The sequence below is a fragment of the Tenrec ecaudatus genome, chromosome 13 (assembly GCF_050624435.1).
Source record: "Tenrec ecaudatus isolate mTenEca1 chromosome 13, mTenEca1.hap1, whole genome shotgun sequence".
Lineage (NCBI taxonomy): Eukaryota > Metazoa > Chordata > Mammalia > Afrosoricida > Tenrecidae > Tenrec > Tenrec ecaudatus.
In genome coordinates, this window is record NC_134542.1 from 35,528,013 (window position 1) to 36,015,599 (window position 487,587).

The window sequence follows — 487,587 nt, forward strand, 5'->3', positions numbered from 1 at the left end:
TTTTTCTAAATATTTATCCATGTCTTCCAGGTTTCTGAATTCATTAGAATACAAACCTTCATAGTACTTTGTGATTATCCTTTTTATCTCATTGGGGTCTGTTGTTATTGCCCCAATTCATCCCTCATCCTGGCTATTGAAGTTTGCTCTTTTCTATCCTTGGTAAGCTTTGCCAGAGGACTGTCAATTTTATTGATTCTTTCATAGAACCAGCTTCTAGTTGCGTTAATCTTTTGCATTGTTCTTTTGTCTTCCCACTGGTTTAACTCCGCCCTGATTTTTATTATTTCTTTTCTCTTGCTATTGGAGGGGTTGTTCTGTTGACTCTGTTCTAGTTGTTAGAGGTTTTGTGTTAACGTATCTGTCATATGCCTTTCTTCTTTTTTCATATATGCATTTAATGATACCAAGCTACCTCTGATAACTGCCGTTACAGTGTCTCATAAGTTTTGATACTTTGTATGCTCGTTCTTGTTAGTTTCTAGAAACTTCCTAATATCCTCTCTGATCTGGGCCTGTAGCCATTCATATCTCAGGAGATCGTTGTTTATTCTCCAATTGGTTGCCCTTGCTTTTATGGATGCCCTCTTATTAATCTCCAGTTTTATGGCATGGTGGTCTGAGAACGATGTCTGGATAACATTTATGTGTCTGAATTTACTCAGGCTGGACTTGTGTCCCAGCATGTGGTCTATTCTTGAAAAAGATCCATGTGGATTGGAGAAGAATGTGAAACCCTTTGCTTTTGGATGAAAGGCTCTGTAGACGTCTATCAGGCCCTGTTGCCTAATTACATTGTTTAGCTCTCTGGCCTCTTTGCTGAGCTTCTTTCCCTGTGATCTGTCTTTCTCTGATAGTGGAGTGTTAAAGTCCCCCACTATTATTGTTGATTCCGTGATTTCTTCTGTCATCTTTTTAATTGTTTGTTTGACGAAATTCGCCGCGCCATTATCAGGTGAGTAAATACTCAATATGCTAAGTGCTTCCTGGTTTACTGAACCTTTGAGCATTATGTAGTGTCCCTCTTTGTCTCTTTTTATGTTTTGGATCTTGAGGTCCATTTTGTCAGAGATTAAGATAGCCACTCCTGCCTTCTTGGAGTTACCATTCGCTTGGTAAACTTTCTGCCAGCCCTTTATTCTTAGCATATTCTTGTCTGTGCGCTTAAGATGTGTCTCTTGCAGGCAGCAGATTGATGGGTTATGTTTTCTAAGCCAGTCCTCCAGCCTCTTTCTTTTAATGTACGAATTGAGTCCATTGGTATTCAGAGTAATTATTACTATCTCTGGCTTTATAGTTGCCATACCCTGTTTTGGATCTTTACCTATCTCCCTTCATATCAGTGTGCTGTGTTTGAGTGGAGCGTTTCTATCATGTCCTCTTTTCCATCTGAGACCCTGTTGTCCTGGTAATTGTTGCTGGCATGTTGGCTTCTAGATGGAGATGGGCTATATGGTGGTCTCCTGATTGTTCTAGTTGGAGCTTGATCCTCTGGCCATAGTGAGTCAGCCAGTATGTTCCCCAGGGTTGGGTGACTTGCAGTATATTTTTTGAGTTCTTCCTTTTCCTGGAAGACCCTTATCTTACCCTCTATCTTAATGGATAACTTGATAGGGTACAGGATTCTGGGGGACGCATTTTTATCTTTCAGCTTTTGGAAGATGTTGCTCCTTTCTCTCCTTTTCTTCATGGTTTCTGCTGATAAGTCTGAGCATATTCTTACCTGAGCTCCTTTGTATGTGACTGTCTTCCTTTCTCTTGCTGCTCGTAAAATTTTCTCTTTTTCCTCTAAGTTGGAATTTTTACTATTATATGTCTTGGCATGTTCTTCTTGGGATTTAGCTTAGCTGGCGTCCTTTCTGCTTCCTGTATGAGTGTCTGATTCTCCCTCGTTAGGTTGGGAAGATTTTCTTCCAGAAATTCCTTTGCTATCTTGGCTGTCGACTTGTGTGTTGTGTTGTGTTCCGGTAGACCGATTATTTGAATATTATTCCTCTTAATAGCATCTTCCATTGATCTCCTGCACCAACCCATGGCCCTACATGGGACAGCACTTGAGACACAGTGGGGGATGTGTGACTGAGCTGACCCCACCACACTGAGGCAAACACTGGGGGCTTCCAATGGAGCAGCGGGGGAAGCAGAGCAAAGAGATCCTGAGGGAGTATAAAGGATGGACTTTGGGGCCAGGACGTGGCACCACACAAGTTTCATCTGGAAAACACTCCAAAAGGCCAACAAACAGACCTTGAACTACTAGCATTTTTTCTTTTTTTGCTATCTTTTCTTTTGTCTTTTTTTTTTAACCTTGTAAATTTTGTATGTTAGTGGCTTTTCTGCTTATCAGCATGTCAGTGTTGCTGCTGTCGAAGCCATGTTCTTATGTGCCACTTGGGTGCTGTCAAAGTCATCTGCATTTGTATGCACATATTACTATATCAGCAGGTCCACCTAGACAAGATAGGCTGGACAAACAATGAGAGAAGAAAATAACGGGACCAACGGTCCTGGAGGGACATGAGAGCATGGGAGGTAGGGGAAGGGAGGAGTGTTGGCCAACACAGGGACAAGGGAACAGTGAATGGTTCAAAACCAGAGGAGGGTGGGGAGGGGAGGACTGGTAGGGAGTGACAAAGGGCAAGGTAACTGAGAGGAATTACTGAAACCAGAATGAAGGCTGAACATGGTAGTGGGACGGGAGGAAAGCGTAAGGAAGTAGAGGAAAGGAGTAGGAGGTAAAGTGCAGACAGAGAAGCCTAAATACAGACATGTACATATGTAAATATATTTATGATTATGGGAGAAATAGACCTATGTGCATATATTTATAGGTTCAGTAGTAGGGTAGCAGATGGACATTGGGCCTCCTCACGCATACTCCCCCAATACAATAGCACCTCGCCCAGCTAAACAGTCATTGCATGATACCCACCTTCCCGACATGATCACTGAAGACAGACGTGTGTGTAAGCAAACGTGGTGAAGAAAGCTGATGGTGCCCGGCTATCAAAAAGATATAGCGTCTGGGGTCTTAAAGGCTTGAAGGCAAACAAGCGGCCATCTAGCTCAGAAGCAACAAAGCCCACAGAGAAGAAGCACACAGCCTAAGCGACTAAAAGGTGTTGAATGGACCAGGTAGCAGACACCAAGGAACAAAAACAATCATTGTGTGATCACCTTCCTCACATAAACACTGAAGACGAATGTGTGCATAAGCAAGTGTGGTGAAGAAGGCTGATGGTGCCCGGCTACTGAGAGATATAGCGTCTGGGGACTTAAAGGCTTGAAAGCAAACAAGCAGCCATCTAGCCCAGAAGCAACAAAGCCCACACGGAAGCAGCACACCAACATAGGTGATCGTGAAGGACAGAGGAGACCAGGTCTCAAACAACAAAGGCAAAGGGAGGGGGGGAGGGAATCACATCACCATGAATAAGGGGGAGTGCGTGATGGGGACTCAATGCCCATCTGTAGACAGCTGGATATCCCTTGCAGAGGAGTAGTGGGGAGGAGATGAGTCACTCAGGGTTCAGTGTAGCAACAATGAAACTCGAAACCTTCCTCTAGTTCTTGAACGCTTCCTCCCCTCCCAATTATCATGACCTCAATTCTACCTTGCGGACCTATGTACAGCGGTGCAGTAGGGATCTGGAAACACAGGGATTCTAGGATAGATGAACCTCTCAACACCAGCGGTGGGAGTGGCGATACCAGGAGGGAAGGGGGTGTAGAAAGAGAGAACCGATCTTGGAGATCTATGTGTAACGTCCTCTCTGGGAGATGGGCAATGGGAAGGTGGGTGAGGAGAGACGCCGGGCAGTGTAAGATAAGACAAAATAATTATTTGTAAACTATTAAGGGAGCAGGGGGAAGGGGGGAGCGGGGAGGGAGGGAGGGAAGGAAACTGAGCTGATTTCAGGAACCCAAGTAGAAAGCAAATTTTGAGAATGACGAATGCATAAGGGTGCTTTGCTCAATTGATGTATGTATGGATTGTGATAAGAGTTGTATGAGCCCCAATAAAAAGATTTATTTTAAAAAGTTAAATATATATATATATAGAATCCAAGGGCAAGGAATGGCTAAATAAGTCAGACAAAAGGTACAATAAGGAATAATGCCTTGGAGTCGGATATTATAAATAGGCACTCTTCAACATTCTGAGTTAGTAAAAATCACCAGAGTCTCTATCTGCTTTAAAAAAAAAAAAAGTGATGCCTAAGGTCCTCAGTAAGTCCTGGGAAGCTTTCCATCCTTCTGTGGGAAACGAGAGTCCATCAAATTAGCTAATTGAAATGAATCAGTGGCGATAGGACTTTTACCTTGGGCAGTCCTTTCATGTCTTGCCAGGTTAATAAAGTCCGTGGACTTCAATGAAAACCCAGATGGTTTCATTCGTAACTTAAGGAGCACAATGGAATCTTTTGCCTTATTAGAAGCCACTTATCTCAGAAGGCAGATAGATAAGAACCTTCCCAGCTCTGCCTGAACTGGTTTTGTCATATGATTATTACTACAGTTTCTGTTATGTTGAAATGTATTGATTATTCCAATAGAGCCCTGTCACAAGGTAGTTCTCCTGGTGTTTAAAAACAAGTGCCAACGGCACTTTTGGTAAGAATGCTGCCTTCCCAGGACAATGAGTCCGTGCCCTCCCCATGAAAATCAGAGTCAAGTAAGTCAGTCCTCTAATCCTGAGTTCAGGATCTTCGCTGCTATGCTACAATGCCACAGAGAGCTACTGAGGGGCCCTGGGACGTACTGTCCTATGTGTCCCTGGGCTTTGCATGTGCTACTCACTCCCAGCATATGTGCATGTGCTGAGCTAACTTTGACTCATCCCTCAGGTTTTTGCACAGAAATCAACTCCTCCAGAAAGCTGCTCTGACTTCCACAACACACCTCTGAGATTGGTGCCTGTCCTAGAAGCTCCCCGGCATCCTGTGCATGCCCTTGTCACAGCATTTACCACTCCGCGGTGAGTTCCCCAGCGCCTGGCACAAAGTAGTAGATGACTGGTAGGAACAATAAGCAGACATACTGACTGGAGGCTGAGCCGTCAGATGCTGGCCTATTGTTGTGTTGTTGTTCACAGAACCAGGACGACTCATAAAGACCCCATAGGACCGATCAGAACAGCTCTGCAGGATTTCTGAGGCGGTAATATTGTGGGAGAAGTGTGCCAGGTCTTTTCTCCTTAGGTGGATTCAAACTGCCCACCTTTTGGTTACCAGCCAAGCACTTAAATCCCTCAAGGCTGCAAATGAGGGCTTTCTGGATCCCTAATGCGATTAAAGTGAGCAGGATGCTGACAGCCAGAAGGAAAGAGGCATTCTCTTTGAACCACTGATTTGGATATATGGAGGGCATGGAAGCAGATATGCAAAGAGAGGTGCACGGACTCGAAGGCAGCATTATTCTAGGAGGGCAGAGTGGGAATTTGGTAGGGGAGCTTGTCTAAATTTCAAGTAGGAAGTCTAAGGTTCTCACCCCATTCAACTGCCTGGAAAAAGTTGAGTAGCAGTCCTGGTGCCTTCAGAGCAAGCACTTCTGTAAGATTTGGTGTGCGCTCTGGTAACTTGTAATTACTCACTTCTAGGTAAGAACAGGCCTGGTATAGTTCTGTGTTGACTTGCCAGTCTAGAGAGTGGTGCTGGAGTCATCTTGGCAGCCGATAAGACTATTCTAGCTGAAGCTCCGTTAGCAGCCCGTTGGTATGCTTTCTGGGTGCAGATGGATCTTAGGTTGTAGTCACTTGCCCATTCTTTTCAACAGGATGTCTAAGTATAGGGGAGAAACATTAATACACCAGAGCAAGAGCACAAGCTACGAAAAGCCTTCTGGTCAGAGAAATCAGTCTCCTTACCACCACAAGCAGTAAAAAGTGAGATAGATCAGAAAGACGTTGTGCTTGTATACTCTATTTTCATGAAAAGGTATCTCAATGAATTATAAAGCTCAAAGCATCTTTCTTTATACTGAACTTCATTGTTTGAGATTCATTCATTTAAATGTATGACAAACACACCTAGATCTGATAGTTGAAAAGGAATTTTATAGCTCAATACAGTTTTAAACACCCCCCCCCCTCCAAAGAAGACTCAGATGTTATTTTGTTAGGTGGAGATAGTATCTAAAAAGTAGTGCCTGGCACAGAGCAAGAGCTATACGAATGTTTGGTACCTTACCATGCCTGTACTGACAGTAAAACTTCAAAAAAATAGGTTGACTCCTTCAAACCCCCAAACCAAATGCACTGCCATCAAGTCCCTTCTGACTCAGGGAGACCCCCTATAGAGACTCTGCCTGCAGAGCCCTGGTTGCAGGGTGGGCTGTTAAGGGCGAGGTCTGCAGTTTGAAATCACTAGCTGCTCCAAGGGAGAAAGATAAAATGTTCTATTCTCAAAAAGATTTCCAGCCGTGGAAATCCACAGGGCAGTTCTCCCCTGCCTCCTGCGGTCTCTCTGAGTCGGAGTTGGCTCACTGGCAAGGAGATTGTGAATCCGCATGGAAGCAGATATAGCCTCGTCTTTTTTCCTGCAGTTCCCTGGTGGGTTTGAGTGGCCAACCTAGGAGTTAGCCCACAGCATCTAACCCACAGCACCACCGGGCTCCTTAGCTTACCTCCTTACGAAAGAAAATGCTATTAAAGACTTTAAAAACTTATCTCAAAATGGTGCCATTAATTGCCTATGAGTCTCGTTTACTCATTAAAATAAGTCCAGCAGGCTTTGTCTAATTGGAATTTTCTAGGATCTGACAGTAATGAGGCCACTTGTATGGTTAGTTCTCACTAGCTGTTATAACAGATAAGCTTCTATCATCTCAGCACTACTTCTCTCTCATGCGACATGTCCAGGAGGCCAACAGCTTGCTTCTAGATGGGGATTCAGGAATCCAGGCTCCATTAATCAGAAGCTCCACCTTCTTTCGGGCCCCTTTGTTATCTACATCCAGCTGGTAGAGAGGAGAATTCAAGTAAACAGGCAGACCGGCTACTTGAATTTCAGGCCCAGAAATGATAAAGGTCCTTCTTACGTTCCATGAGCAAGGTCTACTCTAGGGCCAGCTCTGGAGGCAGGGAAGGACTGAAAATCTAGCATTTATCATAGAAGCCATATCCCCGCCTGAGATCAATTACACTTGCCTTTAGAATCCTCATATCATCCTCTTCATACCAATCTTTCTGGTTCATGCAAACCTCTCTTCAACTCATCACTCCCTTCTAGTCCTCAGTAAGGTCTCCCAAATCAGTCACTTAGACTTGCTGATTAATTGACTAATTCCCCGGATCTGAACCCCTTTCAGCCAATGTGTCCTATCACCTTTTATCTCCAATTGTCTTTTATCTCCAACTGTCACTGAAAGGAGCTGTCAGGTCGAGGAATTTCAAGGATCATCAAACAGGTAAAGAAATCTTTGTGGGAACAGGGAGACCCTTGGATCGTGGGTGTACCCTTCTAATGGAGAATTAACTATTTTTTCCTGTATAAGTTTGTCAGGATTCTAGTTGAGTGAAATCCTGACTCTTGACCTGGAAGAAACCCAGTTTTAGACTGATACAGCTCCCTCTGTTAGGCCAAGGACAGGCCTCCTTAATTTCCTCACTATATTTCCCTGCAGACCTAGTCATTTCTACGTATCTCCAAACCAGGCCAGAAACAGAGGCCTCCTTCATCCGTGGGCCTTTCCAGATTTCTGCAGAGTGTCCATATGGGCAATGCTCAACATTAGATGACAACTCTGGGGAGAAGCACAAGCAGAGGACCTAAGTCTGACAGAGAAGAGGAAGGTGTCTTTGTAACAAGGAGGGGGTCCTGCATGGCTGCAAAGTCAATCACTAGGGCAAGACAGAGTTTGTCAGAGTCAAGCCACAGTGAGGCTCCATCCAGTGGACTGAGTTCTCTATATGAAACTCTGTGCATGAAACCCAGTTGAAAACAACCCTCTCTTTGTTTGGACCTGGCCTTTGATGTCAGGAATAACACAAGTGGGGGAGCAGTCATCTGCCCCAACCCACAGCTAAACCCTAAAACCACAGCCTATCCGACCCATGCATGGTCCTGCCTCACCGCACACATCGTGGCCTCCCTCTAGATGCTGCTGCTTGGTTCCTACCTGCAGTCATGGTGGTACCAGAGTCATTTCCTTGCCAACTGGAATAGGGAGGTGTCAGCAAAGACTTCTTTCTTCTCCCCTAAATGACTTTCTGCTCTCCTGGGAAAGAATGCTAGGCTCTAGTTCCTGGCGATCTCGCCCCAGAAGAGAGGCTCAGTGGAGCAGAAATCTCCTTTTCAGCACTAATTCCAGGATGGAGTCTTGTCTGTCCCCAGGGTTTCTCCCTTCTCCTCCAGCACAGGCTGTGTCCTCACCACCACCACCACCCAGCTTAACTCTGCTCCTTCCCTTCTTCTCCCAAGTTCCCAGACAGAGATCAGAGATCCCTAAAATGGTCCCTTTAATTTCTGTTAGAATTTGATTATACATCCAGATGACAATCATTTTTCCTCTATCTTGTGCTTCCGATATTGTTTCTACTTTTATAATAATAAAGGTTGAACCATCTCTAAATATTGTTCTTTGTTCTGCTCATACAATACCACATTTGTGTAACTGTCATCTTTTGAGGGGGGTTAACTAACAGGGCTTAGGAAGTGTTAGTTCCTTAAGATTGCATGTGCCTCACTTTGCTCATTTAGATCAGTTCCTTTAATCGATATTTTAAGTACCTTCTCATTAGGAGTGAACTTAGAGACTTTCCAGGAAGAAAGGGGAAAATATTGCTGCTGCTGTGGCTTCTTCTTTTCTTCTCTCCCCTCTCCCACCCCCTTGGAGCTCTTAAATGACGGGATAACATTCTAGGAGGAATCCAACAACAAAAGACATCGATTTTGCCGCTTCTCTCTCTTTTCTGCCCCTCTTCCCAAAATTCTCCAGCCCCCAAATTAGACCCGTTCATCTCCCAGTCTTCTTTTGGGTTGAAGGAGATTTAAGAAACCCAAAAACTCAGCCTTCTGCCAGGTACACTCTATGGACACAATCTCTGGTTCTAACCACGGAATTCCTACCTCGGTGCTACTGGGAGAGTTCCTGTAGGCAATCTACTGTCACTCGCTCCCACTTCAATAGCTCAGTCCTCCCTTTACCCTTATTTCCCATGGGGTTTCTGACTTGATTTCTATTTCAGTTAGGCGTGTGCTTGACTTGAAACAGCAGAAATCCCAACAATGGCTTAGCCAAACTTTTCCTGGTGACTGTTGTTACAAAAATCTGGCGGCAGGTCATCCAAAGGCGGGCCTCCACGATGTCAAAGGCCCAGGCTCCTCCCTTCCTGCCCCACCAGCCTCACTGTGATCACTTCCTGTGCAGTGCCAGGCATCGTGCGTGGATTCAAGACAGGAAGGCAAGAGGAAGATAACATGTTCTTACCAGTTATACCTCTTTCTATTTTTCCGGAAAGCAAAGAGTGTCCTAAAAGCTTGCTTCCTGTGCCCTACAGACTCTCCTTAATTTCTTTTGGATTAGAGTTGGATTAGCCCCCTCTGACTGGAAGGGAAGTGTTCTTCCGGGTGGCAAACAACAGTATCTTTCCTTATTTCCATTCTAATTCCTCTAGTTCTGGGACCTACCTTGCTCTTGTCCTTCTGGGGAGGGGGAATGGCCCAGAATTCCAGACCCACAACCAAAGTAGTGGGTGATGCCTGTGTCCAGGCCTCCCCAGTGTTGAACGCCTACTGGGGTACTATCTATTGTCCTGACATAACATGCATGTCCCTCTTGGGAGGCTCACTGGCTGGGCAGCTTCTCCTTGCCTATAACTGGTCTTGTCTTCAAAGCACTCACCCTGTACCAGGTCTGAAACCCTGACCACTCCTGCCTCTTACCAGGAGAACTGGGCTCCCACACCAACCCTCCAACATAAGTCAGCATCCCAACCTAGGCTGCCATTGTTCTTGGTCTCTAGGAGCATACTTGGCATAGAAGTCAATAAATGAATGTCCCGGTCTACCTGATAGACACGTTACAGTGCGAAGGAAGGGTCCGAACCAAGAACTGCCATTGGGTTGATTCCAGCTTCACAGAAGCAGACAACCTCATCTTTCTCAGTGTCTGCTGAGCTTAAACTGGCAACTGTGTGGTTAACGGCCCGATGCCTAACCCACAGCGCCACCAGGAAGATTAAGAGAAACTAAAACTCCGGAAGAAAACATCATAATCCTTGGTTCCATACAACACTCTAGAAGTACACATTTCTTTCTTTTTTTCTTTTTCTATTTATTTTTTGAGATTGTAAATATTTTTATTTATTTATTTACTTTTACTTCTTTATTGGCACCTAATCCACATAGCATATAATTCAATAGTTCAATCATCATTGCAATCAATTTTAGAACACCCTTCCCCCAATTCCCATGGTTAACTAGCCTTTAAAATGAGTTGTGTTGTACACTGGTACAGATAGGAACTGGAAACACAGAGAATCCAGGACAGATGATCCCTTCAGGATCAGTGATGAGAGTGGCGATACCGGGAGGGTGGAGAGAGGGTAGGGTAGAAAGGGGGAAGTGATTACAAGAATCTACATATAACCTCCTCTCTGTGGGTTGGACAACAGAAAAGTGGGTAAAAGTAGACATCGGACAGTGTAAGATATGACAAAATGACTTATAAATTATCAAGGGTTCATGAGGGAGGGGGCAGGGGAGAGGGAAGGGGGAAAATGAGAAGCTGATGCCAAGGGCTTACGTGAAGGACAAATGTTTTAAGAATGATGAGGGCAACGAATGCACAAATGTGCTTGACACAATTGATGTATGTATGGATTGTGATAAGAGTTGTATGAGCCCCTAAGAAAATGATTTTTTTTAAATGAGTTGTGTAATCCCAATCAGTTTTGGTGCTGGCAGTACACATTTCTATGTGATTAAAAACTGATGTGTGGGAGTGATTAGTCCTTCCGTGGCTGTGCTCCTTAGAGAATGCTGGAAGAAAACAGATTTTTCTCCCTCTTCTTGGAGGCTTAGGGGAAGGAACAGGCGCACATCCTCACATTACACTGAGAGCTAATAACTTTTTACTGGCCTCCCATGTGTGCAGCTTTAATGGCCCTGCTTCTCTGAACCAGGAGTTATAGATACATAATTGGTGACAGATGTACAAAGCTTGTCTTCTAGAATAAATTTAAGAAAATATGATCTAAGGAACAGCGTAAACAAACATCGATATTTCTTTTAAAATTATGATCCTTTTGGATAATATGTAAAAGAACAGAAACTTTTCTGCTACAAATAAAATATAAGTGGAAATGATGGCAAATATATTTATGTATATATGGAAAAATATTTTGCTTAGTACAGAGTAGCGTTTCAACAAAGATAATATATATGAATGGCCTTTCAAATGGAAAATAAAATGTATGAAAGGCCCTTGTGGTTTCCTATTATTTGTTGTGGTAACAGCAAAGACACTGTGTAGTGTGTGCATGTATTACTCATCCTACATTACCATGATATTCTAATTATAGCTTTTACTTAGCATTCCTATCACATGCATGAATGTATCCTAAACTGGAGCAGAAGAACTGAGAATGCCAACTCTCCAGACAAAATGGAAACTCCTCTACTTCCCTTTGTCAACGCATGCACTGCTAGAGAAACAAAACAGTAATTACAAAGTGAAGGTGATTAGGGAGCTTGCAAATATATCCCAAAAGAAATGACATGTCACGATTTCGCCTGGCTGTAAACCAGGGTATTTTAGGAAGAGAGAAAAGTCAGTGAGGGCGAGTTAAACATAAATACATGTGAGGGGGTTACTAGAAATCAGCTAGTGGCTCTCTTTATTACATAATGATAGCTTATCTAATTACGCTATCAACTTTTTTAAAGGGAGAGTCAAATTCTCTCCCTTAAAAAGTCAACGTGACTTCTTTCATCAATTGACCCGGATTATTGGTGCTCATGCTGCTCACTGTTTACCCCGGCATGAGGCTGGTGCTACAACCAATTTGAAACATGGGAAATATTTCCATACACTTACGTTTGGGTTTTTTTTTCCCCTTTGTCTCTGATCTCTGACTTTTTCATCTCAGTCATAAATTCTAACTGTATTTGTGCAAGAGAGTAGGTTGTCAAGTAGTGCATAGTAATTGAGCCTTTTACGTGAAGGCTTCCAGGCAATAGATTTTCGCTGCTCCCTCAGCAAGTCAAACTTGGGCAATCTGACTGTGTGGGAGGGTGAGTCTTTTGAGATACGTAGTTACGGTTTCCTCCCTGTGTTTTCCTCTTTTGTGAGAGAGCAAGCCCCATGCTTTTTGCCTCAAAAGCTGTCACAAGGAGGAAAGCAGAAGTTCCTGCGAGCTACTTCCCTTCTTGGCTTTTTAGTTCCACGTGTCTAACCTACCCCACAGCCACCAGCCGTTTGTCAATTTGTCCTGCTCTGGTGTCTTGCCTGTCGCTATGATGCTGGAAGTTATGCCAAAGTTATTTCAAATACCAACCTGGTCAACGGGAGAATGGGGTGCCAGTGGGGTTCCCAGACTAAACAAACCAGGAAGTAGTCTACTTCCAGAAAGTAGTCAATATAATTCCATGGATCACAATAGACTATTTCCAGTGCAACTCTGGAAGATGGGCCTCTTAGGTTGGAAGGTACTCAAAATACACAGCAACCGAAACAGTGGCCCTGAGCCATCCATCTCTCCTGGACACTTGGTAGCCTCTGTTCTGTTGTACAGAGAGGGGCTTTGGGGACGAAGGCCTCCAGAAAGCCCTGTGTGGACTGATGGCAGAAGGGAACTCCCCAAGGCCTTGACTCTGTGTTCAGACTTCTGTACTTCATTGACAGATGGTTGAGAACAACAGGGAAAGGAAATGGCTACCATTGAATTTCTGGCCTACCCTTTGAAATGAAGGCTTAGAGTCAAAATTAAGTTACTTCAAAAAAAAAAACAGAAATGCAATCTTTTTTCTTTTTGCACATTAGTCTAAGGATTGAAATTTATAGCCAGAACAAGCAGATATAGATGTTCCCTCTCCTTCCAAAAGTGTGTGGCTGAATCTTTTTCACCAACAACCAAGATTCGTTAGGAAAATCTAGTTTCATGGTGGTGAACCCCCTGGAATAATGGTGCTTCCTGAGATACAGAGGAAGCATTCCGTGTACCAGTGTACATTTAACATACTGTCCTCTATCATTCTGGTGCAGAGATTAAGTGCTGGGCTGATAGTTGAAACGTTAGGGGTTCAAACCCAGCAGCCACTCCACGGAGTAAAGATCTGCTCATGTAAAGATCACAGCCTAGAAAACCCAATCGGCAGTTCTACTCTCACCTCTGGAGTTTCTCTCAGTTGGAATGGACTCAATGGCACAGGACACATCATTTCTCAAATCTCCCATTTATGTGAAGTATCATTTCATCCCTCCCACCTCTATCCCCATTCACTCATTCCCTGAGCACACAAATGGCATTCATTTTCAGAGTATATTCTCTGTTATGTATTCCCCACAGTACCCTTTAGTTTCCTTAATAATATTCAGTGTTCTGCTTCTGCACGAAGCTGTAAGGTCTATAAGAGAAGAGGCTATACAAATGAGATGTTCTTTCTTAAGGGTTGATAGCTCTACTAGGTTTGTCAAGTTCTAAAGTACAGTGTTGTATGAGAAACAGTAGCTTTCCATGGAAGACTATTTATCCACAGAATACTCTAGTGCTTACGTGTTGGGCTGCTACCTATATGATAGTTAAGACTTATTGTGCCAACCTGGCCGATAAACACATGTGGGGTTAATTGAAGGGTGGAGGGATAAATGGCTCGGTGAGCCTTGCCTGTCTAGTTCTCAGGCCTCTTGCTTTCTGATGGTCAGACCAGGGTACTTTCTGCAAGACATCCCTAAGGAGAAGCTGCATGGACCTACCCAATGCAGCCCTGGGTGCTGGAACAGCCACGTGGAGACCCCTGCCAGCGCTGAGATGCTTAAATGTTCACTGATTCGGCTTTCCTCCTGCAGTCGGTGTCATAGTGTGTGTTTTGTGAGATGGAAGAGGACTTTGTGGACTGGTGTCAGACATATGGGCTAATGCTGAGCTTGTGGGCTTGGGCAGCACTGGGTAGGGATGTTTTCTTGATGTGCATTTAACCTTTATATAAAACTCTCTTATACATAAGTTTCTGTGGATTTGTTTCTCTAAAGTACCCAGACCAACACACTGTATTGATATCAATATGGGCATTTCCAAGGCCCAAAAGGATCCTGAGGCATTGCTGAGGGCTAGTTAAGGGCGGTTTAGCAATTGGCTCAAACATAGCGACAATTTTGAGGATGATGAAGGACCAAGGAGTGTTTCCTTCTGATATACAGAGGACTGCTCTGTCAGGACAGACAGACTCAAAGGTACCAACCAACAATAGAGAAAAGGGAAGAGGAGCATTTACTGCAAGTACTTTATGGATGACCACTTGATATTCTCCCCAATCTTCAGTCGTTGTGAGTAAGCAAACACACACACACACAAGTTCATGGTTTCAAGTTTTGTTTGTTTTCAGTGGGACTCATTGGAACTATAAGATTGTCATGGACTTTGAAACATTGGGGAGACAATTCATAACAGATAGAGGAAACTGGTTATCTGCAATATTCTTTACAAAAGTAATAATATAGATATTTTATGCTTTTGATCCAAAACTAAGGGCTGATCCTGATTTTTGGAATCACTTTAGACCCTAGCCGATGGGCATATTGTTTGGTTTTTGGTTTGTTTGTTTGTTTGCCACAAATGGACAGGACTGTACTGATTGAGATTTGCTTTTTGCTCAAGAATTTTAAAAATCATTTTATTGCTATTACAGCTGTTACCACAATCCATATGTACATCCATTATGTCAAGCACATTTGTACATAGGTTGCCATCATCATTTTCAAAACATTTTCATTCTACTTGAGCCCTTGGTGTCAGCTCATTTCATGTTAGAATTATTAAGAGACACATTTCATTATCCAGTCAGGGAATGCTGTGGAAAAGTTTGGCTTTTTTTATGTCTGAATTTTACTTAAATCTTGTACTTAAAACTAATGCAAAAAGGCAGATGTCATTTCAAAGAGAGAAATAGGGTGTTACCAAAGCAGAGTCAAATTTTATCTTGGAAGAAAGAAGATGATATCAATCAACGTTTTTGTTTGTTTGTCCTGTTTTGTTTGTTTTACTTGCACGTGCTTGGAAGAGACAGTCTCTTTTCATGGAGAAATGGTAAACATGCCTGCACACGTAGCTCAAATATTTACGTGCCATTGTGCAACTTTACCTCCTCTGTAAAAGATGAAAGTTTTATAAACTAGAGTCTTACAGTTAGAATTTTTGTGTGACTGGTCATTGTAGTCAACACCTTCCTTTGGGCAAAATCACCCACGAGCCACTAAATGTGTTTTGGAAAACCAGCACACAAATGCGCAAAATTAGAGGGAAGCTCGGTGAACTTTCCGAGAAAGTAGCCTTCCCAGGTTGGTTTGGGGATTGCTTCATGAAGGCAACTAGAGGTGCCTGGGAAAGTTGGATAAGATTGGGGAACAGGCTAGGAAGGGGACAAGCAGAGCAAAACAACAGTCAGAGCAAAGCAACAACAACTAAACAACAACCAAAAAACATTAGAGCGTAAAGAAAGATGAGATGCAAAGAGGGTCGCCAAGCGGAAACCTACAAGGATGGGGTAGTGAATGGCTTTGAAGGCAGGCAGAAGAGCTAATATGGAGCAAAGATCACTCACTCACTGATATGGAGTTGATTTCAACTCACGGCAACCCTACAGGACAGGGTAGAACTGGCCTGTGGGTGTCCGAGACTGTTAACTCTTTATGGGAGTTGAAAGCCTCATTTTTCTCCCCCAGAGCAGCTGGTGGTTTTAAACTGCTGACCTTGAAGTTAGCAGTCCAATGCATAACCACCATGCCATCAGGGCTCCTTTGGAACAAAGATACATTCATATATCACTAAATTACTCATGTAGATGCTATTAAATTGGTGTGTGTTCTGCTGTGTCTCTCATCAGCACCACCAACAATAAAATAAATACAGGTACTCTGACCGCCCCTCCCCTGCACCACCCCCCCTCCCCTGTGCCTGACAGGCTCTGTTTCAGTGTATCGGTAGTAAATCAGCTTTGACATTGAGTGTCCCACTTCAAATAAGCAACTAACTTTTTATGGTAGAAAATATGAAATCAGATGAAGCCCAGTCTTTTTTTTATTACTTTTTATTAGGGGTTCATACAACTCTTATCACAATCCATGCATATACATACATCAATTGTATAAAGCACATCCGTACATTCTTTGCCCTAATCATTTTCAAAGCATTTGCTCTCCACTTAAGCCCTCCGCATCAGGTGAAGCCCACTCTCACAACGAATGCTTGCATGGATTTTGCTGAAGTCTTGGCTAAACGCCAGATCATCAGAAGGACACTTGCTTGTGTTTTATTGACTCTGCAAAGACATTTGACTGTGTGATTCTTATCAAACTATAGATAACATTACAAAGAATGGAAATTCCTGAACACATAATGATAGTGATATACTACACCCATATTTTGCTTTCATCTTTTCTGTAATATTAGAATCATAGCCACCAGCATTTTCTAGCTCACCTCTCTGGGCACTTCATCAGGGAGCAACTGACTTTTTATCCTAAATCCATTATAAGAAGAAAAACTACTAATACGAATCACAGTAACATAGAGGATGCTGAATGCCTTGGCTGTCCCCACACAAATAGCATATTTCCTCCTGTGACCAGAGCAAAGCAGCTGGATGAGGAAATTGGGAGTGGAAAGAGGATGAGCCAGTTCCAGAGGGCATGTGGTCTCTGGGAAAAAGGGAAGAGTGCAGAATGGACCTAGAGTATTATTTATTGATGTGTGTGTGAGAGATTCTCTATGAATGTAATTGTAATTCAAAATAATTTTGATAACTTGAAATAATCATCAAACAGGAGAAAGGTTTCTTTTTAGTCACCTGACATTCAGAACCTAGAAAAGAAATTAATCTGCTAATGTTTTCATATAGTCTCCTTCAGTTATGGTTGTTGAATAATATTCCCTCTCCCAAGGATGTCCACATTCCTTGAACCTGTGAATATGTTGCTTTACATTAAAAAGGGCTTTGAAAGTGTGATTAATATATATATCTTGAGAAGGAAAAATTAACCTGAATTGTCCAGGTGGGTCCAAAATAATCAAAAGTGTCTTTTTTTAAATAAATCTTTTTATTGGGGCTCATACAACTCTTATCCCAATCCACACATACATCAATTGAGTAAAGCACCCGTATACATTCATTGCCCTCATCATTCTCAAAATTTTCCTTCCACTTGGGTTCCTGGAATCAGCTCATTTTCCTTTTTTCCCTCCCCAAAAGCGTCTTTTAAGAAAAAGGCAGGAGGGTCAGAGTCTGTGTTAGGCAGGGTTCTCTAGAGAAACAAAGCCAGAACACTTACGATGATAGATAGATAGATAGATAGATAGATAGATAGATAGATAGATAGATAGATAGATAGACAGATTTATAGAGCATGAAGGAATATAACATCTAATTAGTCCACACAGCAGTACAGAGGGATCAGTTCAACTCACTTCCATGGAACAATTAATATACTGAAAGTCTTTCAACTCAAGAGAGCTGCCAGGTCCAAGGTAAAGGAAGCAGACCGCTGAATCTTCCCTCGGGCAATGCAGACAGAGTCTGCCCATGGGCAGCAAACAGCAGGGTGGGTCACCAACAATCAGCAGCTCGGGAGCTTAGGGAAACAGGTCCAGAAAGGATATCGAACCCAAGCAATGAAAGATGACAGGATCCAACAACCTCAACTCAAGAGATGTACACACCAGCAACATGGCGAAGCAGGTCTCAAAGGAACCTCAAGCTGTAGCTACACGATCGAGAGGATTGGCTTGTCCCACAGATGGTGTAGTTCACAGGTTGAGGCAGAGAACTAGCTAAAACAGTTACATGATAGTTCCATCACCAGAGCGCAAGAGAGAAAGAGGCGGACTTTGCCAAGTCATTTATCTCTTTGCCCTCCAATCAAACTGCCACCTAATTAATCCCACATGTTCTTATGGGCCAGATCGGCACAATAAACCTACCTATCACAGAGTCAGAAAAAGATTAGAACATGCTACAATGCTGGCTTGAGAGGTGAAGGATGGGGCCATGAGCCAAGGAATGCAGTTGGTCTCTTTTCAGAAGAAACCAGCCTCCAACAACTGAAGGGCCAGTAGGCACAATTGTACAGTGATAATATATAAAGATTATAGTAAAGTCATAGAGGATAAGACAGATTGGAGAGAGCATAAAATAAAGGGATCAGAAAAAGTTTATGGTCGCATGTTCACCTCAGTCCTTCTTGTTGGCCCACATGGAGGTGAGAAAAGAGAGAGAGAACCTTTACTCTCTTGGGACATTTATAGGTAGTCATAATACATGCATATTCAGTGGTTACATGCATCACAAGGTGGGTGGTATCTACTTTAAGGTCCTGGAGCTCACAGGTGAGGAAACCTAATACCTGCATTGGGGAAAGGTATGAGAGGTGTTGGGTGACACAGCAGGAAGAGAGAAAAGGATGTCGGCCTCTGTAGGGAGATATAATTAACTATGTGCTCACTTTAAGGCAGTGTAGCTATTAAGGGGAGAATCTATGGGAATGATATTTACAGCAGGATCATGTACTTGGACTTCACCTCTAACTTACCAAAGTGGAGACTTTCCTACCGTGGAGTACCAGCTTTCCAGATTCCCTCTGTTATAAATTAGGGAACATGGCCCTCATCACATCTCCTTGAGTGTTAGTTTCCCACAGTCTCAAAGCTAGAAAGGGTGAAGAAACAGATTCTTCCTTAGAGGCTCTAAAACAGTGGTTCTCAACCTGTGGGTTGTGACCGCTCTAGGGGTCAAACGATCCTTCCACATGGGCTACCTGAATCATAACAGTAGCAAAATTACAGTTATGAAGTATCAACACAAATTATTTTATGGTTGGGGGGTTTCCACCACATGAGGAACTATTAAAGGGTTCCGGCAGTAGAAAAGAAATGCAACCCCGCCATCACCTTGATTTTAGCTGTCACCTTGATTTTAGCCCACTATGGTAGTTATATAATCTGTTGTCAATATGAAAGGATTATGAGTAAAGGGGTGGAGTCTAGTCTGTCAATTGGGTCATAGCCAATGAAGCCTCTGTGTGGGCATGGCCTTCTCCTGAGAATTCTGGGAACTTCTGAATCTCCTCCTTGGAGCGGGGAAGACTTCTCTCTCTCTCTGCTTACTCTCTAAGAGACACTCTACTGACAAGACACATGGCACTACGCTGATAGAACCAGTGCCCTGGGAACTGGAGAAGCCATGTGGAGACCCCTACCAGTGCTGAGATGCTTACAACACCACTGGATCCAAAGACTTTCTACCCACTGGCCTGTGATCATCCTGCACTCAGCGTCATTGCATGTGTTTCGTGAGTCTGAAGAGGACTTTATATATTGGTATCGGACATATGGACTAACATTGGACTTGTGGACTTGATCGGGACTGGGTTGGGATGTTTTCTTAATGTACAATTACCCTTTATAAAAACTCTCTCTTATACACATATGAGTCTCCCTGGATTTGTTTCTCTAGTCTTCCTGGACTAACATACCCACTGAGACTGATTTTGAAGTTCTGACATCCAGAACTGTAAGATGGTCAATTTGGTGTTCTTCTAAGCATCTGAATTTGTGGCAATTTGTACTAGCCTCAATAGAAAACTAATTACACCTGCACGTACATATAGAGGTATTATAGCCTTGTTGGTGCAATGGTTAAGCACTCGGTTGCTGACGGGAAGGCTGGTTGTTCCAAACTTCCCAGCAGCTCCACGGAGGAAGAAAGCAAGTCTAGTGACCTGTGCCATTAACGCTCAAAATCCATCCCCATCAAGTTGATTCTGACTCATACGAGCCCGACAGTGCAAAGCAGATCTTCCCAATAGGCTTTCGAAGACTGTGAATCTTGATGGAAGTAGACTGCCACATCTTTCTTCCATGGAGCCACTGATGGATTTGAATCTCTTGACCCTTCAGTCAGCAGTGTTGTGTAACCAGGGCTTCTCTGTAAAGAGTAAAGTGAAACTCACTGCCTTTGAGTTAATTCTGACTCATAGAAACCCTATATGTCAGAGTAGAACTGCTCTTGTTGATTTCAGACTGTAACTCTTTGTGGGAGTAGAAAGCTTCATCTTGCTCCTGTGTAGCACCTGGTGGTTTTGAACTGTTTGACCCTGAGGTTAACAGCCCATTGTGTAACCACTACACCACAAGTGCTCCCTAGAAAACCTTGTGGAGCAGTCCTATTCTGTCACATGGTTCTAATGAGTTTAAATCGACTTGACAGCACCTAACAATACACACATGTATATTTAACAATATTATATAGTACTTATTATTGCACTTACTACTCTATACCAAGAAATTTGGAAAAGAGTAACTGGCCAATTGATTAGGAGCCCTGATAGTATAGTGGTTGCAAGTTAGACTACTAACTGCAAGGTCAGCACTTTAAACCTACCAGCTGCTCTGAAGGAGAAAGGCAGGCTTTCTACTCCCGCAAAGATTTAGTATCAGTAACTGGATAAAGGTTCCTTGGGGGTATGGCAGGGGAGACTCGGGGGTGGGGTGAAGAAGGTGAAGCTAACAAAGATGAGTACAAGAATGAAGAAAATGTTCTAAAATTGATTGTGATGATGGACAATTCTTAAGTGATTGAACTATCGGTGATATGTAGGATATTTTGTGATATACGAATTACATGCCAATAGAACTGTTAAAAATATTTATAGTCTCAGAAATAGTGGCAGCTCTACCATGTCCTAAAGGGTCACTATGAGTTGGCATTTACTTGATGACAGCGAGTTTTGGTTTGGGGCCAGCTGACTGAAAAAGATTCATATTATGCTCATTCCAACAAACTACTGAAATTACCAAATAATACCATTAATACCATATAGCAAAAATGTTGCTAAAGATCATTCAAAAATGGGTGCAGCAGTACATCAACAAAGAGCTGTTAGAAATTCACTCTGGATTCCGAAGAGTATGTGGAATGAGGGATATTACTAGATTGGGTGGACCTTGGCTCAAAGCAGAGAATGCTTGAATGATGTTTACTTGTTTTATTGATGATGTAAAGACATTCAATGATAGGACTCATAACAAAGTATAGATAAGACTGTAAAGAATAGGATATCTACAACATTTAATTGTGCTTATGTGGAACTGAAGGAGCTCTGGTGGCATACTGCTTATATGTTGGGCTGTGATTCGCAAGGCCAGCAGTTCAAAACCACCAGTAGCTCCATGGGGGGAGGATGGGGCTTTCTACTCCAGTAAACAGTTACAGTCTTGGAAATTTACTGGGTAGTTCTACTCTGTCCAACAGCGTCACTAGGAGTTGACATCAACTCGATGGAACCAGTACATAGACTAAGAGGCAGTCATTAAAAGATAAGTGTGGGTCAAGGCTGTATCCTTTCACCATATCATTTCAATGTTGTGCAAATAATCCAAGTGGGTGGCTTTTATAATGAAGAATTACATGTCAGGATTGGAGGAAGTCCCTTAACAATCTGTGGTATGCTAGTGACACAAGCCTTCTTGCTAAAAGCCAGGAGGACTTGAAGCACTTCCCGATGAAGATAAAAAACTAAAGCCTTCAGTATAAATTACTACTCAGTGTAAAAAAACCAACAACCCTCACAACTGGTCCAGTCCTCACAACTGGCCCAACATCATGATAAACAGAGAGGAGATTGATGTTGTCAAGGATTTAATGTACTTGGAGCCACAATAAACACTCATGGAATCAGCAGTTGAGAAATCAAATGATACCTTTCATTGGGGAGATGTGCTGCATAAGCTCTAGTGGTGGTCAAGAAAAAAGTTGTCACTTTGAAGTCTATGGTGCACCTGACCCAGGCCAGAGTATTTTCACTTGCTTCAGATGCATGTGAAAACTGGATAATAAATAAGGAAGACTAGAATATGTCTTCGAAGTACAGATGGCGAGACTTTCTCTCACATATTTTAGACATGTTATCAGGAGGAATCGGTCCTTGGAAAAGGACATCATGCTTGGTAAACAGAGGGTCAATAAAAAAGAGAAAGACTGAAATTGAAAAAGAAAGACTAAAAAAAAAGAGAAAGAGAAAATCTGAAATTGACAAAAATGAATGGACGCAGTGGCTGCAATGTTCTGTTGCCACAGGGACAGACTTGATGGTATCTAATATCATTAAAAAAGATACTGCAAAACTCACTGCCACTCAGTTGATGCTGACTCATGACCACTCTATAGGACAGAGTAAAACAGCACCTGTAGGTTTCCAAGTAGGAAGCCTCATCTTTCTCCCAAGGAGCAGCTGGTGTGTTTTGAACTGCTGAACTTCCAGTTAACAGTCCAATGGGTAACCACTAACATAGAACAATTATATATGTGCAGTCTAATGACTGTTAGGTAAGTATTAGACTGCTAATCCTAGGATCAGTGGTTCAAACCCATCAGCTTCTCCATGTCAGAAAGATGAAGTATCTGTTCCTGTAATTATTTAAACCCTTAGAAATCCTATAGGGGGTTGATATAAATCTGAATCGGCTCACTGGCAGTGGATATGGTTTTTTGGTTGGCTATATATGTATAGCTACATATACACAAAGCAAACACATATATTTGGTCCTGCATCAAATGATATAACTGAACAAACATTCTAATGATGATCAAGCCAAATATTTACCTTGTTTGTTTTCTTAAGACTATTTTTCAAATGACTGTTCCCCAACCATTTCAAAGAATCGTACATAGGTAACTATGAGATTCCAAAAAGAAAGGAATAACTCTTCAACTTGCCCGTCAGTCCACTAGATGAGTTATAAAGGGAAACAATATTCAGTGACAAATATGCAATAGGAGGAAAATCTGACATTGCTTTTAGTAAAAGATTTTGAGACTTTTAATTACCTCCAAAAAGGTACATTTTGCCTCCTCATACTTTGCATTATGATGGCCATCAAGTCTGAAATCACAGAAAATATTTTATTTCTTTTTACCAATTTAACCTCCTTGATTACTTTTTCTGGAATATGCTAAGATGCATGTTTATTCAGTGAAAATCTGATAAATTCATCAGATATATTGATGTGTGTGAAATGCACACACAAAATTCATTATAATTTTGCATATGTGTATATTGAATTATACAATGTAATATCTATAAACCAGTATAGATGTGTGCATATATATACACACAAGTATATTTACACATGCATGAGTATAACTATATATAAACATATTAATACATGTGTATACTTGTTTGTTTTCAGTCTTTATGGACATTGTGTATTTGTGTGTGTGTATTTATTTACCACTCAGTCCTGATTTGTCACTTTGAATGGTGGAATCCCTTCAATTTATTGGGCAACCTACTATGTCTTAGACCTTGGTAGAAATTGGATATTCAACACACACACAAAAGGACGTAATACCTAATATCACAGAAAACTCAGTTTTTAATTTCCAGCAACTCAAAGAATAGCTCCTCAAAGCAACCTCCCGGCTTTTCAACACTTTAAAGAGGTGTTGTGCGGCAGATTTACCCCGTGCAATGCTTCTTTTGCTCTCTTGACTGCTGCTGCCATGAGCATTGATTGCAGATCCAAGCACGTGCAAGTCAGGCATTGGATAAGGAAGACAAGAGGAATTGATGCATTTGAATCATGGTGCTGGCAAAGAATACTGAAAGTGCCATGGATGCCGAAAGAATAAATGAATCGTCTTGAAACAAGTAAAGCCAGGGTGCTCCTCAGAGGCCAGAACGGTGAGGCTTGGTCTCCCATCCTTTGGATATGTTCTCAGGAGAGACCAGTACCAGGAGAGGGACATCATGCCTGGTCACGCAGAGGGACAGCAAAAAGGAGGAAAGACCTCCACAAGATGGACCGACACAGAGGCTGCAACAGTGGCCTCAAACATAAGAACATGGTGCGGCTCATGCTGGGCCAGGCAGCGTTTCGTCTGTGGTCTACATAGGACTTCTATGGGTCCAAACGGACCCAAGGACTCCTACCGGCAGCAGCAACAAAGCACAGCTCTGCGGAGCCCTACTTGACCGCCCGCCACTGCTTTAGAGGCAGCACGTCCCACACGGAACTCCTGCAGAAAACAGGCTTTATCTTTAAGGCAGGGAGCATTCTGATTCTTCCCTGTGGCCTCCCTGTCACGCCCATAGTATCTTGAATGTGGCAGGCACTCAGTATCTGCCGATTTAGCCACAAGATCTGTCTTCTCCTCACAGCACCCGTACAGCCTAGAAACCTGGCACTGTCTTGGGTTCTTCCTCCTTTTCATACACGTAATCTAATCTGCTACCTAGTCCTGTGAGTTTTCCAAAATACATTTAAGTTTCCCCTCCTCCCTCATTTCTTGTAACTTCATTCCTGGGTTTAAAAAAAAAACATAACAAAACAGCTGTCCAATTGTTTCACTTACTTCAGCCTTTTTCCTGTCATGTGGCCAGACTTTCTCTACTTGCGTCTCTCTTCATTCTTTCATTAACAAAGATTGCTAAATGTTGCTAGGCACAAGACGCCATGCGAGATGCTGGAGAAAATGCATTTATGAGTAAGACATGTCCTCTGCACTTTGAGGAATGCGAAGTCTTCTGGGGGGGTCAAACAGACATTTACACGAAAAAATTATAATACTCGTGGGTCAATTATTTAGGAACACAGAGAATTCAGCAAATAACATTATCTGGAGCAGCGGTTCCCAACTTGTGGGTGGCCACCCCTTGGGGATCGAACAGCCCTTTCACAGGGGTCGCCTAAGACCATTGGAAAACACATATTTTCCATGGTCTTAGGAACCGGTACATCGCTCCTCAATCCATCTCCAGGCAGGTCCACCCACATGCAGATACGTCCATATATGAGTACCCAGTGTGAAGACTGTTAACCATGCTACACCATGCTTCAAGACAAAATTTCATTTATTTGTCACTAGAAATAAATATTTCACAATATATAATTATATATTGTTTTGTGATTAATCACTATGCTTTAATTATGTTGAATTTGTAACAATGAAAACACATCCTGCATATCAGATATTTACATTATGATTCATAACAGCACCAAAATTACAGCTATGAAGTAGCAATGAAAATCATTTTTGGTTGGGGGTCACTACAACATGAGTAACTGTATTAAAGGGTCGTGGCATTAGGAAGGTTGAGAACCATTGACCTAGAAGAATTGTATGACAAAGGAAGACAGTTGAACGGTGATGAAAGGAAGAGAAAGGGAGGGCCAGTCTAAGCAGAGGGAATAGTCATGGCAAAGACTAAGAGTTGGGGAAAGTGGGTGGCATTTATTCAGAAATAAACTTGAATATTTACTGTATTGCTTGCTTCTCACGTCTTCTGCTTGATCTCTAAGGGTCTCCCTATACCCACAGGGGAAGTTCTACCCTAGTCCTATACAGTTGTTAGGGGTCAGAATCAACCCGATGTCACTGAGTGAGATCATTTTTTAAAAAACATTTTATTAGGGGCTCATACAACTCATCACAATCCATACATACATCAATTGTGTAAAGCACATCTGTACATTTTTTGCCCTCATAATTTTCAAAGCATTTGCTCTCCATTTAAGCCCTTTGCATTGGGTCCTCTTTTTTCCCTTCCCTCCCACTCCCCCCTCCCTCATGAGCCCTTGATAATTTATAAATTATTATTTTGTCATATCTTGAACTGTCCGACGTCTCCCTTCATCCTCTTTTCTGTTGTCCGTCCCCCAGGGAGGAGGTCACATGTAATTGTAATTGGTTCCCTCTTTCCAACCCCCTTGTAATTGGTTCCTTGTAATTGGTTCCCTCTTTCCAACCCCCTTCTCCCTCTACCCTTCCAGTATCGCCACTCACAGCCCTGGTCCTGAAGGTATCATCCGCCCCGGATTCCCTGTGCCTCCAGCTCCTATCTGCACCAGTGTACATCCTCTGCTCTATCCAGTCCTGCAAGGTAGAATTCGGATCATGGTAGTTGGGGGAGGGGGGGAGGGAGTGAGATCATTCTTATAGCTCACTATTCCTTCACAGACCTCTTCCCCGTGGTTGATGGGAAATCATTGTCTCCTTTCTGCTTGATACGTTTATTCCCCTATCACCTCCATCCAGAATGCATCCCCCCACCCCACCCCCTTTTTCACAGCAATTAACTCTAGGCATGCAAATCCTTGTTGATTTGTGCCATGGAATTGATTCTGACTCATGGTGACCCTGGAGTACAGAGTAGAACTGCCCTGTAGGGTTACCTGGGCTGTAATCTTGACAGGAGCAGATTGCCAGGGCTTTTCTCCTATTGAGCTACCGGTGGGTTCGAACCATGACCTTTCTTTTAGCAGTTTAGTTCTTAATCATTGTGTCACCTTGACCCAGCACGACCCCACCCTATAGAAATGCTGGATGCAAGTTCATATTCTGCCCTGTCCTTTCCTCCAGCAGATGTTTCCTTTGTGGTAGGGATAAGTTTACATTTTTTAATTAGGCATTAAACCCAACTAATTCACGCTTTCATCTGTGTAACGTATAGTACTATGGTCTGTTCAATTAGGAAGTTCCAATGTCAGCTTAACAATATCACTTTGTAGCTTGCGCGTGTGTTCCTGGTGGCTCCGTGGTTCAACACGCAGCTGCTAAACACAGTATGGGCAGTTCCGAAGCGTCAAAGGGAGAAAAGGATGCCAGTCTGCTTCAGTGTGGACCACAACCCTGAAATTCCTGGTTGCAGCTCTACTCTGTCCTTTAGGGCCACTGTGAGTCAAAACTAAGTTCATAACAATGAGCCGTTCTTGTTACGCACTGTTTGATCAATTCTGACTCATAGTGACCAGTGTACGACAGAAAAAAAACCTTGCCCAGTTAATGATCCATAAAGCCCCATACCCACCCTTACACGAACATCCACTTAAAAACCACTGAAGACCTCACCTCAGCTGGATTCATTTCTTCAGGAAAGGCAGAAAGGGAGAAGACCATTCATTGCTACCATACAATATTGTGATAAGGTCACATCAGATCAGCAGACATTCCTACAAAACTGACAGGAGACCCTTACTGGAAAGTCAAGTCAAGACATGCACGGGGCAGCACCTATGCTTCAGAGCAGGCGTCTACCTTTCTGCTGGTGGGGAAATGAGGAGGAGCAACTTCCCATTGGGGACAAAAACAATACTTTAACAATATTTATATAGAACCCAAATTTAACAACACTTTCCTAGAACTCAGAGTGCCCTGGTGCCGTAGTGGCTGCTCATTGGGCTGTCATCTGCAGGTATGTAGTTCAAAACCACCAGCTGCTCCAAAAGAGAAAGATGGGGCTTTCGACTCCTGTAAACATTCACAATCTGGGGACCCACAGGGAGTCACTCTGGGTCAGCATTCACTCACGAACTCAAGGGAAGAATAAACCTCGTATGTCCCTAATTAGTCACTTTTGATCTAGATCCTATCTAGACCTTGGTGTCTCAGGTTGTGTGCTAGAAAGTTCTGTGACTTTAGACTCTGTCCATTCAAGGAGCACATCCTTCATAGGTCATAGTAGAAGGACTTGATGTGGAAACTCCACTAAATGAACGGGGCTTTACCTCCAACGCACCCATAGCCCTTGGAGCGAAACTTCGCTCAGATGACTGCCACCCCAAGGCTCTGGAAGTGGTGGCCATTGGACTTTGGTTCAAATCCCTGGCTTAAATGGTTCCCAATGAAAGGAAGCCCATAAATCATATAATCTGAAGCTGAAGGAGAGAATGCTATCAGAGCCTTAGTTGTGATAATCTGGTTTGCAGAAGGCTATAGATGACAGTGGAAGCCCAAGATACATTTCTGAGATCTACATCGGAAATAAGCCTCTGCTAATTTCCTGCTATCCACAATAGAGGGGTGGAAAGAAACTGGTTACCAAACAGAGTGCAGTAGAGAGATGACTACAGACGATCAAAGTGATAAACCTGACTTGAACAGTTAAAACCTTGTCGGTTGGTCCCCTCTCTGATGCATGTTAAGCCTGATCTGAATTTTTAAGTTTTTAAAATTTTGGGGTTTATCTCAGATATTTTTGGCCATTGGGTGTGACCCTCTTGAATTTTTTGTTATATGTTTTTCATTATATGAAACCTACGATTGATGAATCTATAGGGATAGTAAATAAAGATTTTTTGGGGGGGGCAGGTAAAAGGTAGCTGATGTCAAGAAGGAAACGAATGTTTTGAAACTGTGGTAGCAATTATATAATACTGCTTGATGAGATTGAATTATGGAATAAGATGATATCTGTATTAGCTCCCAATAACATTTTTTAAATGAAAGAAAGGAGGCCCAGCACCAATATTTACTATTTTCATGTCCTCCTTGCCTTATTAGGAGCCCTGAGAGTGTAGCAGCTATGACTGACTTGTGATCTGCAAGGTCTACAGTTCAAAACCACCAGTCACTCCATGGAACAAAGATGGGGCTTTCTTCTCCCATAAATACTTACAGTCTTGGACACTCACGGGAACCTTCTACCCTGTCCTTTAGGGTCACTATGAGCCAGCATTGACTCACTGGCAGAAATTTTATTTTGTTTTGCCTTATGATGATGTATATTAATCTGGTAAGCATGGTTCTGCCCTTGTGAATGAGTGTTATTCAAAATTTTGCCCTATCACCAACCCCCATTGTCAATGTAAATAGTACTCAATCATTTAAGTGTTTAATCTGTGAAAATCAACAATTTATGAAATGTGATTAAAAGCCTCTCTATACTTGTATACTTGTATTACTTCCTTTTTTGCAAGAGTAGGTTAAATTCTATGCCATTGGATAAATTAATAACACTATCAATAGAATTGCCTGATATCCCAGTGGGATGATTGATCATGTTGTCTGTCAAAGAATGATAGTGAGACCTATAAAGGGAACCAGAGACATCTATAACTCCCACTAGATGAGTGGGTATGACTATGCTGATTGGATGTATTTCCTCTTTTGTTGATGGGTGTGCGTAAGAGAAGGATTATATAATTCAATTATAATTGATTTCTTAACAGGGTTAATTTTGATTGTAAAAACTTGAAACAATTGATTAATCTTGCCATCCCACTGTGTATAAAGTGAGCCATCTCAGAAAAGGAGGCTGGAAGCTCACTTTCATCAAGAAAGAGGAGCACAGGATTAGAGCCCATCCTTTGGACCTTGACACCCACAGCAGATCCAGGAGATAAAGTTTTGCCATTCTTGTTTCCAAGGAACGTGTACTTCTTTTTTTTTTTTTTAACAATTTATTGGGGCTGATACAATTCTTTTCACAGTTCATACATATACATACATCAATTGTATAAAGCACATCTGTACAGTCTTTGCCCTAATCATTTTTTTCTCTTTTCTTCTTTTACATTTTATTAGGGACTCAAACAACTCTTACCACAATCCATACATATACATACATCAATTGTATAAAGCACATCCATACATTCCCTGCCCCAATCATTCTCAAGGCATTTGCTCTCCACTTAAGCCCCTTGCATCAGGTCCTCTTCCCCCCCCCTCCCTCCCCATTCCCCCCTCCCTCATATGCCCTTGGTAATTTATACCTCGTTATTTTGTCATATCTCGCCCTATCCGGAGTCTCCCTTCCCCCCTTCTCTGCTGTCCCTACGTGTACTTCTTTCCTGATGGATTTGTTTGTTCTCCTGGCAGTCAAGGACACATTCAACATTTTTCATCAACGTCATACTTTAAGTACATCAATTCTTCTTCCAGCTTCCTTATTTATCGCCCAACTTTCCCATGCATATGAGGTGACTGAAAATACCATGACTTGAGTCAGGTGCGCCTTAGTCTTTAAAGTGACATCTTCACTTTTTAACACTTTAAAGAGCTCATTCACATTATATTTACCCAATGTAATATGCCATTTGATCTCTTGAGTACTGCTTCCATGAGGATTGATTGTGAATACAAGTAAAATTAATTTCTTGACAACTTCAATCTTTTTTTCTGTGTATCATTATGTTCTCTGTTGGTCCAGGTATGAAGATTTGTGTTGTTTGTCTGTTGAGGTGTGATCCATAATGAAGGCTTTGGTCTTTGGTCTTCATCAGTAAAAGCTTCAAGTCCTCTTGACTTTCAAGCAAGCAAGGCTGTGTCATCTGCATATCAAAGCTTGTTAATCAGTCTTCATCTAATCCTGATGGCACATTCTTCTTCATAGAGTCCAGCTACTTGGATTATTTGATCATCATATAAATTTAATAAGCATAATGAAAGTATACAATCCAAAAGCACACCTCTCCTGATTTTAAAACATAAAGTATCCCTGTTTCATTTAAATGATCACCTGTTGGTGTATGTTCAGGTTCTAAAAAAGCACAATTAAGTGTTCTGGAATTTTCATTATTCATTATGTTATCCAAAATTTGTTATTATTCCCACAGTCAAATGTCTTTGCATCAGGGGAAGATGGCAGGAATATACAGACACGGTATCAAAAAGAATTAGTTAGTGTTAAACCTGTTTTCGGTAGCGATCAGTCCCTGAGAAGGAGGACATCATGCTTGGTAAAGTGGAGAGCCAGTAACAAAGAGGAATGCCTTCAAGGAGATGGATTGACACGGTGGCCACACCAATGGACTCGAGCATAGGAACAATTGTGAGAATGGCACAGGACCAGATGGATTGACACAGGGGCTGCAACAAAAGGCTCGAAAATAACAATTGTGCGGATGGTACAGGACCGGGTGATATTTTATTCTACTGTTCATTATGATTAGGTTCATTAGGAACCAACTCAATGGCACCTACCTAACAACAACACTGTAATCACACCACTTTACACTAACCATTTTTGTCTCCTTGCTGTCACTCAGTCCGTATTTTTTCTAGATAACATATGTCTCTGTGGGTTCAAACGGTTCACTTGTTCCTTTAAAAATACTGATTAATATATAGTGACCATCTTTGTACTTCATATCCATAAATATTCTATAAGTCATTATTTTCTTAGCCAGCCCCTTGTTAAACATTTAGGTCATTGCTAATTATTAATCATAATATTATCTATCATATAATAAGTAAAAATGTACTTTTATTCCTTTGAATAAATTCATAAAACAGAAATTACTTGATCAAAGGTAAGCACCTTTTAAGACATTTTAATGTCCACCGCCAAACTGCCCTCCAGGATACAGCTGTAACAATTCACATTCTCATCTGTCCTTTCCAGTGTGCGATACCATTTTTAAAAATCAGAACCTACTTCTCTATTATTCCTCAAGTGATTAGACAGAGGTGGAAAAAGAGTAGACACTAAAGAACCAGTGATAAATTGATTAATTGGTAGTATTTTCTCCCCTGCTGATGACTACTGACTTGTTAAGCAATCAGTTACATTTTATTTGTTCAGCATACATATGTAGTCCATAATATTACTACTAAAATTGAAGACTTTATGATGCACTGAAGCATTAAATAAAATGGTGATAACTAGTTTCAAAGTAAGTGTATGGAGAAACTACTTTTAAAATGAAAGGTATACTGTAGTCCGAATAAGTCCTTAGGGAATAAATAATTTCTTGTTTTTCTAAAAATAGAAACTTTTCTCTGAGGATTATGACTATGAGTTTAGTATAGGAAAATCATCCCCATCTTTAGCTTTTAGAATCTTCAGAATTAGGGGAGTTGACTTAGAGAAGCCAACCATTGATGTGGATTTTCCATAGTCCTAGCCATTTATAATTTATCCAGTCTGTCATAATAAAGGGGAGAAATAAACCAACATGAACATTTCTGGTGAGCTTTTAAAAGTTTCTATCCATTCCTGAAAGTTTATTTTATGTAAAGCTACCTTAGGGTCAGTGCAACTAGATGAACGTCCTATTTAGTTAGGTGGTTTCATTTTATAAGGCTACTGCTCAATTAACAGAAAGGTCATTTGAAAGCAGTAATTAGTCCCACTTTGCCCATGTTCAAATCTTTTCACCCATGTGAAGTAGTAATCATTTTAAAAGAGCATAACTTTAAAAATTACTGACTTGAAACCTCATTTTAAAAGATAACCTCTCATTCTATTTTCCTCCCCATGACTTGCTGAAGATTCTGGAATGAGTTCCTTGTTCATGTAGTAAAAAGAGCAGAGGAGTGAGATCAGAACACATGGATTCTAGTCCAAGATCTTTCAGGAATAGCAATTTAACTGTAAGCAAGTCACTTCTCTTAGGACTATGATTTCCTCTACCATAATCTGGAAAATGTGGTTTACACCCATGTGATCATTAGGTTTTGTGCAACTTGATTAGATCAAGATTCTCAGGAGTTTGGCAGTTGAGACTTCCCCCTTAATGTGATCTAATATAACAGAATCAACTCTATGATGGGATCGGCTATGAGCAGCCAAGCAATTCTGGGAAAATTGGGTCGAGTGATTTAGGTTACAGCCCTGACACACTTGGAAGGAAGCAACTGAAAGGAAGTTTTATTTAAGCAGATTCCAGGGGAAGGTTGTCCATTGTTGCTAGTGTGGCTCTTGCATCTGTCACACTGATCTCTGGTCTTTGGACTGTAGCCAACAGCCCACCATGTTGCCTGCTGACCCTGAGAGCTATCAGAGGCCAGCCAATTAAGTCTGCTGCCCTTAGATTCACTTTACTCTTCCCCCACCAGCTTGTAATATAGTAGTCTTCCTGCTTGCTGCTTAGTCTGTCGGCCCTGACAGGAAATGCTTCCACCTGACCATCTGGCCCATAGACTTGAATTGGCCTGGATTTACTTGCTTCTATAATTGTATGGATAATTTTCTTGATATAAATTTATTTCTTCCTATAAATAGAAGCATCACTCACTGGGTTTGCTTCTCTAGAGAGCCTAGCCTAACACAGCTGGCATTTCCCAAAATGGGTTTCGTGGAACACGTCTTATAAGATGCTCCGTTGGAGAAAGTGTCATGGTCAACTAGACTTGGGGAATGTATATAATAGCTATTTCTTATAAATTCATAGTATACATGAACTGATTAAAACCACTAGAATGCTTTGCACTTTGTTTCAACCTAGAATTTCTCATTTGATTAAAGGAGCTTTTGATTTTGGCATTTACATACTTACTAAAATCCTGTGGGACTAGAGTCCCAAGGAACACACTTTGGGAAACGAGGGTGGAAGGCCCTTTTAAAAAAAGTTAAATCCACTGCTATTGCGTCAATTCCCACTGTCAAAGTTACCCTCTAACTGGTTTCTAAGATGAAATCTTTATGGGAGCAGATACCCTCATCTGTATCCCACAGACTGACTTTTGGATTTGAAGCACCAATCTTGAGGTTAGCAGCCCACTGCTAAGATCTTTTCGGGTTCATGGATTTATATATAACTTTTTGATCACAGGTATTCAGCCAGTCCCCTGAAGTCTGCTTCTGTACTTCAAGGAAGGCCTTCACCTTCCAGTCTTCCAAAGCAGGATCCTGAAGCTCATCCTACACCTTTTCCTCATTCTCATCTCTAACATCAAGTGTTCATCTTTCCTTTATGTCGCGCGCCAGATCTCGCCAGCAAGAAAAGACACGAAAAGACACGCAACAGGATTCTTCCACAGGCGTTTTATTTTTCAAAATGTGGTAAAAAGACCCCGAAAACCCAAACTACTGCTGCTTATATATGCTCTATGGGGACGTGCTGTGCCTTGATTGGTGCATTTGCCAAAACCTCATGCATTGATTGGTGCGTTCGCCAGAACCTTCGTTTGCATACTCCAGGGTGGAGTTATGACTACGTCATCTCAGCATCACGCATGCGCTAAGTGGTTGTTTACCACTTAGCTGGGCCACCGCCCTGACTGCCCGGCGCCATCTTGTAATGGCGGCAAGAGCTGCGGCTTCCCACATCGCGAGAGCTGCGGCTTCCCACACCTTTATATGCCACCTCCTTGGCACTTCCTCCTCGTAGGCCCTCCTTTCCGTTTCACTACCTCTACTTTTATTGAGAACTGCAGCACCACCCGTCTGGTTGCCCAGACCTCTTAATTACCTCCTGCCTAGTCTGGTTTCTCTCCAATCCATTCTGCTGCCAGAGTGACTTTCTTGAAACATAAACCCAGTTGTGCTGGGATTTAAGATAAGTCAAGGATTTTATTATTTTATTTCTTTTTTTGTGTGTGTAATGTTTCCCAGAGTATCAAGTTCAAACTCTTTTGTTCAGCACACGAATCCCTCCATTGATGAGATTCTTTCTATCCTTTCCTTCATATCTTTAAAAAAAAAACAAAAACTTTTTATTGTGGTTCAAGTGAAAGCTTACAGTTTTGCATTCAATCATTTATATATATTTTGTTTCACCCCATCCATTTCAATCCCATCAACGTACCAGGGGTTATCCCATTCCCTCCCAGTGTTTCCTACCTGCTGGTTACACTTTGGGTGGCTAACCACAAGGCCAGCAGTTTGAAGCCACCAGCTTTAAGAGTAAGATGTCGTTTTCTACATCTATAGCTTTGACTTATTTGGTGCCCCCGTGGATCCTGTTGGTTTGATATAGAATGCCTGCTCCTCACCTTCGTCTGGTTAGCTCCTGTCTTTGAATTCTCAGCACAAGAACCTGCCCTCTGGACAAGCCTGTAACTTGGGAGTGTGGATTCTAATACTGCCTTTCTTACCTCCTTTATCCACTAGACTGTGCCCTTAGAGGGCAGGAACCATACCTCTGCTGTCTCTGTAACCCTATGTTCTAATTGGAGAGCAATAAACTCTACCTTGGTATAAAGGACCAAAAAGAACTTGCTTGCTTTTCTTAGTGACCAAAAGTGACTTGGTTTTCTTTTGCAATAAGGGATAACCGATGGAAGCCTTTAGAGCGGAGAGAGTTGGTCAAGAGCCATCTTAAAAGAGCAGCAATGTATTTATATAGAGGTCTTGATGAGGTGTCTTCACTGTATAGTATCATGTAGCCTGATAATAACATTTGATAATAATAGGGATGGACTAGGTTTGGCACTCAAGGGTGCTTGATCTCAGCAAAGCTGGTCACAATGGGGGCACATTTATACAAAATGATCACTGTTCTGCAAAATATTAAAACATTTATTAATTAAAGTATTTATTGTGCAAGGCACTGTGTGAGATATTGTGGAAACTTTAATGTGGTGTATTACGTTCTTTTAGGGGAAATAATAACTTACTGAAAGAACTGTACTTAAAGGTACTGATTAACTACCACAAGAAAGGTACAGAGCGCTGTAGGAACCGGTCAGCAGAACGCCATCTTCATTGGTAAGAGCTATGATTATTTTACGCATGAATATTAGTGCCTACTGAACTTACGTCATACACAGAAGGGCAGTTACGTTGACAGTATGGCTAGCTCCTGTGTAAAATGCAAGCCAGGAACTGTAGTGTGTGGTTCTAACTACCAGTTTGAAACAGACTGTGTACCAGTTCGAACAGATTGTGCAAGAAATATCAAAACCACTTGAAAGTCCTCAAGAGAATCAGGAAGAAGGAATGTAATTAGCCAAACCAGAATTTGGGCCCAGGGCAGAGAAATGAAATGAGCACTCTGGTTCTTAGAAAGGGAGCCAGGATCTCAGAAATATACAATTTTTGATCTGTGAAAATGAAAATCAAGATCCAGAAATTCTAGCAAGCAGATGGGAAGACATGAGAAAGGGACATTCACGGCAACCAAGTTCAGGTCACATTCCTGTTTTTGTCCATTGTTTCAATGTCAACAAAATTGACTTTTCATATAGCAAAGCAGAAATGATTTAATCCCATCTTCTCTTCCTTTGATCAACTTTTGGTGAAGGTCAAAGTAAGAATATAAATTACTATCTAAAAGTCTAGCTAAGTCAAGCCTGTATGAAAATAATCACAGTAATTTAGAGCTTGGTGATAAGGGCAGAGACACTATTAAATAACTACTGCCAACACCCCTGCTTCTAAACCATTGCAATCAGGGCTGACAGGAATCATCTAAGCACACATGATAAGCAGATTTTTAAGTTAAAAAGTAATTAAGGATAATTGAAACGTCCATTATCATGAGAGCTCGCACGACCACCTATAAAACTGCAGAGTTGTTAGCCAAAGAGAGCTGCTGGCCAAAATGAGATTTTCTTTTTTTAAAAAAGCCTCACAGATCTCAACGACACGGGTCCTGAAAGTGCTCGGGCTAACATCTGACGCGTTTCTGGAGCCCCCAATGAACGGATGGCGCCAAGACACGGGCACAGGGCTGCTGCAGAGATCGGCTCCGAGCTCGAGTCTCCCAGCGCCCGGGCACGGGCACGGGCACGGACGGGCGCGGGCGCTGGGCCCGCTTCCAGGCAGGGCGGGCGGGTGCGCACCGGGATTTTCCTGCCGCGCTCATTCATTCTGATTCACTCGTTCCTGGAGGCGGCTCGCTGGGGCGCGCGGAGGAAAGGCGGGGCGCGGAGGCCTGCCGGCTGGGTGCGGCCCGGCGCCCGAGGGGAGGGCCGGCGAGGGGCGCGGGCGGGGGGGCGCGGGCTGCGGGCGGGCGGGCGCCCGAGAGGGGCGGGCTCGGCGGCCTGCGCCGGAAGTGAGTGGCTGGCCGCGGGCGGGGCGGCGAGCGGCCGGGTGCGAGCGGGTCCGCCGGTCGGCCGCCCGGCCCTCAGCCCCGCCCCCCGCGCCGCCGCCGGACGCGGCCGCGCTCGGAACCGCCGCCGCCGCCGGGCGCTGCGGCCGCCCGGCCCCGCCCCGCCCCGCCGCCGGGTCAGTCAGTCAGTCAGTCAATCAGTCAGTCAGTCAGTCAGTCACGGAGCGCGCGGCGCGGGAGCTGCCGCCGCTCGCGCTGCGTCTCCTGAGGCAGGAGCGCCGCGCCGGGAGGAGGAGCAGGCGCGCGAGGGCAGCTGCCCGACCCGGGGCCGCTACGCTAGTGGGAGCCGCCGGAGGGCCCGCCAGCTGCCGCGGTGAGTGCTCAGCTCGCCCTCGGCGCCGCGGGAAAGGAGCGCCGCCGCCGCCGCCGCCTCCATTTTCCCGGCGCCCAGCCCCGCCATCCGGGCGCGGTGCGGGCGGCCGCAGCCTGGGGCGGGGTCGCCGCGGGCTCGGACGGGGCCGGCCGGACCGCGCCCGGCGAGGCGGCCGGTCTCGCGTTGGGGCCGGGGCTCTGAGCTGCTCCCGCAATCCGGGGGACGCGGCGAAGGGAGACAATGAGATCCGGGCTCGCCCGGGGAGGGTGCGACTGGGCGCCTCGGACCCGGCGTCGGGAGCTGCCCGGCCCCGGAGCGCGGGTCGCAGGGAGCCTCCCCGCCGGAGCCTCGGAGACCAGCCGCAGAAACTGGCGGCCGGTGGCCCGGGGTGCCCCCGCCCCCATCTCTCAGAGCCGAGTTCAGCGCAGAGATTTAGAAAGGCGGGGCGCTCCTGTGCCTTTATAATGAAGCCGGCTAAGTATTCGCCCCATTGCGTTTTCGCCCGGTCGCCTCCTTGCCGGTGCGTTCCCGCCGGAAATCCAAACTGCGGTTCTTGGCTGGGGGCGGGAGGCAAAGGCGATGGGATTGAGATGCGGTCGCTCGAAGGCGGTTTTGCACGAAGAGGTGATGTTCACATGCGGACGGTGTCTTCGGGTGTCGTCGCCCTGCCCGGCTCCCCCGCCCCTCCCATCCCCCAGCGGGAGCTGGAAACCGCACCAGCCTGATTGCTAATGAGCACGGAGACGTGGCTTAGCAGGAAGCCAGCGCTTTGAGGAAGGGGGTGCGTGTGACACGCAGCTGCCTGGTGCGCGTGCATTTCTCCCGTTGGGGAAGGAGCAGGGGGCAGAGCTGGGGGCGCTGGAAGCTTCCTGGGTGAGCTGCCCCGGAAGGTGCCAGCAGCGTAGCTCACCGTGGAGAGCTGCTGCCGGCGGAGGGAAAGGTAACCGGCCGGAGGTGAGGCGTGACGGCGTGCCTGGAAAAGGGTGGTGCCGACCCGGGAGACGCTGTATGTCATTCGGCACGTATTTCTGGAACTCCTACCGACCGCTGGGCAGCTGTGAACAAAACCTGCAGCCAGGTGGTTTCCCTGGGGCTCGGGAACTGACCAGCAGTTCGACACGGAAAAGGCTATTGAACTCTCAAGAGTACACTGTCCCCTCTGGAAAATGGGGGTACCGCCACCCCTGGAGGCTGTCAAGCCGAATAAGTGAGATAATGGATGTAAACTGCCTAGCACTAGCTTGGCACTGAGGGCTTTAACAAATGCTCATGCTTCACTGGGCATTTTCTTGAGGGAGAAGGAAGCGTGGAGGGGGAAGAAGTGAACCTAGCGAATTGTGATCCAGCGCATTATATAATAAACGTTGAAGTATAGGTTCAGACTAGACTAGAGGAGGAAGGGGAAGTGGGATTAATCCCAGATTGGAGGCATAAAGGGGAAATGCATGGGAGCGGTGTCACTGAAGGGGGGCACCCTTCAGCTTGGGCAGGACTTCAGCAGATGTAGATGGGAAGGGGGAGGACATTCCAAGCCGAGGAGCTGCAAGGAGGAGGAAGACCTGTGGGAGAAGGGCGAAAGGGAGATGCTCTTATTCCATTGACCTTCAAAGATTGCCTCCAATTTTGCTTTTTGTGTTGTGAATTTCCCAGAAACCAGTTCAAGCCCAATTCAGATACAAAAATGTCTACAAAGCTTAGTACATGATTGGGGGAGGGGGGGCAATGGATGTTTTCTGTTACTTGGACGGCTCCCCTTTGTGAACTTTCATGAAGAATAATTTATATATGGTACTCTTGTGATGAATACTAGCTTGATTTGGTAGAAGCAGTAGCTGGTTTCTCAGACTCTGCAGTCTCCCTAAGGTTAGATAAAGGTCCTCACTGAGCAGGAAGTGGGAAATGGGCAGGCATTAGTTGTGTCACAATTCATCGAAATAATTTAACACTTTCTAAAGAGGTGTTATTTTGTTTGTTTTTATAAATCATTTTATTGAGGGCTCATACAACTCTTTACCACAATCCGTACATACATCAATTGTGTCAAGCACATTTGTACATTCATTGCCCTCATCATTCTCAAAACATTTGCTCTCCACTTAAGCCCTTGGCATCAGCTTCTCATTTTTCCCCCTTCCTCCCCCCAAAGAGGTGTTTTAACCATTGTCTTTTTGTGAATTATTGAGGTATCTCTGCATTTCGTTTCACTACATTTTGGCCCCTACCCCATTAGTTGATGACCGTCACTCAAGTCACAAATCTCTAAACGTGATAGTCTCGTGGCTTTGCCTTGCTTTGCTGTCCCTGATTGTCAACATTACTTTTAATTTGAAAATCTCATTTTAGGAAAATTAATATTAGTGAAACAAGGTATGTCTTATAATTCCTCCACCTGTAAAACTCAGTAGTTTGGATTGTGCTCACTTGTTTCCAAACTGTTTTAAACTCCGGAATTTTAAGGAGGTGATTCAGAGGTTATACAGATGTTTGACAGAATTCTCATTAAACATACATTTTAAGCCAGTAATAATTAAAAGAATGACTACCATGTGACATATGGCTAGCAGTGTTTTAAGCACTTTACCATGAATTAACTCACAATCCTCACCATAACCCTGTGGAATAAGCACAGATAGTAAGTTACTTGCCCAAAGGTTAAAGTACAGAGTTGGCTGGATTTGAAACCAGTCAGGCTGGTTTCAAATCCTTCATTTTGGGCTCTTAGCCACTGTCCTATACTGCCACTACGGGATAAACTAAACACACGGGCAGTTACTACATATCCTATTTGAATACTTGGGACATTATCATACTGCCTGATGAGTTTTTTGTGGGACAGGCAGCCATAAAATAAATCTGCTCTGACCACTTATGTGCTTATCTGTGAGCTTTAAATGGGTCATTCATAAGAAAAGTTGTAATTTGCAGTAGGGTTTTAAAATTCAGCCTTGTGCCTATCCATATGAAATTGAGAAATACACTACTGTGGCACATACACTGTTCTTGGTGAAGTGGGCAGGCAGGACCTACGTACATTTTAATCCTATATAAGGCATTTGTCTAGTCACATATGAACAGGTAACTTAGAGTCTGCTACCATATTTTACATGTCTTCACAGTTCTTTGCAAAATTTGGGCTTTTCTTGTCTGCCTTTGTAAGCAGTTGTTAGATACTGTTACCGACTCCATTTTGAGCAAAACAACATTTTGTTTTGTTTTTTACTTTGTGAGCAGTTTAATTGACTTTTCTGAAACTGCACAGTGTATGTTTAAAGGCCCCTGTCCCCAAAGTACAAACAAATAATTATAGAGGAACGCTGCTATCTACATGAAACTACTGAATTAGGTAAAATCAAAATTATTATTTTTAATAATTTTATTGGGGTTACGTACAGCAGTTAATCACAATCCACATATCCATCCATTGTGTCAAGCGAAATCAAAACCGAATTAGATGAAAATAGGTTACTCCCCAGGTGGGGTCGGAGCATGATAGTGGGATAGGAGTAAAGTCAAGGGAAATAGAGGGAAGAGCTAGGAGGCAAAGGGCATTTATAGAGGTCTAGACAAAGACATGGACATATGCAAATATATATATGAGGATGGGGAAATAGATCCATGTGCCTGTATTTATAGGTTTAATATTAAGGTGGCGGAAGGACCTTGGGCCTCTACTCAAATACTCCCTCAATGCATGAATACTTTCTTATATTAAATTGGCATTCTGTGATGCTCACCCTCCCGACACAACCGCTGAAGCCAAAGCGGGTGAGTACACAAATGTGGTGAAGAAAGCTGATGGTGCCCAGCAATCAAAAGAGATAGTGTCTGGGATCTTAAAGGCTTGAAGGTAAACAAGCGGCCATCTAGCTCAGAAGCAACAAAGCCCACATGGAAGAAGCACACCAGCCTGTGTGATCACGAGGTGTCGAAGGGATCAGGTATAAGGCATCATCAGAATAAAAAAATCTTACCATAGTGAATGAAGGGGGAAGTGCAGAGTGGAGACCCAAAGCCCATTTGTCGGCCACTGGAGATCCCCTCACAGAGGGGTCTAGGGCAGGAGAGTCAGTCAGGGTGCGATGTAGCACCGATGAAGAATACAGCTTTCCTCCAGTTCCTAAAGGCTTCCTCCCCTCCCAACTACCATGATCCGAATTCTTACTTGCAAGTCTGGATAGAGCAGAGGATGTACACTGGTGCAGATAGGAGCTGGAGGCACAGGGAATCCAGGGCGGATGATACCTCCAGGACCAGGGGTGTGAGGGGCGATACTGGGAGGGTAGAGGCTGAGTGGGTTGGAAAGAGGGAACTGATTACAAGGATCTACATGTGACCTCCTCCCTGGGGAACGGACAACAGAAAAGGGGATGAGGGGAGATGTGGGACAGAGCAAGATATGACAAAATAATAATTTATAAATTATCAAGGGCTCATGAGGGAGTGGGGGGCGGGGGGAATGAGTACTTGATGCAAAGGGACCTGATGATGAAGGCAAAGAATGTACAGGTGTGTTTTACACAATTGATGTATGTATGGATTGTGATCAGAGTTGTATGAGTCCCTAATAAAATGTTTAAAAATAATAATAAAATAGGTTACTCAATTTTGATCTTTTCATTTGACTTTATCATAGTTTAATGTGTCATAATAAGCACGACACTCTAACCAGTTTGCTATATTGGTGGATTTAGTGAGTGTGTAAGATTAATACCGTGTCGACAACAGTGGAGTCAAGAGTAACAATTGTGACGATTGCAGAGGACTGGTCAGCGTTTCCTTCTGTTGTACACATAGGGTCACAGTGAGTCAGGACCAACTCTGGAGCCTACCAAAACCTCTAACATCACTGCCCTTGAGTTGGGGAGGCCAGCTCAGCGACCCTACAGGGCAGGGTAGAACTGCCCACATGGGTTTCTGTGTCGCTATGCCTGGAAGTCGAAAGCCCCGTGGAACAGCAAGGAGCCTTTTAAAGATTATATTTGATTACATGATCTCTAAAGCTTCCTTTTATATTTTTATAGCTGCTACATATAATTTTTAAATCATTTTATTGGTGGCTCTTACAAATAGCTGCTATTTTAAGGTACGGTTTTCAACATCATTTGGGACAGTTGTTTTACCATAGACCACTCATTTACAAATCAGCTTTTTAAAAAGTCCTCCTCTCCCCCTGTTAATGTATTGTTTCTCTGTGGTAGGCAGAACTAGGCATTATGAGGACATCAAAGAATTTTTAAAATGTAGGTTACAGTCTACTTGGAGAGAGAATAGTAGTTTATTTTCAGTGAAGAGGAGGAGTTTGAGCCGTGACATTGGGTAGGGATTTGAAGAAGGAAAAGGAAGTGAGGACCTTCCAAGAAATGTAGTGAAGATAAAGGACACAGTAGGAAAGGGCCCAGCTTGGTGAAATAGCTTTTATATTTGGGCAGAGTAGGAAATAAGCCTAGGATGGTGTGTTGGTTACCCCAATGTAATGAATTTTGAATGCAAAACTGAGGATTCAGATAATTTCTAGCCATTAACTAGCCCATCAAGTTTTGACACAGTTAATATGGACTCAAAACTGTTAACTTAATCCGCCCAGCTGTTAACTTAGGTTGGAAGTTCAAATCCATCCAAAGAGCCCTCAGAAAAAAGGCTTGATCTACTTGGGAAAAATCAGTCATTGAAAACATTATGGAGAGTAGAGTTATACATACTGCAGCATACAGATCAGATCACTGTGATAAAAAATTGTTTCTTAATATTAACTGCGAAAATCCTTTTAAATTTGTCAGTAAATAGATTAGGAAATACCCCTGAGTCCCTTAAACATAACAGAAATTTTTCTTAAAATGATAGAAAACCCTTATTTTTAAAGAGTTGGTTGATCTGGGAGGATTCACAGAAGTCCAATAATGTTTATTTATAAAGAATAACTCTCAGCTTCTTTGGTTTATTTCATATTGTACCAAATGACATTAGAGACTCTGTGCAGGAAATCAACAATCTCCTTATCTGTGAATGGTTGCTTTGTAAATTTTAGTAATAGTTCAAAACATTTTTGTTTGCCCTAAGATTTTAATAAATATGTATGTATTAAAGCTGGAGCAATGAATATATACCATTATGTTTGGGGAAATCTCAGTTTTAGCTCTTGGTGATACTGAAATTTTAGTCTAGATCTTAAATTGTTCATTCTAGAGCTTGGTTTTAGTGGTCATTTTAGCTGAAAAGGGAGGTCACTCATAAACCAAACACCCTGCCATCAAGTGGATGGCAACTCATAGTGACTTCTGTAGCACAAAGTTGACTTCTGTAGCAAAAAGTAGAATTGCCCCTTTGGGTTTCTTTGACTTGAAGTCTTTATAGGAGCAGTCTCACCTTTCTCCTGAGGAGCAATCAGTGGGTTTGAACCACTGACCTTGTGGTTAGCAGCTCAGTGGGTGGCCAACTACACCACCAGCGCTCCAACTTGGAGTATATCTTAGAAACATATAGCCAAAAAGAATATGTGTATCCTTAGTTATATTTTATAAATCACGATATTTATTTTTTAACTTCCACCCATGATTTATGAAAATCTGGTAGTACAATTTGCTCATTTGACTTGTTCATGAATTGTGCAACCAAACAAAAAGAAATAACAGCCCCTCTCCCCCCACTGTCATAAAGTAGATTCTGACTTTTATTGACTCTGTAGGACAGAATAAAACCACCCCGTAAGGTTCCCAAGGCTAAATATTTAGGGAAACAGATTGCCACATCTTTCACCAGGGAAGCAGCCCCTGGGTTAGAACTGCTCATCTTTTAGTTAGCACCTGGCACTTTAGCCACTGTGCTAGCAGGACCCCTTTGTTTTTGCAAACCAATGTGGAATTGCTTTATTTAGTTACTTATGTACTTATTTTTTATAAGTAAATTATATTTGCTTATATTTATAAATATGTTATAGTTATTTATAGTAAATAGGGTTCAAATTTAGTGAAACTGTGTTTGGAAGGCATTAGTGTTAGAAAATAGCTTTCTAAACATGCCTAAAGGTCAACAAACAGACCTGGAACTATTTATAGGCTTTTCTTTTTTTTTTAATCATTGTTTTGTTGTTTTGTTTTTCTCTGCCTTGTTTTTGTGCTTATTATTGTCTCTGCATGTCTATCTAGATAAGATAGGTGGGATAAACAATCCAGAGGAGAAAACATCGGACCTACGGACCTACAGTCCATTGGGGGACTGTAGAGGGGAAGGGGAAGACGCACATGGGAGAGGGAAGGTGGGGGAAAGAAAGTGGATGTTAACAAACCAGGGACAAGGGGCCAACAAGTGATCTAAAATCAATGGCAAGGCAGGCATAAGATGCCTGGTAGGTCTTGATCAAGGGAACTATAATGGAGAGGAATTACTGAAACCCAAATGAAGCCGAACATGATAGTGGGACAAGAGGACAAGAACTAGGAGGCAAAGGGCATTTATAGAGGTCTAAATATAGGCATGTACATATGTAAATAAATTTATATATAATGATAAGGAAATGATATATGTACATACTGTATATACTTGTGTATAGCCAAATTTTCAGGACATTTTTAATGTGTTTTTTGTGGTAAAATTAGGTACCTCAATTGATATTCGGGTCGGCTTATTGTCGAGTATATACGGAATATTATATGTTAAGTATCAAGGTAGCAGATGGACATTGGGCCTCAATGCAAGAACATGTTGTTCCAATAACCTGGCATTCGGTGATGCTCACCTTCCCGACACCATCACTGAAGACAAAATGGGTGCATAGCAAATGTGGTGAAGAAAGCTGATGATGCCCAGCTATCAAAAGCTATTGCATCTGGGGTCTTAAAGGCTTGAAGACAAACAAGCGTCCATCTAGCTGAGAAGAAACAACGTTCACATGGAAGAAGCACACCAGCCTGTGTGATTATAAGGTGTCGATGGGACTGGATATCAGGCATCAAAGACCCAGGACAAAAAAAATCATATCAAGAATGTGGGGGCGCGGTGCAGAGTGGAGACCCAAAGCCCCTTTGTAGACAATTGGACATCCCCTCACAGAAAGGTAACAAGGAAGAGACGAGCTGATCAGGGTGCAGTATATAGCAGCGATAAAGCTTCCAACTTTCCTCTAGTTCTTTAATGCTTCCTCCCTGCCCAGTATCATGATCCCAATTCTATCTTACAAATCCAGCTAGATCAGAGCTTGTACCTGGGTACAGATGAGAGCTGGGAACACGGAATCCAGGGCAAATAAACCCCTCAGGACCAATAATGAGAGTAGAGATACCAGGAGGGGAAGGAAATGGTGGGGGGAGAAAAGGGGAACCGATCACAATGATCTACATGTAACCCCTTCGCTGGGGAATGGATAACAGAAAAGTGGGTGAAGGGAGACATTGGTCGGTATAAGACATGAAAAAATAATTTATAAATCACCAAGGGGTTGGGGGGGGGAATCAGCTGATATCAAGGGCCCAAGTAGAAAGAAAATGTTTTGGGAATGATGATGGCAACAAATATGGTTGACTACAATGGATGGATGGATGGTTGTGATAAGAGCTGTATGAGCCATCAATAAAATGATTAATAATAATAAAAAGAAAATAGTTTTCCAGCTTTCAAATTATAGAGATGTGGACCTTTTAAGATGGCACATGTTTGTTTTTTATATTTTTTACCAAGTTTTTTAGCATCCCATTGACCTACAAGGTGGACCTAGATGGATCGGGTTTTTGTATTTTTTAAATAAACAATTTCTAGGGAACATATTACAAGTAGATATATGTTACCACAGAAAGTCAGCACATTAGAATGCTTTTTATAAAAGTGAGATTTTAACTTAGTCAACTTTTTGACAAAGTCCTTGCCCGGTGACACCTGTTTGATGTGAAATACTGAAGGTCACTCCACAACTAGAGCAGTATATCCTTTAACCCTAGACTCGTGTCTGTCTTCAGCTTTTGTGCAGTGGTTGCTTTTGAAATTAAAGTATGCACTCTTCTCTGCCAACTTCTTTTGGTAAGGTCAAAGCAGCTGTTATGAGGGATTGTATGAATACAGATTCCCCCCATAGAACATTGTTTCTATTAAGCAAATATTTACTACTGAGAAGATATCTTCTCGTAGCAATTTATAAAAAGAAAGGTTATTTGTTCATTTCATTATTGCAAAAAAAAATCTAGCAAATGTTACCACTCTTCCCTCACAATTCATAGAATTACTTAGTACCAGAATACTTCTTTAACATGACAAAGGACATTTATGAAAAACTCACAGCAAACTTCATACTCGGTGGTGAAAGACTTTCTAAAATTAAGAACAAGGATGCCCACTTTCATCATTGTTTTTTAAGATCGTATTAGATGTAGTTGAGGAAGAAATGGAAATAAAAGGTATCCAAATTGGAAAGGAAGAAATAAAACTATTCACATATGACATTGTTCTATATATAGAAAGCCAAAAAAAATCCAAAAGAAAGCTACTAGAGCTAATACATTAATTCAGTAAAATTGCAAGGCCAGAAATCAACACATGACACCAGCAATGAACAACTTCAAAGGGAATTAAAGTGATTTCATTTACAGCAACATATAAAAGAATAAAATACTTAGGAATAGATTTAATCAAGGAAGTAAACGTTTTTTACATTGAAAACTACAATATTGCCGAAATGAAATAAAGAAGATCTAAATAAATGGGGTGACAGTCTGTGGTAATGGATTGGAGGATTTAATAATGTTAAGATGTCAGTGTTAACCATACCAATATATAGATTCACACCAGTCCTTATCACATTCCAACAGCCTTTTGGGTGAAATGGAAAATCCAATTCTCAAGTTCATTTAGATTTACAGTGGGCCCTAAATAGCCAAATACCCTTTAAAAGGACAAAGTGGAAGGACTCACACTTCCAGACTTCAAAACATGCTACAAAGCTACAATAATCAAAACAGTGCAATGTTGGTATAAGTAGAGACAGATCAATGAAATAAAATAGAAAGTCAAGAAATAAAAGCATTTATCTATAGCCAATCAATTTTAAGCAAGGTTCCTGAACATTCAATGGTTAGAAGAATAGTTTCTTCAACAGATTAAAGTCTGGATCGGCTGCATAGGAATATGCAAAAGGATGAAGTTAGACCCTGTTCACACCACATACAAAATTAACTCAAAGCATATCAGCGATAGGAATAGGAAGTAAAACCAAAAATTCTTAGAAGTAAAAGAAGGAGTGAAATCTTTATGACTTTGGATTTAGCAGTCATACAAAAAGTACAAGCAACAAAGGAACAAATAGATCCACTGGGCTTGATTAAAATAAAAACGTGTATATCAAAAGAATAAAAACATCAAGATAGTAAAATACAGTCGATAGATGAGAGAAAAATTACACAGCATGTAGCGATAATGATTTGTTGTCTGTAATATAAGAACTGTATGTCAACAACAAGAAACAATACAATTTAAACGTGGGCAAAGGATTTGAATAGATATTTCTCCAAAGGAGTTATGCAAATGGCCAATAGGCACATGAAAAATTGTTCAAAATCATTAGCCATTATAAGCCCAGAACCTATTGCCATCAAATCTGCTCTGATTTATAATGATCCTATGGGGCATCATGCTATATCCTTGGCATAACTTAAATGAAATTCATACTTTTCAGCCTTCAGAAAAGCATCAGCCATTTAATATGACTGAGAATTCTGAACTGGGAATCAGAAATAAAGCTCTAATTACAATTCTACTTCATCAAAACTCACTCACTGCCAGTGAGTCAATTCAGACTCATATCAACCCTGTAGGGCAGAATAGAGCTACCCCTTTGAGTTTCTGAGAATATAAACTTTTATAGGAACACCCAGTCTCAACCTTCTCCTGAGGTTTGACTGGTGGAGTCAGTCAAATTGCTGTCTGCAGTTAGCAGCCCAGTAGATAACCCACTATACCCCCAGGGCTCCTGTGCATACGTATAGATGTGACACGATGCATTTTAGTGTATTTGTATACTCGTGTATCCATCACTGTGATCAAGATAGCAAACATTTCTTCTAAAGTTTTGTCATACCGTACCTTTGCGATTCATCCCTACCTCAACCTCTGTCTCCAGGCAACCTGTCCCTGTAGACTAGTTTGTATTCTATAGGATTTTATATAAATGGAATTATACAGTGTGTTCTATCTGTGTCTGTCTGTCTCTCTCCTCTGGATTATTTCCATGCCCAAATTTAATTTTAGATTCATCTGTATTATTTGGATTAGTTCTTGTTTCATTGCTGAATGGTATTCTATTTTGTTTATCCATTAACCTCTTAAAAGATGTCGAGGCTGCTTCAATATTTGTCGTTTACAAGTAAATCTGTTGTGTGTGTACACGCTCTCTTGTGGACATGTTCTCTCATTTCTTTTGGATAAAAGTCTATTTTCATGTTGTGTTGTAGATTAGGCATATTTTTACTTTTTAAAAAACTGATACCTTTTTCCAAAGTTATATCATTTTATCACCAATAGCAGTAGATGACAGTTCCAGTCGCTCCACACCCTAACACTTGGTGTTGTTAACCCTTTGCAGTGCAACCATTCTAAAGAGTTTCGATGTGCAAATTCTATAATGATTGACATCATTAAGCAGCCTTTTGTGTTCTTATTGTATATTTGTCTTTTGAGAAGTGTCTGTAAGGTTTTGTTTTGGTTTGGGCCCACATAAAAAGTAAGGTTTTTAAAAAAAATTTAATTGTAACAGTTCTTTATATTCTAAGTCTTATATCAGACATATTTGTGAATGGTGTCCCCAGTCTATGACTTGCCCTAGACCACAGGGCAGGTTTGTCACTTGTGAAGGGAAAAGGGAGAACCGAATGGAGTCTCAGATTGCTCTGCTTCCCATAGAACTTCTCACCCAGACTGTTTGCCTAAAACATAGGTTTCCAAACTTATTTATATACTGCCACCTATTCAGAAAGGAAAAAAAAATCAAGACCTTCCCTGGCAGTTATTTTATACTATATACGCAGCCCATAATCCAGTATAAAGTGTAGGTGTCTGCTTTTAACCCCCCTGGACTGTTCAGTGCCCTGGTACAAAGAAATGGCCCAGTTCTCTTACTGATACGTGGTCAGTCTGGCTGTGAGTATCAGAGAGACTGAGATGAGATTCTGTGGTGGATTCGGACAGTGTGACAGCTGAATACTGTCAGCTAACTGCATTCCTTGTAGCTAATGTCTTTTAAAGGAAGCTGTGAGCCTCAGTCTACATCTACTGAAATGATTCTGTGATTTTCCTACATTTATTTGTTAATGTATTGAATTGCAGTCATTTATTTTAATGTGCTAATTCAGCCTTGCATTCTGGGATAAACCTACTAGGTTTTGCTGTTAAGGCGCCCTGGTGGCACAGTGGTTAAAGCGCTCCACCACTCATCAGGAAGATGTGGCAATCAGCTTTCATTAGATTTACAGATTTGGAAATTTTATGGGAGCAATTCTACTCTGCTCTATAAGGTCACTGAGTTGGAACTGACAGAAGAGCAGTGGGTTTGGGGGGCTGTAAATTGCTGGATTCAATATACTGGTATTTTACTATGGATTTATTTTGGGGAGGAGGTCTAGGTTCTTAAAGAATGACCCCTGGTGGCACAGTGGCTAAAGCACTTGCTTGCTGACCAGAAAGATCAGCCATTAAACCCACCAGGCGCTCCATGGTAGAAAGCTGTGACAACCGGTTTCCTTTAAGATTTACAGCCTTAGAACAACTTAAGGGGAAAGAGCTGTACTGGCTATAAGGTCAACTTGACATCAGTGGGTTTGGAGTTTTGGTTATGTTCAGAAGGAGTTCCTGGGTGGTGTCAACAGTTAAGCACTTGAATACAAGCTGAAATGGTTGGTCCAGAGAAACCTGAGAAGATAAACTTGGCGATCTTCCTTAAGGAAGATTGTGGGGTTTGCGCTGACTTAATTAATGTTGTTTTGCCTATTTTGCTTCTCATCATATTGCAATGACAGCACAGAAACTCACAAATTTCATGATTGAAATGTTTATTAAGGAAGTTAACAAGTTTTAATGTCAGGACTTGTTACCAGGATTTGTTAACCTTTTCAGGTCTGCTAATAAATGCCCAAAGGGGCATGCCACTGTGCTGTAAGTCTTAACCTGAAGACATTCACCTCAAGCCCAGTGGGTCAACAAACCCAGCTCCCTGAATTAAATGCCCAGAGCACCTCATTCCAGTAAGCCTCAGCCTGAAGGCACTCAGCTCCATTTCCCAGGGTCAGCAAGCCAAAGGCACCCTACTCCAATACATCTCGGCCAGAGGCACTTGGCTCCACTTCGGTGGGTCATCAGGTCCAACTTACCCATTTAAGTGCCCAGAGGCACCCTACTCTGCAACCCAGTCTCCTGCAAAAAAGCATTCATCTTAACTTGCTCTGTGGGTTGGGAAGCCCATCACTGTTTCATGCTCTGGCTCCTGATTCTGCTGCTGGTACTCTGATCGTATAGCTGTCATCTGGATCCAGGAAGTTTCACTGTGCAGGAATCTTGGTCCAAAGGATATGCTCCACTCTTGGCCCTTGCTGGTAATAAGATCTCCCCTGCTTCTCAGAAGGTTCATTTTAGACGCAGCACAATAACATAACAGGGAATCCTTCCTGTTGGAAATTACCCCCTTTTTCTCCTGCAGGGAAAGGTCTTTCTGTGGAAGTTAAAGACTGGTAAGAAGAATCACATTAAATAATTCACTGCCCCTTCAATTTTCTTCCAGTGCTCTTGTCTGTGTATAGTTTCAGGGTCATGCTGCCATTATGAAATAAAACCCTATGGAGCACTGTGAGTCAGAATCAACTTGATGGCAATGGGATAAAATTAGTTGGGAACAGTTCTCTTTTCCTGTTTCCTGCAAGAGTTTGTATTAGATGGGTATTGTGTCTTCCCTAAATGCTTGGTAGAATTCACCAGACAAGCCATTTGGGCAGGTGGAAAAGTTCATGTGCAGATGTTATAGAACACATATTCTATTTCTTGTTTCAGCAGGTTGTTTGTCATAGAAATTATTTTATCTAAGCTGTTTAATACTGGATTTCTAGTGTTATATTTTTAGTGATGTCACTCAAAATTATGTATGACCAAAATCAAACCCACTGTCTTGGAATTGATTCTGACCTATAGCAAAATTTTATTGGGTTTCCAAGACTATAAAATCTTTATAGGAGCAGATAGCTTCTTCCTTCTCCCAAGGAATGGCTGGTGGGTTTGAACTGTTGACCATAGGTGGCTAGCAGCCTAAGCTAGTGCCACCAGGGTTCCTTCAAGTTACACAGACAGTTGAATAATGTGTTTGAAGTAGCCCTTCATATTGCCTGACAATTCTTATCCTTACCAGGATCTTCATTCTGTCAATTTACCATAATTTCCTTTTAGCCTATAGAACTCCTTTAGCCTTTCTTATAGTACAGGTCTGTTGGAGACAAATTATTTCTGCTTGTGTCCATATAAAATATTTTGCCTTCATTTTTAAGGTTAATATTGTTGAAAATCTATTCTAGGTTAACAGGGCTTCCCCTCATCCCCGCAATTCCGCACTTTAAAGATGCTCATTCCAGTTCCTCTGTACGTAATCTTATCTTTTTATTTCTGGTGGTTTTTAAGATGTTTTTCTCCATTTTTGCTTTAAGCACTATTACTATGATGTGTTTTGTGTTTATCCTGTTTGGTGTTCTGAACTTATTTATCAGATTTGAACATTTTTTTCATCCATCATCACTTCAATTATTTCCCTAACCCCATTCTATCATTTATATTATCCTATAAATATTTGTTGTTTTCTAGTCTTAGTAATGTCTGTTGTCCTGTCTTTTCAGTTCATTGACTCCAAAAACACCCCATCCCAGCTCTCCTGTATGCAGTCTTCTGTTAGACCTGTCAAAAGACAGACTTCATTTCTGTTTATACTGCTTATTTCTGTGGTAATATTCTTTATTCTAGCATTTCTACTTCTCTCTTTTAAAAATGTCTTTGTTCCTATAGAAAGTCCTCTGTTTGTGCGTGTCCTACACCTTTATACCCACTACCATCAGGTTGATTCCAACTCATAGCAAACTCTTTTTAAGGTTTCCCAAGACTCAGTCTTTACTGGAGCAAACAGCCTCATCTTTCTCCCATGGAGTGGCAGTTGGATTTGAAGTCCAACACTTATCCCCCAGTAGTGCCACCAAAACCCAAACCATAAAGTCAGTTCCAACTCACATCAACCATCCACGACAGTAGAATGGCCCCTTTGAGTTTACAAGACAGTAAATCTTTATTTACTGGGAGCAGAAAACCTCATCTTGATCCCTCGGAGCAGATGGTAGATTCAAACTGCTGACCTTGAGACTAACAGCTCAGTGCAAAACCCATTACTCCACGAGGATATCTTAAAGACCATGTCAATCTACCAATTGGCCGTCTGAGATGTTCACCCTCCCAACACAATTGCTGAAGACAAAACAGGTGCATAAGCAAATGTGAAGAGGATGGATGGTGCCTGACTATTAAAAGATAGCACCTGGGGTCTTAAAGGCTTGAAGATACACAAGCCACCATTCAGTGAATAGTGAAGCAACAAGTCCACATGGAAGAAGCACACCACTGGTGCGATCATGAGGAGTCATAGGGACCAGGGAATAGGCATCAGCAGACACATAACAAACAAAAACATATTGTTGACAATGAGGGGGGCTGTAGCAGAGATCCAAAGCCCACCTGTAGACAGTGGAACAATCTCCCCACAGAGGGCCCGCAGGGAGGGGATGAGTCACGAGGATGCAGTAAAGCATCAATGAAACTACATTCCTCTGGTTCCTTGAGGCTTCCTCACCCCCCCCCCAACCATGACCCCAGTGCTGCTTCCCAGTTCAACTAGACCAGAACATGTACACAGGTATAGATAGGGATGGGAGCTCACGACACACAGAATCCAGGAGTGGGAGTGGTGATGCCAGGAAGTGGGGGAAAGGGAGAACCAATCGCAAGATCAACACATAACCATACACCCCTCTATAGGGGCAAGAACAACAAAAAACATGGGGGAAGGGAGACAGCGGTTTGTGTGTTAGATGGAAATAATAACAATGTACCATCTATGGGGGCAATGTGGGGCGGGGGGAGGAGAAAAAAGCTGGTACCAAGGGCTCAATAGAAAGTAAATGTCTAGAAGAGAATGAGGGCAGCATATGTACAAACATGCCTGATTCAATTGATGTGTGGATTGTGATGAGTTTTACGAGCCCCCAATAAAATGATTGAAATAAAAAAAAAGACCATGTCTAATAATTTTAACATTTGGGCCATCTGGATTTAATTGTATTAACTATTTTCACTCTTGATAATGGGGTTTTAGTGTTGGGGTTTCTTTTGGGGGGGATGGGTTTTTACATGTTTTATGATTGAATAGTGGACATTGCATATCAAAGTGTACTAGCAACTCCAGGAAAGATTATGTTCCACCCATTATCAAGCCATTGGTGTGGGGCTCTGAGTTGGTTATTCTGTAGCAGAACTGGTATTTGGGGTTTTTTATTTTATTAATGAATTCACCACATAGACCAGAACCTGTTCTGTGACAGAACATGAAATTCTGCCCTGTGCTCAACCTGTGATTTTGTGCCTCAGGAAGATTTCACTCTGCTTATCCTCTAGCCCCAGGCAGACTCTGGGTCCTAATCAGGGAAGGCCCAAAGTGCTTGTAAGGTTTCTCCATTTTCCTGCTGTGTTTTAAGGCCTAGGGCAGCAAAACTGTTGATGTTTTTAAATACCACTTCTTTTTACTGATTTTTTTTAGATCTTAGTTTATTAGCCAATGCAACAATTTCATCTGCTTTTTCATAATAACATCACCTTTTCCCCTCTTTGAGAAGTAGTTGGTCTTGCCAGATATTGAACCTTTGACGGGGAACCTGACTTGAGTCAACTTGCTTTTGAGTTTTTCACATTACTGCCTGAGGTTTCTGCATTCTCTGGTCTCCCAAATCACTGTTATTTCCAGCTCTTCATATTTGGATGTCTTCCTCCTTTCCTTAATGTTTGTAGAGACCGCCTTTGAAAATCACTGTACATGTCATTATAGTGGGATTTTAATAGAAAGCACAGTAAGCATATATTTTCAATCTGCTCTGTTGAATTACTGGGTAATTATATTCTGTATAAGCTGTGTGTGGTTACCCAATAAGCAAGGCAAGCACAGGTTTCCAAAACTCATATCACCTTCCTAGGGAACCATGGCCTCTTCAAAGATGTGATCAAACAAACCTATGTGTATTGTGGTGACACAGTGCTTAAGCACTTGGCTACTAACCAAGTTCACAGTTTTAATGTACCCAGCTACTCCACAGGAGAAAACCCCTGGCATTTTGCTCACATGAAGATTTCAGCCTAGAAAATTATATGGATCGGGATGTGTTCTACTCTGTCATACTGGGATACTTTGGGTCAGAATTGACTCGGTGACACCGAACACCAAAAGTCTTGTACAGTGCTAGTTGCACAGTTGGTGTTCAAAGAATACCAATTAAAAGCAATGTGGGGAAGAAAGGAAATAAAAGGAGCAAAAGAAATTCAGGAAAATAATGGCGTCAAATGGTATTCTTTGGCTGGGATTATCTCACTGACTTTCCTCTTAGAAATGATTTTTGATTCCTTATGAAAATGACGACTCGGTTAATATTATACTTGTTTTAATCTTTTGGCACTGGAAAATACATTCCCCATGAAAATAAATACAGGAAAAAATTAATATGATAATGAAATGCAAACCAAACTCAGTGCCATCTAGTGGAGTCCAGCTATCAGTAACTCTATGGGACAGGTTAGAACTGCCCGTAGGGGTGTCCCAGAGGGTAAATCTTTATGGAAGCCCTTACCTTCTTCCCTCGGAGCAGCGAGTGATTTCCAACTGCTGACCTTTGTTTAGCAGCCCAATCTGTGACCCACTATGTCATCAAGCCTCCTTATGATAATACTTGGAGTTAAATGCCTGCTTTTTCGTTTTTAATGTTATCTGAAAGAACCTAGATATAATTTTTGAGTTTCTTCAATTTATAGAAATTTTCTCTTTTTATTCAGTTAATTTCCGCTGTGAAAATTAAATAAAATTGACTCTTCATCCTTCTTTGTTGTTTGGCCTCTAATTGAAAAAAAGCAGTTGTTTGACAAATAAAAGGAAATATAAATGCACATGTAAACATAAATGCTTAATGTAAGTGTGCATCTATATACATATATAACTAAAATGGGATATACTTTTATGTTCTTTAAGAAACATAGTAGTTTAGTGATAGTCTTGGTATGTTTTATTAGTATTTATTTGCATGTGTTCTTTTTTTCATATACTTTTTGTTTCTAGCCCTTTCTTAGTGAAAATAAGGAAACTTGGTCAAAATTAGAACTTTTGTGAATATTAACTACATTTCAGAAATTTCTCCATTTTTAATTTACTATGTGAATACTTAGTAAATCTACATTAGTTATTATTAAAAAACTTAGGGTTTTTTTTTCCTTAAAGACTCTTTTTGAGTTTTTTATTTAGGAATACTTACAGATTCACAAGAAGTTGCAAAAACAGTACCTAGATCACCACATATTCTTTATTCAATTTTTCCCATTGTTTACATCTTATATAACTATAGTCTAATATGAGTGTCGGGAAATTTATGTTCATACTATTTCAAGGATTTCATTTTACTTGAATCAATATCAACGCCTTGGAAACAGTCACCAGTAAATCAAATGATGTGTTACATTGGGCAGATTTGCTGCAAAAGATTTCTTCAAAGGGGTAAAAAAGCAAATATCGTCACTTCAGATTAAAGTATGCCTAACTCAGGTTATGGTGTTTTTTAGTAACCTCATATGTGTGTAAAAGCTGGACCTTGATTGAGGAAGCTAAGGAAGTGATGTCTTTAAAATCTGGTGTTGGCAAAGAATACAGCGTATGCCATTAGACTGCCAGAGAAGGACTAAATCTGTTTTGAAATAAGTATGGCCAGATGCATTTAGCAGTGAAATAGGGAGACTTCATCTCATGTACTTTGGGCGTGTCATACAGGAGGGACATCATGTTTGCTAAAGTACAGGGGTCCACAAAAACGAGGAAGGCCCTCAATGAGATGGGTCCACAGTGGCTGCAACACAACAGTGAGCTCAAGCATAAGAATCGTTGTGAGGCTGTCCTAGGATTAGCCTGTGTTTTGTTCGGTTGTATAGAGGATCGCTATGAGTTGTGACCAACTAGACCTAATAACAACATTACATATGTGTGTATTACATGTCTGTGCCATTTTATCACATGCAAATTTACATAATCATCACAATCAAGACAGGACTTCTATCACCTCAAGGTCCCCTGTGGTACCACTTGTGAGGTAAAATAAAAAACAAGCTTAATGGATAGATAACCCACCCTCTGCCATTGAGTCACTCCATAGTGTTTCCGAGGCCGTATTTAAAAGAGCAGAGTGTCTCATCTTTCTCTTGTGGAGCTGTTTGATGGCTTTGAACTGCTGACCTTGCAGTTAGCAATCCAAAACTTATCCCACAGTACCATCAGGTTTCCTTTCTGATGGAAGGTAGATAGATAATATAGTAAGACCCTTGATAATATTAATTTGTCGCTTTGTTCATATTTCAATACAGTATTTTCCTCCTAGAAATGTTAGTCATTAAGAATTATGAAAACTTTTAGGGTATTTCTCACTTTTTTGTGTATTCCATTATGTTCTGGAGTATTATTTAACCTCTAGTAGGCTGTCACTTTTATAATGAATAAATCATATTATTTTATGAGAAAATGCTTTTAAAGTTTATAAACAAACACTGCATGCTGTCTTTCATTTCTTATTGTGAAATTGTTATTTGCACATACTCACTTTAATGATATGATAGTGGATTTGGAGCGGAGATTTTTGCATTGTCACTTAAGTACTGATGATCTCTAGAGGACAGGTAGCACTGTGGTTAAATGTTGGACTGCTAAAGGCAAGGTCTGTGATTCAAACCCACCAGCAGCTCCGCAAGACAAAGATGAGGCTATTTGCTCCCATTAAGATTTACAACCTCAGAAACCCCATATAAGATTACTATAAGTCAAGATCTACTTAATGGCAGATCGTTTTTTTTTGTTGTTTTATGGATATGTACAGTGTTAATATGATGTTGTGTTTGGAATAAAGATTTTTCATTTTTGTCGCTTAATGTGACAATTTTAGAGATTTAAAAAATAAAAGGCAAAATAATCTGCTGCCATTGAGTCAATTCCCACTCATAGTAACCCTATAGTAAGGGTTCCAAGACTGTAAATCTATATGGGAGATATCTTCTGCTGGTGGATTTGAACTGGCCAACTTTCTTGGGCTCCTTTTTTACGGGGGGGGGGGGGAACAATGCAACAACTTTATTCAAAGGAAAGTGCAATGTAACTTGTTGAAAGCTTAAAAGGAGGCACAACTTAGACACCTCCTCTCGAGTGCAGGACCAGGTGCAGGGTCGATTCTTTCTGGATGTTGTAGTCAGACAGGGTGCAGCCATCTTCCAGCTGCTTCCCTGCAAAAATCAGCCCCTGCTGGTCAGGAGGGATGCCTTCCTTGTCTTGGATCTTTGCCTTGACATCCTCAATGGTGTCACTGGGCTTGACCCCAAGGGTGATGGTCTTACCAGTCAGGATCTTGACAAAGATCTGCATTCCCCCTCTGAGACGAAGGACTCCTATGCTAAAGATAGAGGAGACTGAAACGGTTATCTTTAGAAAGCAAAAGTTTATACCTGTATAGTTAGCGTCGCAATTCTTTTAATTTGTGTAGTTGTAGAAGAAGCTTATCTTTATCAAGTCTAATATTTTTATAATCAGAAGTAGAAGAGATTCTTAAAGGTTTGTTTGGGATATAATTTTTTACCAAAGAATTTCATTTTTGTATTTGTTTTTCCCTCTTTTCAATTATAAGATGATTGGACATATACAAAAATAGAGCTGTTTACGGAAGCAAATAAAACATAATTCAAGTACACAGAGATTATTAGAGTTAAAATTTTGGTGTATTTTCACCTGTGTATGTGTATGTATTTATATTTACATAGCTCATTATATGTATAATTTATTTCTTTTATTTTGGCGTATATCATTCCCAATGTATTGATTTTATATACAATGTACAACACCTGCATTGTAATCCAGGATGGACCTTCCTCTACTGCAGTGTTTGTGTGTGTGTGTTTGAATGTTTTTAACTTTGAGCACATTTGTACACAAATATATTTTAAAATAAATTTTGTGTTTGATTTTTAAATATTTTAAGCCAAAATATTAAAACCAACACAAAAAGTTGACATTGAGTAATTTCTGACTCCTTGTGGCCTCTTTTATGTATGAGTATAACTGGTCTCCATAGTGTTTTCACCGGCTAAATTTTGGGGAAATAGATTGCTAGACCTTTCTTCCGAGCTGCCTCTAGGTACATTTGAATCTCCAACTTTTCGATTAGTAGCTGAATGCATTAACTATGTTTATATATAATATCCAAATTGACTGGATGTTTAATGACTCTCCATAGAGATAAGGACTAAATGCTCCTACTAGCAATGTTTTAATTGTTCCACATCTTCCCCAATGCCTGCTTTTACCAGACTTAACGAATTTGAATTGGCCGTGAGTTTCATTTTACAAACAAATTTTTGCCAGCTTGATCAAGTATGACTATGAAATAGAAATTATTTCTTTTTCCTTTAATATGCTTCAAGTTTGTTTCTTAGGATAAGGAATGTGAGGTTCTGTAGTAAAATTGTTACATATTCACAAAATTACATTCATTCAAATGTCTATTAAAAATGTTTTCCAATCCCAGATTAAAGTTTTGTTTGTTTGGTTTTTCAAAGAATTTTTAATAAAAATATTATTGTTTGTGTTTAGTCACAGAGGGATAAAAATATTTTCTCCAAAGAAATGCTAGCTGTCTTGGCCCTAAGACCGTTGGACACTGGAGAATTTCCCAAAACATATTAATTTCTATGTTATGACATCTGTACACATAATTTAGATAATTATTTGGCTAATAGATCCCATGACTACTTTTCTTCTTATAAGCTTTTATGAGCTCATACTAACTCTTTGGGAATCATGTATAAAATGCACATCAAACTCATTGCCATCCAGTTGATTCAAACTGCTTCCATGGATTTCTCAGGCTATATATCTTTACAGGAGCAGGCAGCCTTGTATTTCTCCCATCAAGCAACCAATGGAATAGAGGAAAAATACTAGTTTTTTGTTTTTCTTCATATGAGTGATTTTGTGATGTAAGAGTGGAAACTATTTACTTGTAGATGTATAAATGTATCATTGTTTCATAATTTATTTTCCTTTTTAAAAAACTCCCCTAAAATGTTTCAGGTTTAAAATATGTAACATATAGGTGCATTGATTTTAAATGCCAAGAGTTTAAGTGTTCTGTTCTTATCAGAAAGGTTTAGAAAATACTTTGATTGTATGAGAACAAAGACTATGTCTTCCCTTAAAAATCTGTATTCTCTGTGCTTACTAGCACAGCACCTAATTCGTAGTAGTTTTTCAATGTTTGCTTTTGTGAAAATATTTCGATAAGAAATTTTAATACTTAAGTGAAAAATGAACTGTATTTTTTTTTATACAAATGACCACAGAGCTAATTGCTGAACCTCCGTCATATAACCATATTTACTCTTTGGTCTTTCTGGTCTTCTGAAAGATAATGTAAGCCTGCTGTACTCCTAAAGCAATATTTTGAGGTTTGTCAATTTGCATTTGTGGAAAATGTATCCCACTTCCTAAAATAGAAAATGGTCAAAATCACAAAAGATACAGAAAACTCAACTCTGGGTCCGTTTTAAACATAAAATGAAAGCTAATTTTTAAATCCAATAACTGGCTTCCTTTCCCACCCCCTTTATGGTTTAGGTGATTTTAGCCTGTGGAAGCTGTTCCTCTCATGGTTTTGACTCCTGCTGTGTCTGTTTGTCTTTGCATGTTATGGGCACAAACCCCTCCCTCCCTTTCTGGGCCAAAACAAACTGTCATCAAGTGTATGCCAACTCACAGTGACCCTATGGCACAGGGTAGAATTGCCCCCCTGTCAATTTACATACTGTAAATTATGACAAGAAGCAGCTCTTGGTTTCAAACTGCTGACCTTTTGGTTCCCAGCCCAACTCATAACCATTACACCACTTCATTAATCATCTGAGGATTTACAAAGTAGAAATTACCATGTATTTACAGTCTTTTATAAGGAGTCCTGGAGGTGCAATGGTTGGTGACTCAAAACCCAGCAGCTATTCCACAGGAGCAGCAGGCATCTCATAAATTTACTCCCTTGAAAACTGTAAGAGAGAGTTAAATTTTGTCTTCTAGAGTTACTATGAGTCCTCCTTGGCCCCTTTCCTCAACCAGTGCTTCAGATAATTGCCATCCTTTCTGTCCTTTAGAACTTTCTCAAAAACTCTAGTTCCCTATTCTGAATATTTTTTTTCAGGAGAAATAGCACTATGTTGTGTACAGAGTCATCCCAAAATGTAGTGGCCAAGACAAGAATAATCATGTAATATGATCTCTGATGGTCCTGGGAAGTGTTCAGACTTAGAGGGTCTCAGTAAACGTGTCTCTTGGAGTTATAGTCAGAGGCAGCCAGTAAATCATATGTCATTCACTTTGTGTCTGGTTAATGTCAGGTATTCCTGACATTTTATTCTTAGATTGACGCCTACTAGGATAAAATAGTAAGACATTCTCTATAAGTGAGATGTATCAATAGAGTGATTTCAACCCAGTCAATTCTGGTTAATTTTTCCCCCCATTTTTTCAACTGTGAGTCGATGTTGGCTTTTCCTAGGTAGGAGCTGGGCATAGTATCTCTGAGGGATGCTTAAAGGGCCATATTGATGTGGAGGGAGACTTCATAGAAATACAGCAGAGGTAGAGAACTTTGGAAAGAATCTTTGGGAAGCTTAGGAGAGAAGAAGGAAATTGAAAAAGACACTGATAAATGTATCTATGAATTGCTTATACTTTGAATTTGAAGCTAGTTTGAGTTGGGTTTCTCTCGATTAAAGGAACTCCTCCTAATTCTCATTCATTTTATGTGTGTACCAGCCATTAAATCAGATCATAGATCTAAAAATAGATGACCTTACAGACATGAAAGGAGCCCTTATGGCACAGTATTTAAGCACTTGACTGCTAACCCTGGCAGTATGTGTCCATAAAGATTACAGCCTTAGAAACCGTTTGGGGCAGTTCCACTCAGTTCAGTAGAGTTGATTTGTCCAGAATTGACTGGAAGGTAATGAACTGGGGAGACATTAAAAGTATTCTGCTGAAGCTAAAGCACATTGTAGAATTTTCTCTTCTATTTCTGTAAGCCATTTATTTCTCTATGGATAATTAAATGTATTTTAAATATATTAGTTTCTTTAAAATCTTATTTACTGAGAATCAGATAAATTGGCCATTTAATAAATAATAATGTATTTTAATTTTGCTAGTCTTTAGCTTTGCATCATCTTAAAAATGTATAGCAAGAAAAAAAGGTTGGCATTCAGATCAAGAAAGAATACGACTTGTGTTAGCTCTTCTGGGTGAAAATGTGACCCATAAGATCTTTCCCTTTCCAAGAGCTTGCAATCTTGTTGGGCGTGGGGAGTGATAAGTCAAGTGCACAAACAACCACCATATGACACAGGGCTGATTGGCTTGCAAATGCCATAGAGAGGTGCAAAGTTCATGGGCGTCTCAGAGGACCTGGTGTCGAGTGTTTTTTTAGCACAGCATTTAATGTTTGTTTAGGTTTTTTAATTGAGATATAATTCATACACCTAACATGGACCCTTTAAAAAGTACAATTCAGTGGTTTTAGTACATTCACAAGGTCTTGCTGCTGCCACCACCACCAGGATCTAATTCCAGAATAAACTTTTTTTCCCTTTTGTGTCTAACTGAGGTGTGTCCCCCAGCTCTCTAATCCTATCACTCTCTTTGGCAATTGTTGTTACTTATATTGACCACCCGACTCCTGTACACATTTACATTTGCAACCTAGATTGAAAGGTCGTCTTGGATTCACTCACCTGGGGGTGCTAGCATGGGGAATGGAAATTGCTGTTCTGCAATCCTTTTTCCCACACCCCTCCCTTTTCCTACTCTTACTTCCTGACTCCTTTTTAAAATACTATACACACACACACCTCTCTTCCACAGCCCTTTGTGGGTACTGACTTGTCATCACCCTCTACTCTCCTTAGAATAAAATCCAAGCCCCTTTTTTGGCCCCTGCCTCCCTCAGATCTCATCACTTTTCACTGTTCCTCTCCTCCCATCAATCAGGCTGACCTTTCTTTGTCCACAGCATACTGAATTTGTCCCCTCTACTTAACATAATCTCCTCTTTGCTCTTTGCATATCCGATTGTTTTTGTCACTCATAGTTCAGGTTAAATATCTGCTCAGAGAAGCCTTCCCTGCTCCCTACATCTAAAGTAGCTAGCTCCCTAGATACACTGCACACAACCCTATTTTCAGGATGTGCTCTGCGCCTGTTATTGACTCCATGTTGTTTTATGGTGTTTTGACATCTCTTGCCCGTACTACAATGCCAGCTCTACCAGAGCAGGCCCCTCGATTTTTCTGTTTATGGCTGGAGTGTGAGCATCTGGAGCAGGACGTGGAACTTTGTATATTCTTGATCAAAGAATTGAATGCAAATGCTTGCTCTGAATTGTGGCCCCTGGTGTTCTTGTCATCTGCATGTTTGATTCTATCTGCTTTCTGACTTCTAGAAATTTACCAAAATCTCTGGTTCGTTAGTGCCTCTGCTATCTTCATATCCTATTCTCAGTGCCTTTATGAGTCTACCCACTTTTCTAAATGTACAGTGTTACTTCAATAGATTTTTTGTGAGTGATTTACACGTTGGTACCTGCAAATTGAGATATAGCCATCAGGTTACAAACCATAAATAAAGGTCAAGTTTAGAAAGCGTGACTTGTTTTTGCAGAGCAGTACTTCAGTTAATTGAAAGAGGCCATATCAGAACCAAACCCACTGCCATTGAGTGGATTCAGAGTCATTTCGACCCTACAGGACGAAGTAGAAAGCCTCATCTTTCTCCCTTGGAGAGGCTGATGGTTTCAAACTGCTGAACTTGCAGTTAGCAGTACAACTTGTAACAACTTCATCACCAGGACCCCTAACATGCCAGAGAGTGTCTGATATCCTTTGATGGAGACATTGTACTTCATGCAGAATGTCATGGGGAACTGAGGGGAGTTTGGAACAGAACTGTGTTAGGAAAAGAGTCATTAAGGAAGAAGTCTGACAGTGATGGATTAAAAAAAGGAGGTCAGGTAGGAAGTTGCTGTAATGATCTGAGGAGGGTCAAGTGTGGATTGGAACCAAGATAGTGCTCACAGAAATAAAAAAGGGGGGCATGGAATCAGAAAAACATGGATGAATTGCTCTGTGATAAAAGTGAGTTTTGTTTTGATAGAGTAATTGATTATATGGAGGACAATATTGAATATGTCTTCTAACTGTAATGAGTTTTTAAATGTCCGTCATAGGAATTTATGAGAGAAAGGAAACAGAAGGCAGGCACTATCTGGAAGCATTGCTAGGTGGAGGGTGTTTGATCGGCTCTAGTATATTTAGTATCTCTGCATGTTGGCAAGAGGTCAGAAAATACGTTAATGAATAATGCAAAGTACATGTGTTATGCTGTCTGACTCCCTTTCTTCTTACATTTGGTTACAAAATTTTCAAAACTAAAGAACTTAAAAAAAAAATTAGACCTGAAGTCTGTATTTAGCTTAGCCTTTTTATGAGATTACATAGTAGCCTTTGATTCTGTTTTTATCCTCATCTACTTATAAGATTAGCCAATTAAAAAGAAAAAGTTAGCTATTTAATTTCTTTATCGGAAGATTCCGTCTATGCAAGAATTATCTTATAAATAATTATTTTCTAAGGTATTAAACTTCTGTTTATATTAATTAAAACTAAATTTAGCATAACTGAAATATATTGGAAAGTTTATTTCATAATAAGTAAGGCAAATGCAATATAAGAAGGTAACACCTAAAACAATAAAACCATATATAAAAACATTATTTTCCAATGTTCTTAGATTAACATGCATATTATTTTTGGTTTTTAAAAATGTACTGAGCCTATATTGGAAGCCTGAACAGGATACTTCTAAGTCTGCCAGCTTCATTTTATTTCTGAATTTTCAATGACCTACTTGTTGATACATAATTTTTCTAACTACAAACTCCTGAGGGCAGAGATTGTTTTTTGTCTCCCTGTCCTTTCTTTCTCTTTCTCAACTTACTTTGCTATAATTTCAAACTGATACAAACAAGAGTACAAAGAATCCCCGTAGATTTTTACTCAGATATTCAAATTGACCTGTGATTTCCACTTTGCCCGATATTCATTCCTCCTGATCACATCCACACTTTTCTCTGACTCAGCCACGGTTGTTAACTGCTGGTTATTCCGCTAATGGCTCCGCTGGGTGTGCAGAATAGAGCTACCCCATCGGGGTTTCAAGGCTGTTTGACCTTTCGGAAAATTGCCAGCCCTGTCTTCCTATATGCCTCTGAGTGGGTTCCAACAGCCAGCCTCTCTGAGTAGTAGTCAAGTACTTTTCACGCCACACAAGAACTCCTGAGAAGGCCATGTTGTTGTTACAGTGCCACTGAGGGCACTTCGACGCATATTGACCTTCTGTACAACAGGAAAACACAAACACTGCCACACAGAGCTCCTACCTGTTTAAAAAATGAAAAACAAACTCACTGCTATTGAGTTTATTTTGACTCATAAGGACCCTCTAGAACAGGGTAGAACTGCCCTTGTGAGTCTCTAAGACTAGTTCTTTATGAGAGTACAAAGTCCCTTCTTTGTCCTTTGGAGCTGCTGGTAACTTCAGATTGCTGACCTTGCAGTTAGCAGTCCAGTCCATAACCACTATGCCGCTGTGGAAAATTCACCAGCAAAGAATTTGCATGTTTTATAACTTAAGTGTAAAACTTTCCGCAGTACTTTAAATAAAAATATATTAAAGGTAATTTTTTAACAAGATCATCTAACAAAATGAAAAGACAAAACCCAAGGAGAAACGTTGCTATATACATCCATACAGTGAATATCTTGGTTCCATCAACAACCCGTTGATATTTTTGTGCCTTTTAAGGCAATTTCATTTTTAAATCCATTTTTTATTTCCATTTTGGCAGTTTACAAATTATGCCATTTAGTTCCCATCAGAACCGAAGGTCCTGTGATCAAATAGTGTTGTAGGTCAAGACAAGAAGACCAAGTCAGTGAACTGTCCCCCATTCAGATGGCTAGTGCATGGCCTCAAACTCACACAGGCCCATTTCATTTTCCTTATGCTGGGTCCAGTTTCTCCCCACTTTCTTCTGCACTGGCTTCCTCCTCTTTTTATGGGCCCCCTTCCTCTTTTTGTGCTCTAACTAAATTTAACAAGAAGGGGTTTTTTGGTTTTTGTTTTCCCTATTGTTTCTTTTGTCTGATGTAGGTTTCCTTCCTCTTGCTTTTATTTGCAACAGCTCTATCTTGCACAGTTGGGGGCACTACTTGAACATAGAAGTCATCTCTTCTCCCTACCTCCAAAATTAGTTATCTCAGAGTTGAAGATGTTTTATGAAAGTTATTTTTGGCGTGTGTGTGTGTACATGAACTCCTAAACCATAACTGGAAATAGATAAAATTTCTAAATGAATAACTATGAAAAGTAACATGGAATGATGGTAAGAGAGAGGGGTAATTGGGATGTGTTAATCATAGGATTCTAATGCTGCCTGATTTCTCTGTGGATGCAGAGAATATTCTTTCTAGGTTAGAGCCCTGGTGGAATAATGTTTAATTGCTCAACTGTTAACCAAAAGGTTGAGGGTTTTAGCCCACCAGTGGTTCATGGAAGACAAGACTTGGTGATTATCTGCTTCCTTAAAGATTATTGCCTAGAAGCCCCTTTATATAGTTTTATTCTGTCCAATAGGGTCGCCATGAGTCACAATACAATGGCACAACAGCAGTAACTTTGTAGGTGGTTTTACTTGTAACCACATTGTGGCTAGGTACAACTGCTTTACCCGGCCAGTTCTAAGAGATTATGACATAACATAGCAGCAGTTGTCAAACTTTCAGCAGATATAAGCAGTACCTGGGGAGACTTGTTAGTGCCCCTGAAATCAGTAGTCAGTAGATTTCAGGAAGGTACTTTTAATGCAGATCATCAACAGCTCATATTTGAGAGTAAAAAAAGAGTGGCTTGCAGGATAAAGTCCAAACTTGGTGTGACTTACAGTTTTGCCCCAACCTCCCCTCCAGACTCGTTTGTCCCTAGGTCCTGACCACACGTTCTGTGCATCAAACATGCTAGGCCCCTGAGAGTCCTCAGCACGTCTCGTCTTACTTCTCACGCCTTTATTCCCTGCACATGCATGTTGGTTCCTCTGCCTGCAGCATTCTTCTCCTTCCTTCTCTGGGCCTTTAGTGAGCCCTCCTTTTCAAGCGGCGGTCAGCTACCCTCTTTGTCTTTGCTGGCTTCCTTGTCTGTCCTCCACTAGCGTGTGCTTTCCCTGAGGGCAGAGGCTCTCACTTTCACCTCTGCTCGCCCAGTGTCTGGCACGTTGCACACAAATATACCAGACCCATTGAGTCAGTTCCTATTCAGAGCTGCTCACTAGTTTCAGAGACTAAATGCTTATAGGTGCAAACTGCCTCATCTTACTCCTGAGGAGCAGCTGGTGGATTCACACAGTTGATCTTAAGAGTTAGCAGTCCAACACATATACCACTGTACTCCTTCTGTAGATATGCAGTAAATACTACAGATTCCCTTGCTTTGGGGGATCATTAAGCATATTCATTCACTGCCATTGAGTCAATTCCAACTCATAGTAACCCTTTAGGACAGGGTAGAACTGCCCCTGTGGGTTTTCATGACTCACTCTTTTCAGGACTGCCAACCTTGCAGTTAGCAGCCCAGCTCTTAGCCATGCTCTTATCATGCCACCAGGCCTCCTGTCACACCACCAGAGCGTAGCAGCCCTCAACAAATGCTCCACACTCCACTCTGTATTCTGAGAGTCCTCGTGCGCTTTTAAATGACTAGTTCTTCCATTATACAAAAGCAAATCCCATGTGTGTTGCTGAAGGAACAAAAAGGGATTAATAATCAATAAGGTATTTTGACTCTGTGCCATTTTTGTATATATTGATCGATATGCCATTTGTATATGTATTGATTGATAGCTTCTGTTGATAATGTGACCTTTCATCCTGTACAAATGTCTGTATTTCAGATGGAACAGCTATCAGATGAAGAAATTGATCATGGTGCTGAAGAAGACAGTGATAAGGAAGATCAGGACCTGGACAAAATGTTTGGAGCCTGGCTTGGAGAGCTAGACAAACTTACTCAGGTTAGAAGTCACGTTTTAAAAAAGGGATTCAGATTTGAAGTCTTCACTGTGCTAAAATTTTAATGTGTACATGTAAGGATATGGACGTAAATTGTAAAATATGGTCAGAAAGGAAAAATGTTCAAAATTTTAATGAGTACTTGGACAGTAATTCTATATCACAAGATACTATCTTCTGTGGTTAAAGGAATTTTTAAAACATACTGTGTCAGGGTTTTTTTTTCATTTGTTTCATAAATTTGAGATTGCTAGCAAAATAATTTTAAAGACTAAATATAGCACATCCAGTCCCATTACTAAGTAAATTTGAGAATATTTTACAACATAATTTCTTCTCATGTAAGTATTTTCTCTGGCACATTTTCCAGAATACTGACACAATTTTAGTCCAGGCTGCATTTTTAAAACCATGTCAAAGCCTTTTGATTTTGTTTTATTGGACCTTGGGTTTTTAACTTTAAAAAAAATTGGCCTTGTCCTCTAAGGCAGAATACTCTTAGGTAAAAGGGTATATAGTACTCTTTCCCTGGTTAATACACTATATTTAATATAAGAAGAGGCTTATGTTTCTTTAAGTTAATTTAACTTCGTAACAACTTTAGAACAAAGCGTAGCTTCACCTGTCCATGAGAATGCTGCTGGGAAGAACTTCGGTGGACAATGATGTGGTGATCCTTTAACTAATGGGAAAGTTACAGGATCAGTTTGTTTCATTAATGGTTCCTCTAGTGGTCTGGAATTGAAACTGAGAAACTCATATATAATTCTTGCTAGATCATTTTGAAAGGCAAACATTTTTCTGAACCCAATCTGTTAATACTGAATCTGGGGAAGAATACTGAGGAGGATCATTCATTCCCTTCATCTGCAATCAGGAGTAGCACTATCTGTTGTAAAAAAGATCTTTTCCTATGTCTATGCTCCCAGATCATTTCAGTTTTCTATGCTGGGGGCAAGAAAGGATGCAAGGGCCAGTTGACTTGTGGGGGCGGAGAGGGGTGGTCGTGGTCCTGGAATGTGTGGTTTTAGTGTCTAAACTTGGGAAGGGGTCCAGAGAGGAAAAACAGTGGCTATTGGTCGGTCAAGTGTCCAGGTCATCTTCTGCCACTGTAGATGGCCTTTCTGCTAGTTTGGAGCCGTCACATTTTTGCCTCTTTGGAAAACTGGGTTTATAAACAACAACAAAAATGAAATTTAATTCAAGTGAAGGTGTTAATGGTTGAATAGAAAGTGATACTTGTTAACATATCCCCCCCCCCGCTTTTTAAATTATAATGATGCCATTCACCCCAAACCTGGCTCCTATAGTTATAGCTCTCTTCAATATTACATAAATTTGCCTTTAGAGATTAAGACTATTGTGTTGTATGGCTCACTGCTAACAAGTGCCTTTTATGTGTGTCATACATTTTTAAAATATTTACCTAGTGACTTAGTGGTGCGTCCTCAAGTGTCTTGTTTATTTCATTACTCTGGTTTCCTTGTAAAGTCTCATCTATGCAACCTACACCAGTGTTACGGCATAGTAAAGTAAGTTTATATTTAAGATTGGTGAATCTTCTAAAATACTTTGTAAAACCTTGTATGTTTGTATTTTAATAGGGAGGGTTAATAGTTTTTTTTTTATTAAATTCACAATAACTCCAAAATGTTATAAAGAAAAACACTTTCTACAGTATTACCTTTTGTTGGGAGGGTGATCATCAAGAATTACTTTTTACTATCTCCTTTGTTGCCTTGATATCACCATGTACACAGCAGATATGTTTATTTGAACTCATAAGTAGAATTATTTTTAATACCTCCTAAAACATATTCAGATTTTTTTATAAACAAAGCCTTGACTACCTTAATGTTTTATTTCTACTGAGAGTAGGATTAGAGTCTAAATTATAGCAGGAGAATTGGGTTTGATATTAAAGGTTATGCACACACACATGTGTGTATATATATGATATATAGATTTGTTTTAATACTACCTTGATATAAATGAATAAAGAAGATAGCATTCTGATCTAATTATATAATTCTACAAATAGAATATCCAACTGTTTTTAAAACTTGGAAATCTAAGACTACAATTTATATTGTTTTTGTTTATTATGTAAGAATTTTATATAGTTGTAGTCTATATACGCAAATTTTTATATATGTAGTTAAAAGTAAAAATTTAAATTTAAAACATCAAACTTGTTTTTATTTTCCTCATTATAGAAAGGTTAGGGAGGGAAGAAAAGTCATTAAAAAGGCAGTGAGATAACTCACAAGCCATCCTTTTGCTGAAGTAATGTGTAATTGTTGCCTTGTTACAGACAAGGTCTGGCAGTTTAGCTAGAGTATAGTTTGCCCCTATCTGGATAGGGCCAAAAAAGAACAGGGGTATTCCATCATTGTCTGAAGTTGTAGCCTTTCTGTTAAGTTCTTGGGTTTCACTAATTTTGAACCCAGAACTGTCCCTTATCTGAGGATACTTTTTGCCAAGAATGAGACTCTGCTGGACCCAAACCAAATCCCTTTGAGGAAAGAGATACGGCTTTCTGCAGGGTTCCTTTCTGTCTCTTATCATTCCATATCCAAATACCCAGCTTATTTGTAGTGAATATATGTAAAATGAAGTCAGTCGCTATCCAAGGTAAAGATATTTTCTCTGAACTGTGACAGTCTCAAGTGTTCATTTGCTTCAAAAGTAAGCATCCATCTAAACATTGAAGTAACAGTCATCAAAATTGCAATATGAAAACCCATTATACTTTTTCTTAATGTTATTAATTTTAAATTTCCTTAATACACAATAGCTGTAACAATGGACTAAACCATAACAATTGTGAGGATGGTACACGACCCAGCAGTGTTCAATTCTGTTGTTTATAAGTTCCTTATTGCAGCACCTAACAACAACAACACGCTTGCTTAAACTGTTTATTTGAATTAGCACAGACTGTAACCAGAAAGAAGGAACCCTGGTGTTTATGCATTAGGCTGCTTAACCCTAAGATCAGTAGTTCAAACCACCAGCAGCTCCATGGAAGAAAGATAGGCTTTCTACGCCTGCAAAGAGTTACAGTCTCAGAAACCCACAGGGGCATTTTTACTCTGTACTACAGGGCACTATGATTTGGAATCAAGTCAGTGGCCCTCAGTTGTAAGGTTTTTTAATGCTATTGTTTAGAAGGATACTGGTTTTGTTAATATGGGTGGGAATTCACTTAGTCATAAAGCGAACTTTACTCACCTATTTAGATAATATGTAACTGAAGCTTGAATTTAATATATCACTTAATGAAACATTCTTTTTTCAAGACTTTGGATTCTGACAAACCAATGGAACCAGTAAAAAGATCTCCTCTTCGCCAGGAAACAAACATGGCAAATTTTTCTTATCGCTTCTCCATATACAACTTGAATGGTAAGATGTAATTGGAAATACTACTGGCAATAGAATGCTGAGTTATATAACGTAGGAACGATGCAGCTTCAGTTCTCAGCAGCTCAAGATAAAAACTACCTCGATTTTTTTTCCTTGGTTAGTTATATTACTAAACCAAATTACTACAGAAGAAATAAACAGAACTGAAATAGTTTTCTACCTGATTAACAATGATTGACAAAGGACATATTCATTTGTAAGCCCAAACAAAACTAATTGCATTGTAATATTTTTCACTGGGTTTAAAGTCCAGTCAAATTACTTGTCAGTAATTTTAAAATCAGCCCTCTGACGTTACTTCATGTACTCTATTTAACCTGATAGTACTTGGAGTTGATATTCCCATCTAATTTTGCTCAGCCTTATATTTCACTTTATGATTTCACTTCTTTCAATATTACCGTGACTACCAGAACATAGGCATTCTGGTTAAAAAAAAAAAGTGGGGGATGTGGTTAAAACCAGACAACAGTATATGATTTTTGCATTATATTTGCCTATCAGCTTCTATTTTATTCCCCTCTGATTGCCACTAATCTTAAAATGCTCAAGCATTTCCTTGTAGAACTTTCATTGGAATTGAAGACCAAGAAGTTGTTATAAATATGCTAGTTGATGAGCCTTATACCCACAGGACTGATCTTTTGCTTCTCCCCTTGGATTTATTAACTGATGTATAAAAGATCAAATAAATTCTGGTTCACTGTTTTCCAGAAACAATGTGTGTCCTTTCATTGCAGAAGCTCTGAATCAGGGAGAGACCGTGGATCTGGATGCCCTGATGGCCGATCTTTGCTCCATAGAGCAGGAGCTCAGCAGTATTGGTTCAGGAAATAGTAAGCGTCAAATCGCAGAAACAAGAGCTGCTCAGAAACTACCTGCTAGTCGACATGCTTCGAGACATGGGACCTTGAAAGGATTATCTTCTTCATCTAATAGGATTACTAAACCTTCACATGCCAACTACTCTCTGGATGACATCACTGCACAGTTAGAACAGGCCTCCTTGAGCATGGATGAGGCTGCTCAGCAATCAGCACTAGAAGACCCTAAGCCCTCAGTAACTAACCAGCACAGAAGAACAGCCTCAGCAGGCACCGTGAGTGATGCTGAAGTACGTTCTTTTAGCAACTCCTCCCGGTCCAGCATCACTTCTGCAGCTTCTAGCATGGATTCTTTGGATATTGATAAAGTAACCCGCCCTCAGGAACTGGATTTGATACATCAGGGGCAACCAATCACTGAGGTAAGGAGATGGAACTATTTTCTGAATAATTTATGATGCTTTACACCAGGGAAGTAAAGAATGTAACTCATTTTTCACATATGCACCCATGTAAATAATGTGCTCATGCATATCATGCGCCTAGCACACATAGCAAACCAACACAAGGGGTCTGTACAGTTTGGAAACAAACAAAACCATACTTCACTTGTTTTTTGCACAAAAATATGGTTGTTCTCATTTCTTTCTTATTCTACACCTAAAATGTGTGAAAGATACCCCTGAGCTAAGTTTTAAAATTACACCTTAAAAATAATACTTTCCCAGCAAGACTACCACAAAGATAATTGAGATTTAGTTTCTCTTTTTTTAGACCTATGACTATATAAAAACCTTTGCATTGTCAGTCATTTCACATGATTTAAAAAAAGTTAACGTAGTTTATAACTGATGACAGTTTACAAAGCCATCATAGTAAGCTGATAATGGATTTTTAGTGTTTGCTTGTTTTAGAATCATGCCTTAAGAAAGAAAGAAAGCACTCATGTCTCCCTTGTGTCCATCTAAGATTCCAGTTCTCAGTAGGTTGTAGTAATCTTCTTGAGTTTGTTCCATTTTATGACCAAAGAGTCATCAGTCTGGTTCAATAGAAAAAGTAACTGCACTTGGAAGCAGAAAACTTGGTTCCGAGTTCTTGCTCTTCCAGCAAACACAGTTCAAATGCCATGGGCAAGGGTGTCCAGTGGTGTAATGTAAGAGTATAGGGTCGGTATTCAGTTGTCTTATGATGTAGTAAGCAAACAAGGAATAAAGCAGGAAACGGGATTAAAGCTATTCCTTGTTCAGAGTCCTGCTACCTGTCTGAATAAGAATTTTCATAAGTAAAAGGGAGCTAATAGTACTCTGTCTCCTTTCTTGTGGAGTGGTTTAGGGAGATTTTAAACAGATTTTTTTTTCAAGATGGCAGCTTTCCACGTGCCCTACAGTGGGGCTAGAGAATGGATTTGTGATGCAATACTTTTAGCTTAAGTGGAGTCTGGTGAAGGTGAGTTGCTTATTAATGTGATTTCATCAGTAGATGACAACACCGTCACAGAGTAGGGGCCAGGAAGAAGAAAGCAATGAGGGGAAATAAAGCCAATGTTGTGAACTAGCTTTTGTTTTCAGTGTTTCCTAATGCAGGTAAAAGAATCTACTTAGTAAAAATCAATACTAAAGGAAAAATATTGCGAAGCATTGTTTAAAGGATTGAAAGATGGGGAGGGAGGGAAATAAGAGGAGCTAATACCAAGAGCTCAAATGCAAAGTAAATGTTTATAAAATAATGATGGAAACAAATATGTACAAATATGCTTGATGTATGGATTGCTATGTTAAGACAGCGTTCTCTAGAAAAAGCCAGGCACTTATGATTTTATATAGAGTGATATATATACAACATACAATGAACAGTCTATAGAGCAGTTCAAATTGCTTAGTGCAACTCACTTCCATGAGGCAGCTAATATACTGGCAGTTCTTCAAGTCTTAAGGGCCTCCGGGTGCAAGTCAAGGAAGCAGACTGCTGAGCCCTCTCTAGAGCAATTCAGGCAATCTGGACACAGGCAACAAACAGTAAGGCAGGTGACCAACAGTCAGCCAGATTACAGGGTCCGACTGTCCCCAGCTCAAGCAATGTATGGATACTCCAGTAGTGTGGCAAAGCAGGTCTTGAAGGAACTTCAAACTACAGCTACACGGTCCACAGGTTGGGTGTCCCACAGGTAGTGTAGCTTGCCAGTTGAGGCAGAGAACCAGCTAAGGCAGCCGCACACTGGTCCAATCATCAAAGAACAAGAGAACAAGAAAGGCGAGACTTGCCGAGCCATTTATCTCTCTACCCTTCAATTAATCCCACTATGTGTTTATTGGCTAGGTTGGCACAATAAACCTACCTATCACAATTGCTACAAAAACTGTAAGAGCCCCCAATAAAATGAACTTAAACAAAAAAATTAAGGATTGCAAGAAACTTATACCCATTATTTTATATAATCTATTTCTCACCCATCCATTTAGTGCTTTAGATTAAAATTCTTTCAGTCACTAAATCTTGGCTGTTAGACACATACCTAGCCTCTAAATTTTATTTATATTGTTGTTATTGATACATAGCAAAACATCCACCAGGTCAACAATTTCTACATGTACAATTAAAGAAACACATATTACAAGTTGTGCGACCATTCTCACACTCAGTTTCTGAGTTGTTCCTCTCTCAACCCACTGCCCCCTGTGGTTTCTACTCACCTTTTGAGCTGTTATTGCTAATTTGATCCCATACAGAGAATTCCTAAAAGAGCATAATGCTCAAGGCGGATTTTTTTTTTAACTAGGCAAGCTAAATTAGTGTTAGATTTCAAGAGTCTTCTGTGAACTCATTGATCACAATATTCACTTAATGGTAGCTGGGCACCATCTAATTCTTCTGGTTTCAGAGCAAAGGAAGCAGTTTTTTATGGAGGCATTTATCCACACATTTTCCACATGCTCCTCTGATTCCTGACTCTCCTCTTTTGTTCCAGGTGAATAAAAACCAGTTATGCGTTAGATACTTGCAAGCCTTTAAGACCCCAGGCACTTTGGACTAGGAGTTAGAAAAGGAGCAATAAACACATTCAGTCACTTAACTGAGATGTCCTATGAAAGCCTGACCCTAAGCCTCCAAACCAACAAACCAAACCTATAAAGCATTTGGTTGTATATAAGCAGCGACTCATTTTTGGCAGTGGCGATTCATTTTTGGTGGTGGTTTTGCCAATTCAACTCTTTACAATGTACAACTTATTAACAACAATTATAATAACTGGCCATTAAGCTTCCTTTTCCCTCTCTCTTCTCTGGCTACCACTAATAAGTTTTGGTCTTTGTTCATTTGCCTTTTCTTTTTATTAAAGTGAGGTCATTTGTCCTTCTTTAATTGGCTTAATTCACTCAGCACAAGTCTTCATCCACACTGTAGCATGTATCAAGACTTGGTTTCTCCTGCTGTCTGAGCAGTATTCCATTGTTTATATGTACCCCATTTTGTTTAGCCATCCACTGCGGATGGACATTTAACTTGTTTCCATCTTGTGAGGATTGTGCATAGTGCTGTAATGAATGTTAATTCGCAAGTCTCTTGTTGAGTCTTAAAAGTCCAATAAGTAGGGGAATTGCTGAGTTAAATAGGAATTCTATTTTAGGGTGTGTTTTTTTTTTTTTAGGAACTTTCACATTGGTTTACACAGCAGTTGTATCAATTTACATTCCCAGGAGTAATGGATAAGGGTTTCTAATTTTCCTGTTTTTGTTGTTTGTTTGTTTGTTTGTTTACAATAAATCTTAGCTAACCTAGTAGTAGTATAATGCTATCTCACAGTGGGTTTGACTTCCACCTTTCTGAGCATCTTTTAATGAGGTTTCTGGCCATCTGAATGTCTTTTTCATGTCTCTTAAAGTCCTTTGCCTATTTTATAATTGGGCTATTTGTGTTGTGTTACCAAGGTTTTATATAGAACGTGGTTATTAGATCCTTGTCTGATAATATGGTTGCTGAAGATAGGTATCTAGCTTATTCCTGGGCACCATAGAACACAAAATACACTATAAAACATTGTAGTTTGGTAATAAATTTGAGTTTTATTCTTTAAAAATAGCAAGTGACATCAATCTATAGGATAAACTATCATTTATTAAAAAACAATTTATTGATGGCTATATGGATAGGGTTCCTTAAAATTTAAAAACGTATTTCTACTTTATATATCAAGATTATACTTAGCATTGACTTTTTAAACATCAAAACAAAAGAACATTCACTGCCATCAAGTTGCTTCTGACTCATAGTGACCCAATAGGACAGTGTAGAACTGCCTCTGTGGGTTTCTGAGACTATGACTCTGTAGGAATAGAAAACCTCATCTTTCTTCTACAAAGCAGCTGGTGGTTTTGAACTGCTAGCCTTGCAGTTGGCAGCCCAGCACTTAACCCACTACACCATCAGGGCTTCTGTTGACTTTTTTAGCATGTGCTATTGTATAGCTTTGAGAGCTACCCGTGGGAACATGAACAATATTTTTATCAGAGCTCTGGTTAATTTGGTCATTCTATGTTTTGTTAATATTTCTTCTCCCCAATCAGATTAATTCTTGAATTGTCTCAAGAGCATATGGTTCTTAGATATGTATGTGTAGCTTTCCATTTATAAATTATTATGAAAGTTAAAACAGTGCAAGAATATATAAAGTAAAATATGAAAATAACTTTCTCCAAGGGGGACCAGTTGGTACAAGGGGCCTAGCACTCAGACAGGCAGGGCAAGCCTAGTGGAGAAGATGGCAGCTGCCCCTAAAAGCAGGTTCCTCTCAGAAGTGCTCCCTCTCCAGCAAAGACACCTCAAACGATGCTATTCTTGGGCCAGGAGACCAGTATTTCAGTGGGTCAGAATTGCCTTCAAGGTTTAGTAAGCAAACTAGGAGAAAGCAAGGAAAGGGTTAAAGTCTTGTCTGTCCTGTCTGTTTTCTTGCCTTGCTCAGAGGGAGATGGAAATGGTCTAATAAACTCAGAACATGGCTCAATATGAAAGACTTTCAGAAAGGTGATGGGAAAATGGAATAGAAAAATGATGGATTTTTTCCACGAATATTTTGAAATCTCATGTGTCTAGGTTGGCAAATATATCTATATATGATTTTTTTTCTCCCTGGTTATCTGTTATGATTCAAAACGCATTTTAAGCAAAGCAATCTTGTTCTTGCTGCCAGTGCCACTGAGTATGTTCCTACTCATAGCCTATGTGAAACAGCAAAACACTGCCCTGCACATCCTCACAGTTGTTATGCTTGGGCCTATTATTGCAGCCACTGTGTCAGTCCGTCTCGTTGGGAGTCAGCAGCGTATTTGTTTATTTTTGTGGAAATGCATGGTATACTTAATACCATAATTCCTGGCATCACTTTTTCTCACTCATCCTCATTATTTTCCAGTTTTCCCATGCATGCATACGAGACGATTAAACATGCCACGGCATCAATCAGGAACACTTCTAGTCCTCGGTGCAATATCTTTGCTCCTCAAGCAATTTAAAAAGATCTTTTACAACAGACTGGCCTAATGGAATATATCCTGTGATCTCTTGACTCTTGCTTCTGGAAGTATTGATAGTGGGCTCAAGTAAAATGAAATTTTTATGACCTCAGTCTTTCCCATTCATCATGCTGTTAATTACTGGTCCCCTTGTGAGGACTTTTATTTTCTTCATGTTGAGTTTGTGCATGGTTTAGGAAGGTTTTTTGAATTTTAAGAAAACTTGATATGATTGTACCATTAGTAGGTGGAAAAGCTACCAAAACATATGAAACATTCTCACAGTTTAAAGGTTTTATTTGGGGGCAGGGGGGACTTTTAAAGTATAAGCTTTTCCAACGTATGATATGCAACACAAATATATGATAGCTTCCATACAATTCCCCTACTTTCTTTGCCTTCTAGGACTGTTTCAAAGATTCACATTTGTGAAAATGTTCAGGTACTAGGAAACTACATTTATTGTCTCTTGGTAGGAGGGGGCCCTGTCAGTACTTAAGCCCCAAATTATTAGCAGGCGTAGACTTTGTAATGTTCTGCTAAAGAATCAACTTCAGAGTGAGAGCATAGGGCTTTCTAATAACTTTAATAAGAGGCTTACATATTGGGAAATGCTAGGGTTGTTATTAACTGGCTTCTCATTTATTGCTGCTACATTTTTCTTATAATTCCATTGACTACATTGCTGCCTTTCACTGAAGTTTATGCTTATGTGTTTGATTCCTGAATCTCTGACCTGGTGATATTAAAAGCAGGAAAAATTGTGGGGCGGGGTGGGGGGGTACAACCTGAATAACAATATGGAAAAAAAGAAAATATTCTAAAATTGGATTGTGGTAAAGATTGTACAGCTCTTCTTGATATGGTTGAACTATTGAATTGTTAGGTATGTGGATGAAGTGCCAATAAATGTTACAAATATAAGCATGAGATTAGTGGCAGCCAAGGGGAAAGTCTAGTATGGAACGCTCGCTCTGGTTCTTGTGTGTTGTTTAGAAGTATGTTTTCTTTTTGTATCTTTATTTGGTTTTAGGTCTTTTGAGGGGAGGTTCTTTTTCTCTTTGGGGCTTATTGGGGGGCTGGTCAAGGAGGCTTAAAGAAAAGAATAGAAATAATACCTGTTTTTTAAATCATTTGTGACATTAAAATTAAAAAGTGGTTTGGAAGGCATTCAAACAATACTAACTCTATGCAGGAGATCAATAAAACAACTCAAAGTCAAGCTTACTGCCACCGAGTCGATTCCAACTCCTAGGAACCACATAGGACAGAAGAGGCCTCCAATGCTGCGCATCTGTATGGGAGCAGAAAGCCTCATCTCTCTTCCCTAGACACTGTGCCATCAGGCCTCGTGGTGGAATAAAGATAGGGGAGAAAATAGTAAAGAATTAGGAGCGATTCTGTGGTAGGCCTTAAGCTGTTCAGGTCTTCACTCCAAATTTGCAGAGCACCTTGTGGAATAAGTTCTGTTGCAGTTGGGTGTCAGTGAGTCGGTTTTGACTCACCCCTATCCCATGTGATACTGTAGGATTGCCCCATAAGGTTTCCTAGACTGTAATCTTTACAGAAACAGATATTTTCGCCCCGTGTCTCCCTGTGGAGCAGCTGGTGGGTTCAATCCATGGGCCTCTCGGTTAGTAGTTACTATTTCTGCTGTTTTATAACAGAAGGGACTGAGGCAGAGTCAGTTAATAATGTAATACTTAAGATTGGTTTAATAGTTGGTGCTTCAGAACTTGGACTCTGGTGGGCTGGAGCAGAGCTCATACCACAGCCCATGTTGCTGTTTCACAACCAAAGGGAAGCAAAGGGGAGACAGGCTGCTGCTCTCCAATCCAGACCTGTGCAGCTGAGATGCATGCAGTAACATCCCCATCTTGTGGCGCTTTTGTGTATTTTTGAAAGTTTAACTTAAACATTATTATCTCTAAATGTATTGGATTTCAGGTGAGGTCTCTGGTGTTTTTCACTCTTACAGTAATACAAATGCTATTATCATTTATGAATTCTTCTAATCTTTAGAGATAAGGGCTATTATTACCTCTGTTAGACAGGAAGCCTTAGAGTTACATTGCCAGTGAATAGAGGGCAAGGGCTTGAGGGCAGGTACTCTACCTATAACTTTCTTAACTACTGGGCTATACTTTTACACCTAGCATCTGTGAAAAATGCACACCTGTGTTTTCATTCTGCCTTACCGAAACATTAACATGTGTTCACAAACCTGTTTCTTTTTTCCGATTTGATAATCTAAAGTTGTTTTATTATAATCTAAAGTGCTAAGAAGTGCTTCATCTTGAACCCTCTATTTAATATACCTGGGGAAAAGGTAAGACTTTCTGCCACATTTATTTTATCCTTCTCTCTGTGTATGCACACAGTTTTTTCCTGAACCATTGGAGAATAGATTGCAGTGTCTGGACCCCTGGAGCCCTTAGTACTTAGGTCTTCATTTCCTGAGAATAAGGAGAGTAGAAATAGCAATGTGCTCGATTTCCCATGGATACAGTGGCTAAAGCAGTGCCATGCATCTTTTTAAGCAAAGGCAGACAAGGAGTTTGGTATCACAGTGGATTAAGCATCACTACTACTAGTTGAAAGATCAGCGGTCAAATGCAGTAGCCACTCCTCGGCTGAAAGATGCGACGGTCCACTCCTGTAAAGATTTACCGTCTCAGAAGCCCTAGGGAGCAGCTCTGTTCTTTGCTATGAATCAAGCTTGACTTGGTAACTGGGTTTTAGCAGATGAAAAGCAAGACAGTCTTGATCTAACTGATCATGTGGCCTGAAGACCAAGATAAAAATAGTTGGCTATTCCTTCCTACATTCCATAAATATATGATAAAACTGTCAACATAGTATACAACATCCTTAGGATGTTTACATAGCACACTATAATTTAGTGTGTGTGGAAGTACCTATCAATACAGACAACCAGACGAGCAAAATCCTCCTGCTTAGAGATTATTGATAACTTTGAGAATGCATTACACTTTGAATGAAAAAGGCTTTGGGGAAGAATGGCAGGCCCAAGATTGCTAAAAAATTGAGTGGTAAGTGAGAGGTTAGGAGATACACAATAGCATGAATTCAGAATTTGTAGCCATGAAAAAGAGAAAAATGTTTAACAAAGGAGGGGGGAAATTGCTGCTAAGAGGATACTCAGAATAACGCTTTTCTGTATCCTTTCCCACTCCTTACAGGACTATTGAGACCAGAGAAAGTGTGGGATCTAACACATGTTTAGCTTTGGAAGAAAAACACATACTTCTGTTCATGTAGAATTAGAAGGAAGGGTGTGAATACAAGTGTATGTACCACATGCATTTTAATGATGATGATCCTCCTAATGAATGTAGTTTTCTTAGTATTGTAAAGAGACTGAACTTACTTCAAGAACGAGGAGACGCCTTGAACCAGGCTTTGAGAGAGTGGCTTAGAGAGTGAGGGGGAAAGACGATAATCAATGGTCAAGCATTCAAGGCCCAATTGAGGTTCAGCAGCATGGATTTTTTTGTGACACTTTGCCTGCCTGTTTGTCTTGGCTACTGTCAGGAAGTACAGAGACAGACATTCTCCTTAAATTATCAAGGGTTAGGATCATTTGGTTCTTCCTTTTTCTTTTTAATTTTCACATAAAAGAATGAAATGTTAATTGCATGCAACTCTCCATTAAACAATTCATTTCAGGGATCTTTTTCTCTTTTTCCTGCATGATGATGACAGCTGCCTTTTCCCACTTACTTTACCTATCATTTTCTCCCTTCCTGCATTTTCACAGCATGCTATTTCTCTGAGATGTCCCAGCAAGCAGGCCAAGCGTCATATTGCCTTCACAGAAGAACAGGCTGAGCTGACACCTGTAAGTTATATAAACATGCCCGTGGGACTACTTTAAGTATCAGTGAAGAGGCCTAAGAACTACTAATAATGAAAACATTTTTCATATATGCTTCAGTGTTCTCAAATAAAAATCTAACATAAATGAGCAAACACAACTCTATGATCCGGTACCACTGACTAACTATTAACACTGGTCATAAACTTATACAGGAGACAGCTCATGTGAGATAGAGAACTGCTGTAGTGGAACAGGGAAGCATAGGATGATTTTTTTTTAACTCTATAGAGTTCGGGGCTTTTGAAAAATTACTATAATACCATATTTAACTGTTCTTCAGAATGGGAATATCAAGTAGAAGGACTTCTCTATACTGATTACTGAAAACCTAAATTTCTAATTTAAGAAATGCCTCTTCTAGGGAGTGGTTGACCAAATCTGGACATACCAGAGCTGCCACGGCCTGTAGGGTAGCCACTAACCACAGGCAGCTAACACCCAGGCAGCTTGAGATGTGGCTGATCTGCATTGAGACACTAGTATGGGGGAGGGGAGTGCTTAAATACCTCTTTCTTTATACTGTTGGGTATTGATTACTTTTTGAAATAATTCTATCTTTAATATTTTCATTTAAATAAAATACAATATTTAACCTTTAAAAGCTATTTTAGTTTTTGTAATGTTTCACATAGAAAAAATGTAATGACATTTTCAGCTTGTTTTATATTTCCATATAACAGGGTTGCCTCAGAGTCATCTATGAAGTATCTTTTAAAAATGGATCTTTATGAATCTTGGCCCTCACCCCAAACAAATGGAATCTCTCCCTCTGGTCTTCTTCACTTGCTTTTTTCTCCTCCTCTCCTTTTCCTATCCTTTCAAAATAACCCAACAAATTAATTTCAAAACTCCATCGCTGGTTACATCTTACAGAGTGAAATGCACTCCTCTAATCTCCTCTCTAAGCGGCAGCCACACTTACTGTAATACGTGTCCAGTCATCTACTGTGTCTTCTGCCCAAACAAAGATTCCCAGTCTGTTTTCAAGTCCAGCAACCCATTCTGACAGCAAATAATTATTAATACTGTCCTAAATGAAATTCATAGGCAGTAATATAACCTGCCACATATATGTATTTTTAAGCTAAGTTAATGCCCCAGTGTTTAATAAGCAGGAACAAGAAAAGTAACTTAAAATCTCTGTCTTATTACCATTATATCTATTCCAACTCACAGCGCCTCTGTTACACAGAGCAGAACTGCCCCGGTGTGCAGTTTGGGGAAGAAGATAGGTGTAAAGTAAAGCGTGTATTGAAGGAAGAAGTTTCCTGCTTCTGGTGTCTAGATGTTCTTTCTTCCTGATGTAGGTACCTATAGTTTCGGTAGGCTCCTTCCTGAGCTCCTCCCCTGCCAGTGAGGAAGCAGTGAACAAGCTACCTGACTGTTGTAAGCACAGATGATTATAAAGTACTTTATGATCCTGTATAACTCTGGCTTGTTGCCTCATTTTTTAGGTGTTGCACTTTCGGAGTCTGAGGCACCAACCACAATGATTTACCCCCCTTTTTATTTTAAGCTATTTAAATCTAAGATTTTTTCATGGACATCTTACTTCTGCTTCTATACGTCTTTACTTCTGCTTCTATAAGCAAATGATAGTTAACTATCATTGCCTCTGACTGATATTTTAGTGACCTAAGTGCTTAAGGTGACCTCCAGTTTGAGGATTGAGTAAATCTGATTTTTGTTTGTTTCTGAAGCTTAAACTTTAATGTCTGGAGTTAATGTTTACCAAATCATAGTTTGTTTTGTTAGTCTGAAACAGATTTATTTTACTTATTGGGGGATCTGTTTCTGAGAAAGGAACCTTTAGGTATACGACAAAGTACATAGGAGATTAGCTTTTCAAGAAATTATTGTCTATATTATAGTTGTGTAAGAATACATTTTTACGCATAAAGTGCAAATAGCAAAATATGATTGGGAGTACGAACAGTAAGTATGTTAGTTACACTTTTAAGTCATCCTTTTCATTCTTAGTTTTTCCTAGTACTCTCCCAATACTTAGTTAATTGCTAACCTCAAATTAAACTGAATTTTCAGACATTTTGGGATTACCTACTGTTTTCCTTGATGAGTCAGCTAATCTTTACCTTTAGGAGGACTGTACTCTTTCAGTAAATGAGGGTGGAAGATGATTTTTTTACTTTTGTTCTTATTTTACTTTGTTACCTAGTTCTAATCTTTGTGCACATACCTTTTTTTTTACAACCTTAAGAGTGGGGGGTGGGGGACAGGCATGCTTTTGTAAAGTCTATCTTGAACTAAAGCAACACTGAAGAGACAGCAATGAAACACTGTAGCAGTCATCCAGTGTAACAGCCATGTGTACAGATGAGTAAAGATGAAGTTAATATGACATTAATATAATATGTCTGTAACTTTCTAATCAGGAAGTATATTTATCATCGGTGACAGTGTACTTTATGAGCATAGGTGGTGCTCTTTTATTATGAATCAGTTTCTTTCCAAAGGGTTTGCTTGATAATACAGTTAGCGTTACAAAATATAACACTAGGATGTTTTCTGTAACTCCACTCAGCTGTGTCATTCCATGTTTTTCATAGTGATTAGTTAACTCTATAAAACCAAGCTCACTGCCATCGAGTCAATGCTGACTCAGAACATTAGCAAAATAAATGCTAATTCAGGATTATTCAGAGATAGGCAAGTCTGAATTCTTTATATTTAAACAGCTGTACTACATAAGAACAAATTCAGTTGCATGAACTCAACACAGAGTTACTGAAAATTATTAAGAGAGGAAAAGGGTAGTCAGAGACTTATTCACAAGCCATGTTTTATGAAAATGTCTTAATTGCTTGAGTTGGTTAAACCAGTTTAAGGGAATTTACTATCTTCTCCATATGAATTTGCTGTGGAACTTCTTCACTAGCAGCACAGTCCTGGTAGTGAGTCCTTTTAGTACACCATAATTTGTATAAATGAAGAGAATTCAGAAACCTTTCGTGAAATGGGGTGATGTTGATTAGGGAAAATATTTATAAAATTTTTTTTCTTGATAAGGCTGTCATTGACTTGGTCACAAATATGTGTACCAGTTTCACAAATTACATAGTTATAATTCTGTTATCACCCAGAAAATAGTATTTAAAGCTAGATAGGTCTTATTTAGGCCTTAACCAGAAGAAGGAATAAATATTCAGTTGTTGGTCTTCAACAATCGTGCTGTGTACACAGCCTCTCAAACACCCCTCTAGAAAGCAAGCTGACTCGGAGATCCTTGCAGTGTATCATCCACTTTCCAAAAAGTAGGAAGCAGCAGGAGTCTTTGGCAACACACACACACACACACACTGGTATAATGGTGTCTTCACCATTATAAAAATTCACCTGAATTTTTTTCAGTGACACACCTAAGAGAGGGCTTAAAAAAAGTTTATGGGAAAATTAAATTAAAAGATGATGGCATTTTTCTGTGAACTTTTTGAAAGTCCCCCCCCCCCTTCTATTTTACTAGTATAGGGAAAAGACCTGAGATTAATTATAAAGATTCATTCTTTGTCTGCTTTATATTTTAAGCACATAAGACCTCCATTGACTTCTATTGCCTTTTATTGTTTTTTTTTTCTCTCCATTTCTGCGCAAGCACTCCTATCTGGACAGGGAAACCTCCCTTCTTCTGCGAAACATTGCAGGAAAGCCTTCTCATTTGCTGACCCAGGTGATAATTCTTCTGTCCACCTGCATGTAATTATTTATTGACTTGTAGGTTGACTGTAATTTCTGGTTTTGATTGTGCTATCAGGTTATTGCGATCATATTTCAGCATCTTTCTCCTTAATAGCAGCACTTTTTTCCCCCTCTTAATGAAGGAAGGTAATTATGTACTGATTAAAATAACTCGTAGAGAAGTATTGAGAGTAGAAAATACTTTTAGTAAATTTTCATGTCTGCTAAGCTTTTCTAAATGCCTGGAAATCTTATGAGTTATGTTGCTTCTCCCCACCCCAGCTTTACATTGTATTGAACTTTAAAGTCATTTGTGTTTTAAGGCATTGCTTTGATTTTAATTTTCACTACTAACGGTTATCCTTTTTGTGAGTTTCTGTAACAGACCTTGCTCTCCAATCCTTGAATGTATTGTCATCACTTTGTTTAATTGAAGCATTTACTCATACATGAAAATCTTAAGTTTGTATTAGTTTAGTCATTGGAAGGGTATTCTGCAATTTTAATTTCTCAGTTCTCTACCCTCAAATAGTTTGAATGAATCTAGTTGGATTTTTCATTGGGCTGATACATCAGTTTAAAATCTTTGAGCTATTGTCATCATTAACTAAGAAATTACAGGAAAGTTGAATAGATTTCTCTCTTCTCTAAGTCATACCTCTGCTTCGTTATTTTATTTAAATCGTGGCAGTTTTAGAAATGCTAGAGTTGGATGTGATGGTAATTACTAACAATGTGTAGGTTGTTGTTATTATTTTATCTGAAATGTTTTTGTCTTGTTGTCTGCGTGTTTTTAAAATCCATTTGTTCCTAACTTTTGAACCTTTATAAAACACAAGATAGGGGTTAGAACTAAAACTTCCCCTGAGAAGCAGTTCAAAGAGAAGACCCTTTGCCAAATGTCAGATCCTTTTTCCTGCCCGAGCTTCTCCCTTTAAGGCAGATCTAGAAGTGAGCTAAGGCTTAAAGATCAAGAAAGTACAGACATCTAAGCAGGCTCTATCCAAGTACTTCAGAACCAGACAAACCTAGGCTTGCTTTTCTCAAATTCTCCTCATTCTTTAGTGACTCACTTGCCGGCTCCCTGGAGTTCACACTTGGTAGCTTTCCCTGGTTGCACCACATTCCAGGCAGCTGTGAAGCATTTCCTGGGAGATGGTCAGCTCCTTGCCAGAACTTCAAACCCCATAGACCTCTTGCATCCATAACACACTCTCCCTTGAGCCCCACAGAGCCCATCTGGCTTCTTCCTCAGACATTTTCATTTCCATCAGGGTGCTGCCATTCTCCCAGGTTCACCCCTTTGGCACCTTCCTGCTGTTTGAGCTGTCATGTTTATTGCATTGTACATCTCATTCCAGCTGCTGCCGCTTTAGAACAGACTCTTCACTCCCTGCAGAACGATTACAGTCTCTATTCTTGCCTTCCTCCCGTTCATTTTGTACACTGCCTTCAGACTAAGTTTCAACATTTTACAATGATCGTTTGATTTATTCAGTACATTGGTTGAGCCTTGCATGATGCTAGACACTGGGTCATAACATTGTGTAAGCTGGACATATTCCTCACTTGGTGAACTCAAAGTCTGCTTAGAAAGCTAGATAGTAAACATAAACCAGCACGCATGTAAAAAGAAAAGTCTGAATCATGCCCGCTATGAAGAGCAGTCAATAACTATGAAGAGTAGTCAAAACTAGGGAGATGTATAATTAATTTAGATGATGAAAGCGGGGAAGGCCATCCTAAGGAGGTGACAGGTAAGTTTTTAGAGCTGGAAGGATGAAAAGCCAGCATGGAGATATATGGATGGGAATGTTCCATGGAGATAAGCCCAGGGAGAAAAGAGCATGGCATGTGCAGGAAACTGAAAACCAGACCACGCTGCTGCGCCTCGGGGACTGAGTGAAGCCTTGATCTGAGTTGGAAGAGATAGGCAGGAGCCATTTTCTCCAATTGCAAAAGGACACTGTTGAAGAGAATAACTTCATTCATCCAACAAATATTTGCTGAGTACCACTGACCTTTAAACAAGGAGGGAGTCAGGAGTACTGACCCTGCACACAATCAAAAATCCATGCATAACCTTTGACTCCTCCAAAATACAACTAGGAATAGCCTACTGAAAACTTAAACCACTGATTAACACTTACTTGGTATGTTGTACGGGGAGATTTTTTTTAAGTTTATGGAAATATGCCGTTTTCATTTATTCTCCATGAACTTTTGAAGCCCCCACCTATGTATTATATGAGAGTAAGTAAAAAGTATTGCGATGAATCATAACCTTATTAAATGACAGTATTAAAATATGAATCTGTTGGTTCTCTACATAACCTACTTCTAGGCCCACATACTTCTGAAAGTGGTGTTTCCATCTCTCAAACTCTCCTCAAAAAATCTGCTCTTTTAGATTTACACCCCATTCAAACGACAGTTTTGACATCTTTGAGGGACTCAAAACATTTCTTTTAAAGGTCCATTGAGTGTGGGAAACAAAAGGAAGTCTAATGGGCAAAATCTGGGCTGTGGGGAAGATGGGGTCAGGTTTCACAACAGGTTTCTCCAAGGACAGCCCTTGCTCTGGAGAATGAACCGCTATGTTGTTGTGTTGGGGGGATGGGGGGATTTATTGGCACAACTTTCCTGGGTTTTTCTTCAAGACACTTTTGTGTTTTCTTAAAATTTCTTCCTAATAAGCTCCTGTGGTTGCCCTCTGTTCTTTGAGAAAATCTATCAAGATTACTCCTTTTCTGAAGGCACCCTAAAGATGAAGACAATTGTATCACTGAGAGGGCTTGTCGGCCTCCGTTCCTTAATTACAGACATGCTGACACACGTTTTGTACACAGTAGACGAGTACCTGTGTGACCTGGAACCCAGGTGACAATACCTTCTGACTTACTCTCACATAAAACCAGCATTTTCAAATATTTTCAGGTATTTTGCAGAAGGTGCAAGAGTTTTGCACCTGCAGGCGTAGCTGCAGTGTGGCATCACTAATGTCCTGTTTTGTTTTTACTCTGGTTCTTTCCCTGGCTTTTCTTTCTCTTAGAATGGCACCAGTCACAGCTGCAGAGCTGTCTGTGGTGCTTCTTGGAAGCACTTCCAGCACCGCTAGTAGCACTTGCATGCATCCCAGGGTGTTACTGAAAGCTGATGGCACTGAAATAAACTTGATAGAATATACGTGAGAACTGTGAGGGGTCACTTTTTCAGTGATACACAATTCACAGGAGGCTCTAACTGATCACCAACTGATGTTTAAAAAATACCTGCCCATAAGTAACCTTGTACAGTCCAAGCCTGTAGCTGTTGAGTGCCATTGTTTACTCTGTACCGGTGGCAATAACAATAAAAAGTCCTTACCACAGGGGCAGTTGTTGTCTACAAGTGTGGGATTAATGCAATCACTACTGCTCTCTCTCTCTGCCCACCAGATAGTGATGCCAACAAGCCCCTTCCTGCCTCCACTGTCTGTTAGCTAGGACGTAGTGGTGGTCTGTTATCAACATTAAAAGATCATGGAATTCCACCGCCACCCCTCCCTTGAAATTTAACAGTGGAGTCTGCAGTCTCCTTGGTGAGGCCGATGTAGTGCTCACATGCTCAGCAACACTGTGCATAGCCCACATCAGCAAAGAGGACTGTTCATTTGTTTTTCACACTGCCACCAGCCAAGTGCTTTAACCACTATGCAAGCAGTAATTCTATGATTCTACCTGGAGTTACCACATCATAAGTGCTCTTTCCAACATAAAAACAGAATAGTGCGTTTAATGGGCATTCAACTGTTTATCTCAGTTGAAGTTGTATTTGAATGATTTTAATTAACAAACCTTTTTTATTATTGTAATCTGTAACAAGAGCTAGATTCAGGGCGGGAGGTGGGAGAGAAGGCTTGCTACTACTATTTAGCTCTTTAATGTCAATCAGATGTGTCCTGAACTCACAAAGCCATAATCATTAATTGAAGGAATTCATTCCCATCTCTTAGCAACTGTAACTCTTTTTTCTAAGTAGTCTAATTTTTACACCAAAGAGAGTGTTCTAACACTTTGTATCTATTGCATTGGCTTTCAGTTAATCCTAGGATCTTCACCTAGTTTTTGTCTGTTATGTAAATTCGAGGAGGCTCGGCATTTGATAGTCATTGATAGCTACACAGGAGTTTTTCAGGGAGAAAGAGGGTTGTCTTCTCTTTCTCTTTTTTTAGGGGAATGTGTAAAAGAGAAAGTTAAGTTTTTATATAGTAAAAGATTGCTCTTGTGGAGCAAGTAACATGAAAAAAAGGAATAATCAAAGGAGACAAGAGAAAAAATTTTAAACAAAAAAAAAGAGATGAGAAAGACCATTTAAGACCTTGACTTGCCAGCTTTTAAACAGAGAGAGAATATGAGAGTAAATAAAGCTTTGTTCTTTTTACTAAATTTGGGCTACAGACACTGAAAATAGATTTGAATGAAAAAGAAAATGGTTGAGATCTTCTAAGTCTCTAAACAGGGAAGATTAAATGATCTTCCCTCGTACACTCTGGATAATTTTATTTCCCAGGTTGTTATGGGTAACACACATGATTATGGCGTATATATGGTAGATAAATAAGATTTTCTTACTTCCGTCACGGTACATGAAATACTAGGAGTCTTGCAATTTCATATAAATATTTCATTTCCAGTTTTGCCCCAGTGATATTATGAAGACTGAATGATAGAGATACCTCAGTTCCATTTCTTCAAATTGATTCTAGCAAAGATTATCCTGTGATAAATCAGAAGAAAGTACTCTTTTAAATTTGCCGCAGTTTAGATCAAACTTGTGACTTTTAAATATGAATTTGATAGAGACTTAACACCGCAGTTTTTTTAAAAGCAATTTGTATTCATTATTAAGGAGCAGCACTTTGAGCATATGAAAGAGTAGCAGAATATCAATTTATTAAAGTATCCCCACCTAACTGCTTTACATAAAAAGTATGTCTTAATGACAGGTAGGCTATCTAATTGGTTTACATGTTAATTGATCGCACATGGCTCTTGTTTGTTTAATCCGTTGTTCCAGTGTGCCAGCTTTTTTTTTTTTTTTTTGCTTAACTGGGAAGCAGAAACTGAGCTGTGAATGTTAGCAAATCCTATAATTGTACGACTTTTTAGGTCATTTGCTTCAAAAGTTAGCACAGGTTGTGTTCTAGTGTACTTTGCAGATAATATTAATTACACCTACTTATCAGTTGCCTTTTTATCCTGCTTTTCATGTTTATGACAAGAGTAAACCATCTATCTGAAGATTTCCCCATTAATGACATATAGCAGGCATTATTAGCCAAGGTGCAAAATGAGAGTCATTTGCTGGTGGTGATGGTGAAGGCTATGACTCGAGTAGCGTGGCTGGGCCACGACTCACAGTGGTGACAGCAGTAGTCATCTGGTGAGGTTATCCTCTGTGGTCGCATCATGCTAACTTTCACATGCTGACCTGGTCTTTAGAACCAGCCTAAGGCAGAACAGGGGAATAAAAAGATTGCCTTATATTTGAAATTAATGATAGAGGTACCTCAATCAATTCGGTTTCTTCAGATAGTAATCTGTTGGATGAGCATAACAGAATGCATTGTTTAAATTTTTTGTTTTCTTGTTCCTTAAAAATACTTTTTAGGCTTTGAAGACATCTTCAAAAAAATTTTTTTACTTCTGTAGATCAATTAAATCCTAAGAAAATCAGTTTTCTAGAAATTCATAATCATGTTCTAAATACACAGAACACATTGATCCTACATATCATGTTTCCTTTAGATTTGAACTTTAAATTTACTTTCCTAGGACATGATATGAAATTTGAATATAGGCCTCAGTAAATGTTTCTGTAGTAGCCGTTCATGGAAATGTAAACATGCGGCAAATAAACCCTGGACAGCACAGCATCATGTATCCCACTCAGAAACAAAGCGTCTGCAGCCCTCTTCCTCAAAAAAAAAAATCCAGAAACTAATTTCATAAAAGCCACTGGAAAATTTTACTATTTAAAATTCCTTTGAAGAACAGGGTTCTCATCAAAAGCATACATAAGTAAGGTTTAGTCAATTAACTAATAATGCTTTTCTTTGCTCAAGACTCAGAATCTGAGTTTTAAAGTCAATTTAGCTCTCATACAGCCTGCTTTAGAATGGGAATGGGGGAAAAAAAGGATCTTCAGTTAAAACAACATATTTTACCATTGTGATATGTTTATATACGTAAGTTGAAGAGAAAAATCTTTTGGTCAAAGAAACATATCTATAAAGGTATATTAATTAAGTCTCACCTTACGCTTCTCCATTGTTAAAATAAAATGCTTTGTTCTCAGCTTAATTGGGTTTACAGATAGGATTTCAAGACCTTGGTCATTATGATAATTCACTAGCTCCTTTCATTGAAAGGGATCAGATTTCTGGCAAACAAGACCACTACCTTCCTTCACCACTGTTTTCTTCTGTGTTCAACAAAGTCGTAAATACTGAGCTTGAGAAGAGAGCAGAGAGTAGAAAATTAGAAAGAGAGGCACTTCATAAACAAGGACGCCAGCAAAATTTGGAACACAACAGGAACTAAATCTGCTAAGTGAATCAAGTTTTGGGCTGTTTTTTTCAGTGGTGGAAGCACTAGCATTTTAATGAAGAATAACACGTGGATTGTGTTTTTTTCATCATCATAAGCCCAAGAGGATAAATTTTGGCTGATATAATTAGACTTTATTTTGTTTTCTTTCGTTGTGTTTTGTTGGCTTTTGTTGGGTTTTTTTGGTCTTACACTAAATACAGAGCTATTTAGGATACAAGTTTATATATATATTTTTAGATATTTTCTAGAGCAATCAAGAGTTTAAACAAAATAATTTCATAAGCAAAGGGTTGACTTACGTGAGTTTTTTTCTTTCAATTGGAGATTAATGCTACAGTGTATTATGGCCTATTGCTGGAAATTACAAGTAAGTACCTGTGTTAAGAGTACTACATGGTTTTTTTGTTTTGTTTTGGGGCTGGGGGTGCTTAGGGAAAAAATAAATAAGTGGTTTAAGCACATTTTAGTTCTTGGTAGTTTTCATTATTTTTTATAATGTAACTTTCCTAAAAATTCAGTGTTTGGGAAATGATATGTACCATTTAAAAAATCCTTTCAGTTAGTAGGACAGACTTGAATTGACTAACAGAAGACATTGATTATGATATGAATTTTCAAAACATAATAAGATATGGGTACTTAGGATCAACCTGTGCTGTTCATATTGATATACAAAGGAAAACATACCTACTTTTTTACTAAGGATATTTGTATTGTTGGAAATAAATGACTAATACTGGGTTTTGCTACAGATATTTTTATGATGATGCATTTTCAGGGTAACAGAGCAAAAGATTAGTATCCATAATATTGCCCCAATATCTTGAAAGGGATATAAATTCAGAGTTGCCAGATTATGCTGGTATAACAGATTGGATCTACAAATAGTCAGCATGAATTCATGTCCCCCCCATCCTGAACCTGAGGTTTACCCAATTTAGACGACGATCAGAATCACACTCATTATTTGTCACATCAGAGACAGGTTCCTCCCAGACTCTAGAATCTAGTCTTAGGATAGGAGATCTTTGTGTTTACATCTATAAAAATGTTCCTTCCTTTAAAATGTCAATTGGAGAGCAGTGTTTGTTTGTTTGTGTTTGTTTGAATGTGATCACTATAAGTGTGTGAAATAGATTCTTAATGAAATTCAATGCTAAGAGCAGACTTCAAATCATTCAGTGTTAGGATTAAACAACTTCTCAGTTATTCTCGCCATTCTAGCATTAGTTTATCTGAAATGCTTTGTGTTCACAGGAAGAACAGGCAGCAAAACTGAAAGCTGAGAAGATCAGAGTTGCCCTAGAGAAAATTAAAGAGGCACAAGTGAAAAAGGTAAAATGTGGGCTTTTTCCTGGTTTGAGATTTTCATCAGTTTTAAGAAGCTACTTTTTTCTATAACACGTCTTGAAGATGTGAGAGGTAGAGGAATAGATACTCCTGATCATATATTTTCAACTACAGTATTTTTTTTGGTAGATACAAAATGCATTATTTTAAAAATTACTTTCTTGGGGCTTTTTTGTTTCTAAATCCTCCTTAAAAGGGTTTGTTTGTTTTTTTAATAATCTTACCATCATAAGCTTAGCTGTTACTTTAACCAAAATAAAATGTTTTACATTCATGTAGGTAGGCTATTGGATGTCTAAACCTTTAACCTATACTTCTTGCTTAGTAAAAGCATTTGTGTTTTAAGTTACAGTGAATCTAGGGCATTCATCAGAGCATTGCTTGATATTGGGAGAAATCCTTTTTTTAAAATACATCATTTTATTGAGGGCTCTTACAATTACAGCTCTTATAACAATTTTATCAAGCACATTTGTACATATGTTGCCATCAACATTTTCAAAACATTTTCTTTTTACTTGAGCCCTTCGTATTAGCTCCTGTTTTATCCCTCCCTCCCCACCCTCACGACTCCTTGATAAATTATAAATTATTATTTTTATTATTATTCTTTTCATGCACCATCCACTGTGTCCCTTCACCCATGTTTCTGTTGTTCATCCCTCTCAGGGCGGGGTGGGGGTGGTTTATACATCAATCATTGCAATTGCTTCTCCTTTTCTCTCTCTTCTCCCACCACCTTCTCCCTACCCTCATGGTATTGGTACTCCCATTTCTGCTCCTGAGGGGTTATCTGTCCTGGATTCCATGTGTCGTGAGCTCTTACGATTACCAGTGTGCATGCTCCAGTCTAGCCGGATTTGTAAGGAGGCATGCTCGTGTGGGGAGAGGAAGCATTAAAGAACTAGAAGAATGTGGAGAGCAGATGTTTTGAGAACGATGAGGGCAGTGAATGTACAGATGTGCTTTACACAACTGATGTGTATATGGTTGTGATAAGAGTTGTATGAGCCACTAGTGATTAGAAAGAAGAACTAAAAGAATGTTGTGTGTATCCTTTTTTAGAATGTCTGTTTGTGTTCTTCGATTTTCTTTTTACCCGTTATAGCTGGTGATTCGAGTCCACATGTCTGATGACAGCTCCAAAACAATGATGGTGGATGAGCGACAAACAGTGAGACAAGTGCTGGGTAACCTGATGGACAAATCCCACTGCGGTTATAGTTCAGACTGGTCGCTAGTAGAAACCATCTCCGAGTTACAAATGGGTTAGTAATAAGATCACTTGCTTTAATCGCTTCATGTTGATAAAGTATTTTGAGACAATTTCATATATTTTTACTATATTAACCTTTACAAATTTGACTTGTCCTTATCTATTTTTTTTCTTAAGTATTTTGAAATTCTTTGATATGAGATCATTTTCAGTGCACTTTAGATTTTCTTATGGCTAAAACAGTTTTTGTGTGTTTCTTTTTATTTTTAAAGACAGCAAAATACTTTTTCCCTTTCAAGTAAAAACGATAAATATAAACACTTTTAGGGAGACCATTACACTTATTTATTTGCCTATGCACAAAAAGTCTTTATCATATCATTTGAGTTCCAGAAGAAACATTCAAGCACTTATTATTAGAGAGGTGTACTAATTTTTTTGCTTCCTATAATTTTTATGGTTTGGCATGATGTTTTCTAATTCTAAGGATTCCTTTATTTTTATGCCATTACTGAATTTTAGTCCTTTAAAGATGTATAATTATTTTTGTAACAATTTTGTGACCTCGAATTTAATAAACTTAATAAAATCAGTTGTCAACTTCCAATGTAATTATGTTTCAAAAATGTATTTTTGTTGCTGTCTTTCAATATTTCACCATACTTCAAAGAAATAAAATTTTAATTATTATATCATTTCTCCCAGAATGCACATATACACCCTAAGAACTAAACCACAGGGTATTATTGACATGTATAAAGCCTACCCTAATAATACTCAAATAACTTTCCTGGAGAACTAAATATAAGGGTTTACTTTCAGACATATACAGAAAATATCTGAGTGCAAATTTGGGCATTTTCCCTGACAATAGCATAAAGATATTTTGGTAATAATTTTCTTTTATCCTCTATAAGGTTGACCACAGTGTTTTAAGTATGAACCTGTAATCTCTAAGGTCCATAGATGGTGCAGTGCTTCTAATATAATATGTGGTCTTTTAGTTCTGGTCAGATGAATAAAAGTAGGTTGTAAATTGTGTTACGGAAGGGACGTTGCTCTTGCTTTTCAGTCACACTTCTGGAGTTGTAACTTTCTCGCAGTAAGTTGTGAAAACAAGATTCATATTCAAACAGTGTGACAGTAACGTAAGTTATTCATCAATAATTTAAAGTGCTCCATCAAGGGAGTAGTCTTGTAGATGATGAGTGCTTTGGAATGGAAGCTGGAAGGGTTCTTAGGCAGTACAGGTGGTTCTCCACTACAGACCAGCTCCATTCCTAACTGTGTCTTTAAGAACTTGTAGGTAAGTCATAACAGGTGCACAGCATTTGTATTTAACCTTCCTCTGGTGCAAAAAGAGGCTCGGAGGCTTTCTAGCTATTTTAAAAGCTGCGTGTGCAGTATATTCACGTGATGGTGACGAAAAATTTGTTGCTACTGGGAGTTTGTTCATTCATTTTAAAGTGAGGGCAGATTGACATAACAGGAGTTACCTGTAAGTCAATTGTTCATGAGAGATGTTCCTAACACATGTTCCCAACCCGGGGACTGCCTGCGGCTGTGATTAAAAATTCCATGTGTTTGGCATCTGCATGAGAGGAAATGAGAAAGTAGCAGGGTGTCTTATGTACCTGAGAACAGAAATACCATTCCTGAAATCTACAGAGCTCACCTTGGGCACAGTGGCTCGTAAAAGAGCTATTTTGCTCAGCCTGCCAGTAGCAGGTGAGTGCAAGGGGCACATGGAACAGCCTAAAAAGGCTGGAGTGGTTTGGCCCCATGGATTATAAACTGATTCCCTTAGAAGAGAAAGCCCCTCAGAGTACACACACATACAACTAGACCTGCTGGGCGAGGCCTCAGTACTGAGACGTCAAAAGGCGAAGGAAAATACCCACCAAGCATGGAGAGCAGGTCCAGAGTCACCAAGCAGCAGAGGACAGGGGGAGAAGAGAAGTCACTTTAGCTTGAGGATTTTCTAAAACCGATCCAAGGTTCACCAGTCTTCAGAGTCCTGAGCACATGAGTGTGCAGCAGGAGGCCTCCATACCGAGACAAGCTGAACTGGTAACTGACTTCTTCTCATCAACAATCAGAGATGTGAGAAGACAGTAGAGTAGCATTTTCAGAGGACTGAAGGAAATGTTAACTATCACATGTAAACCTAGAAATCTGTAACTGAAAAATACTATTTTTTCAAGAAGGACAAAGTAAACATTTCAGACTAATAAAACAGCCCAAATGTAGGACCCTGAGACTGGAATTAAAGACTCATAGAAAATACAATTTATATTAAAGGGACAATGATACCAGAGTAGAAATATGAGAAGTGGCAGAAAGGATTGATAGACTGTGTGATTTGTTGAAGGTTTTACGGTTGGAAGGCCCGACATATCAAACCACAGTAGCATAATTCTAGAGTCAGGAGTCAGGGATGACCAGTGTTAAAGTGAAGATCCTGTGTTACTTAAGAGGAAGGTAAAAAGAATTGTTCGAATTTGAACTTGATTCTTTAGTGTCTCCTCTGGAAAGTTTAATGCATAGTAGCTCACAGCGTATACCTTCCAAACCAGTACACATTAAAAGGGAATATAAAGTCACGCCCAATAAAATGGGTCCAGGGGATAGTTAAAAGACGAGGGATAACTGTGAACTCAAAATAAGATCGTGGAAGCAAATATTGATAAGTGTGTATTTTTCAATTAAAACACGAAGGTTATTAGGGATAGATGTTCAAGTGCAGCTTTCAGCCGTTTACAAAAGACACCTAAAGACGCGGAAGACTGAATTGAAAGGCGTGGAAAAAGACACCACAGAAAGGTGGTCTAACTATGTTATCAACACTACGCTACCAGAGTTCTGCATTGTAATACTTAGCACATTTACTTCACCAGAAGACAATAATCATTCTAATTTTATCTCGTTTTAAAATACCTGAAGTAAAAAGATATCAGGAGAAAATCACAAAGATATATTTCAGTAACCTGTATATAGCAAGCCAACTAAAAAGGATATAAAACACTTGGAAAATAACTTAAAATCTTGTTCAAATAGTTAAGTTACAGCCACTGGTCTGTCAGTTCATCATACTGTGGTAGCCTGTGTGATCCTGGGATGCTAGACACTGTGCTTCAAATGTTTCAGGTACTACGAGCAGGGCCACCCATATGGACAGGTTTCAGCAGCGCTTCCCGACTACGGCGGACTAATAAAAAGGACCAGCCAATTTACTTTTAAAGATCACTGGCCAGGGGAAACCTTGTGACTATCAATGGAACACTGTCTGATGCACTGTTCATGAGAGCTGGGTCGACGCAGAGGCTGCAGCAGTGCCTCAGACATCGTAATTCGGAGGATGGGGTAGGCACAGGCAGTGTTTTCTTCTGTTGTCCATAGGATCACTCTGAGTAGAAGCCAAGTCAGTGGCACCTAGCCACAACAACAGCTATGTTTAAGACACTGTAGCTAACAGCAAGAGAATATACTTTCTTCCCAAGCAGAAATTGATCCAAGTATAGGGAGCTCTGGTGGTATGTAGTTGTTAGGAGTTGGGCCTCAATCCACACCGTCGGCAGTTCAAAACCACCAGCAGCTCTGAGGGAGAAAGACTGGGCTTTCTACTCCCATAGATAGACTGTCAGAAAACTCATAGGGGATCGCCGTGAGTCAGCACTGACTCAATGGCAGTAAGTTTGATTTTGATGAGGCTATAAAGTAGTTCTCAACAAATTTCAAAGAATTGTACCTAGATTATATTCTTTGAATATGTGTTTATTCATATGTATATATGACATTCTTTGATTTTTAATTGGTAAGTTAGAAAACACATCAGTGTTTGTTTGAATTAAACAAGACAATGAAGTAAAGAAGAAATCATCTGGGAAATTTTTAAGTGCCAAGAACTGAAGACTAGTGAAAATACTTAGTATCAAAAATTTGTGCAGTGCAACTCAAGTATTTTGCTTTCCCTTGAAATTTGGGATGTGAACATTTTAAAGGCTATGAGTCAGGAGGCTTAGGCTCTCCAGCTAATTCTTCCGTGTATCACCGTATGACCTTGGTTAAGCCCTTGTGTCATAAGAACATTTTTGCTGACTTGAAAAAAATGAGGAAAGACCAGATGATCGTTATGAGCCCCAAGGGCTCTGGTGTGAAAAGTAGTTACATCAGTAGCAATGTAAAAAATAATTACATCTGTAATTACATGTGAACTAACTAAAATTTCTTGTTTTCGATGCATATTGCAATATTTCTGGTGGTGGTTTTCTGCTTCTGAAACCCTCCTGTAAAACAATGAGGCTTGTGAGGAACACTGACAAAATACTGATATTTTATTTTGGAACAGAGAGAATCTTTGAAGACCATGAAAACTTGGTTGAAAACCTTCTCAACTGGACAAGAGATAGCCAAAACAAGCTTATATTTATGGAGCGTATAGAAAAATACGCACTTTTTAAAAACCCACAGGTAAGACCGAGCAACTCGTGATAGAGATCCAGACTTCAAAATGTCTGTCTTACATTATTCAATTCATGGTAACCCCACAGGAGCATTCCCTGCTACCAAGGTGGAAAGCCTGCTGCTGGGCATGGAGGTCCAGAGGCTGCCAGCCCACAGAGCGGGGAGAGATGAGCCTGTGGGAGCGGGAGGGGCTCAGGAAGTTCCTCTTGTAACTCAGAGAGGTTTAGAAACCGAGTAAACTGGCGAGGGTCTCATTCTTCAAAGACCAACCCTTACCATCTGCATCTGCCTTTTGTCCAATTGAACTTTTTTATACTATTAAAAAAAATCCCAGTAACCTCAATTATAAATGGCTCCATATTCTAATATATGTTACCTTGATTTATTTGGCATCTCTGCTTTTTCTAATAAAATGTATGGATTAATACTTCTCAGTAGGTGGGCATTTTTTTTAAATCAAGCTTTTTTAAAGAAACCAAGAACTCCTCAGTAAAAAGCAGTCCTGAGCAAAAGTGGCAGGACTCTGGAAGGAAGTGCACAGTGATCCTCCAGGCAGCTTAACCGTGACGCACAGGTTTTAGTCAAGAATCCACATTTAAATGTGCTCGGTACAATGGATGTATAGATTGTTAGAAATGTTGTAAGAGCCCTGAGAAACTGAATTTTTTTTCTTTTTAAAATCATTTTATTGGGGGCTCATACAGCTCTAATCACAATACATACATACATACATACATACATTGTGTCAGTATTTACAGTAAAGGACATTTTACATGGGTAGAGGCTGCAATCTCTCTTCTCCATTACTCTTTTTTTTCTTTTTTTTCAAACATTTTCTTAGGGACTCATACAACTCTTATCACAATCCACACATACATTAACTGTGTAAAGCACATCTGTACATTCTTTGCCCTCATCATTTTCAAAGCATTTGCTCTCCACTTAAGCCCTTTGCATCGGGTCCTCTTTTTTCCTCCCCGCTCCCCACTCCCTCATGAGCCCTTGATAATTTAGACATCATTATTTTGTCATACCTTGCCCTGTCCAACGTCTCCCTTCACCCCCTTTTCTGTTGTCCGTCCCCCAGGGAGGAGGTCACATGTAGATCCTTATAATCGGTTCCCTCTTTCCAACCCACTCTCGCTCTACCCTCCCAGTATTGCCCCTCACACCCCTGGCCCTGAAGGTATCATCTGCCCTGGATTCCCTGTGCCTCCAGCTCCTATCTGCACCAGTGTACATCCTCTGCTCTATCCAGACTTGCAAGTCTAGAAATTGATTTTTAATCCATATTTGGAGCCATCAGTAGATCCTTTTGATGTGAGAAAAAATTATAAGGTAGTCATTTGCATTTAGATTTCTAGTTGAGTTAAGCAAATGAAATTATGATGATTTCAGAGGAATTAAAGCTTCTTTTAAAAAGCCAGGCCATAAATGAAAGTTGCTATATTTAGATCAATGAAGCTCAGCACATTTTAAAGAAATGCCCTAATTGTTACCCTTAATAACTTATAAACCATTCATTTGTTATCTCAAAACATGCTAGCTAGCTGCTGCCTGTCCTGTGATGTCAGGATGTAGGGAAGCAGTTGATGGAGTAATTCTTGACCAGTGAGTAGCTGAGAGGAGACCTTGTCAGGCACCGTAGGACGGTGCTGACACTCAAGGAGCTCGGCCAGCCACAGCTTTCCCACTGTCCCTGTCACCAAGCCAAGCCCCTTAGTGCCCCATAGCACATGGCAGAACTGCCCCCAAGATTTCCAAGGTGATGAATCCTTACAGAAACAGACTGCGCAGGCCACTGGCCTTTCAGTTAGCAGCCCAAATGCTTAGCCCAACCACTGCCACCCCCACACATGCAGAAATGGATTGAGAGTCGCCAGGTTTCCTGGGGGAAGAAATCAGATACACACTGATCCCATGGGAATAATAAAGCCAACTTCACTTCAAATGTCTTAAACTCATTTTTGCAGAATTACCTTCTGGGGAAAAAGGAAACAGTTGAGATGGCAGACAGAAACAAAGAAGTGCTCCTGGAGGTATGAGTCTTCTCCGTCTCCCCATCTTTATACCTCTTCCCCTTATTTAAAATATGAAGCGCCCTTTTGAAGTCAGCATACGGTGTTGGTCCTTACAGCTGTAACTTAGTCTCTGGTAACATGAAGGAATGTGGTCACCCACCCAGAGAGCCTTTCAAAACCCTTATTTTACCTCAGCAGTGTCCCGCGAGAGGCGCCCTGCGTGGGAGAAAAGACTGGTCAACCAAGGGCAGGATTGTTTGCTCAGAGGGTGGAAACGGGTGTCACCAACTGTCCACCAAACTGTTTACGCCTTAGACTTAAATCACTCTTTCGATGAGTAGATTTGAAAACCTGAATGGATTTAACAATGCAGTTAAGATCAGCACTCACCGTAGACTAATAATATCAGCTACAATTCAGTACCACCGTCTTTGTAAGTCCTTGTTTTTTTAGAACAGGGAGAGAAATTAGGTTTAAATCGCCCCATGTTAATGCTTGATGAGGATTTCTTTTCATTCTTTTAACAGTATGATTGATATTCTTATGTTAAAGTCTTATCAAAGCTTGGATGATAGCAGTGTTAAGATTTTGAGATTCATTTTTCAGCCCTGGTATTAAATACTTTCAAAAACAAGTATGCTTTGTAAATTGCTAAGCTTTATAAATTGTTAGTTTAATCACACATTTCGCATGCTGCTTTCTTTTGAAATATATGTGGTCAGTTTGAAAGCTAAGTACAGTGTTAACCTAGAGAGAAATGAAATAGAATGCTGTGTGAGCTAATCTGTTTGGTGCTGTGAGACATAACTCAGTAGTCATTTCAAAACAACCTTCTTTGTTCCACTTATGATGCGCCTTTCTACTTAATAAACCCTCTTTAAGGTTTATTAGGAATTGCATAGTAATTCCAAAATAAGTCCATATTATATTTAGAATAGAAAATTCTAATTGAGGTCAATTAGCAGCATGGTTTCACTACACTTGTCTTTCCGCTTAATTACAATGTCATAGAGGTAAAGGCAACGTTGTTCTGAAAATTCAAGGATCCTATCTGCCTGCATCATCTTATTTTAGGAATGTTTTGGTGGGAGTTCTGTAACTGTACCAGAGATTGAAGGAGTCCTTTGGTTGAAGGATGACGGCAAGAAGTCTTGGAAAAAGCGTTACTTTCTCTTGCGAGCATCTGGAATCTACTACGTTCCTAAAGGAAAAGCAAAGGTATGTCTCTTCTGTTGGCTTTGGAGCCTCTGTTGCGATAATTATTTTTAATCTGTATCAAATATATTGACAAAGTAAGTTCAGGCTCTAATGTATTCATTGATCACACGAAAATTTCAACTGCTCCTTTATTGGCCCCAACTTAATTCTCTTTCCAAACTTGCGGTATTACTCCCCCCACCCCCACCCCCAACACTCATAAGCCAAGTTTCTGTTTTGTTTTTATGTTGGTAGAATAGTTTTCTGAGATTACAAGCATTGCTGTTAGGTAATAAGCCTCAGGTGAGGGCCATAGAAATAGTAGTTAATCAGTACATGGCCAGTTGACCTATCTCTTACTTGTTCCATGACAAATTTCCTCCCTGGCTTTTGAATGCTGATGGGAGTCTTGTGCTTCTTTAGAGTATTTGTAGTTTTGTCTTTATACTATTATGATTGCATCCTTACCACCTTAGTATGATTTTGTTTGTTTTCTGCTGGGTCTCCCATCTGTGAAGCACAGGAGTGGATGCACACTGATGATAACTGATACAGGGGGAGATAGGGAACGCAGGTGGGCAAGAGGGAGGGAAAGGGGACTTCGGGAGTAAATAATGAAGGGAGTAGTGGGAAGGGAGCGCTAGAACTGATTGTTATTGTACAACTCATTTTAATGGTGATGTAATCATGGGTGGGGGTAGCGATTGATGTGGTAGTTATACAGTTCTCCTTGATATGATTGAACGCATTGAACTATTAAATTGTGTGACATGTAAATTATGTGCCAGGGTGGGGTGGGGGGCATAGTAGTTAAAATGCCCTCCTTTCCAAAGATGTTGATGTTCATTTTGTTGCATTGCAGATTAAGGAAGCATTTATAGAGATCTCATTATGCTGTTTTCTATAAAATAATAATTTCTACATAGTCCCATTTTGATTCTCAAGTAGAAGCTGTTCTGAGGTGTGTTGTGTTTGCTTGAACCGTTATTACATCAGTCTTTGGGGGGTGGGGGCATGGTTTTCATCACAGGTCTCCCGGGATCTTGTGTGCTTCCTCCAGCTGGATCACGTCAATGTTTACTATGGGCAGGATTACCGCAGCAAGTACAAGGCCCCCACAGACTACTGTCTGGTGCTAAAGGTAAGCATCCACCTCTTCTTAGAGGACCTTTCATGGACGCCAGACCCAGAGCAGGTGGGGAAGATTTTAAAATAGTTTGAATGAATCTCCATCAAACACTGCTTCATTCTGTCGGCTGAAAAGAGAAGACTACAGGGTGGTCGCGGGAAAGAAGCTTAAGCAGTATCACAGCTGACCTCAGTGGGAGTCACATCACTTAGATTCAATGGATACTGGACTTCACGCTTTGAATTGTTATTAAATACGTTAGATCATAACCGACACTGGCTAATGAGGGTCTTGAGAGAAGCTTAACCAGAGGCCTGTGTGAGCTCTGTATGTGGATTAAGTTATTTGCTGCACTTACTCACCGGGACCATCAGAGGGCACTGTACCATCGCTCACCTGGTCCAGAAACCAAGCCTTTCCACTGAGCCCTGCTAGCTCAGGTTGATCCTTTAAACTGTCGGTGCTGGGCTTTGTGGGAGTTTATTAATTATTAGTTTAATTATTTTAATCCTTTATCTTATATTAATTGTATCTCTTTTGATAACTGACATTTTAGTGAATTTTCCAGGATTCGTTGGTGCATTCAAAAAGAGAACACGTATAACGAGATTATCAGGCAGACAACTGTAATTTATCTCATTGGTTCCATCTGAGCCAGCCTTGGCTAACTCCTTGGGGTGGTCGCCCTGTCCATTTCATCTGCTTCTACAGGTCTCTGAGAACTAAGGGAGTTTTGAGAGGATAGAGGGTTTTTAAGTGGAATTTTAATTGCTGTGATAAAATTAGGTTATTGTAATGGAAATGAGTTACTAAATAATCCTTTCTTGGAGACAAACTTTCAGTAGCAAATAAAAAATTTTAAAACCACAAAATGGCTTATTACACAGTTTTCAAAATGAGTCTTTTCTGTACTCATTTTGCAGATACGGAAGCTGAGGCTTAGAGGAATGTACTTGCTCAGCACTATTCCGAGCCATGTGGCTTCCACTGTGGAGCCTGCAGTAGGTAGGGCCATGATGAGCAATTTCCCTCGTGAGTATAAGATTAATAGCGACTGAAATGACAACAGGTTGCATACAAGCGCAGAGCTAACAGTAGGGTCTGAGGCTGGTGTGGACATTTATTTCAATGTGGTATCTTGACCTAGAATTGAACACAGACTCTTTGACTCCTTTTGTAAAAATACTTGAAGAACTGCAAATGATTTGACTATCACTCTGATGGCCAGTACCATTTGTTGTGGGCATGCTTAAGCTTGGAGAGACTCTGGTTTCCTTCCGTTCTGCAGGACTTAACATGGATTATTGCCTTTAATCTTGCAGCACCCACAGATCCAGAAGAAATCTCAGTATATCAAATACCTCTGCTGTGATGATATGAGGACCCTGCATCAGTGGGTCAATGGCATTCGCATCGCAAAGGTGGGTTTTCTGTTGGCTTGAAGCCAGACTGACTTATCTGGTGTTAAATCACTAACAAGTGATTGAAAGCTAAATCACAGTGGTTCACAGTGAGAGAAAAATAGGTAAATCCAAAAAAATAATTTTGATTGTCAAAAGATCCGTCCTTTTTCCTTGGTGATTTGCGATTTTTTTTTTAAGCTTACGTATAATGAAAGTGATGTTTTGGCTTTTAAAATGCATTTTATGACTTCTCAAGAAGTTTGGTATAAGCAAAAAAAATTTTCTTCCTAATTAAACTGCTTTGCTGGTGCCTTGGTGGTGTAGTGAGTTAAGCAATGGGCTGCTAGCTGAAAGTTCAACCATTTGAACCCACCAAACAAGAGAGAGAAGACTGTTTCTGAAAAGATTTCTGACCTCCCAAACCCAGCGAAGCCGTTCGCTGCCCTACAGGAACCGTTTGAGTCAGAAGCAATTCGATGGCAGTGGGGTTTGGTTTGGAATGAGCATGGACCAACCAGATTTGGGGCTCAAATTCTGAATCATTCGGAGAAGCAGAAGCTCTGTATTAAGAATTTGGAGTGGCGGGGAGGGAAGTCGATTATAATTTATTGATATTAAAAAGACTTTTTTTCAAGTGTCGTGGGCATTAGTTTTCATACAGGCTGTTAATCCATAAATAGAAATCTTCTCCCCTCCCCCCTCACCATTCCATACTATGCTCAGCAAAGTTCAACTGCTGTCATTTACTGCCTACTATTTAGTATGGAAAGCAGCTCTACATGAACTATCAAGAAGCCATGAAGAGAACAGAGTCGACTTATGATTGGACTTCCTTATCCAGCTCCAGCATTAAATCAGGATCCAGTTCTTCCAGCATCCCAGGTAAAGGATGTCTCAGAAGCCCCATTTTACTCCTGGTAGGAAGGCTTCTGGTAGCATAGTGGTTATGCATTGGGTGCGAACCACAGGTCAGCAGTTGAAACCACCAGCTTCTCCGAAGGAGAAAGATGAGGCTTTCTGTTCTTCTCAAGAGTTGCAGTCTTGGAAACCCATGGATGCAGTTCTCCCTGTCCTGCAGGGTGGCTGTGAGTCAGAATCCACTTAACAGCAGTGAATACTAAACCTCTGAGAGCCTTTGACAGTAGACCTGGTTATTTCGGTTTTGTTTTTAAAAATTAGAGCCATAACGGATTTCTGAATTACAATCAGGTGCTTTTAAATTTTAGGTGGGAGGCTTAGCCGTTGTGTTAGTGAAAAAGTATATTTGAAATGGAAAACCAGCACATAGACTCCTGAAGCCAGGTCCTTCTGAACTCACATAGCTCGGGAACTGGTGTTGGTGCTGATCTGTAAGTTGGGTAGAAAATTACTTGGAGACCATCTTTGCACTCAGAACCTTCCCTTCCCACCCCACCCCCACCCCCGCTCTCCCAGAATTTCTGTGAATAGTTAGAATAGCTGGAAAACTGCATCCACCATTGCAGTAAAGGAAGCTGTTCAAGTTAGCAACCTTCAGCTAAAGATTTTACATGAGCCAAGAGGTACTCAAAGGATATTGTCTTAACTTTAAAGGAATTTGAGTTTGAGAGTTCCCATTTCTGTATAGTTATCTTTGCTTACTGGACTGAATACTGCAATCTCATAGTACCTCTCACAGGCATCGAGGTAGATGTTTCTACCTGGTTATCCTGTGCATGCCAGTGAAATAATCTTCCCACTTCTCTCACTGAGCTTGGCAGTTGAAACTACCCTATAGCCTCACAGCCATTCCCATTGGGCCTCAGGTCCCAGAAAGAGCTCTCCGGGTCTTTCCTGGAGGCAGGCTGCAGGAGGCTGTAGCCCTGTGGTGCCAAACCCTGCGGCCCTAGAAAGCAAACTCACACCTCACTTGGAAGTCAAGTTCTGTTCTAAGCATTACTTGTTGCTGGGGAAGTGGAAAATTATCGTATGTAGATCTGAAGTTATCAGTTACACTCTGGGATGGCCTGGAACAGGGACATTAAATCTGACTCCTAATTTAATGAAAAAATGATCAGTTGGGGGCGGGAGTGGTGGAATTCACTCTTGATAGCTTAGTGATTCTCTTACTTATTGAGAGGGGTGTGTGTGTGTGCACGCGCGTGTGCAAGAGCGAGCGTGCGTGCATGCACAAGAGAGGCTGTTGGGATACCAATGTTATATAAATCCCTTATTATAATTAGTAGTCTCTGGTTAACTACTTTTTAAAAGTCCCAAGCCTTTCTATTATTAACTCTAAAAAACAGGGAATGTATGTATATGGGTTTATAAGAAGTGGGTTGGATGAAATTTACATGTTGCTGTTCTCCATAGTATTTGGCTTTGTGTAAGAGGGACTGTCAGTAATGCACATATTCACGCTGACCCAGTCAGTCCTGTCCTTTCAAAACTGTCTTCAACAGAGTCTCAATCAAATCACTCTAATCAGTCGGACAGTGGCGTTTCGGACACGCAGACTGCAGGGCACGTCCGATCCCAGAGCATCGTGAGCTCCATCTTCTCCGAAGCCTGGAAGCGAGGCACTCAGCTTGAGGAGTCCAGCAAGGTCAGGCCCTTGTTTGAACTTAGGCAGAAACACCTGTGCTAGTCCAGTGAGCTTTCGGTCCTTCCTTAGGAATTATTTCTTGCCAGTTCCCAGCTTCTTTCTTAGATCATGAGAAATGAATTATTTTGACATCAGCTCCAATGACTTAAAATCTCCACCCACCCCCCAAAAATAGGCAGTCTGTGTAACTACCTGTGGCTCAATTTTTTAAGCAGCTTTCTCCCTCTGCCCTGCACACCCCCGACCTCCACTCCCTTTAATCAGTTTGAATGAAGGAAGCAACACCATTTGGTGCTAATGCCCTAAGAATGTTTTGTCTAGAGAAATTGCTTATTCAGACTCACTTCCTGTCTTTTCTGCACTTTTCCATTCCTTGTGTATTGATGGGTTTTCTCTGAGTTTAGATTCTGTGGAAGACGAAACCCAGATCAGCCCCCTTACAAGGACAGGTTCCAAATTCCTGCATACTCGATTGTATGACTTATGATCCTGAAAACGAGGTAGATAGCCTCTCCGTTATTTGGAAAGTCACCCGCATAGTCCTTTAGCATACAGCCCTGTCTTTGCAGCAGGTCCTGCCTTCTCCGGGTGCCCTCTCCAGCCCCACAGCCATGCCCATCCTGCAGGCTCAGCCCTTTGTATTTCACCAGTGGTCCTTTGGGCCCGAATGACTTGAGAGGTACCTTCAACAACAAGAATTAAGTAGATGTTCTCCTTCTATGTAGGCCTTAATTCATGTATGTGATTGAGTACCTGGCCCTGGCAGGTGAAACTATTTTGAGAGTTGCTTGAGTGACCTGACTTCTCCAAGGCTCTGGCATTTTGTTGCTGTTTCTTATCAGAGCCTCAGGTTTTCCCTCCCTTCCCAGAGCCACCAGTGTGGAGGGAAGAGCCCCATTTAGGGCAAATGCTCTCTGTAAACAAGCCTTCTGTAATCCAGATGTCTGAAAGAAAAGGCCCTGTGTCTTCCCAATTGTTGGTGTTCATTTTCAATAGTGGGCGACAGAGCGTGTGAGGGAGGGAGGGGAGGGAGGGAGGGAGAGAGTCCCCAGAGAACGGAGGCTCAGGAGTTAGAAGTGCAGCCTGTCGCTGCCCTGGTTCAAGAAGTGTGACCCCACCACACAGCAGCGACACTTTGTGAGTCTTGATCCCTCTCTGTTTCTTCTCCTGTTACCTCAGTCTCCGGTGCCAAGTGTGAAGGCCAGCACAGCTAAGGTCCACACCCTTGAAGCAGCCAAGACAGGGTCAAGTTAAGGTCAGGGGCTGTCTCAGAAACATTAACCTGGGTGCCTCCCATACCAAACCTTACAGACTAATGCTTTTACTCTGCTTGTCATTTTAGAAATCATGTGAGTGACCATTTGGGACACTAGTGCCCTCGGGTCTGCTAACCCCGGAGTTCTCAGTGCTAATTCGATGTCCGTCATGATGGGGGACACAGGTGGTTTTCCTGGAGCCTCCAAGAGGGACGCAAAGTCATACATGGAGTAAAGACAGACCAAGGGCCTCTTTCCAGAAGTCCCTAAGCCCCGTGTGTGTGTGTGTGTGTGTGTGTGTGTGTGTGTGTGTGTGTGTGTTCAGCTCTTGAAGCAAATGAGCAGATGGGGTCATCTCAGTGGTGCCAAGAGGGGCCCAGACAGGCGTCAGTATGGCTGACATTCCCCCTCCTGTTTTCTATAGCCTTCCAGGCAGGGCTGCCTCCCTTTCAGCTGGCTTTTTCTCAACGGCATTTCTGTGTTCTTTTGCAGTAGGGTGTATGAAGCGCTTCTTTATGTGTATATTTTCAAGTAAAGCAAATATAAAGTGTGTCCCTCCCCACCCCACCACCCCCGCATTGCTGTAACTTCAGTGCATGTTGGATGCAAGTGTCTCACGCGAACATGTGTGCCACGCTCCTCTCTCCCTGTGTGCCTGCCTGCCCGCCCACTCACATACGCATGCCTCAGATTGCTTGCCTCACAGCTACCAGCAGCGCTCCTGCCTACCCAGAGCTGGTGGGCACGTGGTGCCCAGTGCTCAGAGTACCCTCCCCCTTACTGCCAGGGAAGGGACTTGGAAGTCACTGAGCCCAGGGATCAGGAACCGGGTATCCTGTCACCTTCAGAGTTGTCACCACAGGCACGCCAGGTGCCCGGGAGTCAGTTCTGCCTTCCTGGCCTTGTCCGTCCGTGGAGTGAGCTCCTGCAACCCCGCCCTGGCATGCGCCTCCTTGTCAGTCCGGGTTTAGCTCTAACTGTTTGTGTTTCTCTCCCCCATCCTCCACTTGTATCCTTCCAGGCCAGAATGGAGTCCCTGAGCCGGCCCTACACATCACTTCTGCCGCCTCTGCCCCCACAACCGAAGATAGTCACCCCACACACGGCCTCACAGCCATCCCCGCCCCTACCGCCCCCGCCCCCGCCGCCCCCCCCTCCCCCGCCACCTCCACCGCCCCCTCCTCCTCCTCTCCCCAGCCAGTCGGCACCTTCCTCCACCTCGGCCGCCACCGTGTTTGTCAAGTACAGCACCATCACGAGGCTACAGAACGCCTCTCAGCATGCGGCACCCCTGTTTAAGCCACCCCAGCCGCCAATGATGCAGCCTCCACCCGTGGTCTCCCAACCAGTGAAGCCTCCCATCCCAGTGCCCCCCGATGGAGCTGTGCCCCCACCCCCTCCGCCTCCCCCACCACCTACCCCTGGCTCGGCCATGGCCCAGCTGAAACCCGCACCCTGTGGCCCCTCCATGCCGCAGTTCAGCCCCCCACCTCCGCCTCTGAAGATTCACCAAGTGCAGCACGGTTCCCTAGCAGCTCCACCCACGCCCTCATTGCCTCCCGCCACACATACACCCCTCCCTCCGCAAGCGCCCCCCAAGCCCCTAGTGACCATCCCGCCACCTGCCAGCACCAAGACTGGGCCACAAGCTGCCCCACCGGCACCTACCCCTCCCATCCCCCCAGCTAAAAAGCAGGCAGTGTTTCCCGGGCCTCACATCCCGCCCTCCCCTCCTCCTGGCCCGGTGCCCCCTCCGACGCTGCCCAAACAGCAGAGCTTCTCAGTCAAGCCACCACCGTCTCCCCTGTCCCCTGTGCCCTCAGTCTCCCTTGTGAAGCAGATGGCCAGCCAGTTCCCTCTCCCGCCAACACCCCCTCCGGTGGATGCGCCCTTAAAGCCTGTCCCAGCGAATGCAGCCCCCCAGTCGCCCCCCGCGGTGAAGGCAAAGCCCAAGTGGCAGCCCAGCACCATCCCAGCCCCTTCTCCAGATTTTCCGCCACCACCACCAGAAAGCCTGGTGTTCCTTCCGCCTCCCCCTCCAGCCCCTGCCCCGCCGCCGCCACCACCACCACCACCACCCCCTGCCCCTACCGCCTCCCCCACCCCTGACAAAACTGGATCTCCAGGTAAAAAGACCAGTAAAATGTCCAGCCCCGGGGGGAAGAAGCCGCCTCCGACCCCACAGCGGAACTCCAGCATTAAGGCCAGTGGTTGTGTGGAGCACCCGGAACCCAAAAGGCCCTCAGTGGACAGCTTGGCCAGCAAGTTCGCGGCTCCCGTAGACGCCCCTGGGACTGCTGCCAAGGAGCCACTGCTCCCCCCTGCAGCACCGCCCAAGCCAGGAAAGCTGAGTCTGCCCGGAGTGCCCCTCCCGGGCACTTTCCAGCCAGGGCCCGGGGCAGAGCTGGCCCGGGCATCTGCCAAGGCCTCTGCCACAGTGGAATTCCCCTCCCCGCCTTCGGATTCTGACTTTCCACCCCCTCCCCCGGAAATCGAGCTTCCTCTGCCACCCATAGAGATCCCGGCGGTATTCTCTGGCAGCACCTCCCCGAAGATCGCCGTGGTCAACCCTCAGCCACAGCCGTGGTCCAAAGCATCAGCGAAAAAGGCCCCGCCGCCCACGCGCCCCAAGCGCAACGACAGCACCCGCCTCACTCAGGCCGAGAGTTTGGAGCAGCAAGTGACGGCCACAGTTACGCCACAAGTGCCCACCTCGCCCAAGGCCAGCCTTAGTGTCCAGCCTGGATTCCTGGCCGACCTCAACAGGACACTGCAACGTAAGTCCATCACCCGGCATGGCTCTCTCTCCTCCGCCCGCATGTCCCGGCCAGAGCCCACAGCCACCATGGACGACATGGCCCTGCCCCCACCGCCCCCTGAACTGCTTTCTGAGCAACAGAAGGCTGCTCTCGGGGGCAGTCATATATCGGGCTATGCAACCTTGCGCAGAGGGCCACCGCCTGCACCCCCCAAAAGAGACCAGAACACCAAGCTCTCGAGAGACTGGTAGCTACATTTTCTTTTCGTGACATTGGTTCGCCTGATCTGCGAATTATGGTGTTTTTGGGGCCTCCTGGTAGGATGTTGCTATGATGCCATTCAGGTGTTGTCCAACTGTATGTATGTGTGTGTACATGCATAGCTATACATATTAAAAGATCTATATCTACGGCGCGCGCGTGTGTGTGTGTGCGCACGTGTGTATGGAAGCAATGGGTGAGTCTATTTATCCCCTTTCGGTCCTAATCGGAAAATGGGAGTTTGTGTATTGAGGTGGAGGAAGTATGGAAGAGGGCGGGTGCCCTGTCCTTTATGATCTGTCATGTGGATTGGACCGAACACTTCTAATTACTTACTTAGAAGGTATTGTATGTGTCTGTCCATGTGTGGCCAGTTGGTGCATGTTGTACATTCTATTCCGATGACTCGATGCATAGCGTGGGGTTCTCCGGTTGAGAAGATTCCCCCCAGGGCGTTTGGTCTGCCCATGGGTTTTCTGTTCCCCCCGGAGCTGGAACCATGTGACTGGCCCGTCACTGCTGTATCTAAAGGCCACTTGAAATCCAGGACGGGACTGTGCGGTGGGGCATTCGCAGGCACCGTGAGTGGTTGTGCCGAGGAAACAATGCCGTGGGGAACCCGCATCGTTCTGGGTACAGTGCTGCCACCACAGGCTCACCCAGACCTCAAGTGCGGATCTGCCTGCACCGTCACCACGCTCCTGTCTGCCCAACTCCGATGCTTGGGTACAGGTACCGTGGATCCTCCCTTCCGGCCGTCTGAATCTGTCTTAGGAGCTTTTTGAAGCTGCTTCACGTCTGGTTTGATGAGCCTTGCTTTCTTTTCAGATTGTCCAGCACAGTCCCCTTGTATGCTGTGTCCTCGTACTGGTCTCCTTACCGCGTGCACTAAGAGATGCCTACTTTACAGCGCTGTAGATCAGCGGTTCTCAACCTGTGGATCACAGCCCCTTGGAGGGGGGGCGGAGCAAACAATTCATAGCAGTAGCAAAACTAAAGTTATGAAGTAATAGTGAAAATAATTTTATGGTTGTGGGGGTCACCACAACATGAACTATATTAAAAGGTCGTGGCATTAGGAAGGTTGGGAACCACTGCTGTAGACGGTGGGTTTATCAAGTAGACAAATCCTGTGCTGGGGCCAATACCTATGCCAGAAAACCAGGTCATTTCCCAACGTGCTGGTGCATTGCTCTCGAAGGATGAGTGGGCAGAAAAGAAGACAACCATTCCCCATGGGTGTAGGTGTCTTCAATTCGGTCCTACTAGAAGTTTTAAACCAAGAACCCATTTAAATTCGGAAGTATGAACAGAGGAGGGAAAGCCTGTGGATGGGGGCTTGGTGTATCTGCCCACCGCTGCTGGTGCTCGTGGGGTCCAGCGCCCGGGGCTTCTGAGGGAGGAGGGCAGGCCGAGCGCAGAGTGATGCCACACGTCAGGCTTGGGCAAGTGGCATAATACAGAACCGCTGTGACCTGCAGAGCCCATTATGTTTTCATGATTACACACACATCCCCAGTCCCCTCCCCCCCCCACCCAGGAATTTTCCTTGGGACAAAAATGTGTACTATCTATTGATGATGATGTTTATCATAAGGAATGAAACATCTCAGCACTGCATGTAAACAGCAGAATGAAAAAGGCCCATTCCAGTGACTGTAAATGAGGTGTCTGGTCAAGAAAGCATAGAATTCCCAGTGCAGACAGCAAACAGCTCTTGTCCAGTAGGGAAAAGGGGTGCCAGTGAAGGAAGCAGAAGTGCTCAGTCGTTCCAAAATCAGTTGTCTGTGTTCCCAGAAAGTGCTGCAGCACAGAGGGTGAGTGGCAACGCTCTGTTGCCACATCTCCAGTCTCCAGGACAGGGTTCGAGCTAGTCAAGCCCTGCAGCAGTTACATACTGTCGTGGATCTTAAAATCCTGCTGATTTTGAAGACACTGGGTTTTGGTTTTGGTTTTTGGGCTCTCCCAAACTGTTTTCGAAGTTCTGTGTGCTTGATAATCCTGTGCTAAAGACCTTTCAGACTTCTGCCAAGCTGTCCCAGCCCACCGGTGAGTAGCCCCTGAAGGAGCCCCCTTTCGCCAGTTCTGTGGGAGGCTCTCCAGAGTTCCTTGCTGGAGGGAAGCATTGAGAAAAGGAGATCCAGTGATCTAAATCGCCCGCCACTAGGTATTTTACCCTCTTGGGATCCTTTTAAACCAGCTTCAACTTTCCTTGGGTGGGAGATGTACTCCCCATCTTTCACCCATGATTTGAGCCCCTGCATTTCTCATTTCCTGTGGGACTTCCTGAGCTTCCCGGTTCAGCGAATTCCCAGGATAGCAGCACCTCAGCCGCTTGCGGGCCTCCCCGCGGGGCCCAGGCCGCTGGGCTTGCAAAAGGCGGCAGTTTCCCTGGACTGTTCTTTCATGCTGGAAACAACCAGTGATCGAGTCTTTCTTTAACTGTGTGTGAAACCATTGAGTTGCGAAACAAAAATGCTTTCCGATCATACTTCTAGGGTTGGTTGATTTTTTTCTGTTCGGGTGTGGTTTTTTTTCAGCCTTTGTGTAGTTGTCGACTTTCCCGGTGTACCAGGGAAGCGCTGTGGGCCGGACACCGGCCATGTGCCTCTCTTGCTGCCTTCTGCTCAGCAGCTCCCACCAGCACGGGGCGCAGGTGGAGAATGTGCACCGCATGGTTGAAGTCTTCCTGCTGCTGAAGGCAGAGCATGCAGGCCCCTGCTGGAGCTAGGGACCTGAAATGGTTACCAGCAACCATGATCACCGCCTGGGTAGTATTTGGTCACCAGCTCTTGAGGGGAGCAAAATCTATTCTCCCTTCAAACGCACTGCCACCCCACAGGACCCACCCTGTGTTGTGGGTGTCTGAGGCTATACATCTGGAGTAGAAAGCCTCGCCTTTCGCTCGCCCTTCGCAGTGGCCCGTGGTTTGGGACTGCTGAGCTTGCAGTCAGGCATGAACCACAGTAGCACAGTTGTTACCCACACAGCCACTGCCCTAAGAGTTGAGAGTTCAAACTCAACCGCCGCCCCTGATGAAAGGTGTTGTGGCAGATGCCCAGACTCGAGGGTAGGGGCAGCCCGTTCTGCCCCGGGGCTTTACCCAGTCAGTCGCCGGCTGTCTGGACTGGAATTTATCGTTCACCACTCTGAGCACACACAGATAGATCCCTGCTGTACTTCAAGACTGGAGCTGCTCTTTTGGGAAAGTAATAAAGGCATTTACACCCAGCCACTTCACACTGTAAATCAGTTTAAAACCATCAGGACTTTTAAAAGTAAAAATGATTGTTAAATCTTAAGCTTCTGTTCATCAGAAATTATCAGCGTAGAGATGGCTTTTTAGAATCCTCTAGAATTTGGTGCTCTTGCCCACTGGTGTCAGTCTGAGGGCTGTGATTTGTCTTAGAACGCTCGAGTTCTAAACCACACAGAACGGGGGGGTGAGGGTGGGGGGGTCAGTGATAGCTAACAGTCACCGCGTCAGGACAACACTGAGAACAGGGTTACTGCGAACCGGGCACCCGATTCTCCTGTCAGAAGCAGCTATTCTGGGAGCACACATGGCTTGTGTCCAGTGGGAAAGAGTTAAAACTAGCTGACACATTGTCCAGACAAAGGTGTGGCTTGGTTTCAGCCTGTGTCAGCTTTGTCCCTGGGCTAGATGCAACTTGATTTTTAAGTGAAAGTCCTGTTTTCATGGATTATTGCCAAACTGTTTCCGGTACTTTCAGAACGTAATGGTTATGACTGATGTCAATCTGATTTTTCTCCACATTTAGCCCAATTGAACTTGTGGCTACATCGGGCTCCAGGTCTGATGGCTTGCTTAAAATAGTGTTGATGTATGCACTTGGTGAAAGGGTGTCTATTTCTAAAAGTTCTGATATGTTGCTAGCACCTTTGGTACTTTGATGTCTCTAACCCTGCAGGAATATCTGACTTCTCATGAAGTTCACGGTCTGGCCCATAGAGATGCAAATTAGAACAGAATTCAGTCTCTAGCTCTTTCCAGATTTGCTTTCCTTGTTAAATTCCATGAGAACATCCTTTCTGCTACCCTCAGACCACGAAAGCAGGTCTATACGGAAAAGGAATCTGAAGTTCCGCTGTACAAGTCATCAAATGCCACACTGCCTCTCGACACTGGAAGGGAAAAGTAATCAGCAATCCATCTGCTCTTTGCTTGTTGAACTAATAAACCATTCAGAAAAGACTTTACTATACTCCCCAGTGCCTTGAACTCTTGGAAGAATAGCAAAAAAAAAAGGAAACAAGCAAATTGAGGTGCTAATGAAGGAATTTTTAGTTTGGGCAGAAAAATTGCCTCACAAGATCATTGTCTCCCTAAATGGGGTCTGGCTGCTTTCTACCAAAGACGTGAGTCAGGGTGATGGGGTAAATGGCTTGTGCGGGAGGGTGCAGGTTCAGAAGCGGGTAGGTTAATCATGGGTAGCTGTTATACCATGCTCATGATTGTTCATGCAATTGACAGCAGTAAAGGTGTGCGCAGCACTTAGGGAAAGGAGGGGGGGTTCTAGGGGAGGGGGAGAGCCCTTAGTTTGGAAAAGTATTATTTGTTAAATTTATTGTAACCTAATACCAAAAACTGCCATTTTCCTTGATGCCCTCATCTTTTTCCTTCTACTTGTAATCCTTAGAAAATAAGCATTAATTGAAACGTTTCAAATGATTTTTTTCCTTAATTTTTATTAGTGACTAGTGAACTTTCATAGAGGTGTACATTTAAAGTTCTCATTAACCTGTGCTAAATGTAAAAACATTGTTTACTGTTTAAGACTTGCACATCATATTTAACAGGGATTACTCCCATCCTACTTTACTTTTAAATTAATCAAAGCTCGCAAGGAGCTTTGCGATAAATAGATACAATGTAGAAATATACTTTTTTAAAGCATGGGGGTGGGGGGGGTACAAAAGGAATAGCATTAAAGTACCCAGTAGGGGACAGTCTTCTAAGGATGATGCACAGCTTGGTGAAGATGAAATTACAATTTTACAGCTCTGTGGCTCTTCTTTTCTTCTGCTAAATGTATGCTCTCATTTCATTATGTGCCTTGCTCCCTGATTGTGCAAAGTTATATATAGACAGAGATACAGAGATCTATGAAAGAAAGATTCAGTACTACTGATGTTTTTGTTTTTCTGTTACATGTTCTCACAATGTCAGTTTACCCAATCCTTAATAAAAAAAAAAGATTATGTTTAAACATGGGGATTTTACTTGAGTCTGTGTGAGTTGGCACTAGGAAGGACTGGTTTTGCCATTTGTGTGTTAATGTTCCTGAAAAATAGGTTAAGTGTGAAGATGAATAAATTATACTTTGATATGTTAAATTTATTAACCTGCAAGTAGAAAACAGTTTATATGAACAAGCTGGGAGCGCTGGCAATCACTACACTCTCAAGAGGTACTGTAACTTTAGTATGAATTTTTTTCTTTACACAGAGTCCAACCGTGACTTCAGAGAAAGGATTTATTTTAAAGGGTTGAAGTAGCAATTATATACGTTGGCCTGTCACAGCAAGCCTGCCGTTCCAATGCGTTTACACGTCACCATCACTGTGCCAAAGTAGGACAAGAGCCTGGCGGCCTCTCCCTCTGCCGCCATTTTAGTGTCACAGAAGACTACACGGTACTGTGAAAAGACTTCGAGACTCTTCCTCAACCAAATGTATGAATCCCAAACCCAGAAGGAATCCGTTCAGCTGGCTTAGACGCTGGAAGCTGTGAGCCGACCATGGTCAGTGCCACAAAGTCCTCATCTTCATAAGCAAGAGCTCCCACTTTTTAATAAGCCATGAAATGGACTGTGTTCCTCATTTGCTGGCGATTTCTGTTTTCAGTTAATGTCACATCATTAGTGGGAAAACAAGCATCAAGAAGGTACAGGGTGCTGTGACGCCCCCCCCCCCAAAAAAAAACCAAACAAACACATATACTCAGTTACCACCTTTGAAAGGAGAGAGCTCCCTTACATAAACACGAGACACTGGAAATACTTTGTGGGCTTTTATTTAGGTCAAGTTCTTAGTACACAGCAACAATTCCAAATACCATTTAGGAAATTAAAATGTGAATGTTCCCCCACTCGGCTGGAGGTGGCTTTGTGGCACACACCATCACTGGCACTGGCTGCTCCCGCGTGCTGTCCTGCGTGGAGTTCACTCCCCATTACCAAGCCTCCCTCAGGAGCCCAAAGGACAACTGGCCAGATCACAAATTGCGGACATTCTTTTTGGTAAACCATTTTGTTAAGAAAAGGTGCCTGGCCACACACGTGTGATAAAAACTGCTTTACCATAGAATTCTGAAGTTACAAAGGGCATTTCCATTCTAATGTGAAAATAAGTTTTTGCTGTACAAAAAACCCCTCACATTTATAGGATCATTTCTACACAGCTGGGCCCTGTTGTCTCATTTTGTCATGCTTCCCCCCCCCCCAGAATAGTTTCTCGATTAGAAACAGGAGCGAAGGCCAGCGCTGTTACGCGTGCGGAGTGGAGCACGCTGCCTCTTTCGTGACACTCAGAAGGCTCTGGCCTCTCGGGTGCATGGCTGTGGGCTGTGCTGTGCTCCTGTCAGATGCTGACATGAGGGAATGTGGTTTTGCTACAGACATTGTACGGAGAAGACCATTTGCACTCAGTGTAGTCTTAGAGGGGTATGTTTCAATTATTTTCACTAAGGTTGTACTTGGTAGACTCCTTTGAATGGTATAAAATACTATTATGGTATTTACTGAAATAGCATTTTTTTTTCAAGTATCTTTCATTTTGTTGAGAGAAAAATAAAGCACATTCGATTCAGGCGGCTGTGTAGTGAAAAGCACTTGGGCATTAAAGTCAGGACAGGCCCTTATTAACTAGCTGTCTATCGGAAACAAGCATCTGCCCTTGCCACTAAAGTGAGACACAAGTAAAATCTCTTCCTGCTCCAGGTATCTGTAATTATGAATAAATCAGGTGGGAGAAAGGATCACGTTAACACCAATATGGAATTTCTGGCAAAAGAAACATGGAAAAATCCCTCCTCTTCAAAAACTCGATAGACAAGTCACCTGTCAATTTCTCCACCTAGCCCTTTCCAAAGGTAGAGGTGGCCTTCAGGACATGTTATTCTCCACAAGAACAAGGAAGAAAATGATTTAGCATCATTCTCATGCTTCCCAAAAGAAAACCTGAATTCCCTTTTTTCTGAATCCACTCTGTTGAAAGCACAGCTCGGCCACAGAGCAGACTGTAAAAAGCACTCGCTGGCTGGATCGACAGCAGCAGTGGGGAAGGGGCCCAACACAGCACCTTGTGCCCATCTCCACGCTAGAGTGGGAATAGCAGGTGCCTCTCAGGGAGACATAAGGAGCCAAAAGATGGCAATACTGAATAAGACATCCAAAGTTTCATACTTCAAACAGCAGGCTGAATCTCTCAGACCTACATTTTGACACATTGGCACTCTTTGAGATGTATAGCCTTGGCCAGAAGGTCAAAGACAACAAGAAAGTGTATTTTCATTCATATCTTCATTTAATTTCAAATAAAACCCTCCCACCAAAAGGGCGGGGAGGAAAGAAAAACCCCAGCTGTTCAGTCATTTCTTCTTAAGACAGCAGATTTTAGGCTTTGATCTGTGCTACAACATTGTAACTTGTAGCATGGGAGATTTCTGCGTTCACTTGGAATTCCTAATACCATATTTTAGTTTATAAAAAGATAAACAGGGGAAACATACGATAAAAGAGGAAATACTACCCTTACAGACTATTAACAGCATGCAATCTATTAAAATACCACATACATTAAAAGTCTCCAATTACTGTAGGCCTGGCCCATCACCGTTACACAGTATCCTTCCAAGACAATATAAAATTCAAAACTACAAATTTTTAAAAATATGTAGACAGTCGAACTTTTACTCTTAAAACAAAAATTGCACACATTAGTTACTAAATAATATAGAAGAAAAATTACTTGACCCATAGATCTGCCTCCCCACTCCACACCCCCCCCCCCCGACCCCAGTTTGCAGTATAAGGACTTCCCCAGTGTCTTCTGCAACCCCCAGTCCAGCAGGTCCACTAGACAAACTCCACTTCCGTTGACCACCACCACTGCTGCTGCTTGCACAACTCTTATTTAATTCTGTAGCTGTGGGGTTTATTTTTTGTTTAAACCCACTAAATTTGTCCATCAAAAATAATGAGTAGATAATGGGAGCATCTAATTTGAATTTTTTTCTTCTAGTTCTGCAACATGTATTGAGAAGAGGTTAACTGGTACATGATCCACAAAGGACCTCAAGGCTCAGTGGGCACACAAGGCCAGGACTTTTAAGAAAAACAGGAGAGAGATGAGAGCAAAAGCATTAAGTGGAATGTGAAGTGAAAGCGCAATAATGAAAGTCAAACCCAGTGCGGGTAAATCTAAACTCTAAGTAGCAATACCAAACTGCAGTGGTCGGGAAGAACTCTACGACCAGGTGTTCTTTATGTGTGTGATGAAATGTTGTGCTCGTATCGCAGATCAACCACTTTATTAACTTCTGACTGTACTAGCTCGATTCCTCACATTACGACACAGCCCACTTTTCCATAGAATTCCTCTCTCGTCTGTAGTGTCCCGTCTGAAGTATCTGCAGTCACAGCCTCTCCCTGGCACCCTATCCAGGAAAGTTACCTGGCAAAGCTCTATTCTAGTCAAGACCCAGGGACTTGGAAAAACCCACCTGGCACCATCTCTTACAGTATCCACCTACTCAGGACCAAGCCCTCTGAACTGGTTCAGTATCTCGTATACAGCTTGCTGAGGTGATGGATAAAGTCACGTTCCCTCTAAACTCCAGTGAATCTAAAACTCCTTGTGTAGATGAAAAACTAAAAACAACTTGGTTATCCTTTCTCTCAAAGTTCTCCTTTCTAGGTGACGAGGGAAAACAAACGTTGGCCTCTGAGTCTAATCCCACCACGATAGTTCAGATTCTTAGGCACTGTTACTGCCGAACCCAATCACAAAATCAGGAGAGGACTGACCTAGAGCTAAGGGAAGAAATCATTTGGACACTGCTCACCAACGACACTCAGGTACACAGCAGCCAGCCTCTGTTTCTCTGCGACACAAAGACACTTTTTCTAGGTAGTGAAAACTCAACAGCCAAACACTGCTATCAGTCGATTCCAATTCATAGGTGACCCAAGATAGTCAAAATAATAAGGGAACAACCTCTAAGACCCCCCCTCAAGGTCACAGTTCAAGGTGCCTTTGAAGAGACCCCTTCTATTGCTGAATCTCTCCTGCCTGGCCATCGCATGTGAAGCAACCTACCATGCTGGGCACACATCAGGGCGCAATGGCCATGCAGCCTGAGGGGCAGCACTCGAAATCACACTAACACTTGTTAGCCACCCTCGGCATATTTGGGGACTTTCAGATTTCACAATGTCCTCATAATCTAAAAACAGAAAGGGGTACAAGTCAGTTCAGCATCAATTAATTTGCTTCACCCAAGTGATGACAATAAAGAATTTATCATTAAGAAATAAGCCATCTGAAACAATTATAAAAAAATGGTTAAGTCTGGTATTTAAATAATGGTCCCCCCGTCCCCTCCTCATACAAGTTGGAGAAGTGTGGGGCTAAGAGATCCACTCGGCGCGAGGTTCCCCCTTAGCACAGACACTGAAGAAGACCTAATGCCGCAGGTTTTGCAAGAGAAGTCCCAAGAGTAGACAGTATTCCTGAGAAAAACCCCAGATTTTTTTCTGAATCAGGCTCTGTGTTAGTGAGGTTGTTAGAGCTTTGACATATTCAGACAGTCCTTTTATTTCAGTTCACACAGTTCAGCATGGTACAATGGCAGGAAGATCCATTTGTTCAGACGCAGCTTGCCTTTTTGTTTAATACTGGGAGATAAACAAACAAACAAAAAACAGTAGTTTTTCATTCACATCCTTCCTTCATTTCACTGGAGGGGAATCCCTGGAACTTTCTGACCATCTGGGAAGACCTGACTATTCCTGTGACGGAAGAACAGCCTTGCTGAGCTTTACTCCGAGTAATGCATGATGGACTCCACGTAATTCCCAGGAAAGAGCCCCGTGACTCCATTCATAACTCCCTCGTACCAACCGTCGTCATTCTTCTTGATGACATAAATTATGGCTCCCTCCTGAAAGGACAGCTCGTCTTCCTTGTCTTTTGTGTAATCATAAATGGCCACAACTGGGGGGGAAACCAAAATGCAATGTTACAGAACATTCCTAGACAGATGGAAACAATATGTCAGTGACGATCCATCCTCGGCCAGCTGCCGCTGCACTCAAGCTGGAGTGCCCTGGCCAACAGCACCCGACCGTACCCAATGGAATTCCAGTTTCCCGGCTGGGTTCTAAAGGAGAAACCGTGCAATCAGGTTGAGTCAGGAATACTTTCCAATGGCCTGTAGGAAAGTACCCACTTCAGAGGCCCACACCCCAGAAAGGTGGCCGAGGGGCATTCCCACTCCTCGAGTGTCTGCCCAAGATGCACTGCGAGGTGCTGTGCTTGCCACCTCCACAGCCCCGTCCTGTCACTCCGCCTTCAAAGGAGGGCACAGTGCCCGCCCCCACTGCAGTGTCTGCGAGAAGGACCTCTGAGGGTACGAGAGCGTTTTCTAGGTAGTGTGAGTGCTAAGACGGTGTCTCCGGGTTCTTAATTTCTATAACACTGCTTCCTAAAACTGAGATGAAACCTTAGGTCATACATCAGTCCTGAGTTTTCAATCCCTTCTTGTCATTCTCTAAGGACAGAGGTGCACTGTGCTGAAGTATAAAAATATTTCCGACTGTCCCCCAAACCCTCACTCACTGCCACCCAGTCGATTCCGATTAATAGTATCCCCATCCAGAGTATACGATGGGAACAGACAAGCTCGTCTTCCTCCCACACAACGGCTTGTGGGTAACTGACGACATGTGTCTAACCCACAGCACCACCTCACTGAGTGCCAAAGCACCAATTCCAAACACTGCTTTTGACATTCAGAAAGCAAATTAATTACTCAGTAACCTAGTCCTTTTCCAAGGCAGATGCTCTTGTTTCTTCATTTGTAGCAGCTGAAGTGGCATAAGTCATGCTTTTCAAACATAGAACAGTGATCGGATATTTTGGCAGGTAATTCTGAAGATGCTAAAAAAATTGAATGACGATGCGAAAAGAAAAACCCTTCCCTTCTCAGGGCCTGGAATACCGTGAGTGAGTGAGTGAGTTGAGTGAGTGAGTGAGTGAGTGCAATACTTTGTTTACACACACACACATACAGGTTATTGCTGTAAAATAACACGTGGAGGGAGGGTGGGGTGTAAAGGGGGAACCGATTACAGGGATCTACATATGACCTCCCTGTGGGAGAAAAGTGGGTGAATGGAGAAGTCGTATAGTGTAAGATATGACAAAATAATAATTTATGAATTATCAAGGGTTCATGAGGGAGGGGGGAGAGGGAAAGGGGAGGGAGTGGGAAAATGAGGAGCTGATGCCAGGGGCTAAAGTGGAGAGCAAATGTTTTGAGAATGATGTGGGCAACGAATGTACAAATGTGCTTTACACAATTGATGTATGTATGGATTGTGATAAGTAAGAGTTGTATGAGCCCCTAATAAAATGTTTTTTAAAATAATAAAAAATAAAACAACACATGACATTGGGTAAATCTGCTACACAAGACCTTTTTTAAGTGCTGACAAGGAACAATGTTTCTTTGAGGTCGAAAGTACGTCTGACCAAAGCCATGGTATTTTTCAATCTAATATGGGCACTGAATAAGGGACTGAAAAAACCAGATGCAGTTTGAACTACGGTGTTGGTGAAGAATACTGGGTGTAGTAAGGAGTGCCAACACACACACACACACCCCACCCCACCCCGTCTTGGACTACATACAACCAGAATGCTACTTAGATGACATGTTATCAGAAGAGACCTGGAGGACATCATGACTGGGAAAATGGAGGAGGGGCAAAAAAGGAGGAAGGCCCTGGACAAGGACTGGCACCACGGCTGCAGCAGTGAGCGCAAACACAACAATTGTGAGGGCCGCCCAGAACCGGCAGGCTTTGCTTCTGCCATGCAGAGGGCCGCTCTGAATCGGAACCCATGCGACGGCACCTAACAACATAAAATCATAGAAACCTTTGTTAAATAAAAATATCAAAATGTGAAGCTACATATTTGTTTCATGACAAATCCTTCTCCCGAGTCCATACACTTCTGAGAGTGGTAGTTCCATCTCTCGGATCTTTCCCGGAAGGAGTCTCAGCTTTGCCTGCACAGTATCCTGAGCGTTATGAACCTGTGGGACCTGAGACCCACTTCCAAAATTCCGACTCCCTCGGTCAGGGGGCACAAAAGTACTAAACTTCCGCTGAGATGATGAGGCTTACAAGGCATGTCTTACGGGTCTGAACCAGTAGTAACTTTAGCGGTTACACTGAGTAAACAAACAAAAAGAGCAATCATAAACCAGTGTGCAGGCCCCCTGGCCGGCCACCGCTAAAGGACCAGGAGGAGCTTATGTGACCCTCATGCTCTGGAAGTCCTCCACAGACCCGGGAGAAGGTTCTGGAGCGGCTCATCAAAGTCCAAAACACTCGGGCTCCAAAAAAAAGGTTCCTGAAGGAAAGAATTCTAGAAGGAAATCTTCTGCTTCAGGAATTTTTCCAAATCATGTGTGGAGAGAAGGTTCTCACACATTTATTTCACTCTCCCTTTTTATAGACATGAGATTACCGTCTGTCTGGTATCATTTTCCTCCACCCGAAAATGTTTTGAGTTTTTATAATAAGCAGTTTCTCAAATGGCTCCCAATGATTCTTGCCTTAGGGCATTCGGACCCTTGTAGACGCCCTTTAAGGATCAAAATCCACTGCCAGGTCCACACACGGACGAAGCCGCTGGTGAACACCCGCCTATCAGAGTTGAGGGATGTGAATAGCCACGTTCGCAGAGAGCACTGTCAAACCAATCAGGGCAGACACAAGTCAGAATGAACCATCTCATCACGATCTCCCTCTTGATCCATTTTAAAGTTGTTTCAGTTCAGAGGGGTGAGGAGGTGAAAGGGAAATTACATGTGGATTAAACCCCTGGTGGTGAATAGTCTTCTTATCAAGCAGAATGCATCAGAAAGTGGTGGTTACAGATGGAGTTAGATTAAATTTTAGCACTCTAGATGCACAGTCCTACAGGGGACAACACCAGAGACACAGTGTGGGAATTGCGCCGATCTGATCCCGCCACCGAGGCAAAACACTAAGGGGGTGCAACAGAACAGCAAGAGAACGGAGTGGAGAGGTCCCCAGGGAATGCTGAAGGTGGACTTTGGGGCCAGGGTGTGGTGCTCCAATAGACTGGACTGGAAAACACTCCTAAAGGCCAACAAACAGTCTTTGAATAAACTACAAGCTTTTCTTTCTTCTTGTGTTCTGTTTTGCTTTTTTGTCATTAGTTTGTTGTTGTTGTTTTGTCATATATTGTTGCTTGGTTTTGCTCTGTCTTGTTTTTGTGCATGCTATTATCTCCGCAGGTCTGTCTAAATAAAATAGGCTGGATGAACAATCTGGAGAAGACAACGGGACCGACAGTTCCGGGAGGACATGGGAGAGGGGGAGGTTGGGGAAGAGGTAGTGGTATTAACAAACCCAAGGACAAGGGAACAACAAGTGATCTAAATCGGTGGGGAGGAGGGTGTAAGAGGCCTGGTAGGGCGTGATCAAGGATAATGTAACCAAGAGGAATTACAGAAACCCAAATGAAGACTGAGCATGACGGTGGGACAAGAGGAAAGTCAAAGGAACTAGAGGAAAGAGCTAGGAGGCAAAGGGCATTTAAAGAGGTCTAAATAAAGGCATGTACTTATGCAAATATATTTATATATGAGGATAGGGAAATAGATCTATGTGCACATATTTATAGGTTTTGTATTAAGGTAGCAGATAGACATTGGGCCTCCATTCAAGTACTCCCTCAAAGCAAGAATACTTTGTTCTATTAAACTGGCATTCTATGATGCTCCACCTTCCCTACATAATCACTGAAGACAAAGCAGGTGAATAAGCAAATGTACTGAAGAAAGCTGATGGTGCCCAGCTATCAAAAGATATAGCGTCTGGGGTCTTAAAGGCTTGAAGGTAAACAAGCGGCCATCTAGCTCAGAAGCAAAAAAGCCCACAAACCTGTGTGATCATGAGGTGTCAAAGGGATCAGGTATCAGGCATCATCAGAAAAAATTATATCACAGTGAATGAGGAGGTTAGTGTGGAGTGGAGACCCAAAGCCCATTTATAGGCCACTGGACATCCCCTTACAGAAGGATCGCGGGAAGGATCGCGGGAGGAGACAAGCCAGTCAGGGTGCGATGTAGCAACACGATGAAACATACAACTCTAGTTCCTAAATGCTTCCTCCTACCCCACTATCATGATCCCAATTCTACCTTACAAATCTGGCTAGACCAGAGGATGTACACGGGTACAGATAGGAACTGGAAACACAGGGAATCCAGGGTGGATGATCCCTTCAGGGTCAGATATGTGAGCGGCGATACTGGGAGGGTGGGTTGGAAAGGGGGAACCGATTACAAGGATCTACATGTGACCTCCTCTCTGGGGGATAGACAACAGAGAAGTGGGTGAAGGGAGATATCCGACAGGGTAAGATATGACAAAATAATTTATAAATTGTCAATGGTTCACTGGGGGGGGGGGACTGAGAAGCTGATGCCAGGGGCTTGAGTGGAGAGCAAATGTTTTGAGAATGATGAGGGCAATGAATGTACAAATGTGCTTAAAATAATTGATGTATATATGGATTGTATGTATATATATTTATTATGAGCCCCTAATAAAACAATTCTTATGATCCATTTAAAATTATTCTAGTTTTTAAATATTTTCTGCTTTCTTTTCAATTAAGGTTTTTATCTGTTTTACTTTGTTATTGTTTCTGGTTTGTGGGTTTTTCTTTTTTTTTTAGTTTGTGGGCTTTTCGAAAGCGTTTTCCCGTATATGACATCCAGGGTAAGTAAATCTATCGAGACAGGATGAATGGTTCCTAGGGGGGGAGATGGGGCCTCATGATGATGAGGTACCTTGATAACACCCTCGCGAAATGTACAGACACTGAGACAGCCCTTATTTTGATGTTTAAACCCTAAACCTTAGCGTAATACGTTATATAGCAAGGAGTACACCTAATATGGTTTTCATGAAATATGAAAGCATTTTGGCCACTATCTTCAAGTAGTTTTTCCTTTCACCTCTCCTGAAGACTCCAATTATACATAAAAGACTGTCTGATATTGTCTCAAGGGTCAGTGGTGCTTTGTATGTGTTGTCATTGGTTGGCGTTTTTTCTATGGTTGTTAAAATTTCTATTCCACGTCAAGTGTTTTTGAGTGCAGCGTGACTTCAGACGCTGTATTTTTCATGGGTACATAGTCTGTGTTGTTTTCATTAAATTTTTCTTCTTTCAAGCTCATTCACATTTCCCTTTACCTTCTTGAGCACAGACGGTACATTGAGACGCGCACACACAGTCCCATAGAGACATTTTGTCTCACCACTCCAGATCTCTCTCTGAAACTCACCCTTTTCTAAGTAAGACCGTGGAGCCCACGGAGGGTCCTCCTCAGCATAAGGGTCACTGTACTCGACCACCGCTGCTTCTTCTTCTTCGTAATCTTCTGGAGGAGGGGGGGGAGGGGGGGACTCATCAAAGACCGGCTCTTCCACAGGTGGTGGTGGAGGTGGCGTATCTGAAACTAAGAACGCAGCAAGCTGACAATTAAACTATACACAGTACATAAAGTCCAAACTTTTTTCTATCCAAGCATCTATGTTCAAGGAATAGACCATAACCTGCCAATTATAACCCTACCAATCTCCAGGGGCCAAGAGAAGCCATCCACCAGCTACCAGGCCTCTGTGTTCCCTGTGCGGCTCTCTGCCGGAGCTAGTACTGACAGCGACTGAAGCTTAGTCAAGGTAATTATTATCAACCAAGTCTCTCAAACATGCGGGAGCTAGCACACAATCCTCTTCTGCGCATCCTGGAATTAATACCCAGTTTGGCATTATACCATATCCAAGGAGAGTGGTCATCAAAATGTTAATAATTGAGACTTATAATGTATTAGAACATGTCAAGTGAACAAATTTAATTTGGGGGCTGCTACTTTCCTTGTAATGGTTTTCAAAAATATTTTGTCAAAATAAGCGGGGGTGGGGGTGGAGAGTAATTTAAGAATAACTTTAATATTATCTAGTAACTTTATTTTTAAAGCATTTCGATTAATTTGGACTCATTCCCAACGCAGAATTCATTCCGGATAGAGGTGCTGCAGAGTAACGTCTCAGAAACTGTCTCCACGCTCACAGTCCTTGAGCTCAGACAATGCTGGTTACACTGAGCACAGCACCGCCGCGCACACTGAGGCACTGCCCAGCGATACTGCCTAGCTTGACCAGAGACAACTCAGTCTTATTTATGGGGCACCAGTATTGTCTCAATAAATTCTCTGGGAAATTCTATTTATTGTCTAGTTTGTAAGTCTGACTCTACTGGACTTTAAGAATGTGCTGCTTCCTAGGGGATATCCACAGCGGCATTGCACGTGCACCCCCCTCCCCGTGTAGGACTCGTCCCATTTGGTGCATTTCCTACTGTGCCTAAGTTGGGAGCTTCAATGCTTAAGCCATGAAAGCATCCTTTAGGGATAAACAAAAGACAGGTGATTTATGTATATACTTATGATACATCTATTGTGTGTAATGAAAACAGTAAGTCTCTTTGTGTTTTCGTATGTCTCACTGGTATCCATCAGGTGGAGAGTCTGTTCTTCACAAGGATCACCGAACCAAAGGGACTTTGCCTTTCCAAACACCCTGAGAAATTATACTACAAAAGGGTTCAAAATTGCTGGTGCACATTTTAAAATCTTTTTTCCCCCATCACCCTCCCCCCAAACCTTTTCCTATACTGCTTCTGAGCTAGTTTAATCACACCATCAACATTAGCTACATTTTTCACACTTTAGGAACCACTGCTTCATTAAGTCTTTAATTCAGTCTCAGGAGGTGGTACTTTTTAATATACATTTGATGTATTTAGAAAAGGGCTAAGATTACATAATTTATCCAAGGTCCTACAACAGAGAAGTGAGGAAGCAGGTACTTGAACTCTTCATGTCTAGCATCTTAAAAGCTGCACATGGCATGAGCGCCATCTAGTAACTCTGAAGTCATGTTTCATTTCTATTGATCCGATTAATATCACATGAGGGCTTATAATGGGTAAGTGCTTGGCACTGAGAAAACAAGTGGGCAAACCCTGACAACACGGACTTAAATATGCAGTTGACGGTGTTATGGGAGCCCGGCCAGGGATCACACCTCTGACCTGGCCCAGAGAGGGCTGCCTGCGACCAAAAGCATGAGAAAGCAGCGTCAAGAGCTCAGGAACTGGGAAGAGTTGAAGGGGGCAGCTGAGGTGAGGAAGTACCTTGCAGCATGCTAGTCTCTCTAAAGAGCAGAGAGAACCACAGGAGAATTTTAAAGACTGATTACACCTGCACTACTTAGTTCAGCATAATTAATTCACTATGTTATTGGGGCCAATGAATCGACTGGTTACAGATAATTCCAGACTTTTCCTAAAATCAAACACAACACAGAGAGAATATTTTGTCCCAGGTTTATCTTCAAAATAATGTACCTGAAAAGCTCTGAAGGTAACACGATGCCTGATATACCCCTCCAAGGGGAATGTTTGGAAAGATCAATATCCGACTGAATTTGCGAATCCTGCTATGTCTATAAAAAGTCACAGCACATTTCATTATATAATGTTTCTTATTTCATACATGTTGTAGGTAAGAAATGTGACTGCTAAGGAATGGGAAAGGGCTGTATCCGAGGCAATCATGATTTGGGGTCGACTTTACAAACACAGGTATTTCCCATAATATTCTATAATCAGCTACTTAAGATAATCCTAGGTCTTAAATTTGTAATCATGTGTTTTAATAATCCTCAATTAAAACCACACCTTTTGAGGTCTGAAATATTCAGATGTTTCTGTAAGTTTCACAGCTCTCACAAATAACTGGTAAAAAAACAAATGACATCCTGCTTTGTAATCTTGTTCAACTTTGAAAACTAGTGTTTTACAAAGAATAAAGAAAAGTCACCTTCTGCTATGATATCAACCCCCTGTTTGTTTTATGGGCTTGTCCTCAATGTCAGTTTTAAGACCTGGCCTTTAATCTCAAATTTTAGCGTAAGTGACATCATGCAATGACAAATGATTGCTAAACTTCACCAAGGTAAATGCTAATCATGGTATTAAAAGCCAAAGGAAGAAAACCTCAGGTGACTGCCTTTATTATCAGTGGGATAAAATTAGGTCTGTGGCCGGGAGGCTGTAATGATGGTTAGACATTTCCCCTTAACACGATGCTCTACCCGGAAACTGAAGAATGGAACAAACACTGGAGATCCCTTCAACTCAGCTGCAGCTAAATCCCTTTCTGCTTGCTCCTGTTTAGATGCAGATTAAAAACGGGGGGGGGGGGGGCAGAAAACAGTGACCACCTCTTCTACTGGTGAGCGCACAAACTTGGCCAAGGGTCAGACTGCGGCGCACTGGACACATGCTGAACTCGCAGCTTCTCCTGTGCCGAAAGGCCGTTTTCTCCCCGAGCTGGTGGGTCAACCCAATCAGTGGGTTTCAACAGCGTATCTTATAAGCATACAAAAATCGACCTTACTCTTATGTGACAGTAGTTCTTAAATTTAACAAAAAAAAATTAAGAAATCACAGTGATAAATATTAGAAGTGCTCATAGAACTCCAATAAAAAGGGAATAGATGGTTTCCAGAAGCCACCAAACAGAGAAAGGAAATGCCCTGACGGAGCCGCCTTTGGACCAGCAAGGCTGGGTTGTAAGCAATTAAATTAGAAACACATGTAAAGAAAGTGTTGCTCAAAAGGACCAGTTACCCACTGCCAGCAAGTCAATCCTGGTTCAGTGACCCTAAGGCTGCAAATCCGCATGGGGGCAGAGAGCCTCATCTTATCCCGTGGCTGGCTGGGGAGTTTGAACCAACCTCGAGGTTAGCAGTTCAACGCTTCCCAATAGCAACACGAGGGGCCCTCAAAGGGGCATCGCGTCCGCCGGCTTTTCTTACGCTTTTCTCACCACTTGGGACAGGCACGTGTCTAAATGCCCGGGGACCGGCCACTGGACCACACAGGCAAAACGCCCTGCTCTCAGAGCTTACATGCTAGCACCGGCAAGGCCTGTCTGCACAGGGGCAGGGCCACTAGACGAGACTGTGTCCCCTGGACTGTGTCCACCCATCCCTAGGAGAAACACTCAGCGACGACAGGCTGATGACATGTCTTTAATGACCGCAATGCTCTCCATTCTGATCGCACGCTTATCATGCGACCTTAGGAGTTTGTGGCTCCTTCTGTAAAGTGCTCACAAGAAAACAATGCCTGCTATCAGACAGGCTTCCTTCACCTCTCTCTGTGCCAGCAAATCCCCATGAGTAACACCAGTGTCCAGTGGCGGTTAGCAGTCTCCGGGGCAGTTTGCAAAGCTTGACTCAAAAGTTCAGTGGGAAATCAGTGAGCTAAGCCGGATGTCCAGACTCCAGAGCCCAGGTCAAGCGAAATTCACTGTCAATATAATATGAGGTTTCTTAGGTGACAAACTGGCAGCTTAGTTTTCTAGACATACGATGGAATGGCCATTTTCAGCTCAGCATAAAATCAAAGGATTAGAGGCGATTCTAGGGCCATTCACAGTACCTAGAATGCACCAATAACAGGAAGCTGGACCATTATCTGTCTGGGCAACCCGGTGAGGGGATGGGGCCGGGGAACGACTACCTGGTGATAAAATATCTCCGGTTGGATGAAATCTTCTCTTTTCATGTGCTTTATATTTGTCTTATCTTCATTACTAGGTTTTAAGTATAACTTCATGAGAATTATTTCCTCATTAATACTAGCCATTCATGTGACTTGATCATTTTATTCAGATATGTCAAGGATCAGTGAGTGAATGACTGACCATTGAGCCAATCATATATAAATGACATTCTATGCCTATAATCTGATCTAAAGCATAAAGAAGACATGAACTTACTATTTTCTTGGACTCTGGCCACAAATCCCATTAAAGGTAACTGAGGAGTTACCTGTAGGATGGAGGGAGGAGGAGGAGCAAGAGATACTGCAAAAACAAAAAAAGGTGTGGAGGATAAGGGGCAAGGGCAAGTTACATTAAAAGGAAAAGCGAACACAATAAAACTAGCATTTAAGGAGGAAACCACTGTTCAGAAACACTGCACAAACTATTTTAAGAATCCCCTCTGAAGGGTTAACAGCAACATACAAAACAAAATATATGTGGAGTTTTTAAGAAAAATTTTTTTAATCACACCAGGAGGCATTTATTATACCACAAATCTACTCTAACAAATAATAGCAATGACCTTATATATAAATAACATCTTCTCAAAGAGAGAATTTGATCAGATAAATCATGAATAATTTTTGCTTTTATGAATTTCACCATGAAGGTTTCAAGTGTTGATGCTTAGTAACACAGGAGGAAAAACCATTGTGCTTACACTTTTCATTATTTCATTAACAAGCAAATTAATTGATGCTCCACTCATTAACAAATAATACTGATTTCCTACTAAGTGGCAAACATGAAGTGTCAAAACCATTCTCTCAGAGTCAGGTACTATGCCATTAGAGTTTTCTTAATTCCCAACTCCCGCCACCTAGTCAGCCAGGAGCCTTTCTCCAAGAGAAGAGGCAAAGGGTTGTCCTCATTCAAATCCGTCTCTCGCCTCATTTATCCTCTTCCACATTGACCACCATGCACAGAACCTAGTACTTGAAAACATTTTTGTACAAATGCACAATTTCTCAAGAGGAGCTCTGGAATTACAGTTTCATTAACAATGGATATAAATTATGCCTTACAGAGAATTTTTTTATTACTTAAAAATAAATCATGATTCATAACACTAGAAAATTTAGCACTATTTAATCTCAAGGAGAATACATTAGAATTGGGGAGAGATGAGAAAATGAAAACCTTAGCCCAGTAAAAACTGTAGCAATTTCCTAGAGGAAGAAGGTTTTGGTGGTATTAAAACCAAAACTAAGCTCACTGCGACTGAGTCGATTGTGGCTCACAGCTACCCTACAGGACGGAATAACATGGCCCTGCGGGTTTCTGAGGCTCTAAGTCTGTACAGGAGCAGAAAGCCTCATCTGTCTCCCATGGGGCGGCTGGTGGTTTTGAACTGCTAACTTTCCAGTGAAGAGCTCACCACATAACCCACTATACTACCAAGGCTCCTAGTGATGGTAAGACTACATAGAAATGAACTCAGCAGGTACTTGGAGAAAACAGTAGTTTGCCAGGCAAACAAGATTAAAGGGGAAAGCTGAGAGAAGCGAAAGTGAGGCTAAGGCTTGAGGACATACTCAGCTAATCAGACTGTACGTGTCTCCATACGGCTAGCACAAGCACTCTCTCTAGAGAGAGGTATAAAAAACGGGAGAGGTTGAGCGAGTGGACAAGAAATAAGGAAAGACTTTACATGGCGGCAAAAGAGTGGTCAGTGGTCAGAACAGAGGTCCGAGGGTCCGACCCCAGTCCCAACTACGTGGACACCTGCCCCTCCCCCCAGAAGAATTTATTTCAGCTCTGGGAATCTGCAGCTCTGGGAGAGTACATGTCTGATCAGAACACACGGGAGCAAATGAAGGGGGAGGAAGGGAGAGTGGAGCACATCTTGGCCCACCAACCCTTGAAGACGATATTCCCGCTCAGAGCAGCCAGTCCACAGAGACCATATGGCCGGCCCCACTATGAGACATGACATCCCTCACTGACCCATAGCCCTACAGGGGACAGCACTGGAGACACAGTGTGGGAACTACCCCCAGAGCTGATCCCACCACAGAGGCAAAACACTAAGGGTGTGCAACAGAACAGCAAGGAGAACAGAGCAACGAAGTCCCAAGGGAATAACAAAAATAGACTTTGGGGCCAGGGTTTGGCACCTCAACACACTAGACTGGAAAACACGCCTAAAGGCCAACAAACAGTCCTTGAACTAACTACAAGCTTTTCTTTCTTGTTGTTGCTTGTTTTAGTTTGTTTTTTTGTCATTGACTTGTTGTTTTGTTTTGTTGCTTGGTTTTGCTCTGTTAACAAACCCAGGGAGACAAGGGAACAAGCGACCCAAATCGGTGGTGAGGAGGGTGTGGGAGGCCTGGCAGGGCGTGATCAAGGGTAATGTAACCAAGAGGAGTTGCTGAAACCCTGGTGGGGACTGAGCATGATAGTGGGACAGGAGGAAAGTCAAAGGAAATAGAGGATAGAGCTGGGAGGCAGAGGGCATTTATATAGGTCTAGATAAAGACGTGTACATATGCAAATATATTTATATTATGAGGATGGGGAAATAGATCTATATGCATATATTTATAGGTTTAGTATTAAGGTAGCAGAAGGACATTGGGCCTCCACTCAAGTACTCCCTCAATGCAAGAATACTTTCTTCTATAAAACTGGCATTCTATGATGCTCACCTTTCCGACAAAACTGCTGAAGACAAAGCGGAAGCATAAGCAAACATAGTGAAGAAGAAAGCTGATGGTGCCCGGCTATCGAAAGATACAGCGTCTGGGGTCTTAAAGGCTTGAAGATAAACAAGCGGCCATCTAGCTCAGAAGCAACAAAGCCCACATGGAAGAAGCACACCAGCCTGTGCGATCACGAGGTGCTGAAGGGATCAGGTATAAGGCATCATCAGAACAAAAAATCTTACCATAGTGAATGAATGGGGGAGTGTGCAGTGGAGACCCAAAGCCTATTTGTAGGCCACTGGAGATCCCTTGCAGAGGGGTCTCAGAGAGGAGATGAGCCAGACTGGGTGCGATGTAGCAACAATAAAAATTACAACTTTCCTCTAGTCCCTAAATGCTTCCTCGCCCCCACTATCATGATCCCAATTCTACCTTGCAAATCTGGCTAGACCAGAGGAGGTACACTGTTACAGATAGGAACTGGAAACACAGGGAATCCAGGGTGGGTGATCCCTTCAGGACCAGTGGTGAGAGTGGCGATACTGGGAGGGTGGCGGGAAGGTGGTTGGAAAGGGGAAACCGATTACAAGGATCTACATATATAACCTCCTCCCTGAGGGCAGACAACAGAAATGTGTGTGAAGGAGACGTTGGACAATGCAAGATATGACAAAATAATAATTTATAAATTATCAAGGGTTCAGGAGGGAGAGGAGAGTGAGGAGGGGGAAAAATGAGGAGCTGATGCCAGGGGCTTAAGTGGAGAGCAAATGTTTTGAGAATGATGAGGGCAATGAAAGTACAAATGTGCTTGACACAATTGATGTATGTGTGGATTGTGATGAGAGTTGTATGGGCCCCTAATAAAATGATTTTTAAAAAAGAGAGTGGTTAGTGGAAAGAAACTTGACTTTACAATCATATAGCCTCCAACCCCGATTAACCAATTCCTTGCTGTTCTCTGGGTCTAATCCATAAATACTCTATGAAAAGGAGGTACTACAGCCTGCTTCACAGTGACTTCAGGCATTATTAAAGAAAAAGAAACAAGAACATTTAGTAATGGTAATGGGGGAGGGATTACTGGTTAATTAACAGGTTAATTAATCCATTCAATGTGACCCTATGGGACAGAGCAGAACTGCCCCCACTGAGTTTACAAGACTGTATAATTTTTACAGACACAGACTGATGTATCCATCTTTCCCCATGGAGCGGCTGGTAGATTTGAACCACTGACATTCTGAGTAGCAGCCAAGTGTCTAACTACTGTGTTTCCACATTTCCTTTGGTGCTATGGAGTTAAAAGATTATGTCAATTAGACACTCCTGGCTAACGGTGGAGTCAACTCTGTCAATCAAGTTGCAGCCTGATGAGACCTCCTTTATGTCATAACCCTTTTGAATAAGAGCAAGACAAACACAAACAATCTCTCTCTCTGTCCCACTGAGTCCCTGCCTGCTGAAATTCTGTGAATGCATCAAAGGGCAACCCAATGTAGGCCATCAACCAAAGAGCTGTTGGCACCCGGCTGGATGGGGTCCATGAGACTGTATCCATCAACCTGCGATCTTCCTGCTTCTCGGTTCAGATCACCTGAAAAGGGACTTAAGGGTGGGCATCAAATTTAGGGACTTGAGTAGAAGTGGGCTGGGGTGACTTCTCTGAGATATAAATACTTATTCAAATAAAGCTCTTTCTTATACACACGAGTGTCCCTGGATTTATTTCCTAGACACCCGCCTACCACAGGTGCCACTGAGTCCGCTCTGATTCGTCAACACAACATAAAGATGTGTAATCCATCATTTCTACAGACACAAAAGCGTCACCGACCACATTCACCATGAGAGGGCCACAGGGAAAAGAACGAGCTATAGTGAGTATCAGACACAGTAACATGATCAATGACATACCTAAAACAACATACAATCAATGTGGAAGTCAACTGGCAAAGCTGTTTGAGTTTGTGTGAGAACTACAGAAAGAGACAGAGCTAAGAGTCTTAACTAGCTGAGAAGTGGTTGCTGAGGAAAGATGCATGGAAAACATGATTTTGAAAGAAAAATTAAAGTTAAGGAACAGAGCAAAATAGTTCTACTCTCAGGGCTATGAACAGAGCAGAAATCAGTGACGTTTTTTGAAAGATACTGTTTTGTGTTTTTTCCCTAAACTCTAACTGCTTGGCAATAATTTCTGTACTTGTGTCTCTATGCCACTCAAAGGCGTTGCACAACTGTTATGTTCACAAAGTCTTCTGTTCTCCAATACTTGAGGTAAAGTGAAAAACTTACAGTAGAAAGAGAATATACGAGAGAGAAAGCAAACTCAGAAGCAGCAGCAGACCACAACCAGAAGTAGAGCAAAGTAGAAACTAGATGTGTGCTCACATGAAATAAGACGAAAAACTTTTCCTCTCCTGCTAGCACCTGCCCCAAATTCCCCTGTAACGAAAGAGTGGGAAATCGATCACTTCAACCACCTTTCTCTTCCAAATAAAAGAATTTACCTTTGGGTGATTTGCTTAAAAAAAAAAAGATATGTGCTTCATGTGTCTTGGTGGGTGGGTGTAGGTTAAGATCAGTGTTTTTATTTTCTTTCTGGTTCTGACAGTGCAAATCAGAAATAACAGGGGTTTTAAGAAGTGCACTAGCAGCAGACCAGGTAAAAACCAGCCTTAAAAGAATCACTTTATAAGAACAAAGATAAGATTTATCCCCGCCCCCAAAGCTCTCCTGTTGTTGCGGTGCCATAGTGGCAGCTCAGACTGATGGCAATCCAAGGACAACAGAAAGGACTACTGCCGCTCCGGCACCACCTCCTAGCTGTGGTTACGCTTGAGCGCATTGCTGCAGCCTCGGAGCCTGTCAACCCTCCTGGTCTTTGGCCCATCCCCTCTACTTGACCACGTTTAAAGTCTCCAGGGACTGCTTTTTCTCAACATGTCCAAAGCACATGAGACAAAATCTCCACATCCTTGCTTCTAAGGGCCATTCTGGCTGTACTTCTTTCCAAGACAGGTTTGTGTGTTCTGTTGGCAGTCTCTGGTACTTTCAATATTCATCACCAGCACGAAAATCCAAATGCATCAATTATTCTTCAACTTTCACTGCCTATGGGAATACCATGGCGTAGGTCAGGCACACCTTAGTCCTCAGAGTAACATCAATGCCCATCAGCACCTTTGAAGATGGTTGATGCAGGCTTACCCAATGGGATACATGGTTTGATTGCTTGTTTGCAGTGATTGTGGATCCAAAAAGGATGAAATACTTTACTATTTTGATTTTTCCTCCATTTGAGTGCTTCTGGTGCTTCATGATGATGTAATGTGCATATTACAAGTTGTTAATAAACCTTCCTCCACTATCAAAAAGAGACTGCGTCTGGGGTCTTAAAGGCTTGAAGGCGAACAAGCGGCCATCTAGCTCAGAAGCAACAAAGCCCACATGGAAGAAGCACACCAGCCTGTGCGATCACAAGGTGCCGAAGGGATCAGGTATCAGGCATCATCAGAACAAAAAAATCTTACCATAGTGAATGAAGGGGCAAGTGCAGAGTGGAGACCCAAAGCCCATTTGTCGGCCACTGGAGATCCCCTCACAGAGGGGTCTAGGGAGGAGATGAGTCAGTCAGGGTGGGATGTAGCACCGATGAAGAATACAGCTTTCCTCCAGTTCCTAAATGCTTCCTTCCCCCCAACTACCATGATCTGAATTCTACCTTGCAGGACTGGATAGAGCAGAGGATGTACACTGGTGCAGATAGGAGCTGGAGGCACAGGGAACCCAGGGTGGATGATACCTTCAGGACCAGGGGTGTAAGGGGCGATACTGGGAGGGTAGAGGGTGAGTGGGTTGGAAAGAGGGAACCGATTACAAGGATCTACATGTGACCTCCTCCCTGGGGGACGGACAACAGAAAAGAGGGTGAAGGGAAACGCCGGACAGGGAAAGATATGACAAAATGATTATTTGTAAATTATCAAGGGCTCATGAGGGAGGGTGGAGCGGGGAGGGAGGGGAAAAAAAGAGGACTTGATGCAAGGGGCTTAAGTGGAAAGCAAATGACTTGAGAATGATTGGGGCAGGGAATGTATGGATGTGCTTTATACAATTGATGTATGTATATGTATGGATTGTGATAAGAGTTGTATGAGTCCCTAATAAAATGTTTTAAAATAAATAAACCTTCCTCCAATCCTGATGGCACATTCTTCTTCATATAATCCAGCTTCTATGATTGGTCAGCTTACACTGAGTCAGTACAGTGAGAGACCAGAACCCTGATGCACAATGAAATGTTCTGAAATCTCCACTCTCCTGAAGCCTGTGAGTACCTGGTCTTTGCATAATCAATAAACGCAAGAAAACACCGTGCCAGTATTCTCTGCTTTCACTAAGATCTGACATCAACAGTGATCTCTGTTCCATGGCCTCTTCTGAATCCACCCTGAAACTCTTGCCAACTCGTCAATGCAGTGCTGCAACTGTTGTTAGATAATCTTTAACAAAAGTGTACTTGCATGTGATATCGAACGATGTGGTTCTTTAATTTGTGCATTCTGCTGGGTCCCTTGTCTCTGGAATGGGTACAAACATGGATCTCTTACCAGTCAGTTGGCCAAGGAGCTGTCTTCCAAATTTCTTGGCAAAGAGAGTGAGGGCATCCAGTGCTTCACTAGCTTGTTGAAACACTTCAACTGTAGTCCCCCAATTCCGGGAGCCTTGTGTTTGGGCAACGCTTTCAGTGTAGCATGGACTTCTTCCTTCAGCACCACTGCTTCTTCTCAGAAGCTACCTCCTGAGAAGGCTGGATGTCAGCCAGTTCTGTTCAGTGGCGTTAACCATATGCTTTCCGACTTCTCTCGATGCTTCCTGCATTGGTGAATAGTTTGCCATACAATCTTTCAATATTGCAATTTGAGGCTTGAAGTTTTTTCTTTTGAGTCCTTTCAGTTCTAGATATGCTGAGCATGGTTTTTGGTTTTCTAACTCTAGGTCTTTACACGTTTTATTATCATATTTTACTTTGTCTTCTCGAATTGCCCTTTGAAATTTCCTGTTCATCTCCTCGCCTTAATCATGTCACCCATTTGCCTTAGCTACAGTATGGTTAAGAGAATTGTTCAGTCTCTTCTGACATTCATGCCGATCCTGTCTTCCCTGTCCTTTGAATGGACTTTGCTCTCCTAATGTACGATGCCCTGAATGGACTCTCACAGCTCATCAGGTCATTGATGTTCAACGTGTCAAATTTGTTCTTAAGATCTTCTCGAAATTCAGGTCAAATGGATTCAAGGTTGAAGTTGAGCTCTTCTGGACTTGTCCTAATTTGCTTCTGCTTCAACCTGAACTTACAATAAAGGAATTGATGGTGTGTTTCAGAGTCAGGACCTGGACTCGTGTTAGCTAATAGTGAGCTTCTCCTTCATCTCTCCCACAGATGCAGTCAATCTGATTTCTGAGTATCCCATCTCGAGAGGTGTTTGTGTTGTTGAAAAAGATATTTGCAATGAAGAAGTCACTGGCCATGCAAAATCTTAGCAGGCGGTCCCCAGCCCATCTATAAGCAAGATATTTCCCAACTCTGCTCATTCCTTGTTTCTTACTTTTGCATTCCAATTGCCTAGAGCAGTGGTTCTCAACCTTCCTAATGCCGCGACCCTTTCATACAGTTCCTCATCGTGTGGTGAGTCCGCCAACTTCAAAACTATTTTCGTTGTTAGTTCAGAGCTGTAATTTTGCTACTGTTATGAATTGGGAAACTCCCATGAAAGGGTCATTCAACTCCCAAAAGAGTCACGGCCCACAGGCTGATTATCCAAACCCCTCCAGAATCCCTATTTAAAGTCAAAACGTATCGCTTGATTAATCCTTTGTGTTTCAACAAACAGCTCTCTGCACTGCTGGGAAAAGAAATCATTGGTATTACTATTTTATTGGCTGAATTTAATTAAGAAACAATGAAAACCCAAATAGGTTTCAGGTATGTCCTGGTCAAAATGCTGCCTTCAGCAGCTTGCTTCCGTTAGAGTTATTACCGTGCTCCTGGACTTGACACTATACACTCGGTGTTTCACATTTTCATCCCTATGTTGGGTGAGTAAAACAACAGCCAGATTCTGCCCTTGCAATAGCAGGTCAAACAGTATGTGAACACGTATGCCTCACCAATCAACTATCTCAATAGGATGCTTCATCTTCACGATCATTGTAAAAGAGGTTCATCACAGCCAGCATTTGTTATTGCCAGATGTATGTCGTTAAGACTCAAAATAGTCAGACTGAACAATTTTACCGGCATTGCAGACGCATGGAAACACAAAGGATTAATCAAGAGTCACACTGGCTGTGAAGTTAGGGTTCTACATCAGCTTGCCCAGCCCACGATTCTCAGTGGTTTAACAATTAATGTTATGAACTGGCAGTTACATAATGATGTGGTTCCATAGACTGTTGATTTTCATAGAAGATAGAACCTGCCCGTGTTGGTAAGAGAGGAGCTCCTGGCCTTAAATGCCCAGAACCCTGTTAAATTTTCATTAATATGAACCCACTGTCAGCACGCTTCTTCTGAAGCATTCATCCATGGCAAAGATCCAAGAGGAAAAAAAATTTTTTCATAAAGCACACACCTGAGACCTTTTGTTAAAATTGGGGAAATAGTTAGTTGAGAAAAACCTAAGAATTCTATTATTTTAAATGTGAAAATAAATAAGGACCCGTGGAAATAATATGTAGGGGCTTCAAAAAGTTCATGGAAAAGTGGACTTGTTCCACCAGATTCTGAAGCCCTTTCACATGAGAGACTTTGACAATAGTCTAAAGCAAATTAAATAAAAGTTCACCTACAAGTCTTTGAATGCTGACTTGTAAAGCATTAATTCCTAAAGCAAGCTTTTCAAAACAAAAGACTTAATATATACGCATATATATAAGTATTTTTAACGTTTACTAAAAGCACTCTGATTAACCAACTAACAAAATTGTAGTCACCTCTTTGAACACTTTTTTTTAAACCTTCATGAACACTTAATAAGTGTTTGGGGGAAAATATTAAGGGTTACACCAGGAGGAAAAAGAAAACAAAAAACAGTAACCAATACATGACACCAAGGATCCAACAATCCTGATCTGTAAGTGTGAAAAATACTTCTATTAAAATAATTCCATAGGGAAGGCTATTTTTCCTTTAGCACATACTTTCTGGTATATTAAAATCAAATTAACAAAGGAGTACTGAAATATCTATGTGTTTAAAAATCCTTCAAATAAATTCCACCTGAGGAATTTTCGTGTTTATTTGGATGTGTCACAGTATAAAATACTGCACATGCTTCCCAGAGTGGTCCAGAATTTTGACAGGGAAGCGGGTCGCAGTGCTCCATCGTGGAACCAGACTGTCTTGGATGGACAGCCTCCCGTCAAAACTCCATGTGAGGATCAGGAAAGCGGTAGGACCACTAAGGACTGCCTACATTTCTAAGAACACCAGGAGACAGCCTAGGCTCGGCAGAACTATGAAACAGGCAAAAACGAACCAGCTGAAATTTAAGAATAATAAATGCCTTTAGGTACAAAACAGCACAAGCACGTAGGTGAGATCAGGAAGCAGCACTTAAAAGCAGAATTATAAAGAGGAAGCTTTGTCAAAGAAGTTAAAGTGTGGTATATCTAAAAACATGAAGAATGATCAACGACAGCAGCAAAAGGAGGACATTCCCATGAAGACCGTGAGTACTCACCTTGTCTAGATTGAGTAAGACGAAAAAGGATGAAGTATGGCATGCATTGACAAGCTGAGAGGCAGAACAGTGAAGAAAGCCTCAGACTAAGGGACTCACTTGATGAGGAACAGTTAGGTGAGCACACTTCCCCGAACAGAGCGATGCAAAACTGCCAGGTTCTCATTGAAGTTACACACAATGGGGACATCTCACCCCCAGAAAAAGATGACTCAGGTGGGTAACAGAAAAGCTTTTAAAGTCTGAAGCCTATTATAACAGTAAAATAAATAAAACCCCAAGTCTAACTTCAAATCCAACTTAACCCTCATCATGAGCAAATTCCTCACCTGTGAAATACAGACGAAAATACTCCTCACAGTGATTTAGTGCATTCAGGGAGATAGTAAATAGAAAGCATTCTTTAAACTAGTAAGTGTTTTTAGGTAGGAGGAGGACCAGCTTTCTTCTACAAAATGCCAAAAGATAAAACTAAGATTTCATCAATGGGTAGTAACCAGAGTGGACAAATTCAGCTGCACACAGTTCAAGAGGTACTGATCATCAAAGGCACACAAACGAGCACACCTCGGGGCAAAAATCCAGACAACCGCGGACAGCCGGTTGTCTCTGCCCACCACACTCAGACAGTCAGAGATCTGCAATTTCCCTCAAGGACAGAGCACAGTGGGTACATACAGCGCAACACGTATGTCTGCCACGGTGCAACGGAACAGATGGTGAGTGAGATCTGGCAAGGGTTCCATCTACACAAGACCAGCATCACAGATCTGGTCTGAGAATCAGGACAGTAAGTTGCCTGGCGTACAGCATCTTCAAATACGGCATTTCCTTTTTCCCACTTCTAAAGTCTATTCATGCACTCAACTTCGTTACTTACTATTCATAGAGCACGGATGTCTAATTAAAAAAGAAGGAAGTACCGTTCCCCAGTTATTAAGTTAACAAGCAAATATCCGGCGACACATCAAAAGGATTCTGTTCAGAAAACGTAAGGTATACAACCCTACTTGGAAGTCACGTGTTGATATTTAAAATAAAGACTTGGAAAGTATTAGCAACGTTGCACTCAGGCAATATTCCATTCATTCAACACACAGTACTGGCCAACTGTCATGTTGCAGGCATTTACAATTCAAGTTACCTGACTGGATACACTTTAGTAGAATGTAAAAGAAAATCTAACCTGGATTCTGGCTATAAAAGGGTCCTCCGTTCATCTGATTCTGAAGGCTTGTTTGTGACGTTATGGAAGGTGGGCGTCTATAGGGCAGTGAGCCCCCGATTGTTGGGGGAGTGTGGCGAGATGCAGGTCTATTCATGCTGTAGAACTGAACAGGATGACCTGAAAGAGGGACAGAATGTTATAAATCTGTCAACCAAAGATAATTATTACAGACAAAATACTTCAGGTGCAATGCCTGAATCTTAATAAGATTACTGAAAATAGCAATGCTTAGCTAATTGACCTACTATCTGATAAACACAAGCTGCTTTGTAATACAAAAAGGCATGGTGCAAAAGCTGGAAAATATACACATAACCTTTTGATTAAGTTTGGCAAAGCTACACCTAAATTAATGAGTTTTTTAAACTAATCATTTGGTAAGGTATCAAAATCATCACAGTACTTGAAATGTATGCCCTTGACTTAAAAAACAAAAGCCTATAACATACTAGAAACTAAATTCAAGACAATTGAATAAATTTAATAATTTGGGAGAACAGGTGGTTTAAAATGTTTGACACACTTTGTCTTATTCAAAAATAAGGCACACTCTTATCCCAAAATAATAATAAAACTAAGTACCAAAGCACTTCTTTAAAGAAAATTCGGTTAAGCAACAAATATCAGGTGACATAATTCTTTATCAAAAACATCTTTATTCAGCTCTACGGCTCCCAGGTGATCGGAGCATGCTGGAGGGTGCTGCTGCTTTAGCTAGTTCTCTGCCTTAACCTGTGAGCTACACTACCTGTGGGCTTGGTGAGGCCAACCTATGGATCCTGTTGCTAGAGCTAGAGGCTCCTTCAAGCGAGACCTGCTTCTTCGCCATGCTGGTGGCTCCTGAGCTACTGACTGTTGCATACACACTCTGCTGCTTGCTGCCTGTGGGCAGACTCTGCTTCCCTTGCCTGAGGGAGGACTCCACTGTCTGCGTCCTTGACCTTGGACCTGGCAGTTCATGTGAGTTGAAGGACTTCAAGTACAGTAACTGTTTCATGAAAGTGAGTTGAACTGAACCCTGTGTACTGCTGCGTGGACTAATGGACTGTTACATTCCTTCTTGCTGTGTAAACCTATCCTCTTATATACATTAAAAAAAACAAACATCTTTATTCAAACAAAAATATCCACCTTTATAGCGACATTCACTTGTTTTAAAAACAGAGCTTTAATAGAGCTGGGAGTCACTAGATACTGTTTCAGACCTCTCGCTGTGAAGGGTACCCAAAATGGCACGGGACACTATGTTAATGCGCTCTGCACTTTACTGAGATGTGTGTTCACCTAGGCTTGGTTCTGCCACAGTCGATGAACATCAGTGAAAGTTTTGCCTTGTTTGTGTAAATAGTGCCCACACACGTAAGAGCTTAATCTGTACAAGTCAATAATTCATGGATTATAGTTTATAGCCAGTCTGTACTTGCATAATCTCCTTTTCTCAACTGCTTTTTAAATTCTATACCACTGGCGAAATTAATGACACTCTCACAGTAGAATTACTGTATACCCCAAGGAGATGATTGATAATGTTCTCTAACATAAAATGATAGCAAACTTGCCAAGGTGATCCAGAGACATATACAAGCCGGAGGCAATGAAAGGATTTCGGACTTACATTTGATTCTAGCCCCAGTCTAGGATTTTTTTAAGTTTCCCCACCCAATTAATTCTTGTAACAAGTCCAATTGATGCTTGTTCTCATGAAGAGATTACTGAAGATATGGGTGCTACTGCAAAAGGGTGGTGAGGAAACTAGATGGTGCCTGGCTACCAGAAAGAATGCTATCTGGAGTCCTTAAGGTTTGTCTTCAAACAAGCAGTCATCTAAGTGCGGTGCCAACTGAGTTCACACGGAAGAAGAACAGACGCCTGCGTGACCCAAGAACTGTGAGTAATTCAAATCTAAAAGAGGGACTGGTGTCAGAGCGTAAATTTTCAGATTGCAGAAGGCTATGGACAACAACAGAAGCCCAAAATCCATTTGCAGAGTCCACACATAGATTAAGCCTCTAGGAATAACCCTCCTACCATAGTGGAAGGCCTTGTTATCAGACAGACAGCACGATAGAAACTGTAATGGTAGATGTAGTTAGGTGAAAGAAAATGTACTATCCTATTTGATCTCCCTTATAACATATTACTTGTTTTAAAAAGGAGCAACAGTGAAGGGGAACTAACAGGGATTACATCTGGTGAATCCGCTGACTACAGACTAGGGATGTGAATAGCCGGCTCTCATCAGACTGCACTGCAAACGGACTGCAGCATAGTGAGACTGAAGATTAACACCTCATCTTCCAATTAGACTCTTTTGACCTATTTGAAAGTTCTTTTAGTTTTTAATGTTTCCTGCTTTTTTTCAGTTGAGACTTTTGTATTATTTTTGTTAGCTTCTGTTTGTTTGTTTGTTTGAGTACATGAAATCCAGGACTGGTGAAACCAGAGACAGTACCTTGATTAATGGTTCCTTGGCGGTGTATGGCAGGGGAGGTTGAAGCAAAATGGGGAGCTAATAGCAAAAAGTACAAGATGAAAATGTTCTCAAAGTGATTATTGTGGTGATTGTTCAGCTCTTCTAGATATGATTAATTTACTGAATTTATATATGTGGATTATGTGTCGATAGAACATAAATATAGTTTTAGAAGTTTACAGTTACTAGATAAAAGCTAAGATCCAAAAGTAAATTAAAATGTTATTTTAATATCACTTATACAAATGTATTATCTATTTTAATAATTTTCCAGAAAGTTCTTCAGTAGTTATTGTCAACTGGAGAGACACATTTTTAATCCATTCAGTTTCTTAAATTCAATCTGATCTCTACATTTTCTTGACCTCAATTCTACTTACAATCATTCAGGTAAAAGCTTTTTTGGGGGGGGACAGAAAGACAGAGACAGAGGGCACATGCATGCACGATCCACAGCTCTGGAGCTCCCAAGGAGAGGTACTCCCGCAGGCAGGAAAGGGGAAGGGGGAGCAGAGGAGGAGCAAAGGAAAGAGGAAGGTAGAATGGAGGAACGAGAGGAAGGGATCAGAAAGGAAGAAAAGAGACAAAAACATGGTTTAGGCGTTTTTATCGTATCCATGGTTTTAAGTGAGACTTATTTGACTAAAATTAATCTTTAGAAATTCAATAGATGTTATCAAACTTTGATTCAGAGATTCATGTAAAGTATTTTGTGTTTTAGAAAAGCACAAGCTCTGCTATGTTATTTAATCTTCTCAGACATAATAGTTTCAAAACCTCAAAAACCTTCCTGTTCAATAAAAACCTGAAGTATTAGTTTACACATAACTGAATATCAAAACTTCTTATAAACATAACAAACTGATCAATCAAAAGACATATTTAGACTTTTGATCCACCAAGTTAGAAATATATTGGTATTTTACTAATTAATATTTAGTTTGTTAACTAGTATGTTAATTAATGTTAACAATAAACTTTAGATTACTGGATTTCAAAACATCTGATGACTAACACATTATAAATTTTAAAAACACGAGACCTTCAAAAATATCAGTCTTTTAATTCCATCTTTTCCATGAACTTCAAGCCCGTTCATAAGGTCATATTGATTCAAAGCCGTTATATCGGAGAGACTTTATCTACACTATTAATAAGACATTTACTTGCTTTGGGTTTTTTAAAAAAAAGTAATTTAAGTGTCACAACCCTAATGACAAAACATAAAACTGAAAATTTCTGGAAGAAACACAAGACAAAATCGGTGGCTGTAAGGTAGCGTGTCTTTAGGTACAATGTCTATAAAAGCAAAAGTAATGCAAACTTAACAAAAATGAAGACCTGCCACACTCTGAAAACACTCTAAAGGTTTTTTTAAAGTAACTCTATTAAGGAAGGGAAGAGGCAAACCTTTGAGCAGGTGACTGACCAAAGACAGATAGATGGCACATCGGTACATGAGAAGATGCTCACATGGGTGGTTATTCTGGACGGACCATCTAAAGCTATCTAAGCAACAACTGGACAACTGCCTCAGGTGACATCACACACAACACTCGTCGTGGTACGAAACGTTACCGCCACTTAAGAAAAGTTCGTCAGTTTATACACGTATCACCAGCAAACTTCGTTCCTAGATATTTATTTAAGTGAAATTAAAACTTATATTCACACAGAAACCTAACTCTGGAAATTACCTAAACCTGGAAATCATCCAAATGTTCCCTGAGAGAAGATAGGAGCAAACCACTGTGGTTCACGAGTACAGCAACATGCTGCTCAGGAAAACAGAGCAAAGACCAACACCTGAAGCCATGTAACGAAATCTCAAATGCCTTACGATAAGAAGGCCACACGATTGTTTTGTCATATCTTGCCCTATCCGGACAAGATATGACAAAACAACGATGTATAAATTACCAAAGGCATATGAGGGAGGGGGGAATGGGGAGGGAGGAGAGGAAAAAAAAGAGGACCTGATGCAAGGGGCTTAAGTGGAGAGCAAATGCCTTGAGAATGATTGGGGCAGGGAATGTATGGATGTGCTTTATACAATTGATGTATGTATATGTATGGATTGTGGTAAGAGTTGTATGAGTCCCTAATAAAATGTAAAAGAAGAAAAGAGAAAAAAATGATTAGGGCAAAGACTGTACAGATGTGCTTTATACAATTGATGTATGTATATATATGAACTGTGAAAAGAATTGTATGAGCCCCAATAAATTGTTAAAATTTAATAAATAAATAAATAAATAAAGAGAAGGCCACACGAAAAAAGCTACTTTATTCTCTGTTTCCATTTACACCATATTCTTATAAAAGCCAGGTGCGGACTGAGCATGATGGGGGGACCGGAGGAAAGTTGAAGGAAATAAGAGGCAAGAGCTGGGAGGCAAGGAGCATTTATACAGGTCAAGATAAAGACATGTACATATGCAAATATATTTATATATGAAGATGGGGAAATAGATCTATGTGCCTACATTTAAAGGTTTAGTGTTAAGGTAGCAGAAGGACTTTGGGCCTCCACTCAAGAACTCCCTCAATGCAAGAATACTTTCTTCTATTAAATTGGCATTCTATGATGCTCACCGCTCACCTTCCCAACACAATCGCTGAAGACAAAGCGGGTGAATAAATAAATGTGGTGAAGAAAGCTGATGGTGCCGGGCTATCAAAAGATATAGCGTCTGGGGTCTTACAGGCTTGAAGATAAACAAGCGGCCATCTAGCTCAGAAGCAACAAAGCCCACATGGAAGAAGCACACCAGCCTGTGCGATCACGAGATGCTGAAGGGATCAGGTATCAGGCATCATCAGAACAAAAAAATCTTACCATCGTGAATTAAGAGGGGAGTGTGGAGTGGAGACCCAAAGCCTATTTGTAGGCCACTATAGATCCCTTGCAGAGGTGTCTCGGAGAGGAGACGAGCCAGACTGGGTGCGATGTAGCAACAATGAAAAATACAACTTTCCTCTAGTTGCTAAATGCTTCCTTCCCTACACACACACACTATCATGATCCGAATCCTACCTTGCAAGTCTGGCTAGACCAGAGGATGTGCACTGGTACAGAGAGGAACTAGAAACACAGGGAACCCAGGACAGATGAACCCGTCAGGACCAGTGGTGTGAGTGGTGATATGGGAGGGTAGAGGGGGTGGGTTGGAAAGCGGGAACCAATTCCAAGGATCTACATGTGACCTCCCTGGGGTATGGACAACAGAAAAGTGGGTGAAGGGAGACGTTGGATAGGCAAAGATATGACAAAATAATAATTTATAAATTATCAAAGATTCATGAGGGAGGGGGTAGTGGAGAGGGAGGGGGAAAATGAGGAGCTGATGCCAGGGGCTTAAGTGGAGAGCAAATGTTTTGCGAATGACAAGGGCAATGAATGTACAAATGTGCTTTACCCAACTGATGTATGTATGGACTGTGATAATTAAGAGTTGTATGAGCCCTAATAAAATAATTTTAAAAAACTATCTAAGGGACTGAGGGTGGAAAGGAAGGGTTGACTGAAAAAGGAACATGGAGAAATATTTTGGGTTGACAGAATTGTCCTAAACTCTGATTGTCAAAACTCACAGAACTGCATGCTCAAAACAGAGTCACAGCTTCATTAGAAGGGCCAGGACATCGGCTGAATTATGGGTTTCGTTCTCCTATTCTAGTTTGCTGCGTAGTGCCTGGGTTTTGGTCTCTATTCACCTGGAAGAGAGCAAGCAGAGTCCGGAACAGGACTAACAGGAGATGGGATGCATGGCTACCTGCGCTCAGGAACAATGTCTGCATTGTCGCGAGACCAGAAGAGCTAAATCGTGCTGCACTATCTTTTTTTTTTCCTTTTCAAAATGTCTTTTTTTTTTTTTTACATTTTATTAGGGGCTCATACAACTCTTATCACCATCCATACATATACATACGTCAACTGTATAAAGCATCTGTACATTCTTTGCCCTAATCATTTTCTTTCTTTTTTTGCTCTTTTCTTTTTTTACATTTTATTAGGGGCTCATACAACTCTTATCACCATCCATACATATACATACATCAATTGTATAAAGCACATCCATACATTCCCTGCCCCAATCATTCTCAAAGCATTTGCTCTCCACTTAAGCCCTTTGCATCAGGTCCTCTTTTCTTTGACCCCTCCCTCCATATCTTTACTGAACATTGTGATCAAAGAACCTATAACAGAATGCTAATAAAAAGGGAAGCGTATGCAGAACAGAATTTAAAATTCCCCATAAACTGCAGACTTTCTAGATTCATGGAGGCTGAAAGAATGCTTGAAATAATCTTTGCCCAAGTATGAGCTTCTGACAATCTACTGCCATCAAATCGACTCTGACTCAGAGCAGAAGAGAACTACTCCCAACGATTGCCAACGCTGTACATTTGACAGGAGCAGAAAGCCCCATCCTGGTGGGTTCTAACTAACCAGCCTCACGCTCAACAACCCAATGCATGACAGTTTAGCTCAGGGGACCTTGAACTTTTTAAACAGGGGGCCAATTCACTGTCCCTCAGACCCGTTGGAGGGCCGGACTATAGTTAAAAAAAAAACTATGAATAAATTCCTATGCACACAGCACATATCTTATTTTGAAGTAAAAAAAAAAAAAGAGGGCAAAAACACCCTGCAGGCTGGATAAATATCCTTGGCGGGTCGCATGTGGCCTGTGGGCCATAGTTTGAGGACACCTGGTTTAGCTTAATTGGTAAAAAGGCCTTGAACATCATGTTCCTTTAAGATCTATCATGGGCTACAATTAACAGTCACTCCGAAGATAAACTAGGAACTGCAGAGGACAGCGGGGTTACTCTAAAGAGGGAGGCCCACTCAGAAAAGAAGGATGAACTAGGAGAACAGAATCCGTGTCCGTAAGTTGTACGCACAGTAGCTATTGACTTGGTGTATGTTTTGCTCTCTGTATTCTTAACAAAAACAAGATGTTATCCATTCATATAACAAAGGTTTATGCAATGCAGACTATGAACCAAGTATCTGTTATTAAGCTATTTAATAACTAAAATGCTGATTTGTCCTCTCTAGGCCTACAGTCACCTTCAAGACACATTCTTTCTTAAATTGATGTGGAGGAAGAACAAGATTTCTATGTTTAACTAGTTAATCTGGCCTAAAGAGTTATATGTAGATTAAAGAATAGCCCAGGTTCACATTATGCACTGACATTAAATGAAGTTAAGACAATTACAATGGGAATCTGAGTACTAATAGGAAGAACACAGATAGGCAGATGCGGTGGGCGAGGGAGGATGTTGTTGCTAAGTGCAATCAAGTTGGCTCCAACTCCTAACGAGCCGTGCACAGCAGAACAAAACACAGCCCAGCCCTGCGTCACCCTCACAGCTGTTCCTCGGCCTGCGCCCGTCGATGCGGCCCCTGTGTCTGCCAGCCCTCTCGCTGACAGCCTTCTCCTCCTTCTCCGTCTCTCCATTGACCGCGCAAGATGTCGTTCTCCAGGGACTGATCTCCCCTGACAATGTGTCCAAACAGAAGATGAAGTCTTGCCAACCTCGCCTCTTTGGAGCACTCTGACTGTATTTCTTCCAACACAGATCAATTTGTCCTTCTGGCAGTCCAGGACACTTTCAATATTCTTCTCCAGCACCACGATTCAAAATGCGTCAATTCTTATTTGGTCTTCCTTATTCCATGTCCACCTTTCACGTGTATATGAAGCAATAGAGAACACACCATTGCTTGGGTCAGGTGAACCTCAATACTGAAAGTAACGTCCTTGCTCTTCTATACTTTAAAGAGGTCTTGGGTGGGAGGATAGGGAGATGATTATTTCAGAAGCACTGAGATTCTGTTTGTGGGGGTGGAAGTTTTGGCAAAAGACAATGATAATTGTCTACATGATTGTCTATATGGCTGTAGGATTGACATAACTGATCTCACTGAACTGTGTATAGGTGAAAATGGTAAATTGGCAAATATGATATTATCTATATTTTTACAACAATTTGAAAGTGTTATTTTAGAAGCCATCCCATAAAACACAATCCAAAATCCATTTTAGCTAAACATGCCTTCAGAAACACATAAGCAGCTAGTTATACCCAAAGAGCTGAGAGTGCGCTATGAAGCACGTTAGGAGCAAGCTAAACCAGGACACACTGGGCGGGACGGGGACAGGCAGCGTTTCACTCTGTTGAGCACAGGGTTCCCATGAGCTGGAAATGACTCCATAGCACCTAAAAACCACAAACGTGAAGGGGGTGGGTGCCCCAGCACATACGTGCTGATAATAGCTTGCACCCAGCGTGACAGTGAACTGTGTGGCGACATACTTTGAGACCATGGAGTGTTCAGGTCTTCCCTACCAAAACAGAGTTTAGGTGCAACTGTAAACTAAAACACCAGTCAGGTAAACCCTGAAAGTATAAAAAAGTCCATTTTCTATTATTTCCCAATACAAAGCAAATTGTTATTAACATCGACTTACAGAGACTGTCAAACTGCTGCATTAAACACTCTTACACGTGAAAACTCGTAACGCTGTAAAATACGCCCTAGAATTATCCCACAGGCTTTTCTGTCAGTAACCAGTAACAAACCCTTTTTCTCATGGGAGCTGTTCAGTACCACATAGACGATGACTCCACATTTAATTTACAAATCTCTACTAAATGGAATTTGAGCAATCAGACTTTCAGGAAAAATATAAAAATGTTCCCTCACAAAATTTCGTCCCCGAAATTCTAATTTTTAATCATCTCATTTTATAGGTAATGCATTACTTTTCAAAAGATTTCTTAATACGAACTACAATCACATCAAAAAATGTTTCAAAGTTTAAATCCTAAGGCCAGAGCTCCACGTAAGAGAACAGAGAGGAGTGAATTTGCCTGCTAAGGATTAGGCCCTACTCACCTGTAGGGGGAGTGGAAGAAACAACAGGGGGAGTTGGAGAAGTGAAGCCATCAGCAAGGGTCTGGGCCCCCCCTGCAGCAGCGTCTGGGGCAGTGGAGGGAGGGGCAGTGGCGGGAGCGGGAGGGGTGGGGGCAGATGCCACCGTGGCAGGCGGGGGAGGGGTGCCAGCAGAGCCAGCAGGGGCTGAGGGGAGAGAGGTAAAAGCAGCATTAAGGACCAACAGTAACATCAGGCAGGATTCCAAAAGGCGACAGAGGATTTAGTGTTAGATATTCAGTGCTTGGCACTAAACAAAAGAGAGAGAATGTTGAAAATAAAAAAAAAGAATGAGGCTCGGTTAAAGGATTATTAGGTATGCAGCAAATAATTCAAGATGCTCTGGGGAAGATTCATGAAAAACAAAGTTGGTTTTTTTTTTTTACCTGAAAACTGCTACTCTGGAAGAAAAGTGTTCCCTTTATATTGTTATATTATAACATTCTGTAAACACTGTACAAAGCTAGGTAGAGCACACTAGAAAGTAGCAATATTCCATTTGAATCATAAAAATCAGAACGTAAGCATGGATTCCAGGCGTAAGCATTTTATCAAGTTTTTAAAAACTCCTTTCTCAAATTAAAAAACTATCTCACTATTTTAAATACATTAAACATTTAATATTCTATCCTAGCCTTATTTGTGTCATGCTTTTAAAACCTTGGGTCCTCAGGTCAAATAAGTATGTTGGTCTACATCAGAGAAAGAGGGCACCATGACAGACTCCAAGCTCCAAAGTCATCTAAATTTAAGACTGTACCCATCTTCCCATTTATCGGCATGATTAAAGATGCCAAAGACCAGGTGATGCAAAAATCAGTCTTGTAGGAAAATGAAGGATGACCACATCAGATCACAAATGGGAGATGAACAACACATCTTTACATAACTGCCAAGTGACATCATTACAGAACTGCCAAGCCACTATGAATTATGGCCTAATCAAATTGGCACATAACCTTAACCATTACAGCCAGCGTAATGTGGCCTTACCCCTCAGCTCTCTGCTGCCGGTGTACATGATTACCACAGGCAACAGTTGAATGGAGCTGTTTGTCCATGGTCATAACTGTGGAGTGTCATATCACAAGACAGTCAATCAGCGAGGACTGGGTATACTTTTAAATGTGCTGGTCCTTTGTGCAGCAAGATGATTCTTAGGCTAAGTACTCATTGCGGCCAAAGGCATGCACTGCTCATGGTATCAGCAGAAATTAAACATCTCACTCATACCGAGTGGGTACCTGGAAGCTCAAGCACCAACTGAGTCACAGCAGCAAAGGGTAAAACCAGCTAACATAAGAAATGCAGAAGACAAAAACTTACAAATCACTTGGTTAAAAAGACTACATGTATAAGGATTTCCCGATATTTATGGAGTCCTAGAAGGGGAAAAAAATCCGGATTATGAAAAAAGTCCACTGTAAAACTCAAAATGAACTCAAATTGGGAGAGGACAGGTGAAGATGGAGCACCACTGGTGTTTTACCTGGAAAGACACTGGGCGGAGACGGGGTGGGAACAGCGATGGGAACCCCCACGCTCCCACTGCCGCTGTTCTCCCGGCTGCTGCTCCGGCTACTCGGGTGGCTTCCTGCACTACTCCCACTGCTGCTAGAGAGAGAAGAGCCACCGAGACACGGGCGTTTACAGTCAGCTGCCATCAACATTTCTGAAATGATTACAGCTACAGGAGAGAGGAACCAGAAGTCTACTACTTTAAGAATGTAAGAAATTGGTGTTTGACCATATCTTATCATACAAGTATTAAAGAAATGAGAATGAAAACTGAATTTTTCTCTATAAATACAAAAATGACAAGTGTTGGGACTCAACGCATTGTAAGTATTACCTTCTTACAGTCCAATGTCATGCCTATCTGAAGATAGTTCTTTGAAATGAAAATGTGATTTTCCTAAGAAGACTTAGTTTTACTTTATAATGATATCTTCATACACTAGCTCTCACATTAATATTATATCGTATATAGTTTTTCATCTGTAAAGTTCCACCAAAAAATAACATCTGGTCCACGATTTTCTTGCAGGTCAACTAAACTATAAACCTTGGAAAGAGTTTCCATTTTAATATGTCTGTCCTTGTTCAACTTCCTAACTGTTCAAAGTTGCATCAGAACATGAGGAGAGAGAGGTGGAATCAGATGAGGTTTAGGGGAGTAGAGTGAGGAAAAGAACTCAGTCCTTGAAGAATGAAAGCGATTTAACTCGAGTTAATTGAACAGAGTCTGGCCCCGTGACCGTCACATTCTGCGCTGCGGTCGAGAAGATACCTGTACGTTCGATTTCTTGGATTCACAGAAGCTGTCCTCACAGGGCTCTGCTGCGAGGGGGCCAGATTTCGGGTTGGGCTAGGGACGTAATCGTTTGGAACCACTGGAGGACGCACTGGCTCCAGTGTGCGATAGGGGGAGTGCCGCCTACAAAAAGAAGAGCGGATGTAGTGTGTGATTAGGCAAGTTTCGGCACAAGAAACTCAAAGAGTTGCCAGTAGTGAAATACCATTTGTCATCAAAGGTAGGAAAACGTGTTTTAGCATAACCCAACTACCAATTGTCAGTCTTTCCCAGAACATCACTTCTCCGCCATTAGGATTTTGAGGAGTATTGGTTTTTGTGTTGTTTTGTGTTGTTTTGAAGTCTCCAACCTCATTTCCCCGTGCTCATGCAATTTTGTTCACTCGTTCTCAGAGCGCACACCACTTCATGTTTCCACTCAAAGCAATTATCTTAACACTATGCTGAAGTCTCTCAACTGCACTGCATGAACACACCAATTTTCTTCTTGACACATCTCCCTCATAACCAAACAAACTCAAAGACAAACTGCGCAAATCTAGAAATGTGGCTCTCGACTCCCATACTGACGATCCAAAGCAGCTAGAACTCACTTCTCTGTCCACACAATATACAGAAATTAAACTCTACCAATTCAGAAATACACGATTTTAGCTAACCACCTTCCAGTTGACAGCCTTACCTTCTCCCTCACCTTCCACTTTCACCTCTTTTCTCTTACCTTCCTCATGGTTTGACATTTAAAAGAAAAAAGGTAAAGACACCCTGACCTGAAATTTCCCTTTTAAAGGAAGAGGGGGGTAAAGGGCGAGGAGAAGAGTGAGAGGCATTCTGACAGGAAGCCAGATCCGCTCTGGGACGCTACCGATCCCTGGAGCAGCGCTCGTACACCGGGTCGGAACCCCAGGAACACGTGCTAGGGCGCTTCCTCCGACATGCGCCGTGTGCACGCGCCCGGTTGACTGTGTGACTTACATGCAGAAAAGCGGCATCTTCAGGCTTCCTGGATTCTATTTAACAGTATACATACATAACCAACATAAAATTAATGAGTCTGATTTCAAAAACAAATTAGAACCTCAAGATATAAAAACTAGTGAGTTTTCTTTCCTTAAAGTGATGCTGCTCTTTGGACTTTTGGATTTCCCAGTGTCTCACTTTCCCAAAGGGCCCCGAGGTTCCTGTAAAGACCGTTCTCCAGGGTCACTTGAGTTACAGCTCCTTGCTTTCGGGAAGAGTTCACTTTCAATGGCCCCATGGCCACTGCACTGCCATCCAGGCCTCCTTCAACACATGCACAATGAAAACTAGTAAGGGACACTGGGTGTGACATAGAGCCAAAGAAAGAAAAGGGAATTTTAAGACTGAATTTAAAATACTAAAAAATTTAGGCATCTCTGAAATTATATTAAAAACAGTAAAATAAAAAATTAATTATTTTCCGATTTCCACACCATTTTTCCTAGGCAATAAAAACATCTGATTTCCCATACCGTTTTTCCTAGACAATAAAAACATCTGATTTCCCATACCGTTTTTCCTAGACAATAAAAACGTTCTGTTTATCTAAGGAGACAATCTTTGCTCACTGAGCGTGTACAGTGATGGCAATGATAAGAAAACCGTACACAGCTAGGGCAGAGAACGAAACCCGTGGCTGGGCAGAAACTGCGGAAAAGCCAGGCAGCAGCCATCAACCCGGGGGGTGCAGCAATTCTGGTCTCCAAAAGCCCTGTGGACTTCTTGTGAATAACAGGAAAAGCAAATATTGGCATATCAGTGAATGTTCAAAATTTGAGAATAGAAAATTCTATTTCACTAGAGACTACAGTCTTGATTGAAAATAAAACAAAATCTGTTAAAGACACCACATGTGAGAGAAATATACATGTTCCACAGGAACATTAAACAAGTATTTCCCCTGGATCTCTCTCCAGAACAATTATACTCTACCATGTCAGCTACCGTCTAACCTGAAGTTCAAATGTCACTTGGTCCGCTAGCTTCTTAAGAATTTTTTATCCATAGCAAACAAATCCATCCTATTCCTGGCTGAAATTCATTTTGTTCCTCTATCGCCCTCCATCCTAATTACAATTCATCTTCCAACATCACCCTTTCTGTTGTATCTTCTCTCATTTCTGACCTATCCTGACCCGCAGCCCTGGAGTTAGGTTTTTTTTTGGTGAGGGGGCCAAACACAAGATTGTTAGAGAAAAGCTTTCAAGCACAGAACAAAAAGCCAATGGTTCTCAAAGCATTTTTGTCTTTGTCTTAGGCATCTTTTAAAAATCCAATTTGTAGCACAGTGTCCCTTAATGATAGAGGACAATATTACCCCCTTTTACAGATGAAAAAACTGAGCTGCTGAGAGAGGCTGACTATAAGGGACCACAGAGTCAGCAACAGAACTAGATGAGAATTTTAGTCATCTGGCTTCCAGGATGTATTACATCCACTAGATCACAAGTGTCAATAATGATAAACCACTATAAACTAACATGGCTTTATAGAAAAGGCAAGCTTTTTCATTAATTATCTTTTGCTAAAAGTCAAATCCAGAGCCCAAAAAGCTGCATCCTTAAACTAAAGCTCAATATTCTTATACCAACACAGGTTACACAGAATTTTATAATTTAAATAGCCTTCTTCAGAAGAATAAAGTTAAAATGTAGTAAGGCTAAAAAATTTCTGGAAAATTTGGAATTAAAAATTAGATGCCAATTTATAATAAGCCATGAACCCGGGCCAGAATATTCCCTTAACTTTAAAATCCATTACTATAACAATTTCAAGTATCTTTTAAAGTACAAATGACTCAGAAGAGGGGAAAGGTACACACAAAAAAAGGTAATCCTCGGGAGAAAACATTGTCTTTAAATATTCAAAAATAAGTCTACATATGTAGTGTCTAGTTTTCACACAACACTACTACATGAAATGGTTTTAGTGATGGCTTAGTTACATACTCACCCAAGTGTCCCTTTCCCTGACAATGGGGGGCTGGGAGGCTTCTGAGTTGGAGGTGTTGTACGCGGCAGCCCACCCATCTTCATATTCTGGGTACTCACCTAAAAAATTTTGAGGAAACCTCAACTTAAACTGTATGCAGTGGAATGATGTGGTACTTCGGGGAAACAATGCTATGCTATTTAACAAATGAAGAGGGAAGGCTTACACAGGAAACGTATTAGAGGCCATGCATTTCATATGCAATTTCTACTCTACTGTCGTTCTACAGTTGTACTCAAAGGACTCTTCCTAACATGAGATTTTTCCAATAATTTAAGCTCGTGTACAAAGACTGTATTTGCCATTAGGCCATCACACCAACAGATCACTGGTTAGACTATTTGATATTAAAATCAACTAAAAATCAATAGGATAACTACTTAAACTTTTAATTTTATAAAAGTAACTTAGAAGCAATAATGCATTTAAGCACTTCCCTATTTTTTTGATAGCAAGTAAACCATTTAAAACAAGATGTTTCCCAAATAATAATATGCAATATGCATACGGTCCACTGTAACTAAAGGATATAAAAGTTAAATTGTATAACAGAAAACTTTATTATTATAAATAAATCTGCTTTAATATTCTCTTAAACAGGAATCACCTACCTGCAAACTGCTAGAAGCTCAAGACAGGTTCCTAAATATATGAACTAGAAGATCGAGGGCTGAGGTAATCCCGTCCCTACGCCCGCGCAGGGGCCGGGGGCATTGCCCCAGCTCTCGGGGAAGTGGACCTCTCAAGCCCAACGTGAAGGTCAGTTTAGGCATGAAAGAGATATTACAAAGTTCTAAGTCAAAACTCACCCGTGATTCCACTCACTAGTCTACCCCCACACAAAAAAAGCAAGTGTAACCTGGACAATAGATGCCACCAAAGGAGTAAATCAGCACTGAATAACAACAGCTCTAGAAATCTGGATCTCTTAAGGAGACAACACAAATCACTCACAATCTCAAATTGAATGAGATTAGTGAGTGTTTAAATTTAATGTTCGACATAAAGTTTTCACATCTGACCCTATTTTCAAGCTCCCAAATGGGTCTCAGGTATTCAGGCTGTACTTGAACATGGAAGTGCAAGACGTTAAAGCACTGAAAGTAGAACACACTGATAATCTCCAAATATCAATGATAAGAACTCGTAACAATCATGTACAAAGTATTTAAAAGACCTCTAACTTCGGCTTAGGTGGATTTCTTAAGTATAAAAATAAATCCTAATTGTTATTTAGATAGGAAAGAAATCAGATGAGAGGGCTTCTAACGGATCTTTTGAAAATTCTATTATATTTTAAGTCTCTTTTTCCACAAACTTTCTGAAGCCCCCTTGAAACAACTTCAAACGAATAGGCCAGTGAACACGTTGTGTGTGATGTTAAAGCAATCTTTCATGACAAATGATACCTTTGAGATGCCAATATTTGTACATGAAGCATTCATCTGTAATCATTTTGTTGTTTTTAAACAATGAACACAAAACAAAGTGGCTATCAAGAAAGAAGAAAGAGTAACTTATCCTTGCTCTCTCCCTCAACAATAAGCAGAGGGTATAGGCAGTGCCCAGATTACAAACGAGTCCCACTCCTCAACCTATCATTTGCTCTAATTTGTACGTACATCGGAACAGTTAGGTATGGTTCGTATATACAGTATATAGACTACTATTTGATGCATAGAAAACACTTTTAAAAATACTTCCAGATCACTAAAACATCTTTAGCATAATAAAATTGAGATGCACGCGCAAAGTAGTACCTATTTATCATTACGAACCATTGTATGTACCAGGAATTTTACTGATAGGTTTCATGGGGTTGACTTGTACAGTAGCTATAGGTTATACATATGCTAGACATTTGTAACCAAGGAACTGCCTATATACTGATCATATTTTAAAAGTAAAATGCCAGAAGTTTTAAAAAGCCAATTCACAATTGGGGTAATTTTTAAAACTAATATGACAAATAGTCAATAGCTTTTTAAAACTGTAGCTATTTAATTTATGATACCAAAATATTTTTTAAAGTAGTAACCAAAGTCCTTTAAGCTCAACCTTAATAACATGGAACCTGAAGTTACTTGAACTGTTCAGGGAGAAGTAATAGGTAAACCAAACACTAAACTACAACAGGTTGCTAGTAAAAGGAAGGGAAAGGAGCAGGGATACAAAATAGTAAAAGTAATTTTATTCTATACATGAAATAGCTGAAATATTTTAAAATAGTCTTCCATTTCTGATTTCAGGATTTGGTATGTAAGATGTTTCAGATTAAATTGCAGTATCTTCTGTCTTTTAAATCTACCCCAAAATAATACAAACAATATATAAATTAAAACCTGGTATACATTTAAATAAAACAATATATATTTTTTTAAACAATATATTTTGTGATCTGTTGAATCATCAAATAATTTTATTTGTTGGGTTAATGAGGTTGGATGAATAATTAAAATTTTTAACCAGAAAAAAACCCCACAAAAAAACCACCAGAATCCCAATAGGATGTCCAAACTGTACTGTACCATCTTCATCCTGCTACTCCCTGTGGGTTTTATCATGCTACAATGGGTAGGGTATTACTGTGCTGGAAGCTGTCACTTGTATTTCAAATACTTACCAACTCCTACTCAACGGTCAGGTTTCAGCAGTTTCCAGACTACACAGACTTGGAAGAAGAGCCTGGAAAGCTACTTCCCCTAATTAGCCAATAAGCTTAAGGCGTACAACAGTGTGCTGTCCGCTCATTTGGTTTGAACAAATGACCAGGAGGGACCAAACACTGGAGAAGAACATCACAGTTGAGGAGGCAGGTGGCCGGGTAAGTGGAGGGAAACCCTCACTGGCATGACGGCTGAGGTGAAGGACTTGGACATCCTGGCAATCGTGTGATAACGCAGCACTGGGCAGCAGTCCGTCCTCTTTTATGTAATGTCACCATGAGTTGGTTTCAACTTGAATGGTGTGATCTACACACACCTACCCACCTTTATACTGAGATAAAAGAGGAGGTAAGTATCTTTTCTAGGCATTTTCCTTTGTGAAATAGTCTCTGTCGATGCTAAGTAAGATGAGTACGTTATGCAGAACACGCATAGTGTCGTCTAATTTCAGGAAAGGCTCCTGGGCTGCGCACATGGTTGGTGGTTGGACCTAAAGGTTGGCAGCTTGATACATCCACCAACATCATGGAAGAAAAGCCAGGCAATCTGCTTTTCTCCAGATTGTAGCCAAGAAAACCCTATGGGGCAGTTGGACTCTGCAAAACAGGGGTTGCCTTGAACTAGGATCAGAATCACCTCAAGAGCAACAGGGGAACTTTTCTTTTTAAATTACAGGAAAAAGGAGGTGGAGAGACGGAAACACAAAGCTTCATAAGCTCATGCCACCAAGAAAATCCCAAGTCACAGTCACCCTGTAGGACAAGACAGAAACTGCCCCCGTGAGCTTCTAAAACCACAACTCTTTATGGGACTAGAAAGCCTCACCTTTCTCCTGGGACTGCTGACCTCGTGGTCCGCAGCTCAACATCAAACCACGGTGCTGCCGGGCTCCCAGGAACAATTATCAGGAACACTTCCTTTCTTTAGAAAAGGGTAACAAGTGGGTTTTGTATTACAGTGAATGTGAGGGGAAAAACGATTTCAAATCTAAAATAATGCATTTAAAAAATATTTTTCAATAGTCATGCTGCTCTTATCAGTAAGATATGAGCAAAACACATGACTAAATCGTGTGCATGTGTGTTTCTGTGTACACATGTATATATATCACAAACTTAAAAAGCAAGGCAAAACTGAAGCCACTTCGTAATACAAATCCCACTTGAAACATTTTTGAAAATTACAAATATGAGAACTTTGATTTAGCACAAAAATGCGATTAATGATCTGGAATCATGAGTAAAAGTACTCATTAACAGTTTTAAGGTTTTTTTATTATTATTTATTTATTTTAACAGTTTTAAGGTTTTATTGGGGACTATGGAGTGAAAATTTGGGGATTAATTACAACAACAATCCTATCAAGTGGTTTTTGGGGGGAGGCAGGGGAAGTACATAAAGGGGAAAGCTATCATTGAGAACTATGTAAAGCAGTATGGTTTTTCCTGCCAGAGCACACTCCTGAGAAGATGTGCTTCATTAGGTGTAAAGGGTAGTACCCTCCCACAGTTCACTTCCCCCGTGGCCTGTGGATGCGGAAAGTGGGCCGCACAGGGGTGGAGGACTTCCTTTGGGATCAGAAGGGGCTGTGCTCCCAGGCTTTGTGGAGCATACAGTTGACACCATCATCGGGCCAGTTAATATGCCTTCATCTTTTTCCTACAGGGCTCTCCACTTTCCAGTTCCATCTATTTTGATATAATCAATACCTCCTTAAACTTTGATACCCAATGTTCACAAGTCTCTGAGCTGTCTGGATCCCTCTAACCTTCAGCTGACCAGGCAAGTATCTTTAATTCACAGAAAACATCGCCTCTGCTACTAACAAATGTCTTACTGATGGATGACATGCTGAAAGAAACCATGGGAGATGCGACAGTAGCCCCGGACGCATAGCCACCATTTACCAGCTACCTACCTGACCACTATCGATTGGGAAAGGGGTAGGGGAGACACAAAGGGCTGCAAAGGGAGTTCTGCTTTTGAAAGCTTATACTATTTTTGAATAAATCAGACTGTTTTGAAAAATAAGAGCCCTGGCAGCACTGTGAGTTGGGAGTGGGGTGCTGACCCCACAAGGCTCTAAATTCAAACCCACAGGCTGCTCCGTGGGATTGTGAAAAGTGGCCATCTGCTCTAGGAGACACTTACAGACTCAGACCCCACAAAGGACTGCGACAAGCGGAACGAGCTCGGTGGCACTAGGTTTCTGACTTATTTTTAAAAGGGAAAATTTTTCTGAAAATTCTACGGGGGAGCGGGGGGATGGGGGTGGGGGAGAAAAAGGATTATTGATGTACAAAGGAATAGTTAAAGAAGGATTCGCAAGAAAAAATCTGAGCTGGATTATTAATAAGCTAAAGGTGAGATAGACTTAACTATTAGTGGCTTCAAAAATTTCACGAAAAACAGGATTTAAAGACACTGGGAACTTTGGACACACTTTTGGAAGCCCCTGGTACACAAAGAGAAAGAAGATGTGTGCACGATGTTGTGCTTTTTGTGCCAAGTGGCTGGTGAGCAAAGTTGTGGTCAAGCACTCAGTCAGAACTGTTTCGCCTTAGTGTCTACTGACGGCAGAGCCCTCCAGAACAGTAGAGGAATCCAGAGCCCCACATCCCTGCTGTGATTTCACAATTCCTTCAAGAGGGCTAGGAACCTGGGCACAGTGGATGACAAGTGGGGTTACTAAGCAAAAGGTCAGTAGTTGGTAACTATCAGCAGCTCCTCAGGATACAGATGAAAGCTTTCTACTCCCACAAAAACTTGGTCTCGGCCCAAGGCCCAAGTGTCGGCCAATGGAGATCCCCTCACAGAGGGGTTCAGGAGAGGAGATGGGTCAATGAGGGTGCGAGGTAGTACCGATGAACACAGCTTTCCCCTGGGTCCTGGATGCTTCCTCCCCCCAACTACCATGATCCGAATTCTTCCTTGCAGGGCTGGATAGGGCAGAGGTTGTACACTGGTGCATATGGGGGCTGGAGGCACAGGGAATCCAGGGTGGATGATACCTTCAGCACCAGGGGTGTGAGGGGCGATGCTGGGAGAGTGGAGGGCGAGTGGGTTGGAAAGGGGGAACTGATTACAGGGGTCCACGTGTGACCTCCTCACTGGGAGAGGGACGGCAGAGAAGGGCGGGGAGGGAGACTAGGGCAAGATATGACAAAATAACGATGTATAAATTACCAGGGGCACATTGGGATGGGGGAGCGGGGAGGGAGGGGAAAAAAAGAGGACCTGATGCAAGGGGCTTAAGTGGAGAGCAAATGCCTTGAGAATGATTGGGGCGGGGAATGTATGGATGTGCTTTATACAATTGATGTATGTATATGTATGGATTGTGGTAAGAGTTGTATGAGCCCCTAATAAAATGTAAAAAAAGAAAAAAACAAAACAACTTGGTCTCGGAAACCCAAGGCACAGTTCTACTCTGTCCTATGAGGTCACTGAGTGAGAATCAATTCGATGGCAATGAGTCTGGTTATAGCTTTGGTTACTGGGGCTAGTAAGGAAAAGCCCAAAAATTCCTGCAAGAAGTCAAAATGGAGTCCAGGAATTAGAGCAGGGTTTTAAGACAGACATAAAAATCTTGGTTGGAAGGTTTAGAAGACAAGAAATGGATAAAATCCAAGGAGTGAGCTGAGAGAGTTTGTCTAAACAGGCTTGATGGCCGCAGATTGGAGACAAGTGAAGACAGACAGACAGACAGACAGACAGACAGACAGACAGAGCTCTGAAGGCTTGCTGTTCTTGGCTTTTCTTCCAAGCTTTGTGTCCAAGGAATTAAGCACCAGCCTTGGTTCTTCATGAAAACCGGAACCTAAGAGGCAATTTACTGCACTTCAGTAGGGATGACAATTACTTTAAACAGGTAGTTAAATTACAGGTCTTCAAAAATCACAGAGTTTTCAGAATGTTCTTCACTTGCTAGCTGTAAAGCAAGCCCTCTGACCTTCATCATTATCCTTACTCAGAACCTGACTGGACAGTGTCGGACTGGAATAAATGCTGCAGCAATCCCTGTTATTAAATATGTTTATTTACAAAATATGAAGCTCTGCTCCACGAGAAGCAATGTTCTGCTTTCAAAAGGCAAATCCCTCTCAAATGCATCTCACTGACTTAATTAGCAGGGGCTCGAAACTCCTCTCATTAACATGAAGAGCAGCACAAAGGCCGTGCTTACAAAGGCCTACTTTTATATGGTCGTGGGTATGTATTAAAACATCTTCAACTTGGCCTTTTAGCCATGGGTCTTTTATGCTTTATACTGAGTAAAACTATCACGGCATGCTTCCAAAGGTCTTGAAAATTCAACTCTGTAACTTGTTCTCCCCTGCGCACTGAAGAAATAATAAACTCAGTTTTCAGATGAAAGACTCCCTAACCACCACCAGAACATGTTATATATAAAATGTGAATAACTCAATGTTTAAGAAAGGAGGTCTCCAAAGATGTACACTGGTACAGACAGGAACTGGAAACACAGGGAATCCAGGACAGATGAACCCCTCAGGACCAGTGGTGAGAGTGGCGATACCTGGAGGGTGGAGGGAAGATGGGGTAGAAAGGGGGAACCGATCATAAGGATCTACATATAACCCCCTCCCTGGGGGATGGACAACAGAAATGTAGGTGCAGGGAGATGTTGGACAGTGTAAGACATGACAAAATAATAATAATTTATAAATTATCAAAGGTTTGTGAGGGAGGAGAAAAGGGGAGGGAGGGGGGAAATGAGGAGCTAATAGCAAGGGCTCAAGTAGAAATGTTTTGAGAATGATGATGGCAACAATGTGCAAATGTGCTTGACACGATGGATGGATGGATGGATGGATGGATGGATGGATGGATGGAAGAGTTGTATAAGCCCCCAATAAAATGATTTATTTTAAAAACTAAGGAGGTCTCCTCAGATTCAACTGCAATGTGTCTGGTGCCAAAGTATGACGGTTCTGTTTAAAGTCCATCTGAAAGGTCATGGTTGGTATCTTGAGTCTGCCGGCAAAGACAGAAGCTCACCAAGAGCTTAAGAAGAGCCAAAGAAAGCACAAATAAAAGGAAAGCGGAGGTCTTTAAAAAGTTGTAATGATAAGGAATCGATAATTCTATCTTGCACAAGATTTTTGGTAAACATTTTATTAGGGGCTCATATAACTCTTATCACAATCCATACAAACATACATCAATTGTGTAAAGCCTAACTGTACATTCATTGCCCTCATCATTTTCAAAGCATTTGCTCTCCACTTAAGCCCTTGGCATCAGGGCCTCTTTTTTCCCCCTCCCTCTCCGCTCCCCCCTCCATCATGAGCCCTTGATCATTTTGCACGAGATTTCTACAGCACTTGACAGCATCTGTATATTTCTACGAAGCTCAGAAACCAAGTTTGTTTATATTTGTAATCCCTTCCAATCTTAATCTTCTTCCATTCTAGTACCTACCTTAAATACTTTATTCTTTCATTAATCATCCTTTCAAACCCACTAATTTTATATTTCTCACTAGCATAAGATGATGAATGATTTGGTTTATTTTCTCTTGCTTAAAATAGGTAGGTTTTATTTGAGTGTTCAGACAAAACCAGTATAACTGTGGGCCACAAACTCAGAGGGAAGGCCAAAACATTCTCAAAGGGGATGGGGATGGGAAGGTGGCCTACCAGCACATTCTAGTTTCTAGTTTAAACCCAGTCACCTCTACAACTAAGTAGCAGAAATACCCATACAGAGTCCCAGTAATCAGAAAGTGAGCCTCTAAGTACTGGGAGCAAAGATGTACAGGGCTTTATCTAAGCATGAATGTTTCCTCAGCATATCCTTCTCGAAGACTCTAATTTCTACGCAGTATGGTCTATCTCCCACATGCAAATAGATTCTGAACACAGGAGAGACAAAAATCACAACAGTGTTTAAAAGAAATACGCCAAAAGTAGTGGGATTTACACAAGCTGGTCTAAATTTAGGGGGAAAGGATTTTACCCTTCTCTGTATATAATCTTCGTATTGACTTACTACTTTGTAGGTAACACATCAATAGCCAAAATTTGAATACAGACTTTAGTAAGTAAAGAGTCCAGGTAGCAGCACAGCCCCCTTTTATCTAGTTCATTGAAATCTTACCTATTTAAAAAAAAAAGAAGAAAGAAAAATCTTACCTATTTTAAGCAAAAGAAGTCTCCTTACAAGTCCACATGGAGACGCTTCACTCGCCAAGCCTGCGGGTTTGGACCCTGTGCTGCAGTCCATCTTCAGACCTCTGTCCTACACACCTAATCGACTTCTTGTGACCATGGTTTGCAACTAGCTCTTAAGGCTTGAACTGTGACACACCAAAAAGATGTGCTGAAGTCCTAACCCTTGGTTCCTGTGAACAAGACTTTTGCAGCTCTTATCAGCTCACATGCTGATAGAGTAGATCCTAATCTGTATGAGCAGTACCTGATTCAAGAGAAGGGCAGATAGAGGGAAAGGATTTCACATGAGGATGCATCCATCCACAGCTCGAACACCAAGGAATTCCAGCTGCTGCAGGAAGCGAGGAAGACGGATAAAGCAGCTCCTCTCTCAATTCTCTCAGAAGCAACCAACACGGGTAGGACCCAGGTTGGAGCTCCTAGCCTATAGAATTTTAAGAATAAATTTCTGATGCATTATGTGGTCATTTGTCACAACAGTCCTAGGGAACTAAGACACTAGTTAAAAACTCAGTTGTTTTCTTGTCTTCTGGCTATAACTTTCTATTTAGAGACATGCAAATAATGGATATTAGATGGAAAGAATATGTATTTTAAGAAAGAAAATTCATACAAGTGTAGCTATAAAAAAAAAGAAGAACACTTGCTAAGTACGGTAAATATAAATTCACTTAGATGCTATTTTAGGAGCCCTGGTAGCATAGTGGTTACACATTGGGCTGTGAACCTCAAGGTGAGCAGTTTGAAACCACCCAGCTGCTTGGTGGGAGATGAGGCTTCCAACTTCCATAAAGAGTTATAGTCTCAGAAACCCACAGGAGCAGTTCTAACCTGTCCTATAGGATCTCAATACACACGATGGCAGTAAGTGAGTTTATTAAAATGTATTTATTTTACACAGAAATTTGAAAAAGATTAATTTTGTAAGATACATGATACTGCAATTTAAAAAAAACACCTATTAACTGCTTCTCAATTCTTTACACTTATTAAAATGTCAAGAGATAATGACACACTGGGTACAAAGTACATAAAACAGCATAACATTTATAGAATAAAAAGGCTATTACACAGGGGGAGGGTTAAATGAAGCACATTAGTTGTTAAAAGAAAATTTCTGCTACAACAAAATTTCTACATTTACAAAACTACGACCAACTTTAGTTGATAATAAGACTTTATGACAGGGTAACTTGCATCTCTGTTTCACAAGACATACTAGTTTTACCACATAACCATGTATTCAGTGTTTATACTGAGTGCCTAATGTGTCCCAGGCACTGTGCTAGATGCAAAGGATTGATCAATGAAACAAAGCAGGAAAAAACAACAACAATCTCTCCTCAGAGAACATGAAGATATACCATAAAGTTGCACCAAAAAAACATTGTTTAAGACTTATTTAATGTTTTTGTAAAAAGGTTAAGTACCAAATATATCTTCACTCCCCATATGTAATATTCTACATAAGAACACAGAATGGAAATCCAGCCCTGGAATCTCTTACCTTAAATCTAAGCAACCACTTAATGCATAAATGGAGCAAATAAAAGGGTAAGGAAAAAAAAGCATTGAAAGGTTAGTTGGAATTTCAGGATGTGAAGAGAAAATAAAAAAACAAAACACAAGTTAAGCATTCAGCATTAACAAATGATGTTTCTGTAGATCACAGGAGTGGTTAAAGCAGAATGTGTCATGGACGGGAGATTCTTTTGGATGAAATTATTTGAGACACTGCTTACATCAAAAACATAGTTTTATTAACAATTTCTTCAACTTGGTGGCCCCTAAGCACTAAAAATCCAATCACGAAGGGCATACAGAGTGCCAAACTCCTAATAAGATTTAAACAAGAATTTGGGGGAGGGGGCACTGTCTTATTGATTAAGTGGGCAAGCACTGATGTTTTATGTTCTAAGTGCTTCTCTAGCATTAAGATTCTGGCAGCACCCTAAGTTTTTCCATTAGCAGCTGTTGGCCTTGAATAAATCTCAAAAGATTTTCCCAAGTTAGCATAAATTTCAGTTATTAATTATCCACCCAATTACACATCCTATTTTAACATGCTCAAATTAGTATACCAATTTCAAGGCATATAGTTATCAATGATTAACATTAAATATCAAATTTCAGATAACAGTTCTTCTATCAATACTCTAGGAAACTTGCACTATATCTTTTATTTTACCTATGTCTGCATTAAATTTAGATCTCAATTGATTTCCAGGCCTAACAGTGTAGTATGTGTCAGTATTATTAATATTAAGTAACACATACTTATCCAAGAATATTATGCACTATATAAAAATTAAGTGTATAAATTACAAATTTCACCTCATAAATCTCAGCTATCAGCTTATGAGAGACAGGGTATTAAACGGTTCATGGAAAAATTCCATTTCTTTACATAGCATTTTTTCACCAACTTGTGGAAGCACCCTTCATTTGCCATGAACCTTCCCCCCCTCAAAGTGACATTTGGTAAAGTGTTATCTTTCAAATTAATAATCACATGGGATTTTAAATTAATGAATACCTAACTGAACCTCTGAGTAGTTTCTTAAATGCAAACACCAATTTAAATAAAATTCTATGCCTCTTAGTTTTGATTATGGTAACTTGTAAACACAGACAATCAAATACATTTTTTAAAAGAGCTAAAATATATACTGGCTAAAATCAGTGATAATACTAATTTGTATATTTGAGCTACAGTGTTTTTACCCCAAAAACCTGAGAAAAAAATATTCTAGAAAAATTCAAAATACATGTTTATTCATATATGTTGTTTCTAAAACTAATGCCAAAAAATCTGATATATTTCTGATAAGAAAAATACTTCAATAACATGACAAAATTTTAGAATTAGTCATATTAAACCATTAGAAAATTAGAAAGATTAAATCACACTTTCTAATCACACCTAGATGAAATATCAAAATTGATTAAATAAACACCAATTCATCCAACGCCACATGTGAGCCAAGTCTTAGTCTTCTAAGAAAGGAAGAATGAACAGCTTTCTTTCCTAGAGTTAGCACCATTGTGGGTTACTGTTTTTAAAAGCTTGACAAAAAATACACCTACCTTTACCCCATGTCCAATATCATCTAGAATTGTATAGTCAATAGGCTTTCTAATGTAACGCACAGGTCGTTCAAGATTGGCTGGAGCAATGATTTTGTGTGTCCTTGAAGTGTTTTTATTGGTAGTCAAAATACCAATTTCTCTTCTTGCCACTTTCTCTTTATGAATGTCAACTGTCTGAAAAATATAACAAACACAATACAAGAATGTATAGCTCTAATATCCAGAAAACTGACACTATAAATGACACTATAGCTATCCAGATTTTCAATTATAATTGCTAAATTTTCCTCTTTATGTACACTCCATTTTTAAGTTATACCAGGAGTTGGCAAACCATGACTCACAGGCCAAATCTGGCATACCACCCATTTTTTAACTTGTTTCTAAACACTTATTATTTTTTAATAAAATCATTTTATTGGGGCTCTTACATATAACAATCTATATATCCATTATAGCACATGGACATATACAATTATTAGCATCAACAACTTCTAAACTTTTTCTTCTTGAGCTATTTTGAGATCAGCTTTTTACCCCTCCCACCCCAAGCCTGCCACCCCGACAAACCCTTATGCATTATTATCTATATATCCCTTAAACCACCCATTCTACCCCTTCACCTACTATCCTCTATTAGTCCCCTCGAAGGGGGTAATTCTGCCATCATTGCTATCCGTTCCTCTTCATCCCCCCCACTTTCCTTCCCCGACCCTCCTGGAATCAGTACTCCCATGACTGATTCTGAGGGGGTTTGTCATTCCTCAATTCCATGTATTGAAAGCTCTCGTCTGTGCTGCAGTGTGTACCCTGGTCTCGCAGGATGTGCGAGGCAGTACTGAGATCGTAACAGTGAGGGGAGGAAGGATTAAAGAAGCAGAGGAGTGGTGTGTTTGGTTAAAACTACCCACTGGGTGCACGGGAGCATTCAATTGTCCATAAATGGGCACTCTGGGGTCTCCACCTTGACCCCTCTCCATCACCTTGATGAGGCTATTTTTGAACTTCCGATACCTATTCCCAGCAACACCTCATGATCACACAGGCTGGTGTGCTTCTTCTATGTGGGCTTTGTCGCTTCTCTGCTAGATGGCCGCTTGTTTAGCTTCAAGCTATTAAGACCCCAGATGCTGTATCTTTTAATAACTGGGCACCATCTGCTTTCTTCACCACATTTATTTATGCACCCAGTTTGTCTTCAGCAATCGTGATGGGGTGGTGGGCATCACCCAGTGTTACATTATTAGAACAAAGTTAGACAGACTTTTTATGAGAAACTTCATTTACATAAAAATCAGTTGCGACCTCATGTGTGTGAAAGAAGAACTATGTACTGAAGGTTTGTTGCCGGGTTTGGGAAGTAGATTTGCCAGGCCTTTCTTCTGAAGCATCTCTATTAGAGACTCAAAACTATCAACCCTTTTTTGATTAGCAGCAGAGTGTATTAACAATTTTTACAACCCAGGGACCCAGTTTCCATGGCTCTGAGTTGCCATCAAGTCAATTCCAGCTCATGGTAACCTCATATGCAGAAGTAGGGTTTCTGTTCCACAGAGTTTTCAAGACTATGACCTTTGGAAGTAGATCGCCAAGCCTATCTTTGGAGACACCCTTTGGCTTCACAATTTGTGTTGTACTGTCCTATAGATTTTGACAGATGCATAATACAGTGTGTCGACCATTACCATATCATGCAGAATAATTCCACTGCCCTGAAAATGACCTTTAGGGGCAGTGGTGGTTCAGAGGTAGAACCTCCCAGGTGTGAGATCTGAGTTTAACTCCCAGCTATTGCATCTTCTGCACAGTCACTACCTGTGTGTTTGTGGAGGCTTGTGTGTTGCTATGATGCTGAACAGGTACCAGCAGTGCTTCCACAATGAGATGGGCTAAGTAGAAAGAGTTGGTGATCTCCTGACAGTCGGGCAATGAGACCAGATCCACAACTGTATCAGGGAAGATGCTACAGGACTTAAACAGCTTCCTTCTGTTGTGCATGAAGCCGATTTGATGAAGGCAAATCACGGCACCGTTTGCACCTGATCATCAACCTCCAAGGCCCCAGAGCGCCAGGCAGCCACAGGTCTCCTCACACTGCGTACAGCTCTAATGTTTCCAAAATTCATATAGAGGTGGAATCAAGGAATATTTCACTTCTTCAGGGTGACTGGTTTTGCTTAGCAGTATGCACTTAAGGTTCCCTGGGTCTCTCTGTGGCTTGATAGCTTTTTATTGATGAATAATACTTTTATTGTATGCCTATACCACTGCCTATTTATTCACCAGTGGAGGACATTTAGTGGCTTCTAATTCGGGATTATTGTGAATAAAGTTGCTATAAATATTCATGTGCTAATTTTATGTGGCCATAAGTTTTCACCTCATTTGGGTAAATCTAAGGAATATAATTTTCTGGATCATATGGTAAGCCAATGTTTACTTTTTCAAGAATTACTGAAAAAAAAAAGAACTACTGAACAGTCTTTCCAAAGTGGCTGTACTAGTCCATCAGCAATGAATGAAAGTTCATTGCTCCACATCTTTATCAACATGTGTTTTTGCCTTTTGGATTTTAGCCATTCTAATAGGTAGGGTAATGTTACATGTTGTCTAATATTGGCTTATTAACTAAAATTTTACATTTGTACTCATTCCAAAGAAAGGTGACCTAACAAAATGTTCAAATTAAAAATTAGTATTAAAATATCCAAGTAAAATTTTGCTGAGGAACCTCCAACAACAGTACACTAACAAGGAGCGGACTGAGAAAAGGACCTGGAACAAGGGATCTCATTACTGATGTCAGACGGATCTGAGCTGAAAGCAGAGAACACCAGAAAGATGTTTTCTTGACTACACCAAGGCATATGACTGTGTGGAACTTACAAACTACCAACAGCTTTGAGAAGAATGGGAATCCCAGAACACTTCATTGTGCTTTTGCAGACCTTGTCCATGGCTCAAGAGGCAGTTGTGCGAACCTAACAAGGGCAACCTACATGGTTTACAATCAGGAGAGGTGTGCATCTCACTATAGTTATTATATGAAGGAGGATGTGGTTCAGGCTTGGAGGAAGACTTAACAACCTGCTACATGTAGATGACAAAACTTTGCTTGCTTTGTATGAAACAGGAGGACTTTTTAAAGGCATAATCCTATTAACTTATGCTTTTTCTTTCCAATTTAAAACAAAAGAAAAAGGAGGATATAGCTAGACTGTAAAATAGGAGTTTTTCACAGAAAAACTTACATTTGCTTTGACAAAATTGCTTATATTTCATCAAAACACAAGGTGATTTTCATCATGTTTGCAAAGTATTGTACTTACTAAATGCTCATAGGACATAATTTAGTGGAAAATGACAATGCATTTTTAAAGTCTTCTATTTCCTAAAAGTATAGAAATTTCTCCACAAACACATGTAAACACACTAAAAATAGTATTTTTGCAACTTATGGGATATAAACACAATTATTCTGAATGCAACAGAGTTAAGATACCAGACAGCCTACACACATTATAAAGCCAGCACTGTTATCTGGAAATCTTTTCTATACACCGATACGTGAATCGTGTACTCGGTACAAGGCCAACGTGGGTTGCAGTAACATCTTCACACCTCTTACCAGCATGTCATTCTACCACTGGACACTTTTTTTTTTGCTAGCTCCTCCTCAGCCTCCCTTTCATCCATATACACAAGTGTGTGTGTGTGTGTGTGTGTGTGTGTGTGTGTGAGTGTGTGTGTTTTGATACCTTGGTTATCAAACCCAATTCATTCCCAATTCATATTCAAACATCAAAAAGTTTGAGAATTGAACATAATTTCCCCCTAAGAAATCATGAGGCCCCAAAATTACACTTTAACAAAAAGTTAACAGCCTTAGGTTGTAGAAATGCTGCCTGAAACATCTAAACACAAGACAGTACATTAAATATCGAAACACAATAAAGCTACAGTGTTCTATGCAAAGCAGCACAAGGGGACTGTTGGTTTGTTGTCTGCCTGAGAGCATCACCCCGCCCCCTCTGTGACCCAGGAGAGATATGACCTGTGACTCGCTCTCACCTCGATACGTTTTTTTCCAAGTTGGATTTTTGGTTTGATTATTGAACAAAATTACAAAGAGTGAGCAAATCCACATACACATCCCCGGAAAAAAACAAAAACACATTGCTGTTCAAGCAGCAGAAAGTTCGGCCTGGGGTCGTGTGACAGCCGAGGTTTCACTGTAGATATGAAACTTCAAAGAGAATTGCAAATCTCTTTTTCAAACAGAGACCAGGTAATATAATGAAACAAAAAGATAATCTCAAATATGAGTTCAAAGCCTATTTCTCTACAACTAAAACCAAACAAACACAACGCCCCTTTCCATGTTGGCCTGACTCATCACATTCCTGTTGGCCCGAGAAGAGCTGCCCCAGAGGGCTTCCAAGGCTGACTCTTTCTGCATGGCCACATCTTCTCCCATGGAGGGCTAGGGATTCAAGCCACAGGCCTTCCAGTTGGTGGTCCAGCGCTTAATCACCGCACCATCGGGGTCCCTTTCTCTACAGCTCAGAGACCTTCAAGCAACAAAACAGGTGACGTTTTAGAATTCATAAATATGAAAGCCAAGCATCAAATCAAAGACTAAGCCAGGGTGTAGCCTATAATTTTAAGTATTTCTTTTTAAAGACAACTATAGGTCTTGAACTTTTCTTATGCATGTTAGGTAAATTATGATTTCCTTTTCACTGATTGGGAGGACTAAAGCAGAAAAAGTAAATCTATCATAATATTAGAACTTACTTAACTTCAGATAAAAGATTACATTTCAGTAATTATTAATGAGTCACTCTGAATCACTAGGCTGTCTATTGCACACTTATGACCAAGTGTCCCCTAAACTGAATTAATTAAAAGATAAACTAAGAATGACACTTGTTTTTATATTTAACTTTTTTTGTCCTGTCAATAAAAGGGAGTTTATAAAAGAATGCAATTCTCCTGAGACACTATTTTCACTTTCCTCAGTTTCTAGGAAGTTGCTTAACTTATTTAAAACTGAAATTAAAGAAAGTAAATCTGACTAATGCTAACAGAATTATAAACTAGTTAACTGGAATTTCACATCAACTTCAAATTTTTCATACTATAAATGCTAATGAACCCTGAAAAATTCAAAAAGGGATGGACTTCCCACTGACTATTTGTACTAATATATAGTAACACTCACAGTATAAATGTATTTTTTAAATGCTTGAAAACATGCCTTAAAAAATTAAAACATAAATTAGAAATCTGCTCAATGATCTTCTAGAGGTATAATTTAATATGGATATGAGAGGGCATTTACATATTACTTTTATGTTCTCTTCAGGGACATTCACACACACTGACAATGAACTGTAACGGTAAGAGGAAGACCCACCAACACGGCAAAGCAAAAGATGATACAACTTTTAAGCCTAAAGAAACCGGTGTTTTAGTTACATAAATGTAGTTCTAAGTTCCTTGGGTGAGAAAGCAAATTCAAAACAATGAATTATAAAGAAATATGCTTTATCAGGAAAAGGGCGGCTTTCTCAGCACTAAATGAAAAAAACAACAACTTCCAATTCAAATTCAAAATGAATCCTTTAAAGAAATGGAAAAACTAATTATTAATTATCATATGGACAGGCAAAAGACCCAGGATTAGCAAAGAGCTTCGTCAAAAGAGCCAAGTAGGAGGCCTGGCAGGGCCTGACCTAAACTCCTGCTACATAGCCACAGTCGTCACCATAGGAACCTGTGGGAGCAATTACAAAGAAAATAGTATTTTGTTGTTTAAATAAATTCTTAGTAAAAACTGATGACATTTAAAAAACATAATCCTTAAGAGTAAGGTATGTCTATAGAAAGTCCAAGTACCATACACTGTCTAGTTAAGTTTCCAGTTCTCTAAGAGAGAGCTAACCATGGGATTACTAACGTTTCTTTCAGGCTGAATAATTCTTTGTTTTAATGAGTTGTCTTGAGCACTACAGGTTGTGGGAAAGCATCACTGGCTTCCACCCAGAAGTTAACCGTAGCAAACCCCAGTTCCACGACGACAACCAAAAATGTCTCCAGGTATTGCCAAATGTCCTCTTGAAAGCACATCACCCTGGTTGAAAACCAGTGATGTGGAAAAGTAACTAATTAGCTTATCCTTATGCTATCACTCTGAAATATCAGCTGCTTCTAACTTTTTCAAAGAGTTGACTCTCAAGGTTATTATATCTAGTGATCACCTATGGCGGAGATTCTTGGTCTAAAACGAGTTTAATAATAAAGATAACATATGATTAGGGTTATCGGTATAATTTGTATTTTGGCAACCTCACTACCACACTAGCTTGAACTACAGGTGTGGCTGGTGACAGACTCAAATATAACTTCAGAGAAATAGAATGGAGAGTAAAAAATCTAGTCCACAAATAAGGAAGGTAACATTTGGTCCAGAAGAGTCTTAGGTTTTTAGTAACCACTTGCTACTCCAGTAATTAAAATGCTTTCTCTAATAGAAAATATAAGCATATTCAAATTAGACAGTAATATAAATAACCCCATATACCTACTGCCCAAGCTTCAATGATCATCAACTCACAGCCAATTGCCAATTTTAAAACTTTAGCAAAGCTCCTGTAACATATTTTCCAAAAATTAAAATATGGCTACAATGTTTTTCCTGAATCAAATTCATGGCTTCTAATAGCCACCATTGTCCTTGTCTTCACTATATTCTCATAAGGTTAAAAGGCAGTATGTTTTCTTTTTTTTTTTCTTTTTAAACATTTCTTAGGGGCTCACACAACTCTTATCACTACCCATACATATACATACATCAATTGTATAAAGCACATCTGTACATTCTTTGCCCTAATCATTTTCAAAGCATTTGCTCTCCACTTAAGTCCTTTGCATCAGGTCCTCTTTTTTTTTCCCCCTCCCTCCCCACTCCCCCCATAAGTTAACTTTTCAAAGCACACGTTCAACCATGATACTTGTACTGGGCAAGAAATTGAATTAAAAGTATTTCAAGTGTATACCTGAATTCCTAAAGTTATATTGACAATAAACTTGCTCATCTTTAGAACAGAACTCTGCAGTACCACTCACCTGTGGCAAGTAAACTGTGTGTTTAGCAAGCACATAATTAGACCAAACTATCCCAAGTATGCTCTGTAAACTCTATTATTGTTTGCCACCAAGTCTATTAACCAAAAACCACACGAAGAAATAACACAACTGCACAGGATTTGTATCTCTCACTTCCCACAGCTCCTATTTCCCCTTCCTCCTCACAGCTAGTGCCAAGCTGATCTCACATGCTTCAGGCTACCCACCCCAACCCCCACCCAACACTTCGGCCACGCAGTGCCAAACCCAGGCTCCGCCAGGGCGGCTCTTTCACCTGGAGATGCCTGTTCTGACTTCAGCTCCCTTGCAAGCCTCTCCCCCCTCCCTCAAGGACCCAAGCACATGCTCAAGCCCCAGCAGATGACAAGAAGGCACTACTATAACAGTACTTTGTTGGCTCCCATTACCACAGAAAAGTAAGAGTTGATAGTACGGGATATACCACCTCAGGTAGCTGTCCATCAGTGTGGGAAAGCATCTGCAACCAACCCGGTAAAATGGATTAACCCAGCTAAACTGCATGATTTTAAATGTGTCTCATTGTATTAACAGTAATGTTTCAAAAAAGCATTTATTGATTTAAGTAACAAATATTCTTCAAATTATGAATCATTCATGAAACAAATCAGTCATTAACAAATTGTATGGGTAATTCTGGTTTATTCATTTTTTAAGAAGGCTAAAACTACATATATGAAATTAACTAGGAACTATATATTCAACTCTGCATAATTACATAATGATAGCCTGCGGTTGCATTTCCTTATTTTTAAAGATAAAAGCTTTTAAACAAGGATATACATACAAAGTTTTTAAGGGAAAAAATGCCTCACAGAGTGAACTTCTAAGATCTCTTCTACCCCTTTTGCTGCCTTTTAATCCTTAAGACTTGAGAAGAATTACTTGGAGTTTCTATATCCTGTACTTGCTACTGGTTAACTTCTTCAACATCTGCTCTAGGAAGTTCTCACAAGCACCCAAGAGGATGGGAGGTGTGCGACTCGTAAAATTTTGCATGTTGAAGTTTGACCTCTGTTCACTGACTTTTTTCTAAGTCTAATGAACTAAATATAGCCAGTAGTGGTCATTTTTACCAGTTGAGAGAAGAGATGGGCCTGCCTTAGAAGCAGAGAGGTCACATTGTTTGGCTCTCACAACACTTATTTTGATTTTAAACTAATTTTAATAATGCTCTTTAACCTACTCCCATCCCTACTACCTCTTTTTTTAACTGACCAGAAATGAAAATAAAATCACAGGCACAGTAAGAACCAATCATCACAAAATACTGATTGAAATGATATATGCTTATAAGTGTTCAGTAAGATTACATGTCTAGTCTTCAAAATAATGTCATGTTAATTCAACTGTTCCTGTCAGATGGACACAGCGGCCGCATCGACAGCTCAACCATAAGAGTCGCTGTGAGGGCAGCACAGGGTGGGCAATGTTTCCTTCTGGTGTGCACAGGGCCGCTCTGAGTCAGAACTGACTTGACGGCACCGAAAAACAACATCAAGTTGACAAAGAATCCTGGAGGACACTCTCGGAAAAGCTTTGGCCTGCTAACTCCAAGGTCAGCAGTTCAAATCACCAGCTGCACTGCCAGAAAAGGTTGGGGTACCTGCTCCTATACGGATTTATAGACTCAGAAATGCTATATAGAGATGCTGTAAGCCAGCATCAATTCAATGGCAGTGGTAGTTGTCAGTTTGAAGATTATAAACTTTAATTCATTTTTAAGTGGTAATGCTTCCAAAAATTTGATTGGATAATTTCAACAAACCTGGAGATATAATGTCTTTAAAATTTGCAACCTACACAGTATCTAAAGTAACCTATGTCAAGAACACAGACTAACGTGGCCTTGGAGAGGTGGTAAGAATGGTGTCTTATTATACATACTAAATATTATTTTGTCCTTTTAACTTAAAAAAGTATCAGACACTATTCCTAGTCAAGTCTATGTAGTTTTTCAAAATGGGTTATCATTGGTTTTCATGGGGGTTTACTTCCCTGAAGAGTAGCTATCGACATCAACTAAGGCCCCCCCTCCTCGGATTCACAGGGGTCTGGGCAACAGTTCAGAGTGATAGAGGACTCGGCGTCATAGCACAGGTTGAGATCAAAACAGAGCCAGTGGAGCGGAAAGAAAGAGCAGCAAATCAAAGTCAAGCTCATTTATGAGAATCCCAAAAGAATAGAGAATTCAAGACAGGAAGTAATTTAGAAATCATCTCACAGGCTCTATCACTTTACAGATAAGAAGACTTGAAGCTCAAAGAAGCCAACACAAGACAAGCTAGTAGAAGAGTTAGAGCAAAACCAAACCCCCTGCCAGGATCCCCTCCAGCCTGATAGTGTTCATTTTCACTTGAGTGGAGGAAAGGTCTAACTCGTAGGAAAAGGACCAACGCCGTAGGAGGCTGAAAATGGTAAAGTTCTTACCTGGAGACAGGAAAATAGACTGATGAGAAAAGTAACCAAACACCTCTGATCTTTAACATCCATGGTCTTCAAGTCAGAGTCCTGATGGTGCAGTGGGTAAGCACGCAAATGCTAACAGAAAGCAAGATGGCTCAGACCAGCAGCCACTCCAACAGAGAACGCTGTGGCAGTCTGCTTCCATACAGATCCACAGCCTTGGGAACCCTATGGGCTAACTCGTCTGTCCAACAGGATCTCGACTGGTCGGGCTCAGCTCACGGAGAGGGGGTCAGTTGGGTAGGTTTGAACAGCTCTGCCATACAACGGCTCTGGGTAACACCTATTACCAGTCTAAGGGAAACATCTGACTTTCTGTGATCTGAGTGAGCCTCCATTTTTCCTTTTTTTCGGTTTCTTCAATCCAGTTCTCTCTAGAAATTCTCAAAATCGCGTATTTCTTTTCAAGAATCTGGCCCCGAACTAGTATATAATTTTTAATAATAATAAAAGTATAATTTAAAATTTTAATAACTAAATTATAAAACAGTATTTTAAGCAGTAGTTTGCAAACTTCAACCCATAAGCTAAATCTGGCATATGGACTGTTTTTACACAGCCCACAGAATGTTTTTACATTTTAAAAGAATTATTTAAAACATGCAGGCAAGCACGTGTGCGCACACACACACACACAAATAAACAAAAGTATGACAGAAATCATGTGTAGCTCCCAAAACTTAAAATATTTCCTATCTGGACCTGTGCAGAAAATCACTGCCAATTTATTATTTTATAGAGTATTTACTAATAAAAATTACTCTTACATTAATATTCAATCTAACTAGGGCAGAAAAGTCAATCTTTGAGGCAAATGAACAAAAGACAAAAAATCCACCACTGACTCTTTTTTCTTATATTATTGTCTAAAGTATACTACCATCACCTAATCAGTGGTAAGGTATTTTGTGCAAACTTAACTGCTGTATTCTCAGATGCCTCACCTGCACACAGTACCCTCCACACGCTCAACTCCAAATTCAGTTCAACGTTTTTTACAGCTTTATGATAACATTCTTGGCAGCTCTGACCCAATCCTGTTATTTCTGACCTAGTAATCTATATATATCTCACCTCTCCCATTTTCTACTTATTCCAGTCAATAGCTAAAAAAAGAAAAAATTAATTAGACCACATTAATTGGGTATCAATTTATATGATACTCTAAAAGAAAATGTTCTCATTAACTAAATTAATACAATACTTACAACTCAGGGTAAAACCACTGCAGTTAATTTCAACACATGGCAGTTCCCTGGGTTCCAGAATGTTAACTCAGCTCCATGTGACTTTGTACAGTTTCATGGCAGCAGATTGTCAGGTCTTTGATGGCAACACCGAGGGGGTTTGAACCACCAACCTTTCAGTTAGCAGCAAAGAACAAACTGTGTACTACCCAGGGCCCTCAACGTACGGCGGTCTTATAGTATTTCCCTTCCTCCTTGAGGATTTCTACCTAAGAAATCCTATAATAGTTGTAACAAATAATCTTCATTGCCATTTGTCATTCTCTACCCAGTCTCTCCTACTTCTCCCTTCAACCAATAAAGCTGACCTGCGGAGACTCAAAAGACAGCCACATCAATGTTCACTACAGCACTATTCTCAAGAGCTGAAAGACGGAAACAACCTGAGTATCCATCAACAGAAAACTAAATCAACAAAATGTGCAATTATACATCAAATGGAAAACTATTAAGCTAGTGGTCTACAGGACAGGATAGAGCTTGAAAACACTATCCTGAGTGATGTAAGTCAATCACAAAGGGACAAATATTATATAACCACACTTAAAAAAAGAGGGCACATGAAAGTCTCAATGTACAGAGACCAAAGTCTTTAGTGGTGACAAGGGGTAAAGGGAGAAGGTAAAGGGTGGTTAACAGCGCTGGAGAGATAAAATTCATTGAAGGTACTGTTATATACAGAGTTGTTGTGACTGCTGTCAATAAACTGTACACCTGTAGAAGACGAACTGGGAAAACTGTGTGGAAACACTCACAACCACTATCACCACCAAAAAGTAAGTAACTGCTTAAGCTGCTATACACAACCAAACACCTCATGAGCTTGCCTTCTTGGTTTGGATATTCTGAGTCATAATTAACTGGTCTAATAATATTTTTAGTGCTTCTGTCCTACCTCCTCGTTCACTGCGTAGGTGAGGTTTTAAAATTTTTAAAGCAGATATCCAAGATACAACACTCTATTCACCTGGAGCTATTACGGAAGACAGAAATTCAGGAATAGGAAGAGGATATAGAATGTGTGGCTAACTGCCTCTTTCGCCCCAAGACCGGAAGAATTGGAGAGGATGCACAGGTACCATTACATTCGGATCAAAGACTCCATAGAAGAATCCAAATCAAAAGAGGGAAAGTAAAGTATTAAATTTCAAAGTCTCATAGATTCTAACTTTCTGGAGCCATGAAGGGTGGATGAACTGCTGAACCGACTAGTCTGAGATAATCTTTACACCTTGAAACAAAAGTGTCCCCATTAGTCTTCTTAAGACCAAACAACAACAAGAGGAGCTGATACCAAGGGCTCAAGTAGAAAGAAAACTGTTTTGGAAATATGGATCACACATACGTACAAGTGTGCTTGCTACTACTGAATGATGGATTGTTATAAGATTTGTAAGAGTCCCCCAATAAAATGATTAAAACAAACAACCGCTTAGCCTAAATAAAGAAAAAGGACTGCCTTTGGCGTTGTGCTTTTTAAGAGCGCTCTAAAATGGGATCAAATTAGCAACAACAACGTGAAAGATTAGAGGAACCTCGGGGACAGTGAACTCTGTAAATGGAAGGAACAAACGGAAGAGGTCAGTGAGAATGATTGCAGAACTCAAACACTATCATCAATGTCCCTAAGTCATACAAGTCGGCTTTAAATTGGTGTATGTTTTGTTATCTACACTCTTTATCAACCTAAAAAAAGGTTTTTAGTTGCTCAGCCTTTTGAAAACTCATGTATTTACTATTCTTCCATAATCACTCTCTTCTACTTTAAAAAAAATCTTCAGACGTGTAACTATTTTAAGACTAAAGAACTGTCCTACAGAGAGCTAGCTGGAATGTTTCTACTTTCTGGAAAGGGGAAGTTAAAACAAAATAAGTCAATCACCAAGCTATCATTTATATTTAAAAAATATAAAACAGTGTGAAATTTGGTAAAACTTGGGAACCACCACCAGTCCCTTCACTGCTTTCAGAACACACTCCTTGGGGGGAAGGGTCCCAGGTGCCGACTTCTCCAAGGGGACCAGCTTCTTGGCACTTCAGCGGTTTTATTTCTGAAAGATCACTCTACCTGTAGTATAACCAGCAACCATACAGGACTACCAATTACAGCTTTATCCTTACAAGTCAAAAGGAAGGAGTCTTTCAAGTAAATTCAGGTTGATGGAGACAGAGAGAGAGAGAGAGAGAGAACACAATAAATCAGACATGCTTTAAAAGTACCTGGTTAAAGTTTACCTAGCAATTCATTAAAACTCACTGTTTTGTTTTTTTTTTAGTGAGACACAGCAATGCTAGAAGCAATACATTACATATTATCTAGAGAAATGGAGATACATGAAGAAAAAAAATCCTAGAGAGACAAATTCAGATTTAAGATGATATAAGTAACAAGAAATCCCTCTGAATTTTCAAATAACAAAAACATAAAGTAGACTACCCATATTTACTTAATTATCTGGATATTTAACTATGTATATTTTTTAAATTTCAGACTTCCAAAAATGGTTAGATTATTCTATTTTAGAAGAGCCCGCACTCTCAAAATGTATTTAAATAATAATAATATATACATTATTAACATTTTTCTTATTAAGAGTCCTAATCACGTAGGTCTAATAATGGTGTTAAATGTTAATAGATTAATGACAAGTGTACTAAAGCGCAAGTCCCAAAAACCTTTTAAAACACTGTAATTTTTTTATGCGTGTGCAACTAAATTATTTTTTCTCCTCCATTATGTTAAAATAATATGGGTTCAAAATATTGGTGGTCATGGAAAGTTCACAGCATCAAGTGGATGTTTGTTTTGGTGGTAGGTTGAAAAAAGCAGGCACCCAAATGTCTTCATTTTATAAAACTATTTACAAGGGTAAAACAATGGAAGGAAAGTCATCGGGACATCAATAACTGAAGTCTTAAATGAGGGAGGACAAGGTTTGTTTTCCACTTCGCCACTCTTTTCTCATGTGTTCATGAGCAGGACGGTTAGAAAGGAGCATGTGCAGGTAATTTAAGTGATCTGCTCATCAAGTAGAGTCCTTTCTATTTAAAGGCTGGAAAAATCAGAAGGTTTCACCTCAGCAATTATTTGAACGTGACATGAGCTTCAGCAGAAACCATCAACATTTCCTTATCAAAATTATAAGGACAACCACCCTACACAAAGATCAGAAAATAGCCTAATAGCACTTTGTATACTGCAAATCAAGTGTGACGTTCAATCCCATAATAAAGGCTATTGATACTATACAATGTCTGTGCTTTGATAGGTAACACAGGAAAATAAAGTGGTCTCACTTGTGAAATATGATTGATTGAAGACTCCATCCTTCGTAGCTGGGACGCCTGGATGTCCAGCATCTGCAGAACATTGTTGGCCAAGGTGTTGATCAGATAGGCCACACTTGCTAGGGACTGGGTGGTGTAGGCTTTGGTCTCTTCTAGGGCTCGCTGCTTATCTGCTGACTGAGAAAGAAAAAGAAAACACAATCCATTAATTCAAAGGTAAGTCACTGCTAACAATCTATCTAAAACAATGTTTAGGGATGATTCTGTTCCCGAATCTATCCACATAAACATAAATGTTAAGAAAATGAATTACCAGTATCATGTAGACTTGATAATGAAGTTATAACTGAGTTCAGACATATGAATTGAGTATGTCCAAGACAAACAGAAAGCATTTTTACAGATTCAAATAAAGTTCATTATTTTAAAAATGAAACTCAATGGACACTTTGAGCAATGTAAGCAAGTATAAAGCTTCACAAGATAACTGTTTATAGAGGTAACATTCATTATTTATATGTAAATTTTGACATATTTTTCTACTTTTCCTGAATTCCCCTTTTCCCAAACACTAAGAAGTAAAATACTTATAATGTCTGGATAACATAAAAAATTATAAACAAGGCAAAAGTCCTTTCTTTCCAAGAATTTGAACTACTATGCCCTACTTAATATACTACTGTAAAACAGACTACAGCATAAAAAAGGTGGTGAGTGACATTTCTAATGGACAATGGTAAAGTGACATGTCTCGTGCTGCTGACTGCCAAACGCCATCATTTTACCCACTCACTCGCATTCACTGCCACTGAGTTGATGCCTCCTCCTAGCGACCCGCTAGGACTCAGTAGAACTACCCCTATGGGTTTTGGAGACTGTAACTCTTTATGGAAGTAGAAAGCCCCATCTTTCTCGTGTGGAGAAGCTGGTGGTTTTGAACTGCTGATCTTGTGGATCACAACCCAACATCTAACCACTACTCCACCAAGGGTGCATATCACTTTACCCTAGTTCTGTAGAAAGACTCTGGTTCAGTACAAAGTTTCTGAACACCAAACCTTTTATTTCAGTGTGATTTCTACACGTCATTTACTATACATGTCAACTTGAAAGTAAGAGTCAGTTTCTCAATCCTCAATTATAAAGCAGAGAAGTTAAACTTTTACATCAACAATCATTGTTGTTGAGAAGATCAAGTGAGATAATGAGTATCAAGCACTAAAATTACACACCCACTGAGTCTCTTCTGACTCATAGTGACCCTGTAGGACAGAGTTTGAGGTTGTAAAATCTTTATAATTAGAAACAGCCCCACCTTTTTCCTTCTGTGCAGCTGCTGGGTTCAAAATGGTGATCTTCATAATCCACTCCGTTAACCCAGGATGCTATGGGCTAACTGCTGACTACCAACTTACAGCCTCAAAAGCCAGAAGGCTAAGGAACCGTTCTACTCGGTCCTATAGGGTTGTAGGAATCCAAATCAGCAAGACCTCCATAAGTAAAAACCCTACAGTTGAATATATCAGTATCTGAATTTTTAAAAAATTGTTTTTAATATCTGAATTATTTTTACATTTGCCAAGTGTTTTATACTAGGATAGCCTAAGCAACTAATGCCAATAAAAGCTAGGAATTTTAGGATTTTAAATATATCGGGTGGCATCAAGCTTAAACCTTGATGAAGTGATGTGTTTGTGCTGGGCTGCTAGCCACAATGTCAATAATTCTAGCTCACTGGCTACTCTGACGGGGAAAGATGAAGCTTTCTCCTCTTGAAAAAATTCACAGCCTCAGAAACCTTTCATACAGGGTCAGTGTGAGTTGGAATCAATGTGCTAAGTAATGGCAATGGGTTGTATGAAGAAGTTCCTGGGTGGTGCAGATGTTTAACTTGCTCAGCTGCTAAGCAGAGGGTTCAAAGTTGTAGTCCACCCAGAGGCACTTTGAAAGAAAGTCCCTCTCGCCAGCCAGGGCCACAGGGACACTAAGACCGTATTATCCCGGGAGATACTTTCTGCCACCGCCACAGCAGGCCCACGCTGAAGAACACAGCTCTCCTAGGTCCAGGCACTGCAAGCAACAAGTGTCTTTCAAGCAGGGCAGCCAAATCTTGCCTCTGTGCCATCGCCCCTTCCTGAGCATGGAGGAAAGTTCACATGAGGCGGATCCCTGAGGAATTCCTGCAGTTCTTTTATCCCCACACTGGTGTCACAGGACCCTACATGCTCAGAACTAGACTGATCTCATCTTTTCTATCCAAAGAAATATACGTGGTCACCCCAAAATTGTTCTCTACCATACCAACAGTAGGGTTGCTTACCTATGAAAGTAGAACATTTAAAAGTGGAGGGGGGGGGGGAGATAGGGACAAAGCTACTATATACAAACATTCCTGGGATGAGGACCAGGTAACATGGCAGGGACCAGATCAAATGCAAGGATACACATGGTAGACAACTAAAAAGGAGGTGGGGAAAGGAAATAATAATAATAAATAAATGGGTAACGGGGCCAAAGGGCACTAACCTACCCGAGGAGAGGGTACTGTTTATATCTCCACAGGGAAAGAGGGACCAGACTTCAACCCAGTGCTCCAAGATGTGAATGCAACATGCCGACATGGAGTAGGGAACCAGTGGAGAGGTCTGGGGAGTCGGCCCCAATTCCAACTACTAAGTGGACACCTGTCCCTCCCCCCAGAAGAATTTATTTCAAAAGACGGCATTGAATCTGCAGCTCCAGGTGAGGGACATATCTGATCAGAACACACGGATGCTGATGAAGGGGGAGGAGGAGAGAGTGGAGCACATCCAGACCCACCAGGCCGTGAGGACGAGGACCCCAATTAGAGGAGCCAGTCCACAGAGAGGACCACATGGCCAGCCCCACTATGAGACATGACGCCCCTCACTGACCCATAGCCCTACAGGGGACAACACCGGAGACACCGTGTGGGAATTATACCCGATATGATGCCGCCACACCGAGGCAAAACACTAAAGGAGTGCAACAGAACAGCAAGGGAATGGAGCAGCAAGATCCCCAGGGAATGTTGAAGGTGGACTTTGGGGTCAGGGCATGGTGACCCAACAGACTGGACTGGAAAACACTCCTGAAGGTAAACAAACAATCCAACAAACTAACTACAAGCTTTTCTTTCTTGTTGTGTTGTGTTTTGTTTCTTTGTAATTGGTTTGTTGTTGTTTTGTTGTGTTGTGTGTTTTCGCTTGGTTTTGCTCCACAGGTCTGTCTAAATAAAATAGGCTGGATGAACAATCTGGAGGAGAAAACAATGGGACCAATAGTTCCGGAGGGGACATGGGACAGGGGGAGTTGGGGGGAAAGGAACTGGTATTAACAAACCCAGGAACAAGGGAACAACAAGTGATCCAAATTGGAGATGAGGAGGGTGTGGGAGGCCTGGTAGGGCATGATCAAGGGTAATGTAACAAAGAGGAATTGCTGAAACCCAAATGAAGACTGACCATGACAGTGGAACAGGAGGAAAGTCAAAGAAAATTGAGGAAAGAGCTGGAAGGCAAAGGGCATTTATAGAGGTCTAGATAAAGACGTATATATGCAAATATATTTATATATGAGGATGGGGATATAGATCTATGTGCATATATTTATAGGTTTAGTATTAAGGTAGCAGAAGGACATTGGGCCTCCACTCAAGTACTCCCTCAATGTAAGAATAATTTCTTCTATTAAATTGGCATTCTATGATGCGCACCTTCCCGACACATCCAATGAAGACAAAGCGGGTGTGTAAGGAAATGTGGTGAAGAAAGCAGATGGTGACCAGCTATCAAAAGATATAGCGTCTGGGGTCTTAAAGGCTTGAAGATAAACAAGCGGCCATCTATCTCAGAAGCAACAAAGCCCACATGAAAGAAGCACACCAGCCTTTGCGATCATAAGGTGTCAAAGTGATCAGGTATCAGGCATCATCAGAACAAAAAATCTTACCATAGTGAATGAGGGGTTGATCAGGCATCATCAGAACAAAAAATCTTACCATAGTGAATGAGGGGTTGGGGGGGGGCGGAGTGGAGACCCAAGGCCCATTTGTAGGCCACTGGAGATCCCCCTACAGAGGGGTCTCGGGGAGAAGAAGAGCCAGACAGGGTGCGATGTAGTAACGATAAAAAAATACAACTTTCCTTTAGTTCCTAAATGCTTCCTCCCTTCAACCCCCACTACCATGATCCCAATTCTACCTTGCAAGTCTGGCTAGACCAAAAGATGGACACTGGCACAGAAAGGAACCAGAAACACAGGGAATCAAGGCAGGTGATCCCTTCAGGACCAGCGGTGTGAGTGGCGATACTGGGAGCATAGAGGGAAGGTGAGTTAGTAAGGGGGACCCGATTACAAGGATCTACATGTGACCTTCTCCCTGGGGGACGGACAACAGAAAAGTGGGTGAAGGGAGATGTTGGACAGGGCAAGATATGACAAAGTAATTTATAAATTATCAAGGGTCCATGAGTGAGGGGGAAGCGGGGAGGGAAGGGAAAAAATGAGGACCTGATGCTGGGGCTTAAGTGGCGAGCAAATGTTTTGAGAGTGATGAGGGCAATGAATGTACAGATGTGCTTTATACAACTGACATATGTATGGATTGTGATGAGTTGTATGAGTCCCTAATAAATAGATTTAAAAAAAAGAAAGTAAAACATTATTTAACAAATTAAAAATTAAACAAAACTTTTAAATGATAATAAAAAAATGGTGCTTCCATTGGGTAATTTGCTGATAAATTCAATGAGCAATATTGCCAAGCTGAAGGAGGTAAAGCAGACCTCCATGAAATGCATCCAGGATTTGAGAAGGTTCAGCTGGCCCCCGTTCAGAAATGCCATTATCTTTTTGATATTCAGAGAAATAATCTCGCTATGGCCTTGGAGGTTATTTACCAGAAACAGCTGAACACAGTACACAAGGAGGTGAAGAATCACCTGGACGGTCCTATCTCTGCAAAATACGTCATGCCGAAAGGAACTAGAGCACATGATCAACTGGACGGAGAAGAACAAGGTGCAGAGCATCTCCGCACAGCAAGAAAAGGAAGCAACTGCCTTGGGTGAAGGGAGACACTGGTCAGTGTAAGACATGAAAAATTTTTATAGACTATTAAAAGGGTTCAGGCGGATGAGCTGATACCAAGGGCTCAAGTACAAAGAAAATGTTTTGAAAATGATTGTGGCAACATATGTACAAATATGCCTGACACGATTGTATGTATGGATTGTGATAAGAGCTGTGTGAGCACCAATAAAATGATTTTTTTAAAGATATTGAAAATACAAAAAAAGGAAACAATTGCCAAGTGAGTTCAAGACCTAAACCTGCTTGCAAAGAACAGCCAAGCACGGGCCATTATGTAAATGTGTCTACACAATCAAGACAGCTACAGGTGACTAAATGGAAACTTTTCTGTGTTAAAATCATTCTTTGGGATGTAAGTTCTGCCAAAGGCACATAAATTCAATGCTATCCCAATACAAATACCATCATCTTCAAAAAAAATTGGAAAAACTGATTACCAACTTCATATGGAGAGGGAAGAAGCCTGGAATCAGCAAAGAACTCCTCAAGGAGGAGGACCAAGTTAGAGGGCTTGCTCTACCTGACTTTAGCACCTATTATACAGTCACAGTGGTCAAAACAGCACGGTACTGGAATAACCACAGATACTCAGACCTACGGAAAAGAGCTGAGACCCAGAAATAAAATCATCAGCACACAGACAACTGATCTTTGATAAGGGCTCCCAAAATATCAAATGGGAAAGTAAATGCCCTCTGCAACAAGTGATGCTGGAAAAAATGGATATCTACCTGCAGACAAATGAAGCGAGACCCTTACCGTGCTCCATGCCCAAGGATAAACTCAAGGTGGCTCACAGACCTTGAGATAAAACCCCAAACTTTTATGCCCATCAGTGAGGGAATTGGGACAAACCTGAGAACGAAGGCCCAGGGAACACATAGGTTATCGGAAATAGGGAAGGACACAAATGGCTAAATGGTATGTGCTGATGATAAAACACCTGTGTACATCAAAGGAATTTGCCTATAGACTGGGAAAACATCTTTAGCAATGACACATCAGAAAAAGTCTTATTACTAAAATCTATAATACTGTGCTAACTTATAATAAGAAAAAAACTAATCACCCACTGAGGAGATGACAACGGACCTCAACAGAAGTTTCACAAGGGCAGAAATCCAAATGGCCAATAAACATATGAGAAAATGTTCCAAATCATTAGCCATAAGAGAATGCAAATTAAAACAACCATAAGAGACCACCTAACACCCTCAAAGATTGCCCAATTCAAAAAATCAGGAAGTAACAAGTGTTGGAGGGGCTGTGCTGATAGGAATTCTGCTCCACTGCTGGTGGACCTGTAGGTAGGTACAGCAATTATGTAAATCAATTTGGCGATCTCTAAAACAGATGGAAATCCCACTACCATATGACCCAGCAATCCCCCTATTGGGCATATACCCATAAAAGTCAAGAAACCACCCACGGCCAGACATCTGCGGCACAGCTCACAATTGCAAGGAGTTGTAAACAACCCAAATTTCCCTCAACAGACGATGGAAAAAACTGTGTTACATACATACATTGGAGTACGACACAGCCTTAAAAAACAGTGATGAACACATGAAGCACATTAGCACATGGGAAGAGTTGGAGGGAATTATGCTAAAGTGAAGTAAGTCAAGCACAAAAGGACAAGTACAACATGAGAACACTGGGGCATAAGGGCAACACTACTGCATACATACATTCCTGGGGTGAAGTCCAGGTACTATGGCAGGGGCCAAACCCAACCCAGGGATACATATGGCAGCCAAGTAAAAAGGAGGGGAAAAGAAAAAAAAAGACAAGGTAGCAGAGAAACAGGTCATTAGCCCACCCAAGGGGAGGGTATTGTTTCTATCTCCACAGGAGAGGGAGAGAAGGACCAGACTTCAAGCTGGTGGGCCAAGAGGTGATGCAACATACTAGCATGAAGCAGGGAACCAATAGAGGTCTGTAGGGCTGGCCCCAATCCAAACTAAGTAGACCCCACCCCCGAAGAATGCACTTGAGAGGGTGGCACTGAGAAGGGCACTTCTGATCAGGAACAAATGAAGAGGGAAGGAGAGAGTGGAGCACACCTTATTCTGGCTCACAGCAGCCAGTGCACAGAGAGGCCAGCCCCACCACAAGACAGGATGTCCCTCACTGACCTACAGCACTCCGGGGACAACACTGCAAACAGTGCGAGAGTTACGCCCGACCTGACCCCACCACGCCAGGCTGAAACACTAACAGCTTGCAACAGAGCAGCAAGGGGAACAGGAACTCCCCAAGAAATAGCAAAAGTAGACTTAGGGCCAGGCATGGCACTCTATCAGACTCGCCTGGAACTCACAAAGGTCAACACTCATAAAGGTCAACACACAGACCTAGAACTATTTATAGGCTTTTCTTTTTTTGCTGTTGGTTTTTTTTCTTTTGTTATGTTCAGCTTTGCCTTGTTTTTATGCTTACTATTGCCTTCTGCTTATCTATCCAGATAAGATAGGCAGGATAAACAATCTGGAGGAGAAAACAAAGGGTCCAACGATTCCAGGGGGGCAGGGGAGAGGGGGAGGTGAGGGAAAGGAATGTGGGTACCAACAAATCCTGGGACAAGATTAGATCAAGTGATCTAAAATTGATGGTGAAGAGGACATAGGATGCCTAGGGGGCTTGATCAAGGGCAATGTAGCTGAGAGTAATTACCAAAACACTCTTAAAATAGGGCTAGGGTTCCAATAGTTTAGTGTGAACTTAAGTCCTATCACATTTGTAGCTATAAATTTATATTAGAAGAATAATTACATAAGGAAAATGCACAGACAAGGATGTCATTGTCAGAGTTAATAATAGTGAAAGAGACAGGAATGTTCATTGACTTAGTTCATAATGGAGAAAGAAAACATGATATTGACTAAACAATCTATTGTACATTCATGCAATAACTAAATGCAGCATTGTTATGTATTAAAATATTTAGAACTATGTAGGAAAGAACTTGTTACCAAGCATCTAAAACAATCATCCAAATTCGTATGTGCTAGTTTACAAATATCTATGTACTCCAAACTCACTGTCAAGTCGATACTGACATATGATGACCCTAGAGAGGACAGAGTGTCCCTGTGAGTTTTTGAGACTGCTATCTTTTCACAGGAATAGAAAGCCGACTTTCTCCTGTAGAGCAGCTATGGTGTCAAACTATGGACCTTGCAGTTAACAGCCCAATGCATAACCACTATGCCAACAGAGCTCCTTGTGTTTATACAGACACAGTAAGTAAAGAAACATGGTGGTGCTGTGGGGTAGGCATGGGACTCTTAACCCAAAACAATGATTCAAACCCATCAACTGTTCAGCAGGAGCAAGATGAGGCTTCCTAAAGATTTATAGTCTAAAAATAAGAAAAAGAAAGATTTATAGTCTATGAGTCAAATTTGACTTGATGGAAGTGGCTTTTTTGGTGTATAAATACAAGAAAAAATTTGCTTTTCTGAATGAAGGGGAAAAAAATCACTGATTTGGTTTTTATTTTTAAATATGGTCTTTTTAAAACCTTTTGGCTGGAGTGGGAGTGGCAACACCAGGAGGGAAGGGGGTGTAGAAAAGGAGACCCGATCTTGGGGATCTATGTGTAACCTCCTCTCTGGGAGATGGGCAATGGGGAGGTGGGTGAGGGGAGACGCTGGGCAGTGTAAGATAAGATAAAATAATTATTTATAAATCATTAAGGGTTCAGGGGGAAGGGGGGAGCAGGGAGGGAAAAAATGAAAACAAGCAGATTCCAGGAACCCAAGTGGAAGGCGAATTTTGAGAATGACGAGGGCAACGAATGTATAAAGGTGCTTTACTCAATTGATATATGTATGGATTGTGCTAAGAGTTGTATGAGTCCCAATAAAAAGATTTTTTTAAAAACAAAAAAATTTTTGGCTGGAAACCCAAAACCCATCTGAAGGTAATGGGGCACCCCCTTACAGAAGGGTTGTTAGGTAGGCTAGCGTAGAGCTGGGGAATGTCCGTTAACGCATGCCCAGAGAGCCAAGCACAAGAACAAGGAGTGGCACACTGCACATGCCCAGAGGTTCAGGTTTCCCGCTGGTAGGCATGGGTGGGTGCTAAACCAGGATTGGCCCACCTAGGCCACCTGGATTGGCCTGCCTAGGCCAGGTGAATTCCATTCAGCCAATGGGGTCGATCAGGGGTCGTCCACCACACCTCCCTGTGGAATCCTTGAAAAGGCAGGAGCCTAGAGTCAAGACAGACTTTTGTCTGCGTGATGCTGAGCAACTTCCACCAGCCTGCACGGTCAGGAGGGATCCTATGGGTGCCGTGTAAACCCGAAACTTCTTCTAACTCTCATAAAACTCACTTGGATCACGAACCAGGCTTCGGCATCAATTCTTTCTCGCGCGGGGCCAAGGATTGAGGTATAACTCTAGCTCCAGAGATATCTAACAGGGGTCGCTAGAGGAGACCAGGCAGTCAGGGTGCAATGTAGCAACAATGAAACATACAACTTGCTTCTAATTCTTAAATGCCGTTCCCCCACACACACTATCATGACCCCAATTCTACCTTACAAATCTAGCTAGACCAGGGGGATGTACACTGGTACATATAGGAACTGGAAACACAGGGAATCCAGGACAGATGACTCCTTCAAGACCAGTGGTGAGGGTGGCGATACCAGGAAAGTAGAGGGAGGGTGGGGTGGAGAGGGGGAACCGATTACAAGGATCTACATGTGACCTCCTCCCTGGGGGGTGAACAGAAAAGTGGGTGAAGGGAGACGTTGGACAGAAGATATGACAAAATAATAATTTATAAATTATTTATAAAAGGGTTCATGAGGGAGCGGGGAGCAGGGAGGGAGGGGGGAAAATGAGGAACTGATGCTAGGGGCTTGGTGGAGAGCAAATGTTTTGAGAGTGATGAGGGCAACGAATGTACAAATGTGCTTTACACAATTGATGTATGTATGGATTGTGATAAGAGTTGTATGTGGCCCTAATAAAATGATTTAAAAAAATAACTCGGCTTATACTCAAGTATATATGTTAAATAGATTTAAAAAGAAATATTTGTATAATGGAGAATTATCATAGGGCTGACTGACAGGAACATTCTCCAGTACATGTGTTCTGGCTACAGTAGTTTTATACCTTTCTGCTTTGGCTCATTTTCTTCACCTATAACAGCTTTAGGAGCCCTGGTGGTGTAGTGAGTTACAGGTTGGGCTGCTAATCACAAGAACAGCAGTTCAAACCTACCAGCAGTTCCAAGGGACAAAGACGAAATTTTGTTTTCCCGTAAATATTTACAAGCCTTGGAAACACACAGGGGCAATTACACACTGTCCTACGGTCATTGTGAGTCACGATTGACTCGATGGCAGTGGGTTTAGGTTTACTATTTTCTGTGTGTGTGACGGTTATTTCTTTCTTTTTTGGGCCAATGGCTTTTCCCCACCGATACAGCAAACCCCCTCACAACCACTGTAAACCTTATGGAGCTGCTCTGACTTAGTGTTCTGTAACTTGTCTACTTAATTCCCCTGGGTCCTAATATCCATTGCAATGTTTACACAGAACTCAGAGACAACATCATGATTAAAAGGTTGATTAGGGAAGTTAACAAGCTGTAATTCCAGGGAGAAATGCTCTGGGTAGTTTACCAGGGCATGTTACAAAGGCATGTTTCATGCCTACTAATAAAAGCCCAAAGGGACATACCACTCTGGTATAAGGCTCAACCTGAAGGCATTCAGCTCAAGCTCCATGGGTCAGCAATCCCAGATCCCTGAGTTAAGTGCCCAGAGACACCCTACTTCAGCCCAAAGGCACTCAGCTCTCATTCTCACAGACCAGCAAGTCTAACTTCCCTAATTAAGTGCCCAGAAGCACCGCTCTCTGAAAGCCAGCCTCCTGCAGAAAAGTACTCATCTTAACTTGCTCCATGGGTTGGGAAGCCCATCACTGTTCCAAGATCTGGTTCCTGGTTCTGCTGCTGCTGCTTGATGATACAGCTCTCACCTGGATCCAGGAGATTCACCATGCATGGATCTCATGTATAAAGGAAGTGCTCAACTCCTGACTATTGATGGGTTAATAAGATCCCTACTCCTGATTTTCAAAGACTTCTTTTATACACAGGAAGCCTCTCCAAGGATACCTGTTCGCAACTACACAGAAGTGAAACCTATCAGTATCTTCCCCACCTTCTTACCAGGCTCATGAAGGAAAGGCCATTTGGTGAGAGTTAGAGATATGGGCTAGAAGAGCCACATTAAATAATCAGCTGCCTCTGCAAGAATGCAGTTCTACTTCGAAACCCACAGGGTCAGAGAGATGGAATTCAGTCTACAGCAAATTGTTCTGTTCGATCCTACCTACTTTCAGCAAAATGAGGAGCCCTGGTGGTGCAGTGTTGTGCACTGGGCTGCAATCCCCAAAGCGTGCAGTTTGCAACCACCTGACAGGGCTTTCTATTCTGATAAACAGTTTGCCTTGTCCTACCGGGTCACTGAGTTGGCCTCAACTATGGAGGTGCAGTGCAAGGTCGGCAGTTTGAAACCACCAACTGCTCCACAGGAGAAAAATAAGAGTTTCTATTCCCATTACGGGTTACAATCTCCAGACTGACCCACCCAGAGCTCCTGCTGCGGATCAGAAAATTAAGAGGAGAGAGAGAGAGAGACCACCTTCGACCGTGTGTGTTGAGATGTGAATACAACATATGGCGCATAGCAGGAAACCAACAGAGGTCTGCGGGGCCGGCCCCAATCTCAACTATGGGGACCCCCACCACCACCATCACTCCCATAAGAATACTCTTCAGAGGACAGCACTGAAGCTACAGCTTGGGCAGAGGGGCATGTCTGATTAGAGCACAGAGAAATGAAGAGGGAAGAAGAGTGAGTGGAACACATCCTGGTCTACCAAGTCCCGAGGATGATATTCCTGCTCAAAGCAGACAATGCACAGAGAGGACCATAAAGCAGGCCACACCACGAGACATGACATCCCTCACTGAAACATAGCGCTACGGGGGACAACACTGGAGACAGTGCATGAATTCTGCCTGATCTGACCCCACCACACTGGGGTGGAACACTAAGGGCATGCAAAAGAGCAGCAAGGGGAGCAAAACGATGCAGTCCCCAGGGAACAGCAAAAATAGACTTTGGGGACAGAGTGTAGCACCCCATGAGACTCGATGGAAAACACTCCTAACGATCAAAAAACAGATCTGGAACTCTTTATAGGCCAGCGGTTTTCAACCTCTGGGTCACAACCTTTTTTGGGGTCAAACAACCCTTTCACAGGGGTCACCTGATTCATAACAGTAGCAAAATTAGTTATGAAGTAGCAATGAAAATAATTTTATGGTTGGGGGGGTTACCACCACATGAGGAACCGTATAAGGAAGGTTGAAAACCACTATTAGGCTTTTTTGTCACTGGCTTTCTTTTTGTTGTTGTGATTTTGTTTTGGGTTTATTTTTGTTGTCATTGGTTTTGTCTTCCTTTGTTGTTTTGTTTGGGTTTGTCGGGTTTTTGCGCTTATTAATGCATCTGCATGTCATCTAGATAAAATAGGTGGGATACACAATTCGGAGCCGAAACAATGGGACTGATGGTTGGGGGTACACAGGAAAAGGAGAGATAGGAGAAAGGAAGGGGGGGGGCAACCAGCTCAGGGACAAGGGAACAACAGTGAACTAAAATCAATGGAGAAAAGGGCATGGGATGCCTAGTGGGGCTTAATCAAGGGCAATGTAACAGCGAGAAATTACTAAACCCTAATGAGGCCGAACATAATGGTGGGACAAGAGGAAAGTAAAAGGAAACAGAGGAAAGAACTAGGAGGAAAAGGACATTTATAGAAGTATAAATACAGGCATGTACATATGTAAATATATTTATATATAAAATAGGGAAATAGATCTATGTACATATAGTTATATGTTAAATATTGAGGTAGGAGCTGGACATAGGGCATCAATCAACTCAAGTACTGCCTTAACACAAGAACACTTTGTTCTAATAATGCGGCCTTTTGTGTGCTCACCTTCCCAACACGATCACTGAGGACATAAGCAAATGTGGGGAAGAAATCTGATGGTGCCCAGCTATCAAAAGATAGTGTCTGGGGTTTTAAAGGCTTGAAGATAAATAAGCGACCATGTAGCTGAGAAGCAACGAAGCCCACATGGAAGAAGCACACCATGCTATGTGATCATGATGTGTCGATGGGATAAGGTATCAGGCATCTAAGACCCAGAACAAGAGCATAACAATGTGAATGGGGATGGGGTGTGTGTAGTGGAGACCCAAAGCCAATCTGTAAACAATTGGACATCCCCTTATAGAAGGGTCACAAGGAAGAGATGAGCCAGCAGTCAGGGTGCAGTATAGCACTGATGAAACATACAACTTTCCTCTAGTTCTTTAATGCTCCCCCCCCCACTATCATGACCTCTACTGTACCTTACAACTCTGACTAGACCAGAACACATACACTGCTACAGATCAGAGCCCGCAACACAGAGAATCCAGGTCAGATACACCCCTCAGGACCAATAATAAGAACAGCGACACCTCCAGGGTAAGGGGAAGGTAGGGGACTAAGGGGGAGTCAATCACACAGATTGACATATAACCCCCTCCCAGGGAGACAAACAACAGAAAAGTGGGTGAAGGGAGAAAAAGGACGATGTAAGAGAGCATGAGATAGAAGAGGTATTGCAATCATGGAGTCAGACACATTTCATGGTAGCATTGCTCACCTCAGCCCCGCTTGATGGTCCACGTGGAGAGGGAGGGAGGGAAAAGGGAAAAGGAACCAGAGAGAGAGAGATCTCTATTACTAACCCAGGCCTATAGACCTTTTGGGGGCGTGCAAGCCCATTGATTACAGGTAAAGACAACTGTCACAGGAAGGGGTTGCACTATAGGTTATACAGCAATGAGAGGGGGTGGTCTAGGGACATACACGCAATAGGAAGAGGAGGGATTGGGGGTATGCATGTGACAAGATGGGTGGATCCTAGGTTTGGTATGGCAGGTTAACTTTATGGGGTTGAACCATTAGCAGTAGGGTGTAAACCCCACCAAGCTAATGGTTGCCAGCTTCAGGGAGAAATAGTCCATTGTTCCCAGAGGCAGGGAGCAGGCCCAGCCCTGTGCTGGGGCCCGACAGTAGTCTGGCAGGCATTGTCTTCAGGGAGGATGCTTTAAGCATCTGACCTTCCCCACAGAAGATGTGAAAATAGTAGTCTATCATTTATCCAGGGTTCTAAGGGAAGGAGGGTGGGGGGCGAGAGGGAAAAAATGAGGAGCTGGTATCAAGGGCTCAAGTAAAAAGAAAATGCATTGAAAATAATGATGGCGACATATGTGCATGTGCTTGACACAATGGATGGATGTATAGATTGTGATAAGAGCTGTAAGAGCCCCCAATAAATGTATATAATAAAAAGGAAAAAAAGTTAGTCTCATACAGATAAGAGCTGGAAACAGGAAATCCAGGACAGATAAACTCCTCAGGACAAATAATGAGAGTAGTGATACCAGGAGGGACAGAGGAAGTGGAAGGTGGAGGTGAGGGGGAAAAGGGGAAACGGACCTGTTCTTCTTGAATTTCCCATTCCTGGCAATAGAATATCAATAACAAAATCAAAATATTTACTATTGAAAACACTTATAGTCTTCAAACTATTAATTGAATGACCACACAATTTTAAATATATAAAAGCCCTAAAATAATGTACTATTCATACCACAAAATTGATTATGATGCAACTAGATCTAGAACCCTCGAAAACATTAGACTGTATTTTAAGGGATTTAATTTTTAAACTTTATGTAAGGATAGTCTGCAAAATGACATGTAATTTTATATTATTTATATAACGTTATATGTTGTTAATAAATATAAGGAAACAGGGTATTTTAAAACATTGCCTCAAAACCATAAAAATCTTTATCAAATAAAAATATCAAGACGTGAAGTTGCTGTTCCTCAATACAGCCTCGTCTAGGTCTGTACACTTTGAAAGGCAGTGTTTCCAGCTCCCTAACATTTCCCAGCAGTTACACTCTGACAAACGGCAGCTTAGGTACCCTCAAGAACTCAGTCCTGTGCGTCTGAAATGTTGGTTCCGAAGGGTGCATGAAGTGAAAAGGCCTAACACTGAAATTCTCTTAGGATAACCATTCCACCTTCAAAGAATGAGCAAGTACATTTTTGTGATAGAAAAAAAATTCCTCTGCTCAACTTTCCTGGCCTTTCTCTTATCAATGCAGTTTTCAATTTTCTTAAAACTGTTTTATAAGCCCCCAAGTTCATCCTGTGTCCTTAGAGAAAACCTACCAAATTTTCTTTTTAGAATCCTAAAAAAGCTACGGTGACTTTGAGACAACCTCTCTACCTTAACTATCTGGTTGAGCAGACTCCCTGGGTGACACTGTGTCACTGCACTTGCTTTAAAGAGCGTTTTCTTCCTCTTATGCTCATCCTGATTAGCTTACCGTTTACCCCAACCTCCCCTGCCATTAATGCAACCCCTCAGGAACCATTACTCCAGTAACTTTCTCGATAGATTTACCTATCCTGGATTTCATAGACAGAAAAATATTTTATTAAAAAAACTAGCAATAATAACAAAGAAAAACCTCAATCAAAAAACAGAAAGAAAATATGTACAATGTATGTACAAATGTATGTACAAATATGCTTGCTACGATTGATGTAAAAATTGTTTTAAGAGCTGTAAGAGCCCCCAATAAAATGATCTTTTTTTTTTTTTTTTAAAAAAAGGCAGAGTGCTTGCTTCGGCGGCACATATACTAAAATTGGAACGATACAGAGAAGATTAGCATGGCCCCTGCGCAAGGATGACACGCAAATTCGTGAAGCGTTCCATATTTTTATAAAAAAAAAAAAAAGGCAGAAATTACTAAAAACCAGAACAAATTTAAAATGCATCAAGCAAAAGTAAACCAGTATTTTTCAGAGCCTGTGGACATCAGAGCCTGTGGACAAGCCGATGGATCCTGAGAGCCCCACTGAATTCGAGCCCCAATCCAAGAACACTTGTCACATGGTCCTGCATGCCCGATTCTGGCCTGTCTGAAGATATCACCGTAGATAAGGGTGACCAGCATTCAACTGGAGTAGTGTCTGGGTCTTAAAGGATTATATTCAAACAAGCACCCATCTAAGTGAGGCATCAACTAAACCCACATCAAAGAACTCTAGCCTGTGATCCAGCAATGGCACACACACAAAAAAAGACAACAAAATCCAAGTATGACGGAGAATGGTATCAGAGCTTAAATTGTGAACACCCAATTTGCAGAAGGTCACGGAAGACAGGGGGAGAACATAATCCACCTGCAGAGTATCTGGTCAGATTGAGCTCCTGGAATAGCTCCTTTGGCCACAAGCAAGAGACTCAACCAACTTTCTTAACAGAGATACTGTAAACTTGCTGATGGTGGATCGAATCACGGTCTAATATGTTATGTGACAGGTGACCTCCCTTCATGACTCAGCCTAGATTTGCTCTAGATTTAAATATTTTTGCTTGCTCTATGACAGAAATTTCTTCTCTGCGTTTTTTAATACTGTTAGTGGTCTTTTCTCTCTATTTTTATCTTTATAAAATTATTATTTTCTTCTTTGTTCCATTTTGTTTTTTACTGTTTGTTAGATTCCCCAGTTTATGAAGCACAAAAGGAGTGGATGCACAGAGACAATAACTGAACCAATGGTTTATCAGGGAGTAGAGGAATTGGGGAGCAAATAATGATTATGTACGGGGGAGGGGAGACTAGAACTGATTGTGATGTATACCTAATTCTTTTAAAAGTGACTCATCACCTTAAAAGAAGCAATGGCTCCCTGTCCCCACCTTTCTTTGTCCCTGGAAACCATTAATAAACTTTTGTCTCTAAACTTTAAAAAACGTATTTACTATGTATGATATATAAAATTTGTATTAAGTACCAAAATTTTTTTTAATTGATCAATAGTTACCATGGGTGAAGGAGGAAGATATTTTGCTTAAGGGGCATTAAGTCTATGTTAATGGTGGTAGAATAATTTGGAAAAGTCTATCAATAATGGTTGCACAACAGAGTATAAGCAATGGCACTGAATTATACATGCAGAAGGTGTTGAATTGGGAGAATGTTTTGCTGTGTATATTTTTGCCACAATTTTTTTAATTACAAAAATAACTGAATACAAGGAAGAAGGAAATGTTCTAATTGGTTGTGGTAATGATTGTACAACTCTTCTTGATATGATTGAACTACTGAATTGTATATGTGGAAGAAGTACCAAAAAAAGTTTTAAAATAATTAAATAAATGGGAGATCGAATGATGCGGTGTTAAATTTTCACTTAACCTCATCTGCAGTAATCCATCTTCCAATGCATTCTACATGACGGCAAAACTACTCAAATCCCTGGCTTACGGACAGAGGAAATTCACCAGACACTTAATTCATGTTTTTCTCCATCTTTTTTTAACTGAAACTTTAGAATGGGCACAGGGGAGAGCAAATGATGTATCACATGTTCACCTAACTACGTCAGACACAACTGACTTTACAATACCATCAGTATAAGAAAGCTATTCCTACGCCTCCACTCTGCTCGGAGGGATGCACGCACATTAATCCATGTGCAAACCCTACAAGTGCAAACCCTACAAATGGATTCTGCGCTTCCATCATACAGAGCCTTTTGGAAAACAGATGCTCACCATTCCATCTTTCAGTTCTGGATTTCATTATGTACAGTCCTTGCTTGCGTCACACAGGTGAGTGTGTTTCTTCTATGTGAACTTGGATGGCTCAGGGAACCGTTTTCTGACAGCACCCAAATGGGACTACCAGCCTTTTTACTGAAAGAACTTCTCTGCACCCATCCACTGATTGCAGAGCCATGCTTAAACACATGTTTGTAGAACTGGAACCCTTGTAGAAACATTGTTTAACTTATTAATTATGCATCATAGCTATAATAGCTATAACACATTAGTTATTAAAAAATTAATATTCCGCTTTTATTTGGGTAATAGTCCTACATGGAGCCCTGGTGGCACAGCAGCTCCGTGCTCAATCAACCACTACGAGGGAGAAAGGCAGCAGTCTCCCTCCGTGACTTACAGTATTGGAAACCATATGGGGCATCTGCACTCTGTCCTGTAGGGTCACGATGAACAGGAATCGACAAAATGGTAATGGGAGGAAAGGACTGGCCCTATCAATCACTTCAGTTTTATTCTTTATACTTTTCCATATTTTCTAACAGTATGTACTTCCACATTGAAAAATAATCTTTCAACAATCATCTTTCATGTCAACATGAAAACAGGACCAACAATAAATAGCACATACTGAGTGCCGTATTACTGGTTTTCAGTGTAAGAGTTTTTGGTTTTGCCACAACTATGTAAATGAAGGAGCTGAACTCTCGAAACCATAATCAAGATCACAGGAACTATGTCACTCAGGGTGCGGCATACTAATGAACCATAAATGTATTACAATGCTCAATTGCAAAGCTCATTTCGTTCCAAACTGATGTGAGAACAAACCCGTTATTTCCTCAAACCAAAAAAAAATTATTTTTAGCTACATCATTTGGACCACAAAGGAAGCAATAATTCTTCACTGGCTTTCTCAACCACTATGGAGGACTCACCCCAAATTTCTACCCCCACTAGCTTAGGACAGACACAGCTTTGTGAAATGGGGTTCCTTGAATCAATACAGGATGCTGGCTGTAAAACACAGGACACAGGCAATCTTGTTGAAGGGAGGTGGCTTGTCTGTTAATGACTCTTTTATTCTGATAATTTCATGCAGCAGTCATTTTTTAATTAAAAGATCATCTTATCGGGGGCTCTTACAGCTCTTGTAACAATCCATACATCAATTGCATTAAGCACATTTGTACATGTTGCCATCATTTTCTTTTTTTTATTCTTTGGAATTTAAAAAAAAGCATTTTATTGGGGGCTCATACAACTCTTATCACAATCCACACATATATTGTGTCAAGCACAGTTGTACATTCGTTGACCTCATAATTCTCAAAATATTTGCTCTCTACTTAAGTCCTTGGTATCAACTCATTCCCCCCTCTCTCTGCTTCCCCCTCCCTCATTAACCCTTGATAATTTATAAATTATTATTTTGTCATGTCTTACACAATCAGACGTCCCCCTTCACCCACTTTTCTGTTGTCCGTCCCCCAGGGAGGAGGTTGTATGTAGATCCCTGTAATCAGTTTCCTTTTCCACCCCACCTTCCTTCCACCCTCCAGTATCGCCACTCTCACCACTGGTCCTGAAGGAATCATCATCTGTCCTGGATTCCCTGTTTCTGGTTCCTATCTGTACCAGTGTAGATCCTCTGGTCTAGCCAGATTTGTAAGGTAGAATTGGGATCATGATACTGGGCGGGAGGAAGCATTTAAGAATTAGAGGAAAGTTGTATGTTTCCTTGTTGCTACACTGCATGCTGACTGGCTCGGCTCCTCCCCGTGACCCTTCTGTAAGGGGGTGTCCCATTACCTACAGTTGGGCTTTGGGTCTGAACTCTGCACTCATCCTCATTTATAATGATATGATTTTTTGTTCTTTGATGCCTGACACCTGATCCCTTCGACACCTCGTGATCACACAGGCTGTGTCCTTCTTCCATGTGGGCTCTGTTGCTTCTGAGCTACATGGCCACTTGTTTGCCTGCAAGTCTTTAAGACCCCAGACTCTTTTGACAGCCGGCACCATCAGCTTTCTTCACCAAAGGAAGGTGTGCATCATGGAATGCCAATTTAATTGAACCAAGTGTTCTTGCATTGAGTTAAGTACTTGAGTGGAGGTCCAATGTCCATCTGATGCCTTAATACGAAAACTATAAATATATGCATGCAGATCTATTTCCCCTAATCCTACATAAATATATTTACATATGTACATACCTGTATTTAGACCTCTATAAATGTCCTTTGCTCCTAGCTCTTTCCTCTATTTCCTTTTACTTTCCTCTTCTCCCACTATCATGTTCAGCCTTCATTTGGGTTTCAGCAATTTCTCTGAGTTACATTGCCCTTGATCAATCCCTACCAGGCCTCTAAAAATCAGGCCACTGATTTTGGATCATTTATTGTTCCCCTGTCCCTGGATTGGTCAACACCACCTACTTCCCCCCACATCCCCCTCTCCCATGACCCCCCGGAACCCCCCGGTTGTTTTGTCCTCCAGATTTTTCATCCAGCCGATCTTATCGAGATAGACCTGTCGTCGTTATTTTCTAGACATTTACTTTCTATTGAGCCCTTGGTGTCAGCTCCTCCTTTTTCCCTCCCTCCGCCCAGCAGTCGTTTTCTGAAGCAGTAACAAGCTGTTCTTGTGAAAATAAGATCATTCCTTGGGTGTTTCTTATCACACAACAACCGTAGTCTCTGTTTCTGTGTTTGAATTAGCATCTTCATTCTGTATTTCATTATGCTTTAGTATTCTATCTTCTTCTTTTAATCATTTTATTGGGGTTCATACAACTTTTATCACAATCCATACGTACATCCATAATATCAAGCACATTTGTACATTTGCTGCCATTATCATTCTCAAAACATTTTCTTTCTACTTGAAAAGTATTCTATCTTCTCTATCAGTGGTTCTGAACCTTCCTAATGCCGCGACCCTTTAATACAGTTCCTCACGTTGTGGTGACCCCTCAACCACAAAATTATTTTCGTTGCTACTTCAGAACTGTTATTTTGCTACTGTTATGAATTGGGTAACCCATGAAAGAGTTTCTTGAGCCCCAAAGGGGTCGTGACCCACAGGTTGAGAATCGCTGTTCTATATGGTCTCCGGACAAAAAATAATTTAGTGCAATAAAGTAGAAATTTAGGGAACATGGTCAGCATTCAACATACCATTTTAGAGGTAACAAAACTCTGATTTCATTTTTGGAATTCAGCCTGTGAGAGCTGATTTCTACTCCTCCCTCACCTGGCCCATGGCATAGGAATGGAATCATAAACCAAGACTACCACAGGTACACCAACCTTCTGGACTCTGATTTAAGGAAGGGAATTGAATCCAGCTAGGCCAGTAAGGTACTTCTCTGTGGCTTTTCAACCACATTTACCGGGAAATGATCAAGAGTTACCCTGACGGCCACGGAGACACACGTTCAAATGTCACTTCAAGAAAATCACCTTGAAGGGAGTAGAGCTAACTGCCCATCACCAGCTGCCTCCTTTGGTTCTGATGGGCCTCCTGAGATCTCACTTCTCCTGACTAAAGGCTCACTGGGGACAATACACTGTAGATGGGCTGGAAAGGACTTCCTGATTTGGGTCCTTCCCGAGTCCACAGTCTCAGCAGCAAGACTTATGACAATGGAGACTAGGTAAGGCTCCTCCTCTTTACCTCTGGCGCAGATTCAACCTTCTCAATTTAGAAGCTTTTTCATCTTAGAAAACCTTGACTCTAAATTTCTGTCCACTCTCTTTCATTCGCCAAGCAAATTTCCTTTTCTACATGCTAGGCTTCTCACCATTTATTGCTTCTTGTGTAAACCATTATCTTGAGTTCCAATTCTACTCATCTCTAGGTATCATGCTTTGCTACTTTTTAACATAGTTATATATTTTATTATTTAAAATACTCAGATACAATGCCAAAACTTCAAGTTACTCACTTGTAGTTGCGCTGTTCTATATATATATATAAAATCATTATTTTATTGGAGACTCTTATAACAATCTATACATCAATAGTATAAAATACATTTGTAAAAAAAAAGCACATTTGTACACTTTGCTACTCTTACTCACGCCACTCCTGCTGATTAACGGCCCCTCTAGTCAAACTGCTCCTTCGGCCTGCACCCTCTGACCTCAGCCCTGCCCCACTCTAACGCGATGCCTCATCACACCCCATGTCGATCTCTAGAAACTCAGACATTCCTCTCTTTCCAAACTTCACCTTCTGTTTAAAACATTCCTTATCCTCTTATCAATCACAACTTTCATCATGCAAATTCTTAAATGTTAATGCAAACATATTTGAATCAACTAACAATGTTTTAAGTCTTATCACAATATAGAGACTGTACAGCAAACTTATGAGTGCCTCTATGCAAACTGCTTCAATTCCTCAATAAAAATGGAAACACCAAACCACTGCTACCGAATGGATTCCAACTCTTAGTGACCCTTCCTAGGATTTCTGAGGCTCTAAGAGTTTACGGAAGCAGGCAGCCTGACTTTTCTCTTGATGAGAGGCTGGTGGGTTTGAACTACGGACCTTGTAGTTTGCAGTCCAATGCGTACCCTATAGCATCACATGTCAAAATGGTCCAAGTTATTATACATAAGCTATGCTTTCAAAATGTACTTACATTTTTAGAAAATATATAAGCTGCATACTGCTCTAACTACAATGGATCAAAACTCTTCAAAAACAAAAACCTCTTGATCCTTTCAAATGAATCCAAATATGAAGAGTTAGAAATCTTTGTATAACCTATGAACCTGAGAGAAGTTACAGATTGAATATTCTAAAATCTTCAAGTACACAAGCCACAAAAAGCAAATTTAAAAGAAAACACTCTGTGGCTTGAAGGTTATTGAGAATTTTAATTGCAAGTGGGATGAAAGGCAAACCGTTTTTTCATAAAAAACAAACAAACATGTAACTCAGAGGAAGGCAAATGAAAATATAATCAATAAAAGTTAACAACAATGCGTGTCGGAAAGAAGCTGTTCTGAAACTGCTTGTGCTGATGATTGTACAACTCTTCTTAGTATGACTGAACTACTGAAATTTATATGAGAATTATATGCCAATATGAATTTATAAAACTGTTAAGCAAATAAAATATATAATCAGTGAAAAAAATCATCTATCAAATGAGAAAATAGAAGATGGAGTAAATTCATATGGAAAAGGAAATATAAATAGGCCCATCGGCTGGTAGTGGTCCTATGCCAATCTTTAACCAGTCACACTGATTGCACTCTTGTCTGCATAGCATTCCTTCCAACTTGATTAAACAGGGAGTTAACACCTACTTCTCGCTCCATTAACCAAGATTTTACCTCCCCTGAACCAGATCCTTTGCGGGAATTTTCCAAGAGATTAAAGATAGAACTTCTTTCCTCTCTGGCTTCAAGACCATTAAGTATGTTTGGTGGAACACATGCAAGGTCGCCACACAGTGGATAGAGTATGCAGATCGGAAAGGACGAAGCCAACATACACAAGAGGCAGAAATGACAGGGAAAGCCCGACAAAGGCCTCAGTCCTGGACTGTAGTCCTTCCTGCTCGCTCCTTTACATGATTTAATAATTAATTGATGGTTTTGTTTTTAAATTCTCTTCAAATTGAGTTTGTATCAATTAAAAGTAAAGAATCCTGAAGTACTTAAAATTGCCCTCCATTTAATAGTTAAACCTATACTGGATTCAGTTTTCAAAAACATGGCATCTTTAAGGTAGTCAATTTGCCACATTGTCTCCCTACAATTCAGGTAAAGGTAAGCTGGAAACAATTGGGGCAGATAAAACTTCCGATTTGCCTCCAAAGTGTCAGAAGAGAAAAGGAAATGAAATGTCTTCTCATAGACTAACTTTCTGAAAGTAAGAAAACAAGGTCAATAGCTATTTGAATGGGTCCTGATGGAATCGTGGTTAAAGCGCTCATCTGCCTTTAGGTCAGCAGCTAGAACCCACCAGGTCTCCAGAGCAGAAAGATGGGGTATTTTGCTTCCGTGAAGATTTACAGCCTTAGAAAGCCTGTATGGTAGGTTCTACTCTGCCCTGTACGGTTGTTGTGAGTCAGAATCGACTTGGCAGCAATTTGGTTTGATTATTTGCTGAGATCATGTCTGGTTGCTTGGGGTAAACCTACAACAAAATCCCAAGTGAGGTTTCAAGGAAACAGTGTTAGCAATAAAAAGGGTCAGGGCTGGGAATCAGTGCGTTTGGGTTCTTACCCTCAATCTGCTACTAGCCTATCCGAGTGTCACTGACCCTCGCTAAGACTACAGTGCTACACATGGCCCTGAGAAGACTGATTAATCCATTTGCAACTAGGAAACACCAGGGTTCTTTTCTCTGAAGCACTTCTTGAAGTGGGTCAATTTGATTTGACTAAGTAAACAATACCTGTTGTATTGTCACCACTTGCCTGTCAAACTGTCCCTACTGTGGCGGCTTGTGTGTTGCTGAGATGCTGGAAGCTATGTCCCTGATGCACCAAATACCGGCAGGGTCACCCACAGTGAACAGGTTTCCCTGAAGCTTCCAGACTCGGAAGCCACTAAGAGGAAGGACTACACTGTTCACGTCTGAGGAGTTAGCTTCCTTACAAAAGCATCGAAAATTCTCAGATACTGAAAGCCTCATGAACAGACCCAAATATGGTCAGGAACAGTGCCAAATGAGCCCCTTGGGTCAGAGGCACTCGGTTTATGACTGAGGAGGCGCTGCCTAATCAAAGCTGAGTCAACGATCTCACACGGAAGGAACAAAGCCTTCGGGACCTCCAGTTGCTGATGGGACACAATTCACACTGAGAAAAAACAGTTGCAAACATCAGTAATCGGAACTTGGAATGGACAAAGTATGAATCTAGGAAAACGCAAAGTCATCAAAAATTAAATAGAACTCAAAGATTGATATTCTAAGTATTAGTGAGCTGAAATGGACTGGTACTGGCCATTTTGACTCAGAAAATCAGATGGCATACTTGCCCAGAACAATAGATTCCGAAGGAATGGTGTTGCATTCATCATGAAAAAGAAAATTTCAAGATCTATCTTGAAGCGCAATGCTGCCTGTGTTAGGCTAATAGCTAACTGTATACAAGGAATTTCAATCGGCATACTTATTCAAACATAACACCAATCAGGAAAGCTAGTGATGAAAAAATTGAAGAATTCTACCAACATCTTCAGTCTGAAACTCTAAGTCTTTGCACATTTTGTAATAGACTTTTACCTTTTTTTCAAGCTACCCTTTGAAATTGTCTGTGCCGCTTTGACTTGATCATTTCTTCCATTTGCCTGAGCTACTCTTCTGAAAGATCACCACTGATCTTTCTTTAGTGTCTTTTTAATGACCTTTTGATTTCTTCATGTGGTAGTTAGATAATTGTATGTTAACTTGAAGATGTATGGAAGCACAGGGGTGGAATTCAACCTATCAATTATCTCACAGCCTCATGGTGCTTCCACGGGAGTGTGGCCTTCTCATAAAGAGGATCCTAGGAACTTCCTCCTCTCTCTCTATTCGACTTCCTATGGAATTGAGTTGGATTAGGCTGGGGTTCTTTCTTGATATATAATTATGTCTTGATATAAAACTCCTTCACAGTTATAGTTATAAATCTATGCTCTAGCACGCACGCACACACACTACACATTCAAATATGATATTCTGGATGACCTCATCAGATCTTCTGTCATTAGTGATCAATACATCAATTCTGTTCTTAAAACAATCTTGAAATTCAGGTGAGATGGACTCAAGATTGCATTTTTGGCTCTTGTGGACTTGTTTTAATTTCCTTCATCTTCGACCTGCACTTACAAATGAGCTATTGATGGAAGGTTCCACAGTCAGCCCTTAGACTTGTTTTAGCTTGTGATATTGAGTTCCTCTATCATCTCTTCCCACAGATGTAGTCAGTTTGATTTCTGTGTATACCATTTGGAGAAGTTCACATGTATAGACAGACACCTTTTGTGTTGTTGAAAAATGTATTTGCTAAAAAAGAAAAAGGTATTTGCTATGAACAAGTCACTGGTCTTGCAAATTCTATTGTATGATCTCCAGCTTCATTTCTATCAAGATATATTTTCCACCTACTGTTCCTTCCTCTTTGTTTCCAACCTCTGCATTCATGTTAGTAATTATCCATGCATCTTGGTTCCATGTTTGATCAACTTCAGACTGAAGATATTGATAGAATTCTTCAATTACTTCATCACTAGCCTTCACTGATTGGTGCACAAATTTGAATAACAGTTGTATTGATTGGATTTCCTTGAAGGCAGATAGATATAATCCTATCACAGACAGCATTGTACTTCAAGATAGACCTTGAAATGTCCTTTTTAACAATGAATGCAACCCCATTACTCTTGATTGTCTCATTACCAGCCTAGTAAACCATAATTTTTCTGTTTCAAAACAGCCAACTGTAATCCATTTCAGCTTAGTAACACCTAGGACATCAATCTTTATGTGTTCCATTTCATTTTTTAAATGACTTCCAATTTTCCTACATTCATACTTCATACATTCCAAATTCCAATTATTGATGTTTGCAGCTGTTTTTTTCTCATTTTGAGTTGTGTCCCAAAACCCTGAAGGGTCCACTCTATTCACGTCACCATGGTTGTCTTCTCGATCTTGTTTGATTAGGCAGCTCCTCCTCAGTCCTATTTTGAGTCCTTCTGGCTTGAGGGGCCCAGTCTCTGGCACTATCTCTAGAGAATGTTCTGCTTCTCTTCATTAAGTCGCCAGTGTCTGACAATGTTTCGATTCTATGTGTAGTTTTTATACAAAGTGAAATGAAGTCTCAACTGCTGATGAGCCCAGGAACCCTCCCTTGGCGTCCAGAAGAGCACACTTCTCTCCCCACCTTTCCAGGTATTAGCAGTGCGAACCCCTCATCACTGTAGCCCTGTCAGGACCCTAGACAAAGTCCAATATTCTATAGCACCTCCAAATGCCAGGCCCTAGTACAACTCCTCCTCTAGACTAATACCACCCCCAACAGCAGCAAGCCACTTAGGGACAGTGCGAGCCCACCCACCCACCCAGCTGCCCAGTGAAAGCCACCTGGGCCACTTTTCCCACCCCTCCTGCTGGCTGACCGACTGGCAGCACTGCCCATGATGATGAGTGGCAAGACCACAAGACCCCCCCCCACTTCCCTCCCTGCTTTCTTCACCTGCTGTTTGCCCCTTCTCCTTACCTATCCCTTGCCTGGGTTAGTCAATGTGCCAATCATACGACTACGCAAGAATCAATGTGAGCATGACCCTGCACATGAGTCCACCACTGACAATGCCCTGCCCCGTAAAATCAATCTGGTGGGAGGTGGCAACCATACTCCAACTAACCAAACCCACATGCTACACCTGCCACCCAACTCACATAGCAAGTGCCATTATGTGCTCCCGTGCCACTGGGCTGACGACACAGAGGCCAACATCTGCACAAGTTGCCCTCAGTCACCACGCAAGCCCTGTGCTCACACAAGTAACTGCTACCCAAACTACCTGGAGACAGATAGCAAGAGCTCCAGCGTGGCCACACTAGTGTCTACAGCAGCGGACCTATCAGATACATCAAAAGAAAGCACAAGAAAGATGTCAAAGTGTAACAAACATATATAAAAATAAGTAAACACAATAATATATGAATGCCTTGGAAATAAAAGTGTTGAACCCCTTAAAGAAACAATACAACGCAGTTTAAAAAATGACAAAAATAGGGGAAGGGGGGAGCGGGGAGGGGAGGGGAAAAAAAGGAAAATGAGCTGATTCCAGGAACCCAAGTGGAAGGCAAATTTTGAAAATGACGAGGGCAACGAATCTATAAGGGTGCTTTACTCAATTGATGTATGTATGGATTGTGATAAGAGATGTATAAGCCCCAATAAAATGATTTATTTTTTTTAATGACAAAAACAAAGAACCAGAAAACCTCCCTGAGGAATAAATGGTAATAAAACCACCTGATACAGGATTGAAAAGACATTTATAGGGCCCCCCAAGTGACTAAGGAAAATGCACACAAAACTCAAAGACTTCGAACAAAGAAAAGAACACAAAAGCAGCAAGTAGAAATCCTGGCTACATAACAATATACTAGAAGAACTGAATCAATCGAAGTCAGAATCCAAATAGAGGACCGATCCTTTGCTAAAAAAATCTGAAATGAAAAAAAAAAGAGGAACTAAAAAGAAAACTGGAAGAAAGCCTAGATTTTGTGGGACAGCATCTAGAGAAATAATTTAATAAGAGTAATTTGATAAGAATTCCAGAACTGAGGAGCTATTTTAGAAAAAATAAAGTGACCAACAATTACTGACACAAACTTCCTTAATATGATGAAAAGCAAGAAGATATCTGTCCAGGAATCTTAATGAACCCAAAGTAGGAGAGACATCAAAAGAAAATTATCAAGACACAACATAGCCAAACTTTAATTTTTGTGACTACCTTTAAACTCAGTTTTATTTAATAAGTTTTGGTTTATCATTCCACTAGTATACAATATTTAGTTAACCTCTCAGCATGTAACTTATAATTACCCATGTCAAAAATTTTTTCCATACTTACTTCATCTAAAAGTCTTCTATAAAATTTTTTAATGTTTTTAGTAATAAAAGCCTTCTACATAAAATTACTTTTTTTAACTATGACTTCTTAAGCTAATTATCTATTGCTGGTTCTATACCAATTAAAATGATGACTGTTTTAAAGAACTTTTCATGTTTAATATGGGAACTATTTATTACTCATCAGGAATGAACAAAATTACCAGTACTACACTGAACCTCTATTACATTTACTTAAAATACAATTGCTACAACTTTTCTCTTTGAAAATATTTCTTTCATTTTACTAGTTGATTACCTGGCCAAAGACCAAATTCTTAAGAAGGCAACAAGTTGTGGAATGAAAACATTTTTCAAAAGATAAATCTTATATTTTAATTTTCCTATCACAACTTTCAGTCCTCAAACTCCCAAAGCAATATTCTTTACCAATACCCAGTAATTAAACAAGCACTTACATATAACTTACCGGTTTGAAAACTGAGTCATAACCGCTGTGTGTTAGATCATGCACAATCTGTCAGTTCAGTGTAAATCTAAAATATCTCTGAAAGTATTTCAATTCTTGTATAGTTTTAGTCCCAGTTCTCAAACAGACTACAGTCTATTCTTCGTGATTTCCCTAGGTTCTCTCAGCTCACCAGAAAGGCTGACACACAGTGAAGGGCAAACAAGTACCAGTTGAATTAAATTACTCCAAAGTTCCCACTGCCCTTTTTCCTTTGATAAGTTAATATCATTATGTCACTTACTACACTATGGTTATTTGTGTACTGAAACTAATCCTACTACAAGCCTGAAAATTAGATGCGTCTAAAAACAAGAGTCACAGTTTTGACTACTTCAATTCCCTTGCTATCAAAGTCTTCTACAAAAGAAAAAATATTCATTGAAAACAAGTGCAGTTTTTACCTATGACCAAATCTTGAATAAGGCAGGCATCACTAAATCCCCTTTCTCATTTTCAGATGAAGGAGACAACATAAATGAATTATGAGGAAAGATAAACTGAAGTTTAGATCTCAAGATATTTAAACAAAATAAAGCTTTCTGTACACAACTAATGCAATGATTTGACTGTCACCACATCCGTCACTCCTTCGCATCCTGTATGATTCTGAATGAATGGCACTGCACTTAGACTTGCTCTAACAAACAAAAACGTGCCTGAGGCAATCACTAAAACTTCACTGAGATTTAACACATAAAGCTACTTGAAATTCAGAATAAAAACCATAAAATCAAAAAATAAATAAAAATAAAATTTAAAAAAAAACAAACCATAAAATCCTACCTCAGGGCAGGTGAACTACACAAAATTGAGACAAGTTCAATAAATAATACATGAATGATTGAGTAAATTAATCTATTCTGGATACGAAGTGAGGGGGCAAAACCGAAAGCTCCACATTTAAGATCTACTGGATCAATTTTAAAAACAAATTCTACAAGAGTAGAGGAGATGAAAAAAAAAAGGGGAGAGGAGATGTGAAAGAATGGTTCTTCATGAGACTTTCCTTCCTGCCAGAGGTTTATTACCGTGTATACTCGTGTACAAACCGAACTTTCAGCACATTTATAATGCAGGTTTGTGGTAAAGTTAATTGCTTCAGCTGACAATTCGGGTCAGCTTATATTTGAATACATATGGCATTTTACTCCTCCTTTTCCTGGAGCAAACTCCTTCACCTTTCACTTCCTGGGTCAACGTCACTTTACCAAAGACAAAATACTAACCGGAGAGGTAGCTGATACTCGCGTATAAGCTGAGTTTTTCTTTCTTTTTTTTTTAAAACATTTTATTAGGGACTCATACAACTCATCACAATCCATATATGCAATTGTGTAAAGCACATCTGTACATTCTTTGCCCTCATCATTTTCAAAGCATTTGCTCTCCACTTAAGCCCTTTGTATCAGGTCCTCTTTTTGCCCCTCCCTCCCCGCTCCACCCTCCCTCATGAGCCCTTGATAATTTATAAATTATTATTTTGTCATATCTTACCCTGTCTGACATCTCCCTTCACCCCCTTTTCTGTTGTCTGTCCCCCAGGGAGGAGGTCACATGTAGATCCTTGTAATCGGTTCCCTCTTTCCAACCCACTCTCCTTCTACCCTCCCAGTATCACCACTCACACCCCTGGCCCTGAAGGGATCATCCACCCTGGATTCCCTGTGCCTCCAGCTCCTATCTGCACCAGTGTACATCCTCTGCTCTATCCAGACTTACAAGGTAGAATTCGAATCATGGTAGTGGGCGGGGAGGAAGCATTTAGAAACTGGAGGAAAGCTGTATTCTTCATCGGTGCTACGTCCCACTATGACTGACTCATCTCCTCCTCCAGAACCCTCTGGGAGGGGATCTCCAGTGGCCGACAAATGGGCTTTGGGTCTCCACTCTGCACTTCCCCCTTCTTTCACTATGGAAAGATTTTTTTTTTTGATGATGCCTTCACACCTCGTGATCACACAGGCTGGTGTGCTTCTTCCCTGTGGGCTTTATTGCTTCTGAGCTAGATGGCCGCTTGTTTACCTTCAAGCTTTTAAGACCCCAGACATAATCTGAGTTTTTCAGCAGTTTTAATGCTGCTTGTGTGGTAAAATTAGGTACCTCAGCTGATAATCGGGTCAGCTTATACTCAAGTATATACGGTAGTAGCCCAAATTGGACATGAGAAAGAACACACTATTACAACCATTTGAGCAAGAATTAATTTTAAAAGCCACAACAATCAAAAGGAGAGTCTCAAAGGCTGTAAGAATTATGAAAAAAGGAAATGTGCCACAATTGTGATTGCACAATTCAAATAACGGGTGAATTTGAAGTACAGCAGATGGCTATTCCTCAACGTATCACTTGTCTTAATACAGTGGATGTGTTTATTAAGCCAGGAACATGGCATCACATCCACTAGTAATAAAAATAAACTAATCTTCTCTTTTCCCAAAGAAGAATTGTTTGCTATGAACTACAACAAAGTGTTCTTTACTAGCCAAACCTTTAAAGAAGATACCAAATACCAAAATAGCATTTGGCACTCTGTGGTTTGTGCACGCCTGAACACTAATCTTCTCAAAAGATTTAAGTCTTAGGGGAAAATGTTTATTTAGAAATATTGTTTGGAAATGTAAATACGGGTAGAGCCTGACTGACATAGGGATGAATCTGCTCCAACACTCCACTGTAAATTGGTCCTACCATCAGTCAAATACCTTTTAAATTTTTTAAATTTTTCTTTAGTTTTTACTATTAAAATCAGTGTTATAATAAAGCCCATCTTTGTCAGTATAACATAACAAGGAACCCATAAATGTAAGGGCTCCTGGGAACTTGGTACATCTCAACTGTCATATGTTGTTAGAGTTGAACACTGCCAAACTTCATGTACAAACCTTTGATTACTACAGATTGCACTGCAGACGATGCCGCAACCTGCTATACGGCAGAGCTTCGATCAGCAAATCACAACACTGAACATCTGCAAGTAAACATCTGAAAATGATGACATCAGTAAACTACACACTGCAACACTGTACGTGGAATATATTGCTAGCGATAAGATACGCAAAACTAAAAAACACTGAGGAGTTGTAAATGCAATTTGTTCTAACTCAAATATATGAGGGGAAATAAACAGATCTTTAAGGAGAATAACACTAGAGAGGTATACCTAAAATAATCAATCATTTTTTACCCAAAATAATCAATCATTTAATATCAAAAGAGCAGCATTTACCCCAGAATAAAATTTAGAAGAGTTTGGAAAGGAAGAGAAATGAAACAGAAAACACAGGGTGATGACTAGAGAGATAGATATAGTTTTTTCCCATAGCACAAAAAGTATCTTTTCTTGAAGACACCCTAAAGAGATTAATTAACACAAATGTATTACAGAGTTAACTTGTCTGCAGTCATCTACTGATTGCAGAGACATGGTTAAAGATGTTTAGTATGGAATAAATTAGAAACCAAGTGCCAATAGTTTTTTTACTTACCCAGGTATAGAAGGTGACACTGGAGCAAATCCCTGAAGGAAGTAGAGCAGGTAGTCAAGAATGAGGGTCTTGGGACTTTAACCATATCAATGTAGACATTTTTATAATATTAACTGAAGAAAAAAATAGGTGTTCTATAAAGATTTTTTTTAAGATTAGGAAACAAAAAGAAGACAGAATGAACCAAATCAGGACTGTAAGGTTGATATTTGCTGCTTTCCCACTGAAACGCTCACAAAAATTGCCCTCTGATCAGAGGACAATGGAAAGAACTTGCTGGTGGCACTGTGCAGGGTGTTTCTCTGCTAAAGCTTTGGCTTTCTCAGAACATTTGAGTAGGATGATGTTACCACCACCCCAAAAAGTCAATAAGCAAAATGCTTGAGCATTCCCCAAAAATGCTGCCATGATCTTTGGGATTCACTGGTTTACTTTTGCTTTGACTGGACCACTTCCATCTCTTGGTAGTTAGGGATTTGATTGTTCAAGCCATGGGGTTTTTTGGTTTATTTAATTTTACTGGGGGCTCGTACAACTCTTATCACAATCCATATATCCATTGTGTCAAGTACATTTGTTGCCATCATCATTCTCAGGATGTTTTCTTTCTACTTGAGCCCTTGGTCTCAGCTCATTTTCCCCTCCCTCCCTGCCCCACCTCCCTCATGAACCCTTGATAATTTATAAATTATTATTATTTTGTCATGTCTTATACTGTCCAACATCTCCCTTCACCCACTTTTCTGTTATCCATCACCCAGGGACAAGGTTATATGTAGATCCTTGTAATTGATTCCCCCTTTCTACCCCACCCTCCCTGTATCGCCACTCTCAGCACTGGTCCTGAGGGGATCATCTGTCCTGGATTCCCTGTGTTTCCAGTTCCTATCTGTACCAGTGTACATCCTCTGGTCTAGCCAGATTTGTAAGGGAGAATTAGGATCATGACTGGGGGGTGGGGGTAGAAAGTATTTGGGAACTAGAGGAAGGTTGTATGTTTCATCATTGCTACACTGCACCGACTGGCTCGTCAACTCCCCGCGACTCTTCTGTAAGGGGATGTTCAGTTGCCTACAGCTGGGTCTTGGGTCCCCAATCTGCACGCCCCCTCATTCACAATGATTTGATTTCTTTTTGTTCTTTGATGTCTGATACCCTTCGCCACCTTGTGATCACACAGACGGGTGTGCTTCTTCCACATGGGCTTTGTTGTAAAGCCGTGTTTAAGGTTATAATTATTCCAAGAAACACTTCCAAATTTTTATCCACTTGTTTAAAATATCCACTGAAAGCTCTGCTCATCTTCAGGTGAGCTGGGTGCAACAATTTGGCACCATCAAGAGGAAAGTTTGCTTGACTCTAATTTTTCAGTCAGAATTGTGTGAGCTGAACCAGTCGAGACGCCTGTATCTAAGCATTTTCTTAACTTTTTACAACAGTGCTGCCCATAAAATATGTGCTCTTTTGTGGCTGACTTATTTCACTCAGCATAATATCTTTTAAGACCTACTGGATCTGCCTTGTGAGCTGTTTTGTGGATTGCTATTCTCTAACATTGTATACCATTTCATACTGTGTATGTGTGTGTCTGTTTGTCCATCTGTCTACCACAGCTTAAACCATTCATCTGTTGATGGACAGATAAGATAGGCTGTTTCCATCTCTTTGCTCTTGTGAACAGTGCTGTGATGAGCATAAATGTGCATACATCTTTTTGTGTCATGGCTCTTATTTCTCTAGGATCTAGAAAAGAGCTTCAGAAATGTTATGGGAAAATTTAATTTCAAGATAAAGGAATTTTCCCATGAAGTCTTATGAAGCCTCCTTGCATGCTTAATGGTGGGATTACTGGACTCTATAGTATATTTCTTAACTTATTTTTAACTCTAACTCTTAAAGGAAGCGTCATAACATTTTCCACAGCGGGTAGTCTTTTGTTGAACAAAAGTTTTAAATGTTTATTAAGTTCATTTACTTATCTTTTGCAGTTTGTGCTTGTGGTAATATACTGGATAATCCATTGTTAAAAGCTAGTCTTTAAGCCACCAACCTGTGTCATCACGAGGTGTTGAAAGGATCAGGTAGCAGACACGAAAGAACAAAAACATCATTGTGTGCTCACCTTCCCCATATAAACACTGAAGACAAGTGTGTGCAAAATGAGTGTGGTGAAGAAGGCTGATGGTGCCCGGCTATCTAGAGATATAGCGTCTGGGGTCTTAAAGGGTTGAAGGTAAACAAGCAGCCATCTAGGCCAGAAGCAACAGACCCCATATGGAAGAAACAACCAGCAAATGTGATCACAAGGGGTTGAAGGGACTAGGTATCAAGTACCAAAGAACAAAAGACATCATCGTGAATGAGGGGGAGTGCGGGATGGGGGCCAATTCCCATCTGTAGACAACTGGACATCCCTTGCAGAAGGGTAGTGGGGAAGAGATGAGTCACTCAGGGTGCAGTGTAGCATTGATGAAACACAACTTTTCTCCAGTTCTTAAATGCTTCCTCCCCCCACACTATCATGACCCCAATTCTACCTTACAAACCTGTTTAGACCAGATGGATGCACAGTGGTGCAGATAGGAACTGAAAACACAGGGAATCCAGGACAGATGAACCCCTCAGGACCAGTGGTGAGAGTGGTGACACCAGGAGGGTGAAGGGAAGGTAGGGTAGAAAGGAGAAACCGATTACAAGTATCTACATATAACCTCCTCCCTAGGGGATGGACAACAGAAAAGTGGGTGAAGGGAGACTTCAGGCAGTATAAAGTATGATAAAGTATTTATAAATTATCAAGGGTTTATGAGGGAAGGGGGAGCGGGAAGGGAGGGGAAAAAAAAAAAAGAAAAATGAGGAGCTGATTCCAGGAGCCCAAGCAGAAAGCGAGTGTTTTGAGAATGATTCGGACAACACATGCATAAGTGTGGTTTACACAATGTATGGATTGTGATGAGAGTTGTATGAGCCCCAATAAAATGATTTTTTTAAAAAAGATAGTCTTTAACACTATTACACCTGCATTTTCTTCTAAGAATTTTATGGTTTTAGAATGCACATTTAGGTTCTTACAAGTTTGAATTAGTGTTTGTGTATGGTATAGGTATGGATCCTCTAGATCAGCGGTTCTCAATCTGGGTCGCAACCCCTTTGGAGGATGAATGACTCTTACACAGGGTCACCCAATTCATAACAGTAACAAAATTACAGTTAGGAAGTAGCAACGAAAATAATTTTATGGTTGGGGGTCCCCACAACATGAGGAACTGTATTAAAAGATCACAGCGTTAGAAGGGTTGAGAATTGCTGCTGTAGAAAAAGCAAAAACTAAGAATAAAAACCTTATCACTGCTTGCAAAAGACTGGAGTAGAGCTTGAGGGAATGATCACAAAATACACAGGGAAACATTGCGATGGCTACATGACTGCAAATTGTCAAAAGACAGACTTCTATACTTCAAAATAGTGATTTATATCACATACATTACATCTTAATGGAACGGATTTAAGATCAAATAATGACCACAAAACTGCATTCCATGTAACGCTGGAAACAAAACAAAACAAAAACCCACTGCTATTGAATCAATTACAATCTTACCAGACACCTATAGTAAAGAGTAAGATGCTCCAGCGCGTTTCTGAGACTGGAATTGTTACAGGGAGAGTCTTTTCTTTCTCTGGTGGGCTTGAACCATTGACTTTGAATTAGCAGCCAACACTTAACCTACTGCAACACCAAGGTTTAGGGAATATAAATGTCACTTAGAATAGCAAAAGAATCAATATGGCAAGTTTGGAGGTAACTTCAGTCTATAAAATACTTCAGTGCACAAGTTTAGAATATTCAAGAATGTATTTCTGACATTCAACAACTGTGTACAACAAGGGGTCCTGGTGGCATAATGGAATACACATTGAACTGCTAACTACAAGTTCAGTGGTCCATCCTCACCAGTCACTCTGAGAAAGATGAGGCTGTCCATTCACAGAAAGATTGAAAATCTCAGAAAGTCAAAGGTCGATCTATTCTGTCCTACAAGGTGGTTATGAATTGGAATCAACTTAATGACAGAGCATTAGATTTGTTCGTAGGTGTGTACAACATCCCATGTCTAATGGGATGTTATTAAAAGTTTAATATGTAACTAACTTTTAAGAGCTCTACATACAGAAAATGAAGTTTTACAAGTGGAAATTCAAAGTATAAATGCATTGTCCCACATGGTACTTCTTGAAGTCAATCTATTCACCTATAAAATTTCAATTATCAACCATCGAAAGTCTATAAATAATCTAATTTTCAGGACACTTGATTTCATCCAAAGAATCTGTGCACACATATTACCACTGCATGCTGTTAAACTAGCTGCATTTTTTTAAACGTTTTATTAGGGGCTCATACAACTCTTATCACAATCCATACATATACATACATCAATTGTATAAAGCACATCTGTACATTCTTTGCCCTAATCATTTTCTTTTTCTTTTTTTTTTTTTTAATTTTAACAATTTATTGGGGCTCATACAATTCTTTTCACAGTTCATGCATATACATACATCAATTGTATAAAGCACATCTGTACAGTCTTTGCCCTAATCATTTTTTTCTCTTTTCTTCTTTTACATTTTATTAGGGACTCATACAACTCTTACCACAATCCATACATATACATACATCAATTGTATAAAGCACATCCATACATTCCCTGCCCCAATCATTCTCAAGGCATTTGCTCTCCACTTAAGCCCCTTGCATCAGATCCTCTTCCCCCCCCTCCCTCCCCATTCCCCCCTCCCTCATATGCCCTTGGTAATTTATACATCGTTGTTTTGTCATATCTTGCCCTATCCGGAGTCTCCCTTCCCCCCTTCTCTGCTGTCCCTCTCCCAGGGAAGAGGTCACATGTGGATCCTTGTAATCAGTTCCCCCTTTCCAACCCACTCACCCTCCATTCTCCCAGCATCGTCCCTCACACCCTTGGTCCTGAAGGTATCATCCACTCTGGATTCCCTGTACCTCCAACCCTCATATGCACCAGTGTACAGCCTCTGTCCTATCCAGCCCTGCAAGGTAGAATTCGGATCATGGTAGTTGGGGGGAGGAAGCATCCAGGATCCGGGGGAAAGCTGTGTTCTTCATCGAAAAGGAGTGAAACACCAAAAATATCCACTCAAGAGAATAAGTCAGTTTAGCTTGTTGGCTTCGGGAGAGAAAAGAGGAGCCTGAGCTAACCAAACCGATCATGCATTCCTGGAGACAGTGGTAGAATTCTCTACTTCAACGATGGAGACTCAGGTTAGAGCCCCAGCCTCTGCATCTCATGCACAGCCACCAATGGAGCAAGCCTGGGGTGCTCAGCTAGGTGACCAGATGTCCCGATTTTTAACAAATTTTCCCACATCCTGCAGTATTTTTTTAAAGTCCCAATTTTTGGAAAGAATACACAAGCTAGAGCATACGGTTTTCGGCTGCCATGTGGGTATTTCGCCAGGATATGAGTTTTATCAATGGCGTCCCGCTGGTGTTCCGCTTTACCAATGTTAAAATCTGGTCACCTTATGACAGATTTCAGCAAAAATCCTAAATTAAGATGAACCAGGGGAAAAAAAATTGGTGAGTTAGTTCCAAAAACTAGTCACTGAAAGCAGTATGGATCACAACAGCTAGATCTGCAACCATTACTGGGAACAGAGCAAGACCAGGCAGCAATCCAGCCCATTGCGTGGTGTCACCAGTCAGGGTTGACTCAACAGCACAAAATCACACAACAAAAAAGACAAAGAGAGTTTATTGATTACTTAGGAAAGAGGCATTCCATACCACGAAACTCTTCAAGGAACAAGACAGGTGTGATAATAAAGGGACTTATGAGGTCATAAATTCCCTCAGGTATAGGAAATGGGATCAAATCAAACCAAACCAAACTCACTTCCAGCAAGTCAATGCTGACTCCTAACAGCCCTACAAGACAGGGTTGAACCGCCCCTGGGGGTTTCCAAGACTCTTTATGGGAATAAAAGTCTCATCTTTTTCCTGCAGAGCAGTGGTGGTTCCCAACTGCTGACCTGGTGGTGAGTAGTGAAATGCATCATAATCCATCACACCACCAGGGTTTCTAGGAAGTGGGACAGATGACATTTTTCAAGAGTAAGGGGCTCAAAGGTCCCTGGTCTAGAGGTGGGAATGTGCTGCCTCCAGGAAACTTTTCTGAGCCTGAGCCTGGGCCTGCAGGGCAAAAGGCGGCTCCAAAGCAGAGTTCTGGGCCTTTCCTCGAATTCCAGGGCCACTCTGTGTTCCTAGCCCCTACCTTGAGCAGCGTGACCCACATGAGGCTGTGTATGTGCATTTGTGAGCTCCCTGAACTATGGAGCAAAAGTAAAGATAATTTAAAAAAATAAAAGGCTAGGGGGCTCAGAAAATAATTTAGCCTGTTTTTATGATCTTGTCACGGGTCCAAGTAGTGACTGATTTGTCACTAAAAATGCAATCACCAAATGTCTCTGTTGGGAAATCAGGCTGTTTCTTAAAGAGGATGATAAACCTTTATCAACTCCTGATCAGTTGAGCTCCCCCTCAGTCAAAGGGAAGTTAGTTTCCTTAATTCAACCCACTGTAGAGATAAAACAAATATATATATGTATATATCTATAAATCAAAGAAGGATGGAAATGTTAGTCCTCCAATTTCTACTCTCAAAGTGCTTCCTTTTTCTCCACCTTCATTCTGGGTACTCTTAAAAATCCTCCATTTATCCATAAACACAAACACCTCCTTCCTGTATACCATATGCTATCCATAAAACAAAAGTTAAGCCTAGCACCATTGAAAGATTCTTTTCAAAGCAAGGGATAAAGGTAATTTTTGCAAACATATGTATAGAGGTCTAGAGGGATAAGGGAAATCCTCGGGTTGTACAAACTGTTAAGTGTTGGTCTGTTAATCAAAAATGTGGCATTTAGACGCACCTCAGACGAAAGGCCTGGCAGTCTGCTTCCAAAAGGACACAGAGCCATGAAAACCCTGAAGGGCACAGATCCACTTGGAAACACCAGGGTGCACCTGGAGTACGAACAAACTAGGCAACTCGTTTAATTTGGGGGTTGGTTGTTTTTTAAATGGGGATATAAACAATCTGCTTCCCAAAAGGTCACCGCTTTGAAAGCCATATGAAAGGGTACAGTTCTATTCTGCAACATGTGGGCACCATGAGCCAGAACTGGCTGGATACCAATTAGCTATGGGGAGACAGCTTGAAGAGATAAACACTCGCTATCATGTTGCCAAGTCCGGCTCACAGCAACTGCATCGGGCAGAACATAACTGGCCCATAGTTTCCACAGCTGTAAATCTTTCCAGAAGCAGACTGCCACATCTTCCTCCCGCTGAGCAACTGGTGGGCTCAAATAACTGACCTGTCAGTTATCAGGTGAGCACTAACCCAGAGTCACCAAGGACCCTAAAATTATAAAAACCAAATGTATATTAAATGAGCACTGAAAATCTTTTTTACATCTCTCTGTATATTCTAATGATTGCCAACAAAGATCATGTACTTTACTGGTTTCATTAAATACAATTTTGAATTTTACATAAATAATTTTTATGATACAAATAATGCGTCATTATTCTACAATCCCTTTATAAACATTTCATGCAATTTTAAATGAATTCTACGAGTATCTTTGTTGATAATGGGGAAAAAGGAAAGCTCCTAATGATGTAGCTATTATTCAAAATATTTCAAATAATATTATTAAGTAAATTCTTCATTTCTGTTCTGAAAAGAACTTCACTCCTAACCTAAACACTGGACAATGGAAGTTTTATTATGTATCTATGTAAATTATCAGTCCCGCCAAAAAAATCATTTTCTTTAATCAAACAGAAAAACAAATACAAACAAGTTGGATTTTCAGATTTACCATAGAAGTTACAACTATAAACTTATTTCTCTTCCCAAAGCATTGAAAGAACCAATTGTAAAGTTGTTCTTGCCATAAAAATGCTAATCAAAACATTTTCAAATTAATTCCAAGTTAATCAAAACATTTTTCTAAAAATTCCTGAATACTTCCTAGTATACTAGAGATTTAATAAGAAAAAGAAACACAAGTCTCACAAGTATTCAAAGACAATTCTTAATCCTTTTTACAAGCAAAAAATAAAATCAATCCGATGATAATTTTTCAGCATCACATTTTAGGAAAAAATATTTTGATTCAGTTTTTGGGTGGTCAAAGTAATGAAATAAAATAAACAAAAAGCTCCATGATTTTCCTTCCTTTGCTCACTTTTCACACTGAACAAACACATTTAGAATATTCTAACCATAAATTGTGTTAAGCAACAAAATTTTGTGGTTGTCATCATGGGTCAACAGATTTCTCTTTACTTTATTGGCAAAAATTACATTACCACAAAATAAGATGAGTGTGGGGTTAGTTAACTTGAGCTACTGGTCCCGGCTGTACAATAAGGCTAAATTGATCCTTTGATCTTGGATCCCATCAATTAACTTCCATCTATTGTAGGGTCACCAGCAACATGCAAATCCTTCTGGTCAATGCTTCCTCAGTCACCAGGGGAGGCAGTCAAATGTGCTGCTGGATCAGCACAAATCCACCCCCATCAGGTCTAGTTAGCAACTATACTACACGCAAACCAAGTAAAAGCTGTCATCCTCAGAGAGAGCATCAATCATATACCAAAATAGATCATCTAAGACTGTAAATGTCACTTCAAATGCTAAATTGTAGATATATAAGACGTTTTAAAATCCAGATACATTCATATCACATCAATATTTATCCACTGAGTTTAAAAATACCACCGCATAAACTGGTGAGTCCTATTGGTAAGACAGACAATATGATGGCAGTAACATTCTTTTTTTCAAATATCTAAAAAGATCATCACTATGCCTTAACTTCTTAGCTTTAATAACCCATGTACTTACTTTTACTTTTATGTAGTAACTGTACCAGACACAAATCTGTTTCTTTTATTACTTACCGGAAATAAGCAGACCCAATTACCTTTCCACCTCAATTTCTCTTGACTACAACCCTTCCCCATACTATGTGACCTGAGGCAACGGAATTAGCACTTCAATCCATGAGGTGTTACCTTCCTAGAGATTGCGGATTCCTGAGACAAGCATGGCGGCTGCTAGTGCTTCCCACCTGTAATCTATTACAGAGCATAAATCACCAAGCTCTCTGGTATTAAGATGTGGTGGCACAGCTGATTACACATTTGGGCTGCTAATGACAAGATGAAAGAATGCATTCTGACCCAGGAAAAATTTACAAAGTCAGAAACCCTATTTAAGGTTGCCAAACCAACCTGGGTGCTCTGAGTACATGGTATTAATTTGCTCACAGATGGCCTCTCCTAAACACTGGACCCTACGTTCCCAAACGGAGCTGATCATTGGAATCACCTTGGGGATCTGGTGAAATTGGAGATCCCAGGCTCTTCCTCAGAGATTCTTAATCATTAGGCTGCAACTGGAGCCCACAGATAAGGGGTTTCACCGGATCCTCAGATGACTCCAACGATCAAGCAGCCAAGCTTGGGAACCTGGGCTCTAGACTATAAAACTCTATGGGGGCCTAAAGCAGGGTTCCTTGGTGAAGGGGTTTGTGCTTAACTTTAACCTAAAAGTAGGCAGTAGGAATCCCCCGGTGATGTGCTCAGATCATTACAGCCAAAACACAAGGGACCCTGTAACATATGAAGTCTCCATAAGTGTGAACCAAATAAATGGCAACTTTCTTTAGGCACTCAGCAGATAAACGCCAGACACAGCAACTTGCCAAACAGTGAGTGAAAAAACGAGAAAATGACCTTTGAATCTCTTCTCCCCGTATCAGTAACCCCAAAACCAAACGTATGCCACCGAGTGGATTCTGACTCAGAGGCTCCATAGGCGTCTGAGAGCGAAAACCTTCGCTGGAGCAGACACCCTCATCTTGCCAGCACAGAGCAGCTAGTGGGTCAGCAATTAGTGCAAACATAGTCACTATTTTTTGTATTCATCTTTTGACCCAAGATGCATCCTTCCTTTTCCTATTTTCATGGGTCTCCGTCGGAGGAAACAGCTTGGATTACGTCCAGCTCTTTCTCCAAAAGAAATAGCCCCTACAACACAAAGTGAATGAAGTATATGTTTAATCAAGAAAAATCTCAAAATGCCACCCTAAATTAAGCATGGTCTCCTTACAAAACCTAAGAAGCTACCCATTGTAACACCTGGCTACATTATTTTTCTGTGCATGGTTTTTAATTTACACTGAGACAAGAATACTTCCCAATATAGCTGGTGTTAAGAAGGATGCCTGCCTGGAGATATGGAGGCGGGAACAAGAAAAAAAAGACCAGGGTGAAGAAACAATTTAGCACATTTCCACCTTTATCCCAAGAGAATTTAAATAGGGAAGGAGGGGGAGGAATTGAGGCAGAACCTGTAATTCAGAATAAGCCATGCAGAAAACAACACGATGCTGAATTTACAAATTGTGCGTTTTATCCTACCATTCTTTCAAGTAATTTTTTCCCTTAAACTGAGAATCTTTTATCACCGAGCAGCTGGATCTCATCCCACCCTGTATCCACGCTCGCCTCCACCACCCCATACATGCATACATACACTCACACACGCGAGCGTCACCACCGAATCCTGTGCCAAACCAACACGGGAAAATTAAACCAAAAGGTTCATTTTCCTAATTCTTTCGGGAAAGCAGGCGCACTCGTTCCCCGCCGCCCTCAAGGAAATAACCAATGTAACAGGACTTGGGGTGGGCGGGAGGGATGGCTCTCTATCACGCAGCTTCACAAGCTCCAAAGGGAGAAAAATGACAATAACTTCTAGTATCCCCGCCGTTAGACCTAACGCCCCCCCCGCCTCAGGCATTTACATGAACAGAAAACCTAAGGACTTTACTTTGCTGTTGCAGCAACAGCGCCCCTTAAAAATCCTCCACAGCTTGGGGGCGGGGGGGACCTATCATTCCGTCCTCGTCCCCCCTACATGGGAGAGCAGCATTTTAGCAAACAGAAAATGCCCCTCTCCGCCTCCCGCGCCGCCCCAGCCCCGACCAGCCGGCCGGCTGCGAGCGCGGGGGCGGCGGGGGGCAGAAGCCAGGAGGCGGGGACCCCGCGCACGCACCGCGCCGGGGCCGGATTCCCGGCTTGCAACAATGTTGCAAAGCTCCCGTTTCCTCCGGCCCCACGATTCCCACCCACTCCGCCGCCCGGCTAGCGTCGCCCCGGCCGGGTCCCCGCGGTGGCCGGGCCGCCGGCGGCCGGGGTCCTCCGCACGCCGCTCACCGCCCAGGCCCGGGGCCGCGTCGCACCTGAATGTAGTTGTTCTCGCAGTAGTCGGCCACCCGCTCCAGGTTCGTGTAGCTGTCGAAGAGGGCCCGGCGGCCCCCCGGGATTTCCTCCTCCAGCAGCATCTGCAGCTCCGCCATCTTCACATCCTCCTCTTCCACCTCGTACAGACCGCGGGGGTAGCGGGCCGCACGGCCAGGGAGAGCCGAGACTGGGAGAGGAGGAGCGCGGAACACCCCCCGCCCGCGACAGGGGAGGGGGCGGCGAGGACGGGGGCGGGGCGCGAGCCGACGGGCGGCGAGGACGGTCACCGCGGCGACGGCGGCGGGGCACGCGCACGCGCACGCGCGCTCCCTCCCCTCCGCCCCCGGGCTCCCGAAAAAGATTCCCACCCTCCGCCGCACAGCCCGCCCCTCCCCCACTTCCGGCGTCTCCTAGCGACGGCGGGGCGGGAGCCGGGTGGCGAGCGGGAGCCCGGGCGCGGTTAACCCTGCGGCCCTCGCCGGTTGTGCGCCGGCGGGGGTCCCCCGGGCGGCCCTTGTGGGCTGGGCGAGGAGGCGCCCCTCAGTTCGGCCGCCTTCCTGAAGGTTCTTTCGGGGGCTTTCGGCGTGTCTCCTTTAGCGCCGAATCCATGTGGAGGTCTTCGACCCCAGGAACCTCGCTCGAGGTTTTTCTCTGCTCCCGATTGGAGGCCAGAGTCCAACCTCCGGGGAAGATCCCATCTGCCGGGAATCAAGCTCCCCAAACTTCCATGCTGCGGTCAGTGCCGCCTCAGAAAGGACGTTCCACTCTCTTAACCCCAAGTCCCGGCCACTCCGTGGTGTTGCATTGTGTGTCCAGAGGCCGGCCCTCTGGAGCGCAGCTTGGGGGGTTGCCTCCTCCAGCGATCCGCCTGCGCGCCAATGACCCGTGCTGGCGTTTCTCTGCTGTCCAGTTCAGGATCTCAAGTTCTAAAAGCGGGTCTGCTGGTACTGGTTTCGTACCTCCCAGGGCTCTTCAACGGACAGAATCAAACGTTTGCACCCTGAAAAGGGTAAAATCGAGTGTGCATCATTTTCATTTTGCACGGTTCATACATTGTTCTTCCCCAAATAACCGACTTCCTTGTACGTTTTTCTTAAGCACCCCTCTGTGTCATTCTTCAACGCAAACTTCGGACAACTATTGTGATACTAAGCCCAGGACTTTGACTGGGCCCGTGAAAGACAAGGCTGGCTCCCGGTGCACCCTTGAACATTTGTAGTTTCCTGCAGGAACCACTCGTTTTAACTCTTGGTCTTGCTCTGATGATCACTAATTTATATCTGTTGTGTTGTTTTTTGTGGTCATGAGAAAACTATATTAAAATTTGTTTTTTAAATTGTTGGATAACATTTTACCAAAAGGTTGGAGCAACCCCATTTTTTGCATTGCCTTATGATACAAACATTACCACTTTGTGGGAGTTTTCACTTTAGAATAAACGTTGTTCTATACCAACTAGGTTTTTTCTTAAACACTTTATAAACAATATCTATTCATGGTTCTTAAACGAGAGTATCAGGAACCTGTTGCAAACTTTTCTTTCTGATTAAATTCAGTACTTAAAAATACTGCTAAGAATTTGAGTTAAATCGCCCAATTCTACTACACGTATCCCCACCTAGCATCCTTTCAAGAAGCCAACAGCAACAACAAATGTGGTGATGGAGTCAATTCTGTGTACAGTAAAATGAAACACTGCCTGATCCTGCACCATCCTCACAATTGTTATGCCTGAACACACTGCTGCAGATACTATGTCCCTCCATCTGGTCAAGGGGCATCTTCCTCTTTTTCCGCTGCCCCTGTGCTTTACCAAAATACTATGCCCTTGTCCAGCGACTGGCCTCTTCTAGTAACATGTCCAAAGTAGATGAGACAAAGTCTTGCCATCTTCCTTCTAAGGAGCACTCTGTCTGTGCTTCTTCTAGGGCAGATTTTTTTTGTTTTTAGCACTCTGTGGTTCTTTCAGTATTCTTTGCAGCACCATAATTCAAATGCATCAATTATTCAGTCTTATTCAATGGCCAAGTTTGAGATGCATGTGAGATGACTGAAAATACCATGGCTAGGGCCACGGGTACCTTAGTCCTCAAAGTAACAGCCTTGAGTTTCAATATTTTAAAGAGGTCCTGTTTACAGCAGATGTAGCCCATGTAAAGCATCCTTTGATCTGTTGCTTCCATAAGCATTGATGTGGATCCAAGCAAGATGAAATCTCTGACAAACTCAAGTCTTTATGTATCATGATGGTTCATTTTACCAATTGGTCTAGTTGTCAGGATTTTTCTTTTCTGTACATAAAGTTGTAATCCATATTTCTAGTTGCAATCCTTGATCTTCATCAGCAAATGCTTCAAGTCTTCACTTTCAGCAAGCAAAGCTGTGTCATTTGCATACTGAAGGTTGTTAATAAGCTTCTTTCTCCAATCTTGATGGCATATTCTTTTTCATATAGTCCAGCTCCTCTGATTATTTGCTCAGCATAAAGGTTGGATAAACATGGCAAGAAGATACAACCCTGACACACACCTTTCCGGATATAAACCATACAGTATGTCTTTGTTCTGTTAATAGTATAACTGCCTCTTGACCCATGTACAAGGTCTGCATACAATGAAGTATTCTGGGATTCTCATACTTCTCAAGGCTAGCCATAGTAGGTTACGGTCCACACAGTTGAATGCTTTCACATAGTCATAAAACATAAGTAAATATCTTTCTAGAGTTCTCTGCATTCAGCCAAGATCCATTTGATGGTAGTGATGAGATCCCTTGTTCCATATCCTCTTCTGAATCCAGTCTGAGCCTGTGGCAGCTTGCGTCCAATGAATTGCAACTGATCATTGTTAAATGATCAATGATATTGTTCTATAATGTGCACAATCTGTTGGGTCACCTTTCTTAGGGATGGAAGCAAAATAGGGATCTTTCCAGTCATTTGGCCAAGTAGAAGTTATATAAATTTATCGATATAGATGAGTGCTGCTAGTGTTTCATCAGCTTATTGAGATATTTCCATGGTATTCCATCAATTCCTGGACCCTTGTTTTTGGCTAATGCAGTGCAGCTTGAACTTCTTGCTTCAGTCCCACTGGTTCTTGCTCATGTGCTGCCTCCTGAAATGATGAAATGGTGACTGATTCTTTGTGGGGCAATGACTCTGTAATCTTCCCATCTTCTTTTGATGCCTCCTGCATCATTCAATATTTTGTCCATAGACTCTCTCATGATTGCAACATTAGGCTTGACTTTTTTCTGCTTCACGTGTCCTTCCTTTCTTGGTTTTCTAACTCGAGATCTTCGAACATTTCATTATAATACTTTGTCTTCTCAAGCTACCCTTTGAAGTTTTCTCTTTGATTTCATCATCGCTCCCATTTGCTTTAGCTACTCTATGATTAAGAGCAAGTTTCAAAGTCTCTTCTGACATCTACTTTGATCTTTCATTCTTTCCTGTCTTTTGGGTGACTTTTTTATTTCTTCATGATGTTCTTGATATCAACCCACAGCTCACCAGGTCTGTCATAGTGTTCAATACATCAAATCTGTTCTTGAAATGGTCTTAAAATTCAGACAGGATGGATCTAAGGTGGTATTTTGGCTCTTGTGGACTTTAGTATGATTCAGCTTCAACCTACATCTGAACATAAATATGAGTAATTAGTGGTCTGTTCTGTAGTTGGCCCCTGGCCTTGTTTTAGCTGCTGATACTGAGTTTTTCCATCATCTCTTCCCACAGATGTAGTCAGTTTGATTTCTGTGGATTCCATTGAAGAAACCCATGTGTAATCACTATTTGTGTATTTGTGATAGGCAGTGGTCTTGCAAAATTCTGTGATGTGATCTCCAACCTTGTTTCTATCATCAAAGCCTTACTTTCCAACTATTGTTCCTTCCTTTTTGTTTCCAACTTTTGCATTCCACTTGCCAAAATTTTCAATGCATCTTGATTGCATGTTTCAGCCATTTCAGACTGAAGTCATTGAGCAGAATTCTCCCATTTCATCATCAGTAACTTTAGAGATATACAAGTTTAAATAATAATTTTATTGACTGGATATTATCCTATCACTAACAGTGTTAGACTTTTAGACTCTGAAATTTCCTTTTTGACAATGGATGAGATACCATATTCCTCTTGACTTTCTCATTCTCGTCATATTAAACCATATGAATCTCTTATTCAAAATGGCCACTACCTAGTACGTATAAGAGCTCACAACACACAGAATCCAGGTCAGATAAACCCCTCAGGAACAGAAATGGGAGTAGCAATACCAGGAGTCTAGGGTAAAGGTGGAGAGGGGAGAACCAATCTCAATGACTGACACATAATCCACCCACCCAGGGGGATGAACAGCAGAAACATCAGTGTAAGATATGAAAACAAGAATTTATAATGTATTAAGGGGTCACAATGACAGGGGGGGCTGTTGGGAGGGGAAAAAGGTTCAAATAGGAAGTAAATGTTTAGAAAATGATGATGGCAGGGGACTGAGGGGAAATAATGAGCTGATACCAAGGGCTCAAATAGAAAGAAAATGTTTTGAGAATGATGATGGCAACAAATGTACAAATGTGCTTGATACAATGGATATATGTATTGATTGTGATTAGAGTTGAATGAGCACCCAATAAAATAATTTAAAAAATAAATGATGGCAACATATGTACAAATATGTTTGATACAGTTGATAAATAGAATGTCAGAAGAGCTGTAAGAGCCCCCAATAAAATGATTTAATATATACATATATATTCAAGCAGAAAACTAGTTACGGCAAGTGAAAAACATAATAATGTGTCGATACAAAAAATAATGGCCAATATCAGTCCATTTCAGCTCACTAATGCCTCAGACATTAATCTTTGTGTTCCATTTCATTTGGATGACTTCCAAGTTTCCTAGATTCAGACTTCATACAGTCCGACTTTCGATTAGTAATGTGTGTTTGCAGCCATCTCTTCTCATTTTGAGTTCAGTCTCCTCAGCAAATGAAGGTCCCAAAAGCTTCACCTCCTCTTGGTCATTGTGGTCAACTCTACTTTGAGAAGGCAGCTCTTCCTCATTCCTTTTGCCTTCCAACTTGAGGGCTCGTCTTCCGGCACTCTGACAATGTCCGGCTGCTGTTTGTGAGGCGTTCAGTAACTAACAGTGTTCAGTGTTCCACTGCTATTCATGAGGTTCGTGGTGGCGAATTCCACCACAGTGTACAGCCTATTCCTTCTTCTGAGACTGCTCTTAGTCAGGGCACTGCTGAAACTTGTTCAATTTGGGTGACCCTGCTGGTGTTTGAAAATAGCTTCTAGCATCACAGCAATATACAAGCCACCACAGTACAGCAAGTTGATGGACAAGTGGTGGGGAACTGCCCCAAAAGGACGCCAAAACTGAATGTTTACTGGAGCAGACTGCTCCATCTTTCTCCCGTTCAACAGCCAGCGAGTGTAGACTGCAGATCTTTCCGTTAGCAGTCAAGAGCTTAACCACACTACATCAACAGATTTCTCCGAGGGATGATTTATTGTCCTAGGATGCATTGGATAATTTCAATCACCTCATGGGCATGGGAAAGTAGGACAGTGACTAAGGAAAACCAAATAAGAGTGGGTGCATTTATATCAAGATTTTGACTATACCACAGGTGCTACAAAAGCAAAGTGCAGTTAGAAAGCTCCTTACAATCAAAGATGGTGAGACTTCATCTCACGGACTTTGGACGTGTTATCAGGAAGGACTAGTCCGCGGAGAAGAGCTTCTGCTTGGAAAAGTAGAAGGTCAATGTAAAAGGGGAAGGCCCTTACCAAGAACAGACAGACACAGGAGCTGCAACAATGGGATCAAGCGTAGCAATGACAGTGAGAATAGCGCAGTGTTTCCTTTGATTGTACAGACTGATTATGCGTCAGAACCAGGTTGATGGCACCTAACAACAACAGCAAAGTACCCTATTCTTAGATTTTAATTCGTTTTTTCTAAGTGGTGGCAAATAACCTCTTTGGATCTTAGTATTTGTAGCTGAAAAACTCAAGGGTTAAACTCAGGTCAGTAGTTCTCCTGCAGGGCTTGTTAAAACCTTGATTACTGGGCTCCCCCAGGATTTTTGGTCAGTTGGTCAAAGTCCTAACAAACCTGAAATGAATCCCTGGATACAAATAGTTAATATGCTCACCTGATAACTGAAAGACGGAAATCTGAATTCACACTGAAGCACTTTAGAAGAGAAGCCTGGTGATATTTTCTTTAATTAGCCTTGGAAAACCCCATGGATTACAGTTCTGCATGGACAAAGGCAGTCACCATGAGACAGCATTAGCTGGAGAGCAACAGGTAAGTTCCCAAGTGATGCTGAATCCAGCAGATGCTAGTGAAGCTACCCTTCTCCACCGTGGTTCTTGTTGATAGCACCTGAGCGTGTCCATCAAGAAAGCAGCTCAAACTGCCACCATAGCTGGTTAGCAGCCAAGCCTGTTCAGTCATCCACATGAACCAAAGATTCATCTTTTTTCATTCACCTAGTTAATTGTTTTGACTAACCCAAACGCACTGTAGAGCAACCCTACAGGACAGGGTAGAACTGCCTCTCTGGGTTTCCATGGCTACAAACTTTGACAGGAGCAGAAAATCACTTTCTCCAAAATAGTAGCTGGTGAGTTCAAACTGCTGATCTTGTCATTAGCTGCCCAACGTGTAATTCACTACATCATCAGGGTGCCTTACTAATAAAAAACCTATCTTCTATCTTAGATGCTCAGTGGCTGCTTGTTTGAGGCTCTAAAGAGGAAAAGCAAAAATCAAATTACAGTATAGCCACTATACAGAGAATGACATCCTCCAATCCTGCTCATTCATCCTTCCACTAGCCATGGATGCCTGAGGGAGAAAGGACCATGAAAGCTATGTGCATATATTTATAGGTTTAGTATTAAGGTAGCAGAAGGACATTGGGCCTCTACTCAAGTACTCCCTCAATGCAAGAATGCTTTCTTCTATTAAATTGGCATTCTATGATGCTCACCTTCCCGACACAACCACTGAAGACAAAGTGGGTGAATAAGCAAATGTAGTGAAGAAAGCTGATGGTGCTCAGCTATCAAAAGATACAGTATCTGGGGTCTTAAAAGCTTGAAGGTAAACAAGCGGCCATCTAGCTCAGAAGCAACAAAGCCCACATGGAAGATGCACACCAGCCTGTGTGTTCCCGAGGTGCCGAAGGGATCAGTTATCAGGCATCAAAGAACAAAAATTCATTTAACTGTGTGCTCACCTCCATGATGCGATCGCTGGACAAATGGGTGAATAAGCAAATGTGGCGAAGAAAGCTGATGGTGCCCGGCGATCAAGAGATAGCACACACACACACACAAAAAAAGAGAGATAGCACATGGGATCCTAAAGGTTTGAAGGTAAGCAAGTGGTCATCTAGCTCAGAAGCAACAAAGCCCACATGGAATGAGCACACCAGTCTGTGCGATCACGAGGTGTCGAAGGAATCAGGTATCAAGCATCATCAGAACAAAAAAATCTTACCATAGTGAATGAGTGGGGGGAGTGTGGAGTGGAGACCCAAAGCCCATTTGTAGGCCACTGGAGATTCACTTGCAGAGCGGTCTCGGGGAGATGAGCCAGTCAGGGGTGCAATGTAACAACAATGAAAAATACAACTTTCCTCTAGTTCCTAAATGCTTCCTCCCCACCCCACTATCATGATCCGAGTTCTACCTTGCAAGTCTGGCTAGACCAGAGGATGTACACTGGTGCACATAGGAACTGGAAACAGGGAATCCAGGACAGATGATCCCTTCAGGACCAGTGGTGTGAGTGGCAATACTGGGAGGGTGGTTGGAAAGGGGGAATCGATTATAAGGATTTACGAGTGACCTCCTTCCTGGGGGATGGACAACAGAAAAGAGGGTGAAGGGAGACATTGGACAGGGCAAGATATGACAATTTATAAATTATCAAGGGTTCATGAGGGAGGGGGAAGGTGAGGAGGGAGGGGAAAAATGAGGACCTGATGCCAGGGGGTTAAGTGGAGAGCAAATGTTTTGAGAATGATGAGGGCAATGAATGTACAAATGTGCTTTACCCAATTGATGTATGTACGGATTGTGAAGAGTTGCATGAGAGCCCCTAATAAAACGATTTAAAAAAGAAAGGCAGACTAGAGGCAAGGCATGCTTGTAACTTTCAGGGAGAGCAGGTAAAACAAGTGAATGGAATAAGATTTAAGAGGCACAATCATCAGAGGTTAATTGTGGAATGATGGAGTGTGGAAATAAATGAAAGATTGAATCAGTGTTGGTGAACACGTTTCTGGCTTAGGCAGCTGAGCAGGTGGTGCTATTTACAAAGGCATTACATACTATTCAACACGCCTGCAAAACCTTTGTTTAATTTCATTCTCTGTGTGTTTGGGTCATTGTCACCAATCCTACTGGTATACAGGACATTGTATTAGGTTCTGTGTTGCTAAGTTAGTTTATAAACTACTTAAATTGACCCTCATTTTAGCTCTCTAAATAATAAAACTAACAAGGAGAAAAGAGAAAAAAATTATGGTATTAAATCATTTAATTCCTGCTACATGCTAGGGTTAATTCAGCATTTTACATTAATTTTCAAATCCTGAAGAGGAGGTTTTATTTTCTGTATTTTACAGACCAAAAAACAGGATTTCGGAGAGCCCTCGTGGCGCACTGTTTGAGTTCTTAGCTGCCAAACAAAGGGCAGCAGCTGAGGAAGAACATTGTGGCAAGCAGCTTCCATAACACATCAAACCGCTGGCTGTCAAATACGTTCCAACTCCTACTGACTCTCTAGGACACAGCAGAAAGTCCCCATCGGGGCTTCCCAGGCTGTAACTTCACAAACCGCATCTGCCTCACGAGTAGCAGCTGGTGGGTTCGAACCACTGATCTCTTGGTTGCAGGTCAGCACTGAACCACTGAGCGTCCAGGTCTCCTTCCATAAACACTGCACTGCCTCAAGTGGATTCCGACTCTCAGGAGCCTTGTCAAACGGTAGAACTGCTCCCTGTGTTCCCCAGGACACTCCGTTTTCACAGAAGCACACAGATCCAGCTTTACACCACAAAGCAGCGAATGTGAAATGCTAACCTTTGGTCAGTAGCTCAGCACTTAACTCTGCCATCAGGGCTCTAAACCAAACCACTGCCTTTGACTCAATTCCCACGCATACAGAACCTATACAGGGTTTCTAAGAGACCCACATTTAGCCAACAGTGCCGCCAGGGCTCCTTACAGCCTTGGAAATCCTGTGGGAGCACTTCTGTGCCCCGTGGGCTTCCTGTAGGGTTACTATGGTCGCAATTAACTGGATGGCACACAGAAAGGGTACTGTGAAGACATGGAATTAGCAACTGTACATTGGTTTGATCTTTTTAAGTTTCCCTTTAAAAATTAAAACATGACACATCACCCTACTGTTTTAACTACGCAGAATGCTTGGCACATAGATGTTAATGCCTACTGAACACTCGAGACAACTTTTCATATACTTGAAGCCATTCCTTAAGAATGTGGTGGTTTTTGCTCAAGGTGAAACACAATCTGTTCTCTTCAGGTGTGGCAGAATTAAGGAATGTTCGTGTTGGAAGGTATCTGAAGAGATGATCTTGACACTACCCTGGAATTTTACCAACGTGGGAACCATACTCAGAAATGTTAAGTGATTGCCTGAGAAATGGCTAGTAAACGGAAAATAATATTAAACGTCAGAGAAAGGAACAAAGGAAGCTTTAGATACAAATTTTATTTTTGAGCTTTTTCATGATGTAATAGAATAGAATTGAAATTATTTTATACAATTATCTGTTAAATAGTTCAAGAAAAGCAAGAAATGTAATCGAGAAATGCAAGCAGACTTTCTCATTCAAAAATTACATAGAAAAAAATTACGTGGTAATTGAGCTCCCTCTCTCACCTTAAATAAGAAACATCAGTGATATTTTCATAATACTTGTATATATTTCTAGGTTCCTGGGTGGTACAAATGGCTTGGCCTTGGGGCTTCTAAATGAGAGGTTGGCAATTCAAGTCCACCCAGTGTGCTGAAGAAAATGCTTGCGATCTTCTTCATGAGATTACAGCCACTACTCTGACACTGGAGAGCGGACGCAAGAGAAATGGAGTTTGGGTTGTATAGATTTCTGGCTCTTCGACTTAAGATTAGCAGTAAAGACACGTTAACAACATCTGGGAGTGCAGCAGGAGCATTCCACCTTTGAGAGTGGTGTGTGAGTACACATTTTAAGAAATAGGCTTAAAATTATTACAGCTTACATTCTTTGATATTTATTTTTTTTAAGGACATTTTTAGGAAATCAGTAGCAATAAATATATTTCCTAATGCTTGGGAATTTTCTCATGAAACACAGAAAGCTATGTTAGAGGAATGCTGACAGGGTTTCTGAAGCTGTAAACCTTATGAGAGTGGCTAGCATGCTTTTTCTCCCCCAGAGGGCCGCTGGCAGGCTTGAACCACCGACTTTATGGTAAACCAACGTTTACCTAACAGCACCATCAGGGATCAATGAAGAAATTCACTTCAACAAGACTATGTGACACTTAATAATTGTCACTGCATACCGCATCGTTCACCTTTGTCATCCATTCTTTGGTTCCTGCTCGTCGCCAGAGCAGAACTGCCCCCGCGGGTTTCTGAGTCGGAAATCAAGTCACTGGCAGTGGCAGTGTGTTCATTCCCACGAACACTGGCTTTGTCTTAAAAAAAAACCTTCCAGAGCTAAAGCATGAAACATAAAGTGTTCCTTTTAATAGACAGATCATTTGACTCACAATAATCAGATATCTAAAAGTAGCTAATTTTGTGCGTACCTGTATTTTTATAAGATGTCAAGCCTCAAAATGGATCAACTGGGTTTTTATTATGGAAAGTTAAAAAGGCGAGTCAAAAAGAATTGCTACAGAATCACATACACCTTTATTAAACAAAAATATCAAAATGTGAAGAATTTCATTGGGAAACCTTACCCCATCCACAGGATATCTCTGATCTTGTATCTTCGGACTTCTGTTTGTTCCTCCACATTGAAAAGGACACATGAGTTCTGCAGTTGGGCATTCTCTCAGAACTCACACCGTGTTCCTTTTCATCCTGGAGGAACAAAGAAGTTTCCCAGTGAAATTCTTCAATGCAACATTCCTGGCCTTTGTCTCACCAATGCAGTTTTCAAGTTTCTTAACACTTCTAGTAAGCCTCCAGGATCACTCTGAGGTCTTGGAGAAACTACCCCTTTGGGATGGATCTGGGGAAAAAAGCACCAAAACTTTCTGAATTGACCCCTGCCTTGATCTTTATCCAACAGATTCCCCTGGGACACCACTATTTTCATTGGACTTTCATTTGTTGGAAGACATCCTATGGAGACTCTATCACTAATAGAACTGATGGTGGAGAATGGTTGGGACGTGTTCTGTTTTGGAACAAATCTATCCATATATGAACGGGAACCCTAGTAGCAAAACTCTTGACTTGCGCTCATACACCAACCCACTGGCACGGACTCCGTCCTTAAGCAGGCTGTGTCAGGTTTCTACGGCTGTGAATCTTGACTGGAGCTCTTTCCCGGAGCAGACAGCTGTGTCCTTCTTTGAAACCTCTAATCTTGAAGTTAGCAAGCCAATGCCTAGCCACTGCTTCACCTCTGACCTTCACTTAACAATAATCATGGTTTGAAATGTACAACTTTTTCACATTATGCATTTAACACCATTAGAATTTATATGATGAGTATTTTCCCTGAATTTTCTTTCTTTTTTCAACTGTTTTATTGGCCTGAGAATTAATTGATTTCCCAAGTTTGTTAACTTCTTTCTGTTCTTGTAAATCTGAATATTAGTTAGTTAGCAACTAACACCATCGTACTTGATCATCTGACTTACATAAGTCAAGGTTGCCTTATGATAAAGCTGATTCCCACTACACAGGCAGGGTAGAACTGCCTACTGGGATTCCATTGCTGTCATCTTGACTGAGCAGATTGCTACAGCTCTCCCCCACTGTGGGGTCAAACTGTGGACATTTTGGTTAGCAGCCAAAGCTTAAACACTGTGCCACCAGAACTCCTTACAAGGGAGTTACAAATAAAGATACTTGGGGCCATGTCAAATAGACTGCAGAAGAGTTTAATTGGCAAACAACTGATTTAGAATTTTCTTCAATTGTCAAAGTAATTTTGTGGCCTTTTGAAAGAAAGCATAATGGAATAATTTTGATATTTAAAATGGCAAGGAACACTGACTTTCACGACACTTAAAATAAATCAGCAGGAATTCATCCTTACTCCTCCACAGGAATTAGCAATTTATCTCTCAATTTACCTACTTCTATTATCCAAAAGTCTACTCATGAGTGAGTGACTCATAGCCCTGAAATATTCCATAAGATTCTATGACAGCATTTCAGAGAGAAATCTCACTTTGCCAACAATGCTGATTAAAATAGGAGAAAGACCCGTGACTCTCCCCTTATTTCATTGCTCTGCTAACTCATTTCTATAATTGGAAATAAAAATTTCTTCATCCTATGTTGTGGGTATTCAAACTCTTGCTATCCTCCTCAGCCCTTAACAGGTAAAGAGCATTTGAAATGGAGTACAAAGAAGTGGAGTCATATAATGGTCTCTCTCTAGTATAGGTGGATTGGGATCCAGGTCACAAGGAACCTCTGAGGTGGCTGGGTGTTCAGACACACCCATTGTAAAGAAATCTCTTAACGGTTCTGCCTGATCCTCTGAGAAACTCTAGTTTAGATTTAGAAGTTTCCAGGGAAGCTAAATCTCAACAAGGGGTTTGGTTCAGAATTTTCCAAATGTCCTAGGGCCTTCTTATAATTCACTGAGAAGAAGAAAAAAATCAAGGCAGATTCATGGTTCTACTTCAATGCGAAATTTCATCTTGGGTTTGAAGTAAGATGCATCTCTGATCATGGAGAGAAGACAGGATTTCTCCTGGTGGGATCACCTGGTTACAGGACTGTCCTACTGCTTGGTTCGCATTTTTTAAATTACATCATTTCCACAGAGCAACATTCAAATAGAAATCTACCCCGGTGTGCAATTCTTGTGACTAGAACCTGTCTTAATAAAGATACTAAAACCTCAAAGAGACAGATATAAAATTTAAGCTCACATTAAGAAAGGTTGTCATGACAACTTAGCTTGAAGATATGTATTTTTAAATCTAAGTAAATTTAGCATTCAAAACACATTTGCATCTCCCTCAGAGGTTCTGAATTGAGAATATTTTCCCATTTCCTTTTGAATCTACACCTCCTTGAAAACTTTTAAAACTCATGACTACACTAGCAGCGTATTAAACACCTATTACCAGAATGTCTTACATTAGAAAACTCCAATTCTATTACTCTTTACTCTCAGCAGACTTACACTTCTCCCTTTCATACTGTACACAGGCTGTGCCACTGAGTTTCTATAAGGTCCTTTTAAACTTTAAAAATCAATGATCTATTAGCTGAGGAATTTGCAACATCAGCAGCAAACCAGGAAAATTGATCACATCTAATGCTGGAGTATTAAACAATTCATACAAATGACCACAATAAAGATTGCTCTTTAACTTAGCCACCCAGTTCTTAGATGTCTCTTCTCACTTTGAAATATCTCCAGTATTCTTAATCAGCATCAATGTTGACAGTTTTCCATAGGATACCTAGTTTAATTATTCTTGTTTTTAAATCATTTTAGTTTAATTATTCTTTGATCCTCAATAGCTGCTTCTTTCCCTACTACAGCTTAAAACTGGTGCCTCCTGTGTTCTTTGCTCTATACAACAAAAACAAAACTCAATGCTATAGGGTCAACTTCCACTCAGCAACCCTATGGGGACAGAGTAGAACTGACTCTGTTTCCTAAGCTGTAAATCTTATATGGGATCAGAAGACCTCATCTTTCTCACTTGGAGCAACCAGTGGGTTCAAACTTCTGACCTTATGATTAGCAACCCAACATATATAGTCATCTACAAATTCTATGTCCCTTTTGGCTTCCAATCCTAGGGCCTACAGAAATGCTGAGTGCTAGATGGCCCAAGGTAGTAAAGTTTTGGGGCATGAGGCTGCGGGGTTCCCCCGCCGGGAGTGAAGCCAAGGAGAGGTCGTAATAATATAAAATGTTCTCTGCTACATGGGATTATCATGAGTCAGAATAGACTCTGCAACAGTGGGCCATTGAGTTGATTCTAACTCATAGCAATCACACAAGGTCAGTTTCTGAGATTTTAACTCTTTACAGGAGTAGAAAACCCATCATTTCCCTGTGGAGTGATTGGTGGTATTGATCTTCTGACCTTATGGTTAACAGCCCAATTGCATAACCATAAGCCACCAGAACTCCCAGGGTTAAGACCTAGCACATAATAAATGCTCAATAAATCTGACCTACATGGGGACCATTTATTGGAGTATGAACAGGAGAAGTTAGGGGAGAAGAGCATGTCAGGAGATGTGCAGAGTGCTGTATTCTCTAAGAGAATATGGAGCTTAATGGTTTGTTTCTAAGACTATGATCGTTCCAAGTCTAGAAGAGATCCAAATACTGTGCATAGTTTAAGGAACTAGTTGAGACTGGTGTGCCTGGAGATTCCTATCTGACTCTAGATCAAATGGGTTCTATAGAACACTAGGTCCAGGAACCACAGGATTCACCAGGGAAAAAGGGGTACCTTCCTGAAATACATCTCGGATCTCTGGAATTAAACCAAGTTTTAAAAGGTTTTTTATTTCTAACAACATTTCTCAGCACTCCTGACACGCTAATTAGCAACTGTATTATAAATATTTGAGGAAGAAGATAGTATGGATAATGAGAATGATTAATTAGAAAACTTTTTCCTCAAAATTATTTCACGAGAGTATTTTCCAAGGTATACATGTTGGGATGCTCTTGTTAACCCTTGTCAAAAACCCAGACCCTTAAATATTTCCTGGCTCGGTGAGGAGCTAGTGACAAAATGACACTGTTTGTGGTCATCAGGTCAATATTCTGGCTCCCAACAAGGCGGCATCACCGGGTGAAGAAAAACTGTTGACCATTCACATCACAGTCCAGTCCTTAGTCATCTGCACTTCCCAGGGACTCCCCCATTCTACTGTAAATCTATGGTGATAGCTAATATAGGATGACTGAAACACAGCCATACAGCTGAAACTACTTACAGGGTATTCGGCATACAAGGAAGATGTTATTAGCGATGGATGCACTTTGGCTACCTAGAAATAGTTTTTTTTTCCTCCTCAGGTTTTTATTTACTTTTTAAGTCATGTTACTAGGGGCTCGTACAACTCTTATCACAATCCACACATACCTCCATTGTGTAAGCACCCTACAAATCTTTTTTAACTATTATCTAATTTCAATAATTTTTTTTTTTTTACTATACACATCCATACATTCCACGCCCCAATCATTCTCAAAGCATTTGCTCTCCACTTAAGCCCTTTGCATCAGGTCCTCTTTTTTTTTCCCCTCCCTCCCCGCTCCCCCCTCCCTCATGTGCCCTTGGTAATTTATACATCGTTATTTTGTCATATCTTGCTCTATCCGGAGTCTCCCGTCCCCCCCTTCTCTGTCGTCCCTCTCCCAGGGAGGAGGTCACATGTGGATCCCTGTAATCAGTTCCCCCTTTCCAACCCACTCACCCTACGCTCTCTCCCAGCATCGCCCCTCACACCCCTGGTCCTGAAGGTATCGTCCACCCTGGATTCCCTGTGCCTCCAGCCCTCATATGTACCAGTGTAAAACCTCTGCCCTATCCAGCCCTGCAAGGTAGAATTCAGATCATGGTAGTTGGGGGGAGGAAGCATCCAGGATCTGGGGGAAAGCTGTGCTCTTCATCGGTAATACCTTGCACCCTGACTGACCCATCTCCTCTCCTAAGCCCCTCTATGAGGGGATCTCCAGTGGCCGACACTTGGGCCTTGGGTCTCCACTCTGCACTTCCCCCTTCATTCAATTTGGTATATATATAAATATATACATATATATATATACATATATATATATACATACACACACACATATTCTTTTTTTTTTTTTGCATGATGCCTTATACCTGGTCCCTTTGACACCTCGTGATCGCACTGGCTGGTGTGCTTCTTCCATGTGGGCTTTTTTGCTTCTGAGCTAGATGGCCGCTTGTTTATCTTCAAGCCTTTAAGACCCCAGACACTATCTCTTTTGATAGCCGGGCACCATCAGCTTTCTTCACCACATTTGCTTATGCACCCATTTGTCTTCAGCGATCCTATCATGGAGGTGTGCAGTCAATGATATGATGATTTTTTGTTCTTTGATGCCTGATAACTGATCCCTTTGGGATCACTCGCTCACTCAGGCTGGTGTGTTCTTCCATGTGGGCTTTGTTGCTTCTGAGCTAGATGGCCGCTTGTTTATCTTCAAGACTTTAAGACCCCAGTCACTATCTCTTTTGATAGCTGGGCACCATCAGCTTTCTTCACATTTACTTGTTCACCTACTTTGGCTTCAGCAGTTGTGTCGGGAAAGTGAGCATCATAGAGTACCAATTTAATAAACAAAAGTATTCATGCATTGAGGGAGTGCTTGAGTAGAGGCCCAAGGTCCTTCCGCCACCTTAATATTAAACCTATAAATGTATATAATTAGATCTATTTCCCAATCCTCATATATATGTTTGCATGTACACGTCTTTGTCTAGACCTCCATCAATGCCCCTTGATTCCCAGCTCCTTCTTCCCTCTCCCTTGACTTTCCTCCTGCCCCACAACCATGCTCCGTCCCCACCTGGGCTACAGCTATACCTCTTCTCTACGCAACCTTACCCTTGATCATTCCCCATCAGGCCTGTCACTCCCCCTCACTACCATTTTGGGTCCCATGTTGTTCCCTTGTCCCTGTGTTTATTAACACCACTTCCTTACCCTCCTCCCCCTCCCCTACCCGGATCTGTCTGTCCCCCAGGAACTGTCTGTCCTATTGTTTTTCCTCCAGATAGTTCATCCAGCCTAATTTCAATAATTTACTTTGTTTTAAGTGCATAGAAAATAACCCCAAGAAAGATTTCATTTATTCATTCATTCAAAAACAGTACGGAGAAGTTAAACTTTACTACATTATCGATCATATAGTTACAATGGTACGCTTACAAATTTTTCCTCTGGAATCATGTGTTAAAAAATAAAGTAAGAATGTACAAGTAGTTAAAACATCTATAAATTCGTTTAAAATTTACCAAAAAGAATATGTGACTGGTCATGGGATTTTCTTTTTTTTTTTCTGAGTGAGTCAGTGAGTGAGTGAGTGAGTGAGTGAGTGAATGAGTGAGTCAGTGGGTTAGTGAGTGAGTCAGTGAGTGAGTGAGTGTGTGAATGAGTGAGTCTGTGAGTCAGTGGGTTAGAGTGAGTGAGTGAGTGAGTGAGAGAGTGAGTGTCAGTGAGTGAGTGAGTGAGTGAGAGAGAGAGTGAGTGAGTGAATGAGTCAGTGAGAGAGTGAGAATGAGTGAAAGAGAGAGAGAGTCCTGGTCATGGGATTTTCTTACACGTTATAAGATGATCCATTCTCGGTCTTTAGAAATATAGCAACCTAATGTAAATAAACGATCTAATGAGGAGTCAAACTAGAAGGAATATAATTTCCTGGTTTACATTGCCTGAATGTTGAACACAAATTTTATAGCTAACCATTGTCATAAAATTCTATCAATTGATTTATATTCAAAAGTCTATTGTTTAAAGACTTAAGAAAAATGTTTATAATGAAATTTGTTACTTGTGTAAAATATCTGTGCATGAGAGATGGGGGATGGAGAATGTCTTACCAACATTTCTTTTTTAATTTTGCAGTTGTTGTTGCCTTCTGAATAACTGACTTTTTGCTATTATAATCACAGCTGCTCTGAGGAGTCCCTAAGTGGACATTGTATTTCTGCTGGAAACACACCTAGGAACAGAATACATGTTGTTAGTTTAAGAACTGTCTGACATTTTACCAAAGTGGTTGTACTGTTTTACACTTCCACAAATATGTGAGAGTTCTGGTTGCTCTCTCTGTCGTTCTCAACCTTCCGAATGCCTGGACCCTCATGTTGTGGTGACCCCCAACCATAAAGTTATTTTCGTTGCTACTTCCTAATTGTAATGTTACTGTTATGAATCAGGTGATCCCTGTGAAAGGGTTGTTCAACCCCCCAAAAGGGTGGCAACCCACAGGTTGAGAACCACTGCTCTATATCCTTATTACTAGGCATTACTAGTCTTTTCTACTTTGGCCATATTGGTTGATACTTGCATTTCCTTGTTTTGTGGAGTCAAATATTTTTTACATGCATTATTAGTCATCCATACCCTTCATTATCAGCTGGATGCTCAAATCTTTTAAACCTCTTATTATTGAATAGTTTTGTTTTATTTTCCCCAACCTGGTAGTGAAATGGTTCTGTATTGGGCTGGTAGTGGCACGGTCAGCAGTACGAAACCAGTCCCTTCTTGGGAAAAGGAAGAGGCTTTCCATTCCCCTCAAGACTTACAGTCTCCGAAATCCACAGGGGCAGTTCTACCCTGCCTGTAGGGTTACTATGAATCAAAATTGACCTATCACAGTGGAATGATTTTTTTTAGGTTTGAACTATTGTGTTAGTGTTGGTCAAATAAATGGGAAGTGTATCATGAGACATTATTGATACATCAAGTATATTGACTGATTTTCTTAGTACTAGAACAAAAGGTACAGTATAAAATCCTGTTACGTGTATATGGAATTAGCCATCAATGAATTAGTTCAAACCCTCAAAGTTGGAAGAAAAGTTATGGAAGATACACTCAAAGAACTCAAGATGCAACATTTTTCACAGTTGGTGGCATATTACCCTTATGGAAACCAGATCTTGAGACCAATGAATAAGACTGGATTAATACTGTTTTAAGGAATCTTTTAATTTTATTTTTATATATCTTTTATTGGGGCTCATACACCTCTTATCACAATCCATACATACATCAATTGAGTAAAGCAGCCTTATACATTCGTTGCCCTCGTCATTCTCAAAGTTCGCCTTCCACTTGATTTCCTGGAATCAGCTCATTTTCCTTTTTATCCCTCTCCCTCCCTCCCCGCTCCCACCTGCACCGTTTATAAATAATTATTTTATCTTATCTTACACTGCCCAGCGTCTCCCCTCACCTACTTTCCCATTGCCCATCTCCCAGAGAGGCGGTTACACATAGATCTCCAAGATCGGTTCTCCCTTTCTACACCCCCTTCCTTCCCGGTGTTGCCACTCCCACCGCTGGTCCTGAGGGGTTCATCCGTCCTAGATTCCCTGTGTTTCCAGATCCCTACTGCACCGCTGTGCATCCTCTGGTCTAACCGGGTCCGCAAGATAGAATTGGGATCATGATCACTGGGAGGGAGGAAGTGTTCAAGAACTAGAGGAAGGTTTTGAGTTTCATTGTTGCTACACTGAACCCTGAGTGACTCATCTCCTCCCCTCTACCCCTCTGTCCAGATGTCATTGGGTCCCCATCACGCACTCCCCCTATTTCACGGTGATGTGATTCACCTCCCCTGCCTTTGTTGTTTGAGACTGGTCTCCTCTGCCCTTCACGATCACACATGTTGGTGTGCTGCTCTGTGTGGGCTTTGTTGCTTCTGGTCTAGATGGCCGCTTGTTTACTTTCAAGCCTTTAAGTCCCCGGACGCTCTATCTTTCAATAACTGGGCACCATCAACCTTCTTCACCACACTTGCTTATGCGCACATTCGTCTTCAGCATTTATGTGAGGAAGGTGGTCACACAATGATTGTTTTTGTTCCTTGGTGTCTGCTACCTGGTCCATTCAACACCTTGTATTCACTTAGGCTGTGTGCTTCCTCTCTGTGGGCTTTGTTGCTTCCGAGCTAGATGGCCGTTTGTTTGCCTTCATGTCTTTAAGACCCCAGATGCTATATCTTTTTGATAGCCGGGCACCATCAGCTTTCTTCACCACGTTTGCTTACACACACGTCTTCAGTGATCATGTCGGGAAGGTGGGTATCATGGAAGGACCGTTTAGCTGGGCAAGGTGCTATTGTATTGAGGAAGTATGTGTGAGGAGGCCCAATGCTATCCTGCTACTGAACCTATAAATAAATACACATAGGTCTATTTCTCCCATAATCATAAATATATTTACATATGTACATGTCTGTATTTAGGCTTCTCTGTATGCCCTTTGCCTCCTACTCCTTTCCTCTATTTCCTTACACTTTCCTCCCATCCCACTACTATGTTCAGCCTTCATTCTGGTTTCAGTAATTCCTCTCAGTTACCTTGCCCTTGGTCACCCCCTACCAAACCCCTCCCTCCACTTCTTTTTATTCTTAATATTGAGAGGTTTGGGTTGTTTTGACTTTTCAGTCTGATTCAATTAAACTATTTGCAATGTTGCTTATTTCCCCTTAAAAACAATACAGTAAACCTCACTGAGAATATTAAGACAGTTTGGAGTTTTTATCTTTTATGCACTGTTTCTGTCTTCTTTTACAGCATTTCTTCTAGAAGATGGGGAAAACCAGAGGATATATATTCAGTTGGTTTGTAACAAACTGTTTGTGTGTCTCCCTCAGCTTATAACAAATTATTGTAACAATCCCTTGTTCTTTCAGCCGAGCTATTACTGTAAGTTTCATTCGGACTGTTTTCATCTCTGCAGGTCTGCCAGAAGAGCCCAAAGCCACATTGTACTCGTCTTGACTTCCTGACTTTCATAGTAACAGAGCTGCTTTGTTGTCAAATCTTCCCCACAGCTCCTCTCCTTCTGCCTTAATCACTGATCTTCAGTTATTTAGAAAACAGCCATAGGACTGCTAAGAAAAATGAGGTCACTAAGTTATTCCTTAATACTACTGGACACAGCCTCAGCTTTACATTAGAACTGGGCTTTTAAAATGATTTTCAATCTGATAATCACATATGAAAAAGGCATTTTTTAGGTTAACTGCTTTTTATTGATTAGTGGGTGTACAGATGGCTTCAGGGAAGAATTTGAATGTTTGTCCCAGAGTCTACAAACAACACTATAACAAATTTTCAACACACAACTTTGTAGGAGTTATAATAACATTTCAATTTAAAGAAAAGGAAGAGTATGAAAAGTAAAGGGGAATTTTTCTTAGGATATCGAAGTAATTTCATTAAATGCTCATTGTAATGCCTAAATTATTATATGGCTTTCGCATATTCATTGTGCATGACTGGATGGAGAAATAAAGCCACTTTAATAAAAATACATGATAAGGAAATGAGAGAAAAAGTGAAAATTATAAAAGTCTTCACTTACACTCTGGTTAAAAATATTAAAAGTTCCAGTTAGAGCAATGACTATCGGTTCAAATATATTAAATTAAAAAATAAAAAGGTATGTCTGTAAAAAATTGCGCCTGTGTAAAAATAGATTAGCTGATCTAAATCAGAATCTCAGTGGTGACTATCTGTAAAGTAACTGTTTACAAGTGTGCTTTTAGATGCTCTACAATACATTTATTTTCAGAATTTAAAAGAAATAGTTTTGATTTTAAAACTGTTCTAAGCTAAAAAACAAAATTCTTCAGAGACAATAAGTAATGAGAGAATCTATTTATATGACACAATAGATTTGCAGTTAGGTGTTAAAGAGCGTAGGAATTTTTCATTTTCCCCAAATGTGGGAAAATTAATTCTGCCTTAAATTTTATGAGGACAAAGTACGGAAGAGTTCTTTGATTCTATTTTTAAAATGCTCTGTGCTATTCTTCCATCTTAATATCTATTTATTTGAAAGCATTCAATTGAATTCATTGTAATGTTTCTTGTATTTTTGGTGAAAATTTAAACAGCCAATTAGCTTCCTCTTTTTTTAACCAATTTTAACCAATTTTACAATGTTATCAGCACTGCCATCGTTTCCATTCTGTTTGTTTTGTATCCACTGTTCTAGCTTCCCATTCTCTTACGGTCTCACTTTTGCCTTTGGGCAACGGCCAGTTGGTCTCCTATCAGTCAGTGTCTGAAGGAGCACAGTGCTCACCAGTAATAGGGTGTATGTGTAAGCCAATCTGAGATCTGTCTGAAGGGTGAGACGCAGAGAGAGCTTCGATTCCATATGCAAGGTTATTGTAGGGTAATTGACAGAAGTGAGTCTTGTTTTACATTTTTGAGCTGCCATTTTTAACAATAAATTTATGAACTATTAAAAATGCTTAACAAAATCTATAATTTTTTAAGCAACAAAATAAGTTATCACTTCAAAATCAATTTTAAAACCACTTGAGGCGTGCTTTGAGCCATCAGTGACACTAAGACTACGAAATTCCAATCATTAGATAACAGGACAACAGTGAAGAGGACTTTTGTACATGATGCACGGACTTTTATTTTGAAAGAATTCTCTGGAATGTGATTTGTTTTTAGTGTTCTAAGTGAGTAATTTGAACAATGGGCAAAATATGCATATTTGGCTGATTCGTCTATGTCCTATTTTCTTTGACTCTTATCTTTATTAGTAATTATACACTGCATCATTTATTGGCAGTAATGCAAAGCCCTGGGTCTCTGGCTCAGCTGACCTGTTTTGACTTGATCATTGCTCATTGAATCTCATTTGCTTCTAAATTTCACTGTGCTTATCCGATCAGAACTTACTAATACATGTTTTACCTGTCAATTGCCTACTCCATATCCTTTCACAGCCAATTTCCAACCCACTCAAGGTACCTGAATAACAAAGGAAGATAACTCCACATACATGAGCCATAACAAATGATAGGGGGAAGGAAAATAAACGTTTCAGAATTTAAATTATTTCACAAATAAATAATCTCCTTAAATTCTCTGTTGACCAATCATACAATGGTCTAAAGTGTTAGCTATTTAACCATAAACACAACCAAGTAACTCAATAACTGACTTACATCTTTGAAACTAACATTACAAATGAAATTCAGCAGTTATAAAAATAAACTCACTTGTAAACAATTATCATTTTACTTCCTATCCTATCTGCACTTGGCATACTTCCTTGAGTTATTGTCTTAAAGAAAAAAAAAGTTTTTTAATTGTTCAGTGTGACCAGAACACTGCACCAGAACATAATGCTACCAAAATATTTTATATAAAATTTACCACTACTCATTAGTACTAAAGATACTTAAATATTAAATAGCCCTTGTATTTCTTTGCTTACTAGTGAGAATGAATATTTTTTATGTCTTTCCTCCTATAAAGGTTGTTTCCTCATGTCTTTATATATCTATTTGATGTTTTTCTTCTAAGTTTGTAGGTAATCTATGTAATGCAGATAGTATCTACCTTTGTCATAAATGTATTTTCCACTGTTTTCATTCTTTGTGTGCTTTTTGGTTTTGATTAGTGTGCCCTCATTTCTTAATCACAAGAACACTATATTTAATATATGACATATTTCTATAACCCATTTAGGAATTCCTTTTCTCCCCACAAATGAAAATTAGTTGAATAATATAGCGCTACTAAAGTTTCCAGAAAAATGGAAGATTAAGCATCAATCCTAGTTTGTCATTTAGGAGGGGCACTTCTAAGTACATTCAGAAACAACTGTACTATTTTCCACATAATTCAGAACTGTTCAAAATAGACAGTTAAGTCATTAAATTAAAATGAATACTGGCAAGGCAAAAAATGGCAAATACAAGGTAGAGGACATAGTAAACTACTTAACTGAATGAAAATCACTAAAATACAAACTATTTTATAACTATAAAATAAAAATTATAGATGTCAGGGGCTCAAGCGGAAGGAGAGGTTTTAAGAATGATGATGGAGGCGGGTGTGTGGGTGTGCTTGGCACAGTGGATGGATGTATGGATTGTTATGGGAATTGTGCAAGCCCCCAATAAAATATTTAATTAAAAATTTTTAATAAAAATAATAACCTAGGAAATAAAATTAAAGTGTATTGTTTTCTTTCCCTTTAGGTTGATTTACTGAAAGTATGAAAAGACTGCTTCTAAAAATAAAAGACTATTTTATTAGTTTCAGAAGACATTATACTCAAGCCTCTATAAAATTTTTTCCAAGAATATTAATCTTAAAGAAAAAAAAAAAAAGAACTAAGAAAAGGAATTTTTTTAAAAGACAAAAAAGTAAAAAATCAAAAATTTAAAGTATAATGCTAAAACATCTCAATAAAATTACTAGTATAGTGGTACACCAAGTATACATATATATCCTGCATTAAGAAAATTTGTTATATAAAAATACAAATTCACATAAGAAAAATACAAAGTTTATGTAGCAAAATGATAGTTGATTTATAAAAGGATTCAATGTAAGAACTCGTAAATGGCTAATTTCCTCAGTCTATTTAACAAGATATTTAGTGTTTAAGATTTTAATATCTCGGGGAGCTGATATCAGGGTCTCAAGTGGGAAGAGAATGCTTTGAAAATGATGATGGTGGCATATGTGCAAATGTGCTTTACACATGAATGAATGTATGGATTGTGATAAGAGATGTAAGAGCCCCCAATAAAAGTATTTAGTTAAAAAAAGTATCTAGTAATTAAAAAATTAAACATTAAAAAATGACACAAAGAGGGGTTCCCCACCCTCTCTCACACACCCTCGTCAACTCTACCCCTGCACCCAAACAAAATAAATCTGTTTTATACCATCAAAAAAAAAAAAAAGATTTTAAGATCTCTTTGAGACAGTGATCCAGGCTTCTTCCCTTGACGATGTGACCAGTTCATACTTTGTTTCAATAGCTTGTCCCTCTACAGAATGTAGGTGCAGTCTTCTTACCAAGACACTCAGAAGCACTGTGGTCACCATATATGCCAACCTAGTCAAGAAGAAAGGTAACTATTTACTAAGCTGCCAATCATAGAAATCGCACTTTAACTATACAGATAATCATTTTTATCAACAATGATCATCAGAATGTTACGTAGAGGCTAGCAATGTCTTTTTATGTCGCTTTCTCTCTCTCATCTCACCTCAACTCTGGGCATTCCTGTGCCCCTGAGAATCCAAGCAAGGAGAATATTTTCATTGCCGATTCATCAGCAAACCGGTCTGGATCAAACCTAAAATGAAGATTTTAAACCGGTTTTTACCACAGAGCAGCTCCACGGACAGTTTACGTGTGACACATATGAGAAAACATGCATGGGACAAAGTTTAAATGCTAATGAAGAGCAAGTGCTGTGACATTACATTTATTACGTGCCTCAATTATATTATTTCTACACAATATAGATGCAAAATGTGATTCTCGGAAACCAGCAAGGAATGAGAATGGTAACACAGATTTATATTCTTTCACAATGAAAGGATAAATCATACAAAATCATCTAGTTAATATTTTCAAAATTTGAATGTATTTTAAATACCTGACCATCCATATGTGAGACATTAAATAGTTTTTTAGTGAAAATTTATTTCTTAAAATTGGAGATTCTATCCTTAAAATTAAATTTATTAACTGTAATATACCAAAATTTACTATTATGTAAAAATGAAGAGACTAGAAAGGCTTGTCATTAATTCTATAGAAGTTCACTGGGGAATGGCTATAAGAAAAACAAAACAAATAATCTACCTATCTTAAAGCATAAAAATTCCTCTCAGAAATGATTTTCAAAGCTGAATTATTCTGAGGACATTTAAAAAGATTATTTTCTTAAAAGCAAAAGGAAACATAAATTATCTCTCACTTTTGGATACATTATGGTTATGAGACAGTACATATCAAACTGAATCCCTTTTCCCTTCTGTAACTCTTGAAATTTGAGACTTAAAATGTTTATTTCACAGTATTTATATTTTCAGATTAAGAGATAAAACTTAATTTTTCAAATTATTTTAAGACACCACACATTTTAAAGCATCAAATTAAAAATAAAACAAAAATCCCTTAACTTGTCATTTAATTTCATATACTGAGGTTTTAAATGTTTCTGTCTTCATTCTTTTCCATTAAGAATTAAGGATTTTCATTGTGAATGAGGGGGAGTGCTTACCAAGGCTTCAGATAACATGCTGAGGATTGTGGAACCATACACTGCATGGGGGTACCCAAACATGAAGTCGATGAAGGAACTCATGTACAAGTGTGGTTGTGGACAAATCAGTAAGGAGCGTATTGCCCTGACAGGTAACACTCTGATTGCATGGTCTCTTGGTAAATATTGCACCATCTGCAGGAGGATCTGATTCATGAGAACTATACTGTTGGTAAACGCTTCAAAGATGACTTCCTGTGGTCCTCCAAATGATCTTCTCCATGAGGTGGGATGAAGAAAACGACCACCCATTTCGTAAAAGGTGCAGATGCAGGCAGCAGGGAAGCCCAGATCAACAGGCTTATTAGATGGATGAACTAAGGTAGCTGCCATGATTATTTCTTTAATGTGGTCTCTTAATAAAACAGTGACTGCTTCCAAAGCAGAAAAAATTGTCTAGGGTCTTAAAACAAGCAGAGATCTAAGTGAGATATCAGCTAAGTCTATGGGGAAGAGGCACAAGAGCCCATGACATCAAAAGATTGTAAATAATAAAATTCAAGCTCAGAGGAGGGAACTGTACTAAAGCTTAACTATACCTGGTTTCCAGACGGCTATGGATAACAGTGAAAGCCCAAAATCTACTTATTGGCAGTGTCCCCACTTGGATGAAGCCTCCACTGAATTCCCTCAGACCACTGACTAGGGTTTGAATAGTCTTGCCCTCTGACAGGTTTCACTGGAAAGTGGATTACTGCAGATATATTTAGGTTGAACATATTAAACATATTGTCATTTGCTTTCCCTTTTAAGCCATTTTAAATTTGCTCCACTTTCTATACTGTTTTCTCTTAAAATGAGTTTTTCTGTGTTTTACTTTGTTGTTGTTGTTGGGGTTATATGGTTTTCTTATATAAAATCCAGGATAGATAAATATACAGATAATAATGCTACAAATAGTTCCTTAAGGTTATGGCAGGGAAGGTTGGGATAACGGGGAGCTAAAAATAATAGGTATGAGAATGAAGAAAATGTTCTAAAATTGATTATGGTAATGACTGCACAATTCCTTTTTTATTGCACAATTCTTTTAAATACATTATGTTAATAAAACATTTTTGTAAAAATGAGAGCGCTAGTATTTCTACTTCAATGTTTTTAACTCAACACATGTAAGATTTTATCTTCCTTCCCTAATCAACTCTTGAGCTCTTGCTTAGGCTTTCTCACCTGTTCCCTGAAGCTAGAAAACTGGAAGCCATCTTAAGTCTCCTCCCTCTCTTTTCCACAAAAATCTAACCTACTTCATCCAAATTCATCTTCCAGGCTTGTCTTACGGCAGGATTTACCCATCTAGCCTGAGCCTGTATCGCTGCTATATTTCTTACAAGTAAACACACAAAAATAAGTTTTCTTATAAAACTTTACCTTTTGCCTTGCCTCTTTCACACTATTCCACAAGCTATTATCATAAGAAGAATGTATTGTTTCTAAAAGGTAAATTCAACTCTCTATCACCCACTTAAACCCTCATTCTTCGGAACTGTTGTTGGTTGCTGCTGCCATCTCTATTCCAAACGTACAGCAACCCCATGTGTGAAAGGTAGAACTTAAAAAGAGGACCTGATGCCAAGGGCTTAAGTGGAGAGCAAATGCTTTGAAAATGATGAGGGCAATGAATGTGCAGATGCGCTTTACACAATTGATGTATGTATGGAATGTGAAAAGAGTTGTATGAGTCCCTAAGAAAATGTTTAAAAAAAAAAAAAAGTAAAACTTCTGCACAGGGCTTTCCAAGACTGTCAGCCCCTTTCAAGGGCACACTTCCAGGCCTGTCTTCCAAGGTGCCTCTGGGTGGGATCACACCATCATCTCTTAGTTAGTACTACAGTGCTTACCCATTTGTGTCACCACATTGTCTAAATTAATATTAACCAAAATGTGATCCATAAAACAAAGTTCATTTCCCAGGTGTTTGAGAATCAACAGAATCACCAAGAGCTTTCACTATGCTAATGGGGACTGTGAGCACAAAAGAGGAGGTCGTGTTTTCCCCACCTGGAGCTCACAGGACACTTGACTGTTTTCCAAATGCTGCTCAGCAGCTGAACAGTAGATGACCGAGACTGGGAGAAGAAAAGGCAACTGCATGCATGACCTATTTAGCAAAAGTTTGAAGTTTCACTGCAATTCAAGGAAGGAGATCTGGTACTTAAACAAATCTTAGGAAAGAAGTGATAAAGAGTAGCAGCAGATAAGACATCCATGTAAGAGAAAAGGCAGTGAACAGACGATGTAAAGGCAAGGCTATGGATTTCTTTTATAATTGTTGCATTTAATTTTCTTGAGAATTAGAAAATAAATGTACATAAGATACAAAGAGATAAAAGGCAACAACACAAAGAGTGATAATCATACTTGTGTGGTGACGGCCAAGTGCTAGGATCCTGAAGTACAACTCCAAGGGCATAAAGGACAAGGGTCTGCAAAGGAAAAAAAATCATTTTGGAGGGCTGAAAACAGAAATAAAAATTTGTTAATATATTTGCTCGATTCCTGCAATGAACAGGGAAACACGAAACAACAAAAACATTTTCCCCAGAATGTTTGAGAACATGATGACTCAAAAATTATGTGAAAGATTCATAAATCCAGAACAGGTGAGTATTTGAAAGGGAAAGGCCTTCTCATGTATTGTTAACTAAGTCTAAGTTGGTTATTGGAAAGTACACATGCAATCTGACCAAAAAATACAATTCTAAGATTACACAATAACTATATATTTATAGTAGTTAAAAAAAAATCAATCTAAATTTGTATCAACATGATTGCTTAAATAAAGTAATGCTACATTCATACAGTGGGATCTTATAAAACCACTAAAAATAATGAACCAGCTCTGTATCAACTGATAGTTACAATAATAAAGATGATATATTCAGTAAGAAAAAGGAAAGTTTTCAACATACATTTCTAACTGACAACTAAAATACATATAGCAATATAATGGATTGGTTTCTCTCATCTGAGGCATATAAGATTGAAGAAAATCAAAGGTACTCAAAAACAATATGAACAGAGGACTAATCACCATCTAAGATCCTGAAACCAAGAAGAACTAGATGGTGCCTGGTTACCATCTGCTATGAAATGGATCACCTTCAGAAGGGAAAAGATTGTAGCGTGAAACTCACAACCAGACAAAGAACAGGTTTACAGGTCAAAATGAGACCAGTGACACTATGGCCCTCTGTGACCCTTCCACACTGGAACAGAAGTATCCCCTGTGGCTCCATTTCCAGCCACACAGCAGGTGTCCATACAGTGACCAATGGCAGGCGGGGAACACCCTTCTAAGGAATAATCAACTTTTTGCAATCAAAAGGGCAGCATTTGCCCAAAGACAAAGTTCAGAAAGTATAAGAATCAGGGAAAAAAAGAAAAATTAAAACATACACATCCACCCAGACACACTGATATACATACATGAAAGAGATCTATAAAAATACAAACAATTTAAATTGCTAACATGTGCATTAATATACTGCAGAAGGGAGGGGAGACTTTCTATTGTCCTAATTTTAAAATAAACACACATTACTTTGTAATTTCAAATGACTGCTCTTTGTATGATAGGTAACATTTAAAGGTGCTTTAAACAATGAAATTTAAAAATACACACTGAAAGAGTTAAGAAGAATTTATATATACCAAATGTTTTCTACCTCTCTGGGAATAATAAATTGGTCAATCTTTCCTTCAATATCTTGCAGCCGGGCAGAAATTGGGGTCAGTTTAGCAGTCCGCACAGTTTCACACAGCACTTGTCGACAGTATCTGGTAAAAAAGAAAATCTTTGAAAGATGTGTATTTTGGGAGGAGTTAGAAACGTATGTACATTTAAAAAATGTCAGTCACAGGTTCCATGACCTTCTTAATTTGAAATGCCCTCATAAAGCTATTTAAAGATTTATATTATACATGATTCCATTACTGTCAAAGTTAACTCTGACTCATAGGATCCTATGATACATAATTTTGTTTAAGGAATTAACAAATAAAATAATTATAAAAATACCATATAAAATCAAGTATAAGCTGACTCTCATATCAGCCAATTCACCTAATTTTACCACAAATATTGCATAAGAAATGTGCTGAAAAACTCGGCATCTCGAAGACAAAGCGGGTGCATAAACAAATGTGGTGAAGAAAGCCGATGGTGCCTGGCTATAAAAGGATATAATGCCTGGGGTCTTAAAGGCTTGAAGATATACAAGTTGCCATCTAGCTGAGAAGCAACAAAACCCACATGGAAGAAGCACACCAGTCTGTGTGATCACAAGGTTTTGATAAGATCAGGTACCAGGCATCAAAGAACAAAAAATCATATCATGATGAATGAGGGGGGAGTGTGGAGTGGAGACCCAAAACCCATCTGTAGGCAACTGGACATCCCCGTTATAGAAGGGTTGCAGGGAGGAGGCGAGCCAGTCAGTGTACAGTCTAGCACCGAAGAAACATACAACTCTCTTCTAATTCTTTAATGCTTCCCCCCACCCCCACCCACTATCATGATCCCAATTCTACCTTACAAATATGGCTAGATCAGAGCACATACACAGGTACAGATAAGAGGTGGAAACACAGGAAATCCAGGACAGAAGAACTTCTCACAACCAGTGGTTAGAGGGGGGATACCAGGAGGGTGGAGCAAAGGTGGGGTAGAAAGGGGAAACCGATCACAAGGATCTACATATAACCCTCTCCCTGTGGGATAGACAAACAGGAAAGTGGGTGAAGGGAGATGTCGGACAGTGCAAGACATGATAATAATAATTTATAAATTATCAAGGGTTTGTGAGGGGGTAATGGAGAGGGAGGGGAAAATGAGGAACTGATACCAAGGGCTCAAGTAAAATGAAAATGTTTTGAGAATGATGATGGCAACAAATGTACAAATGTGCTTGACACAATGGATGAATGTATGGATTGTGGTAAGAGTTGTACAAGCCCCCAATCAAATCATCTTAAAAAGAAAACAGAACAACATAAAGTCGGTTTATACATAAGCATATACTGTACTAGAAGAAAATTCAAATCAGCACTCTTAAATTTTCTGAGGAGAAAAACAGAAATATGAGCATGGCACATTTGTACCATAGAGCAAAGTGCAAACACTCTGACTACAGGGACATTTTATTTGAAAACATTCTAAGTAAACTTACAAGATAGTTAGGAGAAACTATTGGTTGTTGTTTGCTGCTATCAAGTCAGCCCCAACTCAGAGCATCCCCATCCACGCACAACAGAGGCAGGTGTGGGGGGCCTGTGCCGTCCCACCATCAGCGGCAGTGATCCAGAGGGTTTCACTGGATGCTCTCGAGAGCCTCAGGCCTTTCTTCTTTGTCCTAGTCTGCAAGCTCCAGTGAAACCTGCTAAATCTCCTAACAACTCACCAGCTTTCACAGAGAGATTGAACCACTATTACCCAAACAGGGAAAAATAGTTATGGTAAATAAGGGGATGGATAACACTAGGGAGGACCCTTAGAACAAACAGTCATTCGAGATCAAAAGGGAAGGATTTACCCATGGACAAAGGTCTGAAGTTTAGGGGAGGAAAAGGAAACAGAGGAAGTGAGATAAGTGATGTTACATTGTGAGGATTTCAGTAAGATGAATAAAAATACATAAATTGTTGGCTGGTAAAGTCTGTAAGTCTTTACCCAACGCAGGATTTTTAAAAAGTAATTTATATTAAAAAGATGCAAATGGCAAAAAAAATACAAATGGCTTGGAAACTGATAGTCAACATCATAAACTGTTGAAAATTGCCAATATCAATAAATATCCCTTATACCCAGGGAGATGATTGATATATGTTCTCTAACACAGTGACAGTGATGTCTCTAAGGTGACCCAGAGATAAACCATAAAGGAATAGATTTAGGGCTTGTACTTAATTCTACCTCAATCCAAGAAGAATTAGTTCTTATGACATGGCCCTGGCTTGATGTTCACTCTCATGAAGAAATCACAGAGTATATGGGTGCTAAGTATGACGAAGAAACTAAAGGATGCCCAGCTATTAGCAGAAATAGTGTCTTGTCTTCAAACAAGCAGCTGCTTAAGTGAGGTGTCACTAAAGTCCACATGGAAGAAGTACACCAGTTTGTGTGATCCAAGGATTATCGATAATCAAACCCAAAGGAGGGAATACCATCAGCACTTCAATGATGAACACCTGGATTACAGAAGGCTACGGATGACAGTGGAAGCCCAAAATCCATATGCAGGGCCCACACATGGATTAAGCCTCCAGGAATCCCCTCTGATCATAGGTGAGGGATGTGAACAGACTTGTTATCAGAGAGAGCATTGCAAAGTCAATTAGAACAGACCCTGGTAAGTTAAAATGTTCTATCAATTGATCTTCCTTTTAACCTATTTAGAGTTACCATTTAATTTTTTAAAAAAAGGGAAGAGGAAATACAGGTAGATGAAGCATGTGATGAATGCTCTCTGGACATAAACCAGAGACACGATTAGCCTTGCTTTCATGCAGAATGCATTGCAAAATGGATTACTGCAGATACTGTTGGGTTAAAATTGAACACTTTTTCATTTGATCTCCCTTTTGACTCAATTTAAATTTGTTCTATTTATTAATATTTTCTGCTTTCTTTTGATTGAGAGTTTTCTGTGTTACTTTGTTGGTATTATATTTTATATATATCTATGAGATCCCAGAGAGGTAAACCTATAGATATTAACTGGATTAATGGTTCTGTGAGGATATGGCAGGGGTGGTTAGTGGGGAAATGGAGAGCTAGTAACAAGGAGCACAAGAAAGTAAATGTTCTGAATTTGATTGTGGAGATGACTACACAACTCTTAATATGATTAAACTATTTAATTGTATAAGGAGTCCTGGTGGTGTAGTGGTTATGAATTGGGCTGTGGTCTACAAGGTCAGCAGTTGGAAGCCCCCAGACACTCTTTGGGAGATACTCCCATAAACAGTTACTGTCTTGGAAACTCAAGGGTAAGTTCTGTAATGTCCTGCAGGGTCACTATGAGTTGGCAGTAAATATGGAGTTGGGTTGAATTGTATAATTTGTGAATTATATGCAATAAAAACTATTAAAAAAAGAAAAACTGCCAATGCAAAGAATGACAATATAGTATTAAATATATTTTTAAATCATTTTATTGGGTGCTCGTACAATTCTCATCACAATCCATACATCCATCCAATGTGTCAAGAACATATGCAGAAAATAATAATTTATGAGTGATGAAGGGTTCATGAGGTAGGGAGAGTGGAGAGGGAGGGGGAAAATGAGCAGCAGCTATTAAGGGCTCAAGTAGAAGGCAAATGTTTGAGAATGATGATTGTATGAAATATTATATTAATATAATTGTATGTGGAGGGAACACTTTCATATCTAGTAGATGAAAGTATTAACACCACCTTGCTGAAGGGTAATATGACTACATATCTCAAGATATTAAGTGTACATCACAATGAGAAGAATGAAAAGTAAAACATGGAGATCATGAAAGGGGCCAGTTCTGTTAAGCACTTTATATATAGCATCTCGCTTTAACACTCAGAAAAACTCCACACATGCTATTTTATCCTAATCTTACATATTTATAAAATGAGGCAATTGCTAAGGACCACAATGCTGGAATCTATTGATTACAGGATTCAAATTACTTCAATATTCTACTGAGTATCCTTAAGCAATAATTTCGCTTCTATAGAAATTTTGGGACTATTAGCACAGTGGCCATCTAGCTCAGAAGCAATAAAGCCAACATGGAAGAAGCACACCAGCCTGTGTGATCACAAGGTGTCAAAGGGATCAGTTATCAGACATCAAAGAACAAAAGATCCTATCATTGTGTGCTCACCTCCCCAAAATGATCGCTGAAGACAAATGTATGCATAAGCAAATGTGATGGAGAAAACTGATGGTGCCCAGCTATCAAAAGATAGAGCATCTGGGGTCTTAAAGGCTTGAAGATAAACAAGTGGTCATCTAGCTCAGAAACAACACAGCCCACATGGAAGAAGCACACCAGCCTGTGTGATCACGAGGTGTCAAAGGGATCAGGTATCAAAGAACAAAAAATCCTATCATTGTGAATAAGGGGGAGTACAGAGTGGGGACCCTAAAGCCCATCTGTAGGCAACTGAACACCCCCTTACAGAAGGTTCTCAGGGAAGAGAGGAGCCAGTCAGGGTGTGATGTAGCAACAATGAAACATACAACTTTCCTCTAGTTCTTAAATGCTTCCTCTCCCCCACTATCATGATCCCAATTCTACCTTACAAGTCTGGCTAGACCAGAGAATGTACACTGGTACAGATAGGAACTGGAAACACAGGTAATCCAGGACAGACGATCCCTTCAGGACCAAGGGTGAGGGTGGCAATACTGGGATGGTGGAGGGAAAGTAGGGTAGAAAGCATGAACTGATTACAAGGATCTACATATAAACTTCTCCCTGGAGGACGGACAACAGAAAAGTGAGTGAAGGGAGATATCGGACAGTGTTAGATATGACAAAATATTAATTTATAAATTATCAAGGGTTCATGAGAGAGGGGGAGGGGAGAACAGGGAGGGAGGGGGAAAATGAGGAGTTGATACCAAGGGAAATGCCTTTACAGAGAGACTTAACCTAAGACCTGCAGGACACACGGGAGTTTAGTAAGAAGTGGGAGGAAGAGAGACACTGCACAGAGGAAGCCTCCCCAAACCAACAAGCTCACTGCTATGGAGTCAATTCTAATTCATAGTGATCCTAAGGGTCGGAGTAGAACTGTTTTGCATTTCCAAGGCTGAAATCTTTACAAGAACAGAAAGCCTCACACCTTCCCAACACGATCACTAAAGACAAATGTGTGCATAAACAAATGATGTGAAGAAAGCTGATGGTGCCCAGCTATCAAAAGATAGACCGTCTGGGGTCTTAAAGGCTTGAAGATAAGAAAGTGGCCATCTAGCTGAGAAGCATCAAAGCCCATATGGAAGAAGCACGCCAGCATGTCTGACCATGAGGTGTAGAAGGGACCAGGTATCAAGCATCAAAGAACAAAAAATCATATCAGTGGGTGCCCACCTTCCCGATAAGATCACTGAAGACAAACATGCGCATAAGCAAATGTGGTGAAGAAAGCTGATGGTGCCTGACTATCAAAAGATAGAGCGTCTGGGGTCTTAAAGACTTGCAGATAAACAAGTGGCCATCTAGTTCAGAAGCAACAGAGCCCACATGGAAGAAGCACACCAGCCTGTGGGATCACGAGGTGTCAAAGGGATCAGGTATCAAGCATCAAAGAACAAAAAATCCTATCATTGTGAATAAGGGGGAGTACAGAGTGGGGACTCAAAGCCCACTGGTAGGCACCTGAACACCTCCTTACTGAAGGGTTGTGGGGAGGAGATGAGCCAGTCAGGGTACAGGGTAGCAATGATGAAACATGTAACTTTCCTCTAGTTCTTAAATGCTTCCTCCCCCCACTATGATGATCGCAATTCTGACTTACAAATCCAGCTAGATCAGAGGATGTATATTGGTACAGATAGCAAATGGAAACACAGGGAATTCAGGACAGATGACTGCTTCAGGACCAGTGGTGAGAGTGGCGATGCCTGGAGGGTAGAAGGAATGTGGGGTGGAAAAGGGGAATTGATTACAAGAATCTATGTATAGCCTCCTCCCCGGTGGATGGACAACAGAGATATGGGCGAGGGGAGACATCGGAGAATGTAACATGACAAAAATAATAATAATTTATGAATTATGAAAAGGGTTCATGAGGGAGGGGCGTTGGTAGGGATGGGGAAAAATGAGGAGCTGATGTTAAGGGTTCAAGTAGAAGGCAAATGTTCTGAGAATGATGATGGCAACAAATGTACAAATGTGCTTGACACAATGTATGTATGTATGGATTGTGAAAAGAATTGTAGGAGCCCCCAATAAAACGATAAAAAAAAATAGAAGAGAAACCTTCATCTTTCTCTGGTGGAGCAGCTAGTGGTTTAACTTGCAGACCTTCAGTTAGTCGCCCAACTTGTAACACACTATGCCACCAGGGCTCTGGAGAAAGATGAGTAATTTGTATAAAAATCAGGATATAAGAAAATGTGCTGCACCTCCCAAGAAATAAGAATTTCACTATAAAGGAATGCAGAAGTGTGAACAACAACAAAACGTGGTGGCAGGTAAGGGAAGAACAGTGTGCTAAGCCTAGCTTTTCAAGTGCCTTGCACGCCGTGTGCCAGGGAGATTAAACTTTCTCATAAAGGCTACAAGAGTTACTGAAGGATTTTACACTGGGAAGTCACCAGATCAGAAATGGCTGCCTTCCCAGATAGAAAGGAATCCCTAGTTCAAGATTCTCAATTTCAGTTTACATTAAAATCATCTAAGAATTAATGTTTGAAAGCTTCTATTGTCCAGGGATTGTGATGCATTTGGTTTGGGATTAGCCCCAGATACCTATATTTCAAAAACACCCTCAAACCCAAAACACAAACAAACACCGCCACCAGCCAGTCCTAGGGAGGCTGATGTAGCAAAGTACTTCCTTAAAGACCCCTCCGCCATGGAACCCTTCAGAGCAGTTCTCTTCTGTCCAACAGGGTTTTTATGGGTCAGAATGGATTTGATGACAGTAGGTTTAGTTTCATGTACCTTATCATTTTAAAGGGAAATTTTGTTTATCTATTAAAATATATAAGGAACGTGGTAGCAAATGAGCTTTTCCGCTCCCATAAAGATTTACAATCTCAGAAACTCTATCCAGGTTCACTATGATTTGGAATCAACTTAGTGGCAGTGGGGTTTTTAATTAAAATATGTACGTATATATTTTAAGTCCTATAAAAACATAATAGCTTTCCTAGATATTCACATAAGCTTTACACTCCATAAGTAAACCAGTCCAAGTTTTATCTTTTAGTAATTTTATCTTCCCTTTGTGTTCTTACCTGAGCTGCTCAATTTTCTCCAAAGTAACAGGATTCTTCCCAAATACTTGATCTATTTCTTCATATAATTTTTTCTGAACTTCTTCAGAGGTGGTTAAAAAACAGATTGCCCAGGTGCATACTACATGAAAAATATTAATAAAATGAAAATAGCTAAGTAATGGTTTGGAGGCAGAATAAGAAAAAAATATATTACCCTTTCCCCTAATGTAGACGATACATAAATGCCACCAATTCTTCACAGGATTTATACTTCATTAACAACATGAATGCTCATTAAATAAACCAACAACTAAGAAAAAGAGATAGTCTAATCTGAAGACTTTCCTTCTTAAAACTGGTAACTAGAGCCAAGTACTGTATAGTAATGATAACAAATAAAGTTCAATACCCGGGGGGTGTTCAATGTTGATGAATATAATAAATATCTGGTTCACTCAAAACCTTGTCCAATCTGAAAATTGATTTATGGGCTCACTCAGAAGCCCTAATGAAATGATTCATAAAAATTAAACTAGTAAATAGACCTGCCTATAAATATATAGCTAAATTTTCATTTCTAGTGGTAGATATACTACTTCTTAGAGCTGTGACTTGCTGTTATGTAGAATAATGGTTCTCAAAACTCATCCAGGTTGCTCCCTCCCACCCCCCATCATGACCCCAATTCTCCCTTAAAAATCCGGCTAGACCAGAGTATGCACACGGGTAAAGATAAGAGCTGAAAACAAAGGAAATCTGGGACAGATAAACCCCTCAGGGCTAATAATGGGACTAGTGATACCATGAGGGGAAGGGGAAAGGGAAGGTGGGGGAAAACAGGGGGAACCAATCACAATGATCGACAGATAACCCCCCTTCCAGGGAGACGGACAACAGAAAAGTGGGTGAAGAGAGACATCAGACAGTGTTAAGACATGGAAACAGAAAAATTTATAAATTATCAAGGGTTCATGAGGGAGTGAGGGTGGAGAAGAGAAGGGAAAAAATTAGGAGCTGATCCCAAGGGCTCAAATACAAAACATGTTTTGAAAATGATGATGGCAACATATGTACAAATGTGTGTGACATAATGGATATATGTATGGATTGTGATAAGAGCTGTATGAGCCCCCAATAAAATGATTAAAAAACAAACAAACACATCTGGAGATGACAGAGTCTACAGGACTCCTTCAGGCTATCATCCTAAAATATCCTTTTCTTGTGCAGTGAATTATTGAATATGGCCCTCCTTCTGGCACTGACAGCTGCATCCCTGATACTGAGAACTCAGCATCCACTGGAAAAAGCAATTTCTGATGATGTGGGAAAGAACTGTGAAGTGCCATCAGCAGTCTCTGCAGCCCCACCCTCTCGTGGCTTTACAGACCACAGGGTGAAGCAATTGGCTAAGGCACAGCACATTCAATTATTCTTGTAACTTTAAACTTGGTATTGAAGCGACTTCTACAGATCACCTTTCAGTCAAATAATAGACTGGCTTATGAAAAAAATAGTATCATCTATGAGTTATATGCTCCCTTAAATAAATGGCTGTAAGAGTAAGTGGTCAACAGTTTCCGAAAAGCAAAGATGAAACAGCAAGAAGAGGGAAACCAGGTCAAAGAAAATAGAACAGTGGAAACAATGAGAATCTTGACACATTGTAGAAGCAGTAACTAACAGCATGAACAAATTGTTAAAGAGGAACCTTTGCTAAAACTTGGTTTTGTTTTTTTAAGTCTGGGGAGTTGGGTGATGCCATATCTACAGAATCTGAATCATTAGGTTTGGCATGGAGTTCAGATTAATTGTGAGATTACTGCGATGAACAACCAAACTGGGAAACTAGTGATTTAGTTTACTTGTGCTTAAAGTAGTCAATGGTTTATATTCAAGGGAAATGAAAATAAAGGTACTAAAACTATATGAACACAAACAAAAAAATCAGAGTAGTAATAAATCCTTTAGGAATACACAAAATCTCTTCAAGAATGGAAATCTACAGATATGCATTACTATTTTACCTAGACTCTGAACTTACACTACCTACAGCCCCACTTTCTCTGTCAAGTGATATTTTATGTACTATTTCAGCTCATCTTAATTTGTCTAGAACAGTGGTTCTCAACCTTCCTAATGCTGCAACCCTTTCATACAGTTCCTCATGTTGTGGTGACCCCCAACCATAAAATCATTTTCATTGCTACTTCAAACCTGTAACTTTGCTATTGCTATGAAACATAATGTACATTTCTGATATGCAGGATGCATTTTCACTGTTACAAATTGAACATAATTAAAGCACAGGGATTAATCACAAACACAATATGCAATCATATATTGTGAAATATTTACTTCTAATTATAAATAAATGAAATTTTGTCTTGAAGCATGGTGTAGCATGGGTAACAGTCTTCACGCTGGATACTCGTAAGTGGGCATATCTGCATTTGGTCAGACCGCCTGGAGATGGGTAGAGGAGTGGTGTCTCGATTCCTATAATCATGGGAAATAGGTGTTTTCCAATGGTCTTAGGTGACCCCTGTGAAAGGGTTGTTTGACCCCCTAAGGGGTCGCGACCCACAGGTTCAGAACCGCTGGTCTAGAAATTATTAGTTTTTTAACATTTGCCTGATTACCCATGGTCCAATTCTTATATTCTGCACCAAATATTATCTTCAACTAAATCACTAGCTGCCAGGTAGTACTCAATGATCTTGATAATTTGCACAACCAAGAGTTTATGAAAGGCACAGGGATAAATGCTTAACCTTAACTTTATCCTGCATATGCTTTTTTTCAGCAACCTATAGAATCTATTTCACAAATGTTCTGAAAACTGTGTGCATAGCTCATAATATGGACATGAAGTACAATTTTATAACAATACACAGTCTATTAAACAACTTAGAACAAGGATATATGTATATATATATAACAGATAATCATATAACCTGAAAATATTATCACTTGAAATTAATAAACTAAACATTGCTTCTTTTGTACAATTCTATTAAAAAGAAGTCTGAGAATTTAAGCCAGTTCAGGTTCCTCAAATAAATGAATGAACAAAGCACAAACTCATATATAAAGAATACTTTGGAGTTCACATAAGAGCTAATCCTTTATTTTGGAACAGGAAAAACTACTTAATGAAGCAAGTATCTTGCCCAAGGCTAGGAAGTGGCAGAACAAGGGCTTAAGTTCCCTGGCTAACATGCTTTTCCAAAACCTTCGAGATGCCTTTTAAAAAATCCAACCCACAGGCAAAGAAAGAGTGATTCTCTAAAAACTACTCAATCTATCTGATTAAAATAATTCAAGCACAGAAATGGTCACTTTTCACCGTGTCCAAAAGACATGCAATTCAGATTTTTTTGAAGGACATTAACAAGTATATTTTAATGTTATAGAAATTTTTTTGTAAAAGATTAATACTTTAGAATAAATGCTTACAGAAATTGCAATTATTATAGAGTATGTAAACATCTCTCCTAAACCAAACTCACTGCCATGGAGTTGAGACCGACTCACAGTGACCCCATAGGACAGGGTAGAACTGCCCCTGTGAATTCCAGGACTATCTCCTTACAAGAATAGAAAGCCACATCTTTCTTTAGATGTCACTAATTTTAAAACGGGAAAAATTTGTGGGAAGTTTTCTTTAGCACTCTATTATTTTTTAAATAAATTTTCCTAAACCAGAAAAACCTAGATGTAACAGCTGAGGTGAATAAAAATTATCTAGATTTTTAACTGATGTTATATTTCTTCTAAGAATTTTATATTAATATATTTTTGTATATATACAAAATTATATATATATATATAATTTTTTTAAAACTGTGGCTTCTGTGGCTTCATTTCTGTTGGTAGACCTTAATAGCAGGCTGAACTGGAATGAAAGGGGAAAGCAGCAGCAGGATTTTGAAAAGCTCACTGCTCCACTTACAGTTCATTTTAAAGGCACTAACTGGAATTCACAATCCATAAAGCTGTGTCAGGACACTGATGACAATGTTCAGAGAAGTGGCACAGGGAACACGGAGTAAAAAATGAGACTTGTGTGAATCAAGACTTTAAAACAAGGGAGAGGAAAGAAGAGGACTTTTAAAAAAATACGATCCTGCATTAATGTTTCTTTCATTTTAGAACAGCTTTACCTTTACATATTTGTAGTTCATCTACAAAGAAAGCAATTTTTACTTACATTTTGCAGTTATCATGCAACTGGCCAGAGAAAATATCATACTGTCTTCTAGAATCTAAAGAAACAAAACTAAATTTAGAAAGTGTGAAATGCAAACTGGCCTAAATTAGGTCCTACTGAAATAGCCTAGAGTATAAAATTATGAGCAAGGAAAGAAAAACGCTTTTCTTTATGATGGAAAAACAACCTGAACATTACCCTGCTTTTTAATGCAATAAATATTTCACTGTGATGGGCTCCTGACATACTTTGACAAATAAACTGGGTCAGTCCTAGCTGTCTGAGTTGGGCCAGATGCATCAATGAAGCCTCGGGACACTGAACACACTGCCGCTCTCCCCAGAACCTGATTCCGTTCTGGGTGCAGATGGCTGTTTACAAAACACATGCACAGAAAAGCACTTGTCTGAAGGAGGAGCTAAAAGCTGGCTTGCGTATGTAGGGTAAGGCACATGATTTCTATAACAAGCAATGGTAGCAACAAAGACTACACTTCTGTCCTTTGCCTAGCAGCACCACAAACACAGCGGTGTGCTGGGCATAACAGACCTGCACTGTTAACAAGCCAAGCTACCACGCCTGCCCATGCAGGCAGAGTGGCTTAGTCTATAAAGCTTTATACGAACGAGTCTTGCGTCTTTTTGATGATCAAGAATTTTCACTCAGTATTTGTTTATTCAAATATTAAACACAGAGCTGCTTCAAATAGCTAAATAAAGACAATGATCTACTTGTATATAATAAAAGAGAACAGAACCACTGAATTTTAGAAGAGCTTGTAGATTAAAGTTCGCCTTTTTTTTTAATTTGATAAGCATTTAAAAATTGCATCACCTGTTGGTCATTAAGGTCCCCCTGCACTAGGGAGTCAATGAAAATATGTTGACCGGAGTTCCTTCCTTTCCGTTCTTGTATGACTTTCTTTAAAACGGATTCCAGTTGTGTGAGAGCTTAGGGGAAAAATAATTTTTAAGATGTAATATAAGCATTTGGAAAATTATTTTCAACCATACAGTCCCAAAGGTAAATGAATCACAACTAATAATAAAGGAAACTAATTTATGTTTAAATGCACCCACTTTCTTTCCTTCCTAATTTTATTATGCAAAGCAATAATAACTGGTGGGGGGGAAATACAGCAAACATATATGCATAATTTAAATTAGGAATGACCCAAGAAGCCTCCACAATATATATGTGCCCTCTCAATCTATACCATGTGCTGGCCTTTTACGTTATGTCCCCTTAACTCTGTTCTTCTCCCACGTCATGCAGCACTCACGCAGGGGCAGAAATACACTTAGAAGGAAGCCCCATTTTTATACTCCCCTGAACTCTCACAGGTCTAGATACTCACTTGACATTTCCATTTGAGCATCTAAAGCACATTAAATATACCTATATGAGACCTGAAAATCGGAAGCAACTGGTTGTGTGGATGGAGCAGTCTAGATGGAGCCTTAACTCCATATTAAAGTCCAGGCCTGAATTTAGAATCCATGCTGAATTTTAAAAACTGTCTTTTCTAGTCGCAGTTCATCTAACTTCAATGCTGACCCAACCAAATACCTGAAGAAGGTGCTCATTTCTCTCAAGTCTGGCAAGAGCAAGATACCACAATTCTTATTTCGAGAAGGACTTTTCAATACAGTCAAACAGCCGCCAGATGTGATAGCTTCCACTGGAGGGGTCCTGGTGAACATTAGCAACAAATCTTTCTACCAGACCCGCAGAAACATACATGATTGAGGAAGTGAATGTATACAGAGCCAGGATGGCCAGCTTCACCCTGTGAAGTTGGATGCCTTCCATCTCCAGACGATCTCTATCCCGTAACAAACCTCTTCTTTTTACTTTCAACAGAGTCTATGCCATACCTCAAACTGATCTCTGTCCCCTCAAGCTGGTTACTTCTATAGTTTCCCCATCTATTTTTTTTAACATTTTATTAGGGACTCATACAACTCTTATCACAATCCATACATATACATACATCAATTATATAAAGCACATCTGTACATTCTTTGCCTTAATCATTTTCAAAGCATTTGCTCTCCACTTAAGCCACTTGCATCAGGTCCTCTTTTTTCCCCTCCCTCCCCACTCCACCCTCCCTCATGAGTCCTTGATAATTTATAGACTATTATTTTGTCATATCTTGCCCTATCCGGCGTCTCCCTTCACCCCTTTTCTGTTGTCTGGCCTCCAGGGAAGAGGTCACATGTAGATCCTTGTAATCGGTTCCCCCTTTCCAACCCACTCACCCTCTACCTTCTCAGTATCACACCTCACACCCCTGGCCCTGAAGGTATCATCCACCCTGGATTCCCTGTGTCTCCAGCTCCTATCTGCACCAGTGTACAACCTCTGCTCTAACCAGACTTGCAAGGTAGAATTCGAATCATGGTAGTGAGCGGGGAGGAAGCATTTAGGAACTGGAGGAAAGCTGTATTCTTCATCGGTGCTACGTCGTACCCTGACTGACTCATCTCCTCCTCTAGACCCCTCTGTGAGGGGATCTCCAGTGGCCGACAAATGGGCTTTGGGTCTCCACTCTGCACTTCCCCCTTCTTTCACTATGGTAAGATTTTTTTTTTTTTGATGATGCCTTCACACCTCGTGATCGCACAGGCTGGTGTGCTTCTTCCATGCGGGCTTTGTTGCTTCTGAGCTAGATGGCCGCTTTTTCACCTTCAAGCCTTTAAGACCCCAGACGCTATCTCTTTTGATAGCCGGGCACCATCAGCTTTCTTCGCCACATTTGCTTATGCACCCATTTGTCCTCAGCGCGCACCCAATGATATGATTTTTTGTTCTTTGATGCCTGATAACTGATCCCTTCGTGACCACGTGATCACACAGGCTGGTGTGTTCTTCCATGTGGGCTTTGTTGCTTCTGAGTTAGATGGCTGCTTGTTTATCTTCAAGCCTTTAAGACCCCAGACGCTTTCTCTTTTGATAGTCGGCACCATCAGCTTTCTTCACCACATTTACTTGTTCACCCGCTTTGGCTTCAGCGGTTGTATCGGGAGAGTGAGCATCATAGAATGCCAATTTAATAGAAGAAAGTATTCATGCACTGAGGGAGTGCTTGAGTAGAGGCCCAAGGTCCTTCCGCCACCTTAATAATAAACCTATAAATATAGGCACATAGATCTATTTCCCCATCCTCATATATATATATTTGCATGTACATGTCTTTGTCTAGACCTCTATAAATGCCCTTTGACTCCTAGCTCTTTCCTCTATTTCCCTTGACCTTCCTCTTGCCCCACTACATGCTCCATCCCCACCTGGGTTACAGCTATACCTCTTCTTTACGTAACCTTACCCTTGATCATTCCCTACCAGGCTTGCTTCTCCCCCCTCACCACCAATTTGGATCCATGATGTTCCCTTGTCCCTGGGTTTGTTAACACCACTTCCTTACCCCCCACCTCCCCCTATCCCAAGTTCCCCCGGAACTGTCGGTCCCGTTGTTTTTCCTCCAGATAGTTCATCCAGGCTATCCTATTTAGACAGACCTGTGGAGATAATAACATGCACGAAAACAAGAAAGAGGAAAACAAAGGAACAGTATACAACTAAACAACAACAAACCACTGAGAAAGAACAAAACATATCAAGAAAAAAAAGCTTGCAGTCAGTTCAAGGATCGTTCGTTGGCCCTTAGGAGTGTTTTCCAATCCAGTCTGTTCAGGCACCACACCCTGGCCCCAAAGACCACCCCAGCACTCCCTGGGGAGCCCGCCGCCCCATTCCCCCGCTGTTCCGCTGCACTCCCCCAGCACTTCGCCTTGGTGTGGTGGGATCAGGTCAAGTTTCCCCATCTTATCACATATAACCTTCCTCATCTTTACTTTCTCAGGCCCCAAACCTTGGTGTCTCCCTCTGTTTCTTCCTCTCACCCTGCATCTAATCTGCCAACCCATGTTCTACCTTCAAAGTACATTAGATAAACTGTTCGTGCATCACAGAACACCATCAAGAAAGTGAAAATGCAATGAAAAGAATGGGAGTTGTGTGATTCAAGATATATGAGGTGGTATCCCCCCCCCCCACAAACAAAAAAAACCACAGGAAAATATTCTGCTGGTTGGAGTGTAGTACACACTTTCCCTGCTATGAGCTTTGAGCAACAGAGCAACTCACTCTGAGTTAGTGCCCCAGAGGCATGGCTCATGCAGCCATCACAGGGTGCAGTCTGTGGCAAAAACCAGCATGCCTCTCTTGCCCCACACACCTTACTTACCCACTCTCATTCCATGCAACTTCTTTTTGTGGATAGAGCAAATGAGGAGGGATATGAAAGGCTAGTGACAGACTTGAAGGGGTTAAAAACAAAACAAAACCAAGGGAGGTACAGTACAGTCAACCATCTAGACAGATGCGTTTCAAAAGCATTTCAAAGAATGGAATCACAGATTTGACAAATGTCTTAAGTATAATGGGGAGTACTTTGAAAGTAATAAGGTTGTTTTGTAAAAAAATCTAAACAGATAGCTTTGAAAAAAAATTCTGGTTTTTTGGGAGGTACCCCTGGTACACAGAATTCTAACAACTCAACAATAAAAAGACAAACGTATAATTTTTAAAAAACATCAATAAAAACTTAAAGTTGTGTAAATGGGCAATAAGCACATCAAAAGAGCTCTATATTATCAGTCATTAGAAGAAGACATGTCAAAAGCATGATGAAATTACCACTTTATAGATAGTAGGATGGCTAGAATTAAGTGTCTGAATGTTTGGCATAAATTCCATCTCAGTAAAGTTGTTTTAAAACAACTGAGTGTGAAGGTCAGAAAGAGAAGGCAAGAAGTGCTGAGTTTCCAGTGTCATCCTAGAAATTCAAGGCAACGTATTAAGGGGTATCATTTTCAGTTTTACCTTATCTAAGCTACATTGTGGCTCTTGCTTGGTTCAGTGCAATAGCCCCTAATTAGTCTTCCTCCTTCTGCTGCTTCCATATTAGTCTATCATAGATGCTAATCTGGTCTTTGTAAGTTTAACTCAGAAAGTATTACTCTTCTTTTCATGTTTCCAATGGGTTTCCATCGCATGCTAACAGCCTAGTCATGTGTGTCTTATAAAGTCTCTTCTGCAATCCTTCTCACCACCCCTCATTTTATGCATCTCCTGAATCTCTTCACTTCAACAACACTGACCTCCCTGGTTTAACTTAAATATACCAGAAGAACCACACTTCAAAGACGTGGCAATTACTTTTCATCTACCTGGAATAGTGTTACCCTGAGCATGTGGATATCGTCATAATTTGCATAACTGATTACCTCACTTCTTGCAAGTTTTTGCTCAAAGGTCACAGGGATTTTGTCTTCTATGCATAGAATAATGTCTAGTACATAGCAGGCCTTAATAAATAAAAGGTGGCTTCAAAATGTTCATGGAAAAGTTGAATTAAAGGATTCTGAAAACATCCATGCAATTTTGACGCTTCTCATATTTATTGAAAAATGAATGAAAAGAATACCATGAAGCAATTCGATTAAATATGAAAATACCCCTCCCTGGGGACGGACAACAGAAAAGTGGGTGAAGGAGACGTCGGACAGTGTAACACTTGACAAAATAATAATTTATAAATTATCAAGGGCTCGTGAGGGAGGGGGTTCAAGGGAGGGAGAGGGAACAATGAGGAGCTGATGCCAGGGGTTTAAGTGGAGAGCAAATGTTTTGAGAATGATGAGGGCGAGGAATGTACAAATGTGCTTGACACAATTGCTGTATGTACGGATACATACACTAAGAGCCGTATGAACCCTCAATAAAATGATCATAAACAAATATGAAAATAACTCATTATTCCAATGCAATTTATTCTGCTTAATTCTAAAACAAAAGCAACAAGGGAGGATGATTTGGCGGGCTAACTTAAAAAGAATAGACCATGAAGATGCAACCCAACACATAACCACTACCACACCAGGACTCCCTTGAAGAGGGCATTATACAAACTAACTTCATGCATAGTATCTATTATTAATGGCTTTTACAATGTCCTGGCAAATTGCTTTCTTAGGACTGCCCTATAAGATGTACCATCTACAGCACCTTCGTTCTGCAGGCTGCTAGAGATTATTTTACATAATTACTTTTTCTTCTCTTTAAGTTAAAAAAAAAAAAAACTAAAATCACACTGTAGAAAATATAAGGGAAAAGGATAATTAAGAGTGATCATCTTACCATGCTCAAATTGTTTTTTCCGAGTTGTACTTTTATCAAGAGACCCATCTAAGAAGCCTTTTCCAATCTCAGACCAAACCTGGAAATAGAAGATCTAGTAGGTAGATTTCTAAATATACAGAGTTAACTGGGTAATTCCTTTTTCACCAATAGATCTAGTCATTAATCTCTCCTTTAATGAGGGCTGCATAGTCATTTACTCCAGTTTAAGAACAGGCTATAATATACTTCAGTGATTTAATTCAATCAAGGCCTCCTTCAAATTAATTATAATTGGAAAGTGAAAAGTTGTTTTTATTTAAAGAGACTAAGATGGGAAAGTGGAAGAAAGTATACAACAATAGAATCAATTTTGGGTGTCATGATATTATCACAGATAAATAAAATTCACAGATAATTCAAAAAATGTTTTCATCTGATATGTTCACAAATATTAGTTGAGATTGTGAAAAAGGTTAGAAAACGAATCTAGGGCTTAGGGACAATAAGCAGCAAAGGAAAAATAAATGTATATTAATTATAACTCTAAAGTTATTAAGGAAAAGTAAATTATGGTGTAAGAACACAAAACTTATTATTCAATGAATAACTACTTGAAAAATTATTGGTAGCACTTTTATAACAGACTTGCTAAGTATTGAAAGAAAATTTTGGTCATACTTTTCTATTATTTCAAAAACTGCTTTAAAAATGCTCAATTAAAAAAATAATCAATTTTTTAAAGGGTAACAATTAATTTTGCTTGCATTGTTCTTTTTATCACAAAATATGTAAATCTAGTTTTATAGCTAGACCAGACTTATGCAATATTTATGGCCAACTATGTTTATAAGCACTATTTTTTATGTCTTATTAGTAGTATGTATTAAAATACATCTATAAGGTTATATGTCATGTTTCCAGTCCCCAAAACAAAGATCAGATTTTTATTCTTTTTTTTTTTTTCAAAGATCAGATTTTTAAAAATTCTCAGAATAAAATGCAATAAAGAAAACTTAAAAAAAAAAGGCACATTCAACTTGTCAGAACGGACTTACAAAAGCATCACAGGAACGACACTTCGTGCTAAATCAGGCACTACTTGTGCCACAAAATCTTACAGTTCCCTTTGAAAGACACAGTCTGGGTCATTTAACTAAGCAGTCTGGTGAAAAGCCCTATATTTACCGTGCCATGATTCTTCTGGAAGCAAATGACCTCCTGGTCATCTTCAAAGGTCCTGCCCATGACCATCTGTGTAACAAACTTCATAGTAAAGCCAAGCATGTGCTGGCAGAGGGGAACATGCTGAGACTCTGGATAGGCGAGCCATTTATCTAATAATTCTTCTGAAAGCTGAAAGACAACAGAGAACACAATCATTTACTATCTCCTGAGAAGCACAGGTGATGCTGTGGATGAAGTGCTGAGCGGCTAACCACAGGGTTGGCTGTTCAAAACCGTCCGTTGCTTGTGGGAAAAGACGAGGCTACTGCCCGTAAAGACTGTCTTAGAAATCCTAGAAAGGGCATGGGAGTGAGTTTTGGAGGAGTTATTATTTTTTCCCTCTTTTTTTCTTTGCTATATCCTAGAAAAACTCAGCAAGAAATAAAATCTTCCCAGTCTGTCATTCCTTCATTCAGCAAACATTTCTTAAGTCTCTTATAGAAAAAACCCCAAACTGTCAAATGAAAAAGATCTTAATCTTAGAAGTCAGACAGCCTTGGTTTTACTTCTGGCTCTGTCATTAGAAGTGATATGACTTGGGAAATTTGTTTACTAATCTTTCAGAGGTTCAAGTGCTTCACCTGGTGCTTCCCATCTAAATAGGAATGACAAGTCCTCCCTCTGTGATAGGAATGACACCTCATACAGTGTGTAAGGAATTGGAAAAGTGTCATGAATAAGCCCCTCTCACGATAGGAATTCAGTTGTAAACCCATTCCCAATACCAACTCTGCGAATTTTTGTCACAGTACAGAGGGTTAAAATTAAAGTTTGTGGAAAACAAAATATTCAAAAGGCTTAGCATTACATAGGTTTACACCAACATAAAGCACAAGGAATAGATAAAAAGTGGTCTTTGGAGAAGGAGAACGCCTCAATGACCCCAAGTATCGAGAGGAATGAATTTTTGAGATTTGGCCATAATATGATTTTCTGAATATGAAATCGAGGAGTCACTGGATTAATAATTACCTGGGACATGGAAGGGGAGGTGGGGGGGAATGGAGAATGAGTATGAGAAGAAAGTGTTCTGAAATTCATTGTGGTGATGATTGTACAACTCTTCTTAATATGACTGAAGGATTCAACTGTATGCTAGGTGTATATGCCAATAAAACGGCTTTTTTAATTACTATATTACCAAATATCAAAATTGTTTGCTTTAGAAAACATTCCTTTTCTTAATAAGTATGGAAATTTTGTCTCAAAACAATTCTCAGCTGTCGCAATGGCCTGCACAGAAAAGGAAACTTCCTGGGAGGCTACTGCTGCGAGCGCTGGAGGCATGGGTGCGTGGCCACAGCAGCAGTAGGGTGATAGAGTTAAAGCTATGAAACAAAAGAAATGTATCAATCAAACATTTTCTATCTCGGAAAACTATCCTCCAAAAATGAAGGAAAAATCAATACATTCCCAGACAAGAACTGGGGAGCTTCTCACTAGTGACTTGCGCGACAGGAAATGCTAAAGGGAGTGTCCAGGAGCACTGTATATTGCATTTCTAAATCCGCTTTTCTTATTCCTGAAGTTATAAGAGAAAAATTACAATGGTATTATTAATGTGCCCATAATATATAGACCAGTGGTTCTCAACCTTCCTAATGCCACGACCCTTGTGTTGTGGTGACCCCCCCAACCATAAAGTTATTTTTGTTGCTACTTCATAACTGTAATTTTGCTACTGTTATGAATTGGGTGACCCCTGTGAAAGGGTCGTTCGACCCCCAAACAGGTCGTGACCCACAGGTTGAAAATTGGTGATATAGACATAACTTGTGACAATAACACTGTGGGGAGGGAGCAATAACGAGCAGAATCTAAGTATATTATGAAAACTAAGTTGGTATTAATTCCAACTTGCTTGTTATAATCTTAACTAAAATATTCAATAACCACTGAGAAAAAATTTTAAACTACAGAAAAAGAAATGAAAAGGAAAACCAAATAGTACATTAAAAAATTCTCCAATTAAAAGGCACTAATAGGCAAGATGAATTTTTTTAATCACATGTGGTCTTATAGATATGTTATCTATAAAAGACTCATTTTTTACTTAAAGACACAAACAGGTTCAAAGGGAAAGGATGGAAACAAATATTATCGATAGGCTATAAGCAGAGACAGAGTGGAGCTCGAACCAAAGGGGGGGACATAGGTATAAACAATCAGAAAGAGACAGACAAAAAAGTGTCACAACAAAGAATAGTAGAAATACACACACACACACACACACACTTAGCGAGAGAGCAAGGGTTCAGTCCAACAAGATGACAGGAAACTTCCAAACGAATAAGCACTCAACAAGATTCTCAAAATGTCTGAAGCAAACACTGTCAGAAAGGATGGGAGAAACAAGTGCTTCCACGCCAGAGTATCATATCCTAGTCTCACTAGCGCACAGAAAAACTAGTCAGATGATCAATGTGACAAAGAGGAACTGAGTAAGTACGCGAGAACTAAGAAGCAACTGTCCAATAGTCCATCCGTCTGCAGGGACCATTTTCCTCAAGTAACTGACTACATTCTCCAGCAGAGACCACAGGTCAGGACACAGAACAAGTCTCCATACATTTTAGAAGATTTAAAATCATACAAAGTATCTTCTCTTACCACAATGGAAAGAAACTCAAAGTCAGTCACAGGAGAGCCAGCAAACTGGCATGTCCATGGAAGCAGGGCTGGGAAGTAGTCCTAGTTAATTCTAGAATAAGGGCCCAGGCTTAGAGTACTCTTTGGGAGACATAGAACTGTCAGCTAAGTCTCAGGAATCAGTTAATGATCTTTATGGACCAAGAGGAAAACAGGTTATCTGGTATATTCGTATTATTTTTCTCCAACTTTATAAATCATTTGGAGACCTTGAAAATGTCTAGTCCTCCTTCTCCCATGTTCTATATTAGCACACCTGAGTAAACTTCTAAGAATCTTCATTTTTTAACAAGGTGTGTTTCAAATGAGAAACACTGGCTTAAAATCTGTCCTGAAAATAAAAGACAAATCAATTGAAGTAACAAACGTGTCCAGACTCTATCCATGCCCCGTTATTGCAACTGTTTGAATTTTAAGATATTTCCTGGTTTTTTTAGTTTTGTTTGGGGTGGGGGTTGGGGCATGGTAGTGGGGCAGGAGGATTGAGGGGTTTGCTTTCATTTGGGTTTTTTTTGTTTAAGATTTCATGAAAATAAAAGTCAGCTTAGAGAGGTAAAAAAAAGACTATGAATGAGTATTGTCTCGGTTCTTAAAAGTTTGCAAGTGGCCACCTAAGTAAGATACACCCACTGGTATCTACTCATCTGAACAAAAGAACATGAAGGAAACCCAAGACTCAAGGAAGAAACTAGTCCACAGGATGAACAGCTCAAATGAACTTAGGTTAGCTTGAAACAGAAGAACCAGAGGTGCCTGGCTATCACTACTGTTGACTATGGACCCAGTCAGGAAAAATGTACAACAAAACTCAAATTCCTATAAAAGAGCAGACTTATTGAACTGATAGAGACAAAAGCAATCCCAAAGACTATGGTTCTAAAATACAAGAGGGCTTCAATTTTTTTTTTAACTGGAGGAATAGAATTAAAAGACAATGGAATTTTTCCACAAATATTTTTGGAATCCCCACTCCATGCTCTCTGAACTTGAGAAGTAACAGATTGGCTAATGAAATAAATAGTATCACTGTGAGGAATGTGCTCTCTTAAAGATTTAAGACAAAACTGTCAGCCTATACCAAAAGCACCAAGAAGGCAAAGAGGGACAGGAATGTAACAGGATTAGCGGAAACAAACAACATGGAAATAATGAGAAGTGTGGCCAATGCATGGGACAGTTTACTGTGGTCTGTGTTTTCTTGTATTTCACTTAAAAACAGTAAAATTACATTAAATTAAGGAATATCAGATTATGCCAATAATAAAAAGCATATTGTATCATCTATTGCATTGTAGAACTCAAGGCTAAACTATTTCAAACCTTACCTTTATCAAGAGAGCAAAGTTACTCTGCAAAGCATTAGTCACACCATTTTCATATATTTTCTTTTGCTTGTGCTTTTCACTTGCACTTCCACCACCAGATTGATACCTCAGTAATGACTTCAGCATAGTTTCAAAAGGGTCCGCTGGAACAGAAAAGGTGATTATTTCAAAATGGTCAAAATAACATAGAAATTTCCCCTTCTGCCCTCCTCTCCAAAAAAACAATTTCTCCAGCAAGAAATTAAACAGATCAAAGTCAGTGAGTGATTGCAGGTGAGGACATGGAAATTTTCTTTACAAATCACCTAATTCTCTTTCTTAAAAAGAAACAGCATGAGGGAGGTGGCAGTGGGGAGGGAATGGAAAAAAGAGGACTTGATGCAAAGAGCTTAAATGGAGAGCAAATGCTTTGAAAATGATGAGGGCAAAGAATGTACAGATGTGCTTTACACAACTGATGTACATGTGGATTGTGATAAGAGTTGTATGAGTCCCTAATAAAATGTTAAAAAAAAAAAGAGAGAAAGAAATAGCATAAGAAACCATGGAAATTAGCAAAGATACAACATCCTTACTCAGAATTCCTCTGGAAGGCATCACTGATTCTATCCATTTTTTACCTACATAACTATAATGCATGTGATTAATAACAACAAAACCAAAACCAAATATAAGAGCAGATACCCCCTCCCAAAAAAATGGAACTGTGCTGGGCATAGCAGAGCTTCCGTAGTACGCATTTTTCCCACTAGAAGAGCATCGAGCAACTCCCTCTGAGTTAGTGCACCTAGTGGCATCGTCTGGAAAGGTTCTCTCTGGTCACAGGGAATTTACTTGGAAAAGCAGTTTCACGTGAACCTCATTTCTTTTCAAGCTTTTAGAAAACAGTTTTATTGGCACATAATCCACATCTCATATAATTCAATAGTGCAATCACATCAAGAGGAGTTGTACAATCATTACAAGCCATGCTGCTTTTTTTCTAATGGCACCGAATATTTAACATGGAAAGAATAAATCGGTCAACTGTTCTTCCAAGAGTAAACATTTACTATGTGTATTTCTTTTCATTTGGGGCTCATACAGCTCTTTTCACAATCCATACATGCAAGCATTGTGTGTCAAACACACCTGTACATATGTTGTCATCATCTTTTTCAAAACATTTTCTACTTGAGCCCTTGGTAGCTCATTTTCCCCTCCTCCTCCACTCTCCTTCCAAGTCTCCTTGATAATTTATAAATTGTTTTCATGTCTTACACCAACCACTGTCTCCCTTTATCTAGTTCTCTGCAGTCTGTCCCTCTGGGAAGCAGGCTATATGTCGATTATTGTAATTGATTCCCCCTTATTCCCCCTCCCACCTTCCCCATATTACTAATCCCCTAATAGGTCCTGAGAGGTTTATCTGTTATGGATTCTCTGTGTTGCAACCTCTTATCGGTACCAGTATACATGTTCTGGTATAGCGAGATTTGTAAGATAGAATTGGGGTCATGATAGTGGGGGAGAAGGAAGCATTAAAGAACTAGAGGAAGGTTGTGTGTTTTGTCGGTGCTTGTGGCCCTTCTGACGGGGTGTCCAATTGACTACTTCGAACCTCATTTTTTGTGATGACCAATTTAAGAGGCATGTGGCTATGAAACTGTGTTTCCTGCTGTGGGGAGCGGGTATGCTGAAGAAACACAGAAACCACTGTGATGCTAATTAAACACTGCTGCTAAGGACAGCACAATGGGAAAAACTCAAGTGTATGAGTGGTTTTCTCATGTCAAAAATGGTGAAATGTCATTTGATATGACAAACCTCATTGAGGATATTGTCAACTTCCTGGACAGATGAAAATGTCGACTTGAACTTCATTCCACCAGTCAGACTGTTAATCAAGCTTTCTATTTAGAGGTTCTAAAAAGATTGCATAACAGTGTATGACCAAAAAAAACCTGATTTGTGGCAGACAGGGGACTGGTTTTGCCACCACAACAATGCACCTGCTCACGCAGCCATCTCAGTGTGCCAGTTTTTGGCAAAAAAAAAACAAAAACAGCATGCCTCTTTTGTCCCACATACCTTACTCATCTGACCTCGCTCTTGTGGAACCTCTTTTTGTTTCCATGAATGAACAGAGACATGAAAGGACAGCAATTTGACAATAATGTCTAAGAGGAGAAGAAAAAACGAGGGAGGTGCTGTCAGCCATCCAAATACATGAGTTTGAAAATGTTTTCAAAAACTGTGTCACAGATTTGACAAATATATTAGGTGTAATGGAGAGTACTTTGAAGGTGATAAGGTTGTTTTGTTAGAAAATTTAAATATATAGCTTTGAAAGAAAATTCCGGTTATTTTGGGGGGTACCCTCTCATGGCCTAAGACAAAATGGGTACATTTATATGTGTTCACTATTACACAGTACACATATTACAGTTAAAATTATTTAGATTTTGTCATTTTAAGTTTAATGATTATACTGCTTTCACCAAAAAGGCACATGTTCAATGTAAAAAAAAATGTAGACAATATAAGAAAATATGACGGAAGTAAAGTTCATCTTCCACCTCAACACTCAGAGAAACTGTGAGCATTCTAGAGAAAAAAAAAACCCATTTTTATTTGTAACCCATAGATTATTATGGTTAAAAATCTTTTGTTTATTAGCCATTTGCATTTATTCTCTTTAAATCATCTATTTTTGGCTTTTTCTTCAATGGTGTTTCATTAGATTATGTGTGTGTATGTAAAAGTGTTTATTTATAGTTATATATGTGGTAAACAGTTTTCCTATTTCCCTTAAAACTTTTCCATGGTGCCTTTTTAGTTTAGAAAATATAGTAATTATTTACTACGTGATAAAGGTATCAATAGTTCATCACAGATTCACTGGTGGACAACCTTTTTTCACCTCTCAGCTTCTCTAAGGTGCTTTTTATTGTACTGGATGATAAAAGTATGATTTCGGGAGGTGGGAACAGAGAGGGAGGGGGAAAAATGAGAAGCTGATACCAAGGGCTCAAGTAGAAAGCAAATGTTTTGAGAATGATGATGGCAATAAATGAATAAATGTGCTTGACACGATGGCTGTGTGGATTGTGATGATTAAGAATTGCACAAGCCCCCAATTAAAGGATCGAAAAAAAAAGGCTTTTGCCCTGGGGTGTGGGGTGATTTCCTGTGCTTGCTTTGACGGCACATAGACTAAAATCGGAATGATAGAGGAGACTAGCATGGCCCCTGCGCAAGGATGACACACAAATTCACAAAGCGTTCCATTAAAAAAAAGTATATCTTTCATTTACTCTAGATTTCTGATACACTAACTACTTGATGGCACATTTATTCCCCTCAGTGTATTCTTTTTAGGCTTTTCCTGGTTGTTCATGTCCATTTACTTTCTAGATGTACTGTGGAATTATTTTTTTCAGTTTACAAAGAAAATCCTGTTAGAATTTGTATTACAATTTCATTACAAACCCATAAATTAAAGAGAAAAAAGATACACAGTATTTTGTCTTGAATGAGTTAATGACTATTAAAGACTAATTTAGTTCAATGTCTAGCACATAGTATGACCCATTCAATATATTAGTTACTCCTAGTCTGATGTTAGGCTCCATCGAGCGGATGCTGACTCACTGCAACGCCATGCACATTAAAACCAAACACTAGCCTATCCTGCACCATCCTCACAACTGTTTCCATGTTTCAGTCCACTGTCGCAGCCACTGCGCCAATCCATCTCCTTGCACGTCGTCGTCTTTTCTGCGGAGCTTCTACTTCACCCAGCAGGAGTCCTTTCCCAGGGACTACCAGTTTCTGCTGATAGCAAATCCAAAGTCTTGCCGTTCTCAGCTGCTTTCATTCTTGTATTTCTTCCAAAGTAGATTTGTTCGTTGTTCTGACAGTCCTGGGTACTTTCAATATTCTTCACCAGCACAATTCAAATGCATCGATTCTTCTCTGGTTGTCCTATCTACGACCACTCATTTACCAGTTTCTTGTACTGTGGCGGCTTGTGTGTTGCTATGACGCTGGAAGTCATGCCACCAGTATTTCAAATACCCCGGAGTCATCCATGGTAGAAAGGAGCTTCACCAGAACTTCCAAAGACAGACTCAGAAGAAAGGCCTGGGGATCTACTTCTGACAATTAGCCAATGAAAACCTTATAAATCACAGAATACTATCTTATGTGTTTGTTTTGGGACCATCACCAAGAGGGATCAAGCCCTAGAGAACACCAGAAGGTACAGAGGGAATGGACTAGCACAAACCCTCAACAGTGGACTCAGTCATGTTGGTGACTGTGGGATGACACTACACCAAGTAGCATTTCATTTTGTTCGTAGGTCCCCCAGAATCAAGGTTGACTCTCTGTCAGCTAACAACAACATCCCTACATAATAACAATGCAGGGGTTTTCATTAGATACTATGCTTAAGAAACAAGGGTTAGCTGATTGGAAAGAAAATTAAACTTACATGTCTTATTGGGATTGATGTGCTGCTTCAGGACATCAACTGTGCCCAAGCTAACCACGAGGTGCCTTCCAAACCAGAAAGAGACCACAGGCCCGTATCTCTCATGCATGTTAACCAGGAACTCATGCAAACTTCCACTGTTGACAATATCTGGAAGATTGCCATCTCTGAGAAAAGACCATTTGACAAAAAATTCATTTCAGTTGGAAAAATCAGAAAACCAATACTTGACTCTGAATTAACTGAGTCAACAGATGCAATACAAATTACTATAAAATCTGAAACTTGAACCCTAACTTCACCTTAACCCTATTCCTCAATTTAAGTCTAACATATTCCCTAATTCTAACCCTAATCCTAAAGTTAAGTCTAACACACTCCCTAACCCTAACCTTAACCCTAACTGTAACCCTAAACCCAAAATTAAGTTTAACACACACCCTGACCCTAAATCTAACCCTAAAATGAAGTCTAACACACAACCTCACCCTAATCCTAACCTAACCCTCACCCTCACATTAACCCTAACCCTAATCCTCACCCACATCCACTCTCACCCTAACCCTAACCTTCACCCAGCCCAAACCCTAAATTTAACTCTAACACACACACTAACCCTAAATTAAAAAAAAAATCCAAAACTCAACTTTACTTGACTTCATACTGTTTCTATAGTTATATAGATAAGGATTAGCTGATAATTTTTAAACTGCCAACACTTAAAACAAAACAAAAAAAAGCTAGACAGGAACACTTGTGAAAACATTGGAAAACTATCCAACTTCTGAAACACCTCATTCTAAGACAGTAAGGCATGTCAGTCTAATGATAACCATCAGTCTTCCTATCCTGGCCCTCCATTCCTAATTTCCCAGGCTACGGAAAATGACAGCAATGAAAAGTTTTGATTTACCCAGGCCCCCCTTTCTGTTCTTAATTAGGTTATATGCCCCAAAATAAATTTAGAGTAACTAAATTACAGAAACTGAGCAATCTAAAAATATTATTTCATTTGGAAACAATAAACAAATGGTAGGCTCAACTTGATTCCACAGAAACAATTACTTACTTTTCTGCAGTTGGAGTAATTCCCGGAATCCCTGAAGCTTGTCTAGAAGCCTTAAAGAAAAATAAATAAATAAAAGCCTACTATAAGAAATTGCCATAGACTGAAACATTCACATGTGTTTCACAAGAACTTCAAAGAGAGTTTATAATTCAGTTGAATCTAAGGAATTATTTCTATGTTAAAATAAAATTCTAAAACCTTCTTTGTAGAAAAAGAATTCTCTTTTACCATTTTTCCTTTAAGTCAAACTAAGGTGTTGATAAACCTTTATATCCACTTCATAGAAATAATGTATAAATCAAGCACATTTTTCTTTGGTCCAAGTTACCTATAGTTTGGCTTAAAACCAAACACACACACACACTTGATCAATATCTATTTAATAATTTCATTCCAGTGTTATTTCTAGTGATACAATTAATCAAAATATACAGTATCAACTTTTGTTTTAATGCAAATTCATTATTATCAATACCATATAGTGAGTGAGGTTTCTGGTATAAAAATACATTTAATAATATAATAATCCAAATCAAATTGTTAAGGGGAGAACCCTTAATAGTAAACTATGAAATTTTTTAAAAATACAACTCAGGATTTATTAAAAATCAGGAACAACTCCCTGCCATGCCCTCTGGCACTAAGCAAATAAATAACCGGAGGGGCAACAGCTGGGAAAGAAGGCTAAAAATCAGATCTCTAGACCAGACTTCCCTTATGACCCAACCCTTTCCCCCACTTATGGCTCTTGGGACATAGCACCAGCTGGCAACTCAGTCCCGAGAGAAGTGGCCGGCACAAGGCACGTCTGCCCTGCCAGAAACAGGCCCTGGTTTCACCGGTTTACAGCCCTTGACTCTGGGACCTGCTGTCCCAGGCCAGGGCTAAAGCACCAATTGAAAGGAGGAAAATTTTATACACTTTTGTACTAGGATTCAGGATCAGTGCTTTTTAAAATTTTACATTAAGTACATACTAATTTTTTTTGAGCACATACTAATTTTATAATGAAAATATTTCACTAAATAATCCTAAAACTATAGGAAAAAACATACAGTGGAAAAAACCCTAATTAATTCTGAATGTTATCAATATATCTGATAAATATGTCATTGGAGATATATTTGAAACTCTGCCTGTTTTTAAACTTAACAATAATTAATCAATATTTAGTTGAACACTTAAAAGACTAAACTATATTCTATCATTTTGCTAGAACTGTTTAATCATTTTCCTATTGTACAACTGTAAATCATTAGGCTTTGTATTTTCATAATTATAAACAAAATTTTAAAACCCTCTATCAAGCTAGAAAACTGAGACTATAAAAAATGTTCACATGCAAGTTATTGACTGCACGTTATTGACTATTCAACTGTGTACGTAATAACTGTGGATAACATTGAGAAGAATGGGGGTCTTACAGAACACTGCTCATGTGGAACCTGCATATGGACCAAGACACAGCCATTCCAACAAACAAGGGAATACTGCACGGTTAAAAACCACTCCCCCCCCCAAAAAAAAAAAAACAAACAAAACACTTCCCTCCCTAGTGGGGTCAACCCACTGAAAACTCTATAAAGAGTCATCTACAACTTGATCTCCCAAAACCCACTCCATTTAGGTTTTCCCCACCACCATTAAAATGAATCTGCTCTTAAGATTAATGTTAGTAACTTCAATTATATCAACTTAAGCGGTAGATTACTTTGTTGTTTAAAATGCATGGTTGCTTTCTGCTTATCTAGCTGCCCCTCCTCTGCCTCTATGTGGTTCTCTTCCTGCACACACTCCAGGGTGAATGTTACTTTTCATTAACATCTGAACTCCCAAATTCATATCCTCAGTCTGGGCTTAAACTCAAAACTTTCACATCCTATCACCTAGAAAAGAAACGTCTACAAATCTTCAGGGTCTTCCACCAAAATATAACCAATCCCTACAATACCCTTCTGCTCCCTGCAGTCAACAATTCTTTATTCCAGATACACTAAAAACTCTGTTACTTGTTGGTAAGACTCCACTTTCAAACTATAGGGCAATCCAGTTGGCTCAGTCTTCACAATGAACCAGTTCTTACCACCTTCCCTGCTTCTGGTCCAGGTTAAATCCATTTCTCACAATAATAATAATAACAGCAAGTAGTGCAAGTTAACACCCTTTCTCGCCATTCTCTCATCTTCCTGCTTTCCCTCTGTCCCAGGACCACAGCCTATTCACAACATAAAAGCCTGAGCAATTCTTAAGATGTAATAGATACAAACTTAATTCTTTTGCATTTTGCATGTCAGTTCTAAGTTGAAAGCCAAAGGGACAGAAAAGCTAAGTCCTTCAAGACCTAAAAGGCCATTTAAAACACACTCCTTTGTCTCATCTTTCTGACTTATTTCCTACTTTTTCCCAACTGACTCCTAAATTACATTCATCTCCTTTCTAGGAACCCACCAGCCTTGTTTCCCCAGGATTTTCTGCTCCTTCTCCAGAGACACTCATTTCTCTGACGTGGGAATGGTTTGTTTCTTCTTCACGTCTCCTCTCCTATCTTCTGATGATCCAACTAAAAATACTCCTACACTTTATTTTGCTTCTTCGTGGTTAACATCACCTAACATGCTAAAGATTTTATATTTATATTTTATATTTCCCCCAACCAGAAGGGAACTCATCACTTAAACTCACTGCCGAATGTGAAGCATAGGACAAAACTAATTTTTTTAAATTCCAGACATGGGACTACTCAAGGTTTGGTTCGCTATAAAGTAACCCAGAAGTCCAAGATTCTGTCGCTACACTAGACCTCCTAATCCACTATACCAGCCCTGAAGCGAAGCTGTAATTGTCACAGAGGTACTTAAAACTCTGGAATGCCTTGCTTTCGCTACCCATGCACCCCCCGGCGCTGAAGAGGTTTCCGCGGGGCCTCTCGGTGCCTCAGCTCCCCGGTTCTCACCACCCTTCTCGGAGGCTAAGGCCAGTAGAGGCAGGCGGGACGCGGGAGATTCAGAAACAGGCACCGAGTCAAGTTGACAGAGTGGCCGAGCCGCCCGCGGCCCTTCCCACAACGCCGCCGTGCCTCGGTCCCTGCAGCCCCGGCCAGGGAGTGGCGGGCTTCGGACCCCAGGGAGGGGCAGACCCAGAGGCAGAAGCAGAGGGCAGAGAGCAGAAAGGTGGTTAAACGTAAGCCCGCAGTGAAGTCCTCGGGACAGGGAAGGAGTGGCGCCGGGGGGCTCTCTCCGCGACACGCGAGCAAATGGAACTTGAGCCCAAGCTTTTTGAGACCATCCGTGCCAGGAGCCCCGAGACCTTTGCCCCCGACACGGCGTCGCCGCGTCGCCCACGCCGACGCCCCGAGCGCGCCCGACCTGACGTCACGTGACCACGCCGCAGCCCCGGACGGCAACCCGCCCCTAACGGCCCTCGGCGGGAAGGCGTCGTGACTGGAGGGAAGCTGAGGCGGCGGCTGGCCCCTGGGGGGTGTAGGCGGCGTTACCGGGTAGAGGTAGAGTACCGCTCCCACCAACGCTAGCAAGAAGGTAACGGCGAAGATCGCGAAGTCCAACATGGTGGTTCCGCTCTGGAGCCACGTCTCGCATCCACTGCTCGAGCAGCAACGCCTCTCCCTGGCGCGGCCTCCAGAATCAGCGTGTGGGCGGAGCAGCCCGGAGGGCCCGCCCAAAGCCTGGCCCACGGGGGCGTGGCCAAGGTCCGCGAGTCTAGGGCGTGGTGGAAGCCAGGAGGGCAGCGAAAGCAATGGATCGCCGAGCAGTCCGAGTTTGGTCCCCGCAACTGCCCCTCCCTGGGTGAGGCTGGGGAATTGGGATTTACCATAAATCGCAGATTGGGTGTTCGATATGTTGTTTCAGAACACACAATTTAGGGGCAGTTGCTGGGGGAAAGCTAAGCATAGAGTTCGAAAGCAAGAAGTTATCACTGTTTGACCAGTTTTTGTATTTCTAAGGTTATAATGTCGAAGCAGTAGTTCTCAATGTGGTCCCCAGCTCAGCAGGATCAGGTACGCCATTCAACAAGCCCTCCAGGGGATCTCTTCTTGCACACTCAAATTTGAGAACCACTGACATAATCGAAGGAGTTTTAGTGACTTAGTGGGCTACGCATTGAGCTGCTAACCGCTGGGTCAGCAGGTTCAAACTTATACGTTGCTCCGCGGGGAGACAAATAAAGCATATCACCTATTAAGATTTAAGGTCGTGGAACCTAAAAAGGCAGTTCTACTGTCCCAGAAGGTCACTGTGAGGTAGAATTATTTTGGGTTTGACCAGGAGTGGGATTCAACCGGATTCAGACAATACCTAATTTTCAGTTGAGCTCAGCAATGGGATAAATTGCCACTTGTGAATCAGGGTTTTCTCTAAGTGGGTGGCTATGCAACCAGCCAATGTAGAAATCAAGTTTTAGATTACATGCTCATTCTTACAACGTTCATGAACACTTCAAAGGACCCCTGGTGGTGTAATGGTTACTTACACCTTGCACTATGATCCGCATGGTTGGCAGTTCGAACTCACCAGCAGCTTGTAGGAAGACAGACTGGGCTTTGAAAACCCACAGTGCGTCGTTGAGAGTCAGTATTGACTCTTTGGCAGTGATTTTGGTTTGGTTTGGTTATATGTATATGGTATATGTTTATTCTGTTTATAGATATAAAAGATTCAGATGGAACTATGCTTGTAATTTGAATTGTGGTGCTGGAGAAGAATGCTGAAAGTATCATGGACTGTTAAAAGGAAAAACCACCTTGTCTTGGAAGAAGTATGGCCAGAGTGCTCCTCAGAGGCAAGGATGGCGAGACCTTAGCTTACATACTTTGAACGTGTTGTCATGAGAAACCAAACCTTAGATAAGGGCATCATGTTTGGTAAAGTAGGATCGTAAAAGAGGAAGGGCCTCAAAGAGATGAATTGCTACAGGCTGCAACAGTGGTCTCAAACATAGGAACAATTGTGAGGATGGTGCGGGACAAAGTATTGTTTTGTTCTGTTGTGCATAAGGTTGACGGGTCAGAACCGACTTCATGTACACCTATCAACATTAACATGCTTAACATATTTATTTATTCATTCCACAGACTCATTATACTTTTGATTAAATACTACATTTTTATTCCCTTGAGTAAACAAACATAAAGGGAAAAGTCCCAAACAACCAGAGGGTGCATTGTCATTCGTGTCACACCCCAATTCCCAGGAGATAATTGAGTGAATTATGTAATCCCTGAAAATGTTCAAAGAGCTAAAATATGGTCAGAACAATTGCTGTAAGTTCAGAAGGGTTTTTTTGTTAAAAATATGAATATAATATATTCAGGGAGATAATATATTATTCTGATATATCAAATACAGTAACTATTGTCTAATTGGCCTGCCTCTAAGGGAAAAGGATCCTACTCCTGCATTGAAAAGGTGGTTAAGGATAAATCACACAGCTAACGATGCCAAGAAAACAGAAAATAAATATTGAAAATGAGGACACTAATCAAGAATCAATATAGAAATATCTCAACAGCTTTACTGTTTTTTGATCAGGTATTATAATAACTTTCATTAACATTTTAAAATTCAAAACAATCTAGTTTTGTGTACCTTTTATTGTTAAATATTAACTATGAAATATTACCTTTCAGTGTTTATTTTTATACTTAAAAGTCACTAGAGCAGCAAAATGGTTGTTAAATTATTTGATTTCTATCACTGAGGTTTGACCTAAACTTACCAGAAGAGGACAGACAGGAAAGGTTCTAAGAGTTAGGGACCATCCCTTTCCCTGAATAGCTCACATTCGAAGTACGAATGAGTGTGAGTCTTTGGTGTGAGACTGGCAAACTGTTAAAGCGGTGGATAAGAAGATTCCTGGCTCAGCTAGTTCTGACTTTTAGTACATTGCTCAAACTTTCCAAGCTTCAGTTTCCTACTAGGAAAACTGGGAATAATGATACCACACAGAAATCTGGAGTTAAATTAGATATTTTGTGAAGAGCACTTGGCAGAACTTTAACATTAGCAGTGCTGAGCACAAATGCCCGAAGATCCCTCTTGAACAAGACTCAAGTTTTGATATGGGTAACATGAGGCAAGGCATGGTGCTCCATGAAATGAACGTATAACTACAATTACATAAAATGTCAAGAAAATAAACCATTTGGGTCAATCTCTACATATTGCACTTTAAATCTTGTAGTTTCTGACTGTTGCATAAGCATGAAACATCTCATTGAAATGTCAAATCTTTTGGCATCTACAGGGAGTGTAGCAGAACACTTATATATAACTTTCATTTGGCAGAAACTCTGCTTTTAGCTCTAGTTCTATGAATGTGTTTTTAAAAGTAGTGCATATTTCAAAAGTTCATTTTAAAAATCTCATTTGAGATTTTAAAGGTATTTCCTAACAAAATGATGTTACAAATGGGTTTTCAAACCAGTAAACATAAGATTTTAAAGTATATAATACAGCAATGTATCTTAAACCCAGGATCTTTACTCTCCCTTCAAAGTCTTAAATAAATTGACCTATAATCTGAGAACCTCTCAACTTTCAGGGTCTGGAGGAGAAAAAAGATTCCAGAGGTGGAGCTAAGCAGGATATTTTAGAAATTTGAGTTGGAATCAACTCAATGGCAATGGGTTTCTACTAATACATATGATTACATAATGACCCATTAGCTCACATCTCAACTGGGGACTCTTTCCACTTAACTGAAATATTTAGAAATATTTGTGCCAGTTAGTTGCCTGTCTCCTGCCCTCAGATTCATTCTCTGCCATTCTTTGTTCACAAATAACTCAGTTTTCAAGGCTTACTCCTATAGCCCATACCACTTAGACTCCCAAATAACTCACGTGCAGCCAAGTTCTGCCAACAGAAAGCACCAACAGATCAGAGGCCTGAGACAACAGGTTTCAATGCTTCCTTTCTGCTCCTTCAGCTCGAGCTGTATTTTCTGATATGCCCTGTATCCCTCTCTATACACCCTGTAGTCCTCTTGAAGCAACATTTATATTTTAAATCATTTTATTGGGGTTCATACAACTCATCACAATCCATACATACATCAATTGTGTAAAGCACACTTACACATTCGTTGCCCTCATCATTTTCAAAATTCGCCTTCTACTTGGGTTCCTGGAATCAGCTCATTTCCCCCCCCTCCCCGCTCCTTCATGAACCCTTAATAATTTATAAATTATTATTTGATCTTATCTTACACTGCCCGGTGGCATCTCCCTTCTCCCACTTTCCTGTTGCCCATACCCAGAGAGGTTATATGCAGATCCCTGAGATTGGTTCGCCCTCTCTACCCACTTTCCCTCCCGATATCGCCACTGTCCCCCTTGGTCCTGAGGGGTTCATCTGTCCTAGATTCCCTGTGTATCCAGATCCCATCTGTACTGCTGAGCATCCTCTGGTATAACCAGGGATCATGATAGTTGTGGGACATTAATATATTTTCTATCTTCATTCCTTCATACCTAGGAATGCTGGCTCTGGATGCATTCACTCAGGATTTAAGAGTTCAATGGTATTGTTATTGCAGAGATTAGATCACCTGGGATTAGACCTGAACATGCCTATTTGGTCAACCTAAACCTGGGTTCAATTAACTTGAATTCAGTAGTAGCCCATAGTCATTAAAATTGGGTGCCAGAAATTTACTATAATTGTTAATATAGCCCACAAAGGCTAAATACTTATCTGGTCCTTTAGAGAAAACATCTGCAGTCCTGCGCTGTAAAGGAAGAAGTCCACATAGGCATCCGGAGATGGGGAAAATGGTGTGGATTTGATTGGTATGTCAAAATGTTTACATCACAAGTAACAAAAAATATTAAATGGCATTTGTCCTAAAAAGTACCATAAACTTTCCTAGTAAGAAAACTTAGTTATGTGTAACATTCATGAAATTATGTATAAAGCTCATGAAAATATCAAAAATAGCTAAACTTAATTTTCTCACGTCTAGGTGTTTCATAATGGAATAGTGATGTTTAGAAGGCTAATAAAATAGACAATTTATTATATATTCATTTTCATACAATGTACTATTTCCTTTGATTCAGGGACATTCTATTTTTACAATCAAGTTTTTTTAAACATAAATTGTATTCTATTTACAGTAATGCCAAACCAGTCAGTCTTGGATTATTGTAATCCTTGGATATGTTTCTCTAGGTTTAAAAGGTAAGACTTGTATACAAGAGGGTTTATTTGTTTGTTTGTTTGTTTGTTTTTGCAGGGGCACAGTGAGGGAGGCAACCATTACTACTGTTTATTTCCATGTTTTTCATTACCCCAAACAGAAACTCTACTCATTAAGCAATAACTACAAAACTCCACCTTTCCTCTCACCTTAGTCCAGGCCCAGATAACCACTATTTAATCAGTTTCTATTTATTTGCCTATTCTGTATATTTATGCCAGTGGAATCAAGCAATATCTAACCCTGTGTGTCTAGTTTATTTCACTTAGGTATCAATATATTTAAAAAATGGTAACGACCCTAAAACAGAGGAACCTCTTTTTGGTTGCTATAGTTTATTGTGCCAGCCTGGCCGATAAACACAAGTAGGATTAACTGAAGGGCAGAGGGATAAATGGCTCAGTGAGCCTCACCTTGGTTGATCTGTGGCTCAGTTTAAAGGGGTACACTACCTGTGAGATGCCTAGCCTGTGGACTGTGTCGCTGTAAGTTGAGGTCCCTTTAAGTCCACACGATTGGAATGTTCATCTGTGGAACTGGGGACTGACAGTTGATGACAGTTGGGGACCTGCCTTGGTGTTTGCTGCCTGGGTTTATATAGCCCAGCTCTCTCTATAGAAGGGGACTGGCGGTCTGGGAGGCTGGCCCCAGCACCATAAATTAAGTGGATTCCTGCCCCTCCCCGGAAAAGAATTTGTTCCAAAGGACGACATTGACTCTGCAGCTCTGGGAGATGAACATATATGATCATAGCACACGGGAGCAGATGAAAGGGCAGGAAGAGAGTGTGGAGCACAGCCTGGCCCACCAGGCCGTGAGGATGATGTTCCTGAGTAGAGCAGCCAGTCCACAGAGAGAACAACATGGCTGGCCCCACTATGAGAAATGATGCCAATCAGTGACTAAGGGCGATACAGGGGACTGCACCGAAGACACAGTGTGGGAATTGCACCTGACTTGATCCCACCACACCGAGGCAAATCACTGGGGGAGTGCAGCGGAACAGCAAGGGAATGGAGTGGCAAGGTCCCCAGGGAATGCTGAAAGTGGACCTTGGGGCCACGGCGTGATGCCCCAACAGACTGGACTGGAAAACGCTCCTAAGGGCCAGCAAACAATCCCTGAATTAACTACAAACTTTTCTCTTGTGAACTGTTTTGTTCTGTTCTTTGTCAGTGGTTTGTTTTTGTTTTGTTGTCTGGTTGTATACTGTTGTTTTGTTTTCCTCTGTCTTGTTTTCGTGCATGTTAGTGTCACCACAGGTCTGTCTGAATAGGACAGGCTGGATGAACTATCTGGAGGAAAAACAACGGGACCGACAGTTCTGGGGGGACTTGGGGTGTGGGGTAGAGGGGGTAAGGAAGTGGTGTTAACAAACACAGGGACAAGGGAAAAACATGGGACCCAAAATGGTAGAGAGCGGGGAGTGGCAGGCCTGGTGGGGAATGATCAAGGGTAAGGTTGCTTAGAGAAGAGGTATACTCTAGCCCAGGTGGTGACAAAGCATGGTAGTGAGGCAGGAGGAAAATCAAGGTAGATGGAGGAAAGAGCTAGGAGTCAAAGGGCATTTATGGAGGTCTAGACAAAGACATGTACATGCAAATATATATAGGAGAATGGGGAAATAGATCTATGTGTCTATATTTATAGGTTAAGTATTAAGGTGGCGGAAGGACCTTGGGCCTCTACTCAAACACTCCCTCAATGCATGAATACTTTCTTTTCTTAAATTGGAACTCTATGATGCTCACTCTCCTGACACAACTGTTGGAGCCAAAGGGGGTGAACAAGTAAATGTGGTGAAGAAAGGTGATGGTGCCCGGCTATCAAAAGAGATAGTGACTAGGGTCTTAAAGGCTTGAAGATAAACAAGCGGCCATCTAGCTCAGAAGCAACAAAGTCCACATGGAAGAACACACCAGCCTGTGTGATCGAGTGGTCCCAAAGGGATCAGTTACCAGGCACCAAAGAACAAAAAATATCATTGACTGCACACCTCCATGATAGGATCGCTGAAGACAAATGGGTGCATAAGCAAATGTGAAGAAAGATGATGGTGCCCGGCTATCAAAAGAGATAGTGTCTGGGGTCTTAAAGGCTTGAAGGTGAACAAGTGGCCATCTAGCTCAGAAGCAAAAAAGTCCACATGGGAGAAGCACACTGGCCAGTGCGATCACGAGGTGCCAAGGGACCAGGTATAAGGCATCATGCAAAAAAAAGATATGTGTGTGTGTGTGTATATATGTGTATATGTATATATATGTGTATATATATATATACATATTAAATGAAGGGGGAAGTGCAGAGTGGAGACCCAAAGCCCAAGTGTCGGCCAATGGAGATCCCCTCATAGAGGGGTTTAGGAGAGGAGATGGGTTAATTAAGGTGCGAGGTAGTACCGATGAACATAGCTTTCCCCCAGATCCTGGATGCTTCCTCCCCCCAACTACCATGATCCGAATTCTACCTTGCAGGGCTGGATAGGGAAGAGGCTGTACACTGGTACATATGAGGGCTGGAGACACAGGGAATCCAGGGTGGATGATACCTTCAGGACCAAGGGTGTGAGGGCCGATGCTGGGAGAGTGGAGGGTGAGTGGGTTGGAAAGGGGGAACTGATTACAAGGATCCACATGTGACCTCTTCCCTGGGAGAGGGACAGCAGAGAAGAGGGGGAGGGAAGACTCCGGATAGGGCAAGATATGACAAAATAACAATGTATAAATTACCAAGGGCACATGAGGGAGGGGGGAGAGGGGAGGGAGGGGAAAAAAAAAAGAGGACCTGATGCAAAGGGCTTAAGTCGAGAGCAAATGCTTTGAGAATGATTGGGGCAGGGAATGTATGGATGTGCTTTATACAATTGATGTATGTATATGTATGGATTGTGATAAGAGTTGTATGAGTCCCTAGTAAAATGTAAAAAAAGAAAAAAAATGATTAGGGAAAAGACTGTACAGATGTGCTTTATACAATTGATGTATGTATATGTATGGACTGTGGTAAGAGTTGTATGAGCCCCTAATAAATTGTTTTTTAAAAATTTTAAAAAAAAATAAAGAAGGGGACTGGCACCTGGCAGCTCTCAAAACTTGAAGGACTACTAGTATCTCACTGCTTTATAATTTAACTGTTGATTTATTGTATTATCTATCTGTATATTATTTAACGGTTTATTTCTTGAATTATATATCTATCTTTATAAATATATTTATATATAATTACTAGCAATCTGGTTTGTCTCTCTAGAGAACCCTGTCCAATACAGTTATATATTAGGAAACTGAGAAATAAAGGCGTGGAACTTGTTATCTGTGAGAATGAGCAGAGTGGTGTATTGCTGTCAGCTGCCATCAAGCTGATTCTGACTCATAGCAATCCCAGGAAGCAGAGAATCACACTCCAATTTTCACGATTGTGTGACAAGTAGACTCAAAAACCTAAACCTATTATCGAGTCAATTCAGTCTCATGGCAACTCTACAGAACAGAATAAAACTGTTCCTTCGGTCCCTAAGGTTCCTGAGACTACCACTCTTTATTGGAGCAGGCCACCTCAACTTTCTCTCAGGGAAGCAGGTGGATTTGAACTGCTAACCAAAAGGTTAAGCAGCCCGATACTTCACCCACAGTAGATCATCAGCCTTAATTCCGAGAGCTACCATCTTTCAGTTACGAGTCCAGCATGTAGCCACTTGTGCCACCTGGACTGGATTACATATTGCATTAATTGGTGAACTTGTACTCTAATTACAACTCCTACGTAATCAATATGGGGGGAATATCCAGAGTATTTGCATATACTTAAAATGATTACAGTTTTGATATAGATTATTTCTGCAAATTTTTCGAGATTTCAGTTTTTTCAAGTACAAATTCCAGACCAGCTATGTATTTCTTCAGCTGTAAAATTTGATTGTGCATCAATGCCATTTCCAACCTCTTTGTCATGGTGCTCCTATAAATATCAAGTGCTTTCCCATCTGTACATATCTGACTTTGTTCGTAGTATGACAAATGCGGTATATTCAGGAACTAGTTGTTCCAGGTTGAATAATTAAATCTTCATTTTCTCTTCATACCCCCAACAGCGCATGCATGCGGTGACGTAGTGCATTACACATTCACAGTATTTATGCCATTGTTGCCTAACTCCGTGCTTCCCCAAGTGGGTGATACCACACTCTGGGAGCAGTGAAAAGACATGGGAGGGGGGCAGCTAAGAAAACAGATACCTACATTTTACCTTTTAATTGCCAGGGTAGCTAAGTTGTTTTCCTTTTCATTAAAAGGGGCGTGAGATAGTTTATTGTGCCAACCTGGCACATGTGGGGTTAATTGAAGGGTGGAGGGATAAATGGCTTAGTGAGCCAGTCTTTCTAGCTCTCAGGTCTCTTCCTTTGTGATGGTCGCACCAGGGTGCAGCGGTCTTAGAAGTTCTCTGCTTCAGCTTGCATGGCTGACTTCCTACAAGACATCCCCAAGGAGAAGCCACATGGACCTACTCCGATGCAGCCCTGGGTGCTGGAGCACCCATGTGGAGACCCCTGCCAGCACTGAGATGCTTACACATTCACTGACTCGGCTTTCCTCCTGCAGTCGGCATCATTGCCTCTGTTTTGTGAGATGGAGGAGGGCTTTGTACACTGATGTTAGACATATGGGTTATGTGGGCTTGGGCAGCACTGGGTTGGGATGTTTTCCTGATGCTCATTTAACCTTTATAGAAAACTCTGTCTTATGCATGAGTTGCTGTGGATTTGTTTCTCTAAAGTCCCCAGACTAATGCTGCAAGTCATTGAATCTCTGCAAAGTTATCATTGAAATATCTTTTAGTAACTACAAACTAAATACATAAAACGCTATGTACCTAAGTGTCTTACAAGAGCCCGTGACAGCTGTTAGAGATGGAAAGAGAATATAACTATCCACTATTACTGTAACAGACACATTTATTTGAAGCTTGGTTTGGTTTTCCTGGGCTTCACAAAAGCAAAGTGGTCTCAATTGAACCTGTAACTAACCTGTCTTTGATTATCCAATGACTGAGGAATCTCACCAGATGAAGGATTGCAAGAGGTTTTCAGTTCTAGCAAAGTTTCTTCAATAAAATTGTAGTATAGTACATAGATGGTGCTGGGCTAGGTAAAGTTTAACGTTCATTTCTGTTGTCTTGTTATTCTGGATCTAGAGACAAAAGTACAAGCAAGAATCTGGAACAGAGCTTGGCTTCTGTCTTAGTATGTCTTAGGTTCTATTAGCCTTAACAAAAAACAGGATTGTGACAATATTAAGAGAGTCAAAATATGACAAAATAGCTAATTATGAAAGTAAATAAAGGTTTAAAAAAACCTAAATGTGTTATGTGGTTAACCATAAATGGAGATTTATAGCTATGATCATTTGCTGGGGAAGTAAAATAATTTTGGGGGTAGAGGAGGGTTTCTGGAAAAACCAGAAAACCTGCTAGACAAATTCTAAAAGAGCTGTAACACTAATTTTTTCAAGGATAAATATGTGCTGACCAAAAACTAGTCAATGAACATAACATTTATCTTGTGCATATAGGACTGCATAAGGAAGCAGCAGTAATTAATCAGTTGTTTTATAAGTACAATATTCAATTCCTTGCCTACTCAAATAACTTTGCCAGCGCTAAGTTCTAATCAGGCACTACAAATTGAGAAACAGATCCAATACAGAAAGTAACATCCTTTTTTTATTATTTGATCCAAATCCATTTTCATATACAAAGTTATTATTTACAAAATAAATGCACATTCTTTTAAAATTGCTAGAATACAAATTTCCAAGAGACTAAAAAAAGTGCAAATATTTCAATTATTTTCAATCATGCTATACAGAAACAAATCTAGCATTAGCTCATATACATACAATGACAATTAAAACAGCACTCAATGTAATAAAACATACATCTTATATAATTAATTCTAAAAGAAGTAAGGAGATATTGCACCAAACAGTAACTTCATTGACATGAGAATAAGAGTCGAAACTAGGTATATTCTTATTATCTTTATTAAATCTAAACCTTTCTCAACTTGAAAAATCTTTTTGGCATATAAATATATTATTGAGTCACAGTTTGTAGATCAATAATCAGATATAAATAAGGCTTAAGATTCTCTTTTTCATGGTCAATTCCAGTAGAATGAGAAGGAACATCTTAAATAACTACACTTTTTGAATTCCTTAAATATTTAAGTAGCAGCACAATTTACAAGTACTTTTAAAATGTTAAACCGTTCTGGAATTTCAACTCTGCCCTTTGCAGTGACGACTGTGTGTAGACGCATTCAAGTTACTGTCGTCCCTTTCTGAGAGAAGCGCCTAGGATACAACCATTTCTATTAAATCTGGTCCCAGAAAAACTGACCAGAGAGGTACATTAAATACATTTTTGTTATTTTGTTGCCTTATTGGTTTCACTTTTATAGCAATGATTCTAATAGAAAATGGCTTACTGGCCAGGTCCATTGATTACTTTATGCAAATGTTTTACCTCAAGTCTAACAAGTACACAGTGGGGGGGTCGAGAAAAGCTCATCTGCTACGAGTTTCTGAATAAAACGGAGCAGGCACATGGTGTTCTAACAACATTTTCCCCCTTTTGGTAAGATAAGCAGTAGTCACAAAACTTTGTGATGTGTTTATGAATTAGTTTTTGAGAGTAGTAAAAATAGTATTGGAAATTAAAAAAAACTAAAATGCAAAAGATCTAACAGTAATGTCATTTATGTTATACAAAATTTCAAGAGGACAAAGTATAGAAATAAAAGTTATTAAAAATTACTAGGAAAAGAAATTATAATTCTAAATGGGAAAAAAAGTTATTCTCTTTGATTCCTATTTAAAAACTAAGAGGCTGAAATATTTCAGTTAAGCTCAGAACTGAAGTCTTCCTATAAAACTACTTTTCAGTGTTTAATTGAATAAAGTAATTTTAGCATTTTAAAGAGCAAAATAATTAGGTAACACTAGGCAAAAGCTTCCTTCCCTTGAAAATGCAAGAGTAGCATTTATGAACCTGTAGGTTGTGCCCATGAATAAATTGTAAAGCATAATGAATGCTTAGATATTATGGGGAGATATTTCCAGAAAAAGCAACAATGATTAAGCATTTGCGACATGTTGAAATCTACTGAACATTAGCTAACAACAACACTGACCACAAAAGAATTTGTTTGAAAGATATTATAAAAAAAACCCAAGATAGTTCCAACTGGAATATATTTCTTTTGTAAAAGTTAATATTTTAATAAAATAGTTTTTTTCAATCTAAATCCTACCCTGTTTTCCTATTTTCAAATTACAATGATTTGAAAACTACAATCATTGTCTACACTCCAAAGTTACTATTTTTAGTGAGACAATTATCTTATTATGAATAGAATGGAAGCGGGTGTGCACACAACAATTCTCCAACTGGAAACTGAGTAGGCAATTCTTTCAATGACAAAATCATGATGTTACCATTATTGTTCTATTTTTAAATGATGTTTCCAAAGAAACAATAAAACTGTACCATGAAAAACAAATGTTGAATTAGGGACTTGGTACTTTTTTCCTTCTGTATTTTCAAACCATAATAATGGTCAAGACAGCAAGACAAAGCTGAATACATTTGGTCTTGCCTTCCTTTACTTATGACAAAAATCATCGCCTTTAGAGGAAACATCCACCCATGAAAACACCAAAGAAAGTGTTTGATGAGTAACAACAACCTGCCAGAAAAGAATCTGGTAACATAGCCAACTTTGATACAAGTATATAATATATAGAAAATCTCATAACTCCTTTATCTGAAACACCCTTCTGCTTTTAACTTAAAAATCTGAATTATTTCCAGTTTCTCAAACTCACTGTCAATTCTGACTCAAAGTGACCCCATATGACAGATTAGAACTGCTCCTGTGGGTTTCTAAGACTGAAACTTTTTACACGAGTACAGAGCCTCATCTTAACTCCTGTGGAGCAGTGGGCTGTTTCAAACTGCTGACCTTGAAGTTTGAGTACAGTCTTAACACATACTCACTACTCTACCACGGCTCTAATTTAGGCCTAAATAAATGTTAATGTATTATTTCCTACATTACTTCTCCATGTGAAACATTAAAGAATATTTTCATATAGAAGCTGTAAATACAAAATGCATCAGAAATATTTGGAGACATTTCCCAATGTTTTTAATTATGGAAGTTCTATATATTATACACTTCTAGTCTATAAAAGATATACTTGTTTTAAATTAAGTGTTATTATGCTTTTTATTAATACTTTAAAATATTACCTAACTGTACAAACTTTTCAGATAGCCACTAAGTACTATTAGTAAAGAGAAACACTTTCCTCAAAGGCAAATATTAGTAAAAATTCAAAGGCAAAAGCTCTGAAGAGAGTTAATAATAAGAATAAAGAAACAAAAAAGGAAATTTGGTTTCTCTGGCCTGCAAAAAAAAAAAAAAGACCCATTCGAATAAACTTTTAAATAAAATATAAGTTAATGATTAAGCCATAAATATTTTAATATGTTTAATTTTTCAAATAAGCCTGTGTATGTTTCATCTGATTTAGAAAGATGAATGGGCACAATTTCTATAAAGAAAAATATATTAAGATATTACATAGTAATCTTGAGATTTTAAACATGAACAACCCAGCAAAGAAATTCCATAAGTCCAGACTAATGCCTAGACATATATAAATTTCTAAAACTCTATAGACAAGTCTGATTGCCATGAACAATTAATAAAAATAGAGGGTTCAAATGAAATATTGTATGGCCAAGTAAACATAGTAAATCATATTAAAATAAAATTTATGACAGTTAACAGTCAATATTCTAGATGAGGTCAAAGTTAGAAACAAACACATGAATTGGAGAATATTTAGAATAGATATTTGTAAAAATGATAATTGTCATTTATTGGGAGAAAAAGTCTTAATTATTCAGATGAATCATAATTGGGACAACCTATGAGTCTGGTTGATTCAGAAAAACTCGAGAGACTAGATTTGGAAAGGATAATATTATATTCCATTTCTTATGACCCAGTCAAAAATTATATGTTGTAAAAAATTATATGCTGAATCTTGAAGATATTTATGGAAGGCAGATTTTATAATATATATGAATTGGGCAGCTTTTATGCACACAGATATTGTATGTTATTTAATATTCATATTTAATATATTCCATACACATAGCTTTTCAAAGATGGTAAAAACAATGGAACGTACATAATAAATATACATAAATAGAAGATAACCTCTTTAAACTCAATTAAAATATTCCCATTAGTGATTTAGTAATAATATAAAATGTACATAATGAAGATCATGTCTATCATCACTAAATAAAAATCTAGCGTCCAAGTTAGTAATTTTCTCTGCCTCCTGCCACTCAAAAATAAAAGCAGTTTTAAGTTAAGATTCAACCTTCAAATCTATGTTCTAACTAATTATGAGTGCAGTCATTTCTTTCAGAAGCATATAATGAATTCTCAGTACCAGTTCTTATAGGATAATTTTATATGTATTATATAGAGGAAAAGATGAAGCCTCACTGATATTTCTTGGTTATGACTAAATGAATTGGCATTTTCTAATATAAAGAGATGCATGGGAACCTAAAAGCAGCAAATAGAAACTTCTTCCTGCCTGACTTGAACCCCCATAGGCATAAATGAGAGAATTTAAAAACTAGTCAAGTTTCACCTTTACACATTTCTGATGCTCTGATCTAGTTTTCCTTTGCTCCTCCAATTTCATGAAGTAATGACAGGATATTGAATGGAGAAGTTGAAAAAAATTTAAATAAACTTTGTTATTATCTGAATGAGCACAGCTATATGCTTTAATAACTTGGTCTCACTTTCTTGAAGTATCTTAATATAAATCTCTCCTGGGTGCTAAGATCTTTTATTTCCATAATAGCTAGTAGCCAGAAACAAAAACTGGTGAAAACTTCTGCCCAGACGACAATTTATAACCGTCAAGTTGAGATATTAATTCATCAAGTAAAATGCCCACTGATTTAGATACAAATTTCTTCATGAAACAATACAGAACAAATTTCCACAGACAGCATCTGAATACACTCCGCCGAAGTGTGTGTCTAGTGGTTTGCTCTAATGGCTGTGACTGTGGTGGCTTTCTCATTTAAGAGAGGGGACAGTACCCCTGCTTGCCAGTCTGCTTAGCAGCACAGCCGGCTTTTACAGGAGACCTCTTCTCACAGGTTTTCCATTTCATACACACACCAGGGGAGAAGCAAAAGCAGCTTGCACTGTTTGTCTTGCAGTGAGCTATTAAAAAGGCGACAGCCATTCATCCTGAAGAGTGAAAGAGGGGGCACTGCCAAACACCTTTCCCATACCACATTCAGCATCAAGCTCTGGACTTTGGCAGCATTCGGTGTTATTTTAGGTTTAATGTGTTCTTTGGTATGATTTGGTAGATTATTTTTGGCGTCTGAATATGCTTAAAATGTTGCCCCATATAAACTACTGATACCTGCTTTTCACTTTACAGAGAGTTCATAGGAATGTTCTACTTTTGGAAAGTGGGGAAACCTAACATTAAGCTATCTGTACTACTGCATTTACTTATGAGATAACTTTCAAGTTCCATTCTTTTAGACTGTTGCTAGTACTCTCAAAGATTTTTTTGTTAAAATTTCACATTTCAAAAACTTGGTTAGAATGAAAAAAAATAATTCCACAGGTGGGAACATCCAGTAGTACTGCTAGAGTTGAAATATAATTCTAATGTGAACAAAACGCCTTCCCATTTTGCTAAGCAATTAATACTGCTTGTTCAGTTTCTCAACCTAAAAAAGCACAATAAAAAAAAAAAATAAAATAAAAAAGCACAATAAAACAGCATGAGCTTAGCATATTTTTACTGGTAATCTGAGTTAGATTGATTGTGTTGCCTATAAGGCAACAACAAAAATCATCAAAATCATTATTAAGGGACCTTAGGCACAGAGAATAAAGAAGACATTCTTATGAAAAAATCTCTGAACAAATAACGAAAAGATTTTCAAAGTTTTGATTTAGAAAGGCCTTAAACATCAATTAGTTTTAAAAAACAAGTAACAATTTTGGTGGTTATGCTGATGTGAAATCCCCCCCCCAAAACTATAAAATAAAAACACAGAGTGCAATGAACTACTAGAAGCAATCTGTCACCAATATACCTACTTCTAGGGACTTGTTCTGAGGCGTTTTCAATACAAATTCTTGAAGGTCTCAAAAAGGAAACCTTCAGATATACATACAACAGGGCTACAAAAAGTTCACGGAAAAGGAGAACAAGAAAAGAAACTGGAATTTCCCATGAACTTATTGAAGACCCTACATGTTCTATTTTACACTCCCTGAATTAGTTTATTTCTCAAAAAAATCTTTATTAAATGAAACGTAAGACTTTTTTTGAAGCTTAAGATTTAATGTGTATAAAAGGAAAAAATTAATTACTAGCCCTGATTCATAATAAACGAAATCTATTAACAAAAGGACTTCCCTAAAGAGAATGCTTTACTTTAAAAAATTAGGTTATTCACTCAGAAACTATAAAGAAAAAGATTCAAGATAGTGTGCTCAATAGAAAGATGAACTGCAGGGAAAATGTATTAAACCTTTAATTAAGAAGTCAACTGGACTTTAGAAAATTATGACACATGGAATAGAAAAGAATATTGTTATTTTAAGTAGCTGTTATTGTACAGGTTATTCTCACTCTTCTTTATTTATGTGTGTGCATTTAGTCCCAAGCCCCTTTATTCTCTGAAAGCACAGGTAACATACAAATTTTCTACACACTTTCAGGGGATGCATAAAATCCCCCCAAATTCAAGACATCTCAGATTAAAAACACTCATTCTTTGAAAAGTGCCCTGCTTTAAAAAAAAAAGTTCACTGCACTAACTCAAAAGACGACCTTATGAAAACATGAAGAGGAAGAATTTCTTTGAATTTCAAATTACATAAATGAACCTTTCACTTTAAAATCTTGAATAATACATAATGTAACACTATCCTATATACAATAAAACCAGCAGTTCAACATAGCATGAAATAGAATTTCCTATTTTAAAAACCCTGTATCTGACTAGTTTTAAGTTAAGCAGATTTTTTCAATTAATTCATCAATTACACACAAGTCATAGGTAAAAACGTATTATAGATGGATATTATTATTAGCACTTCCAATTATTGGAGAATATATCCATATTTGCTTAGGGAAAAAAAAGCCACAATATTTCAAACTTTGAAGATATAGATTGTGCTATAAATGCTACCTGTCAAAATCACAACCAGTGTTTTTCTTTAATTATAATCTAAAATGAACTACATCTTTAAAATACATCTCTAGTTTATTTTCTTCCTCATCAAACTTCATTAATGAAGGATAATGTTTTTTAATAAATTCTAATAGTAATGTACTAAGTATTGGTGGGATGAACTAATGTAGGAGAAATATTTTAATTTTCATATTACCATGAACACTAGGAATTTATACTAAAATTGAAACTCCTAATGCGCAACTGATGCCTTCACAATATTACTTTCAATCAGGATTTTCATAAAAAAATAGACATTTTTTAATATGGTGCTCAGCAAATAACAAAAATAATTAACTAAAGAATGTATTCAAAACCATGTCTCTCAAATATCTCAGTCACTTTTACTTTTTATTACAAATACCTTATATTTTGCTGTTTAGACTAATTGAACTAGGCCTAATTTCATTTTTATAAATAGACTAGTAATTCTTAGGAATAGGTCACTAAATCTAATCAAATGTATTTGCTCACATCCACATTAGTACAGACCAAGAATTTGTTAAAATTGGATTCAGTTACTGATTGATAATTTTTAAATAGATAATAAATATTTATAGATATGTCATGTATCAAATTTTGATAATCCCTAAATAGTTCTCAAGAATAAAATCCCTAAAATATTTCAGGTAGTTGAGAGATATGGTTAAAGTGACAAAGCAATAAATCAGGTTGAGCTATCCATGACCGAGACAGAAATAACAATCACTTGGAAGCTTGAGTATTATATTCAGTTTCTCCAGCTGAAATCTGGCTGAGTCGCTTGCTAGATCCCCACAACTTTCGAGACAGCTGACCTGTACGCGTCTGTTTAAAGGAATCCAGAGAAATGAAGGGCAGAAGTTACTAAAGGGAAAGAAGACTAAATGAAATTGATATATATGTCACTGATTTTTGTAGAATGAAAGGATAGGTTTTATTAGAATAATTAGCATTTTAAAGATTCTTGATTAATAAATACTTTAAAAAAAGATTCTACATTATATCTTGCAATTGAAAAGGCCTAATAAAACAATGCGGGCATATAATGTCCTAGTTATGTCAAATTTACCAGACTTCCTTGTTTCACGTATTAACAAAAACGCACTTGGCTTTGATAAAATAAGCTTCACTTATGACCTCAATTGAGCTAAGGAGACCAACAGATCTGAGTTTTCTCTTGAATTTGTAGTACTATCAATCAAAAAGATTTTTAAAAGTAAATAATTTTTGAGAAAAATATAATTTTAATAACCATTATGATATAAAGAGTTCAAGAAAATAATACTTATTAAACAATACAATGTTTACAGGCAATTTAGAAAAATTTTCTTTGAAGATGAGAATCCCATTTTATATACCATCAAATGTACATCACTAACATATACTTTCCAGTAACTTACTTATTTACATATCAAATAAATCAGTAAGAAAACAAAATAAAACACCCTTAAAATGTTTAATTTCTAGGTCGGATAAAAACATTATTCAAAATGAAACAAAAAAAACCCTGGGAAATATTTCTCAATCTTAACAAATAGTTAGCCTTGATTTTTATCATTACAACCTACTTTCAAATGTGATTCCTCCTGCCACCCCTTTTGAATACGCCCTTTCCTGGTACCCTTACTGCAGTAATAAAACCAAGTCTCGCCAGGGGCTCTGACATACCTGCTGTGCCTTTTCATTCCCAGGTGTATTTTGTGAAACATTACTTCTATTACTCTATTACTACACTACCACATTTTTAAGTGAAAATTTCACACTGGTATTAGAGTATGAAAGTGATACATGATTTGAAAATATACAAACACGTTTAGATAACATATATCTTTAATGAAATATGCCTTTTCATAACTAAATATTGATACACTTAATATTTTAGTCACATGTATAATATAAATTTGATTTGAAGAGTCTGAGCTTGAGCATCGAATAAAATTATTAACTAAACAATAGGATTGTTTCCTAAAGTAGACTAATAATTCTACTGGGTTAGCTGATCTATTCAAGGGTGTAGAAAACATAGAAATAGTTTTAAGTTAAAATGTATGTACAACCAGATTCTGTGTGTTATAAATTATATAAACATTTCAACAGGGAAAATTAAGTGAACTTCAAAATATTATAAAACATTAATTAAAGTTTTAAAGTGAAGTGTCTGAGGCGTATTTTTCCAATCATGGTGTATTTTTCAAAAACAACTGCAGGTAATGGTCATTTCATTTAAGAAGTATATTAGCAGAAGAGAGCAGGGCAATTTGGGGAGGATGATTAATCAAGAAACTTAATGTTGAATGGAAGCATACTTAAATGATAAGTGAAATACTGAGAAATTACTGGCATTGGGGGACTATTATATCTACAAACAAATGTTCTTAGCACTTTATCTAAATTATTTGTTAAATTAATACTGTGAAAGAATATCATGACTAAAGAAATCTTGAATTTTTAAAAAATGTTTCTGATAGAAGATATCACTGACACTGTGGTAGTAATTTTTTCTCTTTCAAACACCACTAAAGATGTCACATTGTTAAGATTTCTCAGAAAAGGCAGATGGTGATGCTAAAAATTTTATCGTGATTAATTTGATACTATGCAATAAATGACATAGCCACATTGTTTCCAGAATATGCATTAGATTAATGATATAAGAATAGTGCTGAACTGATATAATTTTGGCAAATAAATTGACAATCATAGGAAACTTTTGAAAATAAGCAGATTATAGGGGGTATATTCTTAGTTCAAAGAATTCTTGCTTTTACAAAAGGACAAATGACATACAGTCATGATGGATAGGTGTTAGACTAAAGAGTTATATTTTTGAGTCTATATTGCATTTTTCATAAAGGCTTTTAAAAATCTAGGATATGATATAGTATTTCTATTCGCAGAGATAGAGAAAATAATTTCATCATTCTTACAGAGCGGTAGTTAGAAACTGCCAAGTGTGTGTGTGCTTTCAACTGTATCCGAATATAAATACCATCCTTTTTTTTAAGTGCCATTCTTTTTTTTGTTGTTGTTGTTGTTGGTTTTTTTTTTTGCTCCCCGCCCCCCCTAAGTGCCATTCTTAAATAATAGCTTTCCCCTCCTTTTCATTTACTAGTCTTAGAGAAATCAAATTTGTTTTTTAATTTGTCATCCACAATGGTGACTTCTGACTCATCTGGAACAAAGGAGAACCAAAGGAATCGACAAGAGAGCGTGAAAGTAAATTCTTGACGCTAAGTTTTACCTCCGCTGGCTTGCCAACACCCACTACAATCAGTTTGCCATCTTCTAGTCCTACAAGAATATGGCTGTACTCTTTGGTTACACAGAGACAGTGGATGGGCAATCGCATGGCTAATGGGCTGGTGCTGAGACTCAAACTAGAAGAGAAAGAAAAAAATACAGACATGGTTAAATGTTTATATAATATATTCAAAGGATATTAAACCTGGAAATAACAATCTCTTAGTCTGCTTTGCCTTCTAATTTTATAAAAGTTGTAAGTTGAGAAAGTCTAAGTGACTGACTGGGAGAAAGATGAAGCGTCCCCGTGAAGAGTCAGAGGAAGTTCTACCCTGTTCTGTGGGCTCGTAATGAGTCAAACTGGACTTGATGGCAGTGGGTTGAGACCTTGCTGTAAAATGAGGTTTCAAGTTGGACAAAGAGATATTCCTTCAAGTAGAAAAGAGTATTAAAACCTTAAAAGTCTGACTCATTTACAGCACAATTTAAAATTTATTTTTAAAAAGCTTGTCATAAATTAGGTGAAGGTTTTTCAGAACAGAGCAGTTTTACATTTAACATTTCACACTCATTTTGTTTTAATCCATTCATTGCAAGCCTCTCAATGTGCAACCACTTATCCCACTTCCTGTTTCATGTTTCACTCTCCCTCCTTTCCTAACCCTCAGAAACCTTCTACTTGTGTGAATGCTGCCCTTTGATCTGAAATAGTTGTTAACAAAGGGTTGAGTTCAGCTTCAGACTTGGAAAGGTGACTAAGGGACACAGTTTTTGGTGTTCAACCATTTTTTATCTGACCAATAATTCTGTTTGTTTTATGAAAAAATGATTTAGAGTTTTGTCACACATAATTCTCCCACTTTGTCTAGAACTTTCTCCTGTGAAAGTTGTCAGAGCACTGGGTAGTGGTAGCCAGCCAACATCTAGTACTCATGGTCTCTGGGTTGTGGAGACTGGTGTTTGTGAGGTCCATTAGGCCAGTGGACTACTTGCTGTTTCCATATGACTTTTGATTTTCATCTTTCTTCTTTCCTCGAAATGGGAAAAGACCAACAGTTGTCCCTTAGATGGCTGCTCAGAAGCTTTTAATATCTTAGTCGTAACTCACAAAGTAGAATGAAGAATACAGTTTTTGTGGACTGTTGGCCGATTGACCTTGGTGTCACACAAGACTATGGTCCTGATCCTCCACGCCCAGCAACTCATTTACTCCATGAGTGTGATTATGCTGACAAGTGTCCATAACTTCGCCTCCTGTATGCATGGGCCACCATATTTATGGAGATATTTGTCCAAAGGTAAATACACACATACGGTCATCCTCAACCAGACCTATATAATTTGTGTATTTGAGTATACTCCCTCTCCCTTCCATACCTGTTCAACCTGTGGCACGACTTAAAATTTTTGATGCCTACTCCACTCTACACATTTCTTTCTTTCTAGCAATATATAACCCGACAAGTATAATAATTTAATCAGAAACCTAGAGTATAAAACTTACTATACTTAGTCTCTGAAGAGACACTATCACCAAGTAGATTCTGACTCACAGTGACCCTAGAGGAAAAAAAACGATTCCTTAGGCTTCAGAGATGGAAAATCTTCTGGAAGCTGAAGGCCTCATCTTCTTCAAAGTTGCTGGTGAATGTGAACCGCCAATCTTGTAGTTGAAAGCCCAACATTCTCCCACTAATCTACCAGAACTCCCTAAAGAACCTTACTCTTTCTTAAATTGGCCAATCCATTTGAATGTTCCGAAGCCTCTTTCTGACTCATCATTCATCTGAGGCTAACAGCCCCTACCTCCCTTGGCAGATTAATGCTGGTGGGATTGAGAGAAGGTGAAAGACAACGTGAAGACGCAACAGGTAGAATCTGTCGGGTTATCAACTAGATTTCTTTTGTATCTTATGGATGAAATTGTACCCCCATACACACCACCTCCAAATATGTTTTAAGTCCTAACTCTAACATCTCTGAATGTGACCTTGTTTGAAAATAGGTTTTTTATTTGAAGATACTGAAGCTGTCAGTTAAATTAATGAAATCATATGTCAATAGGGTATGGTCTAATGGCTTCTGAGTTGTATCTCATAAAAGAGGAAAACAGGCACAGAAATAGAGTCACAGAGGAGGACGACACCATGTGAAGATACATTCAAGAGAAACCTGGAGAACCAGAAGCTAAAAGAAACAAGGAAGGATCTTCCCTACGGTGGCCTGCTGATGTACTGAATTCAGACTCCTAGTCTCCAGAGCAGGGACAGCACATTTCTGTTGTTTAAAGCTACTCACTTTGTGGGATTTGGTTTAGAGTAGCCTTTGGAAGCTAAGATCGTGTCCTACCTAAAACAAGAGGCGATGATGTTTCTGTACCAGGCACCATTCTCCGGGCCTCAAATCAGTGGGCATTTGCTCTAGCCTTGCCCTGGCCTTATCTTTAAGACACTACACAGCACACACCACAGTCACTACTGTGCCATTCCGCTTTATTTTCTCATATTTTCGCCTGCCCCCATCCATACAGAAGGATAACCTCCCTCTTTTCATCTCCAATTCTAGTCCTGCTAATCTTTCATGAAGGCTCTTCAGATTATGCACACCTCCAGTATTCCTTAATGTTGTAAACTTCTACTTTAATGTTGCAAAATTTGACTCAACTGTAACTCATTTCCATCACATGGCTCTGACTCACAGCAACCCTATGGGACAGAGCAGAAAGGGCCCCTGTAGGCTCCCAAGGCTGAAAATGTGAACGGAGCAGGAAGTCTCATCTTTCTTCTGCAGAACATCTGCTGAGTTCAGTCTGCTTACCAACATCTAACCCACTACGCCAACAGGACCCCTGCACACATAACTAATGCCACATAATTTTTACACTGTTGTAATTAACAGATGAGTAAAACTATGTCCCCAGCTGGTCTGAAATTCTTTTAAGTCAGTTATTATGAGTAAGCAGCACAATAGTGAGAAGACAGGTGCTCTTATTAAATGTCTTTCACGATTTTAATTAGTAAGGGGAAGCTGAATGCTACCCCAAATCTCTTTTAAGTCACAGCAACTCAACAACATAGATTCACAGCGACTGTAAGAGTAAAACTGGCATCTAAGACCTAGAATAAAACTATACCCAAGGTGAACTGCGGGGAGAGGGGCATGGAGTGGAGACCCAATGCCTGCCTATCTGTAGAAAATTGGACATTCCCTCACAGAGGGGTCACAGGGAAGAGATGAAGGTGCAGTATAGCACCGATGAAACACATAACTTTCCTCTAGCTCCTTGGTGCTTCCTTCACCCCACTATCATGACCTCAATTCACCTTACAAATCGGATTAGACCAGAGCATGCACACTGCTACAGATAAGAGCCCAAAACACAGGGAATCCAAGATAGATAAACCCCCCAGGGCCAACAGTGAGAGTAGAGATACTTAGGGTTAGGGGAGGGTGGGGGGATAAAAGGGGTATGATCACAATAATCAACCTAGAACCCCCTCCCAGGGGATCAAATAATGGAAAAATGGGTGAGGGGCGACAGAAGACGATAGAAGATAAGGAAAAAATAATCTATAACTTATCAAGGGTTCGTGAGGGATGGAGGGCAGGGGGAGGGGAAGAAAAGGGGAGCTGATATCAGGGACTCAAGTGGGAAGAGAATGCTTTGAAAATGATGAATGGTGGCATATGTGCAAATGTGCTTGAGACATTGGAGGAACGTATGGATTGTGGTAAGAGATGTAAGAGCCATCAATAAAAGATTTAAAAAGCAAACCTGACCCTATAGTGTTTCCAGGGCTGTAATCTTTATGGCATTGGGATGCTACATCTTTCTCCCACAAAGTCATTGGTGGGTAGACTCAAACTGGTTAGGAGCTAAGCATTTAACCACTGGGCTACCAATGATCCTTGAAAGTTGGATAAAGAAGCCAAAGTCTTCAAAAGGTATGTGTGAGGGGAAGTAAGGTGACCTACGTGCCTTGCCTAATATGAAAAAATGTATTTATGTAATGATTAAAGGATCAAGAATACAATTATGTACATGCTACAATCTGTTGTTGTTAGGTGCCACGGAGTCAGTTCCAGCTCACAGTCGCCCGTGCACAGCAGCAGGAAACACTGCTCGGTCCTGCCTGCCACCCTCACCATAGTTGTTCTACTTCAGCCCGTCATCAATCAATCAGTCTCTCTCTCCTCTCTCTCGTCAATCCATCCCTTAATGGACTTTCTCTTTATAGTTCTGTCCAGAAAGTAGACTATAGACTACGTCTTATCTTCTAGAGTGGATGATTAAAAGATCTATTGATTTTTCTAATTCTGAATGCTCTTAACAGTCCCCTGAAACCAGAGCTATAAAGGAAAGATGTAATTGGAAAAGGAAATCAGTGAGTGGTCTGCTACAGGAGGAAGAATGACAAAAATGGGAAAGAAAAGCTAACTATAGGCAAGAATTTTGGTATAGAAGTGAATCTGATACATGAGGGGCTTCAACATGTTTGTGGAAATGTTTCATTATCTGTTAATTCCATTTTCTATAAATGTTTTGAAACCTTTTCTGATGTGCAGTTAAGATAGCACACCCTCCACCACATAATTAATTCTAAAGCTTTCGGGAAGAGGACTTCAGAGAGTCTGAAGAGAATAAATAAGCTATAATAAATTTTAGAAAGAGTGAAAGGAAGAAACTGAAAGAAGGCATTTGGGGGACAAATTAAGCATGCTGCTGTTGGGTGCACGTGAGCTGATTTCTGATTCACAGCAACCTCGTAAGACAAGAGTAGAGCTGCCCTCGGAGATTTTGCGGCTAACCGCAGTATGGGAGCAGACTGTCAGGTCTCTCTGTCAGGTTTGGTGTGCACCAACTAAAAACATGAACCCCAACATCTATGTCCATACCCATTAGTCAAGCATCTTTCTTCTTCCTAAGATTAAATTACAAAGATCCTCTACCCAACTGTCTACGTACACACACATTCATAAAAGTGTCAGCTTTAAGTATTTAATGCATACAATTTCACGCCGCAATTTGGGCAATTCCAAAACCCTTAGCCTAAGTTTGACACTATGAAAACTGTTTGCAGGCTCCACATACTTTCTTAATACATTCATCTATTTCATTTACTATTCCAGGAATACTGTAGCTTCCCACTTTCTTTATGGTTTCCATATTGCCACCTTTTCTTAAGTGACATTTTACAAAGTTACCTGTGGAGATCTCTGATGGACAGGAGTCCTTGTAAGCTGCCCGTGACAACATGTTCTCCAATTACACATATATCTGACACCTGCTCTTTCAGAATTTGAGACCTTAAGTATGTGCCATTTACAGAAAACAGGTGCAATGTATTCTTATCCTGCAGAGAGAAGATAAAATTTATTTTAATATAAACTGAGTTTTTACATTGTCAGCCAGGACTATGATTGCAAGAGAATGATTATAAAGTTTGTTTAAAGGTTTCGAATAAAGCTAAAGTCATTTGTACCCTGAAGAGATATAATTTTATCCACTTAAACAAAAAAAGTTTGTTTTTAATAAGGTATATGATTGGTAAGAAGCCTTGGTGGTGATGCAAGGTAAGCATGGGCCGGCTAACCAGAAGGTGAAGGGTTCAAAACCACCAGGTACTCTGAGGAAGAAAGAAAAGACAGTCTGATCCTGTAAAGATTTACAATTTCAGAAACCATAGAAAGAGTCAGAATCGACTCAATGGCAATAGGTTTTTGGTTTACATGATTGATAGGAAAATAATGATATAAAACCCAGAGTTCCTAAAAAAAACAAATCCCAGAGTTCCTTTATGCCTTGCCTTGTTCACAAAGAATTTATATTGGCTACAGTCTCCACCTATGCTTACAAAGTCCCACATAAACAAAAGTTATTTTTGCAATCATGTTTTATACAGGCCAACAAAAAACCTAAAATAAATATAAATGTCAAGATTCTGGTAGAATTCCATCTAAGATTACATAATAAAAAATTAAATTGTGGCAGGAGAACACCCCCACTTAAAATAGCAATCTTAATTTTCTCAAAACTCCTCATAGAGTGTAGGGAAGAAAAGGCAAGCTAAGTTGAACAGATTATCAAACCTCACTACACGAGGTGTCACATACCTTTCGGGTGGTCTTTTCTTCAATGCTGGAGGAGATGACAATATGCCCTTCCCAAGAGAGTGCTAAATAAGGGATGGTCAGGAGCAGGGAACTCTCACAAGGTGGTCGCAAAGTCCTCATGTACTGACCTTTCTGAATGGTGTGTATGATCACAGTGCCATCCTACCCACAAAAAAAAAACATTTAGAAAATGAAAAAGACAAAATAAAAGATCAGAGAAATAAAAGTGGGTTAGACAAAGACATGCAGGAACAGAGCAATGCGATAAATTATTCAATAAAAGGTGTACTCTCTATCTCTTAAGGAAAATCCCAACGTTGACATTTCAAATACAAGCCTAAGTCAAAAAGGGATCTAGTTCATATATGCAGGAGTTTATTCCAAATCTACTTCTTGAGAACATGTCTGTGTGATCAGTGGGTGATTACAGACAGGTTCTCTTAGTATATGAGTCTTAATCTTTGTAGAGTACCTTCAAAAAAATAGAGGTCCAATCAAGCAGTGACTTCTGGAGACATCTGCTGGACAAGTTAAATTTAAGGCAAAGAAGTCAACTCAGAAGGTTACAGTGATTATTTTGTGGGGGGACCTCAAAGGGATAATCTTGATAGATTTTCTAGAATGACACAGAACAATCATGGGACTAATCAGAAACAGCTTTGGTAAAACATTTTAATAAAATCGACATTGGTGAGAAAGGTCACTAAAGTTCTCCCAGGAACTGTTTGCTGTCACAACAATGCCTCTTCAGTCTCTGAAGAGGGCAAGAGCTGCCCTACGAGAGTTTTGTTAGGAACCCTTTCTTCCTCGACCCACCGTCCAGTCCCAAATTGACCCTTTCAGAATTCTCTTTTTCCCCAAAAACTCAGAGGATGTAAAATTCACATGACTTGAGTCACATGAAGATGCCACACTGGCATTTTGACATGACACAGAGATGAATGAAGAATTCTTCGTGGAGGGCTAAAGAGAGGGAAACACTGATTTCAGATGTGTATGCACCTAGGTTGACTAAATGTCAAGAAAAGCTTCAAGTTTTGATTAATAAAGTTCTGGTGAAATTATAGCAATACTTTTTTAATTTACCCTTGTAGTATTTTACTTCTTAAATTGTGTTCTTTGGTTAAAATCCCAAAATAAGAGCCCAATTTCTTTTGTCTTTTGTTATTTCACTTATGTGAAGACTTACAAAACAATACAAAACTGTACTTTCCCCTATTTCCCTAGAAAGACTTAAAAATATATATTGTTTCTGAATCGATAGGGGGAAAATCAGCATTTTTCCGAGGTGAAATCTTACCCGTGACCCTGACACGGCCATGTCTAGTTCGGTGCTGAGAGCGACACAGAGCACCTCCCCGCTGTGCCCAGACAGAGTCTGGAAGGGCTTCGATGCTAAGCCCACAGGAACTCCTCCCTAATGGGAAAAACAGAAATGTCAAAGTAAAGATGTTTTCATGCAGACTATTTTTTAATAATGAGCTTTACACTGTACTTAAACTTTCTAATCACAAACTTACACTGCAGTATGTTCTTAGTCACTGAATTATTTATAATAATATTTATTGTGCTATCTTCTTGCATTTCTAAATTATTCTTAATCTTTTGAAGCTGAAAAACTTAACCTGAATGGTCTTGATTATAAGTGCCTTCATGAACTTTTCTAGGTATGCTACTTTGATATACAGTTTTGCTTCGTCTTCACGTCAAAGAACTTATGTATTATCTTTGAATACTTTTCTTATTATTGGGGTCCTATCAAGGATATCAATTATCTTTATGTTGACTGGTGTTTGATTTCTTTTAACTAACGATCATTCTTTCTCTGAATGTTTATAATCTTTTTATCTTTTTCATTTGTCTTTACTCAGATCACTTTAAATCTTTTCCATGTCATTAATCTGATTTTCAGTTGCATCAAATCTATTCCTTGCCATTTTTGTTTAGGATTCATTATATTTATAATCATAATGGATTTTAGACTCAATTTTGATCTTCTAAAACCTCTTTTCACATTACTATGCTATTTTATCAAGAGTCCAGAGTGGTACAAACAGCTAAGTACTCAGCTACTAGATGAAAAACTGACAATTCAACTCCAGTCAGAAATCCCTTGGAAGACAGGCTGGCAATCTGCTTTGTGGAGTTCTATAGTGCTGATCTACTCTGTATACCTGGGGTTTCTATTTTTTGTAATCAACTTTATGACAATTACCCACAATAAGCCCTATCTTATTAAATTCCTCTATTTATAGTAGCACACTGTCACTGCACGGAATAAGTCTCTGTCCTTGAGTTGTTTTCTTCCAGAAGAACACTGTTCATTTGTCTTTAGCATGCTTTCCTTGTACATTCCCCAACCCCATCCCCAGCCAGTTTTGTATATATGATTTTCTTTGCTTTAAAATGTTAGCAGAGTTGCCTCAGTATGTGACTTATCCCTGGCTACCCTGCACTTTTATCTGCTCTATAGGATGTGGAGGAATTTTCTTTGACTCCCTGCTACCCAGGGCACATCTGGTTTCCTTTCAGTCTCAGTGCTTAGTGAGCTAATAGGAGATAAAATGAATCAGAGATCAAATCTTAAAAAAAAAATGAGGTGATCAGAATAAGCAAAGATAGAGACAAGAGAATATCAAGGAGTTCAAACAGCCACTCATTGCCAGAGAAAAACGTAGCAGCCTATAAGAACTTCTCACCAGTAGTTCCTGGGTACACCTCTTAACTAAATCAAGAATTTAAATGTGTGACTACCTGCTGTGTTATTTGCCAGATCATGCATGTAGTATCTCTGGAACCAGAAATCAAATGTATTCCACAGTAATCTGTAGCTAAGCAAGTCACAATGTCTGTAAAATAGAAAATTAAAAACAAAATGAAATGGCTTGTTTTCGCTGAAACAGAACTTGTAAAACAAATCTTAGTTTATATTAAAGTTACTTCTACATTGGCTTTTCTAACAGGGAGAGATGTTAAGGCAGGCTTAGAAATGAGTTACCAAAAAGCAGCAAGATGAGCACAATCCCCTGAGAGCTTCTTTGAAGTCACTCTCCCCTGGGGTGAGCAGTGGAAGGGCAGAGGGCTGGGGCTGGGAATGCCTAGGAGAATTTTGGGGGAAGGGCAGGTAGGATTGCTAGAAGGATTGATTTTGATATGCCTCTCCACTTTTATTCTTATTCATCTTATACTGTCCACTGGGAATTATCATTTTATAGAATGTGTCATTAAGGAAAACAGGATATATTCTAAATATAATGCAAGTTTACATTATTTAAAATACATTCTTCCTGAATTACAAAATGCCGAGCTAAGTGGCATCTTAGGAGTCCCTGATAAAGACTCAGAAGAAGGCTCCGTTTCCCTTTCTTAATAGGCTTGTTCCAAAAAAAATCTACTCAATATTTTACTTGATTAAACAAGTTTACCTGTTCTGCTTTACTGCAAATAGAGCAATAGAGCAGTTACTGTTTTTTTTAACTACTATAGACTTAGATTTATAAAAATGTTGTCTAAATATTATTTTATCAATCGCTGAAAATAAAACAAAAAATGTTGCCTAACATTTTCAGACACTATGAGGAAGTATTTAATTTATATATTGCTTTAACATACCTAAAATGTATCGGACACCTTTACACAAAGATACACTGTATTATCCAAAGTTTCACTTAGATTAAACGGTAAAACTTCATGTTCCTTAAAAGGTACATAGAATAGTTTTATCATTAAATATATATATATGTATATTTTAAACTTTTAGGGCTTTTAGGGAAAAAGTTAATGCTTACCCATATGTCTGATATTGTGGGAGATAATTTTTCCTTTTGTAAGTGACATTACTTGGATGCTGTTATCCCAGTGTCCGGCACTGAAGAGCAACTTTGCATCATGTGATACTACAAAGAGCTTAGACGTGACCTCCAGCCCCGGAGCGAAAGGACCATTCATGCAACGCTGAGTTCTGAAAGCATAATTGACAATTAAACTTCTCCTTAAAATACCTTAGATTCTATCATACTATTTCTTTGAGCTCTTTAAAGATAAAAATCCCAATTGTTGGATTTGAAATGTCTATTAATAAGTGATATGAACTTTGATAAAATACACGAGTCATATTTTATTCAGGTTAGGATCAGAAAAAGAGACAAACTAAAACCAGGGATCTTCCCACACAGTGAAGAATTCGGCAGATAACTGTATACCAAATAATACACATGAAGATTATTTTCTATTCCTACCAAAAGAAGTATTATGTTTATCTATTTCCACCTGAAATACCTGAGTTTAGTCAATTTAGATTCTGCAGAAAGGTGAAAGGAAGTAATTGAACTTAAAGATGTTTGCAGAGGGGGGGGGAAGGAGAGGACCTGATGCAGGGGGCTTGGGTGGAGAGCAGATGCTTTGGGAGTGATTGGGGCAGGGAATGTATGGATGTGCTTTGTACAGTTGATGTATGTATATGTGTGGATTGTGGTAGGAGTTGTTTGAGTCCCTAGTGAAATGTAAAAGAAGAAAAGAGAGAAAGATGATTGGGGCAAAGACTGTACAGATGTGCTTTATACAATTGATGTATGTATGTGTATGAACTGTGAAAAGAATTGTATCGGCCCCAATAAATTGTAAAAAAAAGATGTTTGCAGAGCAAAGCCCTGGTAGCAGTGGGGTTCACAGCACGGAGCTGTGAACCAAAAGGCTAGTGGCTGGAGCCCACCAGTTGCACAGGAAGCTAAAGATTAGGGGCCTGAACCCCGGGGCACTTCTCTGTCCTACAGGGTCTGGCTAGGGTACAGAACCAACTCGACAGTGCTAGGTTGTTGGTGTTCTTGATTGACTGACTGTTTTGTGACTGCAGTAAATGAGGGTTGATTCTGACATTTTGGTTAAAGAACTTTCTAATTCAACATGAACTTTTGAGAGTGTTTTGTGTACAGCACAATAGTACTATGTTCTACATAGATAAATAGTAAAAAATTATTATTCTCGTCTCATACAAGTTCTAGTCTAGCTGGAGAAGGCAAGAAAGCATGATAATAGTTAACTACCTTTAAATAATTTTAAACATAGTATATAAGTTGGTACTAAAAATAGCACTGAACGTGAATTAATTGGAAAAATCCATCCATATGTATACATCTATACCTATCTTGTCTGTCTAAATCTGTGAGAACTCACAGACCCTGGTGGCACAGGGTTCCTGCTCTTCAGGAGACAGGGGCTTTCTACTCCCACAAAGACTGGCAGTCTCAGAACCCACAGGAGCCCTCCTATTCTGCCCAATGGGTCACCTATGACCATAATCGATGTGATGGCAGGGAGAAGACATGGCAGAGTAAGGGCAACATCGCCTTAGATGAGAATACAACGGGGTACCCCCAAACCCAAAATTGTACTGCTTTTATAGTATGCATTTCTCCTGCTAGGTGGGCACTGAGCAACTAACTCACTCTGAGTTAGTGCATCCAGTGGTGCGTCGCCTGGGAAGGTTCTCTCAAGTCACAGTGAATTTTTCGTAGAAACAGTTTTATTTGAACTTTGTTTTTTGTGATGGCAGATTTAAGGGAATAGCATATGGCCGTGAAATTCTATTTCCTGCTCGGGAAAAATGCCACAGAAACTGTTGTGATGTTGAACACAGCTTACAAGAACAGTGCTATAGAAAAAAACTCAATGTATGAGTGATTTTCTTGTTTCAAAAAGGATGAAATGTCAACTGATGACAAACCTCGTTCTGGACACCCATCAATGTCACGAATGAACGAGAGTGTCAACTCATAGTGCTTTTGGAGTTCGTTCCACCAGGACAGACTGTCAATCAAGCATTCGATTTAGAGGTTCTGAAAAGATTGTGCAATGATGTGCGACAAAAAAGGCCTGATTTGTGGCAGACAGGGAACTGGTTTTGCCACCACTTGCTCCAGTTGATCACAGTGCGCCAGTTTTTGGCAAAACACAACATGTCTCTCTGGCCCCATGCACCTTACTCACCTGACCTCGCTCTGTGCAACTTTCTTGTTCAGTGAATGAAGACAGACATGAAAGGACAGCCATTTGACAATGATGGAGAAGAGATCAAGAAATACATGAGGGAGGTGCTGTCAGCCATCCACACAGTTGAGTTTGAAATGGTCCCAAGAATGGAATCGCAGATTTGACAAATGTATTAAGTGTAATGGAGAGTACTTTGAAGGTGATAGGTTGTTTTGTAAAAAAAAAAACTTAAATACATAGCTTTGGGGAAAAACAATTTACGGGTGCCCCCTCATAGAACCATTTGAAGGTTTTAGAAAATAACTATAGTAAACAAGGAATTCCTATTACATGAACAAATTGTGCTTGTTTTCAAGTAATATAATAAAACTATAATAAAATCTAAAAACTATTCCCAACATAGTAATGTTATCAAAACTGAAATGATGGCAAATCTGTTTTACTTTTAAACCATTATCAAGTAAAGATATAACAAATTGTAAAAAAGTGAAAATGTTAGGGAGGGATGGAGCAGGAAAGCAGGGAAGGGAATCTTAGTCTCTAGAACATTTTGGTTTTAAAAGGACACCAATGAACTAATCTCGTTCTTTCCCCTGCTAATAAGTAAACATGAGCTATAGCTATTCTACTTCAAACATTTGTTTACTTACTTAGGATTTGTCACAGTCTGATCTTTGATGAATGTAAAGTAATTTGAAATGTTTCTGTCATAAGACAGCCATCCGTGGGTTCCAATAACGTTATTCATGCTTACTGTTATCTGGAAAAAAGCACCCAAAGACTCCAATTTAAAAAGATTTTAAGAAGCAGCAATGTATCAAATGCTCACATGTTAGCACTTAGAATCTAGGGAGTACTGTGGGCGAAGCACCGTGTGCATGGACTAAGCACGAATTCACTGAAAAGTCTTTCCTGGAGTCTACTTCCAGTTGTCATTGTATTCCACTGCTGAAAGTCAGAAAAACAGAACTGGGGATGGGACGGGCGACAGGGGTAGGGGAACGGCTAGTTCTGGTACTGGCCAGTAGCAGTGACTGAGAGGCTGGAGCTGAGTGAGAGAAAGCTAGCAGAGTACACCCAGCCTGGCCCGCCCTACCACCCAGAGCCATGTTTTCTGCTTCACCAGCTTGAGTCCCACCCATGATCCACAGCTACACCTGTCTGGGCTTGGGTCTTTAAGACCATTAAAGGGAAATAATGAACAAACGGACAGCTGCTTTTGATGGCGCGTGGCAATCAAAAGATATAGGCTGGAAGATAAATAAGAGGCCATCTAGCTGAGAAGCAACTAAGCCCACATGGAAGAAGTACACAGGCCTGTGTGATCAGCTATCAGGCATCAAATACCCAGAACAAAAAATCATATCAATGTGAATGAGGGAGGGTGGAGTGGAGACCCAAAGCCTGTTTTGTAGACAATTGGCCATCCCTTTACAGAAGGGTCACAAGGAAGAAAAGAGCCAGTCAGGGTGCAGTATAGCACTGATGAAACATACAACTTTCCTCTAGTTCTTTAATGCTTCCCGCCCAACCCCACTATCATGACCCCAATTCTACCTTACAAATCTGGCTAGAGCAGAGCATGTACACTGGTACAGATAAGAGCTCGCAACACAGGTAATCCAGGAGATAAACCCTTCAAGACCAATAATGAGAGTAGCAATACCAGGAGGGGAAGGGAATGAGGGGGGGGAAAAGGGGAAATGGATCACAATGATCGACACATAACCCCCTCCCAGGGGGACAAACAACAGAAAAGTGGGTGAAGGGAGACAGTGGTCAGTGTAAGACATGAAAAAAATATATAAATTATCAAGGGTTCATAAGTGAAGGAGGGGGAAAATGAGCTGTTACCAAGGGCTCAAGTAGAAAGAAAATGTTTCGAAAATTATGATGGCAACATATATACAAATATGATTGACACAATGGATGGATGTCTGGATTGTGGTAAGAGCTGTAAGAGCCCCTAATAAAATGATTAGAAACTAAAAAAGAACAGCTGTTTTACCTTTAAAAACAAAATGAAATTGAAAAAACTTTATAGAAACATGGTTCTTTGTGGGCACACTTTGCCCAAACAGATGTTAAACAACGTGTAACTTTATTCTATGATTGTCACTCTTGTGAAGGTCTTTAAATTCACCAAAAGTTCTACTTCTGGTTTCAGGACGATTTTTTTTTCCCCTCATAATTTCTCTTTAGTTTAATAGTATCAATTAGTTGGTAGTCAAAAGAAATTTAGGGGCATGTCTTATCATAAAAACATGATATAGTGGATTGTGAAAAGAGTTGTATGAGTCCCTAATAAAATGTAAAAAAAAAAGAAAATGATGAGGGCAAAGAATGTACAGATGTGCTTTATACAATTGATGTATGTATATCTATGGATTGTGATAAGAGTTGTATGAGCCCCTAATAAAATGTTTAAAAAAAAACATGATATAGGGGAACAAATAACAGAACTTTGGGTAAAGGGATACATCGGATGGTGTTTAAGATATGAAAAAATATATATGTAATTTGTTAAGGGTTCATGAGAGTGGGGGGGGGATGAGGAGGAGCTAATATCAAGGGCTCAAGCAGAAAGATAATGTTTTGAAAACGGGATGTCAGGATCTGTATAAGTAGGCCTGAGGTAACTGATTCATGGATTCTTAACATATCTGTACGAGCCCCCAATACAATGAAGAATAAGAAAATTTTAAAAACGTTTGTCACTTAGAAGACAAACCAGAAGTAGAACTTCTAATGTTTGCACAACTCTTTTTAACACGTTTGAACTACTGAACTGTAGGGACTGTGTATGCCAATGAAATTTTAAAAAGATGCAGAACTCATGAAAAGTAAAGATCATGACTGGAATAATAATCATAGAAAATGTTATCTTTTCCGAAGAAACAGCTGCTCCCTTGACTCCATTGTGAAAGTAACAAGCTGTCAAATACATCTTCAACATAATTTTTAAAAATGAGTATTAAAAAAAATCGCACCACTCAAAAAATCCTAATGTTTATAGATTTCTCTTTTGCCCCGATGAAAACTCACAGTTTAGGTCTAACTCACAAATAGGTCTAGCTTTGGGAATTTGCTGTTTAGTGTGCTATGGTAATTCCTAAGAGATAAAATGAGAATAAGACAGACCTAGGTTTGATCCATGTGCTACGTCACAGGTCCCTTACTATTACGAGTTCACTGACCTTGGGCATGTCACCTCTCTTAGTTTCCTATCTACAGAAAAAAAATACTAATCGTGCTGTCTCAAAGGATGATTGTGCATTCTAAATGACAAAACTCAGATAAAGCACCCCGTAACGGGCCCTGCATGTACACTTTCTTCAGCTCTCTATTCTTTCACATTACTATTATTATTACAGCTTTATGAAAAAATTTAATATCGGGTGTGATGTACCTTTATTTTTCATCCTCAAAACTGTCCTGGATATTTTCACATGTTTATTGTTCCATAAAAAGTTTAGAATGACAATATTTACTTAAAATAAAAACTATAAATACTATAAATGTTTTGTCTTAGTCAAAATACCTCTAGTAAACCTTATAATTTTTTAAATGGCCTTTTAAAAATCTTTACTTCCTCAGATTTTTGTGAGCTGTTATGGATACAGACATGGCAGGATAAAAAAGTACACTTACCAGTAACTCAGGGCTGCCCTGAGACATAAACGAACGAGACTGATTTTTGGGAACAATGGCCTTGATTAGTGGGATACCATCACTAATTCCCTAAAAATGAAAGACAGAGATTTAGTAACTGGTTCTGCCCATCTGTATTAAGCAAACATTAATGAAATAGTCTACTTTTTCAACAAGCGTAAGCCCTGTGATACAGCACTTTACTGAAACATATCATTTAAAATGTAAGAAAGAAATTATACACTACGTTTGTATGACATATTGGAAACTTCTGAAATTCAACACCACATTCTATACCACCTCTCTACTTTTAGAAAGATATGCAGATTTCAAGGAGCACCAACCATATAAACTCACTGCCATCGAGTTGATGCTGATCCACAGTGACCCTACAGAGCAGAGTAGAACTGCCCCTGTGGGTTCTGAGACTGTCTCTCTGTACCTGAGTAGAAAATCTTGGCTTTTTCTCTTAACTATTAAAAATAGTCCATGATTTAGGATCTTTCCTTTGTCCCTTGATACACTGACATGAGTAAATACCATGTAGTACATTTCTGAAACAAGTCAAATTAGGAAGATTGGTTATATTATATAAAAATTTCCCTTTGACCCTAACTTCTAGCTAACTTTAAAGCCACAAAAATAAGACTGGGGGGCGGGGGGAATAGTCATCGAAAATATCCACCAGGATCTATTTATAAAGTAAAGTGAAAAAAATTAATCTACCCTTCTCCCTCCCTCCCCTTACCTATCTACCGATCCTCTTTCCTTTCTATCTATACATAGTAATATGACCTAAATGCCTATCTTCAAGTATTCAAGAACTATTTCTTGATGTGGTAACAATTCATACATGATAGCTAATGTTCATTGTAAATATAACCTTAGACTTGTACCATGTTCCAGGCACTGCTCTGGAAGCTTTATACCAACTGATTCAATAAGGAATCATTCATTATAAAGATAGCCTAACATTACTGGATGCATGCTAGGTGCTAGGCGATACTCTAAGAACTGTACATCAGATAACTCAGTAACGTAGCTTACAAATTACCAAATGACTTACATATTAACAAAAGCATAAATGAAAATGATGCCTGAAGAAATACACTTATCAAGACTGCTACCTCCATCTTTTCCCTAGAACAGATGACCTGTCCCCTTTTTGTATGAATGGACGGCAAAAGACCTTCGCTTCTGAGACTGAAAAGAGCTAAGCTACTCGTGCAACACCAGGAAATCTATCATGCTCTTCCACCTGCTCCAGACTCTGGTCCTGGGGAAAGTTACTCTGACCTTGGGGTACCAAACTAAACCACGTCCACTGGCATCGCCTGGATTCCCATTCACAAGGACCCTAGACACAGTTGCTGAGGCTTTAGGGAGGAAAATGGTCATCTTTCTTCTGATGGCGGATACAGAGGGAAAGACATGTCACCATGCTGCTCAATAGGACTCAGAATGCATTATCTTACAAAAGCAATTCCATAACTGATTAGACCAACAGAAACAGTTCTCCAGGCATCACATAGTAAACACAGCATTACATATCCATCAGAATATGGGTTAACAGAATGTTCTGAGTTGCCCTGTCCATGGAAGTTACCATAGCAGGTTTGGGACAATGATCCTCAGAAAGGCCAACTTCTACGGCTGGTCCTTGGCTGGTCTCTAGAAAGCCATGGCTAGTAAAGTCAGCTACGCTGAAATAAAACGCTTCCTGAATGACAGGATGGCTCACTGCATGTAGACTGTGCACATATCCTGATTTATACTGATCACTTACTTTCTTTTGGGAGTACTTATGGTTCCCAAACGTACCTTAGTTGGCCTATCACACAATATTTACAGAAATCATTACTCGACACTGCCCCTGGCAATCAAAAACCCCTGTACTAGATCCATAATCCATGATAAAGTGTAGCTTTCCCTTTCCAGCAACCTCCAAAGGTCACCCACTGTGGGAAACACTATACTCAGGTATAGAATGCTTCCATGACCAGGCCCGAATAACAACCTTACAGTCTGTTCAAACTCTGTGAGGCAAATTCAGCTAATCGCTTGCCTTGTATGACGTGTATTTAATTATATTTTATGGTTACACATGTATTTACATAATATCCTCCATTTAGCCTCAGTCTATAAACCTGAAAATCCTTACTCTCTGATCTTGATGTATTTACTGGCACCCGTTCTACTGCAAGATATCCACATTTTTCCTGCTCATGTCCGCAAATGCCTTCTTTCTTTTTATTTTTGGCCTGAATTTCATATGGTCTATTCTAACCATACTCATAGCTATGGAGTACTCAAAGGGAATCAATATGTAAATTCAAATATATGAACAGACTTTTAAAAATAAGCACTACCTCCCCACTATCGTGATCCCAATTCTACCTTACAAATCCGGCTAGATCAGAGGATGTACACTGGTTCAGATAGGAACTGGAAACACAGGGAATCCAGGACAGATGATCCCTTCAGAGCCAGAGGGTGGAGGGAACGTAGGGTAAAAAGGGGTAACCGATTATAAGGATCTACATATAACCTCCTCCCTAGGAGACAGACAACAGGGAAGTAGGTGAAGGGAGACATCGGACAGTGTAAGATATGACAAAATAATAATAATTTACAAATTATCAAGGGTTCAAGGGGGGAGGAGGGAATGAGAAGCTGATACCAATGGCTTAAGCAGAAAACAAATGCTTAGAGAATGATGAGGGCAATAAATGTACAAATGCACTTGACATACAATGGATGTATTTATGAATTGTGATGAGTTATATGAGCCCCCAATAAAATGATTTTTTAAAGCACTAATTTAGGTTTCATCTATATATCATCAATTAACAATGTGGTTATTTTTCCTTTCTTATTATGGATTAGGTGCGGTGTTTACATTTCAGACCATCAATTCTGAATTCAACAGTTCAAACCATGCATTAACCCCTACCCTGTATCCTATCCCCCGTCCTCCATGACTTCTCTTCTCTCTTACGGGCTTCCGTCCTCCTTTCCTCCCAGACTGTCGACTTGTCAACCTTCTAGTCCATGCATGCATCCTTCCATCCTTGCCTTCCCACCTTTGAGAAGCCCTTTGGTATGGCAGTCTTTGTCTTAATTTTCATCTTTATGGTTGCTGGCTCATATATTTGTCCTTTCGTGATTGACTACCTTCACTTGGCATAATGTTCTCCAGTTCCATTTATGTCCTGAGGTAATTCCGGATTTCATAATTTTTAATGATGTATAGTATTCCATTGTGTGCTTATACCAAAGTTTCTTTATTCTTCTACTTATGGGCTTTTTAGGGTAGTTTGAACTTCTTGCTATTGTGTAGTCTTGGCGGCAATAGTGGCTCTGTATTGAGCTGCTAACCCTAAGGTCAGCAGCTTGAAACCACTAGCCACTCCTTCGAAGACAAGGCTTTTTACTCCTGTAAAGTGTTATCGTCTCAGAAACCCGCAGGGGCAGTTCTACCCTGTGCCTCTAGGGTCCTAAGTCATCGATTTGATGGCATTAAGTGAACTGTTGTGAACAGTGCTCCTAATGAACATATGTCTGTCCGTGTTATGTCCCTTGCTTCTTTAGGGTATATAACCAGCAGAGGTGTTGTTATAACATACGGAATTCCTACTCCCATTGTTTTAGGTGGCACATCGCCCTCTACAGTAGTTGCACATATTTATAGGTCCACCAATGTACGAGAGGTCCACTCCTTCCACATCCCCACCTGCATTTGTTGTTTTCTATTTTTTTGATTGGGTGGTCTATCGCTGTGGGTATAAGGTAGTATCCCATTGTTCTGATTTATATCTTCCAGATGACTAGTGATCATGAGCATTTTTTATGTGCTCTTAGCCCGTGATGTAATTTTTCATTATCTGTTCATATTTTTTGCCCATTCTTCAATTGGATTTTTACCCCCTTACTGAGGCATTACAGTATTCCATAGATTTTAAAAATTAGTCCGTTGCCTACTGTGTCATTGTTAAAGATTTTTTTCCCACTTGATGGGCTCGTTTACTCTCTTGATAAATATAGAGGTCTCATGTCTTAGTAGGTCCCGATTATTTTGTCTTCTAATATGTGTGCTTTTGTTATTTCTGAAGATATGTCTGTGCCCTGTAAAAGGTTCCTTGAGTTTGTCTCTACTTTCTCATTATTAAGGTTATAGCTCTGGGATTTACATTTGAGTCTGATTCCTTCTGAGTTCGTTGTTGTAGATGGCGTAAGGTCTAAGTCCTATGTCACTATTCCGCAGATGGATCCCATTTTGCCAGTACCATTTGTTGAAGAGACTGCCTTGTTCCTATTTAATATTGTGTTTGCCCTTTGTTAAAGATCAGTTATCAGTAGGTGGATGAATGTACGGATTTCTGGGTTTTCTATTTTGTTTCATTGTACCTGTCACCGTACCAGTACCAGGATGCTTTGACTACTGTGGCTGTATGATAGTTTCTGAGGCACAATATGTATTTTACATGAAATTATTCTTCTTTTCTTGTCAGGGAAATGACAAGTAGGAGAAAGAAAACAAAAAAAAACAAACAGTTTAGACAGTAAACAAAATCTTTTAAGAAAATAGTTTTAAATATCCAAAAATAGACTGAGGTATTAATTACTGTTTTGTTTTAAGCATTATACCCCTCACCTACCTTAACAGGATAAAATTAACTTTAAATTAATCAGGATTCAGAGAGAAAACTTAGTGATGTTACCAAGTTTCACATTACCTCTATAAAAAATGACTTGAGCTCAGGGAGGTGCTGAAACAGGTTAAGGGTCGATGTGTCTGTTCTGGTCTGCTTTTGCAATGCTTCGTCTGCTGACAATCTAGGAGGATGTGGTTCCTTCGGAATAATTTTAGGAAAAAGCAATGCCACAATCAGATGAAAGCATCTCTCTGTTTCTAGTTCCTCACTCACACAGGCCTACAACTACAAGGCAGGCCATGCTCTCAGGATGGCTCTGTCCATTTGCTCAGACCATCCCTCACCAGAGTCCCATCCTCCTCAATTTAAAGCTTCCCATTCTGAGACCCATCAGAAAAAACAGACCCACAGCCGCTGAGTGGATTCCGATTCACAGCAGCCCTCAAAGGCAGATGAACTGCTCCTTGGGGTTCCGGAGCTGGGAATCTCTGTGGAAGCAGACAGCTTCATCTTCTTGCCACAGAGCAGTCGGTAGGTTTTAACTGCTGACTGTGTGCCTAGCAGCCCAATGCTGGACCTAGGGTGCCTCCAGGGTTCCTTTCACATGACTATACATCCAGAATTTATAAATCAGAACAAATTTTTCCCTTTGATAATTTTTCTCAGCCTAATACTATACTTAGTATTTCTTTGTTATTTCTATTAAATTATGAATCACCTGTTATCTGCCTTTCCCAATAAAACAATAGGTACTTTAAATTCTAATTTTGCTTTCTAACTCCCAGAATAATATCTTAAGAATGGTAAACATTTAAATATTTGATAAGATTTAATATATTATTTCAAATTTAAAATGAATAATTTAGCTGAATCTTTAATTTCTGAAACAACCTTATGTTTTCCTTTCTCAGAAATAGAAAGTTAGGCTTTCTGAGTAAATATAAATGTGTAATAATTGTATGTATATGTAGACTCTGACTATAAAATGGTATTTCAAAATAGAAAAAAATGAACTAAATCCATTTATTTTAAATGATGTTATTACTTACCCCAAATTCCAGATAATTTTGGATTAAAATTTTAAAAAATAGTACCCTTAAAAATAATGGTAATACAATTTCTTAGCAATTTAATTCTAGTCTTTTGATGTTACCAACAACATGTATTATTTACCTTTAACAGCTGACAAGGTGTTTGCCCAAAATTATTAATCATGCCTTCTAAGGCTTTTCTTTCTTTCTCGTCTGTTAAGGCATCCAGATCCACAGCTCCTAAAACCAGAAGTGGTAGATATCTCACCACAGAGTGAAAATAAATCAGCAAACCACGCACTGTAAGAGACTGATCGCTGTATTTTCAACAAATGTTATTCCACTCTTAATAAGAATATTAAGAGATAACATAAAAAGTTATTTATTGGCCAACAAACAGTCCTTGAAATAACTACAAGCTTTTCTTTCTAGTTGTTGTGTTTTGTTTTTGTCATTGGCTTGTTGGTGTTGTTATTGTTGTTTTGTTTTCTTTTGTTCCTTGGTTTTGCTCTGTCTTGTTTTTGTGTATGCTATTATCTCTGCAGGTCTGTCTAAACACAATAGGCTGGATGAAAAACCTGGAGGAGAAAACAACGGGACTAACAGTTCCAGGGTGCCATGGAAGATGGGGAGGTGAGGGGTTAACAAACCCAGGAATAAGGGAACAAGTGACCCAAATCGGTGGTGAAGGGGGTAGTTGAATGCTTGGCTGTTAACCTAGAAGCCAGCTATTTGAACCAATGAGTCACTCTAAGTGACCATAAAGATTACAACCTTGGAAACCCTATGGGTAGCTCTATCTTGGCCAGTCTGGTAGCTATGAGTTGGGATTGACTCGATGGCATGCAACATCTTTTTATCACTTGTTTGGTATGATAGGGGAGCCCTCCAACAATAACAACCAGTTATTCCTAAGTTAAGTGGACAACGAATACGAGAAATAAGTTATTAAATGGATTCTGATGATTATATAACTCTTCTTAATATGATTGAACTATTAAATTGTATAATTTGTTTACTATGTGGCAATAAAATTTTAAAAATAATAAGTTGCATGGAAGTTATGGAATCAAGTATGCCACTAGGTACAGTTCTTAGTTATTGATACAATCCCAGGTAGGTCATACCATAATGGAGAAGTAAATGTCCACATTGTATTCATAGTCTTGATCTGATAGGTAAGCATTAGATCCAAGAAATACATTGTTGCTCTATATAGCCTAGGTTCCCAAACTTATTTAGCCCACCAATCCCTTTTCAGAAAAAATTACTCAGTGCCGCTCAGGCAATTAAAAACTTCTGTACTATAGCCCATAATCCAGGAGAAACTGTAGGTATTTGCTTCTTCAGTCTTCCGCATAGTTCAGTGAAACACTCCCATAGCCCCGGCCCAGGGCGGTATCACCCACTTTGGGAAACAAGGTTTATGGTGTTAGTGAGAAATGCTGCACTTGTAGCATATGGTTAAATGTGAATTAATGTAGGAATAAAAAGAAGCACTTAATTAAAAGATATGAAAGATCTATTCTAGAACTGTCTTGTGATTCTAATTATCTTATCATTTTAATGTATTCATTTATGCCTTCAGACAATGTGATTTTGAGAGCCTAATTATGCTAGACACTGCACAAAGCAGTGAAAAAAACCCTCACTTCCTTAAGTTTACAATGGTCTTCATTCTAAGGAAGAGTATTTTTTTCATTTGTTATCTAAACAGGCATGTTAAATTACATACCCACATAAATACAGTAAGGGGAATTAAATTTCATCTGAATATTTCCTCCTAAATTTATTTCCTGGCTTCCCTCATAAAAATGAGGAGATGCAGAGGTCTTGCAAAACCGGAAACAAGTGTGTTAGAGTGTTAGGGTCCAGCAGTAACACTATGGTTCTCAGCCATACCAGCGTCTCTAACCCCTTCTCCATTGCCACCAAGCATAAGGTGACCCCTCACCTTCTCAGGCACCCCCGAGAAACCTTCCCCCCTCTCTTCACTGTTCTGCTGGTGCCACAGCCAATCAGAGGGAAGTGCAGACTCCTTTTAGACATGTTCATTTATTTCTGTCCTGAAAGTTTATTAACACAGGATTCCTTTGTTCTCTCTGGACTTTCTTCACCTTCTTGTGTGGCCCTGTGTCCGTCCCTCTGTCTCTTCCTCTCTCTAGCTCTCCCTTTCTCACTTTCGGCTAGTCTCTCTTTACTCTGTCTTTCCATCTCCCCCACCCTGCCCCTTACTCTCATTCCATTCTCAACACCCAGGCAGGTAATTAACTTTAATAAATCCTATTAATTGAAACCCCTGCTTTGGGTCTGCTTTCCTTTTATTCCCGTTCTAACAAGTTTAAATTCCAAGCACTCGAGCTTTACCACCATTTCTATCCTGACATAAATCCAACTTCCATCAGGTGGCAAAATAAAAGGCTTTGGGGCCTCAGGCTGAGTGTGTCTGAAAGTACATTGCCTCCCTTTTGATCCATGTAAGAATTGTTAGCGTTGTTCCTTGGTTTCTGCATGCTTTCCAGTACATGGAATCCAGGACAGGCGACTCTGTTACAGAGACAGTAACTGGATTGCAGTAGCTTGGCAGGGGAGGGTGGGGGAAAGGGGAGCTAATAACAAGGAACTCAAGAAAGAAGAAAATGCTCTAGAACTGACTGTGGTGGATTGTATAGCTCCTCTTGATATGACTGGACTGTGAATTATAAGATATGTGGATTATGTCTCAATAAATCTGTTTTTAAAAAAGAAAGTAGATTATAATTCCTCAACCAGCCAAGGGAGGAAGGGCAAGTCTTACCCGCAAGGAACCTGCCTAGACAATTCCTTAACAGAAACTGGGGTACGAGGGTCACAAAATCACGAGTCATAACCTCACCATCCAGTGACCAGTTGGCTGGAGGGCTTATCTAAGCTGCTACTCTGTACATGTACCAATGGTGATTCCTTGCTCTCAACCGTACACCAGGGCAGGGATGAGCGATCTTCCACCAATCTCGACTGTAATGATTTCCTTGCTTTTCTATGATCTAACTTTAGCCTTTTGCCTGTGAATCCTTTGGACACTATTATGGCTTCATGCTGATCACTCACTGACTCACTGCCACATAGGCTATGCCAACTCTGGCACTCTATGGGACAAGGCAGAACTGCCCATGTGAATTTCAGAGATGATAATTTTTTTCCTTAAAGATCATTTATTGGGGGCTCTTACACCTCTTATAACAATTCATACATCAATTGTACTAAGCATGCCTCTATGTATGTTGCTATCATAATTTTCCAAACATTTAATTTCTATTTCACCCTTTGATAAATGATAATTATTGTTTTCATATCTTATACTGACCGCAGACTCCCTTCATCCACGTTTCTATTGTTCATCCCTCTGAGGTAGGGGTGGGGTGTTATGCATCTATCATTGTAATCAGTTCCCCCTACCCTCCTAGTATCATTACTCCCATTTCTGTTCCTGGGGGTTTTATCTGACCTGGATTCCACGAGCTGTGAGCTCTGATCTATCTGTAACAGTGTACATGCTCTGGTACAGCCAAAACTGAAGAGATGGGAACTCTTCACGGGAGTAGAAAGCCTGTCTTTCACCCTTGAAGCCACTGGTGGTTTACAACTGCCGACCTTGTGGTTAGCAGCCCCGTGCTTACCCGGTAGGCTACCGGGGCTCCGATTCATGCTGATGGTCTCCCTCAAAGCAAAATCTCTGTGTCTCATCTTTGTCCTGTTTACGACTTCATAAAAAGGTCTCTCTCTAGACCTGGCCCTGCTTGATGCTCACCCTCATGAGGTGATAACTAAAGATAGGAGTGCTACAGTAAAGTGATGATGCAGAAGCCAGATGGTGTCAGGCTGTCAGAGAGCAGCATCTGGGGTCTAAAGGTTCATCTTCAAACAAGCAGCCATCTAAATCCACACAGAAGAAGCAAGCCAGCTTGTGTAATCAAAGAATTGTAAAGAAAAAAAAAGAACTGTAAATAATAAAACAAATCTGAAGGAGGGAATGGTATCAGAGCTTTAATTAAGAAAACCTTGCTTGCAGAAGGCTTTGATGACAGTGAGAGCCAAAACCCCATTTGCAGGCTGGTCTACACATGGATTAAGCCTCCGGCGAATTCCCTTTGATCGCAGGAGGGATGTTACTAGCCTTGTTACCAGAGAGCACTGTAAAGTCGACAATGGCAGATGTCATTGGGTTAAAATGTAGTAGGCTTACCATTTGATCTACCTTTGACCCATTTTAAAGTTGTTTCAATTGAGAAAAAAAGAGTTATGGGGAAATACACCCTCTGGTGAATCCCCTGTGAACATAGACCAGATATGTGAACGACCTTGCTTTCATGCAGAGTACATTGGAAAGTGGACTGCTGTAGATGTAGTTAAAATGTACAACCTTATCATTTGATCACCCTTTTGACCCATTGTTAATTGTTCTAAGTTTTAATATATTCTGCTTTTTCATTAAGATTTTTCTATGTTTTACTTTACTGTTTGGGGTTGCTGTGGGGATATGTTTTCTGAACACGAAATGAAAGATAGGTCGATCTACTACAACAGTAATGGGGGAACCTAATAACAAAGAGCAGAAGAAAGGATAAAATGTTCTTCAATGGGCTGTGGTGATGATTATGCAACTCAATATGACGGAATGACTGAATTGTATGGCATGTAAATTATATGCCAGTAAGTTTTATTTCTTTTTAAAAGGGATCTCTACAGAACACATTTACCAAGAAGCATAACAGCAGCATAATAGGTTATGCTGCAGGGTGCTCACCGCAAGGACAGCAGTGTGAAATCACCAGCCACTCTGCAGAAGAAAGATGAGCTCTCTAGTCCCATAAGGATTTAGTCTTGCCAACCAATAGAGGCAGTCCTACTCTGACCGGTAGGGTCATTTGAGTCAGAATGGACTTGATGGCAATGTGAGTGAGTGATAAAACACATGTAAATTTGGGGTCTTTTCTCCTTAGAACATGAGTAGACACTAGCTTAGAAAAAAGCCGTTTCTTTCCCCTCCCCCCAGAAGAATTTACTTTAGAGGACAGCAGTGAAGCTGTAGCTAGGGGAGAAGGACATGTTTGATCAGAGCAAGAGCACCCAGGAGCAAACTAATAGCATCTGGGGTCTTAAAGACTTGAAGGTAAACAAGCAGCCATCTAGCTCAGAAGGAACAAAGCCCACATGGAAGAAGCACACCAGCCTGTGTGACCATGAGGTGTCGAAGGGATCAGGTATCAGGAATCAAAGAACAAAAAACCCTATCACTGTAAATGAGAGTGAGTAGAGACCCAAAGTCCATCTGTAGGCAACTGGACACCCCCTGACTGAAGGGTTGTGGGAGGAGACAAACCTGTCAGGTTGCAAGGTAGCATCAATGAAACATACAACTTTCCTCTAGTTCCTAAATGCTTCTTTCCCCACTATCATGATCCCAATTCTACCTTACAAATCTGGCTAGACCAGAGGATGTACACTGGTACAGATAGGAACTGGAAACACAGGGAATCCAGGACAGATGGTCCTTTCAGGACCAGTGATGAGAGTGGCAATACCAGGAGGGTGGAGGGAAAGGTGGGTTAGAAAGGGGGAACCAATTACAAGGATCTACATATAACCTCCTCCCTGGGGGATGGACAACAGAAAAGTGGGTGAAGGGAGACGTCGGACAGGGTAAGATAGGGCAAAATAATAAATTTATATATTATCAAAGGTTCATGAGGGAGTGGGAAGTAGGCAGGAAGGGGGAAAATGAATAGCTGATATTAACGGCTCAAGTAAAAAGCAAATGTTTCGAGAATGATGAGGGCAACGAATGTACAAATGTACTTGACACATGGATATATGTATGGATTGTGATAAGAATTGTACGAGCCCCCAATAAAATGATTTTTAAAAAAAGTTTCTAAGTAAATCTCTTATGACTCAGAAAATGAAGATAAATTACTCTGCAGTGGACTAATTAGTGGTAATTAACAGATGTCTTTGTTTTTATTAAGAATTATGAAGAGCAAGATTTGATTAAATAGAGAGACCTGATGTTTAAAAAAACAAAAAATATGGCCATAAATCATCTATTTCTAAGATGAGAAAAACAAAAAAACAAAATGGTGCTGCAGAAAAATACAAAGACCCCAAAAGCACAGTGGAAGACAAGGAAGTATCTTACAGTATGAATGGGTCTCTGGGGGTTCTAAAACCTGAAGCATTTAACATGTATCAGAATGGCTGGCCCAGGTTTGAGCCTCAACTCCCTCCTCAGTGAAGAAAGCCCTGTGTTGATGGAGGGAGTAAAGGGGAGATACAACATCAGTGTTCCCTGAGACTAGCAGGATATCGGAATAGTGTTAACTGAGATGGCGTGCATCGCTACACTGAAATGTATAGTTCAGAAAAGGATTAAAATGGCATGAATGTGGTCTCTTTAAGGAGACAGGGACAGCATTTCACCTTATTAGTAAGACTGACACTTTTCATGATAGCCTTTCCTTGACTTGAACTTCTGAGTCACAGTGACATACAGTAAGCTCCTGAAGATGAGTTCCTTCCTAAGCGACTTAGATGGCTGAACTAGCATTGCTTTTCTGTGGTAGTCTATGAATTATTTAATCATGAGATCATGATATTCAGACACATGTAGCAATGACAACACCTACAATTGTATGCTCTCTGCTAGACACTGTTAAGTCTTTATGAATATTAACTCATCTCATCTCCACAAGGAGGAGCTCTGGTTGTGCTGGGCTGCTAGCCATGAGCAAAACCAACAGCCGCCCTTGGCGGGAAAGACAGGGCTTTCTACTCTGGTAAAGAATTACAGTCTCGGAAACCAGGTGGGAGGTTCTACCTGCCCTACAGGGTCGTTATGAGTCAGCACTGACTTGAGGGCAGCGAGTTGGGTTAATCTCTACAATGTCATGTAGTGGAGAAACTGAAGCACAGAGAGAACGCCTGTGATTGACTGAGAATCCCCGTTCAAGAAAACACTGGTGCTGAAATTCAACAATGACAGTGGTACCAGCCACTGTGTTGAGCCACCTGCTGCTCCTGTGGAATGAAGGACGCGGATGTGATCACTGTGGCAGAGTTGCGTTACGTGGAATGGCTATTCGACCCAAGCACGCAACTCCCAACAAATGTTGAGGTGGAAATATGTAAATAAGGTGAAAAGATCTCTAATGGGTAGTGATAGGTTTTGCGATTCCACTGTGTATAAAACGAGCCAACTCCAAAAGAGGAGTGTAGCATCCCAGGACCATCCAGAAAGAAGAATTTTAAGTTGAGCAGCTCATGAGTGGGTGTGGTTTCTTTCTGTATGAGGGAAGGGGGACTTCACTTCACTGAAAGTTTTATCAGTGTGGCACTTTTCATGACGTCCTCTCCTAGACTGAAACGCTTCCAAGTCAATAGTTACTGCAGCCAGGAATGTTTTTAAAATATTGTTAGAATATTCAACATTCTGATAATAAACTGACATTAAGCAAATAATCGGTGAGAAGAAAACAGGCGCAGCTCTCCCACCTACTCAGTGCTCCCGAAAGCCTCCCAGCCGAGCTCCGTCAGTCCTGTGGTGTGCGGTCCCTGTGTCCCTGGAGCTGCAGCTCACTGCACTCACTGCAGCGTGTGACCGAGCACACGAAGTCACTCTAGAAGATCTGTGCAAGGCTTCTCTCATTTGAGATGAGGGATCTCTTCTCGGGAGTGAGTGACTTCACGGGCATTGTAAGCATGTGCTGTCACACTCTTACTGTGAATTATATTTTCTACAGTTACGGGATGTGGATCAAAAACCTTTTTGCTTCTGTTTTCAATAAATACACTTATATTTCTACTGTTTTGACATTTTACTCTGTTCAAGGAAAAGTCTTGAGAGTTTGTTTGTTTTTCAAAAATTGTACATAAAATAGTTTTTAAGTTTCTGGCAGATAATTGACTTTCATATTAATGAGTTTTATCTGATTTGTGTATAAGCTAGGACTGGTTATTGTGTTCACATGTTTCATACTAAAAACAAAGTAACAGTTCTCACCCCACCCCCAAGAGATTCTCTTGATAACATATAAACTATAAGCACAGTAAGGAGCCCTCGTGGTTGTGCTCAGTTACTAACCAAATGGCTGGCATTTCAGACGCAGAGCCCCACAGGAGAAAGATGTGGTAGTCTGATTTAAGATTTATAGCCGGAAAATCCTGTGGGACAGCTATGAGTGGGAATAGATTGGAAGACAAAAGGTTTGGTTTGTGATTTTAGTCGGAGTATACCTTCACAAGAATCAAACTAAAACATGAATTAGCACACACGGAAACTACTCTAAGTTCCAGCTTACCTAACATCTGGGAAGGAGATATTCTGGTTAACAGGTCACACGGCTAGTACCTGGCTAAAGTGTATCTGCAATAGACGCCCATGCTTCTAAACACTAAGATGTTAGTGGATTAGTGGTAACATTCTTGCAACAGCAGGCTGTCAGTGATGACTTGCATGTAGCTATGACATGAATTGGTTTCAGCAGAGCACCCTGAGTAAGAAGAATAAGAGGAAAAGCCTGGAGAATTACCTCTGAAATCAGTCGACGAAACCCTATAGATCACAATGGTCTGTCTGGTCCATTACTGATAATGAGATAACAACAAAGGGGGCAGTATCCTTTTTGAGTTCTTGGGTGGCACAAATCCTTAAATTGCTCTACTGCCAAGTGAAAGGGTGGAGGCCCAGCAAGAGGTTCCTCAGAGTAAAGGTCTGTCATTTTGCTTCTGCAAGATACCCAGCCGCGTTCTGATCTGCATGAATCGGAACCCATTTGATGGTATGAAATCATTACCAGAATGAATGCAGCAAGGCGAGTACACAAGGGGCTTTGAGAAGTTTGTAAAAAACAAGAATTAAAAGATATTGGAACTTTTCCAGGAACTTTTGGATCCCTCTCATATGAGTGTCAACTTAACAAAAGTCGCAAGGGCTCAGTTAAAATTTACACAGCTTCACACTATTTATAATCTTTAGAACTCTTGGTTCTGCCTAAGGATTAGAAAAGGAAAAATGGGGCTTTTTTTGGGGGGGGGACTTTTATGCCTTTCAATGTCCTTAGAACATTTTCTTGACTCTGAACTAAAAACCCTCGAAATTTGTTTTTTAAATTCTAAAGACAATTTAAAACTAAACATGATTAGATTTGCACATGTAAACATAACTACATTACCCAAAAAAGGTGGGGAGTGGAAGCTGCATCTTAATCTTTCAAACAAAAAAGATTACTGGTTTACTTTTGTTTTATTTCTCACATTGAACAGCCCTAAAACACTATATGTAAATACCTATTAAACTATAGGTATAAGTTCCTAACAATATAATACAAGAAAAATCTATATAAGTGATACCTTCATAACTACAGTAATAGAATACGTTGAGTGCCTCCACTGCGGCTGGTCCCCTCTGCTTGTAGCCAAAGATCAAATCTATCCACTCATGAAGGTGAGCAGAAACATACTCAGACTCCTAAAAATATAATAAATTAAGCAATTAATATAGAGATACCTTCCACTTAAACGTAAATATGGATTCTTCCAAAAAGAACACGTGAAACATTTTCTTACATAAAACTTAATTATAGCAATACATCTTTTAAAATCATATTCCACATTTATTCAATACCTACCACATGTATTGCCTATGCACATTTAATGTATTGTTGATATCCCAACTACAAATGTATTTCCTAAAAAAAATTCTAATAGCCCACTAGCAATAGAAAATTCATGATATTATTGTGATGAAATTTCCATTGAAACAGCTATGTAGAAATTCAAATCAAGGAAATAATGAAAGCACATAAGGGAGGATTAAAGGTGGCAGCAAACTGTCCCCTAAAGCGCTCAAAAGATAGACTGAGTAGTTGGCATGAGACCTTATGTGATGGCTTGAGAGATACGTCTGTGAGAAAACTGCTGCTAGAAACAGGAAGAAGGGGACTCATGATTTAGTTACATAGAGATACAAAAGATAACCTCAAACTTGTGGTTTTGGTTGTGAAAATTTCCAGGGTAATTAAAAAAAAATTTTAAGTGCCAATTGGCTCCTTTTAGGTGCTTATGATAAACTGTGGACGGGTGCGGTGCAGTGACTTGCTTGACATGATTTTCACCCTGTCTTTGTAACACACTCAATAGTTTCTTTTCTAATAAATCAGAGCAAGAGGAGGGTAAGGAAAATGATAGATTATGTAATTCACTTGTGACTGTAAATTGAGTTACTTATGATTATAAGTGAGGACTGATCAATTCTGCCACCTTGCTGTGTATAAAAGGGCCATCTCAGCAGCAGAAGGGGGTTCTCGTTACCATCAAGTAACAGTAGCCATGAGTGGGGCATATCCTTTGAACCCTGAAATACCTGCAAACTGAACTTCTGTGATTCAGGGATAGAGAGCAGTGACCTAAGAAAAGTGATAAAGGAGTGGCGGAGGAGAGGCAGCAACAGAACCCAGCATCAACATGAGTGGTGGCCTTCTCAGCACACAGCAAATGTTCAGGTAGGAGACCTACTTCAGGAGTAAAGTACTTAATTGGAGACCTCGTTTGACTCTAAGAGGTATAGCTGAGGGTCTATGTGCTGGGGCATGTATGGAGTAGCATGTCATATGGGAGTCTGGCAGCACTGTGACACTGCTCAAGCATGGCTGGGAAACCAAGGACCAGAAAGAGGCGGCCAGCAGGCATGACTGAGAAGAGCCTGCCCCAATGAGGACCGTCTCCTGAGAATTTCTGATCCTGAATAATAGCCTGTCAACTTCCCTAACAAGCCCAGAACCATGAGCATTGTCTGTGAGTTCTCTGTAGCTACTGCAATGAACTACAACACCTAAAAGAGAAGCACAGTGCTGTGAGAAAAATGGATGGTGTCAGAACTGGTTTAAAAAAAACTGGACAGTGTGCTTGACACAACTGATGTATGGATTGTGATAAGAGCTGTATGAGCCCCTAATAAAATGATTTAAAAGTAATAAAATAAATTGCATAAATGCCAAAAAGAAAAAAAAATCAGGTGGCAGCCTGTCTGACCTCAGCTTCTTATAAATCAGCTTTATCTGATGAGTGGGACCCTCCTTCCCTCTGTGAAATGAAAAGTGGTCACGCATGGTGTTGAAGAGCAAGGATGTCACTTTGAAGACTAGAGTGCACCTGACTAAGCCATGGTGTTTGTTGCTGTTGTTTTCTCAGTAAAGCCATGGTATTTTCAATCATCTTGTATTCATGTGAAAGTTGAACAATGAATAAGGAAGTCCGGAGAAGAAATGATGCGTTTAACAAAGGATAATGAAAATACATGAATGGCCAGAAGGCCAAACAAATCTTTCTTGGAAGCAGTACAACCAGGACGTTCCTCAGTGACGTGAGAAGATGGTCTCATCTACAGGGGCATATTCTGTATGATGGAAAGAACATCCCTTCATAAGGTAGAAGAAGGTCAGTGAAAAAGAGGACGACTTTTAACAAAATGACCTGATACAGTAGCTTCAAGTCCGCAGTTACCTCAGAATAAGGAGCTTTTTGCTGTTAAGATTTTTAAGAAAAGATGTATCTGAAGCAAGCCTGATCAAATGTTAACATCTATTAAATCTGGACAATGGAGCAAAAGTACCTGTTGCATTAATTTCTGTACATTTTGATGCATTTGAAATATTGCGTAATAAACACTTTACCCCACCTTCTCAAAAACATGTGACAATCCTCTTAATCTAATAACTAAAGAAAAAACTTACCAGAGCTCGCCGATGTTTATAAATGAAATCTTCAGCTGACTTGGCCCATTTGGGGAGAATGACATCATTCACTAGTTCTTTAGAAGCTTGTAGACAACCCAAATTAAACTCTAAGACATGTAAAAGACAAATGTAAAAAACAATCTTACATATAAATAAGTCAAACGTAAATTGAACTAAACAGAAGGCTTTTTTTTAAGAGTGAGGCAAAAAGAATTCTCTTTTGTTCTCATTTATCCCAGAGATGAAATATACATAATCTGACATAAGATTTTTAATAATTGATTACAAAATTTAGGATGAAAAGAAAACATTTAAATCAGTTTACTTAACAAGACAAGCCAGATTACTAATCAATTCCTTGTGGAGGAAAGTGAGGACACTCTAACTATGATCCTCATCTTAAACTCAAAAACAAAATTTTTCATACACTAAAAAATAAATATATAAAAAGGTAGAAATAACCAGAGTGTCCAACGATAGTGTCTCTACACATAACAGAATTAGTCTGCACCAAAAAGAAATACAGTTTCAGTACAGGTTACAACGTGAACCACCCTTGAAAACAGTATGCTCCACCAGTCACGTAAGTCAAAGCACTAAAGGAATACCATGGTGGAATATCTAGACTCTTCAGTGGTGGTCACTAGGAGCAGGTGGACGAGAAGCCCTGGTGGTGTAGTGGCTACACGTTGGGCTGCCCTGAGAGACAGTTCTTCAGAGGAAAGATAGGGCTGTCTCGTCCTGCAAACAGTCAGTCCCTGAAACCCACTGGGGTCGCTATCAGTCGACAATGACTCAATGGCAATGAGTTTGCTTGAGGATTAAGGAGGGCAGAGTGACAAGGCTTTCTACTCCTCTCAGAGTTACAGTCTACAGAACCCACAGGCGCGGTTCTAGCCTGTTCTGTACAGTCCCTGTGAGTTGGAATCTACTTGATGGCAGTAAGTTTGATTTTTGTTTGAATGAGTAAGTGGGAGGGGAAAATGAGTTAACTGCTTAAGCAGTGCTGAGTCTTTTAATGAGTGCTGAAAATAACTTGGAAATTGTTGGTGGATTAATTAATGTAATTAATACCACTGAGTTGTACATGTAAACACGACAAAAGTTTTGTGACGTGTATTTTACTGCATTAATTTTTTAAAGTAAAAACCACAATCCAACTAATGGTTAACTGAAGAAATACATTTCCTTAGACATTTCAGTGTGACTTTACAGCTTAAAGTTGTTTAATATGGAGAGCTGTATTTGGAAGAATTAAGTTATATGCCACTGCTCTAAGTAGATACTAACAAAACAATATTGCTCATCTGCAGTTAAAACTCAACATTTGACAAGTTTTCTGTTTTAAAAAAACCTCTTGAAATTTACTTTATCATAAAGAAAACGGATGGCGTGCCATTTTAGGAAGACTACATGGTCGATATCTAGGAAAAAGCTCTGTGTCCCCTTCACCAAATGAATGGACACTCTTTTCTTAATGATGAGATGTTCTTGTACACATGGTAGGCAAAACAGTGTCAACAAAAAACTTCTCAAAAAAAGGTGACTTAAAATATCAGTGTGTCTGATGCCTCCTCACTGACCCCACAGTGCTCCGGAGGACAGCTCTGGAGACAGTGTGGGAACTGTGGCCGGTGAGAGAGACACACACACACACACGGGAGCAAAATGAGAAGGGAGCACAACAGAGCAGCAAGAGGAGCACAGCAATGAAGTACCCGAGGAATCCGGAAATATACTTTGAAATCACTGGGCAGGATATAACACTTCACCAGATTCGATTGGAAAGCAATGTCTGTCAGTCAGCAGACAGACCTGGAACTATCAATAGGCTTTTTTTCATGTCCATCCATATAAGATAAGCAGGATAACCAACCCGAGGAGACATGGGAGAGGAGGAGGTGGGGAAAGGGGCAGGGGAACAATAAGAGATCTAAAATCGATGGCAAGGAAGGAACAGAATGCCTGATGTGGTCTGACGAAGTACAGTACAGACAGAGAAAGAACTGAGATAGTGGTACAGGAGGAAAGTACAAAGAAATAGGGGAAAGAAGTAGGAAGCAAAAGATATTTACAAAGATATAAATATAGGCATGCACACATGTAAATATTTTAATATACAATAATAGGGATAGAGGTCTATGTACACATATTTAAGTGTTAAGTATTAAAGGAACAGACAGGCACGGGGTTCTCAAGCACTCCCTCAACGTGAGAACACTTTGTTCTAATAACCTGGCAATCTGTGATGCTCACCTTCCGACACAATCGCTGAAATAAAAATGGGTGCATATAAATATATTTACATCTGTATATGCCTATATTTAGATCTCTATAAATGACCTTTGCCCCTCCTAGTTCTTTGTACTTTCCTCTTGTCCGCAGGGAGGAGACGAGCCAGTCAGGGGGCAATGATTAAACATAAAATTTTCCTCTAGTTCTTGAATGCTTCCCCCCACTATCACGATCCCAATTCTACCTTACAAATCGAGCTGGACACGAAGACGTACACTGGTACAGACAGGAACTGGAAACACAGGGAATCCAGGACAGATGAACTGTCAAGGACCAGTGGTGAAAGGGGCGATACCGGGAGGGTGAAGGGAAGGTGAGGGAAAAGGGGGAACAGATTACAAGGATCTACACATAAACCTCTTCCCTGGGGAACGGACAGCAGAGAAGTGGGTGAAGAGCAATGTCGGACAGTGTATGACAAAATAATAATCATGTACAAATTATCAAGGGTTCATGGGGGAGGGAATGGGGAGAGCAGGGAGGGAGGGGGAAAATGAGGAGCTGATATCAAGAGCTCAAGTAGAAAGCAAACGTTTTGAGAATGAGGAGGGAAACAGATGTACAAAAGTGCTTGACACAATGGATGGATTGTGATAAGAGTTATACGAGGCCCCAATAAAGTGACTTTTTGAAAAAATGGGTATATAAGCAAATGTAGTGAAGAAAGCTGATGGTATCCAACTATTAAAAGATAAAGCGTCTGGGGTCTTAAAGGCTTAAAGATAAACAAGAGGCCATCTAGCTGAGAAGCAACAAAGCCCACATGGAAGAAGCACATCAGCCTGTGTGATCATGAGTTGTTGATGGGATTTGGTAAAGACTCAAAGCCTATCTGTAGACAATTGGCCATCCCATCACAGAAGGGTCACAAAGAATGAGATAGCAAAGATGCAGTATAACACCAACAGAACATACACTATTCCTCTAGTTCTTTAATGCTCCTCCCGCACCCCACTATCATGATCCCAGTTCTAACTTACACATCCGGCTGGACCAGAACATGTGCATTGGTGCAGAGTAGAGCTCTTGATACACGGAATCCAGGGCAGATAAACCTCTCAGGAACAGTAATGGAAGTAGTCATACCACGAAGGTAAAGGGAAGGTGGGTGGAGAAGGGGGAGAAACAGGAACTGTCTACAATGATCTTAGTCTCCCCAACCCACACCCCAACCCCCTCGTGGAACAACAGAAACATGAGTGAAGGCTGGGACAAGAAGGCCATCGCAAGGAAGGTTTTGGGAATAATAAGATGGTTCAATTCAAGAAACAGATACGGTTATGGTTTGTTCAACAGGAATGACACCAAGGAAGATGTGTTTGTACAGCAGGCTGCCATAAAGAAGAATAACCCCAAGAAGTACCTGCACAGTGTAGGAGACGGCGAGATTGTGGAGTTTGACGTTGTTTGAGGAGAAAAGGTTGCGGAGGCAGCAAATGGTATAGGCCCTGGTGGCGTTCCAGTGCAAGGCAGAAAATATGCAGCAGACCATAAACATGCTAGGGTTGCCCACATCATAGGGGTCCTCCACGCAATTCCAAGCAGAGTTACCAGAATAGTGAGAGTGGGGAAAAGAAGGAGCGCTCGGAGAGTGCTCCCAAAGGCCAGTCCCGACAGCACTGGCCCTACCGCAGGCTAAGGTTCCCACCTTACTACATGCGGACACCCTATGGGCGTCGACTACAATATTACAATCCTCCTGGGCAGTAAGAAGTGATGGAGGGTGCTGATAACCGGGGTGCAGGAGAACAAGGGAGACCAGTGAGACAGAGTATGTACGGAGGTTATAGACCAAGATTTTGCAGGGGCCCTCCTCACCAAGGACAGCCTAGGGAGGATGGCAATGAAGAGGATAAGGAAACCGCCGCTGCTTCAATGACAGACGAAGACAGATAACCCTACCGCACACGATGGCAGAGAGCCAAAAGCAGCTGATCCACCAGCTGAGAATTCATCTGCTCTGAGACTGAGCAGGGCGGGGCTGAGTAAATGCCTACTTACCTTCTTTACCATCATCAGGTTTAGTTATCCAACAAGAAGAAATGAGTATGAAATTCCAGCAATGTGAAATGAACAAAGATTGAAGCTGAAGACCTTAAGTGCTTGCTTTTGCCTATTGGCCAGATAACTAGAACTAGCTGCATTGTCCATGCAGCATGGGGTTTTTATTATTTTTACCTAAAGCTACCTCTTTTGGGTAATGACAAATGTGTTTTTTAAAAGCCTGGTTTCTCTCAATACACCCTTAAAGGTTTTTAAGTTGTTTCCTATCTGGTGAAGTAGAGATTTTTAAGAACCTAAATTTTAATTTATAATAAAAGTTTACAGCATAATTGAAAAAAAGTCAACTGCAAGCACCTGTTAATAAAGGTCTTAAATAATTGACAAAAAAGATATGAAAATAATAATTTACAATTTATCAGGGGTCCACAAGGGAGGAAGGATAGGGGAAAGGATGGAAAACAGGAACTGATACCAAGGGCTTAAGCAGTAAAAAAATGTTTTGAAATTGATGATGGCAAATATGTACAAATGTGTTTGATACAACTGATGTATGGATTGTTATAAGAGCTGCAAGAGCCCCCAATGAAATGAATACGTGTCTAAAATCAGTGTGTCCCAACTGGAGAAAGGCTTAAAGATCTCAGAATGGCGGGATGTACAGTCACTGGCATTCTCTGAACCCAACCACTGTGTAGCAGATATTGTTTGTTACCCACCCAATTGCCAGCCCTTCTCTTCATCTCCTAGCACAGCTCTGGATTTTGTCTGAGGGTCCATTTCTGTCCTGCACGACTCAAAGATTAACTCTGATGAGTCAAAACCAATCAGAGTGATTTCTGTTCCTTACAAGAGACTGATGTAAATGTTGGTATTTTATCCAGCTCTGGACAATAAGGGGAGGTTATAAGAAAGGTTTTCTCACTCAGAAGAACACACACATGAGTCAGTGCTCCCTTTTCAAACACTATTGTCACATGATGCCCTGAGGTTTCTGAGTTAGTTCTGAGTGACCCTACGCACACCAGAAAGAAGCACAGCGCAGTCGTCACAGAACTCACTATTGCAGTCACTGCGTCATTCCACCTCGTTGACAATCTTTCTTTGTCAGGGAGCAAGATTTCTAGAACTGTTTTAATCATTGTTAAGCATGAGAAGTAGCAGCTAAGGGCAATGCCAAAATATTTGCAAGAGCAAAGTGAAAAGGAAGAACTCGGCCTGGATATTTTTAAGCTATTGAAATAATCATCGTGTAGTTTTTTATTATGGAAAATACTAGAATTTCCTTGTTCACACAATTCTGAATTTATTTTATTAGCATTGTTCTTGAGGGGGCTATGTTACACCTGGCTCACTCCCATCTAGCTAATTTCAAACAAAGAGGGAACATAGAGTTAGAAAGGGAGACCATCAAGACAGTAGTGCTAAGCGCTAGTGGGCCCTGGTGAATTCTGAAAACTATGTATCCAAAACTAATCTGCTCATCTGTCCCATCCCAGATACTCTGCTTTAGATGAACCTACTTCCATAGGTGACTAAGTATCTAGGATTAGACTTTGTCATGCAATCCATCGGATTTTCTGAAAGTCACAAATTTTTACTTCCTTACCCTGAGAATCAGATGCCTTTCCTCCAAATGCCAGCCCAGAAGGCACACATGATATCAAGTCATGAATATGCTTCTCCCCTGTAAGCAAGTAATTCTATTGACCAAACAGAGGGTCAAGCATGAAAAGTACCTGCTATGGGAGGAAAGTCTGCATATAGAACACCAGTAACATCAGCCTGGTTAATTTCCTCATTTGTGTATAAAAGCAAGCTTGAAAGTGTTTCATAAATAAGTACATTTTCCTATATTCTGATGTACACGCCACCATTCTTTTTACTGTCTCTAATTGCTTTAAATTAAGATCCAACAATCTTTTCTATAAATGGTCAGAGACTGATTATTTACCATTATGTGGCCACACAGTCCCTAATCAACACTTGTTGCTACACTGAAAACTGTCTTAGATAACTACTAAATGAATGGGCTAGCCATGTTCCTATAACATTTTATTTGTAAAAAAAATCTGGTAGTAGGCCATATTTGTTCCATGGACACATAGTTTATTGACTTTTTATCTAAATACTCATCTTTGCTTGAAGATTTTAAATCTAAATGGCTAAATGAGAAAGTGGCCATTTTTGCTTTCCTAGTAAATGCGATAAAAATCCTGGTGCTATATTGGGCGGTGACGCTGCTAATTACAATGTCAGTAGTTTGAAACCAGCCACTCCGTAAGAAAGCTAAGACTTTCTACTCCCAGAACTATTTATAGCCTCAGAAACCCACACGGGCAAATCTAATATGTCCTACAGGGTTACTATGAGGCAGAATCAACTCAGCGGTGGTGAGTTTGGTTTGCTGTACCTTGATAACTGTCTTACCATTTCAAATGGAATTAAACTCATAAAATTGAACTCCTGATAAAAATTCCCTGGAAGGTCAAACTGACACCTCGGCAGCAATTAAGCAATGTCACTGAGTCATCCAAAGGCTGAGCCTTGAATAATCTGTAGAACTTCACAAAGATTTTCTGAAAGACACTTTCCAGGCTACAACACTGGGATTTGCTACATCAAATTCTTAATCCCCTATGTCTTACGATTTTTATTTTCCAAGAATTCAGGGAAGTAGAAGAATTCAGGAATAAGCTCCTTCACATCATAAGGATTATCCATAAGAGCTTGCCAGGTAGCAGGGATGGAATGGAACTGCCTGTCTGCACAGTCAAACCTGCATGTAGAAATGAAAGAGAACAGTGACTGCTGAATGAGCAAGGAGACATTAAATAAAACCTTTAAAATTCCTTCATATTTCTTATCGAGGGAAGCTCCTTTATTCTTTTTCTTTAATGCCAAGACTTATTGTACAACAGGTAGTGATAAAAGACCCAAGCTAATTCTGGGAAATAGAAGCTTTAAGGAAAGCAAGACTACAGAAGTTAATCCTGACATAAATTCTTTATTAGGTTGGGAAGGCCAAATGATAATATTAAAGAGTAAGAATAACAAAACATGGAAACAAAGTATGAGCATGAAATATGAAACCAACTGGAGGGTAACCAAGGAGAAATGAGGATTCAAGGAAAGTTTTTGTTTCTTTAGGATTATTTCTAAAATGTGGAAAATAGGTTACTTATAATAATGGTAGTCAATATAATAACATAATGTTACTACAGACCTGATTAAGCTACTAATAATATGAGTGCTTCATTCTTCCTTCTTAGTAAACATTTTTAGCAAGACTAACTAGGCACTGTGTAGGTCTTAATATCTCTAATAATATATCTTGAATCTAGCTCTAAATCAGACCCAACTCCAAGTCTCTAGCAGGTCCCCGAAGCCAGGGAAAATCATAAAAGTACACCGAGATAACACTAAAAAGGCATTCTCCTTAAAAAACCTTTGTGCAACTCAGTCTGAGGGACCAATTCTCAACCTAGTGTGGCTCAGTCTACTTTTATCAAGGGGTACAATCTGAATCAATGCTACTGGAGGACAGTAAAAAGGACCAAGCCCTCTTATGCAGTAAACAAAGGTAAACTGCTTCAAGCAAGAACATACAGAAATCACTAAGAAAACATCTTATGTATCAAAACTTACCTTCCACTCTGAAGCTGGATGTGAAGGGTGGTGAATGGCTCTACACGAATAAGGTAATGCATCACCCCCGCAGAATTTGAATAGTGAGTACCATAGTGAAATTTGTCAATAGTTCCCAGTGGATCCTCAAAATTTTCATATCTGGAAAAAAAAACCTAAAGTTTAATGACTACTACTAATAAAATTAAGCCAGAGGGGCCTAAGTTTATATCATATTGCTGAAAATATGGTTTAAAAAAAAGCACATGGCGACGGAGTAACCCATATCAGAGAGACTCTATAGAAATCAGCCCAGGAGTTTCTCAGATTGAAATTCAACCTGCTGGATCGCAGGAGGAGCATCTTAAAGACAAATAGGCACAGAAACACAGGGTTTTGAGGGGCTAAGGGCTTTTGGTTTACCACAGTGGAAGACAGCCTAGGGCTTGACCTTATCCCCACCACAGCAGGGACCATTTGGAGCCCTCTCGGGGTGTAATAACAACACAGCCACAGCTTGCTTCGGGGCCTCGGGGACTAAGCATTTGCAACCCCACAGGCTGGGATCTGGGCTCATCTACATTGTTACTTTTGTTTCCCTCTCTCCTCTCTATCCCCCCAGTCACGGAGGGCTGTGCAGTCTTTTTCTCTCAACACAGGCACAGCTTGCTGCCGCCATCTTGGGGCAGGCACTAAACCACTGCAGCTCCACAGGCAGGGATCTGGGCTCAGCTACATTGTTACTTTTGTTTCCCTCTCTTCTCCATATCCCTCCACAGTCTCAGTGGGCTTACAGTTTTCCTATTTTTTTCTCCTCTTTGTTTCTTTTCTGTTCTCTCACACTCCACTGCTGACCTCCAGACCACTCCCCTTAATCTAGAGCATTTATGCCTGCACCACATCCAGCAAGGTGAGCGCCACGCTGTGCAGCTAGCCCGAGGTAGGGGAAAGCCCTGCCAACCTCCACAAGGGGATACTCTACTAAACTTCTTACCAGGGAATTCCTGCCTGGGGGCCTAAGGCAGCTCAGTCAACACTTGTCAATGTTTCAAGCTGCTGCAGGAACCTCTGCCCAGCCACCCCAACACCAAAGTAGGCAACCAACCAGCCTTCAGGGGCACTCCCCTGAGAGGGATGCCACAGGAGGATAAAGTGGTAGGTTAATTCCATAGTGAAATTAGTTGTAGGCAGTTCAAAGAAGCATTCCTACAAGAGTCCTAGAGAGAACCAGTGCTCTTTGACTCCCTGGAAAATGGCAACTAGCTCCTCTAAAACAACGCAACGCAAACAACCATCAGCCCCAACAACCTCAATGAAAAAAACAGGAGAAACAAAAGGCAATGGCAGAAGATGTCCTGAACATAATGACATGCACAGAAGTAGACATTGAGCTGCCACAGAAAGAAATTTTCAGAATACTGCTTGGAGTCACACAGGATATGAAGGACACACTACAGAAAAAGAATGAAATTATAGAGGAGATAAAGTCCATACACCAGAGAGAAATACGAGAGCTCTGGGAGGAGGTAACAAAAACCAGTAGCAGATACACAGACCTCGAGAATAGACTGGAGGAAGCAGAGAACCACACCAGTGACTTGGAGGACAGCCAAGCAGACTTTAACAAACCTGAACAAAAATCTAATTTAAGATCATCAAAGAAGCTAAAAGAAACCTAAGAGCGATGTCTGATGCCATAAAGAGAGACAACATTAGAATTAGTGGCTTACCAGGGGAAAACACAACAAAGACGTCATCTGCAACAATAGTGAGAGAATTCTTGGAGGAAAACTTCCCCAGGTTAATGAATGAAAACCAGGCAACCATTCAGGAAGCTGAGAGAACACCAGCTAGACTGAATCCCAAGAAGTCACCAAGGCACATAATAGGTAAATTATCCATCTTTGAGGAAAAGGAGAAAATCATGAGAGCAGCTAGGGAAAAAAAAAATCAATCACATATAAAGGTTCCCACATAAGAATATGCTCAGATCTATCAGCAGAAACTATGAAGAAGAGGAGCAAGTGGAGTAACATATTCCAAAAATTGAAGGAAAACAACGTAAATCCAAGAATACTTTACCTAGCCAAATTATCAATCAAGATAGATGGAGAAGAGTCTTCCCAGACAAGGAAAAACTCAAAGAATATGTTAGAAGAAACCCAGCCCTACAAAAGATCCTTGCCGACCCAGTATGGGCGTAAGAACAACACTCACCAAGCAAAAATAAGAAACCGCCACAAAGAACAACCTAACCCACTGGGCAACAAAGAGAAAACAGACTCCAAGATAGCATTGGCTTAAGGATGGAAAGAAGTCAAGAATGATATACAAACACACACATGCACAACACACTAATGAGAAAAGAAGGTAAGAAAACTCCCAACAAAAAAGGTCTAAGATGACATCACAGAGTATGCAGATGGAGATAATAATCCTGAATATCAATGGCTGGAATTCTGGCATGAAAAATTCTGAGACTAGCAGACTGGCTTAGAAAACACAACCCATCAATCTGCTGCCTACAGGGGACACAGCTCAAGGCTACAGACAAAAATAGGCTGAGAATCAATGGGTGGAGAAAGGTATGCCAAGCAAACAGCAATTCAAAAAAAGGAGGGGTTGCAATCCTAATCTCAGATAAAATTGACTTCAAAGTGCAAACGATAAAAAGAGATAAGGAGGGACACTATATAATGCTCAAGAGAATGGTAGACTAAGAACCACTAAGCATTGTAAACAAATATTTCCCGAATGAGAGACCCGATGAATAAGAACCAAACAATCCAAAAGATGAAAAAAGAAGTCACAGCCTCAACAATTATAGTAGGTGACTTCAATACAATGCTCTCTGAGAAAGATAAATTAAAGGGAAAGAAAATCAACAAGGAGGCTAGATATCTAAACACTACAATTAAACAATTTGACCTGACATTTACAGAACTTTTCATCAAAATACAAAAAAATTTCACATTGTATTCAAGTCTGCATGGCACATATTGGAAGATAGACCTCATACTGGGCCATAAGGCGAATCTATATAAACTTAAAACACGTTGTTATCATACAGACCTCTCTCTCTGACCATTGTGCCATAAGGCTGGAAATCAACAAAAGAAAGATGAAGAAAACAAGCGCAAACAACTAGAGGATGAATAGTTCTCTACTCCAAATGGAGTGCGTACTGTGTTTTGTTTTTTTGTCATTAGTTTGTTGTTGTTTTGCTGTATATTGTTGCTTGGTTTTGCTCTGTCTTGTTTTTGTGCATGTTATCTCTGCAGGTCTGTCTAAATAAGATAGGCTGGATGAACAATCTGGAGGAGAAAAAAATGGGACTGACAGTTCCGGGGGGACATGGGAGAGAGGGAGGTGAAAGAAAAGGTAGTGATGTTAACAAACCCTAGGACAAGGGAACAACAAATGACCCAAATCGGTGGTGAGGAGGGCATAGGAAGCCTGGTAGGGCATGATCACGGGTAATGTAACCAAGAGAAATTGCTGAAACCCTGGTGGGGACTGAGCATGATAGTGTGACAGGAAGAAAGTCAAAGGAAATAGAGGAAAGAGCTGGGAGGCAAAGGGAATTTATAGATGTCGAGATAAAGACAAGTACATATGTAAATATATTGATATATAAGGATGGGGAAATAGATCTATTTGCATATTTATAGGTTTAGTATTAAGGTAGGAGAAGGACATTGGGCCTGCACTCAAGCACTCCCTCAATGCAAGAATACTTTCTTCTATTAAATTGGCATTCTATGATGCTCACCTTCCCGACATAACTGCTGAAGACAAAGTGGGTGAATAAGCAAATGTGGTGAAGAAAGCTGATGGTGACCGGCTATCAAAAGAGATAGTGTCAAGGGGTCTTAAAGGCTGGAAGGTTAAACAAGCAGCCAACTAGCTCAGAAGCAACAAAGCCCACATGGAAGAAGCACACCAGCCTATGTGATCACGAGGTGCCAAAGGGGTCAGTTATCAGGCATCAAAGAATAAAAAATTATATCATTGTGTGCTCAGCTCCATGATATGATCACTGAAGACAAATTAGTGCATGAGTAAATGCGGTAAAGAAAGCTGATGGTGCCCAGCTATCAAAAGATATAGTCTGGGGACCTAAAGGCTTGAAGATAAACAAGAAGCCATCTATCACAGAGCAACAAAGACCACATGGAAGAAGCACACCAGTCTGTAAGATCATGAGGTGTCGAAGGAATCAGGTATCAGGCATCATCGGAACAAAAAAATCTTACCATAGTGAATGAGGTGGGGAGTGCAGAGTGGAGACCCAAAGCCCATTTGTAGGCCAACTTGACACCCCCTTACAGAAGCGTCTCTGGGAGGAGATGAGCCAGTCAGAGTGCGATGTAGCAACAATGAAAACTATAATGTTTCTCTAGTTCCTAACTGCTTCCTCCCCCCCACCCAACCCCACTAACATGATCCGAATTCTAAATTGCAAATCTGGCTAGACCAGAGGATATACACTGATACAGATAGGAACTGGAAACACAGGGAATCCAGGGTAGATCATCCCTTCAGGACCAGTTGTGTGAGTGGTGCTCCTGGGAGGGCCGAAGGAGGGTGAGTTGGAAAGGGGGAACCAATTACAAGGATCTGCATGTGATCTCCTCCATGAGGGATGGAGAACAGGAAAGTGGATGAATGGAGACGTCGGACAGGGCAAGCTAAAACAAAATAATAATTTATAAATTATCAAGGGTTCATAAGGGAGTGGGGAATGGGTAGGGAGGTGGAAAATGATGACCTGATGCTTGGGGCTTAAGTGGAGAGCAAATATTTTGAAAATGATGAGGGCAATGAATATACAAATGTGCTTTACACTTGATGTATATATGGACTGTGATAAGACTTGCATGAGCCCCTAATAAAAAAAAAGCAATCTAGGCAACAACAAATGTACAAATGTGCTTGACACAATGTATGGATGTATAAATTGTGATAACATCTGTATGAATTCCCAATAAAATTATTAAAAAATAAAAAGCAATCTATCACACATATCACATTAATAAATGAAAAAAACTTTCACTAGGCTTTTTTTTCTGAACAATATTACTAATATTGGATTCTGTTCCTATACACAGTACATGCTCACTGTAAAACACACATTTACAAAGAAATACCCTAAAGATATGCAAAGAAAAAATAATGTGCCAACTATTTTTAAATACATCTGGAACTAAGTTTGTCTATAAAACAATTCTTTGTTCTTTATTATCAGAAGTCATAGTTGATAAATCATCTCCAAGTCCATATCAAGATATGAGGAAAATAAAACTAGGTAATTCTATTTATTTGTCTGAGCTTTGCTTTGAAAAACAAATTGTAAGATGTTTCCATACAAGAGAAAAAGAAACACCCAATGCCATCGGCCAGACTCCAGTTTTTATGGATGCTATCCGACAGAGCAGAAACGCTTCCTAAAGTTCCCAAGAAGGTGAATCTTTACAGAATACAGCCTCATCTTTCTCTCACAGAGCAACTGGTAGGTGAGAACTGCTAACACTGCAGTTGGCAGCTGAACTTGTAACTCACTAGCTACCAGAGCACCACATATAAAAACAATTATAGCTATTCCGTCTCTTATTTACATCTCTGAATAAGGACATCTCCAGGGAAAGAGGGGGCCAGGATTTGAGGCAGGCTGTCGACAAGATGGACTGTAACAATGTCTGCACACATGGGCTCCAACACCCCGGTGAGGATGAAGAAGAACCAGGCAGTGCTCCCATCTGTCGCTCTGCTGTGCGCCGGGTCACCAGGAGTTGGAACCAGCTCAACGGCACCTAACATCATCTTTATTAAAACAGAACTTTCTAAATATCCACACATCTCATTATTCTTTATTCCTATTATTGTTGAATGGATTAGCATTTTTATTTCATAGCTACTAAAATGTTAGTACATTAGTTTTTTTTGCATGTTAGATTAAATTATTGAAGTCTAAAAATTTTCAAGAAACTATTACCCTTTAGAAGGAACCCTTTTGGTGGTGTGGGCTACATGCTGGGATGCTAACCACAAGTTTGGTGGTTCAAATCAGTCCACTGCTCTATACAGCAGAAAGATGAGGCTATCTGCTCCCACAGAGATGTACAGTGTGAGAAACGCTATGTTGACCCATTTAGAATCAGAATCTACTCAATGACAGTGGGGTTTATAGATAGAATATTTGAAGGGCAACTAAGACATTTTCAGGAAAATTTAGTGTAAAACATATCAAACTCTATCAAAAATAGTTGTGCATTAAAAAATAACTTTGGGTCTGTCATAATAAAAATCATTACTAATTCAAACAAGCAATGAATAATTTAAGAGCGATTAAAAAGTACTTACTTTTCCCTCATGGCTTTGGCATTTTTATCATTAACAACCCCAATTGGTTTGGAAAGATCTCGAAATACAGCTGGATTATTAAGGTCCAACTCTTCTGAAGCATAGTCTTGTAAAATCCAAGGGAACTAAAATAGCCACAATTTATAATTCAGACATTCCTTCCTGGATAATCTAATTCCCACATATCTCATTTCAAATGTTTACCTAAAGACAACGAGGATACTCTTTAAAAATATTTTATTCCTGTTGCAAATGTTCACTGTTAGACAACCAGAATTTCCCTAGAATATTTTCAATATGCTGAAAAGAAAACTCATTTTTAAATTGCTCTTCATATTTATATACTTCTTGAAAATAGCATAAAATATAAAAAAGCAAAATAGTTACATATATATTTTAACTCAGTCATTCAAGCAACATGTATATATAAATTTGAGCATTACAAAATTGAAAAGCAACTTCATATTTACACCATTTATGTAAAAACTCACCACTGGGTATTGTGCAAGGTCATTGTAAGTTCGTCCTGCTATTGTATTTATTTGAATGAGGTAGTCAAAATTTGATATCTCTCTGTTCACCCATTTCTAGATGGCACCAAAAAGAGTAGACAGTACAAAAAAATTAAAATAATCTACATTTCTTAGAAAGCAGCGAAATTATAGATAAAACCAAAACAAAGCAAGTCAACTCCGAGTCATAGTAACCCTAAGTGCTTCTGAGACAACTCTTTATGATAGTAGAAAGTCTCATCTTGGCTGTTTCGAATTACCAGCCTCGTGGGTGACCCAACACGTAACTACTACACCATCAGGGTTCCTACAATTACTGCTACTACAAATACAAGCATCTGTACCATCCTCGTAATAAAAGGAATGAGGCTTTTAAAAAACGATTAAACATAAAAATGAATCATATTCTGCGATATTTTTTGGGGGGGGCTCTACAAAGAGGGAAGAACTGTCCTTTCTTCAACTGAGTAAGTAGCTTATATAACATGAAAAATACTAACTCCAAAAGATGAACTTTTCCATTTTGAAAATTTTATATCGAAAGACGTGCTTTTCCCTTCCCTACACAATTGCTGAAGACGAAGTGAGTACATAAGCAAATGTGGTGAAGAAAGCTGATGGGCCCTGGCTATCAGAAGATAAAGCGTCTGGGGTCTTCAAGGCCTGAAGATAAACAAGTGACCATCTAGCTGAAATGCAAGAAAGCCCGCATGGAAGTAGCACACTAGCCTTGTGATCATGAGGTGTCAATGGGGGGGATAAGGCATCAGACATCAAAGAACAAAAAATTGTATTTTTGTGAATGAGGGCAAGTGCAGAGTGAAGACCCAAAGACCATCTGTAGGCCACTGGCTATCCCCTTACAGAAGGGCCTTGGGGAGGAGATGAGCCAATCAGGGTGCAGGGTGCAATGATGAAACACAACTTTCCTCTAGTTCTTTAATGCTTCCTCTCCCCCACTATCATGATCCCAATTCTACCTTACAAATCCAGCTAGACCAGAGCATGTGCACTGCTACAGATAAGAATTAGAAACAGGGAATCCAGGACAGATAAACCCCTCATGACCAACAATGAGAGTAGCAATACCAGGAGGGGAAGGGGAAGGTGGGGTAGAAAGGGAGAACCAATCACAAGGATCTACATATAACCCCCTCCCTGGGAGACGAACAGAAAAGTAGGTGAAGGAGACTTCGGACAGTGTAAGACATGACAAAATAATAGTAATTTATAAACTATCAAGGGTTCGAGAGGGGAGGTGGATAGAGAGGGAGGAAAAAAATGACGAGCTGATACCAAGGGCTCAAAACATTCTCAATGTTTTGCGAATGATGATGGCAACAAATGTGCAAATGTGCTTGACACAATGGATAGAAGTATGTGTGGATTGTGATAAGAATTTTAAGAGCTCCAATAAAATTATTTTAAAAAGTTGTGCTTTTCATATCTATATTAAAACTTATCTTAACAGTATATTAAAATTTTGTAAGATTTTAATGAACCCTTAGATGACTTTTCTCAGAGAAATGCCTTTGTAGCAATTCTAGATAAGATTTTGCTATACTTTGAGACAGAACTTTCTAAAGCAGGAGATAATCATTATTTCTTTAATCACCTCATTGTAACTACTCCGCTCATTTCATGGTATGAATATACTTGACAATTCTGCTGACAGAGTATCATTTCCTTTAGGTTCACTGTGGGCCTGAGCAAAGGATATACCTATGGGAACAGTGGGAATAAATCACTACAGCCGGGACCACATAGAAATTCCCATTTCCATGGTTCCAGAGTGTCAGTTGAAGAATCGTTACTGTAACGAATGAAACTTACTCAGTAGGCGATGGAAAAAGTACTTGATGAAATATAGCTATTTCATAGACAAAAGAAAGGAATTGCCGATGACTTATGGATAAGAGCAATACTTTAGAAAAAACTAGTGCACATGTAGAAGGAAGAGAGTTAGTTGGCAGAAACTAAAATTAAGGACTACTAATCCTTTTGGAAAGCAGAAAAAGAAAGTACAGTCTTCATCTGGCTGTTCCAGTATAATCTCCAGTGATGCTGGCACACGGGAGAGGGCAAAAAACATCGCTCAGGGGCATTAGCTCAATTTGCTAGTAGAGAGGGTGGTTTTGTTTCTCATGGTTTGGTTGGTTTTGGGTTTTTTTTCTTGCATCCTTATATGTGGATGAACTACTTTTTTTTAAAAAAGTTAACTTTTATTAGTAAGAAAAATATATTTTTTTAAAAAGGGAAGTCCATACGACTCACTTATGAAATGTGTAGCATGGGAGACAATGTGTTTGAGGAAAACAAGAGATGATTCCAAGATAATACAAAAGATCTGAAGGAAAAACAATAGTTGAGATAATAAAATACTCATATAAAAAGAAAGTTTTACTTTTAAGCAAAAATCTAAGATACAAAGAGAATACCAAGACAGTGTCTATTAAAATTTCCTACCTGTGTCAATCCTGATGCTTTGAATGCCTCCTGTGGTGATCTGGCTCCATAACTATTTGGAGAATGAAGAGATAGTAGTCTACTGTATACTTTGTTTCGAACCTACCCCAAAAAATCAACATGTTATTGTTGAAAAACTGAAGGAGATGATTATGGTTTCTGTATTAATTTTGAGATAAAATTCACATTCCATAAAACCCACTCGTTAAAAGTACAGTCACAAAGTCGTACAACTATCACCACAATTTCAACACATTTTCATCATTTTAAAATGAAACCCCAGACACATTAACAGTCACTATCCATTTTCCCCTCCTCCAATCTCCAGGAAACCAGTGATTTCTCTTGTGCTTCCTCCATGCATTTGTCTCTTTTGGACATTTCATATAAGTGATAAATCATGATTTTAATTTATCCCTACACTAGCCTCACTAAGCAAGCCACATACAATTTTTTAAAAGTTATAGTACGTAATGAAAAGATCGTTTGATCTATGCTGCCATCATTTTAAAACATTTTTTTCCTACTTGAGCTCTTGGGCTCAGCTCATTTTTTTCCCCTCCCCAACTCTTGACATAATGGGATGGATGTATAGATTGCGATAAGAGCACCTGATAATTATTTTTAAAGAATGCATTGGAAAGTGGACAATTCCAGACTCAGGTTTAAGTTTAACACCTTTGTGGTGGGGGCTTGGACAAGAGGAGCTGATACTAAGGGCTGAATAGACAGTAAATGTTTAGAATGATGGCAACATATATACAGACGTGCTTGATACAACTGATGCATGGATGCTTATAGAGCTGTGAGAGCACCAATAAAATGATCCGTTAATAAAAAAGTGAAAGATCATTTGACTTAGAATCACAAAACTGTTCAAAGCTCATTCAAATTTAGTTCTACCACTTACTAATCATATTGGGAAATCATTTGATTTACTGTCTCTTTTTCAAATTAAATATAATAATCTTTATCCTTATACCATTGAGAATTAGTCAGAACTACGTAAAAATGAAGTAAATTAGATTCATCTTTGAACTTGTTTTCTCATCTATGATATGCTCTATCTAATCTGATCACTGTTATCAAGAAGGGGTGCTTCATAAAAACATACTTTAAACACCGTATTTATTCATCTAGCCTGAAACCAGAAAAACTGGTTGGTGTCTGGCTACCACTGTTATTCTGATCAGGGAAAGTACTGGAGAGATATGGGAGAAAAACACAGAACTCAAATTCCTAAAAAGAGGCCAGACTTAATGGACCAAACAAAGACCAAATGAAATCCCAAGGCGACAACTCTAAGCTATCCTTGTACCTTGGAACTTAGAAGTCACTCCTAGAAGACAACATTCACCCAAATAATAGAATGGCTGGCTTAATAAACAGTATTACTAGTGTGTGCTGTTCTTCCTGATATATTCAATTACATGAGACTAAATGGTCCATTTATCCCAAAAATGAAAAACTAAGAAAAGGCAGGGCAGCTAAATGAATGGAAATAAATGGTAAAAAATGAGAATTGTGACATATTTTGAATAATGTAAACAATGCCATAGAGTAAAATGCATAAAAATAATTAATCTACTTTGCTATGTAAACTCCCACCTAAAACACAACAAAATATTAAAACAAAATTAAAAACTTGTATGTTATACAATGTATAATATTCAACAGGTACAGACACGGTAACTACATGACAGAGCTTTCCAAAAACGTAGTTTGTATTTTCCTAGGGGAGATCCATGTAATAGCAAATGAAATTTTATTTTTTAAATAGAAAAATACTCTTAAAATGTTTGAATCAAGTAATTTAGTAGATAAACCTAGGTCTCACTGAAGAACATAATTTCTTGTGTAATTAATCTTAAGCATGGTAGCAAAACTGAACACGAGGGTTTTATTAGTTAGCAAAGTGAGATAAAATTGGGGGAAGAGCCAGGCACAGGGGGAGAGTCACCAGAACATTATGCAAGTCTGACACTGCCCCAGAGCTATAGAGATTATGGTAGGAATAATGTTTCAGCCCAGATTTGGCTTCAAAGTATGCTCTGAAATTATTTTATAATTACATTATTATAAGAAATAGATGTCTTATTATTATAGGATTTGAACCCATACTATCATAAATTCAGGCACATAATATTTATTGCATAGTATACCAAAATAAAAAACTGCAAGGCACTTTAATCGACTGATTTTCAATAACTATAACTTCTGTATTTGTCTACCTACATACTACTTATCTATCTATTTATACCAGAGGGGGCACTTTAAACACTTGGTAGAAAAATTCCACTTCCCTATGCATATGCCCACAAGGGAAAGTGAAAATGTAGTGCAACAAAATCATAGTAAACTTTAGAAACAAAGATAATCAAAAAGGGAGGGGGGAAGAGAAGCTGAGAGCATCACTGATTATATAACCCCAGCCAATGGGATGGAACCCATAGAATTGTATGTGAATGGATATACTGGAATATGTAAGGTATGTCAATAAAAACAGTATTAAAAAAAAAAAAAGCAAGGTGTTGAGGTAGACAACCTAACCAGTTGGGTCTCAGCAAGAATAAGAATAATAAAATGTGAAGCTACCCTCCCATCTAGGGACACACACTTGTGAAGGTACGGTTTTCCAACTCTATAACTTTTCCCAAGAAATTCTGTGCTCTTTGAGTTCTCAAAACTCACTGACATCGAGCTGATTCCAACTCACAGCAAACCTACAGTGCAGCGTACAGGAGCTACTATGGGTTTCAGAGACTAACTCTTTGCAGGAGTGGAAATCCTCATGTTTCTCCCATGAAGCGGCTGATGTTTCAAACTGCTGACCTTGCAGTTAGCAACCAAACTCAACCACTATCCCAAAAGAACTCTATAATTTATACTACTTTATAAACCAAGTTTTAGCATCCTCAAGGGATTTCAATTGTGTTCCATTGACATATCCTTTCTTTGGAGAACAAAAAGAAGTAAGAAGGAACAATATCAAGGTTGATAGGCAGATGGAATAAGATTTCCAAATAAAATTCTTATAGGATTTTACTCATTGCAATAATCAATACTGATTCATAGTGATCTCATAGGAGAGCGAAGAACTGTCCGTGAGTGAGTTTCTCAGACGTCAACCTTAATGGGGATATAAAGCCCCGTCTTTCTCCCAAGGAGCTGCTGGTGGTTTTGAACTGCTTACTTGGGGATTACAGCCCAAGGCATACACCGCCAGAACCCCTACTTGTAGGCTAGTGCTTGAAATCCACAAGGAGGAGCAGATACATGGTTGTGATGGAAAACAATTACTTGGCATAACTTTCCCGGCCTTTATCTCAACAATGCAATTTTCAGTTTTCTTCAAATTTCCTGATAATAAGCCTTGATATAGTCTTGTGTTCTTGGGGGGGGGGGGAGGAATCTGTCAAGACTACCCTTTGTGGATGCCATAGCCTTTTGAGTTGATCTCTCCACCGTGAATTAGATATCCCCGGAGGACCTACTGCTTTGTTGTGTGCAGCCATTCACTGACCACAGGAACATGTGTAAACATGCTGTTGGCATGTATGACCTGGAATTTTAGTAGACATGCTTTGTGACCTCCCTGGGGGTGGGACAGCAGAGAAGAGGGCACGGGGAGACGTCAGTGTAATATATGACAAAATAATAATAATATATGAATGATGAAGGGTTCACGGGGTGGCGGGGAGTGGGGAGGGAAGGGGAAAATGAACAGCAGATATTTTTTTTTTTTTTTTTTGAACAGCAGATATTAAGGGCTCAAGTAGAAGGCAAATGTTTTGAGAATGATGATGGCAACAAATGTGCTTGATTGTGTGGACTGTAATAAGAACTGTACGAGCCCCCAATAAAATGATTAAAAAAACAAAACAAACAAGAAATACTTTTTGACTACCCTTGTGTAGTAATAGGTCACTTCAAAAAGGTCATGGAAATATTTCATTATTATTCTTTAATTCCATTTTTTACAAACTTTGTGAAGCATCACCCCTCATACATGTAGAAAAATTGATAACAACTTCCCTCCTGATACTCAAATATAAATAAATCCAAACAAAAATGCATACAATACTGATATCCCCAAATATATAAATATATGTATTATATTTATATATAAATATAATATATATTTCTCCCTCCTCTAATATTCTGACCTGACCAAATAATATAACCTGTACTTTCATTAAACTTTACTAGCTGGGAAAGCATTCAGGGTATCCAGCAAGGTAGGATCTTACATACCTCTTTTCTGAAATTGAGAAAGTAGTTGGATTGGTCGACATGAAAAATTTCAAGGGCTGACCTCCTTAAATTGTAACGCCGCAGGTGAATCTCTCGAACTTGAGAGTGAGGCCACTTGAAATCCAGACCTACTCCTGAAACAAGAGGACCACCGGGCCTTATACAGTTACTTACGCTATGCAGAAAATAAGTAATTACTGAGAAAATTAAAACTTAAAATAGGAAGAATTTTTTTAAAAGAGGAAGAATTGAATCTATGTCATAATAACGATTTACTAAATTTATTAAGATGGTTTAAATTATGATTCTTTTACAGCTACTAAAAAAATTCCATAGCTATCCTACTGTGTTCTCATGAGAACAGAGAATAAATCTGAATACTATATTTCAGAAATATTTTTCATTTTCTCTTTAGGTGGATATCTTAATCATTCCTCATTATCACATCAAAGATTAGATGAGCAACCTCTACAAGTAACAAATCCCAACAAAAATGCACATAATGCAAAGGTATTATAAAACTAAGATTGCACTTCAAATCTTAGGCTTATGGTAGCTTTCTCAGGTCAAATCTTTCAAAGTACATTAATTATAACAATAAATGTCTTCCTGTCAACATATGGTTGAATGAGGAATTTAATCCTAGACTGAGTTTCCACTTTTCTATGATCATCTACAATTTCAGTCTTGTCTTATTACTTCCTTCTCATTCATGATTCGTCAACTAAAAAGTCAATTAGCAGATAACAAAAATTAATCTCCTAGAACACTTCTTACCATCTTCTTTTTCAATGCTTCCATCATAGAAGTAAATATGTTGAGTAGTAATTTCTAATCTGCCAGGAATCACATCAACTACTGTAATAAGTTCACAGTCTTCCATCAACACCAATTTTTCTTTTTGATCTTGTTCTTCTTTCTCATCACTGAAAATGAACACACATCCAACTTTATATATTGCTTAAATGAAAAGAATATCATATTCCAATCAACATCAAATGGCTGTAATAACCCAAGAAAGAGTATTTGAGTTATCTATAGAAATAGCATACTGTATCTTAAATTATACAAATATTGCTAAAATATTTTTAGTTACACAATGGTCTGGTTTCATAGACGAATATGCAGTACAGTTTAGTTGTTTATGATCCATTAATACAGTGAAAATCATCAGCAGTGCTGCCAGAGGACAGGTCACACACACAGCAATATTGGTACGTCTTTTTAGTCATATTCTGGGACATCTGGTCTGACTCAGAAAATACTTGAGTCTGTGAATAAAAGTCCATACTTTAATGGCATTTTTGGAAATAATTTATTAAAGTACTGTTTTTTTTACATCGACCGATGTCTCTCTTCACCCAATGTTTCAGTTGTTCATCCCCCGGGGGGGTGGGATTATGTGTCAATTATTACAATTGGTTCCCCCTTTCTGCCCTCCTCCCTGCTGCCCTTCCTGGTATCACTACTCCCATTTCTATTCTTGAAGGGTCTATCTGACCTGGATTCCATATGTCGTGGGCTCTTATCTGTACCAATGCACATGCTCTGGTCTAGACAGAATGGAAAGGCAGGACTGGGGCCATAAGAGTGGGGGATGAGGAAGCCTCATCAGAACCGGCGGAATATTGCGTGTTTCATCAATGGAATATTAAAATACTAATTTTTATTCTAAAACTGCACAAAGAAAATTGTCAAGTGCAATAAAAATTAGTGCATCCCCATCAGTGGATCCCCTGACCCTGGAGTATATGCTCAGGTGCTTACAGGAGTTTTAATGTCCTCTGTGGAGCCATGCATGCTGAGGGCCTTTGTTCTGCTTCCAATTGGGTTCTTTGTATCTTCACTGTTGAATTTTTAGGGTTCTTTCTAAATCCTGGATATAGAGCCTTATGAAATATATGACTTCAAACTACCCCATTAAGTTTTCTTTTCACTCTTTTATTATGATTTGAGTGGAAGTCTGCAGAGTAGATTGGTAAGCCACTGAACAATTCATACTTTGTGATATTGATTGCAATTCCCACAATTTAATACTCTTCCCACTTTCTCCCTGTTTAGCATTTCCATTCATCCTTGTTCTAGCTCTTCCTATCCTTTGAGCCTTGCCCCTGAGCAAATGCTGTTATTTTGATCTAGTAGAGCTAGATTCTACCTGAAGAGTGCTTCCTGTGCCCGAGTTATTGTTCACCTTACAGACCAGGCGACTGCATGAAAGGTGAGCGACAGGGCTGAGTTCAGCTCCAGGCTTAACAGCCCTGTAAGAGTCATAGTCGTCAGCTCAGTGAAATCATTGAGCCTGTTCTTTCTTTCCACTTTCTTGATGATGTCATGTAACGCATAAAGCTTTAAATTTTGATGAGGTCCAATTTTCCCTTTTGGTTACGTTCTGACTTACTGAGTGCTGCTATAATACATAAGGGGGATGAAATCAGTGAGCCTGTTCTTTCTTTCCACTTTCTTGATGATGTCATGTAACACATAAAGCTTTAAATTTTGATGAAGTCCAATTTTCCCTTTTGGTTACGTTCTGACTTACTGAGTGCTGCTATAATACATAAGGGGGAACAAAAGCACTGGCACCAGAGATCCAACTCATATATGCACATGTGTTGAAACATGTCTCAGCGATCAGCAGATGGCTGTAAATAGTCTCTCAGGAGAACACTTGTCTTAATCTTGGTTAGGGTACCTTAAAAAAATGTCCCTTCCAGTCATAATCCCTTAATTTCTGATCTTAGTAGAGGGTGTGAATCAGACCGCATTCTTTATTTAATGGTTATCTTGGTTACTATTACTTTTAAGGGATGTAAAGAATTATATGCTATTATCTCCGTTTCTAGCGTGGCCTGAGAAAAAGCCTGGCTAATTAAGATTAGTAGCAGACCAATGTCTACTGGAAGGCCCAGTACATATTCCTAGGAAGGACAGTCCAGGGTAGAGAATAGATGATTACATGTGGGTGAAATTTGATTGTGCCACGTAACTCCCACCAAACCACCTTTCCCTGCATGGGTCTGGTAAGAAGGTGGTGGAAGATTCTGATAGGATTCACCCGTGAGTAACTGTGAACAAGATTCCTGGCAATGCCATCCTGCTTCTAATAAAATGAACCCACTGAGAAGCCAGAGCTATGATCTCATCATCAGCAAGAGTCAGGAATGGTGTGTGTCCTCTGGCCTATCAGGCTTCCCCCTGGCTGATTTTTGGATTTTGAACTCAACAGCACCTACCATCATGTGAGACATTTCCATGAGTTCCATGGGACACTACAGTGATTCACAGAACCCAGAGACATGAGAGAACAGATTCAAGGGAAGAGTTGGGGGTAAAATAGAACAGATTACCATCTTGCAAGAGTTGGACTTCTGGGACTTTTTCAATCTACAACTTCTTGGGACTAGTTTGGTATTAATTCTTACAAAATAAATTATCATCACAAGGTCCAATCAAAATAATGGCTTCTCATTGATGATCATATAACCCCAGACAATGGGATAGAACAGAACTGTATGAATGAATATATTGGAATAAGTAAAATCATATCAATTATATTTATTTATTTATTTAAAGGTTTATAAGGGGATCTGCTGGGCCAGTTATATTCAAGGCAGGAAGTTCAGTTCAGAAGGTTATGCCAATCACTTTTATAGGACCCCAAGGGGTAAATCTTGTGAAATCTTATGCAGTCCACCCTGCTGTCCTTCAGAGTGTTTTGCTCCCCCAACTCAAAGAACATTGAGAAAGAACAAGTTTGAGTCTCTTGAGAATGCCAAAACTGCTTTTTGACGTGGTATAAATCGAAGAGCACAGGATTATTTTTTAATAACTTCATTTTTTCCTCCTTCACTTTTTAAAATAGCAGTGGTCTCAAACGGTATTTGTTCGTTTGCATTTGACTAATTCACTCAGCAAAATGCCTGTCCTCCAAGCCATCTGTGTCATGAGGAATCTCACAGTCTCATCACTATTCTTTAGTTTTTCAGTGGCTAATTTCTCACAACTAGAACCCCTTTCCTCTGTCTTAGTCTGTGTGAGTCAGGAAGCTCCACAGAAACCCGTCCAAGACTGGCGATCCTATTGGTGCATGAAGCACCAGGGCCACTGCTTTCAGCATCACAGCAACAGGCAAGCCACAGCATGATGAACTACTAACAAACAAGTTCTCGGTTAGGAACCATGAAGCTCTGAATTCATTACCCAATTCCAAAATTACTTATATGTTGTCAGTATCTGTTAGAGGCAGCACTCCACTCTCCTGGGAATGAACATTAATTTAATAATCCAGTGTTGCTACAACAGAACCACAAATGAGCAGATTCAGCAGACAAACGTATTTTCCCACAGTTCAGAAAGCTAGGAGATCAAATTGTGGGTGCTGACTCTCGGAGACGGCTTCTTCTCTCTGCTGCCTGAGGGAAATGGTCTGTCTCAGTGGACTTGGTAGTTATCTCTCCCCCATTCTTCTATTATATCCCGTAACGTATGTCCTACTTTAACGCTGCCTCAGTTCAAGGAGGAAAACCACTTACCGAATGGGATTACAGTCACAGGCATAAAGATGAGGATTTGCAACACGTGCTTTGAAGGACACAATTTAATCAAGTGCCAAATTCATTCTTTTGCATTTGGGTATACACATATCCCAGCACCACTGCCTTCATTTTGGAGGAGTTTCGCTGGATATATAATTTTGGTTGACAGAATCATTTTAATTTTAGCAATACTTTTACTCTCATTCCAGGTAATAGTAATTTATGTTGCCTTTTTCTTCCTGATCTGTCTCACAAGGGACTTACACTTTTCATCCATTTAAATGACATTTCAATAACAAGTTTCTAATTTTTTTGGCTTTCTCTTTCATGGATTTTTGCTTCTTTCCTTCTGCTTACATAAGCAGTCTTATTTAATGCTCTACATTTCCATCTAAACTAATTTGAGATATATTTTCATTATCATTCAGTTAAAATGTTTTATAATTTTAACATTCAGTTCTAAGTTACTCTAGTTCTAAGAAATCTTTCTTAATAATTTCAATTACAGATTAACTCCTAATAGCTAATTTAGCATTAACTACTGGACATATGAAATACATAGTATAAAATTTCAAGCAATTATCTTCCACAACTTAAGATTTCATGTCTCAGAAAAAATAATGAAAAATTATTTCAAATGTTATACATACATATTTACTCTGTTTGCTGTGTCATCTTCAGGAAGGTCTAATCTATCCTCTTCCATATCACTAACTTTTACTTGTTTCACGACTTCCAAAAGTAAAGAATCACTGGAAGGCTGTGAGTGCTGGACTCCTGTTCAAACACAAAACATGTACTATATACATAAGTAAGACGGTCAGGTCTACCCTGTCTTTTGGGTCACTATGAATCAGTATTGACTCAATGGCTGTGAATTTGGTTTGGGTTTTTTTTGTTGTTGTGCTTTAAAAAAGGAGAGTTATCAAGATGGTTAAAAAGAAAGTGCTTCCTAAAGAGTTTTATAAACATAAAACAAAAAAAAAACTTAAAATTTGTTTTGAAATTTTACTAAGTTACATAATTTTAAGCGTTATATTTCAGAAAATAACATTACTCAATCTACAGTATTCAGGGTCTATAACAGCAGTTCTCAACCTTCCTAATGCCACGACCCTTTAATACAGTTCCTCATGTGGTGGTGACCCCAGACCATAAAATAATTTTCGTTGCTACTTCATCACGGTCATTTTGCTACTGTGATGAATCGGGTGACCCCTGTGTGAAAGGGTCATTCGATCCCCAAAGAGGTCACGACCTACAGGTTGAGAACCGCTGGTCTAGAGTTGATTTATTCACTACCATCGAATCGATTCTGACAGAGTAGAATTGTCACTGTGTAATTTCAAGGCTTTAAATCTTCAGGGGAGCAAAACCTCATCTTTCACTTGAGGATTGATGGGTAGATTAAACCCGCTGACTGTGAGGTTGGCAACTCAGTGGGTATGTGTTGGGCTACTAACTACGAAGTGAGTGCTTCAAAATCACCAGTCACTGCGCAGGCAGAAGATGAGGCTGTCTAATCCCATAAAGGTAAGCAGCCTCAGAAACCCCCCACGGGAGTAGTTCTATGCGTACTACAGGGATGCTCTGAGTTGGAGTTGACTTGACAGCACTGGGTTTGGATTTTGAGAGTTCTCTAAGAGCAGGTTATAAAGCAAACGACTATAGAATTCTAATTATGCCTAACTTTAACATTAGCCTAGGTCTCAGAAAGCTTATAAAGTTAAGGGAAAAGAGCTTTGTTTCACAGTAAATGAATGTGAGTGACATAGCCCTTCATATTAAATATAAGTTTATCATTTCAAATTTATTTTTTCTTAGAAAAATTATAACCAACTAAAATACGAAGTCATCTTAGAATTAACAACCATCGTAGCATAACAGCACAGAACATACACAAATATTTAAATATCAATGGTAAAAGATCACCTGTCCTTCATGAACAATAAGCCAACAATGTCTAACCTCATGCACGCCCTCAAGACAGTCAACCATTCAACAATCTTGGAACTCACCTAGATTATCTCTCAAGGCACTAGCTTCCTCATGGGCTTTGAAGTTATAATTTGGCACCAGTTTAAGTCTCATACGGGAATAATTTTCTACATTAGCTAGTTTCCAGTGGCTTGGATTCTCCTTCCTATGAATATCCACACATAAAAAAGTAAAGCTATTTAGCTTAGTATCGCAAAACACTCATTGGCTGAAATAATGTAAATAGCATCAAGTACTTTATATTTGTTTAGCAACACTTAAACAAAAACGTATCACGTTATCTCTCATGGAAGAAACAACCTAGAAACAAAATCTAAGTGGGTATGTACAGCTGTGATATACAGATGATGAAGCTGAAGCTGAGAAAAGTTCAATTATTTACCCCAAATGAGGTGTGCTTTAGAGGTAGGATGTGGTTAATGTGCATAGTAGCCATATTTTAGACTTTGTTTTTTATTAAGCATTTTATTGAGGGCTCTTACAGCTCTTGGAACAATCCATATATCAACTGTATCAAGCACATATGTTACCATCATTATTTTCTAGACATTTATTTTCTAGTAAGGTTAGTGTAAGCTCCCCCCACCCCCATAGACTTTTTTACTATAGTTGAAATGCAAAACGACTAATACCAAGATGGTTAATAAATGAAGAATAAGTGTAATATCACTAATTCTAGTTCACACAGGTAGTCTCTGAACAGCAGGGAGAAAAAGTGGTTCAAAACTTAAGAGTCTAACGTTAAAAAAAAAAAGACCAAAGAAGAATCAAAAATTCAAAAAGAGTATAATATTCTATGTACAATGTGCTTGACACAATAGATGAATGGATTGTGGTAAGAGCTGTATGAGCCCCCGATAAATTTTCTTTAAAAGAGTATGATGTTCAAGAAACCAGAATAAAAGAAACAGAAATAACTTCACAGTCGAAAATGTGTACATACAAACCTCTAAACATCCTAGAGCTATAATTCACAAAAATAAATTGAGTTATTAAAACCATTCTTTTTTATACCAAACTTTAAAAAGAAACATTAGCAAAAAGTGGCCCATTGACTCAAAAAGTTCTAGATCTGAATTCTAAAAGAAAAAGGTAGTAAATTATATATTCCTACCTTTCAGCCCAAGGTCCCCTTTCACATGTCAGATAGAGCTGTATTGCTTTCCAGCGTCTCAGCGTGGCCAACTGCTGGCTGCTAAGTTGTTTAAGCATATTATTATACCTCATGCTTTCTTGCCGTGCTTTTCGGTTAAATGGCCCCACAAAAGAATCCTGAAAGAAACAAATTTATATATTCATATAAATATTAATGCCATCAATTTGAAAGGTGGATCCAAATATGAGAAAGAAGCTAATTATCAATAAGTTTTCCATTAGAATAAGTTGGTAAAGTACAGGTAACATGTTTTATATAAATGTCATATTCACATATACATATATTTTCAACTTACAAAATTAGTTAACCAACAATAAACATGGAAAGAACCCAACACTTGAAGGAATCTCAACAAAGAATTTGTAATCTCAAAAGTATTAAATCCTGCTATCAAGTAAAATGGGTTTCCTTGGAATTTCCTGTCTTATAAAGCATCTGGAATGAGATCCAACTTTAAACACAGAGTAATCACATTCTACTACTGCTACTAATAGCTAGAATGACAATGTCAGAAACAAAACTGTAGAAAAATCTTCCATTATTTAAAACAAAAACTTACCATTTGAACTAATGTTTAAATAGCATCCTAACTAGCAAATCAAGTCATATATGAGGTTTTAAAGGATGGTGGAAAAAAAATGGAATGAAAAACTAATGGGGAAAAAAAACTAATGGAATTTTCCCATGAACTCTGCTAACAGTTTTTATCAAGATAAAATTTCAAGATCTGAATTTAAACTATTATAATTTTCAAGTGATGAAACCGGCTTATTTGATTCACATTAATTTTTCACATATTAGGAATTAAAATTAGAACATTTATTTGTTTCAAGTAATTCAATAGTTAATTAAAGTGGGAAACACATTTTAAAGAAAGAGATTAAACAGTTTTAGAAAGTTGGACTTTCAATCAGATTTTAGCTACTTCACTCTGGAGCACAATGTCCTCCTCATTTGTAAAATGAGCTTCAAATAATTGTCGTCACGATCAGGATGTATCTAGTGTAAGGTCAGGAAAGGAGCTCTCTCTCAAATAGCAGCTGGTATTATTCTAATTTTTGGCTGTTGTAATTATTCCTGGACTTGTAGGAAAAAATTATTTTGGACACAGATAATTCCTGAGAAAACTCAGGCCCTCAAGAGAGTACCTCCTGATACTTAAACATCAGTTTGACACTTTGAAGTTCAAGTATATAAGAATATTCTGATTATACTGCCATTGAGTTGATTCCGAACTCCTCGCAACTCCATGTAGGTTTTCAGAGGTGGTAAAACTCGCCAGGAGCAGACCGCTTCATCTACTTCCTGCGGAACAGATGGTGGATTTAACGCAATGATCTCATAATTAGCAGTCCAATGCCTACCTAACAGGGCCACTATGGCTCCGTATTCTTTTTAATAGTTTTATTGGAATATACTTCACATATTATACAATTTAATTGTTCTATCATATTAAGATTTGTTTAAAAGAAGAGATTTGTGCAATATTAGATACCAGTAATTCCACTTATCCTAGGCAACTCATCCTGGGTAAGAATAAAGGTATGGCCATAAAAATATTTTTAATAAAGATGCACCACGGCTTAGGTAGCGATGGCTCCTCTCACTGTGTTTGAGCTGCTCTAACCCCCCCACAACCCCAAGGACTTCACAGTCAGTGGTGACCATGTGCGACCGAAAGGCCGTGATCAAAAGGGCCGACATGTCGGAGCTGATGCAACAGGACTCGGTGGAGTGCGCTACTCAGGCGCTGGAGAAGTTCAGCAGAGGAGGACATTGTGCCCACATCAAGGAGGAGTTTGACAAGAAGTACAATTGCCCTTGGCACTGCATGGTAGGCAGAAACTTTGGTAGTTATGTGACACATGAAACTACGCACTTCATCTACTTCTACCTGGGCCAAGTGGCTAGCCATCTGTTCTAATCTGGGTAAAGCGTGAATTGTGCCCACACCCCAAGGGATCCAGCCACAACCAAGGACTGCCGCCTAACTTCCACCCACCAGAGACTGCACTCTGCAGCCTTGCTGAGGGAACACCTCCGTCTTTGAACCTTGGCTGTGTTGTTTGCCCCAGGACCTCCTCTGTACTTGTTTGTTGTGGCTATAAAGAAATTACTACAATGGCTAACATTTATGTTTTTTTTCTTTTTTGAGGGTGAATTGCATTTTCTTTTAAATCACTTAAAAAATTTTTTTTTCTTACTATTGGAGACTATTACATCTCATCAGAATCCACACATTCATCCAGTGTGTCAAGCACCTTTACACATGTGCTGCCATCATTTTCAAAGCATTCTCTTCCCAGTTGAGCCCGATATCTGCTCCCCATTTCTTCCTCCCCCCTCTCCCGTCCTCCTCCTCCCTCTCACAAACACTTGATAAGTTATAGATTATTATTTTCATATATAACATCGTCCTCTATCACCCCTCACCCATTTTTCCATTATTCATCCTCCTGGGAGGAGGTTCTAAGTTGATCCTTGTGATCGATTCCCCCTTCCTCCCTCCACTCTCCTCTAATCCTCCTGGTATCTCTACTCCCTGAGGAGTTTATCTATCCTGGATTCCCTGTGTTTCGGGCTCTTATCTCTAGCAGTGTGTATGTTCTGGACTAATCCAATATTTAAGATAGAATTGAGGTCATTATAATGGAGGGAAGGAAACACCAAAGAACTAGAGGAAAGTTGTGTGTTTCATCGGTTATATTTATTTTCTATTCCATACTTTGCCCTGTTTATTTTCTTTCCTCACAATACATTGCTTTCCAATAAACAAATAAATAAATCTGTTGGAGATATGTGTAAAATATATATGTGGGTGTGTGTGTATGTATAACTGGTAAATTAGGTCTAATTATTGAAAAGAAATAGAAAATTTTAAATATTTAATAAAGTAAAAAGCTATACAGGCATAAAATGACAAGGTAAAATGATCACAGTATCATTTAAGAAGCAATGAATAAAACTGCCCCATTTTGTTTAAATCAAACACACACCTAAAGATACAAGAAAGGTATAAACTAAAATATTGATAGTGCTCAAGTTGCAGGTGTTTCATAGTTTTACTGAAAAAGAATTCTTTAGAACTTATAGATCTCTCCAAATACCACATCCCCTCCTCCAGTCTTCCACAATACATATTTGATTGACAGGAAAAAAATGACTAAATTAATAAACATACACACATATATACAACTCATTGTCATAGTCAATTCCATGAATAAAATCAATACAAAGGGTCCCAGAAGATACACATCTTTACAGGAGCAGTCTAATCTTTGTCCCACAGAGTAGATGGTGGGTTTGAATTGCCAACCTTGACATGGGCAGCGCACTGCTTCCATACAAATTCTTAGGAAGTTAGTTTGATTTTTACATTTAATGTTACTAGTATACAATAGGTAATAAAACCTCATTTTCATTTTTTTATTGGGGTGGTTTCTTTTTCACTGGAAGTTTTGAGAGTTCGTATCTATTTTGAGTATGTCCTTTTCCTGATACAAGGTGCATGTATCTACTGCAGTCCTTGGCTTGTGCGTATTCTTTAACAGGGTGCTGTTTAAAGATCAAATGACTTAATTATGAAATCAATTTTTTTCTCTTAAGAACCAAGACCGGTATCTATGAATTGTCTGATGCAAGCTCATGAAGATTTTTACCCTATGATTTCATCAAGATGAACATTTTCAGCTTTACATTTTACTTTTACATCTACATAACGTCATGATCCATTTAAATTTAATTTTTACGCATAATGCAAATACAAGCCAGTTCCTTTTCCTGAAAGATATCCAGTTGTTCTGCACAATTGATTAAAACTATTGTGGATTCTTCAGCGAGTTATTACTGTAACTTTCTCAAATATCACTTCTTAGCCATATTAGTGTATCTATTTTGGACTTTCTGTTCTATAACATAGGCCTACATTAATAGTCTTTTTTTTTAATAAGTCACTTTATTGGAAGCTCTTACAACAATCCGTATACCAATTGTTATCAAGCACATTTGTACATGTGCTGCCGTCATTTGAGCCCTTTCTCTTTTTCTCCTCCCTCCCCTGCCCTCCCACCATTGTGAACCCTTGATAAATTACATTTTTATTTTCATATCACTGTCCACAGTCTCCCTTCACCCACATTTCTGTTGATCATCTACATTAATAGTCTTTCGCCAATTTCACACTTGCGGGCCAGAAACTTCGTCATGAATTTTCAAATTATGTTGATTAGTGCCTCCAATTTTATTTTTTTCCAAATTGTTTTGACGATTCTAATTTCTGTCCTATGTGAATTCTGGACTCAATTTGTCTATGAGTAAAAATGAAGTTGGTAGGGCTTTGACTGGGTTTGCTTTGAACCGTCAGACTAATTTGGGTAAAATTATCCTATTAAAATGACTTAGGACAGCTATCAAGTCCTTCAATCCAGGAAAAGTATCTCTCTCCTTCTTTAATTTTGTTCCAGACTGTTTTTGACATTTCTAGCATATATCTCCTGCGTATATTTTATTGAACAGATACCTAAGTATTTCATTTTTTTCAGAGTTATGGTATATAGTGTTTCCTTTAAAACTTCAGTTCCTGATGGTTTATTGTTAACTTGTTAACGTACTGTATACTTCTCATCTTTAAGACCTTGCTAAACTCACTTATTAGGTCTGGGAATTTCTTCATCATTCTTGGAATTTTCAATGTTGTCTACAAATAAAATTAGTTTTATTTGTGATTTTCCAATGAGAATGCCTTTTATTTCTCTTTATATTCTTAATGCATTTGGTAGAACTTAAAATAAAATATTGACTCAAATCATTAAGACTGGACATTGTTGGCTAGATCCTGATCCTAGGAAGAAAACATACAATTTTTTTTCATCTTTTTGTATAAAGTTACTTGTAGGATTTTTGTAGATGTTCTGGAAATCCCTACCTATCCCTTCAGTTCTTAGTACTTTCATGAATGGATACTAAATTTTGCCAAATGCTCTTTTGGCACCCAGTGATGTAATTATATAATTTTTCTTAATAACTCTCTTAATGTGCTATATTGAGTGATTTTTTTTAATGTGAAACTAGCTTTACATTGCCAGGGAAATTCTATATGATTGTCACATACTATTTTTTAATATGTAAGTGGGCTTCAAAAGTTAATGAAAAATGTAATTAAAATATAATTAAAATTTTCTACAAATTTTTAAGCCCTCTTAGATTGTGATTTGAATTATACCTGTCCCTGGTCTGTAGTTTTCTATTACTGCCTTTGTAATAGCTTCGGTATGATATAAAATGGGTCATAAATTTAGTTAGGAAGTGTTCACAACACTAGAATTTACTGATAAGATTGAAAGGATCTGGTATCATTTCTTCATTAAATGTCTGGAAGAATTTGAAACTATCTGAGCCTGGAGTCTTGTTTTTGGGAAAGTTTTAACTACAGATTTAATAGATACAGGTGTCTTAAAGTTGCCTATTGCAAAATTTGTTCAGAACATTGTCTTTCAAAAAGTAAATTGAAATATTTGCTTATGTAGTTCAATCTTAGTATTACTTTGATGTATATGAAGTCAACAGTAATAACCCTCTTTCATTATTGATATTGATTTTTTTTTTTTACTTCTCAGGTTATACTTTAGCAAGCTGGCTAGTAGTCTATCAGTAAAAAATATTTTGAACACCTAGATTTTGGTTTCACCAATTTTTTTCTCTTGTTTTGCTTTTTATAATTTCATTTTCAATCATTGCTAATTCCTGTGCTACGGGTTTATAATGCTTTTCTTTTTATAGTTCTAGTGGAGCCGTTAGTGCTACAAATTTCGCTTTAACCACTGAGATACATCCACTCTCCCTAAGAAATCTACTAACATACCATCAGCTTTATACTACTTACACAATCACTCTGTAGAGAATGTTTCTCCTATTAATTTGTTTTAGCCATAACTGGTGAGTTGTTTCTCCTTCCATTTTGACAAAATTGTTCGACAGACACAGAAAATCCAATTGGTGTGCAACGTTCGGGCTTTATATTACTCTTACTTGAATAAGTACTTCTAATCAACATTAAGAGTTGTATCTGCTGAAATATTTAATAAGTTTTACCTGAAATTTCAGTTTGCTTTCTCCTCCTTCCCGATCTCGTTTATGCATATTCACCATTAAGGCTTCATAACAATCTTTCCAAAAGACTGCCATGTTCCCGCGACCATCACAGAACGTACGGATTTCATACTGCTTCATGGAAGGCACAATCTGATTTAAAAACAAATTTTAACATTAACATCTATAAAATGACACTCCAGTAGGAAAAAAAAAAGTTCAAAAAAGGTATAACTTACATATTTTTCAATGAAAACTTGCCACTCATTTGAACTGCAATATTCTTGGAAATCTTCAAAAAATGAGGAGCTGCCGCTGGTAAGCGGTAAAGAAGGCAGGTGTAGGTTCATGAAGAGCAGCTCATAGATCTTGGAAACCAGGGTGCGAACCAGGGGAATCAGAAAGGAGTAGATTTCAGTCTGTTCCTTGATTGACTGTCTTAGAACACATTCCAGCTTTCCTAAAATATAGCATGCCTCATTCTGATTTTCAATCACTTTGGTCTGAAGGAGCGTGTTTAGCTTTGCTGATGCCATAGCACATACCTGGAGGCAAAATAATGTAGGTGAGAAAACACAGGGATAAGTAAAAAGAGCAGGCATTTATTGTCTGCAAAGGTCTGTCCAGCTACTTTAAAAGTGTTTTTTTAATTAAAAAAGAAACATATATTTATTAATTTCGAATATACAAAACGTTGTGGTGGACTATTTATCAACCAAACGTACATGTCACTCCTCCTTACACTTTGCCAAAGATAGGAAAAGGCACTGTCTCTAACTCCAACAATAGCCTTTAAAATGTATGTTAAACAAATATCCAGCGTTTTGTCAGTGATTGGTTCAGGTTCATCTCTGATCAGTCAACTCAGATCATTGTCTCTATCACAGAGACCCATTCAAAGTTGGTCCTATTAGTGCATGTCATAACTTTTACATAATAAATGCTAAGAACTGTGGAGGATCTCCAATTTTATTTCACCTACAAGTCAATAACTTAGCCTGTCTCAGTTTCATGGATGCTGGCAGCAGCAGAAGAGAGACTCTGGAAGTAAAAGGTCCTCAGCAGTGTCAGGGCTCACAGTGTCAGCATTTGTACTGGCTCCTCAAGCCCTGGACGAGATGGTGCATGCACATGCTGCGCTTGCATTACAAGACAGGACACAGAAAACCTCCACTTCCACCCAACGTCAATTTTCAAAGAAAGGCCTTGTCTTTTAGGAATCTAACCATATTGAACCAGCTTTAGACCATCGGTTCTCAATCTGTAGGTCGTGACCCCTTTGGGGTCCAACGACCCTTTTACAGGGGTCACCCAATTGATAACACTAGCAAAATTATGCTTATGAAGTAGCAATGAAAATAATTTTATGATTTGGTGGGGATAACCACAACATGAGAAACTATTAAAGGGTCATGGGATTAGGAAGGTTGAGAACCACTGCTTTAAGCAAACCTTAAAATTACAATGAGGCATAAACATCAAGAAGAAATAATTAGCTGCCACTCAATTTCTTTGCTGAATTCACAAAAAAGTTAAATCATTGATACTTTAAAAACTAATGAAAATATTAAAATACTAGAAAAACATTATGCTCATCACATGAATAATACCTGAGCTGTATGCAAATATAGAAAATAATGTAAAAGAACTGACAAACCTGTAATTTACCCTTTCCAATGAATTCTAGAAGCAACTGGATCTGAATTTGAGAGAGCTTTACCCACTCAGGACTCTCAGTATACCACACTGTCAGACAGTCGAAGAGCAGCATTATATCCTCTAGAAGCTAACACAAAGGAAAAATTAAAAAGTAAAACATTACTTCTTAAATCTATTGGTGATAATTTTCTCCCAACACGAATACAAATCATAAACATTTTTTAAATGAGCACAATTGGCAAAATCCAAAATAATTATCCTACTACTTGTTATAAAATTGTATTTCTTTGAAGAAAATCATTGGCAACCCAAATCATTACTTTAAAAGGATATTACTGTACCTTTTCAGTCCATATGTTTGAATTAATTAGTCCCTCTGACTGCAGAAAGTCCTGTGTGATCAGCATGAGTCTAAAGGCATTTTCAGCGATTCCTGGATTCACTTTTGCTTCTCTGTTTTCTGTGACTGCCCATTCTAACATTTTCTGTAGCAAACTAAATGCAACACAGTCATCATTAAATCAGAAAAAATTAGAAAAATAGCAGGTCATTGAAAACAACGTTACTTAGTAATAGAACTGCATCCCCAAAGATACACAGTCACCTGCAGGTGTGGATGGAATTTAACAGTGGAACAACTTTTTAATATTTGGAGTATCTACCTTTAATACATCTAATTACCAAGGTCAAAGTAGAAGTTGTGCCTCACCTGACTACAGAAAGACTATGAAAGTAGTCAACACAGGGATTCATATGGTAGCCAAGTAAAAAGGAGGGTAAAAGAAAAAAGAAGAGGACATAGATGGTGGGGAACAGGGCATAACCCCAGCCATGGGGAAGGTATTGTTTGTCTCCACAGGAAAGGGAGAGGGACCAGGCCTCAACCTGGTTCACCAGACCTGAAGGCAACATACTGGCATGAAGAAGTGAACCAACAGAGATCTGCGAGACTGGCCCCATTCCAAGCTGCGTGGACCCCCTCCCCAGAAGAAAGCACTACAGAGGACAGCACTGAAGGTAACACCTAGGAGAAAGGGGTTGTTTGCTCAGAGCACACTAAGAGGGAAGAGGGAGAGAGAATGGACAGCACCTTAGTCCACCAAGCCCCGAGGGCAATATTCCTGCTCCGAGCAGCCAAAGAACAGAGAGGGCCTTACTGGCAGCCCCACCATGAGCCAGGCATACCCTTCACTGACTGAACCATAGCACTAAAGGGGACATCGGTGCAGACACACTGCAGGAATTGTGCCTGGTGACCCCCCACAAAGGGGAAAAACACGAAGGGAGTGCAACAGAGCAGCAAGGGGAGCAAAGCAGAGAAATCCACGAGGAATCCCAAAATAGACTTTGGGGCAGGGCTGGGCATCTCATCACACTCGATCGGAAAACATTCATAAAGGTCAACAAACAGACCTGGAACTATTTATAGCCCTTTTCTTTTGTAGGGCTTAATCAAGTGCAATGTAGCCAAGAGGAATTACTGAGAGCCCAATGCAGGTCAAACATGATCGTGGGACAAGAGGAAAGTCAAAGGAAACAGAAGAAAGAACTAGGAGGCAAAGGGCATTTACAGAGGTATCAATACAGGCAAGCAGCTCACTATCATGACGTTAATTCTACCTTACAAATCCAGCTAGACCAGAGCATGTACACTGGTACAGATAAGAGCGCGAAATACAGGGAATTTAGGACAAATAAACCACTCAGGACCAATAATGAGAGCAGCGATAGCAGAGGGACAACAGAAAGGTTGGTGAAGGGAGACAGTGGTTAGTGTAAGACATGGAAAAAGTAAATTTTATAAATTATCAAGGGTTCATGAGGGAGGGATGGTAGAGGAGGAGCAAAAATGAGCTGAGACCAAGGGTTCAAGCAGAAAGAAAATGTTTTTTAAATGATGATGTGAACATATGTACAAATGTGCTTGACACAATGGATGTATTTATGGATTGTGATAAGAGCTGTCTAAGCCACCATTAAATGATAAAAAAAATTACAGGCAAGTACATATTGGGCCTCTACTCAAGTACTCCCTTACCAAAGAACACTTTGTTCTAATAACCTGGCATTCTGTGATGCTCAACTTCTGTACACAATCACTGAAGACAAAATAGGTGCATAAGCAAATGTGGTAAAGAAAGCTGATGTTGCCCAGCTATGAAAAGATATTGTGCCTGTTGGTCTTAAAGGCTTGAAGATAATAAACAAGCGACCATCTAGCCGAAAAAGCAACAAAGCCCACCTTGAAGGGGCATACCAGCCTGTGTGATCACGAGGCATCAATGGGAACAGTTATCAAGCATCAGAAGACCCAAAGGCCATCTGTAGACATTGGACATCCCCTCACAGAAGGGTCACAAGGAAGGGACAAGCCAGCCACAGTGCACTACAGCACTGAGGAAACACACAACATTCTCTAGTTCAGAGACTATACTTCCAAATGCCGCGACCCTTTCATACAGTTCTCATGTTGTGGTGACCCCCAACCGTAATATTATTTTTGTTGCTAATTCATAACTGTAATTTTGCTACTGTTATGAATCAGGTGACCCCTTTGAAAGGGTCATTCGACACCCCCAAAGGGGTCATGACCCACAGGTTGAGAACCACTGTTCTAGTTCCATAATGTGTCCTACCCCAACTACCATGACCCCAGTTCTACCTTACAAACCCAGAGCATGTACACTGGTACAGATAAGAGCTAGAAACACATGGAATCCAGGGCAGATAAACTCCTCAGGAACAATTATGGAAGTAGCTATACCATGAGGGTAGGGGAAGGTTGGGGAGAGAAGAGGAACCGATGGTAATGATTGATGTATAACCCCTGCCACCCACGGTGATGAACAAACTCATGGGTGAAGGAAGACAGATATTAAAAAGAAATAAGCTATCAAAATAATAATAATTTAAAATTTATCAAGGGTTCATGAGGGTGGGAGGGTGAGGGAGGTGGGAAAAAAATGAGCTGATACCAAGGGCCCAAGTAGAAAGAAAATGTTTTGAAAAGGATGATGGCAACATATGTACAAATGAAAAAATAAATTAAAAAATATACGTACAAATGTACTTGACACAATGGATGTATGGATTGTTATAAGAGTTATAAGAGCTCCCAATAAAATGACTTTAAAAAAAAAAGCAAGAAAACTATGATGGCAACATATGCACAAATGTGACTGATAAAATTGATGTATGGATTGTTGTTTTAAGAGCTATAAGAGAAGCCAATGAAATGATAAAAATAATAGATAGATAGATAGGTAGATAGACTTTCCATGAGATATTTAGTATCTGTAATGATGAAAATCAGGAAGATTAAGGGAGGAGAGCCGTGCTTGGCCTTACAGAGAAATTAGCCATGGGGAAGGCAAAAGAGGTAAATCTTCCCTGGTGTGCAATTGTGACAGAGTCCTTTCGGCTTCAGGGAAGTTCATTAAAACACTACTCCTTACCCTTAGCATGGAAAACTCAAATTTGGATAAGCCTGTAGAACAAAGTGCATCAAACCCTTAGACACCACAGAAGGTAATTTGCGTAACAAAGAGGCTTTGGAGTTGAGTTTGGAAGGCTAGCTAGCTCCCACTAGAAAGTTAAAGATGGGGTCTTAGAGTGATCACTGTTTCTCCTGCCGCACCCACAGAAGATCGTGAATAAACAAAGAAATCCCCAGTAACTATTACTTTAGGTTCCAACCCACTGCAAAAGGAGAAGAATTACAAACGGAATGCTTACATTAATTTTATTTCATCTGGAGGTCGAAGTAACTCACTGGATATTCCTGGTTTAGTTAGTGCAGAAAACACTTGTCCCCTTTCAATCCAAGTATCATCATCGGACTTTTCTAGTCCCTTACACATTATATAATTCAAAATATTTGTCAGTAATTGAAGAAGTTCCTCCTCACATTTCTGAACAGCAACAAAAAAAAAGATAAAGTCACTAACAATCTAGTTACTTCTGAGCTTTTAGTACATAGGGTACCTGTTAATAATTGGCACATTAGAGGTGTATGATAGACTTTTTTAAGTTCAAATGGAAAGATAAAGAATGTTACCTCTTGGTTTTCAAGTAAGAAGTCATCACTAAAGCCTGCATCATTGGCGTTGCAACTTTCTTTATCAGGATGACCAGCAAATGATTTCGTCGATTCAACTGGGGATGGTGTGCTAGGCGGGCTGTCAGGCATATGACTGCCACTATCACTCAGTTCACAAGAGTCAATTCCACTGAGATCTAAACTCAGATGTGAGGGGTTGCTATTCCAGAAGTCTTCTTGATTCTCTGACTTGAGAGACAATTCTCCTACAGAGCTATCTTCTTGAAATATTGGCATGTTCGAGTCTAAAGAGTGTCCATCCTCCAAACTCCACTGATCAGAAGACACATTTGCAGATGCAAAAGAGTTCATTTTTTCATCATCTGCCTTTTCATCAAAATTCCTCTTGGTATCTTCTGCTGCAATATTTTTGTCATTGTCTTTCATCCTATGCCTATTAAGAATATTTCCATTTTCAAAACTGGCTTTTAATAAAAGCCTAACTAAGGTGTCCTGCCAACCCACTTGCTGTGATATCTGATAGGCTGCATCTGGCTGGGACTGCAAAATTTGCAAAATCTGCAAGAAATGAAGGTGAAATTCTTCAAAACGTACTCCATGCTTTACATTTAAAATGTCTCTTTTTAGTTATTGTAATGAGAAAGCATCTCAATGAGAAACTATGGGAAGATTTACTTTTATATGCTTAGGTTCTTTACTTTATCTGGAGGCTATTTAGAAGACACTATGTGTGTAATTAATATACATATGTACCCTGTACAGAGTAACCAAAGTCAAATTCAATGCTATCAGGTCAGTGCTGACTCAGAGTGACCGAGTGAGTTTCCGAGTCTATGACTACTTGTAGGAGTAGAAAATCCAGTTGTTCTTCTGCGGAGCTGATGGTGGTTTCGAACTACCAACCTTGCAGATAGTAGCCCAATGTGTAACCACTGTGATCAAGGTCAGCAGTTTGAAGCCGCCAGCCGCTCCTTGGGAGAAAGATGGACAGTCTCAGCAACTCAGAAGGGAAGTTCTACCCTGTCCTATAGGGTCGCTATGAGACGACATCAAGTTGATGGCAGAGCGAGTAAAGAAGTGAGAAGTTCTGATCAGAAAGGGCACACAGGACAACTAAGAGGGAACTCCAAACACACTCAGGGAAAAATGATGTGAAAAGATAATGGAATTTTGTGGAAGCCCCAATAAGTAAACTGGGCATTACCTCAAACTTACCACTGGACTGAAGGCTGAAATTAGCCCAAGTACACAGCACTGTTGGACCTCTAGTCTGGAGGGCGCCCAATGAACGGAGGCCCAAAACTACCAAACACTTACTATTTTAATACTCGCCTTGCTTCTTTCTGACATGTATTAATCTGGTAGGCATGGCTCTGCTGCTATGAATGAATATTATTGGAAGATTTTCCCTATCATCAGCCCCCGTTGTTTGTGTAAACAGTGCCCAGTCACTTAAAAGTTTAATGTGTACAAGTCAACAATTCATGTACTGCGGTTCATAGCTGGCTTACGCTTGTACAATTTCCTTTTCTCAATAGTGCTTTTAAATTCTATGCTACTAAACTATGCTAAACTATGCTAAACTAATGACATCATCAATGAGTAGTGGTTATGCATTGGGCTGCTAACTGTAAGGTTCGCAGTCTGAAATCACCAGCCATCTCTGCCTGGGAAGATAAGGCTGTCACCCCTCTGAAGTACGCTTGGAAACTCACAGGGGCAGTTCTACAGTGCAAGTGACAGCCTAAGGGGATGATTGAGAATGTTCCCGGACATAAAATGAAAATGTTGTCTTGAAGGTGCAACAGAGAAAGATTCAAACCATAGATGGATTAATGGATTTGGGACTTGCACTTAATTGTACCTTCAATCTAAGAATAATTAGTTCTGATGACATGGCCCTGTTTGATGAAGAGATCACTGAAGATAGGGGTGATATAACAAAATGTGGTGAAGAAACTAGATGGTGCCCAACTATGAGAAATAATAGTGTCTGTGGTCTAAATTCTTGTTTGAAAACAAGCAGTCATCTAAGCAAGGTATCAACCAAGTCCACAAAGAAGTACACCAGCCTGCGTTATCCAAGAATTGCAAACAATATAATCCAAATCTAAGGAGCAAATGGCATCAGGTTTTAGATTATGAACACTAGGTTTGCAGAAGGTTATGGATGACAGTGGAAACCCCAAGTCCAACTGCAGTGTCCACACACAGATTTACCCTCTGGTGAATTCCTGTGAATAGCCCCGTTATCAGACAGAGCATTGGAAAGTAGATTGTGGCAGATATAGTTAGGTCAAAATGTAAAATTTTATCATTTGATGTCCTCTTTAGACTCATCTTAAAGCTGTTTCAACTTCAAAAGGGGAGCCCCGGAGGGATACACGTGGATTAAGCCCCCAGGGAACCCCCTCTGACAAGAACAAGGAGTGTGAAAGCCTGGCTGACATACAGAACACATTAGAAAGCGGAATATTAAAGATGCAATCATGTTAAAATACAGCATCCTATCATTACGATCCATTTACATTTGTTCTAGTGTTAATGCTTTCTGCTGTCTTTTGATTGAGGTTTTGTTTTATTTAGTTATTCCTGTTAGTGTTTTGATGATGGTGGTGTTTGTTTTCTGTATCTGACATCCTGGATAGGTAAATCTACAGAGGCAGCAGTACTTTGAATAATGGTTCCATGGGTTATGGTTGTGGACGTTGGGGGAGAATGGGGAGCTAATAATGATGAGTACAAGATTGAAGAAATATTCTAAACCTGACTGTGATGATGATTGTACAAGTCTTTCTCTCCTCCCCCAACAGTTTTATTGGCACATAATTTACATTATGTAATTGAATAGTTCAATCATTCAATCATATCAAGGGAAATTGTACAATCACCACAGATGTGATTTAACTGTGGAATGATGTAATTAACATGCCCATAGAATTGTTGGAGAAAAAAAGATAATACAATTTTTCCACTAATGTTTTAGAAGGCCCTCATATTTCTTTGGAGTTAAGGTAAAATGGATAAATTAAAGGCTAATCATTGTTGAATGTGTCACAAGCAAACCACTCAACATTTTTTCAACAAAGTTCAAAAGCTTTAACCACCTTAAAATACATCATGTAAATGTGAAATAGTCACATTCATTGCAAGTTCTGGATAAAGAAGCTACCCTCTAGTAACATACTTCTGACGGGAGAGAGCATGTTTGCAGGAGACCATGTGGGCTTAAGAACACAAGCAAACACTGATTTGTCATAAAGATAACAAACCCCAAAGAAACTGCTTATTTTTAAAAATGATGTCTTCTGTAAAATAATAATATTTAAACTCACAGCTGTTGAACACAAACAACCCCAGCGTCATCACACTATACTACTACTGAACTTTAAAATATATACCTTAGAAGATTACCCACCTTTCTGCAGATGACCATGCGGACATTTACACAGGCTCTGTGAGAGATATGTACCACAGACAACAGATCTTTGAAGTTAATGACAGGATCTACAATGGGAAAGTTAAAAAGTAAATTCTGCAGATAACCAAATAAAAAATTAGGGGTCTTAAACAGTTGTAAAAATGCTGAAATAACTATTTCATTTGAAAATTCAGTCTTCATAAATTATGTTCAAATTTTAAAGAAAGTCTAGGACATTGGTGTCTTCCTGAGGTAGCCCTTTCTTTGACTGGCTGGACATATAACCGTGCTGCTAGCCTCCGATAATATTGTGCACCTTTTCATGTTCCTGTGAATTAAGACACTGTATATGGCGTAAGCTAAAAAAGGCTTTATCTGATACCTTTTGGAACTCTCAGCATCTAACATAAAATTTACAATTTAGAGTTAAAGTACTGGAAATACTTTCAAAGTAAAGATTGGGAAACATCTGAAATTAGTTTTCATTTCTGCCTTCATGAACTTCAAGCTCCTTGGAGAAAAAGCCAGACTTTTGTACATCATATCTAGACTGTCTTTTTCTTGTAATATAGCCTCGATTGTTAACTTAGTCATTTAATCAATAAACTATTAGTGAAGGCCTATCAAGTACTAGGTATAGTACGATGTGCTGACACACAACAACAATCCAAGGCAAACACCGCAGAATCATATAGCAGGTAACATTTAAAGCAACAGAAGCAGGTGGCAGTAGAAACTTCCATTAAAAAAAAAAGAAAGAAAACCATCAAACAGAATTACCCTATTAAGCACATCGCTTAGATGTACTAGTAGTTTCAATCTTAGTCTTACCTGTATTTATGATCTGATTGGTAAGGTTTTTAATGAGAGAGGTGTTAATGGGTGCTTCACTGAGAAGGAGTCCCAATCCTGAGTAGCCAATTTCTCTGAGTCGAATACGCTGCTTGCTTCGTTCATAAACATTCGTGCATTTCAACATTTGTTCTATCACCTGGCCATAAGTAATACATTATTAATATACAGAACTAAAAACAGTTTATCACTTAGATTAATATTAAATTCTACTTTAAAATGTTTTTAAAGCAGCATTTTATTTCTCAAAGTTGTAGAAAGGGGGAACCGATCTCGGGGATCTACATATAACCTCCTCTCTGGGGGATGGGCAACAGGAAAATGAGTTAAGGGAGACGTTGGGCAGTGTAAGATAAGATAAAATAATAATTTATAAATTATTAAGGGTTCATGAGGGAGGGAAAGCGGGGAGGGAGGGGGAAGGAATAAAGGAAAATGAGCTGATTCCAGGAACCCAAGTGGAAGGTGAATTTTGAGATTGAAGAGGGCAGCAAATGTATAAGGGTGTTTTACTCAATTGATACATGTATGGATTGTGATAAGAATTGTATGAGCCCCCCAAAAAATGATTTAAAATATATAAATACATAAATAAATAGTAATAAGCAGTACTCATGTCATTAAAAAAATGAATCTATAGCAAAGTGGGAGAAGAAAGCAGATCATGCTTGGCTATCAATGAATAGTGTCTGGGTTCGTAAAGGCTTGTCTTAAAACAAGCAGCTAACTAAGTAAGGCATCAGCTAAGTCTACAAGAAAGAAGCACACCAGCTTGTGTGATCCAAGGATGGTAATTAATAAAAATCCAAATATGGAAGAACATCAGCGCTTAAATTCTGAACACTCAGTATGCAGAAGGGTATGGATGAAAACGAACACCCCAAACTCATTTGCAGGGTTCCCCAAGAATTAATTCTCAGGTGAATTCCGAGACTATGGACCAGGGATGGGAAAGGCTTTATTACCAGACAGAGTGCATTGTAAGGTGGATCACTGTACTTGACATTTGGTTACAATGTGACATGTCATTAGAACTCCCTTTGGATCCAATGTATACTTGCTCCAGTTTTTAATATTTTCTGTGTTCTTTTTAAGGAAAAAAAGGATAAGTGTTGCCATGAAATTAAATTTCTAGTTCACAAATCTCTTTTTTGGGAGGCATGGGTGTATTTTTATTTTTTAACTAAAAGATCATTTTATTGAGGCTCTTACGGCTCTTTTAACAATCCATACATCAATTGTAACAGGCACATTTGTACATATGTTGTCATAATCTTTTTCAAAACATTTTCTTTCTACTTGAGCCCTTGGTATCAACTTCTCCCAACCCCAACTTCCAACCCTCATGACTCCTTCTTCATAAATTATAAATTATTTTCCTTTTTTTTTTTTGGAGATAGGACAATAAAGCTTTTAAGAATACTCATTCACTCAAGCAGAACTATGCCTCTTGGACAAGACGTGCCATACCAAAGCAAAGAGCTTAAAAGCAAAGAAAATAGAAAATATATGGTGGTCTGAAGTTGCCAATTACTGGGCACCTTCAAATTAGGAAGCTTGAACCGTAGTCCAATGACCTCCAAATCCATAAGCTTGGGATCATCATCATCTGCTCCTCTAAGTCCCAGGGGGATCTCAGTTCCTTTAATCTGCCATAGGGTATGTTTAAGGTAAAATCCAGTTTACTTAGAGAGGTTTCCAAATGAACCCTCATGTTGTGGTCTAGAAGGATGCTGTGCGCACAGAGGAACAGAGTCTACAGTCCCTGTTGTCTGCAGCATGCTGCTGGGTCACCAACGAAGGTGGTCGTGTTTCCACCAATATTAGTATAGGCTGGATGCTGTTTCAGCAAGGATAGCAACAAGGTAACTGATTTGTTTTCTTCTCTTCAGTATTTGCCTTAAAGGAAGAGTCCTAGCTGGTAGAAGCTTCTGGTGCCAGGAAGCCATTAAACACATGGGTATGGCTAGCAATCAGGCTCACTTAGCTCATGGTAGTTGGCACATGGATGGTTATAGTTTGCATTCCAATGATTTAAACCGAGATATTCTTGTTCAGGTTGGACACACGGTGAGTAGAAGACCTCTTTTCCCAAGAAATAAGAGGGAGAAAGTCTTTGGAGAATGGCCTCGCTGAACTGGTAAGTTAGTTTTCTCCGGATTTTGATGATTTCCCCAGTTCTTCCATAATTCCGCAATGCCCTGGCCATTTTCTGGTAAGTCATGGTCTTCCGGTTGCCTTTCCTTTCCCCCCAAAGTTCTGCAAGTCTCTCTTTGTTTTTTGACACAAACTGAAAGATGCCCTTGCTTCTATCTACCCACTGAATACAAGAAGCCATCTCCGGTTACACAGGGATTCAATAAGGTATTCAAACAGCCGAAGCTTCTTTCGGCGATGATGGTTTTCCAGGTACAGGCAGGCTCCTCCGCAGGCAGCACTCCAAAGCAGCTGGGGCTCCCTCGGACCTGAGCACAGTGGTTGAGGAAAGCCAGGTAATTTTTGTAGTCTGGAGAGTACTGGAGGTTGCCTATTGAATATTGCCTCAACACATCAGAAGCATCTTCAAATGCTTGCCCCAACTTGTCTTGTTCACTACAAGCCATGTTTGATTAATAAATTGGGTGATTCTGTTCATGGACGTGCTACCTTGCGTCCAAGAGGGCCAGACGATAAATTATTTTCTTATCTAATACCATCACTGTCTCCCTACACAAAAATTTCTTAAATAATTTAAAATTTTACTTCTTTACAATAAGTGCTTAGAAACAAAACTTACAGCTTATAAGGACAAAGGTATGTTTATAAGTTACTCTTAGCCAATCTAGCAACGCATTAATGTAAAAATTAACAAAAATAATTTGCAAAGACAAAGAAAAATTTCTTGTAGAAACTTGGAGGCTGAATTAATTCTTTGGGTGAGATCCACATATTTTTATGTGAGATCTTGAAAGCCTAAATAAAAAGAAAAAAAAATCTAGACAGACTAATGACATGAGTAATCCCTGCAAAACTGTTTTGGAGCAATAAAAATTTCCAGAGAAGATGCTCGGCCTGGGCAGATGCTCCACGGAGCAGCCTAGGTCTCCACAGTCGGTACTCGAGAAAGACCATGCCAGGCCACTGGCACTGCACCACAAACTAGGCCCCATCAGCAGACCCTATAATACAACTCAATGGATGCAATGGGAAACAATTGTCACAAGATAATTAAGTATAATGAACAGCAAAAAATCAATGCTTTTGGCTATAGAAAGATGACTCATTCTTCTAATTTAGCTCACAAGAAGTGAGGTGATTTCAGTCGAACATCAAAGTGACAATTTGAGATAACTTCATAAATAGATTCCATATCTTTGGAGAGGTTGCTAATCTTTTGGCCTTAAATTTCTTTATTTGTAAAATGAAGATAATTACAGTACTGACTTCATCTGCCATATAAAGAATGTTATGCAAAAAAAAAAAAGAATGTTATGCAAGTGTTACTTCTTGTGCTATTAAGTTGCTAAATTTCCATGCAGACCCATCTTAAGTTAAAAAGGTGATAAGAGAGTTTTACTTGAGTACTGTATGACAAAGTAGGTTTTCCTTGCTGAAGAATTACCAGATTGCAATACAACTGGTTTTTGTGTAAATATACAAACACTCAAATGATACTTATCTAAGATACTAAAACATGAAAAAAATCAAGAATTTAACTTAAAATTAGACATCAATATGAAAATAATGTATGCAAGTATGTTGAAAGTACAATCATGTCTATAAATACTTCTAATGAAGATGCTTAAGAAATGTTTTTACCTTGAAAATGATTTCTCTTAGTCTGTCAGAGTACTTCTGATTTAAGAGCAAGGCATAAAGTATATCAGCATTTCCTGGTTCAAAGAGCAGTAGGAAAAGCTGACCTCTGGTTGGACTGGTACGCAGGAGACTGAAGAGTACATCCAAAATCCCAAAGAGCTTTTAAAATTAAACAACACAAAGCAAATAACCACATTTATATATAGAAGTACCAATAAAGCCGTAAGTCATAAAAACAGTTAATCAACTGAAATTCCTATAAGCCCCCAGGAATCCCTGAGAGGCACCGACAATGCACTCATGCCAGTTGAGACACTGATGACGGAAATATACCGACGGAAGTCTTGAAATAAAGACCCGGCAATCTACCTTTAAAAAACAGCCACCGAAAGCCCAATGGTTTGCACTTCTACTTTGACACATGACATTGCCATGAACTGGAATAGACTGTGCAATTTGTGAGGCCTGGCTTTGATATTCCCCAAGATTCTGAACCAACACAGTCCTTTCCTTCCAATAAACTTTTGCTCGTTCCATTTCGTTGATGTAGCCTCTCCTAAACTCTTACCTATGCATATGAACAGTCATCTCTTTCACAAAGCTTTCCCCAGATTCCTTAGCATGTCATATCTCAACCTTATGGAACTGTTGTTAGCTGCCTGGTCAGCCTGGCTCATGTTGCTGCCACACATGAGATTACACTGTAGTGACACATTAGGGTGTCCAGCGGCAGATTTTGTTAGAAGTAGATTGCCAGGCCTTTTCCTAATATATCTTCATCTAGAAGAGCGGTTCTCAACCTTCCTCATGCCACGACCCTTTCATACAGTTCCTCATGTGGTGGTGACCCCCAACCATAAAACTATTTTCATTGCTACTTCATAACTGTCATTTTGCTACTATTATGAATCATACTGTAAATATCTGATAAGCAGGATATATTTTCATTGCCACAAATTGAACATAATTAAAATAGTGATTAATCACAAAAACAATATGTAATTATATATTGTGAAATATTTATTTCTAATAACATATAAATGAAATTTTGTCTGGAAGCATGTTGTAGAATGGATAACAGTCTTCACACCCGCTACTCGTATGTGGGCGTATCTGCATGTGGGCAGACCCGCCTGGAGACAGAGGAGTGGTGTCTCGGTTCCTGAGGCCATCAAAAATATGGTGTTAGGTGACCCTGTGACACGATTGTTTGACCCTCAAAGGGGTCATGACCCACAGGTTGAGAACTGCTGGTCTAGAAGTGCTACTGAAATCTGTTCATAGTCATTCATGCCCTCAACAGGCTGAAAATAAGAAAGATAATTCACTCATTACTGGATTACCTACAATTTATTGTGTGTATATAAGGTTTGAAAAAATGTTGTTACAACTGAATGGATCAAGAAAATGTCACGGGCAATGAATCACCGTTGTGCAATAAATGATGGCTACTCGTTCTTCTACACGTGGCAACCTCACATGAAAACAGTCATGTAACCACCGAGAAATCTGCGCATATTACATGAAGGTCAGATAGAAAATACTTTAGTTCATATAAATTAAAGCCACTTAACTTCCTAATTTCACAAGTGGTACACTTGTGAAAGGTAACAGAAGGAACTGTAAATACATCTGGGTTCCAGTCCCAGGTTTATTAAGTCACATAACCTCTTAAACACCTCAATTTCCAAATGCGTAAACAGGAAGAAGAATTCAGGTTCTGTATATATTACAATAGGGTTGTCAATGTTTACTGTGCATCAGAATAGCTTGCAGGGTTTGAAAGAGAAGATGGAAGATAAACCCTAAACTCACTGCCATCGAGTCCATTCTGACTCATGAAGACTCTACAGGACAGAGCAGAACTACCTGTGTGACCTTCCAAGGCTGTTAAATCTTCAAGGGGGAAGAACGCTTCATCTTTCTCCTAGGGAGCAGCTGGTGCTTTTGAAGTGCTTGCCTTGTGGTTACTACCAACTACGTAACCCGCTGTGCTACCAGGCTCCTTAGACGGGAAGAAGGGTGTGCAAATGTTTACATGCCTACCAAGTTCCCAGGTAAACCTGATTAAAGACCATACATTGAGAATTACTTGTCCTACAGGGTAGTTCTAAAGATCAAATAAGGTAAATGTTGTGGAACTATTTTCTTAAAATATGAATTCATTTATAATTTGGTCTTTATTCAAAATTTTTATAAAACTAGGTTGGTTAAATTTTATTTTAAAAATCTACTTAGTAACGTTGATGGTATCTATAGTGTGAGCTTTAAAAATAAGTTTCATAATTACCAAAGTCATGTACTGCACTTTCTAGCTAGTTAAAATAACTAAATATACTGCCATCTCTGTGTTATTAAACTGTCAGTTAGTACCTAAAGTTTTTTTTCACTACATAATACTAGTATTTGACATGGCATGCATTGTATTAACATGACCAATATGATAATTAAATAATTTAAGAGTACAAGAAAATGTTATAACAACTATAATGTAAAAAGAAGAAAAAGTTTTATCTCCTGTATAATACCTGTTCTTCTTCATTAGTAGCTGCTATGTAACCCATAATACTTTGTATTTCTTCATGAGTTCCACCTTTGCTGAGAAAGTATTTAACAAGTCCATATAGAGATGTCCTTATTGTCCGAACATCATCTACAGACAGCTCATTGTATTTGCAGCCACTCCTGAAAGTGAAAGCCAAAGAGCAAAAATTAGAGACAATTTTTTTCCATTTTTGTTCATTATTTAAATATAAAAATATTTATAGATAGGAAGTGGACCTTTCTGTGTAATTATCAGAATTCATGGTGCCTTGTGCTTTTTTCTTTTTAAGGAAACATTTTAGAAATAAACAAAAATAATACACCTTATATTTACAGAACACTCGGTTCTCAGTGCTTTCATACATGCTAACCTAATTTATTATTACTTCTATATCATAGATGAGGAAACTCAAGCCCAGAGAAGAGGGATAACCTTCCTTTGGCTACACAATTAACAAAGCACAAAACTCCAACCCAATCTAGATGCTCCATTTTTCATGATCTGAACCTCTAAACTATCATGCGTCTCTGCAGTAACTCAATAATCTACACATGTCAATCAAGTAGCTGACAGAAAACATTATCAAAATGAGTGGGAACATGGGCCTCATACCCATAATAAATGCGAAGTGTATCCAGGAGAAACTGAACACCGTATTTCTTTCGAAAAACTCTCCTGCTGTCTTTGATAATGGTAGAAAGATACTGTATGTGACCTGAAACAGAAAGTTCACTCTTAATTGACAAATGTCAAAGTCACAGGAATAATTACAAATTTCTAAAACCACCGTAAATTTGTATTTAACTGCTTGCTCTTACCAATTCGTAAAGGAAAATCTCCACGGTTCCAAATTCGAAAGTCAAAGAGTAAATACTGATACATTTGTTGCAAAAGCTGCACATTTTTCTCTAATGATACCTGCTCGATTAATATTTGGATTGCCATCAATACATTTACATCCATCAAGGTGCTTGGCACCTGAAATACAAATTGAGAGGGTTCTGTACAGTTCAATTTAAATCACTGTCATTAAGGTATAAATTAAAGCAATTAGCTCTCTCCATTCCCCTCAGCACTGCCAATTCTGCTACCTCTGCCCTCTGGTCTGTGAAACGGTCTGCACACCAGGAAGCTATGTCGACTATTTCTCTTCTTCTTTATACCAAGCCCTGGCCGACCTGTTGGAAACTCCGGAACCTTGACCCTGCCGCAGCGCAGCATCCCTTCCCCGCCAAGAGCCCCCTTCCAGAGTCATATTTATTTCTCTGAATAAACGTGCCACCCACCCCAGAAAAAAAATTAAAGCAATTAATTCAGACCATCTATTAGCTCTAAAATTTAAAATTCTGGTGAGAAAGCTAGATGTAAAGCGAGAACATATTTTCCCTATGTTACCTTCCTAAAACAGTTTTAGGTATGATCAAACATCTTATATACCAAAGCTAAAATAAAAGCATCCTATATACCCAGGATTCTAAACATGAAGTTAGTCATTCTTGAACAAGGTGACTCAAATAACTCTTTTTAAGTTTCTTGTGAAACAAATTACATAAATTAATATACATTACATAAATTAATATTAATATAACAAATTACATAAATTAATTAAAGCACATAGACACAGTTAGTTATTACAAAGAAAACCCAACACCAATTGTTTATTTTCACCACCAGCCGCATCTACTGTTATCAGACTGACTCACCTTCTGAAGTAAGACACCAAGAGTCGCCACTCCATGGGAGTGAATAAGATTGTCTTGGTTGATAGGATGTCTCTGAATAAAGTGCTTCACAATCAAAATAAATGTTGCAACTAAGTTTCTCTCTAGTCGTGATTCTGGAATTGTGAACATGCCATTAATGACCACAGATGCTCTCAATATCACATTTTAATATCGAGCTGCACATTGTAACAAAGGGGGCTTTAGTTCAGCAGGTTGCCTCCAGAGTTCACTTGTAGTGCATAAACACCAGAGAAGGCAGCACTCACTGCACATTATGAGGCTAAGTCAAAAACACTGCTATAAAATCAGAGAAACCTTTATTACACAAAAAACAGAGGAATGTAAACCTTATCACTTCCATCTCGCTCTAAACCCTCCATCTCGTTCTATACACTTTTAAAGAGGGTGATTTTATCGCTCTAACCCTTTCCAAAGAATTCTTCGCTCTTTGGTTTACATCACACCATAAGGGAAAATCATGTTCCTTTTCAATGTTTGTGTTTGTTTTTTTTACTTTGGGAACAAAAAGAAGTCTGATGGCAAGGTCAAGGTTGTAGGATACATGGGGTAGTTCCCCAAGGGCAACCCTTGCTATCCTTGAAGTGAGCAAATACACTGTCATGATGCAAACAAGCCACAGGGCAACTTCCCAGCCTTTCTCGTTTTCCACTGTCTAAACACGTCCTACAAGGCCTCTATGACTGACCTGTAAGGCAAGTGTTTATTGAGTGAAGGGGAAGATAAAATCCTAGAACAGCAGTTCTCAACCTGTGGGTCACAACCCCTTTGGGTGGGAGTGGGGGGGGGTGTCAAACGACCCTTTCACAGGGGTCGCCCGATTCATAACAGTGGCAAAATTACAGTGATGCAGTAGCAACAAAATAGCTTTATGGTTGAGGGGTCACCACAATATGAGGAACTGTATTAAGGGTTGCGGCATTAGGAAGGGAGAACCACTGTCCTAGAAGAAGGAGATAGGCCCCCCCAAAAGGTAAAACAGGGCAAGCTGTTGGGATGTTTGATAAATTGTTTTAAGTTGTTGATGCAAAACTGATGATCTGATATATAAATCCCCCAAAATTCACAATAAAAAACATGGACATATACTTAGATGACCCCTTTGTGATCCCTACCAATAATCACCATCATCTTCTGAGCTGATCTCTCTGCCTTGAATTTAACTAGCTTGGTAGACCCTCTGTGAAGGAACTGTTCGGATTTGACCTTACTCTGATTCTTACTGGTAAATCTAAGAATTAATGGTAGCGACTCATCCCATAAAACCATCATCAATAGCTTTGATCTTGCTTAAAAGAGTGATGAAAAGATCAGTTTCTTTGAGCTATCTTATTGTCACACTTGTTTACAATACCCTTTTTTTGAAGGGATCCTAACAAGAGTAAGACAAGTATATTAATGAGAACAAGTGTACAACCATCCACTGATCACAAGAGGCATATTTAAACACATTTGTTTGGAATACACCTATGCAATTATGAAACAGGGCCATAGTAGGAATACTTCTTAGTTCACCCTTGTATATTTATGGGCACATGTAAATATTTCCCCCCATAAATTGAATAGTGTCAAAATTTCACAAAGAATATAAGACAAGGATAATTAAGAATAAAACCAACAACTTAAGGTTTTTGACCAAAGTATTATCAACTTTCTCTGAACTATATTAGTAATGATATTAGTAAAATTAGAAATTATTAGTGAAATTAGAAATGGATTGCTAAAGCTAAAACTATGTACACGTTTTCCTAATGGTGATTTTAATCTATTTTCCAATTAGTTGTCATGTTCCCCAATGATGACATGATGCTAATCCCATCATAATACCTGATGTCTTGGTGGAGGTCAGTACCACCCAATCTCCTTCTACAGGTGTTATCAATTCAGAACCTGTGCTTTCGTTCGTTCCATCAGGGATCTGTCCTTCACTCCACTGGCTGATTTGTTCCAATAAAGGAAAGAGTACATTTAATCCACCTATGCAGTTTATGATGTCCTGAAAAACCAATTACAATGTTTTAATCTTCTTATCTTCACTGTCTGAGGCTACAATTAGCTACACCTTAAGACATGTAAGAGAAACCCTGATCCTATAATGGGTTAAAGGTTAAAGACTCATAACCACAAGGTCAGCAGTTTAAAACTAACCCTGGTCCCCAGGAGAAAGATGGAACTTTCCACTGCGGTCTGGAGAACACAAAGGGGTAGGTTCTCCTCTGTCGTGTAGGGTCACTATGAGTTGGAATAGACTCAATGGCAGTGAGGGGAGTTTTGAGACCACGTACACTTGTACTCTAAAATACAGAGCAAAGACATTTAAGTGTGGTGTCGGGAACAACCTATCACGGTCACGTATGGAACAATGGGCAAATAAGCCTCTTTGGGGCTCAACTGTCCTTTTTATAAGATACAGCAACATATTATGCTACTATATGGTCATAGAAAAATTTATTTAGCCAGTCCTTTATTAGAGTATTTAAACTACTTCCTATTGTAAATAAAACTTCAATAAATGCCATAAATACTCGAGTATTAGCCAGCCCACATCTCAGCAAAGACACCTAATTGTACCACAAAAACTGTACTAAAAATGTGCTGAAAAAACTCTGCTATACTCAAGTATATACAGTACTTTAAAAAAATAACATGTCTAACATGAAATTCTAGCATTATAATAGGTCAAATGGCAATTTTTATCTCATAGAACTTGTCCCAACGGCCTTCTAAATATTTCCACATTAACTATTGTTAATATTAACTTAGTCACTAAAGTGTAAAGATCTACTTTCCCACTCTCTCACATTACTTCTTCATCAGCTATTTCAATTTTGTCATTTGATAACTTGTAAAACTATCTCATTTGACACTATTGATATATGTATGGATTGTGGTAAGAGTTGTATGAGCTCCCAATAAAATTATTTTTTTAAAAAACTATCGCATTTGTTTTATTTGAATTTATTTGTAAGTTGTTGAGAATTTTACACAAGTGCTTATCAGGCATTTCAGTTTCCTTTTTGGTATACATATATTTGTCTATTATTCACACTGAACTTTCAGGAGCTCTGTGTATACAGATAATTAGGGAAGATAATATCAATTCTCCCGCCCCCCCACCCCGAGTTGTCATTTAACTTTTGTTTTTATTTAGCTGTAATATAAAAACACAGTTCCCTTTTTCTGTCAATTCTGTTCCTTTTTTATTTCCACATACAGCAAAGTCTAACGAGTTAACAATCCAAGTATCTGTAGCACCAAAGACTCTGGTTTTCTGGTACAGCACATGACACAAAAGATCAGCAATCTACATGCAAATACAATAGTGGTCTTAGCAATCTTGCATGTGACAGCAAAATTGATCATGTATTTTCAATCATTTTATAAATCTTATCATGTAAAGGTGAGAATAAGTAACCCTATCTCAAAGTAAAAAAGAAAAATATTTCAGTCATATGAATAGCATGAGATTATCACTAATTGGTTACTGTATATACTGTAGTATAAGCCAACCCGAATTTGAGCCCAGACACCTAATTTTACCACAAAAACTGCATTAAAAATGTGCTAAACACAACTTTGTTCTAACAATTCAGCAGTCTGAGATGCTCACCTGCCTGGCATGATTGCTGATGACAATGGGTGCAGAGAACTGGGTGAGGGAGACATCAGATGGTGTAAGATATGCTAAAATAATTATTTTTTAATTATCAAGGGTTCAGGGGGAGGGGGGAGCAGAGAGGTAGGGGAAAAATGAGGAGCTGACACCAAGGGCTCAAGTAAAAAGCAGGTGTTTTGAGAACGATGATGGCAACACATGTACAAATGTGCTTGACACAAATGATGTATAAGGATTGTGGAGAGAGTTGTATGAGCCCTAATAAAATGATGTTAAAAATGTGTTGAAAAACTCAGCTTATACATGAGTATATACGGTAATTCATTTTACATGGGCAGAATTATCCAAAATGATTTCTATCTCACTGAAAGAAGAAGTATATTTGACTGGTTGCCGAGTAGCAGATTAAACTATTTCATTTTTTACTAAGTTTTACATTTCTGCTTATTTCACTGAAACTACATTTTTTATTAAAGGTACCTGCGGTGGTGGACAACAATATTCTGATCAATCTGATGGTACTTAAAAAAATAAACTCTCTAACAGAATTAGTAAGCCTACATAATATGATGACCATCAATTAAAACAATTTACCTTAATGTCCCAGTTCACTACTTTATTTCCTGTTAACCTTCCATGCAAACAATTAGCAGACAAATCTAGACAGATTGGACTTTTGCAGGCCTAAAATAAAGAAAAATATAGTACATACGTTAAGGGCAATTAGGGCAAAATGTAACTTTAACCATACACAAAACATTTCACCCTAATTTTAAATGTATACTGTACAGTCAAAAAGGTGTCCACTTAATGGATTTTTGTATTCCTATACTCTGTCTCTTAAAAGAAAGAATAAGAAAATATATGCTAAAATTGGGTCACCGATGTTTGTCAGAATGAGCTAAGGTGGAATTTATTATTTGGCAATCACGTTTTAAAATTTTTCTCTTTTAAAACAATAGATGCAAACACATTTTCTTAATTCGGTGTTTTATTTCAATTAGTATTTCCCTATGTACAACTTCAAAGTAAATATAAAATGTATGACTAAAATAAACATTGAAATTAAAGAATAGAAAGGCTTATCAAAACATGAAAATCCAATCATAGGGAATAAGACATTATTTTCCCTCATGTTACTGACAAAGATTTCTGGTGATATTCTGGTAAGATCTCTCAGTCTTCAACTCTAACAAGTCATTTGACTTGGCTGGTAAAACATGGACTGTCCCATTCCATCTATATGTTGCAAGTAACCAAACACCCTGGATTCATAACCACTCCAAAGGAAAATTAATATTTCTATAAATTTTAGCACGTCAACAGGTATAGGCAGTTGTTGCTTTCCTCTCAAAGTAGACTGTGTACCCAAGGCCTGTCCTAACCCAACAATCTTCCACTGAGATCACCACCTCTAGCCTCTCATCCCTCCATTTTATTTCACACTGCTCATGGATATCTTTTCCTAAAAGATAAACCTGATGATAGGACTTGTGTTTATATTCTATTCACTTATGAAAACCCTACTCACTACCTATTTAGCTAGGATTAAAAGGATACTGTGATCTTGCCTGTACTTTTCCTCCAATCTCATCCTGCTGTGCTCTCCTCCTGCTCAGTAGCCAGTACCAAACAAACATACATAGGACGCAGTTTTATAGCCTATGCCTTTGTAGGTCTATTCACTCTGCTTCATACGAGGGGGTATCACCCAAAAAAAACAGGATTATTTTTCAAAGAGTTGTATTTAAATGTTTTTTAAAACAACCCTATCACCTTCAAAGTACTCTTCAATACACTTAAAACATTTGTCAAACTCATCTATTTGGATGGCTGACAGTACCTCCCCTCCTTTTTTTCTCCACTTCTTCTACATTGTCAAATCGCTGTCCTTTAATGTCCCTTTAAATTTGTGGAAACAAAAAGAAGTCGTATGGAGCAAAGTCAGATGAGTAAGATGCGTGAGGCAAGGGAGGCATGCTGTTTTTTTGCCAAAAACTGTCACACTGACATGTCTGCATGAGCAGATGCATTGTCGTGGTGGCAAAGCCAGTCCCGTCAGCCACAAAACAGGCCTTTTCTGTCACACAAGTTATGTAATCTTTTCAGAACCTCTAAATAGAAAGCTTGATTAACAACCTGGCCTGGTGGAACAAACTCCAAATGCACCAGGAGTCAACATTTTTGTACGTGCAGGAAGCTGACAGACGTCCAGAACAAGATTTGTCATCAATCGACATTTCACATTTTTTAAACCAGAAAAACCCTCACACACTTGAGTGTTTCCAACAGCGCTGTCCTTGTAAGCTGTGTTCAAAATCACAAGTTTCTGCGGCACTTTTCCCAAACAGGAAAAAAAATTGTAGAGCCACACGCTGTTCTCTTAAATTGGCCATCATAAAAAACAAGGTTTCAGCAAAACTGCTTTCACAAAAAAATTCCCTGTGACCAGACAGAACCTTCCCAGGCGATGCCGCTGGGTGCACGAGCTCGGAGGAGATGCTCGAGGGCCAAACTAGCAAGAAAAACGAGCGTCATGAAAACTCTGCCTAGCGGAGCTTTCCCAGTTGTTGTTTGGTGACCCTCGTATGTACATCCCTCCCAACCTGCCCTTTAAGATACAAATCAATCCATCTTTCCTCTAGCCTTCTAACCTCCTAGAGCCAATCTGCGTGCTCTCCTATTTTATGCACAACTAAAACACTGAAATACAGTACAATGTTTACGTTATGCGTTAAATAAGCTGTGTTCTAACTCCTGCACTAGCATTTATTAAAGGCCAAGAAGCTTCTCTTTAGCGAGTGTCTGCACTGATTAAAGCTGAGCACATGTAGAGGACTCAGTATGGCGCTTGAGTAAACTGCGAACAACCAACAAGCCCATAAAGCTATTTCATACTTATATGATTATGTAGTATTTGATTGTATACCGTAAGCTTAAAGCTTTGTATATTCAAGAGGTTTGTCCAGTTCCTGGCAGAAAGAAAACACAAATGGATGACTAGACATCTCTTACAAACAAAAATAAAATGAAAATCTTTTAATAGTTGGTGTTAATATGGTAATGCTCAGTATAGTTCCAGAGGGAGAGCAATTAATCTGCATTCAACTTTATTAAAGTTAATATCAAGGGGCAGATAGAGTCTAATTCTCCATTTGCCCCGAGTGCTTAAAAAGGGGAGTTTTTATATCGTGGAGTAAAACAAAGCACAAGGGCATGTGGCATCACGATATATGGAAAAATGAAAACATGAAAATAAAAGAAGTTGGCAAGCAACATCAGCAACTTCAAAAACACACAGCAATGGGTCAGCAGTTACAGAAGGAAGTACAGTAGCAAAGTGGCCAACAGAAATGGCTACACTCAGGCTAATGAACACAGTGCGGTTACATTGACAAAAGGCTACACTAAACTAATACATTATGGTTACATTGGGGTAAATTGTGGTGGTTACTATAATAGTATGAGGCATCCTGGTGCAATAGTGGGTTTTGCAAAGTCAGCAGTTCTTAAACACAAGCTTCTCCTTGGGAGAAAGATGAGATTTTTTACTGCTATAAAGATTAATAGTCTCAGAAACTGATAAGGGATATTCTAATTTGCCCAAAGGGTTACTATGAATCAACCCAATGACAGTGAGTTTTTGTTTATAGTAAGCACAAATCCAATTTCTTTCTCCTTCTGAAGCCAATATTTCATTTTCACCTGCTCATATCACACATACACACAAAAAGAGGTTAGGAATAACACAGTACCAGCTCTTTATCAGAAAATATAGACTATACAAAATTCATTTACCGTAGTCAATTAATTAGTACAAATTCTTGCTACTCTTATTATTACTATTAAAACTCCTGGGACAAAATAGAGTTACAAGTGGTTGCTTCTGAACCCTAGTCAAAGAAGTGGCTTATTTATTTTCGTCCCATCTTCCTTTGAAAACTGGGTTCTTTTCTTTTTCCTTTTTGACAATTCAAGATGCTCCCTCTCTCAATAACTGAAAAAGAGTACTTGACAGCAATTACAACTACAGCACAATTCATGCATGACCTCTGACCTTTGGTGTATAGTGCAGGAGGACGTTGCTGGGCAGGTCAGTTATGTCGGGCTCCTGGCATTTCCATGGGCTTAAACAGTTTGGACCTAAAATGTGTTTGGGGACACATACACACAACATGTATTAGATACAGTGCCACAGGTTCTATATATCATAACAAAAATAAAATTGAATTTCTATTCCTCATTACAGCCACTGTTACTCAAATATCACACTAAAAAACATTGAATAATATGTACTTTAATTTTTACATCGCTAATCCATCTAAAATCAATGAAAGTTATAGGGAGTAGACCCACCTCTACACTAGAAAGTAATTTTTACATAAAATTTAAAAACACACCAATATCAAATATAAATGTTTTTTTCTATTTATCTATTACACATAAATAATTCAAATTAATAAAATAAATTATGACAATTATCAAAAGGTGAACATCATAGAAGTGGAACAGTAAATGAATAGTAATAAAATCTTGACTTCATTTAAAGAAACACAAATTAAAGTGGGTTCTAATGTTGACCAACCCTTCTGAGACCATGGTGAAATGGGTTCTCTCATGTGTCACTGAAAAGCATTAAGGATGGATATAGCCTTTCCAGAAGCTAATTAACACATAGTGAAACTCATCAAAAGACCCACACACTTGGAGCATTAATACTGGGAATTTTTCTAATTAAATTAATGGGGGGACCCAACTGTACAGTTCATGTTTAATATTTGAAGTTATCAATATTAAAAAGTATACGCTCGCCAACTATATCATACCCTAGGAATCTAGTGACTTATACAGCCTCTGCAATTTATAAAGATTATAAAACAAATAATTATTATTGATAACAGGATTAAGTGTGAAAAAATTGTAAGGACAAAATTCAAAAAGCTTGTAGAAAAATTCCTTTATTAATTCCATTTTTCCATGAAATATTTTAAGTCCTTCATACTTTGGTAGGTCTCAAAATACTACACTTGATCTCAGCCAAAAGGCCGAGAAACAATGGTAGGTTTCAAAATAATGATGAGGGTTTTCATGTAAATTTTGAAAATTTCAACAGCCCAGTTCACCTGAAAGCTCCCATGCAATAAGAAAAGCCAGCAAAACGTTCATGGAAAAATTCCAGCATCTTTTTATTTTTCCATTAACTTTTGAAGCCTCCTTAACTAAGACATTTGACAGATGATGGGATTATTTTTACAAAATTAATATACATACTACTGTAAGGCTTAATTTCTCCACATCTTGCTAAAATACTGATATAATTTTCACTGGGTTAGGATCCAGCAATGGTGATTCCATCACTCGGACGTTGTTGTCAAGCTGGCAGCTATGTCACTGGTATTTCAACAAGCAAACTCTCCCAAGGGGCAGGTTTCAGCACAGCTTCCTGGCTCAACCAAGACTGCGGAAAGGACCTGGGAATCCATCCCTGAACAGCAATGGCCAGTGAAAATGGACAGCAGCACTCTGTCTGATACACTACTCGAAGATGAGCCCTCTTCGGAAGGCACTCAAAATATGAAGGGCACAAGAGCTGCATCATTAGCCAGTCTCAATGCCGTGGCTGGAGTAGACCTTCCTTTGCTTCTGTGCCTTTATTCAACAGGGGAAGTAACAATGGCAAATATCCACCAATAGTCATACATGGATTCACAAAAGAATGAATTAAGAATAATTGAAAGTTGTCAGAAATGAAATGTTTAAAAACTTTATATACTAGCTATGAGTAGAAATGGACTTTCATTGACCATTTTTAATTGGATACTCATATGCTCTATTAGTCTAGGAATGAAAAATGAAACAGAATGGCATAGCATTCCTCTCCAAAAAGAAAACGGAAGATCTTTACCATTGTTTCTCAAAGGGGGAATACCACCCCCGAGGTGGGGTGGAGGCTGGAATAATCCAGAAAGCAGCAAAAGCATATTCTTATACTTTATCCTGGATCATGTGCTTTTAGTACCAAAGATTTTAATTGCTGCGATGGCGTGTGTGTGTGTGTGTGTGTGTGTGTGTGTGTGTGTGTACACGTTGAGTAATTTCATTTACAAAAAGAGGGCAAGTAAGTTTGAGACTCAGTATCTATACTGAAGTAAAATAGACATTGACTGGATAATATCTACATGTCTATAGGGAAGACCAATTATTGAAACTAATATTCAAAGTTAATGATTAAGAAATTCAACATACTTTAAAACTTTCTTCTGCAGTCTGAAATTGATCAAGGATGCAATCACAGTGCATTCAAAATTATATGTGACTACAAAGTGCAAGTTGAAACAAAGAAGGATCAGTAGTTGGATACTATAGACTTGAGACAGAAGCAACATCAGAGACTGCATTACAGAATCTCTGGAAATATCTTTTTTTTAACAACCTAAATGGCTACTATTCACAGGAATCACACGAAAGAAATCAAATTATGACATTTGTGTAGAGAGCACAGAAGCTCTAAGTAATCAGTCAGTAAAAGGTCGGGGGCGCTGACTGGAACAGATCATCAAATGATCATATGCAAATTCAAGCTGAGGTGAAGAAAACTCGAACCAGTTCAAGAGAATAAAAGTGTGAGCTTGAGTATACTCCATTTGAATCTCGAGGCTATCTCAAGATCAGACTAGACACAACGGGCACTAACGACCAGAGGCGAGAGATGGCATCAAGGGTCATGTAAAAGACAGGGAAAGACAAAAATGTACGAGACTCTGGAACCAGTTGTTGAATGTACCGTAGCTAAAATGAAAATTAAAAATATTGAAGTATAAGCCAAATAATTTTCTAAGGGTGGCTTAAGAAGACAAAGTATTATAATGAAATATAAAAAGACCAAGAGTTAGAAAACCAAAGGGGAAGACGACACTTCAAAATTCTGAACTTAAAAAACTGAAGAAAAAAATTGAAGCCTCGAGTTGCAATACGAAAGGTTACTATGGACAAAATATTCAATCACGTGCATGAGAAAACTGTACAATGAAAAATGAAGAATCGATGCCTCTGAATCATGGCGCTGGTGAAGAGTATTACATTTATCACACACTACAAAAAGAATGAACATAGAACAAGTACAGACAAAATGGTCCTTAGACGTAAGGACGGCAAGACTTTGTCTCCATTTATTTTGGACATGTTAGCAATGGGGGCAGGGAGTAAGACGGTATGTTTGACAAAGTAGAGGGTTAGGGATGAAAGGAAGACCCTCAACAAGATGAACTGAGACACGGGGATGGCAACAATAGACTCAATATAGCAAAGAAGGTGAGGATGGAGCATGGCTGGACAGTGGTCTGGTCTCTTAGCTATGGAGATGGTGGCTATATATCTGAATCAACATGTTGAGTCTATTCTTGAAGTATCTTTCATGATACTGTCACTTGACAATAATGAATGACCATAGTATATGTCTTTAGAAGCATAATATATAATTTCTTCCAAGGGCTTCTAATTCTACTAGCCTCATGAATTTCTTAGGTGTATCAAAATATTGGTAATAAAAATGACATATTTTGCAAAAACATTCAGTTTTGTGTTTACTCCACAATTTCTTATGAAGACAGGCTTATATTGTCTCAGCAATTTATTAAAATTGGTCAAAAGTACTAGCAGTATCATGAAAGGTACTTCAAGAACTTCCTTTTACAAAATAAATATATATATTATGTCAGTTATGCATAAAAAAGTATGGTATTTGGTGTGCTTTTTTTCTCCTTTTTAGCTTCAATGAAACTAAATACCTTATTCAGATCACAAATATGCTTCAGATGACAAAGACAAATTCTGCTCTGCACAACAGAAAAAATCATATTTAAATCTGATTAAACTGTGTGACCTTTCATGCTTACCTGCTAAATACAATGCCTTCACCTGAGCAGGCTGTAGTGCTTCATAGAAGATGATAACAGACCCTAGCTGACCCTCTAAAGAAGTAGGGCATCCCCATTCACTGTCTTGGGTGCCAGCTGATATCAATTTGGTCACGAGTTGAGATTTGTCACTGGTACCTCCCCAGGAGGCTGGGGCAAGGATTCCACCAAATGAAGTCCGATGAGGTATAATGGGGGAAGAAAAGGGTGGATCTGGGATTTGGGACGGTGGAGGAGTTGTGGTTCTCTGCCCAGCAGAACCAATGCAACAGGAAGTAAAAGGCTAAAAATGAAGAAAAGAAAATTTAATTCAAAGTCTACCCTATTTAAAATGTAACTTTCATAAAATAAGGCTAATGCACTGAAAATAACATTGGAAGTAATTCACTTTTCCTGGATCATGATGTGTATATGTGTACATACATAAGAAATCATTACAGAAGTCACTTTTGGCCAGGTGATTTATTAAAATTTGTAACGTTAATGACTCACTTTTCTTGCAAATATTTAATTTTTCAATGAATATATATTGAGGCCATTTTCTTAAAACTTTATTCTAAAATAAAGAAAACCACATTTTTCCTTAATGTTTGTAAACTAAAATATATACACATCTGTATAAAAATTTTCATTAAAATGGTGATCAAGATAAATAAAAAGAAATTAACAGAATAATAGAATTGCATAAAAGATCTAATCCATTCCTATTAACGGCAATAAAAAGGTCATCCCAAAATTACCCGAAAGCTTAACTCAAAACTTTTATACTAATGATTAAGCACTTCTAAAAAGTCTCTGGTGGCAGAGGTTGGCCTGTTGAACATACCCAGAGGCACCTCTACATACCCAGAGGCTATGTAGCTCTGTGCTTCTGAAAGGACACACCTTAAAAACCCTAGGTAAGCCGTATCAGAATCAACTGGACAGCAACTAACAACACAGCCTCGAGGTAGTGGGAAGAGTTTGCATTTCTTTGTTACTGTTTGACATAAGAGTTTAAATGGAGAAGAATCCATCATAATACTCTTGAAGTATTTTGTGTTCTTCAAAAGAATTTGAGTTAGTAGTCCTATTAATATTGTTGGCTTGACTATTATAAATCTTTTCCCCAACCCCTTAGGTCCACATATTACTCTCTTGTTTTCCTATATTATGCAATGCCTGATTCCATCTAACAATGACAAGCTAACAAAATTAAATAAATGTTTCACTATATAGACCCACTTAAAATTTTACGTGCTCACTTCATTCATGGCAGGGAATCTGAGAGGGGCGAAGACCTTCTGCTGTCCATTGTCATAGAGATAGACGAGGCTCTGACCAAAGGGCCTTTTCCCAGGCATATGCACAATGGTTATGTTGTGCTGTGAAGTAAACACACATTTAAAGAGTTCACATTACATTTTATCTGTGGGGGTGACAATTATTTTCAGAGTATTATTCTACAAATTTGTGTGACCAGAACATTAAGACTAAATATAGTTTACTGCTGAATAAAATGATAATCTCAAACCAAGTAAGGGTTTTTTCCCCTGTAGTCACAGAAAAGCATGTCAACCAATTCCTGAAAATTTGCACACAACAATAAAATAGAAAATTTTCTAAATTTTCCAAGTCTGAGTACCTATTAAATATTGTTGGCTTTAATACTATACATCTTTTCCCCAAGAAAAAGACCCATTTTTCTATGGAGAAGAATTTTGTATTTTAAGAAAATGGTACAGAAGTTTTGGTTTTTAACAACCTTTGTTCTCGTTTTAATTGAAACTCACTCTTCCAATTTGAAGAAAAACTTGAAAGACATCATAACACTCCCATGTGTCATTCCTTTAGAAGAAATATGATCAGTAATGGTAATGGCAAATGGGATTAACCTCATTATGGTTAATACCAATAAGAATAGAATTTTAAGGGAAAAATTAATCAACTTTCACAAAGCAGATAGCAACTCCTAATGTACATGCACCTGGTTATGTTATCTGTTACAGAATGAAGGCATTCACAGTAACGTCCAAAAGCCTTACCCACAGGGAATCACAGAAACTGTGGTCCGGGAGCATAACCGTGGTGTACTCTCTTTTGGTGCACACTGCCACAACCAGCATACCCGCATGGGTAATGAAAGCTTCAAAACCTACACCACTTCCTGTAAAAAAACTGATATATATATATATATGTCATATGAGAACTTTTGAAATGCAGTGCTCTAATTCAAGGTCACTGAAGCACACAAAACCATAATGCCATCACATCCTGCCTGACAATCCCATGGTTTACAGTCTACTCCCACACAACAGCGCAATGTTTCAGAGAGAATTTTAAAATCCTCTTGGGGATAAGAATCTAACACACTAGAAAAGATAGCTTTATGAGTGGGAATTCTAATAGCAAACCATAGTAAAACTATAAATTTTCAAATCTTTAGATTTCTCTAAATTATATATAGCATTAAGAAATCACAATGCATATTAAAAATGATTAAACTTTGAAAGCATGTACATAGGTCTGGTCTTTCATGTAAACATATACAATACATTCAACAAACAGATCACTATCTTTTTCAAATTTATTATTCCATCTTACTCATTTCATACCACTTTTAGGAAGTAATTCTGTTTCCAAAGTAGCCTAAGGGCTTAACTAGCAACATTTCATTGATGTGATTATTACTTTGAAAGCAGTAAAGCATTTAAAAAGGAGAGACCAGATATTATTACACATTAAGACCTAAATGTGTAGCAAACCCTATTACTGTTGAAGCACGGTATATATTTGCTACAAAAAAATGCATTTACAATCTATGTACCAGTACCTGTATAGTTGCTTTCTTTTTCCTCCTTTGTTAGCAAGGCTGGGAGTCAACTGATCCTGATCTAAGCAAAACCAAGCATTGAAAGAAAAGGCAGAGCCAGGCCATTTCTGTATGGAGGGCACAGAAATCCCTGCCATGCTATGTGACAAGTTAAAATACTGCAGTGCGCTCTCAAGGCTTTGTTTCCGGGCCATCGTCAGGATCGCTCGAGTCACAGGGATGGTGTACGGGTGAATACACTCAGATTCGTCCAATCGTAACAGTCTCAGTAGCCGATGGATCTCCTCGGAGCTCACAGACTGACTCCCCAAGGAACCATGGAGGGCAATCAAGTTCTCAGCACAAGCTCGATGGAGGGAAGAATGGGAATCAAGGGCTGCAATAATCCGACTTCCCATGTTTGCATTCACACAAGTAGTTCGACTCTGCCTATTAATACAACAAATTCTTTTCAGCCAATCAGAAATGAAGATTTGCAGGTCATGGGACTCTAGCTCTGGAAGCCATTGGATAAGAAGCAAGAGGGGCTGGACGTTACTGATGCCCAAAATTCCAACTGAAGTGTGGTCACCCTCGACAGCCTAGAAAACATGATAAAAGTCAAACGGATGCTACCATTACTTGGTCACTGATCTCTTCTGATAAATCTGAACACCTCACCATGTTCATGAGTTCTTTGAGCAGTTCCAGTGGTGGCTGACCCAGGGATTTTAATACCTCAAACATATGCATATAACCAATTCTTTCTTTAAAAACTTCCTAAGGGGAGGTGGAAAAGAAAATAACATTATCAAAACACATTTTTTAAAAGACTGAATTTGCTGTAATACTAAATGTATTAACATCAGGATCAAGATCTTTGAATTCAATGCTTCTGCTTTCCTAAGTTATACATTCATCTTAAAATATATTTAAAAAATATATATATTCCTGTACCTTCTGGAATACAAAGCTAAAATTCTATTACAAAGTATAAAGTAAAAAAAATAAATAAGTATAAAGTAAAGCAAACTAGTAATAAGTGTGTACTATAAAATTATTGTATCTTTGCAAATTAGGGCAAGAATTACTCTCCCATTTGATTTGAATAAGAATATTAGGTGAGGGTAAAACAGAGTACGAGGTGAAGTGTAAATAAAAGACTTTTGGGAAACAAAAGTCAGGCAGCAAACCCAAAAGACTAAGGAAAACCCAAGGAATACAGACAATTATGAGTACTGGACAGGAAAAAGAGGGGGGCAAATAGTTAGAGGTGGTGGTTCTCGCTTTTTCTATCTTAAAATGACTGAAATATTGGGATCATCAAGTTCATTTTGGTTGCATGAACTGGTAAACCCGCTGACACAAAAAGCCATAAATTACAACGTAATGACAACCAAAATTAAATTTGGTCCCTTCATGTAGGCAGTAATGCATATACTCACTATAAATAAAAGATTTGAGCAAGACTAGAAAACTTAGTTGTCTCTAGGGAAGAGCAGGGAGAAAACTTTTTTCAAAAGGTATCTTTGTATAACCTTTGAATTTTAACTCATGCAGTAGTACTACACTAAAAAATAATATCTGAAAAGACCTGGAGCAGCATCTTAAGATTAATACAAAAATCCCATCATAATTATGAACGAGTTACTGAGTATTTAAAATAACTTATTTTCTATATAAACTTATAAATTAAAAAAAGATAAATTTATAAATCAAGATTAAATTCCCAAGCTAGTCAGCAAAAGTTGTAGAAGTTTACTTAGTAGAAACTTAACCACAAATCATAGCAACATCTTTGGAGAAAAAGTTATAGTTTCCTAACACAAATCAATACAATTATTTTCTGGTATCAGAAGTGAAGACTAAAGCATACTAGAGGTGATGGATAAAAGACAAAGTGGTAAAAACAGTCTCCAACATTTTGTCAGCACTTACCTTGTGCATGGTACTCTACATAGATGGTTTCACTAATCCCTAGAACTATTCGGTGAGATCACCACTAGCATAAATCAGCTCGGCGGGGCATCAGCATAGTCAGTAGTGAGAGTGAAGGAAAAGGAAATCCTGAAGGCTAACGACTTCAAATAAAAAAGAACAAATCCCATGGCTTCAAGTGCTGGAAAAGCAGGTTCCAATTTGATAGTCCTAGTTATAAAAACATATTCTAAGCAGGCATACACTAACTGGTGAAAGAAGAGTACTTACTTTACTAGTGAAGAAAAACAACATAAAAACCTAATTCTTTTTTTTTTAAACCTAATTCTTTAAACTCACTATTCATAGAATCACTTAGAAGAATCATTTCAACACCGGTGCTATTCTTCCATTCTTTAAGCAAAAACTGACATAGCTTAGTTTGCAGCTCAGTCATCTAAGTCTTTAAAAATCCCAAAGCAGAGTGTCCAGGGGTCTTTTCTTAGCAATGATAATCACTAAGAGACCAGGCTTACTATGCGGACAGAGCCTAGTGGAACTCTTGACACTATGGTGCTCAGTTACCCTTCGTGTCTGGAAATGAACTCACCCGCATGGTTCAATTTGTAGGTAAACAATAGACAAGTCAATAAGGAGAATAACTATTAGGCAAATACACACCTAATAAACCATTTCAGGTCATGGGCAATAGTTACCTAGGGCAAAGTTCAGAAGGGTTTAGAAAGAGAGGACAAATGGAAACAGAAAACACAGAGAAGAAATGGGAAATGTCATGTTACATTGTGGAGATAGTTAGTAATCAAGGACATGAAACAAAATGTGTACAAATTATTGAGTGGAAACTGCTCTGCTTTGTAAACTTCACCCAGTTCACAATAAATTTTTAATTATAATAAGATGAATTATTCATTCGAGGTCTAAAACCATGCGTATACACTCTTACATTACTTTGAGATTACTAGTGTGGTACATATAAAATCATTTGTCAATTTGAGGATGAAGAGTGTAGGGGTGGAGTCTAGTTTGTCACTCATATCATAGCCAATGAGGCCTGTGTGTGGGCATGGCCTTCTCCTGAGAATTCTGGGCAATCCGGTACTTCCTCCTTGGAGGTGGGAGACTCTCCTCACATCCTGGGAGACATAGCAGCTGACAAGACAAATGGACCCACCCTGCCAGCGCTGAGATGTCTCCAATGCCACTGGATCCAAAGATTTTCTACACCCTGGCCTGTGATCTTCTACATTCGGTGTCATTGCATGTGTTTCGTGAGTTCTATAAAGAGGACTTTCTAGATTGGTATTGGACATATGGGCTAATATCGGACTTAAGGACTTGATCTGGACTGGGATGTTTCTCAGTGTTCAATTGTTTTTGCATATAAGTCTCTTTCTTATACACATCTGTGTCCCTGGATTTGTTTCTCTAGTCTACCCAGACCAACGCAGTTAGTGAAAACTGGTACATGTCATTGAAGTTGACATGGTAAGCCTGGAGATGTGTCTTTCACCTTAGCAGCTGGAGAATTATTCATCACTGCTGTCAAAGCCTGAATGGTTGATACGGCCAAACAATCCAACTGCCCCTGAAACACCTAGTGGGAGAAAAAGGGTGAGAAATTAAGAACTGTGTTCAAGATTCTTAACCAGTTAAGAAACTTCTGTTCAGAAAACCTGAAGAGCTAACTCCGTAACGTGCATTACACTTCTCTTACAATGAAATGGACGTCTGAAACACCATAACCTAAAGGAAAAGCTACTCATGGAACAAAAAAATAGGCCACATGTCAAAAGGATAAAAGCTGGGTTCACTCATTACATTAAAGTATCTTCAAAAATAAACAAGCTTAATACATGCTTTTTTAAAATAATGGACAATCGCAAGAGGAAGGGAGGAAAGTCTATCATGAAAAAATCTGTTACGCTGTAATTTCCCTTCAAAACTGTATTTGAAAATTTTGAACATTAAGTTTCACTTTAAAAAAATTACTGCTTGAACCCAATTCTAGCTTACAAATTCAGTTGGACCAGAGGATGTACACTGGTACAGGTAGGAACTGGAAACAGGGAATCCAGGATGGATGATCCCTTCAGGAACAGTGCTGAGAGTGGTGATAACCAGGAGGGTGGAGGGAAGGTGAGGGAGAAATGGGGAACCGATTACAAGGTTTACATATAACCTCCTCCCTGGGGATGGACAGCAGAGAAGTGGGTGAAGGGAGATGTCGGACGGTGTTAGATATGACAAAATAACAATAATTTATAAATTATCAGGGATTCATGGGGTAGGGGGGCAGGGAGGGAGGGGAAAAATGAGGAACTGATACCAAGCGCTCAAGTAGAAAGCAAGTGTTTTGAGAATGCTGAGGGAAACAAATGTGCTTGACACAATGGATGTATGTGTGGATTGTGATAAGTTATACAAGCCCCCAATAAAATGATTTAATTATTAAAAAAAAAAAAGCTTACTGCCATCGAGTGCATGCAGACTCATAATGACTAGAGGACAGGGTAAAACTGCCCCTGTTGAGGTTCTGAAACTGTACATCTTTACAGGAATAGAAAGCCCTGTGTTTCTCCCAAGGAGCAGTTGGTCGTTTCAAACAGTGGATCTTCGATGTAGCCCAATATATAAGCACAATCAGGGTGGTGAAGCATTGGGCTGCTAATTGCAAGATCAACAGTTCAAAAATACCCACTCCTTGGAAGAAAGGGTTTTCTACTCCCATAAAGAGTTAGTCTTGGAAATGGTACAGGTTCTGTTCCACTCTGTCCTATAAGGTCACTATGAGTCAGCATCGAAGTTTCACTAGCATGTATAATAATCCTAACTAAATCCACTATTTAAAAAGGGGGGGAAAAACTCTAGCTCCACTTTGTCTCATATTGCTTAAGCATCACTCTAAAGAGATGTGCACTAAAATTCAGGGAAATGTGTTTACAGCAATTTGAAATAAATAAAAATAACACCAAAAATATAAAAATACTGAACTTGCCAGTTATGTCAAACTTGATCAGCCACAAAAGCACAGCATTAGGTCTAGAAAGTTATCAAAAATAAAATTCTTAACATCTGCTTTCAGGAATACATTAAAATAACTTGAAAGTAAATCACTCCACAAATAGGGATTCCCCCTCACCAGAAAAGATCTGAGTAAAGCAGGGGCAGTTTAGATCTTTGTGAGGTGTTTTAACTAAACTACATCAGATTAAAAGGGTGTTTGCTGGAGTTGTGGGTAAGGTATGAGAGTGCTAACTACAAAGTATGTGGATAACACGGCTGCTCCAACACAGGAAAATGAGGCAGTCTGCTCCCAGAAAGACTTAGTCTCAGGAAAAGCAATATAGGATAGCTGAGTGGGAATCAATTCAAAGGGAGACTTTGGGGTTTTGGCATGGATCGCAGTTAGACAACTTATTTTCACAATAGCATCTTGATTTTGTGGATATTTGTTTGGTGAACATTATTATGTAAACGTTAAATATGTAAGAAACAGACAATATACATTAAAGGTCCTGCATGATGGAGAATTTCCTGTACCTACAATCCATCTCAGATTTTATGCAAGACTTGCATCAGAGTATCTGAAAGTTCTAATTTCAAATTCTAACATAAACTTGTAAGTTTTACTAATATATGTTTAAACAAAGGAAATTTAGAGAAGTACACTACAACTGATTTTCAGATATGAAACATAAAACAATAAACTAGCATATTTTTTATATCCCAGCTCTATTTATAAACTTGGACATTAAGATAATATTAGTCAAAGACATCAATTTAAACTCTCCCTAAAGTTTTGGGAAAAGAAAAATAAGGAAGCATACTTTTACATGTAGTTTCATTGCTTATTTTTTCCTCAAATGAAATAGCCTAAGTGAAAAGCAACAGAAGTGTTTTATAGTAAAAACAAACAAAAATATATTACGCCAAATTAAGACTCAAAGAATTTGGCATCTTCTTCCCTTCCTCCAAGATACGAGCTGTCCATTGAATTATAATTATCATTTGTCAACAAGCAAAGAATTAAGATATTATGAAAGGCCATACAATGTTCACAAACAAAGTCCTAAGACCCCAATACACCAGTGCTTAGAAAAGGAGGCTCCCCAATTTTGACTTCATCACCAGGTGGGCAGCATTGATAATGAGATCCCATTCCTGTACTTTTCATCTCCTTCAAACAAAAGAGAACATCCAGGCACCTATGTATACACAAGATGGAAGACATCTATGGCAACCATCAGCATTTCCGTATTTATCTTTTAGATCAGCAGCTCTCATCTTGTGAGTTGTGACCCCTTTGGGGCTCAAATGACCCTTTCACAGGGATCGCCTAAAACCATCTTTTTGATGGTCTTAGGAACCGAGACACCACTCCTCTATCCGTCTCCAGGTGGGTCCACCCACATGCAGATACGCCCACACATGAGGAACTGTATTAAAGGGTCACGAGATTTAGAGGGTTGAGAACCACTGTTTTAGATTAAAGAAAACTTTAATTTTCAAAATAATTGATGAGGATTCTCTACTTCCTATTCTGCCAAATTAATTCCAACTCATTTAAAATTGGATCGTGGTCTTGTGTTTTAATACACAAGGAAAAAGTACAGGAACAGTTATTGCCATGGACTGATTCTGGGACTTCAGCTGAAACAAGATGCAGGCTTTGCAGATACCTGGTCCTCATTCATTTCTGTCAGTAATTTGTTGGCAAGGTCTTTCTCGTTCTTGTCTGCCACCTTATTGTTAGCATTTAAAAATAGCTGTTAAAAACAGAGATAAGAATAATGGGAAAAGAACATTAAATTATTAACAACAGGTGGAGCTGATATGTACGTGGATTTCCATGTCTCTTGAAAAGAAATCCAGAGAGCCCCTTGTGAAGTATAACCACTCTCACAAATCAACAATTATTAGCTTTGAATTACAAACTAATAATTACTATGGTTAATAAATTAGTCTGATGAATATAGGTCTCTTAGAACTCAAACATACAGAAATAAGAAACAGAAGCAATAATTAGATAAGTTAGTATTCCTAAATTATTCAAGAACTGACAGATTGCCTCACAGAAAAGAAGGATGCTTGCTATTGAGACATACTAAAGAGTCTGTTTAAAAACAAAAAAACAGGTTCTGTAGTGAAGCAAATGTTTTTAAAAAGAACTTTAAAAGGTGGCTGGTTCTTTCTGAAAGTATGTCTCTAAGTCTCGTTAACAATAACCATAGGCTTTGACAAGTCAACGTTCATTGCCCCAATTTTGCTCACCACTCACTGTGTTACAAGACTGTAATAGGATTCTCCAAAGTCATCAATAGTTGAACTTTGTCTTTATAGTTTGTATTAAACTAATGGGCATCATTCTCAGATGGCATAGAGAATAAAAAGAAATCAAGTGTTCCAAATATACAAAACTCAAAATAAAAATGTAATTAAATGAGAGTAAAAGGGAGAACCACCTAACATTTATAAAAGAACTTACCAGGAGCGGTGGGGAAAAAGACAATGCTTTCTACTACCCTGAAGAGTCTTGGAAACCCCCCGGGGCAATCCTACCCTCTCCTATAGTATATGTCCTATAGCATACAGAGCCATGAGTTGGAAGCAACTTGATGGCAGTGAGTCTGGTCTTGGTATCATACGCATACTGTGAAGAACATTCCTCTGAGGAATTTATATTCGTATCCCTTTAGAAAGGAACAGAAATTTAATGAGTAGCTGAAATAAATTGGATAGAGATCTGGTACTATATGATTTTCAAGAGCATATATAAAGCTTAACACAGCAACAGATTAGTATGCATAATACAGACTTTAGAAGCACAGACTGTTTCCTAGCCACTAGTAACACGGTAGATTTTTGTTCTTTTTTCCCCTTCGCATTAAATTAAAATATCTATGGACTTAAAAAGCAACATTTACATAACTTTACCTCTTAAAATGGATTTTCTCTAGAATTTCCTATTATTTTGTTTGAAAACAAAATAAATTGTATCAAATAGTTAAAATTTTAAATGCCATGACTGTCAGCACACTCTCAGATCTAAATTATAAGAAATGTGGATGTGAGGGCGATCTGGCTGCGACATCTGTCATCCCACTGATCGCCAGGGTTGATTCGGCTGATCCGGCTGGCTAGGCAGGTGTCCCCTGCCTCCCTCACCACTCCATGTGCGTCCCTCCTGAAGCTGCGCGATAGAAGGAAGACCGTCCTTCGGTCAAGGGTATACGAGTAGCTGCGCTCCCCTGCTAGAACTGCCAAACAAGTCTCAAGAAATGTAGCTTATGCCTTAGTTTTCTAATGCTGCGAAAACAAAATACCACAAGCGGATGGCTTTGGCAAACAAATGCATTCTGTTACAGTCTAGGAGGCTGTAATTCTGAATCTAAGGGGACAGTTACAGGGCAGGGCTTTCTCTCTGTAGGCTCTGGAGGAAGGTTTAGTCTCCTTTCAACAACGGTGGCTCCATGTCTCCTGGGGCTCTACGGGTCTTGGTCTAGAAAATTCTCAGTGCAAGAACTCCACTCCAAATGACACATTTGCCCTGGGCTCTTCTTTGTCATGTTGAGCATAAAATACGTTGTGTCTCCTAACATATGAAGCACCAAATAGAATGTCAGGCATATAGTAAACCTTCATTCTAGGTGATAGAATTATAGGGTATTCTACTTATTATAACTGCAATGTGGTCAACTAATATTGCCCTTCTTGTCATGATCTCTTTTGTGAATGTGAAGTCTTGCCTCTGTGATTATAATCCCATTATAGTATGAGTTCTCTGTTACAGGATGAATACAGAGTCTGACTCAAGTCACTACCTTTTGTTTCCTTGGGGATATGGTCTGCTGAAAGACAAAAACCGTACCTCCATCACAGCCTTCCTTTTTTTGTGACCTTGGCTTTCTGACTGAGCATCAGTAGACCTGCTTTGACTTAATGGCATTTTGGATTCTGGCTCTAGGACCCTGCATTTGACTTGCCTCTGCCTAACCTGTGTGTTCTTGGAATCTGAGTTGCAGTCTATCACCTTTCCTGATTTCACCAGTTTCCACAGCCTTGTGAAGGAGGAGGGGGCCTTTGAACTTCTGGTTTAGGACTTAGTAGCACCCAAAACCATGTGAGTCATTTCCTTAAAGCAGTTGTTCTCAACCTGTGGGTCGCGACCCTTTGAGAGTCGAACAACCCTATTTCACGGGTTGCCCAATTCATAACAGTAGCAAAATTATAGTTATGAAATAGCAACAAAAATAATTTTATGATTGGAGGGGTCACCACAACATGAGGAACTCTATTAAAGGGTCGCAGCATTAGGAAGGTTAAGAACCACTGCCTTAAAGCTTCCTGACTTCTGTGATATAGTACCATAACCCAGGGCCAAGAGGGAATATGAGGGGGGTACCAAAAATACCAACAATAGAAAAAGCTCCTCTGGGCGTACTGTTCCCTGTAGGAGAGCATCCAGCAATCGCTGAGTTAGGGCACCCAGTGGCATTGCCTGGGGAGGTTCTCGCTGGTCACAATAAATTTTTTCATAAAAGCAGTTTAGCTCAAACTTCCCTTTTCGTGATGGCCAATTTAAGATAACAGTGTGTGGCTGTGAAATTTTGTTTCCTGCTCGAGAAAAATGACGCACATACTGTTGTGATGTTGAACACAGCTTACAAAGACAGTGCGTGTACAAGAGGTTCTCTCAGTTCAAAATCGTGAAATGTCAATTGATGCAAGACCTCTTTCTGGACTTCTGTGAACTTCCCGAAGGAATAAAAATATCAACAAAATGCTTGCACTTGTGCTTGAAGACAGACCATTGAAGAGATGGGGAAGTTATCTGGCCTATCTTGGAGCTTAGTTCAGCGAATTTTAATGGAAGATTTGGGAATCTACGGGGTGCTGTAAAATTTGTGCCTCGGGTTTTGATTGACCAGCAGAATGTCGACTGGAAACATGCCAAGCTTTGAAAGAACAGCTCCCAAGTGACCCAGACATGGTGCTATTCTATTCTTACAACCCCAAAAGCAAACATCAATCACACCAGTGGAAGATGCCATCCAAAAAAGCTCGTCAAGTGAAATCACAGATCAAAACGATGCTCACTTGTTTTGTGATGTGAAGGGGACAGTACATATGGAGTTTGTTCTACGTCAGACTGTTAATCAAGCTTTCTATTTAGAGGTTCGAAAAAGATTTCCTAACAGTATGTGACAAAAAGGGCCTGATTTGTGGCAGATGAGGATTGGTTTTGCTACCACAACAATGCACCTGTTCATACAGCCACCTCAGTGTGCCACTTTTTGGCAAAAAACCAGAATGCCTCTCTTGTCCTACACGCCTGACCTCCGTGCAACTTCTTTGTACTTCTATGACTGCAGAGGGATATAAAAGGATAGTGATTTGATGATGTAGAAGAGGCTAAGAAAAAAAATGAGAGAAGTGTTGTCAGCCAGCCACACAGATGAGTCTGAAAAATGTTTCCAAGAATGGAATCACATAATTGACAAATATTATTAAGTGTAATGGAGAGTACTTTGAAGGTGATAAAGTTGTTTTGTAAAATACTTCAATAAGCAGCTTTGGGAGGAAAAAAATCTGAGTGGAGATTAACTTAAGAGAAATGGAAGCAATATGACATCTGGGGAAAGTTTGATGTTTGGGACATCTTTAATCGCCACCTCCTTGGCAGTAGTGTGACATTAATCCTTGTAAAAGAAATTATTACATTACTATCTTTTTTCAAAATTTCGAATCTGAACATACTTCAAAAATCAGCATGTCCTCCCTTTTATTCTGCCCCTTAACTGAGAAGCATCTAGTGTAGCCTGAAAGCATTCTCAAAAACATCGTTGCCCTACATCTGGAATACGTGCATTGCACAGGAGCGCTTTAAACAGCTTATGGAATCAGGGAATAGAAACTACTGGAATTTCCCTCCATGCTTTTGAATGTTTTCTGTAATTATTATTTTTGGAGTGTAGAACTTCAAATGACAGTGTGTGGGTAAAAGTGAAAAACCTGATATTAATAAAAATATTTTAAAGTGAAAACAAAAAATCAGCATGTTCTTAAATTTTTCAGCTGTATTTTTTAAAGTACCCTTAATCAAACACTTTCTGCACTTTACTAAGGGTAAAAACATTCCAATAAAGTAATAAATGGTATTTAAAGCTTAGTGAAGTTGAAATTGCATCTTCAAAAGTGGTTTATTTTTTAAAGTTTCTATGACAAACAACTTTTAGGATGAGGTAAGAGTTGATAATTACTGATGGGCATTCATATAAAAGCTCTTGCAGAGGTACAGTAAGAAGAATGGAGTAATGACACTCTTTAAGGGAATGTCAGCTCACCCAACACCAGGTGAAAAACAGACTAAACACTGAGGGAAGCAAACGAGGAACATCTTGGTGTGTGCTGTCACACACAGCCAGCCAAGAGATCAGAAGTAACTAATGACTTCAAGAGGCTCAAGAATAACACTGAACAAGCAGAAAGCTAACCTGAAACGCAAAACAGTTCATTAATTTTACAAACTGAAATGTTCACAACAAAAATTTGTTTCCAGTTTAACGACATTTAAAAGTATTCAAGCAATTAGAAATCTAATACATGAGGTAAGATAAAACTTATATAAACATAAATTATATTTTAACATATTTATAATATGTTAAAAAATTAGAATCAAAGCATAAACAGTAGCTTAAAAATTAATGATAATAATAACAGAAAAATTACCTTGCAGTTCTGCAGCAGTCGTATGAGATGTTCAAAGCAATTACTGTTCAGAAAAATGGCCTGCAGAACAGGCCTATCCGTGCAATCTAGCATGGCTGTGATGGTATCTAAGAAAATGAAAATAAAATCACCTAGGTACAAAGTAAAATATTTGGGATCATACAAACATTTTCTCTAACCCTATTTTTAAGTTAGACTTCAGTTGACAAAACAGATGCAAACTAATAACAGGATAATGAGTAGCACGTAAGATCTGTATTTTTATGTGATGGGAAAGGTGAATAATTTTACACTAATTTATTATACTGAGCTTTCCATATATTAGGATTATATATTTCATAGGCATTTATTTAGTTGTCACTCCAGTATAGGCCTCAAGTTTAAACCAACTGTGGGGTCCAACTGTATATTAATTAGTAGTACCTGAATACAGTGGGCACTGTCTCATTTATGTACTAGAAAAACATACACAGTCATTATGAAAATAATGATTATGTTCATTAATCCATCTGTAACAATGCTTTCTTCGCTTTTGCCAACTGAAAGTGTTCCCCCACCTAGAAATCAAGAGATATCTGGAACAGGGAATACCATACTTGCTAACAAAAAATAAGCCTATTTAGTATATACTCAAACTTACATACAGACTTATAAACCATAGAAAATTATAAAACATAATGCAATTAAGAAATAAAAACTATTATGAATGGAATCCTATTTCCCTATAGAAACAAGATTATAGTAATCACGTGTCTAACCAAGAATTTGGTGTTCGGTATTTTTACAAATCACACACACACACACACACACACACACACACACACGTTTTATAAAGCCTCTAGAAACTGCATTAAAATTGGTTATATCTGGAAAGTAGACTATTTTCTTTCTACTTATCTAAATTTCCCAATTTAGCTGTCAGACATATTTTGAAGGAGTCTAGGGGATATAATGGTTTCTGAGACTATAAATCTTTAAAGGAGCACAGTGTCATCTTTCTCTCAGAACATCTGATATTGTTTAATCATTGTCCTTATGCTTAATTGCTAATCAGAAAGCTGGCAGGAACCCAGCAGTCCTTCTACAGGTGAAAAATAGTCCCTATATAGATTTATAGCCTTGAAAACCCTGTAAGACAGGTCCTTCTGTGTCCCTAAGAGAAACTACGAGTCAGAATCAACTTGATGGCAATGGTTTTGTCTTGGTTTTGAAACATATTTGTTTAATAAGGAATTATCAGTTAATATTATGTGTGTCTATCAACCTAATGGGAAAACTAATAAATTAGATATGCTGGGAGAATTTTAAGAGCAAAGACACATCTATAAAAGTGCAGCACAAAACCACCAATACCAAGAAAATGAAAGAAAAAGCAAGAGACACTCATTTAAAAGAGAGACAAAAAGGGTCCCCTGAGGAAAGGAGAAATGGGAGTGGTGGCTACTAGAGAAGTTATAGAGTCAAAACACATAACTAATTTTAATGTGCCTCTTGTCATAGGTTGTAAAGACATAAATGCCACTTTTTTCAAAGTGTACTACTTTTCCTAGAGTTCCAAAATGATAGTTGGCTTTGGTTTTATCAATTATGCTTTTAGTGATTTATATTTTCAGAAATGAATACAATGTTGGAAAGTGTTTTGTTATATGTACTATTTACCACAATAAAAAAGAACACAAAACACTAGAGCAGTTCAACTTTGTCATTGCTAAAACAACAATGAACTAATCGATGTTAATTATTTAAATATAAAATCGTCTATGTGCACCACCCCTTCCTGGCCAGAAGCTTATATATATATTTATATATATATATATTTATATATATATAAATCATGTGATGTTTGAATCAAACAGTATTCTATTAAATTGCCTTATATTTCAAAAAGAAGTGGAGTCTATGGAAGTAAAAACAAAAAGTGTCAGATAAAAGTCTTTATGCAATACTCACTCAGCATCTTGATTTGTAGCGCTATAAACCGACTTTCCCAGTGTCTGGACCTCTTTTGATTAGGTAAAGCTGAATGATCTGAATTTAGCAACTTAAAGTAGTTCTCCAGAATGGTGCTGGTTTCCACCTGACGTTGATCAGAGCTGCTAGTCAGAAGGATGTGCACCACTTCTGTAAGGCACTTCAGAGTTAGTTCTACCTTCCTACCCACTTCTTCAGGGTCTCCATCCTCCCAACAATCACAATCGGCCAAAACTCTCATAAGCACTTCCATGGTGGCTGGAGAAATCGCTTGCAAAGCATTCCTCTGAAACAGTAAGAGACAATAAAAACCAACCCTACCTGAAGTTCTGCATTTTTTTAAGATAAATAAACAGCGAGCTCAAGCCATTAGCACTTTAGTATTAACTACCACTTACCAAAACTAAACGCACTGCCGCCAACGACACAGAGCAACCCTTTAACAGAGCTTAAAACTGGCTTGTGGATTTGTCAGCTGGTCAATGTTTATGGGAGTACAAAGCTTCAGCTTTCTCTTGCAAAGTAGCTGGTGGTTTTGAACTACGAGTTTGCCGTTAACAGCGCAATGTGCAGATCCCAAATCTAACTGACATAATTGGTGGTGTCGTAGATTAAGCATGGGGTTGTTATCTGCAAGGTCAGTGGTTAAAACTAACCGGGTGCTTTGCGGGAGAAGGATTAGGCTACGTGTTCTCATAAAGACTTACAATCTCAGACACTACATGGAGCAGCTCTGCTCTATACTACGGGGAATTAATGCCATAGCAGTGGGCAGGGAGGTATGTGATTTTTTTTGTACATATATGGTTTCTCATTTACTTCTCATGATGACTACAAATGTTAATCCCGGCATGTGAAATTACAATTTTCTTTTAAATTAAAAAAGCTAAAGTATATGTAAATTTTTTCATTCAAAATCACACTAGAAATGAACATGGGATTCAAACCTCGATTTAGCTCCAAAGCTCCTTACATAACACAACACTGAACTGGCTTGAATGCCATAACAGAGGTAAAGAACGAACATGGGCGGCAGAGCCACAACCTGGAATTTAATGAGTTTCCAGTCAGAAGACTCTAATATGTCTATTCTATATGACGGACCACTCCTTCAATATTCAAGTTAGCTAAGCATTTGTGTACTGATTACAAATTCAACATGCAATCTCCATCTGTTACATGATTCTAATTTCAACACAGTGGGCTATTAATACCTATCATTTCATATCAACTTTCCTCACCTGCCCACCAGCGACAATGGCTCCAAAGAGATGCAACAGGCAACACTTCAGGCTTTCCTTGAGATGTTCGCTTTCCTGAAAACACTCTGTAAAAACAATAAGCAAATAAAGAATTCTCCCGCACAATGCAATTTATCTCCAAGGAATGCCTGACACGAAAACATGAAGATCTATTTGTGAAAAGGGAAAATGTATGTTAAAGTCAAAGGAGCTGTGCATGTTTTCACAGGCAGGGAAAAGAACTATCATCTTGGAGAGAGTATTTTAGGTACTTTATGTTTTCATGTTTTGATAATACGCCATGTTATTTTAGTGCCCCTTGACCCTTAGCAAGCAGACATCAGAAGTGAGTATTTTGCCCAGGGTCAGTTGAGAGCTAGGACAAAGCCTACATGTATTTTTACTACAGCTGCTGCCTCTGAGCTCTCTTACGATGATAACCCAGAATTTGAGAAACGCATTTCCTAGTTTCTCGAGAGTCAATATATTCTAAAATTTTAATGCCAACCTTTTTGTTTGTTTCCCAAACTGCCATTTCTTTTTTGTAAAAAGCATTGTATTGGAGGCTCTTAGAGCTCTTATAGCAACCCATATATCCATTGTGTCATGCACACTTGTACGTGTTGCCCTCAACCTTTTCCCTTTATTTTGGTATCATTTTCCTGGGGACCCGTACAGCTCTTATCATAGCCCATATGTATGTCCGTTGTGTCAAGCACATTTGTACATCCTTTTCAAAACATTTTCTTTCGACTTGAGTCCTTGGTATCAGCTCCTCATTTTTCCCCTCCCTGCCCCCACCCTCTCACCCTCATGGACACTTGATGAATTATAAATTATTATAATTTTCATATCTTACACCGTCCCGCTGTCTCCCTTCACCCATGTTTCTGTTGCCAATCTTTTTAAAAACATTATAGGTTTTTAGTACTTTTAGTAAATTATTCATGAAAAAAAATTTTGTACAGCATCAAAGGTCTGACAAGGAAAATTTTCCTTCCGACATATTCTCCAATCTGCCAGGGTTCCAGCTATTGTGTAAAACAAGGAAAATTAAAACTATAAAAACTCTCCTGCATCATTTTTTTATTTTGGTTTTTGTTTTTAATCACATCTTAAGATAGACATCTGTCATTTTCATTACTGACAACATACCTCTAAGACATCAATGAGGGGAAGTGCGGAGTGGAGACCCAAAGCCCATTTGTAGATAGTTGGACATCCCCTTACAGAAGGGTCACAATGAAGGGACAAACCAGTCAGGGTGCAGCATACCACTGATGAAACATACAACTTTTCTCTAACTCTTTAATGCTTCAGGACTCCCCCCCACTATCATGACTCCAATTCTACCTCACAAATCCAGCTAGACCAGAGTATGTACAGATAAGAGCTGCAAACACCGGGAATCCAGGACAGATAAACCCCTCAGGGCCAATTATGAGAGTACCAATACCAGGAGGGGACGGGGAAGTGGAGGGGGGGGGGAGGGAGCAATCACTATGATCTACATAACTGCTTCCCAGGCAGATGGCTTACAGAAAAGTGGGTAAAGGGAAACAGTGGATCAGTATAAGACATGAAAAAAAAGGATAAATTATCAAAGGTGCATGCAGGTGGGAGAGTAGTGAAGGCAGGAAAATGAGCTCGTACCAAGATCTCAAGTAGAAAGAAAATATTTTGAAAATGATGAAGGCTAAAAAAAGAAAATGATGGCAACATAGGTACCAATGTGAGTGACATATGGATGGATGGATGTATGGATTGTGATAATAGCTATACGAGCCCCCAGTAAAATGATTTAAAAAGAACTGAGACATCTAAATGTTAGTATTGGTGAATAATACTGAATATACCACAGACTGCCAGAACAACACACAAATCTGCCTGGGAAAAAGTACAGGCAGAATGTTCCTTTAAAATGAGGATGGCAAGACTGTGTCTCGAGTATTTTGAACATGTTATCAAGAAAGCAATCCTAACCAATCGCAATGACACAAACCCCATCAGGCGGAAGAACAACGGAAAACCATGGACAAGGGAGACAAACTACGTGGCCAACAGCCCCTCCGCCAAGGACGGCACAGAAGCTGCAGCTCGGGGAGAGGGACATGTCTGATTAGAGCACATGGGTGCAAATGAATGGGAAGAGAGAGTGGAGCACATCCTGGCCCAGTAGGCCTGGAGGACAATATCCCCGCTCAGAGCAGCCAATGCACAAAGTGGACCATATGGCTGATCCCACTATGAGACAAGACATCGCTCACTGACCCATAGGCCTATGGGGGACACTAGAGACTCAATGTCAGGATTAGCCTGGTCTGACCCCACCACACAGAGGCAAAACACTAAGGGCCTGCGACAAAGCGGGGGTGGTGGGGGCGGGGGCAGAACAGGGAGCTCCAAAGCATCCCATCAGATTCGACTGGAGGGCACGCCAACAGGTCAGCAAACAGACCTTCATCTATTTACGGTTTTTCTTTAATTTTTAAAAGAACATTTATTTATTTATTTATTTATTTTTGGTCATTGGGCTTTGTTGTCGTGTTCTCTTTCGTCACTTTGTCTTGCTATCCCTTGCTTTTTTTGCATATTATACTCTCTGCAGGTCTATCTATATAAGATAAGCTAGATGAACAGTCTGCAGAAGAAAACAACGGGACAGAAGGTTCGGGGGGACATGGGAGAGGGGAAGGTGGGGGAAAGGAGGTGGTGTTGACTAACCCAGGGACAAGGGAACAACAAGGGATCCAAATTAGTGGCAAGGAGGGAGAGGCCTGGCAGGGATTCATTAAGGGCAATGTAACCGAGAGATAGTGGGACAAGAGATGTAACCGAGCATGGTGGTGGGACAAGAGAAAAGTAAAAGGAAACAGAGGAAAGACCTAGGAGGCAAAGGGCATTTAGAGAGGTGTAAATAAGGAAATGTACGTATGGAAATAGATTTATACAGAATGATGGGGAAAGAGATCTACGTGTATACATTTATAGGTTTAGTATTAAGGCAGAAGATGGACATTGGACCTCCACTCAACTACTTACTCAATGCAAGAACACTTTGTTCTATTAAATTGGCATTCCATGATGCACACCTTCCCAACATGATCGCTGAAGACAAATGTGTACATAAGCAAATGTGGTGAAGAAAACTGATGGTCCCCGGCTACCAAAAGATATAGTGTCTGGGGTCTTAAAGGCTTTCAGGTAAACAAGCAGCCATCTAGCTCAGAAGCAACAAAGCCCACATGGAAGAAGCACAGCAGCCTGTCTGACCACGAGATGTCAAAGGGATCAGGTATCAGGCACCAAAGAACAAAAAAATCATGCCATTGTAAATGAGGGGAAGTGCAGAGTGAAGACCCAAAACCCATCTGTAGGTTACGGGAGACACCCTTACAGAAGGGTCTTGGGAGGAAATGAGCCATTCAGCTTACAGTGTAGCAACAATGAAACATACAACTTTCCTCTGATTCTTAAACACTTCCTACACCCCACTACCATGATCCCAATTCTACATTACATATTTGGCTAAACCAGAGGATTTACGCTGGTACAAATAGGAACTGGAAACACAGGGAATACAGGGCATATGATGATCCCTTCAGGACCAGTGGTGAGAGTGGTGATTCCAGAGGTTAGAGGGAGGGTGGGGTGGAAACAGGGAACTGATTATAAGGATCTACACATAACCTTCTTCCTGGGGGACAGCCAGCAGAAAATTGGGTGAAGGGAGACGTGACAGTGTAAGACATGACAAAATCATAATCATTTATAAATTATCAAGGGTTCGAGGGTGAGAAGGAGAAACAATGATCAGCTGATACCAAGGGCTCAAGTAGAAAGAAAATGTTTTCAGAATGACGGTGGCAACAGATGTAAAAATGTGCTTGACACAATGGATGGATGTATGGATTGTGATGAGTTGTAGGAGCTCCCAATAAAATTTTAAAAAGGAAAGTAAATGTCTAGAAAAGAATGATGACAATATATATACAAAAGTGTCTGACATAATCGATGTATAGATTTTAATAAGAGTTGTAGGAGCCCCAATAAAATGATCTTTTAATAAAAAAAAAAAGAAAGTAGTCCTTGGGGAAAAAAATCACAGTTGGTCAAATAGAGGTCAACAAAACAGATGGCAACCCTAGCAACAACAGGTTGAAGCATCGCAATTAGGAAGATGGGCGACTGGGCGTTCTTCTCCACTGTTCTTTGGGTCACTCGTTAGGAGTTAGGCCTGACTTGACAGCACCCCACCACCAAGGCCATGTTTATAAATCGGAAGTTTCAATATTCCTAACACAGCTATTCTCCTGAAATGGTCCAATGGATTCAATGCAATACCAATCAAAATCTCAGCAGTCTCTTATAAATACTGTAAAACATAGTCTAAAATATATACTGAAACGCAAAGATTCTAAAATAGTAAACTCAAATATGAATTCCTGTGGTGAACTGAAATTACTTATTAAGGCTCTTCTACCCATAGTCTTTGTAAGTTCCAACATACGTCTGAGTGGAAGCATGCAAATAAGGAACAGAGGCCTCTCAAATGGCAACTGGTCAGTTTGCCCTTCCAGCGGGTATAAAGTGAGCCCTCTCAGAAGCAGGAAAAAAGAATTCTAAAACCATCAAGAAAGTAGAGCCAGAAGTGGAACATGAAGAAGTGGTCAAAGCAGCAGATACAGCAGCAGGCTTTCCACCCGACAGAAATCACCAAGTTGAGTGTCATTGGACAGGGAGGCTGGCTTACAGAGTGCGAAGGCCTTTGGGCACTAAAGAAACTGTGCCAAAACAAGGCAGAACTCAATGAACCACATTAGAGGCCAAGGACCATAGAGAACTGTGCTTGCCAGCATGGCTGAAAAGACACTGCAGGCAGAAATACTGTATCCTTAATTTTTCTAATATTGATTTGTAACCTGTTGACTTCACTAATAAAATATGGAAATGTTTTTATTCTTTAATACAAGTAGGGCCATCTAGGTCATACTAACTTTAATTTTCATTTTAAAAAATCTTAAGTTCAAAAATAAACTATTTTCATTAGAATACTGTTTTGAAGAAAGAAAATGTTTTGAAACAGACTGTGGTAGCAATTGTACAATACTGTTTTATGTGATTGATGGAATGTTATAATATATGTAAGAGCTCCCAATAAAATATTTTTTTTTAAAAAGAATACTGTTTTGTTTTTTTACTCAGCTCTTCTTAAAAGTAATAGAACCAAAAATAGTAATCTCAGTCAAAATGTATCAAATATACTAGTAAGAGATTCTAATAATTTTTCTTAGTTCACAAAGCTAAATCAGGATGAGTATCAGAGTAAAAATGTGAGAAAAAGGTCAAAATCAAACTAGAAGATCTAGGAGTGTTACTTACGATAAAAGAAAGGGACGAATTCCACTGTGAGAGAAGCTGGTTTATATTTCTGTCTGCTCTTTTCCACAGTACTAAGGATCCGTCTATCATCAAAAACAGTAACAAAATTATAACATGTACATACAGAAATTGCTCAATTACAAACACAATTACAAAATAATTTAATGATTTGTGTACAGAACTTATTTCCATGACTGGCATAAACTTAAAGTTATGCCAGTAATTAAAGGCTCACCAATTACAGAACTTTTACATTAAGAAGGCCAACATAGAAGTCAGGTTAAATCTTCTAACTAGAAACTTTAAAAGAAAACTGACCTTAAATTTCCCAATTAGTAAAAGCCCATGTTCAGTAGTATTCTATTTTGATAGCTAAGGCTTATTACTTGAGTGCAAGTGAAATTCATCAGAAATCAAGGTACTCCTGCTACTTTCTGTAGATAAATCCAGACCCATTTTTTTCTTTCATCTTAAGGATACAGATCTAGTATGGGCTAGAACTTCTTATATTTTTTAATGGCAATGTCAATAGTTTTGAAAAATATATTATTTCTAGATCTTGATAAGGGCAACATCATTTTTATGTTTTCATCAAGAATACATTAATTTACATGAAATGCCTCTCTTAGATGGGAATGCTGGCATGGTGAGTGGGGAATAAAGGCTATTATTAAAATGATGCTTCCAATAGAGGGTTGGCAGAAATTTTTTCCTGTTTTCCTAAGTCACAGTATTTTTTTTTTCATGCCTTGGCAAAACTCTTTGATAGTTTTAGAACAAAGGCAACAAAAATGGGAAAAAATATCTCAATGAAAGCCACATAGAAATTCTGTAGATAGAGACATGATCTACTGACAAAGCATTGATTTCAGATACCTTCTTCTTAACAATCCTAAGTTTACTTTCTGAAATTGTTTCTTATCATTTTAAAGCTGGAGGGAAAAAACCTACTGACATATAATAAGGCAAATAGGACAAGAGTTGATCACTAGATTCATACTCAGCAAAACTCCAATTGAATACCACATGTCACTGCTTTCCAAGTCAATGGCTACTTTTAATGGGTAGGGCATGAGAATGGTCATATCCCCCCTCTATATTCATTTATTTGCTTTCACGAGAAAGGCCCGGTGATCTGCGGGCACCAAAAACCCTATGGAGCACTTCTTACTCTGATCCGAATGGGGTCACCACGACTCAGAATCAGCATGATGGCACTGGCTTCAGTATTTTACTGATTTTCAAGCATAGTAAACTATAACAACATGTAATCCTTCTAATAAATTATGATCATTATCATGACAATAGAAAAAATTAGGATCTGTTTTTTGGCTTGTTTTAGGGTTGGTTTTTTTTGTTTGTTTGTTTTTCAGATTTTCCCAATGCATTGTTTAGTTTCTTTTTAAAAAAAATCATTTTATTGGGGCTCATACAGCTATTATCACAATCCATACATAAATCCATTGTGTCAAGCACATTTGTACATTTGTTGCCATCATCATTTTCAAAACATTTTCTTTCTACTTGAGTCCTTGGTATCAGCTCTTTTTTTTTCCCCCAGGACCTGTTTTTATGACAATAAATTCACTACAATTTTGAATAAAAACCTCAGTCATGTGTTAGAAAAATTCATCTTATAAGGTTTAAAAAAATATTTAGTGGGGAATAAAATTATTCCAAAAAGGCCTAGTGGTGCAGTGATTAAGTATTAAGTTACTAACTGAAAGGTCAATAGGTTAAGCCCATCTGAAGAAAAGGCCTCGCAATCTACTCCCAGAGAGATTACAGTCAACAAGTCAAAATTGACTCAATGGCATATAATAAAAGGAACTTCTGTATGATATTGGTTACCAGCTGCCATGTGTCATCATGAACTAGATAACAACAAAAAAATACATAGGACTGTACAACACAGAAAGTGCATCTTAACCAGCTTCTGAAAAAAAATAAAGTGCATCTTAATATAAACCGTAGACTTTAATCAATAATACATCAGTGCCGTACAACAATGACTACAACAAATGTACCACAAGAATACACAATGTGGAACAGTGTGAATTGGAGAGGACAGGCATTTTGGAACTCTACTTTCTGCACAATTTTTTTTGTAAACCATTACTACTGTAAAAAATGCAAATGAAAAATCCATTTAGATTTCTCCAGATTATTTCTTTTGTGTAATTATGATGACAGTATTATCTAACTGATGATTCTATCTCACAAACACCCTGAGATATGGATGACAATAAACATCCTCATCTCATTAGCATCTGGAAAATGCACCTTCTCAATCTGTGATTAATAATTCTTTTAGATTGATTTGTGTCTCTCAAAATGTATTGTAAATGTTACTCCTAAACCTGGGTTGAGGCAGCCTGTTAGCATGGTGACTTAAATGGTAACCAAAAGGTCACTAGTTTGAATCTACCAGAGGATACGTGGAAAAAGATGTGGCAGTGTGGGTCCATAAGACTTACGGCCTTGGAGAGTCTGTGCGGCAGTACTGCTCTGCCCTTAGGGTCAATAGGCGTCAAAACTGACTGGATGACAATGGGTTTTTGGTATACCTGTGGTTATAATCCATTTGAGAATGAATTTTTCTTTGTTATGTTAATGAGAATGTGTTTGTATGGGGTGTATCAAATCAAAATCTTTTTTAATATCAAAAAAATAATTAAAACCAGGAGCAAAAAGCAGAGTTGAAGGAGATAAATGCCCCACCACATGAAGATCATCCAAGAACCAAACCAATAAAAAATAAATACCATTAAGCCACCTACATGATATTTCTATCATAGCAACATTAGCTAGCCAAGACAACGATTTCCTCTCAAGTCTGTGTATTATACGTCGCATACATTGTTGCTGTTAGGTACCTTTGGGTCAGCTCTAACTTGGAACTACCCTACGTACAACAGAATGATACATTTCCCAGTCCTGTGCCATCTTCACAATCATTTCTATGTTTGAGCTCACTGCTGCTGCCACTGTGTCAACTCATTTCATTGAGGGTCTTCCTCTTTTATATTGTCCCTTTACTTTACCAAGCACCGTGTCCTCCTATAAACATAGTTTTCATTAGAGTTGTGATAAAGAAGGCTATCTTTTTAAAAGTGCGGACTAATATATTAAATAATAAGTCATAACTAATATGGCTGCTAGGTTAAATTAATAAGGCTAAAAATGAACTTGCATAGAGTATTGTTCTAATATCATTATTTTCTGATGATTCAGGGCCAAGCACTTACAGCTTAATGAAGGTCAATAAGCATCAATTAGGTTGCTGAGAGACCTGCAAAGCCAATGTTCTTCATCTCATTTTCTAAGTTCACAGTAAGTCAATTCCAACTCAAAGCTACCCTGTGGGGTGGAGTAAACTGACTAAACCATAGGGTTTCCAGGGCGGAGTCTTTGCAGAAGCCGACCGCCCATCTTTTCTGCCAGAGGGGTTGGTGGGTTAAATCAATGATCTTCTCTTTAGTAGCCAGGCCCTTGAACCTTGGCACCATGAGAACCCTTAGTTTCTTTAATCTGGTGAATTTCCACAATCTTTTAGTTTGTATCTGTTATTTGTTTTTAAATCGTACCCCCTCCTCTATTAGCACATTCTTCATTAGTCCTACCTGAACAACTGTATCCTGAACATTTCCACCAAAATTGTAACCTGCAAACTTTCACAATAAACTCCAGATCATAAGCATTGTCTATAAGGTCTATGTGGACACTGAAAACAATTATGAAAACGGCTAATGCTGTGGAAGACAGAGCACTGTATCAAAAACAACATGAACGTATAAAAAACGCTTGTGTATTAAAAAGCAGGAAGCTATCATCTTTATGTCTTAGCTACCTAGTGCTGCTATAAACGAAATACCACAAGTAAATGGCTTTAATACACAAATTTCTTCTCTCAATGCTTTGAAGGCTAGAAGTCCTAATCCACAGTGCCAGCTCTAGAGAAAGGCTTTCTGTGCCAACTCACAACGGAGGAGGACGGTCTGCCTTGTTCGGCATCTGTGGGAGCAGCATTCTTTGGGGATCTCTAGATGTCTTGGCATCATTCTTCTCTGGGTTTAGGAGCTCTGCATACAGGGACTGTGAGCACCACGCTCAGCTCTTCTTTCTTAGTAGTACGGAAGTCTCTCTGCTCGCATTTTGCTCCTTTTATGTCTTGTAAGATAATAGGTAATGCGGGCCACATTTCAGGAAGATTCCCCTTATATCAGATCGGGACTGTGACTTGACCTGGCGTTGATCTAGGGTCCAGCACGGAAGCGCTATTGCTCACAGAGAAAGCCGTATTTCTTTGTTTACAAAGCTTGCTCCGCCCCTCATCCAGCAGGCAGAGTGATGTCAGCCCCATGCACGCTAGAGCCCAGCCCAGTAGCACCCATGACCCAACCAGAAAGAAGCCAGGACTAATGATGTCTACAAGATTGATAGATACCCTGGAATTTCCTTTGTTCCCTCTGGCCTCTCTCCTATCCGCTTGCTGAAAAGCCTTCAGCTCTCTAATGCTTCTCCCCTCAGGATCCCTTTCTGCTCTTTCTCCCACAAAACTAGACTTGGCTGCAGCCAGGGTCATTAACTCTTTCCTTGCCGAGCCCCACTGCAGTTTGCTAGTGGGTTTGCATTAAAACCTGTTTCTCTCTTCTGCAGCTGCGGCTCTTGGGGTCTCCATACCTTTTAAGTTAGCTACATTCTTTGGCTTTAGACAAAGGACCAGTTCTAATCTTTCTCTATGTGGCTATCATAAATTCCTTTCACCTCATGTGCTTTGATCTCCCATTCCCTATAAATCTCATTTCCCTGTATAAATCTATTAATTAAAAGTCTCACTCTGTCTCTTGTTGCTGAAAATTCTTACAGTTGAATCCTACACATTAGCACAGGGCTCAAGGCTGATCAAGCCAAATCACATCTTGGGAACAATGACATCATGATCTACTTGCCAAACCACTGAGAGCACAGCCCAGCCAAGCTGACAAGTATTTGAGGGGAACATAATTCAATCCATAGCATTTTAATAGCTAGGGTACTTATTACTATTTTTATAATTTCTACTTCTTAAACTTGGCCCTTAATGTATCTTTCCAATTGTTTTCATAGAAAATGAGAGCTGCACATATTAACAGTCACATTTTGAATGAATATTGTGATTTATTAAACATACCCTGAAATTCTATGTCTCCAGTTCCGATAGGGATCATATAAACTTTCACAAAATGCCAATGCATGGATTACAAATTCTTCAATTGCTGTCTGATCTGCCATTTCCTTTTCTTTTTTTTTGCTTTTTAACTGAGAATAAATTAAAAAATATAATTTTACTTACTTAAAAATATTAAACCACATAACATGTTTACCATTCTTATGCACACATTAAACCACTACTACTTAATTTTTAAAAATCACTCTTATTAACATAAGCCTAACATCTCCTTAGAATCCAAGCAGTCAGTAATGCATATGAGCTATTTGCTTTTTGAAATTAAAGTTCCCTCTTTAGACGTATGTTGTATCTCTTCAGTGTTATTCAAAGTTTTTGAAAGGACTAGCAAGAGCATAGTAGCTTGTCTTACTCAAAGCAGCAAGTCAACTACTTTGCTTTTATGCCTAAAAGCGCCAGCACTTTCCTTAGCATAATAGAACAATTACAAATTTTAAATATTTCCCAGAAAAGACTTGAAATAGTAATCAATCTTTGTTTTCAAAAACAGGTATATATGACAAATGAATCAATGCATATGATGAGAAATTATATAAATTTTAAAACACTAATATACCATAAAATATTAACAAAAATAAAACATTTATAAACTTAAAAATTTTATTTCACATTTAGAAAAATAAAACATTTATAAATATAAAACTTAAAATTTTTATGACACCATTCACATTTAGATAATATGTATAATATGTCTGCAATAGCAGGGTGTTTCAAAAAAGGTTGTCAAAAAATAGGCAATTTCACAAATTTTTGGAAGCCCTCTCATACAGTACCCCACAATTTACATTATTTTAATAACCACAGAGAACACTTAAGTTCATTAACTGTACATTAACTAGACCTGAAAAAGACCCATTAAGACCTAGTTGCTCAAAGTAAAACAACCAAAAGGAGTATTGGTTTAAACCTACTTGTTGAATATAGAGTGTTGTCATGGTGATAACATGATTGATATATGAGCAAGTTCCAATTTCTTCCACATTAGATAGATTTCTATAACAAAAAAGAGTAGTTGTATAGTTATTACATATGAATGGTGAGACACATATATATCCATGTAGTCATATTTAATTGTAAGGATACCCACTGGCAAGCAAAATGCAAATGATAATTTGTGTAAATCAATATGATTCCATAATTGTTACATTAAGAACGTGAAATAACAAATAAAATGAAATATATCAGACTCTTATTAACACCTATTTCTTAAAGGAAAACTAGAAAAATTCAGAGATGAATTATATTCTTCTATAATGGCATTTTTTTCAGCAAGGCTTTTTGTTTTTCCAATCCTGTGCAGGATCTTAGTATTTTACAGAGCATTGCCACCATCCCACATGTCTAATTTTGTACCTTTTGCTTTTGGAAATTCATGTTTCCTCTTTAGACTTATGTTGTACCCCTTTAATGATATTCAAAGTTTTTGAAAGGACTGGCATTTTCCATACTGCAAAGGGCATACTAGCTTGTCTTACTCAAAGCAGCAAGTCAATTATTTTGCTTTTATACCTAAAAGCACCAGCACTTTCCTTAGCACAATACTAGAACATTCCATTAATTTTCTGTTGTGAAACTGTCACCTTGAAAAATACTTTAAATCTTATATATGAGGATGGGAAAATAGGTCTATGTGCATATATTTATAGGTTTAGTATTACGTTAGGAGAAGGACATTGGGCCTCCACTCAAGTAGTTCCTCAATGCAAGAATATTTGCTTCTATTAAATTGGCATTCTATGACGCTCAACTTCCCAACACAATCTCTGAAGGCAAATGGGTGCATAAGCAAATGCGGTGAAGAAAGCTGATGGTTCCCAGCGAACAAAAGATATAGCATCTGGAGTCTTAAACGCTTGAAGGTAAACGAGCAGCCATCTAGCTGAGAAGCAACAAAGCCCACATGGAAGCAGCACACCAGTCTATGTGATCAGGAGATGCCAAAGGGATCAGTTATCAGGCATCAAAGGAAAAAAATCATATCATTGTGTGCTCACCTCTATGATAAGATCACTGAAGACAAATGGGTGCATAAGCAAATGTGGTGAAGAAAGCTGATGGTGCCCGGTATCAAAAGATAAAGTGTCTAGGGTCTTAAAGGCTTGAAGGTAAACAAGCGGCCATCTAGCTCAGAAGCAACAAAGCCCACATGGAAGAAGCACACCAGCCTGTGCGATCACGAGGTGTCGAAGGGATCAGGTTTCAGACATCATCAGAACAAAAAATCTATCATAGTGAATGAGACGGGGAGTGCGGAGTGGAGACCCAAAACCCATTTGTAGGCCACTGGACATCCCCTTATAGAAGGGTCCCAGGGAAGAGACAAGCCAGACAGGGTGTGATGTAGCAACAATGAAAAATACAACTTTCCTCTAGTTCCTAAATGCTTCCCCACAACCACACCCACGATTATGATCCAAATTTTACCTTGCAAATCTGGCTAGACCAGAGGATGTACACTGATACAGATAAAAACTGGAAACACAGGGAATCCAGGGCGGATGATTCTTTCAGGACCAGTGTTGTGAGTGGCGATACTCGGAGGGTAGAGGGAGGGTGGGTTTGAAAGGGGGAACCGATTACATGGATCTACACGTGACCTCATCCCTGAGGGACAGAGAACAGAAAAGTGGGTGAAGGGAGATATCAGACAGGGCAAGATATGACAAAATAATATTGTTAAATTATCAAGGGTTCCTGAGTGAGGGGGGAGCGGAGAGGGAGGGAGAAAATGAGGACCTGATGCCAGGGGCTTAAGTGGAGAGCAAATGTTTTGAGAATGATGAGAGCAATGAATGTACAAATGTGCTTCACACAATTGATGTATGTATAGATTGTGGTAAGAGTTGTATGAATCCCTTATAAAACAATTAAAAATACTTTATATCTTAAAAAAACAGTAGTTGCTATGCAAACAGGAAATATAAGCTTTGTTGATTCTATAATGTAATAAGGAAGACTTGCATGACATCTTGGAGAAAATAAAGAGTAAAGGACAAAGGTAAAATTATAAACCTCTGCCACTGGGTTGTTTCTCATAATGATGAACTAGGTCAAACGTCCACCTATGCCCTATAAAAGGCAGACAACGTATTTTTTAAAAAAAAAGGTGGATAAGAAGCGGATGCATGATTTTGACAGTGCCACAAAAGTTGAGAAAGGATAAAAACTGGCATTCAAGGCCCATAAAGGGTAGTCTCTCAAACTATGATTTGAGATGACCAAGGGGCACATTGAAGAAACAGAAGGGTGAAGAGAAGTGGACCAGTGTTTCCAAACAATGAAGTCCAAATCACTGGAATCTTGACTACAGTGCAGTGTCCTGTTGTACTGCCAAGTCATGATGGGAAAGGAACCAACCTGAGGTATGGAATAACAACGAGCTTTTCAGAAACTAAGGTAAATTACCACTGGAGAAAGTATCATCGAAGGCCTAAAATTATCTTTATTAGTTTTCAAAATAATGTTCAACAGCCAATCTAAACTAACTACTCACATGAAAGGGTGTTTGAAAGTAAATAAATAAATAAAGTAAAAAATACACAAAAGAAACCAATCCAGAAGTTGGAGATGGGATGTGGAGAATCCATACTTAAAACAATATACACTTCTGGATAGGGAAAGATAAGATTCCGGATAGGGCAAGATATGACAAAATAACAATCTATACATTATCAAGGGCTCATGAGGGAGTGGGGAGTGGGGAAGGAGGTGAAAAAAAAAGAGAACCTGATGCAAAGGGCTTAAGTGGAGAGCAAATGCTTTGAAAATGATTAGGGCAAAGAATGTACAGATGTGCTTTATACAACTGATGTATGTATATGTATGAATTGTGATAACAGTTGTATGAGCCCCTAATAAATGTTTTTTTAAAAAAGGATATACACTAATCCTTAGAGAATGCAAAATAGGAAATATATATATATATATTAATTTAAAGAAAACCTTTACTAAATCTTTTTTTTTAATTTTATTGGGAGCTCGGTATAACACTTACCACAATCCATACATACATCCATTGTGTCAAGCACATTTGTACATTTGTTGCCATCATCATTCTCAACATATTTGCTTTCTACCCTTTACTAAATCTTAAATGGGACAAAGACAAGGTAACTACAGACATATCGTCTGGATTAGCAAAAGGTCATATTGGTGTCCAAGGGTTTGCTGAGACACAGAACTTGAAAGAGCACATGGGACGTCAAAGAGAGCTATAATAAAAACCTGGTTGGTGGCAAATAATTACAATGCAGTTTCAAGTGGGATCAGGGTCATGATTGCGATACTCACATCTATGTAACTTAAAAGAGTTTACAATATTCGTTCAGGAGCTTCTCCGAGGCAATCAGAGCATGTCTTATGACCATTCAACACCCAGTATGGTGATCTCCATTAAGGACACAGCCCAGCCAGGCTAGCCATTAAGGGACACTAATTCTCTCTAGGTCAGTTAGTGGGGTTGTGGCAATCCACTTTCCAATGCAGTCTGTCCAAGGACAAGACTATTCCCATCCCTGGTCAAAGGTCAGAGGGAGTTAAACTGAGACTTAATCCATATAGAGACTCTGAAAATGGATTTTGGCCTTTCCCTGTTATCCAAAACCTTCTGTAAACTAGATGCTCAAAATTTAGGTTCTAATACAATTCCTTCCTCCTATGATGGATTTTATTATTTACAGTCCTTGGATCATAAAGCTTGGTGTTGTCCTTCCATGAGGATGTATCTAACACCTCAGATAATATGGCTGCTTGCCCCAGGGACAAGGAAACAAGTGACCCAAATTGGTGGCGAGGTGGGTGTAGTAGGCATGGTAGGGCATGATCAAGGATAATGTAACTAAGAGGTATAGCTGAAACCCAGGTGGAGATGGAACATGATAGTGAGACAGGAGGAAAGTCAGGGAAATAGAGGAAAGAGCTGGGAGGCAAAGGGCATTTATAGAGGTCTAGACAAAAAACAAGTACATATGCAAATATATATGAGGTTGGGAAAATAGATCTACGTGCCTATATTTATAGGTTTAGGATTAAGGTGACGAAAGGACATTAGGCCTCCACTCAAGTAGTCCCTCAATGCAAGAATACTTTCTTCTATTAAATTGGCATTCTATGATGCTCACCTTCCCGACACAACCGCTAAAGCGAAAGTGAGTGAACAAGTAAATGTGGTGAAGAAAGCTGATGTTGCCTGGCTAAGAAAAGAGATAGTGTCTGGGGTCTTAAATGCTTGACGGTAAACAAGCGGCCATCTAGCTCAGAAGCAACAAAGCCCACATGGAAGAACACACCAGCCTGTGTGATCACGTGGTTCTGAAGGGATTAGTTATCAGGCATCAAAGAACAAAAAATCATATCATTTGGTGCACACCTCCATGATATGATCGCTGAAGACAAATGGGTACATAAGCAAATGTGGTGAAGAAAGCTGATGGTGCCCGGCTATCAAAAAATATAGCGTCTGGGGTCTTAAAGGCTTGAAGGTGAACAAGCGGCCATCTAGCACAGAAGCAACAAAGCCCACAGAGAAGCACACCAGCCTGTGCGATCACAAGGTGTCGAAGGGATCAGGTATCAGGCATCATCAAAACAAAAAAAAATCTTACCATAGTGAATGAGGGGGGGAAGTGCAGAGTAGAGACCCAAAGCCCATTTGTTGGCCACTGGAGATCCCCTTGCAGAGGGGTCTAGGGGAGGAGATGAGTCAGTCAGGGTGTGATGTAGCACCGATGAAGAATACAGCTTTCCTCCAGTTCCTAAATGCTTCCTCCTCGCCCCAACTATCATGATCCGAATTCTACCTTGCAAGTCTGGATAGAGCAGAGGATGTACACTGGTGCAGATAGGAGCTGGAAGCACAGGGAATCCAGGGTGGATGATACCTTCAGGACCAGGGGTGTAAGGGGCGAAACTAGGAAGGTAGAGGGAGAGTGGGTTGGCAAGAGGGAACCAATTACAAGGATCTACAAGTGACCTCCTCCCTGGGGGACGGACAACAGAAAAAAGGGCTGAAAGAAGACATCAGACAGTCCAAGATATGACAAAATAATGATTTATAAATTATCAAGGGCTCATGAGGGATGGGGGAGCGGGGAGGGAGGGGGAAAAGAGGACCTGATACAAAGGGCTTAAGTGGAGAGCAAATGCTTTGAAAATGATGAGGGCAATGAATGTACAGATGGGCTTTACACAGTTGATGTATGTATAGATTGTGGTAAGAGTTGTATGAGCCCCTAATAAAATGTTTAAAAATATATATATGGCTGCTTGCTTTTAAAATAAGCCTTTAAGACCCCAGATGCTAAACAGCCAGGCACTATGTGATTTCTTCAGCACACTTTACTATAGAACCCATCTCTTCAATGGTCACTTAGGAATGCAAGGGAGAGCAGGACCTCATCCTAAGAACTAACTGTTCCTAGATTAAGGCTTATGATTAAGTTGCAAGCTGAATATACACTCATATATTTAAGCACCACTTTAGAAGCAGCATTATCAGCTCCTTGAAAAATAACATAACAAACCTCTATGGGACATTTGGTAATTCCAATAATATCATTATTCTAGCCAGTGGTAAATAAAATTTAAATATTGAGAAAAAGAAAACATGCATATACTGTATTACTCGAGTATAAGCCGAGTTTTTGAGAACATTTTTAATGTAGTTTTTGTGGCGAAATTAAGTGCATTGGCAGATATTCAGGTCGGCTTATACTTGAGTGTTTACAGCATATGTTTATGAAAATTAAAATGTTTAATATTTCAAGTTAATTGGATTTTAGTTAATAATTTTTTTTTATTCATCATAGGAATTACTTCCCAAAAACATTAATCACAGCTGGAGTGAAAGAGTATTTGAGAAATGTGGTAATGCTGTTCCCATAAGTATTCCACATTACAAGTCCCTGGAGACCCAAAGAGATCCCTTTGTAGCACCTGAAACAAAAGAACACACAGCAAAGCTACGGAGGTAGGTTCAAGATCCTTTTTGAAGAAAAATTTCCGTTGCCTTCCAGCCACAGGTTCCAGCTTCCAAAGAGTTGAGTTCTTTACCAGCATTTTGATCTAAATAACATTCATTTATGCAGTTAAAAAGTGTAAGTGATTGAACACTATTGAGAAAGCATATATATATCATGTATATTATATATATAATATGAGAGATTATTCGTTTACAATAACATTCACTTATGCAGATAAAAAACTTAGGAACGTAATGAGGGTTAAGTAAAAGGCAAAAACTACCCTTCAGGTTCCTTGTCCCTCAAATCTAAATATTGGTCTGAGTGGCTGAAAAAGAAGGAAAAGTGAAACTGAAGTGGACTTGGAGTCTTTAATAACTTACAAGCTCATTTCAAACATAGGGTAAATAAATAAATAAAAGGCAAAAACTTTGCTAAGACTCATTCGTTAAGTCACGACTGTCCAGAGAATAATACTTGTCACAAAAAGCAAAACAGAAAATAGCTAGTATTTGTTGTCCAGGTTGCAAGTTTTGGGGTAGCCTCGAAAGCAAGAGGTCTCAAGTTATGTCCCATGATTTCAAAGTCCATCCATGATATCGAACAAGAGTCATCTGCTTCTTCTCATCAGGGGTTTCAGTTCAAGTCCAAAGGAGTATTACATTACTGAATATTTAATCCTAACCAAAAGAGGGGAAGGACATGAAATACAAAATTTCAAATTCTCATGGACCTCAGATTTCCTGGAACCGTGGAGACTGGCTGAACCCTAAAATTATAAACTTGAGATAATCTTCAAACTTTAGACCAAAACTATCCCGATAAAGTATTCTTAAGAAAATCAAACAATATTTTAAATAAACTAATAAAAAATGTCTGCCTTGAGCATTTTGGTCGTTTATAATCAAAGGAACCTTCCCGGGCAGTGAATGTCGGTGTATGTGAAAGCAGAAGGAACGAGGCAGAATGGAGCACAACTCAAGGAATGGAATCAGTGTCACTAAATGGCACCTTGTAGAGGCTGCTGAATTGGTGACGGTTAGCTGTGTATACTCTTCACAGCAACAAAAAAAAACTTTTAATTTTAACAAAACATAAGCTACATGGTCAACTCAATATATAAATTTAAAATGAGGCAAAGGTAATCCATAATATTATATTATACAACAGTTACTTTGGGGGAGTAGGAAGAAGGTAGCAAATAGAAGATAAAATGGGGTAACCTCTTGGGGTTTCAGCAATGTCCTATTTCTTGACCTCCGTGGTAACAGCAGTGTATTACTTTGTGGCACTGTAAAGAACTGGGCACTTTGGATCTGTTCGTTTCACGTATGCTCTATGTGAATAGACAGCAGGGCCACACCAAGCATAAAGCAGCAGGAACAACCTGCTGTGTGTGCAAGGCAATAAAGAGTATCTCACCTGTAGTAAATTTAAAGACAGTAATAAAACAGCGCAAGTCAATCTGCTTTTTATTACATGTGCCAGCAATTCCAAACAATGTTTGTGAAAAATATTCCTTCTTGAAAAACCACCTGTAGTTCAGTTCTGAAACAAATGATGTGGCTGTTTATTTTTTAAACACAGTAGGAGCCCTGGCGGCATAGTGGATATGTGCTGGGCTCCCAACTATAAAACACGATCATCAAAACAGCAAATGTTTATGATTTAGCCTATGTTCTATATGGAAGCTAATTTGGTGGACTGCCAGTTACATAACCAGTCCTTGATAACCAGAGACACTCGGTTACAAATCACAATTTTCCATTTGTAATGGTTTAGAATTGAATGGATTTACTTCAAATATTCTTCCTGTTTCCAATTCCTTTTGCACTATACTCTGATGCTCCTGCATCCATAGTGAAAATTTGATGTCAACAATGCCAGCTCCAAGACTATAAGAACAAAAAATAAAAAAACAGACCATCAAGGACTTCAAGCCTATCACAAGTGACCAGGTGGATATTATGTTTAAAATTTAAAGCAATGACACTAAGTGTGATCTGCAAAGTATAAAATTTATGCTCAAGAAGCATACATTTCAATTCATGAATAAAACAGATGTTTTATTTCATGATTATAACTAGAAATAATTCTTCTGTGCTGAAAACGGGGCACTACAAATTTATCCACCTCAAGTGTCAAATACTAGGTATACCATTTAAAAAAGCTAAACAAAATATAGTAAAATTTTTCAAGAATAAAAACCTCAGGGTTCATGAGGGAGAGGGGAGCAAGGAAGGAGGGGAAAATGAGGAGCTGATACCAAGGGCTCAAGTAGAAAGCAAATGTTTTGAGAATGATGAGGGCAACAAATGTACAAATGTGCTTCACACACATGGATGGATTGTGATAAGAGTTGTACAAGCACCCAATAAAATGGCTTTTTAAAAAAATGTATTCTTCTAAATGCTAACTTTTGGAGTGGGGGGAATATAAGAATGATTAAAGACATCTGTGAAACTGTTTAAAAAAAAGAATAAAAACCTATGCAAGGAAATGACAAAAAATGATTTCATAAGTCTAAGAAAAAAAGCATACTAGGTTTTCTCTAAGATGTGCATGAATTATAAAAGATATTTTGTGGAATAATTTGTCCAACATATATACCAATTTTTATTTGTTTGTCTGATCTGATCAAGTACCATCTAAAGCAAAAAAGAAAAGATACTGAATGCCTCCGATGGGTCAGGTCTTATGTTGGTATGCCCTGAGTATTCTCATTTAACCCTCATAACAGCTATAGGTAGGTTGATCCACTATGGACAGATGAAAAAATTACTTAATGAACTGTTTTCCCAATGCATAAAGAAGCTATGCCTACAGGTAAACTTACTGTATACACCTGAGTTTAAGCCGACACGAAACAGCATAAAAATGTGCTGAACAACTCAGCTTCTACACAAGTATATACGGTATATCTAAATGCTCACAGCAATATTATTACTCATCATGGTTTGTTTGTTTTAAGGGAAACAACCCTAAAGTTATATGTCTATTCAATGGAACATTCCAACAAAAACAAACCCACTGCCATTGAGTTGGTTCCAATTCACAGTGCCCTGACCCTATAGGACAGAGTAAAACTGCCCCTTAGGGTTTTTAAAGAGTATAAATTATTCCAGGAGCAGACAGCCTCAACTTTCTCCATCACAGCAGCTGGTGCATTCAAACTGCTGATCTTACGGCTGGCAGTCCAACAACAAACTGCTAATCTTGCTGTTATTAGTCCTACACGTAGCCCACAAAGCCACGAAGGATGCTTTAATGAAATATTACTCAGGCTAAAAAAAGAAAGTACTATTACACGTTACAACAAAGGTCAACTTTTAAAACACTGCACCATAAGCCAGCAAGACACACACACAAAAATCACCAATTATATGATCCCATTTATATGAAATGTAAATGTCAAGTCTTTAAAGATAGGAAGGCTGGCGCAAAACCTTGATTTACAACTATGTGTTTATCTATATGTATCTATGAATATAAAGGCACATCCTGGAGACACTGCAGGTGCAGTCCAGATCACTGCCAACAAAATGGTCCAATGAAGCAAGCCACATAAATTTCATATATAAAACTGTAGTAAAAAATGTACATGACAAGGCTAAATAAAAGGTATATTAACCATCTTGTCTACTAGTGATAGGACCCTGGTGGTGCTGTGGGTTAAGCAGGGGCTGCTAACCACAATGCCAGCAGTTTAAACCCAACAGCCCCTGAGCGAAAAGGATGAGTCTGTCTGCACCCACACAGATTTACAATCTTAAAATAAAGCAAACTTACAGTCCTGGAAACCGGATAGAAAAACCTTAACTCAGTATGAGTTAGAACTGACTTGACAGCAGTGGATTTTGTGGTCTACAAATTCATTACAAAGTATATAAAAAGCAAATACAGTCTAAAACAGTGGTTTTCAACCTTCTTCATGCCACAAAACTTTAAGACAGTTCCTCATGCTGTGTTGACCCCCAAATGTAAAATTATTTTTACTGCTACTTCATAAATGTCATTTTGCTACTGTTATGAATTGGGCGACCCCTGTGAAAGGGTCGTTTGGCCCCCAAAGAGGTCACGACCCACAGGTTGAGAAACCCTGCTCTAGAACATGGTTTCCAAAAAGATGGGCAGTCAAGAGGCAAATGACTCCCAGAAACCAATAGATTTCACTTTTCTGCAGAGTTCACATGGAATTTATGAAAAGTCCAGGTGTTAGAGGTCTTTTCAATCAGAATTTCCATAAGGAAGACTTAGGCTCTTATTTTAATAAGATTCACAGATGATACTTTAACATACCAAAATTGAAGTAGCACTGACCTAATGTATAACTAATCTACAGAACAACCGTATCTGGTAGGTTGTAAACTGGAACATTAGGAAAGTACACTTTCAAAAATAGTACTGAACAGGTATTACCTGTGAGTACATATACAGATGAGGACCATACAGGAAATACTGGTGCAATAAGTTCCTGAGAAAATAAAACTTCCTCTCATTGTGACAGACAAGGTTTTTTTTTAAACCTTGGCTTAATCTCTTTAAAACTAGGTATACTGGGTAAGAGGTCTTTCCAAGACACTAACAAGCTACAGTCCTATTATAAAAGGTACACTGGTTCTTTAAAGCTGTATATGAACAACAACAGATCAACAGATACACGAGGTCTTCAAAAAGTCCACAGGAGAAAGTGGAAATAAAGATAACACAATTTTCCCACAAACTTCCAGAAGCCCCTTTGTGTTATTCTGGGGAGGCTGGAGAAACAAATTCATGGACACGCATATGTGTACAGGAAAGAGATTTATAAAGAGTAATTGCGCATTTAGGAAACATCTCAGCCCAGTTTAGATCAAGTCCCTAAGTCCGAAATTAGCCCATCATGTCCAGTACCAGTCTATAAATTCCTCTTCAGACTCACGCAACACATGCAATAATGCCGAGAGCAGGAAGATCACAGGCCAGTCCGTGGAAATTCTTGTGGATCCCAGTGGCAGTAGGAGCATCTCAGTAATGGCGTGGGTCTCCACGTGGCTCCATCAGTGTAGCTCCATGTGTCTTGTCAACAGGAATGTCTCGCAGAGTGAACTTGGGCCCCGCTTCAGCAAGCTATTTATCTCCTGATGGCCTCCAAATGAGGTCATCAAGCTGCGACCTTATTGACAGGCTAAACTCCACCCCTTCACTCTTAATAGTCTCAAATTGACAATAGATTACGCAGCTACCACATCCTTTATAATTAGTATTTAGGCCCTAACTATTATTAAGCAGATCATTATATTTAAGTACCAGATACCTGCAGAGAATAATGAAGAACTTCACCAGCAAAAGTGACAAGGCTTGTTGCTGTTCCTCTAACCCGTCTGCCATTTTCTGAACACACTGCAGCAGCTGCATCCTCAGAACCTGCAAAATGTTATCAGGAAGCAGAGATATTCCAGGAGGCATATCATCTACCCTACAATATAAGGAGAACAAAAGAATTAGAATTAAATATAGGGTAAGACCTTGACTACTTTAGATCAATTTCATTTCCTCAAATTCTAAAGTTAGCTCCCCCCCACCCCTCTTTGCAGTGGGGGGGGTTCTGTGCCTTCCTCTCTGCAAGGAACCACCCCGCTGGTGTCAAATACTTCAGAAGACTTGGATACAGTCTTGGCCAGTCCTGCTTGCTTCCAAGAAGGTTTCCTTAACAGAGAGAGACTCCCTATTTTTGTGTCACTTAAAGAGAAAATATTTATAATATAAATTAGCCTGCTTTCGACTTGTGAATACAATGTTTGTGTATATGAATACAATGTATGTTTGTGTGGATGTATGTCTACATACACATATACACATACTCTTCTAAAAGAAACAAAAATCAGCAAATAATTAAAACTAGTGTAGTAGTTGTGAGCTATTTTACAAAAGAACATGCTAGGAGTAGAGGACAGATAATAGTACGCGCCCTCACTTGTATGAAACAGGCATATTCGGAGACAGAAAGGACATCGGCAGGAAGCATGAGGTGGGAGAGGGGCAGGGGAGGACGAGCTGAACGGGAACAGAGGCTCTGTGTGGGGTGATGAAATGCTTTAGAAATTCATGGCGGTGATGGCAGCACAGCAATATGCATCGATGAATCATGTATATATGTACGTACACTTATACTTATAAGTACACACTTTAAAAAGGCTACAATCATTCAAGACAAAATAGGTGCCAGGTAACAGGCATCAGAAGACCCAAACCAAACAAAAAAAAATACTGCTGAGAATGAGGGGGTTCGGAGCAGAGACCCAAAGTCTATCTGTAAGCATGGGACATGCCTCACAGAGGGGTCACAGGGAAGGGATGAATCAACCAGGGCACAGAAAAGCACCAATGAAACACACCATAATCCTCTGTTTTCTTGAGGCTTCCTCACCCCACTCCCTACCCCCGCTATCAGGACCCCAGTGCTGCCTTCACTGTGGGTTAGAGCAGAGCATGTACACAGGTACAGTTAAGAGATAAGAACTCACGGCACATGGAATCCAGGAACAGGAATGGAAACAGCGATACCAGAAGGGTAGGGGGAAGGTGAGGAGAGAGGGGAACAGATTGTAATGATCAACACATAACCACACACATACACACACACACCCCACTCCTGGGAGATGAACAACACAAAACATGGGGGAAGGGATGCAGCAGTCACAAAAGAGATGAAAATAATAAAAATTTATCAAGGGGGCATGAAGAGGAGGGTAAAAAGAGGAGCTGATACCAAGGGCTCACTGGAAAGTAACTGTCTAGAGAAGGTTGTCAGCATACGTACAGATTTGCCTGATACAATTAATGCATAGATTGCTATGAGTTGTAAGAGCCCCCAATAAAATGATCTTTTAATAAAAAATTCCCCAAAAAGGCTACAATAACAAATTCTATATTCTATATGTATATATAATCATTACAACCAAAAATAACATTTTTAAGAAGGAAAGGAGGAAAGAGGCAAGTATGAAAAACCAAGTTTAAGCATAAATATTATTTGAAACTTAAACAATATTGGACACTAGTTTTTATGCAATAAGATAGCACAGCTCTCTAAATACAAAAGTCACATCAGACATGCCTGGCTCTAGTGTGTATCCCACAATAAAAACCTCTACTTAGATTCAAAGTCAGAATACTAGGGTACCAAGTCTTAACTCTATAATATTTCACCTCTGATGTCTCCAAATCTATAAAACTATAATATCATCTGTCTTATTTTACAGAGCTGTGAAATCAGGGAACCAATGTGAAAATGCTTTGAAATAAAAGAACTATAAAAATATGAATTATAAAAAAATAAAAATAAAAAATGAATTATAAAACAAAATGTACATGCATGACATAAACCATATTACCAACCACTAAGCCCTGAGAATCCTTTCATACATCACTCTATGGCAGTTTCCTTGTCAATATTAACCAACCCAAAAAACAAAATCTGTAGTAAATTATTCTAAAGCGCTCCTATATTAAATGATGACTATACAAGAAAGTAGTCTCTTCTTCATGATAGCTAATTACCACATATACTCAAGTATAAGCCAACCTGAAGATCAGCCGAGACACCTAATTTTACCACAAAAATTTCATTAAAACCGTGCTGGAAAACTTGGCTTATCCACGAGTATATATGGGAATATTATTATCGTTATTACTAATAATAAGTAAGGATTCATATTAGTATACTTAATAATATTAATATGTTTATAATGATGACATAAAAGACTATTCAATTTACTAAGGACAGAAAATTTTAATTACATCCAGCAATCACATAAAACCTAATTAGTCTCTTTTCTAAAATGTGACTACTTTTAGTGTGAATCCAGTGGAGGTTTATGGAGCAGATCGGTTTTCCATTCTGTAATTCACACACATTTTGTTTCATGTCATTAATTGCTATTCCCACAATGTGCCATAACTTACCCTACTTCCTCTGTTTCCTTTTCCCATTCCTCCTTTCCTAACCCTTCTGAACTTCTGTCTTTGAGTAAACACTGCCCTTTTGATCAGAAATGGTAGATTATTCTAAGTACTCTTCCTAATGTATGAGGATTTAAGAACCTGGAACCATTTTCCCATCTCGAGGATTTTACTATCCAAATGCTACGTGCTTTCACTGAAATTTCCCAAACTCCAGAAATCTATTCCAGTCTTCGTTTGGCTACTGAGAGCCTATAAAAACTGACAACTGCTGTCTTCACCTAACATAGCAATAACCCAGTTTAAAATCCAAGGACTTAAAATCTGATTAAAGTAATCCCTAATGGGTGTAATGAGTTCTGCTAAACTGCAAAATCTATGAAGTCAGTTTACTTAAAAATGAGGCTTACCAGTGAGTTTCTTAACATTAAAGTGACTAGACTAGTGTTTATAATGCCTTTCATGTGGTTTGGACTCGAAATGGGAGGTTTTCTAAAAGCAAAATCTAAACTCATGATTTTGTTTTTTGACAATAAAGTGAAATAGAATTTTAAGTTACTAAATCACAAAAAAAAACAACACCCTTGGCATTCTTTAGCTTATTTTAAGTAAATAATATGTCTGCCTAAAAGCTTTCGGAGATGGTTTTCAGAGAAAGGAGACATTTAAAATGCATTGATAAAGAAATCCATTGTGGGAATTGTAGGCTATTTCATTCCAATATGGGCCCTCGTGTATAGTGGTTACATGTTGGCTGCTGGACTGCACACTACAAGGGCAGCAGTTTGAACCACCAGTTGCATCTCAGGAGGAAAATGAGGCTTTCTACTCCATTAAGTATTTACAGTCTCAGAAACCTACCAAGGGCAGTTCTCCCTGTCGTATAGGGTCACTTCTGAGTCAAAATCAACTTGATGACAGTGAGTACAGTTTTGTTGTGGAATATTCCAAACTTCCCAAGGGCCAAATCTCAATTCTACAAAACTCCTACGTCAGTAATTTAAAAGTGAGATGTAAATTATTTTAAAAAGCACTTCTAACAAAGTACAATATTTTTATTAGTAAAAATCAATAAAACTTAAATTTCATTGTTCGGATTACTCATATTAGTAATCAATAAAACTGAAGTTAATTGTTCAGGTTGTAGAGCTCAAGATTTATACTTTTCAACTTTTTTTTTTAAACATTTTATTAGGGGCTCATACAACTCTCATCACAATCCATACATATACATACATCAATTGTATAAAGCACATCTGTACATTCTTTGCGCTAATCATTTTCTTTTTTTTTTTTCCTTTTCTTTTTTTACATTTTATTAGGGGCTCATACAACTCTTATCACAATACATACATATACATACATCAATTGTACAAAGCATATCCGCACATTCCCCGCCCCAATCATTCTCAAAGCATTTGCTCTCCACCCAAGCCCTTTGCATCAGGTCCTCTTTATTTTTTTCCCCTCCCTCCTCGCTCCCCCCTCCCCCATGCGCCCTTGGTAATATATACATTGTTATTTTGTCATATCTTGCCCTATCTGGAGTCTCCCTTCCCCCCCTTCTCTGCTGTCCCTCTCCCAGGGAAGAGGTCACATGTGGATCCTTGTAATCAGTTCCCCCTTTCCAACCCACTCACCCTCCACTCTCCCAGCATCGTCCCTCACACCCTTGGTCCTGAAGGTATCATCCACCCTGGATTCCCTGTGCCTCCAGCCCTCATATGTACCAGTGTACAGCCTCTGCCCTATCCAGCCCTGCAAGGTAGAATTTGGATCATGGCAGTTGGGGGGAGGAAGCATCCAGGATCTGGGGGAAAGCTGTGTTCTTCATCGGTACTACCACGCACCCTAATTAACCCATCTCCTCTCCTAAACCCCTCTATGAGGGGATCTCCATTGGTCGACACTTGGGCCTTGGGTCTCCACTCTGCATTTCCCCCTTCATTTAATATGGTATATATATATACACACACACATATACACATACATATATATATACACATGTATATATACATATACACATATATCTTTTTTTTTTTGCATGATGCCTTATACCTGGTCCCTTGGCACCTCGTGATCGCACTGGCCGGTGTGCTTCTTCCATGTGGGCTTTTTTGCTTCTGAGCTAGATGGCCGCTTGTTCACCTTCAAGCCTTTAAGACCCCAGACACTATCTCTTTGATAGCCGGGTACCATCAGCTTTCTTCACCACATTTGCTTATGCACCCATTTGTCTTCAGCGATCCTATCATGGAGGTGTGCAGTCAATGATATGATTTTTTGTTCTTTGATGCCTGGTAACTGATCCCTTCGGGACCACTCGATCACACAGGCTGGTGTGTTCTTCCATGTGGACTTTGTTGCTTCTGAGCTAGATAACCGCTTGTTTATCTTCAAGCCTTTAAGACCCCAGTCACTATCTCTTTTGATAGCCGGGCACCATCAGCTTTCTTCACCACATTTACTTGTTCACCCACTTTGGCTCCAGCCGTTGTGTCGGGAGAGTGAGCATCATAGAGTTCCAATTTAATAAAAGAAAGTATTCATGCATTGAGGGAGTGCTTGAGTAGAGACCCAAGGTCCTTCCGCCACCTTAATACTTAACCTATAAATATAGACACATAGATCTATTTCCCCATCCTCATACATATTTGCATGTACATGTCTTTGTCTAGACCTCCATAAATGCCCTTTGACTCCTAGCTCTTTCCTCCATCTCCCTTGACTTTCCTCCTGCCCTACTACCATGCTCCGTCCCCACCTGGGCTAGAGTATACCTCTTCTCTAAGCAACCTTACCCTTGATCAATCCCCACCAGGCCTGCCACTCCCCCCTCTCTACCATTTTGGGTCCCATGTTTTCCCCTTGTCCCTGTGTTTATTAACACCACTTCCTTACCCCCGCTACCCCCCCACCCCAAGTCCCCCCGGAACTGTCTTTCCCCCGGAACTGTCGGTCCCGTTGTTTTTCCTCCAGATAGTTCATCCAGCCTGTCCTATTCAGACAGATCTGTGGAGACACTAACAAGCACGAAAACAAGACAGAGGAAAACAAAGCAACAGTATACAACCAGACAACAAAACAACAAAAACAAACCACTGACAAAGAACAGAACAAAACAGTTCACAAGAGAAAAGCTTGTAGTTAGTTCAGGGATCGTTTGTTGGCCCTTAGGAGCGTTTTCCAGTCCAGTCTGTTGGGGCACCACGCCCTGGCCCCAAAGTCCACTTTCAGCATTCCCTGGGGACCTTGCCACTCCATTCCCTTGCAGTTCCGCTGCACTCCCCCAGTGATTTGCCTCGGTGTGGTGGGATCAGGTCAGGTGCAATTCCCACACTGTGTCTCCGGTGCAGTCCCCTGTATCGCCCTTAGTCACTGATTGGCATCATTTCTCATAGTGGGGCCAGCCATGTTGTTCTCTCATCTCTCCAGATTATTATAATGCCTCTTAATTGAACAGTTTGTTTCATCTCTTACCTATTCAACCTTTATAATGCTAATAAAGCGACTTTTGAAGAACAGACTTGTGTACCTCTCATGCTGAAAATTCCGTAGTAGGTCCCCATAGCCTACGTAATACATATATTGCATATATTTGGTGAAACTTTACATCTAATTTTTTAAAAGCTGAATACTTAGCCTCCACCAACATAATTTTTAAGATCGGAAACAGCAAATAAGTTTCAATATGCATGCCTAATAGCATTTGTGTTACATAGTTGCCATTCTTGTAATATGTCATCAAGTAAACCTTTTTGCCAAAAAGGAACAAGCTCAATGAAATTAGAAGGTGAATGTATGTGTACGTACCTGGTAGGCAGCTTCTCAAAGTCAACATCTAAGAACTGTTCATAGCTAGAAACAAAACTGTCCATCCATAACTTCAGGTAATCTGGATCTTTCTGGAATAAGAAAAGCATTATCATATTACATATATCTTTCAGAACAAAATGCTTTCATTCATATAGAGCAGATATAAAAAAACCAGTCATATAATTTCAAAGACAGTGATAATCAGGAAGGCATAAATGCTGTTTTAAAATGTGGAGAGCAAGAATCTTCAAATGGCTTCCTATCATACTTCCCAAGTCTTAACAATGGCCTTTAAAAGTCTTAACAATAGGCCTTCCCATATCATTATGATTGTATCAGTGATTCCCCTGCAGCACACTGGGATTTGCCCCTGAGACACGACAGACATGCCACCATCCTCATGCCCAGAATACTCTTCCCCCAGAGAGCCAAATGACTAACTCCCTCAACGCTTCACATCACTCTTTAAATAGAATATTCTCAATGAGGCCTACTTTTAACCACCCTGTCCTCAAATTGCAAACCTCTCCCTGTCCCCTAATGTATTCTCTCCTCTCATCTTCCTTTATCACTTTCTAATACACGATATAATGACTTGCTTAGTTTATTGGTCATTGTCTGCTACTCCTACTAAAATGTACATTTCCCAAAAATAGGGAGTTTTAGCTTTTTGTTCTCTAATGGATACCAAGTGCTGGAAAATGCCTGGCTCCAAGTAACATTTGTTTGATGAATTCTTTTTAAAAATGTATAAAAATGACACAAAATTAGAAATGGATCACTTAACCAAAACACAAACCCAAGATTTTCTAGAATAAAACATAGGCAAATACTTTTGTAATTTTATGGTAGGCAAAGATTTTTTAGATAGGACACAAAACCCATGAAGCATATATAAACAAGGAGTAACTGTTCTTTATCAAAATTTAAACCTGTTCATCAATACATTAGATTAAGAAAATGAAAAAGCAAAAGCACATATGGGATGAAAATGTTATCAATCTATCTGACAAAGGAATTGTAAATTACTGGCAAAGGGCCACAATCAAATGTCAAAACTGACCACCTTTGTTTCCCTGAGGGTGTGGTTTGCTGAAAGGCAATAGCCACGCCTCCACTGCAGCCATTTTTGTTCTCGCAGACTAGGGAGCACCGCAGGCCCACTGGAAGAGCAGCTGGCGGAGCACATGTGAGAGCTGTCTGAAGCTCTGGAGGCTGAGAACAGCGGCACCAGAGGTTGTAGCATGGAGACCACAGGACAGAGCAAAGGAGCAGGCTGAGACCAGAGGTCGTGGCAAAAAGACCATAAAACATAGCAGAGGAACAGTGCAAAGACTCAGACAAAGCAGTATGTAGGCTTCCTGGCCCCTGGAGGCAGAAGCCAAGGGACCACGGCTGAGAGACAAAGGATTGGAGGGAGACTTGACTGCTGGTTAGGGAGAGGTATACTGATAGGAGCCAATGACTGGATCCTTACTACTGTTTACTAATATTGACTTTTGGTAACTTGTTAATTCCCTAATAAACCCCAAATTTTGGGGGGGGGGAACAACTTTTTATAACTGACATTTAAGACTTGGATACTAGAACACTCCACAGATATTGCCAGTTCCATCCCAGACCACTGCAATAAAGTGAATCGCAGGCAGTTTGGGCTTCCTGGTGCGTATAAATGTTTCAATTAGATCATATGGACAGGGACATTACATTATATGGCATAGGGTCACTATGAGTCAAAATTAACTCAAGGGCAGATTTCGTTTTGTAGTCTCTTAAGTGTGCAACAGCATTATGAAAAGGTCTGAAATACTATGAGACATACCAAAATGATTACAGCAGGCTTTCTTGACACACGGTTGCCACAAACTTTCAATTTGTGAAAAAACAAACCCGTAGGGGCACAGCAAAATAAAGCCAAGTTAAACTAAAGGCAGGGTGCCTGCACTTCACAAAAGGAGATGCCTTCGGGCTTTGTAGCACAGTGCTCCTCATGACTACACATAAAAACAATAGTTTTCTTGTCTTACACTGACTACCCTTTACCCACTTTTCCATTGTCCCTTCCCCTAGGAGGGGGTAATATACAGATCACTGTGATTGGATCCCCCAGTCTCCCCCTTAAGCTCCTGGTATCACTACTGTCATTATTGGTCCTGAGGGATTTATTTGTCCTGGATTCCGTGTTTCCAGCTCTTCTCTGTAACAGTGTACATCCTCTGGTCTGGCTGGATTTGTAAGGTAGAACTGGGATTACAACAGTGGCGGGAGGAAGCATTAAAGAACTAGAGGAAAGTTGTATGTTTCAATGATGCTGTACTGCACCCTGATTGGCTCATCCCTTCCTTGTGGGCTTTGGGTCTCCACTCCATCCTCCCCCTCATTCACAATGATATGATTTTTTGTTCTAGGTCTTTGATGCCTGATAACTGATCCCATTGACACATTATCCATCACACAGGCTGGTGTACTTCTTCCGTGTGGGCTTGGTTGCTTCTCAGCTAGATGGCCACTTGTTCAAGCCTTTAAGACCCCAGATGCTAGACAGGCACCATCAGTTTCCTTCACCATATTTACTTAAGCACTCATTTTGTCTTCAGCAATTATGTCAGGAAAGGGAGAATCACAGAATGCTGGCTTATTAGAACTAAGTGTTCTGGCGTTGAGGGAGTACTTGAGCAGAGGCCCGGATGTCCATCTGCTGCCTTAATACTTAACATAAAAGTATATGTACGGGGGAGGGAGGAGGGGAAAAAAAAGAGGACCTGATGCAAGGGGCTTAAGTGGAGAGCAAATGCCTTGAGAATGATTGGGGCAGGGAATGTATGGATGTGCTTTATACAATTGATGTATGTATATGTATGGATTGTGGTAAGAGTTGTATGAGTCCCTAATAAAATGTAAAAGAAGAAAAAAAAAGTATATGTACATAGATCTATTTCCCTACCACTATATAGAAATATATTTGCATATGTATATTCTATTTAGACCTCTGTAAATGCCCTTTGCCTCCTGCTTCTTTCCTCTATTTCCTAAAAAGGCAGATCTTAAAATAGATATTTAACTACAATTTTTTTAAAAGACATCACTACACACCCCCTAGAATGACTACACGTAAAAATAATCAAACCTGAGAAAAAAATGATTAGGGCAAAGACTGTACAGATGTGCTTTATACAATTGATGTATGTATATGTATGAACTGTGAAAAGAATTGTATGAGCCCCAATAAATTGTTAAAATAAAAAAAAATTAAATTAAAAAAAAAATCAAACCAAATATTGTTAAGTACGTGGAATAACTAAAACTGTCACACATTACTGATAGGCGTACTAAATAATTTATCATTTAATAGATATATAAAACAGTTTGGAAAACAATTACACATTCATATGCCCCATCCATTTCTCTCCAGAAAAATGAGTACATCCAAACCTATATTAAAAATATTTATATGGGGTAGGGAGGAAGAAAATGAGCTCAAGGAGAAAGAAAAATGTTTTGAGAATGATGATGACAACAAATGCAAAATTGTCCTTGACACAATGGATGGAGGGATGGATTGTGGTAAGAGTTGTACAAGCCCCCAATAAATTTATTTTAAAAATTATTCATAACAATTTTATTTTTAATAGCCCAAAGTTGGACACAAAAATACCTCAGCAGGTTAATGAATAAACAACTTATGGACTATTTGTACAATGAAAAGCTATTTAGTAATGAAAATGAATGAAATACTGATACATACAAATATAAATTTCAAAAACATGTTGAAAGATTCCACATCAAAGCATATGCACTGTGTGGTTTGATGTAATATGAGGTTCTAGAGTAGGTTACAGTATAGAAAGTCGACCAACTGCAACTGAACAAAGAAAATTCTCTTGGATGATGAGAATTTTGTATTTATTAGTATGGTGGTTACACAAACAATTACATATCAAAACTCTTTACGCTTCACACTTTATCAGATCAAGATCTATAAATCCTCTCCAAAAAAATTCTCTCAATTTGACCAGCAAAAAGACACCTCTGAAATGTTTAATATAAACTCTCATCAAAAGTAATGTTCTTGTACAACTTTTAATATTATTGAACTATTAAATTGTATAGTTTCTGAATTACACCAAAGAAATTGTTCAAATGCATTCTTCAAGAAGTAATATCCATTTTTAATTTCATGCCGTCCACGCTCTTTGGGCAGAGTTTACTGCGTCACTCAGGAGCCTTAGCTACACAGTGAATAAACAGCATCGCTTAAACACTGCCCTTGGATAAAGAGAGCTCAAGTAATTTATTTCCCTAAAATAAAAGCATTACACTACACATCAGAACCTAAAAGAATGTTCCCAGAATATAGACTGCTGACCTTCTGTGTATTTGTTTTTCTATTAATATACTGTTCCAAAATCAGCTAATAAATTGCCACTATCTGCACAGTTACTGAGAAACAAGATGGAATTATTTCAGAAAAAGTACTACTGTGAGAAATTTTTTTCAGGGGTCTTATTACTTGCTTTTTAAATTTCCTACTAGAATGCCATTCCTTACTCCATTATTCACTTATCTAGCCAGGACAGAGCTCTATCCTTGTTCCTTCTTAATAAAGTAAAAGATTCTATCTCTGTAAAAGTTAAACATAAAAGCATTAGACACTACCATAAAGAAGTAATGCATTTCTCTCCATACTTTACCTAGGAATTCCTGCGGCATGTCTAATTCAAAATATAAAGGCCAGGGTTACCAAGTGTGAGGCAAATTGAGATTTTCTAGGAAACTGAGCAACTATTAGAAAGAAATAGTACCAAAAAAAAAAAAATAAAGAAATAGTACCAAAATATAACAATGCTTCCCAAGGCAGTGAATCTTGACAGGAGAAAAAAGCCTCATCTTCTCCCACAGCCTTGCTCACTTGGTAACTAGTGAACCTAGCAGTTTGTTGAGCATCTACCAGGTGCTAATAACTATAGAAGGCATTTTTTAAAATATCTATCATCCCATTCAAGCCTTACAACTAGCCAGAGGTTTCATTTTCCCCACTTCACAGGTTCAGAAAAGGAAGTTCCACAGCTATGTAATTGTCCAAGATCATACAGCGAGCAAATTATAATGAATCCAATATGTGCGCTTTCCACTCCACTTCCTTTGATGTGTGAGCATAAATAAAATAGAGCTTTAAAGGGCAAAAACAAGAATGTTAGCATTTAGTCAAGATCAATCAACCCAAGACCATAAAAATTTCATACACAAGGGAGCCATATTCTATGCAGACATGCTCTGCTTCCAAAGGCCATCAAATGATAGATTTCCACCCACCCAGAAAGAGTATTAACTAAAATCTCAGCCTCAGTAGTTTTCACTGTCAATACTAGTTTAGTAAATTGAAAAATCACAGCATGTGTATATTCCCATTTGTACAATAATTACTGCTACAACACAAATTACATAGCCGCTCATCCTGTTTGCTCTCACTTAAGTCACCTTAAGTCTGCACATCTGTTTCTTCCCCTTAAAATGAAGACAACAATGCCTATCTTATAGGAACGTTATGAAAATTAAATAACCTAATAAACACAAAAGGGCCTAGCACATATGTGTGCTGAGAAAATATAAACATTACTTTTATAACCTACCATGTGCCAGAATTAAGAACCCCTGGTGGCGTAGTGGGTATACATTAGGGGGCCATCGCATTGTTAGCAGTTAAAAACTTCTATGGGATAAAAACTGAGCTTGCTACTTCTGTAAACAGTTACAGTTTCAGAAATCCACAGGGAGTCACTAAGAGTCACCAATGACTAAATGGGAGTTGAATATGTTAATGTGCTAGAATCAGGGGCCTTCCACAAAACAAGAAAAAAAATTTTATAAGAAAATTTTATATTACACATAAACAATTTCAATTTTCATGTCTCTTATTAAAATTTTCATCTAATTTTATTCTTTCCCCCTAATATTCCACTACATTTATGATCTGTATATTTACTATCCCTTTAAAATTACTATCTTTAAACAGTCTGCTTCATTTCTTAGCGGTTCTTCATCTACAAAATGAAAACACTACTTCCTACCTCACAGAACTAAATGAGATAGCGCTCAGCACCAATTATTTAGTGGATCTCAAATCATAATGGCTACCGTTATCAAGGTGCAGGCTCTGCCACAAAGCTGCTCATGGTACAATATGAGAAAATAAGTAAAAGAACTGCAAAGTCAAGTTTATTGATTTTACACTCAAATATTTGTCCACTCATTCCCTCTGATGTAATGTTTAAGTCTTCATTTTGAGCTGTGACATAATTATCTACTGGTCTCTAGAGGTCCCACTTGTCTGACCTACACATAACCAGTAAAGAAATTTGCTTAATTTAAATCTAATTATCTTTCTCTCCTGCTCAAAGACCTCCATGACTCTCCGATGCCACAATGTAAAGTTTAAATTCTTAGAACTTTGCTGTCTCCTCAGGTAGGCATTAATATATTTGATTGTTTTAATTAAAATTATACTAAAGTGCTCTAACTGTAGTGGCCTGAGGGCCCGATGCCAAGGGCTTAAGTGGAGAGCAAATGCTTTGAGAATGATGAGGGCAAAGAATGTACAGATGTGCTTTACACACATCTTTGTTCACCTGGATGTATGTTCACCTGGATTGTGATAAGAGTTGTATGAGCCACTAATAAAACATTAAAAAAAATCATAGGAGGCTTTCATTTTCTCATAACATCCACTTTGAGGAAGATTTAAAGGTAATAGGATTAAAAAGCCCAGGCGGGATAAACAATTCAGAGACAAAAACATGGGGGGACATGAGAGAAGGGGAGGTGTGAGAAAAGAAGGGGGAAGAGGTCAACCAACCCAAAGACAAGGGAACAACAAGTGAACTAAAACCAATAGAGATAAGGCTGTAGGATGCCTAGTGGAGCCTAATCAAGGGCAATGTAAATAGCAACAAATTACTAAACCCGAATGAAGGCCAAACATGATGGTGGGACAAAAGGAAAGTAAAAGGAAATAGAGGAAAGAACTAAGAGACAAAGGACATATATAGAGGTCTAAATATAGGCATGTATATATGTAAATATATATATAATGAGAGGGGAATAGAACTATATACTCATATCTATATGTTAAGAACTTAAGTAGAAGGGAGAGGGGAGCGGGGAGGGAGGGGGGGAAATGAGGAGCTGACACCACGGCTCAAGTAGAAAGCAAGTGTTTTGAGTGTTTGGCAACATATGTACAAATGTGCTGGACACAAACGATGTATGTATGGATTGTGAAAAGAACTGTATGAGCCCTAATAAAATGAATTAAAAAAATTAAAGCAGCAGATGGACATTGGGCCTCAACTCAAGTACTCCTCAACAAAAGAACATTTAATCTAATAATCTGGCATTCCATGATGCTCACCTGACATGATCACTAAAGACAAAATGGGTGCAAGAGCAAATGTGGTGAAGAAAGATGATGTTGCCGGCTATCAAAAGAGATAGTATCTGGGATCTTAAAGGCTTGAAGGTAAACAAGTGGCCATCTAGTTCAGAAGCAACAAAGTCCACATGGAAGAAGCACACCAGCCTGTGTGATCATGAGGTGTCGATGAGATCAGGTATCAGGCATCTAAGACTCAGAACAAAATCATACCAATGTGAATGGGGTGTGGGGGGGGGGGGGGAGGCGTGGAGACCCAAAGCCCATGTGTAGACAATTGGACATCCTCTTACAGAAGTCACAAGGAATTGACACAAGGAAGAGACGAGCTAGTCAGGGTACAGTACAGCACCGATGAAACATACAACTTACTTCTAGTTCTTTAATGCTTCCTCTCCCCCCACTATCATGACCTCAATTCTACCTTACAAATCATATTAGACCAGAACATGTATACTGCTACAGATAGAGCCCCCAACACCTAGAATCCAGGATAGCTAAACCCCTCAGAGCCAACAAATGAGAATAGTGATACCAGGAGGATAAAGGGAAGGTGGGGAGAGAAAAGGGGAATTGATCACAAACATCAACATATAACCCCTTCCCAGAGGGACAAACAACAGAAAAGTGGGTGAAGGGTGACAAAGGACAATGTAAGATATGAAATAATCTACAACTTATTGAAAGTTCATAAGGGAGGGAGGACAGAGGAGGGAAGGGGGGAAAATGAGGAGCTGATTCCAAGGGCTCAAGTAGAAAGAAAATGCTTTGAAAAGGATGATGGCAACCTATGTACAAATGTGCTTGATTCAATTGATATATGAATTGTTATGAGATGTAAGAGTCCCCGATAAAATGATTTTTAAATAGATAAATAAATGCCCATGAACTTTTAAATAATCTTATTGGGGGCTCCTATAGCTCTTAGAACAATCTACTACACATGAATTGTTCATTTACTTTTTTTTTTTCATTTACTCCTTTAGAGGCACATCTACAGATAAAAGGGGGAGGAATCTCCTCCCTCCTCCATGCACTAATATCTGAGTTAAAGTATTCTTCAAGCTATAAAACTAAAAAATTTACATACATATACATACTTCAACCATAGATTTGGAAGCCGTCAACTTATATGAGCTGCACTTGTACAGTGTTATCAGTTATATTCATATTATATCCATATCCAAGTAGAAGACAATTTCCCCCATAAACACAGTAAAATTTATGGTGATTAGTCTTTTAGGGGAACCCTCTGATAGAACTTAGCCACTTCAGGAAACATTTAGTTAACTGCCAACTAGATATCAATCACAGAGAATTCAAGATTCTGTATATGAAAATAAAATATAATCGTGCCCTTAAAATGTTTAGGGGTCTATAGGAATGAGAGACATAAACAGATGACAAACCAGCATGACAAAGTAAGTTACCTCTATCAATGGTGAAGGTAACTGAGTAACAGGAGCCTTCAGAAGTATTCACAAAGTAGACATGCTCAATAGGGGGTGAAGAGTAAAGGGGGAATTCCAGTAGAAGCAAAAACAGCACAAGCTATGTTCAAAGATGTACAATATTTGGTATTGTTCACAGTGTGAAATGGCAGGAAAACAGTGGGATGGTTGCGTGGGATTAAAAACACTGGAGAAGTCAGCATTTCCCAAGCAAGTGACATATTCAACACTGTTCACTTACATGACAACAGTTAAGATCTAAAACTGAAATAAAATTTAAAAGATGCATTGTGATAAGAATTGAATGAACCCCCAATAAAGTGATTTTTAAATGATTTTTTTAATTAAAAAGATGCCTGGGCCAACAATCTTTGAAAAGCACAAAGTGAAATAAAAATGTTAACACATGCTTTTAAGATAGGATGTGCCTTCTGAATAGAATGAAAGTACAGCTAAAATATGAAGTTCCAAACATACAACCACAACCTTTTATTCCTACTTAATTTCATTACTCTTATCAAAGAATCAACCTTTTATCGAGTTCATCCTTTCCCTGTCCTATTATTTTAATTTCTGCTCATATAACTGTGCACTTTATCAGAATTTCAAACACATAAACATAGAAAGCATGGTCGATCTAGAAAATGATGACCAGTGACTTTTCTAACTAGTATCAGTAACAAGAGATAATCAAATACTATTTATTTTCTGAACATGTAACTGGTATTTTTACCACATATGTAGTTTGGGGATTTTTTGGGTCAAAACTGTGAACCTGAATCTGATTAAGCCTCTACCTCTAACTACTGCTTCATAGGAAAGAAGGAAGAGGCACAAGTTAAATGAATCTTGGACATATAGTCAGCAAAAGGCATAATGTAGGAAATTCTTAATACAAGTGGCCCAGTGCCTTCAACACATGAATTGAAAGGGTGAAAGAGATATATATGAGATCTATAAATTTAAAGAGATGTTTTAAAATACCCTGTCAATCAATTGCAATAAATAAGTCCTTACCTGATCAAAAAGGTTGTTTTGAGAAAAGTTATTTAGCTCACTGGCTGATATTTGATATTAAGGATCTTTTAATTTCTTGGGGTTTAGTAATATAATTCTCAAAAGGTGACTTATCTTTCAGGGTTATATATTACAATACTTGTACACATAATTATATAGCTGGATTTTTTTATCTGCTTCACAATTCAGTTGGTAATGGGGTTATAAGTGAGAGAAAATTAGTCATCAGATAGATGGGGTCATGATACAATACGATCATGGGAGCCAGCAGCTTTGTAAGGCAGAAAGCACAATAGAGAAGCGGAGCCTGCATCTGGTCAAAGGGAGAAAACTATGAGACCTGGAAAACAAGGCTGTGCTGTTCCAGCTCTCTCAGGTTTCACTCTACCACCTCTATTTTGTCATTAGTAATTTCTACAATAAACATCTTGGTTTCCATCATCCTCCTTTCTGTGGGTTTCTTATGCTCTTGACATGATGATGCATATCTACTCTTGCATAGGCAATTACTCTAAAATTTAGCAGCTTAAAAAAACACATTATCTCACATAGTCTTAGGGTCAAAGAGCTGATGCAATTGTGGTAAGAGTTGTATAAGCCCCCAATAAGGTTATTTTTTTAAATAGTAGTACCAATTAAATAAAATTCTGATTCAATCAATGCCAATTACTAAAAAAGCAGAAGATAAAAAATTAAATATAGACTGGATATTAAGAAATTTGTTTTCACTATGAAAATGGTTACAGCTAATGAAACAAAACAGGTTAATATCTTCAAAGTACATACTGAAATATTAGTAGATGAACTACAATGTCTAGAATGCTTTAAAATAATACAATGAATAGATTACACATAAAACATGCTATCAATGCTATCTAGTTAGTAATATCTACACATTGATAACCATTAAACTTGGTACTGTTGGGTACCTGTATCTCCAGAACATTTTTCAGATAAAGAATTGAAGACTCTAGGCGCATTTACCTTAGGTCTAGCAGATAATAAGAAGACTTAGAATTACAAATACCCGAAAACCAAATTATCACCTTCAAGGCACAGAAGAACTGCGAAAGTAAATGTGAGAAAGCAGCTACATAAAAGGCAAAGCAAAAAGTAAAATAGAAACGAAACACCAGGGAAAAAAGGGGGGGGACAAGAATAGTATTTCAGATACAACAACTAATCAAGAGTTATTTTTCAAAACAAGGTTCAAGAACCTTGGAGGATTATGAGAAATATTTGCATGAATCCATAAGTAGTGAAAATCTTTTAAATTGTCCTTTTCCGGCGAATGTAAGCTTTGTAAACATTTTTACATAACATTAAGCATCAACAGTATGATTAGCCCACCACTCCCCTCTGTTAGTTTCTTGTACTGTGTTGGCCTGCATGTTGCTGTGATATTGAAAAGGAACCGTGGTAGCTGGCACAAGTTAGGTGCTAAGCTGCTAAACGAAAAGGTTGGTAGTGGAAACCCACCTGAACCCAGGAGAAAGACCTGCTGGCCCGCTCTTGTAATAAATACTCTGCAGGTTGGGACCACTCTGCGGTACAACTGACAGAAGCTTCCAGACTAACACTGACAAGACAGGTCTCAAAACCTATGGCTGAAAGGCTTCGGGGAAACTTCCAGACTGAGACGACTGGGTAGAAAGACTTTGGAAACTACTTCAGAAAGTCAGCCAATGAAAATGCTCCACGATAACGCCCATGAGGAGCTAGGAGTCCCATAGTAGGTAGGCATTCAAAATACACAATGGCTACAATAGACTCAAAAGCATGCCAAGTATCATGAAGATGGTGCGGGATTGTTGGTTATGCAGTCGGAAGCGTCAAAGACAACTCAAATACAACAACGTAACAGCAACAACGCTGCAACTAGTACTGTTATTCCACTTCACAGGCCACACTTCCATGGGCACAAGTGATTACTGGTGACAGTTCAACTTAAAAAACCCAAAATCCACTGCTATCTAGTTGATTCTGACTCACAACAATACTGGAGGGCAGAGTAGAACTGCTCCATTTGGATTCCTAGGTCATAAATAGTTTTAGTAAGCTTTATTGGTACATGATTTACATATCATACAATTCATTCTTTCAATCACATCAAGGAGAATTGTGCAATCATCACGATATCAGTTCTAGAACATTCTTCCCACCCCACCCCTATGCTATAAATCTTTATGCAAGCAGATTGCTTCACCTTTCACTCATGGAGCAGGTAGTGGGTTCAGATTGCCAGTTAGGAGCCCAAGGCTTACTGTGATGTACCACCAGGGCTCCTTATTAACTCACAGGGCAGTATTTTTCAAATTATGCACCTCTGGACAGATTCTCGTGGGTCTGAGAATTTTCAGATGCTCTACAGAAAGTCCACACAAAGTGTGGTACACAGACCAATGAGGGACTTGACTAGGCAAGTACAAAAACCAAAAGGAAACTATTGGCTACTGCTGTGGGCCACGAGCCTACCGAAGACTGCTGCAAGTCTCACCCCGAAAGTAAACCCTTAACAACTTAATAAGTTTGACAGTAGCTTTAAGTCTGTTGAAAGTAATAATTAAAAAGATAATAAAGCATAGGCCTGGGGGGGGTTGTATTTTTCCACTCTTTTAGATCTGTTCTTGCTAATACCACCAATAATCTCTAAGTGTCTAAGGCTTCATGATAATTTACTTGACTAATCGATAGAATTTTGCATTTCTGATCAACTAATCCCCTTCTCACAGGAGCCCTGGTAGGCCCAGTGGGTTACAAGCAAGTCTCCTTAACTGCAAGGTCAACAGTTCAAAACCACCAGCCACTGTACAGGAAAGATAAGGCTTTCTACACCCATGAAGATGTACAGTCTCAGAAACCCACTACATAAATACATAGACAGACAAAAGAAACCTACAGGGGCAGTTCTCCTCTGCCCTATAAAATCGTTAGAAGTTAGAATTAACACGATGGCAGTGAGTTTGTGTTTTTTCATGCTCTTCCTGTGATACCCTTTTCTGAGGCAACCAGAAGGGTTGCCCTGGCTCTTTCCATTCAGACTCCTTACAAACCTGACAACCACAACTCTGCACGCACAAGACCTCAAGTCATGGTGACCTCCTCTGTGTCAGAGTAAACTATACTCGAGTTGTCAGTGGCTGATTTTTCAGAAAGAAATTGCCACTCTTTTCTTCCATGGCTAAGTAGACTTGAACTTCCCATCTTTCAGTTAGCAGCCACTTGTACCGCCCAAGGACTCCTTTCTCTGCTTACTCTCATTTAACCCTTGGCCAGCATGATGGTTCTCAAATGTTTACTTTCAGTTCAGACCTCCTTTATGGACTGCAAGCCATCCTTACCTGGCTATCCCACAAGCACTGCAAACAGAGTGTAGTAAACTGTACATACCAGTTAAATTATACTAATTTAACAAAGGAGATAACCAAGTACTCATTTCCAAAACAAAATTATCTGAATTTCTTTTTGATTCTACACATTAAGTGGTCTCAATTTTACTTCTAACACATAAAATTTACATTGGGATACCCCCAAAAATATAGTAAGATATTTTCATGTATCTTAACAACCTTTCACAATAGTGCAAAAGCTCAGGTAAACGCACACAAGTGACACGCATTTCCGCAGGGAGACGCCTTGCTGGCATCAAATCTGCTTTCTTGCTTTCACAACTACCTTCTTAAGGTGTGTATGCAATTGGCAGCCACTGTTACTGGGCTGAGTCAGTTCTACTCTCTCCCTGGAGCTGCAGTTTATGAACTTAATGGCAATGAATTTGGGGGTTAATAGCCTGCAAATGATTTTGTTTCATTTTTCCTTAGAGGCAGAGAGTATTGCCTTCCTCATATCCAAAGTCATTAAGCCACGGAACATCAGAACAACCATTTCCTTACTTGGTACCTGTCAGGGACATGTTAAACAGCGGCTAAATAGCTACTAAGGGCTGATCTGTACTGGTCCAATTCCCTAACTACTTCACTTAGGTTTACAGCCAAAACAGTGACCATAAACTGATCATTTTTTCATGAGAACACTTGTTCCTTTGATTTTACCCAAATCAAATTAAGAAAGAGAAGACTTTCATCTGAATCAAACACTCTAAACTCTATTTTCTTGATATAGCAAAATTTTCACACTGAAAAGGAAGTTTACTCTGAGCTCACTGCAAAACTATCTATTTCAGTCATATCCCAGATTTAGCAGAACAAAGAGCAAAAGCAGGAAATGGAGCATCACCATGGACCACAATAAATATTTTTAAATGAAATCATTATTCAGGATAATTAAGTTCTATACTGGAAAGAAAAAATAAAATTTACTCTGAATCTTTGAATTCACAATTATTTAAGATATTCAAGAGCAGAAGCTTCATTAATACTGATAAAAGATGTATTATCACCCTCATATAGCCAGAGATTAAATGGAAGTACTCTTGATACAAGTACACATACAAAAGGGTAGTAAATGAAAAATAACAATTTATAAATTATCAAAAGTTCATGAGGGAGGGAGGGGAAGAGAGAGGGAGAAATGAGGTGCTGATACCAAGGGCTCAAGTAGAAAGAAAATGTTTTGAAAATGATGATGGCAACAAATGCACAAATGTGCTTAACACAATGGATGTATTGTGATAAGAATTGTAAGAGCCCTCAATAAAATGATTTTTTTTAAAAGAAAGCAAGTAACCTGCTTCTTTCTGGTCCTTAGGATTAAAATCATCTTGGTTCTCAGTCAGCAGCTTCTTAATATTACCCAATATAGAATTTCAACAAAACAAAACTAAACTACCATGAATTTCCACTCATAATTCCACATTTTAATATGTTGTGTTTTGGTACCTTTTTACTTAGTTAATATATTCCATACAATCCCCTGACAGGAAAATGGAGCTTAATCTTAGCAAAGCATTGGAGAGGCTCAGTTCCTTTCTTCAACATATTCTGGTGGCCACCTGGGTATTTCCAACAGCTAACTGTCCAACAGATACAAAACCTTAATGCTTCCCCAAAGCAGCAAATGAGAAAAGGACATTGTGATACAGGTAGGTCTTACTTCTATGCAACTTCTGAATTCCAAAGATTACATGATATTACACAGAGCAAAACTGTCTTCACCTTTCTCTCGCATCAAGAAATAATGGCAAAAGATCTAAAGAATATGGGGCCTAGTACACATTGAAATCTCTAGATATCAGAAAATAAATGTGCGCTCTAAACTTAAGTATGCTGACAAGACATAGTTAACTACTGTACTAAAAAAGATGCAAGATTAAGTCCATTGAAATTAATGTTTAACTTCTAAGAGCTATTTGAAATGCACTGTTCATCAAACTCCTTACTCTGCGTGGGGATAAGCATTTGAAGGTGAGAAAATTTTGCCTATATTTCACTGGTGAAGCAAACTAAATGTAGAGAGCAAATATGTTGGATGATTAGAAATCATCCTGTTAGGTAATTAACAATAACACCATATTTCTAATTCATATTCCTAGAAAGAGGGAAAAGTTAGGGCTGACAAATTTAGTAACAAAATAACTTATTGATTTTGTTTAAAACCCAATTCTGTGAATAAGTGAAGATTTATTTGCTGAAAACTGCAACCAGTAATATATATTAATCTATTGAAATTATTGAAAAATGATTTCTATTGAAAAATACTAGTCACTAGTATTTAGTCTTGCAAATAAACCCAGCTTAACAGGTTAATGCTGCTGTTGAGTTGTTTTTTTTTTAAATGAGAGAGAAAATTGTTTTAAAGACTACACTGCTATATTTCTAACTCCTAAAAGGCTTTTAAATACAACCATTTTCTTTTCTCTCATTAACTTTAAGATACATGTAAAATAGTATTTTTTTCCTTTGAGAGAAATGAGAAAACTGAGGTATAAAGAAATCAATTTCAACTCCGAGATCCCATGTGACTGTAAAAGGACCCCATAGAGTTTTCTTGGTGGTAATCTTTTCTGAAGCAGACTGCCAGGGCTGTCTCCCACAGAGCCTCTGGCTGGGCTCAAGCTGCCCATCTTTCTGTTACAGCCAACCACTCAACCACTGAAGACCCTATATATTCTTTATATTTCCCCTTCACTTCGGGTTTTCCTGAGATAGTTCTAGTTATTTAAATACCTACACTAAACTTCTATAATGGTCAATGGCAACTTTTAAAACACCACAGTAGGGACACATGCTAATTGTATCTAAATATTGACCTATCTGTAAAGTTAGCACCAGGATAAATAAGGAGCATAGTTCAACCTCTCTGCTCTGAAGCAGTCCTTCATAAATCTTCAAAGTCATCTCTCTTTAATCAGGTTCAGTGTTTGGTATGAAAACATACTAACAAAATGGTAGATGGGGCAAATGTAGACAGTGCTGTGGTGGTGGGGGAAGGGAGGGTGGAGTCACCTTGGCAGGGCTAGTAAATCAAGTCTTTACTGTGAAAACTGCTACAGAGAAAATAGCAAACATTATTCTGCCTGCCTTTCTCTTAGGGAAGTGTCATCAACTAACTGATGAGGAAAAGTTCTCTATGTAAGTGTTCTACTGAAATGATAGTTTTGTCATTTGCTTTGCAAATCCCTAATAAAATAATGGATATAGGCAAAAATTACTGATGATCACTAGATCCGTGATTATTCTCATCCTTTCAAAAACTGAACCTGAGTCAGATGGATCACTTGGTACTTCAGATCAAGTCTCTAGCTCCTCTTGTTCAGAGGATCAAGTAAATAAGGCCAAAGGAATTCAATCAGCAAACTCTGGACTCTGAAAAACTCTGAAGTCAAAAACTTGGTTCCTTCAACAAATAAATGGCAAAAAATAATATGCACTTTTAAAAAAGAATCTAACAGAGTGGGGATGGGAAGGAGAGGTATTAAAAAAACTGAAGGGAAAATATTTATGAAGTGCCTAGGAAAGGTATTTGAGGGTTTAAGGTTTGTATTATGATTATGCTTTTAAAAGGAGTCACTATTTTAAAGAAATCATTTTAAGTCCTTACAGATAATTGTATATTGTCTTGGATCTACTTGAGGGAAAAATCAGGGAGATGGGATTATAGATGAAGCACAGCTAGACTTAAGTTAATAACTACTCAAACTAGGTGACAAATATCAAAGGATTCACTATTATATCTTCCCGATATTGTGCAGGCTTGAAATTGTCAATGAAAATAAAAAGATGAGCATTCTATATACCAATCTATATAATACAGGCCAAAAAACTACTTGTCTCTCAGAGATCAAAACAAAAACTTTATCTACTCTACTCCATACACACACGTGCACGTACGCGTGCACACGCACACGCACACACACACACACATTCCACAAAATTACATGACAAACTGAAACCCGGAGGTAAATCTTGCTCAAAGTACAGAATAAAACAGCAGCAGAGCCAAAGCAAGAGGTCTCAGAAGCCCTCAGAGTTCGGGAAGACCTACAAAACTTTTCTAAAAGAGCTAAACCACTCTGAAGTCATCTGAAAGGCCATCAAAAGTGAGGGCGGGAGGGAAAGGTATCAAAAAGGCTGAAGGGGAAAAAAAAATATATATATATATATGACTTGAGAAGTTAAATTATAAATACGGCTAGAAAGTTTATAGAACTGGTATTTGACAACAATCCTCACATAGAGCCAAAGTGTTGCATCCATTATGTCTGTTTGGTAGGTGGAAGGGTGTTTTTGCAGAAAAAGCAGGTACTGCATAGCTTAAAAGACATTTGCTCCTGTACTGATGAAACATGAAACCATAATGTTAAGTAACTATTCTTTAAAAATAATTGCACACAAGTTTTAAATCTTATTAAGTGCACAAATGATTTAAATCTTGAACATAAAAATGGGATTTATCTTCCCATTCAAGAAGATACAGGCATCAAAACTTGACCACTAAGGGTTTTCATTATTAAGAGAGATTCTTAAGAGTAAGGGTTCAAATTTGTATTTCAAAGAATAAAATACCATACCGTTTATGCCAGTGAACTATACTACCTTTTCAAAATGCACTGTGCCACTTAAATAAAACATGAACTTGACCTAGAACCAACATAACTCATTAATAAGACAATGTAACCTCATTTACACCTTTGTCATTGTGAAAATAGCAAAACCTACTAAGTCAGATGTATCTTGAAATAAATCATTTGAAAAAACTACTATTTATACTAAAAACAGATTTTAATTTTCAGCGAACACGTATTAGTGACTTTTCAAACTAACATGTATTAGCAGGGAACCATACTCCTTTTTTTAATCAGGGGTGGACTATTTCTAAAAAAGGCATTTCTGGCATTAAAGTGAACAGGATTAGAAGTACATATTTTAAAAATCCACATTATATATTTCAAAAATAAAAGTGTATATATTTTAGTAATTAAAATAAATACCACACCAGGCAGTCAAAGACAATTCTAGCTTGAGCTCTAAAATGTAATATTGCAGCTAATTGAGATCACTGTTACCATAAGAATAGCTTATTCAAGTATAAAAGGGGCCTAGGGTCATGCAGAAGTGAAGGCTATGCCATCGGCACTTCACTCTACCATTCTAAACTAACTTCAGTAGACTAGGGCTATTTTTCTGTCACCCTTGTCAATATCCTCACGGTTCTAATGTACCCGCAGCTCACTGAAAAGCATGTTTTTAAGTTACCCTATTCCTCCCATTGCCTAAAATCAAGGCATTCGGGCGAAAATTCTTATCTAGACAAGGTGGAAAAAAAGGAATGATTTCTCAGTGGCAGAAACAAAAATATTAAGTTCTAATGCTTCAGCACATGGACCTGAGTCAGACAGTACTGTTGTAAACTAAACTCTGGTATCCACTAACCATGCAACCTTGCCCCAGCTTTTCCAAACTTGGGGATAATAACAATAACTATCTCACAAGGTTGTTGATAGGATCAAATGGGATCAGGTTCATAAATTGCTAACAAAGTGACAAGCACCTTAGTCAATGACCTTTTGATGACAAGTACAGGGGTTATTAAAAAAAAAATCAATGCTCTTCTTGCACAATAAAAACACCTGTATCCATTGTGGGAAAAAGAGAGGAGCACAAAAACAGAGTTTCCTTTTCTGTTTGCGTCCTAACTCCACTTATATAATTTTGGGATCACTGCTCACAACTATACAAACCACACCCTATGGTTTTTAAGAGAATGCATGTCCACAGGGCATGTCCACAGGGTGGGAAACGATTGATCACTTACATTCTTCAAAACCTGGATTATAAATATATTATATGCAAAACACCATCACCCATTAAATAAGGCCAGTCACAAAATTTTACAGCAAAGTAAAGTATTTTAAAACTTTAAAATAAAAAGGAAAGCGATTACCTTTGTGCAATAAAGCATCCAAAGTTCAAAGAGCCTCTCTCTGGATGCCATTCTGGCTTTGACTCTGCCACTTTTAACTTTTCCTCCACACAAAAACAAAAATGAAATTTATGTTCAAGACCACAGCATGTGCATTTTATTTTTCGGGGTTTTCAGCCGTTGCAAGTAAAGCTCGCAGCAGTAGCGCAAACAAAAAGAAATGAAATAAATGGGCTGGCTTTTGGTCAGTAGGTTTCAGCTGTTACTCCAGCGTTATCTCCAAGCACTGAGAAATGGTCCTTAGGGCAATTAGTTAAATCTGTGAAAGAGAAAAGTACCCAAAGGTTAGCAAATGAGGCAGTACATATTTTTTTAATCCAGACTTATTACCAACCAGAAAAGCTTTATCTGCTTCCTTTCCCACAAACCGACTGAATGTTTACACTGATCAGATTTCACAGAACCGTGCAGTTGTTCGGGAGGAAAAGCACAGCTATTTCGCACCCACACGGAGGACACTGTGGGGCGGACTCCCCACCACGGGGACTGGCCACCGGTCTTGCGCGCAGCGGTCGGCAGCAGTAACACACAGCACGAAGTCCGGGCTGCAGAAACAGGCCCATTGGCTACGAAGGTTTTCCGAAGACATCAAACCTCTGAGCTTTGCCCAGCCTGCTTCTAAAAAGTTGTTGCGTTGTATGATGTGGATTGTGTGCCAATAAAACTGGGAGGGGAAAAAAGTTGTTGAGAATGTTTGCCGTTCGGTGGCAGGGCGTGGGGGAAGGGGTGAGAATTCCTGGTTGGTTGGTTTGAACAATCCTTGAAAAGAGCGAGTCGACCTGTGCACCTGGTCTCGCTACCTCTGCACCCAGTTACAAGAACGGAGCACCTCGGGAACGCCGCCGAGTGTTTTCGGAGATCTCTACGTTTCCTCCTCGCCGCCCAGACTACCGAATCCGAGGCAAACCTCAGGTCGGCTAGGCTGCTGAGGAATTCGCTTCAGGAAGGGGGCACCGCGAACTCGGCGTCGCGGCACCCGCGACCATCCCCGCCCGCTCGCTCCACGACCCGGCCGGAGCAGCCTCGCCCCCTCACAGCCGCCCCTACTGCAAGGACGCCGGGCCCTGCGGACTCCGCGCCCCGCAGCGACCGCTCCCACTCCCCGCGCTCACCTCGGGGCCGCACCGCCTCCGCTCCGCCGCCGAACAGCCCGCACCTCGCCCCCTCCCAAGCCCAAACCCCGCGTCACCCCGCGGGCCGGCTGGAGGGCTGGGGAGGGAGGCGGGGCCGCGCTGGCGCAGGGCGGGGCCCGAGTGCGGGGAGGGGCGGGGCCAGGGGCGGGGCTGCCCCGAGCCTAATCTTTCGGGCCGCTGAGGATTTACCCTGCCCTAGAGCAGTCGCTGTTCATTGGCTGCTCAAGCTGGAAGGCGTGAACGTGCCCGAAGCCCCGCCCCAGCATACCTGCGCAGCCGCAGTCCACAACGCGCCTGCAGCGCTTCTCGCCGCTGGCACCGGGCCAGGCGCTTTGGTCGGTCGTCTTCCCAGCGGGAGCGAAGGGAGAACCAGACGGAACCGACGCGCTGACGTCTGAGCCCCGTCCCTATTGGGATGGGCTGACGGAGCGCTCGGCTGATGGCGTCATTTCCGGGAATCTTCTGAGGGTGGGGAGCTCCACGGAGATAGCTAGAGGGGCTTTTGTTTTGATTTCTCGCTGGGATTGGCCGGGGAGGATACAGTTATGTAAAAATAGACAAGCACCGCCCTCTGGATAAGTTTTTTTTCCTAATTAGTGTTCGTGTCTCGCATTTTTAACGTCTTTGTTGAGTGGCAACTCCAAAGTTTATTTTGCCACTAGTAAGTGTTCCCACTTTCCCCACCAATTAAAGTCTGATCCCACCCGCCAATAAAAGTAGGGGGATGAACAACAGAAACGTGGATGAAGGGAGACAGCAGTCGGTGTAAGATATGAAAACAATAATTTATAATATATCAAGGAATCACGAGGGCAGGAGGAGGTGGAGGGAAGGAAAAAGGAGTAGCTCATACCAAGGGCTCGAATACAAAGTGAATGTTTCAAAAATTATGATGGCGACATATATACAAATATGCTTGATACAGTTGATGTGTGGATTGTGATAAGAACTGTAAAGGCCCCCAATAAAATGATTTTTTTAAGTCTGGCAAATGCGAATACATTTACGGGTAAGTGGCATCTAGGTGTCAATTTAAAGCTACCATGGGCCTGTGAGGCTTCTGATGGCCTCCAAGACTGGGTCCTTTAATAACAAGTAGGTTTCCCGCTGCCAAGGCGCTGCAGCAACTTTTTCTCAAAAGATACCTCAAGGAAAACACACGTGTTCACCGGAGAATACATTTATCTTAAGACTGACTTCAAAAATGAAAACCAGACACTATCAGTGGCTCGTGGAGACCCTATAGGACAGGGTAGAACTGCCCCGTATGGGTTTCTGAGACTGTAACTCTTTACATGAATAGAAAGCCTCCTCTTTCTGACCTAACACTTTCTAAAATAACCCAATCATCCATCAAATTCTATTTCCAGTCCCGTGTTCATGACGAAAGGTCTCCACATTAACAAAAAAAAGGCCAGCTCCAGGTCCTCCAGAATGTTCCTGTGCTCAAATCCTCCGCTGGTACTCAGCAGGCGGTTCGGCCCACCTCCCCAGATAAACCCAGAATGCCACGCAATCAGAAATACATCTGCCAAGACAGTTGAACTGCAAGTATTGTTTCCCCTTTTCGAAAATCACCTTAAGCCACTTTGCTTTTCTGAAGGATATATAAAATCCGAAGTGGATTTTTGCTCTGGAGAAAAGTGAAACAATTGGTCAGCATTTGTTCTGCGGGAATTGTTTAAGAAGCTACAATAGTTTCCATGTGCTTTGCACTACTTTTCTGTGAAACTGTTCACTACGGATTATTAGTAAGCACAAGTAAATCTGCCCTTATCTTGCTTTTTGGTTAATCCATTCCAGGGCTGCTGCTGCTGCTTCTTTTTTACTATATTGTGCTACCTTTTCAGAATTCGGAGGATGATGAGTTTGGAGCAGGATTTCCCCATCACTACTCACATTTTGAATTGTACAATTCCTTGTCATGGGAAACTGCATCCCAGGAAAAAGGGGTGGTGGGTGGTGGCGTGTGACTCATCCCAGCTGAGGACCTCTGTTTACAATGAGATTTCCAGGGTTTTCTGGGCACATACGACTAAGATATCTTTTAGGATTCCCATGTGAGAAATGGTCAATTCAGCTACCTTGAGAACTTCAAGAATGAGAACTTGAATGGAAACTTCAAGAATGTGACATAGTCCTAAAAGTGCAAGTTAATGCAAAACAGTGCTGCCTGCAGGTTGTTTCAGGCAGGGTTCCCTAGAGAAGAAAAACCAGTGAAGCTTTTCTATGTCCAGAGAGGTTTAGATCAAGGAAGTGACACACAGCTTTAGAAGTGGGCAAATACTGAGTCTATGAACCAGATGGTAGAACGAAGGCTTCTCTCTGGCAGAACAAACGGGGCTGATGAACCCAAGATGATCAGGAAGAAAGCATGCCTCTGACTGCAGAGGCAAATGAATCTAGGTGAGACTCCAAGGTCACTATGACTCCGAGCATAAGTAGGCACCCCAGCAGACCTTTACTCCAGAAAACCAGAGGTTGAGGAGCCAGATGCAGGGTCCAGACTAAACAAAAAGCAAGCAAACGTTTCCAAGAAGCTACCTATATTGGGAGCAGCCAACACCCTCAAGGAAATCTCATCATGGGGAATTACTAAGTCGTAACTATCAAATCACTGAGAATCTGGGCATTGCCAAGTTGTCAGAAAATCTTCATTATCACATGGTGGTACCGCCCAGGTCCATTCTTTCCTGTGGTGAATGAAAACCAGACATCCAATATTCACCGTAATCATGATTGAGTAACTATATATATAGCACTATCTTTTATTAATATTCCTGAAAATAACACTGCAAGGCAGATGGTATTGTCACTTCATAGTTTAGAAGGATATGGTGTAGAAAGTATAAGGAACTGTCCAAAGACCACACAGCGAGCTATAAACAGGAGAGGCAAAGTTCAGGCCAGTCACCTACGTATGACTTCAACATTCATGTACTTTCTACTTTCTCCAAAACATCCTAACACTCGGGACCAATGAGACAGGTCTTAGTCATATGATACAAAATGAAAAATCGAGAGAAATAAAAAATACATACAACTCTTCACAAATGTGCATGCCACCCCTGCACAGGGGCCATGCTAATCTTCTCGGTATCATTCCAAACTTAGCAGATGTGCTGCCGAAGCCAGCACAAAAGGGGGATTTTTAAAAAGATAAAATGGGAGCTTAAAAAGAACTACCCTGAACAAACCACTTTGGTTAGAAGAGGCTTCCAGTGGAGAGTGGCATCAGGCAGGGCCTTAAAAAAATGGTTGAGTTTGGCTGTCCTGACGGAAAGGCAAACTCTGGAAAGAATGCATTAGACAAAGGTTTACTCCTGAGCAGATTCTCAGTGTTTAAAGAAGACGATGACTTGACTAGTTTAGGTGGGAGAGAAGTAAGGAGATGAGGTTGGATGATGAAAGTGGCAGCCAGCTCACAGTGGGTCCTGATTTCTATTCCATGATGTGTAAAATTAGAATTTTTCAGTAGAGACAAGATTAGAACTATTTGTTGAGCCAGACCTTGTGCTATCTTGTCCAAATAGTCATACATACATGCATCCATGCGTGCACACACATGCTCAGAGGCACACAGAGTATTACAATAAAATTAAGTGTAAACCTTGTCTCTTTCATCTATAATGAATTTTTCCATGGTGTGTGGGGAGTGAATTGAAAGCAGACTTTGATAATCTACAGTAGAGGAAACATTCTTTAATAAAAAAGAAATTGCAAGATGATTCTGTTTAAACATTAGTATTCTCTTTTCCAATTTTTTATTTCCTTTTCCTTTTGCTTATGGTGGCATAGTGGTCATACATTGTGCTGCTAGCAGCAAGGTGAGCAGTTCGAAACCACCAGCTGCTTTGCAAGGGTTTTCTACTCCTTCAAACAGTCACAGTCGCTGACGCTCACAGGGACATGCTACCATGTCTTATGGAGCTGACAAGCACCCGATGGCAGTAAGTTTGGTTCTTGGAGTTTTACTTAAATATGAAGAAAACGTCAAGACTTGGGAAACATTTCTTCTTCTAAGAAAGCATCTTTCTTTCCTATCCCCCCGGAATACTTTTATTGGCATATTATTCACATATGAGACAATTCACTAGTTCAATGATATCAGGAAGAGTTGTACAATCCTCACCACAATTAGTTTTAGGACGTTTTGTTTTTGCACTCATCATTAGCTTCCCATTTTCCTGCAGGCTCCCCTGCCGTACTCCCAAGAGACCATTGATCCAGTTACTGTCTGTATAGATTCACCTATCCTGGATTTCATCGACAGAAAAACATTAAAAAACAAATCAACAGAAAAGTAACAACAATAACAAAGTACAACGGATAATAACCTCAGTTGAAATGAAAGCAGCACATATTAAAAGCTAAAGCAAATTTAAAGGACTCATTAGGAAGATCAAATACTGGGTGCTAAATTTTAACCTAACTGCAGCTGCAGCAAGCAATGCCTTTCACGTCCCTGGTCCAAGGTCAGAGGGCATTCCCCAGGGGCATAATCCACGTGTATTTTCCCTTCAGTTTTTATTTTTAACCGAAACAGCTTTAAAATGAATCAAATGGGAGATCGAATAAGATATTACATTTTGACCTAATGACGTCTGCCATCATTGAGTTTCCAATGCACTCGATCTGGCAACAGGGAATTCACATCTCTCCACTGTGATTGGAGGAGATTCACCAGAGGCTTAGTCCCTGTGTGGACCCTGCAGTGGATTTTGTTCTTCTCCTGTCATTCATAACCTTCTACAAACCAAGTATTCACAAATGATGCTCTGATAACATTCCATCCTTTAGATTTTGGGGAAACAACTTTCTTGAAGCATAATTGCAACAAAATTCAAGTTAATTATATTTGAGATCCCTTTACTTGTTACATATCAGCCTTCCCCACTTCCATCCTCAACCCCCAGGGGGTGGGGAGGGACAAAAAATCCTCTCCCATTAAGTTTATTCCAACTTACATATGGGTCAGAGTAGAATTGCCCCCATAGAGTCTCCATATTTATAAAAGCTGACAGCCACATCTTTGTCCTTTGGAATAACTGGTTGATTCTAACCACAGTCCTTTTGGTTGGTAGCCAAGTACTTTAAATAGAGCCAGCATGCACATCCTTTATCTCAGACTAGCTAACATGACATTAAAATATCCTGATGTGTTATGGGCAAGCAGAGTGAAGAGTGGCATATGGCATGTGCTCTTTGTCTCCAAAACTAGAGCTGATAGGGGGAACTTGATGCCATTTTTTGAATCAGCAAGTCAAATATACCCAGACACAAATATAACATTTGAGGCACCCAAATGTGCATTGGTCAGGGTTAACGGCTTATTTTGAATTACAGTTATGAGATTTAAAGTTTCAGTTATGGAACTGTGAATTATAGGGTTCTATGTTTTCATATTAGTGTGTACCACCATATAATTTCAGAAGGTAAAATGTGATCAAGGACTGATGGTACTAAACAAAGATGTTCACACTGCTCTAAAGGAATTTCATTATTATTATTATTAAATACCTTTATTGGGGGTTCTTGTCTCTTTTCAACCCATATATTCATCCATTGTGTCAAGCACATTTGTACATATGTTGCCATCATCAATTTCAAAGCATTTTCTTTCTACTTGAGCCCTTAGTATCAGCTCCTTATTTTTGCTCCTCCCTCCCTTCCTCATGAACCCTTGATAAGTTATAAATTATTATTTTTGGAATTTTTTAAGAGTCCAGGAACTGAAGGAATACCAATTGAGATGATTCTACAAACAATGCAATTCTCCAAGTGCTCACTTGTCTATGCCAAGAAATTTGGAAGAGAGCTACCTGGCCAATCAACGGAAAGAGATTTCCATTGGTGCCCATTCAAAAGAAAGGGGATCCAACGGAACATGGAAATTATCAAACAATATCATTAAGATCACTGACAAGCAAGATTTTGCTGATTATTTTAAATGGTTGCAGGCCTACATAAAGAGGGAATTGACAGAAATTCAAGCCAGACTCAGAAAAGGATGTGGAATGAGGTGTATAATTACTGATGTCAGAAGGACCTTGATTGAAAGCAGAGAATACCAGAAAGATTTTTACTTGTATTTTATTGACTAAGTAAAGGCATTCCACTGTGGGACATACCAGATTATGAGTAACATGTCCAAGAATAGGAATTCCGGAACGCTTATTGTGCTCTTGCAGGACCTACACAGGAGGAAGTGGCTGTGAGCTGGCTGTGGCGCAGCCGTCTGGTGAAGCTCCAGCTGGCATTTTAAGAGGCCATCTCAGAGAGCTGGAGATGCTTGCCTACAACTCAAAAACCAAACTCACTGCCATTGAGTCGATGTCAAATCATAGCGACCCTATAGGAGAGGGTAGAACCGCCCCTGTAACTTGTTAGGCTTGCAACAACTGGGGAGAATTAAAGCGGGCAAAGGTCTGAGCAGTGCTGAGAATGACTGGGATGGGAAAACTTAGTGGTTATGGAAGCTGGCTCTGCAGACCAGCTACTTAAGGGGTGGCCACTAAATATCTATTTTAGTCTGGGTACTTTAGAAAAACAAATCCACAGACATTCATGTATAAGAGAGAGTGTTATATAAAGGTTAAGTGCACATCAAGAAAACATCCCAACCCAGTGCTGCCCAAGCCCACAAATCCAAGTATTAACCCATTTGTCCAACACCAATCCACAAAGTCCTTCTCCATGTCACTAAACACATGCAAGGAAGCCAACTGCAGGAGGAAAGCCGAATCAGTGAATGTGTAAGTAGCTTAGCACTGGCAGGGGTCTCCACACGGCTGCTCCAGCCCCAGGGCTGCATCGGAGTAGGTCCATGTCGGCTTCTCCTTGGGGATGTCTTGCAGGAAGTGAGCCTTGCCAGCTGAAGCAGGGAACTGGCTAAGGCAACTGCACCCTGGTCCAACCATCAGAGAGGAAGAGACCCGAGAACTAGAAAGGTGAGGCTCACCGAGCCATTTACCTCTCCACCCTTCAATTAACCCCACGTGTTTATTGGCCAGGTTGGCACAATAAACTAACTACCTCACTAGCCAAAAGATGAAAGTGACCCATGAGCCAGATGACCAAAGGTAAGACATTCTGCCAGCCAGTTCCATAGCCATAGGGGAACATACACCATTGTGTTCGCAGAGCTGGGTGGGAAATCTCAGAACATAGGAAAGGAGGCTCTCACAGCTTGCCAGCTAAGACTGTGGGACAAGAGGAGCGATAGTGGCTCTTTAAATGGGGAGAAAGCAGAGAAAATGCTGTGTTACCACAGTCTGGAGAGTGGTCTGTCATAGAGGAATGAGCTAGGTAAGAGGCCTGCCTTGAGTACCAAGCACTTCAGGGGCTGAACTCAAGCAAAGATTTTACAGAAGGCCCCATCCTCCTCTCTGGGACTCTAATAGCTGTGTCAGCGCCCCAGTGGGTCAGATGGCAAACCAGATGGGACAGGGCCTAGTGGACTTAGGTGAAACTGAGAGGGCTAGAGAGAACAGGATGCAAGCCCTGGGGAGAGCAAAAAGAACACCGGGCTCCCTGCTGGATGGCTGTCAAGAGGCCCCTTGAAGTAGCCCCAAAGCAGATGTGGAAGACTTGGTGACTGCAGGAGGCAGTAAAAAGACTGGAGTTTTAGTTAGCCTTTGGAAGATGTTAAAGCTGGAGCAATAATAATACCCTCTAGGTCCTGCTCCCCCCCCCCCCCAGGAAGAAGTACTCTGTCTCCAGGGAGTCCCCCAACAGTTCCCACAGACTAGGAGTGGAGCCAAGGACACCACAGGGCAGGGCACTGCAGGAGGACTAGAGAGCCCACCAAGAGGGCATAAAGCACTGGTCAAAACCAAACAAGCAAATCCTGGTTCTGACCGTTTTGGTGGTTGATATGACTATCTCAAGGCATTGATGGGTATGATGGAAGTCTACCTGTGTAGACTAAGTACACCTGACCCTGCATACATAAGCCATATCAAGTTTAAATTTCCCCAATACCAGAACACATAGGGGTGAGTATTCTCACAGGATTGGCATTAAGCATCTCTCTAGAGGCAGGGATGCCTCCTGTGGGTGGTAGGAAGAAGAGTCCTGAGGGTAGTACCTGGGGGGGAGGTCAGATGCTCACAGGCATCCTCCCTGAGGGCGATCCGTTGCCAGACTGCAATAAGCCCCACTCCCTGCTGTTAAAGACAATGGACACCTGCAGTCATCTATTTGCTTCCTGTAGGTGGGTTTACACCCTACTGATAATGGTTCCTATGGAGACCCAGAGAACAGGTCAAAGTTAAGCTGCCATCCTAAACCTAGGATCCGCCCATCTTGTCACAAGTGTACCCCCAATCCCTCTTCTTCCTATTGCATGTATGTCCCTAGCCCAGCCCCTCTCATTACTGTATTACCTATAGCACAGCCCCTTCCTGTGACGTATGTCCTCACCTACAATTAGAGGGCTTGCATGTCCCGAGAAGATAAAAAGCCTGGGCTAGCATTAAACTCTCTCTCTCCCTTCACGTGGACCATCAGGCGGGGCTGAGGTGAGCATGCTACTATGAATCGTGTCTAACTCCATTTATTTCAATACTTCTGTCTCTCATGCTCTCTATAACTTTACTATGATCTTTACTTATTATCGCTGTACAATTGCACCTACCAGACCCGTAATGATGTGTCAGCGGCTGGCTTCCCCTGACAGGTACCAAGAAGAAACACAATGGACCCTGGCAACGACCATGGAGGATACGGTATACGACAAGTAGCATATCTGGAATGGCATCTGTGATTATGTTTGTGTCAATCTGCTTCCATTTTCCAAGAAGCACTTTTTGGGGGACCATTCAGGTGAATTCAAGGAAGATGTGTTAAGAATAGTCAGTCTTCAATGTTGGCATTATTTCTGCCATTCTGAGGTTAGGTGCTGTCCAACTCATAGTCATCCTATGTGACACAGTAGAGCTGCCCCATTGGGTTTCCTAGGCTGTAGTCTTTACAAAAATGGATCATCAAGTGTTCCCCGCAGAGCCTCGGGGCAGGTGGGGATGGCCAACCTTGATGAGAGCAGCCGGGTACTTAACCATTGCATTACTAGCACACGTGCAATGCCAGTAGGGATGTATTTTTGTTTCTCTTTGCTATATTGGTAAAAGAGTTCTGTGTGTGTGTGTGTGTGTGTGTGTGTACATGTATGCATGCAATTCTAGGGACTTCTGGTTGATTCTTCCTATCATAATAGCCTATGGTCACAAAGAACTCATAGGCAATGCTCACAACTGGGTGGTTTATTAGAGAAGTAATGGGTTACAATGCAGGATCAGAAACAACTTAGTATGCAAATTTTTGACCAGGATAGGTCTACTCAGCTGTACCTCTAGGCAAGCATCTCTCTCTCTGGTCATTGGTTCTTAGAACGTCCTGGGCCAGTTAGGCTTCTGCCCTGCTTGAGCAAGTGTTACGAAGCTCTTTAACTCTGTCCGTAAGTGCCCAGAGGCACTGCACTCCACCTCAGCCTGACAGCTCTGGCACTCTGCTCTCTCACTCTGGGAGCTGGGAAGTTCGAAGTCTGTCTCCTGCTGGTTTTCTGGTTCTGCTGCCTCTGCCCCTACAGTTTCTGTGTTGCTGCTGCTACTCACCATCTCTTGCAAGCTCCAACATTAGATTATTTCTTGCGTCTAAGAAGTTCCCAGCAGATGAAACTGATGATGGGCACCAAACCATGGATTCTCTCCTGTTTCTTCAGGTCAGCCTTTTTGTTTCTGAGATGGCTCATTCTACGCATAACAAATGCCCAGACTGACCAATACCCTTGAAAGTGTTCCATGCACTTTATTTGCAGAATTAACCAACTGTCCAACCTTCTTGGTGGGCCACAAGCACCTTATTTGCATAGAATAGAAAAAGAAAACATTATAAAAATAACATCAGTCTCACTAATTAAACTGTTGATTAAAAAAAAGACAATTCAAATTAGCAACATCTTTATGTGATCAGATTTAATTCTAATTAGGAAGATGCAATCAGATGAAGAAACACTACTTTGAGGGAGATTAAAATCACACAAATGTATACAAAAAAGTTGACAATGTTATCAGACATGTGAAAATTTTCATGCCCTTTAGACAGTATTTGTATGTCTAGAAGTTTAAACAGAAATACAGTAGTCAAAATAGAAATAATTTTTTCATATAAAAATTTACAGCATGAAAAATTGAAAATAATAAAATATTTAAAATACCATGTCTTAGGCTAGATTTGCTAGAGAAATAAAACAAGAGAAGCTTATTTATCTCAAGATTGGTAGGTCTCAAGTCTGTGGACCAGATGTTTGATTATAAACTTCTGATTCACATACTGCAGGCACTAAAGAATCCCAAATCAGCAGATTAAATGACACGCTGCTGGCTCAAAGGCGGCAGAGACTAATGAATTACTAAGCAATACAGCAGGTCACTGGCTCAAGTCCAAAGAACCAGAGGTAAAATTATGTCAAGCCAATTTCAGGATTCAAAATGAGCAAAAATCCAGAGAATTTTACCAGAACATTCATATATAGTGGATGTGGGCCACACGCCTGAGGAAACTCCCTTTCAAGTCATTGGATTCTCATACCAGATTTCATTGTGAAGGTGACTACATAATTACATCATAACTGACAAATCACAAAGAATCATCCTCCAGCCAAATTGACACACAACCTTAACCATCACATATGAGGAATGGATAAATATATGCCATACATCTATACTAGATAATATTACACACCCATTAAAAATGATCACTTTGAAGAATTGTTAAAGAATGAGGAAATACATACAAATTATGTCTACAGAGATAAATAACTACTAAAATCTAAGTACATGGAAAACTCTTTTCAAGATTTCTCAGAGAGTTTATTGCTTTCATAATTTTTTTTTAGTCATTTTATTGGGGACTAGTACAACTCTTATCATAATCCATACATACATCCATTGTGTCAAACACATTTGTATATTCATTGCCCTCATCATTCTCTAAACATTTGCTTTCTACTTGAGCCCTTAATATCAGCTACTCACTTTTCTCCCTCCCTCTCAGCTCTCCCCTCCCTCATGAACCCTTGATAATTTATAAATTATTATTATTATTTTGTCATATCTTGCACTGTCCAACGTCTCCTTTCACCTACTTTTCTGTTGTGCATCCCCCAGGGAGAAGGTTATATGTAGATCCTTGTAATCAGTTCCCCCTCCCCACCCCACCTTCCCTCCACCCTCTCAGTATTACCACCCTCACCACTGGTCCTGAGGGGTTCATCTGTCCTGGATTCCCTGTGTTTCCTGTTCCTATCTGTACCAGTGAACATCCTCTGGTCTAGCCAGATTTGTAAGGTAGAATTGGGATCATGATAGTGTGTGGGGGAGAAGCATTTAAGAAGTAGAAAAAAAAAAAAGAAGTAGAAAAAAGTTGTATGTTTCATCATTGTTACACTGCACCCTGACTCATCTTCCCGCAACCCTTCTGTAAGGGGATGTCCAGTTGCCTACAGATGAGTTTTGGGTCCCCAATCTGTACTGCCCCTCATTCACAATGATATGATTTTTTGTTCTTTGATGTCTGATACCTGATCCCTTCGACACTTGATCACACAGGCTGATATGCTTCTTCCATGTGGGCTTTGTTCCTTCTGAGCTAGATGGCCGCTTGTTTACCTTCAAGTCTTTAAGACCCCAGATGCTATCTCTTTTGATAGCCAAGCTATCATAATTTTTATTAAACTTGCTCAGTAATATTTTTCAAGCACTGTTTCAGCCAAATCGGTCATATATGTAACATCTGATATACTTCTAGCTAAATAATCCTCTAATTTACTAAATAAAGCATTGGATCTTTAAAAGTATACCTGATTGTATCCCTGACTAACATTTACTGATATATGACTTGGGGGAAATGACAAACTCCTGTAAGCCACACTTACATATCATTTTTTTATGATACATTTTTTGAACATTTTATTTGGAGGATCTTACAGTTCTCATAATATTCCAACATACCTGTTTTAAAAACAACATTGGATGATGGCAAAAATGTACAAATGTGCTTGACACAATGTATGGATGGACTGTGATAAGCGTTGTACAGCCCCCAATGAAATGATTTTAAAAAGTAAAAAAACCAAACAACATTGGACCAGATTTCCGAAGTATGTTGTAATTCTAATGCACTATTATTGATTGAAAGCTCTGAAAAAATATAAATTTCTTCCTTCTAGTTTGACTGCTTATGCAAATGTAATAGAGTAATTCAACACAGTAAAATTAAGGAGGGCTAGATTAGAATTTAGGGTTAAAAATAAACCCTTGCAGCTATGAGTTGATGCCAACTCAGAAATGACCCATCGGACAGGGAAAAGCTGCCGCCATGAGTCTCTGAGACTGTCACTCAGAAAGCCTGGGGAAGGTGGTTTTGAACAGCTGACCTGTGGATCGCAGCCTGACTCGTAAACACTATGGTTTAGGATTAAGATGATCTTTATAACCATTCAGTATTTTTAAATTGTACAAACTGAGATCAGGGATATTAGCTGACTAACTCATGGTCACAAAATAGGAAAACTGAAAACTATATGCCTGAGTGAAAAATCTCTGAGCTATAGAATTGAGA

General features: G+C 39.8%; 4 protein-coding genes, 4 non-coding genes and 4 pseudogenes across 24 annotated transcripts; 5 read left to right on the forward strand and 7 right to left on the reverse strand.

Annotated features, from left to right (window-relative positions):
* Window positions 1–36,787: 36,787 nt before the first annotated feature.
* Window positions 36,788–111,233, forward strand: RAPH1 (Ras association (RalGDS/AF-6) and pleckstrin homology domains 1). Of its 3 annotated transcripts, none has more exons than XM_075530249.1 (15): window positions 36,788–37,022; window positions 67,397–67,516; window positions 70,817–70,922; window positions 71,684–72,189; window positions 81,056–81,136; window positions 92,719–92,796; window positions 93,920–94,079; window positions 98,376–98,497; window positions 100,465–100,530; window positions 101,587–101,730; window positions 102,740–102,850; window positions 104,161–104,259; window positions 105,003–105,123; window positions 106,662–106,804; window positions 109,082–111,233. In XM_075530249.1, exons 2-15 carry the CDS (start codon window positions 67,397–67,399, stop codon window positions 111,068–111,070), a joined length of 3,846 nt encoding a protein of 1,281 aa, XP_075386364.1. In that variant the 5' UTR covers window positions 36,788–37,022; the 3' UTR covers window positions 111,071–111,233. The 3 variants fall into 3 exon arrangements, with proteins under 3 accessions (XP_075386364.1, XP_075386365.1, XP_075386366.1); XM_075530250.1 differs by lacking the exon at window positions 81,056–81,136 and adding an exon at window positions 84,786–84,860; XM_075530251.1 differs by lacking the exon at window positions 81,056–81,136 and having other exon boundaries at window positions 36,789–37,022.
* Window positions 111,234–117,101: 5,868 nt separating this feature from the next.
* Window positions 117,102–227,774, reverse strand: ABI2 (abl interactor 2). Of its 6 annotated transcripts, XM_075530257.1 has the most exons (11): window positions 227,455–227,774; window positions 183,621–183,788; window positions 169,438–169,614; window positions 157,449–157,546; window positions 154,452–154,598; window positions 153,651–153,775; window positions 152,126–152,308; window positions 142,695–142,853; window positions 131,290–131,376; window positions 126,721–126,894; window positions 117,102–121,319 (listed from the first exon to the last, which is right to left on the reverse strand). In XM_075530257.1, the coding sequence occupies exons 1-11, from the start codon at window positions 227,569–227,571 to the stop codon at window positions 121,144–121,146; spliced, it is 1,611 nt and encodes a 536-aa protein (XP_075386372.1). In that variant the 5' UTR covers window positions 227,572–227,774; the 3' UTR covers window positions 117,102–121,143. The 6 variants fall into 6 exon arrangements, with proteins under 6 accessions (XP_075386372.1, XP_075386373.1, XP_075386371.1 ...); XM_075530258.1 differs by lacking the exon at window positions 131,290–131,376; XM_075530256.1 differs by lacking the exon at window positions 152,126–152,308 and having other exon boundaries at window positions 227,455–227,772.
* On the forward strand, window positions 184,271–189,004 carry LOC142424712 (ATP synthase peripheral stalk subunit b, mitochondrial-like; annotated as a pseudogene).
* Window positions 199,525–199,631, forward strand: LOC142425068 (U6 spliceosomal RNA). The gene has a single exon (XR_012779444.1). It is a non-coding gene; the product is annotated as a U6 spliceosomal RNA (small nuclear RNA).
* Window positions 227,775–237,359: 9,585 nt separating the features above from the next.
* On the reverse strand, window positions 237,360–289,279 carry CYP20A1 (cytochrome P450 family 20 subfamily A member 1). Of its 6 annotated transcripts, none has more exons than XR_012779378.1 (14): window positions 289,127–289,279; window positions 285,634–285,683; window positions 284,565–284,731; window positions 280,088–280,230; window positions 276,075–276,242; window positions 274,908–274,986; window positions 269,535–269,650; window positions 268,701–268,755; window positions 264,506–264,626; window positions 257,220–257,331; window positions 255,913–255,977; window positions 252,487–252,576; window positions 245,315–252,332; window positions 237,360–238,223 (listed from the first exon to the last, which is right to left on the reverse strand). XR_012779378.1 is itself a non-coding variant. In XM_075530012.1 (13 exons), exons 3-13 carry the CDS (start codon window positions 284,671–284,673, stop codon window positions 252,182–252,184), a joined length of 1,209 nt encoding a protein of 402 aa, XP_075386127.1. In that variant the 5' UTR covers window positions 284,674–284,731; window positions 285,634–285,683; window positions 288,587–288,699; the 3' UTR covers window positions 244,563–252,181. The 6 variants fall into 6 exon arrangements, 4 of the variants coding, with proteins under 4 accessions (XP_075386127.1, XP_075386125.1, XP_075386126.1 ...); XR_012779377.1 differs by lacking the exon at window positions 237,360–238,223 and adding an exon at window positions 238,406–238,595; XM_075530012.1 differs by lacking the exons at window positions 237,360–238,223; window positions 289,127–289,279 and adding an exon at window positions 288,587–288,699 and having other exon boundaries at window positions 244,563–252,332.
* On the forward strand, window positions 283,259–283,363 carry LOC142425130 (U6 spliceosomal RNA). The gene has a single exon (XR_012779502.1). It is a non-coding gene; the product is annotated as a U6 spliceosomal RNA (small nuclear RNA).
* Window positions 289,280–299,285: 10,006 nt separating the features above from the next.
* On the reverse strand, window positions 299,286–299,346 carry LOC142425157 (U7 small nuclear RNA). Its single transcript, XR_012779522.1, has one exon. It is a non-coding gene; the product is annotated as a U7 small nuclear RNA (small nuclear RNA).
* A 282-nt stretch (window positions 299,347–299,628) lies between these two features.
* On the reverse strand, window positions 299,629–475,314 carry NBEAL1 (neurobeachin like 1). Of its 5 annotated transcripts, none has more exons than XM_075529601.1 (56): window positions 475,235–475,314; window positions 473,795–474,092; window positions 454,553–454,644; window positions 448,092–448,253; window positions 436,748–436,829; window positions 435,780–435,907; window positions 430,607–430,689; window positions 425,225–425,310; window positions 423,963–424,269; window positions 422,013–422,119; window positions 416,963–417,049; window positions 413,794–413,877; window positions 411,027–411,125; window positions 410,367–410,947; window positions 409,579–409,711; window positions 408,799–408,918; window positions 407,534–407,837; window positions 403,696–403,781; window positions 400,233–400,322; window positions 397,850–398,018; window positions 395,984–396,117; window positions 395,099–395,258; window positions 394,893–394,995; window positions 394,264–394,420; window positions 391,736–391,894; window positions 387,917–388,076; window positions 387,083–387,171; window positions 383,662–384,222; window positions 383,340–383,515; window positions 379,946–380,099; window positions 379,603–379,731; window positions 378,185–378,490; window positions 377,949–378,098; window positions 371,817–371,974; window positions 370,723–370,847; window positions 369,355–369,481; window positions 364,947–365,095; window positions 364,170–364,303; window positions 359,916–360,017; window positions 357,429–357,524; window positions 356,938–357,062; window positions 350,596–350,736; window positions 349,596–349,726; window positions 342,649–342,758; window positions 340,268–340,385; window positions 331,023–331,120; window positions 329,931–330,047; window positions 325,195–325,284; window positions 322,194–322,303; window positions 319,344–319,516; window positions 318,310–318,404; window positions 316,856–316,972; window positions 315,556–315,717; window positions 314,647–314,795; window positions 309,443–309,578; window positions 299,629–307,026 (listed from the first exon to the last, which is right to left on the reverse strand). In XM_075529601.1, the coding sequence occupies exons 2-56, from the start codon at window positions 473,843–473,845 to the stop codon at window positions 306,925–306,927; spliced, it is 8,154 nt and encodes a 2,717-aa protein (XP_075385716.1). In that variant the 5' UTR covers window positions 473,846–474,092; window positions 475,235–475,314; the 3' UTR covers window positions 299,629–306,924. The 5 variants fall into 5 exon arrangements, with proteins under 5 accessions (XP_075385716.1, XP_075385715.1, XP_075385719.1 ...); XM_075529600.1 differs by lacking the exon at window positions 475,235–475,314 and adding an exon at window positions 474,946–475,057; XM_075529603.1 differs by lacking the exons at window positions 416,963–417,049; window positions 475,235–475,314 and adding an exon at window positions 474,946–475,057 and having other exon boundaries at window positions 299,630–307,026.
* LOC142424713 (Y-box-binding protein 1 pseudogene) lies at window positions 346,142–346,935 on the forward strand (annotated as a pseudogene).
* LOC142424412 (transcription factor Spi-C pseudogene) lies at window positions 389,904–390,540 on the reverse strand (annotated as a pseudogene).
* Window positions 404,575–404,695, reverse strand: LOC142425046 (U2 spliceosomal RNA; annotated as a pseudogene).
* A 2,683-nt stretch (window positions 475,315–477,997) lies between the features above and the next one.
* LOC142425112 (U6 spliceosomal RNA) lies at window positions 477,998–478,104 on the reverse strand. The gene has a single exon (XR_012779487.1). It is a non-coding gene; the product is annotated as a U6 spliceosomal RNA (small nuclear RNA).
* Window positions 478,105–487,587: the final 9,483 nt, after the last annotated feature.

What these genes read in the sequence shown, in the direction of transcription:
- RAPH1 (XM_075530249.1), top strand. Translation starts at nt 67,397, where the DNA reads ATGGAACAGCTATCAGATGAAGAAATTGATCATGGTGCTGAAGAAGAC. An exon ending in AAGAGGCACAAGTGAAAAAG is followed by an intron (nt 92,797 to 93,919) that starts GTAAAATGTGGG and finishes TACCCGTTATAG; the next exon opens with CTGGTGATTCGAGTCCACAT. An exon ending in CACTTTTTAAAAACCCACAG is followed by an intron (nt 98,498 to 100,464) that starts GTAAGACCGAGC and finishes TCATTTTTGCAG; the next exon opens with AATTACCTTCTGGGGAAAAA.
- ABI2 (XM_075530257.1), bottom strand. Translation starts at nt 227,571, where the DNA reads ATGGCGGAGCTGCAGATGCTGCTGGAGGAGGAAATCCCGGGGGGCCGC. An exon ending in TCCGCCCAGTGTCTTTCCAG is followed by an intron (nt 152,309 to 153,650) that starts GTAAAACACCAG and finishes CTCTCCCCTCAG; the next exon opens with CCCCTGCTGGCTCTGCTGGC. An exon ending in ACGGTCTTACTTAGAAAAGG is followed by an intron (nt 121,320 to 126,720) that starts GTGAGTTTCAGA and finishes TTTCCCCCCCAG; the next exon opens with TTGTGGCCATTTATGATTAC.
- CYP20A1 (XM_075530009.1), bottom strand. Translation starts at nt 289,198, where the DNA reads ATGTTGGACTTCGCGATCTTCGCCGTTACCTTCTTGCTAGCGTTGGTG. An exon ending in ACTTTGCTCTCTTGATAAAG is followed by an intron (nt 276,243 to 280,087) that starts GTAAGGTTTGAA and finishes GTTGTCTTTCAG; the next exon opens with CTTTCAGAAGAATTATTAGA. An exon ending in GAAAAAACAATTTGAGCATG is followed by an intron (nt 269,651 to 274,907) that starts GTAAGATGATCA and finishes TTTTCCCCTAAG; the next exon opens with CTCTCACACAACTGGAATCC.
- NBEAL1 (XM_075529601.1), bottom strand. Translation starts at nt 473,845, where the DNA reads ATGGCATCCAGAGAGAGGCTCTTTGAACTTTGGATGCTTTATTGCACA. An exon ending in AGATTTTCCTTTACGAATTG is followed by an intron (nt 394,996 to 395,098) that starts GTAAGAGCAAGC and finishes TTTCTGTTTCAG; the next exon opens with GTCACATACAGTATCTTTCT. An exon ending in TTGGAAAGGGTAAATTACAG is followed by an intron (nt 378,491 to 379,602) that starts GTTTGTCAGTTC and finishes TTTTGCCTCCAG; the next exon opens with GTATGTGCTATGGCATCAGC.